At 40.0% G+C, this 426,583-nt stretch overlaps 4 protein-coding genes and 1 long non-coding RNA gene across 20 annotated transcripts; 1 reads left to right on the top strand and 4 right to left on the bottom strand.

Annotated features, from left to right (window-relative positions):
• Nucleotides 1-26,091: 26,091 nt before the first annotated feature.
• CLDN34 (claudin 34) lies at nt 26,092-36,111 on the bottom strand. Of its 6 annotated transcripts, XM_061459888.1 has the most exons (4): nt 33,649-36,111; nt 33,395-33,545; nt 28,611-28,746; nt 26,092-27,275 (listed from the first exon to the last, which is right to left on the bottom strand). In XM_061459888.1, exon 4 carries the CDS (start codon nt 27,215-27,217, stop codon nt 26,573-26,575), a length of 645 nt encoding a protein of 214 aa, XP_061315872.1. In that variant the 5' UTR covers nt 27,218-27,275; nt 28,611-28,746; nt 33,395-33,545; nt 33,649-36,111; the 3' UTR covers nt 26,092-26,572. The 6 variants fall into 6 exon arrangements, with proteins under 6 accessions (XP_061315872.1, XP_061315873.1, XP_061315874.1 ...); XM_061459889.1 differs by having other exon boundaries at nt 33,395-36,111; XM_061459890.1 differs by lacking the exon at nt 33,395-33,545.
• A 7,347-nt stretch (nt 36,112-43,458) lies between these two features.
• Nucleotides 43,459-169,388, bottom strand: SHROOM2 (shroom family member 2). 5 transcript variants are annotated; one of them, XM_061459887.1, is made up of 11 exons: nt 169,041-169,388; nt 117,642-117,793; nt 91,667-91,771; nt 89,360-89,491; nt 81,608-84,251; nt 79,583-79,686; nt 63,183-63,941; nt 59,054-59,605; nt 57,974-58,151; nt 50,781-51,053; nt 43,459-46,291 (listed from the first exon to the last, which is right to left on the bottom strand). In XM_061459887.1, the coding sequence occupies exons 1-11, from the start codon at nt 169,257-169,259 to the stop codon at nt 46,025-46,027; spliced, it is 5,385 nt and encodes a 1,794-aa protein (XP_061315871.1). In that variant the 5' UTR covers nt 169,260-169,388; the 3' UTR covers nt 43,459-46,024. The 5 variants fall into 5 exon arrangements, with proteins under 5 accessions (XP_061315871.1, XP_061315866.1, XP_061315867.1 ...); XM_061459882.1 differs by lacking the exon at nt 91,667-91,771 and adding an exon at nt 64,792-64,869 and having other exon boundaries at nt 81,608-84,257; nt 169,041-169,387; XM_061459883.1 differs by lacking the exon at nt 91,667-91,771 and having other exon boundaries at nt 81,608-84,257; nt 169,041-169,387.
• A 12,120-nt stretch (nt 169,389-181,508) lies between these two features.
• Nucleotides 181,509-213,449, top strand: GPR143 (G protein-coupled receptor 143). Of its 2 annotated transcripts, none has more exons than XM_061459880.1 (9): nt 181,509-181,726; nt 182,400-182,825; nt 184,522-184,631; nt 187,568-187,662; nt 189,097-189,189; nt 189,660-189,769; nt 191,014-191,122; nt 193,646-193,763; nt 195,095-195,755. In XM_061459880.1, the coding sequence occupies exons 2-9, from the start codon at nt 182,582-182,584 to the stop codon at nt 195,392-195,394; spliced, it is 1,179 nt and encodes a 392-aa protein (XP_061315864.1). In that variant the 5' UTR covers nt 181,509-181,726; nt 182,400-182,581; the 3' UTR covers nt 195,395-195,755. The 2 variants fall into 2 exon arrangements, with proteins under 2 accessions (XP_061315864.1, XP_061315865.1); XM_061459881.1 differs by lacking the exon at nt 181,509-181,726 and adding an exon at nt 213,328-213,449 and having other exon boundaries at nt 181,751-182,825; nt 195,095-195,335.
• LOC133272585 (uncharacterized) lies at nt 183,065-195,059 on the bottom strand. The gene is made up of 3 exons (XR_009744473.1): nt 194,938-195,059; nt 190,754-190,960; nt 183,065-183,399 (listed from the first exon to the last, which is right to left on the bottom strand). It is a non-coding gene; the product is annotated as an uncharacterized LOC133272585 (long non-coding RNA).
• Nucleotides 207,605-401,894, bottom strand: TBL1X (transducin beta like 1 X-linked). 6 transcript variants are annotated; one of them, XM_061459874.1, is made up of 17 exons: nt 401,558-401,894; nt 347,698-347,769; nt 298,276-298,383; nt 261,834-261,941; nt 244,488-244,633; nt 241,607-241,856; nt 235,296-235,428; nt 227,171-227,312; nt 224,253-224,316; nt 224,059-224,156; nt 222,455-222,515; nt 218,122-218,243; nt 216,641-216,715; nt 215,595-215,722; nt 214,266-214,431; nt 213,373-213,474; nt 207,605-212,037 (listed from the first exon to the last, which is right to left on the bottom strand). In XM_061459874.1, the coding sequence occupies exons 4-17, from the start codon at nt 261,889-261,891 to the stop codon at nt 212,011-212,013; spliced, it is 1,572 nt and encodes a 523-aa protein (XP_061315858.1). In that variant the 5' UTR covers nt 261,892-261,941; nt 298,276-298,383; nt 347,698-347,769; nt 401,558-401,894; the 3' UTR covers nt 207,605-212,010. The 6 variants fall into 6 exon arrangements, with proteins under 6 accessions (XP_061315858.1, XP_061315860.1, XP_061315861.1 ...); XM_061459876.1 differs by lacking the exon at nt 401,558-401,894 and adding an exon at nt 374,341-374,463; XM_061459877.1 differs by lacking the exon at nt 401,558-401,894 and adding an exon at nt 358,480-358,589 and having other exon boundaries at nt 347,698-347,760.
• Nucleotides 401,895-426,583: the final 24,689 nt, after the last annotated feature.

Below are 426,583 nucleotides of genomic sequence, written 5' to 3'. Positions count from 1 at the left end.
CCCCAGAGTTGCAAGAGAGGGTCAAGCTTCAAGAAGAACCTGTAGATGGAGGTTGCAGAAACTGTAGGACTCACCATGGAGGCAGCAAAAAGATTTCAAATGGGGATGGAGAGCTCAACACAGCAGTGGGCAAGAGGGGTAATGGTGGTAATGAGTGTGGAACATTTTGTTCAGCTCATAGCCCTTCAACTAAATTCTTGTCCTAACTTTGGCAAATTGCCCCAGGTTAGAGCCAGAAAAGGACTTTGCTGGGCTGTGGTTTCTCAGGCAGAATTATAATACACATGTTCCATATAAAATACAAGCTGTATGTCCAGTGTGGCCTGAATCTCCTGGACTCATTATAAATGCAGTTGAGGATGCATATGCTACTATGTAAAAGATAGGTTGAAGATTTTCAAGTGCCTGCTTCTGCAGCGGACAGGTTACATCTCCCTGAATCTTGAACAAACATGAAAAAAACCCCAAACAAAAAAACCCTAGATTCTACCTGGGCAGAGTTTGCAGGCTAAACATGGGGAAACATCCTAAACCCCTCACTTTTAAAATTGTCCTAAACTTCAGATTTAACTTTTAGTCTGTCTGTATCTAGAAAAATTATTTTCTTCAGTTAGGAGTTTAAAACACTGGTGAATAAAGGTGTCGAAAAACTTGATTCCAAAAGTCCAGCCAAATGTGCACAGAGCTGCCTATAGTAACCAGCAGGGAATGGTAGGGCTAGAAGTTGCCTCATGAGAATAGAAACTCATCTGCAGCTCATGCCAAGATGGAGTTTCTGAATTATTTTTCAGGCCAGAATGGTACCCTTCTTCGGATGTTACCTCATCCCTCTGCCTGTTCCTTAGGAGGAAATGAACACAGCATTCAGCAGCCAAGGATTATTTCTGAGTAACATAAAAAGGCAAGAAGAACATGAAGAAGTCACTGTAGTTTTCATGGCAGAGCACTAATTTGCAAAGCATTTTGTGCCATCCTTTACCCGACTGTGAAACCCTCTAAAGTCTGTGTCTCTGCACCCTCCCTTTTATTTTTCTGCCTCTTCAATGTCTGTCATGCTTCAGGAAGGTAAAGAGTGAGATGGAGAACCTGGTACAACACAGCGTATCTCCATTTTGGGTTGCAGAAAGAAACCCCTCTGCCGAACAAAGATGACCTGCATGGAATGGAATAGGTAATAACATGGAAGACTTCAATTTAGAAGAGACAGAAGTCTGCCTTAGGAAATTCAATGCTTGTAGTGCACATTTTAATCAATCTGCACAAATGTCAATATATCGTATTTCATATAAAGGTATCTCAATATAAATTTAGTCCCTTGTTTCACTTATATCTTCTCCATATATACATGATACACATGTAAATTCTCATGTATTTCACACCTGCTTTCTTTTCCTTCCATTTTTTTCCACCTACAAACATTGCTCACACATTCCTCAGGCACACCTGTTCCCATTAACTCAAAATTACATAAGCAGTTTTTCTTCATGTACTCTCCCTTGCCATCTTCAGTGTTTATAATCACAGATTCAACCTACACATATCTCTTATATATCCTTTCACACCCAGCTGCATAATGGATATCACAACATTTTCAATAGAAAATGTAGATAACATTTCCCACTATAGGTTGTAGATAACAAGTTCCAACTTTCCTACTGTCCACGGGAAAAGCCCTTAATTCTGCATAAAAGTCCGAACCTCATTTTGGCACTCCACTTCTTTCGGACAATTGCTGGAAAATGCCAGTCAGTTATCTCATTGTGTATAGTAAGAGCTCCATCCTTATCTTCTAGTTGCGAGCACTTGCAATTTATTTGCCATTTCCCAGATCCTCCAGCCTGTGTGGGACCTTTACACTCTCATCACACCTAACTAAAAATTGACACTTCTCTGTGATCACAGATGTCTTCTGGAATGGCAGTGCAAAGGCTTCTTCATCACATTCTCCTGACGGCCTGCTATCACATTCATCCTGTGAGCTGGGGCTTGCTACTTTTCCCATATCCAACAGAACAAAACTGTAAGAGACTAGGACACATTTTCTCATTAGCTCTGTTCCTTCAGGTCTTTTCTGTTCACCACACATCCACATCTGTGCAAAAATATAAATATAAATAAAAAGATAGAGCCAGAGAGGGGGCATAGAGATATGTACACACATACACATACACACATGCACACAGAAAGATCTCTGGTAAGGCCCATTTCTCCAAACCAAATAAATCTGCACACTGCATCTGACAACCTATCAGCTAGCTGAATTGCTTTACTGCTGAGAAATCTGTCACAGGGGAAGGTTTTTCTTGGGTTGCCACACAGAGATTTAAGCATCTTCCAGCATGGTGGGAACCATGCTGGCCACCCCGATTTTGCATCCCCAAACTGAAGCTCTTTCACAGTGTTACTGGACAAAGGAGAGATCTGGCACTTGGTTTTAAGTATGTGGAACAAGGTGGGACAGTGTCCCTTCCATAAGGATAGCAATTGAGATGGTATGAAAGGGGAACTGGGCAGGCACCAGTCCCTGTGGATTACATACGGGTTCAGGGATGGATTAATAGATGACACAGAGAGATAACGGTATGTAGTAGGAAAGGTGATCAACAGTCAACCACTTCAGAAGAACTGAAGAGTAGCAAACCCTCAACCCTTGCTTACTGTCAGCAGCCAAGAGCAGGGTTCCAGCTCTGCCGACGATCATTCTCTGGCCAGAGAAGCAAAGCAGAAATATGAGCTGTGTCTGTGTACATTTGAAGGAAGAAGTCTTTCCCTCTATGCACTGAGACGGTCTGGTAAGATACTCTTCTTGAGGCAGGGTATTTCTGTTTAGAAAATAGACTGGAAATCCCAAATCAGGCAGGAGTCATTTAATATAGGAGAAGATGTATTTATTCTGCAGCAACAAGTCTATCTGAGAAAAAAAAGTAATCCTACAAGACTTTTGTAATCATTGCTTTTTCCCCTGCTTCTTTTCTTCATAGTAATTCCGATTAAATAAATCATGGAAGGTCTGTAGTTACAGTCTTTGGGTCAGTAGTCCACATCCAGCCAAGGAAATAAATAATAACAAGCTATTGTTTGGTGCTTCACGTCCTGGTAGGGAAATAACATCAGGAGTTTCATTGTCATAGTGCATAGTATGCATTGGTGACACGTGAGGTAGATGAGAGGAGAGTACATCTAAGCACATGAAGAGAATGGTCCTTTACAGTATTTTTAGTTCAAGTCTCAAGGCTGTGGTTAGCCTTTGAGTGAATGTGATTTAAGTGCTTTTAGATACTCACTGTAATGAAATGTATATACAACTATTTGGTTTCATATCATTATGCCCATAAACCACTGAAATATATATATAATGTGCTTTTATAATGCACATTCAATATTTCATGGCATGCCAAAATTCTTTATTTATGACACTGATATAATACACAGTATGTAGGTGGAATTATTGAACAGAAAATTTTAAATAAACCAAATTATGTAGAGACAGTAAGATATGATACTGCTCTAGGCTTCACAGCTTAATAAGACTATATTAGCTACAAACAGTAATAACACAAAATAAACAGAATTTAGATCTTAAATAACTGTAGCAATAGATTTAAATATATATCAGCTCCCCTGAGTGTACAGGCTAGCTTACAACCAGTTTGCATGTCCTTTTCTAATCCTCCATTTCATGACACCTAACTCATTTGTCTCTAAAAGGCCTGGGATAAAGGCAATGTGAATTTCTCTTTATCATTCCTCATACAACATTTCACTCAACTTACTTATCGACTGTCAGTACTATTTGCTTCAAACAGTGTAAGTGCATGTATTCAGGAAATCCTGCTGACTGTGCTCCTTGGACAAATCCCATTCTTCATGCTACCCCAGATGCCAACCATTTAGATGCCCAGATTCAGCATTTTTTCTACGAAATCATTTAGGATGTTTATAATTACAAAAAGGTCTTTTGGTTTTGGGTTGTTGGGTGTTTTTCTTTTTTTTTTTTTATCATAGAGACACATGAAATCTCTTCATGTGCCTTCCTGTGGTACGTTCTGTCTCAGTCCATTTTCAGGTCTGAAGCTCATCATCATTTCTGTGCCTCAGTTGCACAACATTTAAAATTTTAGGTTTTTTAGTTCTCTGTCGGGACCTAATGAGTCATCAAGGTAGTTCAGTCAATACAAAACTCCTGCTCTAACATCCCACTGCAGGGCTTGAGAGGGTAGGGGGTAGTTACTCCACAGCCTGCCCTCTCTCATCTGTGTCTCCACTGTGAATACTCACACACTTACTCTGTTTGCAAACCTAAGCCTATTTCACTTAAGTGCTTTCCCAGACAACTATAAATAGGCTCTTGGAAGTGGTAATTAAGTCAGGACCACATTCACTCATAGGAATTTAGCAGCTTCTCCTGGCAGAATACAATTGTTTTTTTCCTCGGCAGTCCAGGTCTTTGCAATTGGCCGCAGAGGACCTGGAGCGCTTTAATGGTTCAAACCATTTGCAGTATGATTGCATACTGGCACGTTATTAGTCCTTTTGCCTCATTATTCATGCTACTATTAATTTTTATTAAAAAAAATAAAAATGTTGAGAAACAGATCCAGTCTGAGCTCAGACTTGTCATGTGCCCAAAATTAAACAGGATGGTGGAAGAGAAGGTGGAGCTGACCTAGAGGACCAGAAGGCTGGAGGACAAGAACCTAGGGAGAACCTGTGGAGATGTGAGCAGAGACAATTGTGAACTCTGCCATACAAGAATATGGACTGTGTGAGATTATATTTTAAGGCTTATTGTACTGTATTTACCCATAGTATATTAATTTCAGTGACTGCAACGACATTTTTTTGTTATTTCTGTCATCGTAACAAGCTGCTGTAAGGCAACTTCTCTAAAAAAAAAAAAAAATTGATTTTTTTCTCAAATGTTTAACTTAGAGGAAAAAGTTACATCCTCGGATTTGTTTCCCTTTATACTTAAAGTAAGGGAGATCTGTTTATCCTGTTAGGTTTTACAAAGCTAACATGCCTTTATGCACCCAGTAACCACAGCCCACACCATTTCAGCCCCAAAAGAACCTTTTTTTTTCCCCCGGCCTTAGAGGTAGCACTGTGCTGTGCCACCCCATCCCCACAGCATGGAGACCTCCTCCCTGCTGTGCACCCCTTTGGCAGGGCCCTTAGGGAAGGCCTGAAGACTGGTATGTGTCTTGTGTCAATTTGAAAGACAGTAAGTATATTCACTCTCCTGCATAAAGCTTATAAAAACAGAAATAGAGAAGTTTCTAGATATATTACCATATATAGACTTTCTGCAGGATTCCCCAGCACATTTGTGCAGTGACTCCCAATTCTTCAACAACACTGTAGTAGTGCTTGTTCTCACACTGACATCATCAGAGAGATATTTATTCCAACACAAAATGTTTGCTGTGCAGAATATGCCCAATTTTGTTTTACATTATTATTATTACCATCCATTTTTCATTTTCATCCAAAGATACATTGTCTGTGGTACTGCATACTCTTAGGGAAAGAAACAACACAAAACAAACCTCCACAACCCCCCCCCCCTTTTTTTTTTATCTAAAGAAACATGCCAGTTCACGCGTGTTTCAGCAAGTATACATTTCAGTTCAGTAAAACAAGAGTAACACTGGCAATGCATGTTGTGATTGGGATACTGGAAACATGCTATAAAACCTCTGTAACATGAGAATGTTCAGCCAAATACCAAGTACAACCAAAGTCAGCCCAGCACTGTCTTTCTAATGGTGGCCACTACCAGCTGCCCAGAGGACTGTAAGGACAGAACAGACACATCACATAGTGACAGTCTTCCCATCTCCAGCTAATTACAACTTTGGATATTTTGGCCCAGAGCTGTTATACTTGTATTCAACAGCTCCTGAGGGATATTCTTTATGGAATTAATCCATTTGACCTAGCATCCATGATATATATGGCAAAGGTCTCTATCTATACAGTCTGAAAAGTACTACATTTTGTTTTGAACCTTCGTATTATTACCAGTCGATGCTTCCTATCTGTTGTGCTAAAAGCAGCTGATTATTGTCTGTCTCCTTCACTCTCCATCCTGGCCATGATGTATTTTTTGTGATATTCCCAGCCTTATAGAGGAAGAAATCTCCTCTTTATTTCACTCAACTTGGGCTGAAGTGGTCTTTGCCCTCATTCACCATGCTGACCAATAAATTAGAAAACAGGGCTGGGTAATATTCCCCATTAGTCTGTCCTTTCTGAAATGAAGGCAAAAATAAAATTCAATGGTTTATTTTGGCCTTTGGTGCACCAGATGTGCATTGAAGTGCTGAATCTCAGAATCCCCAAAGGCAATACCAGTTCAGAAAAACAGAATTCCTTACAGAATTCTCCAGTAGACACAGACCAGAAAAAACACAGTCATAGTACTATTAAAGTAATGCTATAGGAGTATTACATTCATACCCAGAGTAGCTCCTCTTATAGAGCAGTCACGGATATTTGCTCAGGGATTTTTTTCTTTTTTGTTGGGTTTTGGTTTTTTGTTTTCTTTTTAATTTATTCTGGATAGCACTGCCAACCCAGCTGGATGGATATTGAGTTTTGGAGCCAAAAACACCCTCAGAAATCAAGTCAATATTTTATAGTGGTGTAATGGATCACTGCTGTATAATGGATATATGCAAAGAATTTCTAATTTCTTTAACCTCTCATGTCCAAAACAGCAAAATAAATATACACAAAAATAGTTTCATGATTGTTCTTTGTAATTTCTGTCCCGTCATCCCTTTGTGAACACTGTCGTACCAAAACTACCTAGACAAATTACCTAGGCATAAGACTTCTATGTACTCTGAGAGCTTTTAAAGTTCAGATACCCTCAAGTTCTCGTTAAGTTTACATTAACATTTAAACTGACCCCCAGAGATTATTTTTTAAACATAGCTGGATTAATGTTCTCAGTGGATCACATATAATGTTAAGGAAAGTTTAAATGATCATTTTGGCTGCTTAGAATTTTTTTCCAGTGTTATAATTGGCTTTAAAAATTTAATTCTAAGATCTCTCATCCCTTTAAAATCAAGGCTGTTTTCCTTTATTTTACCATTACTATAGGAAAATCTGCAAGTTTCTGTAATGCCTAGTATTGTAAAAACTATATTGCTATAATCGGTATAGTAATAATACAGCCTAAAGGAAAGCATCTGCTGAGCTAACTATATTGAATTAAGATTAGTATGCAGCAGTCAGCTTCTGTCACTAAACAGAGGAATCTGGCACAAAGTTAAAAATCTAGGTTTTTATTCATTACTTGATCTAATGCCTCACCAGCAACAGAAAAATCTTTATGTGAAGGTCAGTATCCCCAGAACAGCTTGATCCTGGGGAGACGTGCTGAGATACTCCTTGTGTCATGCCAGTGTAATGCTGAAGATTTGGTCTGGCTCCAAGCAGAGCAAGTTTCTCTCCCATGTCCCTCTAGAAAAGTGAATATATTTTCCTCTCTACTGACTGTACCAGCAATGTAGGCATCTTGCTTTGGAAGCTCTGGATTTTTATATCCAAGTTACACACTTTGAATTGCCTGAAGCAATTCAAGGATAATGAAGATATTACCCTTTAGTAGTATCTGTTACAAATGGCTCCCCATCATCAGAAAAAATGAAGAATTTTGTGGCAAAGGCAGCCCTGCAACCCAGTTCTCTGGGGCAGGAGGCAGCTAATTTAATTACTAGACTTTCTCTTTGCACGGTTTCTTGCCTCATTCACTAAACAATTCCAGTTTTTGGGACACAAAAAGTGAAAAATACAAAGTTCTGTCAAAACCAAAGCTGAAAGGTTTAGAGTGACACTGAGTATGCAGCGAAGATTCCTTTCTGGATGACCAGCATCCCACTGATGAGGGCCACTGACATTACACTCTACAGGTCCAAAGGCCACATATGTTTTCTTCACAAGCTCCGACACTGGGATTGCCAGAGGGAAATTTCCATGGAGGAAAGTTCAGGCACTGCTGCTTTCTCCTTTTAGCAGTTGCCAGTATCCTGCAGACATCCAGCTGAAAGATGGAAAGGGGGCTGCCATGCCCAGCTTCGAGGCCTGGCTGTCCTAAAAAGGTGAGCTGCCTGCTAAATTATTCCTTGGTTTGTAGGTCTCAGACATCATTTCTGCCAATCACTGACATGACTGAGAGAAAACAAATCTGCAAGCCATTAACTGTGTCATGGAGCTGAATCAAAACAAAAACCAAACCAAGCAAAAAAAAACCAAACAGAAATCCCCAAACCACACAGCATGTGCCATTTGCTTTAAATCTTGTGAGACGTAATTTTAATCTATGCCTGAATTGAAGATTATGGATTATACTAATTTAATTTCATTATCAGAGCTGATAGAACTATAGGGAGGTCACACAAAAGGAAAAAACTGCTTAAAGAAAAAAATAAAAAAGAAAGCATTAATTTACCATGCTATTCAGAATGTGATAACTGTGTACATGAAAGCTACAGTAGTCCATTGAATCTTCCTGTTGTCATCCAGCCGTCATAGATTATTAGTATAAGATTTTCTATAACCACTAGCTCTGCTGAAGTTTTGGTCAGCATATTTAGGATGTTCTATATTCTGCTGTGAAAATAAAGTCTAGAAAACAAGCCATGACCATTTCAGGTGGGTTCTCTTTTCTGTTGTGAGATTCTTGACTATGGTTTCTTTCTTTGCTCTGGCCGTCAGCATTCTGATGAAGACTCAGGATGGCACTGTACAAAATATGCCCACTGAAGCATATGTCAGTGGTATGCTTTAAGGCTGAAATAGTAGAATTTTTCTTTGGCTGGAAAAACTTACAAATGACATTTTCCCTTCCACAAAGGTGATTCCAATGCACGCTTTTTATTATTTTTTTTTCTATGAGACAGACTGTATATGAACTAGGTTAATAGCAGCTAATTTTCCTAATATCATTACCCTTTGGGAGTATCATTTTACTAGAAGTAAAATGACATATAATCCTCCCCGTCCCCCAGTACCACCATTACTTATTACTACTCTATTAATAGATCCTGTAACTTGATTTTATTAACAAAAGATACGACTGCATATTTGGTAGTAACTCTCTTGATATGAAGGCAAAAAGCCACAAGATTAGAATCATATTTTCTCAAAACCACTTTCTAACAATAGACAGAATTCACACCAAAGAACATCTTGCTAAGAATAGATGGGATTATTGTGTAAAAATGCTTCATGCACAATGGAAAAAATTCCAATAATTTTGGCTGGGAGACTGTGACAATTTGTGACAAAAAGAAAATGACGCTGTCACAAGTGCAGAAAAATGTTTTAGCTCTGCTAGAGCACTGCTTGATTGCTCACCCCAGCTGAGCGTTGCACACACTTTTGGAAGAACTTTATCTTTTTTAAAAAATTGCCACTTTTATGTAGTTGTCTCTCTCCTACTTTAAAAATGCAGTTGTGACTTATCATACATGAATGAAAACTGGCATTACTTTTTGTTTGGATCACAGTTTTCTGGATGTGTATCATATCAGTGTAACAAGAGGAGGAGTGCTTCAGTAAGTATCTTCAAAGCTTCCCCACTCATCCTCTAAACACAATTTGGTGGTATCTGCAAAAAGTCTGACTACAGTTAGACTGCACTAATACTGCATCACACTTGCCTTGTAAATGTCTTGACTTTTCAAGCTCCTTCTTCAGCAGAACAGGATCCTACCATTCTTAAAGGCTAGTCTGTAATTAGCATAATTAGCAACAGCAGTTTCTTCATTCTCATTTTTAGCATCCCCCTGTATCTTGGAGAAAATAAGTCCAATGTCTTCAGTTTAGAGCTATGCTGTGATTTTCAATGGCAAAATAAATCACGTCATCCATTGCAATTACCATGAGAATGGACAGTTTGGTGTTAGGGTATAATCAAAATACGTGTAATATGCATGTCTCACATTATATGAACATGTGACTTGAACAAATCACTCCTCAACACAGCTGTTATAACCTAACCAAAGCAAATAGGCTCACCTCCAGCTCCAGCAATGCCACACTGAATGAAGCACTCACACAGTGCAGAAAGGCGATGCTCCCGGCTGCTGAAAGCCCCATTCCCTTTGTCTTGTGTCCCACAAGCAAGGTAGGGAGCTGAAAGCCAGGCAGCTCTGCTGCACTGGTGAAAGCAGGACGGTGAATCTCACTCTCAGTGGGTACTTGGTGGGTCTGTGCACTGAAAGCAGGGAGGCCTGACTTTCATTTAGTAAGTCTTTGCTTTGCCAAAGCAACTAAATGTAAATGTCCCTGTGCACCCCATTTAGAGAAATCTGAAGTCTAGTGTAGAAGAACTGATACTTTTTATTAATACATCCTTATTTAGATGTATTTTATTTAAATGCTTTCTTAATTTAATTCTGGACTTGTCTACCCATAAGTTTGAAATGATCTAATGAAATTTGTTCCTAGCAGTTCAAACTAGATGTGCTCCTAGTGTAGCAGGGCCACAGTTTGAGAAGTCCTACTATGTTATACAGCTGATAGGAAAGTTAAGTTTAAAGCTCTTCCAGAGGGCACACCTTCAGGAGACAGCTTAATTCACTTTTTCCACAAGTCACCGTGGCTTTTTCCATGCAAATTTCTTGGTCTTCAATATCTTCTCTCGAGTGAAAAGCACTGCTGCATTTCAGAATCTTTTCAGAATTATGTTTGGAATCTGCATTTCCCTCTGATAGCAGCTTCAACCTTTACCTCCCATATTAGCCACAAAATGCAGAACTGCCTCTTTAAAAAGAAAAAAAACCCAAACAAGTTAGCTAGCATAGCTTGCACTGATTTTTATGTTCTTTCACATTTTCCTGACACACTTCCTTTATTTTTGACTGTCATTAGGTTAATTGTAATTTCATCTGGCTTAGGCATCTGTCATTTTGTTTATCTTTTCTGCACCATGCATACCAATGGCACTGCATAAGTAACGGTACAAGTGTGTTTATGTTAATAACAACAAGCATACAAGGAATTGTTCTATGTCAGGTGCCACCTTACAGCATCCCATTAAAAGAACAGATTACCAGTGAACACTGAACACCTGTTTTTTACATTCTTTACTAAATGACTAATGTTTATATACAAAGAGAAGGTCACCTCAATTGCAAGCTGTAGCAGCTGGCAATCACATTGCCAAATCCTTGCAAATGTTAGCCAGTTAGCAAAAACAAGTTTTCTTTTTGTGAGTTCCAGCTGTCAGCTTTATTTGTTTTCAGCTAACTCAAATATTATCTACACATACAGGATCGCAGGCAAAAGAGCTTCCTACAACCAGCTGCTAGCACCGAGTGTGCCCATCATCAATAGCTAAGGTGGTGCACTCGCAGTATTTACCTCAACAGAAGACTTAAAAAGTTACAGAAGAGGAGTAGACGCTGTATGTGAGCAACATGAAGCCGTACAGGGTCCCTAGAGGAGGAGCAAACCCGATTTCCTGCCTGGCTGCGATGGAGGGCAGGCGGAAGGGAGGAGGAAAGGAGATACTTCCATTGTTTACAACAGAATAGAAATTCCAGCTCGCAGAGAGGGAGAAGCAGAGGCCTGCAAAGGCTTAACGACATTCCTCCTGCCTCAAGTGTTCACCTCCAACTGGTCTTTGAGAAACATTTCCATAAATACCTTCAATGAGGAGAAGGTGAAAAGTATTCCTAATCTTCCTGCAAAACACGCACAGACCATGAGCATCTGAACAACACACGTTTCTAGAGGGAAGAATATTTCATTGACATGAAAATCAAAGCAGTACACTACATTACATTCAACAGACACATCTAGTTTGGAGGGAAACAGATTTTCCATATTCCTATCCAAGCAATGCCATGGGCAGAGATAGAGGTATGATTCACAAATCACAGGCTCCAGTTTGCCTGCTCTGGTACCGCAGGTTAAAAGCCAACACAGTAACCAAACACACTTTTCAGAGGAAATTGCTTGTATTACAAGGAAACATGCAGAAAGCTTTATGAAAGCTAAACAGACAAACAGATTGTTATGGTAGCATCGAAGTGAAAAGCAATGCATTAATTATAATCATTATATACATGCCAATTAAAAGTAAACCAATTTAATTAATTATTTTTATTTTGGGGTTTTATTTCCTTGTTGTAAGAAACTCCAGTCTTTCAAATGTGCTTGCAATATTGGTTACAGTCCTACAAATTGTTCAATAGGAACTTTACTTGTTCTAATCCATAAAGCTGATCACTTATAGGGCATATGCATTTTGGTGACCATTCCGTATTTGAAGATTATAAGGAAAGAATGTAAGTTCTACCTATCTCATGGTTCTGTCTGTTGTTTTAATGCAGTATTTCACATTAAATGTTTTGCCGTCTTTCACATTTTGCTGCATTTACTGAAAGCTGCCTATATATATCTAAAATCTTTTCCCAGAATTAATACTGCTTTATGCTGCTGCTTTCCATGTCAATCTGTTTTGTAATCCAGACCAAGCCTGAAAATTTTCAGCCAGGAAAAAGCTTATGCTACGAGGCAGGGCATGACACATGACTGTGTACATGCAAACACTCCCTCTTGCTGCACAATACTGCAATTTCTTTCCAGCTCTGTAGATCTTTATTAGAAAGTCAATTTATGGGTAATGCTTATCCAAACGAGAGCTGTCATGACAGCATCTGAGTTAAATTAGTGTAGCAACATTAATTTTTGGTGCAGTACAAGTCTTGCATAGCTAGTTTTTGCCTTCTGTCTTGCATTACCCATCAATACTACCTGCTAAGGAGTCTCCGTTCTCCACCCCAGCTGAATTTTAAGTTCTTCATTAGATAAAAACCTGAGAGCTGGAACAGAAGGAGACTTACAGATTTAGGTGTCCAATACTGACTTCCAATCAAAGTAAAAGAAAAGCTTTTTATGCTTCTATTCAAAAGCAGTTGAGCACCAATAACCCTTAAATATTCTGAAAAATCCCAGCCCAAACAGTGTGTGAGTAAAGCGCACTATGCAGCTAGTCACCTCTCCCAGCTTCCTTAAATCAGTGTGGAATGACACCAGCTCAAGTAGCATGTGTTTAAACGGTAGAGCAAAGGGCAACTTATTAGCTGTCTTTGATAGCTGTAAGATTTCTGCACCATTGCGTTATCTTAGTTCTGCAATACCTAATTACATAAATTCTCCTGAACGGTTATCATACAGTTTGAAGTGGATGTAATACTGTGCTACCCACATGCCTTAATGATAGATTTAACAGTAGAGAGGATATTAAAAATCAGGTGCTTCCTACCTGGTCAAGTCTCCTTCTAGTTGTGTCTGTGAGAACCAGAAGTTATTTTTAAAAGCTTTTTGCCCCCCTCCTTTCTATAAATTCTCCAGAGGAAGGAAGTGTTTACCAGAAGGCTTCTCTGGTTATTTTCCTTTTACTGGCAGAAGAAATGTCCTTTGATGGTTTGCCTTGAAACTAAATCCAAACACCTCACCACTGACTGTCCAAGCCCTCCTCCAGCTTGACTTAATTGGCCAGATTAAAATGTGAACAACCTGAAACATTTGTAAGAGTGTGACATGTGATACACAGTGTTTCTCAGGACACGTTTTTCCTGTACTGTCTGTTTTCCTGAACTGTCAGACATGTGGCAGTGTCGTGGAGGAGAGCTTAGCGTCAAGCACCAGGAAAGTTAGGGAGAAAGGAGAAAAACCTCTCCAGTGGTAGGAAACTGAGCTCTTCAAACTTTCTGCCTTAAAAACTGAAAAGAAAAAAGTCCTTCACAATAATCATAATTAATTTTGCCACAGGAGTATAACTTAGTAATAACAAAGAGTTGCTATAAAATAAACATATCCTTTGTAGCTACTTCAATAAACTAGCATGCGACTGCCTCAGCCCAGGCTGACCAGAGTGGTCTATCATGCTCATACTCAGCTGCAGTTTCCAGAACTAAAACAACATTACAGTATGGTGCAGTTCATCTGCTAGACCCACGGCTCAAAGCTTCATTCTCAGTGTAACAAAGTAGAATCTCGAAAACATTATATGTAGATTTAATTCTGCCCTGTGATATATACATAGCAGTACCATTTTTTGTAATACGGGAACATACGTTTTTCCAAGTAAAACTAACATCCTTTAAGCACACCAGAATAGCATCATGCAATGTGGGAACAGAGCAAGCACCATAAAGAGAGATATAGCTCAATATAGTATGCCAGTATTGCATGGTTCAACAAGTTTCATAGCCTCAGCCCTCTATAACTGGAGTCAGATGAATTTCCGAAGTGGTAGAATTTCAAAGTCAGTGGAACAGGGCAAAATGTATTGATATGTCAGGAAAAAAATGTTAGGGAAGCAGGGACATCTCTATTCCCCTTTCTGTAAATTCTAAATTTGACCTCAGGAAACACTCTGTGAACATCAATAGTAAAAAATGTCAGTGTTGAATGGAAAGAGAAACCCAACAGCTCAAGTTTCTTAAACAATGTATTATTTTGGGGGAAAATATTTTGTTTAATGAATACAACTAATATACTTTACGCTATATGCTGCAAAAATTCAATGAAACAACACAAGGAACAAAAAAAAAATAATAAAGGTAGGTATTAATCGATTGGGATTATGAGAAGCGCTAAAGGGACGCAGGGGTTTTATCACATCTGTCCTGCATAAAAACCAGTTCTGCAGCGCCTTGGCCACGCATCTCCTGGGAAACGTTCCTGACAGTCTTTCTTGGACACGTCTTGTGACACGCATGCACATGCTGCCAGGCCTTGCCCTCCCCATCACTGGTGGCGGTGGGTTAATATAAATCACCCTAAACCCCTCCTCTGTCTCCACAGAGTAATCTGGTCTCCCCTTCTGTTTGTAGACAGTAGATTCTTCTAAGGAAGAAAATCTGGGGCCATACCTCCATGTGAAGCTGCCTGCATGAATGAAGCAGCAGTGTCCATTGGTATCCAGCAGCGGCCCACAACCTGCAGCCCGCTGGAAGAATGACCATATACCTGCCAGGGCCATCATTCTCCAGCTGGCCCGAAGAAATAGCTACTCTCCTTCCCATATGGCCGGGTCTGAAAAGGGAGAAAGCAACCACCACGAAGGCTCTCCCTGGTGCGTGCTGAAACTTCTGCACTCTGTTAAAATGCCTGCCACAGGTATAGATACGAGCGGTTAAATCTACCTTCCTTTTCCCAAAGCCTTCCTTCCCGGGGTACGTGCCGCACTGCTCCGAGTCAGGACAAATACCGGCGTTCGGCGGGCAGGGACAGGTACCCCGAGCGACCCCATGCGCGCCCGGCCCGGCCCGCCCCGGCCCGGCAGCGCTTCCCACAGGCGCCCTCTGCCGCCTCCCGGCAGAGCGGCAGAGGGCCCTTCCCTCCGCCCAGACCCGCTGTGAGGGCCTTGGCTGCCCCCGGTTCTCCTGCGGCCGGCATGTCAACGTGTGAGCATCCAGGCTTTTGCCTGAAACTGTCACCAACTCGTTTCTCATCTCATCCCAGCCCAGCAGTGATGAATTAATGCTTGACTTCATCCTAATGGGCTGCGTCCATAAAGAATCCCCAAATTACCTAAGATTTTAATTTTAAATCATTTAATCAATATTGAAATTGTTAGAGGAGGTAGATTTTCACTAAGGGAATGTGTCAAGGATCTGTGGCCATTATGAGTCAACAGCACTGTTACTGCATCTGTGGTCTCAAGCACTTGGATAAATTATTTTAAGAGGAACATTTCTTTTTTAAGAATTTTGCTTAAATTCATAAGAAACAAACTTTCTTTCACACCTTTCATGGGAGAATAGAGTTTCTCAGTCAAGATGTTTTTACAAATTCCTTCTGCAAGAGTCCCCAGGCTCCACTGTGACTAGTGGAGTCCCTCAGGGGTCGGTGCTGGGACCAGTGCTGTTTTTTCATCAACGACCTGGATGAGGGAACTGAGTGTACCCTCAGCAAGTTTGCTGATGATACTAAACTGGGAGGAGTGGCTGACACACCAGAGGGCTGTGCTGCCATCCAGCGAGACCTGGACAGGTTGGAGAGTTGGGCGGGGAGGAACTTGATGAAATATAACAAGGGAAAGTGTAGAGTCCTGCATCTGGGGAAGAACAACCCCATGTACCAGTACAGGTTGGACGTTGACCTGCTGGACAGTAGTGAAGGGGAAAGGGACCTGGGGGTCCTGGTGGATAGGAGGATGACCATGAGGCAGCAATGTGCCCTTGTGGCCAAGAAGGCCAATGGCATCCTGGGGTGCATTAGAAAGGGGATGGTTAGTATGTAGAGAGAGGTTCTCCTCCCCCTCTACTCTGCCTTGGTGAGGCCGCATCAGGAATACTGTGTCCAGTTCTGGGCCCCACAGTTCAAGAAGGACAGGGACCTGCTGGAGAGAGTCCAGCGCAGGGCAACGAAGATGATTAAGGGAGTGGAGCATCTCTCTTATGAGGAGAGGCTGAGGGAGCTGGGACTCTTTAGCTTGGAGAAGAGGAGACTGAGGGGTGACCTCATCAATGTTTATAAATATGTAAAGGGTGAGTGTCAGGATGATGGAGCAAGGTTTTTTTCAGTGATGTCCAGTGACAGGACAAGGGGCAATGGGTGTAAACTGGAGCATAGGAGCTTCCATGTGAACATCAGGAAAAATTTCTTTACTGTGAGAGTGACAGAGCACTGGAACAGGTTGCCCAGGGGGGTTGTGGAGTCTCCTGCGTTGGAGATATTCAAGGCCCGCCTGGACAAGTTCCTGTGTGATGTACTCTAGGTTACCCTGCTCTTGCAGGAGGGTTGGACTAGATGATCTTTTGAGGTCCCTTCCAATCCTTAGGATTCTGTGATTCTGTGAATCAGTTATTTCTCTCAGCAGTAACTTTTCAGCTTTTCAGTTTGAAGAAGTACAGTTTAGACCAAAAAAGAAGAAAAAGAATACATGCAAAATAAGAAAAGTATTATTTGATGAATTATCAGAAAAGAAGATTCACATAAATAACACAGACATCACAAATTACATGTTTGTTTTTTGCCATAATCCCACTGCCAGGTGTTTACTTTCAGAAGACTGAACTAAGGTTAGTAGAGTTATTAAGTATATTTAATCTTCACTTATGTCTTTATATAGGACAAGACACAGTTTCTCAACTACTGTTAATTGGTTTCATTTTATGATGTCAGCTGATAATCTTTTTCCCAGCGATGATTTGGCAAAAAGAAAGCCTGTCCTAAAACTTTGCTGGTATCTGTAGCTACTTGCTTACTACTCACTCTTAATGATTTTAAACTACCGATCCTTAATTCACCCGTCCAGGTGTAGTCTGAGCAATGCAAACGATTTTCTGAGTACTTTACAGACATGAATACTTCTCCCAACAGCTGTGCATCTAGCATTGCACAAAGATTAGATCACTTACCACAGGAGCTGGGTAACAGCATTTTTGTGGTTCCTAATCCAGACTTCGGTCACCAACACCAATCTGCCAGAGCGGACTGATAGAAAAAAAGTCTGTGATTTGTAAAAGCTTGAAAGCAGAAGCTCCTCCTATCAAGTCTGTCCACTCTGTTGTAAACTGTTTCTAGTTTAAAAGACAAAGAGCTCTTTTTATTGGGACTTTTTGCCTTTTTTGTTTACTCACCAGCACTGAATTAATCTGAGAGAGCACTTGTAAAAGGCGGTGCTCGTGTGGGCTTTCTCTGCTGACTTTCCAGTAACTGAGCACAATTTCGAAGATTTTCTGCAAACGATTAAACAGTTTTGGGGGTGTTAAATCTTCCTACTGCATCATAGTTCATCAGAGTGGAGTGAATGGACAGAGAAAGCTATTACTTGGGAGTGGCTAACATGGGTATACCTGCTCAGGATGAAGATGTCGGTCATCTCAAATAAGATGTTGGCCATCAGTTTGCAAATCCTTGTAACTCCAGAAGTTAATTCCTGAGAAGGGCTTACGCAGATGAATACTGGTATAAAGACAGGAACTGCCAAGACTCACATATGCTGCAAAATATATTTTTTATATGCGTTGTATAAATCTGCAGTTGTTGGCATTCTTCACTGTCAGGTGTACCTACTCTAAGCTCTCCAGATTTGAGTGTTAGGCCCTCAAGTCAACCATGAAGTCACAGACCAGCTCTATGTAATTTTTTGTCTTCCTTCTGAATCTGCATCTCTAAAGTAAAACTGTCCACTCCCATCTTCTGAGTAGAAGATCATTTCAGGCTGAATTCTGCACAGGTGAAACCTCTGTTTTCTGAACCTTTGTCCAGATTTTATCCTCTGCTCTTCTCTGTCTTTGTTAAATCACCTTTCTCTCAGTTTACCTTTCTGCTTCTTTCCTGCCTCTCTGAGTTTTGTCCTCACTGACTCACTCAACTTTCTTTTCACCATCCTTTTTTTTATAGTTCTTCTGTTTGGTTCTCCTATGCCCCCCATGGTTTGCCCTTCACTGCTTTTATGCGCTCTTGATCTCCAATTTGCGCAAGAAAACATGACCAAAAAAAAAAAATAAAAATAGATCTCTTAAGGCATTGAAGTATCCATTGCAATAAGGATGGTTTTGATTTAGGCAATTTAAAAAGAATTGGAGTTCCTTGATAGACGTTCTAGAACCATGATTTGCAAACAGAGTAATAGGGTAATTTAGGTTGTATGGACTTCTGATAGTTTTCTTCAAACTATCTAGTTTTCATTCAGTTTAAATCGAGACATTCTGACAGCATGTCCTTAGGCAGTTACACTGCATATCACAGCTTAGCCTTTTTAGACTAAAATTAAAAAGCAACCCTACAAGATTCTGAGTATTTTCGTAAATTCCCTTTGGCTTCCATGATCAGACTCCTGTAAAACTCACTTTTCAGGCTAAAAGCCTGAATTATCTTTTCACATTCAGGTTGGGTTTGGTTATATATACTCCAGAATGCTGCAGATACAAAGTTTCACTAACAAAAAATTGTCTGAAGCACTGCTAGGCGTCTGAGAAATAAGCAATGCTTTTTCAGAAACACGTTTTTCTGACTGGTAACAACAATCTTGATATGACTGCTGTTTAAAAGTTCATGTCAAAGCTTGTGAAATTTGTGGTCAAAACTCCTCCTGGCATAGAGCATGGGTGATGTCAATCATAGACTCATAGCATTCAAGGTTGGAAAGGATCTCAAGGATCACTGGGTCCAACCTTCTTGGCAAAAGCATGATCTAGACAAGATGTCCCAGCATGCTGTCCAGCTGTCTTAAAAGTGTCCAGTGCTGGGGAGTCCACTGCTTCCCTGCGGAGATATTTTTCCAGTGGCTGATTGTTCTCATTGTGAAAAGTTTTCCTCTTGTTTGCAGTTGGAATCTCCCCAGGAGTAATTATTTCTTCAAATGGATTGTTGACCAGCCTTTTGGAAGAAAGAGCAGCACCTGACAGCAGCTTCTGAAGTCCAGACGGAGCATGGCAGCTACAAGGACCCTGGAGGCACTGAAGACTTCCACCAGCTTTGGCGACTGTCTGCATCAGCTTTGAATGCCACTTGGGAATTCTGGACTACTAGCATACCAAGCAGTGTATTACAGCTGCAAAATGTAAGTCTTGAAATTCCTGGATTATCACTGGAAATGAAGCTATTTATAGAGAGATGTCCTGGCGGATACAAACATTTCTGAGAAGTAGCAGCAAGAAGATAAGCTATTAATGCTCTTGCAGCTAATCACATTGATAGGTCCATAGGGTATGCTTTCATGGCCTGGGCTCACCAAAGATAGGATGAACTGGCATGTGCTGAGTGCCTTCCTGCCAGAGGGGTATTACACCAGTTAGTTTGAAACCCTTACATTTAAAATACAGTCACTTCAATAATCCCATTTTATTCCTATCACAGGTTATGATATTTAAAGCTACACTTAACTAGGGCAAGTATCATGTCTGTCCTCCTGCATAATGCAGACCGTGATCACTGTGTGAACTAGTACAGGTCAGTTCTAAAATGAAGTTTTTAAGAAAAGCATCCTTCAAATGCCTTTTGGTAAAGGCACCATTGATACAGTGTTTGAGTACAATATGAATAATTCAGTTAAATGAGTGTTAAATTTACATACCTCCGAAAAACAAATAAAACAAAGTCCACCTGTACAGAAAGTCACTCTAGAAATAACACTCATCAGCAACACTAAAGTGAACTCAGCTACCTGATCAAGACACAGCAGTGTTTCAGAGTTGTTTAATAAGAAATAATTCTTTAGATGAAAATCATTTGTCTCATAGTTTATTTCTGTTCCACTGAATTCAAACAGCAGATTATGAATGTCACTGAAGAGTCCCAGCTGAACCCAGAGAGCTCCTTGAGCAGATGAAGTCACTGGGTTGCTATGTTTGTCCTGTAGCCCTGCCTCACATTTTTCACAGGCATCTGAAGCTCCTATTATCAGAAGAAGCCTTGGCATTCAGCACAATAGCATGTTTATGTTAAAGAGAAAGGGTCCCACTCACAAGCGGCAGGACAAGGGCTGTAATCTGGGCAGGAGTGGCAGCACTGACTTCCTGCACCCCAGGCTGGCGTGGGGAGAATGGGAAATGAGACACTGGCTGCACGCTTCAGAATAGAAATTGCAGCTCATGGGGACTGACAAACATAAGCCAGTGAACAATTCCAATATCCCCCCAGCTGGAAAAAGCCAGTATGTGGATAGTCAGCACAGCCCTTGTAAATATTTCTTAAAGCAAAGCTTGTAGGTTTTCCCTAGTGCTCCCAGAATCATAGCAGCCAACACGAAGCTTCTAAGCAACCAAGGTTTCCAGACTCATCTTCACTGAGCTGATTCTGTGACAGACCTTTATGCAAAAGTCCCTGGAGACTTCACAGTAACTGCTTAAGTTTCCCCATTGCCACCTGAGCAGTGCTGGAGGAGATGGTGGAAGTGTCATTGGTAAGCCATGCTCAGCGCTGCATGGGAGCTGACACCCTTCATCCAGCCCAGCATTCCTGATGCTGACCAGCTGAAAGGGGTACTCTGATGAAGCTGGCATGGTTAGATGGGAGCATGATGGGCGCCCTCCCTGCTCTTTTGCAGGATTGCCTTGTGTATCATTTACCTCTGTTTTTCTTCTGCTATTCTTCAGTTCATTTTGGCTTCTCTTTGAAACAGGGTTCCTACTTTCTTGCCTTTTTTCACACATTTGACCCATCCCCTGTCAATCAGCCCCTCAGCCTGTTGTTGTAATTTTGATGTAATATTTATTATCATGTCAATTAACAGTATTTTTTATTTTTATATCATCCTAGGATCTGCCTCTTTTTCCTTTTCATATGCTCTTTTCTTCTTTCTTTTCCCTTGCTGTCCCAGTTTTTCCCCCCTTTGCCTTGCATGACGCCATTCCTTTTCTGCCGCTGCTCTGTTAATAAGGCATCATCACACACCTAAGGGACTTCTGCATCCTTGAGTATGGCTTTGGAGTGAGTACAAACAAAACCCAGTGGTGCAACAGATTTATTTCAGTGTCTTCTGTGGCTCCCATCATACTAATCTTTAATGTATTTATTCCTGTAACTTTCTGTGAATTGCTACTATCTGTATTTTACTAATGGGAAACTGTCACATGGAAAAAGTATGCACCAGATTTTACATGTTTGTAATTATATAAAGCTGAGATGTGAGGTCCACTGAAACCAGTTATTCTGAAAGTCACATATGGACAAATCACTAGAAATCTGGGTTTATGTGATTTAAAATTCACCCCAAGATCTAGTCCATTATTTTGGCCATGGCCAGCTGCTGGATATTACATAGTTCTTTTAGAGATAGATGAAACAGCTCCATATTGGCCAGTTTTATTCCCATACCCCCTACATACCTAGTGGATGCAATGCCTCTGGTTTTCAGTTTCTCATATGCTTTCTCTCCTCCTTGCAAAGTCTGTCCTTAGGCCATGTGGGGCAGGTGGGGTGGACAGCTACACATTGTTCTCATTGGCTTATCTCGGGTATCTGGTAATATTTTGGCAATATTAATTGAAAGCAAGATCTATTTTTTTACCTTTCCCAATTTTTACCATAATGGGTCTGCATATTCAGCTGCTGCAAATAACCTTGGACAGTCAAAATGTATATCCTTCTTCAAAATATCATCCTGGGAATCAACTTCACACTTGGTCTTTTCCAGGTGTATCCCAAGAGAAACAGGGTGATGTAACATTCTGTGAACTGGATCTTAACAGTGCATACTGTACTCCATTCCCAATTATAAGCCAGTATTTATTGGATTTATAATTCAGAGATGAGATTCACTTACATTTTCTTGACTGGCATACATTTGGTTTTGACACAATAATCGAGAGCAAATACACTCCAAACCACTGCTCTAATTATTGAACAATCTCACCTCTCTCAATCAAGGGAAATAAGTTATTTGAGTAGTGGAAAGAGAAATATGTCTGTTGAAAATGTGTTTTCATGAGTGGATCCTGAATCTGACAATGCAGATGTTGGCAAGAATGAAAGGAATCCCAGTTCAGTTTTGGAAAAGTACATTTTCACAGAGAACATGTCTCTTCTGGGAACCTTTAATTTAATGTACATTGGTTTCCTATTTTAAGAAAACATTTTGCTGTTAAACCCTATGCCAGCCAGACTTACATTTTTTAAGCAAAAACTCTTTGTCCTGAAGTATTTTAATGGCCTAAAGAGCAGGAAATTGCCTGTGACATTTCAGTTTTTCCATTCTAAGGGAAAAATGGTCCAAGTTCTAAAAATAGCTCTCTCCTGAAAAACGTCCTCCCTCTCATCATTGTAATATACCATAAGCCATGTGACAACAAAGACATTTCTTTCTGAGCCTAGCGTCGGTTTTAATCAGCTAGATCAGCAATTAAGACTCTTTTCATGTAAAACTGCTGACTTGAATAAGAATTTTGTTTACTGACTTAACTCAATTAATTTGATGACCTGCTCTGCAGTGTAATGTCGTCTCCAGTTCCTCCTTTTTCCTTTACCTGGACACAGATGATGTTGTTCAGAATTGCATATTCACCTAGGGAAAAAAATCTCAGTAGACTTCGTCCTCTTAGCCTGTTTTACTATTAGGCACTTTCCAGCTTTGTTTGCTATTTGAGTATCCCTTTTTCAGAGGAATATTAAGAGGAATATGTTTATACACATTTTGGTCTGTGGTCATGAATGAGCAAGTGAGAAGATGGTACGTAATAAATAAGGTTAACAAAAAGCATCATGTGGAAGACTAATGCCAAAGAGTATGTTCTGGAGGTCAAAGATGGGTGCCTTATCATTATGTCTAGATACCCAGCAGAACTCAAAGGGAGTCTTGGTATTCAGGTCATTCCCCCGGCATTGAATTCAGACATGTGAGTGAATCACAAGACACTTGTTTATTGTCAACTCAGAAAAAATAAAGTGAGACTGGTTTATGTGTAGACTGAGGCTGGCGTGGAGACATTCCTAGACAGGGTGGAGCCCGCAAGGCGAGCGGTGCTGTCACTGGGTAGGCAGCAGGTCTCAGTATGCTCTGAAGCTGGAGACAGACCTTCGCGATATGATCTCTTCAGTGGGGAAATTTGCTGAAGAGGTTCTTGCCCCTTGTCTCTACCTCAAGGCCCCTACCACTCACTCCTGTCTGCATTACAGCTTGCTTCCTGTCCTCAGATGTGCTACTACAAATGACTGTGGAGCCAGGCTACAACACACGTCCCTGAATCAGTCTAGGTTAAAAATAGCCTCTCAAAAGTTTTGTATTCTTGCATTTTCAACAAAATCACTTCAGCTGCCAGATTTTGCAGACAACCCTAAAAATACCTGTACAGCACAACTGACACGGTAACAAACTGGCTGGCTGAAAGGTAACTTCGCTTCTCAAATTCTTAAACAAATGTGTTATGAAAATACGCACAAAGAAGCCATGCTTCCCCGCTAGTCAAGTAAAAGCACAGGAGCTTTACTGGCCTCCGATACCAAGATCTTGATGAATGCAAACATTCACCAAGATTTAATGAATCCCATAGCCTTGGGGGATCTAGGTTGGACAGGCTCAATTCCATTGAAATCAATGGAAGCTCTGCCTCTCCCTTGTTTTGAGCTAAGATTTTTTTTCCTCTTATCTTTTCTTCAGGGAAGGCCTGGGAGTTTTAATATAGCCTGGTATTTGACCATAGACCATGTTTTATCAAGTACCAACATATAATGTTGATATAGTGGAGTATGTGACTACCAATAGGCTGCTGTATTGGAGACCTAGGAGTACAGTGAGAAAGGATGCCAAAAGAACCATCTAGATCACCCACCTGTCCTGAGGCAGGCTCACTCATACCTACAGTCTTCATGGCACTATGCCTAAATTCATTTTGACAAAATGTTCTTTTAAAAACCCACTCATCTCCTTAGGTAAGCTATTCCATTGTTTAGCTGGGGAATTTCCTCCCCATCTAGCCTATGTTTGACACACCACCAGTGTTTCATAGCCACACATCAGCACGGATGAACATAATCCCTGGTGGAAACTGCTGTGGCACCAGTGCAGAAACTTAGCATGTGTCTGATGTCATTTGTTCCCTTTTCTTTTAGCCAGGAAGAATAAATGCAAATCGAACCTAATAATTTAGTGAAGATAGCTAACAAACCCAGTTGGGGGTATTGGCATTTCTGTGCGTATACGAACACAAAAATCTGTAGATATTTTCTGTTAAAGTTCAAATTCCTTGCCAGGGAATATTGGTGGTTTATTAGTGTGGGGAAATGCTGACATAAACACATGGATGCATCTTTTCCCCCCCCCCTTACAACTACAGTAAGATAACATCTAATATTATTGTGGGTCCTGTGGGAAGAGATAACAGTTCTATTGACTTGCACATTTAAAACTGAAACCTACCAACATTGTAAAGGATGTATAGTAGAACTCAAACTAGAAACGGTATATAATAAACAAGCTATTAAATGTCTTGCCTTCATTGAAACACCACTTGAAAGTGCTTTAGAGCATTGTAAACAGTGAAAGGATGAATCCTTACAGCAGATGAAAAAATTACCAGTGATGAGATAAGCTGCTGTTTTGGAAGAGACTGGAAGACGGGAGAGGAAATGAAGGTGCTGTAGAGATTCTGTATAAACAAGGCAGTACAGCAAAGTCAAGACAGTGTGAAAGATGTGAAGGAAATTTAGACTTCTAGGACAAGATGAGGTAGTAGCAGCCACAAGCAGTCAGACCTTGTTTGCTGGCGTTTTACCTTTTCTTGCAATGTACAAGAATTCTTTCATTTTTGTTACATTTTCTTTTCTTCTTCCTTTGAACCCATTAGTATTTTAGAAAACGGAGGACAATGAAAAGAGTAAAACTAAAATTATTCAGATTCCTGCAGCATTTCTTTCAAAGTGTCATAACTTCTTGAGGAATCTGTTTTCAAGAGATCACCGGTTTTTCAGCAGTGTTTAGTCATTCCTCCCAACCTCTTTTTTTTTCCTTTTAAACTGCCCTGATTGCAGCATTTGTGACATTTCTCCTTTTTGTTATTTTTTAATGGCACTAGCATATGAAATTCCACTTAAGTGACAGATTAATTTCACCTAGCTTTGTCTAGCTTAGGTGAAGTTTGCTTGTGTACACCGGAGTTAGCAACTGTAGTTGTTTACAGCCATTACAGTAGGTTAAGAAAAACAGGTTTTTAGGGAGCATGTCAACTCCCAGCCATTCTGGCATGTATTTTGGAAAAGAGACTGTCTTTGTCTTTAAATTGGTGATAAACCGAGCCTGAAGTGACCAGTTTAGGTATAGATGTCTCCATCAGATGAATCATACCCTGAAAGTTGTACTGAATATTCCTGGTTACTGAGAGCACAGATTTTGCTGGCAGTTTTGTAATAACTGGTAGAGGTTGTTTCCATCTTTTGCAATACCTTTGGATTTGGTGAAGTGTCTGATGAAGAAGCAAACAGTTGCAGACTTTTTGGCTCTGGCTAAGCGAGGAACTAAGCACACCTTGCCCACAGGCAAACATGTTGCAACATAAAATGTAAATAGCTTGAAAGAAAAATAGAAGCATTAAAGACTTGTCTCTTTATGCGCCCTCGAGGAAGAAGAGAAACTGGCAACACCTTCATAAGACAATTCAGGGAAGACTCTGACACAACCATGATGACACTCATATTATTGGTGTTAAAAGTCTTGATGTGTCACAAAAGATGCTTAGCTACAAAGGTAATTAAATAATGGACAAAATAGCCTAGTACCAACAAGGAAACAAGTTCACATTTAACGTCTTATTTCACATCTTTCCAACAGGACAGTTAGTTCAGAGTCAGCTCTTTGAGCACGGTAAATACCTTACACAAAATACAAATTAATCAGTGACGTTTGTATATACAAAAGAGGACAACTGGTAAAACTTAACTGCAGGTGTTGTTCATCAGCACTCATCTCAAAGATGAGCCTCCGGTCATATGTGACAACTAAGATAGTAGTTCAGCTGGTTCATATACAAAATAGTGTGGCTCCTATAGACTAAAGTAAAGTTCTGCAGTGCCTTGATTATAAAGCTGCTTGTGCTGCTGTCCTTATCTCTTGACTATGCTCTTGTTCTGAAACAGCTTGGGGGGATTTATCCTGTCAGCATTTTGTGATAGCGTTTGTGGTCACCGGAAATCTGTACAAGAGAGAAAAAATCCCACTTAGCAGCAGGAGGACGACAGCTACAATCCCAACCGGAATGGCAGCACCGACTTCCTGTGCTGCTGGGCTTGAGGGCATGTAGTAAGATGGAGGAAAAGCAATGCTCTGGTTATGTGCTACAGAGTAGAAATTCCAGCTCACAGGAATCAGGACACACAGACCAGAAAATATGTAGAAGCAGCCACCCACCAGGAAGAAACGGGTAATGAGAATTTTGTGAGTGATTCCCATATAAACATTCCTCAGAGCAAAGACTGTGGCAGTCAGTCCCAGCAAGCCTGTGAACATGGCGATCAACAGGAGACCCTGAGCAGTATAGATTTCAGCTGGGATGGAGGATTCATAACCACTGAATTTATGGCAGAACTGTTCTTTATAGCCAGGTGAGACCTGAAGGTAACTGATGAAGCAGACTTTCCAAATCCCCACCCATGCAACACCAGAGGAGATGATGGTGGTGTTGTCCACATGCCACACTCTCCATTCCACAGTTCCCATTGAAACTGTGCACAGGATCCAGCCTACAGTACCAAGAGCAAAGGCAGCCAGCTGGAGGTGTGAGCTGCTGACCAGGGAGTTCATCTTTTGGAGGTCTTCTGCTCTGTTGCAGGCACAATTGCCATGTGAAGTGAGAGAGGCACTGGAAAGAAACAGTGTAAGATTACAAAGGCACTTATTATTTGGGTGAATAGGTGAACCTGATAGTGAAAAAGTAAAAGCTGGAGTGAATACGTGTACAGAGGGAGGACAGTACTCATCTTTCCCCAACTGTAATGAACTGTTGAAGTTTAGTGTCATAGACAAGTAACATCTACGTTTTATTCTGAATATATCATTGTATCACAAGGAGAAGAATGAGTCTCTGGTTAGCTCCCATTACAATCTCCTTTCTACATTCACAACAGGAAAATTCACATCTTTCTCCAAGCTATTTTCTTCCTTGGTAATTAACCGCTATGTTCAAAGAGCCTCATTAATAAGCTTACTGGCTGGTAGAAACTAAATCTGACAAAATCCTCAGGATCCTGGCTGTTGCAAGAGATCTCACAAAGCAGCTGCAGAAGCCATGCTTCATGCTTCTCTCTCCTTGCAGTCGTGTTTGCGGTGCAGTTTGTGTTTTCAGCCCGACCTGAACAGACTTTTGCTTTGTGCTGCCATGTCTGAGAGCTGCTGGGACCAGGCTCGCACACAAAACACTGTAGTTCAGAGACATGAGCAAATCCAGGCCACAGAATCTAATACTTTGATCATTTTTAGATTATTTAACCATGACTTTGTTAGCAGGAACACTTGAATGAATCAGAAATATAATGCTCTATGCAGGGGCTGGATAGGCTGGAGCCTGGATATGCTGCCATTGCTTTCTCACCCTCAAACTTTAACCACAATTCTTTAGTGTTTCTCTTTTGCAAATCACATTCATAACCTGCCCATTTTCTCCAGTTCAAATCATCCTAGCACTGCCATGGAAAAGATTTTAGTCATTTAGCTTAGTAAAAGATTTTGGACGGTTTGTTTGGGTTTTTTTTTTTTACATTCCAAGTGCAAATTAAGTGTTTATTCTACTTTTAAAAAATAATCTGTTGATCTCCCATGTCTTTCATACAACCTTCTGAACAATTACAGGAATGATCTGTGATCAGAGGAGATGTGGCCTTGAACTAATTATGTAGATCTGAAAGATTCTAGGGATCTTTATATTTTATGAGTCATCAGAAATACTTGAACTCCTGGTCCCACTGAATTGAAGACTGGAGAAATAATGCTCGTTCTAGTAAGAAGGTAGATCTGCAACTATGTGTTGATATTAAAGCAGCAAATTTTTTACTTACTTAAGCTAACAGATTCAGTTGGTGAGACAATCTAATGCAAATATCCATCTATGGAAATCTTAAATAAAATAATAACTTCATAACAATATAGCCTTAAGCAAACACTGTCCATCATCTCATACCAGTGCCCACTGTATACTTACTTCAGTCCTGGAGCTGATGCCAATGATAAGAAGATAGGATGGTGTGTTTTTTAATGCCAGCCAAGCAGGGCAACATCTGCAATTTTATCATTTTGGCCTCCCACTTCATCTATGTATCTCCGATAGGACTGATTTCCTGTGGGACATATTAATCTCCATTATTGCAAATGTACATTTGATCCCTTCCTGCATGAAGAAAATTGCTCCAGAATAGCCTTCTGTGTTTCATCTACTTAAACCGAAACCTATTTATAAATGCTTTCTCGATCTGCTACATTATTTACAAAGTGATTATAACTCCCCCTATCTAATTAACTTAACCAGCCACACAGCACATTAGTAGCTGCATAAGGCACTAAAATGGTTTTCTTTCTGTTCCACCTCAAAACAGCATTGTATTTGTACATGTCTAGTGATGGGAAGATGACAGAAAGGAAAGAGAGTGACCAAAGGAGGCCTGTACTGTCTCCTTTTGCTTCTGTTTGAATTAGTTGTGCACAAAGAGGCCAATCCTCAACCATGTTAAAGTACCATTTTGTGCAGAGCCCATATTTCTGTAACACTTTTTGTATACATCATAAGTAGTCATTTTAACAGTTTGCTGCTATCAAGGTCATACAAGATAGGCAAGCAGGCAGATCTGTGTCACTGAGAGCTGCTCAGAGAATGGTATCAGTATACATCTTCAAACATTGGGTTTACTCACCTGTCTGCTCACAGAATTAAATGACGTCGTATCCATGATTACGGAGCCATCTGTCAAAGCATCATGTGCTAAGCTACTTAGCAGGGTGTCCAGAACTGAATTATAAAAGTAAAAAATAGGAAAATTCTTTTTCCCTGTGAGATTCACAAAATCCACAGAAGCAGCAAACACACAGAATGGAAGAATTCAAGACTTACACAAAAATTTTGAAAACACTGGAGAATAACCAGCAAAAAAAGATGGGCTTTAGATGAGGTACCAAATACCTAGACCCAAAGCATTGCGTATGTAGGAAATTACTGATTTTGGCTCATTTCTCCATACCCTGCCCCTGGAACTTACTTGATCTAACCTGGTATCACTGACTTAGAGCAAAATCAAGGTGAAAAAGAAATACTTTTGAGAATGATGATGAAGTTGAATTACAATACCCATACCTGCCTCGTTTGGAAACTCAGAAGCCTGTACTTGGGACCTCTTGGTGTTAAGATTCAGCAAGAACATAAGGAACAAAATAAATATCAAGGTAAAATAGTTGCAGGAATTTGCTTATCATATGAAAATATGTCATAATTAAAACAAAGATGGAGTACTCATTCCAGTCTCTATCATTATGAATATTAATAAACACACTATGGGTTTTATATCAAATGAGACCAGATATGTGTTGCTTGCCAAAAGCAAACGATAAGAGCATATTTGGATAAGAACATATTTAGTTTCAAGCTTCTGACATAAACCCTAAGCCTGAGCACTGCTGGAGGCTGCAGCATCCATGACACCTTGGGCATCCCACTGCAGTGGTCCAGCTGGAGCACCAGCCCACATGGTCATGCATTGTGACCGGGTGCCAGCTGGCAAAGAGCACCAGGGAAGCTCGTCCCCCCTAAATGCAAAGAGATACGTTCGTTTTTCAGGGCCACTGTGCAAACATTCCCAAAGGAAAAAAAAAAAAAAAAAAAAAAGAAAAGAAAAAATGGAAAAAAGGCGTTCCGCCGGCAGATGCGAAGTAAAACCAGGAATGAGCTGCAGAGGGCGTCTACCCCCAGGATTTCAGCCTTCCCGGCGGCTCGCTCGCTGTGAGAGGGAAGGGAAGGGAAGGGAAAGAAGAAGGAAGAGAAAGAGAAAGAAAGGGGAAATGCTGCCCAAGCCTCCATCCATGGGACTTGATGCAGGTGCTGAACTCTGCTCCAACACCAGCAGGCCCCTTCCTGTAGGTTTCGAAGACAGAGGCTTCCCCTTTGGAAAGGAAGAACTGGATCCATCACTAGCTTGTCATTCACATAAAAAAAAAACAAAGAAAAAATTTCGTTAATAAAGCCTTTTGGTCCCTGGATAAATGCCCTTTCCAGCCTTCTGAGAGAAAAATGTGGCAGTTCAGTCCCTGCATGTTTCAAGCTATACTGGATAAAATACAGCCCAAAACCCGGATCATACGGCGGTCTGTGCACTGGCATAATCTATTGGCTGTTTTCATGCTTTAGTAATCATGTAAGTCTTTTTAACTAATTTAATTAGTATAGTAAGATTATCTATGTGCTTTGAATAATACAGTGATGTAACATGATCACTCTATGAAATTTCCTAAGGCAAATGAACTCAGCATGAATTCAGTCAGCTACAGAAGGTCTTCTGGATAATTAGTTGGTATTGCTGGCATGTGTGTCTTGACTTGGAAGCTCACTCAGATTTCAGCATCCAATGTTTGCATGCCAGCTATGTCACGGGATAGAGGGAGCCTACAAAGGCAATCTTGCCAGGAGGAACAAGCTAGGCCAGTGTGATTGGTCTGTATGCCAGTGGACCAAAAAAGCATGACTGGAAACACTTTTCACCCAAAGAAGCAAGAGGAGTGTGTTAAGTAGTGGCTACAGTTCCATCTCAGTGTCCCGTGATTTAATAATTTACATTTAATTTCGGTCTAATCCACAAGCATTCCAGCAGCTTCAGGGGCCAGCCTTTTGGAAAGTCCAGATACCTAAAAAAGGAAGAGCTACTTCTACAGGGTTCTCACCTGATAGTCCCTTGCTATCTTTTTCTCTCTTAACACATCATCCGTTTCCTCCATGAATGTATTTTTTAAGTCAATATCCTACCTGAGTAAAAGCAAACTGTAAACTTGCTATCATGCAATAGAAAGTTGAGAGAGAAGACAGAAACTAATAGTAAAAGATGACACATGCTAGTGAATTCGTCCACTTACAGAAACTTCAAGGATCCTTTTGTATTTACGTCTTATTTTTATTTAAATCAAGCACTGCACAGTGAGCAGTCTGTTTATGGAAAACATATTGAGCCATTGCCTGTATTTTTCAGGGGCAGAATGAAACAGGACTTTCCCCCTCTTAGCTACAAGGAACAGATGAGGATGCCCAGGAGCTGTGCTGACTTTCCTACAGCTGCAAGCTTGCTTCTAGGAGAAAAAACAGAGCAAGCTGCTCTCTCAAACACCAGGTGTTTCACAGAGGGTTTCTGGGGTCATCTGTGCATGAGGCTTACCTTTAAAAAGACTAAAGTGAAATGCTGTGGTCTGAGAGATAACAGTCTGTTCTTTGTGGCCTCATGTTCTCAGCAGCAAACAGAAATGGAGCTGTGCTTGAAATTTTGTCAGCACTTCTTTTCCTACAAGTAATTGCTGGTGACAAAAGGCTGGGGCTGTGATATCAGTTCTCAGAGCAGAGAAACCTAAATGGCACCAAACACATTTCACTTCTGGAATTAATACTGGGTCCACTGAAAAGCTCTTTTAATTCCATTCATCAGCCTGTACACACCAGCTGGGTTTCAGATCTGCTTTCTAAGACTCAACCTGCGTTAGAAAGAAAGATTTGTAAAAGCTACAGGTAAACACAGGGAAAACAGCTAGCATGCTTTCTTAATGAGTGCACCTAAATATAATTGGGCTTTTCGGGTTACTGGGTCTCAGAACCCCTGATGGGGTGAGGGCCTGTGCCAGGGGCTGATGTCCATCTTGTGGGGAGCAAAAGAGAGTGCCCCCAACCACGCAATCACTGGCAAGACTTCTCCTTAAATGCATCACTTCAGATGATGGACTGAGCTTCAGAAAGGAGAGGGAAGCCCCAAACCTCACCTACCTTGGTGTCTGGTACAGAGAAAAGAGCACTAAGGGGTCAGGAGTGTGACTAGGGCAACCACATCCAGGTCCCAGGGAGCTCACATGAGTGGGAAGATGAAAGCACTGAATACATGCCCTCATGAGATGTCCCCCTGCAGGAGTCACCTCATAGCCAAAAGCCTGGTGCCTGTGGGAGAAATGAAGAACACCCAAAGCACCCAGAGCATCAGCCCAAATGTGCTGCACAGACACTCAGGGAAGAAGAACAAGCGTTGACTGCACACTGCAACCTGATGATGAGATTTTCTTCATAGACACTGGGTGGGTGGTTGAAGGGACGGATAGCTTTCCAAAAGGATGGGAGACAATACTTGTTTCTTTGTAAGTGACAGCACAGCTACACCAAAATATGCTACAAAATGTAACAGCAGAAGAGCGAAGTTGAGTCTCTCTGCCTCCAGCCTGCCTGCCTTCTGACCGACGCTTTTGCTTTAGGAATTGCACTGCAACTTGTAAATACCTTGAAGAGAAAGTTCCTGATAAATTCTTCCTATGTAAAACACACACAAATTTGTTTTCCCAGCCTGTGTAAGCAGGAATTTATTTCTTTTTTTTTCATGTTTTAAGCAAATATTTTTGCATTGGATGTTGCCAGGCACTGCATGCATTTTGATATTAACATTCAAATCCTGCTTTTGCAAACTTGTACAGCCTACATGCAGCTTTATTGGTCTATACTGGACATGGTTTAGTAACCAAACCCTTTGTTCAATCTAAGTTTCGCAGCAGAAAGGGAGTCTAAAAAACCCCCAACAGCACAGTAATTAAGAAGGTCTCTTCTTAGCAATATCCTTATGATTTAATGCCTCAAAACTTAATTCTTCAGTTCCCAGTTGGGCAGACATTCTTTATAGGAAACAAATAAATATTTCAGTCTCTCCCCATCTGTTCTCTATCAGCACTTCATAAAATAAGACGCATTGAAAAAAAAAGGAGACTTACTTCTGTGGGTCTGCGAGTTGCCTGAGGCTTTGAAGCAGTGTCAGCTGCATGAAGCGAGTTCCAGAAGGGAGGTGGAAAGAAACGCGCCTGCAAATTGTCTGTCTTGTTACGCTACCAAATAGGTACCTCACAGTTCCTTGTCACTCTCCCACTAAGTCAACAAAGAAGTAGGAAGTCAGTTAATCATTAACGTATTATAAAAATATGAAAGCTTTCCCATATGCCATTTTTTCTAATTGCTCTAAAACACTCACCAAAGTACAGGGATAACTCCCATGGAAAATCCAGTTTCCTGTAAGACACCCGTTCAGGAAATCAGCCTTTGTGATGACAAGATTTTCCAGCCTGAGACCCCCGCAGTGTCCTGAAGGACACAGATTTCTCATCTGAAAGAAAATAAAATCATTTCATAACCCGTTCCTCTTTGTTGAGACTTTTCCTCCTGTATTTATGCAACGCAGATTAGTGCAGCTCTGCGGTGGGAAGAAATATAGGGGAGAAGGAGGAGGTTTTCTGGGGAGCGAGCACAAGTTGAACTGGTGTCTTCTTGGACTGTGGCTGGCAGTACCCGCGCATGAGTACAAACAGTACCATGCTTTCTACCTCAGATACTTTTTAAAAAGAACAAAAACAACACATTTTTTTAGATTATGTTATGTTTGCCTTGCTCGGTGGTTTCCCCGTGAATGTAAACAATGATTCTTACAAACCCTTTAAGAGTTCTTAACTCTGCTCTGGTTTCTCCTCTTCGAAACCTAGATTACTAATGTTAAACTCCAGTGATGCACTGGCTTCTGCAGTGAGAAGATACCCAGAGTTGATGTTGAAAGTTGAGGAAGTTGATTTAATGGAAGTACCCTGAAATGGGATGCCCTCATCGAAAAAATTCTTCATACCTCTCACACACACCATGGCCGGTCATTGCCACCACCAAAGAGGGCTTTAAAATGGCATTAGTCCATATCCTTCTGTTTTCTGCCTCACCTTTAAGCCAAGCTCCCTGCCTCTCTTGCTGCATCTTCCAGCTGACACCGATTCACTGCTTTCATGTGCAGACAACACAGCCCACCTGTGGCCACGCAGTCTTACCTTCTTCTGCAGCTCACCACCAGGCTGGGATCTCCTCTCTGACTGGTCACAGCTAGATGGTGTTTGTTGCACAGCCAAACTCAGCTACTCAGGCTTTGCTGTTGTGTGCCAAAAGCCCTGACATGTATAGATCCCGATGGGCTTGCTGTCATGTGTTAGACTTGAGCATAGCCTGTTGACATGGTGATGGGTCTACTTGGGCAGTAAGCATCTGGCAGATAGGTTCCTTTCCTTGGATTTAATAACTGGGTGAGACAAAATTTGCAGGCAAACCTATTGCTGATTTTACACGTGAAGCTGCTGCGTGCAGCCTATCTGGCCAACTGTGAGATAGGAGTGGCACCCCCTTCACTACTCCTAGAGCAACACTTCTTTGCCCCCCAAATTCTGTATCTTTGACATATTTCTTCTCAGTCACAAAAAAAAACCAGACACCATTATGATGTTTTAAAGATTAAATTGTATAGAAAAAAGAATGATTTTGTTGTATTTGTCAACCACCATCAGTGCAGTGAAGTTCAATTCAACTGCAAATCTACAGTGCCTAGGCTGTGATAGCATAACCAGCAGCATAAGCACCATTATGTTAGTGAGAAATACAATGCACAGAAAATGGAATGAAAGCAAGATAAGAAGCAAACTAAGGTAGTGTTTTTCTTCTCAGTATATGATTATGACTTCTATAAATGTGTTCCTTTTGGGTGTATTAGTGACAAGTCATTAGGAAGCAGATGGAAATTAAGTTTCTGACTGCCTTATTTAAAGGAACCCATTTTACACATCAGACTTTATTGCTCATTGAATGCCAATGGTTAATACTTTTGGGGGGGCAGAAAACATTCGTTTTCTTCCTACTGTGGCCTTGACCCAAAGCACATTGAAATCAGTGGAAACAGTTCTGCTGACTTCAAAGACCTTTAAATCAGGCCTGGTCCCTTCTGTGGTTTACAATTTCACTGTTAAATACCACAGAATAGGAAATGTTTGTTTCAAGTTATTTTTCCTTCCATTTGCCCCATTAAAAAACAACCTGAAATCAAGATGCTGTGCAAGATACATTGCCCAACAAATGCTGTCAAATAGGCAGCAGACAAAGCCCGTAAACAGCTAGGAGGCTCGGGTACAAGTACTTGCTCACTTCTTGTTGTGAGACAAAGGTTACTTCTCCCCAGAAACACAGCAGCTTCCCTGCATGCAGCTTGCTCGCCTGTGGTCGGTGAACTGGGGATGACAGTTGTTGTGTCCTCACTCTTCATCACCACTTCTCCTCAGAGGATCAGCAGCTTCCACATCCAGCCCTGAACCAAAGTATGGACATCTAAAAACCACATCTTGAGTCTGAGGAAAATATTACATAAACACCTTTGCTAATGGTGTGTATTTATGGTGTCCTTTGAAACCTGGGAAATTCAGAAATCAGACAAATGACCAAATTCAACACAACTCACATCACAAAGTGCTTCACAGACCAGCATTTTGCCTGTGTTTATTTTGACTATGCCTCTTCAGACATGGATCACACATACGCTGTCAACAGTACGTCAAATGACATTGAAAAGCCAGACAGTTAAAAGATGAGGATGTGTTTTCAGAGTGCACAATAACTGCATCTCAGTCGTTGCCCCACTGTTGAGGCTAATCCCGTAACAGCTCACTGGACATCCGCATGGATAAACTCTACAGCTGTTGAAATAACAAAACCCCAAAAGCAGGATGGGCTTTTGAAGGGGTTAAAACCCCTTCACTGTGCATGCCCTGGGAACAAGGAAGTCAGCTTCCAGGCCGGGGGTTTGAGGGTCCTGTTGTTCTGCAGATGGAGGGGCCAGCAGTGGTGGGATGAACAGCCACAGCAGGCTCCTAACAACCGTGGGGCAGGGGTGCTCTTGTCACAGCACAACAAAGGGCTTAGCTCAACTTTTGCTGTTAGAGTGGTTATCACTCTCTTCCTCCTGCTGAGTCTGGCTATGGCTGGGACCGTGCAGCCTAGGGCTTGTCTCTGAAGAGAGGCAAGCACTGCCAAGCTCAGCAGGCTCCACAGGGAAACACCACACATTATCACATACTCAATCCCAAACTACCTTCGCCCCATTCATAGCTGTCAGCGGATGCTGCTTGCTTTTGTGGTCAGTCCCATCAGCTGGGAGGTTCCCTGGCTCCAGAGAACGTGATAATCATTTTGTTGTGATACTGCCATTAATGCCAAGTCAGCTCTGTTTGTATTTTTTCTGTGCAGTGTGGGTGAAATTTAAACACATTTTAGTCTGACACTGCAGCAGACTTAAATTATGAGACATTACATGTTGTTCCTCCTAGCAAGAGAGACAGTGTTCAGTGTCCAATTTAGGTACTGGAAGCTAGAAAGCCTGTGCTTCACCCATGTCTGGATTTGCTTCTTTCCAAACGCTTCCTTCCAAACTCAGCACTAGTATCCCTATTGAGGGTCAAATATTTGTTTAGTGCTTCTTCTATCCAGACTATGCCAGAGATCTTTTGCCCACCGATCAGTGCCACCAGCAGTGTCCTCAGACTCCCTGCTGACACACTAACAACTCTTCTTTCATCCTTAGCTTTTCCTGGATTGCCCTTATAACTTAGCTGAAAAACTCACAGAAACTTCCTATGAAGTTGACCCTTTTACTATTGGTCAATTAAACCCAAGGGGGAAATGGGAACACACAACACACAGCTGCCCAGATTCTCTCCAGCATGGGTTGTTTAGATGTTTTCTCCAGAGGTCAGGAACCATAGATCCTTTGGAACGGGGTCAGTATTAGGTTTTGATGCAAACTTGAGATGGCAATTACAGACTCGACAGTTTCAAGCGGGATGATTTCACTGTGATTGTGACCCAGCAAGGGGCTGATTTAAAAACCAAAAGAATTTGTCTTTGGCTCAGCAAGAAACTGATGTTCTCTTCCTGTAGACGCAGAACACAAAAGCTCGCGTGCACAAAATGAAGGGCTGCTAAAATTAGATGCACTCTTGTGGCTTGGATCGGCTTCTAGTTATTCCCAGATACCCAAAGTAGGTCATTCACGGCTTAACAAAGACATTTCCCTCAGACCCGCTGACAAGTTAGAGCTGGTGGAAAAGACCACCTGATGGGAGGATGTTACCAACATGTTACACTCGGGTTTCACTCCGCCTCGGCAGCCTTTCTGCACTGCGAGAGCAGTGTTACAACACGGGGCTTTTTCCACTTCATTGGCGCTGCCTGAGCAGCTTGTTCTTATCAGCCATTCGAAGTCACAAGAAAATCAAATTCCTGTAATTTTTTATTGAAGGAAACGAAGCCAAGAGATCAATAGAGACCTTTAGCTGGTATCATGTCATGGGGGTTTTAAAGCTTTACAAAGCAACTCCCTGCACAAATCACAGGGCACTATTAAAGTCCTACTTTAGGAGAAACATGTGACTCACTGGTTGCTCATTAGCTGATCATGGCTATGACCTTGGCTGGAAGAAGAACTTCAGAATCATTACTGACAATTCTACAAGGGTTGCTGTGCCTTTAGCCCCCTCCCTGGTTATCATCATAGCTGAACAATGACTGTGATCTTCCAACGGACCAATACCCTACTAAGATTGTTGCGGTAGGAAGCCTATACAAATGTTCTGGTGAGGCAAAATATAAAATTCCTGCAGAAAGCAAAACAGATTGCTTAGGAACTACCTTATCACCGCAAACAGGGAGCCAGTGGGGAGCAGTCCTGTAAGGAGCTCCAGACAGGCATATTCCTTAAATATGTGGAGGGCAGCTGCATTTCAGAAGTGTTTTATTGCAGTAACTCTACCTCAAAGGTAAGACAGCTCTACTTGTGCTAGCCTGTCATTTGCCTGGATGCTGGGGAAAGAGGTGTCAGCCTGCCCCTGCTTTGCTTTCCCTCTGCCCGTTCCATAGCCAGCTCACAAATTACAAGCACAGGAGACGAATGGCCATCGATCCTCCGAGGCTTTGTGCTCCAGCACACATGGGGACTGTTCCAGAAAGTGAGGGCAACCACCTGGAAGGAGCCAATGAAGAGAGGTCAGCTTTATGTTGGCCCAGGGAAATGCCTTAACGGACAGCGAGATTGGTCAGTGCAGGAGCACTGGTAAGAGACTCACCCCTGTGCAATGCATGATCTCAGAAAACATGAATTAAAAGCAATCTTAGGAACTAATCAGACCAGTAAAAGGAGAAGAATTTGTGGCAGCTCCTGTAGGTGCACGTGCATGTGGGGTTCTGTAACAGAAGATTGTCTGAGATGTGCTGCCTGGAGCACTCAAGCCCAGTTGGCAAGTTGAGGGCTTACAGACTCCCACCTATTGTCCTGACCCGTCAGCCTCCCAAAGCCACGTGTTATAATTACTTCTGCTCTTTTAAGACCCCAGTTATAAAAGCACTGGCAATCTAAATATTTACCGAGGTAGTCACACCTTGGTATGCGATCATGTAACATAAGAACTGCAAACACGAAAGGTGCATTTATGGTGACCATAAAATTTTCATTCTGAGTTTCCTGATTTGCAGACGAAGCACCCGACCTTCACACCGCACACTGCTGCTCATGACAACAGCGCTGTACTGCTGCCACCCCAAAACACTGGCAATTAATCCCTATTTTCACGTCTGCCTTGTGCTCAACTGGTTCTCGGTAGGTCTTTCTCTGCTAAATGAGTCTCATTTTGCCTGTCTGGGGAACCACCCACATGACAACCTTTGAAACCCAGTTTTCATCCGTGAGAGCTCTCTGGTTTGGTCATTGGGAGACATTCTCTCTCCTCTCCAATAATTTACATGAGTCTTTTATCATGTTTTCCAGTTTTGCAACTCCTTTGCATTGGATATGAATAGTAGAATTAGATGTGATATTTTAGAAAGCTTAGAAAGTTTTCAGTAATATTGCATAGCAAGATACTACTTTCCCCGTGTTCCCCTTCTCTTCCAATACACTGTTTCAGACATCTTCTAAAGTGCAGAGCTCATATCAGCTGCTCATTCACGATGACCCCCCAGTTTTTGAGAGTCATTTGTTTCCTGGTCTATATCCCAACACCTTGTTTGAGTGCTGTCACCTGCCTTTGCATGTTACTGTATGAAAAGGTGATTTGTTTGAACACAGCCAGACATACCAGTCTTGCTCTATACAACTTTTCTCTCCTTTGTGTGCCATATATGTAGTGACTGTTACCACTGTATCTCTTCTAATCATCTCTCCTATTTGTGTGGTGGCAGTGCCCATCGTTTAAAAATGCCAGTCTAAGTAACTCCACCTTTGCAAAATCAGTGTGACAAGAGTTTACTCACCTAGTTCTTTTTGCTCTCATTGCAGTAAAAATAGGAGGAAAAGCTATTCTTTTACTTCTCAAACTGTAAATGTATACAAACGGAGGATTTGGAGAACAGAGTAACTGAAGAGTTTTGTCAGAATCTCTAGAACTTGTACACCAGAGGCATTTCTTCTGCATTTGAATCAAAAGGATTCAGTATGTGCAGGCATTCGGCAAACGGACCTGCAATTAATGCTGTGTTAGGGACCTAAGGCATGGATTAATCCCACTTTGATTTCAGTCTTTCTAGAGAAAGAGGAGGAGGCAGGGAAGGAAAAGAGACCTGGTTTGAACCAGGAGAAAGAAAAAAGCAGGGAATTCTCTGCCCTGATGCATTTCCCACTGCCTTAGTATTTCTTCCTTCAGGGCACTGATTATTCCAGGTTTTCTTGGTTTTCACTTCCTTGAGATCTGTATCGCCCTATTATAAAATAAAGCACTTGACTGCTCCACCCCATTTGGGTCACCGTTGGCCACTTCGATCACCACAGCTCCATTTCCCTTTTTATGTCTGGAGGAACCACACCTGCCTATGCGTGCTGCTGCAGCTGTAACTCCGGGGAGTGGCTGTGAGCGGTGCCCACAATTCTCATGCTTTTGTGTTTAAGTTACTGAGACAAATAATTTCTACCTTCCATTGCTTACTATTTAGTTTGCAATTGCTCATTGTATTTAGGTTTTTAGAAAAGACAGAAGCCTAATTTGCCAGTAACAAACACTTTTGAAGAGCAGAGAGCTGGGAAGCAAAACAGATGTTGGAACTAAACACTTGAAACAATCTTCACTGGGAGGATTTTGTTAATTCCTCTCAGGCTTTTGGACTTTACAGCTCTACCAAAATCATGTTTTGTTAAAACTCTTGTAACTATATGTCCATTACTTGGTTTACAGAACACGCTCCTTGATTGGGAGGGTAGCACACAAGGAACAGCAGCAAAGTAACAACTCTTGGTAAGGCATGTCAGTCAGAACACAGCTTTTTTCCAGCTAATACTGGCTCATACGGAAGTTGCCTGGAATGAATGAAGTCTGGTTAATGTAGGTGCGACTTAGGATGTGCTTAAGAAAAGCCTTTCTTTCAGTAACTCCATTAAGCTGTATGAACACAGATCTAGAATCCTGGCATGTTCTCCTCACCTGTAACTTGTAGCATGCAGGCTTCATTTAGATACTATTTTGCTGGAGATTTATGCTACTCAAAATATGATTATCCTTCAGTATCTTTCAATACCTTGTGCTTCAGCCCCACTGCCACAAATCTGTCTGCTTTAATTAAAATCTATCCTGCTTCAAGACAGACAATCACAAATAGCAAATAAAAACACTCCAACAGAAGTAGATATGCAGTGGCAAACTGGTTGTTCTTTAGTGGCACTATTGTATTTTAGTTTAAAGACTCACCCCTAGTGAGCAGGAGAGGCACATAATTCCTGATCTGGCTTTAACCCTGGAGAAATGCCAGAAACTACCACAGCAGTTGTCCAGATGTTCTTGGTATCCCACCTGTGACAGCAGCCATTCAAAAGCAGCAGCAAGCAGTAAAGGATTTAGTTAGCTTTTATTAACCTTAGCCAGTGAGCAGGTTGTTGCATCCAGAAGCAGTGAGAATTAGATCTACAGCAACAGACTCCGCTGACATGCTTGGGAGGAGAGGAAGGCACAGCCTAGTCACAAGGCCATCTCCCCCTGCCAAATTTAGGAGACTACCTCCAAGACGGAGACACCAAAGCACCGAAAAATGAAGCTGTTGTCAGGATTTTCATTTAACACAGGAAGTAAAAAACCCGACCAACATTTTACCATCCTTGTTCTTGGGAAAGGCTCAACTGCTTTGACTAAAATAAAAGTCAGCCTAAAAGAAACAACAGCCTATCTGCCCACATGGGTACAACCAAGGAAAAGGTCCTAAACGTAGCCTGTCTAGAAAGTACCTGTTCTGCTTGTAGGTGTGCTACTGTAGTCTGAGAAATTACCTTCTGCTTTGAAATGCCCTGAAATTATTTCAATTCAGGCTTTCTCCCGAGATGTATTAAGTTAACCTACTTCAAATGGAACAGCTTTATTCATAGAAACATTATCAGAAACAGTCGGTAGGGAGAATGAAACCCAGGACTTCAGAGGTGAGCTCTGAAACCACATGGGTAACTCATCTTACAGACTGTGGATCACTGTAATTAGTTAAGTTACAGCCTGGAACTGCAGCCAGTGAATGCGATGACCAAATTACCACTTATAATTGACAATATATAATCCAGTAAGTACTTCAAAGATGCCATTATAAATTTTTATAACATCTACTCTGTGGGCAGGTTCCACTCAAGTATGCAGAAAAACCAATTATCCTCTAAAAAAACACCCCACAACTGAGAAGCCCTTAATTCGAACAAGCCTATGAACTTCTGCAGTTAAGTGACTAGACACCATTAAAAGAGGAGTTACTATTCTAATGTGCACCCATCATAAGGCTAGATAGTGGATTGCCAACAGATTACCTATAAAACCTGATACAATTAAGTGCACCAAAATTAATCACCAGCACTTGATTAGAAACAAATACTGTAAAACGGTGACTCCTTTGAAGTATCAGGGTCTGAAATACCCAAAAACAGAAAAAGAAAGAACCTAATTTCAGTTTAAAGAGAAGCTTTTTTTGCCAATTCAAATGGTTTACACAAAACCTAAACTGTTACTCCCCTATAGCTGCCATCTTGGATTACACTAAGTGCCAGGAAACCAGGCACGAAGAGGTGGGTCCACATACATGGAGAGAGAGAGAACGGGGTGAAAAACGCTTGTCAGAAGTTTAGACAAATCCTACAAAAACCCAAGTATTTTTCCTACTCTAGCTTCCTTTTCCCTGTAAGTTTCTATGATAAAGACCTTAACAGACAATTAATTTTCAGGATGATTTATCAGGCTATAAAACATTATCTGTGGTCACCTCTACTACAGATTTGTGCACACTTCGAGTCATAGAATCAGAACGGTTTGGGTTGGTAAGGGCATTAAGATCATCTAGTTCCACCCTCCCCTGCCGTGGGCAAAGACACCTCCCACTAGACCAGGTTGCCCAAGGTCCTGTCCAACTTGGCCTTGAGCACTGCCCCAATAAGGCAGAAAACTCTGCAGTTAATTTGAGTTCCCCATTAAACTGAAATTGAACAGTTTCTGTGGAAGTCTGTTAAAGGTGGAGATTTCAGAGTGATCTGTTCTCGCAAAGAATCTTGAGAACCACTGACTTTAGATAGGTGCACATAAAGTATCCTAAACACAGGATGAAGCCAAAACAGTGCAATTTCCCAAGTAGAAAAATCTTAACTCCTTCCCAGGTATACACTCGGTACGTCGTGACATACCAATTTATTTTATCCACCTCGTAACACATTGTCCTTTCTGCCCTCCCATAGTCACTTAAAATACACTTGAAATACTGAAGGGACCTGAACATGTTTCTGGCACTTACTTACACTAGGAACCTGAGAATGATCAATTAATCAACATGTTAAATAACCTGTGAAAAGACACCAAGCTACTCCATACCACAAGATAACTGGCCCTGCCTTTACAACCTACAGGCACTGTCAGCAGACACCACAAGATGGCCAATGCCGCACAGCAAACAGTAGGTCTTGATAGTTAAAACTGCACACAGAAACTAACTCTGCATTGAAATATACAGTTTATTTTCTCAAAGTCAAGCAATACCATTTGTCAGTAGGTGAGTGTTTAAGTGTCAGGCAGGAAAACTGTACATTTTCACTCTGGGCTGCAGGATCCAAACAGCTGGAGAAACATTGTGGAAACCTTTCACTATACAAAGGGATCTAGAGTTGAGAACAACTTTGGGTGAAGAAACGGCCATCCCCAGGATGTCGAAGGCAAAACATAGCACCAGATTTTTTCAAGAAGCAACAGTATAGCTATTTACAGATTTACATATAACCATCTTCAGGTTCACAGGGTGAGAGATTTTCACCAGTTTTAAAAAAGAAAGAAGAGAATGGTGTCTACTCAACTGTTTGGTGAAAAGGATAATATATATATCTCTTTCACAATATTGCTACCTTTTATAAGAAAGATCTAAATCAAAGTACTGTATACAAACACATGGTAATTATATTATTATTCACATTTCACATACACATTTCAGAGTATCCACAATATGTAATTTTTTTTTAAAATGCCACAGATAAAACAATGCACACTTTTCTCCAAGCTAAAAGACAAGCATAATTTATTTGGGAATTGTTTAGTTTTGGATTCGTTACTGTTAAGGAGTAAGTTTAAGGGCAAAAGGATCACTTGTCCTAGGAACATAGCAGCATACAACTGTGAGATGCTAGAAGACTACATTTCTGAACCAGGAGGAAGAAACTAAGGTCAGCTGCAGGCCTTATAAAATGGTAGCTCCATCTGACCTCAAGTGATACACATCAACATCATTTCACTAAAGATTTGGTCCAGGTATACAAAGTAGTGCACTATAAGGGGGGCAACAGTCCTTTTAACATTTGCATCTGTCTGCACAGGAACAGCTTCCAGAAGATTTTTGCTCCCCAGCTCACAAGGAATTCACTGATCAGTGCCTCTCCAGTTCTCTCCTCACAAGAGAGGATTGGGGGAAGAACTACAGAAAACCTTTTAGTGAATGGTGGAACTTCACGAATAACAGCAAAAATTCTTTTCTCTCTTTTCAACACCTAACTACCTGTATTTTCAATCTGCTTAGCTATAGACTGGCATTCACATCAGCCTTGAAAATGGCTTCTTGTCGGGCAACCTGTTTGTCTGTGGAGACAGAAACATCTTCCGTTCTACAATGGAAATGGCATGTACACAAAGTCATCCAAGACTTCTCTTTGCCTGCAAAACTTTATCTTAACATAGAACTTGACATTTAGACACTACAGAATTTCTCTGTACGTATATGAGCAACTCAGCGCAACCTATTACTGCGCTAAATCATGAGTTAGCACCTCTTTTTAGAGCTACTGGAAATCATCTGTTAGAAGTCAATGGCAGTAATAGAGAATACAACCAGTACTCTGATACTGTGAACTAGCATTGTCTCGTTTTTCACTGTGCAATCGAAACAAACAACAAACCAACCCCACTTATGTTCACAGTTACAAAGCAGAACTGCTCCGAGTAGTGCATGGTATTTACATGGCAGAAGTGTTTATACTGCATTTGGTAGTCTGAGAAAGTGGAAAGAATGAACAACATTACGTAGGTCAACTTCAATATAACTTAACTGTCTATATAAAACCATCACAATTTTGAGCACTCAGAAGAAAAATAGAAGCAGTGTCCTTAGCCTACATTTATTTTCATAAAGTGTGGTGGGTTTGGGGGAAGAAGAATAATCACATGCATTAAAAAACACAAGGAAGAGCAAGTAAGCCTTCTAAATAATTTAGATAAGAAATGTTTTGAACAAAATCAGCATAGTACTTCCAGCCTGTTTCTTAAATCAACTACAACCTCGTAAAGAAAATCACTTGCATTGCAGTAATAAGGTGTACAAATACGTCTTGCAAAATAATGCTTACAAAAATGTGCAGCAAGGCAGCCATTAGGTGATTTGCAAGCTGGTTTAAAAAGTGTTTAACTGAGATTGATTTTACAATTATTTTCTGCAAGGGGAAAGTGCCATCCTATATACAATATTACAAAAAAGTGTCTGATGCCACAGGATCAGAGTGACACTACATTTCAGCAATCTGAATATATTAGCTGTAAGATGTACGCTTCCCCTATTCAATGGGTCTTTAAAAAACAAAAATTAAAAGACACTCAATTTAGAACTTCTAAATTTGTGTGCATTCACAAATTGCTGTTGGGTTTCCCAGCAGTCTGTACAGCATCTGAACATAAAGAAAGTATACACCCTAGTCTAAAAACATTACTGTTTGCATGCACAACTGCCACAGACTTTCAACTTACTGAGCAGAAAGGTTAAGAGTCTATCCTTTCCTGTGGAGCCTTCTGCAAGTTAAACAATGAGAAACAGCTGTAGAGACCAGCAATAAAAATGTGTTCTAAAAAATTAAATACATCATCCCAAAAAATGAGAGCATTATTGCTGTTGTGAGAGCTATCATTCTCTTGTGCACTTGTTTCTCTGCTGGACACTCAGACAAGCCAAGATACTCATTTGTATCCTTGGAAAGTCCCCCATCCCTTCCTTCTTCCCATTTTTCACATCCTTGGTCAAACTCAGTCCTCTTATTTGAGCCGTTCAGGTTGGAGGCTATCAGTCAGACACTTCAGCTGCTCTTCCCCCAGCTTGATCTTGTCCTCAAGCTCTCGCTGCTCAATGATGAGGGCTGACTTCATTTTTACAAAGTGCTCATAGTCTGCTAAGTTCTCCTCGCTCAAGTAGTTTGCCAAAATGTCAAAGACGATGCGCTCTCGACGATCCAGGTTCTCCTTCAGTTCCTTTGCATCTTCATGTTGCTGGGTTAGCAGCTTCTGCTTCTCTACCAGAGTCCGCTTAGGAGAAAAGAAAAACAGTTAAAAATTCACCAGGGGACAACAGCTTCAGTGTTTAAGACTCAAGTCTGGTTTATCTGCAAAGACAGCGACTTTCCTGAGAGGTGGAATAAGGTTGCTCCTTGAAGTTTACTCTAATAAAGTGCATTAACAAAGAGAAAAAAACATGTAGTGAATCAATAAAAGATGCACCATTAATTTCTGTTGGCCTCAACAGCAAGAACTTCAAAGACTACTTTACTATTTAATAGTTCAAAATAGTTATATGAAGTATAGCTGCCTTTGAGAAACATCAAAGTTCTCCAAATTAAGACTCAGCAATTTCTTACATCTTCAGTACACAGCACTGAACTTCCACACTGAAACAGCTGTGCTTAGAGAACCCAGAAAGAATAATTAAGAGAGCAATTTCTTCTTCCACAGCTCCTGACACTGTGGCATTTTGCTGTTCTGCTGCAATCCGCATGGCTTCTCCATGAAATGTGAAGTCATGTAGTATTAAGACATGAGCAAAAGCTGGGGCAAGACAACAGGAGGGAAGTAAAAAAAAAAAAGCAGTATCTTCCCAGAAGGGCTGTAAATGTTCTGCTTTATGCCTTCACAAGAGACAAAGTAAGAAAAAGGAGGGTTGAATGGAGACTCACAACGGAAGAGGACAGGAGCTATATCCCATTCACATATATGCATGAGCAATATGGGTGAGGCTCATTTCACCCAGCTTCACCCGTCTGTACAGTCAACAGCCACACCTGAATCACTCAGCTACGATCCCTTAGCAGTATATGGAAAGAAATGTTATTAATCTGACCTAAGTCAGACGTCTGCCTAGAAGTGACTTCAGCAACAGAGTATAGCTGGCCTACTCTGACATCAAGAATTCCTGTACAGACTTCTGAACTTAATTAAAAGTGCCCCTAAGAGGTACCACTCCATAACTTTCAGCTTTGCTTCAGAAATTAATTTTCTTTGAGAAACTATGTCTTCAAAAAAATCAGTCTGATCAAATAAATGTGTCCCTTTTTTTCATTTGAACTTTACGTTAAATCACACATGCTGTAATAAGCCCAAAGGTTTTACAGAAAAGTGCTTTTGTAGACTGCAGAGTAGTCTTTTCAAGATGTATGAGACAAATGGGGATACAGACCAGCAAGCTTTAAGAGACCTATCTGCCAGAGTTAGATAGGCTCTGCTCAGAGTTGTCTCTCTTTTATCATATATATATATATGTCTCATATATATGAGACATATATATATATATATATATATCGCATATCCTGCCTCTTTTTTAAAGACAGCACAAAGCTCATAGGGTGAAACACTTTCAGACTTGTGCTCTCAATGTACTTAAAATACACTGCCTAGATGAACTCAGGATTCAAGACAGCTATGGAAGGCAAGTCACAGAAATCACATATTATTAGATAAACTACAATTTAATCTTCCTTTAAGCTTATGCCAAGGAAAAAAAAAACAAACACTGCAACTTACAAGCAGAACTATCTGCTGCAAGAGATGGAAGTACTGGCTTCCTAAGTTCACCAGAGGAACTAGAAACCAAGCTCAAATTTGGGAGAATGGCTACACCTCTCCTCAGGGCAGCCCTGCCACTTGTGTGAACATTGAGCAGAAGCAGCAAAATTAAACGAAATCTGATGAGCACAAGACAGCATGTATCAAACAGCTGGTTGCTCAGTTGTAGTGTTACCTGCATAACCTTGGGATGAAATAGCTCTGGTTTTCAAGCTATTTGCTATTACTGTCAACATACACGAGAACAATCGGATGCTTAGTCCTTCATAACAATACCTGAGATTTAAGTTGTATAGTTACTTCTTACCAAGCCTATGGCATGACCAAGATGAACATGAGTAACCTGACAGTTTAAGGAAAGCAAACATTACTTTTGTGAACTCTGAATGACACCTTAGTACCTCTGCCCTTGCAGAGGCTTAGGGAATGCCTAAGAGAAGCGGTATGCAGAAAAGAAGAAGGCAAATGAGATACTTCTTGAATTTGCTTTTACCTCTATCAAAGATGGCTGACACCAGAAAGCCTGTTTTGAAGGGTCAAGTGAAATACACTGTAGCAGGTTCAAGACACCATTCCTGAGATGGTTCTTTGAGCAATGGGTAAATGGCTCAGCAAGCCTAAAGGCAGAAATGATGTCAGATGGCTTCGTCTATCAGTCTTCAACCAAGCAGAGTGCAAAGGGTTTTCTGCAGTTAGCAATGCTCTGAAGCCCCAGTGAAACACAGGCCACCTGAAGCTCCTCTGATGAAACAATCTTTAGCTCTTTCTGTTGAGGAGTTTTTAATTTGTTTTGAACCACAGCCATGTGAAGATGAACTCTCTCCATATATTTGACCCTCTCAGCATCCAGTTCTTAAACTATCCCTGGTACTTGTTCCTAGTCTTGCAATAGCAGGTCTTGTGGGCGTAGGCACCTGGTCACATATGCGGACTGCTGGTTCAGTGCTTTAGGATTCTCAGCACACTCTGGCTTTGATTGATATGGAAAGTAATGAGAAGATGCTGGTCTCACTGCATGGAAGGAAGGGGGCTGGTAGTTATTTCAGATGAAGCCTGTTTCAGAAGCTGAAGTTGAAATACCTGGTACTTTTCCTTGTGGCAAGACAGACCTATGACAGAGCATCAAATAGCCAGAGTATTATTTCTGCCATGATGATTTGCCTGCTGACAGACTGACTGTTTAGAAAGCTGCTGAGCTGTAGGCAGACCCTAGAAAGTGGAAAAACTATCAGAGTAGTTTATTAGACTGCATCAGCTAAATAAAAATAAAATCAGTGATCACTAGAGATATGATCCCCAGGGACTGAAGTAATCTCCTGTTTTGTATATATGGTACATTAGTAGTTCACCAACATCATCACGTGACCTACAAAATGCCAAAGGACAGCCAAAATTCAAAGCCATGCACATACAACCCTACAGGCATTGTATCTATACTTGAAGTACCTGGGGAATTGATCCATCTGAGAAGCATCTCCAACTAACACTTCTAGATATATTTCTGATGTTTCTATAGCAAGACCTTGGCGCCAGTGCACAAGAGGAATGGGGATTAAAATATGTTAAGGATTTGGATTTCTGCCAGTCTCCATTCTACAGCAGAGCACACAATTCCTGACTACCCTTACTACACACCACCTCCTTACCTTCTTCCTTTTCCACACCTAGCCAATAAGCTATTTTTATCACAGCTTTCAAACCGTGTTTCCTATATGCTTATATCATCTGGTAGCTCTTTCCCCAGCTCACACTCCCATCTTTGAGCCCATTAGGCAACTGCAACCACATTTAGAAAAAAGGACTCTGAAGAAGGATTAAATTTCTGTAAGTTTCAGAAGCTTTGATCTGCCCTCTAATAAGCTGTCAAATACCTTCCCCTCCCCTCAGTCAGAGAGGGGCCTTGGACAGTCATTAAACAAATACGTTTGGCAGCAGCTAGGGCCAAATAGCAAAAGTACAGCTTCAGACTAGTCCCAGCACTTAACTGGTTCCTATTGGTGAAAGAATGGAGCATGCTGAAGAAACACAACATGAATCCACAGGCCATTGAAAGAATTCTGTTACAACACTTAGGTGTATTGCTGGCATTTCAGTCCACAGCTACAAGCCAAAAATCCCACTTCACATTCATTTAACTGTAGAAGCTACACTCATTTGACAGATACCTGCCCCCCACCCTCTCTGATTTTAGCCTTTAAGTTTCACACATGTCTACATCTCTTCTTTGGTGCATATCTGTATTGCTAGGTATCTCCTGCTCAGCTAGGGCCTGATGGGATCTGGCGTTAAACAAAATGGTGCCAGCAGAGGTGGAACCCAGTAGGTAAGAGCACCTTGAATGCTCCTGAAATTTTCACGTCTGCTGGGATTCCTCCACATCACCATTGGGCTATGCTTGGAGTAAAATGTGTTTTCTGTTGAAAAATTCTTTTTGCAATGCCTCCCTCCTGCTCCCCCAGCTTGTTCTTCTGTCATTTCTTGCTCTTGTTCCTCGCTAAGCATTGTGGAGGAAGCTGTAGTATAGGACAAATACCTAACAACCTTACAGATTTTTGTTTGTATCCTTTATCTATATCCTTTATCAAGATCCTTGTTGAGTATAAAGAAATTTTCCACATTACAGCAAAGTGACACTCTTTTCCCCATCCTGAACTGTTATTTTTGTCTTCCTCCTTTTTACGCTATCAGTGGTTCCCTTCTTTCTTTAAGCTTTCACTATGAAGTCTAGTTTCCAGCATGTTGAACCTCAAAACACCGCTTTTTCTTGGCAATCCACTTGTAGTTCTAATATTTCAAGCAAAAGCAGCAAGGCAAAGAGAAAAATTCTAAGAAATCTGAAGCAAATGTCTTTGTGAGAGTTATCTATTCACTGTCCCTCGAGTGCTCCAATTGAGATAAACAAAACCGAGAACTGCCCCCGCCCCCCAACAGCTTTGATATTCTTATTGGCCTTTCTCACCCGTTCTTCAGCAGAGGTATTTTCATCCAGGTTATTAATGGCATTTTCCACACGGGCCAGACGACCCGACAGTGACAGCAGGAGGTTGACCACTTTGTCAAGGTCACCGATAAACATCTTGAATTTGTCAAACTCATTTGGTTTGCAGACTTCTTTCACAATGGCCTCTACCTCCTCCCCCAGTATATTGTTTGCTTGGATGTCTTCCAGAAGTGTCTCACGTGCTTCCCTCAGCACCTGCAGCTTCCTACTAATGCTGTCAATAAGTTCTTGCTGTGGAAAATAAGGAGATGAGAATTTATTAGCACTACCACATTCTTCCGCACTTCTGAAAGTCATGTCAGAAATCTAGCATTTTAATACACTGAAACTCCATGTGGCATTGACAATGACCGCACTACAAATAAACATAAGTATATGCCTAAGGTCTGTACCTCTGGACTCAGAGGTTCACAATGCTCAGCTTGAGACCTGTGTTAATGCAATTTATCTTTGTGGCACAATATGAAGGACTCCCACCCTTCCCCCAGCAAATATTCCTGCTGCTGCTTTGAACAGTTTCAAAGCCAGCTATGGAAGAGCATAAAGTACATGCATCCTTTTCTCTCTAAATACCAGGTCCATAATACCTTTCTGAAACGCTACACTTAGAAAGACTGTACCAGCAAAACAATGCTGTATTTTCCACATAACACAGTTAAAATTAGGGCACTGTCTAGCTTTTTCTTCCTTTCTGCATGTTACCATCCCTCCAATAGCAGTCCTTCCACTTTCAGAAAACCTGAGCTTTAACAGCACATTACAACATTTCTGTAGGAAAATCGCAATCCCTGTGGCACGAAACAGAGAATAAAACCTACTTTATCATACAAAGCAGCTCTATGTGAAGCTGTGCAAAATGGCTCTGTCAAAGGACCAAACAAACACCTTTGGCTGTCACTGTCCTACCTCAGGCAAATATACCACCTCACCTAGTTTGCTGGGGTTTCCCACTGCATGGGATACACATGCCCAGGTTTAAAAAAAGCATGTTGGGTGCATCACCAGCAGAGCCAGACCAAGAACCCAGATCTCCTCCTTCAGTGACCTGTGTTCCATCTGTGCTGCTTGGCCACCTCCTTGCTTTTGGACAAGAGGTCTTGTTTCTTCTGTGTCCATTAGCTTTCATTTGTGCACAAGAGGTCGAAGTCAGTTCAGCTAGTCGTCTACTCTAACAGGAGATGAAGCATACCCTAAAAACACCTCACTCATTTAAATGTAGATGCCTATTTAGTATTCAGCTAATTTCAGGTAAGAAAAATTCCCAAAGCACTCTCTAAACATACACCTCAACACAATTTCTAAATGAAAATGACATCCTTTAAAATAATCATTATTTCAGTCCCCCTTCCTTTTTTTTTTTTAAAAAAAAAACATAAAATTCCTTATGCCATTCTTTAGGAACTCTGCTTTTTAAACTCAAATCTGATTACAAGCCTACATGATTACCCAGAAACATACTGACTGCAGTCACTGCCAATTTATTTTGGGAACAACAACAACCAAACAAAACAAAAAAAAAAAAAAAAAGAAAGTCTGCCATCTTAAGAGAAAGCAACTAAACCCTGAAAATTTAACAGCCATTTCGAAAGCAGAAATTCAACATAGGGATTATCTGAGCAGGTTTTCCCCCTTTTGATTTAAGATACTAAGGCCAGGTTAAACTGGATTTGGGCTGTTAGTCTGGATGTCCAAAAGATTAAGGTAGTAAGCAGTTCTACAGATGCCTGCTTTACTGACTGATTAATCTGCAGGATTTGATTTCTCCCCCCACCCTTGTCTCTCAGTGCAAATGCATTTTGATTTGGATTATGTAGGTCAGTCACAGTGCTACCTTCTTATTTCCCTCAGATGACACACACATGCACAGTGCTGCTGTTTCACCACCAGAAACACAAGGGGATACTGTTATGCTCTGTTATTATCTTAAGTTTTTCACTTCAGCAGCCATTTTCCCAGTAGCATCCTATTTAGATGTCCCCAGGCAGCTGAAGCTAGCATCTAAAGGATTGCTTTTGCAGGTGCGAAGGACGTAAGTACTTGCCTCTCCAAGACTGTCATATCTATTAAAGAGTTAGGATCACTGATAGCTTCCTACTCAGACAAAGCAGTCTTTGGATGAAGCAACTGTGGGCTCACTACATGCTTTTGCTAACCAGCAGAAAACCTGTATTACATGCAATATCTACTGAGCCAGAAAAGCTCCAATCTACATCTTGAAACTGGCAGATGAATAATTCATAGCTTTGAATTCTGTACCAGTAAGCAGGAAAACAATAAAATCTCATCTTTTTCCAGTAATTCTTGCTGATCTGACTAGCAACACAGAAATTACCTTCAGTGCTGCTAAGGTGGCTCACTGCTTGCCATGCTTTACATAAATTACTCTGCTCTCAGCTCACCATTTCACATGAATTCAGGCCTAAAGCAGAAGAAACCTGGTATTCCACAATCATTTTTACACTCTTCAGGAGTTGCTGTAACTCTCTCTAAAGGCCATGAGGACTTCCTACTCAGCCACACATGGATTTTCATTACTAAAAAACCACTCTTATAGGGTCTTTAACATCTGTTCAGTATTTTATAATTGTGGTAAACCTACATTATACTCAGTATGTTAAGACACACACATTCCATTCCTTCTAGTTGGGAACACAGGGATCAGCCCTCCCTCTCTAACTCCCCCCCCCCCCTTAAATTAATGACTCCATATGAAATTCCCATACTTATTTTGAAATAATAATAATAAAAAATAAAAAGCACCAGCACACAATTCTGGTTTGCAGAGAATGACAAATACTACAATCATTCCATGATGGACTGCAATTAAGTTTTCTCATAATGGAACTGATTTCAAGGAATCAAGGAACAGATTCTGGGTATATGCCTCCTCTAAAATAACTGAAGTCATAAAGTGGGCTATTAAAGTATTCAAGTCCTTAACAAGCCCTTGTTAAACTGTTGCCAAATATGTGAAGCTGAGCCAAGTTATATATTCTGGCTGTTTGATAAAGATGCCTTGACCCACTTAGCATGAGTTTTATGTTTTCTGACAAGATCCAAGATGAAAGCTCACTGAACTGAGTGCTTGCATCTCACCGTATGTTGAGGAGCAGGGAGAGGAGTAAGAAGCAATGTGTGTCCACACTATGTATATTCAGAGAAGACAACGGGGAAGCTCTGCTAAAAGCTTTTCATTAAATACTTCCTATCACATATGATTAGTGGTGCATACTGGAGATAAAGGCAGGACTATATGAAGGGTGAGTATGATTTTCCTGTTCACAGACACTAACAAAAATAAATGGCACTTTTATAAGCTTGAAGTTTAAGTCTTTAGTCTGTTGGGCAAACAAGAAAGGTTTAACACCCCCCATACAAACACTCCATAATTAATGAGAAGGAAACTAATTCTAGCAAAAATTATAAACCTGAGAATCGCGTGTGCCACCAGATAAAACCAATTTGTTCAAAAAGCAGTGAAATCCTTAATTTGTCTGAGTAGTACAGCTGCTGGATACAGTGGCTGTCTGGCAGAGGGTAAGTGCAGCTTTTGTGCTGCAACCATACCATGTCCCCAGTGCTGCACACCATATTGAACAGTGCGATGCAGCAGGGGCAGAAGGAAGGAAGGAAGGCTGAGGGAAAGAAAAAGCAAAGTGGTAACAGAAAACACTACAGCTCCCTCACGTGCAGTGGCATCCACTCCTGCAATGAACTAGAGGTGGGAATCTCCTACAGAATCTCTCATCTTAGAAGATAATTCTTTGGGACTGGATTATTGAATGCACCCTGGCAATTCATCATTAAGCAGAGAGCTGATTTCAACTGAAAATATTTGCACACCACTGCACTAGTGGCTTAGGTGAACAGAGTTAAACTACATCCTTTAATTGATCAAACAGACCATCTCCTCCAGCTTATCCGTACTGGGAACTATAATTAAAATATTTTGTGCCAACTAACTAAGGAAATGAGTGTGATGATTTTACATAGCACAACATTTTCTCAAACCACAGAAATATCATTATATTATCTTTTTAATACCACAGAATCACAGAATGGTTCGGGTTGGAAGGGACCTTAAAGATCATCCAGTTCCACCTCCCCTGCCATGGGCAGGGACACCTTCCACTAGACCAGGCTGCTCAAAGCCCCTTCCAACCTGGTATTGAACACTGCCAGGGATGGGGCAGCTACAGCTTCTCTGGGCAACCAATGTCAGTGCCTCACCACCCTGACAGTGAAGAATTTCTTTCTAATATCTAATCTAAACCTACCCTCTTTCAGTTTAAAACCACTTCCCCCTTGTCCTATCCTTTATGCCCTTGTAATAAATCCCTCCCTCTCCAGATTTCTTGTAGCTCCCTTATGGATGCTAGCCCTGGCACAGAGAGGGGCCAGCTAATGGGGATGGCCTCAGCACTGCAGGGTTGGTTTCTGGACTGAGAGAAAAGAAACAACCCTAGGTTTGTTGATGGAAGCCAAATGGCAGACAACACTCTGGGATGCCCACGAGCTGTGCCCAGGGGAAGGCCAGAGGGCAGGGGCAGGCCCCTGGGATTCCTGAGCGCAGGGACTGCCTGGGGCCAGCATCCCAAAGGCCATCCTGGGAGGAGGGGCGGTGTGCGGGGCTGCACTTGGGGGGAGCGATTACCTGATGTTGTAATGCCACACTTAGCAACACAAGGGCCCGGGACACAGGGTGGAGGGGACACTCAGCCACATGGCAGAGCTGGCCCAAAGGGCAAAGACATGCAGGAGGTAAACACGGTTTTGGAAAGACTGCTTTGGGGGTGTTCATTAATTTTTATTCTGGTCTGGGGCTTTGTGGTTTGGTTGTTTTTTTTGTGGTTTGTTGTGGCTGTTTTTGGGGATTAGGTGTTTTTGAAGGGTGTATTTGGCTTTTTGGTTTTGATTTATTTACTTAGGAAAAGGAAAATGAGGGAAGGGCAGGGGAAAGGAGAGAGACAGGAGAAGACAGGTGAGGGAAAGGCAAGGGAAAGGAGAGTGAAAGAAGAGAAGGGAGATGGAAGGGAGAGGGAAAGGCGAAGGAAAGGCGAGGGAATGGAGAAGGCCAGGAGAGGGAAAGGAGAGGGAATGGTGAGTGAAAAGAGAGGGAAAGGAAAATTGAGGAAAATGAGAGAGAAAAGAAAAGGAAAGGAAATGGGAAGAAGAGGGACAGGTGAGAGAAATGTGAGGGAAGGACAAGGGAAAGCAGGACAGGAGAAGGAAAAGTGGGAGAAAGGTGAGGGACAGGCGAGAGAAAGAAGAAGGAAAGGCAAGTGAAAAGCAAGGAAAAGAGAGGGACAGGCCAGTGAAAAGAGAGGGAAAGGATAGGGAAAGGCAAGGGAGAGGGAAAGGAGAAGAAAGCGAGAAGAGAAAAAAAAGAGTACTGCAGGTGAAGTCTTATAAGAGATCAGAGTAGAGAGGAAGAATCACCTCCCTCGACCTGCTGGCCACACTCCTTTTGATGCAGCCCAGCATATAGTTGGCTTTCTGGGCTGCAACCGCACACTGACAGCTAATGTTAACCAACATTCCCAAGCCCTTCTCAGGGCTGCCCGCAATCCATCCTCTGCGCAGCCTGTATTTGTGCTTGGGATTGCCCATCCCAGGTGCAGGATCTTACACCTGGCCCCGTTGAACTTCATGAAGAAGTTCCCCTAGTTCCATAGGGATTGTGTTAACCTTATATCAGAAATAAAATACCAAAGGATGGGGATGAATGGGAGGGAAAGGCAAGGAAAAGATAATGGAAAGACGAGGGAAATGAGAAGTAAATGTGAGGGACAGAATAGGGAAAAGCAAGGCACAGGTGAGGGAGAGACAAGGGAAAGGAGGAGGAAAGATAATGGAAAAACAAAGTAAAGATGAGGCAAGGGACAGGTGAGGGACAGGAGAAAGAATAGCGAGGGAAAGGTAACGGAAAGATGAGGGAAAGGTGAGGGAAAGGAGACGGAAAGATAATGGAATGATGAGCGAAAGATGAGAGAAAGGCAAGAAATAGCCAACCAAAAGACAAGGGAAAGGTAACAGAATGACGTGGGAAAGGCGAGGGACATGTGAGAAAAAGGAGAGGGACAGGTGAAGAAAAGATACCACAAAGACAGGGTAAAGACAAGAGGAAAAAAATGGAAAGGCGAGGGAAAGGTGAGGAAAAAGTGAGGGACAATAACTGAAAGATGAGGAAAAGATGAAAGAAAAGCAAGGAAAAGATAATGGAAAGTCAACGGAAAGACAATACAGGCAAGGGAAAGGAACTGGAAAGATGAAAAGTTCAGGGAAAGAAGGGGAAAGCTGAAAGGTGAAAGGGAGATGAAAGAGGAAAGAAGAAAGAGAAGAAAGAAGAAAAAAGGAAGAAGAGAGAAGAAAAAAGAAGAAAGAAGAGAGGAGAGAAGAGAGAAGAAAGAGAGGAAAGAGAAGAAAAGGAGAGCGCAAAAGGAGAGACAAAGGAGAGAGAGAGATAAAGGTCAGAGAAAGGAGAGAGAAAGCAGAGAGAAAGGATAAAAAAGGGAGAATAAGCTGAGAGAGAATGGAGAGAGAACAGAGAAAGGGAGAAATTGAGAGTTGAGAAGACTTGCCCTTGCAAAGGGCATCTTCCACAGAATAGACCAAGCTCATTAGCTATCTCTCACAACTACATTTATTAATTTGGGTGGTAGAAACAGAGAGGAAAGTGTTTTCATGAGTGACAAACCAAATGAAGAAAAAAAAAAGCAAAAAAGCAACTGTGTAGCCATGTGTGTTCCTTCTCTCTGGTGACAAACCCTGGACCTAAATTCTGCATCTCAAAAACACAGAACTAAAACCACCACCAGTTACAGTGGGCTACATAAGCACTCCTGTTTCTTTGTACATAGCAAGTGAGAGAAATACATGAGAAACTCAAATGCAAAACAGTATTTGAAAGTAACCTCCCCAAAACTTCTCCCCTTGGGACCTTCCACAACATGCATCAAGCTGCAAAAACCAAATTCATAGTTGGACACATAATACTTTTCCCTGTCCTTTCCCCTTCCATTTCTCCTCTCAACCAATCCAGGCTGATTTTCCAAGTGATCTTTCCTATCTAAAAAGCCTTTTATTTAAGGGTGTTTACCTAGCAAATTCACAGTTAATGAAATGCATTACACTTTTGAAATGTCTTTTACCTTCTTTTCTGACAAGTCATGATCCAGCTCATCTTCAGAATCTTCCTCACTCTGCTGCTGCTGCTGCTCCTGCATGTCCTTCATTTTAATCAGCAGCTCTGCCTTTGGTGCAGATGTACTGTAGTAAGTAGAATTGGTTGTGAGGGAGATGGCAGACGGTGCACTCTGGTCCTCTTTCCTGGTAAAAAGCCAAAACTTTTATTAGCTGCCTTGACACCCTAATCACTGCAAAGAAAGGACAATCTTTTAAAGCCATCATTTCACCAAGCAAGCAGGGGGTTCAACAGAAAGCCATTATCTAAGTAAATAGGATAAATAAAATCTGGTTGTGAAGAAAATTTGAACTCAGCACATGCCCATCAAAAGCTAAAACTGAAGACCTTTCATCATTACAATGAGTGAAATGGACCCAAGATCCCTCAAGCTGGAAACAAAATGTAGTTACATTTTTCCAAGTAGTACAAAGACCTCAGCGTCATAGAAAGTATCCTTTCAGACTTCCAAATGTGGGATACTACAACCAAAGTATTTATCTTTTTGATTATGGTATTACACATGAACTTCATGAGCAGGCTACAACTCAATTTGATTACTCATATCAAGAAAACAAAAGACCCACAGAACATCACCATGGATGGAATTTAATGGAACTCAATCTTTTCTTTGTTCTCATTCACTTCCAGGAAATGTCTCATGTCCATTTCAAGCTGTCTTTTTAAATTTTCATCACATAAACAAGGGAAAAATATTTTTTCCTTCTCTATCCAGTTATTAAACCAGATGATCTTGGTAAAGTATCTAATCACTATGAAATGGAAGAAGATAGTTATTCCTTAAGTTCTCACACAAATAAGTTTTCAACGAGATCTTAAAAGGAAACTTGTCATATTGTGCAACATTGTTCTTTTTCTGTTATTAAGGGTATACTTAGCAGTATTATGCTTGACCGCAATTCTGACAGAAAAAGTCTCAGAAAAGCCCCAAACCTCAACAGCAGGAAGATCCTAGCCTTCACCCCCCCTTAGAAAACTGACACCCTTTGGTCAGCAGCTTACAAGGAGTGCAGAAAGTAATACTCACTTTTCCTCTGAAATTTTTGGAGAAGGAACTTTCGGCAGAAGCTTCCTGCGCTGTTGAGCTTCCTCCAGGAGGTGTTCATCTTTAGGGAATATACCAACCATCAGATCCATTGTTGTTTTTATTTTCACATTAGGATCTAGGATGTCTGCTAGAGATTTATCTCTTCCCACAATCTCTCTGGCTAGCTCCTCTGACTTCCAGTCTTCAAAAGTCTTCTCTTTGGCCTTTACATAGCTGACTGCTGGTGTGGCAGCACTGCTGTCCTTCAAATTGCTCCCAGGTTCTTCAGCTGGTTGAGGGTCAGCTGGTTTGGTTCTGGCTTCTGGCTCTGGCTCTGCACCTTGCCTGGTGTAAGCACAGAATCGTGAATAGGATTGCTCAGAAGTGCTGAGTGTTTTAATCTGGTCCTTTTCCAAACCACTGGGTAAAGCAGGAGGCTCCATAGTACTGACAAGACACTGCCGACTCTCCTTTTCTGCGCTGCTCTCAGAATGAACTATCTTGATGGGAACCATTTTCACCGTAGTATTGTTGTCTATAACCCTTTCAATTCTGGAAAAGAAGAAAATCTCACCTTTTGAAATGGAAAAACCTTACATCCCAATTCTTATCCCCTCTAATCAGAAAGGAAGCCCAAATATGAAAAAAGGAAGATAAGAGATCTAGGTAGTGGAATTTGTGTATCTCAAACCCTAAATCTACATGTTTTCTGCCCACACACATTATACTGCACTTTTGTTTGTTTCCATGAATATGAGGGTCTAATCTTAGCAGACAGGACCCAGATTTGAGAAAGTACCACTGAACTGTGTTTTACTCCTTTGTGGCCACACATATATAGGAAAACAGGCCTCAAGCTCAAACCTCACTGCCTCATGCAGATCCAACAATGGCTTCAGCTTTTGGCCTAACAGGCACCTTAGTTGCCTGGGGAGTTTGTGATGCTCTCACATTAATTCCCAAGTCTTCCAAGGAAAGTGACAACAGAACAGACAGAAGCATCCTGCAGACTAGGCCTTTGCTGAGCTTCAAGAATAGCAAGTAACTCACTCATGGAAAATCTGGAAATAATTCAAAACTTAATTATATGATTAAAAAAAAACCTAAATCTGTACTTGTAAAATTGCACACAAGATACAGAAGTTTAATAGATCCCACCACAGGGTCCTAGTTTTCTACTTAAAGAAGAAAAAACAGCCTCTCAAGAGTGTAAAACACAATTGTGGATACTCCTTTTATGGAAAGCTTATAGCACAAATTCTGTACTGCACAGCACAAAGGGCCAACTTGGACATTCAGTCAGGAAAGCTATTTAAAGAGGAAGATAACTTAGATTTTTGAACTGGACAGTAACATGGTAACATTACTGAAACATCTGCACTGCACGTAAACCATGCAAGAAACTGAAGTCTGGTTTGGTGGTTCTGAGTTTGCAGGAAGTTTAAAATTATTGTCATACTGTGGGTTTGGAAGCTCCACAGCAAGTGAATGAACACTGCCTACTAGCTACAGTATCTGGTTTCATCTGGCTGTGTAGCTTGTCGCTATTCACATAAGTGACCAAGACATACTATGGCCCTTTTCCTCTAAGGGTGGGTGTGTCACTTTCCTTAAACTTACAGTTTATTGTGCTGTATTTTTCTTATATTGGGAATAGCAAAATCTGTTTGACTTCATATTTTTCAGAAGCTGTATCTTACATTTAAACATACATTTGCTTGCAAATAAATGTGCAACCTCCCAGTAGGTATTTACTTCCCACAAGTGCTTTGCAGACATGCTTTGATACTGATCCAACTTTTGGGGCAGGTTTTCTAGCCCATGCTGAACGCCACCACTCCCATTCAGCTGGGTGTTTTCAGTCAAGGCATCTGTCATTTTAAAGAGCTCGCTCCTGTGTCTACTGCTCAGCCCCAGCTCCCTGCCTGCAGACAGGGGCTCTCCTGCCTGCTGCCTCTGCCCTGACCCTTTCTCTTGCTTGTTTTAAGTAAAGCCCACACCTTTTGGACTCCACCAGACTGTATGGAGGAACACGCTTTTGAATTTGAGGGAAATGCATGCATGTGTAAGTCTGGGGGGGGCAACTGGAAGTGAAGAAATGAGCTGAGCATAATTTTCTACCTAAAATGCCTGGCATCTGTTTTGAAACACGAGTGCATTCCTTTCAGCATAGTAAAGGATTTTCCAGAAATTTAAGGCATCATCAAGTCAACTGACTGCAGTCAGAGCAAAGACAGTTCAACACAAGCTACTTCAGAAATCCTGTCCCTACAGTCGCTACCCTTCAGATTTCTGAAGGTTTTCCACTTGTGGAACTGTGGCATGAAATTTTGACTTGCAGCAATTCTGCTTGTTGCCACTACAAAGCTTTTCTTCAACCACAAGCACAGTCACTCCTTGACCTGAGTGTAGGTTTACTGCAAATCTACTGATGCACATCTACTGATGCACTCTTTTATTACTGCTAAACAGTCATCTTGGGAAATAGCCGGGTTCTGCACACCACTAGTATTTCCTTATGCTGCATTATTCTACCTAAAACGCTGCAGGAAACCCTTCCTACTCACTCAGTTTATCCTGCTGATGAACCAGACACCTTTCATAAAGAAAAGTAAATAGCTACATGCTGACATCATCAAACATTAGCTGCCCACAGCATGTAAACTGCCATGTCCAAAAGCTCACATGCAAGAAGTCAATAAAAGCAATAAGCCAAATCTAATTGGCTGAATATTAAGATAAATCTACTGGACATATTTCTACCATATGAAATAAATACCATATAGAAGGTTCAGCGGTATGGCTCATGTGTCTCCATTTTTTGCCTTACCTGTTTTACTGAGTAATGTAATTATTAGCTGAGGACAATACCTTGTGCACAAACAAGAGCTATCTGGGCTTAAGAATTTTAAATTTGCAGGGTAACTGTATCATTCAGATATGTTATCATTCAGATATCAGCATACAGGGACACCTTAGGGTTCCCTCCAACATTAAAGCCTAGTAAAAAGGAAGGACAAATACAATTAGCTTTCTATGCAACCTTAGCATCTATTCATAAAGCAATACACTAAGGAAGTCACTACTGTCATCTACCTTTGCACAGACACGCTAGGGTTCACATGACATGTAGCACTTTTCATAGTAAAGCGTTAAAAGCGCTGCAGGATGAAATGCCATGTTTCTCCTCTGGTTACAAGAGGAAAAACAGAATCATAGCATCATAGAATGGTTTGGGTTGGAAAGGACCTTAAGATCATCTTCACCCCTGCCATGGCCTGTTTAGGAAAAAAAGTAATTCATGTTTTCTATGTCATAAGGCACACTGGGAAACAGCATGATTGAGTCTATTCAAACTACTTACATTACTGTAGAAAAAGTTATTCTAGCTACTTTTGCCCAGAGAAACAAACTCTGCGTTCATTCAGCTTGGAGGTTTTATTTTCATTCTTTAACTATGAATTATTGTGCCAGAAGATTTATGAAAACTAGGATTCCTGAGCTTCCTGGAAGAGTTTGTTATCTTATGGGAGAATAACGATATGATATAGTATATTAGCAGCATATGACAGACACAGAAATCAATTTCAGTCGGTTTGCCTAATTCTAAGTTTATCTAGACTGGGAAAGGATTCAATTTCTCCTGCTGAATCTTCAGCCCATCTCAACACAAACAGTGTTGTGGACCCCGCAGCAGACTACCGGGAGTGCCACATGTTCTCACGAAGCACGTGGAGCTTCCCTTCCCACATCTGCTTTGTCCCTGCAACAATTCATACTCGTATACAGGCTTGGGTGGAGGAAATGATGACAGAGAATCTTCTGATTTCAAGCAGACTTATAGAGGAAAATCCATTTGAACCCATCCCTTTCATTTTGTTCTAACTACTAGCTGTTAACACCTGAGCAGCATCAGTCAACGAAAAGAAACCACAGACCAGTTGAAGGACTTCAATGGTACCAACTGGAATTTCACACGTCTTAGGTCTCTTTATGACATGCTGTCATGGCTCATGCTTAATGAATGTAAAAGATGTGCTTTTAGTAAAGAAAATTAACAGTCAGCCATTAATAAGATCTAACTGGGCAAAAAGTGTTAATAGATTAGTAAAGGAGTTACATCTAGTACCTGGCTGGGTTCTCATCCTGTAGAGACACAGGAGGTTTATCAGTGAGCTTCTGTGGTGCGAACTGAGGAGAAGGGGACCTTGATGTCTCCATGCCAGGTTTTTGAAGATACTGATACTTGGAAGATAATACAGACTCAGACCTAAGGTGCGTTTTTTCTTCTAAGTGCTGACAAACATTCTCTGTGGATGATGCTTGCCGGAGCTGCTGTGGATTAGCACTCTTCAATTTTCCACTGAAAGTTGCAGGACTCTGACAGAGAGAGGAGTGACTGGCAAATACTTCAGCAGAGCTGGGGGACGAGGATGCAAAGGGCCGGCTGGGCACTGCCCGCAGAGATTCAGAAGATGTGCCGAGTGACAGTGCAGGATTATCTGATCGCCTGTATTTATCTATTTTAGGTGGTGGTGGCCTCTGAGGAGCAGGTCCACGCTTCTTGTTCAGCAGCACTGGCTCTACCCTATGGCTTTCGTCTCCTCTGTCCTGGGACAGAGAGGAGTGGTTCTCGTTCAAGGTCTGTGGCTCAGAGCAGGGGAGATGAGGCAGACTATGATCCTTGCTCTTCTCATTCACGTTTTCCTGAGAGTATCGGTAATCACTAGGCAACGTCCCAGACCTCCCCCGACTCTCGTGAGGCAGAACTGCAGGCTCTTGTGCATGCAGAGGTCTGACAGATGCCTTCCACTTGTGCCCTAAATTCTGGTCCAGCTGATCCCTCTTCTCCTGTGGGTTTTCCCTCACGGCCCCTGTGTCAGTTTGCCTAGAGAGAAGAACATGTCATTAGTGTGCTGATTTATTTCCTTCGGTGCGAGGCCACTGCACCAATCCAGGAAGCTTGAACACCAAGATCACACAGAACATTTAACATGAACTCCTCTGATCTACAGCAAGTGCACGGCACAAAAACTTCTCTCATGTATGGGCACACACAGCATACCTAATCTAATGTGATGAGTCAAACCATAAAGTCAGGCTAAATTAGGGTATGGAGTGCGTAGTTAAATGCACAGCACACCTCCAGCACTGATAGGCATGGCACAATCAAACATGCAAATATTGGTAGAAATGGTCTTGATAAGAGGAATTCTAACATTCAAATTTAATTCTCTTTTCGCTTCAGAGGCAGTAACCAGGTGCAGAAAACAAATTTCTTCTCTATGTGCATAATTAATGCTGCAGTGTCGTTTTAAATGTGAATTGAATATGGTGAACTTTAATTATGAATCCGGAGGTTGAATTCTTGCGTAACTGGTGAAAAATGAAATGAGTGCAAAGGAAATGTTTGCTGAAGCTAAAACAAAACAGAGGAAAAATTAATATCTTCAGAAAAACAGCAGAAAAGGAAATTCAGAAAGGATTTTCCAGTCAAGCTTATTTTAAACTTGAACTTTTGCCCTGTCAGACAAATGACAAACAATGGTCAGAAAGGCCTTATCTTAAACAGAAGTATTTTGGGGCTTATTCCAATTTTACACTCTCTATTTCTCTAGTCAGAAAACAGGCTTTTGCAGCTCCAGGCTTGGCTTTGCCATAACACATGTAGTTGATTTGTGCTCACCAGATAAACACAAATTGGGAAAGAAACAGAAGGCAGGGAAAAAAGAAAGTACCTCTGGAGCCCCGAGAAGAGACAGGTTTGCTCTCTGCTTAGAGGAGGCTGAAGAGACACTGTGAACTTAGAAAAGAAGCTGCAACAGAAAAGTAAAAGGTTTCAGAGGGCAGATAATATAATTTATGCTACTGACAGCGCTGGTCTCTGTATTGTGAAATACTAACCCTGCAGACATGCACAGCTTTCTTTTGTAGGGACTGAAACGGGCATCTTTCCCAGCCTATTTGTAAACCCTGGCTAACTTGAATTTTCAGCCTAAACAGGTTATTAACATTACTGTAGCAGTTTGGAGAATAGGTCTATAGGTGGTTAAAATCAATGCGTATGAAAATGAAATCTGAGATACAGCACATAAAATAAATAATGGGTTAAAGTCCATTATAAATTCAAGAAGGAAAAAAATTGGAGCAATTACACTGCATTACACTACGTTTATTATTTAATTAACTGCAATAGTTAATTAAATTAAAACAGATCTTTAAGATAAAGTATTGTGGGAAGATAACTGATTAGATGTGGATTCTACTTCCACACCTGTACAATTGAATTACGTTCAAAATTATTATTTTTCAGTCCTTGGATCTGTAATGCTTCAGCACTTACAGAAAGAAGTTCTAAAAAAATCTCGGCATTGTCATTAAACTGCCTGATGTATAGAAATTTTAATAACTGCACTTCACACTGATCTTTATATGTCAGAAATAAAATAGTACTGTACTTCCGAGATGGCTTTTTCCCAATTTGATTCCTGAACAGTCACATACACAAATATCTCTCTCTCCTGTGAAGTGTTAATTTTTAAAATTAAATTTCAATGGGTAATTTTGAATTTAGCATAAATGAAAATCTGAGTATTACTTAAACTCAGATCTCTTCATAGTGCTCTTAACTAATAGCAGTCAGTTCATTCAACTCCAAGTCATCTGACAAATTCAATGTCAATTCTGTTTTACAAAACAGTATTTATTGACTCCTATTTTAACACTAGCCAAAGGACAAGTTTTGTTAAGTAAAATGATTTAGGCCAGAGAGACCAACACTACTTAGATTTGGTTACATGGCATCTGTAGAGTCAGCTGGTTTTCCCCAGTGAATCCAATGTAAGCAGAATCAGGCCTGTAAATAGTTCCACTACTTTTAATGGAAATGTTTACCAAATGAAGACTGCAGGCCTTAAGTTTCAAATACTGTGTTTAAATCAGCATTTTTGACTGTCCAGATAACCCATGTAGAGATAGTGACCCCTAGTTAACCTGTGCCAAAAACCAATTTGGGCCTCTCTGTTCTTCACATACATAAGCCACAACATAAGACAGTGTAATAGCTGCACTTAGGTGCAAGGGTGAATCAAGGGCATGGTGCAAAATGTCATAAAGACGTAAATTACATGCATTACCTCAGCCCATTTGCAAAGTATACATTGAACTTTGCAGGCACATCAGGAATGGGTGTGCTGCTGGAAGCAAACAGGACAGAGGATACCACCAATCTGACATGTTTACATATCCAAAGCATGTAACCAAACATATCTAATATTACCCTGGCTCAGAACCAATAAAAGCTTTAGTAATCCTGTCTCCTTCCAAAATAGAGTAAAAGGAAATAAAGAACTACAGCACAGAGAAATTTAGAGATGCTACATTTGCAAACGTGGAGATGAAATTCTGAAATTACATACGTGCCTTCATACAGCTTCCACAAAATTAATCATTTTGCAGTGCTACAGAAAACGGGTCTGAGGCATTCAATACTGAGGCTAGTTTGCATTCAGTGTGAGTGGGTCCTCATGCAAGACATGCTTATTATATTATTTTGGAGAGATTTGAGCTTACTGTTCAGAAAGGAGGAAAAGAAAGCAAGCTTCAAGCCCCAGGAGAACACAGTGGCAAGAACCTGCAAAGGTGTTACATTATTATGAATACCAAGAAGTCCACCAAGCTACTTTAAATCTATTGGTGCTTCATGCAATGATATGTCCAGAATACAGCTGTTTCGGAAATGAAGCCCATAGCATTATGTAAGGATAACATATTACTGAAAAGAACTCATCATTTATAATCAAACACTGCAAAGTGAGACAGAGCATTTTAAAATAACCTGAAAACATGATAATTGACTTAATTACCACTTTCATTCTAAATAACAAACCAGTCATCATCAAAACCATTAAATTCTAAGTTATTTTCAAACTCAAAGCTCCCCTATCCCCATGATACAATGCCACAAATGTCCAAACACAAGAGCCTTCCTAATGGAACAGAATCAAGAAAGCTCACACCACCTTCCCCATACCTGCCATGTGATGACTTGACAGCTTTGACTGTCAGACCTCTCACTTAACATGAACTGCAAAGGAAGTGTCATCAACAGACTTATGCTGTTGATACAAAGCGGTATTCAGCAAGGGTGAGTCTATTAGAGGAGGCTAACATGCCTCTTCTACTATGCCTACTTTTGGTATTTGGGTATAGCAGTCTTCATATCTATATGGCGGGGGGCAGAAACCCATAATTGCTTCTAACTGAAAAGAAGAAACTGCTTAATCACGCAAACCAGTCCTCCACTGAACTCAGGTTTTCCAGAGGAGGTCTATGTGGAGAGACAAGAGGCTGCACAGCTTGTCAGCTAGGTGAGCTCAGCAGGAGCTCTGCTCTGTGGCTTGCACATACCCCATAATGGGCCATAGCCACCAAAACTACCAGCACCACTTACCACCACGGAGGTGGAAATGCCTAACAAGTATTTCCTAACCAGATGGACAAGTACATCTCTCATTTTCCTTCTGGCTCTCTTACCTTCAGCATACACACTCAAGACTGAAATGTAAAGGCCAAGTAACACTAAGCCTGGGAAATCAACCAAGTCTCCTCCCCAGTCTGGACACTCCCAGGTCCCTCCAGCAATAAATCAACAGGCTACTCTAACAAACCAGAGACAGGTATCAGTAACATAAGCTATTACATGCAAGTTAAACCATGGAGAGCTATATATACGCATACACACGTTAAGAGGAGCCTGCCAGTGGAGTCAATGAGCAATTACAAAAATGAATAATTATATATAGATGCCTATCAGAAGGGTAAGATTTTTGGTTGCCATAAAAAACACCACCAAACCACTGCCTTCATTTGCCCCATACTCAGGATCTGGTTAAATGTGGACAGAGAAGTAGAATGATCTGACTGAATGTCATATCTCAATAAATGAAAGTCACTTTGATCAACTCAATGTTTCTGATTTTTATCTGTCTGATTTATAGTTTCTTGAGAACACTTCAGGCCAAGACAAACAAAGCCACAGGACAATCCAACTTTAAAATCCCAGACTACATAAGCATTGCAAAAATGTATTAGCCAACATTTGAAAAATGTATCATTTTTTGAAAACCTGACCCCTGTGCAAAAGTTTCACCATAAAACATAAGCACGATTATGTAAGCAACTACATGCCCTGCACTTACTTGCAGAAGAGAGCAAATGGAGTGGCTGGTTTTGATTTAGGTTAAATTCCTTCTCAAACAGTACAATCTACACTGGAAAAAGACCTTAATACCTGAGTAAAACTCCTCCATAAAAGTCCTCACCCCTCAACAACAGCAAACCCCTCATAATCAAGGCCACAGTTTTGCAGCCCCTTAAACTGATCTGAATGCAGATATTTTTCCAGAAGAGGCAGTCTCCTTCTTAGCCCACTCTTATTTTGTCTTCCTGCTCTTTCCATTGTATTAGCAGTGGGAACTGTACAGCCCCAAAATCAGATCAAAGAACTGACCTGGCTCAAAACAGGTAATTTTGTAGCTTAAAGCAATCATGAAACACTGTCTTTTCTTATGCCAAAACTATATAGCCAGGGCCCTTGCTGATACACTACATTTTCAGTTGTGAACTTCATTTGCTGAATCTATGTTTTCATGGTGTATCTGCCTGGCACTTGGCACAGTGGGATCCAAAAGCACTTCTTCAACACTCTGCAAATAAAAAGTAGTTTCTTCTACCCAGCATGGTTCTGCTTGAGACTACAACAGGATGCTACAGAGGTGGAACGGGATGCATATGGCAGAACTGTTCAAAATTTAGGAAAAAGTTGTTTGAGTTCTAATATGCATTTTAATCCATGTTGATACTGTCAGTGTAATCTAACAGATTCAGCTCACTCAAAATTAGTCTCTACAAGCAAATCGTACACTGGTTTCACTGTCTAGGTGATCAATTTAGTTTCCCAGACATGGGTGTGTTCTACCATTTTGAAACCTTTAAAGATTCAAAAGCATCAGCTCCCCTAAAAGGTGGCAGCTGGAAGCCAAGTGGGATACGCTGGGATGTCTCAGGTCTCACTAGGCACTTGTATCTAGCCAACTGAATCGAGTCCAAGATCTCTATGGATTGTAACTTCAGCCAGCACTTCAGTTACCTGATGTAAGATGTCTGCATGTATCTGAATCCTCACCTGAGCCCCATTATGCTTTTTCTTTCAGAGGCTCCAGCACCTCAAATGTTCTGAAACCCTCAAATTGGTCTTCCTATTGCAATGCCAAGGAGACACTGGCACCAGAACACCACAGTGTGGCCATCCAATACAAGTGCAATTATATTAACAGTGGTCCATTTTTCTGATGAGCACCGTTATCACTACTAAATCAGCTCAGCACACACTATCCACCACATAGTGACACATGAAGCATATTCCAAAGATAACAAGATGAAAACTTGGACTACAAAGCCACTCTGAAATCTTTAAAGACAAATGCGTAGAACAAAGGACCCTCAAAAAACTCAGATCACTTAATCATCATGATGGCTGTACTGTAATGGTCACTCAAGGAAGAAGCACAGCACATAAATCACTACAAAGAAGTAGGGCTGCTCCCTGACTTGATCTGAAAAGACAGATAATGGCAACTAGTATCCCAGATGCCCTACTGAAATGAAGCAAATAGTCCTAAAACCAAAGCATGTGTCAGGATGAAAACAATAATGAATGCTGAATGATGAGAGAATGCTCTCCCTCTCTCTAAAAAAAACAAAAAAAAAAAACCAAAAAGACGCACTGATACACTTCAGAATACAACCAAAGGTACAAACCCAGCAAGGTATTTTGTGAAGTATACCCCATGGCACATCAAGGTTACACTACAACCCATTCATCATGATGGAGTCTTGGTTTTCCAATTCTGTCTCTGAATGCCTGTTAACATTATCTGTGCCTTGATGGCGGCTATCTGTTTAATGAATCACACTAAATACAGTTTAGTGGTTGCACCCATAGCAAAATGTCAGTTTAGCTTAACAACCTTTGCATTATCACCTGGCTTTATCACATGTATGATAACAGACACTACTCGGGAGTCCGTTGATCCCACCAGAATCTCTCTTGTCCTGCTTGCATGGCAAAATACACAGCAATGGGGTTTAGTGCCACAGTTTTCCTCTTTCTAAAAATGTTACCTCCCTCCCCATGAACATCAGAAATAAATTCAACTGACCCACTCGAATTCTGCAGCAAAGACATGCTGATGGATGAAATGTAGGCCAATCAGTCAAGGGTAACAGCACAATGCATATGCCCACAGTAAAAATCAAATCTGATTAAAATTAAATTTCTTGTAACAGCATAGGGGCCTTTATGCAGAAGGGGATAATTTTGTGGGAAAAGGCAGAGGGAGGGATGTTTTTCTTTCCTTAGTTCAGAAAATAAAAGCCCCTCCTCCATTTTGCTGCACATCAAAAATCAATGATAAAAGACAATTTTTCTGCCTGTATTCTTTCTTGCTTTATCTACGGCATGCCTGTCCTAGCACACAGGGGACTGACTGCCTGCATGGAATTAAAACGACTTTTGCTCACTGAAGTCAACCAGTTAACATGTTCAGTACTTACACACTGAATTCAATCATCAGAATATCCCAGCAGTATAACAAGAGCCATCATATTACACAAATGGCAACCACTGCAGAGACAAAAGACAACACTTTCCAACACTGCTAACAAGGAAATCACAGTCACATTTTAAAAAGCTCAAAGAAAAATGATTGTTTTGTCAATTCACTAAAAAAAATCCCCTACATTCCAGTTGCCACTCCTTTGATTTATTTTTTTTACATCTTCACCTTTTTTTTTTTCTTTTATGCTATTGCTATTTTCTTGTTGCTGTTACTACTGAAATCAGCTGCTTGCAGCTGAACAAATTCGTAACACAACAGAAGCTATAAAATGAAACACTTTGTAAATAATAGCTAGGTCACCTGGGTTTCTCAGGCAGGCAACAAAATGAACATGTAGCTCATCTCTAAAGGAAAAGAAAAAAGGTCCTAAGGCAGTTATTTAAATTAATTAGCATGCATGTGCACACATTTCAATAGCCATCTTTTCACCCAGAGCCACACTCACCGCTTGCTTCCAACAGTCACATCCAATTCTCTTACACTCCCAGCTAGTATCTCCTGCTGCTGTTGTAAAGGTCTCCGTATGAGCCTGCACTCCCAGGCTTGCCAGGAAAATAACAAGATGAAAAGCTCTCGCACCACCCCTAGCCCAGAGGAACCCTGAGCCTGGCACCCCGAGCCACAACAACAGCACTGCAGCCCTCGCTCCAGAAAACAAGTATTTTTGAAAGGCACTGCCGCCTAATTCCAGCATGCATAATGCCAACTGTGAAAACAAAACCCGCTAAAAACAGCGTGTGTGTGTGCAAGCTTAGGCACACATAGCATCTTAGCTGGAATTAACACACGTTTTCCCCCTATTCTCCCAGCCCATCAGTGAACAGAGCAGTCGATTACGCTAAGCAAAATAGAATTCTGTACCAAGTATTGCATCGTTCCTGATTTGCAACTGTAGCTTCTGCTGACAGCGACAGAAGACACAGCCTGTACTCAAAAGACCTGGAGAACAAAAGAAATACTGTATGAATTAATACTGCAAATTTCTGTTCAGAGCTGACAGAAAAAGGTAATTAAGGCACATGCCTCTAGCTGTTTCTCTCACGCTTTAATACGAAAGACAAGACAATCTTACCAGGATTTACAGCTGTTTACCCATATTCACTAGCTATATGAGCCTTGCATCCTTGCAAATGTGCCAGCCAGTTTGAAAGCCTTGCAGAACTGAATCTGTCTCAACCTCTGTGTCTCATTTACTGTAACACAGAGGATTTTCAAAGCCATGCCTCACAACAGCTGGCTTGTTTTTGCTTGCTTCCTATGATTGACAAGTTCATACAAGCTCCGTCAACTTTAACCTTGATAAGTGAAGGCTTGGTCTGTATTGCGTGTTACATCATCAGAAACTTCTGACCTCAGGGAAAAGATCTCAGAGACTTCAAAGCTTTTCCCTTCTCCCACCCCCAGCCCCTGGATTTGGTTATAAAAAAAAAAAAATTTAAAAAGTCCTTTAATTTTTTAAGGTGGGTTTTTTTTTTCTGTTTGTGAAAATCATGATCCACATTTCAGAAATGACAGCTCTGCAAGTTTTAAATATTTAAAATGATCAAAAAAGATCAGTGTGTTACTAGGCTCCTTTCTGAGCAGCATTCAAATAACCAAGTCTTTAATGTTAGAGTCTTCATCAACAGCCCTCCAGCTTGAATTTTTTTGCATGTGCTGTGTGCATAGGCGCTCTCTCTTGCAGGAGATTCTGCAAGGGAAGAACTAAATGCTTCATGGTGCATGTGCAAATTGCCACCCCCACACTCCAGCTTTAGAAACCAAAGGCATCATGGCCTTCACCAGAGCAAAGCTCAAGCTCCTTTCAGTTCTTCTACAAGAACACATTAAGGGCTTAATAGATAAACTGTGAATGAGGCTGTAATATGTATTAAAAGATCATTTTAAAAGATAACCACTTTAAGAGCAATGTTAAACTGCACACAAAATGACATACAGCACTGATACCCAGTTAATAACCCCCTCTAAAATTCTTCTCGCCTAGAAGTTTTATACCTACCAAAGCTGTCTACTTGATGTCAAGATACAAGAGTAAATGACTTCAAGAAAACTTACCCGTTTACATAATGGAACATTAAGTGTGACTGGCCCACATAGAGGAATGGAAGTTATAGCTGTGATGTTACTTTTTATCACAAAACTTTACTCAAATTTACTGGCATGAAGAGTCCCCTCTGTGACATAATCCATGTTGCCTAAGGGCTCACAGCAGAAGGCAAACATATCACAGGCTAGCTTTTAGTACCAGAACACCATAAAGCCACTCCATATGTAAGAAATACATGAATTGCTGCTGCACTGAAGAGACAAATCAGTCACCTATTTCCAAAGATGCTTTTCATCAAGTAACTTAGGGGAAAATAAAATCTACAATACATCAGCATATGATGCTTTTATGAGTGTAACCACTGGAGACTAGATCTTACATTACTGCTCATCTTCCTACTCAACTGTTATTAAAATAGCCACAAGAAGATAGCTGGATTTCAAGTGATCCAACAAAAACTTAAGTCTCTAGGTTGTTTTCATTCTAATCCTCTTTCCAGGGAAAGCCGTAAAACCAGAACTCAAAAACTGATTAATGCCTATAAAAATTATCTCTGTTTCTCTCTCCACAAACTTTTTTTGTGTGTTTCTTTTGCTCACCCCCTATTTCAGTACCTTCAGAATTACCTCTTGGACTTCTCTCAGCTCTTCACACTTAGTAACACATTTGGGAGCAGGGGAGGAAACATTCCATTAGAAGAAACTACCCTCCAACACTTCCTTTTATCAGACCACAGTGTTCTCACATACTCCTGTCTGTCACTGCATGCACAGGGGAGAACAGATGTGCAAGCAGAAATTAAGCAAAAAGAACTTCACTCAGTTAAGAAGCTGGACGTAGAAAACTAGATATGTGAGGAGGAGTTAGAAAGAGGGATTCAAAATTGACCTAACAAAGGTAGATGCAGAAGCCACTTTCAAGGGTGTGGGAAATGAGCAAATTGGACAGGGGAGAAACAGGGCTGCATTACTGTAGCATACTGTAAACCAAGCACAGGCTTTGGAGACAGTCTAGCACCCATTTAATGAGATCCAGCAGCTGCTGGTGAGCCAGAGCAGAGCATCCTACTGACCTGTAGGACACACACCTGACATCTGCTGGGCTGAGCACCCTAGGAGAATGAGGAATGAGAAGGCAATGTAAATGCCTGCAAGGTTTAGCACTCTCGTGTAGCCACAACCAATCCTAGATCCCAAAATAATGCATTTGGGATGCTCTTGAAGAACCATGCAGCTCACCTCTCAGCTCAAGCAGCCTGGTAGTTTTAAAGCAGACAACAGAAGGAAGAAAAAGACTACAAGTGGGACAATTTATCATGCAACTCCTGCCTTGATCCTGAGGCATGAGAAGAATTTGGTTCAAAACTTGACCACTTGAAGAGCTACCCTGTGCCAGTGGCCATATGTATTTAGACTAATCTTTCCTGAAATATCAGGAATCCACACTGTGATATTTAATTTTGAAAAGGGCATTTAGAAACAAGAGGGGAATATTTTTAAAAGGAACATGCCAGATGGTGTAATGCTAAGAGATAACACGAGACAAAAGATACAACATATGAAACTCAGAGAAAATGCGTAACACCTACCAAAAACCCCAGACAACCCTTTTTTCTTCCCCTTTTTATGTCCCCTCCGAAGGCTGGATTAAACAGTAATTACAAGGACATCCACCAGGGAATGAAAGTCATACCTAAATGAAGAAAATTCAGAACTACTCAAGCAAAACAATGCCTAAATACAGCAAGATTAAAACAAAAAACAAAAAAAAAAGAAAGAGAAAAAAGAGAAAAAACCCCAAACCAACCAACCAACCAACAAAAAACCCCAACAAAACAAAAAGGTACACATCTCTAAAGGTGTTGGAACAAAAAATGTTAAATAAAAAAAAAAGAGTTGCTTTTTCAAACACACGTATCTGCCAGACAGATTATAGAGCCCAAAGAACAGTAATAAAAACACAAAGAAAACAAGGTCACAGAAGAAAACTGACATGTACTCCCCTCCACATCTCCATTAGCAAAGAAGAGCCTATGTAGGAATTATTGTCAGATGTTGTCCCCCATTTACTGGGTAGTCTTGAGTTACCTGGGACTACATGATAATCACCTGAAACTCCCACAAGAAGTTGCTGAAATAGTATCTGTGATGCACAACCACACATTCCTCTGATACCTGGGCAACTGCTTGAGCAAAGTGACACATGCAGTGTTTGGGAAGGGAAGGCACGAGGGTGTTGAAAACAGAGAATAAGAGAGAAAAAGTAAACCAAAATACTCATTATGAATACGAAGAACTTCAGAAACATGAAGTTAACATCTAAATTAAGCCAAGAGGTACAAATTGTATGAAGAGATTCAGCAGCTGCATTAACCAGCCTGTTAAAATGACAAATGGTCATTTGGGCTTTTGCAGAAAAGATGTGTCTTGGATGCATTACTATTCTCAGAAAGACACTGAGAATATACTCACTACACATGTGGACAACACAGACTTTTTGATTTTTAGAAGATTCTAAAATTTAAAAAAAAAAACAAACAAAACCTGCACCAAAGCCTTTTAAAAATGTGACTGTTATGGAACAAAGTCCTCACAACACCACATAACAGAACTGATTAGCTCTAAATGATTTACAACAGGGTGAAAAAGAAGGTGGCAACAGTTGCTGCTCTGAGGAAATTATACTGAGTTATAAAAACACAAGCCAAAGATTTCTTACCATTGAGCAAATGGCCGTAAGACAACAGATGAAATTTGGATTTAATAAATGCAAAGTAATCCTCAGGACAGCTATTCCTATATCTCAGCAACATATACAATGATGTATAACTGAAATTACTGCTATGCGAGAAGGAAAAGTTGGATTTCACACACCATTCTATGCACATATCATCTCTGTATAACTTAAAACTACTGAAGTTATAAAAAAAAAATAGGTAGTTCTTAAGAATATTTCCAAAGTCTAATCTATCTTCCAGTATATATTTTACACCATTTATCACTGTCAGCATGAGATTACATGAGAAACTCATTACTTCAGATGTGTAATGTGGGTTTTTTCCACTCTGCTAGCTAGCCCTTATAGACATATAGCCCCAACCCCTATAACGGTCACAAACCAAAACAAGCTCAGAGAAATGACTACCAAAATATGCATGTATGTTTTATACGTGTATACATATATGCACAGACATCCATATATATTTGAGATATGTAAACACATATACAAATGGAGTATCACACATTCAAAAAAATCAGTTTCCTTGAACTTGAGAACCTCTCTATAAGCTCCTGTTTCTGGCTTGTCAGAGATTTTTTTAGAACATTGAACTTGGGCATTTAGGTCAACTTAGGCATCAAGTAATGGTTTTTACTTTGGTTTTGTATGGCAAAGGCTGTTCCTTTGTCCTCAACAGCTCAGACAGGAACAACTACTAAGGCATGGAAGAACTAAATAAAACATCTTACAGTGTTTAGAGTCGAGTCATGCTGTGGTTCTATACTTGACGTGCACATGTACTTGACACCTATTAAATGTTGAAAGGTCTTCTGTGACTTGTGATCTCATAAATCCTTTTTCACGTTTTGAAGTTATGTAATTTTCATAGACATTGCAGAAGCAAATTAATAGAGGCACAAGTCAAATGTTCTTAGAAAGTAAATAAAAGCAATGGCTGTGAACATCTCTAATAGATGGCACTCTCAAGAATTAGATCACAGAGCACTATTCTTTTGATACAGATTGATGTTTACGTGTGCTGTGTCATCCAGCAGGAAGCCACACAGACTGCAGGTTGGAGCATACATTTCCATCTTCAACCTTCTGAACGGCTATGCTGGTTTAGAAATTGTGGAGACTTCTATAGGGAAGTTAATTATATAACCGGCATATGCTATTTGACAAATACAGAGACAGGCGCATTTAAAGGATAGACCTTGCATCTGTGAAAATCTAAGTGTTAGTAGCTAATCTGAAACAGAAGGAGTAGCATCACTAAAATAAGAGAATCAATTTTTGTTTTACAGATCATTAGACTTGTGCAACGCCTTTAAGCAGACCTAAAGTTAAGAACATACTTAGAATCGCATCAAGCCTCAGTGTAAAAATATCAGCTCATCTTAGATGACTGCTTGCATGCCTGTAAGTTTGTAACAAGAGTGGTTTGGTTCTTGCATGAGAGATGATAATGGCTACTATGGACCACTACTTTTCCTTTCTATAAAAAGAATACTCCAAGCTATTAAATATTGTAGTTCAGAAGAACATGTAGCTTTGCTAAAAAGGGAGCTGAACGAACCTAAATTCACTGGAAGCATTCAGTAACCTCAGATGGGAAAAATACAGCCCATAGATGAAAGGAGTTCACAAACTATCCTCATCAGCTTAAAAGATCTCCAACTTTTAGAAGAAATGTTAATTTAGCTTTTACAACTGTGTGCTAAAAAAAGAGCAGCACCAAAAAAATACTGTAGCAAAATGAGCCAGCAGCAAAAAGCCTAGGAGAAAAAAATTGCTTAGCCTGCACTTTCTTTTTTTAACCATTTGATGTTACAATAATCCAACCCTTTTTCATTCTAGATTCATGGCATTAAAAAGACCTTATATTTCACCTGAAAATAAAGAGGGTAGCTGTGATGGGAAACATTCAAGGCTTATTTAAAAGCCAAATTATTAATTTTTTTGTTTATTTTTTAATTTTTTTTTCCCAAACAACAGGAGGGGAAGGAGGCCACAGGCACCTTGTATTGTTGGGACAGTCTCTAACCTAACGAAGGCACCCACGGATGCCACAGCTGGCCCTCAGCTTGAGTCCCCGCACATCTAGCCCACATAAATGCTGATGGGCAGCTCCTGTGACCAGCACAGCCACGGTGCCTTTGGTAGCACAAAAGCAACTGCAGAAGACAGGCCTCAGCAGCACAAAATAAGGGCCATCAGCAGTATAATCCAAACCCAAGTTTTCAAAGAAGTTTTAAATATGAACACAAGTTTTGGTTAATATTAATGTTCAAGAATATACCATGGATTAGGGAGATCTGCTAGCCATTTGCAGAGTGCTAGTTTTTAAAAGTAGGGGAACTAAATGCCTATAGGGCAGCTCAAAAATAGTAAAATCATTTCATGTCATGATGTGTCCAAGTTCCTTTTGTGCACAAGAATGCCTTGTTAAAAAAAGAGCACATGGAAATACATATTCTTTCCCAGAGGACAGCTATGCATCATCATGCATGTCCACAACACAGGAATTAAATGCCCAAATGAGAGCATTTGTTTATTTATTTTTTTTGAATACAGAAGACATACAAGTCCTCTGCATGACACAAATGCTGAGGGAAAGATTGCAAAAGTGACCATTTAACAAAACCTTCTGTAACACAGTGAAATGGCCAAATACTCTGAAATAGTATGTCAAAATAGGCTTTGGCTTAAAAAAACAGAAGTTACTGCAGCTGGTGCCCAGTCATGGGATTTTTGTGGATTCCCTGATTATAAAGCGAGAATTGTGCTGCACAAACACTGCTAAAATGCTGGCATAGGAGTATCAGTCACACTCTTTTGTGATTAGGGTTCAACACTGCTGGATGGAAATCGTTTTACTTGTCCAGAGATGCTGTCTGCCTACAGAAGCTCATCTGCTCCCAGCTGATTGCACTGCTGCCTCCCCCTCTCCCTCCCCTCCAGCCCAATCTCCCCTCCATGCACATGCGCACACAGGTTGACACTCTCATAGGCTATTCATTTTGAAATCACTATGGTAAGTACAAAGGGCCACAAGGAATTAGAAAAACAGCAGATGACCTCTTCAGCGGGGCCATAAGCAATGCAAAATACAAACAGAGAAAACCACAAATAAATACTAATTTTTGACAAGCTTTTACAGTTATGACTAGAGTACACATATGCTACAGTTCATCATTTTCTCTCCCCTTGAGAGATTAATACCACTTCCAGAGCTGAGGAAAGCCCATAGAAGTTATTTTTCCTATACATGTGTTTCTTCTGCTAGGAAACCCAGAGCTGTCAAGCCTGGTGATAGCAGTGTGTGCACAATCTCAGCTCAGCTGCCACACACCACTTCAGCAGCTGCAGTATCAGCAATCACTGAAATCACTGCTTACATTACAACCTCTCCTGCAAACAGTGGTCCAGAAGGAGGAGGGGGATACCCCCCTGCATGTAACACATTTAAAGACTTTAACTGCATTGTGTATACAGTCGTACATTTGAAAAGGGTTTGAAAATATTGTATAGTTTCATTAAAACACAAATTAACAAAGAAAAGCGGAGCTTATGAAACCTGAAAATAACTTTTGGTGGCTTCTGTTCACGTACTGCATTCGGTAAAGGCAAAAGTAGAGAAAAGTCCAATTTACAGCACTACTGTGTTCCAGTAGCATGCTGTCTTTGCCAAGGATAATACTGGAAAACTCTTTTGGGAAACCTCAAGCATTCCCTCAACCTTGCCTACCCCCCTCCACCAAAAACCTGTAACTGATAAATACGAAAAATACCTGAATCATTTCATGCACACAAATAAGAATCATCTGGCTCTGAACAAACTGTAATACACTCAACACTTAAGAATTTCTTCAAGCTTACCCTAGACTCCCTGAACATTTCAGTCCTAACAATAATTCTATCATGCAGGTTGAAATATGTGGGGAAAAGGAGGGAAACAAGGGAAAACCGCACTGCGAAAACTCTGAAATCATCAGCAAAACGTCCAGTCTTGGTCAGGAAAAGATCAGATCAGAGTTATCATAAGGAATCTCTTAAAGCAAGAAATTAAGAAATACTTACCTTACGGTGCAGCTCCTTTCATCCAGATTGTTAACTTTAGAGAAAATACGGTCCCCATCTTCCTTTAAATCCTCTGCTTGCCTCCTTACTTCAACTGAGACTTCCTAAAAGTGGTTTACAGCAGAAGTAAGACACCAAGTCATCATGTTTCAGACTCCCAAAAAATCTGTGATTATGGAACCTCTTATTTGTGGGTTTGCTCTGTTTGAATATACATGAAGTCAACAGCACAGTATGTCTTAAGCTTGTTTGGTTTTAAGTGGTACAGTATGCTATGTGACCTCTTGCACAGCACTACTGACCCGGCTGTGCTCAACTTACTGCTCTACTTTGTTGATCTATAGAAGAGCTTAACATTTATATCAGCGTTTGCAACTTTCACTTGGCAAAGACAAAAAAAATGTGGCAAAGAAGTTAGAGGAGAGCTGCTCCCATTTTAGAAGATGCACGTAGGCACCAGCTTTTGAATCCCTGAGCACATACTTCAGTTTCTCAGCAAAACACACAACATCCCCATTCCAGGGTTTTATTATCTCACTATCTTCAAACAACCACACCCAAAGCACAGCTTTGCATTACAAACACTGAACCTACAGGAAACTTAATTGCACATTAGCACTGGAATCATCTGAATCACATGAGAAAACATCTTTACTTACTTGAGTATGTTGTAAGCATCTTCAATGCGCTTATCACCATATTTTCCAGGTGCCTAAGCAGGTGTCTGCTTTTTGCCCCGGGAGGCCTATACTGAAGTTGAAGGCACTGACTAATAAACCAGAAATGCATACATGGAATAGATGATATGATGATTTTTCTGCTGGGTAGGCAATTATTAAATAATTTAGTTAATTTAATTTTCAAAATAACTTCCATATGAGTATTTCCAGTGCTTGGAATCTCTACCCTAATAAATTACTCGCATAGTTAAGTCTGCAAGTAGGAGTTCAAAAATAATTTGCCAAACTTAACGACGCACAAAAAAATAGAAGAAAAAGAATCCACCACTTTTAGAGATCAACGCATATGTTTCTTTTTGAGCTATTCTTATTCTAATCCTGGTCTACACACACATACAGGTGCCATGTGGATGTGTGTGCATGTATGTATGCATGCAATGTTATTACCAAGAGAGGAAAAAGTAACATGCAACTGCATTGCCTCAGTTCTTTTCTTGCATAAGGTGACGTTCAGCACAGGTTGAAGATACTATGACTCCTTATACAATGAGGCAATCTTGGAGCAGCTTGAACAACATCTTTTAAACAGAGAACTTAAGAGACTTGGTTTCTCTGTTTACTTCCCCTGCCACCTGCCAACCATCCTCTGGCCCTGCTCAGTTAAAAATTAACTTAGTATTTACATGCAAGTTGAACAGACATCGGGCATCTCTCTAAGGTATAAATTTATACATCTTAAATCAAGCAAACTGCCATAAAACACTAAGCAGTTTCATTTGTTGCTGAAGTGTAGCTTTAACAGGCATGTTTTTTATCTCTTAACTTTTATCAGGCAGAAGTTTTGTCCTATGTAGCTTTTGCATCAAGCCAGTTTATAAGAAAAGAGGAAATCCATGGAAAACGATGAGACCATTAACAAGACTGGGCAAAAGTAGGCATTATTTACCCTTGGAATATTTTTATTCATAATTTCAGAGAACAGAAAGCCTTAAATGGGGAAGGCACCCACACCAATGAAGAAAACTATGGGTGAAGATTGCTTTGATCCTCCTGTACCTTTACTGTAAAAAGAGGATATTATCAAATCAATATTTGGCTACAACACACAAGAGATTACTTTATTCAACTGTTCTTTGCTACACTTAATTCCTGTGCAATGCAAACTTTGATCATCTTCATTTTACTTATGGGAGCCACCTATAACAACCATTCTCTTACTGACAAAAGGCAAACACCATACTACATTGTGTTCCTAAAATGGAAACCTTCATAAAAATCCCCTTCCACCACTCTCCTGTCCCCCCACCTGGGCAACTGAAAGGATAAAAGCAAAAAACACTTGTACCTGTTTGTAGAAATCAGCAGAAGGAGATGACCTAGACCTCTCATGGGTGTACTGTGCTTTCTCATGTTGTTCGTGGCCTGCATCAAGAATATTATCGGCTGAACGGTACCTCCCTGAGTTCCGTGGCTCTATCGGCTTCCGCTGCTCCTTCCATGACGCCTCATACTCTGCAAAGGTTCCCAGGCGCTGTGGCTGCTCAGATTTCACAATCCTATCAGCAGCCTTACTGCTGCTACTATGGTGGACGTTATCTTTTGCAGCATGTACAGCTTCTAGTCCAAGAGAGGCTGCCCGACCTCTTCTCTCATACCAGGACTCCTCTCCTTCCTGTCCACTGTGAACTTTCCTATCTGGCCTCTCAGGCTGTCCCTCAGCTAGACTGGAGGGAGCTGGTTTCTGTGGTGGTCTCCTTTGTGCAGGCTTACTTGTTTCTTCAAAAAATTTCCACCTGTCTGCAAACGAGCCCAGGGCTTCTTCAGATGGATTTGGACAGCAGTGAGCACGGCACTCATCCTCTGTCACTCCCACCTCATTCATCTTCTCCGGTTCAGAGTAAGACTTCATTTTTTGCTCTGTTGTAAACCTCTTCCTGGCTCCGATGCGAGAAACGTGATGAGTGCCACTCCCTGTGGGGTTCGGTTTAGCTTGTGTAGCCTCGAGGAATCCAGACACATCTTCAGAAACCAAAGCCAATAATGAACAGTTGTAACTATCAGTTTTCCGCTCGGGTGACCTGGGGAGATGTTCAGTGGGGCTGGGCTCCAAGTCCCGCCGTTTGAAGGACGTTGCCCTCAGAACTCTGGCCTGGGCCTCCTTGAGGTGATCTTTGTAGGTGGTGGTAAAGTTAGTGTCTGGGGAGACAGTGACATTTTCTGCTGAATCTGGCTTCCAGGTCTCACTGCACTCCTCCGTTTCAGATGACCCTACTAACGTAGCAGTGCTTCTACTTTTCTGCAGCGTTGCTCTTCTCATTTGGATCTCATTTCTCAGGGTTGTTGCAAAACGATCACTTCTTCGTGCCTGTTTAGACAAGTGAGTGTCAAATGGGGCCTGTCGTTCTGTTACCACTTCTGAGCTGTTGTTAGATTGCTTTTTCCCTTCCTGAGTTAAGGAGTGCAACATTGGGGTCTTCTGAGGAGAAATCTTGCTACTCTCATCTTTCCCCCACCTAAAATCTTTCTGAGCAGATCTTTTTTCGGTGGTAAGGACACAGCCCTTTACATAGTCCTGTTGACCATACCTGGTTTCATTTTCCTCAGAGCTGCTCTCAAAGTTTTTCTTTTGTACAGACTTTTCACTGTGATTGGGTTTTCTAGCTTCTTCTACTATAGCACACCTAGCATCCCCGTCGAAAAGGTGATGACTGCTGTTCTCACACCCTTTCAGTGAAGATTCAACAGACTGTTGAGGTAGATAGTATTTTGGTTTTTGGACCACTGTGACAACTGCAAGATTTTCTTGAGATCCGAGAGGTGGATCAGTCCCCACTCCAGGTTTCCAGCTCTCATCCTTGAGTTGTAGTGGCTTAGAGCTTCCCTGAGCAGGCTGTTTTACTGTCACACAGTAATAGCGACTCTGTCCAGTGTTGTCCACCTTCTGTTCAGCAGCACTGTTCAAAGAAGAGGAAGTGTTGGGGAGTCCCGCTTGGTTTGGACTGTAGCCATGAAAATGATCTGTAGGTGACTCTTGAATGCCACTATAGGACAGATAATGTTGCTGATCTTTAGGTGCAGCTAAGATTCTTGCATTGTGAAAAAAAGTGCTTTCATCACTGTACTGGTGCTGGTGGTGGTAACTGTAAATAGGCTGTGCAAACCGAACATCAGTGCTGGACAAGGATGACTGCAGTTTGTTCACAGTTCCTGCATTACTGTTGTACCTTTCACCAGCTGAACAAAAAGTGTGCTCTGTACTGAGATCAGATTTACAATTTGAGCTGCTGACCCTCCTGTCACATGCCCTGGAGGGCCGCCACTGATGCTCCACAGTTTCCAAGCTCCAGTCATTCCTGGGCTGAGACCGGTTCAGGGCTGTGAAGTGCTGCATGCTGGCACCCTCTGAGTACACAGGGCCATGGGCTTTCTCATGGCCTTTGGTAGCAGCAAAGCTGTCACTACGAAGTGGTGGAGGTGGTGGGGGAGGAGATGAAGACTTGTTCTTATCAGGAACATACCACACAGGTCCAAAACTGGATCTCCCAGAGCTGCTGAGCTTGGCATCGGGGTGCTCCTCTATTCTAGGACTTTTATTGTTCTCATACTGGATGGGAGCTGGCAAATACCCGGGTTTTTCCTCTATTCCACTGCTGTCATTCAAGAACTGGCCTGACTTGCTTCCATGCTTAGAAGTCTCCCAGTGGCCCACTTTGTATAGCATGTTCTCTGTCGAAGAAGTGTCTGTGCTGGACAGAGTGTGGTCAGGGGTGCTAGAACTTGTGGAGAAAGACCCATAGGCTGAATCCCGCTTACTTTGGCTCCCTAGACGATCAATGCTACTATTAGACCTTGCAGAAGAAAGTCTTCCATACTGGGCTACTTGTGGAGTGTGGTCCCAGCTGTCCATACTTCCCAAAGAGCTGAACTGGTCAGAAGTACGATGAAGACTTGACTGATCCCACGAGTTTGACAGGTCATGAGAAGAACAACTATGGCTGGAAACAAACAAAAAGCCTCAGCTTAAATATGCCAGTCAAAAAATGCCACAACATTATTATAAATATACAGCCATCAATTTTACTAACATCGGTTAAGATCTATCTGCATAGTAGCTGCTCAAGACAATCTATTAAAATTGGAAGTTTGAACACAAAGTCAGGGCTTTATACTCTGCCACTGATTCAAAGCTTGAAATGTGACTAACTCAACTTCCCCTTCTAAGTTTACCAATAAGTAATACGTTTTTATCTCTTTGAAGGCTCCCCTCTCCCTCAGCAAGTTGTTTTTGCTGATTTTGCTTTTAGACAAATTAAGTGTGGGCTCCATTAGCTCTCTCTTTCCCAGGACAAACCAACTTGTTTTTCAGCTTATTTTCCAGGCACCCTGACTCTTACAGTGATTAAAACTCACATACTTCCCTGTTCATCTTTTGTGATCTTCCTATTAATTTCTTCAGCCCATAAAGATACTGCCTTGTCCTGCTTATTCAAATCTGCCCATTCATTTAATATTTTGATTTCTACATGGTTTCTAAATGGAGGTTCACTAAAAACATTTGCCTCAAATGCCACCATTTATAGTTCTGAGCCACCACATGAACCTTACCAATACAGTTTCAAACCACTTGCAGGTTGACACCTTTACAGCAATATCATCATTCAGTTCTGCAACACTGACAGGAAAATGATAGAAGACCCCGGAGCAATGTAAGCTTCGCACAACCAAAACTAAACTTTTGACCTTCCTTCAAGAATCCTTCCTGACACCAGTTCCCCTCGCCACCTTTTCCTCTATGGAAACATCATCTTTGATACTGTGCTTTCTCTAGATAATTTGCCTAGGACACTATTTCAAAATCTTGCTGCTTCTGTTGTTTTCCTACCTCACCAGTTTTGTTCTGTTTTCTTTCTTTTCTGTCTTTCACAGCACTCACCTCCTGTCAATTCAATACACTGATACTGGGACAACAGTCCTTCCAATTATTCTCATCACATTTCCCTGTTTGAACTTTACTGGCAGCTCCTCCTGTTTTTATATGCCAAATTCAAATTCCTGCCCTTGCATGCAAAGCCCCTTGGTAGAAATCCCAGAATTATTCCACTTCCCTGTAGCTATAATTAAATGAAACATCTATCAAATCTTGTGCAGTAAAGAAACCTGTGAAAGCGAGTAATGAAATTAGATTAGTCCACATAAAATATACAAAGAGTGATATAGATCTTTTTTTTTCTGTCAAAAATATTGCAAAGGTCAACTCAACAGTTCTCTGGAATTCAGCATTAACACAGTAATTATTTTCCTCCCCCCATCTATTACTGTAGCCTTTGTAACTTTTTTACACAACATGGTCAGAAGCAATTTATGTGAAATAAGAGAAGGTATACTTGTTTATATAATATATGTATTATATATATAAAAAAGGTATGCTTATTTTCTAAAAGCATTTTATTAACAATATTCACTAAGACTGGCCTCATCTTGTGGGTTTTGTGTTCTTTCATTCTTTTATTTTCAGAAATCTAAAACATCATGCTGAATACTTAAAAGGATCTTAATTGTCATCTTGGGCAGATACTGTGGTTCATGTAAAAAGTGTCTTGGGTCACTAATAGAATCTCCCTTGTTAATGAAGAATGTAGGGCATATATTGCTATGAATTGCTGTTATTTCTCCCTTCAGCACTAAGATATTTTGGCACTGATTAAAATAAAGATGACATTTGTGGAGGAAAGCCTCAATGCAGATATGCTGGTATCAAAAGTGAAGCAGATATTACCAGCCTAAGAGGTGAAAGCTCTGTTGGAAAATGCCTAACGGAAACCCAGCAGACGGAGCAAAAGCCTCAAATACAGGACAGGAAAGTTTCTGGTGGTGTGCTACTGCAAAGTCCTTAACCACAGGGCAATTGCCCCATGAACCCTGACATGGAAGAGAGTACAAAAGCCATTTCTCTGCCAGAGCCTGGCATCTCAGGATATCCTTTTCTCAATGTTTTTGTTTAGAGTGGATTCACAGAAGCACCTACACTGCTGGCCAGTATCTGGCAAGCAAAGTCAAGGAATAATCTACAAACGCCAACCTTGACTATTTTGGCTAATAAACACACTTCCCCTGCCAAACCCTGGGGCATGAGCTTCTGCTTTTGTGCCCTCCCAGAAATGACATCATCTCAGCAAATCAGACCACATGGGATTACAGACCAGATGTACCTGGCCCTAATTGCCCCAAACCCTCAGTTTAAGCAGCCTTATCAAAGCATACCCACACCAGAACAAAGTTGAAGAGGTTATTAGTTTCAACTGCACACCCAGGGGCATAAAAAAAAAATGTAAGGTCCTCTATTATATTATATCCTAGTGGAAGAAAATGTAGGGTCTGAACTTTCGGTAATTTACGACAGCTCATTTACATAACTCCCAGAAAAGGGCACTCAGCCTTAGTCTAGGCTGGGCTAGGAAAGCCTGCATCCATGTTGTTAAGGTATAACTTCTGTAAAAAAGAGACCATAAAGTCTCACAGAGGGAAATTAAAGCACCAGAAGCTTACAAGGTCTAATGCTCTAGCCTTGTGTGAGAGGCACTTACACCTGCCAGAACTACCCTTTCTCCTACTGATACTCCTATGTATCAGTGTAGACAGAGTCCCTTATGGTCTGTTTTCCTATGGTTTCATGCACCTTCTCAAAAGTCCAAATTCAGTAGGCTGGCAAAAAAACCCAAAACATCCCCCCTCCCCCTGTCCTAATTTCCCTGTAGCTTAATCTAGTATCAACCTAGGTAGTAAGGACAATTTTCAGAGGGTTGTTTTGTTCAGCCATGCCCCACCCCACAACACACAATATCCAGATAAATCCTTCCTTGGAAGAGTGCATAAACATCTCTTTCTCCTCTCTGAACTCTGGTTTTACAAGTGATTTAGTTTCCACACTAAGAGAGAAAATGAAGGTGGGCACATTCAGGGGATTTTAGGCTGTGAATACTGATCTCAAGATGCTTAGCTCAAGGAAGGACAAGAAATTCCAGAAATAGCTGGAGGATGGGATCCTTGGGCTAGAAATATTCTCTCCTCACTCTATGTCTATTTTCTTGCATACTGCTGCTTTCATCTACTGACTGCTGTGTCTCTGGTTCAGCTTAGTGCTTCACTTAGAAGTGCACTGTGCTTCTTGGTTTTGTGAACTGTACTGTGAAAACGGGGTATCTCTGAAGCTGCTCACCTTTTCTTTTTGCAGAATCCCTCTCTGCAACTGGGATTCTCAAATATCCAAGTCCTTGGCCTGGCACTCTGGGAATGCTAGACCTCCAGCAGCCACAGTATGAAGTCAGCTCTGCCACTGAAACTAATTCCTCTTGTTTGTTCCCCATAGAATAGTTAGGGTTGGAATCAAGTTCCAACTCCCAACAGACACCAGGACTGACAGATCTCCTAAATACATTACCTTTCAAGTGGGCAGCACAGGTAAGGTGTTCAGCATGGCAGTGCCCCGGCAACACTGGTATTAGACTGTGCTAAAGCTACTAAATATTTCAGCAGCATTTGAGAAAGAATTTGCCCTTTTTATTGACGTCTACCAGCAGTTGCTGCTATTTCTGATATGTGGGAACAGGATCGCTCTATTTCCCTCCCCCTTTTCTTTTACACCCAAAATTTCCCACCCAAAATTAATTTTCAAACTGGACTTGAACCAAATTAATACTTTTTTAAATATTGTGATTAGGCCGGCTCCTATAAAATCATGCTTTGAGATGTGTCTTGTAGTGTTTCACTAGATACAAGGACAACTATAAGGAAGAGCAGGAAGCATATACTGATTTACAGCTCAGTTAGAAGACTCAGCAGTCTGAAAGCAGAAATATCTGAGAGCTCCTGATGACAATGCTATTAAAGGTCTTGCAAATTTCGGAATTTTGTTCCTAGGTACAAGGAATTTTACTTCAGTAAAAAAATCTTTAAACCTTTTTTGTCTAAATGTTAACACACTCACACTTTATTCAAGAGCAGATAGCAAGTTATTTTAAAAATAGTAGAGAGATTCCAAAGAAAATAAATGATGTAAAATGATTGTAAAAATTTTACAATTGTAAATGTAAAAAATGTAAAAATCATTTTACAAACTAAAAGTATTTTTCAAAGTAAAATAAAATCTTAAAGTATTAATGTTCTTCTAAGTATTATGATAAATTAACACCAAGAAATAATGATGGAGAACATACAGCAGTCAGTACAGGAAATGCAAGCCTGCTTTCCAAACTGGGATTGTGCACCAGGCTTACTTTCTTTAAGGTCAGTGTAACTATGGGCCAAAGGGAGCTGAGAAGAAAAAAAAAGCAACAACAAAAAAAAGAAAACCAAACCACAGAAATCCCTCATGAAAATGCTGAAGAATGTCACCTACCAGCAGGAAACAAAAAGAACCTGTCACCAGACACAAACAGGCATTGCCTGAAAGCTTAACGTTTCACAACTAAAACCGCATGGGTGCCAGCCCTTCTCCTCTAGTGCTGAATGAGACTTAACAAATATCAAGGTGCTTTAAACAGGGACTGAAAATCACTGGTCTTATCACCTCTCTGCATGAGCAAGAACACAGCTGTAGGGCAGATCAGATTACAGAAAGTCAGTTCAGCTAATAAAACCAGTAACACCTTCAAATCCAACAGTGAAACATTATGCACCCTCCCTTTAGCAAAAGGCTTTTTAATAGTCTGAAACAGTATTTTCAGTTTCTTCTCTCCTTACTATTTCACTTTCAGAAGGTTAATTTTGATGGTTTCTTTTTGCTCACAATGGCTTAAGATTTTACCAGTGGACACTGAAAGTAAACGCAGAGCAAGAAACATAACCTTTTGACTGCCTTTAAAGCTAGTGTCTTACCTTTCAGTCACATGCACATATCACATACTGTTCTGAAATCCACTCATCCATATGTCAAACTTCCCATGGTCCCCCTTCAAGCACTGGAAGGACAGGCAACACTAAAGACATATAATAGAACGATTCTGCATTTGTTGTTTTGAGAAAATACTCAACAACATGATCTACGTTCTTACTGTCTCATCGTGGAAGCTTACTGTGTGTAACTTCAGCAGAGACTCACCTTGCATGGTAGCGCAAGTGCCAGGAAGCGCAGGCATTGGAGGAGGAAAGGTGTGACGTGGCTGTCTCAGGTTGACTTTCTGTAAATTTGGTTGCATGCCAGGAGTGAGGCCTGCAGGCTAGGTCATTTCTCCTGCAAATGAGAAAGGTACAGTGTACTGGTTTAGTGCAAACAGTTCAGTAAGGTGACACGCAGCAAAAAATCTAACAGGGCAGTAGTCAAACGTTACACAGGTAGGACAGAGGAATAATGACTTTTTTAGACAGCAAATGAGGCGATCTTCTACATGCATGCCAGTTTTGAAAAGACACAAGGATACCTTTAAAATGCTTGAGATGCAGTGAAATGACAAATGCCAATACTCTCCAAGGTCTGCGCTTGGGTGTTGTGGGGTTTTTTTTTGTTTTGCTTTGGGTTTATTTATTTTGGGGATGAGGTGGTTTTCATGAGGGGCAGAGACAGGCAAACAAGTACCTGACATGTACCCAGAGCTTTAACAGTTAAAGCTGATACTGAAGAATTATGACTCTTTTGCAACATGACAACAGTACAGTAGCACTTTGGCAAGGTTTTACTGTAGTAGGTAGGTGCTTATGGGAGAAGGGGAAAAAGTTAATGACAAGAAGGAATAAAGCCATGTACATTGTTTCAAACAAGTTAGAGTGACATAACAGTTTTAACTCCAGCCAAGTTCTGCTACAGCTCCTAAACTGTTTGGCACGCCAGGTACGCAGGATTTTTTTTAAGAATACATCTCTAAAATAGTTCAGCAATTCATCTATGTCCCCAGATATCTACTTGGATATCCCCTCCAAACGTACATGCGCATGTAACTGAAGGGATCCCTTTTAAGAAATAGAACAGTAAGTTGTTAGAGCTCTGTACCTTGCAAACCTTTCTGCAAAACTGCTCTACACTCCTCTGCCCTTTCCTCCTGTTCGTTCAGGAGTTGGTAACAACAGCTTGCACTTCCTTCCAAGGACTTCCTGTTTGCAACACCTCTCAGCACTCATGAAATAAGTGCATTCCTTTCCCCCTCACGTTACATAATCCTTCTGGGTGGAATTCAGCAACTTCTGTTTCCATAAGCAGATGCTGAGCACAGGCCATTTGTCTAGACCCTCTCAGTCACCCAGGAATGAAGCAGGAACTTCTTCAAGGTAATTCATCCCTTCCTTCTCTTCAGCTCATCCTGGAGAAAGTGTAATTTAAAATTTAGACAAGGTATGAGATGAGACAAATCCCATCCTTCCAAGTGACAGTCTGAAACAAACACTTATAGGACCTTAGCTCTCGAGGATTTTTTTATCCACTTAGCTATTTCACTTATGTATTTATGAAGTTTATTACTGCAAGGTTAAGTAATTTGTCTAAGTTACAAAAGTAGTCTGCTAAGCTGACAAAGTGTTCCCTATCTTCAACTTGAACTCTAAAGGCAGCTCTACATTTTTTCACCGATTCCCCCATTTTATAAACTTGAGCTATCAGCCAGCCACTGGATTTACAGAACAACACTAAAGCTCATTATAAACTCAGTATCTTTAAAACAGGTCAAATATGAGTACATGTTTTTTTTGCAGTACATTCAGGAAGGTCTGATGAATTCAATGACACATTGCTTTTCCAAACTCTGCATGCAGAACTAAAAAAGGAGAATAATATTTCTACAGGGAAACTGTAATTTCACTAACTGTAGCATCATTACTGTCACTGAAAAAAGAAGTAATTGTTTCCATAAACAAAAGCCTACTCTTCTCAGCATGACAAAAGAGGAAACAGCTAAGCAGAGCATCACTATGTTGCTCTTTCTTGGTAGGAATTGAAATTCAGAGGGAGTTGAGAACCCCAAATACCTTCAGCGCAAACAAGTGCAAAAGATTCTGCTCAGCCATGTGAGGCTGGGCTCCAGACAGTCCCTGCATACTCCAAAGGCTCCAAGCCTGTGTTCAGGTATGGAAAAAAAACCCATTCCACTGTTCAGCTGTGCAGAACACACAAGGGCTTGTTCTCCTCACAGCTCACCTCTAATGGTATTGATACCAGCTTGGCAAACCACAAATTTAGGCAAATACAATAGACCTCCTAGGCATCAATTCAGCAAAAAAGTTTATCTTTTATGAGACAATTACTTTTCTATGATGCACTACTAAGGAAGCACAAGACTAGAAACTAACACAACACAATGGAGAACAAGGAAAAGGTTGGGAAGAGGGCTTATGTGATGGTTTGCTATAGGCTTGGCAAATGGTAGAAGGAATCCAAACAGCAGGAAGGAACAGAAGGGATGCAGTTAAGTCAGTACTGTACCTCATGGAACTTCTCAATATCTTCATAAGATAGTTCCTTGCTATGTGAACATCATTTTCAGATGGCATACTCTGTGCTACAATATCCACCACCACTTCCATCTTCCTGAACAGCCAAGCAAGGGGAGGAACAGACCGGACTGAGTTATGACATGAGGCAAGTGGACAAGAACTTTTAAGTTCTGTTTGTTTCTTTTTTTTTTAGTATTTGTGAACACACGTATATTTTGAGGCCTTTTTGGTTTTGGGTTTTTTTTGGTTCTTTTTTTTTTTTTTTTTTTTTAGATGTAATAGTCTGAACAGCCTGAACACACTGGTGGGATACCTAGAAGGTGGAATCAGATAGATACCTGCTTTTGTCGAAATTGATAACATGACTAAAGATTAATTTACTGTGCATAGTCAACAGTGCTTTCTGCTGGATTCTCACCAGCAGAATTTAAATTACCAAATTTAATCACATTTACCGTGTCCTGCACTTCAAGAAAATTTTTTTTTTTCTGATAAGTGGAGTACAGCATGAATATTGATTCCAAAACTCAGCACAAATGTGTAGGAGGACTGGAGAGAAAAGATTAAAAGAATCAAAACAGGAATATTTTGCAGGCAACTAAAGATGCTGGAAGGTGAGCATTTATATTCTAATGTAATAGCTCTGTATTAATTCTGAGTGACAGAATGAGATCATCTGAATCTACAACCCAGAAAACCTCTTGCATAAATGGAATGCATTAATAAAAGCATTTCCCTGAGAGTGTCTTTCTACCAGTGTTTTTACAAAAGCTGCTGTAAGGAAAATGCTGGCAAGCTTTGAAGATATGACAGAAAGGGACTCCCCCCTCCCCTTTTCTACTGACTATAAGCAATCCATTAGATAGTGGTCCCAATGATGTGTGTGTGCAAATTCTTTAGCAATAAAACAGCCTTTCCAATCCAGTTTTTCAGAATAAATCTGGCTTTTTCTATTTACTGCTTGGAACTCATTGAGAATGACATTATGAATTCCACAGGCTACAGAGTTCAGACATACTCGTTTAGACTGTTGCAGCAGTACTGAGGAGGTTGACCGGATGGGGGGGGAGGAAAGGAGTAGAGAAAAAAAATGTACTTGCTTGACCAAGAGAAAAAAAAACAATTAAACTGGACAAGCACGTTTATCTGTAAACAACTAAAGTCAAAAAAGTACCTTAAAAATGAAAAGCAGACAGAAAATTGGCTAAAGTTGCTGTTTATCAAATCTTTATTTTCCATTTTCTGAATCAACTGAACTACCTCAGCACACAATAATATTAACGAATATGAGCCATTTCCTCTGTTTTCAGACACATTCTGAATTCCTTTAGTAAAGGTTCAGATAAAAGGCCAGCAGATACAGCAGAGGCATGCATCACCCCTCCCCAACCAAATTTGCTTTATTCTTATCTACCAAAGAGCACCCTTGTGGTAACCCTCTTGCAGCCGGACTCTCACAGGAAAAGGACAGGCAGTTCCAGAGACCTGCGTCCATGTGGGAAGCCATTTCTAGGATTAACTTGTCTGCGGACATTTGGTTCCAGCCCTCTGCTGAACAGCCTGACTACTGGCTCCCACAGACGGGTAAGGCTGCAGATCTTTCTTCACTGTGAGCAGCAGCAGCTACACATAGCAGAGGCTTGTGCACCGTTTCTGAAATGGACACCTGATTTTTCATACCTCGTTTGTCTCACCACTGGCCCCTTTAGCTCAAAGGAGTAGTTTTAAGAACCCGCACAAGGACACTCTGGCCCATCTCAAGAACAAGGTAATGAACAGTTCCTATGGGGATTTTTCAGGTAAGTCTTTGGAAATGTGAAAATGAACAAGAGTCATACTAATGGGGCATTTTAACGAGGCCTGCTCAGCCACCTCCCCGTTCAAAGGCTATCTGCTGTTACTTCGGGTCCTTAGAGTGCCTGAAACTCACCGACCCGTATGCCTGCTTTTCACCTTGAACCTAATCAACTGTTCAAAAAGGCGAAGCTAGGCTGGGGAAAGGAGGGGATGAAGAGAGCCCCCACCGCTGGGTGTCACCACAAGGAGGTTTTAACCCCTCCCCTGGCCGTGCACGGCGCCGCGCAGCTGCCGGCGGCTAACAGCAGGCGCACGGGAGCGCACAGGAACGGCACTGCGGCGCCCCCTGTCACATACAGATGGCACCGCGCCCCCACACAAGGCGGGCTCTGTCGCCGCTGAAAGCTCGCTCAGCGCTCCTGCCCGCTTACTGCCTCCTACCGTCAGCATCTCTCATGCCAACGAACACTTACTTCCTCAGGATATTACCGCGGCACCCCGTCCTGCGACCCCGAAACGTCCCGTGGGTAGTACGTATTTTCCGCTCGGACTGCAGAACGCACGGCACCGCTTCAAATCGGCAGTCAGCAACCATAATTGAGGTTCCCATGGCACACCTAACCCCAGTGGGCATTCAGTGCCAGTCCTTGCAAGTGCAATGCTTCCTGCTGTTCAGATTTATCAGCTGCACTAAGAAATAAAACCAAAATGCAGACAAGAATTCACGAGTTTTATAATTTGTCCCTGCCCATGGCAGGGGGCTGGAACTAGATGACCTTTAAGGTCCCTTCCAACCCAAGCCTGTGTACACAATTCTATGATTCTGCGATCCTATGATTCTACAATTTAAAGGGAAGGACAGGTCAGCGGTCTCCGTGAGAACTGAACTGTTAACACAATGCCAGCACTATTTTTCAGTTAAAACTCTTGTACTGATGATTTATATTAAATACTGTTTTGAAAATTACACTCAGTTTTCACTCACTTCAGTTTCTAAAGAACATTTTTGTTCACAAAGCTGCAGACCACTGTTCCACAGCATAGTCCATGCGTTTCAGGATACAGCTTCCTTGCAAGCCCCAGAATGTGGGAACCAGACAATGCAGTTAAGCTGAACTACAGCTTTCCAAATGAAATCCTCTTCCTTCCCCATGCACCAAGATGCAACTCCAGACTTTTCAGCAGCAAAGCCTCTCTCCAGCGCTTTTGTTTTTAAAATGGCCCAAGTTCACATCTTCACAGTTGCAGCAGGAGGTGCAAACTACCTGAAGTCATTTTAAGCCTTGCATAACCAGGAATGTGTCCTGATTCCAGTGGTAGGTAAATGGTTGCAAGACTGCCCTGCCTGCACGCCAAGGATGCAATCATAGAGAAATGCAGAAAGGCTGCAGCACAGAGATAAAAATGGAAACTTACACGTGCTTAGAGGTCAAATGCACAGTTCATCGGCATTCTCAAGCAAGAAGCATGCTCGGACAATGCACGTACCAAATGGCATGTCTCACAAGGTGCCCTCGGATTGTTTCAAAACCAAATAAACCAAACCATGCTGCAGTTGTTTGCCCTACAGAAAATTTCCTCTCGTACATCATTAAGATGCTGGTTACAAACAGTGTTGCCCCACATCAGCCATGCAAGTTAACTATGAGCACTTCAGTCCTTAGGATCTCCTCAGTGAGCCACTCACTCACTGTTCTTAGCCCACGCAGAGAAAATGCCAAGAATTTGTAGGGACAGCACCGGTGCCCTTTCTTGTCCCCTTATAAGTCCTGCATGGATTCATAGTTCCCAGCCTTCTCACCTTACCTCCTTTAAATTAACACTAGGCCAGACATACCAACACTTCATTAATCAATTTTCTGTAAACCTGTAAGTGCTGGGGAAAAAAACTCCTTCCAAGACATTTTTTTATTTTTCTTCAGTTCACCAACCTGTGCTCGATGGATTAAAATACATGAGAAGACCAGCATAAAATGTAATTAAATGGATATGCAAAAGCCACTGTAAATAAACTACTAAATCACTCATTCAATTTATGGAACGCATTTTTTTAATTTTTCTAGTCTTCTGAATCCTTGGTGGAGTAGAAAAGAGGATAAAAACCACCATGAAGCTGCAGTGGCCTCAGGGCCACAGGGGCCTCAAGTAGTAAGAAATTAACAACGTCACTATATTTTATTAAAAAAAATTAGTTTAATGTCTTTTTCCCTGCAGATTGTGAAGACCTCACCCAACTGCCAAACCTGGGAGCTCATGATTAGAACAGGATCATCTTTTTCTAAAAAAAAAAAAAAGATAAAATTGCTATCTGAACAAATCAAATATTTTTTGGAAAGAGCACTTAGTACTGCAGGAGTCACTGCCTTCCACAAAGACATTAGGTGTTCTCTCTCTCAGGCAACTCTATTCATAGAATTCAAATTACTTTATGTTTATGCTAGTCACCACTTGCACATCTATCTGCCAAGATAATATAGGAATGAAGTATCTAAAATAAAACTATATAAGGAATGTGAACAGCTTCTTGTGTCATGCTCAATAATTCAATACATCCATGATTTCTTCTAATCAGGGCTGAATGGTTGTTATCAATTCCACTAAAAAAAGCTTTAGGTTAAGTCAAATCCAATCCTCCCCTTTCCCCTTGCCATCTTCAGTGTTGTCCTGCTTCCGGACATACATGTCAGTATCTTTGGATGTAAAGGAAACCAAGCAATGGGTAAAAGTGACATTAAAAGGAGGACAAAGCATCCAAAACTTGAGGTTGAACAGTTTCCTGAACACAGTTAATATGAGAAAGTAGAAAACCACATAAAGTCCCCAATATTTTTCATGCAACAATTCCATATTAAAGGATCCCCCTCAAATTAAAAACTCTCACAATATATTTTGAAGTAAACCTTCACTTCTGAATAAACAATTATTCAAAAAGTTATATACATACACATACATATATATACATATGATAAGCACATATATATAACAGACACACATGTATGCAAAATCACTTTCAAGGCTTTTCAGAATTCAAAATATGCCCACAACTCCTCTGTCCAGGTTGATGGTTTTGCACTTCAACCACTGGTTCTTGTCTTCCCAATATACCAAAGCCTTGCTAAAACCTGACTCACAGTCCACTTTTGAATTGCCTCCCTGCTTCTTTCTGGAGCATGACAGCCTGAACGCCTTTGCTCCCCTTTTTTAAGGTTGTCCTACTGCCTTTCACCCAGATTCAGCCTTGGAAGCCTCAGCTTCCTGCTGTCCTGGGGCTAGGCAGCAGCCATTCAAATGCTTTTCCTAAAGAACACAGTATGCCAGCATTCACACCACCTATCCAGGAGATCCTTACACATCAGGAGAGGATGGTAAATTCAGGCTTTGTCTGGGTGAGCTACACGGTGGCTGCATAAAACCCCTCTCTCAAAAGCCAGGAAAGAGGGGGCCTTCATAGCTGAGGCAGAAATATCAGGACTTGAAATTTTATGTTAACTGTGTAGACATCACACCCTTACTTTATAGAGATTGGGCTTAAAATGTGTAAAATGCCTGTTCATGGTGAGTAACAAATCTGAAAAAGTACTGGTAACTATAATCACAAAGTATTTTAAGGAAATGCCTTTTACATCTGCCTTTACATGCCTTTTGGATCTATAATGAGCTTTTTAAAACAACACACACCATCTCCTCTATTTCACACTCACTCCCCGAATACAAAAAATGCCTGAATGGAACTTCAATTGGGATGAAGATTTGTTGAAGGTTCTTATATATGAGGTATCTGCTGAAGAATAAATGGAAATGCTTTCACATCATAATTGTCAAATGCTGCTTAGATGAGCTAAAAAACCCCTAATATGCCAGCTCAATAGCCTAGGAAAGGGAATTTAAAGGTGAAGCTCAATATCAGAAATCATCAACAACAACATTATTGTTAGCTTGCAAACTGTGCACCATTTTCCAAAATAAACACAGGATGGATGACATATAGAAGTCCTTATTACTACTGGCAACACTCAAGCCGTACCAGAGTTTTTGTTCCAAGACTCTGCTTCTCTATTACCAGCAGAACGAACCTCATCTGCTTGCCAGACACTGTTCCTTATTAGCAGCTATTCTTTCCGGAAATCCCCTTTGACATACTTCACTGGAATGGGATGAACCAATGATGAAAATTAATCAGCTCAGTATATGAAAAAAAGCTTCTCTGACCTCAGACAGCTGAGCCCCACTGCCTACATCCCCTTGTCCTTTAACAGCCACAGGCAAAAACCCCAGACATCCAAGACTGTGCACATAATGTGCACAGACACATAAACTGCAGACGATGATCAGTTAGTGAGAAAACTTGGTAGTCTCCACCACCACTCATATATAGAAATCAAAAATAAAGAACAAAATTTTCATACAAGAAAAAATAATCAGCAGCCTTGTCACCCAAAGACAAATCTACAGCCACCCTGAGAGCACTCTTCAAAATTGAAATTATTTTGATGAGCAGAAAAAAACTAAATGAAAATTGGGCTCCCAAACAACTTCAGAATCCCTCTTACTTATCAAAAAGTAAACTATTATCCTTTCTGGTTAAAATGTACTGAAAACACTTCATAGTTGAAAAAAATTGCGTCTTAATTAAGGAAAGCTGTTAACAACTGAAAAGCCCTGAAGCAATGAACAAACCTGGTCTAACAGCAGTCCACTCAACTCCTTGCAACCAATTTTCGTATCCTCACCTTCTGCACCAGCAGCAATTCACCAGCTCAACCATCTGCCTGGACAGAGCCACCAGCATGATTTCCCCTGGAGCGCCCACATGGCTACTGTCTTTATACCCTTTTCTCTCCCCAGCCCCATTCCTATTATCTGTTTGGGGTTGGCTATTCCCACTTTCCCCTCTCAAGAACAAGGCAAGCTCTCACTTTTTGCAGGCCATTTCATACACAGTCTTTTCCCATGTGTGTCTTTATGTTGGGAGTCAGACAGGCTTTTTTGTATCTACTGTGTTTTCAGAAGGGAAGTTGCAATGACAGAAGATGATGCTGCTGTCACCTAATGATAAAGTTAGAACATGTAGGAAAAAATCGAATACGTACCAAATCCAGCATATCGGGCTAGTTAATTATATGAGATTTAAGAGCTCTATCAGTGGCTGGTAAGAATTATTTGATGGTTTAGATAAACTGCCTTCAGAAGTGACTTGGGTTCATCAAGACCTAAGAGAAACAATGAAAGATACCACCACTGAAATATACCACCAACCAACAGGATCAGGAAGGGAATTCATTCAGAATGACAAACTTGTGGCCTAATTTAGACTTCCTTATCCAAAAGCCATTTCTACACTTCTGTGGAACCATGCTGATAGTGGTGGCATAGAAATGCAGAGGATAATGCTATGTCAATAATACATTATTGGCAAAATTGTTCACAAAATGAATAGCTAAAGCAAATGAACTGCAGGAATGGTATTTAATGAAATAAATTTTTAGAACAACCATGCAGCTCTCCATTACCAACAACACAGTCCCTTTTAGCCAGAAAAAAACATTGGAGTAAGAAGTAGAATCAACTCAGCAGGCCCACATGAAGTCTTTTTGCTCATCTGTGTAAGAGCTTGCACTTGTTAGGTATTCACATATTGCCTCTCAGCCTATTCTTAGCTTATTCTCAAAACACTTGGGATTCTAAAGTAATCTTCCAAATAAATACTGGCCACCTAACACAGCATCTAGGACCCATTTATTCTAGCTTATCCATAACTGAGACAAAAGATGAGTGCAATACTGTAGAAAAAATTTACATCTTCCACGTTAACAAAGAACTGAATAAGGTTTTTATGCAGAAACTTTCCCTTGAGGCATCTCAGTCTCAGAAAGACAGCAGAGATTTGAAAGAAAAAACTGCTCCATAAAAAAAGGTAAAGTATTAGGGGGGCGGGGAGGAGGGTGTGGAACAAAACCTCCTCTTCTGGAGCAGCCCCTTCTGAACTACACATACAAGTATTTATAGTGCTTCCACTGAATGTGACATTTGGAGATAGCTGTGCAACTGTAAATCACACTGCGATATATGGCACTATTTTTAAAAAGGATTTTTATTGTCATAACAACTCATTTCAGATTAAAACGGACATTAGGGTTTTGACACATTACAGAACTCACAACTTGGGCATGAAATTTCAGCTGCCTTGACATGTTAGAGGCCCAAGGCATAAGGTGGTTATAGTTGCACAATCATCTTCTGAGGCAACTTCTCTCTCCTCACCTCCCAGGGACTGCTCAAGTTTCAGGTGGAGAAGCTAATTGTTCAACTCCAAGTTATATCCCCTTCTTAATCTCCAACTGATGACTGCAGCTGTAACAGCGTTGTAAAAAGAAGCAGTACAATTTGTAACACACATCCACGTACAATTTCTCCACTGGAAAGGGCAGATATTTTCCTGCATCTTCTTGGAGCATGAGCTCCTCCCCTCCCTACGTCTGTGTTAATTTGGGCCCAGTCTCTCCAACATTTTGTGTAGAGACTCTTCACTGAAGTAGACGCTATCTGCATGGCCAGGTGAAACGCTGTGAGTGCTGTAACACTGTTAACAAGAGCTCCTACCAGCCTGCAGGGCTGATCTGCACCTTACCCTGGAAAAGGCAGGGCATTTCCATCCATCCCTAGAGAGATGGGGGTTGTAGTGACCCAAGTGAAAGCAGCTGGCTCCCCTTCTGAGGCTGGCTCTATGCAGCCTGCTTTGTATGTCCTCCTGACATTTTGTTCTGTCAGAAACAGAGCGCGATCCCAACTTGAATTCTCCAAAACCAAAAGCTGCTGATAAGGACAGTGGTTAAGCAAGACTAAGATCCAGCTGATGGCCACAGAAGCAAGAATGGATGAGAATGAACTTTCTTCTCCTGCATCATCTCTGTCACAGGTATCTAGGCCATCCAGAGACAGTGATACACCTCTTCTTACTGCAAAGGGATTAGCAGCTATGCCTGGAAAATATGGGTCCTTTTGTTCTCTGCACATAATACTGTACCTACAGGATACACAGACCTGTCTGCGTCTCCACCCCTGTCCAAACCTTCCTCCCTCCATCACACACACAGAAACAGAGGGGTATGTCTGAATCCTGAAAACAGAGGGCTTAATTTCTTCACTCCTCTCCATAACACGAGACCCTTCAGAAACGCAGACACCAGCCACGACTGACAGTTCACAAAAAAGAAATGCAATGAATGCAACGGTATCAAAGTGGCGACACCTCTGTCAAAGATTCACCCACAGCAGCCACCTCATACCCTCCCCCACAGAAACAGTAGTAGACATGGACAAGTGGCTGTCCCCTGTGCCACTGGCCCCAAGGCAGCAGCCCCCAGAGCTGCCAGCCCAAGCCACTGGTCCAGGTGAAAAACCCACAAAAAACCCAAAACCCAACCCCTCTACTTAGCCTTGTAATTGCAACAATGCTTCCCCTCATTTGTATAATCTGGGAACCCATGCAGGCCTTATTCTGAGCAGATACGTGACAGCCTTAAAACACATAAAGCTACTTAGACCTGGAAGTTTAAAAGTGACCAGACAACTCCGCTTTCTGGCATTCCCAGAACAGAACTGATTTTGCTTAACAGATAATGTTCTCGCAGGCTGTGAGGCTTATTTTGCAGAAAGTGAACATGCCAAGATATGCACCCTATTTAACATCATTAGACTTGAAAGCTGGGTTCAGTCACTTCACGGTAAAATAAAAGATATTTTCTAAGCAAGATTGAAAACAGAATCCCTTCACAGCAATAACAACACAAATCTTCAATAGATTATTTCTCTTCCAGTCCACCTCACAGTACTCCTTCAGATCTCAATCTTCAGACACCCTAATTATCACCAAGAATAAGTTTTACAAGCAAGTCAATCTGGCAAAAATAAAACACCACAAGTTAAAACATGTGCTTGGATACAAAGAAATCAAATTGGAAACTACCTCCATGATTTTCCAAGGGCAGAGCAGTTACAATGGATGACAAAATACAAAAAAGCTGTAGCTAATACGCATAAATAGTTAACTCCAGCTCCTAAAGTTTGCATGTAAGAAGCTGCAGGGGTTATCAGAATCCCTCTGAAGTGACTTAGTTTAGTAACTCCACTTGTCTGTGCACTCTCCCCACATAAACTGAGGTATGGATCCTGATGCACGGTATCTATGGACAGTCTCACAACAAATAATATTATATTTACATGCAAGTTGTAACACTGGTGTTAGGGTGGTATAGAACTCCCTTGGGAAGTTTAAATAGCCTCAAAGGATAGAAAAGATGTCTTTCACATCTAAAAAAAAGATCACTGAAGAAATCTGCGAAAGAAGGACATCAAATACTACATATCAGCTCCAAGTGATTAATGGAAGTATGTATCTTATAGCTTTACTCAAAGTTCAGTGAGGTCAGCAGAAATGTGTGATGCGTTTTATGTGCCAACACTCTGCTATGTATTATTATGCTTTATTATAAACCAACAGTAACCCTCAGAAGTTAACCATAACTCTTCTGGGATCCTGTCTCACAAATACAACAGGCACTTCCTATCCGAGCAGCTCGTGCTGGAGGGCAGCTCCATTAGTCTCACTAGATTAAGGATTTCTCTAATGGAGCTGGCTGTTCTGTCTGGTCACCACTAAGCAGGCAGACACACATCCTGAGCCCACACTGCTCTGGCACCCCGCCTTCACAGCATCTGTTCTTGAAGAGCAGGAAGAAGCGACTGCCTGGCATTGAGAAAAAAGATCCTACTCTGCCAATTTATCATTTAACACTATCCCCCCCCTTCCCTTTTCCAAAACTGCGTAAAACAAGTGTATTTAGAAGTTTTATTTTGTTTTGTTTTCCAGATTTAGTCACTACTGCATGTTCCACTCCTTCCCAAGAAGTCCCACGATCCCTTCTTTAGATTTACAGGGAGGAACAAACAATTTTGGTCTCACATGTTTAGCAGCATACTAGTTTCCTCTGGCACTGTTCCGTAAAAATCCCCATGCACCCTTGTGTAACCTCTGTGAATGTTGGCAAACTACTCACAGCCTGGAAAACTTTTTCCACTGAGTTTTCTTTTCACACCAATAAAACCTCAAGCCTGAAAAAACGCTCAGGCCTTGACACCAACAGACTGACACTGCTACTCCATTTGTCCTAATGATATTTACTGGGATGGAGAGACCAGCCCAAGAAAATCAGCTGCATACTTCTTAAGAAAGTAGCAACTGCAAACCACCCCAGTGCCTGGCCTTCCTGGGAGAGGAGTGGTTTTGGTTAGCAACACAAAGCACACTGTATCCAAGTCTGCATAGCAACACAAAGCATACTGAATTCTGTGATTCTGTGGCTCTGTGAATCCAGTTCTGTGTGACAAACAGGAGGCAAATTGTCAAGCAAACCACAAAACACTCTTCTTGAGTTATCTCCCCTCTTCCACAGCTCCCGGCTTCACTTCAGCAATCCTATTACGAAATTTTAATCAGACATATTTGAGACAACCCTGCATAGCTTCCCCAGCCTCCTCCCTCCCACGGGAAAGTTAGACCAAAAAAGTCAAGAGAAAGGCAGCCCAAGCACTTCCTTATCCCAATGATGGGCCACAGAGGTGAGGAGCTGCTGGAGCTGACCAGCTGCCCTGCCTCCTGGACAGCCTGGCAGGAGCCTCTCCCCGCAGGCACAGCCCTTGGTACCTACCCCGGCAGTGCCTCCTTCCCAGACCCCTTGCTCAGGTACCAGGCATGTCTCCTGGCTGGTGGGTAAGCCTCCACATCAGGGAGTGGGAACAGGCCAAGGGACACGCGATGGGGCCTCAGCAGTGGTCCACGGCAGCACGCGTGGGGTGCAGACGGTACCCGCATGGGCAGCAGGCGATGGTGGTGGAGCAGGGCATGGGACTCTGTGGCTCTCTACAACCGACTGTCCTCCTCCTGTGCTAATCCGTGCCACTGTGCCAGCTTAGGGGATATAATTAGACTCACAAAGGAGCCTTGTTAGTGCTCCCTGCTAAGAGGCCACAGCAGTTTTGATTAGTCATATGGGCGACTCCACTGATTTGCTGCGGTAAATGCTGCCTGTGGAATTCAGCAAAGCCTCAGAGATGACACCAGAGCACTGCTCCTGGAGTTGGAGGAGGGATTCTTACTTTTCATTTGAAGTGGTGTTTGACATGGCAAGTGGAAAATGCACTGAGCCTATGCTACTGAAACTTTTTTCAGCTGTTCCATCCTCTCCTCTTGCAATCTTCTAAGCAAATATGTGGGTGAATAGACCTGTCTTGGGCACTGTCTTGTGAGGAAGTTAATGAACAGATTTGCCATCTTACAGGTGACAAGGTACAAAGCTTAAAGAAAAGGGTCGTGAGGTGCTGGCACAGGTTGGCTGCCCCATCCCTGGCACTGTTCAAGGCTAGGTTGGAAGGGGCTTTGAGCAACATGGTCTAGTGGGAGGTGTCCCCTGCCCATGGTAGGGGGTTAGAACTAGATGTTTTTTAAGGCTCCTTCCAACCCTAACCATTCCAGAATTCTATGACATGACATAACACTCTGGGCCTCTTAAAAATAGGATGGTCTGTCAGTAGTTTTTGAGTTACAGACGTTTCTCCTATATATTAAAACCAACCAGCCACTTTTCTGGGGAGGCAGCATTTTCCCCCTGCTAAGAGTGGCAGCCTGGGATAGCCCTAGAAATAAATAACCTCAGTACACAGAAAAGCAGTGGAAATAATTGCCTGTGGAGAAAAGTGGCAGGTATGTCCTTCCACCCCCCCAGGGAAACTAATATTACAGATTCTGGGGACTTCTTTCAAAGGAGTATTTATTTTAATAATCTTTTGAAAAGAATAAACTTTATTCCACTGTCACACCATTAATCCCCTGCTGCTGGCCAGATCTGCATTTATGAGCTTACTATAGTTGCTGACCATCACCCATAGCTGAAGACTTAAAGGATACAGTAAGAGTCTGCACAGAGATTATTTGGGGAAAATCAAAAAGATTAATTCTGATGTATCCTTAAGGATCAGCCGTGGAGAATGAGCAGGAGAAACTTATGTACTGGCCTGTGTGCTGAGATCAGGTTTTCCTTACATTCACTGACCCATTACACTAAACACACAATGACTGACTATTTTTCTGTTCTGTGCTGGCTGCACCACAGCATCGTCACCAACTGCCTATCTCACATCCTGCGTATGAAATACCAATGGCTTTCCACAGATTAAAGGAATATATGCTTACAGTTGCAAAAGAAATGCTGGAAGTACCATGGATTTACAGAAATCCTCAAATTTCAGGAGGGGGGAGGAGGTTGGCAAAAGGGCAAGAAGTAGACTTACGCAGGCATATTTGGATTTTAGTAAGAAATCTAGTTAAGGCAGCATATGGCAGAATTACACAATTACACAAATCCAATAGCTCCACTGTGTGAACTTGCTGGAAGTTAGGTGCCGTATGGCTAAAACTTTCCCAGCCAGATTGCAGTATTTATCAAAAAATGACTGTGCTTGATATAAAAGTGAGAGTATTATTTCTCACAGATGCTCAAGCTGATACAATGAGAGATTTTTGGAAGTAGCCAGAAGAAAGGTAAGCTAGTATGATCCCTTTCTTATCCACACTAACACACATGCCTGCATGTGCACATGCACACTGAGACCAGAGGACAGATTTTCATTTGATTGGTCACTTTCCTAACACTGTTTCTGAAGTCTAAAAGCCATGCAGTTATTGTGTGAATGAACATGCACGGTCCAGCTGACAAACAGTATCCTATACTTGGTGAGTTACATGGCAAAACAGAAAAGTAAAATCAAGTGGAAAAGAGAACTCTCTTCCTGAACTTTCAGCAGCAAGTCCATCTTCACTCCAAAGAACAGAAGAATAAACTGCATAGAGTACTACTGAATCCACTGTCTGAAAAATTATTAGAATTACATCAGTACAGTGGAAAAACAAGTTATAAAGCAGTGGTCTTCTTAATTTTCACAGAAAACTTGAACCTCAAAATATGGTTGACTAATAGGATTTATAATTGGGCTTTAAAAACCTTTTCTTCTTCTGTCTTAATCTGCAATTAGATACTGATGAGCTGTCCTCCTAGACTGCAGCCAGAACAGCAAACAGACAAAGCAAGCTCATCTTACCTTCACTACACGGACTCTTGGGCATGGCATTACATTTGCTGGGGAACAGCTGCCACATAGTTGCTATGAAAGCATTTATAAAAGACTAGTTAAAATATTGAAAATATCCCTGAAAGGACTGGGATTATTACCACACCTATTTCACATGTAGGATCCAAAGATCAGAGAAGGTGGGTGACCAAATAAATGCCACACATAAAGATTCTGTCCTGTCACAGAACAGAGACTTTTCAGTCAAGTATTTTGAGGGCAAAGACCCCTCTCAGCCAAGGCCTTATCTCAAGTGTAAACCTGCCTCTCTCTGAGGGAGTACAAGTAAATAACCTAGGATCATTACTCTAGTTGCTGCTGGATTGCAGCACAGAAGGAAGCTACAGCCAACTTCACACACTTGGCATTAATGCAGACATGCTTACAAAGCTATGCCGCTGGATTTGTAATCACGATGGTATCAAGTCTATGAACTACCAAAAAACTTTTCATTAAGAACAGCTCTTTTCTTAAGAGGAAGCTGTATGTTCCTTGTTCAAAGGAAATCCCTGCATTCCATAATCTCAGCTTCCAGAAGGTTCTACCTCCTTACTTTAAAATAAAACACCACCTAAGAGCTTCACAGCTCAAAACCAGAACAGGTCAAGAGTTACTCTTCCCTGGCCCCCTTCTCTCCCATCCTTGGAATCAGAAAAGAGCAACTTGGTGAAAAGCTTTTACCGGGAATACATTAGTTTCACTGGGAAAGGTTTTAATAACCAAAGCTGTGGGGAGTAACCCACCCATCACTGAGAGCAGCGCCACAGGAAAAGCAGCATCTGCAATCAAGCCAAAGGTGCCCATCCCAGTCTCTTCTCCACCTGATTCTGGCTGCCAACATGGACTTCACTCGCCTCCAAGCCTCTCACCTGTCCTTCCTCAGGCATAAGGCTCTTTGCCAAAAATACAAAGATGAAAAACAGTTAAAAACATATGCGTGCTCTCTTTGAGATCTCCTGGGAAGCACATCTGGGATGCTTTTGCCTAGACTGACGTTCCTGCATCATTAAAATACATGCTACCACATTTAATTCAGGAATGCTTATCCAAAACACACTGTGAGTGTTCTAAGGCAGAAATCTCTGAATTACAGATTTCACGTATTTTTGAAATCCCTTTTAAGTCATTTAATGAAAAGAATAGCCACAAGAGAGCGCTACCAGCAAAGGATTCAACCATGGGGAACCGGGAGACTTGAAGCTACTCTGAATAAAAAGAAATGAAAATACGTCTATTGTGGTGAGGCAATCCTATTTGCACATTTAAAAGAAAGCCTCAGACATTTAATTGCTATAGCTGTGATCTTCAGAAGTCAGGAGAGATTCTGGGTGTCTGGTTTTGTGCAGGGACTTTGAGACACGTTCACTGCTCTTTCCCTTTGTTTTCAAAGGGAGATTACTTAGCAGGTTTTGGATTTTAGGCACCTTTAAAATGACTCACTCCAAATGAGACACCTGAAATTAACAGGTTGTTTTCCAATAGCACTTGGGGGTTTCTGAACATTTGTAACTCACTAAAACTCCATGCAATGAGCTAAAACGTCAGAACTGTGTTTGTGGCTTTGCTTTTTGTTTTTGGTCTCCTTGCACTCTCTGAATGCCTTGTACTCCGTTCTCACCTTTCCAAGAAAAGTGCTGACAAATTTTAACAACAAAGTCAGCCTGTTTTTCTGGAGCAGCAAATGGAACTGCAGCATTTTTTCCCCACAAAAAAAAAAAAAACAAAACAGCAGGAGTTCCTGGTTTTGCATTTTCAGCTTCTAGTATCTTATCATAAAAGGAAATGACTCCCCAAAAGTATCCATAAAAAACCTGACCTAGAACTTGAAAACAAAAAAAAGAAAAATATAACCATGTGTTTAACTTAAAGATAACCATGTGCTTAACTTAGGGATTTCTAAGGGGAAGGAGGGGCTCTAAAAGACAAAGTAATAAAAGCAACCTATTAGTATCCAGATGCCTTAAAATGGCAAATTGAACCAGTATTTTGACAGACAAGCTACTGACAATGTTCTGTGATATAGTTATCTGTCCAAATCACTAGAATTTTAGCAAATCCTACCTTAAATGCCTATTCTCACCTGCCAACATTCTCACAGAGATCTATGCAATTGCCTTTTACCTCGCTCTCAAGCATGGCAAGTGTGTAGCATTGCTCTTTGCTTTCTCGTCCCATGTAACCAGTTGGTCTGACCTCCCATCTGCCAGTCGCCCTGTGCTCGAAAAGGGAGCAAACAGCAGTTCTGCACTACAGTCACCAGTGCCTCTTTTAAAAGAGGCCATGCTGGAAGTAGTATAGTATTACCTTGTTGCAGCACAGCAGAGTAGCTCTTTTCCTATCTGACAACCTTTTAAGTTAAATTTTACATAAAACAAACAAGAATGACCTGCAAAATGCTCTGCTTCAGTCTGTGAAAACAAATAAATGCAAATAAATTATTGCGTCTTTGTGCCCTTAAAGCCTTCAGTCATTAACTTGAGCAAATCAGGATTTCACCATCACAGTTTGCTCCAGTTTTCCTTGTACTTCAGCCCAACTGTACAGGCTTGAGCAGGATGGAACAGCAATTTAATTTATAAATAAGATATGCACTGTCGACAATGAGGTATTAAGCTGTACAAAGTATGACACCATCAATCTTTCTGCCTGCTAAATTCACAATAGACTACCATGATAAAGCTTTCATATTCTAGAACTGTTTTTCCTTGCTCTGCCCTGGGGAACTAGACAGGCACATCTGGATGTATGAGACAGAAGTACTGATCTTGGGATTTGTGGTATGTAAGATACATAAACACTTTTTCCCCCATCCTTATTTTGTGCATATTCTGCTACCTTTTCATGGTTAGATAGCATTAAACTACTGATGTCATTCTCTTAACTCAGTGTTTGCCATGATTTATCAGAATACCTCTAGTGGATAATAAAAGTTTTGGTTTTTTTTAATGAGTATTTATCATCTTGAAACACCTAAAATGCTTCACATACTGAAAAAAAACCAGCTGTAACAGTGGTTCCAGCGGGGTTTACTTTCAAATACCTTGGAAATTACCACACTATGTAAGTACAGCGCTAAATAAATTAATCTTTAACATAAATACAGAAAAGGCTTCATTCAGTAGTAACAGTGAATTAAAATGCAGCCTCTGACATGGAAAAACTAACAGCAGCAGTGGGAGTCAAAATACACGGGGGGATGGGGCGTTAGGCCATCATCTCATGATGACTGAGGTGAAGGATCCAGAGCAAGGAACAGGAAGCAGAGCAGCCTTTGGACACACTCCCTTTGCCCAGGACAGAGTTAGCAAGCACAGCAGCACACAGCTGCCTACACCAGCCCAACATGCTGCCTTCAGCAAGAAGGAACTTGCCATGCCCTTGGAGCACACGGCCATGGAAACCCTTGTGTTGCTTGTGGCCAGAAACAATGGGTGTGTTTTGCCTCCCAGCCGATTGCCACAATGAGCTTAACCTTCCATAGCTGTCCCAAACCAGCTGAGTTTCCTCAGAAACCACATTCCAAATACCAGCGTTTCCACAGAGGTGTGGTGCATTCCTACACCTATTTCAGCTGTGATTTACCTAACCACGTTCAAGGTGACCCAAAAACCGGAGTGAGGAAAGACAGTTCCTCCAGTCCCAGGGCATTTCAGGAGACAGCCCAGCCTTAGCTCATCTCATTCCTGGTTAAAACACTATAACCACATGATGCAGATTACTGAGCCTCCACAAAGAACAACGCCACAAGCTGAGATGCTTCAGGTTTTATTTGGGAAAGCTATTTTGCTCTGACAAGTCCTATGCCAGATAAGATTTTGAAGACATTACCATTCCCCAGAGCGCTTTCTTTCAGTCAGTTGCCACCTTAGTTCAGCTGCCCACCAGCCACCAATGCTGATCTGTGAATCAGACCAAAGAACTGAGTCTGATTTCAACTGCAACCCTGCAGAAATTTCCCCAAACACTGGCTTTGTCACTGTCCTTCCTCTGCAGTCAGCATGAAGCTGAACTAAACGCATTAACGGCCGTATAACTCAGCAGTGTGGTAGCTGTGTCTCTGTGCCAGACTTTGTTTCACCAGGTGATCCAGTATTATGCAGATTGAGCAGCAATGACCATAAAATAATAGGCTGCTTGTGTAAAAGATAAAATGCAAATTTGTCCAGTTATTCAGTAACTAAAGCTGCAACACTCTTGCATTCCTGGCCTTCTTTTAAGTGGTCCTGTTTCTGGAGTTAAGTTTAGAAATTGTTTGAAAACCTTCTTTTAATCTCTTCAATTTGGAAGCTGTTACAAGTAGTTACTTGACCAAGTAGAGCATAAAATCTCTACACTCAATAAGGTAGGCTACTTGACACTGAAACATTTAAGAAGCAGTCAAGTTCTTAATCTTGTCAGTCATTTAATCTTCAAGAGGCAAAATATGTAGCCTGAAATAAAAATACCACATTAAGAACTGCAGCACATTGAAACAGGAGTATTATTACTACTGAAGCTGCACATGTACATGTCGAAGTTCTTGCTAGTGCCTAAAAACCCCATTGCTCTTAAGTGCTTAAAAGCAACCCCAAACAATTCAGTGTTTCAAAACATATGCAACATACACAAAAGCGTTTTCCAAATGCAAGATTTCTGACATAAAAACATTATTTATTTGGTCTTTAATGTATTTTAATGGTTACAATTCTGTTTCAGTCAGGAGTCTGAGGAGATCTTCAGTATTATTACACACAATCTCCTCTGCGCATGCATGCAAAAGCACTATGTGAAATGGGTAAGTCTTCAGACCCCCACATTTCAGAAGGATCATCAGTTTCCCCCTCTCACACAAGGGGATATATATCACAGTTTCCACCACCTACATTGACATTTACCAGTGAAAAGCAGTTCTAAGAATAAATCCAATGTACCACCTGGTAAAAAGCTATGGTTAAACCCTGTAAGCACTTGTATACTTTTTCATCTTCAGTCATGTGAGTGCTCTCACTAAATTGGATGAGACCAGTCATGCTCAAAATTAACCATTTAGACAAGTGCATGCAGGACTGAAGCAAAAAAAAAAAACAACCCTAAAACCCAGTCATGACTCACAGGTTGTTACCATCTGATGCATATTCCATTCCACAAAAAAGCAACATTGCCCAATTTTGGTAATTACTTCCCAAAACTGAATAGCATTGCCACAAGTAACCTTCTAAATATACATACTCAAATTACAGAGGATTTCTTTTGCCTACAAGGAAATATCTATGCCCTTCCTAGTACTCCAAACATTGCCATAACAGAGTTGACTTGACAAAACATGGTGACACCTGTTGTATTTTTGACTTTCCGTTATTCAGGCTTTACAGGCTAGATTTTTCAGATTTGTCAAGAAATAAATTATTAAAGCTGCTATAAGACGAAACCAAGTCAGTCACAAAATGTGTATAGAGGAAGTCCTGAGAGTTGTACAAGACAAACATCTAAAACCACGAGACAACAATTTTCTCTTTGAAACTAGGGACAACACAGCATCAATTGGAAGAATTGAATACTCAAGTGTCTATTAGTGTGTCACTAACAGCATGAATCAAATCACGATAAAGCAACTATGAAACAGGTGAGCTGGGCATAAAATTAAGAAATCAAAGTGCTTTCTAGATGTACACCCCACCAAAAAGACAGCTGGCATGGGAAACATCCAAACACGTGTGTGGTACTGCTAAAGTCATGGTGAAGAGAACGCAGATTCACACTGCTGTCAGTTAAGTGACTGCACCAACAGTTGGGCAACCAGAGAAAATGGTCCTTGTCAGGGCTCTTCCAAGGTATAATTTGGTAAAAAACATAAGATGAAATTGTGCACCCCTCATCACGTCCATTCCTTCCATAAGACGTGCAGGATCACATAAAGGAGGAGGAGCACAGTGGAAGGCTGGCCAGCCCCGGGTTTGCTCTTGGAGGAGGCGGGTGGCATGCCTGAAGGGAGGGGAGCTCCATGCCAGCTGGCCTCCCCTGCAGAACCCCACTGAGCATGCACATACAGAACAGCTTATTTGGTGGTTGTTCTACTAAACACTCCTTCAGGATGGATCCTGCTGGGATTGCTAGGCACTCCTTAAAACACAAGTTATCCACCCCAAGGGCTCCTGAACCAGGCCTGCAGGTGCTGTGCAATTCACACAATGTGTTATGCTTGTGCTTATCTGGTTCCTGCCATCCTGTTGTGAGCCATCATAGCTCACCAGCAGCACCAAAGGAGAGAAACAGAGACGGCAGCCTGGTGATGCCCTGTCACATATCCTGACACACATGGCTTGCTCCTCTCTTCATCACAAGACCTGGCTGGCATCAGGGGCTGGCAGGCCATTCTATCTGGCACATATTTAAAACCAGCCATCCTGTTCAGAGCAGAAGAGTGGGCCTACAGCAGCACACTGACCCAGTTCTCAAGTTAATTTGCAAAATGGGAATTCAACAGCTCAGCCCTTCCACTGACTGCACTCACACAGAAATGTTCAAGCCTTCAACTCCAAAGCTGTGTGCATCTGTTACAAATATCCACTGCCAAAGTCTGTATCCTGAAGATCTGCAGAGGTACATGCTGTTCCTGTTAATTCCAAGAAAAAAGGGTAGCGAGGGGCTATCAAACCTGCCTTCTTCTTACAGCAATGGAATGTGCATGCAGATACAGCCCTGGAAAGCCCTACTGCAGTTCCCTGCCCATTTCTAAAGTCTGGCTGAAAATACAGGCACTAGGAAAAAAAACAACAAAAATCTGTTCTTGGTCAGTTAAGGACAAGGTCAATCTTTAGAAAGGAAGAATTATGGCTACTGGGCAGCAAAAGAGAAATCACTTATATTCGTTCTGCCGTAGCAAACACTAGTTCCAGAAGCAATGAAATCAAATTTATCAGCAAAATAGATTTTAATCCTACTCAACAGTGGTACTCCACAAATGCATTCGTTTATTGAGCAATATTTAACCATAGCAGTGGATTAAATATGTACAATACTTGCTTAAAATCTGCAAAACTACATACTTTTTTCTACTTGTTTCCTATACTAACTATTTTGGTATCCATAAAACTAGAACTATCATGTGACCAGACACAAGCAAGAGGCAGAACTTGTGGTCCTCCATCAGTGTATTTTAACTGTACAGGAAACACAAATCCCTGATCTTCCCAAGTCATCTCACAAATGATATTGATACTGATATTGCCAACTTTCACAGAGTACTCTTGCAGCCACAGGGAGCTACTAAGAGCACAGCTAGCTGCTCCACAAGTCACAGATAGGTTAAGAATGGATCCCCTTGGTGAGTTACACAGTACCTGCTGCAGAAAGGTCACTGGTGGTCTTGAGCATGTTTCCACTCAGAACATGGCAAAAATTCAGTGATCTCCCATCTGAACACTATAACTGACTGTCACATTTTTATTCCCAGATTTCTGCTCAGGTCTTAGGTCTCTGAGGCAATACTGAACACCCTTGGAGCCCTTGTGACATTCATTAAACACTCTTGTACTGTGCTTCAATTAAACGGCTGGCTGTCTTCATGAAGTGCCATGCAAATAAAAATTACCCTAACTTTCCATGTCCAGGTGTTTGTAGTTCAGGTATCACAACATTCACTTCCCTTATTAAGATTTTGCACAGTAAATTTCAGCACTCAAACAATGCTTCTGATGGGAAGTGTTTGCTTTCCCACTCTCCCTCCTCAGTCCCTCAGGATACCTCAGCATTGCAAAACCAGCTTGCACTTCGGCCACATAAAGGCACCAAAATGAAATGCTATGTGAAGGAAAACACATCCACTCGCATGCATACGTGACACAGCCAGAACAACTCCAGAGCTTTAAGGCTGGTTGTCAGGCACTGGCAGTACATGCACAGTTGGTCAAGTTAAACTGACAGTCCAGCTTCCTGTCATCAGCAGACCCTGAGGGTAAAGTCATCCATGGCTACTCCCTCTCTTGCCCATCTGTTTCCACTGCCACTAACAGATGATTCAATCAGCCAACAGGACAACCCCACATAACTTCTTAGGGTGGCTCCCAAAGGCCATATAATCCCACCCTCTCTTTAACATTCATAAACCACAAATGGAAGTGTCACCTATGTGCCAATTTTTAACAGTTTAATGTGTCTCATGAATACAGAGTGAAAAACTATTCCAGACTTTCATGGATTTGTGGTATACACTTATGTCTAACCTGTGCAAAGGAGGAGAGATTATATTTAATAATGAGAAGGGAATTCAAGTTAGAAGTGTATGCAGAACAGCTAAATCATACAGAATACTGTAATCACTTCAGTATCAATACGTACAGCAATTCTACATGTGTGTATACAGACATGCCCACATCTTTTCAAAACCAAGACATTCACATTCAATTCCTGTAAGAAACACCATAAGGAGTTTCCTTTCCCTTTCCCTAAGAAAGGAATCTACTCAGGAAACAACTCAGAACTACACTGAAGAACTAGTACGTAATTTAGATGTGTTGTTTTGACAAATCCACTTAAGGAAACAACACTAAGCCTCCCAAGCCCTCCTAATCTAAAACCAAAACTACACTGCACTTGTTCAACCGTCAATATATGCAAGCTCCTTAAACATCATGTTTGTTGTTGAGCCAGCTGCACAGTCCTGATTTGGTTTAGACCACAACTGTGCAACATTTCCAAAAAATGCAGCAAAGCATGCATGCTGACAGCCAGCACATTTATGCTGAGTATTTAGCACCGCAAGCACTTTTATGTAGAGACCAATGTTATTTTCCCTATGCAAGTCAAGCATCAGGTTCTTTAAAAAACAGTGGGTAAAAGTAATTTTGTGGAAGCCAGCTACCACTGCTGAACACTAGCCCCTTGAGAAACCTCTGCCACAGGCACAATGGTAATTATCATGAATGAAATGTTACTCACTATAGCAAAACTTTTTCACTTGATCTTGGCTGTAGGCGCATTAGACTTCTCAACCAAAACCACTATGCCCTACTGCTTCCCAGGTACAGTCAGTTAGATCAATATTAGACCAGGATGCGGCATTACTGCATGAAGGAGTGACCCATATAGAGGAATTCTACATGGACACACTTCTCAGCAGTGACAAGTAAAACCTGATTTTCTAGATTAATGTTACTGACATTAATAGGAAGCAACTTCTCTAATTTTCAGAATAATTTTGTTATAAAACAGTTTTTCCACATCATGATAGTTTTAAAATAAGTTTGCTTTTCACTTCAGGATGACTGGAGAAAAACAACCCTGGGGGGAAAAAAAAATTTCAACACAAAACCTAGATCTTGGCTTCAAAAGCTAACTCTCACAGACAGCAAGGATTAAAGCAAAGATTCTTTTAATCTTCAGGACTGAGTTGTTGAACTTCAAACTATTTGTCTATTTTGTGCTTCAGATTATCACACTGACACCCATAGGGAATAAAATGTCAAACCAGTGCTATAGAGAAGCACCACAGTGCTAGACAAAGGACACAGGGCAAGTCGGCAAAAAGCTGCTACAACGACTTGCAGCTCAGTACTTGCACCTTATATGTCACTCAGTGAAAGGGAATTGTGGAACTATCCTCAGTCTCCCCAGAGAACAGTAAGGGTGGATCTAAATAAGACTGAAATGGTCTAAAAATTCTAAGGCAGCCATTTCAAGATTGCTGTAATTAATTAAAGTGCAGACTGCCTCTGAAAACTGGTGGTCCTATTCAGCTGAAAACCTACTTCCCCAAGTAATTTTGCAGTCAGAGCAGTTCCCTGATCCAATTCAATCCAGACTTGCAGGAGTGCTTATATGAAGACTAAACAAGTAGTTTGCTTGAAGACAGGACTGTTTAAAGCACTCATAAAAATTCAGCCTCAGATTTAGGGCAAACAACACAAAACAATACTGTTGTTCAAACCGTAACTTCTGAAAGAAAGCACGCAACAAGGCTTTTATAAAAACCTGCATCCTTTGAACTTCCAACAGGAAAAGAAAAGCTATTTCAGCACACAGACAGCAGTGCATGAGAACAAGCTGGCCAAGAATAAAATGAGACTGGGTGCTAAAAGGTTTCTGACTGTCAAAGGACTGATGTCCTAAGGCAACTTTCCAAGACAAAGAGCAAAGTTGAAAAACCACAGACAAAAACCCTGGCTAATTTCATTCAGTAAGTTTTAGGAAATTTTATCTAATATTCAGGCTTGTCAATGACCCAAAACACTCCTGCCTGTTTTGGGAGCTATGGAAGTCTTCATGAACTCAAGACAATTTTTTTTCCCTAACAACAGCCACTATTTCAGCCTCTTGGCTAGAAGAGCTGGGTTGCTTTTGCCCATGTGCTAGGGAAGGAAAAAGAGGAGAGATGAGAAAGGACTGATGAAAATCTATCAGCTCTGCACCAAACCACACACAGGCATGCATAGCAACGGGACTCCGTTGCCTACAGAGAATGGCTACAAATCCCCAGCAGAAAAATCGGCGCTTGATGAGCTGTACGAAAGTTCTCTAAAATCACATGCGTGAAGTGCTCATGGGTGACAAGAATAGCATAGCTGTGTCTCTCCTGGGGATATTTCAGCATCAAATATTCTGTCATTTGCAAAGATGCATCAGAATTCACAGATTCTGAGCAAGTTACCACCATGAAACTGAAAAGCACAAAGAAAGAGGGACTCTTTCCACTTGGTCTGAAGTTTTTCATAGTAATTAAGACTAGCTGTCTTGGCAGATTCTTCAATGTCTATAAAACTTGTCAACCCTGAAGTTCCCCCTTTCTGTGACAGAAACAGCTGATGTAACCTCCGCTAACAAAAGTGCTTTTACTGGAATAGCCAGCACAAGTTGAAACTGCTGAACATAATGATTTATAATAATTGTGAATGCATTTTATTAGCTTTAGTGCTACAAAAATTTTGGGAGAGCTTCTGTAAGTAGCTGTTGGTAGCTATTGAGGATATAAACTGTCACCTGTGAAAGAGATTCAGGTTCCCATAATTCCTTCTGTCAAAAATGCCCTTCTTAAACCAAAGGTGAAAACCATGCTTTTGTGACAGTCCTCATTAAGACATCCTCAAACAGTGGTTATATTTATAGACTGGATCATCATACCTGTCAAACCCCAATTCTCAGCATTTCCGTTTTATGAATTTTTTTTTATTTATTTTTAAGTATTCTAACAGAGACACCCAAAATCCTCACATGAAAGACTGGTTGGTGTAACTTGATAAAAGAAATTCATTAGAAGGTTCTGATTTATCAGAGTAGGAAATTAATGCAAAAATTTTCTTATTCAAATTTCCCGGTTTGAGGATTTTTTTAGAAGTTACAAGATTTAACCTACTTTAACATTTATTCACTTTTGTCAAAATTATTTTATGAAACTTATACTTAATGCAAGCTAATAAAGTGTGAACCTAGAAGTCCTAAGTCAAAATGACAAAATAGTTTCCATGACAGAAATGTGTTCTGTTTTGATAAACTGTTTCAGTTTTTCCCCTTCACTAGTAACTGACTGAAAGCAGTCCTTACTGAAACCACGTAAGAAATACTTCAGACCTCAAATATTTTCACTAAGTGGGGAAAATGCTTTTTCAAATGCTTCCCATGTAACCCACTCCTCACAACACAACTGGCCTGCACAGAAAACACATTAAAAAGCATTGCCCATGTCTGCAAACCAAAGGCAGGGAAGCAGGGAGGGCTGGACAGCCCGTTTCAGGCGCTGCACTTCAGCGGGACAGAAAGGAACAGAGTCCCAACTCACCACATTGCAACAGTATTCACAGAATATGCTGCCTCAGTTCTTGCTCTGATTAATGGGCTACCTCTCCCCACATCTTCTTCCATAAAAGGCCTGTGTTTGAGGAGGAGGTAACACCATACAATATGCACATTAATAGCACTGAATGAAAGTCATTACCTCGCCAAGCCTTGGCAAATTTAGTTGCCCAGTAGCTTATAGCCCAGAACATATTTTCAGCTGAACAACACAATCTTACCTTTTTACTACAAGCTTCAGTGTCTTGTGTGAACCTTTCACCAGACAAATCGCTTCTTGTCGGAAGCCAGAGAGGCCCACATCATTGATGCCAACAATTTCATCCCCAGCCAGTAACTTGTCCACAGCTGCAGCTTTGCTCCCATCTTCAATCTGAAGAAAAAGCATATCAAACAGTAGAATTATTGAGGCTGCATAGTGCCACCTTTAAAATAAGTTAATGAGCTTTCAGTATTGGTTTCACACAGTAATTAATACAATAATTAACTGCTTAAAGTAATTTAAAAAGAAGGCTCAGGGGACACCTTATAAGAGTCTTCCAGTACCTAAAGGCTGCTTACAAGAAATCTGGAGGAAGACTTTTTACAGGAGCATGTAGGACCAGAAAATGGGGGAATGGGTTCAAGCTGAAAGAGGGTAGATTTAGACTAGGTATTAGGAAGAATTTCTTCACTATGAGGGTTGTGAGACACCTGCACTGGTCGCCCAGAGAAGCTGTGGCTGCTTCATCCCTGGCAATGTTCAAGGCCAGTTTGGACAGGGCTTTGAGCAACCTGATCTAGCGGGGGGTGTCCCTGCCCATGGCAGGGGGGGTTAGAACTGGATGCTTTTTAAGGTCCCTTCCAACCCTAACCTGTCCATGGTGTAAGGAAAGAGTAATGATACAGACACAATTAGAACAGGAAAGAAATGGAAGGGAGGAAGCGTCCTGAGAAAGCAAGAAAACTTGATGGAAATTTAGGAATCAAAACCATCTGTGATCTTGAGATGTGTTCAATACTGTACAGGTTATCGTGCTTGCAAACAGAGTTTTGGGCAGGCATCTTAAAATCTGGTTCTCTAGAGAAGGTAACCAATAGTATTAACCATATAGACAACCAACTCCAGAAATCTGGCATGCAATGAAGCCCCCAAATTCTTAACAAGCTGGTCTAGAAAATAAAGTTATTTTCGTCAGGCACTAAGAACTGCCATCTTCTGAGGCACCAAAGTCTATCAACAACAAGATAAATCCAGAGGAAACTTAACTGCATGAATTCTGAAGCTCACAGTAAAAGTTTTAGGAACACTCCAGGAACAAAAGTATAACTCAAATAACCTAATAAAAAAAGCAATATTTCTTGATGAAAGTACATTAGGATGATCTCATACACCACAGCAATCTCACTGCAAGCAGATAAGAGCTCTCTTTATGCAAGTTCAGGATAAATGTTCTTAAAAATCTTCAGGCCTGTAAATCTAAGCCAAAAAGAATACTATGAAAAATGCTTAGTCTTATATCCCATTCTAAAAAGTTCATTATTAATACTAATCAGGCAACTTTATTTCTAGAACTTATCTTAATAAAAACACAGATAATTAAAGACAGAGCAAGTTTCTACATCATTATATATCTAGTTCTCAAGCTATTACCTGCCCTCTGACCTGCTTGCATACCATCTGAACATCAAGAATTTACGAGAATACCGAATTATCACTGCCAATCTTCAGTGAAGTTGAAAACATGGGAGCAGCATTGGAAATGGCTTATATGCAAGGAAAGATTTCAATCCAGGGATGTCAAGAGTGGCTGCCATTGAAGGAACTTTTAAGTCAGAGCTGAAAAAGGAAACGGGCAACCTGAGGCTCATGCATCTCAAGCTTCCTAACAGACTATTGCAAGTCTTTCAAGTGTTCAGATGCATTTCTGGGCTACTATTTAGTAAACTGTTTGGAGGTCTGAAGCCCAATAGGTTAGAAAAGCAGTGCAAAAACATTAATGAAAGTCACAGCTGAATCACCAGAACTGTAGGCAGGAGATCAAATGGGGTAGAAGGGTATGAGTATCTTTTAGGAGGACACATTTTACACTCCAAAACATAGATGCCAACCAGTTGTGGCACTTACACTCCAGGCAAGGCACCAACTTAATAATAAAGGGTGAGAAGCCCCTATGCCCTACCACCTAGGCCTGAAGACAAAACCAGGATCTTTTTTTTTGTCTTAAAAAAAAAAAAACCAAACCAGTCTCCTAGGGTTTCAAGGAATGTTCATTGTTCTCAGTAGGCATGTTTGTTTTTTCTTCAGGCTGGCAATGCACTGACAGCAGAGAGTATTCCGTTACCCCCTCTGAGTTTTAATTTCAGCAGGGAGACTACACATTCCACACAGCACAAGCTTTCCAAGAGACTCTGGCTGTCCAAAGCAACATTAAAAAGAAAAAAAAAATATACTTACAAAATCAAAACCTAAGCATAACGCTGAAGCTGTTCTCATTAAACTCAAGTGGCTTTCTTTAACACCTTGCCTCCATATCAGCTGCAGCCAAGGAGAATAAAAACTACACATCTATTCACAGTAAAAGTCTCCCTGAGCTGAACAAACCTAAACATAAATCTTTTGTACTCAGATCCCAGAATGGCTGTATAAATGTGATTCCACTTGGCAGTGCATGTTTAAGTGGAAATGGGAAAGTTTAGCTAGACAGGAAAAACACAGTTTCTTCAGTTACACCAGAAGTACTTATGTCATGACTGAAAAAAGGCATTAGGCTTTGCACACATGTAAGAAACACAGCCAAAAAATCCATGAGGAAAAGACCTCTTCAAAAACATGCTTCCTCTGCTCAAACTTGGATAGTCTGTTCCAGCTTCTCTCTCAGGTTTTCTCTTTTCCTGTTTACTAGTTTTACCATTTATTGTTTTTATTTATTCACCCCTTGAGAAACTTGCCATCTCATCAGACCTCCACTGGAAGGAAAAAACCACAACACCAAAACCCCTAAATATTTTAGAACTATCAAATACACTTGAAAATTTCACAACTAATTTACACATTTCAACCAAAAATGTATTTCACACACCATCTCCAGAGTCAGCTATGCTGTACTCAGGACTTAAGCCCTAGTTTAAAGCCTATATTATTTACATAAATAGCAGGCATTTCTTTCTGAATGTCAGGTGCCCTTAAAAACTAAATAAATAGCTGAAAATGAAGCCTTGAAAATGGAGATGGTCATTTTAAGACCAAGTCTTTCAAGAACAGTCAGTAAGAAGAGATCTGCTTCAGTTGCTGTCAGCAGGCTGATGTGACTGGACATAACCCTGAACAACCCCTCTGGATCAGTCTGTAGTACTTGCAGGAACTGAACGTCCATAAAGTATACATCTCAACATTTTTATAGCAATAGCAGGAATCAGAAGGCACATAAAATAAAAACTATCAATGCCACATTTTCTTATAAATGGCAGACATTTATGGCAGTCTTTTCAAAAGACAGGTATACTTAACACTGCCTACCATGGATAAGCAAAGAGTTCTAGAAACGCCCTCAAACCATGATTCCAGTATGTATTAAAAAAAACATACCCCTTTTACTATGAAAGTAAACACCACAACTTCCTACCCTTAGCAGAAATGTTGATATTGCTACCAAGAAAATGTGTTTTCAAAGGAGATGAAAAGGATGTTTGTTGACGAAAAGCATCTGTTTAGACAGTCTCCAACTCTCACCCTGCTGTCCCTGATGACCCCCCATGGCCAAGAGCAAAGGGAAACTTTGGGATTCTTATATCAGAGAGGATTGGAGCCGCAGACTTCTGCCGCCACAATGGTATCTACATTAATCGTCATGTCTTCCAAAATTTATTTTTGCTTATAAAATATCATATCCACAAAACAGGAAGAGACACTTACACAAGATGCAGATGTAGATAACAGGATAAAAAAGCATGTGATTTTAAAAACAACACATATGCAACCCTGGTATGTGAAATTCTTCCTGTGAAAATGAGAGAACTTTGAAATGGAGGAAGAGCTGAACCATGGAGAAAAGCCCAGCAGCTAAATACACAAACACATTCAAAGGATGCTTACAAGTCTGTATGCCCAGTGCTGGTAATACATGAGGAAAGGAAAATAATGGCCTATACCTGCAGCTTTAAAATGCTGCAGTGTTGACGGTGAGCACCATTTCTAGAATGTGACCCCTTCACTCTTGTGTTTATCAGGTCTGACACTTTACTTAAAATACCCACATTCCTCTATAGGCACCTGTATAAACAAGCAGGAGACAGGTTGGGGAAATGCCCTGTCACAGGAGAGATCTAGTTTTGTTTACAATGACGACAGTTTCTTGTCCCTGCTCTCTTTGGACAGCTCTGGGAGACAAACACAGGAAAAAACAGCGCCATTTATCAGCATTTTGTTATCAGCCATGAAACTATTTTATCGTAATTCACTTCTTGCACTGCCAAAAAAATAATTCTGGCTGTTTGTCTTATGAGCACCTATTACAAATTTATTCAAAACACCAGCAATCTGAGATCCTCAGAACAAGTAAAATGCAGGAAGTGTTAATTATTTTGATTTGCACAGAGTTAAAACACAGGAGAAATACCTTTACGCTTCAAGCCTGACATTTGCATAACTTTGAGGAACCAACATACAAGCCACAGAAACTCTGAACAGGCAAGAAAGCCACCTTGGCCACCTGCCCTTTCAAAGCGTCCCCCATCGCGCTGCGCCAACAGAGAGATGTCAGGTGGGCAGGAGCCCTGCCTTCTGTCAACAGCTAGTTCTTAAAAATCAATCTTTTAAAGGGTAGAGTTTAGCAGTAAGATGGAGTCTATCATGGCCCCTCTAATTGCTCTTTATTTGTTGTATTTAAACATTTGGAATCATGACTAGCAATGTTTTTGTTGTTGTTTTGGGGTTTTGTTTTAAAGAAAGCATCATATTTTGAAAAGGTACCTCTTGCTACAGTCCTTCAAGTATTTATTCCATTTTTATATTTGTGTCCATTCTACTGTTTTGATTAAAGGCTTGCAGTCACTTCCACTAGACCATTTTTTGTGGAGGATTTATTTCAGCTATAAAAATTTGACTTGAGGCTGAAAGCTAACTGCAGAGTTCCTCAAACCAAAGTGCTTAGCAAGTATGGCAAAACACCCATCATTTTCCATTTTTAAAAATTAATACATATATGTAAACTGATTATTACTTTATTTCAACCTACATTCAAAACAGTATCTACTATTCGCCTGTGAGAAGACCTTTCTGATCATAAATCAGTTACTATTTCTAAGAGGATACTGTTGTTGTATCTTAGACTATTTATATCATAGGGCCATTATGAGGTCAGCAAATTAAGGGCCAATTGAAGGATTTGAAGTTAAAAATTTAACAAATCTTCTCCCCCAGAAACCAATGATAATTTCCAGATGAAAAGTATCAGGAAGAGAGACTTCATGTAGATTTGTAGGTTTTTAAACATCTGTCACTCTAAGTTGTTTTTCAAAGTGAATCCATTGTTTCAGCCATAGAAGCTGAACACTTGTACTAGAATTAAAAACCAGCAACAACCAACAAAAAACAATCAACCAAAAAAACCCCAAACACACCACCTCGATGCTTTGAAAGCATAGATGTAATGTATCAGGAAAAGGAACGAGGTGCTGCTTAGTGTCAGGGATGGATTTTTGCTATTAGTACCTAAGCTTTGACAGAACATTTTACAGCTTCTAAATAAAATTTGATTTTTCCAACACTGTCCGATTTACCACAATAGCATTTAGAAGCATATCCAGAGCTTTTAAACCTGCATAACCCACACCAGCAGGCCTCTGGGCCTGCTGATAACCTCCATAGAGTAACTAAACAGCTACAAAGTGTAGTCTTGGGGCTCTTTCTATGCAAGAGCCCTCCAGGGCAGCACAAGTGAGTCACAGAAGCTTCCTAGCCCTTACAGTCCTGACAACCCCAGGCTGGCATCCAGGCAAGAGCAAAACAAAAATGGACCCTGGAGTTAAGAGTAAGGCCAAGACAAGAGTAGAACAGGGAGTCATTGCAAGTAGACGCAGTGGAAGAAGCCAGCTGTTGTGGTCTTGATCCTGGGGAACCCCAGTCCCTCCCTCACACCAGTGTAACATATTCAAAGCATAGCTCAGGTTTTGGTATTTTTTTTCCTAGCACCTCATCAATATCTCGGTATTTTCCCGCTGCTGCTACTTAGTATAGCATTCCTCCAGACAAGCTGTACATATCTTACTGAAGAATTACTGAGAAATAACTCCCATTTACTTTTACCCAAGAGTTTGGTTTTGCATTTCACAGCAGCCAATGGCATTCAAACTCAGAGGAACCCATCTTGCACCACTTTTAAACAAGCCTTCCTATCTGTTTTCCAAAATGACAAAATAACCTGCATATGAAAGTAGCACATACCTGTGCTACGAAAAAGAAAAAAAATCAAACATAGCCAGAAGGCCAAAAGAGAACTTCTTTCTCTATGTGCAGTTTACTTAACACACCTCCTACCCGAGAAGTTTGTTGAAAGGGTTAGCTTATCCATGTTTGCTTGTGCAAGTTTACTTATGGCTGATTATATATATAGGAGGTTTATTATGCGGTTAACATTAAGCTTTTTTTACAGGTCTAAATTTTTGTACTTTCAGCTACTATGGACCATGATAAGAATAGTTATGCATAGAAACAACTCACATTTTATCTTTTCAAACTGATAACAGGAATAGACTTCCAAGAGGAAAAATACGACCTGACAATGTAATCTTTACGATCATAAGGTTCAAGGCTTTTTACTTTGCAACTACCTTACTCTTTCAACAAGGTTGGCTTATCTTTCTGCCTTCCTGTCCATCCCAGGAAAATAATGTCAGTTTGCCAATGTGCCCTTGACAATAACATACTGAATGCAATCCAACAGCCTGTAAAAGCTCTGCTCCACTAGGGAAAGGGTAGGACTTACTGACAAAGAAAAAAAAAATACAGGAGCATGTCTGTCATGTAGATACAGCTGTGCATTAATTACAAAGGAAAATTCAAGTTTCATCAACTTACAGTCTGTTTGTGAAGAATTCTGTCATGCCTCCAAAACAGACATTGAAAGACCAAGTAGACAGCAATAGAATACTTACTGAAAAGAAATTTCACCTATTTTATTCGGTCAATCATCTATGCCTATGTCTATAGGCTGCTGCGGCTCCCAGAAAAAAGCAACACTTCCAGACACAGGTAGCACTGATTAAGACCCAGCTACAGGAGCTTCATTGCCTGTTAATTTCAAAAAGCACTGTGATGGGTCTGCCAAAAGCCACAGGAATTTTAGAAATGGCATCAGGCTTCCATTTGAAATACTTTCCCTTGAACAGCCCATCTTTAACATGATACGACAAACTCATACCATCACTGAGTTATAGTCAAGCCTGCTATTTGGGACTTTCCATTTCTGTCATAGCAGAGATGCTTGTTTTCAGGCAGTAAGAAAATATAACATTCCCCAATAATTCTTGTAAGAATATCAACTCCTGAAAACTTGCTTTAACACAAAAATAAAAGTAATTTTAAGTAGTTACTAATGCAATATTCGAGAACTCACTGCTACATAGTTGAGCAAGCAGAACATAACATTACATGTCTAAGCAACAATCCAGCAGACCTAGCATTAATGAATGACCTGCTCTCATAATAATGGATGCCAAGTTCTTCAACAAGATTTCCCCTTTGCAATATTACTCAACTTTAAAGAGAAAAGTATCACTAAGGTGATGAATATTAAAACACACCTTATTTGTTCATTCCCTTATCCATTCCTCTAGGGGAAAAAAAATGAAAAGGAAAAAAAAACCAACACACCACCCAACCCCCCCCCCCCCTTCACTTCCAAAGGGGGGTCAGGCTCCTCCTAAAATTTGAGGGGTTTAAAATTTGACATCAGACTTAGTTCTTCACATTAACTTTTGCTCCCTGTTCAGAACTGATACTCAGATTCACAAAGCATGCAAATTACAGACTGAAGCCTGCCTTTGCCACCATCTTCCTCAACAACTCAATATTTAAAGCAAAGTTCAAACAAGACTCCTCTCCTCCCCCACCCTGGTGATAAAATAGGCAAAAAAACCTAAAGCTGTCTTAATTCATCATTATATAAAATATATAACCCCCTTTACTGTAAGCATGTAGTACTTCACACTGAATAGATGCAGGTATCTGTCGCCACTCTAGCAAACCCATGTTTCTGCTGTACGCTCTGTGTGTAATTTCAATTCTCCTTTCTTAAAGCAATAAAAACTCGGAAGCTAGAGAGATGACCCTCAAGAAAACAAAAATGCTTATTGTTACAGAAACCAAGGTCTGGGTAACCTTGCCCTTAGTTCCTCCTCTATTCTTGTTTATTAGTGTCCCAGTAAAGGAAGACAGTTTCACCTACTCCACTTTCTCCCAGAATTCAAAAGGATGAAGAAAGCAAATGCTAAATACAGCATTAAATATATTTTTCTAAATACAGGATTCAACATATTTTTCTAAATACATGATTCAACATATTTTTCTAGGGCAGGAACTGCAATACATTTGCTTCTAAAATTATCAAACAAGGTTCACAAAGCAAGCTGCAGAAAGGACTGCATGCCAGTTTCTGCCCGAATTGTTCTACCTTGTCAGCTTGCAGGATCTGAGCCGACTGGCATGATTAGACATCAGGGATCACCCTTACAGAGACAGACTGCTAATACAATGTAAATCTCTCATGATGCTTCAGTAATAAAAGCATGTCAATAAAAAGTCTACCAAATGTTTTTTTATGCAGTTTATTGACAAGATTAAATAGTACTCATATACCCTCCCCAGACACATACTCATCTGAGCAGCGCATGAAACAATCACGCAGCTAGACTTAAGCACCAACATCTTAAGCCTGTTCGGGGTAATGAACTTGAAAAGAGCAAATTCCAATTCTGTGGAGAGGATCTAGTCTATAGCTATTTATACCCCTATGCATCATTCACATTATGGTACCTTGCCCTTTTCCCCCTAACTGTCAGTACTCTGTTGCCCCTGCTTAATAATTCAGATTAAATAAATCAAATTAAATAAAAAGTTTTATTTAAAAAAAAATTAAAAATTCATTTTTTCTAAACAAATCTGGGTTTTCAAAATTTCAGGTCCTTCATATTGTGCAGTTGTTCTATATACTATTACTTACAACTCCATTACTTAATGTCATCACAGCACATTAGAAGAATTCCTGTCCTCATGAAAAATTTACTATAGGAATTAGATACGCAAGCATTTTTGGCATCCATGTGTCTTGCCACCTTTTCTCTTCTTTAAATGTCTAATTCTTCCTAGGACTGATGAGAGACAATTAAGTAATAAGATAATTATACTGGGTCATGTAATTCATACTCACATGACAAAGGTTACCTTTTTCTTAAGAAATTACAGGATTGTGCTGTGACTTAGCAACTAATGCACTAAAATCGCCTGGATTAAAATAATGGAAATTTACACAAAACATACAGATAGGACCTTCAAAAAGCTGCACAGATTTAGTTGTAAATGGTGATGTAGCACAGGAGAATTCTTATACCCTGAAATTAGAGTGAGCTTACTACTCTAAATGGACATTTTCCAAATTGGCTTTCCATTGGTAGCTCATTTTCAAAAGCTTCATTGTGTAACACATGTTGCAGACGTAATTAGCTCTAAGAGCAGGCACATTACTCCAAAGGCTTAAAACAAAAGTTTTAAAGAAATATGAAAACATTACACACACAATTAACTGCTTTTCCTGACTAAGAAAGCAGTATTTAATTATGACAAAACTACTCAGTTTGACAAACATCTGTATTTGTTTGGCAGAAGTGTCGTATGTGCAGATGCACTTACTAAAAAGACACATCCTGTTCAGACAGCACAAGTCACAACTCCACCAGGCAGCACTTGCTCAAGTATGAGTGGAATTTCGGGGAAGAATGTTTGCACAGTAATTCTTGCACAACAGGAGAAAATTTGTAATTGTATTTATATTTTCCCACATTGGCGGAGAGACCACTGCCCTGTTGCGCAGGTCAACATAGGTATGGCTTATGTATCCCACTGCTACCTATGCTGGTGAACACGAACACTTCTCAGAAGCATGTATTCCAGCAATATGCAACCATACTAATGAAAAATTCATGTCTTAGCACATCAGTTTAGGATGTCAGCGCTGCCAGGAGGTTGACTGTTCTGAATACTGTACTGCATAGGAGGTTCTGAACTTGCGCATCTTGATAACTGAAAGACCATTAAAGACTGCTTGTACTGAAATTCTGAAATTAATCCGTAGCATAGTTAAGGAAACTGAGTATTCTGTGGAACCCACAAGATACTATCTGTATTATTTATGAACACCATGAAGCAGCTGTTTTCCTTTGAGACAAGACAGGTCTTAAAAGGCTAATGTTGAAGTATGCAAGAGCTGGGAGCAAAGCAGTATTTTAGCCCACTGTTTGATAGTCCTGAAAATTTCCCACAGGCATATTCTTATGACCACCTTCTGAGAAAAGCACTCTGGTCTTTTTGAGAGCCTACCTGCTGTAGACAGTACTTACATTCAAAACTTGCCTTTCATTCTCAAGCCTGTCACCACAACCTGCCTTCGCTCAAAAGCATATTCTGAGCAGAGACCTGATTCTTCAGATGGAGAAGTGCAAAGGATTACCTAGACAAAAAGCCTGAATTTTATTTTATGTGTAAGATCAATGCATGCAGGCTGAGGTTCAGTCACAAAGGAGGAGTATTTTTGGAAACACCAACTTGGAGGTTGAAATTTCAAAGCAAATCTCAAACTCCTCCTGCAAAGATCATAAGGTCACAAAGTATAACAGGACTTAGCTACATGGTGAGCTCAACAAGAACCTCCAAAATCACTAAAAATGACAAAGAAACGATTTATTCTTCTGAATGGTATTCAGATATTTAAACTGCATACTACATTACAACAGCTACATGCTGCAAAATTTTTTTGTACTGTATTTAAATGCTCTCTAAATTTAGTAATTTTTATATTCTAAATTTTAGGGAAACCTTTTATTAAGATTTTATTTACGATGGTAAAAAAGTTGAAGGTTTGACTAAACCCGCAACTGGAAAGCCTTATGCTTTCCAAATGAAATAGGCAACATGTTTTTGCATCATTTATTTTGGGGAGAGGGGCTGAACAGTCTTCTATGGTATAACTTGACATTTTTTGATTCAGGAAACGATAGTATCTGGTGAAAATTCTCTTATAGATCTAAGACTGTGATCATCATTATATTACTTGCATCACAAACTCAGAGAATCAAAGAATACAATAGTTTGGGTTGGAAGGGACCTTCAAGGGCTGTCTAGTTCAACCTCCCTGCAATGAGCAGGAACGTGAGGATGAAAAAAATTAAATTTTTTTTTTTTTAATAAAAGCTGCATTTAGAGGCATGTAATTCCAGTAACACTTTTGTTTCTGAAGATGCCTTCCACCTTTGCTTCATGCTGCCATCATTCTTGATCACCGACTGTGCAGGCTTAAACTTCGCTGGTACACAGCCACCTGCAGGGCTGTACCATGCCACTTCCAGAAACCTGGGGAACGTCTTGCATTCTTAGGTAAATACATCATCCAACTGGTTGTCTATTATTTCCCAGCTGAATCTTGAAACCTATAGCCTAAGCTTAGTTCAGGCTGTGCATTAGTCTATACAATCTTTCCAACAAGGCAGTTCAATGCCTTTTAATACAGAAATCTGTTTCTCAAAATAGCCTCAAAACTTGTCTGAATGAATTCATTTTTACCAACCAGTAAATCCTTCCTGGAATTCCTCATAATTGCATGAAGAAGAAGCGCGTGCACTTTAAGATGCTGAAAAAGAGTGACAATCGCCGCGTAGCTCTGTCTCTCAGTAGTTATGCTGAGGAGTAGCCTGCAGCTGAATAGATTGGGGTTTTAGGCAATGGAGTATCTCCCATTCTTTAAATGCTAATGGAAACAGATTTTGATATCAGCTTACTAGGAAGGGGCTTTGGAAAGGATGTTGTAGCCAAACATTTGACAGATGTGGCATATTCACAGAGAAGAGTAATTGCAGGTTTCTCTCTGCTTCCCTAAGTATTTCTGCATTTTATATTTCTCATTATAGACATAAACACCAGGAGCTGAAATCTGTACCCTAGACTGCCCACTTAACCTCTCCCCCAAAACCATCCTAGTCATGGTCTGCTAAAGAGAAGAAAAAAAAAAAGAGGGGAGAGGAGGGGAGAAATCACATTCTCTCTGACTTTTGACCCCTACCAGTCTGGGGTGCTTCTGAACTGCAGTTGAGGAGCATAATTGGGTGCTGGGACATTGTGAACTGGTAGTTAGGGCAGTCTCCCAGCTGTAGGAGGTGTGAGTTCAAACTACACCCAAGCAGAGGAAGAAACATTGCCTATTTTCTAGACAACCATCCCAACATTTGGATAGAAGAGAAAAGATGAGCAAGCACCACTTCTGCTGCTCCCTAGGTTGCTTTTGTTTTAAAAGGAGAGTAATTAGTAATCTCCAACTCAGAAACATTAAGGAAAAAACAAAGGGGTGGGGAGGGAACAAACAAGAGTTCACCCTAAGCTTGTGGTTTGCAAATCTGCTTTGCTACTGCAGTCCTGACTCTCCTCTTTGAATGAACAGGGGAGGAATCAGGTTATTTCTCCGTTCAGATGTTCATGTTGCGATACTTCTTTAAGTAGTTTCTTAACCTCTCTTAACAGGGAGGTTTCTGGATTACCTATGTCAAATAATTAATTACTACAAACTGCACATGGACTTTGAGAGCTAAACATCAGACACTGTGATGATCAATGTGTAAACCTCCAGAGTTTTTTGTTTGGCCCAGCAATGGACTCAAAGACTGGTCAATGCATTTTTTAAATATTTGTCATCTTAGCTCTTCAAGATGAACCTTGCTATTTCTGCCAAGAACTGTAATTCTCCTTTGAACAAGTAAAACAAATGGTTTGTTCTACTAAAAAGTAGATTGGGAGCTTTTGCTTGTTTAATATTAAAAGGGTGCATTATTACTACAGATCAAAGTTGAAGGCCATTGAAAATAAGAATGATTGCAAGCCTCTTGCTAATGACACCAGTACAAACCCACTGTTTTTGTATTGGACAGTTATCCTATGCTTCCTGTGTTGTTATTAGTTTCTCTACCACAAGAATAGCTAAGGAATATTAGAAGCCTCAGTTCAGACGTCTTAGTTCCTCCTGTTTATGTACATCTAGTGTTCCAGAAACATGGTTCTGTACCTTCAAATGCACCTTGGCGAGAGAAAAATGCCACACAGACACACCAGAAAGACATGCGGCTATGTGAATTTGGAGGACAGTTGTACTGGTGTTCTTGGGTTCTGTTCTTGTCTCTAGAGGTGCAGATGTGCCTTCTGAGAGAACACCCCAAAACTCTCGGCTTACTCCCAGTAAGCTGAACAGTACTCTTCACTTGTAGTGAACTATGGAGAAAAACACATTTGTTCTGTCCAAGATACAGAGAGAGAGGCTAGCAGTAGTCCATTCAAGTTGGTCTGGATCAGTACCACACCAGAGATATTAGCAGTATTGTGCCAATGTGGGCTGAGGTAGATGCCTCTGTTTGAGCCACTCTGAGGGAAGAACTGCAGCTTTTTAAATTGGGGGGTTTCCACAGCATGAGTAAGACTGAAGTGCAGGAAGTTAGATAACTGTGCAATAAAAGACCTAAAATCCCCATTTCATTATTTGAGGAAAGCTGCAGGGACTCCTGCTGTGTTCACATACTTTATTTTCCCAGCTATATGAAGTAACTGCAAGACAAAAAATTTCACGAAGCTTTCTCAAGTGTATGGACATTACGCTGTACTTGCTTTAACTGGTATCTACTAGACAGTACCTCCTACTTCCTTTATTTTCTAAGCCAGTAGTTTAATGCTTTTGTACAGAAAAAGCAGAAATTTTCTTACTCTGAAATATTAGCTATTTACATGAAGCAGAGAGACTGGCTGGCTACATAGAGGATTTCAGAGCTACAACAGATCTGTAACAGTTATCAGTCATATGTTTCTCCTTGTTTGGCCATCATCCAGTTTAAGTTTACAAATAAAATCTGACTGCATTTTTCAAGTGGTCATCCAAACCACAAGTTTTTGCCTTCTATTCATAGTTTTCTCATTACAAATACCAATTCCTCTCTTCTCCTTCCTTTACCAGTTACCTACTGTAGTTATTACTTGTATTTCAAGACTCTTTCAAAATTTGAATTAACATACTGAAAGCATTATCTTTTTAGTATGTGCCCTTTGAATTCTTCACTGTTTTCCTGTTTGTGTTTTAGAACTACTTTTGTACAGTGGTTCTTCCATGAAGTTTAAAGGCTGTGATCCAGAGAAATATCCATATACTGTTTCTGGAATACTGCTGTACTTCATTTCATATTGGGAGTATCGTATTACCTGTTTATCAGTGAGGCACGAAATGCAAAAGTATAGACCTCTCAATTGGTTTCATTATTAACACCAGTGATTGAAGCACTTCTGGGGTCCAATACACAGCTATGTTTGTATAGTAACTTACTAGGAATAATAAAAAAAGAGAGAATGCCTACAAAGAGTATTTGTTCTGCTTCAAAAGTTCACCCTCTCAATCCTACTTGGCATAGCCATTACAGTGTGGATTGCATTAAAGGCTACTAGTTTTCCCCATTCATTACTTCACTGTAAACAAATCTCCAGAGGAGCAGAGGCAGCATAAACTCTATTACACATGCAAAGTTCTCTACAATGATCTTCTAAAGATACAGGACCAGACAGGCTGCTGCCACAGAGCCAGCAATATCATCTAACATCAGAACTATAGCTGCCTATCTCAGTATCAATTTTCCAAGAAGTAAGCACAAGACAGTGAACAAACTGGTAAGTTGGTATACTTAATGATGCAACGATTTACTCACTAAAATAGCTTAAAGCTGTAAAAACGGAATTTTAAAGTCTCCTACAAACAGGAAATTTAGAGTTCAAAGCTTAATAAAAACATTGCCTACTTTACACTAAACCAAATGTGCATTTTCAGGATTCTTAGAGCCAGCCTGTCAAATGCAAACAAGGAAAAACTGGCAGAGTTTAAGAATTGTGCAACTTAAAAAAAATGGCCTTGCGCTAAGGAACACAAGCCTCCTTCTCCTGATAGTGTTATTAATTGGTAATGCTGTTCCTCTGGGCTGGCATTAGGTTGCACCTCTGCCTTTCATTCTTCTCTTTGTGAAAGGAAAACATTTTTTTTTCTCCCGGATGATAATCTAGATTAGGAGGCAATACAAGCAGCTTGCTAATTATACATATGCACAAGAAGCACAACAGTTGATCTGCTTCTGAAGAGGGTTTAAAATATAAGCAGCACAAAAAAAATACTCATTTAGAAAACTGAGTCTTCAATCACAAGACGACAAGCAGAAAAGTGAAGCTCATTTGCTGATTAAAAAAACTCCTACGTAAGATTTATCAGCACATACGCAAATCCCGAGCAGAAGAAAAATAACACAAAAAGTGACATCTTAATCCACTTCCAGGATATTTTCAGAACAGTGCATGATACTTTAAGGAGCACCTTTAAAGCAACCACAGTTTGCAACATAAAACATTATTTTAAGAACACAGTGGAAGAAGTTAGCCTCCTTTCAGAGCAGCATCGTCCTTAACCTATAAGGCTAACCAGGTTTTTCAAAAGTCACAGCTATTTCCTCAGTTAACAAAACAAACAAACAAACAAAAAAAAAACAGAAAGGAAATGGGAAAAATAACACAAACTAAGTTAAAAATGCTCTCACAGAAATTCATTTGTGACAGGTCTGCTTTCACGCTGCCCTGTTACTGAAGGGGGGGAAACAAGGATAATTCCATCAGCTGGTGTACAATTCAAAGCAACCTCCTGGCACAGGACCAGACACCAAAGACACGAACTGGTCCTTGTGAGAGGGCCTTTGCTGGCTTGGTTGTACACCCACTTCCTCTCCCAGAGCTCCTGCCCACCAGCCCAAGGGCACCAGGAGGAGAACTGGCTCCAACTGTCCCTGGGATTCCACAGGCACATTGGTGCAGGAAGATCCACGCAATGCTTTTGTAAGCTGTGCTCCTATTTGTGCAAACGTGGTGCTGTACAGAAGGTCCCAAACATGGCCTTGTGCCTCCTTGAAGGCACTCTCACAACCATCCCACCCCATATCCATTGTGAAACACTTGGGCTCTAATTCCAGCAAATTACAGCACAGAAAAACATTTTAAGTAGGAAGTTTGCCCTTTCACCCTAAAATAAAGACCTATCCCTTTGCTTTCAAGCATAACAATTTTACTCTGGAGCATTATCCTCCAGTGTACCATTATACAACTATCTCAAGTATAAATTCCATTGAAGTATTTACACTACTGCAATATTAATAGGGTTGAAATACTTACAGATTTGCCAAAGCTTATCAAATATGCAACTTGTCTTTGGGAAAAAAGTTACAACTCACAAAATCTGAGTTATGGTTTCTCTCATTTTGTGGCTGACATATTTACAATGGCTTGTATTGTTTGAAAATGATCACAACCCAGAGGCTATACAAACCAATAGATGGAAGAGATGAAATACAGAACGAACCTCCAGCCTTCAAAATCTGCCTGTCTGCTCGGTCAATGGAACGAAAGTGCAAAAGTACATTTTAAGGAGCTTTGTAAGAAAAAAAAGCAGCCAACATTTTTTGTAGCATGAGAAGGCATGTAGCAAAATATGAATCTTATTGTACAACAATTTGACTTAAGCAGTGTGCCAAGCCAAAAAGTGATCTACATCAATTAAGTGCAGAGAAGGAAAGAAAGCAAAGTAACTCCATCAAGTGAGGTATATTCTTCAGCAGTTGTTCTATGGCTGAAGAGACAAAACACCTCATTGTGGACACACTGGCAACATTTAAGAGCATTAAGGAATTATTTTTGGGTAATGTCTTAACCTGTTGACATTTAACAAGCTTTCTTTTAGCCTCACAGAAACTGCCACATGACACCAGTCATGAAAAGCTCACTTTTGGGTTTTTTTTTAAAGGAAGTTTTACAGATTGCACAAGACAGATAAACAAATACAATACTGCTACACAAAACTGTATCAAGCTCTGTCCCATAGTATGGAATAAGCACAAACATCCAACACCTATTGCTTCAATTGGCATGAAAGCAGTATTATGACATACTTGCTCTTTCTTCGCATTGAGCAAGAGCAAAATAGGATCACTACCCAAAGTACTTAATGTTAGAACACATTCCCATTAAATTCACAGTTTGGAGAGATGCTGGGCAGGAAGAATTGAGACACAGTAAGACTTTACCAGTTCATTTCTCTGACCTCAAGGAGAATTTTGAGGGAATGCTTGCAGAATGACTAGGCTAGATAAGAAACTCCTCAGCTAATTTTGGCCAGCTCCCAAACTGAAATGGTTTAACAGAGTAGTTTGAATTTGGAAGTGGTTAAAAAAAAAAAAGATTATCTGGATCGTGACATTTTACATCTGAGTTGCAGGAAACAAAACAAAAAGTCATTCTGTTAAATATTTTCACTTTTAAGATAGAAAATATTAACCAAGGAAAGAAGAGGACAAATAAAAGTGCTTGGACTCTCTAGCAGCATGCCTAAAGCGCAAGGTTAAAGTACAACTGACCCCACACAGAGCCATTTGAATATGTGCCAAATGCAAGAAGTTAGGAAGTTTCATGCTCCGCTAAGGCGACTTTCACATCACTCATTGACTTCATCTCACATCAAAAGCACTAAAAGAGAGAATCTGATTACAGATGGTTTTTACTGATGCTTTCTACTTAATCTCCTCTGGAATGTGAGGTCGTAGCCCTCACATATTTCAAAAGGGATCTATATACTATAAGCACACTCAACTATTGTCAGTGCACAATTAATATTTTGCTTTCTCATCTGAGCTATGTAACTTAAGCAGTTTACTGCAGCCCAGATCCCCACTCACAAAACATGGATAAGGCTATATGGCTTCAGATGCGACTGTACTTTCCACAATGCTCATCAACTTATAAATACAAAACTATTTTGTACACTGTAGTTATCTGTATTACAGCCTGTAAAGGTGCAGGGGCTGAAGTATTACTCAGTGCTGTAATACCTTAATCCTTCAGGACTTGCTGGCTCAGGAGGAACGTACTTGTATTACGGAGACACATGGTTCACTTCACTTTCTGTTTTGCCCATGAAACAAGTCATGTCACAGAGCAGGTTTTAATCATAGAATGGTTAAGGCTGGAAAGGATCTTAAGATTAAGTTCCAACCCCCCTCCCATGGGCAGAGACACCACGCTCTAGACCATGTCACTCAAGGGTCTGTCCAACCTGGCCTTGAACACCAACAAGGATGGAGCATTTACCACTTCTTTGGCAACCTGTTCCCATGCCTCACCACCCTCACAGGAAAGAACTTCCTCTTTATATCCAATCTAAACTTCCCCTGTTTAAGTTTTAACCCATTACCCTTGTCCTATCACTACAGTCCCTAGCGAAGAGTCCCTCCCAGCATCCTTACAGGCCCCCTCCAGATACTGGAAGGGCTGCTATGAGGTCTCCACACAGCCTTCTCTTCTCCAGGCTGAACAGCCCCAACTTTCTCAGCCCGTCCTTGTATGGGAGGTGCTCCAGTCCCCTGATCATCCTCGTGGCCCTCCTCTGGACTTGTTCCAACAGTTCCATGCCCTTTTTATGTTGAGGACACTGGAACTGTGCACAATACTCCAAGTGAGGTCTTATGAGAGCAGAGTAGAGAGGCAAGATCCCCTCCTTCAACCTGCTGGTCATGCTCCTTTTGATGAAGCCCAGTATATGGTTGGCTTTCTGGGCCAACAAAATCCATAAAATCCAAGGCCTATCCTCAATGGACAGAAGACTTATTCATGTCCTAGGTTTAAACCTTCAAACATTTAAGAATAAATGAGACTGGTCTGCTTTAATTTCTCTCTTCTCCCACAGATATTCTTCTTATTAAAAGTTCCCTTTGTTACACATCCACATAAGTGAAAACAACAAAAAAAAAAACACCCTGAACTTTCTGCTCAAGATTTATTAGGACGCCTGCTACTGGATATGCCCTTCTATTGGCAGACAAAAGACTATAATAATTAATGCACAAACACCTAATGATTTGAAATCTACGTTCTTCCTTTCATTAAAAATCGCAACAATTGTGAAAACGTAACACTGAAGGTGGTCAAAATACTCTACTTGAAAATAACCATTAGAGCAAACATTCTTTGAAAATAAAAGGTCTTAAGAGAACTTGCTCAAAAATCCTTCCTTTGCTGTTCCTTAAAGCACTGACCCTCTCTTCCAGTAGTCAAATGAAAAGGTCATGAAGAGAGAGAAAAAGTCCTTTCGCTTTTCTGTTTTCAAACTCCAAGTCAGTTTTTTAATTTTCAATAACTGTCCTGTGCCTTCCAATCCTGTGCATTCTTTCAAAAATCACAACTAACAATTCCTGTCAGGATAACCACGTAATTCACGCTACACACACTATGTTTTGGTTTTTTTTCCCCTTAGTGCAATGTCTAGATGTTTAAATACAAGCCACAAAGCTGGTTTTCTGAATAAAATTTCAACCATAGTGAGTGTAAAGCCTTTTGAATCCTCATGTGACAAGCATTACATTGCATGAAAGTAGATCAATAATCCTAGAAAAGTCAGCTACATAGCTCTTTCTTCCTTAGTTTTTGAAGGGGTCAGACTCTTGGACTTTGACACCTCATGTTTTTACATTCTTTACTTATTCGGCTAGAACTCCATTCTCTAAGTAACTGCTTGTTTCACAATTAGAAATATGAAGGGGTGATGAAGATACTCACATACAGATAACCTTCACCTGAGGGGCCCTTCTCCCTCATTTCATACTGTATGCATGTACATTCATGCACTTGTATATACTGTAAATGTAGCGAACTAATACAGTAAGAATCAATTGTCCGCAACTTTAACTGTATAAACAAGAAAAAACTTGCACCATCATGGTCTTCTAGAGCCACACTCAAGCACCAAGACCTGTCTACACTGCAATAGTATAGTTCAAGGACATTGTTTCTTCACCCAGAGAACTTACAGTGGAAGTAGACAAGAAAATGCACTGTGATTCACCAGAACACAAGAAGCATCTACTACAAGGCAAATACAAAGCAAACAAATATGTTTGATAAACCTTTGAATAAGCATGAAACTGAAATTAAAACTGTGGATCAAGAACTTGGGCAGTAACAGATTGAGAAGAGAGACTCACTACAATTTTCATACAAGAGAAACATACAACAAGAAATGTTGAGAGGTAATCTTACTCAAAGCAGTGATGGCTTTTGTTTTACACCCTTCTTGACTTAGAGTAAGTCTACAGCTGAGATACTAATCAGCAGGTTCAACTCTTAACACCTTCTGTACAGTCAACTCACAAAGCTTCCTCTGCTACACTATGAGCACGGAAAGGGCTCCCAAGCATGGATGCACATACACAATTAGGGTAAGAAATTACACTCCTGCTCTGATCCTGAGATCAGGGACTCATAGCATAACCTGGGTACAATCTCAGGCATTTCTCTAGTTTGCAGTCTGCTGGGTCTCTTGAAGTGGTATTCCTCAATCCCAAATCACAGCAGGTGCCAAATGAACTTGTGGCCCACTTCAATCCAACTGAGTTGCTAGCTTGCATCATTATCCAACATAATCCTGGTTCAAGTTTCTGTGCTACAGTCTCCTTCAAATAAATATGTGCGTAGAAAGAAAACAGGCAGAACAATCAGACAGCTTTCCCTGAAAGGAAATTTATTTCCAATATCCCAGCTTCCACTGCCCTACTTACCTGTTTCATGGCAAGTAAAACTGTGAATGTTGCTCATGTATTTCACTGGCATGTTTCCAAAAATCAGATAAAAGTAGACAAATGCTTTCTTAAAATTATAGAAGGGCATGTCTACCGCTACAATAGTGCTACCCTCAAGCCTAGAGAACCTATGCAGCATTCCCAGTAAAATCATAGAATCATAGAATCATTAGGGCTGGAAGGGACCTTAAGATCATCTAGTTCCAACCCCCCTGCTGTGGGCAGGGACACCTTAACGCTAAGTCATATCACCCAAGGCCTCGTCTGACCTGGTCTTGAACACTGCCAGGGATGGAGCATTCACAACCTCCCTGGGCAACCTGTTCCAGTGCCTCACCACCCTCACAGGAAAGAATTTCCTTCTTATATCCAACCTAAACTTCCCCTGTTTAAGTTTTAACCCATTACCTCTTGTCCTATCACTACAGTCCCTAGCGAAGAGTCCCTCCCCAGCATCCCTATAGCCCCCCTTCAGGTACTGGAAGGGCTGCTATGAGGTCTCCACACAGCCTTCTCTTCTCCAGGCTGAACAGCCCCAACTTCCTCAGCCTGTCTTCGTACAGGAGGTGCTCCAGTCCCCTGATCATCCTCGTGGCCCTTCTCTGGACTTGTTCCAACAGTTCCATGCCCTTTTTATGTTAAGGACACCAGAACTGTGCACAATACTCCAGGTGAGGTCTCATGAGAGCAGAGTAGAGGGGCAGGATCACCTCCTTCAACCTGCTGGTCACGCTCCTTTTGATGCAGCCCACGATACGGTCGGCTTTCTGGGCTGCAAGCGCACACTGCCAGCTCATGTTCATTTTCTCATCAACCAACACCCCCAAGTCCTTCTCCACAGGGCTGCTTTGAATCTCTTCTTTGTCCAACCTGTAGCTGCGCCTGGGATTGCTCTGACCCAATGATCTGGGGTAAACACAAGCAAAACAAATCTAAGCACAATACCCAATCATAATCAAGAAAACAGGACTTTTAGGGGGGTTCTCAATTCAAATATTTAACTTTGCAGAAAATAAATCCAACAATGCACATGCAGTGCATACTAGCACTGTGACTGAGACAATCACTCCAAACAACTTCACCTGTTCAAAATACCTATTCTCTCCTGATGGTTGCATGTACAAGGGGACAACAAGAAATTAAAGCTTCTCAATTCTCAACTGCTTCAAGTCAATTAGTCCTATAGTAATCAGATTAATATTAAAAAGATGTTCTTTGTTACGGCTTGTAAGTGCCTCCTTTGCAGGAAACATTATTTGCAACCTTAAGCAGTCTGAATGCAGAAGACAAGAATTCAACATGTGTGAAAGCATAACTCCAGCAGTTCCTCACCCTTGGTAACAGGGCTCTCAAGGCCAGGCTTAAGACATTTAGCAGAGTTGCATGAGAAAGTCTGACAGCTATCTCTTCATGCTGTTTTTCTACTACAGATAGTGGACAAATCACTGAAACTGCCAAAACAGCTTTTTTCTGGTTTATAAAACATGATTTCAAATGTGAATGGGTAAAGAGAAACAGAGATGTGAAGGCATGATACACAGCACCTAAAGTTTCTTTTGTGAATGAGCAGGCCAGAGTGTCTATTATAGGTTAGGGGGTTTCTTTGGTTTTGGGAGGGGAAGGAGGGTAAAAAAGGATGCAAATGAAATGTTAACTCTAACCCAAGCCTGCAGCACAGCTGTTCAGACACAGCAAGAGGGATCTGGATATTGTACTTACTGAATCAGCTAAGAGGGCTAAGCAAACTGATGTTCATGAGAGCTGTAGAATTCCATGCATACAATGGGTGGCAATGGGCCAAGGACAACTTGTTAAAAATAAGAGATCTAGAAAGATTAAAAAGCAAAACCATGTATGCAATATAGAGCTAGAAAAGGGCCAGATAATCCTGCACATACAACTACAAAACTAGTCCCTCTTCAGCAAGGGTATTCCAAGAACATACCCTTCCAATGATAGAAATGAGAACAAATCAAGTAATACTCAATAGATGGATGCAAGAGAAAAACTGATCATTTGGGAGTTCTTACTTTATATTAATACTTCATCGTTATCACTAGTGAACTTGATAAAACTCTACTTAAGAGTAAAAAGGGCAATTTGCATGAGTCTTTGTTCATCTCACCTAGATGTCAAATAAAAAATAATACTATTTCTGTGAATTTGTTTTCGCTTGAATTTTTTTGAAAACTTGAAAGATCAAAGTTATAAAGCCTCAAAAATCAAGATACCAAGAACTCAAAAGAACAGAAGAGTGTTTTTTAATTACAATTGCATGGGTAGGAGTTGTTTGCAGAGATTCTTTTTGACATCCTTCATCCACACAGGTAAGCTGCTATTAGAATAAAGATGCAAACTGAAACAACAGATAAGTGAACTAAAAGGACAGGCTGTCATGAGTACAAGATGGTTTGCCTGGCCATCAAAACTAGTTCCTTGCTATTCTCTGCTTTAAAGACAACTCTGGCTAATAGCAAAGAAAGTATTCTCCTTCTATCATGCTTCCCCTTCCTGCCTCCTCACTCAGAGCTGAAATCCCATTGATATGGAGTCTCTGGGTGGAGTAAATCTGACTTCTTCAACAAAGAAGCTTGCCTTTTTCCCAGACAAATAACTTGGCTGAACTTAAGAATCTTCTTTTGCTATTAAAAAATTCCACAATAACTGCATTTCTAAGAAAAATCCCAGAATCTAATGTGGAAAAACCCTGCTGAATTAGGCCTGCAAGAGACAGCATGTCTTAAAGAGTTTATTTCAACAAAATTGTCACTCAAATATCAGCAAACTGCACAGACCACACTGAAAGGAAACTGAACAACATAAATCAGGTGACTATTGTAGCTCCACCAACAACATCCTAACTCTAGCTCTTTACAAAATGGCAAGACAGCTGAATCTTAGCAGAGTTGTTAAAAACGGCTTCATGCATTTAATTAAGTCAAAATCGAAGCCAGATGGCATATGCTGCTTTTCCAATAGACTGGATGCTGTCACAAGAGGCACTACTTAAGCATTCCTTGATGATTCCTGGCACCAGTTGCTACAAAAATCCCTTTCTACGATCTACCATACACTCCTTTTTTTTTTTTTTCCCCAGTCACCAAACCTTTAAAGAGGGTGGGAAGGAAGAAAAAGAGAGCCCCTGAGATAAATTGACTCAGTGTGTGGAATGCAAGGCAAACATTCCTGTACAAATTCAGATTTGATTTATTTTCTTTAGAAAACTCCAGCTGCAGGAGAAACCCCCCAGTTGATGGTCTTTGCCTTATACCCCCTAGGGTCATCACCTGTCTTACAGGGAGAAAATAAAAATAGGTAACTATACTTCTGAAGTACTGCACAGCAGAAGATGTTAATACTTCAGCCAGTAATAAATGCAAGTGAACTGGATAAAAAAAGCCTCAAGAATTTGGAAGTGCATGGCTGAAAGGAAACATTAACATTTCATCTCTGGACTGCACAACGTCTCAGTGAAAAATGACAGTGTAGGCTTTTGCGGTCAGCACACATGCAGCTAACTGCTACTCATCAGAAAGACTAGCAAGTTATCACCCGCTTATAGCCAGCCAAAATTATACTGGACTGAGCCAGAACTGAGTGGCAATACCTATTTTGCTTCCAGTACCGTATCTCCAATACATGGCATTAAACAGAGAAAGCATGAGCCATGTTGCAGATCATGCTTGTCAATGCTTGCACAAGCCATGCAGAATGCCTAGCAAAGTGTGTCTGGAATGTAGTGGGGAGGAAAAGAACACCAGAAGTTAACACATATGAAAAATATGCTACCAACAGAACACCTTTGTTTGATTTTTGAGATTTCCCTGTCCCAAAATTACTTAAACAGCTGCCGCATTGCTCCCAAAAGGACTCCTGAACATGCTTAGAGCAAAAGGTGGGAACCATTATGTCTTTTGAATAGACAAGGATTGCTCAGAGGCCGCTCCTTATATTCTCTCCGCAACTCCATCAAATCACCCGAAAAGTGAACCAGTTAGTGGATCTCATTGTCCAGTAATCTAACATAAAGCACACACACAGACAAAGGTGTAAGGCTATAATTTTAGGTTATTTCTAATTGAAAGATCCCTTACTGAGCAATACAAAGGACTGGGGTTTACTTAAGTTTTTAATCATGTTTGCCACTTTCACACATATCTGACCGCTCATTATGAAAGAAATTACACACTTGCACTGCATATCTTACTGCTTATACAATCTGTTAAAAATTATTTGCAGTACTGCTGAAAAAAGTGGATGTGTTTAACAATTTCAGCAGAACAATTCTTCTCTCCTGGTTTGTTTAAAGCCCCATTAATCTTAATGCAAAAGAAAACAGTTTCCTTTAACAGCCAAATTCTTGACCTTGAGCTGTTCCAGTGATAGAGTTGGGGGCTGGGGTAGAAAGGACATGCACTGACCACAGCTGAGAGCTGGAGAGTAAAATCACACAGACAGAATAGAAAGCAGAAAAAAAACTCCACACAGCAAATCAAATATCCCTGTGAAAGACTACCATCTCCACTCCTCCCATGGAAACCTCAAAAGGTAAGGACAACATCACCTCAAAAAGTTTTGTAACTCGTTTTCAGATAAATTTTTAAAGATTAGCAGCAACGAAGGTCATCAAAAGATAACCAAGAATGCAACGGTTAATGGCTTCTAAGTCACCCACCCTAGCACTGACCCACATCATTAGCCACTATTTAGAGTATTTACAGAGTAATGTTGCAAATGAAATCCAGTCTATTAGGCAGCAGTATTTTCAGTGCAAAAAAAAATATAAGTTACAGATGCTTTCTTTGTAGACACTGAAGATGTCCTTTATTTAGATCCTTCAATTTTCTTGATACAAGATGGATTTACTCATAACATCATTCCTATATGAAACCAACTCAGAGTTGGACAAAATAAGATCTTTAAATCTAAAAATATTCTTAACAGGCAGCATTCATGTGGCTTTTCATATAGAGGTTTTACACTCCTCTACCCACTGCTTTTCCATTACCGTACCTGTTTACATTTCTAAGTGCTTAAAACAGCACAGATCAGAGAGTAAAATCTGTCTTTGTTACCAGGATATTACTACATGACAAACCCAGGTGGCAGAACACATTTGGAGCTGCCTCTAAAATGGCATTAAATTGCCTGTGATTTATCTTAATACTTTAAGTTGCATTAAAACATGATTTCCTCATTACATCTTGTAGGGCACAAATTTAATCACTTGACAGTATTTGCCCAGCATTAACTGTGGCTAAGAAGAGGGTGTGAAGCAGTTTCTGCAGCATGATTTTGAGGTCTCCCACACCAGCACCACCTAACCCAAATGAACAGTTCCTCAAGGCACCTTTTAACTGAAATGCTGCTAGAGCCAAGATATTTTAATGGCTCTAAAATTGGCAAGTTGGTCTCTTCTCCCAAGTAACAAGGACAAGAGGAAATGGTCACAAGTTGTGCCAGAGGAGGTTTCGATTGGATGTTAAGAAAAAATTCTTCACCAGAAGGGTTGTCAAGCACTAGAACAGGCTGCCCAGGGAAGTGGTTGAGTCACCACCCCTAGAAGTATTTAAAAAGATGTGTAGATGTGCTTAGGGACACAGATTAGTGGTGGACTTGGCAGCGTTACATTAATGGTTAGATTCTATGACTTAGAGATCTTTTCCAATCAGAATGATTCTATGATTCCATGATTCAGTCAGTGCTTACAAATGTTTGATGGTCCTTCTTGTACAGAGAAGGACTAGGCTAACGACTGTAAAGACTGGACTAAGGACAAGACCTAATTTTGCTTACAAACTCTGAAGGTTCTCATTTGACTTTACTTTTAGTTTAGCTGACAGTGACAGACACATCAGAAGGTACAGAGACAATGCTGTCATTTGGATTACATTCACAAATCTGGATTTTCTTCCACAGGTGCAGAAGGCTGTTTGTAAAACTAGAGGTATGTTGACCACTATTATCTTCTTGGTACAAAGAAAGCCCCTATTTTTTTTTTTTTTTTTTTTGCACAAGATGAAGGAATGTTTCAGACCATTTTCTGTGCTGACTGAGACACTTGACCAAAATTATTACTGTCTACCATACAGTTCTGCATAGTTTATTTAAAGTCTCACACCAAAGTACTTGTTATTTCTGTAAGAACACTTACATGAAGAACTTCTAAAGCCTGAAGAATGTATTATTCTTAATAATCTGTTCATCAACCAGCAGTAGTGATATGACTCAAGTGACAGAGCTTCATACCCAGCCTCAACAGCTACTTCAGTGTTAAAACCTGAGACCAATTGCTGCCATGCACAGGAAACAACAGTCTCGGTCTCCTCATCACTCCACTGGAAGCAGCAGCAGTTCAGCCTCGCTACAGGTTTCTATGGATCCAATCAAGCTGGGCTGGAGTCACATAAAGATAGACCCATCGTTCTGTGGATCCAGAAGACTTACAAGTTATTTGTATAAAACATTTTGTTCCCAAACCAGGAAAGTGGTGACCAGCATAGACACTTAATGCCGAGCAATACTTTAACTGAGTGGCCTCTTCCATCTTCCTCAACTTGCAACGGAAGAAACTGTATAATAGAGCAATCGAAACAGTAGAGCAAACACAGCAGGTGGTCCTGTCTTAGAAGACTTCCACCAATGGATTCTGAAATTTCACGCTTAGCCTGGTATGCACCCAAATACATTAAAAGAGCCTAAAATGTTAAACATCAGAGGCAAACCAAACATCTGCAAAATACAGGGTCTATTATTTTGGACAAACCCTGCTGCAATCATAGAGGAATGTTTCGTTTGGCTGCTATTATGCTCACTTCCATTTATTTGTATAGAGTAAAAAGCAAACCGTATTTCCTTACCTTGTTTTTTTAATTGTCTACAGATGGTACAAAACAGTAGAGTGATAAGGCAGGAGGACAGTCTTCTACTGAACAGATGGATATGCAAATTTTTCTAGTATGAGAATTTTACTGCTTATCTCAGTTACAGAAGAGAGTGGGTCCAGTAACTACAAATTTCTTGAAAAGTTTCTTTTTTCATCCAAACAAATACAAAAAAAGAAAAAGAAAAAAAAACACACAAAAACCAACAAAAAACTAACAAAAGATACTGTTTTTAGAACGGCACCCTTAAAATAGTCCGATTTACTTCAATCTTAGTAATAACAGACGACCAACTCTATTCTTTCCTTGAAAGCTTACTTACTGAGCTTGCTAAGTTTCTCTGAGTGAAAAGGTTAGAAAGCAGATATCCTTCATCAATTAGTCTTTACTAAGACTAGATCCTTCATCAATTAGTCTTTATTAAGACTCTCCAGAACAACTGTGAGCACAAATCTCTTCAGCTATTTAACAAAATACAAAAATCTGATCCAGTTCTATACTAGAGAAAGATCTAAAAATGCTGAGCAGCTCATAAAATACCTTATGTGTTGCCTATTTCTGTACATTTCATTTCAAGTTTTGTTATACCAATATTATCTCCTTATACATAACTGCAACAAATCAATGGACAAAAATAGAAACCTAAGCAACTGAGGTGAAACCTAAGCGTGCTTCCTGGCACACAAAGATGAGCAGTATGGCATCTTCTGGTTAATTAGCCCATTTACAATAAACCCAACCCAGAGGTCAGCTAAGAAGTCAGCCTGCTGTATTTTCCAATCAGCCAGCCCACACAGTACACTGGGAGCAATGATATTTTCTCCTAAGTAAACTATACTTGAGTTCATACAGATGTAACTGAACGAGGGTGTGACAAAACAACAGAAAAAGGAGATTACAAAGGAAGACGGAATCTTACACTGAAGTTTCTTTGGCCAAACTGAGATTCCCAGAGAGAAGTGTTTTCTTTCAACAAACACTGAGGCTGGATCCAGGTGCTTGACCTAGCTCACAACATAACCTTACATGCCCTTATTTTCCAATAATCTCATTTTTCACACAAGTTACCTTAAAACAACCCCACACTTATCCAATACCTGTCATTTCAAGAAGATCACTCACAGCTCAGAACTTTTCTTGAAATCTGGGAAGTAATATTATAACTACAGCTTTAATGCAGAACAAAAGCTGCACAGCTTCCTAGAGCCTGAGAAAAACAAATTATGTCTGCAAGTAGACAATGCTGGATAAGAGAATTATGTTTTCTAAACACTTAGAGAAATGGAAAAAAACAAATACAGCCAGGTAATGCTACACCACAGAGAGAGAAAGAACAGACTGAAAAAATACAGAAAGCATTATTAGTGTATGCAAGTGGTTTTGGGCCCAGCCATCCTCAAATGTCAAGCCTTGGAGTCAGAAGATCTGGGGAAAAAAGCTTTTAAGATCAATGAGTCAGGACTTCCAACAAATGCAGGACAGGACTGGCTGGACAGGATTCCAGCAAATAGGACTGTCTTACTGAGAAACAGCTTCCTCCTAGAATGAAGACAAGGCCAGTTATTTGATTAAGCAATAAGTTAAAGAATTTTTAATAATGTATATAAAATAACGAGGCTATGGACTGTTATTATGCAAGAATACAACCCCCAAAAAAAACAAACCCCACAACAAAAAAAACAGAAAAAAAAACAACCAAAAACCAACCAAACAAAAAAATGCCACAAAGTAAAGCATGTTCAAATTTTGCTGGTTATCCCTGACCATAAATAGGGATCAGGTTCTTGTCTTATAAACAAAGTAAACAAGCACTTACAGAATGAAAGATACAGCTGCTTGTTAAAACTGCTCTTCACCAGGTGTCTATGAGATCAAGCACATCACCTGAGCTGCAACTGAGGTTTTATTTCAAATCTTCCTCTAAAGAGCAACAGGACCATACAACTTTATTTTGTATAAAGCCTTTCCTGCTCGCTTAAAAATCACAATGCTGCTATTCTAACGAATGCCAAGAAGTAAACTAGAAACTCTTGGAGATCGAGAAAGGAGCCTTAGTATTTGATCTAGGAAGCCAAAATCAATAAATTGGAGCTGCAGTCATGAACTCTGCAGATCCTGAGTAAAGATCTGCATGTAATACACTTGCACACAGCAAGACGTTGCATTGCCACTAACAGTTCAGCAAAGCATTCTGTAAAATTTTCAAGAAACAGAAGTTTCAGAGAAAATACTAAAAATACCTACATATCAGAGTACTTCCTTACAAAAGAAAGAATCAGTAGAACAGTCACAAAACAAGTCATCAGCAAAAGGAAGGAAAAAGACCACAATCACAACAACCTTCAACAAATTAAGACCAGACTATGTTTTAAAGCAACTCATACTTCGGAGTATAACCTCTCACTTAAAACAATCCTGCTACCTCACAAAATTGAAGCAATATATGGAAGTAATCTCTACAATGGCCCCACAACAGTCCTGACAAATTCAGGCAAGTACATGTGTAACAGTTTCTACCAAATTACACCCTGCAGAAGAGACAGCATTAACAGCAGTGTGATTTCTGGACGTTTCTGTCTTGTTGTTGAGTTCAAATACTTAGAAGGACTCAACACAAAGAATTATCCAAGCAATACACCATATATTTTTACTCTCTCCCCTTTCCACATCCCCATCCACCAAAAGGGAAAAAGAAGTGTTTTTTAAGTTTTTTTAACAGCATTTCTTATCAAAACTGTCATGGGATTAACAAAATAATTCCTCTCGGAAATCCCAGTTAGGAAGACACAAGGGATAGAAATAAAAGGCCAGTTTCACAATATAGAGGGGATACCAAAACCATCTCACTGGCATCTACACCAAGGCCTGTGCTGTTCAGTTTGGTTGTTTTGTTTGTTTGGAGGGGGTTGGTTGGGGTTTTTGTTTGTGTTGGGCCTTTTTGGTGGTTTTTGTTTTGTTTTTAAATAAGCTATCTGCATGAGGATGAACAAAGTTTATTGATGATGCAAGACTACTTGGATTAGTCAAAGCTGCACTGGCTGCACAGAGCCACACAATAAAGACTGCATTCCTTATAATCACTCTAAGTAAGGCAACACACATCCCCACTCCCCCCCTCACCCCCAAGCAATAAACACAGACCCACGGGCAAGCACTGGGAAGCCTTCCAGAGATCTTCATGTGCATCATGTTAGGCCATGCTCTGAAAACAGCAGTTCAGTGGTCAATAGCAGAGGATTATTAGAAAGGGAATGGCTTTCCCTTCTCTCACACATGATGATAGTGTCAACCAGTCCCCTATGTTACTATAAAGTGAAAGTTTCACGTAGTTCTTGCCATCCCACCCAAACAAGAATCAATCTGCAGACTTTATGAGAGTAAGGGAGAAGAACAGGCTGGTCAGAGATAGTGACTGTTGTTGATATGAGGAGAATTTAATCAGAACAGACTTGGGCTTAGAAAAGATGTGACAAAAAGAACTATTATACAGTATTATATATTAGCCTGCAATACCTGAATCTGTATCACAAACTATCAGAAATCCACCAAATGGAGCCAGTTATGTTTCACAAATATAATAAAGCCAGTTTGACAGCTGTGAAATATAGCTCCTTTTTCTTAAAAGCAGGTATGAAACACTGTTAGTAGATGCTGGGGAAGGCGAAAGTTTAAAATCAGTCCTGCCATGAATTTTCCATTTGACTTTTAAACACAAATGACTCAGACAGCCCTAATTTGCTGACTATTAAAGGACTGTATCAAAAAGAATGTAAAGAAGAGAAATAATAATCGAAAAAAACACACACAAAAACAAAGCAACACTATACTTCTGCTTCTTAGAACCATTCTTCAATTATTAACTCCCAGCTACTTCCAAAACCAGGAAATGAGATTAGGTAGACTTTGTCCCTACTCACTAGGGCTGTCCTCCTGTTCCTAGAAACAGCAGATGTGACTGCTCAGACAATATCCCTGTCTCACGATGCTGAGGAGGAAGCGGGGGGGGAGGAGAAGGAAATCAATCCATAACACAAAGAGCACATTAAACTGGTTATACAGCAGCTACCATAAAATGTACGATGTTAGCAAGTCCAGACTAACAAAAAATAATTTACTGTTTGGTTTTAAAGTAACAATAGTGTCAACAATTACAGGTAAGGCATTTTTAGAAAGAGGTGCAAGGTCACAATGTCACTAAGCAACGTTACAGTCAGGAGTAGCAGATGTTGTTTGCAAGAGTAAACAGGTTTTTGAGAACAGCACTGGAAGACTGCATCCATAAAACTGACATAGGTTGGCTATCTCAAATGTAGAAGCTACAAAAAGCAGAGCTCTGACTCTGAAAACGGACAAATACATTAAATAACAAAGGAAAATAACTGAAGTCAATATATTTATTCTATAAAAATCCTTAAACTGTACAGTATGATTTAGTATATAGGATTCATGGCAACATTTTATGTGGAGGAATAAGACTATTTTAAGCATACTGAAATATCAAAAAGAAGCTTTTGAAAAATGCAGTGAATTGATACAAGTCTGTGTTGCCATTTATTAGATTTATAAAAAAGAAAATGCTACAGACTGGAAAGCACAGCTAGCTTATCAGGCTCTCTGGTTTGGGCTGGACAGTAGATGAGATGAATCACTATTCTGTCAGTGCATACTGACAGGCTCATCACCTATAGATTCACCAGTGCCAACAGTTACCATTTATGAAAGAAAAGGTCTTCAGCTGAGAATTTTCAAGCTTCATGAGGAAACTGTAATTCCAATCCCTAAATAAAGGTGACAAATACTCAGTTTTTACAAAAGCTCAGAATACCAAGGCCAAGTTGTGACCAAACAAAATTAGTCCAGTCACATTAACTTACAACTAAATAGAAATAGCTGAAGTTAAGTTTTCTTCTTCCTTGCAGTGACTCCATAAATACACAAATAAAATAAACAGGAATCTTTCAAGGCAACATAACTTCAATTGAAATTACTGGTCTCCTAAGTTTTCCAGAGCTACCCTGTAGCTATTTTTTTTTCTCTGTAGACCAGCAGGATATATTCTCTTAGCACTGAGAATACCAGTTCTCCCTAAATACATGAAATCTAAAATGTGACACAAATTAGAAGGCTGCTCTCTGAGAATACACAGAAATGTTTCTGCCATTAAACAGAAACTGCAGAAAATCAGGAAAGATGTCTAGCCATTGATGGAAATCTTTGGCAAGACCAAGATGCTTTCCTCATCATTGAGGATGCCCAACATAACATTACAGTTCACGACCTTCAAGTTAAGAACTTACGTTTGCAAATGCATTAGCCACATTTATTTCCCACAGGCCTTTCCTTCTGAAACTACAAAGCAACCAGAAACTTGATATATCTCCCACACTCAAGGAGTCATAAAGCTGACTCCAGCCAGTTTATGACAGAGCAACAGTACATTAGTATGACACAGGCTCGCTTAGGAAGTTTTCCTTGTGAGAATTACAAGCACAAAACTGATACAGCCAGAGAGAGAACCACAAGTTACTGCTATTGTGTTCTTGCGTAATTACCACTAGTGCTACTGCACACCTCTCAGGTCTCCACCCCCAGGTAAATCATGGGATTGTCTTAAAGTGTGGCACACAAATGCCACAGCTGTGTGCTGATCATTTCCAAAAGGAAAACACAAGCTTTCACCTTCAAGAAATTCCGTATTTGTAGAATTTCACTAAGTTTGCTAATGTATTCTTCAGGCAGCTTCCAGCATGTTGTTGGTCTGGCAGACAAGCAGATTCCTCTTGAAGAGGAATCTGAAAGGAGACCAGAACTGGAGTTTTCTTGTTACCAGTGGCAGTGGTACAGCTAAGACTCAAACTGAAGAAATTTACACTTACTTCCACCTTCAAAACTTGCTAAGGGAACAAAGCACTTCATGCACTTCTTGTTTAATTTTCAATGTGAAGCCTACAGAGTATATTGCTTAAACCAAGGCAAGTGGACCTTATGCTTTAATCCTTCTGTGGCTTTTTATGATCCACATGGGCTATCCAAAAAAGTGGAAGGGCTACATACTGCTCTGCTAAACAGAAGTAAATTTCACATCACCAGAGAACATGTGGTGTGTCCACACATTTTCTAGCTAGACCACCATCTGTCAGAACTTCATGCATTATGCTGTATGGTTAACTTGTGCGCTTGGTATTTCTTGGGAAAACAGGGAGCCACCACTAGCAGATATAGTCACCATCTGCAAAATGCTGTAAGTCATTGCACAAGGGTTCAAACTGGTAATCAAGTCTGACACACCATTACCATCTTCAACGCAGCTCTCAAAGGTGGATCAACACTAGCAGACTAATGAGTGTTATGTCACAGACTGCTTCCACACATTTCTGCCCATTTTGCTTAAGTGATCATAGCCATCAAGTCTTACAAAAGTGATTACTCTGTCCATCAATATTAAGAAGTAGTTGGCTCTAGAGGTATTTTCCACTTGGAATATATGCTGCTGGCAGCAAAGACAGGCAATACTTGTCATTAAGTGCTCATAAACCAGAAGAACTAGATCTAATTTTCAAAATAAAAAAACAAGATGGTCTGTTGGTTCTCTACAATCCCCTATGCAGCATTTGCTCATCTTACCCTTAACCAACACCCAGTCTGTTACTGCATTGATATAGTCCCATTCAAAAACTTCTTTCTACTGCCATGTCACCACTTGCAGTATCTTCCTTGAAATGTCTGCCAACATGCTCCAAGGAATGAGATAAAACTGCTCTACAGCTGAAAAAAATCCTGGTGGCAATTCAACCTGTACAAGCTCATTCTTACGCACACTGTTGTTTTGTTTTCCATATGCAATGCTATTTCAATTTTTTTCCAAGGAACACAAGCAGATAAATCTATAACAATGGCACAGGAAAAGTCCCGATTTCTCAGACAGACAAAGGGAGATTTTGTTTGGCTCAACATCCAGCAAAAAAAGCCCCTCTAAACCAACCAAACAACTCAGCATCTTCTTATTATCTGTTTTTCAAAGGGAATTTATCATCCTTATTACATAACTAATTTTTTAGGATCTGGAAATAATCTGAATTCAAAACCAGAAATAAAATGTGTGACATATATGAACAAGTGTATGTGCACCAACAGAATTCCACAAAACTACAGGCCTCCATTTATGTGGAGAGTATCTTAGAAGAAAAAGTAACTGAGATTTGCTGTGCCTTAGTACCAAAGAACTTTTACCATGTTCCTAACTAGTGCACATCACCTTTTCTTTTTGTTAAAAACAGGTTATAATTCAGACGTATTTACACATCCTTAGGGACAGTGCTCCAAACTAAGAGAAGGAATTAAAACCACTGTGCAAGTAATGACAAAACTAAGGAACCCAAATTAAGGAAAGAAATACAATTTTGATTTTAACCCTAAATATTTTAAGGGGCTTACTTTCACTGCTGGATGGGCCCCCTGAAAAGAGAATGAGCAGATTTAATGATTTTCTACCCCTCAGAGAAAAAACTACAAAGAAAGCTTTACCTCCAAACACTAATATGACGCTAAACATAAAGTCAGGAATCACTGACAAGAGTAGGAAATAATACAAGATATAGAAACATTAAAGATATGACATTAAGTAGAATCATTTAACAATAACTTATATCTAATTAAACTCAGTGATTTAAAAAAGAAAACTACTTAAGAAATTGTTGTACTTTAAAAGGAGAAAGCAGGGATAAAATATAAGGACTGACTGAAGAAATTCCAACACTACCCAATCTATTCTCAAAAGTCATCTGGAGTTTAACTGATAAAGGAAAATACTGTACTATTTCAGAGTAACACCTGATCTCATATCTTATATAAACAATCTTATGATCATGGAAAAACAGGGATTCAAAGCTGTGTTTAACTACCAACAAAGCCACATATTTTCATTTGAGTATCCTGCAAACACAATGCAATACAAAACAAACTCCATTTCTTCCTGTACTTAACCTGAATGATATCAGTCAAAAGTTTCACTGTTCAGTTCCTCTGGGACTAATTTACAGCTTTATAGACTACAGATCCTACAATTTGCTAGCATTTACTCTGCCATCATGTAACTCAAAGCTTTTTGGTTTGGAATCCCTATGTCCATTTCTGTTTCTTTGGTAACTAAATACTTGTGAATGACCAAAATACTAAAAGGGTCTATCAGTTCACAATCTGAATTTATTTCTGATCTGCTTTCCTCCAGGTACATTGATACTGAGCCAAATAACTTGTTTTAGATTAAGCAAGTATCTTTCAAAAAAAGAAACAGGAAACCAAAACACCAGAAAGCAACAGAAAACATTAAGCAATGTCTTGGAACTTTACTCTTAAGGTTAGAATACCTATTGAATTTCCTACCTTCAATATCCTCAAGTAAAATACATTTTGTCACCTTTTAAGTATGTCACTTCCCAGCACTTTACTGGATCTTCAACACCTTCTTTATAAACTGGAAGCCTGTGTAAATTGTGCACCAGATTAAAACCCCACCTATTCACGGGAACTACACCCCTGTCTTTAACACCCAAGACCCCACACTCGCCTTTTTTGTAATGCCACTGCATCTTAAACTCCACATGGTTGCCTATCCAAAATCTTAAAACTCTTCTTCTCTTCCAAGAGAGTCCCCATCCCATGTGCACAACTGCATTACAATGAGAAGGCTTCCACAGAGATACAGCTTATAGAGTTTTTAACTAGAGTCCTTTGAGATTGAGATCTAGCATTCAGTAACTAAAATTAAATCTTTAAGTTCATAAGCTTTAATGATAGACCTTGAAACTACAGAATAAACTGGAATCCATCACCAGCATTTTGGTCAGCTAAGGAAATCAATCTGTGAATGTAAATCAGGTAAGAACAAAATGCATTTGAAACTGTCACCTTTTATTACTGGGGGGAAGGGGGGTGGGGGGGTGTCTTAAAAAAAAAAAAAAAAAGGCCAACCAGAAAAACAATCAAAAATAAGACTGGAATGTACTGAAGATCATAAGGTGTTCCTGCTTTCCTCCCAAAATTGCAAGCTTTGAATAATACATGATCAAGAATGGAAAATTCATTTTCTGTCACTGTATATTAAATCTAGCTCTGCTTTTTAGAATGTATTAACTACTACATCATTCTCCTTATGCCTCAACTCACAGCTAATCAGAAAGGGAAATAACTCTCAGAATATCACAGAAAGAAGACACATTCTTCTGATGCTTTGCTACAATTCAATGATCACCTGGACAGCTATCATCAACCACCACAAAATATCCACTAACCCTGCTAGACACTATTCAAAAACTAATGCTGGATGAGACATCTTAGCTGCATGAGTCACACAGGCAGAGGGAAAACAATGTGCTCTGTTCCACACCACTACTCGCAGGATACTTTTTCAGGTCACAGTCTGTAACGAGTACTCTGGCTTTAATTCAAAAAGCAGACTGGTTACCTTCAAATACAACTACAAAAGACATAAAAATCACTGCTCTTCTACAAGCTCCCAGTTTCCTCTTCATTGTATCATAAATTTCAATACACAAGTGCAGACATCTTTTTGTTGCTCTCATTTCCATATTATACCTTTCTAATAAAGTAGCACCTAAGCCATGGTTGGACAAAAATCAGCTTATGTCCTCATCTTACTCTGAGATCCATTCTGGTAATTAATTGCAGGTGCTATCAGCCACTTCACTACTCAGAGTTTACTGATGCTTCCCCAACATAAGATAGATTTTCTTTCAGTGGTTGATGAATTTGCCACATTTCAATTATTTTGGCAGAAACTTTCGACTGTGCATGCCAGCCTCAAACCTTCAATTTTCTTAAATTTAAACCAAGATGGTTCATCCAGTTCCAAGAAACAAATGAAAAAATAAAAGGAAGAAATAAATATGTTGAGAAGCAAAATCATAACTTGAAACACTCTAATGACACCCTCTTCAGTAAAAGGAGTAATCTGACAGCATCCAGGATGCGCATATGGTTGCCTACATACATACATGCCTTCTATTGCTTGAGTTAAACACCTTTGAAAGCATCCAACTATTAGAAGTCTCTATCAACTACAAGTCCTGTGTGGAAATCCTTCATCCTAAACATTTTGTAGGGTTGGGGCTAAGCAAAGAGGTGCCAAAGAAAAGGGAAGGAGGCCATATAAGCAAAACTGCATGTGACAAAGAAAAGGCAAAACAAGATTTGGAGCTAGGGATAGAAAGAGTAGACTAAGAGAAACCAGTAAAGAAAGATTTTTGTCGGTTGAATTGAATCTGGAACCACTCAGATGAGGAAAATGATAAGGGATAAAGACTTGTAGGTAAGAAAGAAGTACAACTGAATCAGATTAAAGGAAATTCAGAACAGGCTGGGACCAAGTACTGGAAAGAAAAGGCAACTAAAATACACTCTCTCCAGAACCTGGAGACCAAGTTCTCAAATCCAAACATACCTCTGGCAGCAGCAAACCTAAACCTGGTGGGCAAGGTACCCCAATCACCTCCTAGTGTTGGCTCCCACAAGAAACAACCACTTATTGTTGCTCCTGATAGTCTAAGATGCCACATTTCCTTTGTCTTCTCTAAAAAAAAAGTAAAAGCAAACAAACATGAAACCTATTACAAAAATAAACAATATAAAATTTACAGAGCAAACAACTCTGTAGAATGATTTAAGACTTCTGTAATTCAAAGTTATATATACAACCCTAGACCACATTCCTTACAACAATATATGATAATATGCCAAATTTTATGGCCAAATAGTATGCTTTCTCCTTCCTCTCATGGATTTACTGCAAATGAGTTACTGTTCACTGCCTAAAGTTTGACTGGGGGGCTACTTTTCAGGACATGAACTGCCAACTGTGTTTTAGAAGGTGGAAGCCAGTCTTGTTATTAACAGAGTCAAACACATCCATGATGAATTTTCCTTTAGACATTTTGTAACGGTCTAGATCTAAATGCAACTTTCCAGTGACCAAGTCGTGTAATCAGAACTGGAACCGTTACAAAAAAAAAAGTTAGAAATATAGAAGAAAACTTTTCAGTCCAAAGTTCAAACTCATTTTAAAAGAGTTATAATCCCTAGCAGTATGTTATTATAAGGTATACAACTGATTTTTTATTTCACATCAAAACAAGCTGCACATAAGTCTTCATAGAAACTTCCCCCAAGACTACTTGAAGAAAAGAAAACCTGGCCATAACAAACTGCAGCCAGCATCAATCAAATATCCCAGAAAATTCCAAACCTTTAAAAAAAGAGGTAGCTACAACAGAGGCAGACCTAGTTGTGAGATGGCATGACTTGTTGATTCAGTGAACATGCTCTCCTAGATATTCAAATATGAAGTATTTATTTGGTACCAAAAAAATAAAACAAGTAAAACTGTTTTCTTTTTACTCTGATCTTAATAAGCTATGTCCGTTTTGTCCTCAAAGGAGAGATGGATTAATTTTTTTGAAATCACAAGATGAAGAAACAGTACAGGTCTGGATTCAAACTACTCAGTAATGAAAATTCAGAAGTCATAAATGCTGATCTCCTATTTTCTAAGATGATCTCCATACTTCAAGTTAATTCTCACTGAAAGTCAGGCAGACTACAGCCTGTAATTCACCGTGGGATGTGTGACTATTACCATGATGTTGCCACTCCCTGCTGCTCATTTCCACTCCCTCTAATCAGCTAATTAAATTAGTCATGCAACATTTTCCCAGTCAGCTTTCAGCAAAATAAACTAGATTGCTGCAAACCAGTGTCTGCAGCACCAGATTAAGGATAGAGAGTCTTATGCTAGCCCAATACCCTTAGGTCGAAACGTGGGGTGAAGGTACCAATTACTGATACAATACATTGGAGAAACGGTAGCCTCAATTATTGCTGGGGATGCGCAGATGAAAGTGAATTTTTAGGTCTGCCTGCAATTACATGAAAACATATATGCACTGCCTTCATTCTGCTGAAACTTGTGTTCTATGTTATCACCTTAGACAATGATGAACCGTAAATTCATCATTCTTCAATCCACTGAGACAGTGTCTATCTTTGAAGGAGCTGCAAGAATGGCATAGTCATCAGAAACTGAAGGAAATTCAACTAGTCAGCACTGATGTGTACTTTGGCTACAAAAATATATTTCCTTATGAAGCTTTATTGCTAACAAATGTTCCAAATCTCACAGATTCAAACGTCTGCTTGACCTTTCATATAAGAAGGCCACATTACGACAGCATCCCTACTCAGGTGCTGACAGCTTGTCTCACTCCTTTCATCTCTTCTACTTTCCTGAGCCTCTGAGACAAACTGCGCATTTTGGGTAGGTAGGGGGGTTAATCTTCTAACTAAATTACAAGTTTACACTAATTGTACATTAATGTATACTTTGATACATCATTTATGACAAACACTGGAGACACTGGAAAACAATGCTTTGTGCCTGCGTAAAAAAAGAGTCTGCTCCCAAGAGAATCACACAACTACTTGTACTCATTGGGTTTCCATATATTTTTGGGTTCTGGGTTTTACTAGAAAGACCATAAAGTTTATAATGTTTCAGCACTTCCATGTCAGGTCTGTTTCATATGAAACAGGCATCTGTGAAGTAGGGAAATATTCTTAGTCCTATTCAACAGCAGACACCGAGGCAAAGATGCCATACAACTCAGTGCAACAACAGACTTGCGGCAAAAGAGGCAATTAATAAATCTCCTAATTTTCAATTCACCAACATTTCCAGTTCCTTTCTTCTCACAGGGCTCTGTGTTGAAGCTTCGCAAACTTTGACTCAACATTGGTTTCATGGAACCAAACCACCAAAGTGCCACATGCCTCTCCCCTCTCACGTTTTAACCACCTTCGCTTCTGACATAACAGGTCACCAGCTACAATATTTTTTAAGATGACAATTCCCTTAATCAGCCAGAAGAAATTCAGTTAAGCAACAGAAGGCTTGCCTTACACTCCTCCCTAAAATCAGATTGTGCAATCACAGAAACTCTTCAGGTCTCCAAGGTGTCAGGAAAGGCACAGCCCTCCTCCTTGCTCTTGAGAGCAATCTCCCCCAGCAGTCAGGAAAAACATCAAGTTCCCAGAAGGTAAAGACTGCAGAAAAAAAGTTTATTTTGCTAACAGATGACTGTAGCTTAAGTTTTACAAGCAGGAGAGCAAATTGTTGGGGTTTACCTTTTACAGAACAGGGGAAAATAATAGGAAATACAAATATTCTTGCACATACTAAGAATACACAGTTTAAAAGGAAAAAAAAAAACAAAAAAAAACCACCAAACCTTAAAGTTCTGCCCTGCAAATTTTTTGGAAACTAGAAAAAATGTTATGGCATTAGACCTGCATTTAAGAGCATCCAGTATTATATAACACCTTCCAGCCTCAGAAGAAGACACTGCTTTTTGATTTCGCAGAAGCCCTTATATTTAGAAATAAGGGCATTTCACCAAAATAGTCATGTAAGAAACAGATTACAGATTGTTTATAAAAGCCGATTTTTCAAGGCCAGGTTGGACAGAGCCCTGGGCAACATGGTCTAAAGCGAGACATCCCTGCCCATGGCCAAGGCATCGGAAGTAGATAATCTTAAGGTCCTTTCCAAACCAAACTATTCTATGATTTTTGAAAGTTTACATTTCTCTTACATCTTGACTTGACTATTCTAAACATTAGTTATATTTAACAAATCCATAAAGCTTCAAGTGTTCCCTGTTATAATCTTTCCACATACAAACACCAAAAAAATCACTACTTTATGTCAACACAGTATGTTAGCATCATTCTTTTATTTAAATGGCTGGGAAACGGCACTTTGCTATTCCATAAAAAGAACAACTGCAAATGCCTCTAATGAAAATCTAACATTCTCCTTTCTTCTGGATCAACAATGAATGCATCTGTAGAGGAAAGAAAGCAATTTACAATAGTGTAATGATATCATTATCCAGAATCAAATACTCACCAAGAGTTGAAGAATTCATTATATCAGATATCGGCCAGCTAGCCACCCACAAACTCATTTTTGCATCTAATTTGTTTAAGAAAATTAACACAGTGATGACTAACCGATACTGTGTAGGAAGCATTTCAGTTCCTCTGCCATGAAATCATGTTTCTATGATACTATTCTAAAGTATCACAGAATTACACTTAAAAAAATATATATCTTCCAAATAAAGTATTGTTACCCCCCAACAGTATTTTTGTATAGTATCCATCACACTATCACAGATTTATTTCCTAAAGAATGACGAACAGTTTATGTATATTTGGGAAACTGGGAGATACTGCTTTGTTTCATAGTTTACATTGGAAGCTTTCAAAGCAAGTGTACAACAAAGTATGTTTTATCTCAAGAGACAGAAAAAATCCAAAATAATCTGATTCTATGGCTTTCTGGAGGGATTTTGAGAATAATCATCTATTTTACTGAAGAGGAACAGTACTGAAAGCTGCAATTCCGAGTACAGTGTAGGTACCTGTACTTTTGAACAAATTTATTGTACTCTCATGGCTCCCAGATCTCTTCCTACTTCAGCTATACAGACTTGATGGCAAGTATTCAGAAAGAATATAATAAAAAGACTGAGGATGAAGAACTTGTTATTCTAAACTTAAAGTGTCTGGCCAGTTTCAAAGGTTCTAGATTCTGTTTCACGTATGTTTCACCAACACTTGGGTCTTTTTCCAATTAAGAGAAAAAGCCCAACTGTGAATGAAGTTCATGCTTTTCCATTTAAAAAAGCTCCGAATTAGTTACATCAGGTTATGCTACAACACCACCAAACTTCACATGTCAGCAAGAGCATTATTACAATCTCTGCCAAACTGTTTAGAAATAACTAGTTATTAACAGAACATTAAATGCCCTGTTATAGATGACAAGCACACAGCAAAGAACTATACTACTGTGAGGACAGATATGGTCTAGATCGCAGAACCATGACTGACAGAGCAGCTAAAAACCTGGAGCAAAGAAAGCACCCAATAAGGCCATCTTCAATCACAGTAACAAGAGGGGTCTCAACCATGATCCATCTTCCTTCTAAAAGGTCATTCAGCTAGAAGAAAGACCACAAGAACAGACGAAATTGCACTATTACTATCCAAAGGAATACAGCCTCTCAAGCACTGCAGCAGAGGTGCGACATATTCCCTATTTCCAACTTTCAGTCACTGAAAGTATTCTCTGTTCTTTGTACCAACCTCGGCCAACAAGCCACTCCACATCCTTCAGAAACCTCCTTAGTAACTACAATTCTTTAGAAACTCAGTATTCGAAAAACTTGACAACGTATTTCCTAATTTATCAGAGTTGAAGAATGTGAATAAATAAGTAGAAGAATTCAAATATTCCAGAGAATCTAGTAATGTGGAAATTAAGAGAGATTTAAAAGGGGTGAGAGCAAGGCAGGCAGCAGAGGGGGAAGCTCCCTTTATATGTGGGGTTAGGCAAGAGAAGTGTAAGAACATAGGAAGTGAAGCCTTCTTCTCAGTGCCAATGCTACTCTGACTTTGCCTGAATAGTTTAAAGCTGTCAGTTCATTTTATGGTTTCATCAGGGTTCAGAACTCTGAAATAACCACCTCTTTTCTATAATCATACACTTTACTCCATCTGTTTCTACTTTAAGAGCCAACCCAAGAATTGTGTACCTGACAAAAGCTATTTAGTTTCTCAAAGCAGCAATTTGCTGCGTTTCCAACATTTACCAAACAGTCAGCTCTGCCTTGGGGAGTTTAGCTCTCCACAATGGGCCTCAGGTAAACACAAAGGCCACTAAAAAGATGCCCCAATAACTTGTTACATTGCAGAAGCCATTCTAGTACCTTCATGACCTGACCTGTGCTTACCAAGAATGCCATGAATTAATTAGAGACTTAAGAGTAATACTGTATTAATTCACAGGGAGAAGGAAGTTCTGTAACTTCACACTGTCCTCTCCTTGGTAGCTTATGATTCTCCCTCGATTAGCTCAACTAATCAAACTGAAAAGTGACGTTCTTGTGATGTTCAGAAACAAAGCAGAAACAGAGAAGAAATTTCCAACAGTTTTAGGTATAGTCAAACATGTTGCAAATAAACAGACAATCTTGATCGAGTATATTTCATTTACTACAGATACCTACACAGGAACCTAAGTAGGTGTTGAGGAACCATGGGTTTCCTCAGCTTCTCACACAGTTGATGGCAAATTGCAGGCACCTTCAGAAAGCAATTCAGAGTACTCAAGTCATGTCTAATTAAAACACTCCAAATCACTTTCCAAAACCATCTATTAACATCTAGCTTAAGTCTGTGTGAACACCACCCAAACTCGCTTGGCAAAGTTTGTATGAAGGATACAAACACATTCTACAAGTGCATCCGAAACAGGTTACAGTCAAGATTTTGTAGATGTTTCCTATCACTGAATGAATGCACTTAAACAAAAAGCATTCAGTTATCCATTCCATAAACCTTACATTCCATCTTGCTTGTATAACACTATCTGTGAAGTTACAAGTAGGCAAAAAATATAAACTCCTTAAAATTCACCACCAGAGTGGCAATAATATTCTTGGTGGGGGAGAGGATGGGAATAGCACCTTTAAGAAACTGAAAGCACTGTTTTATGTGGAATTAGAAAGCTTCCAAATTTGTTTATCATCTTAAAGATAAGCAAAAATACAAGGAAAAAGAACACACAACCACCAAAAAAACCCCAAACCCCAGAAGGACATTAAGTTTTACAGAGATATTTTAGTATTTTCCTTTATACATATATATGTATATTAAAATAACCAAACAAAACCAAAAACCAAACCAAACTTCAATTAACATTATACCAAATAGGCTCAAAATAAAGACCATAGAAAGCAAACCTGCATAGATGAAACAGGTGAAATCTCAACATAACAGTGTCAATTTTCACTTTACCTTTCAGGGAAATGGTTCATGAACTATCTCTTAATTGTACAGCAAGTAAAAAGTTCTGCTTAATGGCTGGGACTCATTTCAAACTTCTCTAATAAAGTGACCCACAAAACTAGACACGTATTAGGTATTCTCTGTATAGATTACAAGTGCATAGGAAGACAAATGGCTGTCCTCAAGGAGAAGAAGCTGACAAGTGATGTAATATTGGCTTGGTTACCACCACACACTTGTTTAATCTATTCATGACCAGGTTTCATTTCCCATTTACCTTGCTCTTTCCACACTCCCATACTTTAAATATTCATTAAGTGTGAGAACACACAATGAATAAAGTTTGTCAGGAAAAAAATATATACAGTCTAATGCACAGTCTGTTGAGTAAAGCATATGTAGCATATGCACAAACACCACACAAACCCACGCAGTTTTTTCTTCTTTAAAAAAAAAACCAGCAAACAAAACAAAACAAAAAAACCCACAACAACATAAGCATGACAGATAACTAGGTAATAAATGGTGTTACTGGCAATCTTCTGGCAACAGCAAGCAATAATTAGAGGTCTCTTGCTGGTCTTCTATGCTAATGCCTGTGGTAGCATTCAAAATTCATACTGAAAAGTAGCAAGACACTAACAATGAGAAGTTTAAATTTTCCTTTATATAGACTAAATTAATAAACATTCAAACATACAATCTCACGGTCTAACTCCTACTGTAGTAACTATTCCCACAATACACATCAATTCCTCTGCCAGACTGCACACATGAATGTTTTTGTTTGCATTTTGAACTAAAAAAAATCATGAAGATTTGACAGTTTTTGCCTCAATAGGTGGAAGGGGGAAATGCAGGGGAGAGAAAACCAAGCAAATTGGAAGCAGACAGCATTTCCCAAACTCAGAAGTTAGGTTGTTGTGAGGAAGTTTCTTAGTTCTGGTTTTAAACACAGCATTCTAACTCCTCCAGAGGATTTTTGTCCTGAAATGCAGTGTGAAATGCACAAAGAAAACTGCAGTTTCAAGACTGCAAGTGCACGCACCCCAATTTCTCAAATCATACCCTCCCACTGTTGACTCCTAAGCATGTAACTCAACTGACTTGAAACTTCTCAAGTCGCAAGTCTTCTAATTCATCCTTTCACTTCAACTCCCTACACAGTTTGTAGATCACGTGTAACAACATCCAATATAGCTTTAAAATGCAATTTCCAGTACTGGTGTCATTTCAACTGTTAATGTTCTAGCCGCGAAAAAAAAAAAAAACAAACCAAAAAACAACAAAACCAAAACAACCCAAAACCAACCTCTCAAACTTCAGACTTCCACAGCCATTTACACCATTTACAAGCATTTACTGGTTCCATTCTGCCAGTAAATTATCAGTCATAATAAAGAACTCGTTCAACAGCCATTAAAAGTGCTAAAATTGAGAGCATTCCTTCATCATTCAGCTTACCAAAGCAAAAAAGCAGTAACATCTTCTTGCATCAAAGCAAACCAACTCCTTTCTTCCAGTAATAGAGACCTTGGATCCAGCAACCACACACAAAGGCAAACAGCACTCAAAACCGTTTCTATAGCACTGAAAAAAAAACAACTTTTAACATATCCGAAAAGATAAATAGCTACATGACACTATTTAATCCTAAAATATTCATTCAAATATGTAAGCATTTCTTAAAATTTCTCAGCTATCAAATTTAACAGCACAAAGGTCTAACTCGGACCAATCTTTCCAAAAGAATAAATCCCTCTTGTAAATTAAGAAGCTGAATAAACGCTTCAAAGGAAATATAGAATGTGATTTGACACATTCTTTTAAAATTGCTGATTATGTGTTCAAATGATGGCTTACACTCAGTAATTCTGGTTGTTTCTGAGGACCAAAAGAATATGGATAGAAAATAACAGAATGAATAGTCCTTCCTGTACTATCTTTCCAGCACTGAAGTGAATGAAATTCATCAGAACTACATGAGAATGTTTTCTCCGACGCAGTACAACAGCTTCTAATAACCTGAAACTCAGCTGTTTACACAAATGTCTGCATTTATGTTGAAGTGGTCAGTAATTTGCCAAGTTTAAGAATTATTAATGCCTACAAGCATTGCAGCTCACCTCAAACACCTAACTTGAGGGAGGTGACTGGTGTTTATGTTTGAAAATGGTTTTCTTGATTCATTCATATACAGCACCATTAAAGTTTTTCCTTTCCCTCTAAATATTGTTGCAGCATAGAGTTCCAAATAATTGCTTTTACTTATATGTTTAAGGCTTTAAAGGATAAAGAATTACTTAAAACAATCATCACTTCACCTACTACTGAAATAATAAATTGATACAAACCCATGAAGTCCTGCAGACAAGTACTACAAAAGCATTCCATTATACAATTTCAAAAACTATTATGTGATACAAGTTACAATTCACACCTAACCATACACAGAAGCACATTAGGAAAGCACAATAGAATAAAGAGAAATAAACAAATCTTTGCAGTCTGTCTGATACTGCTGCTTCTTGAAAGACAGCACCTCCACCTGGGGCATGAATTCAGGACTGATTCAGGAGACAAGCACTCTATCTACCAAATCAACAACATAACTTCTTGCAACAGCCCCAGTTTCACTTGGAAATCTTGCCGAAATACCAGCCAAGCCCAGCCTTGATTAGCCTGCAATGAGATCATAGCTTGAGAAGGTATGACTGTAAAGCTGATACTAGTGAGTTTATTTAAATGATGTATCAACTTTTCTTGCAATGCATAAACTACAGTGTTTTAATATTTATTGTAATAAGGATAATGCTGGCTGCAGAACATAGTCTGAAGGATATCGTTAATACAGGACGTGAAATGACTTTCCATCCACCACCCTCAACCAATGCTGTGACTGACACTACAAGTTGGGCATTTCAGGTAAGAGTCATTTTAAAGTAAAAGTAATCAAGATAATGCAGCTATGGGAGATTTTCACAAGATTCACATTTAAGCACCTCAACTTTTCATTATTTCCAGTAAGATCTCCCCTCTTGAGAGTTTCTTTAAGAAGAGGTAAAAAAAACCACCCCAACACAACAACTGAGGCTTGTGCGACTTCTCATTAAAGTTCTTGAAGTTGTCATTTCACCTTCTGTTGAAATACACGTTGCTATAAAAAGAGAGTCCTTTCAAGATGTCAAATTAGGCAAGAACAAGCTGCCTGTAGGCAATTTTTTTGAATGTTATCATATACACATGCAGAGATCAGAAAAAATGTCAAGCATTTTTTTAAAGGGACATTATAAAAGTCATAACAAGCAACACCACTAAAATACTTTTTTCCTTAAATATTAGCAACACCACATGCACATGGGTGAGGCGAGTTTTAGAAGACCAGCTACATTTAAAGATCGAGCAAGCTGTATCACGCACTGTTTTTCTCTGTACCTACTGCAGCAACAACAAAAAGAATAAGGAAAAAAACTCCAACAAAGTACCAAAAAACACCCCAAACCCAAACCAGGAGCGTTGCACCTGGCAGGTGAACTCAATAGTCTGCTTATTTGGTTCAGCACTGTTTCTCCAAAGAGAAATATTATTGGATACATAGAATAATACTACATTTCCATCATAAAACAAAATGCTATCATGAATCAGAGAAGCTTTCCCACTCAGCAAGGGCAGGGCCCATTACCAGGCACTAGCAGCAAGACTGTGGCTGACCTCTCTCCCAAGGCAAAGCACTTTCCCTACTGACATTAACCATAGAACAGTTTGGGTTAGAAGGGACCTTTAAAGGTTATCTAGCCCAATCCTCCTACAATACACAAGGACAGAATTCCAGTGGCTGAGCACACGCTCATCCCCCTGCTAAGGCTGGACACATTTTTCTCCTCTTTAACATTGCTTTCCCCTCCCTTATTATTGGTAGTTTGGTAGATCAAAGAATACTCTGTTTTAATTAACTAGATAGCCAGGTAATAAATCCCCAAATAGTGTTTGCAGCTCTTCTTGCCCTAGACTCTCGCTACAATATTGGTAATAAAATTATTCCCTTCCTGTCAGCAAGTGAAATAGCCACACAACCAGGGAAACTACCACCACCCACGAGGTATGATACACAGAAAGTGCTGCAAAATGAACATACACTTGTTGTTTTTAAAATTACAGTATTTTCTGGTGCTACTTTTCTGACAGTTATAATAGTTGTGCTACATATGCTAAGGAAAGCAGGATATATTTACACCAGAGACGTCCCAGCATTTACATAGAAGTGTAACTTTCTTCAAAGGTTGATCTTGCTTTTGAGACAGGAGACAGACAGAATTCTAGAAAACCCCCGTAAGCAGCTGCTAGCTGAGACTCCATTCACACCTTGCCACATTCCTCTCCTTAAAAAGCAGCAGTTGGTGTCATCCATCCTCATTTCCCCAGAGCCACCCTGGACCAGAGTGAGACAGAGCTTCATAGCCAGCTCACACGTAAGCACAGTTTGGATCCACAAAACCAATTTTCCCAAAGGTATCCTGAAGGATTTGGGCAAGGTCTTCCTGCATCCCCCCCACTGACCAGCCACCAGCCTACTTGAGAAGGGATGGCACATACCAGACAGAGAAGTGCAGGTGAAGCAGCATCTTCTCATCCATGGCAGCCTGGCAATCCCCCGCATGCACGCAGGAAGGGGATAACTCAAGTTCAGCCAAGAAGAGACAAACTTTGCATCTCCCACTGCAAGGAGGGGCTGTTTTAAGCCCCACTATTAAATTATTCACCCCAGTAGCTTTCCACTGCTGTAAGTGGTACAGAAGAACACAAAACCCAACACCCACATGAGTGGGTCAAATCAAAAGGAAGGTTTTGCAGCTGAAGAACTGCAGCCCTGGGGACATGGGGGACATGAGCTCCAGTCCCTGGTTTCAAAACTACTTCTGTACACTTGCATCCAACAGCAGCAAATGAAAACACCCCAAAATTTAGACCCAAGGATCCAGGTTGTCAGCACCAATGCATCTGGGTTTCTCTTCCACACAGCAGCACGGTTTTAGGAGGTATCAAGGCTATGTATGGTTCCACTTAACTATTCCTTGGCAACAAACCTAATTTACAAGGTTCCCATACCCAGACACTTCTCTCCAGGTACCACAGCCACATCCTCATGCCACAAATCATAGAATCACAGAATAGTCAGGGTTGGAAAGAACCTTAAGATCATCTAGTTCCAACCCCCCTGCCATGGGCAGGGACACCTCACACTAAACCATGCCACCCAAGGCTCTGTCCAACCTGGCCTTCAACACCGTCAGGGATGGAGTATCCACAACTTCCCTGGGCAACCCGTTCCAGTGCCTCACCACCCTTACGGTAAAGAACTTCCTCCTTATAATCCAGTCTAAACTTCCCCTGTTTAAGTTTTAACCCATTACCCCTTGTCCTATCACTACAGTCCTTAAATAATACTTCAGCTTGTTACTTAATACCTAGGTAACATTATGAATACGTATCACTTTAGATGCAGCACTTCTTTGCCATTTCCAGAAAGGGGGAATTATTTGATCTGGCTAGTACAGCTAGCATGCACAGTATGTAGCTCCTTTCTCCTTTCCTCAAATGCTCCCAGATTTGATATTGTGCAATTCAGGGCACTGGTAAGAAGCCAACAGGCAGGTAGTAATTTTTCAGTATGTACACCATCTGACGGTGACCACTGTTTCTTGAAAAGCAGGCAAGAGATCTAGGAAGATGGTTTCAAAAGTCCTAACTTGGTAAGTCCATAATGCAGATGTTTCAAGGGTGGGAGAAGGGAACCAACCAGACAACTCACAATGAGACAACTAAAAAGTAAGATTTGAAGAATTTCTGCCATGGATTAAACAGGACTTGTTGATCTCTGACACTCTCTGTGCACTTCTAAAATGGGAGCAGGCAGAATCCACAGGGCATGTAAACAAAAGCATGTATCTTTCTTACAGATCTTGAGCAAAATGTGCTTTGCCAATGTGGATTTTTCTTACCCCAACTACGTATGAATCTATTTTAAAGTGTTTTCACTGCACAACAAGAAAGCTGTCTTAACAGCAAAACCCAACAATTACTGGTTAAGTCAAAACACACCCAGATGAAAAACATTTTCTAGAAAACGTGATGTATGTCTTTAACTCTTGCCGGATACACTGAGATTAAAGTTGTGAGTATGCAAGGACATAGAAAACAGGTAATGAGAAAAAAAATACAAGGCAACCAAAAAGTGCCTGTGTACCCATGAGCCTCCTCCTGCTCCCTCTTCGGCCACTATCCACACCACCTTTTGTTCAAAGGAGGAGGGAGATACAAAAGGTTATCCTAATTACTGTGAATTTGCAAGTGCAGAGGCACCTGACAAAACTCGGCCTCGGACCCGGGAGTTCTAACCTCCATACCCTGGAGCGCCAGGAGCACTGTGGGGAATGAAGGGCCCAGCACCGGGTTACGGGCTGCGCTGGAAACAGTGGGATCCCCTATAGCGCCCACAACGCCTGCACTAGGTTCTCAGCGGGGAACAAGAGCGACCAGAGGCAACAGGTCGGAGAGGGAGGCTGACTGCGCCTAACAACCTGTTGGCCTCAGACCTGCTCGGATGCGCCCCGGGCCGGGCGGCGAGTGCGGCAGCACCCTCAGGTCCCGTCTCCCCGGGCGTTAACGGCCGCCTTGGCCTCTCGGAGCGCCGCCGTGAGGGAGCCGGCCCGGCGGCACCTGCGCTGGGGCCGGCGGAACCGCGGCAACCGCCCCCCGCCCCGCAGTGTGCCCCGGGGGGCGGGCAGGCAGCGTGGCTGGGCCAAGCCCGCTGCCTCCGCTGGGCTGTCACCGCCAAAATGGAGCCGGCTGGACCCACCGCCCCGCCCCCCCCCCGGCGCCTCTCACCTTGGTGATGATGAGGGGCTCCCCGTGCTCCCGTCCGCCCTTCAGGGTGAAGCCCCAGGGAGCCCCGCCGGTCAGCTGCACCTCCACCAGCTTGTAGCCCTCCGCTGCGCGCTGCTCCACCATCACCACCACCGGCCCCGGTTCCACCAGCACGGTGCCGAGCCGCGGGTCGCCGCCAGCCAGCCGCTCCCGTCCGCTCCGCAGCCCCACGTCCTCCATGGAGCACCCGCGCCGCCAGCGGCGCCCGTCGTGCCCGGGGCTCTCCCGCCTCTGCCAGCCACTGCCCGGTGACCGCCAGCCGGCCGCAGCCCGCGGAGACACCTACCCGCCCCGCCGCACCGTCCAGCCCAGCCCCATCGGCAGTCAGAGGGCCGCTCCCGCCCCTCTCCTCCTCCTCCTTCTCCACAGCCCGCGGTATTGCCTCACGCCGAGGCCAGAACCCGGCGGCGGCAGTGGCGGGGTGGGGGCAGCTCCAACTTGTGGCAACTTGGCGGCGGGGCAAACGCCGCTGAGCAACGCCGGACACCGGGCGGAGCGCAGCGAGGCAAGGAACCCTCGACTCTCTCCTTCCCTCCTTTTCTCTCGCCCCAAAAAGAAGGCAAAACCCTCCTTCCCCCGCGGGCTTCCCCAGCGGGGGAGCCGTTAGCCCCTCCCCAAAAGCGGGCAGCCCCGCAGAGCGATCCCCCGGGTGAGAAGTTGGAGGAGGGGGAGAGGAGAGCAGCAGCGGGCCAGCCGCCAGACAAAGGCGGCGGCAAGAGGGTACGCAAGCCCCGAGTCACGCCGGGGCCGTGCCTCCCGGCCCCGCCACACGCAAGGGGCGGCCGCGTTTCTCCTTCACGCCCCGTCCCCAAACAAAAGCGGGGAGCAGGTGGAGAACAGCTTCCCCGCTCCAGTCCTACGGGGACTGTGGGGAGGGGGGATCGGGGGTAAGGGCAGCCGGCTGCTGCGGCCTGCCCTCGGCCAGGGATGCCCCGCCCTCGCGGTGCCAGGCGGCAACGGGCCGCGCCGCGCCGGCCGGGGAGTGGAGGAAAGGAGAGCGGAGGGACGGCCCATCCTGCCTCGCCACGGCGCTCGGAGAGGGCTGCCGGCAGGGGGAGGGTTAAAAGTGTTGGGGGCGCCGGAGGGAGGAAGCCGGGCAGCATGGAGGGAGGGCAGGTCAGGGGGCAGCCGCAGCGGGGGCCGAGGGAGGCACTTCCCCCCGGCCGCTGCCCCCGCCCCGTACTGTCTCCACCACCTGTGGGGCGGGAGGGGCCGTGCCCAGCCAGCCTTCCTCGCTGTCCCTCCGAGACCCTCTAGCGGCAGCCGGGGCCGAGGCGGGCTAGCTGAGCTGAGCAGAGCTGAGGCGAGGCCCGGGCCTCGGGAGCGCTGCGCCCGCCTTCGCTGCTGGCCTAGGGTGGCTAACAGTTCAGAAATCAGATTTCTGTATTTTGAATTACACCTTTCTGTTGCCTTTCCTCCTTTAATGTTACCAATGGAAAACTAATAGACCTCTCTATAAAGGTCCTCATACACGTAAGGTTGACAAGCCAAAGCAAGACAGGAATTTTCTTTTGTAAGATTGGACAAATTTCACATCTTTTATATTCTCCTTCTCTGTGGGATTTGAAGCTTGTTCAGAACCCAGCTGGAGACTTGTACTTGTGCTCTTCTTAAAATATTGTGATAGTTTTATTACTTGAATTTCTGCAGCTTCTGCCAGTCTTCATAAGGTTTCAGATAAAGAGCAAAGGATTTAGTAAATGTATTCTAAAATACTACTTTTCATTTCTGTGATAAGAAAACCAATGGTGACTGTATTTGTCTAGCAAAAGCCTCAATGACAAAATCCCTTACATCTTACACCTGTCAAATATTGTCTGACTATACAGAAGTTAGCAGCGGAAGGTAGAAATACATCAGGGTGCCATATATGCACCATGAAGAAGGAAGTAACAGACTTTTTCATATGAAGGACTGAGAATAACACAGGTATGACCAATGTGGTGTAAGAAGGATATCTTTCTGTAATAACATGTGCCATTAACATTATCAATGATACTTTGTAATGATACAGAAAAGTTGCCCAAATGCCTCTTCCTGCCATGCAAAAGGAGCTGTCGGACTTAATGAAGGCATAGCTCCCTCAAACCCAGTTTGCAAGTCCCTGCTCTGTAGCAACATAAGCTTTCTGCAGTAAACCAGGCTCCTTCTACAGAGGTTCACCTGGTTCCCTACCTTGGTACTTGAAGCTTCATTAACAATTCCAAGTGAAATTTTCTTCTACAGAATTGACTCAGCCTTTATTCTTTCTGTTGCACAGGTCACATAGCTGTTCCCTGTTTAGTCACTGAGATTACCAAAACTCTGAATAAATGTCTTTATAGTAGGATTGTCTTCAAACAGTATCAGGCATGGTTTGCTCTTAAGGCACAGCCTGTTCTACCTTTGTGGCTAGACACATGTCTTTTCCTTAAGATACCCTGCATTGAATTGTGCAGGGTACCTGCAGGATGACTCTAGAACAGGATGTTTTACCGTCGGTCTTGGACCCTGAATCCCAGCAGGGGTTTTTTCCCCCTCCAGCAGCTGAGAATTTGAAAGGAGAGGCTTCTGACTCATAGTCACAGAGTAAAGACTATGTTTGTTACCACTCCTTTCCCGGAGCTAACCACCAAACATCACAGTTTGGTGGAAAGACAAAGTGCCTCTGCCTCAGCCATTTGAAATTAAAAATTCATGCCCTGGGGCATGCATAGCGCATTGACAATTTGAGCTAAGATGCTGGGCTATAAAATGGAGCAGCTGATCCATGGCACATGTTCTGCTCTGTCAGCTCAGTTACAGGGATTGCAACCTCCAGTAAAAATGCAAAGCAGACTCGTACGTATCCTCAGTGGCACTGGCCAAAATAACCTAGCTATTTGATAATTGTACCAATGCAGCTTCTTATATGTAATCAGCTGCCTGAGTTGCTGGAGAAATACTATGGTAGTCACCAGAGGTGGAAGACATCTTTATAGATAAAAATGTATGTACAGTGTGTTCTCCACACAGTGAAGACAAAAAGATTCAAAAAACTATTCAAAAAACTATTTTCTGAAGTTTTGTGCGAATACTATGAATCCAGTGAGAATACTGGCAGAACTCAGAGGAAAAATGGGTTACAGGATAGGAGTTATGGAGTTGCATCTTATTCCCAGAGAGCTCTTTACCGACATCAGTTCCACTGGCACAGCAATATTACTGTTGAAATCTGTAGGGCATATCAGGGTGAAGTTTCCTGGCAGGATCAGAGCCTGGGGGCATGATGCTTTCTGTAGCTGAGGTAACTGCTTCATAAACAGGCTACTTTTGATCGGGCAGCATGTAGTGAACACCAACCCTGAGGTTTCCTTTGTTGGTTTGGTTACCAATTTTTACCCATAAGCTCTTAACCTGTTTATGGCTGCTTTTCTAAGACAGCTCCATGCCATCAATCTATTATTTACGTATTTTTTACAGAAAGGGCAAGCCCCTCCTTCATTGCCTATCCCTTCTAAATAGTATTAGCCATCAAATGCAGCCCTCCAGTCATGCAATTCAGCCCACCACATTTCAGCAGTAGCTATTATTAGATCATGGCTTCCCACCTGTACAATGCCTTCCTGCTCCTCCCTCTTTGAAACTCTAGTGTCTTTGAAAATAACCATCACAAAGACCAAAACAATTGAAACAGTGATAAGAAGTTCCTTAGTGGATGGATTTTTTGATCAAGTAACTCTAGGTTTGGCAAGCTGCTGACAGTTTATTGTGGAGTCTGAAAGTCCTGAGAACCTGGAGAAACAGGTTGGGTAGCAGCAGCCCAGGAGACAGACATCCTGGCATAGCTGGGAATTAGGAGGGTTTCCTTTGGAAATCTGCCATGTTTTTACTGATGGATTCAGCATAATCATGCTCTTCCACAAAACACTTTGATTTCAACAAATTATCCATTTTCCCAGAATGAAAAATACAATGTTGAAAAACTCCAGCAGGATGTCTCCTGTATGATTCAAGCACTTGTAAAACCTTTCCCAAATGTGTTGTGTTTCTCCTGCATTGCAAATAGGGCTTCATCAACAAATAATTAGGGCTGAAAAACCTTCAGAAGTTCTTGACCTTTCAGATAAATGTATGTTGAATTCTTCAGTTCTTTAGGACCAAAACCCAAAACCCCCTCAATCCCAACCTTGTGTATTCACTATCTAGGATTTTTCTAAAGCTGATATTTGTGAAAGAATAGCATTTCATATTATACTGTGGTGTTTCTAACCCCATGGGATTTTTTATTCAAAATTTGTTCAGTTCTTATAATCCTTATAACATTACATATTGCTTTATAGATTTATATAAAAATATATTTAATTAAGTAAATACATGTTATCATATTTTACATATTATTATAATAAATATAAATATATAAATATATAGATATTTTTTATATATTGTATTACATATATGCTTTATACCTCAGAGCGATTTTTTGAGGGTGAGAGCATGCACTGCAGAACAAGCAGCAGCTACGAGCGACCAGGAAAAAAAAAGATGAAGATTTGCTAACAATAATATTCTTTGAGACCTGTTAGACCTGTAGCCAGAGAAGAAGGAGATGAGTCCAGCACAGATTCCTGTAATCCATAGCCTACTTCAGGATTTATAAATTTCATGATTTTGCATGATAACAAGATCGAAAGTCAAAGGAAAGGGTAATAGCAACTCCTCATGCGGTTGTAGAGTCAGAATGCAACACTGAGGAGGTGAATAGGTAACCAGCCTTCCCTAGGGATGGGGTTTTCAGCTTGTAGTCAAATTCAGGCACAACTAAAGCCATGCCTTGGACTGTAGTCCCTCTGGTATCTGTATACCTGTTCCTTTTCCGGTTCCTCCATTAGGGCCCTTTGTCAAATCATATTACAGCATCTCAGACTATCACTTTTCAAATAAACGAAAAAGCAGAGTGAGAGCACACAGGCTGAAGCACTGGTACATAACATCCTGTACTGTTTCATTGTTAGCAGGCTAACTAAACAATGCTTGGACACAGTTTGGGAAATAACATGGGACAGTGACTGTTAGTATGAGATAGTATGTGTGAAACTACCCTTTTTTATTTGGAAAAAGAGAATTCTGCTGTGTATGCATACATATATATATACACGCACACTATATAGCTGTATTTGGTCGTATGTATCTGTGTGACAACTTCATTAACCTGGAAATTGTTTTGCTTCATGAATTTCTGTCATTTCAGTGACGCATCACTTGTAATATTTATTCTCCCTACTGAATTTCTGGTCATGGTACATTAGAGAGTGTTTCTCATTGTCCATCTTCTTAGATAACACATGCCATGTGGTAACATTCACTATACAAACTGTGCTATGCCACTTGCCCTTATGTGTCAAAAACCAGGTACTGGCCCATTTTAATTACATGAGTGACATAGCCTTGGAGGCTTACAAGAAGTCTTTAATGCGTTTAAACTCCGATATCACTGCATGTTACGTCTAAATTCTGTACTTGATGAAGATGATTACTGGAGTAGGGGTGGCCAGGAAAAATGCCAAAGGGAGGGTTTCAAATGCTCTTTTTGCAGAGAATGCTCTGAAGACTTTTGAAAAGGTAGATAGACAGCAAGAGGCCAGAGTATGCATGAAAGCAGACAAAAGCCCTGTAATCTGGTATTTTTCACTTGGACTTTGTCTTCATTTTCTAGCTAACCCCAAGCAAACCTTCCTTTTTCTGTCTATCAGTCAGCAATGTCTAAATAAATCTCTCAGTGCATTCTATAAAGAAACACAATTCATTTATTACAAATGACCTTTCTACTCTCAGCTTGGTTACACAGAACATGAACTGCATCCAGGTGGAGGTCATAGGATGTGGCATATTGTGAGAGTCCATCTATGCATGTGTACAGCATGAAGTAAATGTTGGCTGGGTTTTTTTTGCAGTGCTAAGGCAGTTTGCCCTGAAGTATCAGGTATACACAAGAGGCTATGGTCCAGCAGTACCAGATCTGTGATACTACATGAATTTGGTGATTTTAGGGCTGATATGTGGCTGGTTTGAGCATGCCCAGAAGTCCAGAAGGCAGAAATTCTGTAGACTGCTGTGCCCCTTTATACTAAAGGTATAGGTGCGGTCTCCTCTCAAGGCAGAACAGTTAGCAGTTTATGGGATGTTTGAGGGAATCCAACTGTCTTACAACGAGAAAAAGTGCCAGATTAGCTTTTCCTGGCTTCTGTTGGACTTTAAAAGGATAATATAGTCAGAGGTACAGCTTTGTTAGCCTGAATTTTGTGTAAAGCATACTCATGTAAGTGGGGCATAATGAGTAACATCCTGAGGAAACAGATGCCTGGGGCATGGAAAGGAGGAAGTATTGCTCATCTTCTGTGATAATATAGGTCCTATTACAAACCTAGTTTAATTTCATAGAATCATAGAATAGTTAGGATTGGAAAGAACCTTAAGATCATCAAGTTCCAGCCCCCCTGCCATGAGCAGGGACATCTCACACTAAACCATATCACCCAAGGCTTCGTCCAAACTGGTCTTGAACACTGCCAGGGATGGAGCATTCACAACCTCCCTGGGCAACCTGTTCCAGTGCCTCACCACCCTCACAGGAAAGCATTTCCTCCTTATATCCAATCTAAACGTCCCCTATTTAAGTTTTAACCCGTTACCCCTTGTCCTATCACTACAGTCCCTAATGAAGAGTCCCTCTCCAGCATCCTCGTAGGCCCCCTTCAGGTACTGGAAGGCTGCTCTGAGGTCTCCACGCAGCCTTCTCTTCTCCAGGCTGAACAGCCCCAACTTTCTCAGCCTCTCTTCATACAGGAGGTGCTCCAGTCCCCTGATCATCCTCGTGGCCCTTCTCTGAATTTGTTCCAACAGTTCCATGTCCTTTTTATGTTGAGGACACCAGAACTGCACACAATACTCCAAGTGAGGTCTCATGAGAGCAGAGTAGAGGGGCAGGATCACCTCCTTCGACCTGCTGGTCACGTTCCTTTTGATGCAGCCCAGGATACGGTTGGCTTTCTGGGCTGCCAGCGCACACTGAAGCCGGCTCATGTTCATTTTCTCATCGACCAGCACCCCCAAGTCCTTCTCCTCAGGGCTGCTCTGAATCTCTTCTTTGCCCAACCTGTAGCTGTGCCTGGGATTGATCCAACCCAGGTGTAGGACCTTGCACTTGGCATGGTTAAACTTCATGAGGTTGGCATCAGCCCACCTCACAAGTGTGTCAAGGTCCCTCTGGATGGCATTCCTTCCCTCCAGCGTATCAACCGAACCACACAGCTTGGTGTCATCGGCAAACTTGCTGAGGGCGCACTCAATCCCACTGTCCATGTCAGTGATGAAGATGTTGAACAAGACCGGTCCCAACACCGATCCCTGAGGGACACCACTCATTACTGGTCTCCAGCTGGGCATTGAGCCATTGACCACAACTCTTTGTGTGCGGTCATCCAGCCAGTTCTTTATCCACCAAGCCAGTTCTTTATCCACCTTAATTTCTTTTCAAAGTCTGAATTATGGTGTATTAGGGTACACAGATTTCTTTTGGAACACTGAATTTTCTGAAGCTGTTTTAGGACCAACCAATATCTTGAAGTCGTATTCCCAGGAAGGTGTCTAATGGGAGTGGCTGAATCAGCCAAGCTATAATATAAATGTATAATGTAGTTGTATTGCTCACCTGAATGTAAGCTACTTTGGATATTTAGGGGTTAGTCTCATTACTTTGTCCACCCTGGACTCTGAAGTCCACCTTCAACAATTCATGATCTTCAGTCCTGAAGAACAGAAAAGTCAAAAGAGTGGATCTTAAGTGCTTTGTGCACTATAACGTTTCTGCTGCTATTGCTGCCTTTCCTCTTGATTACCTAAGCCAGCTAAGCCATGCTTTTAAGCTTTCTGCTCATTTCATAAACTACCAGACAGCAGTTTGTGGAGCAGACAGTTGCAGATTTCCTTCACACAGTCTGGTGGTGCTGTAGGGTTGACTTCTGGCCATGTGGCTACTGGAATGTAAAGAAACTCATGGAAAGTGATGCTCATGGGACTTCAAAGGGGTGCAATGGCTGGTCTCTGTGGGCTGGACTGGGACTACACACTTTGTCAGAATTCCCTTCAGTACTTGGTTGCCATGTTCAAAAAGACCATCTAACTGGCCATGATACACTGACATTTTTAGCAATTTAATTAAGAGCCTTGGAGAGTTCTTGCATTGTAAGAGATGTGAAATTAGTGCTGTAATATATTTTGATTTGGTTACACAGACTGGCTTGGGAATAGAGGTTTTATGAGATGATTTTCTACTGCTAATGGGCTTTGAAAATGTATTTCTGGGTGGTAGGAGATATAATCTAGCAAGATGATCTTAAGGTCCTTTCCAACCCTAATGATTCTATAATTCTATGATCCCACAGTCTAACAATCATTACAAGGATGTAACAGTATCCCACCTAATTTCTCCTGAGGGAACCAACTAATGTAACCTATAAAAGAGTGCAGAAGTAGCTAGGCCTATGATACTTTGGAAAATACTGCAGACAGGATAGACATTCAACATCTTGTAGGGTACCCTCTACATGCTTACAAACATTAAGATCCAATTTTTAGTTCCTATGCAAACTGTGTCTCATGTAGTCTGCGTAGGTGTGGGACAAGGTCTCTGTATTACATGTATGCTGAAAGGAAGATATCTTTTTGTTCTGTGAATTAATGATTAATGGTGGAATTTGTCCAGAAATGTGGCCACAAAATCTGTCTTAATGTGGCTTCAAAGACTGTAATATTCTTAGCATTGGCATAGAGAATTCAGGATTTTGTTCTTCCAATCCCTAAGCAAAAACTGTTTTCTCTAGTTTACAGATGCATTTTTCTACTCAGTCATTTTGTACTTCATCCATATAAACCTCATTTCCTAATTTAAATGCATAATAGGCACAGTTTCAATAACTAATTTATGTACGTTTCTTCACAAAAGTCAAGTAGGGTAACATTTCCCCACAGAAGGTGTATAAAAAATCTGTAAAATACGTGTAACACAATTGCATCAAATATACAGAATTACTGAGCTATTCATTGTACATACTTATGTTTTCATTCTTAAAGAAAACAAAAGAACTCAAACATTCTTGTTTTTATGCAAAGGAGACACATTCATTCTCATCCTTTTAAATTAATGTTCAGCACACTTAAATGTAAATGAATAATTTACAACTCTGTAATTACATTAAGATCTCTGAGGGAAGGGAAGCAATACCTCTGTTTTTCTTCCAGTTATTTTTAATGGAGTCTGTAGCTGTTATGGCAGATGTTGAATATCACTATTGTTCCAATATCCCTACCTAATTTACAGAAAAATTGAAATCGAAATAATGGGATGTGAATTTCCCCATTCATTTCAGTTAGGCATGAAGTGTTAATGCCAGTTTAAAATTAGCTTTAAAAATTAGTACTGATAATTAAGGGAGGACACATCTTCTCTTTTCTTCCAAACTAAATCTAATTGTGTAAAGTCTGTGTGGATAAAATGAAAAACCATGCTAAGCATGTAGAAGATTTGTATGTTAAGGTCTTTAAAAACATATTGTAGGATCTGTTGGGGAGATCATAACTGGTTTATTGCATCCATTTAGCTTGAAGACAGACTCAACTTTTGTCAATTTGGGATCTGTTAGGTAATGTGTAAAAAGACCATAAGATCATGAATCATTGACAAAATATAGTTTGGAGCTGTAAATTCAGTGAGTGATGGACTGGACTGTAAACACAAACAGAAATAAATTCTCCTCTGTCTCTATATCCATAAATTCCCTTCTTCTTTTTAAACAACTGCTGTAGTCCCAGATTTAATTAGAACAGTGATTAAAGTATCTGTAACTGCATGCTCAAGCACACTCCTTAACAGCAGAAATGCATGCCTGTCATATTTTTGCAAACCTGTTGCTTTCCCTTAGAAGCAGGCAAGCCCAAGGACTGGACTGAAACATTATGTCCAGTGTCCAAGGAGAGCATGAGCAGGTATTTCTAAAAGCTGTGTGTATGGAGTACATGCTTATTATTATTGCAGGGAGCACAGTATTTTTCCTGTTGCCAATGTACAAAACCAGGACTGGAATTTTCAGTGTTGCGCAATGTGGTACTTACGCTGTGAGCTTGATTGATAGGTATTTGCAATGCCAGGGTTTCTTCTTTTTTTTTTTTTTTTTATGTTGCTTGTATGTGTGCTAATGGTTGTCTGCAAGCTACACCGCTTGCTTAATCAAGATCCTGCTTTGACACAGAAATGAGACATTCCTTATTTCTGCGTCTGTTTTGTACCACTGGGCAGCAGTGGGAACTGTGTCAGTAATTTCAGAGGCAAGGGAATTAGGACCTGTAGAACAATGTAAGTTTTATTGAATACTGAATAATGTTTCTTAGCAAGGCAAAATAACTCTTCTCTTACTTTCATTAGTTTTCTGTTTTCTTTGCCTTTGTCCCCAGCTTTTATCCTCTTATTTTCATAATCATGAGAAGCCAAATTAATCTCGGGTATAAGACTGCCAAACCAGCTTTGTATTTCTTTGACTGTTCTGACTCTTTATACTTCTAGCTCAGCAGCAAGGGCCAGAGACTAGCTAGATCTTATCAGCTGAGATATTGGGTGGCTCATTAGTTAGACAGCTCCATCTCCCATTCAGCCTCAGATGCCCACATGTAAAGGCACATCTACTCGTATCATGCCTGGTATCCATTCACTCATGACTCACTTTATTTTCTTTTTGTATTAGGTATGCCACAGGTCATATGCTTTGCTTCCAATAAAAATCGCTTACTCCATCTGTAACTAACTGCATAATCAAATCCTGAGAGAGTAGCAGGAAAGGGACCCAGAAGAGCACTCTTCCCCTCAGAGAAGTAAAGCAATAAAAATAGGTGGCAAAAGAGCCAGTGAAACTGTGGAGAGAAAAAGAAAAATCTCCAGAGTGTAAGACTGCAAATTGAGAAATGAAAGTAGTTTCAAAATGGTGGAGAGAAGTTAAAATAATAAAGTGGTAGATCCAGAGGGGAAAACTAGAAGATCAGAGTCAGGATCAATTGAAACAAATGATAAGCGGAAAAAGCAAAACATGCAAAACATTCCCATCTGTCAGCCAGAACAAACCATCAGGGTAACAACTTGACATGCTTTTCTGATTTTTGAAGGAAGGAAAATGGCAGCAGAAATAGTGAGGAGGACAATTTAAAAACCTGATAGTGCAAATTAAAGGCTTCTATTCAGGAGTTTCTGAAATAATCCAAGTTTTGCTGTTCTAATTGTAAACAGGGCAATGTAAGTTTGCTTTCAAATGAGAGCAAGCATAATTTAATTTATATGTATTTGCATTGCATATGTGGTGTATGATGGCTTTATTTTAATAATATTCTGTCTTTATAGAATTATTTTAATTGTTCTTTAGTAGCCAGGTAGATTGCAATGCAGTATCTTGTCAAAGAGATGGCAACTCTCTGCACTGCTGCTTTAGTGGAGGTGGAGTAAATCCTGAGGAGTCCCAACCTTGTACTGACAACGGAGCTCTTTACTGACCGCAGAGCATAGGTACTCTTCTTTACCTCAACAAGAGTTTGTATTTCTGGAGCAGGCCAGTCTAGTGTGTAACCTTGCTGTCCCCTGTATAGTTTTGTATACATGCCAGTAACAAAACATAGGATTGCAACATCCGGGTCACTCCCCTGTCCTCATCCATGGAGCAGGAAAATCTCTTTATGCTGAAAAGCAGCAAAAACATCCAGCAAAAACATTCAGCTTCAAACTCAGATGCCTGGACTTCAGAGTCTTTGATGATGCCCATGCCTCAGTTCCCATTATAGTTACTGGAGCCTACTCAGTTCACCATGTGCATTTAATTTAGGAAGAGCTGAACAGCTCTCTAGACTGAAGTCTAGACTCTAAGCTTATCTGCTGAAGATCTTGATTGACTACAATGGGAGTGCAGACACCTTGCTGATGTATGGACACCTGCGTGTAGGAGTCTGAATCTGCAAGCTAACATCCTGCTCTTGAGGTGATATAGCCTGGGCAGAGCACTGGGGAGTCCCTCAGGAGCAGGCTGGGTGGATGCACAATGTGCCTGGCAGCCTGGGCTCCACCTGCCCACCCAAGCCCTGACACTACTGTCCTGCATGAGGAGGCTGCATGGCCACCACCAGTGGTCAGCAGGCTGGTGAGCTTGATGGGTTTGGTCTTGTTCTGGGATCAAGTATAAGGTATCTTGTATAGTAAAAAACTCGGCAGGTGCCATTTTACTCAGGACTGGTGGATGTTTTCTCTACAATGGGCAAACATACTGTCTGAAGACCCTGTTTTATAACACCTGCATGCAAAACATCCCACTATCATTCACCAGACCTTTTTAATTCTGCTAAATTATTCTGGGCCATTTGGAATGAAAAAAATAAATTAAAAAAAGAAATAAAAGGTTTGGTTGTTTATTCTTACAAGGAAAAATTATAAAATCCATGACTGTTATTTAACATCCAGTTCACTGTAGTTCTTTGGCAGTACTCCCTCCTGTATTTCCTGACCATGTTGCTACAAACAAGAGTTTTGGAGGGGTGACAGCTGACACAGGGAGTTTGAAATGCAGCTGAGACTGGAAGAGTTCCTTTTTGTGTTTATGATTGTATTTGCTGCTATGTCTAATAAGATCCGTGACTTACAAGATACTGTTTAGCTTATAAAGTAAAATCAAACATTACAAGTCCTGTTTTCATATTAAACCCTTACCAAATTTAAAAATAAAAAAATTCTTGAGAAGTCAAACGTTCTGGTGTTTTCCATGTCAAGCTGATCCAATGCAGACAGTGCAGACTAAAGAAAAGAATTTTTGTGCTTGTGGTTTAAATAGGATGAGGTTAATATTATCTTCTTAAATGTAATCTCTTTCTACAGTGATAGGATATCATGTTTCTAATTTTAATTAAGAAGATGGGTGGGTTGGATCACTAAAACTGAGATTTGGGTTTAGGGTGTGGAAGTACAGCCCTGCTCCTTCGTATAAAGGCTGGGACTGCTTGTGTCTGGACTCACCTTTTCAATTAATTTTCAGTAATTAAAGGGTGCTGTGTGGGATGGGGATAAAGAGAAACACAATTAAAATGTAATGTTTCTCCTTTGGTATCTGCATCCTTATTTATTTTAAACTACCTTCAATGTTCTGAAGAGTTTAAGTTCCTGTATCACATACTATGCAAGCAGAAATATGTGAGTGAACTGCTGCCAACGACTCTGAGCAAGCATGGGGCATGATTCAGATTACACTGTGTTTTCTTGTTTGAATCTGATCTCCTTGCTAGGAGAGGCTGAGAAAGGCCGCTCTAGGGGATTTACTTCCAGCAGCAGCAGCACATGATCCGTCAATCGCGTGATTCTCACCACCAAGGACTAATGGGGAGGGTGAAGAAAAAGTGAACGCTGCTTTGGGGAAGCAACAGCATTTTCTTCTGCTCGTGGGGACCCTCCACCAGCCGGACGCTTCATGGCTTCTCCCAGGTTAGAAACCTACTGCTGCCCGAACCAGGATGCAGCTACACAGCTAGTGATGAACTTCCAGCCTGAAGTCTTCTGTGGAGTTTGCATTGGCAGCTCCTCCATCAGTCTGCTACTGACCGTCCTGCAGCTTCTGCCGAAGAAGGGACAGAGCCCACGGAAGATGCCCAAAGCCTCCTCCTCTTCCACCATCCTTCTCCTTATCTCCATTTGTGACATCCTTGGTAGCTTAGGTAAGTGCCAGCTTGATGTCCCTTACCCTTTCTGTAGCAGGCTCTTGTTGCTCTGAGGTACCACAACCAAATGAAGATGGTGAGTGAACAGTAGAGATTTCTGAGGGAAACATGCTGCATGTATTCACAGGCAGATTTGGGCCAAGTGAGAGCAGTAGGTGATTGGCCTTGGGGGGAGAAAGATCTTGTTTGGTAGTTATATTTTAGAGGTAAAAGCTCTTGACAAATCTACACCAAAATCTGCTTTAAAACATATTAAAATTAAAAACAATGGCAGGTTCTCAGAGTACGGCATAAAAGTAGAGGAGAGGCAGCACATTCAAAACTAAAGCTGACATCAAACACTTAGCCAATCTATAGGACATTTGAAGAACACTTCCTATATGTCTTTAAATCGTCTCAGAAAGAGTTTGCCGTCTTGTTTGCATGCCAGCCACTTCTCTGGGCACATCACATTGACAGCAAATGAGTTTGAATTGCAGCTGTACACAGATCATGCTGGACACAGGCTTTTGAAACGCAAGCAGAGCTCCCTTATCAAGGACAGCCTGCTGTCGGCCCCGTGGCTGATAGGCTGGAGGAATAAAACAACAGAGAATAAAACAAAATTAATGAGTCAAAATGAAACTAATGTGTCTAAATGTCCTGTCAGTCTATGGCATTTACTGCCAAATTAGGTATAAATTACCATGACACATGCTACGAAAAGACAGGATGAGTTTGTTTCTACAATTAACATTTTTTTCCCCCCTTACATTAGGTAAGAGAAGTAGTGCTGTTTTGTAAGTCTCTCTTGCTGCCTGGGAAGGGAGTGGAATTTCAGGTCTTTTCCCCTTTTATACCTAGCCAGGTTCTCTCATGGTACATAGTAAGTACTAATATTAAAACAAATCATAAAGGGGGAAATAAAAAAAGGAAAATATGGGAAAAACATGTGCATTCACCTGGAAAAGGTCCTTTCAGTTAGATGAGGACAGCAACAGATAAAGTTATTTTCTCCCTTTCCCTTTCACTGGCAAACTATAACTATTTGTCCATCACTGTGTTTGAATTAAACTCATTTTGGTGGGTCAGAAACCGTTCCCTCCTAGTGGGAAGCTTGGTGGCTTTGTTCTGCTATATGTTGGTGCTTCAATGCCTATTTCAAGCAAACCCAGAAAATCTCACGAACAAACTCTTAAGTTTGTTTTTTTTTTTTTTTTAAAGTGTATTGTTCCCATGCAGTACCAATACCCTCTTTATTCAGTCCTGTGACAGAGAGGAAGAAAGCTGATTGTACAAGTGAAGACAGTGAAAAGTGGTCAATAACTCTTTTCTGCAACGAGGACTTACAGAGAAATAAACATTAGTATATGACTGTGCTGGTAAAATTGTAGTTAGCTTCTGCTGTATGTCAATCAGTTAAATGACACCCAATTTATTTTAGGGAAGTGTGTGACAGTATCTTTAAGTAAGTGGGATTTTAATCTACATAACATTTCAAGTCCCATCAGCTTCAGACTCTCGGGTCTACTTTCCCTGAGCAATTACACTAGTGTTTAAATAGTGCAGTCGTTCCTGCTTTGTCCCTCTGCAGCCATAGCCTTCCTTTGGACACATAAAATCTGGGCTGTGATGTGAAATATGTGGCAGGGGAGAAGCATGTGACTGAAATCATGCCAGCAGACTCAAAGCATTAATACATTTTTTTCTTCAGGTATGATCTTCAGATCAAGTGTATGGCTAGGCTTCCCAGGTTTCATAGCTAACATTTCTGTGGTGAACGGGACCAGCGTGTGGCCTTCTGTTTTCTGCGTGGGGAGTGCGGTAGGTAAAGAGATCGTCTCCCCTTCTTCCTGTTCCAGGTTGACAGTTTCTCCACGTGGGAAGTCTGAAAGGCACACCACTGCATATGCAAGGAAATTTGGCTGTGAGTCAGAGCCTGGATATGATAGTTTCAGCCTCTGCCACACCCCTGCAAGTGTGGTCATGCCTCCTTTCAAAAGCCTGGATCAGGGCAGGCAGGATGCTAGGTGCCACACAGTGCACGTGAGGACACAGGGCAGCATCAGTCACACCGGTCCCAAGCTTTTTGTAGTACTCACTTGTCACAGGAATACTAGGATAGTGGAGGACACACCTGTAACAAAGTCAGGGCTATGGAGGCATAGGGTATGGGTATTCCCAAATGGGCTGTGAAGCCACTGGTTTGGTTTGTGCTGGCACAGCATCACCAATGTCCCAGCAGCTACATAGCATGAAGGTATCTATCTGCCCACCTTCTCCAGTAGAAATTATAGCCTGCATGGTGGCAGCAGGGACCAACTGAAGCCAGCAACTTGGGTAGCTCAAATTAGCTTTTGCAGCAGGAGTATCTGTTTTAGACACAGAGGGACTGAAGGATGAATATACCCAAAGATGCAAAGCTGTTGGCAGAAGGTCTGTCCCTGCCATGTAGCATTACAGTTCAGATTGCTGCTAATATGGACATTCATTGACCACATCTGGCCAAGTATAATTAAGTATCTTCTGGATTAAAACACAGGAATAAGAAAATGTAAATCTGCAAAAGTGCATATTGAAACTCAATTTCAAATATTACAGTCACAGTACAGTCAAAGACATATAATTTGAGTTTACTGTACAAGAAAAAGGCCATGTTATACCAAAAATGGAGAATGACAATTAAGACGGGTTATCACTTAACATAAAATCAATAGGAACTTACAGTGCCCAATGAATTCATGCATGAGCAGTAATAGCTTTACAATCCAAAGTTTACAATGTAGAAGATGATATGCTGCATGTAAACAAAATTGTTTTGCCCCGTTAGTTTTAAAATAAAACAGTGTGTGCCAAATTGAATTGACTGTACCTTATATGCCTATATAATAACAATTTAGACATGACAGTGTTTTTCCATAGAATTAATTATCAGCTGTATCTATCAATTCTCAGCTCCATCATACATGTTTAAGTTTTGCTTATTAGATACAAATGGATGTTTTTTTCCTTTGAGGAAGAGAAAACCAGTATCATCAACACCTTGTAACAAGAATATCCTACTGAAAACTCATGTTTGCCTATGTCTTAAATTTCAGTTTCTGGCCCTTAACACAAAAAGTAGTATTTTTAAATAGTGATAAAGATACTGCATGCAGACTATTCACTTGTCATTTTTATCTCAGAGTATATGGTGAGCAGCACAGCAGACTACCACAGCTTTTATTTCCCTTTCCTTGGGCTCCAGCAAAGTACTGTAATTTGCTAAATTTAGATTTAATTTTATTGGAATGAAGAATAACCCTCCTTCTACTCACTTCCCCATACATATTCTCTTCTGAGTTAGTAAAATGTTTCTGTTTCTATTTTATTTTTCTTTTAGTACTATTGTTTTATTTCATTTAACCATAAGCCAATACAGACTCCAAATAGGGAGGCCTTTAGGCATCTCCTTTGAATAACATCGTCTGGTTTGCAGAGGGGTACCATCTCAGGCACTGTAGCAAAATGTGTCATTTTGCTAAAAAGTGAGATAGCGTATGAAGATTTTTGGGGGGGGGTTAGTGCATCTGGTTTATATTATTTTTGGAGGCATTCTTGTCTATGTTGGATTTTATGGGTGGAAATACCCCACAGTTTATTTTTGTGTGTAAGTGTATAGTAAATTGTGCATTTTTCAACTGCAGCAAATACATGCAGGGGAAGTTACATGCTGAGTGCTATGGGTAAAGTGCATTAGAAAGAAACAGGAATTTTATTTTCTGACCCCTGTGCACTAGGAAAATATCATGGTGTTTGAATTAAATACTGGCTGATTTGTGCTGCAAATGTCTAGAGGAAGGGTCTACACCCATGGTGAAAGGAAATATTCCCCAGCTTGATTAGTCTTTGGAGGAAGGAATGGTAGATCTATATTCGTTGTGGTTTGGCTCAGTAACAAGTATGTTGGTTTCGAGCTGTAAAATAATCCTACTATGGAGCTGTGCTAAAGGATGTCCAGATAAGAACTGAAAGAGAGTTTGGAGGGAAGGTAACCTGAATATTAAAATAGTTCCAGATTATTACAAAGAGCCAGCTCTTATTGGAAGAAATTTGGCATTGATAAACAGTGGCAAAGCAAGGTCCTTTATATAGACTCATGGGAAAAATGCCTAGGGTCAGCTTATGACCGCTGTGGAATTTAACTTGACTTGAACCTGTACCCTTTGGATTTTTATTGAAGAAATCAGTCAGGGAGTTCAGTATGGGTAATTTTTCCAGAAGGTGAGTGGTATTTTTGTTAATGACCTTTTTTTTCTTAATAATCATTCCCTGAATTGGTATCTTGTACATGAGGAATATGCCCATCACATGCAGAACTCACAATATATATGCACACTGTGGTGATGACTGACCTCAGTGATCTTCTTATGCTTCAGTTACTGAGAAACTACTAAAATTTTAACCTAAAATTCCTCACTATAAATTTCTTTGGGCTTCACTCACAACAGTGAAGGTTAGCACTGGAGAGGTAAATAACAGGTCTTCTAAACAATAGAAAAAGCTGTGAAAGCAAATGCTTTTCAATTAGCCTGTGACTTGACCCATTGGCTGTAGTCATGCTGTTCCTGTGATTTTGAGTAAGATTTCGTACTTTATAATTTTAGCTGGAAAATGCATTCTTAAAGAACAAATCACCAGGCTAAAGGTTTGAATCCCTCCCCTGTCCCAGGTGGTCCTTGAGAAGCAGCTATGACATTTGGCACTTTTTTCCCCTGCAGATGTGGATCCAGCTATTATATAGTGCTGGCTTCTGGTGGTTGTTTTGCTATGCTGTTGATTCTTATCTGGTGGTAAGAAGATCAGCAGGATTGAGGTACCAGCGTTAAAGCTCTGAATTTGTTGATTTCCTTCCAGCAATGTATATCCATGTTTGTCTGCAGTTATCTAAGTGTGTAAGCGAGGCTTGTACAATTAACTGATGTTCATATGGTTACCAGGTGGAGAAATGGATGAGTGGTGTGCTAAATGCTTAAATTGCCAAGGCAATGATCAGATACTGATTTGTTTACGTCTAACTGGAATTTAAATGTAGTTGAGTTCATTCAACCTTTGGAAAAACAGGGAGCGGATTGGACTCTATAAACTTTATTGCAGCAAGATAGCTATTTCTGTCCCTACTCTGTACTTAAAATTGATTCTTGCAAGAAAAAAAAAAAAGTGTTAACCTGAAAATAAAAGTGTGTGTAGGGAGGTGTTGAATTTCATACAGTTCATTCCTCCAATTTTCTATCTTATCTCCTTCTCAATACCGTCATTATTACACTTCTGGTCACATTTGTAAAGTTTTAAAGAGGAATTTTACATATTTATTATTTATTTTTCTGCAATGCTTGTAACAGAAAAACCTAAACCCTTTGGAAAGTACCATGCTGGACAGAAAATATAAGGTGTTTCTAAGCTGGCTGTTAGAAGGGCAAAATGACCTTCAGTTGCTACTGCTAAACATGGAATTACGTGACTCTGTTCCCGGATAGTACTGAGCAATCAGGTGTTGGAGACATGGTTTTTCTGGCAGATGTTATCAAAATGGGGATTTTTGAATTAACTTCAGCCTGTGGAGAATAAACCTGATTTTGTGAAGTCACACAGTTCTAGTCTGAAACAGCTGGGACACACCTTCTTCCCCCACACCTGTTAACCAAAAATCTCTATTTGGGCTTGATTGTGTTCAAGGCCTGATTGGACAGGGCTTTGAGCAACCTGGTCTACTGAAAGGTGACCCTGCCTGTGGCAGGGGGTTTAGAACTAGATGCTCTTTAAGGACCCTTCCAGCCCAAGCCATTATGCAATTCTGTGATCAGAGTAAACAAAAACTTTCTAACACATAGATCTGAATCTCCGTAAGATGGGAGCAATATCTAACTTGGAAAGTTAAACATAATTCTCTGCAGATTACAGAAGAGTGGTTTATTTGACTTTTTAGCTTCACTCTTCAGTTTTAATCCCCTACTTTGCTCTCTGCAGGAGAAACAAAGGATGCAGGGGTTCCTTATGGAGATTTGGGGATAAGGGTTGGAGAATGTGGGACTTCTGTGTTCAAGCCTGAACAACCGCTTTGGCTTATCCTGTTGCTGAAGGGACCCCCAGCCCCACCTGCTTTTCTCAGTTTAATGTACTGCTAATGTTGTCCTGCACCCTTTCACAGCTGTAAAGCTCTGTTTCAGTGAGTGTACTATTTTTATGTTGCCATGTGGAAAGTGTAAGGTTTGGTACCTTTAATTATGCCTGTCCTATTTGTTGCCTGCAGTACAATTGTGCTGTACCACATGATGACATGGGGCCTCGCGGTGATGCTCTGTGTGGAGGGAATTACACTGCTTTACTACCCTTCTCTCTCCAGGTAAGCAGGGCTCTGGGAACAGACTGAAAAATCATAGCACTAACTGGTCATCTGACTGTCTTTTGGTCATCTTTAGAGACAGATGTCCAAATGTTGGGCTTTTTTGATCTTTGAAAAGTGTTCCACTGAACCAGTGAGTATTCTAGAAATACCTGCCTGAGTTTTAGGGTATATGCCAGGCAATATAGGCACTTGGGCATGCTACAGGGCTGTGATACACCTTCTGCTAAGAGCCACTCTTCTCCCAGTCCTGCATTTGTTCCTTTAAGTTTGAGAAAAATGCACAGATACTGCATGTTAAAAATCAACTTTGGGTTGCATGTGAACTGGTGGTAAAGGTCTGTGATTTAAAAGCTTAGCACCTGTTTGCTTCATTCCTTTTATTTTTTTAAGTTAAAGGTAACATAGAATAGCCAGAACTGTCAGCTGTGGGGAAAAAATACACATAAGCTGTTAATAATTTTTCTCAGCTGTGAAAATGGCTTGGAGCATGCAATCCCACACTACATCACAACCTACGCCCCACTCCTGCTAGTGCTGGTGGTCAACCCAATCCTGTTCAGGAGGACAGTATCAGCAGGTATGTTCCTAATGGCCAGCATCAATCAGAATGTGTTACTTAGCAACATAACAGTACTGTAAAGAGTCATGTGTGTGTATTCAGTGATGTGGGACAGCTCCTCATTAACTCATGAAGATACAGCAAAGGGTGGGAAGGAGTTGCCTATTGAAAAGAAGATACCATCTTGATGGAAAATTAGCCCTAGAGACACTCTGATGACATACCTAAGCTATGCTCCTAAAAACCTTTACTGCAGATTGTCAAAGGTGTTTTTATGTTACGAAATTACTCTTGATTTAAAGTATTGGAAGCAGTGTATAGTGGATGCTTAACTTCTACTTCTTAGCAGCCCTGGAGCTAAAAATAAATAAATAAAATATGATCAGAATTTTATCACTTTTGATTCCGAGATGATGAAACAAATGGGAATTGTACACAACTCAGATGGAATCTTGACGTTCCCATTTAATTTATTATCCAGTGCTTTGAAGAAATCAGACTGAAAAGAGCCACAGATTCAGTGCATTCTTTGCATGCAATTTGACCCATGTTAGATGTTTGCAGTACCTGAATTTGTACTTATCTATGCATTGAATACATAAAACAGCAACAGAACTTGCGTTCTCAGTTCAGTCTTCATCCCATGCATCCTGTGTCCCTCAGTAATACTAATTTTCAAAGGAACAGTTGTTCCTTTAAAAAGTTGTTTCTATAAAAAAATTGCTCTTTTTGGGAAAATGCACACTGAGAATATTTGTGTTTGTTCATATATATATTCCTCGTGATATCTGAACAGCATGTAGCTTAACTGTCTATTTTGCTGACATTACTCCTTGAAGTTTCAGAGGTGTAGCCAATGCTATATCAATTACTCAATGAAATGTAATATGTATAATAGGATAGAATGTATTTTATTTTACTCTAAACATCACATAATAAATATATCACATTATATAGAAGTTGTAAGCACTGCCTTCTGTTATAAAACGAAAGTGTGCTGACCATACTATTTTCTGTTTTCAGTGGGATTGAGAAAAGAAAAACCATCTAGTGATCTAGTGGGATATCACTCATTTTAGGAATCCATAATGGATGTACTTTTGAGATTCCTTGATGATGGTCCTTCCAGCTTCTGAACTGCTGCTGGAGACAAATCCATCCATTCCTTTGTTTCTTCTTTATAGACATCTATCTTCTGGATCCTTGTGCCTATAACTAACAAGATACATGTATATTAATGAACGTGATTGTATACTTTCCAGTTGCCTCCTTACTGAAAGGGAGACAAGGGATTTACACAGAGAATGAAAGACGTCTGGGGACAGAGATCCAGATCCGCTTCTTCAAAATTATGCTGGTATTCGTTATTTGGTAAGAGGTGCATTATATTGTTTTAAACTGCCTTTTTTCCAGCTAGAGTGGATCAGGGATAAGAATAGTCTGATGGGTTGCTTCATTTGTTTTTCTTTGTGCCTGAAAGGGAAGGTGTCTCCAGAAGTAGTTCTAATCCAGTTCACAAAGTAGCTGAATCACTCATGTAGCATCAGAAGGCTGCACGGAAATGATAAAAATGTTTAACCAGCAGGAAGATAATAACCCCAAGAAACAATAGCCAAAAAAAAGGTTGGGCATAGACTAAAGCTGCCTGGAACAGCAGCTACCCAGCATTGTGGGCTGATTGACAGCTTTCTGTACGCAAGATTTCTCAGAGCTTCTGGACACCAAACACATCACTGAAAACCTACAGTAAATAAGCTTGTAAGACTGGCTTCATGGCCCTGACTATGATTATATAATGCTGTCACCTATGTGGTCTGCAGATCCCAAGTGTGTGAAAAAAAGAATGAATATTGACTGGAAACACAAGGTCATATGCCAGAAATCGCCATTTTATTGTGTGTGAAATTTCTGATAATTTAATGAGTTTTGATTGTTTGGTTTTTTGTTTGTTTGGTTTTGTTGTTTTTTTTTAAATGTTCTATCTTCAATCATGAAAATAGTGCTTTGGGGTAGGACGGGAAAAAGATAGGGAGGAGAGGAGGTAAGGGAACAAGGGAATTGGGGAAAGAGGGAGGGTGCTGCTTCAATCCCATAGCCCCCACTTCTCTGCTTCAACTGCACCATCCAGTGTGAAAGATTCTGGAGTAGTAACTGGAACTGGAGGTTCTAGATGCACACAGCAAAACTGTGAAAATGTGTTTTACTGCAATCTCACAGCGATAGATGCACCAGAAGGAGTGGTGGTTTACTCTACAAAGATCTGTGAAGTGATCTAGGAAGAAGCAGTCACTGCTGTGAAGTGTTTACTGCCTACGTGGGTATCACAAGCAACAGGGGGAGGAATTATATGGTCCTGGAGTAGTGAAATAACTTGGCCAAACTGAACAGTCTCTACAACTACTTAACTTTCTTTATACACAGGGACATTAATGCATGTTACACTGCTTCAAAAGGATGAATAGGGAGAAAGACTGCCTTTTTAACTTCTCCTGGCTGCTGTATACTGGAGAGCTCTGGAGAGAAACAACTGACTTTTCTTGGGAAATATCAGAGTCTGCTTGGCTTGGAAGAGAGGTTTCTAGTACGATGTGTGGGGTAACCAGAAAGAGAGGGAGACAGCAACAAAGGGTCCTGCAGCATGGCTTTCTGGAAATTGCTGAAATAACAAGGAGCACAGATTTAACCAGGCTTTCAGGGCTGTGGAAAGAGAGTGCCTAGAGGCACCACAGAAGTGTGTTGCAACCTAAGGAATGGTGGCCAGCTTGCTCGTCTTGGAGCAAACATGAAAGAAAAGATCAGTTCCCCAAGGACACAGTGGGGACATTTGTTATTTCCATTATGTCTCGTTCTGGGGTTTCCTATGAAAAAAAAATAGTCACAGTTCTAGTTTTGGATTTTGTTCTCACAGTAAAACATAAGCTTTAGAGTGTAAAAACTCTCTCAAAGCTTACTGTAGGTTAAGACAGAGGCAGTCCCATGCCAGAAGCTAAGATGTCCTTCCATCCCAGAAGTCAAATATGAAATGAGTTAGTCAAAGACAGCAGGTTAGGGCAACAGGGGGTACAAGACATGCCTGCAGATTTAGGAGGGGAGAACAGGAGGTTTTACACTGTGATAAAAACATAATTGCACAAAGGACATGTATAAACCCCTTCAGAAAGTATAACATGGGTGCTGATGGTTTACTTTCTGAAGATGCAGTAAAACTATAAAAAAATGCTGGTTTAGAAGTCATAAGAAATTACAGATATTTGCTATAACCTTTATTTAGTGTAGAATACCCTCAGTTTCTTTCACAAGGTGAGGCTTGATTATGCTCATCCTTCCTTAGATTACAAATTACCAAAAATATGATGGTATTTTCAAGGGTTTTAAAGTCAGCTTTTGTTTTGCTTCACAGTTTTTTTACAGACATTTTTAAAAGCTGTCGTATTCTAGCCCTGAAATTCTAACTTCAGCTAGAGTTCCTGCAGCCTTTTACAACAAGCATGCATATATTTGGTTTCCTTATCTTTGAACACTTCCCTTTTAAGACACAAGCAAAAGAAGTCAGCACTCATGATGTTCCCATTATTGATCACAGTTGTTTATCATCTCAATTTCGTCCTACAATTTACTGTTCTGCAGCAAGATCAAATGATCAGGTTCAGTTATTATTTTGGTTGGGTTTGGCTGCTATATTGGTTTCTTTGTCTATGCTTGGGCTAGTAGGTAAGTGTCTGGTTTTTGATCATGATCTCAGAGACCAACTAGTCCCTTCAGATTGAGTCTTAATATTTAAAAAAATCTCACTGTCCTTATTAGTGACCCTATTTTTTATAATTTGAAGTTAAAGCATATTTTACATATACAAAAATATATATATAACTGTCTTGTTCTTTACTCTTGCAATAGCTGGTCATCCAATATCATCAACGAGAGCCTTTTGTTCTATCTTGAAATGCAGCCAGATATCAATGAAAATCCCCTGAAAAACATCAGAAGTGCTGCACTGATCACGTGGATTATTATGGTAGGTCAGCTGTGACATTGCTTAGTTTTAGAAACCGCTTTTTTAAGACTGGTGGAACAGCACCCGCCTAGTGGATGATTCATGATTCTGGGGGATATAAACACCCTGAAAATCAAGGAAGAAAGGCAGAGAGTAAGAGAGAGGAAGGAGCAGTCACTGTGAGCTCTTTTCACGTATAAACTTTGCCAGAAATGTACCAAAAGCCAACTTTTTCTCACATTTACTAGCCTATGCATTTTCTCTGTGAGTGATTCCTGCCCATTTTAAGACACATTACAATGATTTCTAGTTTAACCTTGCTGACCTCTGCCATAACTCAAGCTGTGAAATTTTTGCTCACGATTCCTGAAGGTTCTCCAGTAAAACAGTCATTTTCTGGTAATTATCTGTTTGTAACCAAAGTTTTTGTTATCATAAAGAATAATTGCATCTTGTATCTTGATGTTTGGATATTTAGGGACAAATACATAAAAAATATTGAAAGCAGTGAACCAAAAAATAGCTGTAAGATGCTAGCCTCTTACTCTACCCTACCCTCTCTTCTCCTATTGGAAAATTTGACAAGGGATTTTTGAGACGCGATATTGCAGGTTCCTTTTCCAAAAGAGTTTATTCTGAAGCTATTGAATACCTGCAAAGCCTGAACATGCTTTGTGTAGTTAAGTCCCTGAGCAGTTTTGTCCTAAAGGGTTAAGCAGTGCAACAGATTTGATACAACCTCCTCCTTTGACAAGGAGAGAACACATCAATGTGACAGAGTCCTTGCTCTTGCTCACCTGGAGAGCAAGAGGTCAGGTCTCTGAACTGAGCTATTTTTTAAATTGGCTGTAAAAATAATTTGCTCTTTTCTCATGAGAAAAACGGTAACAGCTCAAGCCGTTTACTTGCCAAGCATCCCAGTGCACTGGGAACAGAGACAGTTTTTGGGGAAATCCCTTGGGATTTTCTTTTTCAGTGTCTCTCCCTGTTTTTCTGTCGCACTTTGATGGACATTTTCACTGGTTCAGGAGTCTGCAGCAATTCCAGACAGATCAATTCCTGCTATTTTAAAAAACCTGACTGAGTATGCCAGTGTCTACTTTCATGTGTTTGATTTGGCTTCTAGTGAAAAATGTAATATTTGCTTTTGTGAATAAAAAATGTCCAGAGCTTGTGGGGAAAGTTAAAAACACACCAGGGGATTGACCAGCTAAAATTAATGCTAGAAATCCATTTGGTGCTTATTGGTCGCTATGGTGGCCTCAGCGTATCAGAACAACGGGTCATCGTATTTTGCTGGAGTTGAAAATGGAGCCTTGCTGGTGTAACTCCTGTTGAACTTCCTTTCCTAGGCGGTTCTTAATCCAATGCAAGGCTTCCTCTTCACGTTAGCATTCTATGGCTGGACAGGATGGAAGGTGGACCTAAAATGGCGAAAAAGAGAAATACCCTGGGAATCAATGTCCTCATCCACTGTGGGTGAAAATACCTATCCCTCACCAGTGAACTACCAGAACAACATCCATGATTCAAAGAAGATAGCAGCGACTGAGAGCCAACAGACCGATGAGGCTATAAGCATGATGTCTGAAGGTAACAGTAGCAGTGATGACAGATTAACTAGGAGCTCTCCCATCTACCAGGGCTGGTAGTTTATAAGTACAGAGCTGGATCCCACTTCTGACATTCCCATGTCATTGTGTGAAACTGTTGCATGCTCTGGAATTAGGTTTGTGCCCAATGGCTTGATGTCATTTCCTATAACTTGTATGTGAGAGAAAGAGGGAGCGTGCGAGGCCAAGATATTATGGTTTATATTTTCATTTGCCTTACAGGATATGTGTTAACAGGTATAAAGGCTTGATCCTTTTTCATCGGGAGTGTATCTCTGCAAAGATCAATGTTACTTATGATTGATTTTCATCCATTTTGTTTTAATCTCTCTTGTAACTTCCATGTGGTAGAAGAGTCTTTTGTTTAAATAAATAGACTATTAATATGCTGAGATTTAAATTTCTTGCCTTGCTTGCTTTGCTTAGCATTAAATTCCTCACCAAAAATTACAGCTCTGAGGTTTCTGAGACAATATTTCCAGCCTTGACACTCTGGTAAAACATTAGTGACATCAGCCTTTGATATAAGCACAAATATTTCCTGTTTGTGTAGAATATCACTTACATAGTCTTAATTTAGCTTGTGTATAGGAATTTTCAGTTTGGTTTTGTCTAGGGACCTAACAGCTTAAAAAAAAAGATAAAATCAGGCCCAGCCTAGACTCCATAAACACACCAGAATAACGGTTCCAGTTCACTCCTGGTTCAAGCAAAAATAAACCTTCAAACTGACTGTAATATGGATTCAATTTGATCTTTATATGAACCTGTCTACCAGGATTATGATTGTTAAGGGCAGCTGTATTAAGACATTTGCAAAGAAACACTAGATGATCTGAGTGCTCATCAAAAACCAGAGTAAGTCAAATCAATAGTCCTTTCTCTGAGGTGTGCTCTGTTTTATGTTTTCATCTCCTGAACAAAGAGATACTACATCCATTCTCCTCATCTTTTCAGAGGATTTCACCCTTTTATGGTGCAACACCCTAAGTACCTATATACAAACAATACCCCAGATAGGTTGAAAGTTAAGACAAAAATGATGGCCACGTCTACCACAGGCTTGTAACTTCATGTCAGAAGTAAAATTAGTACCATTTAAGTTGTTTACAATGCAGTTTGACTGATGGCATGGTGGAAGCCCCTTGAGCCCAGGTAGCCTCCCTCCTTTCCTTCAGCATGCGGCCAGGGCTGGGCATAAAACAAAACCTATTTTTAAAACCCTGTTCACACCCCCTTTGGCTGAACTTCACTGGCTGTCCACACCTTTCTTTTCCAACCCAGTTTGGTCCCAGCTATTGTAAAATAAATATCTTGTTAAAGACAGCTGGAAGTTTAGTGCAATAATACGGGAAGTTTAAGCTGCTGTGTTACTGAGGGGACTCCCAGGATGGTTTGAGACGCAGGATCAGCAGAAACTATACAGAAAATATATTGATTTGCTGTTTTATATAAATTGCCTTTTAAACTGATCTTTTGATACAACAAAAAATGATCGGATAATTATTTAGGCAGATCATTACAATGCAGTAGAAACCTTTGTGGGTTTATGGCTTTATATTGCTGTTGTAGCTGTCAGAAATACTGGCAGATCACCAGATTCTTTCTTTTCACAGTCATTTGTTTCCTAGCTAAGTATGGAGAGAAAGCACAGGGCCTTGGGAGCCGATTGTATCCATCCTTTTGAAACAGAGACCACATTTTCAGTGCAATACTCATCACAACTGCATTTGAAAGAGCAGGAAAAAGGCAGAGATGGAATTGTTGGTAAACCTTTTCAGATGCTAGGGTGTGGGCCAAGCTACAAAACCCTGAACCCAAGTGAACAGGCTCTGGCTTTACAGGAACAATCATGTGGCACAAAAGCACTTGGGAGGTGACAGGCAAGAGGCCCTGTGAGGGCTCAGCAACTAATCCCAGCTTCCTTTGGCCGCTCCGGGGCACACATGGGACAGGGACAGACACGGTGCCTCAGCCCCAGCCCCAGGGCTAGGAGCAGTCCCTGAGCAGTGCCTGGTGGCTGCTGGTACTGGAGCACTCCTGTGGCTGGGAGAGCCTCTTGAAAGGTCGCTGCTTTGCTCCCCTGCTTTTCTTGTTCTTGTTCCTTCTAAGTTGTCCTTGGGATGTGTGTGATGTGTTTGTGTATTAGTAGTCCATTGGGATGTCATCAGGAAAAATCAAGACTCACTTAAGAGCTTAAGAAAGACAATTGACCTAATTCTGATGCACTGAGAAAGTGATATGGGACACTGTAGAGCAAACCAACAGTGCTTTTTAACTTAGAAGTAGGTGTGAGGAGTTTCCTTACTTGCTGTGCCCAGTCTCTGGTGGATGCACATGAGGCATTCCTCCACAGCTTAAAATGGGGTGATAATTGATTCTGCTCATGTGTAGCCACGACCACATTTAATTTCACCCTGCACAGACCTTCTTCTTACCTCACTGTTTAACAGCTCAGGCAAAGCATTGTCTTCTCCAAGAGATGCCAGGGTTGCCCATCTCTTGCATCATTAGTGTGCTGTTGAGGTGCATCTCCCCATTGCCCCTGCTGCCTGTGCTTGCTGCTTGCACATGGGGCAGCCTTGGGCTGCTGCAGCCACCTTCATTTTTGGGGGAAATTAAGGGTGTGCTCCAAGTGTCAGCAAGGGTGCACTGTAGAATCGTTGAATCAACCAGCTTGGGAAAAAGCACAACCATTACGGTAGGACTGTCAAGCCCACCACTAAACCATGTCATTAAGGGCAAACTGATATCCTCTCATGACTGCCCGATGATCTCCAGCCACAGATGCACCTCATCCCCCCCTTCATAGTGGCCCCACACAATACAGATGATGCCCCTACCCCTCATGGCCACCCCTCACAGCCCATGGCTGCCCCTGCTCTCACCTCACAATCTCCCCTGAACTCTCTTGGCTGTCCATCCTGTCCATCATGATCTACCCTCATCCCTCATGGCTGCCTTTCCTGTCCCCTCATGACACGACTGCACCACCTCTCCCCCCCATAATCTCCCCTCATGGCTGACCCTTCTCTCCCCTCATGATCTTCTGTCATCGCTGCCTGTGCTCTCCCTTCACTGCTGCCCCTGCTCTCCCCTCACAATCTCCCCTGAACTCTCTTGGCTGTCCGTCCTGTCCCATCATGATCTTGCCTCACGCCTCATGACTGCCCCACATCTCTTCTGTAACACTGACCTAAACACTGTCCTCTGAAGTTTGTCATCCACTCACCACTGAGAGGAACTATGCTCTTATCAGCACATAGAAAAACATCCATGTTTTCATTCTCATGACAATTTGTGTCTGCATAGCCCTCATAGCATGTCAATTCCAGCATCTGGATTTCCAGCCTATGATCACTTCAAATACACGTGTTTCTAGGAGTGTGCTGGCCTCTGCTCTGGTAAATGTGGGAAGTGCTTGTATCTGGCATGAATACTCATTTTCTAAGGTGCCTTTCAAACATGGCTTAGGTTAACAAGGGAGAGATCCTGTCAATACTGAAGTTCATAGATGCAGTCAGAATCTATGGTCTTCATTTTACGCTGCCTATGGGAAGGGCTCCCTTCCGCAGTCACATAGCTCGTCAGTTCATGAGCAGGAATGCAGCTGTTTCTGTGGAATAGCAAGGTGTGACTCAAAGAACTAAACAGGGAATGAGGTCAGGTATTGCCTAATTAATAAAATACATGTGGCTAAAGTGCTGTTTTGAGAGTACAAAAATCGTCAGTTTACCTTCTTATAGCTGGGTCATGTGAGAGTGCAACAAAGCCTTTTGGAATTTATTGACATTTAAAAAAAAATAAAATTTAAAAAGGTAGTCGAATCCACACAGTGAAATAAAATTGCTGTACAGGAATCTCATTAAAAGGTCATCTATGCATACAGGGCAATGCAGCAGAATTGCTTCTGTTTAACACCCTACACTCCTCCCAGCCAGCTTATCAAATCCATCCACACACTGTAAGTGTTCTCTGTATTCCCCAAAACTTATTTTTAAGCCCTCAAAGGTAAAATGAAAACTTCCAGGGTAAGCGTCTTCTCATATCCTGTAATACTTTCTTATACACTCCTAGCTGTTCTCTGTTGCTGGAGGAGGGCATATAGAACTGGGTTTGACCTGCCAGCCTTGTACATTTAATTACCATTTTATTTGGCCAGATGTTCAGGCTAATTGCAAACCAGAAACATAATAGACCACTTGAATAGGCAGACTTCTTGCATACCAAAGCTCTGCATTTATGAGGTCCTCCATATGGCTGAATACCAAAATCCGAACTCCACCTCTCACTAAGCCCTTCCTCTGGTCTTACAGACCAAAGACATGGACAACGCCAGAAAGTGAAATGCTAAATGCTATATCCCCTCCTCCCCGTATAACAGGACTTGTAATTCAGAAGTTGTCCTTGCGTATTCATTACAGAAAGTTATCTGATCTTCTAACATTTTCTTAATTTTCACAGATTCCTCAAATTTACAGTAATCCCCAATGTAAATCACTAAACCACATGTAGTTAATGTAATTTTGAAACAAGCCAGATGATGGCTGGCTCACTCATCATTTAAGAAGCAGACGCGCATCTATAGGGACATTGAAGCTGACAGCTGAAGAAGATACAGTCCTACTGAGAGAAAAATAGAGAGCACAGTCAAATCCAGGGATGCATCTGAATCTGTTTTCCTGGGTTTTTCATATTTCCTTGGATACACTGTGAGCTGTATGGAAATTTGGTTCTCCCACTGCATCTCTCTAAGCAAACTCATAGGCATTCAGGGCTTTTGAAAGGCTGAATTCAGAGAGCTAAACTCATTGGAGCATTTGTAGGTAAAAGTTTCAAAAGGCTGAGAAAATTCACTGAATAGCATTTGAGTTTACAGCAAAACAAAACCCCAAAGCAAACTAAAGCACTTTCTTCCACACACCTCACAAGGCTGGGTGCCCTTTTAGCTCTCTCCAGCATCTGTGTTCTCACACTGTACAGGATTGAAAGAGTCCTAGAGAAGAAATCAGACCATCATACCTAAAGAGAGAAGGACTGTAGCCATCCCTAGACCTTTGACAGCCCCATGGTGATGGTTTGTTGTGCGCTCCCAGCTAGCCTACCCTTACAGCTTCTCTGTATGTTTAAACATGTGCAGTGAGGATCTGCTGGGCTGTGGACCTGCATGACTCAATCTGCAGAAAGGACCAGCAGGCACGGGTGTGTTTTTGTGTGTGCTGTGTAATTGAAAGCCCTGACAAGATGTTCTGCTTTTAATGGTAACATTAGAGTGAGGGTTGGAAGGGTGAGGGTCTGGGCCTCCTTGATGGAGCCCGCCAGAGCCAACAGGGCTCTCTGAATTGGGTCAGACACTATGCAATGGAAACATCTGTGAGACCCAAAGGTGGCATCCACACACAGAAAAGCTTGTGTTTCTGACTAATACAGAAACATGTCTCAGGGGTAGAAAGCTTAGCTCTAAATCTCAGTTTGAATGCCTCCAGGATTAGGGAGCTTTTAGAGCCCTGTAAATTAGTTCAGGCTTCTCAGTGTTTTGCAGGAGTGATTATTTTGTGAAGTGATTAGCTGATAACAAAAAAGTAAAGCTGATGGGCTCCTTCAATGCCTCATACATCACATATGTTTGAACAAGTTAGTATAGGATAAGACAGGTCCAGGCCAATTGTATTTATTGGAGGATTCGTTAATATGATCACTTATAATGCCATAGACCCTAATTTGTTCTTAGTTCTATTTGCTTCTACAAGACTGTGTGGCTGAGCCTACATTTTTCTCATTTTTGTCTTTCAAGTACCTTTTACAAGCAGAATGAGAGGTGAAAATTCAACACTGTGTTAAAGAGCTAACAGAAAAAGGTATCTGTTATTTATTACAGTAGGTTCCTTTTATGCCCAGATTAGTATAACACCCTTAGTTTTAGAAAAAGCTATAATGTATCTGGGAAGTTGGACTAATATAAAACCAGTCCGTGGAGTCAGAGCTGGAGTTTGGCTGTGTACAAGCCCAAAGCTGCACAGTGTGGCGAAAGTAACGTAGGTGTGTTACTCCCATGTCTGTGTTACTTTCATAGTGAAATGTCTGTAGGGAACATTTGTCTCTTTGAAAAGCCAGCACCTTGAGCAGGGGAGACTGGCAATGAGGCAGCTCACTACTGCATGTGGCTGTGTCCTGTCATGAGTGGTGATTCCTGAGGAGACCATGGGTTTCTTTTTGTGTGCTGGTGTTGTACTGGGATGAGATTCAAGCAGCCTTCCCCACTTCTGTGGGAAGGAAACTGGGTCTTATGGGTTGGAGAAGAGCTGTGGCAGGTTGAGATCATAGAAACACTGAATAGTTAGGGTTGGAAGGGACCTTAAGATCGTCTAGTTCCAACCCCCTGCCGTGGGCAGGACACCTCCCACTAGACCAGGTTGCTCAAAGCCCCATCCAACCTGGTCTTGAACATTGCCAGGGATGGGGCATCCATAACTTCCCTGGGCAACCTCTTCCAGTGCCTCACCACCCTCATAGTGAAGGATTTCTCCCTAAGGGGTTCCTCCCTTTGGAAAGCAGGATGATGGCGCGTCTATTAACAAAGACAACCTGTGTCAATGAAGCCTTGTCCTGCCCTAGTTTTTCACCAACTTTCCTCTGCCACCCATGACCTACTGAATGCTTTCATACAGCATAGCCAAGAGGGACTCAGAGGGTAAATGGAGGCCTTGGATACCTGCTCTCCAGATGCTTTTGTTGAGATAACCACCCATTTATGCATCTGTAAGCCTCTTGAAGTCTTGAAAATATGTAAAATCAAATGTGACCTCTTTTATCCTGCTTATTAAAAGAGGTAGGTTTTAAAGTCAGGGGTTAAAACAATGCAGCAGGGTTTCTTGTGCAATGTGAGGAACCTGCTGTGTTAGCTGGGTTCTCCTTGCAGAGTCCTCTCCCTTTAGAGGGCACCAAGGCTCAGGACAGCATGAACACACTGGCAGCCATTCATTGCAGCTGTAGCCACATGATAGCATCTGCTTCTTTGCGTGCTACAGCAGATCTTGAATGGATTTCCTTGAGGAAAAGGAAGAAAAGCAACACCACAATTTTCTCTTTAGGCTAAAGCACTTGAGGGAGCACCACATTTTATGTGGCAATGAAAGGATGTTCTCCCACCGTGCCCCTGGTCATGCGCCTCCATGTGACAGGGTGACAGGGAGCACAGCATTCTTCGCACCAGCTCTGTCCTCAAGGGACCAGACAGGACTTGCCAAGGATGAGAGGCATTCCCCCAGCCATGCTAAGTACTCTGGGTAACAACCCAGCTCTGCTAATGCCTCATGTCAGGCAGTCAGCCATCTCCTAGGAATGCAATTACACCCAGAACAATATGGCACAGGCTAGATAAGGAGGCTTTTTCCTAAATTCTTGGGATTTTACAGTCTGAAAGCTGGCATACCTAGATTCCTTCAATGTAATGTCTGAATAAAAGAAAAGAATAAAAGAATAAAATAAAAGAAAAAATAAATCACATCTACATTAACAAAATACTTTTTTTCCCGAAGACTAAAGACGTTTAAGTAAATATCCTTAAATGCAGTAGAGGCATTTCTCCTTTGACTGCTGGGGTCTGATGCTAGTGAGCTCCATGACTTCAGTGGTAATGAGGCTGATGTAGAATAACTGGAGACCCGTGAAAAGCACAAGTGCGTGAGTTGAAGACTCACAGGCAGCCACAAGGGTCTGAGACTTGTTCCTCTCTTTTAAACACATTTATCCTCCCACAGGGAGCAGGGTGGTGGGACATGCAGGTGCCCATGTCGCTGCTGCTGCTGTCCCAGTGGAAAGCAGTGACCAAGTGGCAATATGTAATACAATTATTTTTGTTTTCTTTCCTGCTAGAGGTGCTGCTGTGGGTTCAGTTCCTTCTCCCAAGTTACAAGCGATAGGACAAGAGGTAGCGGCCTCAAGCTGCACCAGAGAAGGTTCGGAGTGGATGTTAGGAAAAACATTTTCACCAAAAAGGCGGTCAGGCATTGGAACAGGCTGCCCGGGGAAGTGGTGGAGTCACCATTCCTGGAAGTGTTCAAAACCTGTGTAGATGAAGCCCTCAGTGACCTGGTTTAATGCTGATCTTGGCAGTCCTGGGGTAATGGTTGGACTTGATGACCTTAAAGGTCTTTTCCAACCTAGTTGATTCCATAGTTGTATGACACTGGAACAGATTTGGATTAAGAAATGGGTCAGGGTTTTGGTGTTTTTTCTAAAGGTAAATTTTAGGTAAGGTTTGGCGGGGAAAGCTGTGGGATATATTCTCAGCTTAGAGCTGTGCGCAGACTATGCCCTTTCTCCTCACCCGAGTGCTGATAATTTCTGCTTGTTTCTCTGACACTGCAGAAACAAGAGAACAGGCAGAGATGTGCTAGTCTGTATTGGTAGGAACGGGAGGTTTTGTTGGGAGGGGTCTTCAATGATGTGGGCAGTAAATCTTCCCCAGTCTCAGGAGGGCTGGTAGAGCTTCTGCAATGATGAAAAATGCTGACTTTTCCCACACCAACACCTTCAATTTCCAAACTGGAAACTGAAATTCTGAACCTGGAGAAATACACCGGAATCCGTCAATATTTTGCAGACTCTGGCACAGAGTCCAGAGCATCTTTATTTATTTTTTTTTCCTGTATTGACATGTTTTTGAACCTCTCTACCCATATCTAGGATATTCTGCTAAAAAAAGCTGATGTTTCTTGTCTGTGAAAAGATTTCTATAGATGTTACTCCAGCCTTCAGCAATGTCTCTGTACTGAGCAGGCCCGGGTAGGAATCCAGTTCTAAAAGTTGGCTATTAGAAAGGGTTGATAATTTTTTAATTGCTTTGATCTGTAGTCTTTGATCAAGTCATGAGACCTGGACCTTTAATGTGGGTAAGAAAAAAAACCCACAAGGGCTGTCTGTGTGGGCTGACTGCACCACAGGCTCTGTGCCTGTGTCATTCTCCATAGAGGAAGGTGCCCGGGTGGAATGATCAGACACGGTCATTTGATTGCACAGGAATTTCTCACTATTATCCCCAAAGTAGCTTCTGGGAATGAAGCTGACATGCAGCGGTTGTCCAGGACTTAAAAGACAGCAGCACCATGCTGTGGACATTCCCCGTCAGGTTTCTGTTCCTCTCAGGATTCTGTGATTCTGTGCACACTGAGGGTGCTCTCTGCAGGTCTCTCGGCAGCTTTCAGTCCAGTGGGCAGGACACTGTAGCTGGAAGGATTGCAGAAAGTCTCAAAAACCGTTCTAAGGTTTTGGCCTTCCTGTCTTTCCCTTGAAGAAAACGATCAGTTTTTCAGGAACTGCAACACAGCGTGCAGGGACGTGATGCTCCCTTGACAGTGCAGATTTTCAGGAGCCTAGAGGGATAGATTTCCATTCTGGAAGTGCAAGATGGCAGTGCTTCACACCTAAACCCATTCTCGTTTGTGGTGCATTTCTTACTGTGATGAATTATTCCAGTGAAGGACAAGCATGCCAACTTTGTCCCGTACTTAATGAAAAGGGCTTGGAAAGGGGTGAGCAGAATATTTTCTTGAGCTTATTATTGAGATATATATTGAATGATTTACACAGTGAAGCCAAGGCTGCTTCTGTATAAGCAGAAGATGTCAGACCTTGAAGCAAGAAAAGAGGATATAGCTGCTTTCCTGTGGTTAGGTTTTGTATTCTTTTGGTTTTGTGACTATATTTGAAAGGAAATAGAAAAAACCTATCATCTCTAAGGAAGCAAAGATCTTCCTTCCTGTTGGGAAGGGAGTCAGCAGGGATGATAAATTCCTTGCCAAGTGAGTCGTTTCTTCACGTAAGAGACTTCAAAGCTTTAAAAATTACTTTTTGTACCATGGAGGTTAGATATGAAATTGCATAGGCTCTTAATGGATGAAGCTAATCTGTCCCTTGGTGGGTATAGATACATAAAAAGATGGCAGGGAACTAAGGGATTTTGCGTGAGATGCTGCAATATTACATCTTCCCAGAACAGAGCTAACAAATACCTGTTTATTGTATTGCAGGCTGACAGAAGTGAGAAGCAAGTGTTTAGGACTGCTCAATGCAGCTATCAGATACTTTATGGGCTAAGTAAATATTTATAGGATAAATAAAGGAAATCTAAACTACAATTTTGTTTGACAGCCCCACATTTTCTTGAAACGTGCCTGGAAATGACATGACTGAAAATAGTGTTTAAGAAGCAGGTAAAGTGAAAGCTGTTATACAGCACTACCTATTAAAGCTGTAGTCCCTTGTGGCTGCCTCCTTAGCTCTCATGTTCTTTATTTTGTTATGAAGACCGCTCTGGTTCCTGGTCCTGTGGGACCTGAACAAACGTATTTGTCCTACTGCTTGTACAGTTACAGGGAATTAATTGTGCATTAATGCTGGGCAAACTTCAGAGCATGAACTGAGACAAGTGGCATGGAAGGGCATTACTTCCTCTTTTTGAGTACTTAATGACATGGTAAGGTGCTCATCAACAGCATATCAGTTTCTCTAGCATCTGAGTCTTCCCAAATGTTGTACATCAATCCTAAGTTAATGCTCTAGGTCCTTAAACACCTAAAAATGAGATGATGTGACAGAAAAGACTGTTTGATCTGAGTGGCAATTCCTTTTGAAGGGTTTTCACAATCTTTCAGACTTACTTAGGTGAACGGGGGCAGCATGTTACATTACATTGTCCCAAGGCAAAACCCCCATGTTTCATGTTTAATTCCCCACTGAGTACTATGGGTACCAGTTAGTAGAATAAAACCCAGTTAAAACCCACCAAACATAAAGCTCCCCCCCCCCCCCCCTTCCCCCCAGTGTCCTTTGAGGTGCCAGTGACACGAGCCTCAAGCAGAAAGAGCTCTGAGATGGTTCACATGGGAGCTCCTGCCAGAGGGGATGACTGTGACTCTGCTGCACCAGCTGGAATACCCTGAAGTGCTTAAAAAACCTCCATCTGCTCAAGCAAGGGTGAATTTAAACCTTCCTAGCTTAAAGAAAAATTAATTTATTTTGATCAGAACGACAGTCCAATACTTTTTATGTGGAGAAACCTCCTTTTGAGGAAACTTTTTAAAGGAACCTTTTCAAAAGTGACTTAGTTCAACTCAATTGGTTCCTTACCAAGCTGTGTAAGTTTCCAATAAATGCATCAGTGGTGGTGGGAGAATAAAACTGAACAATAAGCATGTGATGTGAGCAGCCATACAGGTGACCTGGTTGAAGGGAAAAAGTACTGAACAGAAGACGTCAGCTGAAATACTGAGAGAGAAATTGTCTGCTAGCCTGGGTGTTGTGAGCCTGGGACCCAGAAGCATCCTTGAGAAGCACAGCAAGCATCTTTGAAGTGCAGCTGGGTACCTAGAAACCAGAGACATCCTGAGACACCCTCGATGAGCACAAAACCAAGGAGGCTGGAAAAAGGGGAAAACACCCTGAGAAAGCAAGAGTTGGTAACTGACATTGGCTCTTCTAACTGCAAGAACAGGAAAAGTCCTGAAAAATAAACACTGGTCTGAGAGAACAGAAATCATCATCTGCTAGCTGTCCTAGGTGAAACCCAGAAGCTAAAAGCATCTGCTGGCTGCTCAAAACGGTGGCATCCTACACCCTCTTATGTCCCTATGACTCTACCTGTTGTTCCCTTGTTCCCTCATGGAGCCCACGCCTGGGGCCTATCTGCTTTGTCCTCCCATCTCTGGGATGGTTGGTGCCCTTTCCAGATCTGAGGAATGGGCTTGGTGCATCTAAGCACATGAGATAATCCATTGTATCTGCTGCTACAAATTGGTTTGTTTCATTAGTAGTAACTTTGTTGTAACCTGTAATATATACATGTATATATGTGCATACACACACACTTCATAGCTATTATTGGGTGCTGCTACAATCCACTGTTGCTATAATTAACTGCTCCTATATTATAGATTGTTGCTCTACTATCACTTGCAGATTCTACTTTATAATAACTTGCTATACATATATATGCAGTTGCTTTCTTGATCATAGGTATACTTGCTAATGGTGGTATTTGTGGTCATCTGTAATAAAGAAAATTGAGAGGATAAAGCCTCAATGCCCTTGTGTATTACAAAACCCTATGAACCCATGGCCATAATCTTTCCTGTGGGCCAGGCAACCCTGGAAATCATGATACCACGTTATAGATTAGTCACTCAAGCCCAGCTCTTAAGCGCAGGATGCAAAATAGCCAGAAAAGAATAAGGAACAACACGCACAGAATTCTCTAATATCAAAATATAGCAATTTATTCAAGACACTGAATATGATCTGTTGATTCTCTCCTTAAAACAAATGAGCTACAATACACAAGGTGAATTTGAAGAAAGTGTGGGTGGGGAGAAACAAAATAAGGATGGATGTTGTTTCAACAGAACCTGGGAAATGCTGAAATGAGAACCAAGTCTGGCTGCAAGTCTGACACAGACAATAAAAACTGCAGAAGCCAGAATTCAGAATTTCAGTGAGTGGCTGAAAGAACATTTCTGCAATTGACAAAGAACCACATCTTTTAAAAAGGCAAAAAGAGGAAAAAAAGGAGGAAAAATTAAAAAGGGGAAAGAAAAAGAAACCCCAAAACAAAGCAGACCCTTACATTTGACAAAGTGCACTTCACTTGGCTCTAAAATTAGCAATTTTTTTCTTTTTTTTTTTTTTAAACAAATTAAAAGGAAATTTCTAAGATGTAGCATGGGGTTAATGTGTGTATAACCCTGTAAGTCAGGCCCTTTAGTGCCCCATAAGGGACCCAGTGTTTTCTACATAAAAGATTCAGTATCCTTCTAACCCACAGAAATCGTGTGGTTTTTCAGAACCATTTTTTCACTTCCAGGCCAGTTCCAGACAGCCAGCAATGACAAACACCCAAAAAATCCTTGGATGGCTTCAGAATCCTGTTTGGTCACTTCGGTTTCTCAATTTCTCTTCTGTTACGAAGAACTAGGAAAAAATAATCAAAAATGTTGCATGAAAAAGATGATATCCATCAGCCTGGTGCTTCCTGCTGTTCGGTCACGGGGAAGCCAGGGGATGCCCAGTGGAGGAAAGTGAGAGCTCCCACGAGGGCAGTTCTGTGGGCATAGGCTTAGATATCCACATCGAAGTACAGCCTGGAAAAGCTTCTCTCCCACTGCCCACCTCCTAAAGAAACCAGCTCCTTAGGCTACGATTAACTTTCACAGCTACATCTTCAGCATTCCTTAACAGATGCCCTCACTTCAGCTGGAAACTCTCTACTACAGCATCTCTGAGGATTATGTCTTTAGGGTCTTGGGGAGGGGAAGAAAGGCAAACTTCCTTAGCTTCTCACATATGCTGCTTTCTAATCTGATGGTCTGTAGAGAAAACTCTCCGGAGCCTCTCACACACAGGCTTTGCAAACCATCTGATTTTCAAATTCTTGTTTCTCTTGGCTTCTTACCTCCATGTAGGTAGGCAAAGAAACACAGGAAAATGAAAAAGAAACGGGCATCACAGACACTGACAAGTTATTTGCAGTAGCTATCCCAGGAACAACCATGAGACATGGTCCCTGTAGCCAGCCAGCAGTACGGTGTCATTGAACTCGAACTGAGCAACCTCGTCTCTTCAAATCCTGAGGTCTGGTCTATTCAGTCGTTGCTCAAGGGACAGAGGCAAGGCCAGGGCCCATCCGCGCTGCCCCCCGCTGCCTACAGCCCAGGAACTTCTGTGTATTACTCTCAGAAATGCCACCAAAAGCAGCATAGGAAGTTAACACACAATGACTGTAACCAAACCATTGGCCCAACCATGCTTTGTAAAACCACATTAAACCTTTGTATTCAAATTCAAGTATCTCTTTGAACAAGGAGTCTTTTTTTCTGAGTAGCGACTTTAAATCAGTAGGTACACATGGTTATAAACCAGTACAAAACTGCCATGTGGTTATCTACAGCCCATGTTCTTGGAGCAGAAAATTAAAACCAATACATAAATGCATTCAACATCAAAAATAATCCTTGATGCCTTTCAGGGTCCAGTTCTTTGATATAAATTACAAAGAAGCCTGTCATTAGTAACCAAAATCCCATGTAACTGTTTTCACCTCAGGATTGAGTAACCTGTCTAAGAGTTATTTATTTTCATTCTTGTCTCCTTTCCAAATGTATCTCTAAGAAATGCAGCCGAAGCTGGCAGTGGCTAGTTCTACTGGAAGGACTAAGATACTGTACAGATACAAGCATAAAGAAAGGAAAACACAGGAGAAGAAATGCCATACAGATTCCATGATGCCATGATAATGCCATGGTTCTTGGCAGGTCTTATGCCACCAGTTCAGTCCTAGGGCTCTGGTTTTATGTTTGTTGTTCAGATCACATCACATCACCACTTCCAACAGCTGTGGTCAGATCAAAGGGAAGAGCCTGTGTTAGGGAAACAGTGACTTCAGGCAGGAAGGTACTACATGATGTTAAGGCCGTTCTCTGCTTGTTTTTCTCTCTCCTACAAATACTGGCCTAGTCTGGGGGCTAGAGAACACTCCTCCTTCACTTGGCCAGTTTTGAAGATTTGTCTAAGTAATGGCTGCCACCCCCCCAAGTTGCTTCATAGCTTACAGCATTTTCTGTACACTCTGCCTGTGCATCCTTCTTGGCATCCAGTGTTAGCTCTTAAGAGTAATGCAGTCTTCAGCAGGCATCACTGCCACGTCTAGCTTGCAGCAGGGAAATCTTGTCTGAAGTGAATAGGTTGGTGCTTCGGAAATCTTTCTTGCCATTCCACTCATTTCACCCACTACAACTTTAAGTGGTGCGTATGTTGAGACAGAATTTAGACATCCTTTATCATGTCCCCACCTAATGGAGAGTCCTATGTTGTCTTCTGAGCACCACACTGAGGACACCGTCAAAGCTGAACCTGTCTGGGCAGTGAGCAGAAAAGTGAGAAAAGCACAGATCCAGATGTTTCCTTGTAGCACAGAGTACACGTACAGCTGAGGGTGAGGGCAGCACCACATACTGCCAGATGCAGTGCACGAGCCTGCTTCTAGGTCTGTGCTGACCGTGGATGGAGAGGAGCTTGGCAAGAGTCCATTTTTCAGCTGTGACAGATGCAGTGAATGTATCTTGGTTCAACTGGTCTCCTGAAGTCAGTGGTAAAATCCAGTTGACTCACTGGAATAGAAAAAGCTGAGTAGGATGAGTAGTGGAGGACAGCATTGCTCAGCAAAGCCATAGGCAGCCAGTCCCATGTTCTGTATGAAATTTGAGCTACCTCTAACAGAAAGAAGATACACAAACATTTTCCCCTGGTTACTGCGAATAAATGAAAGCATGGACTCAAGAAAATGAATGCTGTATTTATAGTCTCAGACTTATGTATCCCTTTTAATAAGTGTACAACACCAAACAGTCACAAAAATGAAACGAGACTGCATATAAATGGCTGGCTGCTGGAAGAGGACTCTTAGTAAATGACTGGCATTTATTGTATCAAATGGCATTTTTTCTTAGAGCACTTTCTGAGAGACAAGAGAAAAAGGATACTGCACCTTTCATGTTCCTTGGACTGTGTCATTCTTTTTGCTTGAATTACACAACTGGTCTACATTTGGTGGCCATTTTAGGCTTTTAAAACTGTTTAACATAAAAAATATTTTTTTTCCAAAAATACACTGGGTTCTTTCTGTTAAAAGTCATCTTTCTCCTGTAAAAATCTTCCCCAGCACTGCATTCTTATATAAAGCACTTATTACACAATTTGCTGAAAGTGCCCTTGAGACGCTAAGATCTGAAGCATGGAGGATTTTTTTTTCCTTTTAAATGGAGAGAAAGAGAGGGAAAGGAAGAGAGAAGAGAGGAGAAGCAGTCTGTCAAAAATTTTCATTGTCATGTCCACCTGGCTGCATCTACTATGGGCATACAGGGAAAAAAGAACAAAAAAAAAACAACAAAAGGGTAAGAAGAAAGAGGAGAAAAAGAGGAAGGAGAAGCTGGGATTGGAAGGGAGAAATAAAAGGAAAACAAAAGGTTCATCCTAAGCCTGGGATCCTCCAGGCTGTAATATTCCAGCTGATAGAAAAAACCACTGAACAAAAAAAGTAGTCTAGAAAATAGAAAGTGTTGTGATTACAAAGTTGAGCATTTCATCAGTACAAACTGGTCTTTGAACGTCCTTTGGGAGAGCAACTGTAGTGTCCAAATTGGAAGGAAAAAATACAACACCGCATGGAGGAGGATTTTTTTTTTCCCTTTTGGTTTATCACAGCATTTTTCTTTTTTTTTTCCTTTTCTTTTATTAATTTTTTTTGGCACAGCTTTTCTTTTTTTTTTTTTTTGTTTTTTTGTTTTTTTCCCCAGCCATCAGAGCAAGTTCTCAGACGCAAACCAAACAGTGCAATGCCCAGCTGGTGGCTTCATGCTTCCAAGGCTCAATGTTCCAGGTGAAAACTATTCCCTCCCCCTCTGAAGTGACTGCGTTTTACTCCTCGATGAAGGTTACGGACAAAATACTAGACACCTGTGGCCAGGGAGAGTTCGTTTCACGGTACACTCTAACTTTGTTCAAGTTCGTACAGTTCTGGAGCTGTTAAGAATAGTTTTGAAGAGTGCTTCTCCCCACACATTCACTGCTGGTCCATTTGAAATTTCTTCTAAAACATTTCACTTTTACTTCCGCAGATCTAGAACACAAACCTGGAGAGAAAAGACTCAGCATTAAGAACCATTTCTGAAGGTGACATGAAGTCCCATTCATATACGGCCCTGTACAGAGCTGATCAGTATGTTACACTCACCAGCCTCAAATCAGCCTCTATTGGGTACCTGTTTGCATGCACACAAGTACGGGAACAAACCAATGGGGGAGAAAACCCAAGGGAAAACCGTACATTTGACATTGAAAACCATACATCTGACATTTAGCTGGGCTTTCATTGGATTACAAGCAAACATTTTGGTGGCATATCCCAGATAAGACTATGGGCTCTTTTTGGTTGCCAAAATACAGCATCCACTTCCATTTCTGAAATATATCCAAAGTAGATGCAGGCCTGGCAGGCATGACACAGGACTGAGAGTGGACATGCGACCCTTTGGAGTGGCTGCTGAAGCCAGGCAAGGCACCATCTCGGATGACACAACTAAGCTCAAGTAACTGAACCATGTCATAGGTGCACCCTTTGTTAAAACCAGCTGAAAAGTACTGCTTTAAATAGTTATGCCAGCCAGCCATGTAGAAGAGTTATTTTAAAAGGCTGTAGAGTATATGTAACATCTGTGCATTGCCCAGAGAAGCTGTGGCTCCCCCATCCCTGGCAGTGTTCAAGGCAAGGTTGGATGGAACTTGGAGCAACCTGCTCTAGTGGAAGGTATCTCTGCCTGTGGCAGGGCAATTGGACCTAGATGCTATTTAAGGTCCCTTCCAACCTAAACCATTTTATGAGTCTATGATCCACAAACTGATCATGCTACAATTGAATTTTTTTTAAAGTAACATTAACAAGAAAAATATTAATGAATAATCAGTATCTATCTCTATGGCAATACTTTTCCTTTACCATGCAATGAAATCTTTAGGCATCATGCTGAAAAAGTGCTCCTTTTGGTACTATTCAAGGGTAAACTTCTGTGGGATAAAACTCCAAAAGCCCCAAGATAACTGTTTATTAGAGCATGGACTGCTGTGACTTCAGCTTCATTAAAAATTGACAGCTGAGATAAATAACAATAGAAACAACACTACTGATGTTCTTATCAAATGTGTATTTAAAAGTCATTCCCATCTTCAGCAACATTTACCTGTTCCACAAACAGTCTTCATTTCCAACAGGAGCACCACCTGCTAGTGTATGCCAAACCTTTCAGAACAGGAGCATTTTTAGTATACCACAGAAAGCTACTTATTTATGTCTTGAGCTGCCTACACCTTCAGCTCTGTCCACAGGACTTAATATGGCATGTATGTTTTTTGTTGATGCTTTCTAGAAGAGTGATCTCCATCCAGCATCTACAATGTGTAAAGCTCCTTACCGATCCATCTGATGCGCTTGCTCCCACTTTGTCTCCTCTAGCATTCCAGCAGACTTCAAAGATGCCCCCGGTGCCTCGGTAGCTATGTACTAGAGTTCCACTCTACAAAGCAAAACAGTATGCAAAGATTTGATATGGAAGTTCACCTCTTCTTCTCTGTCGTGTGGCACTACATTAAAAGAAGAGAGTGGTGGCAAGAGGGAGCTATCACATCACCCAGTTATGGTCATCTCCCTAAGGTGCCTACATTAGGAAACTGGTTGCTGATAACGAAAAGAAACAGGCTCCTCCAGAAAGCAATTTACAGGATTGTCAGATGTCTGGTTTTTGTCAACTCTGTAACAGTAGAGGCTTGGGGAGTTAGGCTGATGTGATCTTCTCTAAAATTTATTGTTAATTCTGGCTGTGAAGCATCAGTATACAGAATTAAATCTGCGGAATTATGATGTCCCACATTTACCCAGAATATCCCCAGTCCCCAGCCTGTACACTCTTTGTATCTTTCACCTTCTCATCACAAAGTATAAGCCAGGTGCATCAGCCTCACAACTGAACTCAGCTTGAGCTTGTTACTGAATAGAAGTATCCCTTATGTCTAAGAATCTATCCATGTCTTTGCTTCATAAAGCTGATGGCACATCACAATGCACCTATTTTACTGTATGCCAGGTGTTTTAGTACGCAAAGAAGCCTGAGCAGAAATGTTCTGGGCAGTCACCTCACTCCACCTGAGTGACTCAACTGTTATTGCTGGGATTAGTATCAGTCAATATGATCAGGTTCTCCTTGGCTGGCAGGCCATGTGCTACAAAGGCACACATATTTTCCATTTAAGCTTTTGTTATTAATGTGTCATTTGAACCAGATGTGCTTCACATGAAGCAAAACAATACCTGAGTATTCCATATATGGACACATTTGTCAAAGGACCCACTGGCTAGATATTTTCCATCAGGACTAAAAGCTACACTGTAGACCGGCTCTTGATGTTTTGTTAACGTATGGATGCAGACTCCTCGGTCAACGTCCCACAGCCGAACAGTGGAATCAAACGAAGCACTGCAAGAAGCATTCAAACACAAACATGTCTCAATTTGGATGTTTATCAGTTTGTAGTTTGATACTGTAAACTTCAGAGTACGCAGTTGTTTTGTTTTGTTTTTTCCCTTGGCTAAGCAATAAAAACCATTTCAAACAGAAAAGCCAATAGGCACTGCAGCCTTTACAGTTTTTATGACAAGAACTGTACCTACAGAACTGAATTCTTGTATGAGGACCCTTTGAGTCTACATAGGTGTGCTGTATATAGGATCAGATCACTAGCCCTTAGAGGCCCAAACTCCCTCCTTTTGAGATTCTACCTGCTATTATTCAGGAAGATCAAATATATATTGTCATTAATAGGATAAATGGCTCCAGAGAGACCTTATTCCTAATGGATTTGCATTATTTAATGAATTAGCATTCTGTAATTCCCTAGCACTGTGGTTCTTTTCACTTTGTTTCAGTGGTGGTTTTTGCTACACTCCATCTAAATCCCAAATTGTGGGCTTAGAGAAAGGCAAAGGAAATAATTAGTATTAAAAATGATAATAAAAGAACAGCTCTAAGAAAGTGAAGTTCTTCCCTGTCTACTCCTAGTCTAAGGAGTAAAACTCCTCCCTAAACTGCACATACCATGAACTAATTTGATAATCCCATGGTACTGCCATCATTTGGCATTCTACAAGTAAATGGACTACCTAAACTCAATGTATTCTGAACATTTTTCAAGTGGAATTTTAAAGAGTATCTCAGCTTTTCTCTGTTAGTTAACAAGGCTATAAGAGTTGTCAAGTCTCTGCCCAGGTGAGTTGCATGACCCTAGTTAGAACACATTCTGACTGGCTAACTGGGCTGCCAGCTGCCTCAGTAAGTACTTTCGTTCTCAAAAGCCGGAGGCCAGATGTGAAGGTGCAGTGCCAAATTTAGAATCCTTTTATCAAGGCAGATGGAAAGTTAAGTATCACACCACCCGATGTTCTTTCTTTTTCTTCTTCCTTTTTCAAGTATGACTCCTTTCCCTTTGTATCCACCCATCTGATTTATGGGTGGATACAGGTACTTTACAAGTACTTTTTACTGGAATTGTCTGGAGGAAGGTTGATGGCAATGTGATAGTATGCTTAGAAGTCAGAAAGATCCTTCTTCCTGGCAGCAACAGAAAGAGGTGTATTTCTTACCTTGCTAACATGATGTTGGAGTTTGGGTTGCTGGTGCCTGGTCCTGTAGGGCTCCATTTGATAGTATAAATCTCTTTGCTGTGAGCCTGAAGATCATGTACACAAGTATCTTGCTTCATACTCCAAATCTAATTACAAAAGGGAAAAATGGCAGCATTACTAACATGATCTCAGCTGAATTATTTCAGTTCTATGTTATTCTTACCATTTGTTCAAGACCTCGACCCACATTCATAATTTATTAATGCAACAGTTTGGCACACACATTAGACTAACCCCATTAGGGGAATGAGCAAAACATTTATTCAATAGATAAGAACTAAATAGTTGCTGCACTGCCCACAGCCGGTCACTCTAGTTTCAATACAGAAGCTTAAATTACTCTATTTAGAAAAGTTTAACTTCATCCCATGTTGTAACAGCAGTCATTTTAAAGAAAGAAAAGAAAGTTTCAATAACTGCTTAGAATCTAGTAATTTTCTCTTATGCCAGTAAAATTTTCCTTTTCCTCCTGAACTCCCATTTGTTTTTAACAGCATAGATGATGCAAGACTATCAGCTATTTATGCAGTGTTACATGGCCAGTTCAAATTTTTGGTGGGCTCTGAATATATATGTGGTGTTCCATTGCTTAATCCAAGGCTATTTAAAAAAATAAAATCAAACTGCTCCAATGAAATTATTTTCAGAAAAGAAGACTGAAGAGAAAGAAAACTCTTTTATTTTCTTTTCAAAGTATAACCAATATAGAATAGGGATTATGCCTCTGTTGACAGGCAAGCAGGTGTATGTATGTGTGTATCAAAATTAGGACTCTTCTGTTACAGTGACATCAATCATGTAACACTTATTTGGATATGATGTCTCAGTTTTCCCACTGGCTGCTTCTCTGCATTCAATCTTTTAGACCGGCTTGAAGAACTATGGGACAAAATGAACTATTGTTCATGCACAGCTTTAAATGATACGGTACTGTCATTCTGAAGATGATTAAAAAATAATTTTTCTCTTTACTTTTTGAACAGCACGAATGGAAATGATATTACCTTTAATGTCATGTCATCGGAGCAAGATGCTAGTAGCATGCCAGATGGGTCCCATTTGATTGCATTAACCTCGTTCTGAAATAAAGAGTGGTTTTATTAACACGCACACATTCCGGGTACCTGCAATGTACTGGGCACCCAGCAGAGGGCACTCAAGCTTTGCGCATGCAACAAGTTCAACCATGAGTTAGAGCCCCGGTTGCTTTATGAGTGAAGAAAAGCAGCGCTGCTTCCGTAACAGGGTATTTAAGCGTCACTTAGAAATGGTAACCATTTTGTGTTCATGAACAATACACACAATCAGTCTTTTGATATGTGTTCTAGCACAAAGTCTCTCATACCCATTCTTCATCTGCTAAGATTTAAATAAACCTTCAAACCACACAGATTGAAGATACAACACTAAATTATTTTTTCTTTGGTTAATATTCCATAGAGCTTGGAGATACAAATTTTAGATAGAAAATACCGGTGGGATGTAAAGTCCTGTGTTTATAATTCTTAGTATTGCAGTTCTACAACAGTACTGGTCTCTCTAAAGAGAGGTGTATGTGCAAATGAAAACTGGGACAGAATATTGAATAGTTTATGATGCTTTATCTATCAACCTTTCTAGCACTTTGTAATTAACTAAGCCTAGTTGACTACCTAGTTGGTAGTCAGTAAGTTTTCTGCGCTTTTTTTGAGGGTCATATACATGGAGAAAAAAAGCATTTAATAAAGAGAAATACTGTTTTTCAAAAAAATAAATTGGCTCAGGTTCTCAGAGAAAACAATTCTGGAAAGTATATAAAGGCAACTATACAGGCATTCGAAATAAAAATTTGGATCATGTGCAAAATGGTGCATTTCATATACTAGGAATATAGGAATATACTTGCTAGGAATGTACAACCTGTCATGAAACATCAGTTTAACCACAGACCAGATAAAGGTCTTCAAATGGACAACTTTACCTCACTGGGGAGGATAGCAAGTCCTGGAAGTTAATTTCTAAATTGCAGGTCAGAATATGATAGCAGTTTTCTCATGAATGAAAGCCAGAAAAACTAGCTTTTGACAGTCATTAAATACCACCAGGAAAAGAGCAGGGAAACACATCTTAAAACAGAATTTATTAGATTAAATTGATTCTACATCTTGAATAATGGCTGGAGATAAATTGTTCTCTCCTTATTCATAGTTCTCATTTACTAAAGGAAATTAGCCAGTGGAAAACAAAATCATATTTATTAATGTGCCCTTAGTCTGCAGCTCATGCTACATATAAACAGTCTCACTGTTTAAGCTACAGTTTTTCCTATGGTGATTTAGAACAGTTTATCCCTTCTCACAGGCAGTGAATCACTCCCAAAGAATATGGTTTTAAGGAAGCAATGGGATGTAACACCTTTGGTGCTAGAACACACCCCGCTAACACATCATCTGCTGCAACATGCTGCTGCAACTTCATTGCTAACATTTTGACTTCTTAAACTTACTGTGTGTCCTTGAAAGGTTTTAACGGGGCGATCACAGCCAAGTCTGCATACGTGAATGCACATGTCAGTGCTGCAGGAGGCAAAAGTAGTGTTGTTCTGCCAGTCTACATCCAGAGCAGGAGCTATGAAGTGCAAACAATGGAAGGAACATCAGGGAACACAGCAAAGAAATAGCTATCCCAATTAATCCTGTCACTTACGTGGATCAGACTAAAATCTAGCTCTTGGCCTGTCACCTAGAACCAATTACAGGGATGATAGAAACTGTTTGAAGGGCACAAATTATTTTTATTCTTGCAATGGGCAACCTCTATGTTTTGCATGGCATGTGTTCATGAGAACCTTTGGGGTTAAGTAACATACAAGGGGGCAAAACAATCTACCTCTACCCTCCCTGCTCCCAGCCACACATTTCTTGGGCCACTCTATATCATTCATTCCTTTGTAAACCAATTCAGTGAAGAACCTGGAAGAAAACTAATAAGAAAAAAACCAACAAAGCCCTCATGGATAATTTCAGCTGTGTTTGAAAAAATGTTCATGTGAATGCCAGACACAGTATATGGGGAAGCGAAGGAGCATGTGGCCATCTTCCTTTCCACTAGCTTTATGTAACTACCGATACAAACCTATCATTCTGTGCAGACACTTGGATCACTAATAGGGTTTAATGTGGCTGGGGATTGATTTAAGATAGGTACATTGATCAAGCCGATCTGAAATGAGAGGATGAGTTTCTGTAGAAGGTTTGGCATTAACCAGGACTAAACTGATGAAACCGTGTACATAGTTAGCACATGAACATTTAACTAGGGCCTGTGTGTAACACACACGTTACAAGAAGAGTGAAGAAGAACCCCAACAAACTTTTACGGCATGTCACTGTAGACTAAAAGCATGTTCTAGTGTAGGAAGGTACTCCCGACATACAGCTTCATTCTGTTTCTACGACTGCTGCTTGTTTTTTGCTCAGAGCTTAGCTGCCCTCCAGAGGATGACAGAAGATTTGCTAAAATACAGAAATCTTCATTCTCGGCACACTCCTGCAAGAAGCAAGTGTGCCAGAATGAGACCAGTATATATGAAGCAAAGTTGAATCTCTTTCTGGGAAGTTTAACTTTAAAATGTAACTAAGAAATGCCATATTCAAATACATTCAGAAAAATACTTTTGTAATAAGGGGTGAAAAGATATCTGTTCTGTCAAGCCTATTATACTTAAACATGTTTTTTTCTATTGTGATTTTTATGAACTGCAAAATGAGTTCCACCTTCCGAACCATCAGGTAGCTCCCTAAATGAGAATGGAGGACTAAAATTTTCTCATATACAAGTATTTTTCAGAATACTAATGAAAATGCTCAATAATTCTTTGTGATAGGTAAGGAATTTCGATACTGAAGAAATATAAAGGAACTTTGTGTGAGGAAAGCAGGTTACTTCTGAATTTTCCAATGAACATGAATGGGGGTCAGGAAATGGTAAAGTTCCTGTAATTGCCTGCTTGTCTTTCTTTTTATGCTGTGAGCTTTGTATTACGGTTTCAGAGCAAACAGGAATCTATCTTTATTAATAGCAATATGCCTTCAGGGCTAATAGTATGATATGTATGCGTTGAAAGGTAATTTTCTGAGAGCTATTGGCACCTAAAGCAATGGATTTGCATTGCAGCATAATTTGAATCACGGAGTGTTGATAATTAATACTGATTCATTTACAGGTATATTTAATCATAAGATTACTGGATCAGTAACTACATAAAATGTCAACCAAAAGTGTTGTTTGATGCAAGTAATCAAATTGCTAAAGTGTTTCCAAACCCACAGTATACTAGCCAATTGCATAAAACCAATTAGAATGTCATCTAATAAAAGCAGCAACAAATCCTTAAAAAATGCAGCTAAATTAAATATCAACAATAGGAGTGTTACAATAATTATCAGTTAATTTAAGCTTTTTCTGAGCAAACTTAGAATTGGAGGCTCAGAAGGGGAAACAGTTAAGTGACTGCAGGGAGTGACTCGAAGCACTTACATGTCTAAAACTGGATCATTCAAATACCTCTTATGGTATCACTTAACCAATTTGTTCTTGCATGAATAGACATCAGTCCACATCTATCACTATATGTGAAAATGAGATTATTTCACTCCATTTTAAACAAATAACCTTTGTGAATATGTATATTGATCAAATGCCCGATAATAACTAATAGTTTTGCAAAAAATAATGAAACCCTAGAAGGTACTTTTCCACGTAAGTATTTTGACCATAAAACAAAAAAGTTACATGGGAACAGCAATGATACAGAGGCTTTTCAAGACCTAGACAAAGGAGACTTCCTCATGTATTTTAAGATGACAATTTTGTCCATACAGGTATAAACTAAGTAAGTTGTTGTAAAGCAGCTGAGAGTAAAGAAATTATGTTGTTCCCAGGCCAACTATCTCCAGAGTTCTTTGAAGTATGCAAAGTACACCACACAAGTATGTGTTAAAGGAAATGCACTCTGCCTAGGCTAGACTTTTAATTGTTAAAATGCCACCTTTAATCCTTGTGTAGAAAAGGTTTTCAGATTCCAGATATGGAAAGGAATTTGCTGTTTGTTCCGGTGAATAACTGATGCAAAGACGACAAGGTGAGGTCTTTGTGACTTCAGACTTACGTAAGGACAATGACTTCAGCTGATTTTAAGGGGCTTTTTGTAGGACATATACGTATCAGCAATTTCCTTAACAACTAACTGCTTTACTTCCCTATGAAAACAATTTGAAATAATGCAAAAAAACAAACAAACAAAAAAACCCAAACCAGAACAAAAATTATCCCCTCCACATCTCCTCTTCAGAGGTGTCTTATGGTCCAATGACAAACAGCATAATAAGAATTTTTATCAAAGTTTATTAATGCAAATGGACATTGGCATATTGCATTGGAAGATGTTGTTAACTATTCAGCTTGCTAAAAGGGGAATGGAGCAGTGTCCTTAATGCACTTCACTGCTAAGACAGCTGTACGTCAGTGAACATGATTTTGAAGGGGCATCCAAGTCCTGAATCTGCAACTACTTAAATCAATAGTTAGGGATCAGAAGGCTTAACAGTCTCATTAACTATATCACTACAGAGTGCAAAGTTTGCTTTTGTGGAACAGTTATGATTGATAGATAAATAAAAGCCAAAGTGAGAAAATATGAATAAATGCCACAGTGAGAAAATCTGTCAGCAGACAATGAGTCCTCCAAACTGACAGTTGCATTAATAAGAGAAAAGATGAGTGATAAAAATGCAGAGTATGGATCCGCTATAAGCATGGACATGCTCTGTCTTCTGTTGAATAACCATTTCAATTGCTACTGCATATTAGTAACATCTGTGAAAATGTGAGAATGAGAACAGCTAGAAATTGAGCTGAACAGCATGCTCAAATTAGTGTTTTAAAATTAGTAGTAAAATACACCTTTCTAAGCCATTAAGCACCTTGTGAAAGCCTGCTATATTTAGAAGTGGATTAGTTACACTGAACACACAGGAAGATGAACATTTCTAGCATCAGAATCTGAAATGTTTTGGTGGTTTTAAACTCTGTTTGACTATGCCCCTTAAAAATTCTTCACTATGACAACTTAATCCAGTTTGGATCATGTATTCAGCTATCATTTTACAAGTCTAGTCTCGGGTGAGTTTGAGATTATATAAGTGATTGCCTGTTATTCAAGATTACTTAATATCTGAGACATCTCCTGTCTTCTTGAAGCAGACCAGACGTACAAATGACCACCCAAGTAAGGTTTTGGTGCAGCAAGGTCTTGAAATTGAAAGTGGCAACTGACTTCTGATGACTGGAAAACGCAAATACTGAAGAACTTCAAGTCAAAATTAAAAGCTAAGAAATTCCTGAGGACCTTCTTGCAGTGATGAATGCAAGTTGCATGAGAGATCCACCTGCTTCTGTCTTAAGTCAGCTTCAGTGTAACAGGAGCACAAAGAGTTGGAAGAGATCCTAGATGCTTCCTTCTAAGTGCCTCTTCATAAATCACCACTTGGTACTATTCAAGCACATAAATAATGACAGAATCATTCAGCTAGACAGACATGAGTGCTGTATAAATCCTCTCCTAGAATCAGTTTGACTTTCAAAGCTGACTGTCACAGAACCCCATCTTTCTAAAAAAAAGAATAAACCCACAAGCCACAATACTCAGGATAGTTAATGCACAGCAAACGCAGTTCAAACTTCTCTCTGGCAGACAGGTTTTTTAGAAAAGTAGAAATTATACTGATGATATTAAAAAATGCATTTCATTTTACTAATAATAGTTACACAGAAATTACCTGAATGGAAAGGAAACTGCTGTTTAGCTTCTCCTGTATGAGCATCCCAAATTATTGTCGTCTGCATCCGAAGGAAGGGAGAAAAAAAGATGAGTGATTGTTCAGCTCAGAGAAAACAAACTAAGAGCACCCTCACTGTGGAGCAATTCTAAAAAATGGACTGATAAAATTGACTGCAGAAAGCCTTGTGTGCTGAACAGCTGAAAAAACAGAAATCACTTCCAAATACTACAGAATAATAATCTAAGTGTTGATAAAGAAGCATCATGCCTAAAGAGGAAGTAAAATAACTACTAAGACTGGCACATTCTCTCTGAATTATGCTAGAAGACAGCACTACACATTTTAATAAGCATTTTGCTACAGCTGCTTCTTTTACCTTCTTCAAAGAAAACTTCTTCCCCTTTTCAAAGATGCAAGTTGAATTCTATTCCAAAAAACATGATACTACATCTCTAATAATTAAAAAACCAAGTGAAATGTTTATCTAGCAGCAGAGTACATAAAGCTTCTTGCCACTCTGATGGGATGGACTAAGGTGTAATTTGCTTACTACAGGTTTAATCCATACTCACAGCACACACAAGCAACTTCTGTGTAAAGCTCAACAATACCTTCTGAGTGAATTGTTAATTTATTGGGAATGCATGCTTCCAGAAAATAAATTAAGGATGCCTCATCTTGCTGATAATGGATGACCGAAAGAATCACTGCTGGAAATCTAAGTTGGCCACAACAGTGGAACTACCACTGGGAGACAACTGTACCTGAATATAAACCAGTATCAAAAGGAATAAAACTAAGTTTTCATTTTCAAAAGTATGTGAAAATATATGTGTGGATTCATCTAGTTTACAAATCAGATGTACAAGCCTCAGCTAGTTTCCCTAGACCTTCTCTGTCAGCTGCTGGAGAGAAGCAGTGTTAGTGCACTGTAATACAGGCCATGCAACCATGCTGTTTTTCTCTCCAAATTTTATACAGGAGGCCAAGGACGACATACACATCTAAGTTTTAGACATTGAAAGTTAGGCAACATGAGTGCTGTATACTTTCCACTTTCAGTTTTAATGGATTTGTGCTCATCATCATCAGTCATCTATTAATTTTAATCTCTTAATATGCACGTAGCTGTAACTATGTTTTGCTTGCTTTTGAGTTCCTATTTGCATAGGAAGCCTTTTTACTTTTGCATATTTGCATAGGAAGCCATATATAATTTATTCACATAAAGCTGTTTCAATAATTAAATGAGCTAAAAAGGTGCAGTATCTTTAAGATCACTTCCTTCCTGGAAATACTTAGTTGATAGAACTACAAACATAAGTACTGCAAAGTAGTTTTTCCCTTAACTGAGGCTCATTTAAGACACAATTTTAGGCAGGGAGAAAATTGAGTGGGTTTTTTTTTTTCATTAAAGTAAAATCTTTTACATAAAAATAGTACACATTTATCCCGTCTCAAAAATGTAATCCACACCACTAAAACATATTAAACTCTCTAGGATGCCTGGAGGAGAAGAAAATAATCTTGTGGAATTCAGCAGCACAAGCTCACTGAATAAGCACATTCATATGTTAGAATAATGTATTTTTAAAACTCACTTTATCAACACCAGCACTTAAAATATAATTCCCCTTTTTGTTCCATTTCAGGGCAAATATTGGACCTTTATGTTGACCTAAGGTGCTTGCAAGGTTACCTGGAATAAAGAAAAAGTTATTACAATTTGTTTACAAAGAAGACAAATTAAAGTTCATTGCTGTTTGATGCTTATGAACAATAAATGTTGACTTACCATCTTCTGTCCATATTCTTGCAAAACCATCATACGAGCCTGTAGCCAATAGTGTTCCATCACTCTGTTGGGATATATATAAATGGCAAAGGTCAATACTAGATGAAATCTGTTTCAACCAACCTTTTTGATTTGCTCTCTTTTTTAAGGTTTGTGCATTGTGATTTAAGGGAATTCTGAGCCCGCACATTGAGACAGATTATACCATGATCTAAACTATAGGTTATTACTGCAGACATCAAAGAGGAAATACACCCCTCTAACATACTGTGAAATACTGGGCTACACCATCATATAAGAGTAATTTAATCAAAAGGATTAGGAAAAGAAAACAAGATAAAAAAGATTCTAGGGGATTCATCCAAATAACAGATATGCCTTAGATATTAAAAGTCTGCAAAACATCAGCAGATCACCTAAACCCTGACTAAATCCCAGTTCACTAAAATTCCTGTACCTACACTACCTGAAAGAAGTACCTAAACACCTAAGCCACCAAAACTCATGGTTAACACCTTGAATGCTATCTAGAAGCTGTCTAGAATGCTATCTAGAATGCTATCGAGAAGCTGTTTCCTAGCTGTGTGAACACAGACTCTCACTCACATGCTCAGAGGCCCAATACCATGACAAGTATCTTGAGAAAAGCTGTATTCATGGGTCCCAATAGGAGAAAAAAAATTCCCAGGAATTGTAATCAGTAAATTACATGTATTCTGCTGGAAGGAGTCCTTCACTGAAGGGTATTTCTTGTGCAGCCAGCGATACTGGAGTTATTGGGCCAGAATGAGAATAACTAAAAAGAAACTTGACTCTGCAATCTGGTGAGACAGGTACTACTGGAGCTGGGATTTTCTTTAAACATTCCAGCACCTGGCTTAGAAGTGAGATTCACCCCATTCATCTCCAGACACCCAGAAATTAGGAGTTAGTTTAAGAGAGTAACCTAGTCTCCCTCTATAATTAACAGCATCACCCACCACTGGCATGTAATTCACAATCCCATTTGCACTAGATTATACCAGGATGAGGGCACATGTTTCTATTTTTGCTGTCTTAGAAGGAGTCTAGATGACTAGTTTAGATGGTTAAATCTAAGGGAGATGATTACTACCCTCTGTTCCAAAGGACAATCTGAATACAGCCTCTAGAAATAACCTTTCTTGTTATAACATAAATCACAGAAACTGGAGAAGAACAGATTTAATATCACCAGTGTTAAAATTTCACGGTGAAATATGATGATATTGTGGTTCTAAATAAATAATAAAGGCAGATGGCATTTCTAGTATCATGAAAACGAGGAAAAAAGCATAAAATAATTCTCTAAAGCATATGTCCATCCAACCCTCCAAAAACAGTGAGCTGGAGTAGTTGTAGATTTTACTCAAATATATAATGATGTAGTGGGAAAATACCAAAACCTAAGCCAACTTCACTATGATATACTCTTATTGGGACCACTGATGAGAACAAAAGTGATATGAGCAAAAAGAGAAAAGGGAAGCAAAGCTCAGGGACTGGATGTACAGTTTATCCAAATTTGGTGGTGGCAAGTCACATTGTTCGGAAAACTCAAAGTGAGTTGTAAGCACTCTAAATGTTTAAAGTAGGAATATTTCCTTACATTAAGTACTAGAACAATGCAAGTGAAGTATCTGATCAATGACATATGGAAAGGTAAGGAACTACTACAGGAAATACTAAGGGATGCCCTATATGTTTTGGATATTTCTCATAATTGTTCTGCACCTTTGCATGTCTTCCTCTTTCAATTAAGTCTTTTTCTACTCCTCAGTTCAGTTTTTCTCAACTATTTTTCTTCACCATGATATCTACAGGAAACAAGTAATGAACATTCCTGGGTTTTATCTTTATTTGCTTTGTTAATCTACCTCTGCTTTCTGTGCCACTCACCAACTTCTTTCATTGTGTCAAATACAAAATACATAGGGGAAGTTGATTTGTGCAGTGGCTTTACCTTTCGTGAAACACCTAGATCACCTGAAGGAAAGTAATATTGCAGTAAAAATTAACTGAATCTTGGTCTCTGGCCAGCAACTGAGACTGTATGTAACTGCTGAGAATCCTTTCTAGTAATTTTTAATGTGTTTTCCTACAGAACCACGCCGAATGTGAACACTCTATCTGCACTAATACCAGCAAAAAAGACAGAAACCAAGTGATCTTAAAATTAATAAAGTTCTTGCAAGTTCTTTTCACAATGTTTGGTGGTAGAAAGGAGATGTGAAGCAGCCTTAAAGCTGCCCAAAGACGCTGGTCCAGCACTGGGAATTCTTAGCAATAACTGTCTCTCTGCTTACTTCAGTCTTCTCTAGGCAGGACCATGCTAAGACAGCAGGTTTTGCAAAATGAAAATAAAAAAGGGATCAGGAAAGACAGTTCCACCCAGAGGTGGTAGGTAAAGAGAATGACTACACATGCTCCCACCAAGATAAAGACTATAATGTGAACATGTTTTGCCATACATAATTCAAATGAGAGAGGATCTTGATAGTCCAACTTAAATAAAAAAAGCTTTGCTGGTGCTTGTATTTCTTTGCATGACAAAATAAAGTAACCATGAGATGCAAATACCTTATTAATCAGGCTTCATTACTTGTAGACTGCTTGTTTAATCTTCATTCTTAAAGTTAGCTAGGTTTATTTTTGCCCATGCTCCCAAAATAGAGATATAAATACAACATTATTGAGCTTGAAGATAACAATAGTACTGGAAAATCATAGCATATAGGGGAAAGTTCAGCCTGTTATGAGTATTTAAAACAAGAGGTCAGTAGGTTAGGACAGAAGTTCTGGTCACCTCAGATATAAAAGATATGGAGCAGCAGCTGTAATTGCCTCTGAATTAAATTTAGACAGTGAAAAACCATGCACAGCCTTAGAAGTTAGCTTACATTCCAGTCCAGTGAAGTCACATCCTTATTGCTGGGGACATCGTGTCCTCCTTCTCTTATGCAGTGCCTCAAAACTAGTTGAGTGGAACCGCTGTTGCTGTTTTCATTGAGATTCCATATTCTGGCTGTTGAGTCTCCGGATCTATAAAAGCAATTGTGCAGAGATGAAAATTACTCTTGCTGTTGATGCAGCAATGTAAAGTCCCCTATTTCTGTTTTCATTAGAGAACATCACAGCCTTTAATTTTTTTTTCTGCCCATCCATTTTCCCGCACTCCATATACCTTTTCAAAAATGCTAACACACATTTAAATTATACACATCATCTGAATCCACACTGCCATTTGCTTGACTCAGAAAAGTTTTACTTAAAATGCACTTGCTTGCCCTCTACATTTTGCACTTCATGCCTAAAGCTGGTATCATTATAACTGAGATAGTCTGGGGGGACTCAACATTACAAACATAACACTGTGGAGATTTCAATAAAGACAGAAATACCAAGGCTGTGACCATGTGGCTCCCATAAGAAGCATGCAGTCCTACTAGCTCCCAAGGGCTCACCATGTCTCTGGTGCTCCCCAGGAGCTGCAGTAGGCTCTGGCACAGGACCTGCAGGGCCAGGCCTGCAGATGTGCAGAGTATCACCCTGGCAGCAGTGTGACAAAGTGCTGTGGTGCCACCTCTCTGCTCCTGCAGGAGCAGGAGGTGAACTTAAGACTCCTTTTACGTTGGCCATGCCCCTTTCATAAGGTACTTCTGTTCAGGACAGACCTCTCAGCACTATATTAAGCTACAGTATCTAAAGATAAAGAAAGTTGAAAGGTAATTTAAATAAATTTTTAAAATTAATCTTTATTTTTTTTAATTCACGTCTACAGGGTCCTTTGCTGTCTGTAGCTTGGCTGCTTAGCTCATGTTGATTGAAAAAGTGGCAAAATAACTACTGACATGACAGAGCAAGACAGATATAACATCAGGTTTTTAATCTAGTTTACAGACTTACTTTCTAGGGAGATGTTTTTCCTGCAAACTGAAATCTTGATTTTGCCTAGAAAAGCTTGTGAGGTGAAACTGAAGAGTTTATCAAAATCTGCTCATAAGTAACAGTTTTTACTTTGTATAAATTCTTCTTCCAATGGAAAATGTCCCTGATGCCATAAATAAATTTGCAAGGGGGGGAGGGGGGAAGATATTACACTTTCTAGTTTATTGGGATTTGCCTCCTGCTGCTTCTCCTCCCCTTTTTTAAAAAGCAATCAATAACAACAGCAACCAAACCAATCAAGAAACCTGGACTGCTGGATTTGTCCAGAGGGTAATTTCCATTTACAAAAATTCATGCAGTCTAGATGGAATTTCATTGCTGACATGTTAGCTCTTCTTTTTTTTTTTTTTAAATTAATGACTAAAACTTCTTTTCCTACACATTACCAAGGAGAAAAAGACTTTCTTCAAAGACTGAAAACCTGAGATCCATTTTTGCTTTGATACGCTGTGTTATACTCAAAAGGAAATTCTGCACAGGAGAATATTACATTTTCTTCTGGACTACTAAAAAAAACATTGTAATTATTTATACCAAAAGTACTGATCAAATTTTAAACACTTGACATGTCTTCTAGCACAAGTATTGACCAATCAAGTACTGAACTTGATTGATCTTTGTGTTATTAATTTACCACTAATTTAGCCAAATTTCACACAAACAACAGTTCAGCTGTAAAAGCAAAAAGTTTTTACTGCTTTTTGCTGTATCAGTGGCTCTGAGCTCTGCTGGGTCATCACATGCCTGGGGAATGTGATCCTATCTCCTTTGAGCCTTTTGTGTCAAGCTGAGATGTGATGGCTGGCCAGGGCTTTGCCAGCCTAAACCACAAGATACTGCCGTACAGCCATTCTTTAACTTTTGGCATATATCTTTCACATTAGTGATTAAGAAATAATTTGAGTCAGGGTAATTTTTACCACCATACAGGGCTGTGGCAATAATTTAACTCCTTATTTCTTCAGAGGTCTGGAAAACAGAAAAACAATTTTGTACATGTTGGCTAGAAAATTAACAAAGTTAATCATGAGGCTCAGAAGGGAAGGGACTTTTTTAGTTGTGATAATTCACAATAATGGGAACATAAGTCTTTCATAGGCTTGGGTTACTGGTTAACATCCTAAATAGGAAATTCCTTCTGTGCTGGCTTCTCTGCTATGTAAGGCTTCAGGCCAGCCCTGCCCTCATTGTAATAATCCAGTTTATCGATGGACCCTGTGAATAAAGTACTCCGTCACTTGGCTATCAAACACAATATCCTATTTGCTAGTCCTAAAAGGGTTATGTTTTGTTTTTCAACAGTTTTATTTAGCCAGTTTTCTGGCAATGCTTGGGCAATATTATTTTCCAGTATTTTAATTTTGTTTTTCCATTTTCTTCTTCCTAAGGCTACATAAGCTATTATGTGCCCCTGCAGAGAGGCTTTGTAAGTCTATCAGTATGTGGCAGGGGTATTTGTGTGTCTTCCCTTTTGTTGCTGGGGAAAATAAAGTATTCTCTGCTCTGGAAACTATTCTGATTTCTGCTGAATGATTCAGTGAACCCTGCCTTATTAGCAGACCATAGTTCAAGCACAATTCAGAAAGATATTTAATCTCCTTAGCCCACAGAAGCATTCCTATCTGCATGATAAAGCAGCTCATTCCAACATGCAAGTCATGAACACGAGTAATAGGTATACTGTTCCGCACTATGGTAGAGTAGTACCAAATTTAGGAAGGCTAGTTCTGAAAGTATTTTATTTCATGCTCTCCAGCCCTGGTATAATCATGAATCAAGGTGGACAAATGTTAACAGGATTTTCTTTGTGCCATATGAATTCTGCATTCCACCACTGTCACCACAGAGGTTAAAACAGCTGCAGCTGGGTAAAAAAATTTGCGAGATGGATGTTGAACCTTAGTACTTCTAATCTTTACCTGCAAGTCTTATAATCACTGTTATTTTGATATGCAATATTGCTAATGTGTATGTAATACTTCTAGCTCAAACAGGTTAGACTTTTATTTTATTTTGAAAGAGATTATTAAAAACATAAAGGGAAGGAAACTCCTCACAATTTACATACCTAACTCTTCCTTAATGAAGCAGGTCTCTTAAAGTAAGTGCTTATGTTTCCTAGGCAGTCAGTAGAGAGAAGTGACTCAGAGGTATCCAGAGGAAGACTTCTGTCCCACTGATTCTACAGCACTGGTCCCTGCAACAGGTTATTCAAGTAGACCTCCCCTAATAGCTGACCTCTTTACATTAATGGATTTGATGTAATGAGGAAACTCTCCCCAGTAAAGTTACCTGCTAATGAATAAGCACTTACATTTAGCATAATTAACAGCTGGTGGTAACTAGGGTGGTGGTGTGTGAAATCAATCCCCTCAACCTGATAATCCAAAAGGATTATTCAGAAAGGTAATTCATAGTGGATCCTAAACTACTGATATGAGGAAGTACCATGTAACACCCACAGATGATGACAGGAGATGGCCTCAAACATCCTTTTTTGCTTCTGAGAAACAGTCACAACCAAAAGACCTTGGACAACAGCTTTTATGGCTAATTATTTTGCTGACTAGGACAGCGAAGGTGCACAAAGCACTCTATAAGAGACAAAGTATCCCTATGTGAAAGAGGCTTGTGTAGATCAGCAAAGAAACCTACTGTTGGGTTTTGAGAATGAGGCCAGGTCCCTCTGCTTCACGGCTATGACAGTTGCTTCAAGGGCATGGCTGGATGTAACAGAACTGGAAGCAGCAGTAGAACATGCTTACAGAAGCATCCTAATTCAACTGGAAAAACTTTCAGAGTTCAAGGCTCTAGCAGCCTTGACATTCACAATCCATCCACTTCCATACTGGGAAATTTAAGCATGTTCAGGAACACTCTGGGTCACCAGACCACAATGACCTATGCTGGCAAACTCATAGACTATTCCCTGGCCTGTTTTAATTAGTACTCTTGCCTGGGGCCCTGACGTTCTCTCTGAATAACTCCTGGGCATGTCTTGGTGGTTACAATGTCCAGAGATGATTCCCAATGTGCAGTTTGTCTGGCAGCCGGGACAGTTTGCTAGCACAGACACCGGCCTTTCTGTGCCAGTTGGCCTCAGTGCCTAGGAAAATTCCCAGGCATGGTTAGATTACTAATGTGGATGTAGCTGTAAGGGGTTTCTGCACTACCAAGGGAACACAAGGGAACATAACCATCTGTAACAATTTATATGTGTCATAAAATTGAAACTTAGATATCGAAAGGTATCATGGAAGAAATAATTCTTTGAAGAGGACAATTGTCTTTTAAAAGCAAAACTGGAATTATGGCTGGGAATGGCCAAATCTTGTGATTTAGCCAAGCACCTACTTTTTCCCTTTTCTTTTTTTTTTTTTTTCACCTGTCCAGAAAGAACACTACATGCAATTATTTGGTTTGGAATGCTGATTTCCTTCATAAAGGGTAACTAATCCTCTTACATGGGTGTACGTATGCACTTTACTGTATTATTATAATGCTTCCATTCATAACATTTAAGCATTCTTCCCATAAGCATCAGGTGACAGTCATGCCTTTGGCAGCCTTTACTGGTATCTCTAATTCTTTATTGGTATCTCCTCAATCCTCCACTTTAAGGGATTTTAGAGGTTACAGGTGAGGTGGAGGAGGAAGGCCAGCTGTAGAATATATTTTTTCTATTTGGTAAGAGAAACTCCTGTCTCCACTGTTGTTTTTTGTTTGGTTTTTTTTTTTTTTTAATAGCCCTTGCAAAGTCCAGAGACCATACATATATTCCTTTTGACCCTAAAAAAGTCAAAGCAATTGAGTAGATAGGACATCAAATACCAAAATCCCTATTAGTGGGATGATCACTAAATCTGGAGATCAATGCTCTAGTTCTTGGCAATTCATTCTACAAAGAAATCCCTGACACAGATTGCTTCAGATTAGGCTGTGAACCTGCATTATTCTTTTACTGCTTTGAAGATTACATTACCTTGCTGTATAAACTGTTGTGAATTGTTAGAAAGATCTATTGCTTGTATAACAAAACTTGAAGAAAATACTTTGCCATGAATTGAGATTTGGTTGTGGTAGGCATTGTATAAACAGAAGAAATGTGTTGTTTCCTTTATTTAATAGTTAGGTTTTTATATGTATTTTTTAAGAAGACAACAGATGGGTACAACCAGGCAGATGGAAAACCAGAAGAAAACTGCAGACTGGGCAGCACAATATGGCTATTAGAGAATCTAAAAATTCAGTGTTCACGCATCAGACTAACTGTGGTTTTCTTTTTCAAAGCATTACTTTGTAAAGGACAAAAAGAACTGCAGCGTACTGCACATCTCAAGGAGCTTCTCTCCCTCATTTAATTGGAGCTGTAACACATAGTTTACCTGTAAATGCTAGCTTGTACTATTATTATGCCAGACATCTCAAATTCTTCTCTGTGCAGTGGCATCATCAGTTACAGTTCTCCTCCTTTGGTTTAATTTTATTCTGTGCATTCTATGCCATTTCAGTCATGTAAGCTTCATCAGGCACTCACTGCTGCATGACCTGAAGGCTAACTGCATCACATCCTTTGTTTTTTATAAGTAGGCTAAAATCTGATTAAGATCATTATGGATCTAAATTATTTATGTTTTCATTACAGTGCCATTAGTCTGTATAAGACACAGAACCTGAATGTATTGCTAACCATGCATGTATTTATCTACTTCCAAAATCAGTAGCAAAACTTATTGAGACCTATTACACTGAAGGGTAAAGCTCAGTTGAAGGGATAGTGAGAGGTTACTCCTCTATCTCAGACAGTGTCCCTAAAGAATAATTCTATATTGTACCCTTTCTCCCCACTGATTTTCCTTTACATAATAATGTGGGTGTGCTAACTCATCACTTGCAGACTGTTCTCCAGAGAATTCAAATAAATACCATAATGGATAAGTTTCCTGATAAAAAGTATATTGTTTAGGATGACAGGGCTAAAGGAGATTGGACTTGATGATCTTAAAGGTCTTTGCCAACCTAAATGATTCTATGATTCTGTGACTGTATGAGACCTATTGTACCAACAAATACAGTCTCTTCATTTGAATAATCCTAAATATGAGAGCTATTGATCTCAAGACAGCCCATGAAATTCTAATTAAGTTTGCCCCCACTATGGGAAAGATCTTTCAGATTGTATGAAACCTTCTCTAGATTTTCATCTTTAGTAAGAAACAACCATGAAAACAATTTAACGAGGTTAACTAAATTCTTCTTAGTTTTTTAGGTTTTCTTCACCATTACACCATGATTAACATCTATGGGTAGTCAAAACATTCAGGCGTACACTGAAAAGTTAGAGTAGCAGTGCAGGAGGGTGCTCATTCGGGATCAGCTGGTGTTGATTTACAGATCATTATGTAAGCAGTAGCATTTCCTGTACATCACAGATTTTTTTGCGTTCCCTTGATTCACTTCTTTTAATTTTAAAACATCCTCTCAGATTTGGGCTGGGAATATTAAGGAGTATCATATGCTACAGTTCTTTCACATTTGCCAATCCTAATTTTTATTTATTTATATATCAAATAATTCTCTTTCTGTGGTTCACTCAACTGCATGCTGGGAAGAGAACAATCTCTGTGAAATAACTTTTATACTTGCCTATTTTAACTGCAGACTGATCTTAATGATCAGGACTTCCCTTCTTAATAATAATCATTTGCTAGGGAAAAGTAATGTTGTCCAAGACACTACAAAACCAAGTGGGTAGATGCTTACTGTTATTAGAAAACACAGCAAATGCATGGCATAGGAACGTGGCTGCTATTACTGCTCTTGCCTGTATCACTGCATCACCCAGGGACCCTATCACAAACCAGAAGACCCACTGAGGCTAAGTTTTTCATCCAAAACCCCTACATGGAGTTTTTCCAAATTTTACTGCTATAAACATTTAACATTACCAAATGAAGACATTTAGGGCAACAGATGCTGAAAGTACTATCAGACTTGGACATTCCAGAAAAGAAGCATATTCAGCAGGATTCTCTTTCCTTGTTTGAAATTTTTCTTTGGAAACTTCTGTTTTCACTCTCAGTGAGATCTTGTGCTGTTTATCCAACCTGGTATTTATTTTTCCTGTTTATTCTTTCCCATTTTCTTTCATGTATTAGGCTAACAAAGACATGATGACCATTCTGATGATCTTGCCAGAAGTTGGAAATAAAATAAGGATTCTCCTCTTTCTTCTAAGAAATGTGTTCTGATGCTGCTAAGCAACTGTAAGTGATGAAGACCCATTTATCTCCTCTAATTCCCAGCTAGACTTCTGAAATTTAACCTTCATTTTAAGTTTTAACTTTAAGAATGAACAAACACAGATTCCAACAGTGTCCGTATATACAGCTGTCAGGGTATGTTTACATTAGTATTTTTGTTCAAATCAAAAGTGCTTTTTGTATGTCAGTTTCCTGATTGTCCTACTTGCCGTGCTTTGGTTGTCATTGCTGAGCAGCCCTTTCAACACATGCCCTCAAATGACTCCCTAATGCTCATCTCATTGGACAAAATGAGGTCCAGCCTGAAATCTCCCCATCACATACAAACAGAGGTGACATAAGGTCCTGACAACAGTTTTGCTCTACAGGTCTGCTCCTGTTTGTGCACCATGCTAATGTATACACAGCAGAAGAAAGTTTAGAGTCTCCATACTTTTAAAAAGAAAACATTGATGATAAAGACTTTCTAATGTGAACCATTAACTAGGAGCAGTAGGAGTAGTAGATTTCATGAACTTCAAATGCATGAAATTCAAATACTCTGAGGATTATCCACAGTTATTTTAAAAAGCCTTTTAAAAAAATTCATGTATTTAGGGCCCCCGAGTGCACACTTTAAATGTGTAAATGTTTCATATTCTGCGTCACCTTATACTTACTTAACTGCAACATAGGTACAGTACTGCTGAAAAACACAGTTGCAGGCTGAAAAAACAGTAAAGAGAATACTCATTCATCTCCAGTATACATTCACAAGCTCTTGCATCCCTAAATACACTCTAATTGCAGCAGCTGCTTTCCGTCATGGTCTTACCCAGATGCTAGCAGGTCACTGACAGGGTTCCAGGCACAGATGAACACCTCTGATTCATGGCCCCGAAGGACTGTTGCTTTGTTAGGAGGAATTTCAACATCCCCATCAATTTCCATTGGCTTTGAATGATTATCTGTAAGGAGATATACCAGAATAAGTAGTTTGCAAGATGCTGCTAAGTCTGCTTTAAAAACAAGCTTGCTACCCATGGCCTAAAGCTTACAGTAACATATAAACTATAAATAATATTCTTTGCTGTGTCACTGACTATACTGACTATACTAATCTATATTCTTCCCTATGATGATTCAGATTTATGCTATTCCCTCAAAATGTAGAGCTTGCCAAAATATTTTGTACAAATGCATGTAGATTTTCTTCCAAAAAATAGTTAGCATTTCAGTATTTTTTTTTAAGCTGGCTTCATTAAAAATGACTTAAATATTTATTAAAATAGCAGACTGCCAGATTTGAGTAAAGCTTTATGCTGTTCTTTTAATAAAGTAACGTACAGCACACATATTTTCTGTCAGTGTCCTGAAAGTAGTATGTGTGCTACTAACATGAAAAAAATACCACGTAAGGGTCTCATTGCCTGAGCATGGCAGGGAAACAGTGAGTGATCAGCTTACCAAGGGTATCATAATTTATGCAAAAGTACCAACTGATGCATACTGCATGCTGTAATGCTGGGGTTCTTTAGACTGCAGTGTAAACTAACTTTGTTTTTATAAAGCTCTTTTATTTCCTTAAGGAAAAAAAGTGAATTTACAATGATGAATTTCTCTTAGAGGCAGCAATTCATTCCCATTTGCATCATGAACGTTTTCACTCCAGATTTTCATTGCTTCAGTATATATCTTCTTCATTCAGCTCAAACTACACTTCCTGGCAACAATGCAAGATTATTATCCTCAATGAAAAAGACACAACCAAGGAGAGGTACCACGCTGAAACAGCAGACAGCAGATGTTAGAGACAGAAGTGTGGCCCATTTTGCAGAAAGCACATTCAAGAGTGGATAGCTGCCAGGCTAGGGGAAAGGCAGCCTCCTTTTACCTAGTCGATGCCTTGGCCAGCTGATCTTCTCTGATCAAAATGCAAGTTCTCTTTCTGGGTTCTTTTGGTTAGTTATTCTTTAATCACCTATGGAGATCCATAGGTTTGCAAGTGCAATAATTATGCTCCTTTACAGCCACATGTTTATGGCTTTTAAAATCAGCCATCTGTTCTGATACTCAAACTCTGCCGAGCTACTGCCCATCGAATGACAGAACACAGTGTGACGGCTGCCATCAGAAGGAACCTCTCCAATTTCTACCCTTACTCAGGCATTCAAATACAGTGTTTAGCTCTGCCTAACCTATGCGGAGTCCCACAAGTAGCACTTCTCATTGACTATTTGATTAGGTACCATATTAACTATGTCTGTGCCATACCTACGCCACAGATGGAATGGAATTTACACACAATTCAATGAGTGGCATAGCACTGAGTATCAAAATCAGAAAACTAACAATAGTTTCACAGCTCACATTTCTAATTCAAAATGTCTATATTTTTAACTGTACTTATTACCTATGAATCACTGCATAAAACTAAAGATATTACAAATGACTCCGTGTGTTAGGCATTGTCCTAGATAATTTTCTTTGTCTATATAACCATTAAAATTAATACCGTCAAGATACACCAGTACTTGAGATTTAGCCCGACATTAGCAGCTGGGAACTCTGATATCGTATTTTGAGCAATCAGGGCAATGAAGAGCAAAACACTATTAAAACCCACCAGAAGACGGGAGTCCAGAACTAGCAATCTTCTATTTCTCAGCATAGCACAGAACTGCCAGGTTTAAAAACATATTTTCATGAGAAAAACAGAAGCACAGTAATGACTGTGCATTCATCTGTGTCCTGTCCACAGTGTGAGTAAATCAAGATCCCTGAAATGTTGCAAGTTGAAAAATTTAAATGAGATACTGCTGTCACCATATATGATCCTACTGTTACCTGCCTGGCTCTAAAGGCAGAGCTGCTTTTCACTCTTGAATAAAACCAAATGACAGTTTGGAAGCAGCATTACTCCAAGGTCCCAAAGTCATGATGCCCTGTCAGAGCAAGGCCATCTGACATGCAGAAACACTTTTTGTACATGACCAGATGGAAGAACCTAGATACACACTTCAAATGCTATCAACTGCTGTGAAAAAGCCCCCACAAATTATCATGCTGCAGAAAAGAAATCTTGATTGACTGCTACCTGCATTAGTACATGCAAGACTGACTAGCCTTTGGGAGCAATCAAATACCTGCAGGATTGTTTTCTATTGTCTCCCAGTAATGACTTTGACGCTACAGCTTTAGTTGTTCAGGAGAAAAAAGAGGGAAAAATGAGGACTCTTTGAAAAATTGCTTGCAGATGTTCACATTACATGTGTTCTCTTCCTGTTTTCATCAGTAGTCAGGAACATTCACATTTAGAGTATTACTGATAAGCACAAAACTTCAAATGCCCCATTGAACAAACAGGACAGTTCATGCTTCTGCGATAATGCTTCAGGCTCTTCTCAGACTCAGACACTAGCAATATAACATGGATCTGATTACGGCAACAAAAAACTGCAGAAACCCCTGAGCACAAGACAGCACTGTCTGAAGACTGCTGAGCTCCTTACACAGCACGAGCTCCTTGCAAGCCCTGGCTGCATCTGAAAACTTGGCTTTGCTATGGATGCAGCTACAACATATGCATGGGGAATGAGAATAAAAAGATAAGTAAGATGTGTATCAAGAATAGGCTTCTTTAAAAAATAAAGAAAAAAGTCTCTTCAGAGTGAAAGCACTCGGTTAAGACCTCATCTGCACAGAGAATGCCTCTGAGGGGGCTCTGAAAGAGAAGGCAATTCTACCACATGTAACAGTCCCGCATAGGTGAAAAGCTAAGTCTGCAGGACACATAGTGGAGGGCTCTGCTCAAAGGTTAACACAAACCACTTTCTAAATGCCACAGGATCTTTGGTTAAACCTACACTATAAAAAACTTTTTTCCTCAAACATACTCAAAATCCCACGTCACTGGAAATTTCTAAGTCATCTCCCCCAGAACTATTACGATAAAGTTTGGGCTTTTTTTGATATATAATTCTTACACGCCAATGAGTAATATTAACTATTTCCTTCAAATTAAAAAAGATATATTTTTAATATCTTACCAGTGCTAACTCTGTCTTTTCTCAGGAAATGCGGGGTTTTTTTTACTTAAATCTTTGATGGGCCTTTCACTGAAGTTGTTTTTTACGCCTGTAGTTACAATAAAGGAACTGGGCTCAGTCTTTTTCCAGAGGTTTATTTTTCTTAAACCCAAGCCAATTCTTGCAAATATAATGAAACAAACCACTAAAAATATCTGAGTTGGAAAACAATTCAAAGCTTGGCTCCACTTCTACATGCCATTTTTTATCTTTTCTACTAATTTTTGAAGTGACTCAAAGCTGAAAACATTACTCAGGAAGCAGCAAGAGAAGGCAGAAATTTTAGTTATTTAGTATTTGAATCTGCACGTCAAACTGTTAGATTTCTTTTCTGTCTCTTCCCTTTCTTAAATCAAATCACCCTACCATATTATATTGATAACACCACATACAATATATCATACCATATTAAATATATTAATACTTTTTTGGGAAGACTTATAGTGTCAGAATAAATGCCAACTGGGTAACTTCCTAAAGACATCTCCTTCACCTGCCCCCTGCATCTCACTTTTTTTATGACATGCTGATATATTGGTGACTTCCAGGTTATGACTAAGGACCAGCACACTGTTCAAACCCATCCTAGCATATGCCAGTTGTGTGGAATCCAACGATAGTGAAAACGAAGGTCTTGTAAGCTTCTCATCTTGCATACTAGCAGTCTTTTCTACCCAAGAGGTCTCCTAGCTTTCACCTTACACATATTACACCATATCTTAAAACTTCTGTCCTACTCATCCTAAAACTTTTGTCCTTATCTGAGCCATTTTACATCCTACCCTAACCCTTTTGTTCTATGCTGAGCTCTTGACAGATCTTTTGTCCTAGTCTTTCCTAAACTAAACAGACTCTCTTAACATGGTGATAAGGGAAAAGGTAAGGCAGGATACAGTTTGCCCTGCATAAGCAATGAAAAGGAAGGATATGACCCCTTTGTTATTTCATTAACATAACTATTTTTCTAACATTACCATAAGAGAGGGAAATACAACTATAAGAGTATGAATCAGACCCATGCAGTGAATTGCCAGCTAGATTTGCTAGTCTTTACTTCTAGTGGTTTCTGATAATTATCTCTTGGAATATATTTACACAGGCCTGTTCAAGGGTGTTGAATACCAGTTTTGCAGTTCTGTGTGCATCTCCCACGTACAACCCTCCTCTGCAGTTGTGCTTACACCACCTTGCTGATACCCTCTGAATGCCTTAGACAGAAAGGCTGTAGCCTTCGCAAGGCAAGGGAGGCACACACCACAGAGTCGGCTGTTGCTGGACTTCTCAGCAGCTTTTCTCCAAAGCCTCTACATCCTTGAATTGCTGAGCTCACCTCTTCACCCAGGATGACCAACTGGCACAAACACCAGCTGCTAACAACACATGCCAGCTGGCCAGCTCTTCCTCAAGGACTTTGTGTCTTCCCATTTCCATTGCTCTGTTAACTTGTCTGTGTGGCAGGATGCTTAGCAACCATAGTAGTGCTTTGAAACTTTCTGTCTGGTAGCATATCTCACTGGTGGACATGGACATGTATCTTACCTCCATGAAATTTTACTGGACAACACGGCACCATGTTCTTGCAAACTGCTCCAGACAGAGCTACTGGATGATATTGTCATACTCCTCCTCAACACTCTAAGAAACCTCTGCAACTGCTTGCGAAAATCCTTCTATAAATTGCTGTGAGAGTTATTATTTTTTAATGCTAAAATGGCAGATTTGAGAAATTGAGGCTTAGGGTGTGATCGTACATCTGAACTGATCTGAAGGGCTTTTTTTTTAATACAATTGTATGTGTTTTTCTTCTGATCAGAAGAAAGTAAGTCTGGGAGGTTCTGTATTAGTGATGAAACAAAACCCAGTTCTCTACCGTAAGAATTTGTTTTTTTCTTTTCTCCAGACACAGGAAGATGTTCCCCCCAAATTCCACAAATCAGCTGAAGCAAAGTGTCAGCAAACAAAATGTCAGCATCCTATACATGTAAAAGTGCTTTCGTTTCTGTTTGCACACCTTCACATATAAAATAAGTTCAATTTCAAAACAAAGCGTCAATTGGAAGTAAACCATAAGGAGCCCACAGTCTAAAAACAAATCAGTATTTTCAATTTTTTTCAGAACTTTTTAAAATTACTTTCTTAAATGAAAAACTTAATTTAAATAATTGCAGTTTTATTGGGAGAAAATATCCCATCTGACTGGAATTCTCTGAAGAAAAAAAATGGTTTGAAAGCATTTTTCTCACTGACCCACAGAGGAATCTATTCAGATCAAAGAGAAGATGGAGCCTGATAAAGGTATCTACACTGCAGAACAAATAAAATCTGTTACATTACTACAGTCCTGACCTGTTACCTCTAAGCCAAAGAGTTGTTGGGTCTTCCTGAAAAACCTGCCATGCATGTTCCTCTAGAATTTCCTCAGAAGGCAATCAGGAATTAAGGCCTCATTTCAGAAGTCAGCCAGTGCCCTAATATGGCTTGCACACAGAAACAAGAACCATTAATCATATCTGCCCCACAGTGTTAGTACAGTCGGCAAGACCTAGATACACAAGCAGGTATGTCCACTCCTTGCTTTGTATGCCTGACTTCAGATGTCTAAGGTATGAGCACAGTCTCTTGCCAACACCAATAAACAAAGGTGAATTCAGAGCTCTTGAGAACTGACTGTTTCCCACAGACTAAGGAAATCTCAGGAAGGTAGGACCTTCAGTTAAGACACCTGCAGTGGACTATATGACTAAGCATGTGCTATTAAATAAAAAAGGTGGGGAACTCTTTCTTCTGTACCTTCAAGACAGGTTGTCTGCTTCCAAGCTGTCTGCTGGGAATGGTCCTTGGCACATACAACTCCCTGTCTTGTGCTTGGCAATGTTGTTCAAAATAGCACTGTGATGTGAAACATGATTTTTACTCAGCAGCCACAGAAATACCCCACCTGCCTGAAATGATTCCCCTTAGTCCTACGTCCTTGCCAACACCAACTAAGTACAAGAAAAGAACATAACTGAAACTCAAACTACCCAGTAATGGCAAGCAGCCACATGGGTTTGCTTACTTATTGCATGTGCCCCATTCTCCTCTCCGTTCACAGTGGCTTCTCCGTTCTTTGGTGTGTTCTGCTGGGAAACAGCAGTCGTCGTTGCTCCCGCTGTTGCTGCCGTTGCTGCTGCTGCTGCCGCTGCACTGGCTTGTTGCTGAGCTAGTTTCTCTCTGAATGCTTGCTGCCGGGTCTGAACAACATCAGGCATCACTGCGTCTATCAGAGACAGGGATTCTATTGGCCTGCCATCAAATACTGTACCATCCTGCGGTGAAAATGAGCAGAAGAGAAACTGCGAGTTTAGGATCTTTACCACCGAGGTTGGCAAAGAGGCAGTGATATAAAGAAACAAAATTAGGTTGTGTGAAGATACTGCATTTAGACTTAACTAGTAGCACCACATTACTATGTTCCACTTAGAAATCTCTTTGGTGAATAAGTTACTTATTGGAATTTTATGAAAAACTTCATACTGGGAGGGGAAGCCTGACTGATGACAGAAAGTTTCTCTTTGATTTGTATTTGGAAAAAAAGAGTCATGGCTAAAGCCATGACAAAGGCAAACAGACTTTGGCTGATCTGTCTTCCTGCACTTGCAAGGGCATAGGAATGGAAGCAGCTGATGAAGAATGAAGCTTGGCCAAAACAAGATGTACGCACAAAAAGTGATTTCTTACATGGTGCTCATCAGCCCAGCACTACCACTTGTAGCTGACTGTACAGGACTCCTTTACCATAGTTTTTCTTTGATTCCACTAGTTCTATTCACAATAGTGAATTATGGCTTTCATTTTGATTTCTGTAAAGTAGGCTTCAGGTTTAACAACCAACTGAGTTAACCTTTAAGGGCTGTTTTATAAGACTTAATAGAGACAGGTCAACAACTGCTAGATCTGCTTAGCTTTGCTTCACTTTCCTATTATCTTAAATAGAGGAAAGATGTTTTAGTAGCCTTGTAAAGTACCATTTTACTTATCTTCTGCAAACTCCTTTTAATTCTTTGAAATAACCAACACCCAGCAGTGAAAGATTTGTGTTTGATGAACAGCACGTAAGATCAGGATATGGCCAGATGAAGTAGCTGGGAAACAATATAATTTTCAATAGGTAACAAGAAGTAATGAAGAAAAATAACTTTGGCTAGCTGTTATGCTTCTGTTGGATGAGTCATTGAATTACTGCTTACAATTACAATATTAAGATAACACTTATTTGTTTCCTCATGGAGAAGAAAAGGGAGGAAGGAGTCATCAGGGAAGAAAAACATAAGCTCTCTTTCTCCTCCACATTTTTTATGTAAATGTCTCTACCGACACTTATTTGTAACCTGGCTCAAATCCCTGCTACACAATGGAATAAATATTTGCCAACAGATTTTGGTGTCTTACATTTTTAACTGTAAAACTGCTCACTGGGCTATTTCCTTGACTGCCCTTCAAAAGATCACAAACGGTACTTAAATTTTATACCTGTTAGTTTACAGTCTCACTGATTATTTGCTGCTTTTAAGTAATACACATATAGAAGATTATACATAGCCCTTAGTGGCATTCAGATGCAGCAAGAATGCCATTGCTTTGCTCTAATGTAATTAACAACAGTATGTACTTGATCATGAGAGCAACATAAATCTTAATGGTGACAACACACATGTTTTTTAGGTTATTCTCTCAACTGAGGCTAATTCTGAAGCTAGATACACAGGAGCAGAACCCCATAGCTGTCATACAACCTGAAGATAGGTGCTGCTCATGGCTGAAAGTTTCTAACTGTGTTGCTTGAGTTTCAGGCACAGGGCAAAATGTTAAGTAGCAGCAAATCGGGAAAGATTCCTTATGCTGGTTTGTTATTACAACTGCATCAAAGTGCAGCTTGGCATGAGTGTCAAATGTCATTACCCCAATTAAAAAATAACACATACACAACTCTAAAACACGGTATCAAGTCATAAAACGAAAACAACACAGAGTGTTAGTGATAAAAACAAATGAGTTTCCAAACACATTGCAAACAACAAAATCTCTACTTTACATTCCTTTGTTCTCACCCATGCTGTTAACATGCTACATTCAGCTATAGAGGAAAAAGCAATTGCTTTTTTTATGTATGAATATTTATTTCAGCTCTCTGTCAATTATGAGTATCTATGGTAAATATTCTGTAATGTAGCACTTGCTTATCTGTCATGCTCCACTCCCTCTTGAAGCATCATGCTTTTTAGAATGGCAGGGCAAAAATGCTGGCTTTTCCTACATCACTTCTTTGTTTCCACTGGCAGTTCAAAGAGAGCAGAGACACTCTGTGGCTGCTCATACAATCCCCACAGACAACCAGTGCCCAGGTAGGGTCAGAATTTACACACAACCGTTTTGCCATGTACATGAGAAGACGATGCCTGTTCTTATATGATCTGAACCAAAGTCACTGAAATCAGACAGCATCTCTCCAGTGACCTCTGTGGATTTTTTGATCAGGCTTCTCATGGCTTGCAAAGCCGCGCTGCCCGCTAGCAGATGTCAGGGAGTGAGGTTTTAACCTACACTGCAGGCTTTTCCTGCCAAATTCTGCTGTGACCTTGAAAACACAAGACTGTAAACACAGATGCATTTTCCTGTTTGTGGCAAGAATCCGTGCACTCTGGATTTTTGACTGGGGTAGTGGAAGCACCATTAATATCTGTTTAAGCAAAGAAGGCCTCAATGCCACAGCTAAGAAGTGAAATATGTATCTATCTCAGAGCTTTTCAGCTCTCTGCTAGGGCAAAGTATGAGGAACAAAACTGAACCAGATGAAGAGAAACCATGGAGCGGTGGCTTGTGTATGTGGGCTGCTGGGCCACATCGCTTTGCAAGCACCAGGGTGCCGGTCAGCGGTAGTGGTGGTGGGGACGACTTACTTCGTTGATGCTGATCTCAGCCTCCACATACTGGAGCCCCTTCTGGAGGATGGAGATGAGTGCGGCAGGTGGCACTAGCGTTCCGTTGATGTTGGACTGGCTGATGTGGCTCTCAATACCGAAGGTGAAGGCCGAGTGGGAGAAACCTGAGAGCAGGAAAAGGAAGCCATGACACGAAATCTAAATGCACCAGCCAGATACACCTCCACAGTCTAAAAATAATCCTGCTTTGAGATCTGAGAGACGCTGCCGTGTAAGCAGAAGGACGCGGGCTGGCTGCACAGAGTCAGGGAGGTTAACCAGAGCCATCCTGACCACCCTGCCACCACCCATCCCCCTCCCCTGCAACGCTGCACATATAGGGGAAGCTGCATAGAAATGGAAATGCATGCAGAGAAAAATAACCTGGGAACTGCGCTGCCTGAAAACAAAACCAAACACACAAAATAACAGGGACTGCCACAAGGGCAAGTCCAGCTAAAAAACAGTGCCTCAAATCCTCATTTCCCTCACTGTATTTCAGCATTGGTGTTTGATGAAGCTAACTACTTAAACCCTTACCAGCACACAAGTTGTATAAAATCAGGGCATAGATGCAGCTGACACAGGGGAGCCATTCCCTTATACCAGGGAAGAGATTTCAAACCCTCTGCTCATTTACTGCCGAGTACAACATGATATGCAGAGCATTGCCATTAACATGTGAAACAACAGAAAAGCCACTCCTGCAAACCTGTTTTCTGAAAGCGAACACTAATAGCAAAAGTAATTAATTGAGATCTGCCAAGCAGCAGACAACAAGCCAGTGTGGTGGCCTGGCCTTTAACCAGAAGTCTTTCTCCTCCCCGTTTCATTTTTGTCACTGTCTGAGACGTAAGGGGCAATGAAGGTTCAGCACTGAAAAATAAAGAATGTCGGTGGACAATTTTGAAGAGCGGTGCCTTAAATAATGTCTGAAGCTGCTCAGAACTGTTGCTGGCTATGAAAGCGAGCACTGCAGAGCGTCTGTATGTATGCAGGGGCAGATGCAGGAGGGGGGAGGGGAAACAGGATGTAGATATAACTGTAGGAACCCATTTATCACCACACTGCCTCCAGAGCATTAATCTAACATTAAAAGCCTTGGGGAAACCACCCATGCACTGTCTCAAACAGGAAGAACCCTTGCCGTCTTCCACTGACTAGACAAGAAAGAAAAAAAAGAGAGAAAAAGAAAGCAGCTCTCAAATGAAAATACTTCCGTTAAATATAGCGGTGCCTCTTCCCCTTGTCAACAGGAGTTTCATTTATAGTTTTGTCCGTTAAGGGATTTCCCCCATATCACTGCAATGTCCAATTGTGTGTGGGCTGGAGGCTGGGATTTTGGGCTCACTCCACCCTAATGCCTTCTCTTTCTCACTCAAATTGTTTTCAAGATCCTTTTCGCAGCTAGATCAATTATCATCATACATAGATAGCAAAAACAAGCTGAGAAACAGAATGTCTCCCACATTTGAAACCAGTGTCTGTATTTCTCTGTATGTCTATCGCCCTCCTCCCCCCGTTCCCCATTTTATTTTGCCACTGATTTTCTCCTTTTCCCGGTAACAGCCTCTATTCTCTCCCTTCCTGACCCTAACTTCCCTTCCTCACACTCCTCCAGTTTTGGGGAACACTTTTTGGAAGTGGCAGGTCCACCTGTGAGCAGAATTACATGGCTTTATGAGGCATAAAAATAAAGCACAGGAAAAAACACCTGAAAAACTGCAGTATCATTCATCTAATCCCTGGTCCAATTCTTATCCTGTATTGCTCTTTATGTCCTGGTCTAGTTTATGAGCTGCTGGACCTCCTGCTGCATCCAAAATAGACTGTGAGATCTGCAAGGCAGTATTTTTCCCTTGTTATTAGTTCTGTAGGACATCTAAGCACATTACTGGGCACCACAATGACAAACAAGTCAAGCACTGAGCATACACAGCCTGTGTTGGGGTGATTTAGGGCTTTATCACTGAACACTGAAATCTCTGTGTATATATAAATACATGGCATGTAAGTAACCAGAATTAGAAAATCAGATCCCACCTAATTTAGATTTATGTGTATTTAAATTAATGAACAACAACAATACCAATATCTTCTTGAAAAGGAATGGACTTGAAAATGCATGACAGATAACTCAGCAAATCTTCTTAAGAATAGAGAAGAAAGGGAAGATTAAGCTGTTGTCCAAAAGCAACAAAAAGCCAGGAGCTAGTTTGTGACTTGGCAGATCAGGAAACAGAAACATGTCTTCGACTTAATGGAGAGATGGACGGCATAAAAATGGCAACCAACAAACATTGATAGAAAAGTGGAAAATTATTACTGTGGATCTACAATAGATTTAAATTTTAACTATGGCTTTGTACCTCTCATTACTGCACTTGGTATCTTGCAGACTTTTTAGTTGGCTGCTGGCATGTATCAAGCCCCCATCTTTGCCAGCAGACAGATGACTGAGGCATCTGTCTTCTGGGTATCCTCTTTGCCCAGTAGCTGCCGCATCCCCAAAGATCAACACATCTCACTGCATATGAGAGAAGGAACTTCTCAGCAAAAAACCTAGCTGCGTTATTGCAATGAATCTTGTTATTTCACTGTTTCTCTCCTCGCTAAGAAACTATTACCAAAGCACCTGTTAGATGAGGAAACACCAATCTCTTAGCTACGGTGTCACTGAAGAGCAATCTCACCCACACATCTCCAGCAGTTGTGGCAAACTTTCCTAAAATCTTATCTGTTAAGATCCAAACACTGAAAATCAATGGAGCAAAACTGCTTAAGTGGGTGCTGCTGGACACTGTCTTCCTCACCGCTCTGGGAAAAATCCTCCCATACAATTGTAATTAAAAGAAAAACAAACACAACGGAAATAAGCCAACGAGCCCACCAACCGACAGCTAATTACCCCCTGATTTCTTGTGCTTCCATAGCATTTATATAAGGGTCATGAAAGTACACTGGTTGTAAAAGTAACACACACAGTTAACAAAATCCTGAATGAAGCTGTACCCTCGTCAGGTTTCTGATAACACCAAAGAATCACTTGAGCTTTGCTTTTATAGTTACCAGATGTCATCAGTTCTTTTGAGGGCCCTGCATGTGAATACACTGAATTATATAGCAATGCTGCAGATCTGTAGGTGAGTCTTACAGAAAGGTGATTTCTATTAAACAAAGGCAAGGTTTTTTAAATGTTAGATTGTTACAAATGTTAACTTGGCCCTCCTTCTCAGTTCATGAAACCGCACTGGGGAACATGAAGCCAAGACACAAGCATTCCCCTTCCCTCAGCGACACTGTGCAGGCTGTCAAGGCAGCTGGGGAACGAGGACAGAGACAGAAGGTGCTCTGCAAGTGGGGATCTGAAGAAAGGATGGGTTAGGAATGACATGAAATTACAATAGATCTGAACTCAAAATGATGTAGTAGAAGTGAAATGAATGCAAGTTTCAAATCTGTGTCTATATGCATTATTTCTAATAAATGCTGTCATTTTGGTGACTGTAATAATCATTCTATAAAACAGTAATTTCTGTTCAAATAGCACCAATAAATGAAATCTTAATGGAATAAACCCTTGGAGGATACATGCAATGAGACTAGGAGCTTTTACAGTCAAAGACATGAACACAAAAGGACTAAAGGGAGAGAGCATGGCCATACTGAACCGGTTTTGTACCACTAACCAGACAGCCACTTATGCCGTGACATGCCATGACATGCCCTAAATAACATCTCTCAGCAGACTTGAGAGAATGGCTTCCAGGTTTTTCCTACTTCAAAAAAGATGGGGAAACATAAGCCATCAAACTACGTATATTCTGTAAAGACATTATCATACATGAAAAATAAAACCCAAATGAACAGTGCAGATCTTGAACTGATCACCTTAAATGGAGGTGACTTATCAACTGTGGAATAGTTGCTCTTGAAAGATTTTACTGAGCATAAATGCATACAAGAAATAATGAACATTAAAAAAAAACCACTTAAATGACACCATCCCAAATCCCAGAATTGTTATACAAGTGTTTTTGCCTTGAAAACTGAGTGAAATTCTGCATTAAGAGGTACTTTTCTGTGGATAATATACCACTGACAGTGGTAACAGGTCCTGGTTTTGTGCTGTATCTTCTCCCACACTGAGATGCCTGTATATATACTCTCAGTGGTACATACACAGTCACTTAGGAATTCTTGCCCTAGGCAGTGCCAAAAAATGCATACACAGGGCTGTGTTTTGCAAAATTTCACTGATAGACTTTGCTGTAACTGCAAAATGGAGATGATTGAGATTTTTTCCCCTTTGGCTGCTCCTTTTTCAGTTAAAAATGGCCTCCCCTTAAAACAAGATTTGTCATTGATCATAAAATGAGTATGTTTTATTTAATGAACATAATGCTGCTCTTTGCGTGCCTGTTTGATCTGCAGGCTATGTGGTTTTAATTGTTTGTAATATACTTGGCTTAGAGCAGAAATGCCTGTCGAATATAGGCAGAGGAAAGGGCGCTTGGCAGCCAGGCAGCCCGGGGAATACCTTGTGTCTTCTCCAAAGATGTGTCTCATGTCTTCTGGGAGTGAAGGATTCTTCCCTTTAGGCACACAACTGGGGTGCTGCTGAGTATTCCCTGTGCTAGTTCATCTGGCAATCACAGATCCAGCTGACATTCACTAAGTGCTCCTTTCATTTTCTGATCCCTTTAGTACTGTAAAAAGCAGTCTTGTTTAAATTGGAGTCTTAAACTGTAACAGCTACAGCACCTACTGCTGCGTTTGTACAGGTGAGGGGAATGACAAAGAGGGGTCTGTGGAAGCAATGACTTCTGTAGTGTTTCAGCCCTGCCCAGTTACTCAGAGTTACCTTGGGGATGCCCTGATCAGCAACAGTTAAGCGATCTGTTGAATATTGTGAATGTTTTCTGTTTGTGAACTAGCTGGACTTACCTTTGTCTGATAAATCTAACTAGCATACTGTTCAAATAGTTTTTTAAAAAAACAGATGTGTCTAAGCTACTTGCAAATTACTCAGTTTAATTATGCATACTGTAAGAGTCTTAACTGAAACATTTGCTACCGTAGAATGAAACAGAGAATAAAGAATTATGAACATCATATTGTTTTTCACACACATCTCTGGCATATCTTTATGATGAACAGCCTCTATCCCAACACTGAGTGCAAGTAGCAACCCGTTCCTACAAATCTTTGCATAACTAATGCCCAGTGTGGCTCTCTATCCTGGAAATCAGTGAGATTTCACATGGAGGTCTGTGTCATGTCCTTCAATACAGTTTTCTATTTCTTTAACTCAAGCAGTCCAGAATGAGGTTTTGAAATCCAGGGATCTCAGGTTCAGTTTCTGGAAATCATTAAATGAGAAGGAGGAGGCATAAACCATCTGACAACCCATCCCTGTTCTGTAAAAAGTTAACCATCTCCTGGTGGAAATAATCAACACATCTTATTTCATTGATATCTCTGACATTGTGTTGTCTTTCTTTTTGGAAATTCCCATTACCAGGTCTTCCAATCCTCATCTCTGAAGTAACACACTGTTCTCTTTAACTATTTGGCAGGTACTGGACGAGTACATGAGCAAGGTTTTAGAAATGATTAAAAGTACTGTCTCAGTAGAATCAACCTGCAACTGCTATAATGGGATCCAATGGCAATCTCAAGTTTTCTGAGGGTCTGCTTTCTTAAGGTAGTCTTGTACCTGGCACTACTGCTGAGACTTTGACCGATATAAAACTCATGCACGAGTGGAAGGCACGTAAGAGCTGACTACAGCTGTACACACTGCAGGGAAAAAAGCATGGTTGTGAGGGGGGTAAAGGGGAGTCATCTTTATGACCATAAATGGGTATATAGGCAAAAATACTGGGAGAACCATCAAGTACAAGCATTCCGCAGCATCATGAGTGAAAAGAAAATCACATGCAGGAGGAAAAGATGTCCTCATGCGGTCCCATCAGCTGCTTTACCAGCTGCTTTACCAGTTACCAAGCCTGAGTAACTGGCAAAGCTGCCAGCACAACTGTTTACCAAAGAAACCAGATGCAACCAGTGGAAAAACATGTTCCCAAGTTTGACGTCTGGGTCTTGGGAGTGCCATCTAAGAAAGGCAAGAACGGAACAGTGGTGTAATGTGGTGGCCTGAAATGAACTAAAGCCCCACCACTGCAGTTTAAGAAATTTCCACTAAAAAAGAGTGAAATATGGCCATTAGCAAAATTATTTCCTCCAAATACTAATGATGTACAAACAGCATAGTTAACGCTAAATGAAGACTTTTGTAAGTCTAGATTTACCAGTGTAGAGAAGTGAGGGCCACATATCACTAAGGTCATAACTGAGTGCAATTTCTGGCTGCAAAACCAGAAGCTAACAGTTTAACTTAGAGCAACTGTATTTTCTTAATCCTGGGCCTAACACATGGTAATCTAATTCCTGAGGTAAATGACATAATTTCTTGCCATTGCTTAAGCGAATACAATGATGCTCTTCACTGTACTTGACTGCAGCTGCCATTTTAGAGTCTAGCATTTCCCCTTCTGTGTGATGCACTGAATGAGAACTGAGAATGTACCACGGATCGCTATCCTGCTTCTCCTTAGATTTCTGTCTAGATGTCATTATGCATCCACAAAAATATGGCCATAAAACCCTAGCGTACACATGCAGAGGCTTCACAAAAAGGACAGCAGTTTCTCTGAAATACACTTGGTTGAGGTTAATAAGAGTCTGGTGCCTTGGGCCACTCAAACAATTCCACAAACAGTTAAAAAAAATGGTGGGCAAAAATCCTACACCACATCTTGCTTATTATTCGCAGAAGACTGAGATTCCTCTCCAAGCTGAGCTTTTTCTTTCTTGGTAATACATCCTAGAGTGCCTCTCTGGTTTTGGCAGTGTCTGCTTATTTTTGAAGACTTACCTTCACAATTACATAAAGGGTTTAACAAGGACACACATTAGCAATTTAAAGTAGAGAACTGCAGTTGAAGTATATTTTTAGAAAAATCAGCTGAACAATAGGGCTTGTACATTTTTTTCAAGATTAGGATTGCTGAACGATTAAAATTACTTCCAGAACCCTGAGAAATGTGTCCTGTATTACAGGCTCTTTCACAGTCCCTGGGTTAGCCTGTGTCAGTTGCTAAAATCACAGTGTGCCTGGTTAGCCCAAGTTTTGTAGAAGCGATTACTCACTAATACTAATGCTACACCCTTCTTTTTTGGGTATCTGACCTGTTCATATTCTGCCAAGAATTCAGAGTACATGTCTGCTATCCAAAATTATATATACGTGCCAAAGAACGTATCTGGCAGGGTCTTTGTGGTGTTTTGTTTTGTTTTTTTTTAATTCAGGAAAATATGTTGGAAAAGATTAATACAAGTTGGAAATGATCTTTTGATGAGCAGTACTTGGCACTCACTGTTTAAGCCTTTCTGAGTGCCACAAATTAACAAAAAGAAATAAGATATGGAGAGAAAACAGAACATGAGCAATGGAAAGAGGAGCTTAAAGAAATCTTTTGAAAACAAGGTCTGAAAGAATCCCCCTTTTCACTCTGTGTAAATGAGAGTGAATAAATATCAACAGAGATCTAGCAATTTAATGCAACTACGAGCAAGGTTTAAAATAACTTACAAAGGCCATGGCAAGAAAAAAATCATCTTTTCCTTCTAAATTAATGGAATGCTGTTATCTTTTAGCCCTGTCTGGGCAAGCAAACATCCAAAGAGACGTGCACTGTTTTAAGGATTGCATTTATAGCAGAGACTTCCACAGTCATACAATCTTCACAATTTATTTCTGTAAACTATGTTCATCTATCAGTTCTAACCTACACCAGCAAGCGGTGGCAAGTAGGACACCACAGCTGACACTCAGTGGGTATTCAGGAACTCCAGCACCAGGATTGTTTCTTCTGATGGCAACTACAAACAGAGTCCTAATGCTGCTAATGCTTGCCAGGTGTGAGGAGGGGTGATTTGTAACTGCTTTAGCTGTACAGGCAGGAAGTCCCCAGTGTGCAGGTTATTAGCAAAATTTGCAAAGCTGCAAGATACAGCTTCTTTCGCTGGGCCTGGAGAATCACAAGGAAAACCAGGAAACTGCCAAATGTCTGCCACTGGGTTTTACTAGAAAGGCCATCTTCACATATAGGCATTTGCCTCAACCCAACATCCTATTTTCGTAACACCTCTATAATACTTCATTTCTGCAAGCTTTAAAAACCAGGACATGAAGTGGTCAGAACCAAAATCCATGCTATGGAATAAATTCGCAAAGGTGTAATTGTTTATGTTTGTGTAACTTAAGAATCACCGTGTTTGCTCAGTGTCTGAGATCCAACACTGCAGGGTAAATTTCAGGCCAAAATAAAATTAAAATAGCCAAGCTTAGAAAACTGTGGAAAGAGACCTAGAATGAAATATGAAGGGTTTGCAAATGGCAAAGGAACAAGGTATGCAGTGTATTTTTTTTCCTTCACAGGAACTTATAAAATGCTGCACCAAGCGCTGCATTTCTTACACAGCATTTATATTGCTGCTGTTATGCAATGGGTAAAATGCACAGAGAAAGAAGTTTTCAAAAGGAAATCTTGAACTACATTATGACATATCTGAAACTATAATTTATACATATGTATACAAAGTAGGTATCTAGTCACGAAACTCTACTTCTGTCCATATATACACACACAAATTTGGCTCTCATACAGCTTATGACATTCTTTTGAAAACACAGACTGAACAAAATATGACAAATCCAAATAACTTCCTTAGCTATACAAATATGTTCTCCCCTCCACTGTGGAATTTGTATCTGGGGAAGCCAACCATCAAATACTGGTAGAGCATATTGACTACGAAAAAAGTGCACAATGTGGTTTCGACTCACACAGGTGTTGTCAGCTTAGAAACCAACTTGCTTACCTTTAAAGGAAGGTGGGGAATGTATTTACCTTTAACTGACCAGCTTCCTCCTTCCCAGGATCTATAGCTTTGATAAATTCCCTACCTCCCCCTCCACTCCACCCCATTTTTGGAACTGCAGCCTAATAAAGCTGCTTGTTGTCTAATGCTGACCCTGATTTTCTTAAAATGTACTTAGTAATTGTCAGGAGAATAAATGATTACTAGCAGAGACAGAAACTATGCATAATAATACATTCTTTGAGAAATGTATTTGTCTTTTCAGCAGTCATCCATCCTCTAACTATGGAGTATAATTTCAAATTCAGAGTCAGTCCCCCCGTTTCTGGGATCATACAGTCACTTCCTCCCTCATTTACAAGAAATAGAGAAAATTGGGGAGGGATTAAAAAAAAAAAAAGCACCAGTTTATTAAAAACCCTATACACCCTTTCGATAGTGCACTATTTTTACTACATAAGTATTATGCTGGGGGCTATATATATGAGGTTACATTATATGCAGTATATATAGCTACAGATGGTTTCTCATTAGATAAGAATGTTCATTCTGCGGCGACTTTTAGGGGACACTGATTTAAAACAAAATGTTGTTTTGTCAAATTTCTCAAGCATTTTTATCAAAGAATCACTTTAACACATATTTCACTCCTAGAACAACATCATGGCTTTATCTCAAATATATAATGAAAGGTCACAAATGTTGGTTCTATATAGAACTTCCAGTATACCACAGATATGGAACATAAGCTTAAGTCATTTTATTTTAACTGAGTAGGCTGGACCTAAAGAGTAGGCTGAGTTTAATTGAGTAGGCTGGCCCTAAATAACACAAATAGGGCTGCATGCTCACAAATCAGATCTGTGCTAAGCCGTAAGAATTAACAGTGGAGTCTCTATTGCTCCAAAGCCTCACCAGCATACAGCTGGAAAGGTGCAAGAATCCCTGCCTTCTGTCTTAACACCAGTTAACAACAGTTCCTGAATAATCAAGTTAGCAATCTCATATGTAGTGCATTCAGAGATGCATATTCACCTATAAATTCATAAACAGTACTTTGAAATAAGAAAAAAAGAATGTCAAATATTGTCCCAGCACACCTGTAATAGTCTTTCCTTAGAGGATTTCAATACATATTAGCATTATAACCTTTTAGCATCTGCTTTTGAGGTAGATACTATATACAGTATTAACTTTGCTTTCAAACAGGAAAATTAAGGCACAACCTTAAAATCAGGTGTAAACACCCAGTTTCTACACATTTCCTTAAAAAATGTATTATTTTATTTACTAAGGAATACCTGTTCAACATCCAGTTACACTAGCACCAAAGTACCTGTGCAAAATGAAGCTAAGCAAACACACAACATCAGTGCAGCTGAGTCTCATCTATGAACTACAGTTACTCTATACTGCAGGTAGAATACAGGAGGACCAAGAGCCAGTGATAAGACTTATGTAGACACAAATAATGCAACCACAGATTGTTACTGAAACAACACTAAAATGTGTGCTATATCTCTGGCTGGCAGGACGTCATTTCAAGGACATTATTTTTTCCCTTGAGCAGACAAAGAGGTCTCCATCCTTACCATTTGAGCATGACTATGTATAGAGCTTCAGGAGCATTCCAGTGACTATCTTGTTTAACAGCACCTTTATGTATAGGTTCTTCAAAAGATCTTTGAGGCTCTCCAGTGCTGAGCAGGAGATTAGCTGAATGCGAGCCAGTAATGTGCCCTTGCAGAAAGACAGCCAACAACACCTTGAGCTGTGCTGTGAGGTGCTGCAACAGGTCAATGAAGGGAATCCTTGCCCTCTACTCAACCCTGGTGAGACAAGCCTGGAGTACTATGTCCAGTTCTGGGCCTCCCAGTGTGGAAGAGACAGTGGCATACTGGAGGAAGTCTCAGTGAAAAGATCACTGAGACGGACAATAGATTGGAGCATCTGGCATAGAAGAAGAGGCTGAGAGAGTTGAGACTGCTCAGCCTGGAGAAGCAAAGGCCCACAGTGGACCTCATCCATGTACATAAATACCTCAGGTGGGTGCAAAAAATAGAGAGCTAGGCTCTTCTCAGTGGTGCCCAGTGACAGGACAAGAGGCAACGAGCACAAATTGAAACACACATGAAATTCCAATGAAACACTTTTTTATTGTGAGGGTGATCAAGTATTGGAAGAGGCTGCCCAGGGAGGGTGTGGACTCTCCATCCCTGGGAGATAACTCAAAATCTGACTGGACATAGCCCTGAGCAACCTGTTGTAAGCCCCAGGGCTGCACTATGTGACCTCCAAAAGTCCCTGCCAACCTGAACTATTCTCTGATTCTGTCCTCTCCTGAGATACTATCCAGCCTAAGCTTTTCTATGACTCTAATAAGCCAAATTGGAAAAAATCCTAAAAAAGGCAAAATGAAAACTGTTATCCACTGACTCTACCACCAGTGGTATGGTTTTTACTGTCACACTGGACAAATACCTTTATTGATGATTCATTCTGCTAATGAATCATTCTTCAAGGTACAGATTTTAATAATTTAAGCAAAACCCATGCAGCGTACATTCCCCTTCTACCCAGCAGCAACCTTCCTACACAAAGGAAGCAGCTTTGAAGCAAATTTAGCTGACCTATATATGCCAATATTTTATGCTATGCTTAATCCAAAGTATTTTCAACATGCACTTCTGTCATCTGTGACTCGGGAACTCTGTGCCTTACACATTTGTTCCAAATACTCTAAACATACCTCACATGTAGAAAAAGTATAGACTTCATAGAAGAATTACATAGGCTTATGTAAGTAAAGACTGTTGTATAAGGCACAAATTCAAAGGAACAGAACACTGATCTTCAGTCATTCCCTACAGCCTGAGGACTCGGCGCTATTTACATTTTGTATAAAACTCCTTTGTTAAAAAATAAAATGAGACATAAGAAGGTATTTTCCTTCAAATTTTGTTGATTCCTTTTAAAAAAAATTGTGAGTACTGTTCCTACTACTAGTATCTAGATTGACAACATCACAATGACGAAATCTCAGAAGCTTCAGAATATCCATATTTTGGATCTTGTCATTTCCAGAGGCAAAATAAGGTGCCCTGGATGTGGTTAAGAGGAAAGACCTATGCCTAATTGCACATGCCTAACCCTGCCCATGGCAGGGGGGTTGGAACTAGATGATCTTAAGGTCCTTTCCAACCCTAACTATTCTCTGATTCTGTAACTCCACAGAGGATTTAGTGCTGGGTTCACAGAAATGCTTCATACTCTATGTGCCCTTGAGCCTATGGCTTAAAAACTGAGAGAAAATCTTATCTTTCAGGAAAATAAGGCAAATCTGTCACCATGAACCAGACTAACGTGCTGCCACCATCCTGAATCTACAGGAGGAAAATGACGTTATTAGCTGCCTTAATTTTTATGGTTTTGAAGAAACCAACATACAATTCTAAAGTATAATGGCAAATTGTCCCAAGTCAGCAGCTAAAAATGTCATTATTGACATCTTTTTAGCAAAATCATCTAGCTAGTGATTTTATTTTCTTGGACATGGTACAGATTGTACACTGAGGAAGAGTTTATCAAGTGTATGTCATAAAACGTGGAAAAATTCAAACTGAACAGTAAAAGTACAAGCAGAAAATGGAAACTGTTACACAATCTTAACTCTAACAAGTCACTGCCAGACATCCACTACAGTAAGAGCCCTATTACAGAGCACATAAGCCACAGACAGCTGGGAGCTGATTTTCAGATAAAGATTCTATCCTGCAACATGCATAGCTAGAAAAGGAACAAAATTAAACTGATCAACGCATCAAATTTGAACAAGCATTAATAACCTAATTGACATGTTGGCCTGGGTATGGAAGGTAATCTATTGTGATACTAGGACATACGACAGGATTTGTCACAACAGACAGCAGTACATTTTAGATTAAAATATGCGTGAGACACTTCATTTCCCTTGGTTTTGCCACCAACCTCTTTTCAATTTTTCTTGGAAACCTTATTACTCCCATTGCATTGTACTGCTCTGACCTTCATTTCAAAGACAAGTAATTATCTGTTTCTCTTTTGAACAGACAAAACATGGGAAAACTCTCTATATGCTGAATTCCATATGGTTTTTTTTTGAAACACAGCTCTTCACTCTGAAGAAAACTAACAGAATGAGTGTGCCAGCAGTGAAGATGGTGCAAGAAAAAGTGTACTTCTCAGGAGTTTGAAGAGGTGCAAAGCTGAATAAACATAATCCAGATGCCAGAACTGTGGCTTCCTTGATATGGCTTCTTTCACTTCTGTCACTGCACCTGATTTGTTGGTAAAACTATGTCCATCATAGGAGTACTATGTGTACTCTTATCTCTACTGAGGCCAACATTTTCACTTAAAAGCAGTCTTTGAATAAAGATAGCTCCAAATAAATATAACCCGACACTTAGAAGTTGACTCCTGAGATAAACAACACCTGGAAGTACCCAGCACTTTTAGTAACTGGTACATTTAAAATTGTGTACCAAAAAGCTCATATTCAAAAAGATACAAACTAGACATTGCAGGAGTTGACTTTTGGATAGGTAGTAACAATCTTAAATGGAAATTAAAAGACTCCATTTCTTTATACCTCAACAAGGGGGACATTCCTGGTCCTACAGTGGAAGTGACAATACCTAGCCACCTTAGTGGTGGAATCCCTATGCCATCAATCCATGAAACCTAAACGGAAATTATGCCTGACTGCTCTGTTTTTCTGGGAAAAAATAAGCCCTGAGACAGTCACCTCTGTGAAGAGGCAACCATTTAGCTGCTTATTTTAACACAGCTAAGCATTTAGAGCCTTAACTTGTCCAAGTCCTACCTTGTACTGGAGGGATTTGACTGCATTTGCCTCTGGACCAGGCATCTTATCCAGCCTGATTTCCCAGCAGCACGCAACTCAAAGCAGTCTCCTTGGCTGTACTTCTGTTAAACCACATGATCAGTCGGTATAACTCAAGTGCCACAACTTACAATTTAATTCCATCTGCAAATGTACTCGAGAATCATTTTATATTTCCTTCCAGGTAACTGATAAAGCCATTGAACACTATTATGCCAAGAACAGATTCCTCTGAGTTCCCACTAGAAGCAACCTTTGAGATGAATATTCCCCAGCTCTAATCGCTTTTCAGGATGCTTCTGTTAGCCCAATTTAAATCCATTTGGTAACCCTGGATTACACTGGTTTTACAGAGTGTCATTTAATTTCGTTTTTAAACAGTGTCAACAAGACTAAGTCAATGTCATAAAGTAGTTTAAATGTAATTATTGTCACCACAGCTATCTCTTCATCTGTGATCTTGGAAAAAGCCGTATCAAGTTTGTTTGACATGATCTATTATCCATAAAAACTTGCTGGCATTAGGCATGATGTCATCTCTCCATTTTTTTGTTGGAAATATCTAGTTTCAACCTTCAAATGATTTGACCTACAGTTACCTGGATCGTCTTGTTTGGCCTTTAAAAATTCTGGCACAACATTTACTTTTTCCAGTTCACTGGAACTCCCCTTGGTATGCCAAGATTTGTTAAAAAGCAACAATAATGGTTTAGACAGTTCACCTCCACTAATACACTCCTGTGAAAGCTTTCTAGACTGACAGAGAATTAAGGAGGAAACATAATTATTGAATTTCACTTCAAATTTAGAAGAGCTGAACTCCTACTAGAATGACCTGCCAGCCTTTTCATAATGAAGTGGAAAGCACCCATCAGTACCTTTGCCATAATGTTTCAAATAATCTCAAGTGTTTCTATGCTTTGCAGCCACAAAATGCTTGAAATATTATAGGGACAATTTGCTTTTTATATAGTTTTTCCACCATATGTATTTCCTTTTGTTGTTTCTCTCTTCCTCCCACTACTTGCCTACATTTTATGGGAAAGCCTTGAAGTTTTATAGGATAAGATTAAAGGACAGATACCTGAAAAAAAAAAAAAAAAAAGAAAAAAGTACCTTTGTATGGTCCTCTTGGCAACCTTTATGGCTGCATTTGATACAATTCTTAGAAGCTTTGGGTTCAGCTAATGTTAGTAAATAATCAATATATCAACCTTGTTTTGGCAAACTCCTTAAACTGCAGGGGTTTGAATTTAAGCTGTCTTTAACATTAGCCCCATAAAATTGCCATGCATTTTTTCTGAAGCTATCGATTAAACATCTTTCATCTGCTGTCGCATCTTTTGGCATTTATACTAGCAGGTGGAAAGGCAAGATGCTGTATAACAATTTCTGTCTTATTATCCTACTTTACCTGAAAACGGAGCTGTAAAAAATTATTTGGAAAAAACAATGACAATATGAAAGAAGAGTCAAAATAAATTTAAGAAGCTTTTAAAACAGATTAGTGGATTCATCACTGCTAATAGCTCTTACTTGCTGAATGGAGTACCTAGCAAACTGTGAAGTATACCTACTAAATCAATACCTAGCATCTAAATTTCAATATGCTCTGTTTCAAGCATATCTGAATATTTCTTCAAATATTTAACCTCAACTTCTACTCTCTTATATGGGTAAAATACAATAAAACAGTGGAAATATAATGCTTTTGTAAATTTAGTACATGTATATTACGTAAGAAAACCATTTGTCCCTTTAGTGAAGAAGATAAGAGCAATACAACTTACATTTAATATAAAAATTTGTACTTTTTACCACTCCCTAAAATGGTAAAAGTGATTGCTTGCTTTTGGGAGACAGGTTACCTAGAAGAACTTTTTCTTGACTTTTGGCCAACACCACCATTCTTGACTGACTTTGCAAAGCCTCCATTGTGAATCACTACATAACACTAACCCATCTAATGTTGTATCAAGAGGAATAAAAGAGGCTGATTTTCTTTTTTCACATCAGGAAAAGTGACTGTATTAATTGTCTGTTGTGTAGAATCTCCTACAGTACAAATATAACACATAACCAATATAACCAATTCCAGGATTCTTCCATTATGACCATCAGTGCACTGCTTTAATGTTCAAAAGCCCCTTCCAGTGTGGTACCCAATAGCTTATTTTTAAAAATGAACTTTGGATGAATTTATAGTTTTTTAGTTCCTGCCTTTCTTACATCTAATTGTATGCCACAACTAGAATATTTTCTTATAAACTCCATTATTAAAGAGAAGAATGCAATGCAAGAAGACAGCTACTTCCACAGGCCATAACTGGACTCTCAAAGAACTATTTTAATCCTGAAAAATTATTCTAAATTTTCTCAATTTCAGTGATGAGTCTTTAAATAGGGATTTGGGTTCCTGGGATTGAAATAGTCTTGGAAGTAGAAGAAACAAATCAAAATAATGTACCTAATGAATGCTAGTTACAATGACCAACAGAAGCAGGTTAACCCAGTATCTTCTACCTGCTGGGACTTTGGTGTCCTGTCCAAGACATCTCTCAAGTCTGGAGGGCTTATACTAAAACTGGCTTCAAGTCTTCTGACAGGAAGACATGTATTTTTCACAGATTTTGTTTGTTTGTTTGTTTGTTTCAGTGTAAGAAACACCAAATATTTTTAGTCAATTCTACTTTTACCAGCCCAGAACACAGGGTCAATCCCAAGTAAACTGGGATTTTGGCTACATATCCTTTGTCAATGTATCCCATTTCCCCTATCATCTCTCCACTAACAGAACATTTTCCACTAGTGAGGAGAACTTCTTGCAGTCAAAGAATGGAATCAAGACTATGAAAACAAAAGAGACCCTAAATTTACATTTCAATTGCCCTTTTTATTTTTTGACGAAAAGATGAAGCTTTCCTTCTAAAAGGAGAAGCCCTGTAAAAACATTATTTTCTGATATGAAAACGGCTAGACCTGGAAGTGATACTAAGACAGAGCCACACTGACATTGCAGCTCTGTTTACATACATAATTACCATAATGAAATTTTAAAACATCATGCACCCAAATTTCCATTTACAGCCAATTTAAAACAAACTTAGAAAATCCCTCGTTACTTCATAAATATCTGAGAGAACTCTTTCAAGCAGCTTAGAAAAAAAGATACAAAATCCATGCACATTGTGCCTGCGCTGCCAAAAATTACTTTGGCTGAGATGATGCCATTCTACAAAAACGTTTGTTAACATAATGTTATTTATTTTCTTGTTTTGCTTAACTGCAATGTTTACTTTGTACCTGTGTATGATTGCACCTTTATTATGTTCAAGAGCATGATTTCAAAGAAACATAAGTTTGCACAAGAAATATTTAGTCTATCAGTCTGAAACACTCAACACAACATTCCTAAGGCAACACCATGCAAAAAAGCGAATTTTCCCATTTCTTCTATGACCTGAAGTTGTGAGGAGAGACAAGAAATTTACCTGATTCCTGGAGATAGCGATACACCAAGAAATTCACTTCGTCACTGGTTATGCTCATCTTAGCCCAACCTCAATATGATGAGGTTTACGAGAAGTGTGATCCACGCTCTGTTCAAAGGGAAAGAAAAGAACAGGGTTTGTTTTATCTTGATTTACTATGAAATTTGTTATTTGTTAAGTTATTTAAAGATCTCATATAGTTATTAGAGCTGCTATATCCTAGTGTGAGGAACAAGTTAAATATTGTGAATCAAGTACTTAAGCTGTACTGTTCCTTTTAGGGTACATTAATTAAAGAGCAGTATTTAACATATATCAGAGAGTTAGAGGGGGTTATTTTCAGTCTTGGAAGCCTTTGCAAATGTTAACTCTTTTACTTCTGTGGCTTTACTACAGGTTCTTAGGACACTCCTTTTTACTGTGTAAGCATTTTTTATTCAGAACTGCTGGCAATTACGATCATGTATAACACGCCGAATCATAACTTTTTTTGCAGCCCCAAATTTGTAATCTAATTTTCTGTCCAGAGTTCATCCACTGAACAGACAGATTATTTGCTTACTAAATCCTGCTATGTGGTAAACTTAAAAAGTTCCCCTAAAGTAGAAACAAATCTAAATTTAAGATGAGATTAGAAAGTTTATGAGGCAGGAGGGGGAAGAGAGAAAAAGAGAAAGAATGCCATATACCTTGTGCCAACAAGGAATACAAATATCCTGGCATTATATAAAGTTACAGCGTCTCTGCTGATTAATGGTGAGCAAGAATTAAACTTCAATTATTCACTTCAGGATGCGTAACCTTTAGGATGACAGTCTTACGTTACTATTTTGGGACCATATGCTGATAATAAAAACATTGGTTTTAGATGATAAATTTGTTTTGAACGTTTTCCATTAAATCTTGATGATTCATTTCTGTTTGGGAATCTGACTTAAGTAGTTTGGTTTTAAAAGCCATAAAGTACTTCTCAGACATAAACTTTGCAACTTTGTCAGCCACTCCATAGCTGTAACTAATCATGTAAAGATCTGGACGCGGAAGCACACACCGCGCTCCCCTTGCATATGACAAATGAAAGACCGTAGGCGTGTGCCGTTTGTTTCAATTTCCCGTATGGCTCCTCTTGGCAAGCGGAAGGGCCTTTGTTCATCGAAAACCTCTTCAGTAATTCCTGTTGCCTAAAGTAGCACCTGCTACTGCAGGCAATGCTGAACAACTACAAGTTTCCCCTGCTGATGATTCAAACCAGCAGGTCACTCATGACTGTAACAGATGTCTCTGCATATTTATGTAAATGGAGGTCTTTCGAACCCCGGTAAGCCTTTTATTCTCCTGGGCTGCTATATTTCATCAATGGCACGGATGCTGGTTTTCCATAAGAAACCATCGCTTGCTAATTTGGGAGACATCTTCCTCAACTATTCTAGTCTTTGTTATAACAGTTTGTACTTCACAAAGAACGGGAAGAAACAAATTACTGAAAATCGTGCAATCTTGGTGAGAAAAAAAATCATCTACTTTGGAAAGGATGACTATTTTCTGCTAAGATTCTGGCCTAGGGCAACATTAGCTGTATCCAGCACCCAGTCCTGTCACACATGCCACGTATCACCCTGGGAAGCCATTCAGTCTCTTTTCGCCTCAACCCCTCATCTGTAAAATGGGCTCAAATTTCTTTGCCATGGATCAGGAGACTGGAAGCACTGGTAGCTGTGAGGGTTTTAGTTACCAAGGTTAGCAACTGCAGGCAGTGAAAGCACTACTTTCAGTAGAACTTTATACATACTTCTGGATAAACAGACTTGCTTCTGAATAATTAATAAATCCCTGTGCTTCTTTTTGCATAATCATCACCATACAATGAAGAACAACACAGACATTCATGGCAACAGTTAAGGCCATTTTTATCCCTGTCTGAGTACTCAAAATACATCTGTATTGCTGCTGTGGCCATGACAACAATAAATCAAGAAACTTTGATAGCTGTGGGTTTTAAAAAAAAACCCCACATAACACTTTTAAAAGAATTTTTAAAATAGCAGTTTCAGAACTTGGCGGTAGGAAAGTTGGTAAAGATGAAACCTCTTACAAAAATTCAGTTTCAGCAATGACGTACTTTGTGGTAAACTGAACTTTATTGAAAAAAAAATCAATCAAGAAACTAACAAATGTTGTTTCTGGATGCATCCTGCTAATTTAAGACATTAACATGGTATTTCCCACATACAGACAGTTGCTTTAGGAAAGGGAAGGGAAAGGAGGGGTGCTGGTTTTTGTTTGTTTTTCTAAAGATGACTTTTCTTACATGAATTAAAACCAGAGAAAATCAGCCTGACTGCAAAATAAATAGTCTGATAGCCTCAGAAAAACCTCCACAGCAGCTACCTTTGTATCAGAATCCTGAGCACTCCGAGTAGTTGGATCTACTAGGCATTTTCCCTGAAATCAGTCAACAGGAATTACTCTGACATATGTGTCTGATCATATCTTTACACACATTGTTACAAAGCCATAAATAACCAGATGATCGCCACTCATACATTTAAGGTTTCTTCTCTCCATAGATGCCAGTGCAGCATTAAGACACACAACCGTAAAGCTTTTTTTTATACCCATCCAAAGCAATACACAGATCTTGGCACTGACCCAGAGAAATCTATTCATTAGAAATTTGGCTGAGCAATGAAAGACCATACTCAATTTCATTAGTGCTCATTTTGACTTCGTTCTTCTCCACAGATAAGTACCCCAAATAAAAGAGGCTACAGAAGACATAGTGAGGAGCAGAGGAATGTACTCATCTTTTTTGTATTTCCAAGTCTGACTCATAAGACACAACCAACAAGCCTCCCCGTCAATACAGTTATTTGTAATGTAGAAATATAAACTTACATAGAAAATTGCAAAAACCTTTAGTTATCACTGTGATAGATGTATTTCTGTTAATTGATGGTCTCCTTTTGTTACTGGAGACTGATATTACCCAGGTTAACAGTTTTTTAAAAGAAATGTATTACAGCTTATGAAAAATACTAATATGCCTTTGGAGACACTTCGTATTTAAATCAGAAATATAATCTTAATTCTTCACAGTGTCAAGAAGACTTACAAAAAGCATTCAAACATCTGCCTGAACTTTCTTTATTTGAAACACTTCTCCTGCACCCAATCACACATAACGGAAAGTTCTCTTTACTTTAATCCCACCTTAAGAATTTGGGTTGTGATCCTGCAGGTATGTGAGAGTGTCCAAACACATAAGCTGAGTCCATTAAGACATCCCAAAGTATAACGGATCCCAAAGATTCAAACCTTATTCATGGATGGGTTGTCAAGTTCATGCAAAATGAAACTTAATGCTTATTTTGAATAAATAACAAACTCTTAGTTCTGTATAGGATAGGCTTGCAGAAATGCTTGCCATACAGAGGTAGAAAGCTGGGTTATCAGCTCAGATTCAATCTCATTGTGCACTTAGGGCTGCTGGGTTTCTGCTGAACTAAGCGGTTCAGCTGGAGTTGAGCAGCTCCAGCGAAGCCAACTCTGCAGCACACTCCCCTGAGCTCTGGGCAACCAGGGCAGCTTACTTCCGGGAGTACACCACCATACCTGATTTGGCTCTGGGTGCTGACATACCACTGTTCTCAAATTAAACCTTCCTGGAACATTAGGAATCTTGCTAATGGGGCATGCAAGTGGCTCTGGAGAACGCAGCCTTGCATATAGCTCAAGTTCAGCACAGCGCCAGCCAGGTCAACTAATAGTTTATTTACATCCCATCACCTTAACTCAAGGATTGCTTTCCTTTGCGCGTTACATTGTAGCATTGTTGCCATAGGTGAGATTTGGCTGAAGAATCTAGGGAAAATAACTTCTTCAACTTTGAAATAGTCTCTAAAGACACAAATCTTCTGCCTCTTTTCTAAATGATGTTCACAAGGGTAGCCCAGTGCCGTGCCCTGTCCTCCAAGCTAAGCCTGGGGCAGGGGACAGCCAAGGCTGTTTCAGGAAAGGCATTTGCATTTGCTACTTGAAGCATTGCCACCCACAGGGACTGGGAGTTACCAGTCAATCTTTCCCTCGGGAAGAAACAGGTCAGACATCTAGGGAAAACCACCTAAACTAAAACCTAAACCTGAAATTTAAATAGGAAGATGGGCATTTCCCATTTCTGCATCCAACCTGGTCAACAGAAGTTCATCAGGCGGGTATTCTGGCCCTTGTCTTGTCCGCTAAAGAAACCTGTAAGCTCCAGTGTGCTTTAACCGAGTGCTGAGCAGGATTTTTTTGCAGGTCATTATTGTTAAATAAACCTCATCTTCTCAAAGAAAAAACAAGAAAAACCCCAAGCAAAAACCCACAATTTTTTTATTTATCTCCTGGAGGTGCTGCACTATTTATCTACCTCTTTGACAAGGCTGGGCTGAAATGCCTTTTTCCAAGCAACGTTTTAATGAAAGTAACATTGTCATTAAAATTGTGGGGGGTGAACAGAAATTGTGTATTTGCTTTGGGGAAAAAAAAAAAAAAAGGGAGGCAAAACTGAGAGGTTTCATGAAAATGAAAACATTCCAGTAAGTTTAACTATTTAAAGTCAAATTGATGCCCTGCTGCCTGGGAACTGGAGTTTATGTACTTGTGATTGCATTTTCTTGGGCAAGATGGCTCCATGCATCACGACGTGTCTCTCAGGACCCTCTACAGACTTCCCATCTCAGAAAAGAGAATGTGAACATGAGAACTAAAATAGACTCCAGGAAGGCACCATGACAGCACAGCTAAATCAATGTGTTACTGTTTTGCATATGCTCTGTAGTTTAACGAAAAACAACATCTCCCAAAGCCAGAAGCCACTTCTCACAAAACGAGTCACTTGGGCAATCTCAGCTTTTTCTGTGAAAAATGCCTTCATCAAAAGATTTCGGTGAGCCCTATGCATCTGTATTTCTAGGATGTGCCTTACTATAGAGCCAGAACAGAGTCAACAGCCAGCAGCTCTTCCCAAAGGCTAAGGACCTCTGCTTGGCCCACACCACTGCATTCTTGAGACTTGGCTTTTATCGCAGCTGCCTCTTTCTGAGGAAGAACTCCAGCATGCTTCTTTCCCGAAATGCCAAACCCGAACTTCTTAAAAGAGCACACTTGGCTCCCTCTCCTCTCACAGCTTCTCCTGCCATTTCATGAGGCTACAGAGAGAAGCATGTTTCTTCAAAAGCAGCCTGACAAGGAAGTGAGACGTTGCATCCCTGCTGATTAGAAGGTACGGAGCATGCAGGATGATTCTTTCCAAACTCCACCTATGCCAAAGAACCACCAAAATAACAGCGAGCCCTGTTCAAAATGCAGCTTCTACATGCATGACTTGCAGACTACTCCTTATAAGCTTGAACTTGACACCCTGCTTTAAAAGACCTAAACTTATATTATAAACAGTTGCTCCTTTTAGAGATCATGAACCTAAAGCCAAGGAAGATGTGCTCACAGTAAGACCTGCATTGTATCTCCCTGGCCTTTCTTAATGAGGAGGAAAACAGTAACTATCCTCATTCTGTAAATGATCACCACAGGTTATCCAAACTATTTAATGACAAAAATAGAGGGAACTCAAACCTCTCAGAGGTATTGGCCTAGGGTCTTTAGATATGCTCACAAATGCCTTTGCATCCCTTACACTGTTAATATTTTGAAGTTTTCTTACAAGATGGTAACAAATTTGTTGTTTTGGGAAAGACAAAAGCTGTAATTCTGCAGAACAGAATAATCTCCTTCAAGAACGATTATTGCACTGTACAGTATATGCTGTCTCACTTAAGAGATCTGTCACTGACATTTATAGCAGCTCAGTAAGGACAGGGACCTCCAAAAAAAAAAGGCAATAGGCTTGTCAGAAAACCTGTACTGCCAAATGTTAAAGCTGGCGCTTCCTTTGGTTTTGTTTTTAAGTCTGTTTATTTACACTGACCTTCTGCTGATTTTTAAATAGGCCACATTCAACCAAAACAAACCCAGGGAGCTCCAGCTAATCCCCTTTTCACTGCTGCCTGTAAGACCACACTCTGATGGAAACAAGTAACAACTATATTTGAGAGCTTCAGGAAAAATGGCATGGATAGAAAAAGTCTAGCTTGGATCCTGACATGTTAGGGTGTCTCATACAATTAATCTGTGAAGTCAACCATATCAGCACTCAAAATCTGGTCCCAGTCAAAGAAAGAGAAGGTAGAAGGAATGACAACGACAGACATGTGGCAGTGATCAATGAACCTGCAGTTCTGTATTGAAGAGGTCACTCTTGATGAAACAAATGCTGTGTGGGCAAAACTGACAAAAATGGGCTTTCAGTTTAAATAAAATAAAAACGTTATTCAGGGAGAAGGTTGGTTTACTGTGCAATACCTATAAAGACGTGCTTTTGCAGAGATGTAGCTCTTCTTTACAAAAGCATAACTGTACCTATCCTTTTAAAAATCTGCAATAATTATCAAAATGGTTGTCCTGTCCTGTAAAAAATGTTAACAAAATAAGACATCATCCAGTAAAATATCAAAACACTAAAAAAAAAATCAAACCAAACACAAAAATATTAATAAAAATAACTTCGCCAGTTAAACACTTTGGTGGACAGAAAGTTTTATTTCCACATGAATACCGCGTTTCTTTAAATAATAAATTACATTTCAAACTGAAGTGCCATTTGGAACCAAAGCCACACCTATTTATTAAAAAAATAAAAATAAAAAAAAGGGGGCAACAAGAGATACTCCAGCAATTTCTAAGTGCTATTCAAACATTTTTCAATTAATCAACAATTTCCAGCACAGAATAACTAACTGTCAGCAAAAGACAAGCCTTTCATCACCAAATTCCCAGCAAACTCTATTTCTTCTATCAAAAGATGCAGAAGCTTGCATCAAATCTTTCCTACTCACAATCTCTTAGTTTGATTAGGTTATTTTTTTCAGTTCTTAGCTGGTTTACTTAATTACATCAGCCTCCAGCATTTCAGTTATAAGAATTCAAGTGAATCTTTTACAATTCCCTTTGCTGTGGAGTTAAATGGGTTTTCCTGTATTGATCTTTCCTTTTTTGGCACTTTGCTAAGGGGAAAAAAAAACAACAAACCAACCAAAACCAACCACTCTTCTTAACCAGCATAATTGTGTTATACCTCTTTCATAGCTTAGTTCTAAGAAGAGACAACTTCCAATCTTTTATATTATTTTTTTTTTTACTAAACAAAAATATTGTTTACACTATTTTTGTATGGAAAGCTCTGGGAAGCCAAAAGTAAGACTTATAGGAGAGTAAAGGTTGAGAGTATTCCTAGAGCTTGCGAATGAAATGAATGGTTTTAAAATTTAAAAAAAAAAAAAGGAATTACAGAGGCTTGAGAAATCAAAATACATTACTGGATTTATTTTGAGAATCAAGATACCTCATCACTCTTGGAACAAATTAAGTCAATTGGGAATGATGCCACTGAACAGAACCAGGATTTTCGTCCTTACATGAGCACAAAAGTGGCAATTAGGGCAAACTGGGGGACAATGGTATGTGTCCACTCATTTCAAACCAATTAGGCCAAAACACATGATTGCTTGATTGTGCAGCTCCTTGCCTGTATGCACATGCATTTCCATGCATGCAATGCAGTAAGAAATGTGCTTTAAATCTTATGAGTAGTGCTACACGCTCAAAAAAGTTAAGGAAGACTGCAACTTTAAAAAGATGGCACAATTGCCCTATCGATATTTGCTTTTCTTGAATTTTGGCAAGAGGAACAATGCATTAATACTACCTCAAATTTAACTTTTCACTTGATATACCTGGATATTTACTAAAACCTCAACAAAACCAAAAGGAGCAAACCTCAGTACTTATGTTCTTCATCTGTGCTTCACATTCACAGACTACTTTCACTGAGGTGAAAGGAATATGATGGAATAAGTTCCTATCAGAACTGGTAGCGTTTTCTTTCTGAGCCGCAGATGTCAGTAAAACAACACACCTGAACTTTCAGAATGAATACCCCCCCAAATATTTAGAATAAAGCACAGTTTCTATTTCTGCTATTGACAATTTCTCTGACACCTCACAGTAAAGATTCACTAAAATTTCAATGTGAGGTATCTGAGTCCCAGGCTGGCCTGTAAGTATGGACACAAACAGATACCCAACTGTGATGAGACAGGCCACGGTCCAGTAGAGAAAACATTTGCCTCTGAGGTGACACCATGCAGCTGGGACAGAAGAGAAGCTTCCAGACACCTCCACAAGAACCCAAGCAACCTGCGGCATAGGCAGTAGGGACTAGCAGTCGTGATGCCCATTTTAAATGAGGCAATGCCATAGCAAAGACCACAAGAGTAATGGGCCTGGAAGGATAAATGACAGCCTGAAGGCCTTGCCCGAAAGACAATATCTGAATAAGGCTTTTTTGATTATTTCTGATTTTTATCTTGAAACTTTCTTGTTTAAAATGGTGCAACTCCAGTAGCAGGGACCAAAATTCTGATTTTAACAAACACAACTGTGCACTTAACTAGGCTGCAGAATCAGGCTGTGTCTTGCACTTCATTTCTGAAGAGCAAGGTAAGGATAAACATCCAACTGTGGCTTTTACCATGTTCCTTACGTAAACTGCTTCCTATACCACCCTGAGGGTAAATCTTCGTTCACCTTACGGGTTGCAATGGTATTAGTGCTCTCTACAGTGGTAGGTACCTTCAACTACTCAACAAGTTATGGAAAGGCATGTTGCCTAAGCACTGCAAAACCAGGGAGGTGACGTGCAGTCATGTACATGTTAAGGGTTTAGAGATCTTTTCACATCTGTAAACTTGGTCCCCTATCTTGCTCCTTTGTCCAAGAGCTGTGGGGTGCAGGAAATACTCTCCAGGCATGGGTCAGCAACATGACACCATGCAGAAGGGCCTGTTTGTCCAAGTACAAGTAGGTTTGTGTGTTACTTCTCTCCCACAAGACCCAGATATCTAGTAAAACCTCCTTTTCAGTTCAATGTACATATGAATTTGATGCTATTTTAGTTAAGAAAGGCTAAATGTGAAAGCCATTCTGGTGCTACTGTCTCACGATAACACCTGTAACTTGCGTGGCAAAACCCATCCTTGGACTTAGCAAAGCTCTACTTAGAAGATGATATAAAGCAACAGGAGTCTATGCTGGGCTAACAAACCTGTATTTTTTTTCCATGCAGGCTGGCTCCACGAGGCTGCAGGGCCCTGGAAGTGGTGGACAGGAGGAGCAGCAGCACTGTTGATCACACGTGGGGAGAGGACAGGCACATCCCTGACCCCTCACAAGCTGGGGCCACATGGCTTCCCAGTGGTATGCTAAGGATCTGCGAAGGTCTACAGACCAGCCAGGAGCTGCAGCAACCTGGCTAGTTCACTTGTGGATGGCCTCAAGCAAAGGGAATGTGCAGCAACGTCATTAAAGGGGTGGGTTTTTATTAGTTGCTGCTAATAAGTTTAGCAGATGTTACTGGGAACAGTTGGATGTTATTTTTCCATCACTTGCAACATTTTTTTTCTTTATTTTTCCCCTCAGAGTGAGCAAAGGCAGTAATCTTACCACGTAATTCAACCTTAATTTGTTTTCCCTGTAGTACTGTTAAAAGTGTAGTGGGGATTTTCTTTATTATTATTATTGTACAAAGGGAAAAAGTATTTTCCCCACTGAGTATATTTCCCCATGAGAATTAATGAGGAAAAATATATTTTTCCAACTTGCAACACGGAAAATTTCACCCTCCAAACAAGTATTTTGTAAATTTTAGAATACGTGAAAATAAAGAATTATGATGGAAACTACTTCAAACTTTTATTATGGCAGATCCTAATATAAACTATTAATAAAGATATTAACTATGGCTATAAATACTTTATGTTTTCTCTTGAATAATTCTAAGAGAACATTAAATGCTGTAAGGACAAAGATTCTATAGGACAGCACAACAGAACAACAGGAAAAGAAATACACGAATTCAGGATATTTCACCGCTGTGTATTTCTCTTTCTACCTTCAACATTTAACTCCTTGTGGAAATCTGCTGTGGTTTTGTTTTTGTTTTTTTTTTCCCCAGCCACAAGCTTCACTGGGTTTACTCCTGGATTATATTGGTTTGTGCTCTGGAGAAGGGTCACTAAATGCCTGCATTTTTATGGAATGTGTGATACTACTTTCCTTGCTGGAAGGTGGAGAAGGAAGAAGAATGGAGAGACATAATCTGCCTTCCAAGGATGCCTGCAGAAACCTCAAAGCAACCACTGAAGTAAAAGCTTATTCCTAAGTCACTTTTCTGCATTCACATTGCTAAATATTTCATAGAGAAACTTCCCATAAAAAATCAATACAAAGAATTAAGACTGAGAAATCTCTATCTTACAAAAACTACCTCAAGTACCAAATTCAGATACTGTTTTTTATTTCTTTTAACTTTTCCTCTGTACGCTCTACATCCAGATTGCAAACAGCAAAATAAAAATCACAGCATAGCCAGTACAATCCAAGTTGTACAACACCATTACGCATATTATCTGCCTTTTCATCCATTCTCCTTCTTTTGCATGCTGTAATTGCCCATCAGGGGTGCAGCAGCCTCTCTGTCATTTTAAGTTTTCCTGGCTTTCTCACTGGTAAGGGCAATGAAATACTTCATGCTTCTCATTATCTGGAGAGTGCTTGACCATTTTCACAAACGCATGACCATATGCATATCATATGTAAAAAAGATTTTCCCACTTCCAATCTTCTATCACCTTTTGATACATTTCAAGACAGTGTTTTGCTGCTTCCTCCAGCCTAGGGATAGCACTTTGAAAGATTTGTGTATTCACATAGTATTTTAGGAGTGACTTGCCACTCCTCACTAGGTTGTGGTTTGTTGTTTTTTTTTTCCATTTGTAGATGGGTGAAGAATGCACAAGACAGAAAGATCAAGAATCGTATTTCTGGCAGTAGCATCATGAAGTCCTACACAGCCCTAAAAAACCAGCAAAGTCTACACATTAAAAGGCAACACTAAGAGGAAAGCTTTTTAACCTACTTTTTTAAAAAGCTAAACAGCCTAGAAACCAAGATGAACTCAAAAATCCTTGGGGAGTCAGAGACAGACATGACATAATCTAAGTTTTTCATTAAAAAAAAAATCAGCTGAATACTTCTTAGGAAGGATTTTAATATATTATGACACGGTTATTAGCTAGCTCAGATTACATTAAAAAAGCACTCCCTTGCTTTAAAAAAAACCCCTACAAGATACGGAGAACTGAAACCTTAAATCCAAATATTTGGAAATATATATGGTTTGGAAAGCTTTTGACGGTTTTAATCCCTAGACAAGAGGTTTTGTTAGAGAATAAAAAGATTCTAAATGTCGACCTTCCCCCCAAGAAGGACTCCAGGGAAGACAGAGGTGATCAGAGGGGTTGCAACAGATGTCAACCATATGTTTGCTATTGCAAAAATATTGTAAAAGGCACTGAACATTGGGATTTTGGGTGCCTAAAGGCCTGAGTCACGGGCAGGACAGGACCTCAGAAGGTCTCTAGTCCACCCTCCTACCCAAAGCAGAGCCAGCTCTGGGGTCAGACCAGGCTGCCCAGGGCTTAGGCCAGTCAGTGCTTCAAACCCTCCAGGGAAAAATATGGCACAGCCTCCCAGGCTGATCCACTCCACTCTCTATGAGAACGCATAAAAAAGTTTCTTCTGAACCCGCTACAACTTGTAGGTCTTGTCTCACTCCCTTCTGCCCTGCACCGCTGTGATGAGCCAACTCTGTCTCCTCAGTGATCCCCTGAAGTTGCTGGGGGCCTGCTAGGTACAACTGAGGCCATCCCTTTTCCAGGCTGCAATTTTCCCCGATTGGAATGGTGTCACTCCTCGTCCTCTTTACTAACTTTATTTGGAAAATAAAACATGCAAGAAGGTAGATGGGGTAACTCCCCACACTGTTATGCCTACTGTATCTTCTAAGGATACTATAACCAAGTGAGGATTTAGTCATTCAGCTCCTGGAACATATTTCTCAAAGGCTAGCTAGTGATGAAAATCCCTCTACAAGGGATGGGAAAAGTTATGTGGCTGTTTCAAAGATTGATGTGTTTTTCTGTAGCTACGGATTAGACAGTTGTCCTGAGACTGGGATTCATTGCTTAAAATTTCCCCTACAAATCTAGGCTCCAATTTGTATTTTTGGCTGTAGAAAACTGACTCAGTATTTTTATTTGGAGAAGGAAAAAACCCCGAACAAACCCAATCCCCAACAAAACAACCCCAAACCCAAAAAATCACACACAGAAAACTCAACCCAAAAAACCAGGAGAAAGGTGGCAGTAGAAGTGGTAGAGCTTTAAGAGGCTGAAGATTAAAGTATTCACTTAAGAATCAACAGGTTTAAACTTGCATTTCCTAGCTCTCAGGAGAACACACTTCACACCTGGCTGCAGGCTGCTAAAAACTGTAGAGAAAAGGATGCGAGACTCACAAGCCAGAAGGATGGCGAAAGAACAAGAGATCTGTAACTCCTCTTAATGATCCCTTGCTTACTGCAGGTATCTTGCAGCTGAATTATGAACCATAAACTTCCCCAGTCTTGCATCTGGGGCAGAACAACCCCGTGTACCAGTACAGGCTGGGGGCTGACCTGCTGGACAGTAGTGAAGGGGAAAGGGACCTGGGGGTCCTGGTGGATAGGAGGATGACTATGAGCCAGCAATGTGCCCTTGTGGCCAAGAAGGCCAATGGCATCCTGGGGTGCATTAGAAAGGGGATGGTTAGTAGGTCGAGAGAGGTTCTCCTCCCCTCTACTCTGCCTTGGTGAGGCCGCATCAGGAATACTGTGTCCAGTTCTGGGCCCCTCAGTTCAAGAAGGACAGAGAGATGCTGGAGAGAGTCCAGCGCAGGGCAACGAAGATGATTAAGGGAGTAGAGCATCTCTCTTATGAGGAGAGGCTGAGGGAGCTGGGACTCTTTAGCTTGGAGGAGACTGAGGGGTGACCTCATCAATGTTTATAAATATGTAAAGGGTGAGTGTCAGGATGATGGAGCTAGGTTTTTTTCAGTGATGTCCAGTGACAGGACAAGGGGCAATGGGCGTAAACTGGAGCACAGCAGGTTCCATGTGAATATCAGGAAAAATTTCTTTACTGTGAGAGTGACAGAGCACTGGAACAGGTTGCTCAGGGGGGTTGTGGAGTCTCCTGCGTTGGAGATATTCAAGGCCCGCCTGGACAAGTTCCTGTGTGATGTACTCTGGGTTACCCTGCTCTCGCAGGAGGGTTGGACTAGATGATCTTTTGAGGTCCTTTCCAACCCTTAGGATTCTGTGATTCTTAATTTTTTTCAGTATCAGTGAAAAACATGCATAGGAAATATGAGCATTAGTGCATTTTTTACTCAAAGATGATGTTTCATTATTTTATTCCCTCTTCACCACTATTTTTTACATAAGTTTTCAAAATCCTTATGAAGAAAAAAGAATTTGGTCTCTTCTTATTTCTACAGGAAAGAGTCTTTGTTGCATTATGCAAGGAGCAGACATCAATACCTATATTTAAGTAAGACACATCATAAACTTGTATCATTGCTTATAATTTGACTCCATTTTCTCTATTTGGACTGTGAAACTCCACTGTGAATGTCTGCCTCAGGCAATTTTTTTCTGGAAGGTCTAAGCAAAAATAGTTCAGTCATTTCAGAGTGAAGGCGGGGAAAACCCAGCTTTGCTGATATTTATGCAGCTGTTTCAGCGAGAATCTCTAGTGCTTCCACACTTCGGAACAGGGACTTGACGTTTGGCAGAGAGGCTGTTCTCATGGCAAAGTGCCTTTTCCATCACAGTGAAAATCCACACAAATTTAACTAAAATAAAACCTCCTGAAAATATTGCTTGTATCTGCCCTGCGCAGGTTTGTTAGAGGCCTGTAACTGAATTCTCAAAACATCTTCCTTGCATTAACTTTGCCTCCTTCTAAAGTCACGGGAACACAGAATCTTTTTACACAAGGAAAGCTGACACATGCTGATGCACAAGAAAGGGTGACAGGGACTGGAAAAAGAGAAAGGCGTCATGGCTATAGGCTGACGGACCACTGGGTAACCCCAGGTGTCTTGTATCTCTCCAGACAGCAGACAATACTCCTTCTTCCCAACAATTATTTGAGGGGAAAAATTATTATAGACAAAATATAACACAGATTTGGAAATTTCTCTGCTGTCCTTCATGCTAATTTTTATCAGTAGTTTATTTCAGCACATTTAGACTGTGCAATCTTTAATGCTTTGTAGCTGTATTTATTAATATCTTACTTTTCTTATTTTTATGAGTTAAGGATTCCCCTCCCAAGCATGCAATTATGACATATAACTAGTTTAGGAAATTACTAAAAAAAAAAAGTTAAAACATTTTTTTTTCTCAACAGAAACTCATATTTTTTTCCTCTCCCATTTTTTTTTTTTTTTTCTCTCAGTTAAGAACAGGCTTAAATAACTATTCACTTATAAGCACCTGTATTTTACTGTGGTCAAATTTAATCTGAAAATTGCAATAATTTTTAGCTGTTAAACTGCAAATATTTAGTCAACTCCTTCAAACATCAGAAATGCACACAAACACACACTGTTCAATGCATGCTCATTCTCAGGGACTGGATTCAAAGACAGAAAAGCAATATAACTTCTTGTCAATGCCACTTCTAAAAAGCTGGGGTTTAAGAAGGAACATTTTTAAGGCTTTTCATGTGCCACTAAGCAATATTTTGGTACTATAAACTAGACAAAAGGCAGTCTTATAAAATGTATCAGTGAAAAGCCAACATTTATATTTTTATTCACTGCCAATTTGTACAGAGCTGATCTGGAGCTTGAGAAAAGGGATATTCTAAACTCTACTGTCTGCAAAAGAAGTAAACACATACTCATAAGGCTTTCACAACAATGCAAAAAAAGAAAAAAAAAAGTAAAAAAAAAAATTCCTTTCTCTCCTTTATAAATAATTTAACCTGATGCTTAAGAATGCTCATAACCTGCCAGGTCCAAAAGACATTTTATCCCCACCAAATACAATGACACAGATGATCCTCCCAATCAAATATGTTACAAAAGAAATGTCAGAGAGAAGGTTTCACCAATTCTACATTTCATTCCAATACATCACTATCACCTGATATGGCAATAGCTTTTGTCTTCTTTAAGGAAAAAAAAAAATACTACCAAGGATATTTTGTAAAGAAATTTTACTTTTTAGCTGCTGATGCTTTAAATCCAGACCTATTTGTAAGGCTTCTAGAATTATTAAAAACTGAATATATCACGTAAGACATGTAGTCACTAAAATGCAATGGCGATCTATTTGTGTTAAATGAACCAGTTAACATTGTTTACTATGAAGTGAGCTAACCAGTAAGAGGGTAACAGCATGCCTCTTCTTTCTTTAACAGCTTCCTTATTTTAAGACCTGACATGGGCACACCTATACTGCACCTATCATACACCCAGATCGAGCAACTTAAGACTTTTTTTTCAGGGGAGTAATAATTTAGGCCCACCTCACTGACAAAGAAAACCAGTTATTATTAATAATACCTGCATTCCTTTTGGAAGGATTACAATATAAAAAACAGGAAAATGAATAAAAACACAATATGGGGTATTTTATACAATCAATAATGATAGCAATAGTCTAAGAAAAGCATAGTTTATACACACACAAATGCCAGTTCTCACATAAAAGAGATGGATATCCTACCTCAAGAGTTAACAGTGTTGCCATTAATGACTTTTTATTGCCCTGTGTTTTCAAACTGCTCTTAGAACATTACTAATACATCTTAGATGTTTCTGTGTAGGTTTTGGTGTTACGCAGAGCATCTCAAGCTCTCAAGAGAATGTCAGCAAGGGTTTAACCATTATGGTCCTAAGTCACCAGATCCATTCTATTCCAAAGTGATGGACCACAGTGCATCTGCAACAAACATAAATGTAAAGCACACGCTCTGCAAATTCACCTCTCTAACCTCTCTGATCATTTCAACTGTTAGTAACAAGCACAAAATAATTTCTACTGTTTCTCCAAAAGTAAAGCTAATCACAGCCTTTTTAGTTCCACCTCAACTTTCATCATAACCTACCAATAATGTGACTATGTAAGAATGGCTCTTAAGAGACTTTGAGCACAACCTTCTGCACAATGTATTAAACAAAGATCAGAAACATCACCCATGTGCCAGCTGCTCACTTCCACCCAGTCCTGCTTTAACCTCGCTTTCTGCCCCGACTGATTCTGTCTGCCATTACAGAAGCAGCAACTAGGAGACCTGCATCCATCCTCACCACTAAACTTCCACAAAGCACCTCTTAATTAGTGCAGGGGGTGGCTGACATGCTCTGGGTGAAGGTTCTAGTGCTAGATCCAGGTGACTGAGCTCTCACCTGAGTTGCGTACTTTGATTATAAAAATTAAGGAGAGGTGGAGGAAAGAGAAGCCTGTGGACAACAAGTCAAATAAATTTCAAACTGTGTGGTAGAAGCAAATAATGAATAAATCACTGACTTAAAAATAATTCTAATGAATCAAAACAGCCCTGTGAATGCACACAGAGTGTTGTAACTTCATCATTAAATATGGTCCAGTTAGTTATATTATTACATTTGTAAAATACTCTGTAAGACATATAAAGCTGCTAAGATGTAATGGATATCTATTAATATTAAATGAAACCCTTAAAATCGTTTTACTTCATGTGAGCTAAGCAATGAGAGAATAATAGCAAGTCTGAGTACATCAACTCTTCTAATCATTTTTCCAAATAAATACGCAGTTGCAGCAGCTTCGTTTTTAAACTGAGGCCAGTGGTTTATCTGAAGTGAAATGTACAACTTCCATTTAAATTTTTATAAGGTTCTTTTTTGCTTATAAGGACACTTTAATTTAAATTTTGTGCTCACATGGAGTAATTTAAAACCAAGTTGCTAGAATGCCTATGAGGTGGAGGTGAAGCTGAAGGGGGCAAACCATTTACACTTGATGTCTATACTCACTAATCCATAGGACACGGAACCACGTAACACACATTACCACAGAAGTGTAGCACCTCATGAAGTCACCTTAAAATAGGTGACTGTTAACATTTAAAGTTGCAAAGGCTACTAACTGATATGGCCTCTCCTGCTACCAGTTGCTGGAGCAGTCACCTTTTCTTCTGTGAAGGCAAACCCATTTCCCGAGGTTCTCTCTGGAAACAGCCCCCTTAGCCACAGAAGAGACATCATGAACTTTCACATGCGGCAAGGTCTGAGCAGAGCTTAACCTGTGGGGCTTAAATTCAGGGGACTGATGGCAAATTGCACATTGAGAGAGCCGACAGGGTAGGACCACAGACATGTATCTGTGGGCATACAAGAAAAGCTTCAAAGAAAGGGCAATGATGCACACACACTGTAGAAAGATGAGGCTGCCAAGTTGCGGGAAGCAGCTTAGCGAAAGCTGTGGCACGTGAGAGTGCCAGCTCCATTCTTAGAGCAGATAAATGGTTTCCTAGTTAATTCCTGCTGTTTAATTTTGCCCTATAATGGCATCTAGAAAACCCCATTTACTTTGATTACAGGTGAGGCTATAAAACAGTAAAGCAGCACAACTGCTTCTGCCTCAAGTCAGTATTCCCAAGATTTCACAACTCTTGAAACACTCACAACACATTCCCTTGCTGAAATAACTCAATGTGTTCAAAAAACCTGGAAAAAAACCCAACCTTAATTTCCCCCTTCCACCAAAATCACGCCTGAAAAAAGACTTGCATTCAGCAAGTGGAATTTGTATTCAGCAAGTGGAATAAATAGGTCCATACTGGTGGAATTGATGCCTGTAACTATACCTTCAACATAAAATGTCATAGAATCATAGAATAGTTAGGGTTGGAAAGGACCTTACGATCATCAAGTTCCAACCCCCCACCATGGGCAGGGACACCTCGCACTAAACCATGTCACCCAAGGCTTCGTCCAACCTGGTCTTGAACTCTGCCAGGGATGAAGCATTCACAACCTCCCTGGGCAACCCATTCCAGTGCCTCACCATCCTCACAGGAAAGAATTTCCTCCTTATGTCCAATCTAAATGTCTTTTTTGTCATGTCAAGAAATCATTCATATTCTTTACATACAAGCAGAATACTCATTCATGCCACTTTCATAAGTAAGGGATTACACACAGAAGAATGAAAAACTATATTGTAAGTAAATATTCCCAAGACAACATCTGAAATATTACTAATATTTGATGTGAATACATTACTCTGAAGGCTTTGTCTTCATTAAGATGTAAGATCAAACTATTCGCACAAAGAAAGAACACAGTCTTGCACACTAAATACTCTTACACCTCTGGAAAAAAGTTCCTCATGGTACTGAGTAAGCATCTTGTGTGTTCTTCTTCCACATTTGAAAGAAGTACGTCATTTCTCTTTATACTATTATAATATCAAAAACCACACAGGAGACCAAAGTGCTGTATATACATCTCTAATCTTGCATTAATTCAGAAATCAAACTCCCTCTAAGGTATGAATTCCCCAGCTGTTCCTGTTTCCCGTATTTCAGCTTAAGTTTTCAACTGAATCTGGGGTAAGATAACTGGCTGACCAGCTCAGGTGGCTGTGCTATTTTTGTCTGGGATAAAGTTAATTTTCTTTGCAGTATCTAGCATCATGCTGTTTTGGATTTGCACTGGAAACAGTGCTGATAGCGCAGGGATGATTCCCTTATTGCTGAGCAGTGCTTACGCAGAGCCAAGGCCTTTTCTGCTCCTCACCCTATCCCACCAGTGAGCAGGCTGGGGGTGCACAAGTAGTTGGGAGGAGACACAGCCAAAAGAGCTGACCCCAGCTGACCCAAGGGATATTCCATACCATACGATGTCATCCTCATATAAAGCCAGGAGAGGAAGGAAAGGGGGATGTGATGTCATTTGTCGTCCCAAGTAACCATTATGTATGACACAGCCCTGCTTTCCTGGAGATGCCTGAACACCTGCCTGCCCATGGGAAATAGAATGAATTCCTTGTTTTCCTTTGCTTGTATGCGTGGCTTTTGCTTTGCCTATTAAACTGCCTTTATCTCAATCTATGAGTTCCAACTTTCACCCTCCCAATTCTCCCACCCATCCCACTGGGGGGGGGGGGGGGGGGTGTGAGTGAGCGGCTGCGTGGTGCTTAGTTACCAGCTGGTGTTAAACCATGACAACAGCAATGGCAGGGAACAGCTTACAGACAAAATTTGCTGCGGACAGCACAGGGTGGACTTGTTGAATCTCCAGTCTCAATCCAAGCTCAGTCATAAGTGTGAAAGATAACAGGGAGAGTTTTTACTCTATTAACATGGCACATCAGAGTTTCTTACCTATACACACCACTCTTTAGCAGGTAATATAAGTAGAAGACAGAATGAGGCACTAAAGGACTCACAAACTATTTAATAATAGTTTGTACCAATAGTATTCAGGTCCTCCACACTAATATTTTCTCTTGACTATAAAATGGCAGTTTGTAAATCACAAATGTTTGGTGTTAATTAGATGTTCAGTGTTAAACCAGATCAGGAAGGTGGATTACAACTATCTTATAATGGTATCTCTTAGGCTTTCTGAAAAGCATCTAAAGTAGTGCCTGAACTCCCTGATGTGGCTGGAGAACCTCAATAGCATATCCATTAACAATAAAACTGGGAGACAGACTTGTCACAGGTTACAGTGTTCAGGTTAAGGACTTCAACGGAAGTCATTTAGGTATGACACCTCATTAAAATTGGGCTCAAAGCTGTTACAGTGTCACTTGTGACACAGAAATGCTTGTCAGAAAACCAGTCATTATTATTTCTATTTTCTTCTCCTGCATGGAAAGGCTGCAATTGAGTTTCACTGCTTAGGGCTGTTTCTGTTGGTTTAGAATCATTCTCCCTAGACTGAGCTTTAAAAAAAAAGCCAAGAACCTGGCCAATGTTTCCTAGATTTAAGTTGTATGTGCTGCACTCCTGTGTGTCAATTAAAAAAGATGGGTCTTGCCTTATTAACTATCTTCACATGGAACCATAGCAGAAACCATCTGAAAGATTGCTGAATAAAGCTGCCTGGCATGTGGCAGAATGTAGTAACTTGAATGACAAATTTGTTATAACTTTATTTAAAAACCATGTGAACAGATGTGAAGATGATTACTATCACTCTCAATCTGTTTGAAAAAATGACAAACCTAAAATCTTAAAATATTAAGAAGAATCTTAACATTTCCACTGCCTGCACTGAAACATCAGTTCGCATGGGCATTCAGAAGTCATGTGGTCCAAAGTCTCCTTATGGATTTCGTTCCATGAGACACCAGGCCATTCCCAAGGATGAAATGGAGGCTGGTTATTTCCCAACAAGCTTGACATTGTTTTGCCATTTACTGAATAAGCATATCAGTCCTTGGCCACCACACAAATCATCTAGTCAGGACAGACTATTTTTATATTTCCCAGATGGTCTTTATGTACTTTCATGCATGACATGAGCTTTGCTGGATACAACTACTCTGGTGACCTTAGTACATGTGAAACTGTTCTCGCCAAGCAAAGAAAGGTAGGAGCTATGTCTTGCACATGGGTACCTCTACTCACAGTTATGTCAGGCATTTTAGGCAGCACTATTTTCATAATGTACCCTGGCATTTGTCATTGGCAAGAATTCAATGTGTGTCATAAAAAATATCCTGTCTCCAGTTTTGGCTGCTTCCAAAGGGGAATGTGACAAGCCATTTGCTTTTAAGAGTCAGCTGGTACTTTTGACCCCAGCTCCATATTCTGACAGCAAACACAGAGCAAAATTACCTGTTTCTGAAATGATACTGGGGATACTATTGAGATTCAGCATTGCTGAATAAACTCTTCCAAAAGATTCCCTTGAGGCTGTCTTCACACAGTCTTGGAAATAGTAAGGAAAAAAGTCCAGATTTAAATATTTTGACCTCGCCATTATTAAAACTACATGATTGAAACATAACAACCAGCTACCTCTGAGAAACCCAACAGCAACTATGCCAGAAATTACTTCCCTTTCTGAGGATAACCAGTTATTCATATGGAGTGCTGCTTAACAAAATGGGTAATTTACCACGTGTACAGCAATTCATGTAAATAGACATAAATGGTGTTACTCCATGCAATAAACTGATGATTTAGCCTCTTTCAGGATACTCACAGTCTCTGAAGGCTCCTTTCACACTGCTGAGACCCTAAAGCAAATGTAAGTGTAGTCTGGGAGACACAGAGAAGGTGAAGCCCACTGTACAAAAGTAAAGAGGACTGCTCATCTGCCCAAGAATATTATTTCAGGGGAAGAATCTGAAAAGTGTCCCTGGTGCTTCAACTGCTCTTTTTGGCTCATTACTGTGTAGCTTCAGGCCATAACTGAAACCCAACTGCACATCAACAAGGGGCAGACACACGACAGAAAAGGCTTGCGGACTTGGGACTTGTAACTAAAACAGCTAACAACTTCTGTATGACAGCTGTTTCTGGCACTTGCTAGACTGGTTTTCATATTCCGCTCCAGTTCTGGGCACTACATCAACTTAGAACGACTTACAAAAAGTTGTTGATTATGATGATGAACGACACATTTATTTCAAATAGGTTTATATATAGAAGATGAGAAACATTTTGTGGCGCTCCAAATATAATGAAAAAGTAAGTACACGTACTGCCACAGGACACACAACAGAAGAGATAAAACGTGCCTTTCTTCTCTCATTTGGAACTACTTCATAATTTTATAGTGTTATGGCAAAATTCACCAAGGAGCTTTGTTTTTTCTGTCCATTAGGGACTCTAGGGAAAACTCTGCTCTATGTGTCTGAAGTTCAAATTACACTTTCTAATATTAAACTCCTTGGCCTATACTTTGACAGAGAAATGACATTTTCCTTCCTTGTGTTCAAAACTCTCTACAGTTTTAAAAGGAAGTCTGGTACTCGATACAGTCACACATTAATCTCTCTAACCTCAAAACTACGGAAAATAAATGGCCCTGAACAAGCTAAAAGAAGAAATGCCACTCTTGGTCAGCTGAACTGTGCTTGTAAAAATAGCAACAGACTGTTACTGGAACTGTAGACATATTTTTATTTGGTTGGCTTAGCGACAGAAGCCAGGGCTACAGGTAGAATGAAGTTCCCAGTTATGCAATCTAGGTGGAAGGAGACATGGGTCACACTCCAGATCTGCAGCTGCCCTGCACTCAGGACAAGGTACTGTGACAAGCCTCCAGTCCATACTGGCAGGAGATCTGCACCCCAGGGCCCCTGGTGTCACCCCTCAGTTGGTAAGTCTGAGTGCTACATTAAATGCTACCTTAATACGAACAGCAGCAACTGATTAAAAAAAGAATAACAATCAAGATGTCTGGCTCTGTCACAGATTTCTTTTGTGACCTCGACTTACACCTGAAAGGGTGTGTTCTATAAGCTGCAGTCAGCAAGAGGTAAGGTGGCTTCAGCAGGTGAATGATGAAATGGAGGTACCATGACTCCTGCCATGGCACGCTAAACTACTGCACTGGTCCTGCCACTAAAAATGTCTCTGCTCAAGTGAGAATATGGTGCAGAGGCCACAATGCAGGTGTAACTCATACCCTACAATTAAAGCAAAAAAATTGTGTGATATATTAAGAGACAGATGTAGATACTGAATTAGTTTCAGAAAAATCCCTTTGTAGAAAGAATTTCACTACTGTTTTACAATCTTTCTTCAGCTATCAGCTTAAATAATGTAGTCTGACCACCCTGACAAGTGAGTTGGATGGTAAATGGAGCTCATGGTAAATCCAGTGATTAATTACAGATTGTTAATGTGTTTACATTAGCTTAAAAACATGTGTTAAAAAGATACTTATTTGTTTTCACATCCTACACAATCCTCCTTGCTTTAAAAGCTCGGAACTATCCCAAAATTTAGCAACAGCCACCTGCACCATAGAGAAAAACAGTATTATCCAGAGATAAAATTTTTGTTATGAAGGCCTATATTTTGTCTTTATAATCCCTAAGCCATTTTTGTGCCAGAGAAAGAAAAACGTCTGTAGTACTGAAAATTACTACATTTATTTGGAACCACAAGATGCTTTGTGAATAAAACCACGATTTGAACATTGAAATTAAGAGAAAATATTTTAAGCTTGCTCCATATTGTCCTAATGCAGTAGGTTTTATAATTCAAAATAACAAGAGAAACTAAGCAGTTCAGGCTGAAGACTGATTCCTAAAGATTACATTTGATTCTCAATTCCAGCTCTGCAACCTTGGGAAATTCCACTTAATCATTTATTTACAACCCACAGTAAAGTCCTTTATTACACTTCACTCAGGATTCATCCACCTCACCAGGTGTTGCTGGTAATCAGCTGGACAAGAGGAAAAACTGGAACAAAACCCAAGATGACAATGCAAACCTTATCAAAGGCTATAAAGCCACCACATACCTTCACTTTCAAAATTCCCTTCAAGGTACGTCACAATAATAAAGGAAAAACCCCACAACACTGACTTTGAATTCAAGGTTGATTGAATTTCATCACACTTCCAACCTTCCAGCTTCCTGTTAATTCAAATTATTAATTGGCAGATATCGAGAAGAAGCAGGGGAGGGGAAATCTAATTTGTGCCTGTACTTAAGACAACTAAAAACTCCCTTTACAACCGATCATCTCCATATTTCTTCTGTTCATCTTCCAGAAGAGCAAAATAAATAAAAGCAAAAGTGCTTCCTTAATGGAACAGAATGAAGTGCTAAACATATAACCAATTCTTCAGCAACTGCAGAAACACACATCCTTGCCTTTTTTACTCCCTTGTTTTCATCACTGGTATTAGCAGTTATTTTTTTAATCGCTGCACATACATGGCAAGTCCCTCTGACAGGACATGCAAAGGCAAAGCCTCTTTCCAAAAGAACTTGTAGTTAAAGCTCTTGACTAAACTCACAGGAGTTAAGGGTAAGACTTCATGGTTCTCAAGTGAAGCAGGGTCATGACAGTGATCCTGCAGTACTTACAGAACCTCATTGCTTGCTGGCCTAAAGAAGGCACAGTTTACAAGAAAGAAGTGGAGGGATGCAAGGGTCTACATGTAAGTGCAGAAAAGATGGATTTCTCTGCTTTCTCAGCTCAATCTTTCTTACATCATCTCCCACAATTATTTCTGTCTTTTATCATTTCTTTGTTATGCTTTTAGAATTTCCCTATTTCCCCACAGGACTTGGGGTATTCAGAATGAAGGTTATCTTTATGCTAGGACGGCTGAAACTTTGCAGTTTTCTATTTCCAAGACACAGTTGACTAAACTTGGCAACACTTATAGTATCTGCTGAAATGAACACCTGACTTCCTCTGTACCAAGTAGCATTAATTAGATAACTGACATTAAAAAAAAAAAAAGATGATCACTGTCATCTGCCTTGTTTTGGTATCAGTCACTTATTACTGCTACCATTAAAAGAGTGAATGGTTAAATCTGGAAATATTTGTAGCATAGAGATATAAATATGTATAAATATTTATATGTATAGATATTTATAAAAAATATATATAAAAAAAATCAAACTCATTTGCGCCAGATTATGTAGGCAGTAGAAGGGCTGGAGTTGAAAGTAGTACATAGAATTATTTAGGTTGAAAAAGACCTTTTAGAGATCATCAAGTCAAAGGATACAATAAATGTATTTATATGCCCTGCAGTTTGGCCCTTACTGAAACCCCTATGAACACCTGATGGCTGAAGGCCCCAGGAGGCTACAGGCCACTTAGGACTGGGAGCACTCCACCTTGGGGAGCTCAGCTATGGTCGGGCAGATGTAATATGGCACCGTGGCTCTCCGACAAGGTTTTCCACTTCTTACTGTATGGCCTGAAAAGCACTTAAACAAATGGCATTACGGACTTTGGATTTTATGTTGCTTTTCATTATATTACTCCTATAGTCAATGGGAATAAAACAGACTTTGGGAAAATGAAAGCCAACCTTGCAGATTTTTTCTTTTTTTTTTTTTTCTTGTGCATTACTGCTAATAAGAAGATGTCTCAAAGTGAAATTAGCTCAGATCTTTAGGGACCCCTTTTTGCAGTGTTGTTGCTGTAGATAGTTATGTACAGCTGTATCTGAACAAAACTTACTCAACCATTTGACTGTTGCACAGGGAGGGCATGCTACATCTGACTGTCATTCATCAATATGGACTCTGGCTAATGGTCAAAAATGCAGTAAACACTCATTTGGTACCATGTGCAACAGCACCAGCTCTCAGTATTTGGCAAAGGTATCTGAAAGATATCCAAGCTACAAGTTACACTGTTACTTTCCAGAATCTGCATGGAAATTAGAAGGCATAATTTAGCCTTTAGCATAATCAAATACCTTTTAAAGAGGTAACAGTTTATTTCACTGGGTTCAACACTTATTTCGAACATTTTGAAAGATGGCGCACCATTAAGCACAGAACACAGAAACTCATTCTGTTGCTTCCCTCTCCCAAATCTTTTAAGTATTTGGAAATACTTCAACAGTTCTGCCAGTGGCAAGAGCTAAATAACTTCAGTTGTTGATTCAAATGACTTGGAAAGAAGATGCATCCTGTCATCCCTTCCCCAAGCCCTAGGGCTCTGCAAAATCCAGTCACATCTGAACTGCATGCAGTAAGTAACCGCATCTTGGTTTTAAGTCTTGACCCCATCCTTTTACCTCCATTTCAGCTTAGGTGGGCCTAATTTCAGTAGTGGTTTACTAATTAGACAGTAAAGCATTAAAAATGCCTGTAAAACCAATCAGGAATCAAGTCTCGGGCTATTTCGCCTTCAATGGGATAACTTCCTTAGCTGCCAAATCAAAGGTATAGAAGACAGCACAGACACAACCAACAGAATTCAAAGTTGAGGATTATAGAGGATCAAATGCTGTTGATGAGCAAACCCAAACTAGTAATTAGAGCTTTTACAAAATGCATAGGAAGTAAGAGGTTTGTAAGAATTCTACTGATAGCCCAATTCCTTTTTGCTTCCAGGTTAGTTTACTTAACGTTTGCTGTACTGAGCAGGTGCAATACAAATGGGGGTGGGGAAAGCATAACATTGACTGGGTTTATTCCAATCCTGGACTGAGAAGCCCATTAATTATGTGAGATTGCGCACCATCCAGAAAGAAATCACTGTTGTTTTCAACTGTTAAATCAAAATTACTAGGAGAAAAAAATCTGTACTTTTAAAGCAATGACCAACAACTTTTTATATATTGTCTATGATCCAGAAGGAATATTAATTTTTATGTGATATGTTAAGAACTCTACAGGCTAATGAAAAGCTATACTGCATTGTTTCTGCATTGTTCAAAACAAGAATGGCTAAATTAATAGAACTATTCAGATGAGAAAACATAGTATACGATAAATTGTCATTAGTTTTAGGGGGTTTTATGCCCAGTCTTTAGACTCAGATAATACAAAACACAACAGCAGCAAAATGTGATCATAGATGCATTAATTTATCTGTTTTATCAGTTCAGTTCTATTTAAAGCAGTTTAAATGAGCTTTGATAATAAAGGGCAATGGGACCAGATCAAATGGTACAAGTGATTTGATTAGCTCCATGCTAAATATCATGGGTAGATTTAATTTAGAACAGAGAGATTATGTCTGAATGTGGTAAACAGCTCAGCATCTGCTTTCCATGGTAACACCTTCATAGGAGAGTGGCTAGGATCTGCTGTCTTTGCTAAGCTTTTAACTACATCTTCCATTTCAAGTTTCTGGTATCCTCTCAAGATAATCAATTACAATAAGGAGAATGATGCAAGTTTCTAGAACAGTAAAAAAACACTGCCATGAAAACGCTCTCTAAATCTACTGAAAGCATAATTAAAATTATATAAAGAAGTCCTGGGGCTGAGGTTAGTGGCCAAGTAGAGCAACTGGGAGAAAGCCACAGCAAAACCCATATACCTAAAAGATTTCATCAACACAACAATTCCAGAAGTAACAAACATGACACCATTTTATTTTCTCAATCCCTGTTAAAACAAGGATACTCCTAATTTGCTCTCTCTTTCAAAAGGACATACAGTTCTTCCACTGCATAGCAACAATGTTTTAAATCAATACAAATACAATCTCATTTGTCTCCAATGTATTTGTGTCAAAATTTTAGGAATGCAAAACCACTGCGGACCTAAATGACGCAGACCATTACCTAGCAATGTGTTCCTAATGTTCTCTCTCCTGTGAAATCTTAAACCAAAATCAACTTAAAAGAGTCAACAGAAAAACATATGCAAAGAGGCTAGACTACAAAAATCTCCAGCAAAGTTAAGATAGTCTTTACTCTTAGCACTGTATGCAAGGTGAGAGTGGACACCAACTACAGGATGGGTGATCATAGTAAGAAGAGCAAGCTCTGAGAGACATGGCACCACGAAAGCTTGGGAGAATGACTGAAATATGCACTGCAAAAGAAATGGAGATTCTGCATAAGGAGACTTTGGAAATTCTGGAAACACTGACATTGATGGAAAAGTTAATATAAAGAAAAGAAAGATGGTCAGTTTATAAGGGAAAAAAACCACCCCAAACCAAAACCAAAACCAAGCGAACAGTTTGCAAATTTGTATTTAGACCTACCGCAAAGCTGGTAATAGAAAATAACAACAGGCTTAATCTACCACAGGTAGATACCAAATTTTCCCTCTTTTTTTTATTTTGAATGCACTAACTGATCAAGTACCTATGGAGTAGAAAATCTCAGAGCATCCCTATGCTCCACCCTCCCAGCTGGGGTTGCCAGACCATTCTTTCCTCTCTTCCACTCAACCTCCCTGACCCAACTGCTTATACTGATCCCCTTTCTCATCCCTTGGAGCACAGCCTCGAGATCGATGTTACCACTTCAACAGCTTTGCTTCCTTGACTTTTACTGCTCTGGCTTTGTTTATTTTTATTTTTTTAAATTTAAAACTGATAGCATATTTCTTACATTTTTATTTTTAATGAACTTTGCATAATTTTAGACATCTACTTACATGGTGAATTTTCAGTCTTTCAGCTTGTAAAGACTATATATATTAATAGATTCCCAAAACATAATCTAATTATGATGAGTTCAAAACATTTGGTCTTACCCTTAAGCAGATCATTTGCAAAGACCTATCAGTATCTTAGAGAGAAATCGAATGCATACATAAAAAGGGAAAACAGCTTCTCTAGCTTACTACTAAATATTTATCAGATGAAATTGTTTTAAACAAAATCATCCCATTATGATTTTGACATAAAGCTAGAATTGCTTAAAAGAAAACTGAAAATTGGAATGGTATTATATGATCTGGAGAGGTCTGAAGCAGTGCTTTAGGAAAACATGGCTGGACAGACCTCCTAGCAGACAGATGCCAACCAAAACTAGCCTTAGTCATATTTTATCACAGCTGAGCTTTGCTCAAAAAATACAGAATTTGCAAAAAAGTCATTACGCTGGCAGTGTAAAATGAGGTTACCGCACTAAAACCTCAAGCAATATATTTTTAAAACATGGGGTTAATTTACATTTGAGGTCAAATTTTGAAGCAAGTTATTAATCCTCAAATGACTGAAGATACCTGATATCTGTATTCACAGAATGGAATCACATAAGTAACAAGGAGACATAGTTTTGTTTAAGGTCAAATTACAATGTTTATTCAAAAAGGTGCACTACACCCTTCTTTTGTGGCAGCAAAAGGATTATAGTTTTTGTATGTTAATGCTCAATTTCTAATATAGAGGAAAAGACTCATCTTGATGTCAAAACATATTCATGTTAAATCTTTTTTTTGGAACGAAGTTCATAACTTGAAAGCTCAAAGGACAAATAAGCATATTTTCTGCATTTTCTTTCTCTACAGACATATAAAGTTTCTCTAATATTAAGCAAGTCCTTAACACTGAACTTAATAATAAGTCAAGATCATCACTGATTCTCAACGACTTCTTTGCCTCAGTCTTCACTGGCACGTGCTCCAGCCATAACGCTCAAGTCTTGGAAGGCGAATGCTGAGAATGAAGACCTTGCACCCACTGTAGGGGAGGATAAGGTTTGAGATCATCTTAAAAACCTGAATGTGTACAAGTCCATGGGACCTGATGAAATCCATCTGCGGGTCCTGAAGGAGCTGGCGAATGAAGTTGCTAAGCCACTGTCCATCATATTTGAAAAATCATGGCAGTCAGGTGAAGTTCCCTACAACTGGAAAAAGGGAAATATAACCCCCATTTTCAAGAAGGGGAAAATGGATGATGTCATGGTTTAAACCCAGTCAGGTAACTTGTTCACTCACTCCCAGTGAGTGGTGCCGAGCTGACAACAATCAAGGTCCGTGTCCGTCTCCCCCCCCCCTGCACCGGGGCTCTCCCCTTCCCCGCTCCCGGAGGAACGGGGAGGAGGATCGAGAGAGTGCAACTCCTACGGGTTGAGACAAGAACAGTCCAGCAACAAATCACCACCGCTACTATCAGCTAAAACAATGATAAGGGAAAATAACAAGGGAAGAGAATACGATACCACCGGCCAAGAAAACGAGTTCCACCCAGAAGCCCCTGTCCTTCCGGGTAACTCCCAGTTACCCCCCACCCCGGGCATGACGTGCTGTGGTATGGAATACCTCCCCGGCTAGCCCGGGTCAGGCGCCCCGTCTCTGCTTCCTCACAGCTTCCCCTCCTCCCTGGCAGAGCATGAGCCTCACAGAGTCCTTGGTCAGGGTAAACATCACTTAGCAACAACCGACAACATCGGCTTCACCAACGCTGTTCTCAAACTAGAAGTCAAAACACAGCACTGCACCAGTTAACACAAAGGAAAAAAACATGACTGCTACTGCTGAACCCAGGACAGATGACCTGAGGAATTACAGACCAGTCAGTCTCACCTCTGTGCCTGGCAAAATCTTGGAGCAGATTCTCCTGGAAGGCATGCTAAGGCACATGAAAAACAATAAGGTGCTTGGTGACAGCCAGCATGGCTTCACTACGGGGAAATCCTGCCTGACCAATTTGGTGGCCTTCTGTGATGGGTCTACAGAACTGATGGATAGGGGCAAACCAGTTGTCGTCATCTACCTGGACTTGGGACTGTTCAGCCTGGAGAAGAGAAGGCTTCGTGGAGACCTCATAGCAGCCTTCCAGTATCTGAAGGGGGCCTACAAGGATGCTGAAGAGGGACTCTTCATTAGGGACTGTAGTGACAGGACAAGGGGTAATGGGTTCAAACTTAAACACAGGAAGTTCAGGTTAGATATAAGGAAGAAGTTCTTTACTGTGAGGGTGGTCAGGCACTGGAATGGGTTGCCCAAGGAAGTTGGGAATGGTCCACCCCTGGCAGTATTCAAGGCCAGACTGGACAAAGCCTTGGGCTTGTCCCTGCCCATGGCAGGGGGGCTGGAACCAGATGATCTTAAGGTCCTTTCCAACACTAACCATTCCATGATTCTATGATTAATATGTTTAAAGTCTAGTTTAGTTATATGGGCTGTATGATTCAATTGCTATATAAAAGCCATCAGCAACACCTGAATGAGACTGAGATTTCGCCAAACTAATTTTGTTTTGATATCAGTGCTCAGGAGAAAAGGCAGCAGCACCCTTAAGCTAAAATACAAGAAGCAGCATTTGAGTGCTCAGGATGTATTTACGTACCATTCTGAAGAAACTCTTTGCTGAATCATGATGTGGAAGAGGACTTCTGAACTAAAAGTCCAGAAACTGCCATTAACTAGTATGGCAGGAATACTTTTTAAGACAGATGGTTGTTTTTCTAATCTTGTCAACTATATTTTATAAGACATATTCTGAACATGTGCTAGGATGCAAGTCTGCCTTAATGCCTTTTGCAATCACAAAAGGAAGACTGGTTGGCAAAGGCAAAAGTACGCTAAGTGGCTGTAAAATACTACTATAAACAAATTGCAAGTTGATCTTTCACATACACATTTTTCGTAACTACCTATCTAGACAAAAGTTATTAAACGGGTTAATAGTTATTATAATTACTTACTATCTAGACAGTTATTATTATATAGTTATTATCTAGACAAAAGTTATTAACTATATAAGGTTTTATATATGTATAACTAAAATATCATAGATAATTAATACAGAATGTAAATATATAGTTCAGCATCATATTATTTCATTTGCAGGTCAGTTCCAATTCTGTGTGGGAACAAAGCTTTGATGTGTCTATTCTGTTAAGGAGGCTCTCAAACAGTAACCTAAAGGGAAGCTTTAACTGTATTTTTCTGTTTTGCTTTGAGGGGTGGAAGGGGCCCCCAAAGGGTCTGGGGTTTTTTTGTGTGTGTGTTTTGGTTTGTGGTGGGTTTGTTTTTTTTTTTTTTTCTTTTTTTTTCCCATGGTATCTTCCATGAAGCTATCTCAGGCTCTGGTTGGCACTTTACATGCCAGTGAAGAGAGAAAATGCCTAGCCAGAGTCTTGGACTCACTACAATCAGTAAGAAAGGTGCCAGTGGCCTCAAACCAGCTGTATTACTCGTAAGTATGAGTACAGATTACTAAAGTATAAACTCTTCAGAACATGGCATCATTGCCTTCTTGTGTATGAAGAACTCTCCAAGCCAGACTGCCATCTTTCCTGTGTTGTGGAGAATCAAAAATATCGTATGCTTTTAAAACTGGTTTTACAATGCTGAATGTAATCATCCTTTAAATATACAAACTAAAACATCTTTTTTCTCCATTTTCTATCAAGCAATGTATACATTATTAAGTTGAATGATTATATCCAGAGACACTATGATGGGGGGATGGAACTGAGTAGGGACGAGAAATTATTTTACATTTCCTTGATCAGATATATACAATTCTGCTATAGAAGATGGCTCCTATGATTGATTATTCTGTTTCTCAGAACTAGAAGCAGGCTAGATAAAAGAGAAATAAACTTGTGCATGCACCAACTGAACTAAACTTATTTAAGCTGATTTAAGTAGATGATAAAAACAATTCATATTATCGATATTTGGGACACTTGCTAATTTATACTGGAGCTCACAGAGTAGCCAATAAAAAAACCACCCCAAAATGTTACCTGTCTCACATATAACAAAAAGTACAAACCTGCTTTGTTTTATTACAACTGATGTATTATTTGGAAGGGTGTCTTCCCTGTTCCTCATGTATTTTCCGAGTAGGCAACAGCCATATTAACCCAATCTCCTGACCCAATCTCCTCATTTATGAGAACATAGAGCACCAAGATACAACCCTGGGAAGTCATCTCACATGTGAAGGTCTGAAGGCAGAATGTATTATTCAAAGGGAATGGGCTTCCCTCAAGTCAATATAAAGGCTATTTTGAGACATACTGCTCATATGATTGCACCCATGGAAAACTGGGTGTGCTGCAGCTGTTTACCTCTGCTCTTTAACTGAGTTCACTGTCCCTCACAGCTGAACCAGAGCAAAAGTCTGACTAATCTGTCCTTGCATTCTTTAAAGCTAGAACATCCTAGTACGTTTTAAGAGACTTCAGCAAGAGCTGGCTGGAAATGGACTTTTCACAAACAATCAGAGACAGTACTAAAGTGTGCTGCTCTTTTAGTTCAGGAGTGGGCTCTGTAATAGCTTAAATCACCACAGCTTTTTCTGTGGTGGTAATCGTTCACTCCCTAACTATACCACTATGACTTTACTAAGTCAGTGTAATCACATTCATGAAAGAAAAGCTTGTGCCAAGGTAGTCCATTACAAAGACGAGTGTGAACCTGTGACCTTGTTGTATAAGTAAAAATGTAGTATAAGTGACATGCTTATAATTCCATTTTGATTAATTATACCTGAAATCTCACCAGTTCACACTGATCTACACTGTACCATTAAGTAAACTTTTGAGAAACAATAATTGCATTCCTTTCACTTGCAGCATTCAGAGTGAAGATTAGACAGTAAAATGCCATGTTCACAGGCTACCTGAAGATGGAGATTCTTCTGAAATTAACTGATTAACTGAACTTGCACTATCACATCTACTTTGTGGCATTCCCACCACACCTATTCCAAACTCCTTGAACAACAGAAACCTGTTCAGCAGATGAGCTGATATTACTGAAATCTCTTACACCCTATCCATTTCATTCTTAAATTAAAAGTAACTAATTCACACAATAAACATCAATCTAGTAATCAGTTTCTTCCTAGGTATGTATCACATAAATACTCCGTTTCTAACTGAACTCTGTCCAACTCTTCATGTTTCCGCATCTAATTTTGCCACATCTCGCTTTCATCTTGCTTTTTTACACTGTAAGATTTTCTAGTCAACGTACTGTAACTCCCTATGCAGACAACGTATCACACATGATGCCAAGAGAGTCAGCCTCGTCACCCCTCTCCTATCAATAATAAGCAATGATAACCCTAATAATGCATGGAACAAAATCGACATGACCATATTTTGTTAAAACTTACTTTTACTAGTCTTGATAGTGACTTTGGCCATGAGTTTCAAAAGCCACTACTAACTTGAGGAAATAATTTTGGTGTCTACCTAGTAGAAATTACTAAAGTGGTCTAATACTCATCATGTAAAAACTGTTGCCCTAGCTTGGACTACCAAACCAGTAGAACACAGGACTGAAGAAATTTCTGGGGTCCACTCCCAGACACAAGGGAAGATCTGCCAAAAATGGTAAATATCTTTGCAAAATCCTAATGTTTTCCTCTGCTTTAGCATTTCCTCTGACTGGTTCAGATAAGCGACTGTTACACAACTGCCTGAGCAGATTTGCACTGCTGCTCCTAACAATTCTCCAAAATCCATCAAGGAGCTTCTACAACATTTAATGCCAGGATGTTACATGAAATTTTCCTAGAGCTCTTCTTTGAAACCTGTACCATTTTCTACCGGCACAGATTAACATTTTCTACCTGACCTTTCTCTTTGCCCTAGACTGGTTAGAGGCATTCTCCCTCATGGAGAGAAAAGTCCCAGTGTTACTATGAGATGGAAAAGTGGTAAACCATATACTGTCACTCCCCATTACAAAATCTCTGGCTAATGTAAGACCAGCTGTATGTTTCAGAAGGAAAATGTAAAAGATATCCTGGGGATCTGCCTGATCTTCAGAGTGACGGAAAAAAAAAAGACTGATAATCACTTATTGGCTATGTATCCGGTGAAAAGTTGGGATGTTCTGGCCTTCGGAACAGCAACTCACATCTATGGCAAGAAGGATAATAATTTTATTCCTAGAATACTTTTTCAAACACCAAAAGGATAATCGTACTTTGGGCCTGCACATTCAACATGTAAAGTTCAGTTAGTGTGGAAGTTCACATCTGGTAAACCAGATGAAAATTCTGCACTTGGGAGCAAGTACAGAGATGAACATGCGGAAGTACTCCCCTACTCCACTGCCACGATTACATAGTCCAAAAAAGGCAAACTGGGCCACACTCTGATTCTGGGTTAAGGGCATAATTAGACTGAAATATAAATTTCATATTAAAAAAAAACCCCAAAAACAACAAAGCCCAACCAAAATAAACCTCTGCTAGGAATTAATTCAAATAGGGCATTTTGGGCTAAATGAAACAGACAAGAAAGCAGATGACCTACAACTTCTGATTCATGTTTTAAAGGAATACAAACACGCTATGCAGAAAAAAAAACAACAACCAACCAACATATATTTTCTTCTCTGTAAGTAGAAAACAAGCGTTTTTGCAGATAAGGAGGCCATTAGTAACCAAAATGAATGTTAAGAGACAACTTTAAATTAGCACACCCAGATAATTTGTGCCTTACTATCCTAAAAGTGTTTGCAAGAGTATCATTTCAATGATGCTAATTTTCAATACATTTTTAAACACCAGAGAAATTTAGTAAGACTGCTAGCATTTTCTGCCAATATTTGAAGATGGTAAGCGGCATGATCTCTGTAATTATAGAGTTCTAAGCTGTTATTAATCTCAGGGAAAATCACCAGCAAACTGATAAATTCACTGGGAAATGACATGAAAAAACTGATGCCAGTCAACAATCAACAAGATTTTATAGAAATTTGGTCAGTAAGACTGAAAGCTTGATTTAATCATCTGATTATTATCAGATGCTATAAACTGTGGTCAACAGAAGCTACTCCATAATGAAACGTGCATACAGCCCCACAACATTCCAAGTGAGAAATTATTATCAGTATCATCAAATGTGACTAAGAGATATAGAACAGCAGCTATTAACAGGAAATAATAATTGAATAAGTGCTCTAATTTCTCCAATAAAATCATCCAGTACTAGCTCAACAACATCTAAGAGTACAAACAATGATACAAAAGTAAATGTCCTTGATAGCGTTATGAATGTCAGATTGGCTAACGAAGGTAGCAGAGTGGTTTTTCAGAATCATATGGATTGTTTTGTAAGACAGGGACTCTGCATTACAGCCAAGTGGACTTACAAAGAAAGAAGAGATGAGGAAAAAAGGAAGGAGAAAAAAAACAAAAAGGGAAGGTGAAAAAAGGAGGAGAAGAAGACCAAGAAAATGGTGTATGGAAACTAAGGGCTAATAAAATAAATGCAATCTTCATGGTAAAGATTCAATACAAATGCCAGTGAAACCTTTACGAGAAAAAGGAGTAATAAAACCCACACACACGTAAGTGCATAAGACCAGAGATACTACTTTTGTTCACAGCATTAGTGAATACAGTTGTGTAGCCCCAACATTGTTTTCCCAAGATTTCAAAGATCTTGTTTTCTCTTGTTTTCTCCATAATTCTCAAAAAAAAAAAAGGGGGAAGAATTCTCCTTAAGATGTTAACCAGAATGCTCCACATGCTGCTATTAGCATAGCGAGGAATTTAGAAAGTTGCGTAAAAAGAGCACAGCAGCAATTTGAAAAGGCTGCAGAGTATCAATGAATGTTACATGAACACAGAAACAGTCTCTGGTCCATTCCAGCAGGGTAAGAGAGCTCAGGCCTAATGTTAGGACTAGGCAGTACCGACTGTGGTGTAAGCACAGTGGTAAGACAGATCTTACCACTGATGTGTTTTGGGCTTATTCCCTACCATAGTAATTACTTAACACCAAAGCCACTTGAAGAATCATACAATACTTCTTTGCTTTGATACTTTATGGTTCTTCAATCTGTAGCTTACAAGCCAACTCTGAATAAACACAGACTTTTTGCCAAACATCTCTATTTGAGAGAGCTGGACTGCTGTTGCCTCAAACGAGAGCACGGTTAGAAGAACATCATCACATGTATGCAAAGGAACTGCTCACCAGGGAAAAACCTGACAGGCAGTTGGATAGGAAACTGTGTACCCGAGGTAAGCGCTTGTTTGGCAATTACTTTTGGTTTACCTGGTCGTGAGACCCTTGAGCTGCTGAATGCTGCTCCTCGAAGGCTGCTGTCAAGAGTCTGGGGGTTTGAGTTACCATGGAGATCACCGCATCTGACAGCTGAGGGGGCTGCAACGACAGACAGAGGTACCCGTGAAGCCTGTTTTCATCACCTCATCAAAACACGAACATCTTTTTGCTTCTGGTGTTCACCAAGGTACAAGCTCCCACGTCAGGAGCTTTGGCAGAACCGTAAAGGAAAAAAAAACCCAAACCCATCATAGAAAGAATTAGAAAGGCAAGGGCAAGCCCCAGTGACTCACAGCATTTGAGTGCTTTGCAAAGCCTTGTGCTTTTTCAGGAACCTGGAAGAGTCCTAATACACCCTGAGCTTGGTTCAAAAATTTTCAGCATCTTTGGTCAAGTGTAACATCAGCAAGCAATTCATCCAGAATCACTGCTGAGCGTGGGACTGAAATGCCAGCACGTTGCTTCAGAACAGTGGGGGGACACACAAAGTGCTGCCAGAGAAAGCCTCCAGTGGGTATTGATTGAGCATCACTTCTGTGCAAAAGGAAGTAAGCAGGCCAAAGAAATTACCTTCCTCTATGTTTGGGGGGAAAAGTCTAAAGGAAAGCATTTATGAAAATCAGACATGAAAGACAGCCTAGCATTCTTCTGCAGTAATAAACTTATGTGCAGACTTCTCCATGCCTGCCAACAAGCATGATGAATAAAGCCTTATTTTGTATGTCCTCTACCATTTGACTGCCATGTATCTAGAGTAGTTTCATGCTTGTGCACTTCAAACCTTAAGACTTCTGCTCAGTTTTTATTTATATAATCTAAGAATTAAATGCTGTTAGTGAAATGAGATATTCATTGGAGAGTTTTTAAATTAATTACACTCTTCCACACAAATGTCTAACAGCTTTTAAACCTATACATTAAGGAACATTTTGCAATACAATCAATTTAATAAATAACATATTTAAACACATCATCAGGAGAACCTTTCATAAAAAACAGTTCTAATTCTGTCTGCAGTGCTACAACATGTTCCCATTTATATCACCGTGAGACAAGCACACCATTTAACCAAACACAACTGCTCACCTGAGAGTTATACCTATTCTAATTGGAGATGACAAGAAATGACTAAGCAAAACAACTCATCAGCTACAGGTCTGTGGTTTTTCTGAGTCTGTCTGCTAAACGCTATGAACCTCACCTACCTGACTGCCTATATAATTACCTATCTCATTCTCAGATGGCATTCTGAGATGACCATTGTCATCTTTTCATCTTATTTTCAAATTGTCCCCGATTTCATCATTCCCTGGAGCATATTATGTTTATGCAAAATACAACATGCCCAAGAAGCGTAACTGTGTAAACGTAAAATCTGAAAATGCAAACAATAATTAAAGTTTTTTTCTGTTACAACTTCTCCGTGTCTTATGGGAAAACTGTTGAGAGTATTATGTTAAAATCTTCTCTATTGAACACGCTGGCATTATGCTGTGCAACAGTAGCTGATGTATCCTGGTGCTGCTCTGATGACAGCAGGAAAATAACTGGCTCACCTGAAGGCTTTGGCAAGACTCATGGGGTTTAAAGGACACTGTAGAATACCAGCTACTCATATTGTAGCACTGTAGATGGAAGCACTGTTACTGAAGAATTAGTTTTCTTTCTGTCATAATTATACTCTTAAATTGGTTGATCCTTGTTTTCATTTGTTCTGCTTACAAATCCTATATACTGGCTCACTGGCACCTTTTATCAGTGACAGGATCACTTAAAGGTCATTCATCTTCCCATGTGCTACAGAGCAGGGAGAACGTATCAGTACAGGCAGCACTGGGAACACAGGCTGGCAGAGCTAATCGAATCCTGTAATAGGACTGGTTTTGGCTACCTTGCCAGACAACTTTTTGGTGAAAACATTCATACTGTTTCTCTACCAGAAGAGTGTTTCTGTGTGAAGACTAGAGCCACGTAAATAAATTATTTTCAAGAATGAAACAAGGGGAAAGAGACAAATTAGAGATTAGAAGATACGATTTATTATTATATTACCTGTGTTAGTGACATTTGAAAATTACATAGATTTCCCTTACAACTGGGTAAGGGCACACATGTGGATGGTTGTAACAATTTGTTGTGGTAGCAGATGCTCCTACCCATAAGGCTTTATTCAACAATAAAAGTTTCTTAAAATCTAAATTTCATGCAGAAATCAGTGTTAATATAAGCTTTGAAATCAACAGTACACAAAGACAAAAAATGCTTTTTAAATTTTCATAGGTAGTACTAATATTATAAACTATGACTACCTACAATAGGATGAAGGTTTCCACAATTTAGAAAGAGACTGGAAAAAAAAAATGCAAACCAACCAGATATCACAGAGTACAGCTGCAAAAGTGATTATTGTAGAAAATACTTTAATATGAAGTACTTGGAGAAATCAACATATATAGTTTATTAAAAAAAAAAACACCAAACCCAGATGACCTGATGATAGCACCTAAGTATTTTCATGGGAATAAAAGTGTAAGTACCAACTAGCATGCTAATCTAGCAAAAAAGGGTATATACAAAACAAATCAGCATCTGAAAGCCAACATCAAATGCAGATGAGAAATAAAGCACATGCTTTTCATCACCTGTGACTTAACCATTAGTGTAGCTATCAAAAGGAGAATGCAGAGATCCTCCATTTGTTGATATCAAGGCTCTGTGGGACTTTTCTAGGAGAGGAATTTTTTGTGAAAACTCAAGTTATCCAGTAGTCATATATAGATAGGCGATGTTTGCAATATGGAGAAAAGGAGTACAGGTGATGTAGCCATCCCTTCCTGGTCATACACTGAGGATATATTATGATCCAAACCAATTCTCTAGCTTTGTAACTAAAGCACTGGATGGTGCTGAGCACTGTGCATACTGAGCCTCTGGTGCTAGCACGTAGCGACATATGTATGCACATATACAGTGAAAGACTGAATGTGTGTTCAGGTCGTATGTGAAGGCAGAGAATTACAACCATCCTCACAGAGACAGGTGGACTAAATTCTGCTGCAATTAATATTCTGGCTTCTAATTTAGGAAGCCTATTCTTTCCTTCATGATCTGAGAGGACTCAGTCACAGTAGAGTAGTAGCTGGAGCTCTCTTCACAAGGGTCATTTGGGGCACCAGTGAGATGACTGAAGGCAGGCAATATGAATGCTGTTTTCTGATGCCGTGTCTCCACTTCACAGGCGCAGAGCAATGAATAACAGTAATTTGTGTTTTTAACCACTTGCCTGTCTTGTCCCTGTGGGCTGTAAGCTTTCTGGGCAGAAAAAGCTTTCTTCCAGTTATTTCAGTGGGTCAAGCAAGCAGTTCCCTGCCCTTGGTAAAATCCAGGTGCTGTTGCAGCCCCACAGCACCATGTTTCCAGTTCTCTCCCTGCAACAGCAGCCTTCCTCAGGGTACAGACGTAACATGGGCTTCTCACAAAAGGGGAAATGGGAGAAGAAAAAAAAAAAGAGAACAAGAAACGGCCTAAATGTTACACTGAAGTGCTCTCATAATTAGCAACCTTAAAAATTCCAACCCTTAAGCAAAGATAAGGAAAGAGACTCAAAGTGTCAATTTAGCTCACGTTAGCACTCTTTCTATGCCTTGGGCTGCTAAGCTGCCAGGATATTTAACCATGTTTAAATAGCAACTGAAAATAATAGGTCAGAAATTTCATTCATTTTCACTAATTGTAAATCTGGGACACACAGTTTGACTCTGGATGCTGCACTACTTTTGAAACAGAGAAGTCAGCCAGACAATGCAAATACATCCATCGATCTTCTCTCAGCTGCAACATCGGGCACAGCCTCTGTGAAGCAAAACCATGGAAAACCCTGACTCCAACTCACAGTCTGTACAAAACCCCCCGGTTATATCAGAAGTGCAAATTTAACTGAAGAGCACTAGCACTGCCCTTCATCCCCATCCCTGTAGTGCCAGTTGGAAAGCAGCTGCCTGCCAGGACATGGCAGAGTACAAGCTCACAGTCAGTGCCAAAGCTGCACAGCACCATTTGAGATGTCAATAAAGTGACATTCTCGTAAGAGAGGCCTGAATTTGGTGCTGCCCTTAGTAGGCCACAGACAAAATACTGCATCTATCTACTCCTTCATATGTAGGTTTCCTTTTGCAGGCATCTGCATAACTTTAGGAAACTGAAACTGGGGGCAAAATTTATAGGAGGCACTTGAAATTATCAGCTCTGCAGGTGGCCAGATGAAAGAGCACCTAAACAGTATAGTAGATTTCCTCTTCATTTAAACTCAGACTAATTAGTCACATCATTTAGGAAGACGTTTTTGTAACTCCAACTAAATTCTTCTACATAGATATAGATAAATATTTTTCCAATCTTATCTGTATTTAAATACTATTCTGCAGTTTCAACTAAATAATTTCATTTATTTTTACTAAACAATACAGACAAGGAGAAACCAAACTAATAACATTACTGTTCTCTTAATGCTGTTCCACAATAAAAAAGAAAAAAAAGATTAATTGGGTAATAAAAGTATTATCCCATTTCTTTCTGGCTTTTAAAGGCATGGGAGAGTTTAGATGATAATAAACAGGCCATCTTCAATAGACACTGACTTAAAAAAGCATTTTTAAGAAATTTCACTGTATCTCTGGGAAAGAAATGCAGGATACCTAGTACACAACATGAATATTTTGCTTTCTTTGAAATTGATAAACAGCTTTAGTATTTTCAAACAACCCCTGGGGGGATTATACTCATAGTAAACCAGAACGACATGGAAGATTCCAATAGGACATCAACAATTATGCCACCCTTCTGAAAAAAAAAACCCAACCTACAATGCATTTTCTAAAGTGATTCCTAAAAAGTGCACGGGTTAGTGAAAAGAACATTCCAACTTTTGCAAAACTTTTGCTGATGTGCTGGGTTTTAGTTTCTTTACGGATTAACATTATATATAAATACAATCACAGTGGTATACCCATAGCTGTGGGTACCCCTGGGGTATGACCAGCAATTAGTCTGTACAAGGATCATGGATAAGACTGTAGTCACGTGGAGCCAAAACCAGGGGTACACAACACAGTGTGCTGGGTTTCTACAGAATACCTATGCACTGGAACTGCAATCTCTGTCCACAAAAACCCACACAATGCCTACCTATTAATGTATTTACCTTAAGGTCTTATAGAGTAAATGAATACTATTTTATGATCAAAAATTTATTCTCTAGACACTCTTATATCTCTCCTTCCATCATAGCTGCCTCCTCTAAAGGAAGTTAAGAGAGGTGTCATCTACCACAGATACATGTTCAGATTTAATGAAGGAAACAAACTCGTGAGTAAGTCAGAAATCAGAGAGTCAACTTTGAAATAATTATTCATTATAGTACTGGTGCAAGTTTTCCCATGGTAAAATCTAAGCCAAAGCAACAAAAACTTCTGAGAAATAACCCCTGTCTTCCCAGGAAAAACTTAAAACTACTTAGACTGGAGAGTTTCTCCCCAGAACATGTCAGTCGTTCAGGTACAGCTCATAGAGCCTGGTCTGCCACTCTGAAGCAAGTGCCTTGAGGAATCACAATACCCCATGTGGAAACTCTTTTCGTGTTTCATCTTCACTAACTCTCTCAAAGCTAGTGGACATTGTGAAATTAAGGATTTCAAAGGCGCCACCTTGTTAATTTGGATATATTCTGACACCCCATTCATGTAGGCTCCTCTACAGATAAATTAACTCTTAGCATCCCAACCACTAACTCAATACAACCAGTCTTAGAGGCAGACTGCAAAGCACAGTTACAACATCAACTCTCAAAATCATTTACCACAGTCAACACGTTGCCTGCATAGATGCTTCAACAGCTTTAGTTTTTTTCTGCTTCAGCTGCGCACTTCAATGTAGATGCTCCTTCTATCACGCGCAATAGTTTTGGAGACAGGAGACAGATGAGCTATCTGCAATTATCTGATGGGCCGGTACTTTCAGCAATAATAATGAATTAATGGAAAGCTTAGCTGCTGGTAACCACGGCAGGTACCAATACTGAAACTGCCTAGTATTGTAAGAGGATCTTCTACAGTACATGGATTCATGGTGCTGTGGCCTACAGCACAGCAATTCTGACAATTTTTTTATCAGGAAGACAGAACATGTATCAAATAGCACAACATTTATCTTACCAACCCTCAGGCAAACCAAATGTTATTTTCCTAATTAACAAGTCCAGATTAAAAAAAAAAAAAAATTCTCTCTTGACAGTAACTCATGAGATTTCTGCTGAACTTTTTAATACATGAAAGAAAAAAACATGTCTAGGACTGTTGTGATGAATACATAAACAAAAGTGGTTAATTATTAAATCTGTGATACTGCAGGTAGGTGGGAAAGAATTATCCCTTTCAGAAGCACTGAACTGTAATCCTCTCATTTGTCTATTTAGCTCTACCTCAGGCAAAAGCATAGAACAAACAGAAGAGAAGAAATGTAGTCTCCTTTGCATTGCCCTAATAGTCACCATTAACTGATTTAAAAGTAAGCGCAAGCTTAAAGAGAAAACCACATAATTTAGATTAATCCATGCAACTTTTGCTCTGAGTAGATATGTCATTCTAATCTAAGAAATGAACTTTCAAGTCTTCCCCCCCCCCCCCCGCCTTGTGCAAATACTGCATCGCTTTCAGCATGCACATTTTGGAAGCACCCAACTGCAGAGCAGTAGGTGAAAAGATTTGTTGTTTCCCACATTTGGAAAATGCAAAGCGTGTACAGTTTTCTCAAGGTGCATCAGTAATGTGAATTGCAGCCCATGACAAAGACAAAGCTAGTACAATTTTCTTAAACAAGATTTAATATGTGTAGCCAGCATCATCAACTTCATTTTGGATTAGGTATAGTTCCCAAGAAATTTTGAAGGTGGGATACAATGGGCACCATGGCAGTATAATCTTGATATTGTGGAGGCATAAACTGCCATTGCAAGGTCAGGTTTTATGAGAAATGACTACAATCGACCTACTAGGAACAGAGATGGAAGGCACTCTGGACATGCCACAGGGGATCTGGGGAGCGGCTTGTCCCCAAAAGACGTTTTTAACTTCATCTTGGGTGGAACTTTAGCTACACATCACAGTAACCAGATGTGCATATATGGTAATTAATGTATTTAAGTCACATTTTACTTTTACATTACAGTAATTGTATGAAACACTCTAGGCTAGAAGCTGCTGAATCAGGAAATGGATCAGAAGCTAACTAAAATGCCTTTCTAGTTATTGATTCCTGCTCTGTTTCATGTCAGCTTCCTAGAATCCATTCAACACAGGCACGAAAGGGTAATGAGTTTCTGAACACACACTCTAATAGTGCACACTGCATCAAAGCTTTCAGTAATTGCCTGGATGCTGCTTCCCAGCAGTACTAAACAACTTAAATATAATTAGCTGGAAGCCCTATGGGCTGCATTTCCCCACTGGAACACCTCTTACACTAATCCATTTATCAGGCTGACAGATGACTGAATCACTGGTACTATGGACACATTCTACTAATAATACTTCTCAAGCCAACATTTTGATTTGTTCTTTATCTGGTACATCTTTTACAAAGAAAAAAGGTGCATTATTTCAGGTAGGGAGAGAGACCAGAAGAATACAGTACATTCGTCTATTCCCAGTACTGAGCAATGTTTTGTTTGATTAGCCCACTGAGTATAAAATGCTAGAACTATCAAGCAGAAAATGGAAATGAAATGTATACATTATGGAATTGTACAATGCCAAAAATAATAGGGAAACACACAAACACTGAAAGGACCTTTGGAAGTTTTCCAGCCATTCAAAAGTTTTCAGAAGTTTGGATATGAAGATAGTTTTCAGAGTATCCTGCCTGAAGATGGCCTGACTATAGCCACGAAGCAGAAACTTCTCCATACTACTTACTTCTTGTACATCCTTCTGAACAATAGGTGACAAAAGAGATTTTAGAGTTTGTTGAATTAAATGCAAACAGTCATGAAGTGAACATCAAGCTGCCACACAACTGTTCACTTTGCAAACTGCTAGAGAATTCTCATGAAAGTACAAAAAAAATTTAATTTCTTCGGCACAGTTTCCTGATGTAATAAAAACTATTTTATTGTCGTATCCCTGTGGCTTTTATTTCCAGACACGTTCCAATAAGAGGACCTCTGCAGGGGCTGAAATTTTGGGCATTGCAGAGAAGGTCCTCCCAGATGTGCCGCACTGTTGAAATGAAGTCACTATAAAAATGCTAAATCCTCACCAAATTCTTTTAAATAATTTAAAAAAATATAAAAATCTAGGATGTTATACTCTTATGCTTTCTTTCTAACAAGTTATGGGACAGGAAATAAAGGACAAAGCTGGTGATGGGCAATAAGAAGATGTAGAAGAAGAAGGGGGTAAAAGGTGCCCTTCTTTTGGATCCATTATATTGCAGTTAACAATCCATATTCTCTGGCTTAGAATCACCAAGCCCCAGCTAGAGTGGTAGTGTTGCTCCACCTGGTTATTACCCCTGGACGTTCTTATCACAAACACAGAAAATCTTGATGTCACAAAAACACAGATCATGAAGAAATGACTCATTGTACTCCTATGTGAACCTCACTAATATGCTTCTTGTAAAGTCAACACTCAAATTCTCTTAAAAATAGTACTGCAAGTTAGTTATCCCATGGCCTCATCCTTTTACCTGGAAAGATGGCTATCAGTAGGAAATCAATTTCAAAGAGTGACTACAAAAGCTATACTTAAAATATTTAACAATGAAAGAGGTAAGTAAAATACATTCAGCAATTATAAACTGATATAGCTTGTGAATCAAGCAACAGCAAGATGAAGTACAGCCAGTACTTCTCAGGACCAAGCCCAACCATACATCTCAGAACAAGGTCAAGGAACAGCACCTACTTGGATATTACCAGACTAGATTTTTGAAAATGCAATTCCAGGTACTTACACTCCCCAGTAAAGTTTTTCCTAGCAGGTTATTAAATGCTGAGCTGTTTGAGATTTCTTCATGTGAACCCAGGGCAGAAATCTCAGTTTCACACGCACTCTCCACCCACTCCTTCCCTCCGGCCTGAAACTGGAAAACTCATCCCAGAGACACTGACACTTGCACATCAGCCAGCCAACTTCCCTGTCATTCAAAGCCAGCCTCTTCCTTCCCAGCTTTATCTCCCCTGTTTAGTGCATTTTCTACTTCTACAAAAGAGCAGACAGTATCCTGAGCAAGGGCTGCCCCAAACCATATGAACCTCAACACTTGTCAGTCATATTTTCACATGAAATGCAGAATTTCACACTCCTGTTTTCACAGACTCCTTTCAAAGGCAGGGGTACTGAGTGGAACAAACACCAGATCTAATCAAAAGAACATTCTGAAGTAAAAAAAGTTGAAAAATCTTCTCCTGCTTTTAGCCATTTTTAATAAAACAGATCATGGTGATGAATTTTTCTAAGAAAGAAACCATCTTTGCCAGGCAGAGAATGTAACCTTACCTTCATTTGTATGCTTTACAAAAAAGCTGAATTTCCTGAGTATTATTTCTTATTTGAAAGAATTCTTTAATTCTTCAGGTAAATAATATCTCTTTAAAGCGCTCCCAAAAATATCACATAAACAGATTTGTCCCTTTATTTTATGCCAGGGGCAAATATACAGTGGCTTATGTTCAAATAGTTGCACTAAATACCTGGGGTTTTTTAATAGAAGCAGAAAAAAAAGTCAGAGGAGAAGAGAAGAATCACTGAAGAATAACACTTACAGCTGGATTCACACTCCCCTCACTACCATACTTCATATGGTAGGACTTGGCATGCTAGGCAGTTAGATACTGCAAAAATGCAGATGATTTTACAAGTGCAAATAAATGTCTGTTCTAAAAAATCATGGCAGAAGTGACCTAACTCACTGATCTGCAAACAGAATACTTGTTTGTAATATCTAGTTGAGAATTAGATTTTTATCTTCGGTAACTACTATCTTCAGCATTATAAAGGTACTGAATTTTCTTGCAAGACACCTTCTGCGCAAGTCTCTATCATTAGGCTCCTGACTGGACCAAACCCAGAACAGCTCAGTCTAACCCCAGAGCTGGCAGTGCTTTCAACCAGGTGTTGGAGTAGAGATCTCCTGAAGTCCCTTCCAACATGAATTAATTTTATGATCCTACAATAATAATCTCTCCATATTAAATTACATATGCTCTCTGTGCTATTTACATAGAAAATAAGGAAATAAACATAAGAGCGCAAACTTGCATACTGAATCCAGTTTCAAAGTTTTAAAGGTATCAAACACGAGATATTCTTTCTGATCACAGGAAATTTATGCTGGTTAAGCAAACACTAGAAAGCTGAAGACTGATGACTAAAGAATATTTTTGTTACACGGCAGATTACCTTCCAACATTACCTTTTCCTTTTACCTAACTCACTTGTAGAGCTATGGGAGTAAGAACTATTTATATTAAATTACAGTTTAACCATGTGAATTGTAATCTTCCCCCAATTAAAATGCATGACATGCAGTAATAGGTTATGCTGTCTGGATTATGAAAAATGTAGCTGAGAATATTGGCTAGAGAAATACACTAAGTGATAAGAGAAGGAACATGAATTTATCTGCAGAAAACAGGGCTGTGAAAAACCTAAGCATTTCAAAACATGAAGACTAAAAAAATCCTCCTCCTACAACTGTCACATAGACGCTGTGGTAAAGGGCACTGGCCTGGCACCTTCTTGGTCTGAGGAACCCAATCTTTGCGCTCGCCAGTAACCTCAGCATTTCACCACATTTGAAGTTTTTCATAAAATAAAAGTCAGCAGCAGAAGAGAAATTCCAGAAAAATAAAAATTCAAAAATATCATCTCCATGTTGGTCCAGTTGATAAGTTTACCTGATTAGCCTGGTGGCTGATACTAGCTGTCTCATCATCCTACGCCTTATGGGTGCAATTAGGTATTTTACTTCTATGCTGAAACAAAATTCACCTCTTTTGACCAGTGTAAATGAGAATTTTGACCAGTATATATGAGAAAAGTTTGTTTGTATAACAAAATCAGCATAAATTCCTTTAATGAATATCAATAAAGTATTATCTCTCAACACATAGGCTGTTCTGTGCTTTAATGCAATTCTGATACCATAAATAGTATGATCTACCCATTGTTGGTTTGGTTTATTTCATTTTTCCACCTACTTTAAGGGGCATTTTAGCTAATAAAGCTCACAAATTTCTATGACTCTCTAGTATGTATTTTATAGAAGGGACACCAAGAAAGAATAATCAAGATCTTAGTAAACAGCTATGCAAATTATTCATCCAATACATGGTTTATATTCTCTATCTTGTGGTATGTTCAGACAAGCTCATGCAGTATGTTACAAAGCTGTTACCAAAAATCTTAATAAAGTGTTGAAACTGAACTTTAAAAAAGACCAACAAACCAAATGCTAAACCACACCAAAGACTGAAGATTCAACTAATTAGTTAAACTTGTTGAGGAGAGAGAAGGAGTTTTGAAATGTGGAGAACGGAGAAGTTAAGTTGCTTTCCTTTTTCCTGAAGCTTCTTCTGCCTTGATATCCCAGCATGAAAGCCCAAAGGTCCTGATGCTGTTGCTTCAAATATAATTTCTCGAAAGCTTGCAAGGATGAAAGAGATAAAGAATGGAAACGGGAAAATGCTTCTGTTACTTCCAGCACTGTGAAGTGTCTTGCAGTGCTTAATACTTACCAGTGCATCAATTTCTAGCTCTGTTCAATAAATATCAGGTTTGTTTTTTCAAATGCTAAGTAAAAAATTAAGAACATCTGAAAGTGATACAGATCAGGACAATTACCTGAATCACAGTGCAGACGGCTTAAATTAAATTTTTTTATATATATATATATATATATGTGTGTGTGTGTGTGTGTGTATGTAGATCTACACACACACAGATGTATGTCCTAACATAACACTACACGTCTGTAGCACTGCACATTTTATAGCACTGAATTTTATGTAGCTGGTATGTGATGTTAGTTTCAGTCAGCATTAAAAGGTGATTTTTTTCCCAGGGTCTCAGAAGTGCAATTACCATTGACTTCAAAACAGAAGGGAAGCGGCCTGCAATTCCTGAAACTATGTCAGTCTTTTCATCTTTGAAACTGAACTCTCCTTTTGCAAATTGAGAAAACTATGAAAAGTGAGAGCAAGTGTTTGCACAGAAAGGTATCTGCTTTTATTGTGCTGTATTAAATGAAACGAAGTTTTTATTTCATGACAGAACATGTCTGGGGTGTTCATGCCATTTAATTTCAATTCATGTATATGGATGCTGATGCCTAAAGCCGGGTTGTATGAATATTCAGTCTTCATTACCACGAGTGGCTTTTTTGTATTACATTAGCAAGAAAAGAAGGACATAAGAGCAAAAGATTCACTGAAGTCAAAGAAGGATTATTATAATGATAGCAGCTGATCCAAAAAAAAGGGTCATTAAGAGCCTTCTTGCATCTCTATTTGCAGACTTTATTTACTTTACATCTAAATGCTTCAGTGAGACGCAAGTTGCTACTGCCATTTTTTGCCCCAGCCTTTGAAATTATTTAGGAAAATTCTGAGGCAGGGGCGCAGAGGCTTAGAAGCTCTGCTTAGAAATTTTGAAGGCCAGGTATTGAAAAGTTCAATCTCATCAGCATAGAAGTAAGTCTGGCCATATTCTCCATTCTGTTCACTGCAGTGTGCAATTTCAGGCTGCAGTCTTTCTGAGTACTTCTTGTTCTGAGTGAAGTTTCCCCTGGTGTAGCCTTGTTCCCTCGCTTCCTGCAATCACTCTTCCCTTCCTGCTGAACACTGCTACCCTCAGTATCTACGGAATAACTGCTTATGCCAAAATGATTCTCATTAAAAGAGTTCATAGAGTTGGTGTTAAAAAGCGTTTAAGCTAACCTAGATTATAGTGAACAAATCAGGTTAGGGAGTGACTCCATGATCAAGTAAATCTTGTGGGAGCAATGCTGAACAGTTAACAGCGGGGGACAGCAGCCTATTCAGCCAATTCAGCTGCTGCCAGAACAAAACGTGGGAGACAGAGAACTGCCCTCATTCTTAGGTTTTGTTGCTTTCTTTTCTTAATATCTAAAATCCTAAAATTCTTATTCCTGATTCAGGCTGCCAGGTTTCTTCAAAGTAATTACCTCTCCAGTAGTACTTGTGTTCATACGTCTAGGGCACATTGATATGGCAGCTAAAAAAGCTCACCTCTGCTAAATGCCCTCTCCCCTCCCAACACCCCCTTCAGTAAACCAGCAATGAGTTTAAACAGAGTCATCTTGGCGTCCTCAATTCACCTTGTAATTGCACCTCCAGTTGCTGTAGCACAGATGGGATGCAACATCTCCCACTGTTTGGGGACTGCCCCTAAAGGTGAGCCATATGTTTTGCAATACCTAGAAACAGCAGGATAAGATAAAGAAATCTCTGCAGCCTTAAGGCAGAGTTGCTTTGATTTCATTGCTTTGTGTCCTGCCCTTTTTTTTCTTTCCCATTTTTTTTTTTTTTTTTAAGCTCTATAAAGAGCTTTTGCAATTTAATTTACCTGGGTTAAGCCTACAGGGAAAAAAAAATACAAATACTGTGCTTGCATGCGTGTGTAATGTGTAGGAAATCTCCTGTGTTATCTGTCTGTGTAACATTTTACCTTCCACTAGACAAATATATTTTTAAACAGTCTGGAATCAAAACAACATTCTCAGCATTCAAGACATTCTGTCATCACTGCCCATTTGTTGCCCTCTAGGTTTCTCTCAGCTGGCAAATTTCCCATTTAAGGAATTATCAGATTCATCTGCTTAGACAAGGCTGCAAAATAAAATGAAAAGCTGGATTATTCTAGAGAACTCATATTTTTCTTTCAGGGCAGAAAATCCAGCGCATGAGGGCTGAACATTAACAGCAAATGGAATCAGTCTTTCAGACTTCACAATTCTAACTTACTATACTCTGCAAAATCTAATTTTGACTAAGGCGCCACAACATTTACTCTACATTTATCTTTTACGTCTTTAAATACGTTTATTGCCACTTATGATGTTAACCTATTTTGGAGCCCTAATATTACGCTCATAGGCAATGGGGTTTTAACTGCAGTTCTAGTAAGCATGCTGTTTGTGCATACCGCTGTTTCTGCGCCACTTTTTCATAGGGAACTACCAATTGCTTTGCCACCATTTTCCTTACTGCATATTTTCTGCAGAGAGAAGGTGTAAGAAAGAGAGGAAGAAAACATGTAAAAATGAATAAATTACCAGTTTTTCCACAGCAAGATGGCTCAGGATTTCAGTGAGAGAGTAGTTTTCATGTCAGAAGCTGCACTGCAAAACTGCGCTTGTTTCTCTGGGCCCACTGGCTGCAGCACCAATATTTCTGCAGGCATGTGCCATGGTTTTCAGTACTGCAATAGGCTAGAACCCTACACAACCTTACCTTTCGTATCAAAGTGTGGGAATACTACTTTCTCTCCCTACATAGAAAGAAAACTGTGGAAAAGTCTGTAGAAATGTCTCACCAACAATTTTCCTTACTAAACAGCTAAAGCAGGTTTCATTTTCTTGCCACAGATCAGTGACTTTACATAAACTCCATCAAATTCAACACAAGGTTTCAGGCACTGATTGCACATGCACGTGCACCAAGTTAAGCAAAAAATGAACATAAGAGGAATCCAAAGTGGTCCTAAAGTGATTAACGTAACAGCAAACCTGTTACTGAGCCAGATGGAGACTACTGTCTTCCAGTATTGATACTAAACCTCTATTACACTGTTCACCCAAGTAAAAGTCTATTTCAAGGTGTTACCTTGTTATGACCCAGTGATTAATCATTTTCTTTTAGAGAATCCTCTGAAAGCTTAAAAATTAATATTCACTTTATTAGTATTCTGTAAAGCTTTCTGTATTGAGTGGTATGATTAAATTTATCTGTGGTTGCTAATGGTCACAATATGGAAAGTCCTCCATATGAAAGCCAGTGTTCCACATACACCAAATGCATCTCCTTAAAACACACTGTGAATCTCAAACAAAGAGAACTGCAAGTGACAAATCACTTATTCTCAAACAGGCTAACCTGAATATGCTGTTTGTGCAAAAGGCAGACAAGAGAGACTTGTGAAAAAGTACTGCAAATGGAACAAATAAAGTAGCGATTATATTTGCCACCTTTTTAATTTGGAAATTAGTTCAAAACATCATTTGGGTTCAGGCCCTACTGACTTGCCTTTTACAAGATAAAAGCCCATCTAAGATTTGATGACTACCAAAAAGCACGCTGAATTCAGAAATTCGATGTGTTCATCACTAAATTTAAAGATTTTCTATGAACTTTCAAGGATCTTCAGGTTGTTTTACTTATTTAGACTGCCCTTTCTCGTAGTCTAGGCTTGGGCACCAAAAGGTATTAAGTACTACACTCGTCATTCTAGGCATAAGTATTAAAAAATTATTAAAGAGATCAACTGTTAATAACACTGAATTCATCATCCATATAAATTGCCAGAGATATATACAAATACATTTTGATTTTATTGAACGTAGCAAGTTATAATAGCATATAATCTCATTAAAGAGTCAACCAATAAATAATTTTGTGCCATCCTAAAAAAAAGCCATGCACTGAAGAACAGTAAGATAAACTGTAACATAATAAAAAACAAGGTAAGAAAAGCAGTGTATTAAGGTATCTATTATTAAGTAATAACATAAATCATGGTTGGCATATAAGTTGCCTTTCTGTTATCTGCATTGCAATGTATACTCTGTAAGAACAAAGTTCATTATGCAAAAGTTAAATGATCATATGGTTTCTCCTGTATTTTTTTGTGAGCTGCTGAGCTATTCCAAGTTACTGAAAAGTGTTTTCAGAGTGAAAAAGTACCTTTGTTCCAAAAGGGGTACCTGGTGTGACTTTTCGGAACTATCATGTTAAAAATAAACTGGCATAAAAATTGTTTTGTATTGACTCTGACTCTAAAAATGCACTCTAGACTGTTGTTACCATTAGAAATTATGAATATGTTCTAATTCACCAGTGATTTTTCAGGTACAGGCAGGCATCTTTCCACCAACACACTTCTTGCTGGTGAAGACAGGGCTCAAATATTATCACCCAGTGGCAATGCAGACCCACCACAGGGCTAGTGAAGGGACACTTCATTAGGAGTCTGCTGACAGATGCAAACATTCTGCAAAATTCTTTAAAGCAGAAGCATGCCATTAATTTTGATATTTATGACTTTCTATGAAAAGTGACTTAATGCTGGGAAGGGCTTTACAAGGCTAATATTTTGTCCCTGTCTAATGCCTTTTTTCTTTGTGATGTGCCTGGCCATTGAGACTAAAATTTATTCCAAAGAATAAATTAAGCAATAATATATGACAAGCAGCACATTTGTAGGCAATTTACTTACCACCTGAGGCAAGCTACAGCAGCTCAAGGCCAAAGGCTGAGTAACTTTAAGCACTCTATAAACACAATAATAATCAAACAGAAATGCACAGCATGGGAGACTTATTTCTATCATGATAAGGAATTTAGACAGAGACCCAAGTGCTTCTTTGCATTTAGTGACTCTGCCTAAATAAATGGCATGGTTGAAAAACTTTTCCAACCACTATTCTGAAAAAGCTATCCAACACAAATTAATAGTAGAGGCTTATATACACTGGCCTATGACCAGACATCGCTTGTGGAATGACAGAACTTGTTACCCACTGGACTGTAGGTCCGGGATCAGCTTAAAAAAAAATAAAAATCCATGCCGACATGTATTAATACAAAGGACTGAGCAGTGCAGGACAGGACAGATAGCAGCCACTCTAGAGATTTAGCAACTGGCCTGTGCTATTCTGATCACATACCAATTGATTAAGGTCTAGTTGTGGCAGCAACAAAGATTAATTTACAGTAATTTATTTTTTCTAACAGCTCTACCTCATCTCACCCTGACAAGACCATGCACAGAGACATGTGGCTGTGCTACTGGAACTTTTTGTTTACTTCGTTGCTCCAGCTTTAATGAGGAAAACAATGACATTATTTAGGTTCGTGATCTATTCACCCATCACAGTAAAGTTCACCTCTTAAATAAACAACGTGACAAGCTGGCTTTAATTTGTACTCGGCATACCAATAATTGATTTTCCCTATAAACTCGCTCTCTTCCTGCTCTGCTTTGTAACTACACGGTCTGATCTGGTTTAACCCTGATGCGGAGGGCTGCCTTCCATCCATTCTCCTAAAAGGCCCAAAAAAGTAACACAACTGAGAATACTCATGAGGTGGAAAGTCTGGGCAGTAAACTGCTCTACAAGAAAGCACAGCACCTGTTAATTTTGTCTTCATTCTGCTCTGATGAGTCCTTACAGGAGGGCTATTTTAAAATATTAAGGTAATAATAATCAATCCCTGAGAACTAAGCTACCGGATTCTCTTTTCCTGTCTCTTCAACCCTAGTCTCTCCAAACAGGTGAAAAAGCAAAACATCTGTAGTTGAGAACAATGTGAACACACGTAAATAAAACCAAATCCCTTTATACATCAGCACGCCGGCATTTTCTATGTTCATTAGCAAATGAATGGTATCACCACATCCAAGTTTTTGGTCATAAAAACCAGAAACATACAGCTCTGGGTGAGGCTGCCACTTCTCCTAATGCTGAACTAAAACATGCCAGCAAATATACAAAGACGACTATTATTTTCTGATTTAAGAAATCATATTCTACAAAGATGCTTCTTATAGTTCAAGTGCACTTGTGTTTCAACTTACATAACTCATATTTTTCAAGCAGTTTAACCTTTTAGAGGTATTTTCTACAAAACACAATTTTGCATAATATAAACAATATTTAAGATTATTTTAAATACAAATTTAAAAGACCATAAAAACAGACTTACTACATCAAGTCAAACATTCACTTTAGCCAATATTTCTTTTTTAACCATGGCAAAAGTAGGTATCTAATAAAGAATGACTGAACAAAGCAAGGAGATAGTGGTACTTTCCCAACCCCCAACAACCTACAGCTCTGGACCTCCTGGTGGTTCCAGTACCAAGACACACCAGGATGTGTTTTAGTGAAACATTAATGCATACGTCTTGCCGTTTATGACCACAGGAAAAAAAAATCCTGCTGTAGATTTGTGGCAGGTATCATTGTAATGTTATGGGACAAGATAAGGAACTGTGATTTTAGCTATCTGAACACTATTAATTGAACAACTCTGTACTTAAGTTTTGTATTTCTTGTTCCAAGTATGAAAAAGATTCCAGCATTCAATTCCTTCTTTTGAACTCATCCTTAATCCAAAACTAGACAAACATGCAAATATTCTTACAATAAATTTGCATACCGAAGCTATGCATGATATCTGGGGATTTTCACAAACATTTATTAGACAAATGTGAGATCTTCACGTGCCTGTACAAAAGTACCCTTTGTAGAGGTGATAGATCTATCAAAAGGTTAATGAGAGAAACACTCTTGCATATTTCTTCCCTTTCGAAACTCTGACACCAGGAATATTGTGCCTCTGGTAAAATGGTGTTCTTTTCATGCGAGTGTAATCACATGGCACTGTGCCTAAGAACATACCCAAAGTATGCCGTGATCGTGAGGATAAGCCCATCACTCACATTCTGCAAACATTCAGTCTTCAGACTTTTGTGAATTTCCTACAAAACAGGGGGACAGAATTGCTGGGTTGTTACTGAACAACTGTATTTTGGAAATGAAGTGTCAATGCCTTATGTTACAGCTGCTGCTGCTGCACTGTCCTCTACTTTATCCTAGCTGAATAATTAAACACCCTTTAGTCCTTCTGACAGTCCTAGACTCAGCATGGCTGTTAATCAATATCACATAAAAGGGAATTAAGCTTAGGCAACTGTTGCACAAGGCAGAATAGATAAGGCAAAACAGAAAGAGATCTTCTCTAACATAAGACTAATTTTCTGTATTTTACAACATGCCCTACCAAATGTGTACACAGAGTTGATAACACACAATACGTACACAGATGGACAAGGGAATCCAAATTAACCTCAGAGATTTTTTTACACCATAACAGCAACCAAGAGTCACATCTTCTTCCATTTCTTTCCTTAATTCCCCATTTTCACATGTTTCAGGGATCAAAGAAAACACTCAGCACCAACACACTTAGAGTATTCAGTTTACAAGGAAAATTAGACTGCATTAAACCATTTCTGAAACTTTAACCACGTGACTGCAAAAAGGAAAGACAAGATACGTTTAATAAACATTAACTGAATTCTACTCAGTGCAAAACATTTAGGAAAACCAATGTTTCCAATAATTTGAGGATTTTTCTAGAATTCCTAAACTGTCCACAAATGACGTATTTTCACATTCTTTTCTTGTCCTGCAATGAATCAATAGGATGTTAAGAGCAATCCTGGGCTGAGAGTCCCAAGAAACGAAAGATTCACCTGATGGGGTGTAACTTTTCCCCAGGCTGCCCTGCCGCCATGCTTACGCTCAGATCTACCCTGAGAAAATGAGACATGGCTCCCAAGTCTCTTCAAGAACTCTTCCTCTCTGATGAAATACTCCAGCATTGAATCTAGAAACACTTCAAACTTAGTACCAGGCTGAGAAATGAACTTGCAGGTCAAATAGCAACAATTTCTAGTGGTTAAATAAATAAACTAACAGTGATGACACCACCAAGCCAGTGACATAAAGGTGGAAGACTCCATGTACTCTTTACACTCCTCTGTTGTGAGTGGTCTCTTCTCTTTCACGTTTAAAGACTTGGTATTTATAAAACACAGTAATTTAACCCATGCACATTGTAAAAGTAACAACTCTGAGTAATGAGGAATAGACAGCATTTCAGAAGGAAAACACTAAGTAACTGATTAGTCTTGATATTATACTTTCTGATGCATTTACCTGAAATTCTATTTTGCAAGAACCTAGAACAGTATTCCCCCCCAAGTCCTACTGGTAACAGAAACAGAACCTGTATGTTCATTATCTAATTTATAACTTATTTCAACTTTTTTGTCTCATCAAGCTCTAGGAATTGTGCTTCAGCTAGCACTTTCTCAAAATGATCCAGGAAAAACATATTTCATTCAGCACAAAGTCTACACTCATGAATCACAGAAAACTTCAGACAAACCTGGGCCTTTCTTTAGCTTCTTCAGTTCCTTCCCTGGAACTGCTCAGCCTCAAGGAAGACCGGCCAGCTTCTGGCTCCCAAGCTGGAGAAGCAATGGTGGTGCACCAGATCTACACTGCTGAATCAGCTGGGGAAGGCACCAGCAGGAGGAATGGTGCAAAAGAAGGCAAGGCAGAAGGGGTGGCCAGGGCCAGAGCAGCCATAGCGTTCCGCTGTGTGCGCCTTGAGCTTTAGCTGTATGCCCAGTCCCACCTCCTTTGGAAGGGGTGTAAACGGAGCCTTGCTGCTGTTATCTCACCTTCCCAGAGGTTGCCTACTTCACTTCAGCCAACATCCTACATGTTTTGTGGATCTTGGCCAAAAAGATTCTGGTGCTGGACAACCATTTATAACACCGATATTTTCGTTAAGTTGTTTTTTCAGAATTTCTTAGTACATGCTGGTTAATGAAATACAATCTTTACACTGACTCGATGCTGCAACATGAAGCTATGCTACATACACACCTATGAAGTAACTTGTGCTAACATACATTTCCTAGTTTTACACACCGTTTAGCTAAAAAGAAATGAATGACTGACTCCTTATACACAGGGTGATATTTAAAGAAAAAAAGGAAATTAAACTTTCATTAAAATGTAAAAAAAAAAAAAACCAAACCCATCTTTCAAATATAGTAACATCTTTTTAAATGAAATTTAGAACACATACAGAAGGAACTATCTATACGTAGCAAAAGCAGCTGAGTATTTCTGGTCCCTATGTCCTCCAAGACTTTAAACCCAACAGATCTCAGCCTGTCTTTCTTGGTTTTCTAATGAAATTACTAACTGGGAGAAAGTAGGGGCTTTCCTGCCAAGTAATCTCCATAGCAGTTTCTCATCTTTAGGCTATTCACTAAATTGATAAGCAGAAATGAAAAAAAGCCCTTCATTTGCTGAAAGGCTACAGTTGCCAGATGTAGTTTTACTACCTTGGCCAGGTCCAAGAGCATAGTTAAGTCTTCTCACAAAGGAGCTGACAGCTTTCTCCAGCAGCAAATACCATCTGATTATAATTTTTGTTAGATCAATTAAAAAAATAAATTCAGGATTTAACAGGTCCAAATTTTGCCAAGGACTTGATAGGACTTACAGGTCATGATTTTGCATTTCACGCTAAATCGTAAACAAAATCTGTTCCATTTCTAGTCAAAATTAAAATATTTTATTTTGAAGAAATTGGAATTGACGTGTGATTCAGCAGAATTTCATGATGCAGCAGCTGTCTGGACTGGATACAGCACGTAAGGCACTATTGCTAGATTTGCAGAACACTGATTGAAAAAAGCACATCTTTAAAAATGGAAGTGGTAAGTACAGCTATAATGAAAACATCCAGAGAAATCCAAGCAAGAGACTAAAGACAAAGACACAGAAATAAATGCACAGCTCAGTTCCTGAGATAGTTTACATTACCAAACTAATCTCTCCTTCTGCAGGGTCACAGCCAAGTGTCACTGTATTTGTAATCTAAACTGAAGCCAAAAATAAATATATACAGAAATAATATTTAAAGAGCACAAGTATTCTACCCTCAAAACTTGATTTTCTATGAATACTTTTAAGAGATGTCGAATGTAATTTAAAAAAAAAGTTTCACAGAATTAATAAATCTTGCTTTAAATTGGATCCACCCCAAAAGCCTTTATTCAACCCACTAACCATTATGGCTAAACAATTAAGCTCAGTGTACAAAGGCCTTATGTCTCCCTTCGATCAAAACAGACTGTCACACAGACCACTCTGTTAAATGGGCATGTTCACCCCTCCTCCAGAGTTTTCCTCTGACACCTTTCTCTCTTTCTGTAGTACAGAGGTTTTGGCTGGATAGGAAACTGCATGAGACAAACTCGCCATGGATTGCTATGCCATGAATCAACAAATACACACCACCAGTGCTATCACTATAGTTGTCTTTGTCTCAAAGGCCTATTTGTCTGCCTCCAGTTTCCACCAGAACTCAGCTGCCTTAATCCCCCATATGCCACTCACCTTCTTATTTCACTGTGTGCCAATTCTTCATGCTAAAAGGCAGTCTGTACATGTATGGAATTTTTTTGTAATTATGTCTCAAACCTACCAGCTGTCAAACTCCACTTGACATTTACAATAGTGTCTGCAAAGTAATCTCTATCTACTCCAGTTTTCTTCACTGCGTACTACTCTTGCTCTTACTTTTGAATTCATTCTATTGTATACTCCTCATATACAGCTTATCCTTTTCTGTATAGGTCTGTATTATGGTTGAATATGAAATTTTGAATAAAAAAACACACATTCTTTCTGATGAGGATGAACTACATAATATGTATTGAACAACTTTTCAGTTTGGCAGGCAGAATGCACATTCTTCACTCTGTTCAGGCATTCAACTACCACTGTGGACTTGGGGGAAAAAAATCTAAATTAAATTTTCAGTGAAGCTTTGCTATAGACTTCTGCTATAAAGTAAAAGGTGTATCAAGCAACCAGCTTAAAGCCCAAATGTTTCATGTTTTGCATTTCAGGTTGGATGATAGCTTTGCTCTTTACTTTTACTGCAGCTCTCAATAACAATGAGCAGCCTAAAGAGATGAAAATAGTTTCTTAGTCTGAAAATCATATGGAAAAAATCAACTGCCCTTTAAAAAAGTTATAAATGTCTGGACAAACTTTTCCCAGATTTTCCTTCTTTAGTTATTTAATGAACATATGGTTATTTATAATGTGAGCTACACTTGTATTATTTCAAAAATTAGTTTTAAACATGCCTAGAGCAACTCAGCTCCTCCCAGCTGACCTTCCTCAATACCCTTTCAGTAATATTTCCTTCGGGGTCTCTTTGACAGTGAACCCATACTTTCACTTTAGTGACCTCTCTTTGCCTTAAAAATTACATTAGTTTTCTTCTCTTAGCAAGTACCTCATAGAAGTTTTATTTCAGAAAGATCATAACATCAGATACCAATTATGACAAATAAAAACCTTGGCTAGTAGGCATAGCTGATTAAACACATATAAAATGAAAGCAAGCTCCACTGTATTTTAAACCAGGTATTTAAGGGACAATAAGGAGTCAAACTTTTGGGTCAGTGAGAAGCAGCAGAAGCTAATAGCAGGGGTGACGTCTCCTTGACCGGCAGCATCTCCTCTAAAAGTCAGGTTACAGGCACTTCTGGAGCTCAATACACCTGATAGGTGAGACTGCAGAGAAGGAGAGAGGCTGTGTGCTGGGAGCACCTAAGCGTCATTCAGGGGTGGCTCCAAGGGAGACAGACACCTCTGTTCTGTTATCTGACATCCAAGTAAGCCAAGAAGTTAGGCAAGATGATCCCACCAGAAAGACCCTATGTTAATAAGTAACAGGGATACAACTAAGAAACTAGAAATAGAGTCTTCTCTTCCTCATGTATGTGTGTATTTTTTCCCCTGGCAAAAAGAGAAAGGCAGCATCACCCTGAAAATAATAATTACTGCTTCTATGTTTATACAGTTTATTTTATTCACTGTTAGTATCTATGGGGTTTAATGAAACTTCTCATGTAAATACACTGGTTTGCTCAAAATTCTTTCCTGTTTAATGGAGATTTAATTCAATTCAGTCTATCATTTAATTCAATAAATGGTAAAACGACAGGTTTTTCTTTTGCAATCAACATAGATGCAGATATAAAATGTGTATCAGAAGATGTCAGGATATTTACTCCAACTTTTAGCACTTCTCCACATACTCGACTATTTTTTCTACTTTTGAAATATGATTGTACTGTACAAAAAAAACTCCAAGCAAAACATTAATTGAAAAATGGTTGTTGCATGTATCCATGGCTTCAACTGAAAAAAAAAAAAAACACCTGCTTATTTCTTACATTTCTTCTTAAAGTGTACAGAACTATTTTTTGTTTTAAATGTTCCTGTTCATAGTTAATTGTATTTTATACTTCATTTGGGGATTTCACAGAGCTCTGTCCTTGACTCCTTTATTCTCCACTCACAAGGGAATCTCATTCAAAAGTGATTTTAATTACCACTTATGAATAGATACTGTGCTCCAGACTTGCCTTTTCACCACTGAAGACCAAAGTCCTTATCCATTTCTGATGTGATCAAGACTTTTGGCTGTCAACTCCAGAACAATTTTGAATACTCTATGCTCTTTCTTCCCTTGCTCTACAGCCCTTCTTGCTACACCACTACTTTTGTTAAGTACTGTCAACAACATTGTTTTTTTCCTTAAGGACTTGCATAGTCCTTTTCTAAACTCCTTTACCTTATGTGTGTTTCAGTGCCCTTGTCTACTTAGTACATTTTCAAATGGTAATCTTCATGTTTCTTTTCATATCACCTCTTTTATTGGGATGTTGACATACATCAAGCTACTGCACTAAGGTCCTTTATATTCTTCTTCAGAACTTTAGAAAAGATGAACATTTTCTATGAAAATGTTGCTCTGGTAAGAAAATCAAAATGTGCTATTCTAATGAGAAAAACAACCGCTTCTTAAATTCAAGTAGAATCTTAAGCCATTTTATTCCTTTACATGTGCCTTCAAAAATGCATAGGAAGAACAGCTACCATTAAGGGACTCCAGTGACTCGTCACTAAATCTGTTCAGCCTACCAGTGTCATTCCAGATTCACATCCTGAAAACTCATTCTGGACTTGAAAGTCAAACAAAGTTTCTCTGTTATGGCTAACCAAAGCAACCAAGATTTTCCATGTAAAAATTTTTTGCTACCCCACCTATTTTAATTCCATTAACATTACAGAGGCAGCCAGGATAAGGTTTGGCTCCACACCCAGAATTTAGTTAACTATCTAGTTGATGTCTGAACCAGAAAATAAAATCTAATTTACATTTCCATAAGGATTTTTGCTTGAGCAAAAGAGCAGTATACAGGAACTCAGCATATTAAAATACAAAGACTGTGAGTATCTGATCCACAGAATAAAAGACAAATCAAGGCATAGGCCTTCATTTTTGCAAAATAAAATGTTAAGTGTTAAACTTTTTGTACTGTATGCTCTCCTGAGCACAACGCGATTTCTTGCTCGTGTTCACTACTGTGTGTGTGATTTTACTGTATGCTGCTAAAAAAAAGCAAACCCTGTAATTATGTAAGAGTGTATTCAGGCAATGTTTTATGGCACAATGAAATCCTTTGAAAGCCCAGTCTCTCAAACATCCTTACATCCCCCTCAGATGCTTAATCCAGGTGACACCACTCACGGTAATTTCACATTTACTGCACAAACTCACTACAGGAAGGAAATTCCAAGGTGTGCTTCAAGAAGCTTTCCAAACAAAGAGCTCTTCTGCAGGTGTTTTACGTTTAAACATGTTTTCGTAAGAAAAGTTACACAGCCTTGGTAACTCCAACTTGGGCGGCCCTGAGCCCTGGGTGAAATTTCTGCAAACCTATGCATGGCCTTGTGAGAAAGCCTTTTGATTACGGACATCAGAAATCCCCGGAGAAAGACAACAGCCTGCTAACTTTTTGTCCTCTGCTGTTCCACAATAGCTAACAGAATCAAGATTCGTTAAACACTCCAAAAAAAAGTAGCGAGACAGGTCACACAGTCAGAGAGGCTCTAGGTAAACCTCTGAATGCTTTTATTAGGTTACACGGAAAACATCAAAGCAAGTTTTTAACATATGCACCACACTTCTAAGAACTCATTGTCAAATTTACAGCTTATTTAAAAGAAACCAGAGAAAAGGCATAGGAACAAGATTGGAAAGACACTACTGTGGCGTGGCTACTTAGTTTTCTCTTTCCTCACAGAAGTTAGGGGTTCTCCTCCCAATTTGTGTATGTGCCCAAATCAGGAAGAACTGAATAAGCACCAGTGCTGCACTATTTCTTCTATTCTTTCCTCTCCATACTTACAGATATATTTATAATTTATAATCAATTTAATACTCAACTGGCTTATGTTTTCCTATAATACAGTAGCCAAGACAGAGAAGTCAATCCTTTGAAAAGAATGTCAATAAATTAAATGTGCTGTGGACATGACTAAATAACAGGAGCATATGATAAGATTATCATATTTCACAGAATCATAGAATGGTTAGGGGTGGAAAGGACCTGAAGATCATCTAGTTCCAAACCACCTGCCATGGGCAGGGACACCTCACACTAAACCATGCCACCCCAGGCTCTGTCCAACCTGGCCTTGAACACCGACAGGGATGGAGCATTCACAACCTCCCTGGGCAACCCATTCCAGTGCCTCACCACCCTCACAGGAAAGAATTTCCTCCTTATATCCAATCTAAACTTCCCCTGTTTAAGTTTTAACCCGTTACCCCTTGTCCTGTCACTACAGTCCCTAATGAAGAGTCCCTCCCCAGCATCCCTATAGGCCCCCTTCAGATACTGGAAGACTGCTGCTATGAGGTCTCCATGCAGCCTTCTCTTCTCCAGGCTGAACAGCCCCAATTTTCTCAGCCTATCCTCATATGGGATTTTCATAGTTGTAACCCAGATATGCAGTTTGCTAAAGGTTACCAGAAAATGTGCATGCAGAAAGGAGCGGCTGCACTGAGGGCAGATTTTGTTTTAGTGTGAGGTCAGGTATGGGAGATTATACAGTGAGGAGAAGCACTGGAATGAAAACTTTCCTTACAATTACGACTATAAACACACCCTCCTGCACACCCCCCTCCCACCTCCTGGGACAGTTGTTCTGTTTTTTAAACAGATCACTCAGGACTTACAGATATGGAAACACAGTAATTTGATGTGGGAAGTTCTGCTTTAATTTTAATTAGTTCTTTGTTAACTTCGGGAAGATTATTTCTAATATGTGAGTTTAAACGTTTCCCTTACAACCAAGCCATTTCTTGTTTTCAGCTGAAACAAATACTTTATCCTGTAGATTTACTTAAAACAACTTTTCTTTCTCTTCTAAAAATGTGTGTCATGTTTTTAGTTCATGTGTAAGACTCTGGTTAACTGAATTCTAACAGCTTTTAGCATATGAAAATCAAAGCTTTCTCTGCACTGCAGTGTAATTCATAACATATCACATACATAGAAAAATAGAAGAAAAATTAACAACTTATACCCTATATTGCCAGCTAATGGTTTCTTAATGGCACTAGAAATAAGAGAGAAGAAAGTTAAGTTTTAATGTTAAACTATGCATCAAAACCACTGAACACCACTGCTGTACTGAAAATGGGGAAAACCAAGGGCTGAGGACATCCTTTTTTCCCTGCTTTGCCTCCAGCCCCCAGTGAGACCCACAGACATATGCCAGATTCCTTTATTCTGGAATGATAAGAGCAGAAACTATGAGGTATCTGCTATCCATGTGCTAAGAATTCACAAGAAAAAAAAAAAAAAAAAGGCTATCAGGTTCTTTCAGAAAAACTTGGGGAAAGTGTTTTTCCAGAACATAAACACGTTCTAGATACAAATTTTCCTTGGTTCAAACGGGGCTGGTACCTTATCCTGCTAACTTCTCACTGTCCAGTAACATTTTCTGCAATTGAGAGATGACCGCAGTCTAGGAACAGTATCTAAAACAATGTCATTTAATCCTGGTACTAACAGACTACAACAGCAGCACTGGTAACACTTGCAGTTTGGGGCCACGCTGATTTGTTCATTTGGATGCACTTGAGCACATGAACACAGAGAGCTGTCCTAGTCCAATACAACTTCAAAACAACAAAACAAACTAAGAAAGAACAAAGACTACAGAAAGTCAAACACTGTAACAAAGTACCCATTAGCCTTATCCTCTGACAAAACAACAGCTTAATCAAATACTAAACAACTTAATATCTCCTTCTGCCTTAAATCCTTCCCCATTCCTCCCCAACCCCCACTTCCCCTGAAAACCAGATGGCCCCAGCAATATGCCCTGGAGGTCAACAGATGCATCATGTCTTTGCATGAGGAAAAGGTATATAATATCTTTAATAATATTTCCAGATGATAAAACTGGAAAACGCATGCTGAAAAAAAAGGCACAAAAACATCTACAGCAAGGAAATAAACCAAGAGGACTTCCTGTGTTAAATATCCAAGACACCGATGAAAATAAAAGCCAAGTAGTAAAATTTTATAAATGCTATAATAACTAACAAGTGAAAAGAAGGTTGATTTTAAAAATAAAATTACTGTAAGAAATTACATAAAGAAAGGATACTCAATAACTCTGGGGACTGGTAACTGATACGGCTTATTTGTCATGGCTCTCCAAAGTTACGAATTTCAAGATTTCTATGCTTTTATAAAACATGCCTCCGCCTTTTGGCTCCTTAGGAAACTGTGTCAGTGAGTGAGGAGATGAATGCGTGCATAGGTAAATAAACAGGTGAACAATTTATCCTGAAGTGGGCTGGCTGTGACTGCACTCAGTTCCAGCAAAGGGTGTCTGGAGAAAATCAAAGGAATCACAGATTAAGCTATTCCAGATTTTCATTGGTGAATCTGAGTTCCAAATCCAGGTCTGGGAATCTTAAAAGTGAAAACTGGTTCTAGTACAACATTACTGTGCTCCACACTTTCTGTGTTCTGCTACTTCCAAATCAGATTTGTCCAATTTACTGGTGAAAACTTTCTAACTGCTGACTCTGTCAGAAACTCAGGTAAATATCCTTCCTCACCTCAGAACATCCTTGATAATGTATTTCATTCCTCTTCCAGTTACCACTGGAAAATTGTATATTCCTTATTGTTTGTGAATGTGTACAGTTGTGATTATCAATGACTGCAGTATGACTCCGTAAGTTGGATCCCAAGACAGAACTACATTTTAATGCTTAGTAATTTAGGTCCTGTTAGCCATCCTGTAACTTCCTACTCATAGGAATACAGAGGTGTATCTATGCATATATTCTAAGCCCATCGCACATAAAGAGTAGTGTATGTAAACTTACTAGTCTTTCCTCAACATGAAATCACTTGTTAGCCCATAGTAACTTGCTTATGTGCCCTCAGTTTCAAAATCTATGCTCCAGAAAAAATACAATTCAGTTTTATTTCCTCATAGGTTCAGGGCTAACAGAAGTACCAACAAACAAACAAAACCTCTCCCATGTGTATGCATCAATAAAGCAATCTGAGTAGCTCCATGACAATAAATATGGCCTCTTTTTACTTAGATTTATGCCACCTTTTGAAATAAATCTTTTTGTACTTGTACACAAACAATATAATAAAGCCTAATCCTGTCTGAAACCACAGAGAAAAAGCCTTCAGTTACCTGCTGCTAATAGCACAATGCTAACGTGGATATGCTGCTGGGGCCAAAAGGTGTTAATAACCTTTTGCCTTGGACTGCTATCAGCCAGATGGTACTTCACCAACAAAACACACAGATAACTAGCAATAACATATCCACTTTAGCTTAAACTCTGGTGGCCATACTTTCTAAAGTAGATCTGACCTTCAGACCTGCCCAGAAAAGCTGTGGATGCCCCATCCCTGGCAGTGTTCAAGGCCAGTTTGGATGGGGCTTTGAGCAACCTGGTCTAGTGGGAGGTGTCCCTGCCTGTGGCAGGAGGGTTGGAACTGGATGATCTTCAAGGTCCCTTCCAACCCAAACCATTCTATGATTCTAAGATCTGAGGACATGTCTCCACTGGAGAGCCTCTTCCAGCCTAGCAGAGATGCCACACATGAGAATAGAAAGTACTTCTTCACCATCAAGGACACACCATCTTCCCAAATGACATGACGTACAATGATAGAAGCACCCAGTTTGGCATATAGGGCTTCTGCCAGCATTTTTTCTGGCCCTGAGAAGGGCGTTTTCTCCTTTTCCTGTCCATTCCTCATCAGTAAAACCCTATGGTGTAGACTAAGCCAGAATGGGCAGCCATACTTTCAGGGGACAGCAAATTGAACTGCAGAACAAGACAGCAACACAACATCAGATTGTGCTGTGAATCTCGAAAGCTAGGCTGAAGAATGCAACACACAGGCGCACAAAATGAAGAGCAACCGAAAAGCCCATAAACAAAAAATGAGAGAAAAGCAAACCAAACCACATGCACTTTAGAGTTTTCCTCTATCAGTTTAAAGAGATTAGAGTTCAAACTTGAAAGCTAGCTCTGTCCCTTGGGTTCTCTAACCTAGAACCACTATTTGAAACAAAAGAAAATCCATTTACAGCCTTCTTAAGCCACACATAGCCCTGTGCACACATGAGCACTGATATGGAATTTACTTGGTAATGTTAGTGAGAATACCCATTTGTGTGAGAATATTATTTAAGACAAATTCTGTTGCGTGTCAGAGCTGTTGACATCCTTGTGACTTTTGGTCCTTCAAGTACACTTTACACTCCCTCATTTAAACACTCCAGAGGTGGTGCCAAATGCAGGAGAGAGGACAGTGAAATTCCCTTCTATGTGAAGGGCTTCAGCATTGTGCTCACAAGCTGTTTTTCAACAAATCATTGCTATTTAAATGCATTTGGTTTGTATTCAAGTGGGCATGCAAGGCCATCCTGACTTTCAGCACTACTGAAGATACAGCAATAATACACTCTTGAAGAGGGTTCAGTCCTGAAGAGAGTCTTACTTTTCTCTTCCCCAATACCGTAACATGTACAGTATACTATTACCTCAAAACCCAGCTAACATAGAAGCCAGAGGGGATATATGTATTGGACAGGGAGATTCACTACATCCTAAAGTAATATTGTAAACACATACTCATTTCAATAAAACCTAAAATAATGTGCTAAGCAATTAAAGCTATTAATCTGAGTAATTTTGTTCATTTCCATAATCCCACTGTAAAGACTGTAGAATCTGCAGAGAGACTTCTACAGAAGAATAAGGAGTAACATCATTATGTCAATGGAACACCATTACAATCTGGGAAAAACCTATTACTGATGAAACGGAAAAATAAAGCAGCGTGCATGTCAGCCCTGCAAAGCAAGCAGCAGATTCCTAGGTTCGATTGTGTGTAAAGGGAGAAATTATATGAGAATAAAAGACTGTGAAAGCTGCTCCATTTTTAGAACACAGAGAACACAAAATTGTAAACATTTTACAGTAGGTCAGGTTCAGGGCCTAACACTGGCAGCCTAGCATTCACGTTGTGTAGCAAAAATGCCAGCAGAGATCTCTCCAAAGCAGCTCCACATTATTAGTCCATTGAAATATTTATTTGGCAAGACAGAACATCAATAACATTATCTCATAAGTTTTCTATTTTTTAAATATTTGGAATTACATCAGATGGGCCTAATGCTCAAACCACTTTGTTGCAACATTCTTTTAAAAGATAAATAAAAACTCCTAGTCTCATCTGAATTATTTATTCTTCTCTCTTCAGAATTACGAGCCAGTGGATATCAGTATAAAGCAGCTCAGAAGCATACATTCCAGCCAGCTGTTTCCAGGATACAATAGAAAACAAGAAGCCTTGATCAATAATAATATATCATTATTTGTATTAAGCTGCTGCCTAGAAATCCTAACCATGAGTCTTATATGCAAGATGATACTAAAATCTAAAATATTCAAATTAAAAAGAAAATAATTATTTTATTATAAAAATAAAGACAAGATAATCCTTATCCACAGAAGTTGTAATTTAAGAATAAAATCAGAGATATGGGATAGATGTATTCTGGTAGATGAGAAGTATTAATGAAACAATGCATATATCTCCAGGCCACATTGCAATGGACATACTCGTACTAGCTTGAGTACTCAAGACACACTATGTTCCACAGTATTTAATTTTTCCTGCAGTACAGTGTAGCAGTCCCAGGTAAAGCACTGCCCTAAAGAAGGCGCACTGTTTTACTAACCATGCTAACTTGGGCTTCCGTACAAACCCCACACTGTGCAGTACTGTTACAGCCAGTAAACAAACATTGCTCAGCATTTTCAATGCCATAATTTGTTCTTCTTTGTTTTAAAGTGGCTGCCTCTTGGAGTCACCTGATCTGGATGTCACACTCTGCCCAAATTCATGTTGTCACAGACCTTGTGGGACCCATCCAAAAAATGGGGTATAATGAAAGCAGGCAGCTGGGTAACAAGCCTGCTCCAAAAAAGCACTGCAGTGGAGCCGGCTCCCCTCCTGCTCAGAGGGAAGGAGCAGCTCTGCCAGCTTCCATGCTGGCACAGTGATATGAACCAGGTATTCTTTCCAAAGGGCTTTTCAAAACAAAAGCTGCAGTTTTCCTTCCAGTTCCATTTTCAGACTCCTCTGCACCAGTTGTTAAAAAAAGAAATGAGTGGCAGAAGAATAAATGTGAAGCAAACCGTAACACCTACAAATCACATCCCTTCTTTTCCTTTGACACACACACAGTTTGAATGTGTAGTTCCCTGAAAAGCCCTTTCTTTACCCCCAGTACACAAAAAAAAAAAAAGGTATCTGGACAGCTCTAGAAAATACAAAGGAAACACAGTGAGGGTTTGACTGACAAGAACACATCTTCTGTTTGCTATCAGTACAGCTAAAGTGATCTCTGAAGCATTTTCCCTGGGCTTGCAGTGACACTGAAGCATCACAGCTGACCTCTGGAAGAGGGAATCAGCTACATGGACACTCACGTTTCCAAATGATGTGCAACGCAGCATTCACGGAATTGGAGGTGTTCTAGCACAGGTTTTACAGGACTATGTTTAACTGAGAAAAGGAGCCAAAACATCTCCTAATTACAAAATGGAGTACACTACTTTTTGCCTTCACCTGATTTGGACAGCACAGGTGGTGATTATGCTCAAAAACAACACTGGTACTGCAGAAAAGGCTTATTGCACTACTGTGTTAAAGAGATGACTGGGAGGAAGAGGAAAAGCCTATTCACGGGAATAAATGAGACCTCAGAAACACAACGTACATCAGAGCCACAATACTAGTATTGCTGGTAGTTATGTGAAAACAACACATCTTGGAAGTTGGTAGGAAAGCCCACAGTTCAAGGCAAGGTACCTGTGTTTTTTGTGTTTTTAGTTTTGTTTTTTCCTTTTCTCTCCCTTATAAACAGATGCAGATGATTAGGAGCAGATCACTATAAACAGATGCAGATGATTAGGAGCCTTGCTGTTAAAGAGCTCTGGTAGTTCCAGACCAGAAAGCCCCCCCATGCACAACCTACCAGGCAGAAAGGGTTACACAAACCCAGAGTCACATGCTTCTACAGGAGCTCACAGGCTACCTTGCACTTGCTTGGGCAGTCAATGAAGGATTAAGCCAAGCAGATGAGTACAACAGATAATTGTCACATCTTAAACCACCACAGCTAAATCTCCCAGAGTTTATGAGACAGCTGTTTACATTAAAGGTCCAAACGCCAAAGGAGCTAATCACTCTTTCTGAAGACTTCCCATGATACTCCAAATAAGTTACTTTCTTGCTTTCCTAGAGTTCCTTATACAATTTCTGCCTTTTCCAACTGGCTACTGAGAGAAGGAATTCATTAAAGCATTGATACCATTTGAAGAATGGAAGGAAACTGCTACAAAAGCTAGTACAATTTGCTAGAAATTGTTTTTATTATGCTACTTAATAATGGGATAATGCACTTGAATAGCAGAGCATTTTGTAGTGGGTTATTCAGAGTGAATTGTTTTGTGCAGATCATTTCTGCATTAATATTAAAACCTTCTTGGCCTAGAGATAACTTCAACGTAACAGTTATGTGCATTTCTATTTCACGTCACATAATGTCTGCTTAAAATGCAATGCTTTGTCACTCAAAAGGTGAGAAAATGAAGAAAGTCATTTTTAGAAGCACTAAATACTTTAGAAAGCGGTATTTCATTAACATAATCAGTAAAAAGCGAGTGATTACAGTACCAGCACATTAGGAGACAAATTTCAACCCTAATTCTCACTCTGTACATATATGCATATAGAGAAAGAGACACGCATGCACCCCTATCTTGCACACCCCCATCTCTGAAGGGTTCCCAAGGAGCCCTGATGAGGGTTTGGAATGGCTTCTTCCACCCCCTCCTCAGGAGCAGCTACCCTTGAAACACACCATCCGTAATGACAGCGCTGTATGGCAAGGACTGAAGTCAGGCAGCTACCTGGAAAGAAAAGGGATCCTTCACAGTGTATTTATGAATGCTAAATGGCCCGTGAAACTGCTGAGAGATTTCTCATGCTCAGATCCTCGTTTTCTCTTGCGTGGTCATCCCTGGGACAGCTCTGGAAAACAAGGCAGCCATTTTCTCATAAGCTGTTACACTCAGCAAACCAGATTGAAGTGCTTGATAAGCTGCTGTTCTCTTCCGTGCCTGCAGCAATCGAGGGGAAAAACAACCCATCACCCACAAACAGGTACAACCACAGCCATTTCTGTACTTGCCTGCTATGAGTCAGGGCACAGCCGCACAGATGGGGCCGGTGGAGGGGAGGGATGGGGAGGCCTGGATGCAAACACATCAATATGCATGGCAAGTGCCTGCCCTGCCCTGCCCCAGCTGCTGATCCTTCAGTTCATCCCTGCAAAGCCTCACAGACCCGCAAAATAGTACTGCTTCCTCACAGCTCTGGGTTCCCAAAAATTAACAGCCTCTGTATGAAAATACCTTGCTTTTGCAGAACCTGTGGGTCTAAGGTACTGCCTTGTGCAGGTATGAAAAATGCCCCCAACCTTGGAGCCAGTACAGGAAGCAAGGGATTTTAATGTTCAACTGGCAGAGACACATACATATGCACCTATATACACATATAACTTTCATAAGCAACATGGCTGTAAGCAACATCTCTCACACGTAAGTAACCACTCTCAAATAAACTGTTAGGGAACCAGACCCTCAAAACCAGCGAGGACCCCAACCCCTGACAGTGTACAAAGCCGGAAATGCAAAATCACTTAACACTGGAGAATACAAATGTCTGTCCCTATATGTAAAGCAAGAAGCCATCACACCTATATTTGTGTTTACTTCTGTTTCCTATTACCATCCTCTTTCTCATAATCTTCCTAAAACTCCCTAATTTGCAGCAGTGTTCTGAAACTGGCAACAAGAAGCCCAGTCCCATTCAAAATGTGTTCAGACTTAGCTATGCTCAAAGCTGCTGGGGGGAAAAAAAAAAAAAAAAAAAGGAAAATCACACTTAGGCTTCTTAGTCAGCAGAGACTACTGAAAACCAGCTGCTGAAGTCTCCCACTACCCCATGCATGCTGCCGTCCAGCCCTGGATCTTGGTCTCAGCACAAAGTCAGGATCCAGCCAGCACCCAGCCAGCAGGCAGCTCTGCCAGCTCACCGGGCTATGAAGGAAGCCCAATTGCGGGGGGGCCGGGGGGACGGACACATACCCCCATTTGGCCACTTGGGGATAGCTTCTGCTTGGCTGGAGTCAGTGTGCTGTGCTGTGCTCCTTCACCCAGAGGATGCACAAATGGAAGGCGATGCCCTGAAGCCACTCAAGTCCCTGTGCCCCAAGCTCAGTTTGATACACAGAGGGCCTGGCAGACCTGCCTGGCTTGGTTCTGCTGGTGCACAGGCATGTTTAGTTCATTATATCCAACTCGGACATCTTTTTCCAGTACAATCCTGGTACCTAATGCACTCATTTAGGTCAGCTTTCAGAGATTTTGTCAAACAGTGCCAATGCATGGGAATCCCCAAACTAGGACTGCTGTCATTCTGGATGCTTTTATCACTACACCTAGTAAGTTTCCTTCTGATACAGAAAACAGTTAAACAGCCAAGGAGATGACACATGAATGGAAATGCTATTAAAACTGTGGTGACCCTAAATATGAGAAAAGCATACCCAAGCTGTCAAAACCTAAGGCACCTCCGCTCCCTTGCTTCCTCCAGCCAAAGGCACAATCTTGTTCTGACCTCCCCTTTCCTACCACCTCCCCGGCTTCTGGGCAGCTCCTGACACCACCCGCTGCTGCTCCCACACTGGGCAAACGGCAGCAGCTGAAGTCAGGCAATACTAACAAGGACGTTTCTTGCCCTACTGCCTGCTCCAGCTTTTAAGAGCAAACATTAAGTTTGCCCCTGCAACTTTTGCATTTGCATGTTCACATGTGCTTGCTAAGCCCGTTGTTAAATCAAGATGGTACCTACCCACCATCCTTAATGCAGCCAACTCCATAACTGTTTCCCAAAGTTATTGCATTACCTTACATGATGCTCTGCAATGGAGAAACTGTAAAGAATGCAGAACTCCAAAGGCAACTCTCACTAGTTTTGCAGAACCCCCCGATAAGACAGAAAGCCCAAATGAATGCAAGCAGAGCACCAACACTTCAAACATGATGCTCTCATCAGTCACCAGAAAAACTGAATCATGTTCTACATGATTAGCTGGTGAAGAACACATTTGTTCTGTGACCATTGATTTTTACTGGATAAAGTAGTGAGTCTTGTATTTCTGCCAAGTATACATGCACCAAGGCATTTTTTAATTTTATTTTGGAATGCAGGATAGTGTAAGAGTAGAAAGCATTCTCACCCCACTAAAATTCAAAGTATGTAAAACCACAGCTCTATCAATCATGCCATCTGTGCTAGAAATGCCATTCTTTTTTTTTTTTTTTTTGCCACAGGACTATTACATCATGTGCAGGTGTAACCTCTAAAAATATATCACAGAAGAGATATGTAAAACCAGACTACTCTTGATAAAACAGTAAGCAGAAATAACTCCATGCTGATCTAGCACGTACCTCTTGGTGCTGGAGGTTTTCTCACTAGACCTGCAACCCTCGTACTGAATCTCAGTTCCTCACACCTGTTTCATACCATTAAAACAGACAAAATGGCTTGATCTCTTCCAGGAAGGAAGGAGTTCAGCAGTGGAGCGAGGAGTCAGACAAGCACCATATGGCCAGAAGGGAGGGAAGACAAAAGTGAGGGCCGAATCACCTCTCCCAGAAGCAGTGAGAGTTACGTTGGCTCAGCTGTGTTGTCTAATCAAGTATTCTAAATCAATTAAGACTGAAGCCAATTTGTACACATGGACCTTTGTATTTATAAATGAACCTAAATTTTTCACAGTAATATTCCATACGGTTTAACTCCTGTAGTACATGGACAGAAACCAAGGACTGGCTGAGTTCATTAGCATGAAACATTGCAGATTTATCAGACAAGCTTCTGTCCAGCAGTGCAAAAAATGAGCAGTAAATGAATGAGCCTCTTCCTGCCCTATAAAAGTCCCCAGTGCAGGAATGTCAGTTAATGTCAGATAACAGTAAAGATGCTCTGTCACCAGGTCCAAGCTCCAGCCTGCTGAGGTTATTTCTATAACATCATCATCATCACCATTATGACAGTTTACTGACATCAGTCATCTGCTAGTGTTTGTAAATAACTCCCACCCATGTTCCCAGAATACTAGATTTCTCACAGGTTTTAAAGAAGACAGAAAACAAGTTTCTCTGCCTGAAGAGCACTTCCCTGAGTTTTTATTTGGGGGATGAAGCTCAAGCAGAGGCAGGGTGGCTGCAAACACCCACTGAGGTAATTCTTCATGCATCCCTACCTCACACCTCTCTGCGCAAACAGCTGAGTTGCTTGTCATTCCATGGCCCAGGATGGTGATATATAGCCTGTTCTAGGCAGACCAGATCTGGCAGTAGTTTATTTTCAAAAGGTGAACGACAAAGTAAAGCATTTTAGCAGTGACTCAGCATTGTGTATTAATAGCCAGACAAAGCTTATTTCAGACCCTACTGTTGCCATGTGCTGGGGACAGAGGCTGGATCAGACTGTTGATCTGACTGGAAGTTCACCTCACAAATATAGCTGTTTTTCAGCACAACAGAGCCAACAGCACCCAGGGAGCACAGGTCAAGGAGAAGGGGAGGGAGGGCAGGACAGGCCCTTCTGGAGCCACTGCATTTGAATCAACTCAGGTCAACTGTGAAGAGTTGCAGCAGGAAGCAGAACATGAGAGACTGCTGAAGTTGTGAAGAACTGGGCCCTTGATTAAGTCTTTATGTGCGCTATGTAAAGTGAACAGAATAGAAAACAGTGTTTAGAAGAATCCTGTATGCTTATCCTGCATGCGCATAAATACCTGAGTGCAGAATTAAGATAATCAGCTCCCGATACATGCTTTTAGTCACACTGGAAAGCACAGGAAGATGAAAAACAAAAAGTCACCATAATCTGATTAGCTGTGTAATTAAACTGTGAAATCAATAAGCGAACCTATAAGGAGGGTTTTTTCGGCACAGTATGCTGGAGACAAAATGGGAAACCTGGTGGAAATGTAATGGGATAAAGTAACAGATGGTAGGTGGACACCCAGGAGACAGGGAACGTGTTCAAAAATGAAACTGGCTAATATTATGATTAAGAGTATGTGCAATATCACATGGCAGCAAGTTGAACTAGAATGTTGAGTAGTAAGGCTGTAAAAACCTTATTATTCTAGGTTAGACTTACATGTTCATAGACAACTACAAGACAAATGGAAGAACACTATAAAAAAGGCTCTACAAGTATCTGGGCTGTTTAAGGGAATGGATCTTGACCTTGTCTTGAGAAACATGGCAAGCAACTGTCTACAAATATGACATAGGATATCACAACGAGGACAAGCGATTAAATTAATCAGCAAAGATATAACAATAAATAATGGACTCATTGTACATAAAAGAAAACATGAGTCACATTTCTGGAAACATCTTGGAAAGTAGAACAACTACCAGTGGAGCTAGTGGAGCTGTGCAAACCACCATCATCTGGGCAACCTAAAGCCTACCTGACAGCTCCATCATTCTACCAGCCCTGTAAGGACTCTGGGGAAAAAACACCCTAGATCAATCCCCATCCATTTTTTCAAACACAAATACATCAGTAACTTTCAGCAAAATCTTTCAAATAACTCACTGTTCTTCCAGTTGGCACACATGCAGATTACAGATTGTAGTCTATAAACTGAACACTCAAGCAGGTCAACTCAAGGTGGCTTCTCATGCTACACTTTCAGTCTTCTCTTGAGTACAATCAAGTTTGCTGTTGGAGTCTTATGAAACTATGGTGGTCCTGTACCTTCCAAATATTTGCCAACAATTAAATAATATCTATAAACAATACAGTCCAGCTGGAGAACTGCTTATGTCTCCATAAAATAAATAAACATTATATATATAAACTCCAGATATACAAAGATAGATGGATACATACATACATACAATAGAGTGTTAAATGGAGCAGATACAAACAAATGATATAAAAAGATATAAATGAATGCTGGATTATTATAAGCCAGTTATTTATGTAGATTTATTTTAAAATATGTCTGATTGCATTCATAGCACTGATGAAAAGAACAGCAACGCACTAAACATCATTAAACACTTAAACTAAAACTCCTCCTTGATCGTCCCTTCACAACCACTTTGATTCCACTTTGCCACCCAGGATAAGAATAATCACATGACCTCAAGGTCAGAAAATTCTTACTCTGTTCTGAGAGCAAACTAAATCATTTCCAAGAGTGGAGCCCTCTCACATGCACAGTCCTGCTTTTGGCTCTCCCACATCTGACTGGCACTAATTTAAATTAGGGGACTGGTAGCTTTAGCACTTCAGCTGATACCAGTTACCTTCGTATCATGCAAAGCACTCCCTGAAGTAATCAGGAACTAAGCTGCTTATGGAAATAGTGTAAAAACTGCACCAGAAATGAAACAGAAGCCAGTACACAGCACAGACATAACTGCACCAGAAATGAAACAGAAGCCAGTACACAGCACAGACATAACCAGCGCTTCTGTAAGAAAATGGGCAGCTGCATTCTGCATCAGCAGAATTACAGCCATTTCTGTGAACAGTTTTAAGGTGCATGGAGAGGTCACTGTCTTCCATACATGCGGTTACTGCAAAGCCAAGGTATAATAGCTATGGCAAAGAGCAACTGGGTGCTCGCCTGCCTTAAAACATCCTAAACAGAGTAAGTCAGAATGATGCTATGACGCAGCTTCAGAGCAGGCACTGTCCTCTAATTTACTCACAGCTAGCTCATGAAAACTTCCTAGTATGTTTACAGCCATTAAATCCAACAAGCCAAGCCTCCAAAACACAGATTTTTTTTTTTTTTTGATTTTTTTTTTTTATCCTAGTCCAGAAAAATGTCAAGAGGTAATGAGCTTGGGTCCAGTTCAGTGTGATGTAAGGAACCCTGAACAAGAAACACACACTCAGGAAGCCTAAGCTGTAACAGCCATCTTGTATTGTTGTGCTTGTGTCTGTGCTTGGTATCCCACCTCAATGGCTTTTGCCCAGGCACAAAGTATTTTGTTTTAAGGATGCTTAAACCGGTACTTGTCACTCAGGGCAAGCTTGCTCAACTGAGGACCCAGCTAAAGTCATTCAGGGCCCACTTTACATGTACTGGAAGGGCAGATATAGATAGGCTTCCTGGCACCCTTCCATCTCACAATTTCCTACCGCTATTACACTGATGATTCAAATCTAATTTTAACAAGCAAGCCAGCCTTCTGCTGTCAGCAACCATTGTTCCAAGACAGAAGGAAAATACTTTAAACGTATTTTCATGCTTTTCAACATCTGCATTTTTGTATTGCCTTTGTTCCTGGAGAGGGGCACAGAAAAGGAAAATAAGGGAAGCACTTCCCAAGGTAGGGAGCTAGGATATCAGTGCTATCACTTATCATTTCCTAAACAAGCCTCATTTTTCCAAACAATACATCGCTAGCAGAAGGGCATTATTAATTTAAGAACTAATGGTTTGAAAGGCTAAAAACCTGCTACAGTAACAAAGGAAGTTTCAAAAACACATTCCCTAAGATCACATAAAAATAATGGGGTTAGTTTCAAAAACACAAAAACGTTTTCCATATCCTATGGTTAAATTCAGTCCTACACAGACACAATACTTTTTTTTCCCAGTAACTAACTATATGCCTCTCTTTACAGCTAAGTTTGCATGTAAATGAAAGGTCTCCACCATCTAAACATTTCCTTGATTGTATACAATCTCAGAAGATGAGACTACTCACCATGTTTCTAAGTGTTGGCATAAAAGAACAGAAAAAGCAAAATAATTTTAATATTCTTCTACCTATTTCCTGATGCCCTTCAAATGCAACGTCAACATACCATAACAAAGAGCTGAGTTCATTAGTTGTACAGCAAAATAACTCATCCTGTATAATATGCAATTGGAAAACTTGCAAGGGGTAAGATACTCACTGAACATAACTAGTTGAGGATTACTGGGGAAGCGGAACGTAAACATGGTTTCAGTAACCAAGGGTAAGACATCAACAAGCAGAGAAAAGTCTTCCTGAGAAGGAAGAAACAGCTCAACTGGTTCTGAGCTAACTTGAGTACAGTCAAGCTAGCTATGTGGCATATACTGCTGTTTATACCATACGATTTTAAGACCAAAAATCTGCAGGCCTCCTAAACAAAACAAATGCTATCCTGAAATATGTCCTGAAATATGTCAGGTGCTTCCATTACCTGGAATTCAAATCATGGAAGGTTGTTTATGCATTGGAATGGGAAATATTTAATAGCATTTAACATGCTAACAGGTACAGAAAATGCTACCCGCGTAACACACTGCCTTATTTACACAGCCTGTGTAAAATACAGTGCTATGCTGTTGACCGAATGGCAGTAGTCAGAACATGGGGGATCAAGTGTCACAGTCCCCTTAGATCTTATGGAACCTGCGCAAGGTATTTAATTTGATCTCTTTGTTCAAATCAGCAACATTTGATTTCATCCCATTCAGGAAGTTATTAATCTAAAAAAGCTAAGATTCTTTCCTTTCTTCTTTTCTCCCAAACGCATTTCTTCTTCTATAGAATTATTACCATAAGTAAAATATTTCTGTGATACTGACAGCCAATTGCACTGTCCAATAAAGGACACCTTGAAAAAGGCCAAGGTGTCATAGAGGTAACTTTTGGAGCAGCACAAATTCCTGAACTATTTCTTCAGTTTCTTGCACAGTAACTAATGTGTTGCAACTGTCTTCCAGAAACACGACCATCATCTTGGCTAAAAATTCTGCGTGTATGTAAGCCCTAATCTTGACTGGTGACCTTCATAAGAACAAAGGCAAAAAGAGGTCACCAGTGAATTATCTAACTGGGTTCCTCAACTGCACAAGTTCTGAAACTCAAACATGGAATTCCTGTATTACACGTGACTTTTGAAAAATGGAAAGAAATCTGAACAGGGTGTAAAAATTTCAGCTAACGGACAATTTCTCATATCAATTTCAGTTATTTTCCAGGTTTAAAATAGCTATCAACATGGACAGAATAACAAACTCTGTTTCCTGTTTAACTTCTACCTTTAGTTTACTTCCAGTGCATCTTTTTATATCTATAACTTCCAAACAAAAGAGCCTCCTCATATCATAAATCTGCACACACTTATTACCACATGATGACCAACTCATAATTTCAGAGTCTATTTGACAAAATGCATTGGATTTTATCAGTTTCCTAACAGAAAGATGAGCTCCCAAACTTTCTCCGCAATACACCCAAACACTTTGAGCTCCAAGTTTGAATACTGCTTCTCCACACTGCACCTCCACAGCACCTCCATACTAGTTAAATACCATCCATTCCATATGGATAGTAAATACACTTTTTATCTGCTAGTCTTGCAATCCTACATCAAAACACCATATGACTGAATGGCAGACTTACGTATAGTACAGCTACAGCACACCTCAAGATGCACAAATGACAGCTTCTGAAGGAGCTTTAGGTAATATTGGCTTGCACAGATGAAATCAGGAAGAGATCACCTTTACACCATCTTTACAAGTGAGCAGGATAACATGAAATAATGAACGGAAAGCACAATATGAAAACTAGTGTCTCAAATTGCCTGGAAATCTGGAATGGGGAAGCAGAAGACAAATGCCTGTATTCAGCTCAGAACGAGGATGCTCAGAAACAGCTCAACGTAGCTTTTTCCAGTGACTACAACTGGAGCCAATAACTGCTGGATTTGCTTACAAATTCAGCCTTGTGTTTTAGGGACAGGACACAGGACAGGCTACTGAAAAAGTAGGGAAATACTTAAGCATGTGTTCTCATCATATAGCATTAGCACAGACACAGCCTTGCACATCTGGCTTCGAAGAACAGGAGATACTGCAGCCACTGCTTTCCTCAGTGCAGATACGCACATAAACCACTAGGCTATTTTGCACTGACTAGTAGAAGTTGGAGATGGGAAGGACTTGGGATTTAATGCAATGAAAAGAAAACACAGAAATACAAACAGAAAGTAACAAAGATACACTACTTAGGAAAATGCAAGATACAAGTTTGGTCCAAAAAAAAACCCCAAACAAAACCAAACAACCAAAACCAAACAACCAAACAAAAAAACACACACACACAAAAAAAAAAAAACAAACAAAAAACCCCACAAAACAAAGCAAAACATAATAAGGAAGCAAAGGAAGGAAGGGAAATAGTGCACTGAGCCATACCTCAAGTAGGAAACACTATAGGCAGGCAAGCTGCATAGTGGAATTTTTTTTTTTTAGAAGAAAAGCATCAGAAATGATACTAACAGAAAAAACATATATCCTTTATAAATTTAGGAGTCCCTGGACTCCTGAATCTCCTGGTTAAATGAAGGGTGAGGGAAGGTGTCTCTAAAAAGCAAAAGCCTGAAGAACTGACTTTTGAGTGAAGACAGATAAATTTGTACAGGTGAAAAATGGCAAAGTGGGGCAAAGAGAGAGTGGGGTAAGAGTTTACAAATATCTAAAGGAAGAATCAGCAGAGCAGAAAAAGGAAGACATTTTCTACCTGATATATAAGCTCAAGGAAGGGTAAATGGGAACATTGGTGGGGATTTTTTGAATGGAAAATATTGAGTGACTAGCAGGAAATTCTTTTTTGGGGGGGGAGTAACTGTTGGCATGTGAAAAAAAACTACCAGTGGGAATGCTGGAAAGCTACTGCTGGACACAGTAACAGAAAATGCACTGATGGGAAGAGTCTTGTACCAGCAAGGAGGAGTGCCTTGGAATGTAAAAGACCACTTCCCAGTCTGCCTGTCCATACACTGTGCATACTGTAACTAAGATATATTAGCTGAAAAATTGTGCTTCCTTTTTAATATAATGTTAATGTGCTTTATTACTGATTTTAACAGACTTTAATAGGAGGAAGCATATATTCAATTATTTTATTACATGTGCTGAATACAAATGGCAAGCACCTGCACTCTGGTTTACTCCTTCCATCCTCACCCTCTCATAAAAAAGCACTAGCACATTTTAGAATTCAGAGCAGCCCTCCCCAGCCCAGCTGCTTTCTTGGCTGATTTGCTGGGATCTATATATCCAATCCAATTATTTTGATTCCAATTTCCAACCCTATCAGTGGTGTAGTGGTGCAAGAAATCAAAATGCCAGTCTCCCAGATGTGCTGGAAAACCTGAAAGCTAACAGCTACTCATTTGCAGAGGCATCACTGTGTGGCCCAAAGCTCCTGTCATCATGCAATTTATGTTCAGCGTTCTGGATGTGACTCGAGAGGGGTTTCCCAGTGTACCAATACCAAGCATTTCATATAACATTTCAGATATGCTACAGGTTGTTGCACCATCTTGTTCTGTCACAGTGTAACTAACAACCCAGCAACATTCAGATTTTGTCTCTTTTAAAGGCTTAAGTCCTTCTTTGTTATTCTTCCCTTTATTTTCCTAAAAGGGAAAAAATAGGATCACACAGGCTTATCTTCCCTTAAGTGATCAGAAGAAAGAGGCAGCAACACTCCTGCCAAAACACCTACTAACCTCTCAAGTCAGGGGGATCATATGTTGCTCACTCACTGCATCCCCTTGGGGGTCTTTTCCCTGACTATACGCTTTCCCCCTCTTAAATTACCATCTTACTTAGATTACTAATGCCTCAGCACCACCAAAAATATTCCCATTCATTTCCCCAGCTTTTACAAATATGATAACATGACTTGTGTTTAAATATAAGCATCACCGTTTTACTTTTTATTATGAATATCATATGTTTGGCAAGCTGTCTGACCTTCCTTATGATGATGAATGCCCCAGCAAACAATTTGCTCTATCTTTAAAGAAATGGCCAATTCAATTACATTATGCCAGAAGCTTTCAAATCCCTTTCTGCCAAACGTCTTTGCTATATCCTGCCACAGACAGCCCATTTGTATTCCAGCACAGTAGGACACTTGTTTTATTGAAGCACACAGTTCTAGTTAGGTACTATCAACAGAGCACTATTTCAGTTCTCCAGCTCTGCACTCCTTCCCACCCCCTCTAGCCTGAGTTATTGGGGTTTTCAATTTTACTGACCAAACGTGTATGCATTACTAATTACATGCATGAAATCCAGTACTTATCGACTGCTAAAACAAAATACATTAGTGACCAATTACAGGAGTTCTTGGCAGCAATAGTTATCATTTTAGTGGATTTAATCATTGCACTTAAAGTGAAGCTTGAGATCCCCTTTGAGATTACACCACTAATTGCTTCTGTTTTTCCAGTTACTGTATGAGCTGGTTTGCAGAAAGGATCACTAAAGAGGCTTTCTAAATATCGAAGAGCAGCAAACAGATGAAGCCTTCTGTAATGAGTCCCCCGCCCCCAATAAAACCACAGCATCACTTCATTCATACCACAATGCCAGTCTTCGATACATATCCCCCTTGTCATACCCTCTTTCCTTCTCACTCCTTGCTATTTTAGCAGACAACAGAAATACAACTGCATTGCTGTTCATGTGAATTGTGTAACACACTACCATTTATTTGCATAGGTACTGAGAGTATTACACTTTAAAAAAAAAAAAAGGCATTTTTTCCACCCTCCTCTATGTTTTTAGAGAGGACACAATTTGTTATTTTTATTATAATGGAATTTTTGAATGGTCTTAAGACCTTTAAGAAAAAAAAACAAACAAAAAAACCCACAACCAACCAAACCCCAACAACAACCTAGGCAAAGTACCCAATCTATTACACGCACAATACCACCATAATAGGCTTCCACTCTCCAGGAATCCCTAAAAACAAACACTCCCCCTCCTTAGGAATTCGCAGTATAACATACTGTTCTTTAAAAGCTCACATCTACCTCCAGATACCCACTAGTGATGAATTATCTGGTTACAGCTTCATAAGGCGGAAATGTCTATATATTTTAATGCTGAGGCCAGCCACAGAACTCTGGTACCTTTCAAATTTAGTGATATACAGCTTTCTAAACACCAATGAAATGCCGCGACACTTGGCTCCAGGCAAAACAAGGAGATATAATTTCATCAACATTTTAGGTCTGATCAAAATAAGCTGTCTTTCACAAACAGAAAGTGTGGGGGAGGGCTGTAACTACAGTTCTGTTAGCTGTCTGAAAACAAGCTATTCTAATAAATAAAATTTTCTGAATAAATGCTTGGGTCCTTTTATTAAAAATGCAGCTACTTAGAGCTTTCCGTTTCTCAGGCACCACTTTCCAAACAATGAAGAATCCTTCTCAAAAATATATATAAAAAAAACCAAAACTCCTCAAACAGAAATTCTCATCAGATTAAAAAACCTGGAATTATCTCATCAAATATCAACTTTTGGGGGATTTCAGTGAATACTAAATTGATACAACTCTAATTAGAAACTTAACTGTGAGAGAGACTGGAGAGAAAGGGTTTTAAACCCTCAGCAACTTCTAAGCTATGAACAGCAAAGTGTATGCTATCTTTAAAATCTCAGAAACCATACACTATACTTTACAAAAATAATCACAATCTCCCTGAAATTAACTCCTAAATGAAGTTGAAGAGCTTCACCCTGAAGTATCAACAGGCTGTAGCAAGAATACCAGCTGGCTTCACTTCAGCCTCTAAATATGGTATGGACTATTACCTACCAATCACCAAAAAAGAACACAATGCAGCACAGAGACGGTTGTGTCACAGATACGTTTTATCTTGCTTCAAACCCAGATGTAGATTTGCACAAACCCATCGATCTTTCCAGAACACGAGGCACAAAACTGCTACATGCAGGGTGCTCTCAAAAACAAGGCCAGTTCATTTCCACGCTTAACTGAGAAAATCTTGCCCCAGGGCACCCAATTTCAACTCTGAATTAGAGTATCTGTAGGTGATGCAGTAACTACAACAACTGGCAAATAATGAACTGGATAAAACACCTAAATTAGAGGTCAATCCTGTATTCATAAAGGAACAGCCTACACAATTTAATTTGGATATCCCCATCTCTTTGTTCAATGGTTCTAGACTTCTGCAAGCAACAACTAAGCACAATTTTCAAGAAAAAAGTAAGTTAACACTGACAAGGTATCTTTATCAAGGCAGAAGTCACCACACATACAAAATCCTCAAGCCCAGCAGAATGATCACATTTCTTTTTGTATAGGCAAGCTCCTGTCTCATGTACACAGCACAAAATTTAAACTCTGAAAAGACTGCAATTGCACCTGGAATTTAGTGCTGCCTTCCAAATGAGGAAATGGGAACAAGACAGGAGAAGAAAATATTCCCAAAACGAACAGCTGAGCTTATGTAGCACCCAAAATACAAACGGTCAGGAAATACCTGTCTTTCATCACTGTCAAAAACAATAGACTAAAATATGCAGAGTAGGACTGATAACACAGGAAATAAATGAAAACATTTGCTGCATGTTAGTACAGAACTTAAACGAGACAAAAGCCTCTCTCAAAGGTCCCTGCTGGATTTAAAACAGAGCTGTTGAGCCAATTTTGATTTCAAAACATGTCATTATCATTTAAGAATACTGAACTTCTTTAATAAACCTTACACCTGTTCACGAGTACACAGACCCCAGTTCCTAAAACTGTAAGTACGACAAGGCAGGAACCAAAACTTCAGTGAGAACTACAAATGCATGGGAAAACAATTACTTATAATACAGACTGGGGCACTATTTTTGTTCACTATGTAACTTACAAGTCAAAGAATGATAATGCTAAAAGCTGCTATGATGCATTTCTGAATGAATTAAAAGTCTCATGTGTGTGTGGCTCACAAAGCCTGGCATAGTTCTAACTTACATATTTAATTCTCTCTATTATTAAAAGCAATGAGAGACTTTTTTTGTCTAATACTTTATCGCAAAGAGATAAACACAGTAAATACTATGGCAAAATGAAATGTACTTTTTTACACAGTGACGTGACAGCAATTTATGAGTTCATGCATTCAGTACAAGAATATGATTAAACCACAGCACAGACTTAAGAGTAAAATGCACTGATAACAAGTTTAGACCAGATTAAATCAAGAGACTCCCAGCTGATAAGTAGAGTTTGTAAAATATAATGTAGATACCAGTAAGGATATTCAACAAACCAAAGCCTTCCAAAACTAAACATAATTCTTTTAGCATGATAAATGCCAGCAGGAAGAAAGACTCCAGATCTGGCAATTGTTTCAGAAAACTCAATTAACTTGCCCATTACTAAAAATATGTTACTAGTAGAAAGATGTTTTGTGCAATACTATACTTATCTGCTCATTCAGCCCTGTGTAGGCTGGGTTTGGCACTTCAGACCTCCAGACACCCAACAATGCCTGCCACATGCCCTGTCAAAACTGATGGAAGAAAAGCTGTCTCTGTCCTATTTCAATGGAAGCTCATCCGACTATTTTAACAGGCACAAACCCAACAAAACTCGTCTCAAACAATGCGAAATTAGAGTTCCCCCTTTACACAACAACCATATTAGGCCTCCAAAGGTTGTCTGATCAGCCTTCCTCCTCTGATGACCTCATACATGACCTGGTGCCTTCCTATTACTTCAGTCCTGCTGTATCTCAGTGTGCTATTATGATCACAAACCAGCAAGATCATGTTTTAACTTTTAAAAATAAGAGAGGTTGCTCAAACTCAGAAATTAGTTTCAAAGAACTGAAAAGACAAACCACCAAAATACCAAGAAATCCTGCACGTAATCTACGTTTAGTTATACGGAGGCTTTAAGGGTAGCAATAAAAAGCCCTGAAGGCTCTATACAACATTCCCTCCCTTTAGCTAGCCTTAGTACTTCTAGTCTTTCTTCATTCAAAAGCCAAGGTATTGTCTCAAGTTACAGACTACAATTAGGCATGTAGATGCTGAAAAATATTCAACAGTTTTAACATTCTGTAAAGCTGATTTGCAGCTAAGCATTCACTTACTTAGGTGCAAGAACAGTCAAGCTCCCCAGTTTCCCACAGATTTCCCTTCAGGCCAGTTTTATCCTTAGGTACCTGTGTACAATAAAAAAAGAAAAAAAAAATCAATTTATGTACCTCCTCATAAGTTCATCTCTTGATTATATCAATTCTTGTAGCCCACAGTTCTCAGCAATTTCAAAATTCAGATCTCCAGCTTTTCTAATATTTCCCATCAATTTGCTTAACCAGAAACAAACTCAAAGCTTTTTTACCCCTGCAAAAAGACTGGGTTTCATTTGACCAGTTCTACACATATATGTGTGTGTGTGTATGTGTGTGTGTATACGTATCTCTATCTATTAGACATAGGTTAACCTTAAATGAAAGTTTTCTGTGAGAAACCTCATGTAAATTTCACCTTGTAGAAGGTAAGATTGCATGATTCGCGTGTATTTTATCACTTGTTTTTAGGAGTATAAAACAGGGAGCAACGCAGTTAAGACTTTGTTAGCAACAGATTTAAGCTACCTTAAAACTGTTAATGTGTGACAAGAAAATCCTACATACCCAATTACCACTTCAGAAATTGAAAGCAGGGTTTTGTACAGGTGCACTTGTCAGTTAAGGAGGAGCTCAAAAAATAAGGTTATTCTACTTTCTCCTGGCACTAGTATGAATTAAAGAAACATTTTCAAAATCTGCTATTCAAGCATATGGAATCAATTTTTTCAGACATATGGCGCTCCGATTAAATAAGCGTGGCTTTGCTGACACAAAAGTCCACCTGCACACATTCAAATTTTCCAGAATTAGACCATCTAATTTAGAGCACCCCATCTAACAATAACAGAGTAGAGAAGCATTGCATTTCATATAACACAACCATTGAGATAGTCTCTTGAAATAGCAGTTGCTTTGACCATGGCCAGAACATAACCAGACAAAATGAAATTAGTTCCCCTAAAATACAGTTACATCAGATTGAAGGAAAATAATTTGTCATCTTCATCACGCAAGTAAATATCTCACTGGAAAAGTAAGCAAGGTACATTTTTTCATGGAAGATTCTACCAGAAGTCAATGGAAATTAAAAAACTGACTGTTAACTGTGCTTCCTGGTTTTCAAGTTTTCTTTACATACTGCATCCAGATTTTCCCAGGATAAATATATGGAAAGCATACCATTTAACAGAAAAAGGGAAAAAGAAACCAAACACCACCACCCACAAAAACAAAACAAACAAAACAAATGCAAACAAATCAAAAAACCCCAAACAAAAACCAACACTCAACAAGCTACATACAAACATCAACCCCCTCAACAACCCTAAAACATTAAAATAAGAAAGGAGTCTGACAAGGCGGAAGCTAACAGATTTTTGAGAAAAGCACTTCAGAAGTCCCAATTTTTGTTTTTATTTTTTAAGGATTTGGAGTTAATTGGGCCTCCTTTTTCACATCTAGTCTGACTGGCTTTTTATTAGGAGACGACACAATTTTTTTCCAGAGGGCCCCAACCTCATTCAGTGGCTAGAAGTGAGTACTGAAAATCTACACATTAACTGAATTACATACATTCACAGCACACCTCTACACTTTATCTACTCCAGGTTATTCTGTGCTTTCTCAGAGCAGCACTCTGAGGACAGAAACGCTCATTGTCACACAAGAGTGCTTCTTTGGTGCTCTCAGGATAACTACAGATTGCAGTCTCTACAAAGTATGTCGTATGATCCCCATATGATCTGAGAACTTAAAAGAACAAAACTTTTGAATTAGGAACATTACAAACTTCAGTGTTCAACCAGAGATTCCTAAAAGTCATTTACCTAGCCTTATATAATACTTTAATTATCTAGGGAAGCTGTATTCATCTGCCTTAACTAGGCAACACATCTCTCCTTTCTTGTAGCACTTTACCCCCTACACTACCTGTCTCCATGTTTCTACAGCAAATAAAAACAAGTTTTCAAAGATCTGTCTCCTTTTTCGCATAGTCTTCATAAACTTCTGGTCCAGTGAAAAGAGTACAATTCTAAGACTGCATAACTTAAAACTATTACACAATGCATATGTCCAAGGGAGCTCAGTTCACATACTCTAGACAACCGTAATTCTTCATTTTCACAGCTTTGCAGGGCTTGATCTCTGTAACTCTAACGTCATTCAAGAGAGCTTTCAGAGCTTGGATTAATTTCCAGCTCTCTTGAAGACAGTAACTGTTGAAAAGGAGAAGCTCCATCTTGTTCAATACAGATATTCAGAGTCTCCCTCAAAACTTGGCCACTTCTCCTCCTCATCCAAGCTGTATCATTGCCAATCCTGCTATGGCTGCTGCACTTTGTGCTGAACTCCCTTCTAATGATGAGCGTTAAAGAGATTTGTACAAGGGCTAATGAGAAGAAACATTTAATTTCAGGATCCCAGAAGGACTTGGTCAGAAGACAAGCCAAACCACCGGACCTGTCTGTGCAGAAGCAGAATTTCAGGCACATAAATCCCTCACTATCAAAAACCAGAAACCTACATATTTAGATGTCAAGGCAGCTGCATGAAGGCTTGGTGGACTGTAGAGACATCAGTCTTGATGTTAGATTAACACCATCTACTCTTTCAAATATCTTTTTTTAATCATTCTGCAAGGAACCCAAATAAAGTTAGAGCCTAAATCTCAATCATGCTACATTTCAGTTAACACACAGTTACCATCACTTCTTTAAGCCATTCTTTGTGAAGACAAAACAGCCCTTGATTCAGTCAAATATATTAAGGATTGGGGGAGGGGGGAGAAATGTTTTTTTAATTAAGAACACGGTTTTCTTGGCACTGTTTACCAAGGGTAAGTTTGCTTATCTTCATTCCACTGGACAAAAGCAGATGATAGCATACCTTTACCTATTTTCCCCAGAAAGTATGAACCAACCAAAGATACTTTCCTGTCTTTTCTCAAGCATCCTCCCCACTCTTTTTTTAATTCTTTTCTTTTTGGGTGGGAAGAGGGAGTGCAGAGGGAAGGGGAGGGAGCCTGAGGGTGTTAAGACTGAATTTAAAATTATTTTATGCAATCACAGAACACTAGGTTGGAAGGGACCTCAAGGATCATCTGATCTAACCTTTCTAGCCAAAGGATGACCTAGGCAAGATGTCCCAACACCCTGTTCAGTCAAATCTTAAAAATGTCCAACACTGGGGAATCCACCACCTCCCTGGGGTTGGCTGTTCTTATTGTAAAAACTTCCCTCTTGTGTCCAACCGGAACCTTCCCAGGAATAATTTGTGCCCATTAACCCTCATCTTTCCACGTGACTCCTCTTAGAAGGGGAGTCTCCATCTTCTTTAATGCGACCCTTTAAATACTGGAACATGGTGCCGAGGTCTTGCCTTTTCTCAAGGCTGAACAAACTCACTTCTCAGCCTTTCCTCGTAAATCAGGCTTCCGAGTCCTTTGATCATCTTTGTGGCCTTTCTCTAGACCCTCTCCAGCCTGTCCACATCTTCTTTGTATAGAGAGAACCAAAACTGAAAATTATTCCAGGTGTGGCCTGACAAGCACTGAGTGGGATAATGACATCTTTGCCTGTGCTGGTGATGCCCTTGTTGATGCAACCAGCATCCTGTTGGCCTCCTTTGCTGCAGCAGCACACTGTTCACTCATACTAGCTTGCTGCCTCCCTGGACAGCCAGGTCCCTTTCCACAGAGCTGCTGTCCATCTGGGTAGATCCCAGCCTCTGCTGCACTCCCAGACTGTGTTTTCCCAGGTGCAAGACCTTACACTTGTCCTTATTGAACTTCATAATGTTCTTGTTAGCCCACTATTCCAGCCTAGCCAGATCATCCTGCGGGGTGGCTCTCCCTTCCAAGGTATCCACTTCCCTACTCAGTTGGTATCATCAGCAAACAAGCTGGGAGAGGCAAGCAAATTAAAGACATTTAATTGTTGAATAAGTCCTATTTTTAGAATAGTTTCAATATTTGAACTGGTAACAATAGGGTTTGTTACCAGTATGAACTGGTAACAGAATATGAATGAAAGCAACACAAACAGAAATCAGAAGCATAGAATAAATTCAAGTATGTTGACAATTAAGTTAGGAACATTCTTCCCACCTTTGAATATACAGAAACAGTTCTTTTGATTACCTCATGACTTTAGCCTTATTTGTAACAGTCACCTTTTGAAAAGGTCATATAAACCTTAATATAGATTAGTATAGGTCAGGTGATCTCAGCTACTTGGTATCAACGAAAACTAACAGCTAGCCATAGGATTGTTCTTCACATGGATTTGCACAGCAGTATCCTAAACCTTTCTAAACCTGTCAGCTCTCCTATTTACCTGCCCTTCTACTTTATTTCTTCTTTTCCCATATTTTATACATTCTCCTGTCTCACACAACTCCTCCTCTTTCATTCATCTCCCTGTATTTCTTCCTTTTCCCCATAATTTCCTCACTGAAACATAACCCAAGTTTCAAATCATGAAGAATGCAGTTGCCTTTCTACACAGTATGATCAGTACTTTGCATAACCCACATGTTCTGCAAATGCTGCGGGAGCTTTTCCTTAGCTTCAATACAGTCCAGTATTGCTGAATGTAAAGCAAAATACTAAATCAGTGTTAAGTGAAAGCTTTAATTTAATCTTTCACATTATCTTTGCAATTTTGAGATTTATAAATTAAACATCTAGAAGGGTCACACTGGATTTAAAACCAGAGCTGGTTTTGATTGTTATCCTGAGCTTAATCTCAGTATTATTCCCTCTTCCAGCCCCACCTCACTCAAATACACGTGACACTTCTATGGCACACTTTACATGCCATTTTGCTTCATGTGCTGATAAACTCCCCTGTGCTTAAGCACTGTATTTCTTTCTCATCTGCACTATTTCTAAATAGTGCAAATAGTTACATAGCTTTTCTTCATTTATTTTATTCTGAGCCACTATACTTCACTTTCTCATGATGATAAAACCACCTTCAGTCACATCACTCCTTTTCTCTAGGAGAGCAGGAGATCCAGACTTCTCTTCCATCAAATGCAACCTCAGGCTGAGGAAGTTGGGGCTGTTCAGCCTGGAGAAGAGAAGGCTGCATGGAGACCTCATAGCAGCCTTCCAGTATCTGAAGGGGGCCTACAAGGATGCTGAAGAGGGACTCTTCATTAGGGACTGTAGTGACAGGACAAGGGATAAGGGGTTCAAACTTAAACACAGGAAGTTCAGGTTAGATATAAGGAAGAAGTTCTCTACTGTGAGAGTGGTGAGGCACTGGAATGGGTTGCCCAGGGAGGCTGTGAATGCTCCATCCCTAGCAGTGTTCAAGACCAGGTTGGACAAGGCCTTGGGTGATATGATTTAGTGGAAGGTGTCCCTGCCCATGGCAGGGGGGTTGGAACTAGATGATCTTAAGGTCCTTTCCAACCCTAACCATCCTACGATTCTAACCTCATCCCTTCAGGGTGACCACAGCGATCTCAGTTCTTTCTTGTCTACCTTTATGCCCTGCTGCTGCTCATAACTGACTCCTCCCAAACAACTAACGGGGCCTGTTCCTGAATCCTCCAATGTGCTTAAAGTCAGGAGGCTGACCAGTGTGTGCCTGTGTTTGCAAGCCCATGTAAGAGAACGGGAGTGAATGCCCACCTGGGAGGGAAAAGGAGGCAGCCTCTCCTCAGAATTAAATATTCACATACTAAGTTTAAGCCTCAGGATCCTCACAGCCTGTAATAAAAGCTGTGCAACTGAATCTTCTTGATTTAAAAATCTCAACCTCTGCTGAAATGATGTACAGCCAGTGAAGGAAGCACATACCCCTCCTATGATGTGACACTATTACGGAGTGGCTATTTAATAACAGTATATTTGATTTACTGAGTATAGATGAATGATTTAGTGCTAGAAGGTGTCTGCTAAAGTGGCATTTCTAGTACATCTTGACTCTTCCAATACTGAAACTAAGAAGAAAAAAAAAACAAACCCACCTTTCAGATACTGTATTATTTATCTGAAATACTTATATTTAAATAACAAATGACAGATAATATAGACTATGACAAGGCAGCCTTTCAACAGCACTTTTGTGTGCCCAATATATTGAATTGATACTTAATTTTATATTATTAATGAACACAGTATTTGCAAATAAATCACTCATTCTTCTGTTGAGCCACACTGCGTTAAGTACACTTTAATGCTGAAAGTGGTATCTAATTATCTTTATTTGACCCCAAATGCAACAGGGAAATAAAAATGTTCAAAACACTTAGATCTTGCTGATAAGCACTCAGGTGTGTGTCAGGATAATGTAAGATGGTATTTATTTTTATTTCTTCTGAAATGATCTTAAACCACCACATGAATGTATTAGTGTTGTATGGTCATTTGTTCTTCAAATTCATCTACTGCCTTTCAAGTGGTGTTGAGGTAGAACGAGATTCAGTTACCCTGGCTCCCACCACCACTATGGCCTGACCCTAAAAATCCACCACTGTCACATCCCATGGAGGAAGCAGGCCTGTCAATATGAATCATGCCCTCAAACTAGGCTTCAAAACCTAAATAATCCAATGGCTGTAACTCTCACAGAAGCCTGTTACCACTGGTGATGCCAGACATTTCTCAGAAGTTGGCACTCTGAGTCTCTCCTATTCAGCGTGTTTGCCTTTGTTTGCCAGTTAGGGTAACAGTAACGTAAATATCTGTAACTATTACTAATAGACCAGTGACATGAAAAAGACACTTGGTTCACCCACACATACCTCCTTGCCAGAAAGGTTACGAGAATAATCTACAAATGAAGGTCTCCCATTTTCCCCCAGAAATTACCCATATGAAGCCAAGAATTGCCCCATCCACATCTCATCACATTAACAAATGCCTGTGCCTCCCCAAAGCCCTCAAGGCTGAAGGAAAAGAACTGCTCTTACCATCTAATGGTTTCCCCACGTGTAGAATTTGCCAGTATAATGGTGACAGAATCAAATACTGCACTAGTTTAACTCTTCCATGAAGGAGTCTGCGGGGGATTTTGTGGTAATAAATCAGCTTTTGGCTTAACAATCTTCATCCAGCTCACCTCAAAATGTCTTTCTTACTAGAATAAGGATCCTAGCACAATCGCTACTGCTATTATAGTCTGGCTGATGCTAGTTAACTTGCTCACACTGACAAGTTCCAGAACTTTCCAGCAAACAACATATCTGGGTTTATGCTTTGTATAGCCTAAAGGCAATACATTTAACATTTCTTTCATCCATGAGCTTCACACTTCAGAGAGCTGTGGGAGAGAGGAGGTGCTGGAGGCCTGGTACTTTCAGGAACCATTAATTATAGGAACTCATCATGAAGGGCATTACTAGAAGTTTGCTTCAGACCACCTGAAAGGAGCAGAGAGAATCCAGTGGTTTAAATATAAACAGCCCAGTTGCTGTCACACAGTTGTCCATGAAAGATAAGGTCTCAGTGCATTTTTTCTGCCCCCAGATTGACGATCTCTAAGGTGTTGAACAGGAAAGCAATTTACCACCGTGTAAGTCCCTTCCAATAAAATGCATTCCCTAGCATGCTTGTGTTTTTTTTGTGTGTGTGTTTGACCTCAAAGTAAATTATAAATCCCTTTTCTTTTTTTAATGGTCTACTTTACTATAAATATTATGGCTAGCATTTTCAAACGGCTGACCACTGAATTTGGCCAGCAAAGTACACTCTGCTGAACTCAGAATTAATCCTAAATGAGAGCTGCATTTTTTTATGGGAAAAAACAGAAGTGATGTTCAACTGGCCCCAATTACAAAAGTAATGAGCTACTCAAAATCATTTGTCTCCTTTTCAAGTAACACGTGTAAAACTACACAGCAAATTACTGGCAGAAGCAGGAATAATACCTTAACTTCACTAGCTCACTTTCTTAAGGGTTCTCCACTGCCTGACAATGTATTTTATAAATATTTAGGTTTATAGTATAGTGGTTCCCTATCAGAATCAGTTTTTATTATGACAATAGTCACCTAAAGCACAGGGCTCCTTTCACAGTCAACTGAATGTTTGGTGGCTTGATATGCCTTGTGCCTAAAACCCCCAAATAAGATAATTTTACTTTTTCATCTGAACTTCCAATGAAACACTGAAAAGAAACGTTCTCTTTAAGTCCTCTCCAGAATAGAATCTAGAAAGCTGTAGCCCATCCTTTACCAGCTGCTTTTTCACTTACTAATTTAGGAACAACACTTCTTTCTGTTGCACACTTACCAGGAAGCAGCTATGCCATGAATGTGTTATAAACACTATGCATCTCTCAAGCCGCACAGCTTTCTGAACAACAAGACGACCTAATGGAAGCACTGCTCTTTATCATCCTCTACTTCCTGCCCACATTCTGGTTACTAAATTTAATAAGAAAGTTAAGACTCTGTGAAAGAATTTCACATCTCATTTTCCTTCTGTACTTCCCCTTTCAAACTGAGGCCTATGATGAAGTGCTGATTTCCCTGGAATTCCACTTTCTCACAGAAATCCTGCCATTGCAAAGGCAGAGGGATAACCAAACTGCAAGACATCACTCACTGAGAACAACCCTTCTGAGGTGCAGGAGGCAAATACATATATTCTTCAGGCAACATGACAGGAAAACTTATCTGCACCAAACAGCAAAGTTTGAGCAGCAGGAAGAATGCAACACATTGTCTAGATCACCAGCACGACATTTCACTGTGTGCCTCAGTACAGTTCAGAGACACGGGACGGTCCCTCGGGATGGATGCGCAACTGCAGGCAACCACGTGATTCACAATGTTCAGTTCTGAAGTTTGCATCAGATGTCTGCTTCCATGCACCCTAAACACCACAAAATGCTTCTCAATGTCCTAAAAAAGGCAAAACAGCTATAGGAGAGGCTATAATTACAGATTACCATAGACATGGAAACATATATGTCTTTGCAATAACTCCATATTTTTTTAACAATTGCCAAGTAACAACTTCTTCTAAACAATCACAGGAAGTGGATCACACATCAAAAACAGATAAATATACCTATTTTATCCTATTTCCCAAGGAAGAGCCATTCATTCCTGATCCCAGATCCTGCAATCGGTTCCATGGCAAATGTGAGAAGATGGGCAGTAGAACAGAAAATAAGATAACTTGTAATTAAAGGCTCTGGGAGAAGTGCAGCAAAAACACTGGAAATGCTGAAGCATGTTGTTAGTGCCAAATTAATGAAAATGAATAGTTTCAGTCTCCCTTTAGACCCCTTGGAGACCTCAGTGCTTCAAATCCAAAGATTCATCCACTTAACTTTCTGTAGTCGTTCTAGAATAAAACTTCCTGTGCAGCTTACTGGACTCAGGCTTAAAACTGTTCAGGTTCTTTGCCCCACTGTCACATCCAAAAGAAATGAGAAGAAAAGTTCTTATAATTTCCTATCTACATTCATTCATGATGAATTTATAATATCAATACCAGAAAAATTGGTTACACTTTAGCTGAAACATTTCTCATCAATGTGTACCCATAAATTTATTTACAAAGAATAACTTTATCACTTCTCCACCTTTGAGTATACCAAGAATGACAAAAGCTTTCTAATTTGCTCTTTGAAAGATAAACACTCTCTAACTCTGATCAGCCTTGTAATCTGTCTTTGCACCTGCTCCAATTTAAATCCATCTTTCTGTTCCCTGCAAGGGAAGAGTGTCGGACACAATATTCCAATTAAGGTTTCAAGAAGGCTCTCTGAAATGTTATTAGCATTTCTCCCTCTCTCTACAAAAATATCATGTCTAATGCATCATAGAAGCACATTAGCCTTTTTCACAGCTACATCATACTGGTGTTTTAGAGCCATCATAGTGGCATTATCACAGCACTTTACTAATTCAGACCGCTACAACCATTAAATTATCTATACAACATCCTATGATGTCAACAGATGTTCTTCTCATTTTAAAGATCTGCGTATCAAGATAAAGACTAACGTGACCTATCTGAGACCAGACACTGGGGTCTTGCAGAGCTGAATGAGCAACTGAGACTTTCTTGTTCTTCATCCTAAATATGCACCTCCAAACACTAGCAGCAAACAGACGAACTACACAGTGTACAGTAACAAGGGTACTCCTGTTACTCCATGCCTGTGCCTGCACTCTAAAGCTATTTCTAAATGGATGGTTATAGATGGCCGCTGCTCCCCTGTACCATGCAATTGCATTAGCCTGATAAGAAACCACACTGAAGATACCCAGAAAGGCCAAACCTCCACCTACCTTGACAGAGGGGTTGCCTCCCTGCTGCTTGCTTTCATCTTCATGTCCTCAGCTGATAACGAAAGTATCTTTTTTTGCGATGATCCCACCTAAATAAGCTTCCAGGTGCTAGGCCACCCTCTCTTGCACATATTTGCTCTTATCTGCCACAGCAAAAGCTTCTCAGTTATAACCACTTCTACCAAAGCTTGTGTTTACACTGATTATTTTCCTGAAAAACATTTCAGGATTCTGAATACATAATTTGAATGATCTTCTTGTTATAAAGTTCAGGTCACACTGAAAGCGACAGCTTACAACAGAGACAAAAAGAAAATATCTAAAATTGCAAGAGCACAAATTCAAATAATGATGGACAAAGGAGCTGACTGGTACCAAGCAAACAGCTTGGCAGTTCCTACACAAGGTAGTGTGTTGTAGCTACTTGCATCATAGTGTTAATTTCACAGTCATGATATAATACTTCTAATGGTATTAATAAAAACCTGTCTTTGTGAAAAGATTACCTAGAACATGAACATTACTTGAACTAGACAGAACATGAATTATTTTCCCGTAAAGCTCAGGATCTCTTGCTTGCATGAAATTCCATGCATGTTCTGTAGTCACATTCCAAAAAAAAAGCTTTTTCTTCCAACAGCTAGCAGAGCCAGAACCATGCCAAGCTAAGTCATAAGAGTCTTTTTCTGTAAGTAAAACAAGTATTTTAGTCAAGCAATTCATTACCACTTCTCAGAAAATAAATATCCTAGTTATACTTGAACTTGGTTTCTCTTTTTTGCCCGTTATCACATGTATACCTTAACCATTTCCCATTTAGATCTGTAGCATAAGCTGTTCTCCACAGATGAACTTCTTGGTAAATGAAAAAGCTTACGAATATATAAGGCAGATGGGATGACTACTGCTACTGCCTTGTGTGTAAAAGTCAGTAACACTGCTTCACTAAAATGAGAGTGGAGCTGTGAAAAGCCTCAAGCATTACCTTACAGAAATTGCAGACTCATATAACCCACTACATCACTTCTACAGATGAAATATGAATACCTTCTAGATATTTACATTTCCAGAGCACTTTCATGCATCATTGAAAGAAGGTATGGAACATGAACAACTGAATTGACATGACCTAGCATGTTACCGCCGGTCAGCTGAGCTGAGTCAGTTACAACACGACAATATTCTTCACAGTTAGCTAACTGCCCAGCAATGGGGAAAAAAATAACTCCAAGGTGGTTTAAGCACGTCTTTTTCTTTGCAACTGAAAACATGAAAAAGCCATCATACAGCCAGCGATGCCAAGCCTGATGATGACCCATCTCATATGAAGCTGCAGTAACACCCTGCATTTTATTAATCTGCAGTAGTACAATTTGCCCCAGGCTGTAAAGATAATTTTCTGTCCTCTGTGCCATGTGCACTCAGTGGCAAGATGTGAATGTATCAATTTGGCCCTTTTGGTTTTGATAATGGCAAAGGTTATACTTTACTGAAATCCTACATGAGTATCAGGCATAATTCTGGTTCTTAGTCTATGACACACAGCATATGAAATACACTTTTAGCCAAGTGCATGTTTGACTTGCTCTGTAAAATTCAGTTCAGTAATCTGAAAACCAGGATAACTATCTCCTGATGTCTGCAGTTTGGATCTACATAAATACTATTTATACATTAAAATTTCAGAGTTCATAAATCTGGTAAAACAGAAGTGTGTTTTTTATTTCCAATATGGAATATCTGTTGAGAAAACCAGCACGATTTCAAGAAGACTTCAGAAATTATTTTTATTTAAATACAAATGCATGTACCTCTTGTAAGGTCCTACCAGCAAAATTCATTTAGATTCCTAGCTGGAAAACACATATGCCAAGATACATTTGCAAACAAGGCATACAGGTTGCATATATACATATACTGAAATCTTCGTGTGCATACATGGTAAAAGAAACACTGCAGTTTGCAAGCAAAAATGAGCAGGCAGTGTTTCAAACTGACAATGTGGTTCAGTGTTATCAGGAAGGACAAGAATTAAAGTGATTTACAGTAAATTACCTGTACTGGCCAGGGATGATAAACAGTTATGAGACTAAATTAAAGAAGTTTGTGTTGCTGCCTTATGGTGCTTGATCTGAAAATATTGAATTATCTGTATCTAAGCACTGTTTGGTTTTGATGTTAGCATGAAAGAAACAGGTTTTTAAAATCACAACACACTTGAACAGATTCAATTATCATCAATGCTCCATCTCTAGTCACTAAGTCCCACTCATCCCTTCTGACTGACCTTACGACTTTACCTTTTTATCTTTAGAATCTTATATACCAAAACTAGCAGAGTAAGAAAAAACATTAAGCATAGGTCCAACACAGAGACTGTGACTATGATAAAGAGCCTAACCCCCTTTAAAATCTGGGAAGCTAAATCCTCTAAATTTATGTTTATCTACAGCACACTCCTTTCTAATGGACAATGAAAAGTATTTTGTGATTGTATTTTGTGAATGCAGCATGCATGTATTTGTACGAAGTAGGATAAAAGTACAGGTATGACACAAGCTAAGGACCCAGCATATGCAAATGTTAGGTGGGATAGTAACCTCCAAACCAGAAACAGCACAGTGTAGTTAACAGCCATAAAAAGGAAGCAAGAAACTACAGGAGGAGCACTCTAAAATTTTACTAGTATTTTACCAGGTTTGCTAGGGGCATAACTTGAGTGATATTTTTGGCTTGAGTTTCCTAACTTTGATCAATTTACAATAAATCTGAATTTGTTCAGAGGATCAAAAGCAAAACATGCAAGACCAAAATTACTTCCTTAGGTTTACTGTCCTGCATTTTGCATCAAAGCAACAGCACAGGCAATTAAGATTTCTTAAAACTACTCATGCCACACATATCCACTGAAGCTCTCCATACGGAGTAACCAGCTGGCCACTCAGACACTGAGCAGTGGACTATAAACTAGGTCTCCAACCTTTTTTAGATTGTTTATAACATCCCAGCAAAAATATTCAGTATTACCAAATAAATTAATATCACAGGTGACATTTGATAAGGTTGTCCACATTCAGAATATGAGACTAAATCATGCTGAACCCCCATATCATGCAGATCTAGCCTCCGAGGAACACATTACAGTTGAGTATAGTGAAATACATTGAAAGTATAGGCAAGTTTCCACTGAACAGAGTACCTGATATTTAACACACAAAGTTGGATGCTGAGATACAAAGTTACAGCTTTGTTGAAAGATCAGTAGAAATATTTGCATTACTTAGAAACTGAATAACTCCTAATACGAACTGGCTGGACCTAAATACCTGCTGATACAGCTCCAGCCAAATCATGCAGTACTTTTTTGTTACTGCATAAGAGCCAGACTATTAAACTAGGATAATTTAATGAAAAGCAGAAAGTACCAGTGAGGAACAAAAAAACATTTTAAAAATACAGTTTTATATTATTCATGTAGGACCTACTGATGAAGAAATAAAATATATTTAAAAAAGGTAATTTCATAGGAATTTTAATCGATGTATATTTTATTTAATAGACTCCTGTGGTACGTCTCAGACTAAACAGCCCAGTCAAGACCTCTGGAAAATCAGTCTAGACACAAGAAGAGGCATACTCTGCATAGCAAGACTCCTGAAAGGCTTTGAAAAGTAACACTTTCGAGAATTCTTATGCTTTCTGATAAGGCACATAGGAGTGCTTTCTCCTGAAGTAATACTTTATGTAAAGATAAAACATATTTTAAAACATAATTTCCAGACACCTTTAATTCTGAGAGCCAACAATTCCACTTTTGGATTTCTTACTACATGCAAAATCACCTCAGCAATCTCCATGTCAGTAAAAATGCTTATCTGAGCAAATTTTATGTATGCTTTGGTGTTTGCAGGATTAGGTTTTTGGCTTGTGGTTACCTGATACATGGGTCAAATATCTGTTAAAAAGCATACTGGCCAGAAAAGTTTACATTACCTTGCTACAGGAACAGAAGAAGAATGCAATATACCAATTACTTACTTCAGGACATCTGCGGTATCCTGATGTCCAAGCATGCTAATGGCAGTCTACATCACAATTACCCTAAATATCAGCATAACAGTCAATCAACCCATGCCATCTGAAAGAGCTACGATCCAGTTCAATTAACACCAGAGTATCTCTTGCACGTATTAAGTTCACTGAAAATATTGGTAAATAACTTAAGATACACACAGAAGGGCTTTCTAAAGGAGAGATTTCCAATTTCACCCGCACTCGTGACTGCTGGCTAGACACTGCTCAGAGTCAATTCCACCTGATCTCAGGTAGTAAGTCAATGTTAGAATACTAAAGTAACAGCAAAAGACAGAAAAAAACCAAGTCAATATATTGTTTTCAGGTAAATCCTGTTGAGATTCAGAAAGGCAAACGTGAAAAAGAAAGCAGAAAAACTCCACTCCAAATTACTTCACTGCAGGATACCCATACACTCAATTCGACATACAGAGAACACTGAAATTTTTCAAGGGAAACATACTGAAGTAAAAGCAATTACCAACCATATGATGATTTTTTGGTTTGGTAGTTTGGGATCAGGGTTTATTTTTTGCCATTAAAATTACTTCTTTTAAAAACTTTATATATTTTTAATGCATTACTTTTAACAGATTTTTTTTTTTTTCACCTTTGGATTCCCATCTTCTAAGTTTCCTCCTCTCAAAGACACAAAGAAAAGAGGAAGTAAGTGAAATGCTTAAAAACAGAGTAAGATAGAAATTTTAATCACGGGTTTAAATTTTCTATCCTATGAAGTCCCAAGGAAATTGGATTTTTTTTTCTCTTTTTTCAATCTTCAGCTATTTTATCCTTTGCAAGAACTATTATTGCATGTTCTCAGAATAGTCCTTATCAAAATATTTGCAGCCTCAGAGTCATGTTGACCCTGTCCATTTTGAAGGAAAGAATGAGTGAATTGACATGCGTGCAATACACAAGCAGAGACCCTAACTATGATGCAAAAAGCAAACTGAAGAAAGAAACGCCCTTATTAAACTGATGGCATTACCACGTGACATTATGGTTGCAACTATAATCAGTTTCAAAATAACAAGGGGATCTTCTTCACCTCAAAGAGTGCACGTTATTGGGATTAAGATGTTACTGGGAACGTAGAAATGGAGAATTCCCCATGATCTGATGCTCAGCTTTCCCCAGATTTTCATCAGGATTGCATCAAATCTACGTCAGCTATAGCCCTCTCCAGAGCTGCTGCAGAACTCCACTGACTTCAGGTTTCACCTTTTTCTAGTGTGGGCCCATTTATAGAGAACACTCTTGCAAAGGGCCACAGTTTCTGCAGTGACCTATTCTGAGAGAAGGTGGTTAAACTCTGCAAGCCATTGTTTTGATGTTATTTACTAACTCTTCACAACAACAGAAGTACAGCCATGGAGAGTATGTGGAGAGAAAATGCAGATTTGGTCATAAATTAAGAATCATATTCCAGCACCACTGTTCATCAAGACACAATGTGTGTTTATATGTTTAATCCCTAATGGAAAGGGATGTACTTGTAAACATTGTTAACACTAGGGGCTGCAGCATAATGATTAGAGACTTTGAAAAAGCAATAGCGATTTTGACCAAAAGAGCTCTCCTGATACAAAAGCTTCTCTTTTCAGATCAGGACAAGTTAAGGGCGTATCTTTGTCTCACAGCAACATAAATGTTGCATGTACATTCCTATATTTAGCCATCCCATGCACTACAGATTAAAAGCAGCAGCTAGGTGACATGGCTAGATACTGCCTGTAAATGAGTAATTGTCTTGACCTTAACATAAAAGTAAACCAAAACAAGCCATGGTGAAGGGGAGGAGGCAAGTTTTACTCTTCCAGTCATTTAATCCTTTTTTTTTTTCTTCTTCTCCATTCCCAGTACAAGCCTTAAAAAAGGCAGTATAATAGCATCCCATCTTTTTGAGTGAAAGCTCTCAGTTCTTCTGGTAATGAATTATGGGCCAAGGGTTCAGGGAATTTTTGGAAACCAAAACACACATGAGGTTTTTCTTCCTGTCTTCTCTAATTAGCAACTCTTGATGGACCAAGAGCATACAATTTCAGAACCATGAGAGCCTACAATATAAGCACATAATACACTAGTGATGCAGGGATACTGAAATTGCTAGCCTGCTAGGGCAGCAAGACCCCAATCCTAACACGGAGTTCAACTAACAGATAATGGACAGATTTCTAAGGCAACTAGGCAGCTGAAAACTCTTCTATCTGCAAGATGATCCTGCTAAAGCCTGTGAATGCTCACCTTAAACAAAACTGACACGGCAGCCTTCTCCAGCTCCCCTATTCCCTGGCAGTGAGGACGGGAATAATGTAGAAGCTGGGCCAGGGATCTCCCAGGCCACCAGTCTTTCACCATGTTGCACTAAAACACATACCTTAGGGGTATAAATTAGAGTAAACCTTAGGCTGCTGTTAGTTATGATTACTAAAGAAACTGCACAAGAAGAGTTTGCTGCCTGGAACCCTTACCCTCCACACAGTATATCTGCTGCTCCAGTTGGGTATGCCTCATCAGCAGTGAAGTGTCTTATGTCAGTCACACTCATTTTAAAGGGGAGATTAGAGACAAGAAAAATACTTAAAAGAACGATGCTCATTATGAACTACTATCAATTTGAAAATATGTATTCAAATTGCTAAAATATAAATTAAAAAATAAAGGAAATAAAGCCACATTTTTTTATTTTTGGAAATTCAAGAAGTGAAGAAATAGCATGTCCCAACTTTCAGCTCCAGTTTCATTACATGACACTGGGAAGTTCTAATTTAATTGTAAAAAAAAAGCTGCTGTGAAATCTGTTTTCAGTAACCGCTGGAAGCTTGTTCGTGTACAGAGGGCAGTCTTTCATAGATCCCTCAGTGAAGCAAAAAATAATTCTTCATTTACTTGCTTCTTTGTACTTCTATGATTTTCACTTTACAATTGCTGGCCCAGCATATGGATGCTCTTCTTATTCTGGGGTGACAGTACTGTTTCTATATCAGAAGTAACTCCCCTTTGGGCCAACAACCCGTATCAATGACCACAAGCAGCTAAACAGCAATTGCTGTGCCAAAGCCTGCCCTAGCTCACAATCTTTCTACAGCTCCAGAAGGAGACATTAAGTACTCCCATACTTCTGTCAGTGAGCAAAGGTCCTTGGCCATGTCACCGACACCAAGGGCCAACCGTGCCCACAAAAGATCCAGCACTTCCATTTTTCAATGTTTACCTGTTGTGGAAATCAAGATGAAAGAGCTTGTGCCTGCTTAGTTCCCATCTAATACAGGTCAGGAGGTAGCTGGTATATGAATCTGGCTACCATTGCATGGCTTGGAAATACTCCTGGGTCCACTGTCTCATTGAAGGAATTTCTTTCTTTTATAGTGCATGCCTGTGCACTCTGTTTACTTGTTTTCACTCCTTTTTCCTCCCTAAATACACTTTTTTTTTTTTAGGTCTAACTTCTTAATCATATCTTTCAGTTCATAACTTTGATTTCCTGTTCCTTGCCAAATGGAATGATAATTCTTGCCCAGTGCCTTTAGCTTCCATCAAAAGCATAAGTTTCAATTAAGCATCCCATTTGATTTGCTGAAGAAATAGTTCAGTCACTGAGTTCAATCTCTCCTGTCAGAGGCAACCACATCATATATTTACTTTCCTAAACTAAGCAGTTGCATCATTACCGGTGATAAAAAGCCAAAATCTGAAATGGGAGTGATGTTAAAAAAATAACAAAAAACCACAACAAACAGAACAAAAAAAACCCTGACATTTATTTTCAAGGTTTTAACCTAAAGATGACTGAAAAAGTATTGTGGCCAAAGGCATTTGATACTAAGCCAATAAGCTCTCTGCACTGTCTCCATTTACTCCATTTCAGTGTCTCATTGTCAGTAGCAACAAGAGCTTCACTGGAAAAAAATACTGAGAAATGTCAAGAAACGTCTCAGAGCGGAGACTGTCAATTCTTTATTAATGAAGGCTGCCTACATGAGTAAATCTGTAAGGTATTCAGAAGCCAGAACAGCAGGAGAAAATACACATATATACTCTGAAGAGTTCCCAGTGACAAACACCAATTAAAATTATTTCATAAATGCAAATGGATCTATACCTTATACTCTCAGAAGCAATTATTACTGGTAAAACTCTTAATTTGGTTATCAGCAGTAACAAAAAATATGCATATGCTGCGTATTTTCAATGCATGAGACATGCAAGTGTAGTTTATAGCCATCGTATAACAAAAATGGGTATCAGCTATGTAGTCGAAAATGGAAGATAAACAGATTAAACAGAAATTATTTGGAATTTGTCTAGAAAAATATTTCCCTTGCCTTTGCACAACTTTTGAGGCAATAATTTAAATATCATTAATAAAAAGCCACTATTTACCTAACAGTTATGAAATCATACTCTGAATGTAAAGTCTTTGAGACAAAATAATTCTGTCCTAGCATGGCAAATGCTTAGCGAACATCCAGAGCAACAGCAGAACACTTCACACCCAGAAAACTTTGGGATAATATCATTCTGCTTCAGTAAGAAACTAGAAGTAAAAAATCGAATATTTAACAAGCTGTGCAGGATTTATTACCTTTGAGATGTTACTGTAATTTGTAAAATATAATCAGATTTTCAAGGAACAATGCTAAAATGTAATAAAGGATCCAGATCTGATTCCTCAGCAACTCCTTCCATTGAATCACAAAAACAAGATAAATCCATTTTACCAAAAATGAAAAGATGGACTAGGCAGATAGGAAACCAATCAGTTAAGTACAGACATCAGAAGCTAAAGTATGAGATGGCATACAAATCCTGTGGTTGATTGAGATAAACCTGTCAGGTAAGTTCAAAAGAGTTAGAACCAACACTAAAACTAAAGCTTGAGCAGCAGCTAGCACCAGCGCGCAACAGGAAGACTGAAGGAGTTATGTTTTGAACATGTCTCCTCTCTTAAAATCCCCTAGCTTTATTGATTTGTGTCACTACTACATCACCATTTTTAAAATAGCATACTTCAGAAAATACTATGTTCCTATAAACTGGGATTTTGAGAACTGATATTATTTGCATTGTCTGACAGTGCATTCTGAAAAATAACAATATTTCAGTGCTCCTGTGAAATATCACACATATCAAGTTCAAAGGATACCTTACATAACGTCTGATAAACAAATGCAATACTTGCTGCAAACAAAAACAAGGGATGGCAGTAGAGTTTCCTGTAGCTCAAAATAAGGTACTCCTGCCCTATCAAATAGGGGTAGTATTGTACGTGTCAGAAGTACTAAGCAACTAAGAAGTAATACACAAATTAATTGTTATTGAAACTATTTGTGAGCCTCTTGCGCTTGATTTCTTGGGAGAGCATCAAGGTGAGACAGTTGCTGCTGCTAGTGGTTGCCCAAGAGGTGTTTTTCCACTGTCTGAAAACCATCAAAATGAACCATTCTCCAGCCACTCCTTTTCCCACTGAGCCTTCACAGACAGCAGTGCACACATCAGCCCACCCTCACTCCCTTTCACACATGACATAAAACTATTTCTGTATGACTCAGAGACCAAAAATTAACACAGGAAGTTACCAACAAATTACACATGCAAAAAGGTCTGTCTTGTAGTATGCTTAACCATCACAAGGTATAGAATACAGTGGCTACCATATTTACTGTCTCACACTGTCATTGAATAACACCCTATAATGGTTAAGGTCAAAGACATAAGAGAGTAAACACCTAAAATAGTTTATCTCAATACAGTCTGATGATCAAGGGAGATAGGGGAAGGGGAATTTAAGAAAGGCCCACTAACAATTATTCAGCAAAAGGTGGAAACCATCAATGCATGCAAAGAAAGAGTGAAAAACTAGATGTTTATGTTGATACACCTGATTATACATTCAGCATTTCTACTTCCTTGTAAACACCAGTTTTGTCACAAGCTCAGCATTTCAGCATACCAGAGGGACTAATTAAGACCTCATTATGTAATCTGTGCAATTTGCCAGACCAAAACAGGTACTTCTATACTGGACACTTTCTTCAACTAACCTTTATGTGGAGTACCCCTTTAGGATTTTCTTGGCACACCGCTCGTTGCAGTACGATCAGGTGATGTAAAGCAGCACTGAACATCAGTATTATCAAAAAGGTTTAAAAGGCCAAAAACTGCAATAGCACTAGTGCATATACTGAAACACGAATGTGCCACAGAGTTAATGCACTCCTCGACTATTTCAACTTACAACTGGAAACAACAGCCTTCTGATTATTATAATATTTAATTCAGTCTGAAGGAAAAAAAATCCACCACATGCCAAGGTTTTTGTGTGGACAGATTCCTCCCTGTACCAGAGATAAACTTTAATTCAGTTCAACATCCTGTTTTCATTACAACAAGCTTACTTTCAGCATAATCATAACAGGTAAGGATTATGTTAAAACATATTCTCAGCTGACAGCCTAGTGTTTCTTTATTTGGAGAAAGTCATGACATCACTTAAATTAACCTATCAAGCTAACATGTTGACTTTTCATATCAAAAGGGAGAATCACACTGTAAATAAAGCATTATAGAAACATGGGTCAGCAGTGAACTGGCAAAGTTTAAGACTAATGCAAATATTTCTGGTATGAAAAATATAGAAATGCTGTAGGTGTGAAGAGGAAATAGAGCAGGCTGACACCTTAACACTTAGGGGAATACTGTAATTGATGACAATGCAGAAAATGGACTAAAACCTTCCAGGCTACTGGAAGTATAGTATAACTATGTTGGAAGTTTTTGGATTTCCAGGCCTGCAGCCTTCACAGTGGCAATGTTGTTTGGGCTGTTGGATTTTTTTTTTTAAGATAGCTATTTCTCATTTAGTTGTGGTAACATTGTGCCATACAACTTTGCAGGCTTACTTCTGTAGAGTTTTAAACAGGATTTACAAAACACACTGTAGAATATCCTAACAAAGCCTGCAGCTTCCAAAGTCACCATAGTGGCTCCTGCCATCCAATACACACAACACTCTATCCTGTGGCCACCTCACAGCCTGTGTGAAGTGACAGCACATGTTGTACCAGCCTGGTCTCTGGCAACACACCTCTCCACACACCGCTGTCTCAGGCAGCACAAAGGCATGCATTATAAACCCCAGGGCTAGAGCCATGGACAGTAGAGTGCCCCCAAGCAGGACTAATTAAGTGTAAGTCTTACTGATTTTACTTGGGGAACAAAAAAATCTGTGGTAATTTTCTGGTTTTCTTTTTCACACCAGTATTTGCATAACTGTTAAGACTGCAGATCAGCACCAGGAGATGCAAAACTTATTCTAATACAGGAATTTTATTAAGAAGTTGAATTGTGAACATTATCTTGACACGTATTAATACGTTCCTGCTGCATTCCCACTGCTGTGAAAATCCTTTCCATCACTACGCAGGTTTTCATAGGCCCTAAATATTTCCTTTTTCAATTGAGTTTCACACATATGCTCCCTCACAAAATGGTATTTATTTATCTTTCACAGTGAACTCCTAACTGGGAGAAGATGCGGGGCCTCAAAATTTTGTAAGATCAGGTTGGACTAGAAACAAGATATTTGTTTTACCAAATGATCTTAGCTTTAGTCCAATGGATAAGATAAATGAGGAGTTTCTATTAGACTGACAGATTTTATAAATTTCAGTAGCTTGTGTGAATTTAAATGTATTTGTCTAAAACAGTCAATACAGATCAAAATGCCTAAAAATTTTTGATAGCACTGCTACAGAATGCTGATTTCAGAAAATGCACAGAGTATTTCCAAGTACCCTGCTTCTGAAAGGCTTTTCTTCTTAAAACAAAAAACCCACAAAACAAAAACAACACACCAGTAACTAAACAACAACAAACACCACACCACAACCACCCACAAAAGATAACTGACACAAACACTATTTGCTGTTTTTTCCAGGTATTTTTAAAGTCATGTGTTTCTACCTTGATTTGGCTGGAGCTGAAAACCCCACTGTAACTCTGAATCATACCTACCAATCTAAAAAGTAACCGACTGATCATTCTAAAGGCAGAAGGAGCAGATCAGGTTTCTTTTCTATTTTAACCAAAGTGAAATGCAATTCTCATCAGCAGTGAACAAAACAACCGTATGTAAAAAAAAAAAAAAAAGAGGTAGCACACTAAAAGACATGTTTACCATTCAGCATGTGCGTAAGTCTTTCCCTTGCATTGCTAACTCTATTCAAAAATCAGAAATACCTGACTTAAAAAAAATAGCCTCTTTTTTTGTATGAACACACTTCAGTTTTCTCCTAACCCCCTTTGACTTTTGAACTCCTCCTGCGTGTCTATAACACACATAGCAGTTACAGGGCTGCCATTTTAGAGAGTGCAGTAATCTTGTTCCCTGCTGCAGCTCTCTGGCTATGCAGCAGTGCAGCAGAGATCCCTGTTATTCCCTGAATTCCTCACTAGGTATCCGTTTTGCCAACCTTGCATTTCCTTGCAGCTCAGATCAGCAGCTAACTGCACCCACACGCATCTCTTGCCTCTCAAATGATTTCTGTCCCTCCTCCTGTGGCAAAGCCTATTCAATCCCCTTTTTTTTCAGACCAAGGACAGATGAAACGAGGTCAACTTCTCCTTTCTAGACGTGGAAGATGGAGGTGAGGCATAACAAAGGTCCCAGACTTGTTTATCTACCCTCCTATGCCTGCAATCATGCCTGAGGTAAGGATCAGATAGTTAGAGGAAAATGTAGCAGAAATGAAGGTACTTATTTTTCATAAGAGAGAAAAAGAGGAAGAACTCCGTTTTCCCAAGTAGCTTAGATTGACTGTTCTCCCTCTAGTCAATGAACAAATGGGACATAATAGCTAAATCACAGGCACGTTCACCCTCCATCTGTAGGGACGGCTGAAATTCACAGGAAGCCTGGAGCATCTTGCATCATGGTAATACTGCTGGCTTCTGCAAAGAAGCAACACTGGATAATTCGCCAAGAAGGTTAAGACTGATTTCCATGCGTGACATTTTAGTGTGCTTAGCATTTTACTCAATTCATTTCTGTGTTCATAGATTGAAAACAACTTGATATAAGCACACTTTTTTCCTGTGTGGTAGTATGTCTTCACTCAAAAAATCCATTTGTGAAAAGACTGCAAAACAGATCACAAAACGATTCCCCAGACAGCTGCACACAACCACATGTAGTAGCCATTTTACAGGTAAATAGAAAGATTGGAAAGATCAAGTTCTTCACGAGCACTTAAACTTGTTCTGCCAGTGACACTTCAGCACTCAGAAATGCCATAGCGCTGAAAGTGCAGTACTTCACTTCAGCCTTTATTACTGTTACTATGCAAGGGTGAATGTATGAAATGTTATTCTCCATTTTGGGATTAATGGATCTAGAGTCTAGGAAGCTTTAGGCTTCAGTAATAGCCAGGCTTTGATGACCTGTGTTACGTAACAATAATGCTTTCAAATTTAAAAATGAGCTTTGCATGTCATAACTATGGAAATTTTATACATTGCTATGATCATATAGATTTTTATGATATCAATTCAAATGACTTTTTAAAGCAATAACCAGTACACTACGATCTGACTTTATTTTCAGTTGTACATCACTGATGTATTCTGGAATAAGGATACATCTGAGACTTCATTTTGGACTAGGGCAAGAAATGAAACTGTAGCAAGCAGAAGTTTACAACACTTTGCCATTGCCACACTGTGTTATATTTTAGTAAGTTCTCCTGTTGTATTAGCTTTTTGTGCTTTAAGGGAACCACCTGCTAGAAGGAGCTGACAATCTCTGAACAAGCAGGAATAATTTCACTAGCGATTCCTGATAACTGAACTGCACCTATATAGTCAGCAAGGATGAATAGCTTAAAGCTGCTTCCAGAATTAATCTGGTTCACTGTTCAATCTACTGGGCACAGATAATAGTGTGCATGAGACTAGACAAACAAAATCAGAAGTCAGATTTTCTGTTTTTTTTTTTTAAGTGCTGCCTACAGCAATTAACATCCACAGCTGTGCAAAAGCTAAGCACGTAATATTAAACAATCCATTTTTCTCTGTAATGCATTTTAATATGAGGGACACACATAAATCACAAGACAGCCTTACTTCCTTGAGAATACTTGTCTACAGCACTCAAACATACCAAGAGGCTCCATGGTATCATAGTCCATAATGGAAGCAGACAGGTTTTAGGAAAAGGTAGAAAGAAGGATGGTATGTGACACCTTCTGCTGCCAAGAATATCTTTTTCTTAATTATTATTTCTGCTATAAATGCAAAGTAGTTTCTTCAACACCCATAAAATTAAAAATCATTTTTCTGGTAAAACAATTGTAAGTACAGCTGGTTAGAAATTTTGACAGAAGAACACTTTCCATTAATAAATAAAACCCATTTATTTTCCTATGTACTGATGGATTATAATACTGCATTGATTTGACATGTATTACAAAACATTATATTTTTAATAATTTACTTTAATATTATACATGCTTCATATTGTAGAAATGGCCCAACCGAAGTAAAGAACATGACAATTGAGACTGACAACTTGAATGAGAATGAAGCATTTTGGTTGGCTTATTTTTACTGTTGAATTTTAAAATATCAGCCTTACATTTCAATTATAATAATAGAAAACAAACCCCCCAAAAGAAAACGCTAGCATTCCCCCCCCAGTCAGTCTGACAGAATTTGTCGGGGGGGGGGGGGGGGGGAACAAACAAACAAACAAAAACAAACAACTGAATTTTAAAATAAGGGCTGGGAGGAAAGGCATTCCTGACCCTGGCCCCATCCCTGCTCCTCTAAAAACATAAGGGTGGTAAGGATGTCACTAGATAACTTTCTATGTACTAAATAATGATTTAATCTCCAAGCACCTTGAAATGTAGGATAGATGTCTTCAAGAAAATAATATGGCTAAAAATGGGATTTTTTTAATCTATGAGGATAGTCAGCTGTCAGAGGGACAATCAGATTAACACTTAAATTTTGACCCAGAAAACCACCATGAAAAATGGAAGAGAAAGTATACCAAGAGGAGAGATGGCAACAATTGTATACGATGTGGTATCATTGGGTCCTGCCAGTTTCTTCCTATACTGCTATAAATCACAGGACAGTTGAGAAGGTATCTTGCCCTCCCTTCCCCCAGGTACACATCACAGAAGGATGCAGACCAAATGAGGCAGGTTAGCGCTGAACAGAAGTAGGATAGAAGCTAACTGTCAGCATTAAAATACACCTGCACCTGAGAAGTTTAGTTTCAAAATAGACACAACATCTAATTATTTACATCAAACTCTGCAGAGGTCTGAGAACATAAAAAAGGGGGAAAAAACAAGCAGATTCCTTTCCGGATTCCATCCCTCCCCCCCCCCCCCCCCCCATCTTCAAATAATGATACAGACTCTATGGCACCTCCCTGGTTCCATAAATCACTCCATCTAAAAAACTGGGACTTTTTGCTTGTATTGTTCACGTGTTAAAAAAACATACTCTTGAGTAGGGGAAAAAAAGCACGCCATATTAATTCAGAAGTATTACACAACAGAACAAGGTATTTTAGAAAAGACTTGTGCAACCACAGCAATAAATGTATTCACACATTCCACCTCTATTACCTGTTACACTAATGAACAGTGACTTTTGTGACAAGTGCATAGCATATGCACCACTTAAGAGTAAAATTCACTCAAGTTCTAAAAAACTTCTACACACCCAATCACCACCATCTATACATGAGTACGAACGAGAATATGTTCCCTGTTGATCATAGCAGACAGCAACATTACTGTACAGTTTATATAAAACATCTGGTTTTTAAAGTAACATTGAGAAAAGGAAAAAACGGAGCCCTGTTTCACTTGGATAAAGTTAGAAAAGCTCTGAGCAAGGACATAATTCTGACATAGTAGCTAAGTTAGTTCAGGTTTAATCAGCCACAACTTGTATGTCAGGCTGCAGGGCTGAACCCACAAACTTCAGCACTGAACTGGATTATCTGCCAAACACTTGCATAAACATGTAATCTCAATATTCTTATCATTTGAAAGACTATTACCATTTGTAGTTTGCTTGGAACTTTTTTGCTTGGTTGTTAGAGTTCAGAAGAGGCTGAAGGCAGGACTTGGTGTTATTTGTTGGGTGTTATTCTAAACAAATCTGGTTTTACAGCTCTAGCAACACTGAAGTTTCAGGTGTTTATGTATACGCACACAGCATTGGGATTAATGGGTTTAATTTCTTGTCATGCATCTGTTGGGACAGTGGAAGGCTTGAGGGTTTTGACATTAAAAGACTGACCTAATTAAAGCTGATTCACTCTTCCCAGGTATAGAGTAGCCAAGTTTTGAAGCACCACACCCCATCATATCATGAGGGTGGAAGTAGAATGGGTCCTTGGAACATCTCCTGACAAGTTTATACCTGAAAAATAATTCAGTTGACACAGGATAGCAAGTACTCAGATATCCTTGAGAAAATTCAAATTGAGAAGGATTAGTCAAATTCTGTTTAGATAAAATGCATATATATTTATGCACCAATATGAAAATTGCTTATATACAAACTTTCAGGTCTTCTTTCCATGCCTTGTTCCTTTGTTTCCAGTCTTCCTCCCCCCTCCCTGCTTCTGGGTTTCACTTATATTTTTCCTGGTTTATGTAACCATAAGCACTTTGCTTGAAAACACCATACAGTATACTGCATTAATTATTTAGTTCAGTATTTGCCTCCTGCTACTTATATAGGAAAAAACAGTGCAAAATGAACATTTGCGCAAAATCAACAATGATAATTTAGGAGTTGTATTACTTTTTCTGCAATATACATTTTAATGGTTAAGAAAACAGCAATAAAACTTTCTTCCAACATCAGCATATGGCACTTCATACATAAAAAAAGAAATATTTTTATTTCCACAGAAATAACATACATATTTATATATACATATATATATACACACTGGGCGATATACTGATTACATTATAAATAAGACGAGACATTTTTAAAAGTTAAGAGCTGAACTATTTGTTCTTCCTTGAGTGTATTCCCAATATATTTCACTCTGACCACACATTTCTTGAATTCACAGTTGTCCTGGGTTTAGCTTCCTCTAATCTGCCACAGCCCATATAGTTACCTGCTTGATTTTTTCCAAATAAGCTATATGTGGGTATGTCATTGGATTATTAAATAAAGTTAAAAATATTTTTATTATGTATGCTACTGCTCACTTTTTCTTGTTATCAGATAATTATCAACCCCCCTTGCTTTCACTTCCATCTTAATTTCCTCTGAATTTCAGTTTTAGGATCACAGGTACTAACACAATCCCTCACGACCACAGCTCACATAACAAATATAAATTTTCTTTACACAAACCCCAGAACACTTCATTACCCAGAATTTGGAAAATTCATAGAACCATTTCAATGGGCAACACAATTAAAAAATACCCTTACCCTGAGATTTCTGCAAATGTACTCTATAAAAAAATCCAGAGGCAGAACTAAAGCATGTGACTTTATCCCAGTTTCTCCATCTATAAAATCAGGTAATTATATTTAACTACTTAGCTGAATACTCTTAAGACCTTATTATATATAAAATCTGTGAAGCTTTTAAAACTGTCAAGACATGACAGAACTAGAATCAGAATAGAGGGGCTCCATTATTCTCCCAGTTAGAATTAAACACCAGAAGTTCAGAGATTTATACATTATGAAGGCTCAAAGAGAATACCTTTTAGCTTTCTGTTAAGCTCAGTACCTTAAACTCAAAGAATCTTTTTTACTTAAGGCTTGTTTCTACCCTTTAATCATTCTTGTGACTTTTCTTTGAACCTTCATCTATTTTCTTCTTTACTTATGGACACCAGAACTAAAGAAAACTATAAAGCCTTAGTCGTCTCACTGCCAGACAGAGTACCATCTGCCTTCTCATTCCCAAACCTTCTACCTCATGTACCCAAAGATCATGTCAGCCCTCTGGATGCAGATGTTTCACGCAGGATGGAGTCTCTTGCTCTAAAAAGAACTCCTATGTCTTTGTCTCTCAGAGCACAACGTTACATTTGCTATATTAAAGCAACGTCTCGCTTTGCCCAGTTTGACAAGCACAGCCACCCAGCAACTTGCTCTATTCATTATTATTTTCTTAATCTTTGAATCATCTATAACCTGTGATTATTTTTACCAGAGCACAGGTGAAAAAAAGTTCAAGTGTGGAGGACTGGCAACCCACTAGTATACACAGATACTCAAGGACCTCAGACATAACTGTATTCATCTTCTTTTAGGTCTGATTCAGCTAACGTGTGTCCTTCTCACTGTGCAGCATTCTTGTTTCTTCATGAAAACACCAAATAGTGTCAAGGGATTGGCCTCATATAAGTCTAAATGTGTATTTTTACACCACTGCTGTGTACAGCTCGAAGTATAAGCACCTTGAAAACATGGCAATAGTAGCAGTGTAACAAGACCTATTTTTAACAAATGCATGATGACAAGTATTAGTGACATCATGGGATTCTCCTTTGTCCTGTATTAACCAAGTCCTACATCAGTTATCTCCTCATTCTACCTGGATCAGTATCTGGGCTGTAACTACTTCAGTCACCTGGTCTACAATGGTTTCTCTACTATCTTCCTGCAATGCCCAGACTTCAGTAAATCCAGGTCCAGTGTTAACTTCTTTGTCAGCTTTCTGGGGATTAAACTACCTTCAGCTTGGGGGGGGGGGGGGGGTGGTAAGAAATCCACGCTGCGAACTGGACTTCCATCCACGCACCCAGTTTTTTGTGCTATATGCCTCTGAGAGGCAACAATTTTATTTCCCATTATTCTACATTTTAAAAAAACATACCTTTCCTATACCAACCGCCAAACTGCTCTCAAGTAGGAAAATATATATATAACAATATGTGCTTTTCCTTCTCACCCAAACACTTTAGTCTATATAACCAAAGCTACTTTAACAGAAAGTCCTACTAGTGCATGAAATTAAAAACTGCAACACTGATATTCTTCTCATTGCAGGCTTGATTCATTTCTTTTATACACATATGATCACAACACAGGCCAATAAAAACCTTAACTGGACAAAAAGAAGGAGATGCTTTAGTTTGTTTGTAAAACTATTAAAAAAAACCAAACAACCCAGCAGCGTTTCTGATCATGAAATATGTATACCAAAATAGAGAAAGAAAACTGTTTAAAATACATACAAGGAAATGCAAGAGAGGACTAGGCTGTTACCTCTCCATCTGAATTACTGCAGGTACCACAGAAAAAGGGGCAGAAAATTCCTTTTCTGTGATGCTCAGCTTATCTGAGAAATGAAAGTTCAGATGGATCAGCTTTGATATCCAAAGTAGCCAATCTTCTGTGCTGGGAGGCATCAACATTTTAAAAATGGGGGGGGGAGAGGGAAGTAATCTCAAAACAAATATCGATCAATCTTGTCAAACTGAGGCTGAGCCAATTATCTATTTGGTCTCAGAAATGTGTATGTCAAAATGCTCTGCTTCTGAGGGTTCTCTTGGATCTGTATTTTGCAGATCATTAGGAGTTTTGTTTTATTAGTGACTGGGTTTAGTTGCTGGGAACTGGGATGGAGGGTAAAAGAAGAGAGAAGGGGGAGATTTCATGCCTGTAAAAGAGCAATTGAAGATCAGACTAAAGCTCATTTAAAGACTTCCATTAAGAAACTGTGACCAAGACTTAAAACACACTAAAGAAGCAGCTTCATCTTGAACTTTGGGAGCAGCTGTGCTCTCATTCCCCTTCCCCCAACACAGGAAACAGACCTAGAAACAAAAATAAGACAGGAATGCTCCTGTGCAAGCTAATGTTGTTGGCTTCTTAAACATCCACTACTCTTGTGCCAAAAAAAATGAAACCTAGGAGGATTTAACACTTCAAAGGATAGTGGGAGACTGCTTTAAACAGAATTTTCTACCAGAGACAGATAGTCTTTCATTTTGTAAACAAGCTGGAAAAATGTCATCATGAGTGCATGTCAAGACAGATTTCATTTATATTCCTGTACTACTTATGCACAAATACACTACTGCATATTACACTTTTACCTATTTTAGACTACAATTAATGTTGTAACAATGTTATCTCCCATATCAGGAGAAAAAAAAATGCAGCAGTTGAATCTTCTGATACCTTCCAAAATGTTCTATTACAATATAGAGTTTGAAAGCTTAACACTACAGAGAAATGTTTGACAAAGAAGTTCTCTCCTTATTAAGCAATGATACATAATTATATGTTCAAGGAGAATGTGAATAACATCTTGCCAAAGGAATGTACGGCCACATATGCTACTTGCAGTATTCCCAACTACAAATTATAGTTATGCTTTCACTTGTGCTATTAAGAACTTGGCCTTTGTTCAGAGTATTATGTTTTCTGAACAAAGGTAGAGAGAAGGGAAGGAAAGCAAGTGGTAGGCTAAGTTCTCAAGTCTAACTTTCAGGAAAACAAATGGCAATTTAATTTTGACAAGCACAGACCATCTCTGTGGCTTGCTCTGCTTCACTCACAGAAAACTACACGTTTTCAAAACTTAATATTCTGCAGGCCAATGGAAACTCTACGTAATGCATTCTCCCTCATAAGGTTAAAATGTCAATGCAGATGGCACCAAGATCTTGATATGGAGAGAAAGCAAATGTTATCTTTTCAAAATCTTCAGCCTAATAAACATGATGTGGAGGATGGGATGTTACGAACGAAAAAAGGAGGGGAAAAATAATCTTACTTATTTTAGAAGAGTGTCTGCATCTCTGAGTGCAGCAACCCCAGCCATAGCCCTCTCAACAGTGCTTAATGTTTTATTAAAATAGTTTCGTGATCCCTCCTCATTCTGCTAGTGTCCTCCCTGTGGTAGAAGATGAAAAACAGATAGAAAAACAAGAGCTGATGTGACTGTTAACAGCTATATTTCACTCTCACTTAAAACCTAGCAAGTACTGTCAGATTAGTCCTCAGTCACAACGAATTCTAACTCCAGTAGTTTCCTTTTATTAAAGAGTATGTTTGATCTTTGTGCACTGAAAGTTAGGGGCCATGCAGCACTTGTGCCTTTAGCACCTGTTAATAATTCCTCAGAGGAACAGATAGAGAGCAAAAGCAGGTGAAAGGAGGCTTTTAAGTTTTAACCATTGCATCAATGGATCACATCCCACCCAACCACACAGTGCAGTCACTTAAAGCACCATTTCTTCACTGCTGTACCTAACGAGAGGGAAATAGCTTGCTGTGGGTGTAGCATCTCAAAAGGAGTACAACTTTTCAGTTTCAAGGAATTTCATTCTAAATACAGGTAATTAACGCTGAGCACAATGAGGAAACAAAACCAAGTACTAGTCACACCCTGGATGCGTCAGTGGAGGGAAGATCATGATAACAGATGACAAGCTTAATCCTGGACAACCAATTTTTCTCTTCCAGCTACCAACATAATCCCTTGTCTCCAGAATCAAAGTCTGACAATTTTTTGCAGGAAGGTCTGCATGCTTTCAGAACACACTGCTTATTATACTTGAAATGGAACAAAAATGGCTGCTGAATCGTCCACTATATTGCCATTTCACAAACCCATTCTCCCCCCCAACTCTGAGTACAGTCATATATTTACATCTATTACATTTTCTGTATGGAATCACTGCTAAGAATAAGCACCTCATTACTAGAGAGGTGTTTTATAATCCAATATAACATGAATCAAACCACTTGATACTTGCTGTCTTAAAAGCAAGGGGACAGGTAAATGGACCAAGTTTAAACAGATTACAACTTAATTAAAATCAAAATTACAGACAACAGCACCTCTCGCAGAACAGGCCCATCTAAACAGGTGGTACGAGGCTATCACACTGTTTTTTACATTGTCATCATTACTAGAGCATAAAGCTTCTTATGCCTGGAAAATAATATTGAGAACAGACTGTAACAAATTCTTTGACTTGACTGCCAAGAGTGGATGTTCCAAAATGCCTGAACTGTCACATCCCCACATTCAAAGCAACCTTTCTATCAAGACCCAGTCTACACGGATGCCTGGGTGGTTTTTTTATTGTGCTTTGTGTGCTTATAGGACTTAGCCTCATCTATGAGATCCAAGCTCTACAGGTCTAGTAACAAAATTAATAGGAGCTCCACAGCTAAAGAATGCTAAAGGACAGAACAGACCATTTCACTGGGAAGGGACCTAAAATGATCATCTAGTCCAACTGCCTGGCCAATTCAAAGCTGACCAAAAGTTAAAGAATGTTACTGAGTGCATTGTCCAAATGCCTCTTAAACACTGACAGGCTTGGGGCATTGACCACGTCTCTAAGGAAGCTTGCTCCACTGTTCAATTACCACCATCTTGGTAAAGAAATGCTTCCTCATGTCCAGTATAAACCTGCCCTGAAGCAGCTTTGAATCATTCCTGCCATGTCCTATCACTGGATTCCAGGAAGAAGAGTTCAGCACCTCCCTCTCCACTTCCCTTCCTCAGGAAGCTGTAGAGACCAATGAGGTCGCCCCTCAGCCATCTCCACTCCAACCTAGACAAGCCTAAAGTCCTCAGCTGCTCCTCACAGGACATTCCTCTCAACCCTTTTACCAGCTTTGTTGCCCTCCTCTGGACACATTCAAGGACCTTTAATATTCTTCTCAAACTGTGGGGCCCAGAACAATACACAGTGTTCAAGGTGAGGCCGCACCAACACTGAATGCAGTGAGCTAATCACCTCTTTTGGCAAGCTAGTGATGCTGTGTTGGATGCACACCAGGGTGCGGTTTGCCCTATTCAGACCAGCCTGGATAAAAGCCATATCACAATTAATTTCAAAAAATGTACATACTGATGGAAATAGGCATTTTGCTATGTGCAAGTTGTATTTTCAAATGCCATCTGGGCCATAATAGAAACCAAGTGGGGAAAACAAACAAACATACAGAAATTTCACATACCTATTGAGGGCTAGGGTGAAATGCCATCTAAAAACCAGGAAGTCTTTATGTGTTGCACATCATACACCGACTTCTCAAAGGAATTTATAGATGCTTTTGCACATAGCTTAATAAAAGAAAGTCCTCGTGCAAGAGTTAGAGTAACTGACTACATAAGATGTCTTAATTATATATTTTGTTTTCTTGGTAAACAATAAATATATCTAATGATTATTCACTTCAGCACAACATTTTTACAGACATTTAGAGCTTTGTTACGTTTCCATAATGGTACACTACATGACAAATTCTGTAAACCATCAGATTTCAAACATCATATTGTAAACACAAGGCTTTAAACTTAAAACTTACAAAGCTGCTTCATACCTCTGGCATGTGGTATATCCTCATTTAATCCATCTAAAAATATCTCATTTGTTAAAATCTAATCTCTGGAGAAATGACTAGATGGGCTTAAAATAGTCAGTTCAATGATGGATTTATAACTTCATCTGCATTTCACAATTACAGTCAAAAACGTATTTTAAACAGAGTTAAGTTCATATCCCTTCTGCAAATAGGCGCTTGCAACAGCCTTTGAATTAAGTTCATACCAGACTGCAGCCCACACAATGAATAAATATGTTGCTCTATAAGCAGCAGAACTGAAGGTATCTGCTTTTTTACACTTTCATATTCCATGTCTGCTGAAGAGCCCCACAAACTTCTACTATGCAGTTATGCCACGTACTGCCTGGCTAGTCAGTACACACATACTCATAGTCGCCTGCCAAACTGGTGGTTGCCCCACAGAACGAACCAAGAGCTGCACTCTTCTCATCTTGTGAGGAAATAGTGTGACTTTGGTCTCCATCACCTCAACCACTACTTCTCACAACAACTGTAGGAATCCCCCATCTTTGAACGTACTAACACTGCTGAACATGGCTGATGTTGCTTGATAGAGCTATGTGTTCTATTATGGGATGGATAGACAGAGAGAGACAATGCTAGATTGGACATTAGGAAAGGGTTCTTCACTGAGAGGGTGGCTGGTCACTCAAACAAGCTCCCAAGGCAAGTGGCCACAGGACCAAGCCTGCCAGAGCTTAAGGAGCATCTGAATGACACACAGTCCTTATGGTTTAGTTTTAGGTGGTTCTGCAAGAAGCAGGTTGTTGGACTTGATCTATACAGGTCGTTTCTAATTTGAGATACTCTGTGAATGCAAACCACACAAAGTGCGTTTCTTGGGGAAACCTCTGTAACATTTAGACAAGTGATGCATACCAACTCGAGGTCCCCAAGCTCATTAGTACTGCACCAGGAAAGTTTATGGACTGATTTACCATTTAGTTTTCACCACACAAACTCAAGCTCTCCCGGTAAGTGCTGAAATCAAGCGGAAGTCACCCTAGCCCTACCCATCAACATGCCCAGGGCACACAGACTGATGATTTCAGTTTCTTTTTCCTCTAAACCTGTACATACTCCTACATTCAGGCAGTCTGAGATAACACCCAGTGAAATGGCTATACTTGTCAGCTGAACAAAACGTCTAAATAACGTACCAGTTCATACCACCATGGACAGTCAGGGGAAAAGTACGGTGCTTTATGTGTACTCCCTCACTGAGGGGCAAAAAACGGTTACTGTCCTCAAGACTTCATTTTCAGCTATTCAGTTTCTACTACTGGTTAACAACGTACAGGTTGTGCAATTCAAACCAATGGGCAAGAAACAAGTCTCAGAGAAGTTGTACTAGCATCTTACACTAAAGACACTCTATTTTTAATAGACAACTGGATTTTTAATTTTAAAGGTAGTAACACTGAGATTTCAATTAACGCTTAAATAAGGTGAATCCATAAAAATACAAGTTATTTGAACTGAATACCATACTGGGCTGGTGACCCTAACATGCCTATTCCTCAATCAGTTGTCATTTTGAAGTTACAAAAATATAGGGTAAATGAAGCTCTGGACAATGATATTTAGCTGCCTTGAAATTTCCTGTATGTTCTGCCAACTTCAATTGCGATTTGGACAGTAGATTTAGAACAGTAACTGGTAAACAATGATCTGACATGCACTCATTAGCAGAAAAACAAACAACATATTCTGAATAGTACAGTAAACCAGATAAATTTTCATCTCAAACCAGAACAGTTTAGCCTCTAGTTCAATGTACTGCCTTTATTCTTTTGTTGCTGAATGCAAAAATGGCAGAAAAATATTCTATTGCACATTAGGCCTTTAACTATAAGCCCTTTCATTTAGCTATTGCTATTTCTTCTCTTTCCCCTCATTTTCAGAGATACCGTCAGTGTGAAATCTGCTAAATTTTAAACAAATGGGGTAGAACAGTTTCAGAGGGTAAAGTATCCTAATTCTTATGTTTGCTTTTATGGATTTGAAAATAATTTCTGGTTATTCTTAATATTTTAAAAATAACTTTACTATTGGGTAAAGCATCCAACAGACTGGATGGGAAAAACAGCAACCCTGGTGGCCTGCAATGAAACTGACTCTGACAAGTGTCTCAAATATGAAAATAAAAAGGGAAGGGGAAAAAAAAAACGCTGAGAGATATTTACATAGATTATTTTTTTTACAGTAACCTCAACTATCATTTGTCTAAACATTTTAGCTGTTGTACAACTCCAAGATTGACAGTGCAGTTTTAAATGCATACATGCATTAAAAAATGAATAAAGAAAATGAAATATTGTTTTAAAGCCTTAGGTTCCTTTTAGCTTCTAATTAGTATTATCTTTGTTATTTTAAGAGCCTCCTGAGTATTTAGAGGGCTAAACTGCAGTAAAACCAAGGTACATAAATGAAACCTATTAAGGTCATCTTAGTCAATAAAAACTAATTGCATTAAACAACAGCCACAGCCGACAGACAGCCCTTGCTGGTGAGCAGGAAACAAGAAGGGCACCTCACGCAGTCCCTACTTCACAAAGAAGGGTGGTCCCCACACAAAAAGCATGACACCTCCCACAGGGTGCACCCCAGCCCTCTTTAACCACCAACAGGAAGCAATTTGACAGTTGCATTTCAACAGCCATATGGCTATGCCATGCAAATTTGGCCTTGCTGCCTCATATTGTTGCTGTTAACCTCCTCCCTGACTTCCCCAAATACCCCCCAATAGATGCATTTTGCCACATTAAACATCCGTGGCACAGTTTTTCTTCCTCAGTCTTTGGGGAGGGGCACAAAGGGTCCATCAAACACGTTACGCTGTGCCAGGAGATCCTTTAGCCAAGACAGAGGAGACCTGTGTGCACCAACATGCATAAGCAGCGAGGAGCCAGCTGTGACACTAGCAGGTGGCCTGCAAGGCCCAGCAGCTTATGAATATGGCTTCTCTCCACCCTACCATGAGGGACACAGGAAAGAGACCAGCAAAGCGGCTTCAGAGCAATTTCAGAAAATATTGTAAACAATGTGTTTTAACAATATAAGAAGCATCTACATTTTTTCTCAAAGCAGCTTGGTAAATGAAGTCTAGTGCCCAACTCAGGCAGAAAGCCTTTGAAAAAGCCTGTGTTCAATGCAAGAGGGAAAAAGGACCCCGGATATTTATAAAACACTCAAAACTCCACCTACAGACTGCCTGGGAAGTACACAAGTTTCCTCTGTCCTACATGATGAACTAAACTGCATATTTACAACTGTTTCCTTCATCTGACTAAAGTTTCATCTGTGATCTCCACACCTGTTTTTTCATTTTATCCTTTGAATACCACTACAATTTATTTCATTCCTTTGGTGACAGGCCTCCATCTCCAAAGCAGAGCATTAGCTTCTCTAAGGACTGTAACAGGAAGAAGTAACTGTGACTAGACAATGTTTGGAATATGCATTTTTTTGCTTTCAGCTGCAGAATGAGGCTACATTGCTACTGGATATAAAAATTCAGCCTCAAGATAGAGAGATTACTTGAAAGAAACTTTCAAAGCACAGTTCTACATAGGTATGCCTCATGAGCAATTAACAGAGTTGCCAACTTTCCCATTATTAAATGCCATGTTATTTACATAGAAGCCTCACAGACATTCTTCCTTAAGAGCCTTGCAGGTGGCAGCCAAACATCCCTTTACCAAGTCTTGGCTGAGAGGGCACTGAAGTACACAGATAAAGATAAAACACAAACCACAAAGATAAACCAGAAGGCCCAGGAACTAGTTGTTCAGTGTCCATTGAAAGTTTTCATTTACTGGGTACTGAATTAAAAATCTACGAAGTAGAAGATGGACAGGAAATTCTTAGAGATTATACACTACCAATTAAGGCCACGTCCTAAACATACACTCATATATGCACACACTGAACTTTCTGCATACGAGTACTGCTGTTTACTTGGTGAAACTACTACGTATGCATTAAGCAAAGGCATAATTATTAAATACCTATTGTCATATCTTACATGAAAGAAATGGCTGGCCTACAATAGACACACTCACAAAAAAATATTTGTTTAAGTGTATAAATACATTTGGAAGTGAAGCCTCATAAAAAGTGAAACTTTTTAAAGATTCAATTTCAACATATTGATCAAAATGCAGCTAACAGCACTTTGATTTTGATGTTTAAGAACTGGAAGGCTAAATACTAGGGCAGAAATGGCTTTATGAAGTTTACTTCTACACCGAGGACAGTTCAAGGAGGAAAGAGACATATTTGTAACTGGCAAGAAGATCATTTCTCAGCTCTAAACACAGCTGCTTTTTAGATTAGTGTCAACCTGCACAGTACTGGCAATCATACAACACCCGAAATGCGCTGCAAATTATTACAGACAACTAAAATAAAGGCGTACATGTCCATGTAAGGAAGCATGATGGAGAACATCCAAATTTTGGCCTAATTTTGATCCTGTATCATCAGGCATAATCAACTCCTTTACATAAATACTCTTTTTATCATCAGCATTTTAATTAAAATACTTGCAATTATAATGACAAAATTACAGATTTGTAAAATAAGAAAACTGTCTTTAATGGAAAATTCAGTATATCTTTCCAGCAGCCAAAGAACTGGATACGATCTAAAGATCACTGCTTCAAAAACGTGAGGCAATTCTTTGATTTAGAAGACTTGAAAACACTGCCATTTCCCTTCTTCCAGTCACCTTAGTGTACCAGAAGAACGATGAATAGCAACTGTTCTTGTGAGAATGTTTTTCATGAAAAGTTCACTTTACCTCCCACACACATCAAGTTGACAACTGAGAATCAATTCAAAATGTAAGCACCTACCTCCTAAGGTAACCCTCAGTGCTCAGTTAACAAGTCTGTTATCTGCTTAATTTTGGTTTGGTGAGGGATATTGAGGGTTTGGGTTTTTGGATTTTTTTTTTCCTTAGGTTTACTTCTGCTTGTTTGCGTCCTTTTTAAAACAGAATCAACAAGACAATTTGTAGCAATTTCTTAACACTTGCAGAACCAATTTCCTCTTTCACAAAGGCCACTTCCCAATTAAAGGTTGAAAACCAGTGATGTGTAAATGCTTACCTTCCAAGAGAGCACAGCCTCTCTAAGCTACTGTTTTGCTACCAGCCTTAGCCAGACCTACCACTGATAAGAACCTGGGGGAAAGGTGGCATGCATGCATCTCTCTCTCCAATAAAACCACGTTGAAACAGCACTGTTTGCTTCTCTCTCTCTCCCTCTCCACCCCCAGGAACACAAAGCTCAGTAAGTGAAGCAAGGCCTGCAGGATCAAAACACAATTTATTTCTCACCCGCACTATGTAGCATATATGAGCACCTCACTAATTATCACTCTTCACAGGAAGCAAGCTACCCTAGAATAGGCTTTGAAACTATCACATTCAAAAATCATGAAACCAATCATGAGAGAAACCTTTCTGAAACAGCAGTTGCAAAAGACAAAAAAACCCAAACCAACAAACAACAACAACAACAACAACAACAAAAAAAACCACAAAAAAAACACTGGTTGGGAGACATGTTCCTCCTGCAAGGACTGCACTATAGTCCTTTTCTTTCTTATTATTTAACTATGAAAGGTCTATTGACACACCACAGACTGTTCACATTTACGGGGAAGGTGGGGTTCCTTCCTAATTTGAACCTATAACGATATACAGTTAGATGTTGTTACAACTATGTAAACGTACCTATTAGTCATTGATCAGCTGGGGTTGAGGAAAGAAAACAGGTATGATAACGGCCCCTTTTCATCACAACCTGCATGCTCCTGTGACAAGGCCCCACTGTCCACTTATTTTTTTACTGCAGACAGATTCATAAATAAGATTCCTAGGAAATTTTGTGAAACAAAAAATAATAAGTACTAATTAACAATTGTAATCAAAGTAAGTAAGTAGTATCTGTACTGTTTAACAACCCCAGGCTGCTTTGCTAGGTCAACAAAGAAAACTTGTTACATTATAATCAGCTGCCAAAGACTGTTGTTATTAGCCAAAAAGATAATAGAAACTTTAAATGTATATCTAAAAAAAAACAATAATAATCATATTCTCTGTGGCTTAAAATTAATTGTCAATATTTACGCAGCCTAGAATACGCTTCATACAAGCCGACATTCTCAACCTAAACAAGAAGAAAAAGAAATTAGAAGGAAGCCTGAGCTACTATTTTACAGGTCCTCAATTGTCTGTGGACAAGAACTGCTCATCACATCAGATTTCTTTTAACGAATATCTTCCACTAAATTCTCCTCAAACATCTTGCTGATATTTCTAAGCTACTGAAAAAATAAGAAAAAAAATAAGAAAAAACCCAACCACCAAGCCTGTGCAATTTGCATATAATTCCTATGTAGTAAATTTCATAATCTGGTACTACTCATTTCTAGATATTTATACACATAACTGATACGTAAATCTGTTTAATTTTCAGAAGCATTTGGGGGTTATTTGCACAAGGTCACTATACCTCATATTCTTATTTCTTTAGGGGTTTTATTTGCTTAAAAAAGAACAAGGTTCCCAATTCCTACTATTCCAACCACAAAACATGTTTTCATGTTTTTTAGGGAAGGAAATATTTGCAATAATACTAAATCAAACCATCACTACAATAATAATACATGTTCCCACTACATTTGTTAAATAAAACTAAACAAACTTTTTATCAATTTTATCAATTTTATCAATTTTTTATCAATTTACAGTAAAGACCCTCCAAGTTCAATGAAAACTATACACTACCTTGATAGAGTAACTCATATTTTATATGTGAGGACCTGCTTCTGAGTGTCACAACCAAATTTTGCCCTTTGAAGAAAAAATAAAGATTGAAAAAATAAAATCTATATACAGATTGGCAGTACTCACTTGGTAGGATCTTCTTCTTTAAAACACTTTTTAAAATACTACTTTAACATGGGTAAAAAAAGAGGGAGGTGATCATGTGTTGTCAGAATTTTACAATGCACCTCTCTATTAAGACTGATTACTTATCCAGGCACTAAGCAGCCACTAATCCCTCTCATTTCAACTGGAACTGTACCTACCCAAAGCTTCTGAAAACCAAGCCACTTTTTTAGATATCTATATTCAGGAACGTTGGCCTCTTAAAGCATCCACCTAGCACATATGCTAGAGACACAAGTTACTAAGAACATAATCAGCATGAGCCATAGCCAGTGTACAAACAGTCTTGAGTGTGTCATAAAAGCACAGAAATAATGAGGTGCATGTAACCTTATGTGTTTACTTCTATTTAGGTTAAACTCAACAGTCTGATCTCGCCTGACAGCGACCCCAAACAACCTCTGGCTTTAGATCCAGGTTGCTACATGACAAGAGCACTACTTTGTTCCTGAAAACATAGTCAAGAGAGAGATATTACCATGTGTTTATCCAAGTTGCTGGTGGTCTAGCTGCAATAGCCTGAAGCTTTTCCAAAGCAGTTTAACGCCGATAAACACCAATTAGATGACAGTCACAGCTATGCAAGGATGTTTTCAGCAATTAACTGTCTTAGGGAAAAAGGCTGTACAGTCTGAAATAGTTTTTGCACTGCATGTGCTAGTGGTCTTAAGACTGAAGGTAACAGCTGTTATCTCCATGGCACTCTCTTGGGTTTTGTGTCATAATTATAAGGAAGTATTTCTGGAGGGCAACAAATTTTATCTAGAAAGCAGCAACGCTAAAAAGTCGAGCCTTGTCAAGTCCCAGCAGCAAAGCAAGCTGTTGGAGTGACACTGGCATTACTGCATCACTTGGGGAAAAAACAATAATGGCACAGAGCATACAGCTTTAAGAAACCCAGGAAAGCAAGCTTCAGGGAAGGAAATCACATGTATACAAACATCGATAATAAATAATAATAAACAGAAGGTCTATTCATTACATTATGCAGAACTTGGAACAAATCGTTATTCATCTGCCTGTCTGCTCAGTCTGTTAGTGAAGGCTGCAGGAAATTATTTCCAATATTCACAAAAAAAAAAAAAAAAAGGAGGCGTGCAGGTGGATGGCTTTGTGTATCTGATTTCATCAGAACTCTGAAACACAAGTGCTGGAAACCAGAATAATCAAATGGAAGTCCACAAAGCAGACTAAACCCACCTCAAAATAAATGAAAGAAATGCATGTACATACACACAGTACATGGAAAGAGGAACTTGCCATCAGCTCCTTGAGCCAAAGGTTATCATGCCGAAAATAGAAAATCTAGTTAGCAAAAATATTTTGATTATGCAACTTTCCCTTTGGAATAAACTAGTAAGGAGAAAAGAGTCAAATTTATTTTATCCTTTTATAGGCAATTCTTGAAGAAAGTATAGCAATAATCACAGTTTTTTGTATTTCTAAAAATGTCATTCTAATTTCAAAGTGCTGTAAATCATTAAACACACACACAAAAAGGTAAAATACAGTTTATTACATTTCAATCTAAGAGATTAACACGTAACTATTTATTTTTATTGGCAATGTGCCCAAATACCCCAGATCTGCAAGACTGATAGTGAAAAAGAAAATATTTCAGGCCTCAAAGAGAGCAGATCTATGGTTGCCTGGAATGTGTAAACAGCCAGAGCCTGTTTTACTTCCCACCCCCACTCTCACCATACACACCTCCTGTCCTAACCCCTCCTAACATTAGCAAGGAATGCTGCTCTCAAGCAAAGGAGAGAACAGATATGTAGTAACATCAAATAACAAAATTCCTGACATTTTACGATACAAAAATTTGGATTTACTAAAAATGCAGTGGTTCCATACATAAATGGCTGGAGTCTAAAAACAAAAACAGTACTTGCATAAACCCCTCCCCCCGAAATGAAAAGAGCAGGCTTGCTGTATGACAGACCTGATAAACACAAACTAAGGGAATCCTAATGCTTCTCTCTAGACTATTCTTTGTGCAACTGAGTATCAGCCAGATCTGTGTTCTATCAGTGAACACTGATCACACACGTACAAAAGCGAAGGGATGTTTTCATAAAAATCTATACAATGTAACAAAACTGATGCCAAAATTTAATCTTGGTATAAATTACCTTCTGTGAAAACAAAGACTATTACTTGCATAATGATATATACACCCACAAAGCACTAAGTCATAAAAATAGATATCATCACATCCTCAAGAAGTTTAGAATATAATTAGATTGGTGGGGTTTAATCTATTTAAATTTGTGGACCTATAAAGATACCTTGTACAGAGAATTTGAACAGAATTACAACGGACTTCCTTCCTTCCCCCTCCCAAGACCTCTCAAAAACCAATCCATGGGCTCCCTAGCAGCTTGCAAGCCACAGTTTGAAACTACAGAATTAGAGAACTGCTGTTATTTACCTAGTAGCTTTAGTCTTGAAAAAGAAACTAAACAAGAATGTACAAAAAAAAAAAGAAAGAAATAGCAATTAGAAAACGAGAACATCTCAGTAAATGGCTGTGTATGATGGGAAGCTCACAGAAACACAATAAAAGAGGAAAACTTGAAAAAAATAGAGTCAAACCCTGAAAGGCAGTTTCATAACACTGTTTACAAATAATAGGTCACACAGCTCTCCTCCTTTCTTTTAATCTTACTGGTTTTATGAATGCATTTGGCTAACATTCAAAAGAAACATCCATAAACTAGGGAGGTAAAATGCTGGCTCAAAGGAGACACAAGCAAACGGTCTGTCAGTAGAATATTTGCAAACAGTTGAAATCAATAATAAATTTAACCTAACCAAATGCAATGCATACAAGCAGAAATTAAAAGACTGAGGCAATTGGCAAATACATAAATGATGTTTCAGGCCACAGGGCATACTTTCTCACATACGTTAGCACGTTAAATAGGCTGGCAAGATATTCACTCCACTTCAGACACCAGAGAAATAACCATACATATTTCCAGAGACAAAAATAACAATTAAGGCAATGCTAACAGCATAAATAATTATACATTCATGTAAAACAACTATTTGTAGAATGTTTGAGTCATTAAATGAGAAATGTTTGAGTCAGAAAATTTATTTTTAAGGTTAGAAAAGTAAACTTAATGTCCCTTGTGTGTAATTTTCCTTATCCGCAGTTGACAAACCCAGACCAACCACCCCAAAGGAAAAAAAAAAAAGTAAAGGTGTAAAAAACACATACACATCACCAATATACAAACACACTCATTCTAAGTTGTGGGGTTTTTATGGGCTTTTATTTTTGCGTTTAGGAGCAAAAACCTTCCTATTTCTTTCTATAGCCAGCATCTAATATGAAGGATGAAGCACTGTGCTACACACTGTCAGATTTCTGCCTTCCAACTGAGCCTCCCTGGTGTCAGCCGAGCTAGCCGCAGGACGCCCATCTCCAGAGGCTTTGCCCAGCTGAGGTAGGCACAGTGCTGCAGTCTGTACAAAGCAGTGAGAGACAGACTGCTGAGACTCATCTCAGAAGGGATTAGAGAAAGTACAGTTCTGGCCTCCAGCCAACATGAAACTCACAGGGTATATCTACCGCTGTGTGGGAAGGCTGGCACATGGTCTCAATGGAGTGTATGGTACTCGTCACCCTTACACAAAATGCAAGGATCAGGTGCTGGACTTCACATGTTCGGCTTCTTATATGGTAGGCCACAGCTGGCAACATAATTTTGAGACTATACATGATCTAGACTGGCTATGATGAGAGCGTGCTACCACTGCTTGCCAGCTGCTTTAGATCTGGCTGCTACTGGCTATTTAGCCCTTTTCATGTGGCTGGCCTGAAAAACTAAGGGCAGTTGACTGAAAAAAAGTCATAGTTTCCAAGCATCCACTTAAGCTGGTCTCTTTTCGATATATGCGTTTGCAACCTCAAATTGCTATCTCTTACATTATACTGCAAAATATTAAGCCTAAATCAATTTCAACATAGACAAAGCAGTTCCTGCACATTTTAAAGAAACTACGCTCTAAATCTCAACTTCATGTTTATCAGCTACACAAACTTCAAAGAACCTTGTGAGAATTCAGGTGAGAATGGCATTCCAGATAGATTGTGGAAGTTATGCCATACAAAAAAAGACTACTTATGTGGGCTACAGGAAAGGAAAGGGACACCACAATCTGTTTCATTACAAAAATGTTGACTGTTACGATAAAAGCTAAAATCACATGTCATGCACAACTTTAAAAAAGGCTCAGAAACGTTTACTTAATCAGTCAAGAATCTGTGGTGCCATCATATAAGGCCTGATCCTAGAAGTCTTCTGCACACGCCAAGCATGTTTTTCCAGTACCAGGCCATAGCTGTAACAGGATTTGTTGAATATTCAGAACATAAATGTATCATCAATTCTGTTCTTGCTGGTGCTGCCCATGTTTTCATGTTTCTGACAAAGAACAACTACAAAACACAGAAAATATCCATTAAAATGAAATCTCTTAAAACTCCACTGGAAACTCCAATAGGTTTTCTGGGACTAAAGGTGGGAAGGAAAGAAGAGTTTAAACATTTTAAAAGCAATTACAAAAAGGTTGGAAAACCCCAACAGAGGCTTGTTCAGAGCCAATCTAATACCCTATACTGAACTGATAGCCAAGAAATTAATGTACAGATTAACAGAAGATTAACAAACTAGAACAATAATTATTTCTAACTCCAAACTTTATTTCTTCATTTTCTTTTGATACTTTGCTATCCTAATTTATAATCTGATAGAAAATGGAATTAGACTTGAATAAACAGAATTTTACATTCACACTTTTTAATGAACTAGCAACAAAATAAATGGAGAATGTGCTTCTCCCTTTAAAATTCTTCAAAACTAGTCATTAATAAAATCTTCATAGTAGTTCTGTAGGATGGTATCCAGATAAATCATTTACATTCCACTATAAGCAGAACGTAAATGATTTATCTGGCTGTGGAAAGGAGTGCCCTATCAATTGCCTGGTAAACATGCTAAGGAACAGATTTTTTTCTTTTAATAGATAAATACTCAAAAATTCAAAGGAAAACTGTTTTATTTTAAAATAATCTCATGGCAATATAAATATAGGAACAAACAACTACAAAAGTATTGACTGTAATTATCTGAACACTTTTTAAATATGTACAGGATACAGGTCACTATATTTTTGGTAAGAGGCATTTAAATCTCTTTCACACTGGACTCCATATACACAAACATCTGCTATGCACAACAGACCTTATTTATAAAGCCACCATTCACCAAATATGATCAAATTGACAATGTATAATTGCATTTAACATGTTGCCATTAGAGAACACACAACCCTTCCATGTTTCAAGTGTATTTTTAAACCAAAATATATGCTGCTGCTAATGTAAAAGATACAATGAAGAATTTCTTGTTGACCTAAAGCAAAATTTAAAATACAACATTCAATCCAGCAGTGAGCACATATGCATACAAACATAAAAAAAAATTAGAAAAAAGACACAAAATGCCATTGTTGTAAACACAAAACACTATTAACGTATTAGGAAATACCCACATACCACATACACTACCATCATGACACTGAAGAAATGCATAGGAATCAGTGTTTTGAATGTGTATCATTTTAGCCAAGACAAAAAAATAAGTTCAGAAAATTCCTAAAAACAATTCATTGACTACTTGATGGTCCGCAGGATAAAACTTCTGAGATAACCTACTCCCCACTCTCCTTCCTCCTCCTTGTAAACTGCCCATCAGGAACAGCTCATTTTTGTTTTTTCCCTAACCTCTACCCAGCATTACCAGACTAGGTAGTAAAAACACGATGGTGGTCCCCCAGAAAAGTTGATTTCATTCATCAGCAGCGAAAGCAACCATTATGGTAATGTGTTAGTAAATTTGTGCTGTGTGTAATAAATAGGTTCTTTCCTTCCACTCTAATATCACATTTAGGGCCATTCTTTCAACTTATGTTTTTTTCCAAGCACATAAAATCCTGAGAGAAAGAAGCTGGATGAATTTTTATGATACACTGTCATGCACTAGTTTTAAACTAATTGGCTCATTTAAATTAACTGGTTATGTAAGATACTTATGGAGACAAGCAAAAGTATCAGAGCCAAGCATTTGGGATTTTTAAATATCAAACCAGATTCCTACAAATACAACTTATTAACAATGCTAATTTATAAGACCATCAACACAAAAAGCAGTAAACAGTCAAAATGGAAATGAAGAAACCTTGAGTAGCTTTCACAGAAAGACACAAAATCTGCCTTGTGAACACCATAAAATGCTATTAAAGATATACATGCTCCTGTTCTTTACTTTCATTTTTGAGAACTTGGATAGGAAGCAAGAAGTGTTCCTCATTAGCATAATCCTCAAGCCTGCCTTTTATCTGTGCTTTCCAGATTACATTATTTTAAAGTCAATAAATTAAAAAGTAAACTGTATTAACTACATAGAACTACAAGAGCTCTTACATTAAAAGGACAAACCTCATTAAAAAAAAAATAGCAAAGTTAAGCTACAGTGAAAGAGAGCTGAACACATGCAACTGGAAGCATTAACAATAACTCCTGAAAAAAAAAAAAAATCAGAAAAGATTTCGTAAATTTCAATCAATTCTGTAACCGAATTTATTCCTAGAAGTCTAACTCATGCGTGCATGTAAATGGGCATGAGAAGAGTTAAGTTTGTTTTGTGACTGTAAAAAGGACCAGATAGATATCGTTGGAAACTAATCCCCCACAATATGAACAGGCACTGTGCTTGGATTCTCTGTCTTACCCTGTCAGCAAAGCTCTACCCTCACTATGGAGAATGGCAGGGAAGAGGTAATTTTGCCTCAATCTCTCTGTTGAGATCAGGGTTGAGATTTTACCTCTAAGAGCAACTAAAAACCAAACAGAATAAAATAAGAAAGAAGGAAAAAAAAAAACAAACAACAGAAAAGAGATAAAAAAACTGAAGATATTACAACTCTGAAGTTTGAATGCATCCCTCAGCTACAAATGGTACCCCAGCTGTCGCCTCCTGCTCAGTCAGATGCATAGTATCCTCTCCTGACTTTGCCTCATTTCAGCAAGCACATAATTAAAGGGTGCTGCACCTCACTTTCTCCCAAAACCTGACATCCGGCCTGGCCCAGTCCTACATCCATTTCACTGGCTCTGCACCACTTCAGGTGTTGGTAACTAGAACTTGAAGCCTGAGCATATCCCAGTTCAGGGTTTCAGAGCCTATCCACTGCATCCAGCTCCATTCTCCAACCTCAAGGCAACTCCTTTTATTCCTCCAAAGCTACTCATCAGATGACCTTAAGGCTGTCTATGTACATATACATACATGCACACGTACACAGACAGGCCAATTTGTATAGCTCATTTTAAACAATTAATATTTGTGAAATTAATTGCTGGTCAACAATCCCACCTGAGACTATGCGCTAACAGAAGTCTTAATACTAATGGGTCTCTGGATACACACATACCCTCTGCCAGCAGCAACTAGACTAAACCTACTGGCATAGACAACAAGCAACTCCTAGCTGCTAAATGGCACTCAATCATATAATCCAACATGGATTACCGACATACATGGACTTCGGGGGGAAAAAAAAAAAAAAAAAAAATCCATATTTTTACTTCACCTTATGAAAATCTCATGTATATATTAACAGTACGCTGTGAAGGTCAATTCTTTTGGAAGAACATTCTTGCGATTATTTTGCTGTAGGCTACAGGGTTGTGTTGAAATCAGCACAAACTCATCAGTGGATATTTCTAAGCACAAAACAACAACAGCTGTATACATGCTAATCCTAACAGTGCAACAGCTTCCTTTCAGCGGTGCTACTGTAACATGATTATTCTGTTCAGAAATATAAATCATAAATAGTTGGCTTCTCTCTTGAACTACAGAGAATATTCTGCAGGGTTTTCCATTTAATAGTAAAGGATTAATGAAGAGCTGATAGTGCTAAACAGCATAATATAGCAGAAGAAAAAGTCGAATATCCAGTGCAGCTTGCTGCCTTCAAAAAGGAGCACAACAAACATATTATTCTGCAGAATGACAAACTGAATCTATCCACCAAAAGAAAATCCCCTTTGTTTTTTTGAACATAATGTCAAAGGATATTTTCTAAGTATTTTTAATGCCTAAGCAAAAAACATTGCTTCTTTATCTATAACTTACTGCAGTTATGGGAAAGTTGTGTTTCAATAGGAAAAAATAAAATCACATTTGTTGTTACCACATCTTTCCACCTTACGAAATTATGGCTTTATGTAACAAAACACATTCTAAACCCACTACATAGTAGTAAGAGGTTAACCTGTAACTAAGAACTAGGAGCTTAAATGAAATTTAGGTCAGTAAATGCAATCATGTTTTGAATGGTAGAGTGATGTATAGAGCAACCGTTACATATTAATGAAGAACACCGCTTTTTAAAAAGCCTTGTTTCACCCTCCAATGGCAAAGTCAATAAAACTCAGCACTTAATCGGACAGAAGTATTTTGATGAGTGTATACATATACAGTTATTACACGTTATTAGTGCTACTCGTCTGTTCATAAACAGGCCACAAGTCGTGTCACCTAAGCATCAAGAAGCACTGTTTTGTCCACGTGTTTAATGCACTGAGTAACTTCTCACAGCAAATGAGTAAGACCCAACACCCAAGCCAGACTGCATTTAGGCAATGTGCTTAGCTAAAATCTCAAAATAATTGCTTCCTCTTACTACAGTACTATTGTCATGATGCCATACTGCATGGGTACTACAGGATTCTTGGCATAAAATCATGTTGTAACTTCATATAAAATTATGTATCTTTACATGCACTCTAATTTAAACAGGACAAGCAGACATGCATTGATTGTCTATGCTACAAATAGAGAAGGTTGAGAAATGAGGTTAAACACTGTGACGCCCTTTTCATTGAGTAAAGTTAACAAGATTATAAGAAAAAATATAAAAATGGAAGCTAAATCATCAGATATGCCTAACTGAAGCCTCTTTTCCTCCTGAAGGCGTACTAGTAACATAGAGTAAAGAAAGGGAGTGGTGGCTAGGATCTAGACAGAGGATTACAGAGGCAATACACAGATTGCACGCACACCCCTACACTCAACAAATGAGGAAATTCAGTATCTGCTGCTAGGGTCCAATATTTTTAAGGCATCAATATCACTAAAACTAAATACAAATAAGCACAAGAAGAGTGATGCGAAATGCCCATGCTCCTTAACCTTTGAAAAGCCATGTATCCATAGTTTATCTTGCTTTTAGTTAAGCTAGCAGAAGAAATTTTGTGTTTCCGTGGAATTACTAAACATTAGTAACTGTAAGATATAAATCTCCACCTAGGATATGATCTCTATGCAAGAGGAAAATGGATAAGAAATTATGACCTTTTCTTAGGAGACTGAGCAACTTTCTTTGATTTCCCCCTAGCTTTTACACAGCCCTAACTTTGGAGAACTTGTTGTGTTTGTAAAACAAAACACTGTCAGTCATTCTTAAAGAAATTCCATTATGTTAATGACCAAACTGTCACAAAAAGCAGCCTTTAAAGTATTCTCTTGTCTACCAAAGAAAACCTAAAGCCCATTTTTCACCTTTGGATGTTTGTTTCAGTACCATTAAAATGACAGATTTTGTACTGACAGGAAGGCTGCTATTCCATGTAGAGCTGTAGTTCCAATGTTTTTGTTTAATTTCAACCAACTTGTCCAAGTAGGCCATTTGGTAGAAACCTATAAATGGCACCCAGGGGGTCTGGGTTCTTGCTGTAAAGAGGTCAACTATTTCCTCCTAACTAAAAATAGGCAAGATGAGGGAGGGGAAGAGGGAATGGAGTTTAATTTAGCAGCTGAGAAAGAGTTTACAAAATTACTTCCATCTTAACTCATACTAAAGATAATGAAAAAAAAAATTAAAAAAAAAAAGAATCTGCCCTCAACAGTTACAAAACCTTGACTGTTTTGTAGGCAGGCTTGTATATGTAATCTGAAATAATGATAAAAATTAAAAGAGGAATAGTAAAGAGGACCCAGCATACGGACCACACATCACGAAGTCAAAGGGACGCCAGCACCCTCTTTGCACAGAGCAGCAATTTATCGGCAGCAGCCCTGCCAGGTGTTAACAACTCTCATCTCTCCTACCAGCTGAGGTCACACTGCTGTCCCACAGACAAGGCACTACAATCAGCTGCTGTTCCCGAGTCATTTTTTTTCCACCATTTACTCTCCTGGCTGTTTGTCTCCCTCACTTACCTGCATTACAACCTTACCAGGGCAAGAACCATTGTCCACAACATCCCCCAGATATCCCTGATTTGCAAGGGGGCCCCTTGGCACTACTAAAATATAAACAACAGCAGTTCAACACCAACTGTAGCATGAATTCTAACACTGGACTCCAACAGTAGCCAACAGAAAACAGCCAGAGCTAAAGGCACCAAGACACGCACTCACACACTATCTACAGCAATTACCAGGCTGAAGCCCTGGGATGGGTTTTCCAGCCTCATCTCCACAATGAGCCAAATTCAGCATAGCGCTAAATCCTAAGCATATCACACTGCTGACTTAGCTACCATGAAACAATGTCCCATCTGCAACGAAGGACATTCTCTGCTCCTTCCAAGCTCAGGGACACAGGCCTTTAACGACTGCTGCTGCCGGAGGAGTCTCCGTTCAGGAAGCTCTTCCAGGAGGCACAGCGCAATTAGTTAGGCACACCAAGTGGAGAACAGGTCTACTTCTGACCCTGTCCTCAGAAATGGGAAAACCCGATCTGCAAACTAATGACAGGACTAAAACTGGGCAAACTGGCAAAGCCAAAGCCTGACAATTCCAGGCGCAGACACATCCCCCTTCCCCATGAAGGATTTAATGTATTTTTGCACCACCAGTATGCTTATTGCAGAGATTACCTGCCACCTGCTGAACAACTCACCACACAACTCAGCGCAGCAGCATGGCAGAGGACATTGGAGTTACCTTACTTCACTGGGCACGGAAGGGCAAGCGATGTATTCTGATGAAAACTTATCTTCAAAGGGTTTTGTTTGGTCTTGTGAGACTTGGATAGTCATGCAGTTGCCAGTGTTTACATGAATCTGTATTTTTTAATCCTTTTTGCTTCTCAAATGCCTTACTTCATCTTGGGGGGGAAATTAACCTTGGTTGCTGCTTAACTCACTGAAGGTGCTAAACTGAGAGGACTACAGCAGTTCTGCTCATGCAGCCCAAGAAAGGCGTAACATTTTTAACCAACAACAAAAAGCAAACCAACAGTGAAACACACCAGGACAATCCCATTCTCTTGCCAGTATCTGCTACCACAGAATGAATGTATTTACTTCAAAACCTGCCCAATGAGTCTGTATGTGACAGTACACTAACCATGGGACAGTAAGAGGCCCAAACCCAGCATGTGCAGTCACATGGTAAGCAAGGTATATTATGTTAAATCTTCTACGTGCCACTCCAGCAGTCTCAGTTAAAGGATCGCAAATAAATGGGCTAGGGAAGAAAGATGTGACAACATACTTGTCACGAGCAAAGACCTTGTATTTATTACCTACAATCAGATTTCCCTCTGGCACAATATGCTTATTTCTATACTATTAACCTAAAATACCAGTCTTGAAATTTTAATTTTACACTCCATTTTATCCAAATTATCGCTTGAGGAGCACCCTTTTCAATGGAGTAGTTCAGTTTTCTGCAACATTATGCTGCAATATTTTCCTTTTCCGTGAAACACTCAATGAGCTCCACCAGACAGACCACTTCCCCTCCCCCACCAACACACACACATCTACACTTTAAGACTTGTGCGTCAAGAAAGGAAAAACGCTGTACAAATCCTTGTGGAGAAGAGCAACAGACATGTTAAGACAACATAAAGGAAAGCCTTTATTCAGCCTACACACCGAGTTTGAGAAATTAATATGCAAGCCTAACTTCTAGGGTGTGGCTTTGTGTTTTTTCCCCTTTTTGTGCTGTGCAGGATGTCTCCTCGAGCACCCAACAACATATAATTAAATAGGTCAAGGGTCATTCGCTTTACATCACACCACACCAGTGCTGAGCCGCGCACCGCACCGAAATATCAGACCAACCGCCGAGATTATACCAGCACCACAAAATGGGGAACAGGCTCTGCCGGATGACAGCAGCAGCGAGAAAGGTGTCCACCAGCTTCCCGCCGGGCGGGTGGCTGCACCCACCGCCTGCCCCCTCCCCTGCGGAGACCGCACCGACGCTGGCCACTCCGGCCTGGAGCGAGCAAACGGGCGTGCAACGGGTGTGCAACAGGTCTGCAGCCTACAGCGTCCAGTACCCGTGTGTGTCATGTCGTCCGTCCCCCCCGCCCCGCCCCGGGGCTCCCCCGGCAGCACCGCCGCCCCTCCAGTAGCCCGCAGTGCCGGGGCCCGGGTGGGCAGCAGCATACTGCACCGGGGGAGGTGGGGGTGCTGGCAGGAGGCGGGGGCCGAGGGGGGGGTGTAACTTGTTTACCTACTTGGAAGTAAACTTCGATGTACGGAGCGACCGGCCCCTCCGCCCGCTGCTGATTCAAGCCCTGGCGATGAATGGGATCCCCTCCCCCACCCGTGCTCTGCAAACTCCACACTTGAGCGTGAATACCTCGCATTTCCCACCCCCACCCCCACCAGTTCTCCTTTTTTGTGTGTGTGTGTTAAGAAAAAACACATTTGAACACTATCTCAGAAGTAGGGAACCGCTCCAGAAACTGCCCCCACCCGGGGTGGGGGGGCGGTGTGCTCGGGGGCAGATGAAAGCACACCAGCCGCCGAGACGACAGCCCCACACACATCGCCTCAGCCCAAGGCTCCCCACCCCCCAAAAAAATAAACCAACCACCAACACCCCCCAAAACGCCCAGGTCCAAAAAACTTCCTCATAACAGCTAAGCGACCCCCCCGTCCCACCCCATCCCCCCCAGGCCAGGGTGAGCTGGGGCGGGGGGGGGGGAACGGGGCAGCGGGGCCCGGCCCCGGGCTGGGCTCAGCTCGGGGGACTGCCGGGGAAGGACGTTTGTCACCTCGGCGTGAGTAAGAGAGGGAAAAAAAAGAGAAGGGGGGGAAAAAAAGGGTCCCCGGGATGAATAATCCGCCTCGGAAACTCACCTCGCTCAGCGGGCGTTAAAGGCACAGCTCCCGCGGGCGGCGGGGGAAAGCCTCAACTTCTGCGGGCGGCGCTGGCAGAGACTTTCCCCTCACTTGCCGCGCATGGTGCAACTCCTCTTCCCCCGGGGTCCCGGCCAGCCTGCGAGGAGACTGTAAATCCCCCCTCGCCGCCGCCGCCGCCGCCGCACACGCCTCCTCCTCCCCCTCCGCGCGCACAGGCGGCACAAGGAAGTCCCGGAGAGTGGGAAGGGGAAAACGGAAAGTTTTGGGGTGGAATGGCGGGTCGGGAGGTGCTGCCGCTCCGCGCGGCTTTACAGCCGGCGGGCGGCCGAGCGGTTGGCTGGATGGGACCCTGCGGGTGCGCGGCGGCGGCGGGAGCGGCGCTGAGGGGAGCCGGCCGCGACCGGGGCCCGCCGCCGCCGCCGCCACCACCACCACCACCGCCAACAAACACCCCCGCCGCCGCCGGGAGAGGGAGGGAAGAAGGGAGGCAGAGACACAGGGGGCGAGCGGGGCCGGGGTGCGGGGCGAACCTGCCGCGCCCTCCCCAACCTGTGTCCCGCACGGGGGTGCCCCGCGCCACCAACGCCCCTCGAGTGTGTGTGTACGGAGGGGGGTGTTGCAGCGCGCAGGTGATTGGCGCCGCTCGCTTCCACGCGCTGCTGCCGGTGGTGTCGTGCGTTAACGTGTCCCGCAACCACCCCTAACCCCACGAGAAACCACGCGCCCACCCCGCAACGCGCGCGGGGGAGCCTCCGCCCTCCCCGTTAACCTTGCGTGAGCCCAGCAACGGAGCCGCCTCGAGCGGCCGGGGACACGCGCTGCCCACCACCGCACGTACGCTCCCCCCTGCGCCCCCCCTATGGTTGGTGCCATCGTTACTATCATCGTTATTATTATTGTTGCTATCGTCACTACCAACTTCCAGGCTGGAGGAGGGGACGGGGGCGCATAGCCCGAGCCCTCGATGGCGAAACAAGCCCAGCACGTCGCTATTAGCTCCAGTGGCGTTCCGCCTCGCACACCGGAGCGGGCAGCCTGTGCTGACCCACGCTCCGCTCCACCGGAGCCCGGCGGTGAGGCACACCGGAGCGGCCCTAAGGGGGGCTCTGCCCCACCGCCGCTCTCCCCCCATCACCGGGGTAAATGGGGGCGGCGGGCGCGGCTTCCACGGCGGTGAATCAGCAGAAACAGACATTATTGCTTATGGCCGGAAAGGCAGCACCACCGGAGCAGAAACGCTGCTGCTGTCGGGCCTCCATCCCGCCCGTGCTGCCCCACGCGTGCCCCAGTCCCGCGTGTCCCCTCCCCCACCCCCAGGCGGATGATGCAACGCGCCCCGGCTCCATGTGCTTCCCCTCCCCCTCCGCGGCCGGCACCGTGCTCCCCTGTTTTTTCCGCCTGGCGGGTCACCCGGCGGCTGATTGATTCTCCTTTCGCCCTGCTCAGTCATTCGGGGTTGGAAAGTAAATAACAAGTTGACATCATTACCGCGCTCCGCAGTGCCCCGCCGCGACAAGCCGCTACCGTGCCGCGACGAGTAGCTGCGCACCCCAAAACCAGCGCCGCGGCGCGAACGGATCCCGTGCACCATCCAGCACCCGGCTCTGCCCATCTCGGCTCCCAAAGCCGGAGTGGGGTCCCGTCAGTCACAAGGGGCTACCGAGATTTTTTGTGGCCCTCGGTCCCCCCGGCCTCATGGCTAGTGTTATGGAAATAATAAGATTATCAATGTTTTTCTGCGTGTCTGCCCTCGTGGGCTCACCCGAGGCCAGGCTGGATGGGGCTTGGAGCATCCTGGTCTAGTGGAAGGTGTCCCTACCCATGGCAGGGGGGATGGAGCTAAATCTTTAAGGTCCCTTCCAACCCAAGCCATTCTATGATCCTGGTGACAGCAAGCCTCATTTGGCCCTGAAAGTGAGATTTATTATTGCTTTGTTTTGTTTATTTGTTTCTTCCCAATGACCTTTCCACTTTCTCCTTTTTCATCTTATTTTGTCATTAAGGGAAATTTCATGCTCCTTATACATTTAGCCCAAAGCCTATATATGTGCTGTCACCCGGAGTTCTTATGGAAAAATATGTTATCCAAGGCAGCATAACAAAGATCGTTGCTACATATGTTCATGTATGTGTTGAAATGAGAACTCTCAAAATACTGGAAAATGTTGTTACGTCTGATGTGATCCATTTTCAGATTCAGAGCCCAGCAATTGCAGTGTGAGGCCATCAGCATTTCAGCAAGCATCCATACAAATGTCTCCTGTTTGAAACAAGCTCCCATTGGACTGGCGTTTTGTTTTGTTTGGTTTTTTTTTGTTTTGTTTTGTTTTTTTCCAAAAGCAAAACCTACATTAGATTTTTATTACTCAGCAATGTAAACAAACAACAAACCCCTCCAGATGTATGGCGAGATGGCATTCAGTTTGTAGTTCCTGTGCTATTTCATAGAATCACAGAATCACAGAGTGAGTTGGGTTGGAAGATTTAAAAAGATTATCCAGTTCTAACCCCCTGCCATGGGCAGGGACACACACCCCACTCCCCCCCCCCCCCCCAGTCCAGACATTGCCAGGGATGGAGCAGCCACAGCTTCTCTGGGCAACCTGTGCCCAGAGATGTTATAAAGAGGTTATACAGCCCTCCTATGATCTTCATGGCCCTCCTCTGGACTCACTCCAACAGCTCCTTGTCCTTCCCATGTTGGGAGCCCCAGAGCTGGACACAGGACTCCAGGTGTAGTCTCAGAACAGCAGAGCAGAGCAGGAGAATCACCTCCCTCGACCTGCTGGTCACATTCCTTTTGATGCAGCCCAGCTTTTGTTTGTCTGTTTAGTTGCTTTTACAGTCTGGTGGGCTTACAGACAACCTCATCACAAAATGGCCATAGGTCAAGCCTTGGGTAGCTTTGGAAACTTGATTGCCCAGCAAGGAGGCTGGGCCCACTCCCAATCCTTCTGCATTCTGCAGGGAGCAGTGAAGCTCTCACCCCTCCGTCAGGCCCAGTTCTCACTGCTCAGCCCGGCTAGACCAGCTAAACGCAACCAGTGGCATGGCAGCAGCACAAGAGGGAGGTGAGGGCCACGAGGACATCCCAAGCAGCAGGCTCTGCTGAGGAGGAGGAAGCATTACAAGTCTTCCTTGTAATCAAGCTGTGTGTTTGGTTCTTCACTGCTGAGGAGCTGCTGGGATGCTCTGGCCATGTGCCTACCACAGCAGCCGAACCTCCAGCTCAGAAGCCATCAGGACAGCTTGTCCCAGGTGGCCAGAGCCCAGTCACATGCATTCCTCTGCTGAGCAGGTGGGGAGGCAGCGGTGGATAAGGACAGGCAGGGTGATGGGGCACTGAAGGTACCGTGACAGCAGGGAGATCAAACTGTGCCCTCATACAGGCTCAGTGAAGTGACTTCCACTCTTTATCAGCTGGGCACAACTGCTGCCTGTTACCAGTACGGCAAGCAGGACAAGCAGAGGAGGGCAAGTCCAAAGGAAGGACTGTGGCTGCCTGCCTCTCCTCACTTTCCGAACCAGTTCCTATCACCAGTCTGAATTGCCTGTACCTAGCAGTATCTGAGCAGTGGCAGGCACGGGCACAGCTACACCGGGAAGCCAGGCATGCTTCAGCTAGCCCCCAGGGAGATGAGGTTAAATATTGATGCAATGCTTGCTGAGAACTTAAAATGAAGTCTATCAAGGAAGGCACTTTTTTTTCAAGCAGTGCTTGGCTAAAGGGAGCAGCACAGAACCCATGAGAAAGAGTTATGTTATTTTTCACTTAAAATGGGAAAAAAAAACCTCCAAAACAGCTATAAAGTGGTGGTAGAGTAAAAGAAGAGTGAATCGCTGCTCTGGCCATTACAATAATTTTGGTCTTTATATAACAGGAGACCCCAAAGCAATCACATGTAAAAGTAATCACAGGTTTTTAAGAGCCTTGGTTTTTCGGTTTCATAACCTGTGACACAGGGACGGTGATCAGTGGCAGTGCTGCGGCCCTGCAGCTCCAAGGGAAGCAAGCCGGAGCTGTGGTTTCTTACCCTCATTAAAATGGAAACGCAAACCTGAAACAATCAAAGCCAAGGGCTAGCACGGTTGGCCTACCGGGGAGATAATGAGATCATGAGACAAAATATTTTGCATTTTAAAAGATGAAAGCCATTGTTATTTTGTTATTTTTTCTAGTGCTTCATTGCTGCGTATTGTGTTGGTAACTATTTCTGTTTCCCCACGCACACAGTTTTCTGTTCTCTGACTACGCACATAAAAGTAAGTTCTCTTGAATAAACGAACCATTCAAAAAGAAGTAATTAGTTCTACTTTTACATAGCTGTAGTTAAATAATTCTCCTCCCAAAAAGTCTGATGTATGGATTGTTTATTCCTGTTATTAACCTTAAAAAATGTGGATCTGCCAATCTGCTAATTACGTTTTTAAGAGAATTAATATGCAAACTTTTGATATAATGGTGAAAACTGAACTGGTGTTTTAACTTGGATAGATGCCTCAAGACTATTTGGATACAGGTGAAGTATGCAATTCTTATGTTGCAATACGTAGATATTCTATAAACTGAAACATGACATGGTAGGCACTATTTCTGCAACACTTAGAAATGTTAAATATTAAGGCCTAGCTTTTCTATTATGAGTTGTCCTGCCAGAAAATTCGTGATAGGAAAGTAAAGACTAGTAGTAGTAGTAGTAATAGAAGTAGTATTATTAGTATTATTGTTATTATTGTTGTTATTATTATTATTAATTATAGTTGTTATTATTTAGCACATCTGTGGTGGCAAGTTTTGCTTTCTCTTCTGTGAGCATTGTTTCAGTATTTGATATTTTTCAGATAAATGTTCTTATAGAGTCACTCATGAGCAACTGCTCTGCATTACGAAAAAAACAGTTTTTCTTTTAGCCACTTGTTGATACCAAGAGTTTCAATTTTAAAGGGAAATTCTGATTGACTAAAATATTTTCAGGAATTGAGACCATCGCTGGTATTTTTTTCTCTTCGCATATTACTTCACTAGTATCTTTGGACTAGACTGAAAGCCTTTGCTTAATTCACAAGCACTTGTGCAAGCAGATCTCTTGAGTAAAATAAGACTATCAGAAATGAAAAAGCAAAGTGGGAGATCTTGTTTCAAAGGTTTTTGAAGGTAAAACTGTCAAAAATGTTTTGATTTTGCAAAGCAAGCATGTAATCCTTTGTCTATCTTCTCTATGCTTTTTCTCCCTATGGTTTGCTTCATGTGCCTTGTAGTATCTGCACTTTCTACTGGTATTTTTTCATCCACCTTTTTTAAATGTGAAGAACTAGATTCCTTGGGCTCTAACAGGAGTTCAATTTATCTAACAGAAATCTAATTGTTTCTGATAATAATTTTGATGCTATTACGCTGTTGCAGAGATTGCAAACCAGGATAGTTTCATAGTTTCTTCCCTGTGCCATTATACAATAAATACACATCTGCTGCTGCTCAGGAACACTGTGTATCAGGTAAACGTTATGCCAAGTGTATTTTTGCTTCTTTATGTAAGGTGATAAGACCATATTTGGCCATTCTTCTAAAGTGCAGTTGGAAAAATCTGAATAAGTTATAGCAACACTCCTATCTGCTATATGGAAGGTATTGTTTAGTACATGGAACATGTGTAATTGTTATTACTTAAGGTAAAATAAATCAGAAACTTTGATGTATGTAATCTACACTTCTCTGATCTATTTAGTGGGCTGACACAAAGGGCTGAGCTAGCTATATGGGTCCCTTAGGATCCTCAGATGGAACAGAGATTTTTTTTATGTTGCTCTAATTTACTCTTAGAGACAGTTTGGCCTCCTGCCAGTCTGGGATAGAAAGAACAGGGAGGTGATCATCTCTTTCCTTGTCTTTCCTGATCCACGCAGTGTTGCATGGCCCCAGCTGTGCAGAATTAATGCCTGGGACAGATTGTGATTTCAAGCCTTTTTTTATCATATGAAAGATTTCAGAAGAGAAACTAGTTCTACCTAGAAGCTGTCTGCAGAGAGTGAAACACCTAGAGAATTAACAGGATCAGATTTCCTGCAGAAATGCCAGACTTATGCAGAGGTTGTGCTATGGTCCTGAGAGGTGTTAGGCATGTATCATCTCCCTTAGTTGCTCAGGTATTCTGGAGATATATGAGTCTTGAGGGCTGTGACAGTGCTGTCAGATGTCTCCTCTTGTCCTCTGAGGATAATCGTACCCTCTGAGGCCAGCAGCAGGGGCAGCCCTGCTAGCATACTTCTCAAAGTGCCTAAAGTGAGATGGGAATCGGCAGCCTACCCCTCAAGAAGCCTCATCTTCCCAAAGAGTCCTTGTTAATGCAGATCACAGAAAGAGCCCAGTAGGGATTTTGTGTCCTGGTTGTGGCTGGGTCAGAGTTAATTTTCTTCCTAGTAGCTGGTACAGTGCTGTGTTTTGGCTTTAGTCTGAGAACAACGCTGATAACACACTGATATTTTAGTTGTTGCTAAGCAGCGCTTACCCTGATCAAGGACTTTTCAGTCTCATACTCTGCCAGTGGGGAGGGGCACAAGAAGCTGGGAGGAAGCAGAGACAGGATACCTGACCCAAACTAACCAAAGGGGTATTCCATACCACAGCACGGCATGTCCACTATCCAAGCTCTGGGGGAGTCACCCAGAAGCCCAGATCACTGCTTGCGTCAGCCCAGGTATCAGCCAGTGGGTGGTGAGCAATTGTATTGTGCATCACAGTGTGTTTATTATTGTTTTTTCCCTTTTTGGTTTTATTTTTTTTCCTTATTTCTCTTATCATCATTATTATTATTATCATTAGCAGTAGTATATTGTACTTTAGTTACTGGACTGTTCTTATCTCAACCTGTGGGGTTTACATTCTTTTGATTCTCCTCTCCATCCCGCCTGGGACCACGGGGGAGTGAGTGAGCAGCTGCATGGCTCTCAGTTACCAGCTGGGCTTAAACCGCAACACTTTGTCAGGAAAGCATCAAGGAGAGCCAAGTCCCTCTCATGAGTAGAAAGCACACAGAAGAGCAAGCAAACAAGAGTTTCATGGAACAAGATGTGTCTATGTCTAGATAAGCAAGTAGCTTGGCGCAGGTGGGTAAGCTGAAACAGTGATTCTAAGGACCAGACATCTGCACGGCACCAACACCAGCATCCAGGTGTCTAGTCCCAGGCTGGTCCCACAGGCTGCCTGACAGTGGTCATCTCGAGTGCCTTGGACACACTAATGAAGTGTGCCAGCTGGGTTAGTTTCACCCAAAGGTAAAGCAGTTCTAATGCTCAGAAGCCTCTCTGCTCTGTGTACCAAAGCACAGCATAGGGGGAGAGTCAGGAGATCAATTTCAGAAGTGCACTCCTGATTTAGATTGAGTGGTGTAGGTGCAATTTGCGATAGTTCCCTGTTTATATTGACATTGCATTGTATAATATTTTACAGTTTAAAAGTTTCCCCTTAATTCAGTGGGATTACTCAGGATTTAAAGCATGATTCACTCTTGGAAAATGTAAGACATATGGATTGTTTCCCTTGCCAAATGCAAAAGTTTTGGTTCAAGAGTTCTAAAATGGCTTTTCTTTACACAATCTCTATGGCTACTGAAGTGCACGCTGTATGCTGTATCATTTCTAGATGTGAGCTGCCATTTTGGGGAGCAATGAATTGGGGAGCTGAAGGATTCTGAAAATGTTGCTAATGCTGGCAGGAAACTAACCTGACTGTGAGTGCCTCGTGGTGCCATGGGCAGAAGAGCTGCTGTGATCACTGGTTACACAGAAAGGGACATGTGCGGAAGGATTACTCTGCTTGGTAATGCTGGTGTGACTACTACTAAAGTAGTCCCATTCAATTATCTGCACTTCAAGAAGGATGATGGTAAATTAGAGGAACTATAGAGAAGAGTTCTGATAATGATGAAAGAATTGGAAAATGGCTTACTTGTAAAGATTGTGATCGGTTTAATTTGTCAATGAAGTAACTCCAGCCCCTGGAAGAATCAGCGTGTGGGGAAAGAGCTAGCAGAGGACTCTTCAACCTGTCACACAAACCTAGGGAGATCTACAGCTCAAACTTACAGACAAAGTAGCAGGTTTTTAAGGACAGAAAAATTAACCATTGAAAGAGCTGGTGTGAATATTCTCTAACTGGACTCTTAGCTCCATCATGGCTACTGAGTCTCAAAAGGCAGAAAGAAGTCCTATGGCCCATGTTGTGACCATATATGCTTACAGCAGGCTATCACAGTGGTGCTTTTTAGCCTTAATATCTTCAAACGCAGCCCTGTGAGAAGTGACATTGTGGAGAAGCAGGAGTATGGCTGCCTAACTATTTATCTATCAGTGTATTTAATATAAATTTCCAGTAAAACTCTTGTTGATATCCTGATGACAGATATTATTTTGACTTCCCAATTTGCACACACATTATTTCTACAGGTGTGTGCAAAGTGACTGCCCTGTTTTTTAGCAGTAATGGCTTTGTATAAAACAAACATTTTCGCATTTGGGAGGTTTGGGTTATTTTCGTATTCCAAAAGTTTTCTGGAGGACCTTATCCAAGAAAGAGAAGAAACAAAGGAAAGTGCAATATTCAAAGCCTTCATTTTGTCAGCAAGACAAATTATTACAAGGGTAACGAGTCAGACCTGCTTTTTCAGTCCTAATTTCCATGTTTGTAAAGTTTACAGCCTCTATTCATAGGGTCCAGTGCTCTACACGGACATGAATAAAAATGCATGGGAGAAGGAAGGTAGAGGGAAAAGAAAATCTGCTTATTTTCTATGATTTTATTTAAAACACAGTGCTAGTAAATGTTTTAAAGATGGCTTTATAGTATTCAAAATGCAGTTAAAATTAATATTTAAAAATTCAAAAAATACTTCCTAATTCCACAATTTACCCAGCTGTATTTAAAAACTGTGTATTTAAATTAATACATTCAGGTACCAAATCTATTTTTAGTCTCAGTCTTGTTCCCCTTGAAATCAGCAGTGGTCTTGCCACTACTTCAGTGGGAGTATAATAAGGCCCTTCATTTTCAATGCTTACAACTACTGGAAAAATAGTGGCTACAATAGGGATGAATGCACCTCTAATAAATAATCTTTTTGTACTATTGCAGTTCCTAAATAACACAGAAAGTAATTTGAAAGACTGAGCAGCAATGGAGAAGCAGTTTCAATTAATGAGTACAAATCTCCATTACAACCAAAATGATTCCTTAATTCTATACTATCCTTACTCTCAAATCATGTATTCTTACTTCATCTGTCCATACTAAGTGAAAAGTTCCTTCCTTTCTGCCTTCCTGCCTGCCTCCTTCTAAGTCACAGCGTAAATCCCATTGCATTAGCTCCCCAGGTGGCCCATGTTTGCTGCAGCCCCACGCACCACAGATGCTGTGGTTCCTCCTTTTCACTGAATCCTGCAGTGCTGATTTTTTCTCAATTCAGCACAACCTTAATGTTGGTGTTAGAAACACAAGTTAGGAAAGGTAATAGGAATGAGGTAGTTCCTGTATGCCACTTCACCGTCTCCCTTCAATATCTTCCCAATGTAACTATGTTTAACTATGCATTTTGAGACTTCCAACATCAGACTTGAGAGCTTGGGCTTCAAACTATAGCTTCCTCTGCATTGTGTCATGGGAAATTTGTGGCTGCCAATATTTTCACAAGCTGAAGTTGCTTATGATCCATCTGTGTAGGCTGATGGCTTTGTTTGTTTGTTTTTGTTTTTGTTGATAAAGAGGAGAAATATTAAGATGACATCATAACATTACATTGGTTCGTGTTTTCTGTACAAACTTCTTTTATTTTCAAGACTTTAAAGATTAAATTTAAATGAAATTAAATTTTTTGCATCATGAAGGATGCAAATCTGTGAGTCAATTTGAAATATTTTGAATTATTTACATAAAATTCCTCATTTAAAAGTTATTTCTTTACTTAAAATGATTTCTTTACTTAGAATAGAATTAAAATACTCTTTTCTCTTTCCTTTCCTTTCCTTTCCTTTCCTTTCCTTTCCTTTCCTTTCCTTTCCCTTTCCCTTTCCCCCTTCCCTTCTTCATGCTAACTAACTTGTCTAAGTTACAATTTTGTCAACCATGAAAGACTGGAGAAAACATCACTGAGATATGCAAGGTAAGCCCAGAATTTTCATAAAATATACCAAAAGTGGAACTGAAAGTACGCTTGGATATATAATGATTAAACTTACCACGTCTCTTTTGTAAAAAAAAAAAAAACAACAAAAACATTGTATTAAAAATCACCATCGTATAAATTTTCAAAAATAAAATTATTTTAAAAGTAAGATTAGATGGAAAATCAACATTTTTGTAAGCGTTCTAGTGTAACACTAATTGCAATATTTTCCATTTCCATATGTTAACAAATCTAGATCAAGCCCTCTATGATAAGAGGCACTGTCTTTACATATTTGCCATGGCATATTTGTTCATTTATTCACTTGCTTCCCTATTAGAACTTGAAGGAGCCTGATACTGAAATTACCCTGAGGCAAAAATACTTAAACCAATATGCAATATAAAGAGGATTTTTTTGCAATACTGGGATACTATGAGATTAAAAAGATAGCAACTAAAATGGTGTCTCATTTCAGCATTAAGTGTTCACAGAATCAGCTTCAAGATTAGGGTGAGACCGCGCTGTCGTTCCAGCTGATTGCTCTGTAACTTTCCAGGTAGATAAAAGACTGTTTTGTTTGGGTTTTTTTACGGACTCTCAGTTCTACAAATCCCAGTCCCTCCAGATGAACTTGGACTTAACTGGGAGTAAGAGCAGCTGCAAGATTTTCATATATCACACGATTTCCGTAGCAGTCTACAGTTGCACTCATCAGCGTTTATATTTACTACTGTAAGGGTAATGAGTAGCCCAGCCAGAAACATTTATCTACAAGCTAGAGTCATGTGAACATTTGCAACTGGAGTGTGGTCACTAAATAGAACATAATTGCTTTTCAGTCTGTCCTTTGCCCAGTGCCAGGAGAAGCTAACCAGGTTGACTGCCACAGGGGTGAGCTTCCATGGAAGCTTCTGGATTGCTTGCAGAGGCACAGATTGCCCATATTTTTCATAGGGGGTGTGTTAGCATTGGTTGTTATTTTCTTTTACTAAGTCTACAAACTGCTGTAAACCAGAAAAGCAATCATCTCATTTATCAACCAAAAAATGCTGTGAAATTACTTATTTTACAGTATTATTTGAGGGCTTGCAACCATAAATGCATATTTATGTATATCTATTTGCATACATCACAAGATACACAAACCATGCTTTATTTAAAAACCCACACTTTGGACTCATCAGCTAAGCCTTTGCCTCAAAAAGAGTCCAGCTGAAGTCAACGGGACCAACATGCCAACAGTCCTTTACTGCATCCTATCAGTTCAAAGAGAAGGCTTTGTTATTCCAGTTGCTTCTGTTGTGTAGTGTTATACTAGGACCCTTACTAACACCCATCCAATTATGGCCACATGCTCTTTACTTCTCAAGAGTCGTCACAGCTTGAAGCTTGGGATTAATCTGTGTTCAGTCCCTGATCTACCCAAATCCAGAAATGGAGCAACAATTGTTTCTTTATGCTTTTCCTTCTTTTTGAGGGTAGCAAATAAATTTTACCTTGAGATTTCTTTTTATCTCAGAAGATGCTCTAGTAACAGAATTGTAGAGAAGCAATTTCCCCTTTTTTATTTCTAAAACTAAAAAATAAAAACTAAACCAACCATCAACAGCTTACTTCTTTATTTAAAAAGCCCAGCACCTTACTAAAACTTGAAATGTAGCTACACGCTCCAATCTGTACATTAGCATTGTTGATCATACCATTTGTTGCTGAACCCAGAGAAGACTCTGGAGGGGAGGGATGGTGTGCATATGTGTGCAGAGATGACAACACACATTTATTTGCCTGAAAGAAAGGTGTGTTGCCACAAGGATCCTCTCATGGAGGATCAAATGGTAGAATGAACCCTCCAGCTTGGTGATGCAGTGAGTAAGGACAACAGGGCAAGTTTCCTCAAGGTCTGGGTCACTGGTGTGGAAAGTTGTGCCGCCACCCATGCCCCACTCTGTCGGTCAGGTTAAGGTCCCCCACGCAGGTACTAGCGAACAAGAATTGCAGCCTTGTTCATGCAACAGTAATACATGACTCCCAGATGAAATACTACCCTACTCATCCCTCAAAGGCATGCTGAAGCAAAGATAAACAAGGGGCTTGCCTATACTGGAATGGCTACAGGTTTAGTTTTATTATTAAGTATAACTTTAAGTGAAACTTTCACTGTGTAGAGGTAGTTGCAGCAGTATGTCTCTCCCTCAACAAGAGAGCAAAATAAACTATATTAGGTAAGGAACAATGATTTATGATGGCATAAAAATATATAAAAAATATCACATTCCTGATGAATGTAATTAAAGCAGTATATTTTTTCTAATGTGGATCAATCTGAAGTGACTGCTTAGAGGCAGCAAAGAGAACAGGTGCCCAAATGGTGTCCCAGGCCCTCTTCTCCAGCTACTGGAAAATTCCCCCTCTCTTTTCCTCTGCATCAGAAATGTTTCAAAATGCAGGGAGGGTGTCCAGAAGTAGTGCAGTGCAGCAGAGCTCGATTAAAGCCAATGGAGTTATTTCCATTTACAACAGTCAAGGGGCTTGCCCCTGATTTCTTTCTGCAAAGCAGATTTCAGATATTTATTAGGAAGTAGCGGGCTGGTTGCAGGCTTGACGTACTGCCTAGGGGTGGTCCCAGAGTACAAAAGAATGACCAAGAGAGAAAAGGGCATCTTGTAGCTGATACCTAATTTGCTTTTTCCTTTTATGTTTTTCTTCTTTTTTTTTGCAGTGAATGTAAACATCTCACTGGCAGGATTGTATCATTCCCAAAATGGGTTGCTAATACTCCAGAAATGCTGTCAAGAAAAATATAGGCACATAGAATGCTTGTAATTATCTCTAAAAATTAGTACCCCTTTAAAGAGAGTGTATTTACATGACCCATCAACAGATCAGCTAAGTGCTTTCAGTAGGCTTTACGTGTATCTGGCAGAGCAATTTCCTTGCCAAATACACCCAGGAGTAGGAGAGATTGCAGCTAACAAAATAAATTGGAAATAAACGGTTTAGGATTTTTTTCTTCCTATACTTTGTGTAGGATTTGGAAAGGAAAAATGATCAATGATCTTCTATTCCAAGTTCAAAAGACCTCACCTTACTCACAGCAGCTGCCTTTCCATTTTAAACCACAAGCCTCCTCAATTGTGAAAGAGCATGAGCTCAAAGAGAACACCAATGTAAAATCCAGGGGGTTCTATAGACATTTCCCTGGCTTCTGAAAGTTTAAGGGTGGAGTTCTGGCTTTATTAAAACTCATGGTAAAATTACTGCAGGCATAGCAATGCACTTTTAACAGTGTTTTGGGTTTTGTTTGGTTGTTTGGTGGGCTTTTCTTTAATTAATGGAAGTTAGCATATTAGGGAATGTATGAGATTTCCTTCCACCAAAAACATCAATAGACAAAACAAAAAAAGCTTAGGAGAAGAGAGTAAAACTAGGTACGTCACTAGAAATGAGCACTTTTTTTTCCTGTCATAGTGGCCAATGTCACTATTAAAGTAAAATGTGACATGGGGGCAAACTTTGCCAATGAGGTATTTAAAAGTCTTTTCACTTGTATATATATATTTTGGTTTGTTTGCATTTATGGTTTAGGATTCCTCCCCTTCCTCTCCCCCTCAGTTAGGAACTGTAAGCTCAGTAGTACCAAAACCTTTGGTTCCTTTGTAAGAAGGATGTACAGTTCTTGAATAATTTATATTGTATTTATAAGATCATTCATAAGTGCTGATGCTTTTCACTCCCCCCAAATCTGAATGCTTTCCATATCAATAATGCATTTATCCTCCTGATCCTCTGTGAAATAAGGTGAGGGTTTTATCTTACAGAGAAAGTGGCAAGCGCATAAAGCAGTAGTTTTTTTACTGTAGTTAAAACAATACAATCTTGGGCAGGACATTTTGATGGTGAATCATTAAGTTTAAAGCAGGGTACAGTTACTGTGGATGCAGATGGCATGAACAACCATTTGGGAACACATCAGAGAAGTATAGACTCAGCTCACTCATGTGGATGAGCTCTTTTATACCTCAGCAAAGGTTATTTAGATTTTAGTGGCACTTCCTATCTACCTGCATGTGAAACAGGCAAAGAAATTGAGCTGGTATGGGACGAATTGGGTATGACAGGTATGATGGTCAATATGCTGGCAGGCAGAGCTGCTGCTCAGGGCACCTGGGCAGGCTGCAACAATGTGAAGTTCAAGGGAGGCAACAGCACAGCCGTGTCCCAGGGCTTGATTAAGCCACTGCAGCAGAAACTGGGGCAGGACAAAGTCAAAGGCAGAGGAGGAGCAGACCCACAGAGCTGCCCAGACGTCTGGAGCCCACCACCTTCAAGGAGAGTATGGCAGCGTGGCAGTAGCTTGGCCTGCAGAAGGGGACACCCTATCACTCCTACAAATACCCGCTGGGAGAGGAGGGAGAAAGTAGCATCTCAGCTTTGCATTTGGCCCCCGTGCTGGGCAGAGGCTGGGATAGATGATACCTTTTCCACCCAAATTTGTGTGAGTCTGTGATTCCAAGCCCACAGGCTGACCGTGCTGGAACACAGGGAATGGAGCTGTTACAACAGGATATCCTCAGGAGCCTAACTTCTGAGACTCTTAAGTGGTGGGAAAGTGTTTTACTTCACTCTAAGAGTCTGCTGAAAGGCAAAACCATCCTACATATGCCATAGGGGAAGGCAGGAGTTCAACAATTCTAACAACAAGAAAGAATGTTTGTTTAGAAATCTGAGCATGATTTTAAGGGCCTAATTTTAATCAACCAGGTTTGAAAATGATGGTCAAATTATAAATAGAGCTGAGAGGCACGGTGCACAAAAATACGCTTGTATTTGCAGTATAAATTTTATATAAATAGAGGGGGGAAAAAAGCCTGAAATGTTTCAGGCTCAAATTCCAGCTGCTCTGTCAATGTGAAACCTGTTCTTTTCCTTGTTATTTTTCATTCCTGTGCCTGTGAAACCCGGGTTGAGACTTGCCACCCCTCTCCCACTGCCAACTCCCCCTTCTCAAACATTTACAGCCCTGTAACTGCTCATGTACTTTGCGTAAGAGAGATCAAGAGCAGGTTCAATGTTACCAACTGCAATCTGTCCCTTCCCATGCTTAAATAGAGTACTGGATCATTAACGGGTGGGTTTCTGAAGAGGTATTTGGGTCTAGCACAGCCACAGCTGTCTGCACAAATATGTTATTTGGTTAAACTTGTGCTTATCTGTGTGCAAACCGCAGCAGCTCAGAACCCCGGTAGTTTGGAAGCAGATGCCACAACTGGCAGTAAGACCCTGGTTTTGCTGTGCAGTTGCTGTTCTGTGCAGCCCTTCACACCAGCTGAATTTGTAGCCTGCTTGTTACTTAATCAGTCACCGAAGAAACAAGTGTGGAAAATATTTCTTTTTTAATTCTGGATTTTTTTTTTCACTGAGTTTTATATGCTATCTGTTAAGGGAAATTTATCAGGTGTGATATGAGCTCTGCTACCTACTTACCCTTTCCTACCCATTCTCCAGCTTGCCTTTTCCTTCTTATTTCTTTCTGCTACAGCTAATATAGCATTTTCTGCTCCTGTGGTCCTCCTAAGGTGAATTGACATTTGTGGATTTATTCCCTAAATTGTACCAGCATGTCCCCGCTAAGAATAAAGCACCGTGTCATATTGTTAGAATCGTACAATCATAGAATAGTTAGGGTTGGAAAGGACCTTAAGATCATCTAGTTCCAACCCCTCTGCTATGGGCAGGGACACTTCATGTTAAACCATGTCACCCAAGGATCTGTCCAAACTGGCCTTGAACACTGCCAGGGATGGGGCATTTACAACTTCCCTGGACAACCCATTCCAGTGCCTCACCATCCTCACAGTAAAGAACTTCCTCCTTATATCCAGTCTAAATCTCCCCTGTTTAAGTTTGAACCCGTTACTCCTTGTTCTGTCACTACAGTCCCTAATGAAGAGTCCCTCTCCAGCATCCCTATAGGCCCCCTTCAGATACTGGAAGGCTGCTAAGAGGTCTGCACGCAGCCTTCTCTTCTCCAGGCTGAACAACCCCAGTTTTCTCAGCCTCCGCATTTTCAGCTTCTTAAGATGGTCTCAAACCACAAAATCTCTTAGCTCCATGTTCTTCTTACACAATACTTCACTGAGGGTTTTAAAACTATTCTACAGAACTGAGTCACTTACTTGTGTTTCATGAGTGTTGCAGGGAAAACCTGCTTGATCCAGACAGTTTAAACCAAATTGGGATCAAAAGGCTTTGTTGAGCTTTCGAGAACGTGGAATTAGGCAGCAGTCAGTGAAGTGTTGCACTCAAGTAGTAATGCAAGAGGTAAATCCCCAGACTAGACACATGAATGTTAACAAACACAAGCAAACACCTAAACACCCTCTGCTACAAACGTTGCGCTGTGTAGCAAACGCAGGAGAGATTTCTTGAATTCTCCTTTCCAAGAAGAAGACCTCACCATGAGCAGTGCAGTCGCAAATGCCAATTGGTGTATTGATAAGGAACGGTGAGGAAATGCTGTACGCTCTCCATGTTTCTGCAAAGTTCATGCAGAGGGAACCCAAACCCTTTTCCTTTCACCTTTGGGATCGCCACTGTCAAATGACTGTACGGGCTATAAAAGCCTTTATGGATACAGCCCGAACACACAGATTTATTCCTGAAATCACTTGGAGTTCTTAGGTTATGCTGTAGGTATAAGAATCAGTAGCACTGCCCCAGGTGCTCTGAATGCCAGGAGCCTGCTGAGCACTGGGTGCCTTGCGGGGAAGCCCTCGGGGTGCCCTGATATTGGGCACACAGGGGGTTCAGCTGTGGTGAGCAGCTGGTACAGGACTTCTCACCTCTGGGTGAAAGGTTTGACTGCTGGCACCGGTGGATGCTACTGCTTTGACTTTGATAAGAGCCAGTCTGTGTTTGCATAGGCTGTGGTGAAAATGTAACTCAGCTCACAGAAAGGTTTTCTTACTTCTGGGAGGTTTTGTACTCCAATGGATTGCGAAGCACTTGTCCTGGGTTGGAAATCTATTTATCAGCCCTAAGTAAGGATATTCTGACTTGAAATTCCTGACTTGGAAAAGAGGGAAATGTGCTAGACAGCGAGTCATAATAAAACACAGCATCTTTTCCCTGAGGTTTACATCCATTCAGCCACCCTTAAGGGTACAATTACAGGCTGGATCACTACTTGCTCTTCCTATCACTATTGTCACCCTTTCTGGCTTTAATTTGCTCATGGTGGGGACATCAGATCCAGTTTTCCTGCCTCTCAAACATATGGATTCAAGATGTGGGCTGGTCTTGCAGAAGGATATTGCATTTTTATACTTTCTCTGAATCAAAGCTATTGTGCTGGATTTAAAAAAAAAGAAGGTTATAAAACGGGGAGACTGTGTATGGGCGGCAAATCTGGGTGCTGGGTAAATGTGCAGAGCAAGAATACGTTTTTTAAATAGGCAACAGAGAATTAGAGGCAACTATTTCAGTTTACATTCAAGTATATTATGGGACTGTTTATAGGGCCCAAAAGAACTTCCCGAGCATTAACACATGCAGTATGAGACGCAGAGGTGGTAGAATCCATATAGAGGTGAATAGACATGTAAAACCAGAATAACTCGTTAGCATTTCCATTGTTGCTGCCTTGAGGCTATGGCAACTATTTCACCCACCTTGGAGAAATTCATTCAGCATTTTTTTTCTGTGGGGTGGATTAAAAGAGAGCATTTTTTTAAGGTTGGGGAGCAACTCAATGATAAATCAAGCTAATCTTATGCTATTCTTTCAGAATAATGAAGGACACATGTGAGAACTGTTACCAATAATGGATTATGAAAGGAGGAGGAAAAGGTCGAGCTTATGTTCTTTTTCCTTTTCTTTAAGTATAAAGATCAGATGACATATATATCTCTGGATCTATACATCTCTGTCATGGTAGCAATTCATCTCTTATCACCCTTTCCTTGGTGACTCCTCGGAGTCTCCCAACTTCTGGACAAAGAAGAAGAGGAGAAAATTATGATGGCAGAAAAATCTATGCAAATAAATCCTGAGTAATTAGAGGGAAGGAAAGTTCTATTCACACTGTTTGGTTTTGACTTTTAACTCGGTTACTGAAAAACACAGGAGAAAATTTATCTCCCTGTCTTTCTTCAGGGTAGAAAAAGTTCAAAGCGAACATGTGAGGTCTCTGATGACTCCTTGAGCAAAGTTATGAGAGAATTAGCCTTCCTAGTAGCTTAAAGGTGAAAAAACAGGAAGAAAAGCCCTTCCTCTTACACATTTTATCATGCATTTCACCTTCTTCATAAATTATTGAGGAACATGAGAAACATGCCAATTAACAGTTTGTCTTTTAAAACATTCTTATCTATTTTTAGTTTTTCTTCTTTTTTTTTTTTAACAAATAGAGAATCGGATGGGCATTCATCCACCTTTTTATTACTTTTTTTCTCACAATAGGAAGTGCTATACATTTCCACAATCCATAACAAATGGTCCCATTTGCTGTGGGATTTGCTGTCAGCTGGGACACAGACTGTGGTATGTCTTTACTACCAAAAAGATGTCTCTTTTAAAGGACAAGAATCAGTATGCATTACTATCCTGCTTTAAAAGCCTAGAAGCATCAAATAGTTTTTACTACACTGTACCTTAGTGAGGCCAGCAATGAACTCTACAACAAGAGAGATTTTATCCAAGTATTTTAGGATAAAACCAAGAAAGATTTCCTTCTTATAGGGTTTTACTGTAGGGAAGGGGGAAGAAAAAAATCTCTTTTAGTTGTAAAAACAACATAACCCTCTCTTGTGAGGAGTCATGGGGTCTAAGGTAGGTCAGAAATAGAGGAAAAAGGATACATCTTTTGACTCATCCTGTACACCACTGCACCTTGGCTCTCCAATGATGTACCTGTTGAAATAAGGCCAGCTTTTCAACAAGTGTGTGTTGTTATGAATCCCCTGTGGTTTATGGAGCTATGTACTTACAGTAGTGGAAACCTTGACCTTTTAAACTTTTGTCTTTGTCTATCTATAGCACTGCTTTTCCCTTTTTAGCTGTCTTTGGAAACATAATAAAATGATTTTTCTTTTTAATAACATTTAATTGCTGCTTACATTGACATCCTCTAAGAAAGTTTGAACACTCTGGATTTATTCAATATTTAGTGTTTATTATTTTTATTATTAAACCTTAATAGCTACTTGAACCTAGTCTATAGCTGAAGGGACATGCCTGTGAAATTAAAATGTCAAACCCTGCTGCTGGAAGTGCTCGTTATACCACAGAAAGGGCTCTATTTCCAGTATATTTAAATCACATATTAGCTCTCCAAACCAAATGTGTTGATAAAAGGCATGCATTTTGCTTGAACAACGGCATCTATACTGGGGGTTGGAACTAGATGATCTTAAGGTTATTTCCAACCCTAACCATTCTATGATTCTACATATAATCTATATATACGTACATATGATCTGTATGATTCGGATTTTGCTAGCTGTATCAGTTGAAGTAAACTAACAAAAAGCTTTCATAGATCAGCTTCATGCTTCAGTCTTACAGCAAAGCCTACATAAAACTTTTAAACTTGGATAAAAAAAGAAGAGAAAGAAGATATTAGTGATAGCTGAGTTTGGTTGCTGCCATGTAAAAAGAAACTACACTTACACTGGGTGGAACGGTGATTCAGATTGTTCACCTTTAAGCTGAAGAGCCTCTAAAAGGAAATTTGGTTCTGTTTCTAAGTGGATGTGTGTGGGAGACTGACATTAATACCTTGCACTAGAGAAACTATTTTCTTGGTCCCTTTTCACATCTGACTAAACACAATCAGCTCTGGTTTAACAAAAAACCCCCAGATAGCAGGACTGATTATAGCCCACACTGAGAGAGGACCTTGATTCAACATGGTAAATGAAGGTTAAATTAATCTCAGATCATGTTTCTCCTACCCCCCAAGGCCCTTACATTACCTTATACATACTACATTTCTAAACTTTCAACCCAAAGCCTGGATTCTCCACCAGCCTCATTAGCGCTTGGAGCAGACTCTGCTGACTTCGAGGTCCTCACTCCACCTCTACTGCATGAGCTGTGAGTGTAAAACTATCTTAAAAGAGCAAGAGAGCAGTACAACTCTAAATGTGTCAGTATCTCCTTCTTAGCTACAGTGCTGAGCCATATTAACCACAACATGAAACATTCCTTTATTTAAGAGTATAGGTGTGTACTTTAAAAGATCACTTGACAGTAATCTTTGATATATGCTCTAGTAAGCTTGGGTCACCAAATCTGGGCTCCAAGTCAGACGTAACAGCTAGCATAAATCTCTAATTTCCTTGCTCTGGTATTGCTTTAAGATAGCCCTATCTGCTTTGCCATATTTTTTCCCAATTATTCTTTGAGGTTTGACTACATTTAAGGAGATAAGGTCCTCAGGAAAAGCTCTCGACATTCAAGACTGTCAGCCAAATAGTTTTATTCAGATCTTTGTCACACCGAGAACATTAAGTATTTATAGCCATACTGGACCAAGAAGAAGGCAGCACTCAGGGAATTCAGCTGGACTATTTCTATACAGTTGGCAGACCTTCTGGCTATTTTAAGTACAGCATAACTCCCTGCACTTTACGTGATTCAGAAAAAGTATTACAAGTGGCCATTTAAAGCCTATTTCTCTGTTTCTCAAATCTGCCTGAAAACTCTTGGAAATCACAGTAATATATCTGAAAATAGCTAACAGTCATGTACCTGCATGCCACCACGGGGTGCCCTGCAGAACCTCCCACAGGACTAGAGATAGCCACTGCTGCAGAGCGGGGTGTGCCATCTGCTACTACCAACAGTCAAACTGCCTTTGACATCTTTGACTCTGCACTGCTCAGGATAGATACCTCTTTGTGTTCCCATGGCAGGCATTTTGTGTACATTGCCCATTTAAATAAGAAACAGAAATTTAACTTCAGGCTAACAAACGTAGGGCAATTTTGGAGAGAAAGTTTGGAAACCTCTAAAATGAGTGTTATAAAGGCTTTTAAAATATTTACTGAAGTTCCCTTGGTTTGGCCTAAAATCACCATAGAGTAAGTGTATCAAAAAGAGGCCAGGGATGACCACAATGAAGACTTATTTTGTATGAAAAACAAGTAATATAAAGCTCAGGATTTCCAGTGTGCCTTTTGTACCTGGTCTTTTGGAAGCACTTGCCTAGGAGTAGAGGAAGGAAAGAGAAAGAGGCCAGAGAAAACAGACATAAGCAGAAGGCTGAACATGGCTAGCTTTCAAATCAGGATGTTTTAATGTGCATGAAGAGACAGGAGTCAGGTTTGTAGCCAGGGTATGAATGACTTAATAAAATAAGACCCTTGTCTTATTTTATATAGAACATAATGGCTCTCTCCAAAAGCAAGCTGACAAAAAATTGCAGGGAAGGTAAATGGGATGTGTCACAGGTAAAAACAATAATTGCGAGGAGGCCGGGAGACTATTAGTTGGCAGAATTTTCTAGGACAGTTTTGATTTGCAGACATCCTTTCAGTGGCTGTTGGCATTTCTCGCTTTGGCTGCAGTTTACTCGTATGTGTAATGGAAACAGGAAAAGATACTCAATGAAGTTAAATGCAGTCTTTTGAAAAGTGTGAATATAAGTATGTATAAACTATGGGCTGCTTTTAAAGTGCAGTGGAAAGTGCATACATTCAGGAAATGGTATAAATTGGCATACCTATATTTGATGGGAATATAGCCATTTACCTTAGGTGAGCATTTGGCTCTTTTTTTGCTCACATTGTGCCAAGACTTTCACACTCTCAGGGTTTTATTAATACACTGCTTTTTCCATTTATTGAACCCCACCTGGCAGGGTTCAAGTACTTCTTTAAAGATGCTGAAAATCCTGAGTTGACACTCGAAACAATGTACCCTCAAAGCTTTCAGAATTGGCCAGAGCATGTTTTGCACTGTAGAAGACCAGACCCTTCATTTTCATCTTACATAAAGTTCATGTTTTGCATTTTGTTTGATAGTTCCACAGGTAATGACCTGGCTGCACTGAAGTGAAAAATAACTAATGAGAAATATTACGAAGAGGTGAGAGTACTAGAAAGCACATGTGGAACAAAAGGGCGCATACCTAGGCTTTGGGGCTGTGTAAGTCCCTTTAGACCAGGACTAATTGACACCTAGCACGCTTAGGCCTAGCTCTGCAGCTGCAGTACTTATCAGCTTTCACCACTTAAATAATGTAATACCTGCGTGCACATAGGAAATGTCTAGCCACATCTTAAACCATCTTGAACTCTACCAGAACAGAACGAGTAAGGAAGGAGGTATGGACAACCCTCTGAATTTATTAGTTCTAAGGTTGGCCCCTGCAGACAGGGCACATACTGTGGCATGAAAGATTGAATTGAATATGACAAACTCCTGACCCACTGTTGAGCCAGGATACTGGCTCAATGCAGGACACTGCTCTTGGACCTCCCTAACATGGAATGGAGGAAGAAGCTGAATAAGGTAGTAACAATCTCCATTAGTCCTCACCTATGCAGCATTTATAGGAAAGCTTATTTCCCCAAAGACAGGGTTTTATCTGAGATTGCAATACTAACTTACAATTACATCATGATTTAATTAAAAAGCTTGTACTACATGGAATTAATATGGAAAGGATTGAAACCTAGGTCACTTATAGATACGAAATGGAATTATTAGGAACATATAAAAAAAAGCCTGGCCTTTGTAGTGGGCTCTCTAGGGAGTGGCCCCATCTGATGAAAGATCATTGTAGGCATTGACATTGCATCTGTGCTTAACAATGTGTGCAGATGACAGAAACTGGCAGGGTAGTAAATAAGGAAAATCAGTTACCTGTGCTGTGCAAGCTGAATGGCTTTACTAGGTTGTCACAATAAACACAATGTATTTCAGTAGAATGAAATAGAAAATAATACACATGGAGCAAAATTGCAATTTCTTGTTTGAGGATGGGAGACTGTCTTGGCAAGCAGTCACATGTATTTAGTCCTGTGATAACTGCCTCAAGGGGAATGCTCAGAAGAACTCCATGGACAAGAAGGCAAATGTCCCACAGGAATATCTGGATATCTTGGAAAAACAAAACAGGGTAGAGAAGTGGCTGTGCCCATACATGTAATGCTGAGTATAAAATGTCAGAGCAGGATAGCTGCATTTCAGGAGGACATTGGAAATTTGAGGAAAGATGAAAATATAATAAAATGGAATAAAAAGTACAAAGCAAATCTCATTATATGCAAGGAATTAACCTTACAAGTTCAGAAGAGAAGATTACTATGGATAGGCATTTAAACACTGAACAGCTATTTGGTGCTGTGAGCTTTCTGACCTTTCCATAAACGCATAATAAAATCTAAGTAGAGTCTGGGAAATGGAACCTCAGAATAAGATGTAATTAAGATGATTAACTTCTGGTATCATCTTTCTACTGGATTCTCCACTCTGCCACCATGGTTTTGCTCCTCGAGAAATGGTGAGAAATTTATGTCCAGCCACAATTTCAAATTTGACTTTAATTTATGGAAGAAAATCTACATGTTCTGATTAAACAAAGACAAAAAGGCCCAGAAAACTAGGTAAGAATAACCTCTGTATTATTTAAACCATCTTGGTCTTTATCTACTTGTTGATTTTATGTTAATGATCATGGCAAGCAGTTAATGCAAAGGATAACACAATTGCAGTTATCAAACCATTACTCTTTAAATCATTTAAAAACCCCTAAAAGTAAGCATAAATGAAGTCTACAATAATATTCTATTACGAATTCATTACTCATCCAAACTAAAATACTCATTCAATGAACAGAAATGTCTAATCACATTAATTGTGTGGATGTATTTTGTCTTTCTTTTTGTTAGAGCATATTTCACACCTCAAATGAATCTATCAACTGTTTACTTCAGAATGCCAAGTTTATCATGTCCACTGTTTTGGTTTTTTTTTTACCAGCCTATAAAATCTGTTTCTTTTGCATTTTAAGGAAATAGAAAGACTTTCACAAAACACCAAATGCACTACTGAAGACAAAACTTTCCACATTGTTAGGAGTCTTTGTGTCATGCTGTTGAAATAGATCTTGGGTTTAGATGGGTCAAAATTCCTAAAAAAAACCCAAACCCTCCCTAGAAATATATTGAGGATGGATTGATCTTTGTAATATAACTTTTGTGGAGGTGTATGAGAATTTCTTTATAAGGTATGACCCAGCTGCCATTTACCCTTTTAGCAGAGCGATCATTACAAAAAAGTTGAGCTGATAGGATAGATGCTAGCTAGTGTGTCGTTAGTATGTATGTCATTATTTAACTTACTCATCTACAGACAGTTTATTTAGATAAAAGGTATGAAGCCAATGTGGTATTTCATTTACTGCTGGGAGCTAAGCTGCTGGAGGAAGTAGATTTAGCAATAATAAGGTAGAAAGTCGGCCATACAGGTGATGCCAGGATGTGGGTTACCTCCGCATTTGTCACCCAGTTCCCTTACTGTATCTTATCCTGATGGGAGAGATAAGATCCGCATCGACATAAAATTACTGGTTTTGAAATTAACATCTCCACAGAGCATCTTCAGTGAGACTTGGACAAGTTGGTTGACTCTTCCTCTAGCAAAATACTAATTCAAATTATTGGGGTATTAACCTAACTTCTAAGATGAACATTACTTGAGCCAGCACTGTCACCCACCACAACTGTTCCGTAATAGTCCATAGGGACAAAAAAGATAAAAGCAATTTTTTCAAATAAAAATACTCCTGTGTGATTGTTGTGTGCACTGTTATTGTGGTTTGACAGTCTGCATTTTTTTTAGTGATAAAGTATGAAAT

The sequence above is a fragment of the Pezoporus flaviventris genome, unplaced genomic scaffold, assembly GCF_033815535.1.
Source record: "Pezoporus flaviventris isolate CSIRO_AGI_PZ_B2104156 unplaced genomic scaffold, CSIRO_AGI_Pfla_v1 ptg000030l, whole genome shotgun sequence".
Classification (NCBI taxonomy): domain Eukaryota; kingdom Metazoa; phylum Chordata; class Aves; order Psittaciformes; family Psittacidae; genus Pezoporus; species Pezoporus flaviventris.
Note: the sequence above shows the minus strand (reverse complement) of the source record. Positions and strands in the feature narration are given on the sequence as shown.

Excerpts from the sequence above, each read along its gene's own strand:
- GPR143 (XM_061459880.1), top strand. The coding sequence starts at position 182,582 with ATGGCTTCTCCCAGGTTAGAAACCTACTGCTGCCCGAACCAGGATGCA. Across the intron at positions 189,770-191,013 it reads CAGGAGGACAGTATCAGCAG|TTGCCTCCTTACTGAAAGGG; the intron begins GTATGTTCCTAA and ends TATACTTTCCAG. Across the intron at positions 193,764-195,094 it reads TGATCACGTGGATTATTATG|GCGGTTCTTAATCCAATGCA; the intron begins GTAGGTCAGCTG and ends TTCCTTTCCTAG.
- TBL1X (XM_061459874.1), bottom strand. The coding sequence starts at position 261,891 with ATGAGCATAACCAGTGACGAAGTGAATTTCTTGGTGTATCGCTATCTC. Across the intron at positions 218,244-222,454 it reads GCAGTTTCCTTTCCATTCAG|CTCCTGCTCTGGATGTAGAC; the intron begins GTAATTTCTGTG and ends TGCACTTCATAG. Across the intron at positions 216,716-218,121 it reads AAACCTTTCAAGGACACACA|AACGAGGTTAATGCAATCAA; the intron begins GTAAGTTTAAGA and ends TCTTTATTTCAG.
- CLDN34 (XM_061459889.1), bottom strand. The coding sequence starts at position 27,217 with ATGAACTCCCTGGTCAGCAGCTCACACCTCCAGCTGGCTGCCTTTGCT.
- SHROOM2 (XM_061459887.1), bottom strand. The coding sequence starts at position 169,259 with ATGGAGGACGTGGGGCTGCGGAGCGGACGGGAGCGGCTGGCTGGCGGC. Across the intron at positions 58,152-59,053 it reads CCAAAAATTTCAGAGGAAAA|GAAAGAGGACCAGAGTGCAC; the intron begins GTGAGTATTACT and ends GCTTTTTACCAG. Across the intron at positions 46,292-50,780 it reads ATACCTCTGCTGAAGAACGG|CGGACTCTGGTAGAGAAGCA; the intron begins GTGAGAAAGGCC and ends TTTTCTCCTAAG.